The 576716-nt window shown below is 32.9% G+C and overlaps 2 protein-coding genes across 2 annotated transcripts; one reads left to right on the top strand and one right to left on the bottom strand.

Annotated features, from left to right (window-relative positions):
- Positions 1-58763: 58763 nt before the first annotated feature.
- tau (microtubule-associated protein tau) lies at positions 58764-118737 on the bottom strand. The gene is made up of 4 exons (XM_089596545.1): positions 118614-118737; positions 118115-118323; positions 81093-81278; positions 58764-58925 (listed from the first exon to the last, which is right to left on the bottom strand). Exons 1-4 carry the CDS (start codon positions 118735-118737, stop codon positions 58764-58766), a joined length of 681 nt encoding a protein of 226 aa, XP_089452671.1.
- Positions 118738-158143: 39406 nt separating this feature from the next.
- LOC149375790 (protein unc-80 homolog) lies at positions 158144-508881 on the top strand. Its single transcript, XM_089596538.1, has 4 exons — positions 158144-158358; positions 236982-237030; positions 508651-508677; positions 508783-508881. Exons 1-4 carry the CDS (start codon positions 158303-158305, stop codon positions 508879-508881), a joined length of 231 nt encoding a protein of 76 aa, XP_089452664.1. The 5' UTR covers positions 158144-158302.
- Positions 508882-576716: the final 67835 nt, after the last annotated feature.

The following is a 576716-nucleotide window of genomic DNA, read 5'->3' as shown; positions in this document are numbered from 1 at the left end:
AAAAGCATGCACATTTAAGTAAATCGATTTAAGTACAGTAAGTTAATAGTGTGATCAAAAAACTTATTTTTTCTGAATAAGAGGTACAAGAAAGTATGTTTTCATGTTTTGACGTGAATTTTGTTTCTCATCAGTTTTCGTATAAATATTATGTCCTGAAAAATTTAGAGTATTGCAACAAAAGCTTGTACCAATAAACTATTTATAACATAAATAAAATACTATTTTGAAATATGCTTATCCCCGTTAATAAGTAGTCCTGGAAATACAAATATTTAAGTCCTTGAAAATAAGGAGTCCTTGAAATAAAAATATTCATGTCCTTAAAAATAAAAAGTCCCCAAAGATGCACAATGTAAGTCCTGAATAATGTAGTTCCGTTGAATATTCATGTCCTTAAAAATATGTAGCCCTTGAAAAATTAGTATATTAAGTCTTTAAAAATATTTTTTTTTAAATTGATCACAACTTTTTAAAAAGGTACTATACAACTTTAAATGTTTGCATTATATTATAAAGCAGTTCTGGAGATATCATTAATACCAAAAATTCTGAGGGTCCTTAAAATAGGCCTTATACGTCCATATTTACTTACATTATTAATTAGTGTGTAAAGAAACCTAAACAGATACAATAAAAAAAATTGAACACAGATCAGAAACGGATCAAAACTGATTTCTCAGATTGCTTTTCCTTTTGCATTGACAGCATGTCCTGCACGTCTAACCTGCATGATGATTAAAGTGTAAAAACATGCGCTTGCACACCACTACTGAGGTCTGTTACCTGACATACAAGTGCTATAGATAGGTATACCAATATACACGTGCATACTTGTCTACGTGCATTTTAGTAGCGTTGTTCAAGCGAACGATCAATGAACAAAAATACGCAATAAACTGACTTATTACATGTTTATTTTCGATGAAACAATAACCGTGGTGACGAAGTTTCAGTGAAAGTAAAAGGAAAACAAGTATTCGTACCATGGCTAGAAAGTAAAGCTACTATTGACCACGCATTATAGACCTCACTTTTGGCTTGTCCAATAATATAGTGTGGTCAGAAATAGCCCCACTTTCTGGCTTAGGTACGTAATATACTGTTTTACTTTAAAAAAAAAAACAATGTCTTTATGTTCTAGGCAAATGACAAGCACAACACCAACATATCTACCACTACTAACTTATTTCGAATCACTCTGATGATAAACATTTCCACATATAATGCAAGTAACTGATGCACACATTTTTTTGAAGGTATTCATAAAATATTTATCTTAACATGTGTCAGAAGACTTTTTCTTCTCTCATACCATCTTTCGTGATTGATACATAGTTTTTTTTATAATTTACAGTTGTATGTGTGGGGCATTCTTCTTATGACATTTTACAAGAATGTTAAAATTTGTGCATTGAATAAAGACTTAATGTTCATCATAAAATACATGTTTTCATAAGTTTTAACATTTTTATGTAATAATGATAACTTTATGAAAGTCAGCGCGCTTTACACTTAATTTTTAAATAGCGTAAGAACTTATTTCCAAAATAATTTACATCGTTAATAAACTGTATACATGTATTAAAAAAATTTTTTTTAACAATAATGATACCTAGAAAGCCAAACTGTTTGCCTCTTAAGCAGTGTGAGAATAATAAATATTGTATAATTCTGATAGTTAATCCTTAAAGTGTAAAAGTAAGTTTAAAATGTCAAAATGAATTATAGCAAAATAATTTGTTAAAAATACATGAAGTAAATCAACTTCTGTTTCTACAAGCAGCTACATTTATGCAAAACAGTATGTCTTGCATGTAAGGCACGACCAATCTACAAGGTGCCAGAGCAAAAAGTGTTGATTAAATAGCATCATTTAATTTTACCACTTTTTTTGTTATCATATTTAACTGGGTCGTAGAACCAATATGATAACTCTTAATTCAAACAAACAAACATTTTTTAGTCATTTAAAAATTTTTCTTGATATAAAGTATCTTTCTGAAAACACTGTAGTTTAAATAATTTAGTGAGTAAAAGTGTAGTTTTGAAGAGCGACAATTTTCACCTTAAACATTTTGTTTTAAAATATGCTCTTTAAAATTAAGATTGTGTTAAATGATTTTTTTGCTATTTTTTAAAGATTTTTGTCGATTACATAGTTAAGATAGTACTTTAGAAAAAACTTACTGTACGAAAAATTGGTATTTCAATAAAATCAACAGTTTTGGTGCTTAAATTTTTATTGTATCATAAGAATTTCTTTCTATTATCGGCAAAACGTGTTCATTCAGCTTTTTTTGCATGTTATATGTTTCATAGAGCGTCTGTATTGTGATTTCGAGCAAAATGTATGATGTGAAGAAATTATCATTCAACGGGATCTACAATTCTCTCTGCAATTATTACAAATGTGTAAATGGTATGCAAAAAAATTATTGCTAAGTAGTTGGTTTTTTTGTTTAATTTCAGCCCATTTGGATAATAATTACAGTCAAAAAACTCAATGACATACATACATACTTTCTCACGTACACTATGTGACTGACTCAGGTTACCCTCATACAAGAATGAAAAATCTGTTTTATACTAAAGATAGACAATTTCTAACTGGTTATACTTTTTGCTCCAAAAAGATTATATAGCACTCTCATACATTGGTCCTGCCTAAAAAGTTAGTATGTTAAGAAACCATTATTATGGAAGTTATTTTTGAAAAAGTTATTTTATAAAATATTTAAAAAAAGTAATTACTATTAGTTTAAATAAGAAAACACAAACGAGAAGAACATATTATTTCTATAATAACCATAGAAAGCTTGTAAAACATTTTAAAAAATTCTTAGAAAAATTTATTTCATATAAAAAAATAAGGGTTCATAAAACCACAAAAAGTAAAGAAATAAGAACAATGTACGAACGAGATTTTCGTGACGTTGAGTTTACAATATAAGTGATAAAAACTATATAGTTACAGTTATTAACATAGCCAGAAGCCGAAAAAAAGACTGTCTGAAAAAGTTTTCTACTTCAAGTTACAGTTTGCTAATGGTAAAATGGCACGCAAAGCCCGTAGAAAATAAATTTCCACTAGTGTATATACATATATACATGTATTTTTAATAGTGGGGCTACGCCTTTCTAAGTGCTTGGCGTATCAACACTTTATTTCCAGTTTTAATTAATTAGTACGATTAAAACAATTTTTGTTTTTTTTATATAACAATTTTTCATCGAAAAGTTAAAAAACATCTCATCAAACTTATCAATGGGTTGAATTTTAAAATTAAATTTTAAAACAAAATAATTTCTATAACTTTAGCAGTACTTGTTAAATAACGTTTAATGTCATTTAAGTTTGTTTTCAGCTTCAAATCAAAAACTAAAAACTGTGGACTACAGTCTCACGCTCCTTCACAGGCTGTGGGACAGCAGATAGTCCAACTATTTGTTTGTTTAAAAAAAATTAAAAGAAAGGAAAAAGTAGAGTGTTAAATACAATATCCAGATTAACTTACCTTTCTTTCCGCTAATTATTGATTCTGATGGCCTGCACTTCCTCTTTCCGTCGATTTATAATTATATATTTTTTTTTTTTATTTGTTATTTATTATTTTATAATAATTTAAATTCCTTTTCCAATTAGTTTTATATTACTTTATTTTATATTACTAGTATACTTATAAAATAAAACAGAAAAGGAAAAAATAGACGGAACGTCTGGTTAATCTTATAAAATTAATTATTACGTCTGCACTTGATGAGCGGCAGCGGGCTACTAACTAAAACGCCACGCAAAGAAATGCACCTTGCACGAAGTTTTAGTTAAACTTCTTTGTCTTACTTGCTATGGGGCCGGTACTTGCTGACTTCATGTGTTTAGGCTTCATGGCTCGCTTCGGTTGTCACTTGACACTTCCAAAAGCCACCAAGTTCACAGTCAGCTTTGTTCGGCGACGACTCTCGTTGAGTATGACTCTGTAAAGAGTCTTAAAATTTTATCATTGGGAATGAAATATAACAGAATAAAATAGAATAAAAATAAAAATTTATCAATTTACGCAAGTCGTCACCTAACAGCCTCCCCTTCTTAAAACTATCACCATCCTCGGTGAATATATTATATTTCATTATTTTATTGGTTTTTTTTTTTTTTTTTTTTTTTGCTACATTTTCATCTCATAAATACACATTTATGAGTTACATAACATTACCATTTTACAATAATCCTTATAGTAATATAATAAAGTATTAATTTACAGAATTATTACATTTGTTTATTCGGGACTGAGAGTAAGGGAAGGAATGGATTCGTGAATATTACGTCTTCTTCTTCTCCTTGGCCCCTAATTTTGTGTTGTTAATTACTAGTCTATTAAGTGCATCAAGATTTGCTGACACTCACATCTCAAGGCATAGTTTATAGTGCCAGTCGTATTTTACCAAGTTGATATTTTCCTGGCATGATGGGCAGATCATTTTAATTTAATTTGTGTTTTGCACAGAAGACTGTGCACCTTAAGGTGGCATTTGGATATTAAATTTCCACACGATGAATGTGTTATTATTTCACGGCTTTTCTGCGAGTCTTTTTGGGAGTAATTCGCCCTATACATTTTGAGTCCTTTGAGGGCCCTTTCCGTCGATTCTTCGTTACAGTATGTAGCGAAGCTTAGGTATAACTGTCTTCCATCGTCGCGTTTGACATCTAATGGGTAGAAGTTTAAATGGCTCAAAGGGCCATAGGTCATTAACAACCGGGTGTATTCATCCAGATTCATAATGGCCAGTACCTTAGATACTACTTTTCGTGGAAGTGAGTCATTGTCTTTTGGATCGTTATTTATTTTGATCGTGCTTTCTGTTTTTGGGTTTTTTGTGATTACATTTTTTGGCTGCTGAGTTATGCAATACACTACTATCTGGCGCATGTTTTCTGCCCACTCAGCAGATCTATACGTTATATGAACAGGAACAATATCTTCCCGTGTTTGTTTTTTGGTTGAAAAATGAATATCTTCTATTGGATATTTGTTTTTGAAAAATTCAATAATATAATTTGTGTTAATAGGTTTTTTTAAAATGATGCTTATTTCAGTCCTGGTACGATTTACTCTTACAAATCGTAATATTGGACTAAGCTCTTCTTCATTAATTTTTTTAAAGGTTTTGACTTCCGATGTTGATTCTACATTCTTAGCTGGTGCTTCGATGTTTCGTGAAAATGATTTGTCTTCTATTTCTATGGTTGTTGTATCATTTAAGGTTGCTGCAGCAACTGCTGCATCACATAGTTGATAATATTTGACCTCGTAGCTGGTGTATGGGGCCGAACATGGCTGTTCTTCTAATGATAACATTGGACCAAATTTGTTAAGCGATGTTTCCAATTGGCGCTTGTCAATTGGTTCTTTGGTCATTATGTTTAACCAACGTCCATTTTCCGATATTTTGTGGACCTTGACTTGTCTTTTATTTAGCAAGGATACAGGTGCCGTTGACTTTGCCCAATTCCTCTCGTCCGATACATTCGACAATGAGTCGAATAGCTCCTGTAGCGTTGGCGCTGCAATTAGGTTATCAGCCGCTAACGCTGCCTCCCGTCGTGAAAAGAATGCCACTTCGTAACTTTAGTACCCCATAGTACAGGGTTCTCGTTCGATGGACCTTACTATCCCAAAGTTTTCCAGAATTTTTTTTAGCATTAGCCTACTCTAATCCCCCTGCAGCAGTATGCTAAGCTGGGATCCATCAGCCATTGCTTCTATGATATTAGCGTTTTGTTTGTCCATTGTGTGTGTAATTATGCAAGCGTAAATATGATGGATGTTGTAAGGATCATCACTTAATACTGTACATGTATGAGTGTTCTTGTAGTGTATTTCGTGTATGGAATGCAGATATGAGAGTAAAATTAGGTTTATGAAACTATTGGATAATGGGTAGGGAATACATGGATGGATACAATTATTACTTATCATGCTATGCTGAAATATTTGCGTATTTGTAATACAATTAAATAAATAGTTTTAATACATGCTAAAGCTTAATATTACAAAAGAGGAGAGACAAAAAATTTTGACAATAGAGTAACATGCAGCTAAAATAGAATACAACATGCGCTTCTAAATTAAAAGCCTAATTATGATTATTTTTATAATTATTTCATTTATTTATTTATGTTTTTATATATGTATATATATATACATATATATATATTTTTTTTTGTTTTTCAGTTTTACTAATAATAAACGTACTTCACATAAATCCTACAGATAAAATTAAAAAATGAAGTGAAGTTAAGAAGAAGGAAAACGTGAAAAAAAAAAAATTGATTTTACAAAGCTTGAAGATAAAATCTTAGAACTAAGTGATGTGTGTTCGACGTAGAAGGTGGCTAGATAAATAGTAGGGTTCAAGTATTGGGTTTATTTTCTGCTACTTGTGATCTTTTCTCGTAGATCAACGGTTTTGGTAAGGATTGACTTCGTTTCTGTAGTTTGTGTACAGCGTTGTCTTTTGCATGTAATCACATGTCTGTGGTAGGTTATTAACTCAACTTGTTGTTGACATAATTGGTGAGTCAATTTTCGGTTCATTTTGTATTTTGTACTCCTTTTAATTGGTTCAGCATATTTTGTGCGATATTCGGGTTCATCGTTCTGCAATGCTAAAATAGCTCTTTTAGGATCCATGTATTTTACATATCCTTGGGATAATCTTCCCCGCTGATCTCTAACGGCATAACAATATTTTAAGGTGCCAAATTGAGAGAAATGATTAAAGAAATCTCTTTCCCTTTTCTTTTCTTCTATATCCCATGGCAGAAGACACATAAGTCTTTTTGGATCAATGTTTGGTGTATCATTGTCGTTTCTTGATGGTGTTGGTAAAGAGATCTTTTCTGCTTGACAAATAGTGGATTTCATCTTAAAAAGAGAAAGTGGTTGAACTTCTTCTCCTGTATTTAGTGTTTTATCAGTTACTTAAGTAAATGAATCACTATTGTATTTGGCGGTTATAGTTCGACGTTCATAACTATGTAAATCCGTAAGTATCTGCATTTCCTTAATATTTCCTTTATTTTCTAATTGTTCGATAACTTCATGTAAAGGTTGGTTTATGTTGACTCTAGTCTTTATTGTTATTCCATATTCGGGGTTCATTGTTCTACCTGGAAGGAAAATAGTATCAAATTACTGTTGATTTATGAGTCCATTTCCAGTTTTTGGGGTGAATGGCGTAGGAGTATCAAACTTCGTGTCTTCATTATAGGTCTAGCTTTAAATGATTTAGGTATTTTTTGTTTTTCTTCAATTTCAACATACAGTTCAGTTGGTTCGTGTTCATTTGGTTCTTGTTTTATGGTTACTTGGGGTTCTGCGTTCAATGGGTTGATGGTACGTTTTATAAATTTTTCCGAGACACTACGTTTTATAATCTTCTTGAAACAGCATCTTGCTTTGCTGATGAGTATTGCAATTATAATCATAATAATAATAGCTTCAATGACATTTCGTATTAAAGAAAAAAGAGAAGTTTGTTTTTCCTTTGACTTTCGGGTCCGTATTTTCTCCATTTGATTTATTATATTTTGTACATTTGATTCTTCATCTGTCCATGCTTGTTCATTAAAGTTTAATTCTCGAATTGATTTTATAGCGTCATGGAAGTCATCAGTGTCTTTTAAGGGTTCATGTAGTACTGTTAAGTTTAAGTTCACTTCTACTTAATAGATATATTGTATTTGAGTGATAATCTTATGTTCAGTGATTAAGGTTAATCTGTGAGTTTTTCCCGTACATCCATCATTCATTCGTATAAGACCTATACCTTTTACTCTTTCTTGTTGATCTATTTTATAAGGACAGATAATGTTCAATTGTTCCTCATTGGGTGTTGAGAATAACCATGAACTATCAGCTGGTAAACAAATCCATTGGCTTTCGGTTTTCAGCGTAAACATAATTTCACAGTATTTAAATACTTCTGGTCCAGGTCGTAATAACATAAAAATTTCACATTCGTTCATAGAATAGGGTTTCTTCAGCGGTTCCATAGCCGAGCATATATAACCATATACCGTCTTATCGCATAGGTTAAATGTAACTTCGTTTAGTCATAAATACGAATTATGATCTGCTGCTACTGCTAGGTAAGAGTACGACGGTTTTATATAGGCAGATCCATTTTGTCCAGATTGGGGTATCATGACTGGATGTAGTCTATAAAGATTGTAAGGGGTTCGATCTACGAGTGGCAAATGTGAGATTACCATGGTTCTATTTTCTTGATGTACAACATCTAATTTGCTTAGGGTACTTATTTCGCCAGCATAAAGGTTTTCTATTGGTGCTACAAATTCAAGATTTCCCGCAAGGTTCTTTACATCCCGGGCTACTGTTCTAAATATATTTGGAGAAAATAGCTTTGGATGTGCTTGACCTCTTTGTAAATCAAGCAAGATGTCAATCAGATCTTCATGGGAATGAATAATGTGATCTAGGGTAGCCTCAGTTATTCTAAGGTATGCTGACAAATGAATCAGATATCTGTCAAGAGAAAAATCCTGTCCTGAAGTCAATATATCAGCAACTTGTTTTAAAATATGCTCATGGCGTTTCGTGGTATTGTATAGTTCTTTGAATGCGGCTGCAAAAATATGGCTATTTCGTTCGTACAATTTTATATATTCTTTTTGATTGGTATCCAAATTGTTGATGTTAGTGTTTATAACGTTAATATCATCTTCTGTAACTAAGCCGTAAGGTCCTTTAGCAATACTCCCAATAATTCCAAAAGGTATCAGTCTTTTTGCTCGTATGCTGGGGGCTCTCTTAATTTTTGTTTTACCGATTCGTTCGTAGTATATTCCAGGGTTTGTTTTAAGTGGTTCTATGCTATAGTTGCCATGATTAGCATAGTTTAAATCTGCGCGGCCTTCGAACACAATTGTCATTAAGATGGCCAATTTAATCTGCATCGTTGTGTTTTTTTCTCTGGAAGACATGTAAAATATGTTTTTTTACAAGATATTATTATCAAAGAACTAGCTTTAATTTATCTGTATGTTTGCGTATGGTTTTACCATTGGTTTTTTCAAGTTACACATTATTTCCCTCTAAAACTGTTCTAACCTTTAGGGGTTCATTATAAAAGCGATCAAATTTATGGGAACGCACTTCTTTCTTTACCCAAACGTTATCTCCTGGTTTACTATTTAGAGGCTTTAATTTCTTATCATATCTTGTTTTTGCTTGTACTTTCATCTTTATTTGTTGATTTCCTGCCGCAATTTGCATTTCTTGAAGTCGCCCTATAAGATCTTGTTAATATAGTGGGTATGTTTGTAATCTTTCATCTTTAGGTATCTTCAAGGGCAACCTCGATACTCTCCCAAATACTAGTTCATAAGGCGTAAAATTTGTAGCTGCATGTACACTCATCTTATATGTGAAAGCTGCAAATTTTGCTAAGTTGTCCCAGTCATCATATGTTTCAGAGTAAGTTCGTATAAAGTCAGCTAGGGCAGCATGACTTCGCTCTAGTGATCCGTTTGTTTGAGGGTGGTATGCTGATGGAATTAGATGATTGGTTTTGAGGGTTCTCATGAGTTGTTCCAATAAATTAGATATAAATGTAGCATGTCTATCTGATAGAATTGCTCTAGGCGCACCATAAACTAATATTAGATTTTGTACGAGTGCATCGGCAAGAGTGCTTGATCTTAGGTCTGGTACAGGGACTAATATGATATATTTCGTCAAATTACACTGTATGGTCAGCAAATGGCAATTACCATTTGGTGTTATTCTTAATTTACCAAAGGTATCGATGGAAACCTTATCGAAAGCTTCAATAGGTGTATCTGTAAGTACCAAGGGTTCTCTTGTTTTTAGTCGTTCAATTTTTTTCTCTTGACACTTGCTGCATTTACGTACATAATTGAGAATATCATTTCTCATTCTGGGCCAACAAAACCGTTCTCTTATTTTCCGGTAAGTTTGGTTTATTCCCTTATGTCCTTTAACAGGGCTGTTATGTAATGTTTGTATTATTTGATTACGTTCTTGGATTTTCAGATAATCAACCTTACCGTAACAGACAGTTATTTGTATGAGTGTTTTATCAAAAATTGTTAATAAAGTTTCTGTTATCAATCCAGGTTCTAATTTGTCTGTAAGATCTCCCCTTCTTGAAATTCGGAAAGTTTTAAGATTTCGTCTCAATAATATTTTTTTAAGCGATTTTAAAGCTTTTGTAAGACTTTCTGAAGATACTAAATCAGTTGACGTTTCATTAATAACGATTTATAGTATATTGTGTCCTCCATAAGGTGTTATTAAAATTTGGCTAACTCTTGGTTTCTTCGATTTTAAATAGCTAAAGTCCAGTGCACCTATCGATCTCAACAGCCTTGAGACAGATGTGACTGGTTGACAATCCTTGCTGATGAAATAAACTATATTGTCTCTTTTGTATGAAAGGCAATATCTGGTGGTAATGACATTGTTTACTAGCTTAGCTCTATTTTCGTTCTTATAATTATCAGTACTACTGCTACTATCACTAAGACTTACATACACTTTTCCGTGCTGTTGTTTGTATCGATTGATGGGTTGAAAAGAGTATAAGTCCGATAGTAACATGAAATAAGGTGCAATAGTTCGATTCATTAATTTATTTTTATTGCAGTTTATTTGTTTGTTGTTTCCATTTAAGTTATCTGGGGTTTTTTCTATTATTTGTTGCAAGTCCGGCGCTTTAGATCGTCTGTTTTTTGCAGTAGCAAAAGTACTCGTTTGCGTCGGTGTGCTAGAACTTAAGGGTGTATTTTCCTGAATACGTAGGGTAATTGATAATTTTCCACTTGTCCTACATTTTCTTAAAATTTCTTGTTCATCGAATAGGGGTTCAAGACCTGTTGTACGTCTTAATATATCCGCAATTCTTTCATCTAATACAGAATCATCAAAATTATCAGGATCGTAGGTGTCCATTTCGGTAAATATGTCTTGAATTTCGGGGTCCGGCTTATCTCCATCAGAAAATCTAGTTACTGATAAAAAATCGGCCTGTTCAGGCTCATCATCGTTATTAGACTTGTCCAAATATTCTTGAAGGCTTTGGTTAAATCTCTTTGTTAACTCTTCTATTTCTTTATAAGTAACTTCATTAGTATTATTTGTCGTAGTTTTAGGTTGGTCTTCAAAAACGTCATCATTTGAACTTTTACTAAGTGAAATTGGTGTAACAAAAATTTCAGTATTTGTCATGTCTGAGTCTAAATCAGTATCCATTTTTGAGTCTATTTCTGTTTCAGTCAGTTCTTGCCGTAATCCACTTCGTCTAGGGTCATATATTGGTATTTGAGTATCTTCTCTTGACGATTCTTTAGTATCGCTTGGGTCATTTTCAGAGAACATACTTGTTCTTGACGATGCACAAAGGTTAATTATATCTCTTACTGGTAATTGTGTCATTTCCTCATTTTTAGAACTATTACATTTTATTTCTGTAGTTTCTAAATTCGTATCGCTAGCGTGTGATGTTGAGGCTACTGATTCTGAAAAATTTACTTTTAATGAGCTAGAATATTTTGATGTATTTTTAGTGACATTTCTTAATATATTCGGTTGAGATGTAGAAGATTTCTGTGGCTGTGAAAATGCTTTTGTTCGGGTTCTTTGAGCAATCACACTATGATCTAATTTCGGCCGTTCTTTGTTTGTTTTTGAACCAAGGGGTCGTCCAGGACTCTTGATCAACTTAGGTTTATCTGGTTCTGATTTGGTCATGCTCCTTGGTTTTGTTACTCCTGTTATTTCCTTCGAGGTTGTTGGCAATGCTTTAGGTTTGATCGTCGTTAATTTGGGTGCTCTTACTATTCCTGTTCTCTGACTTTGTAATTCTGTTTTCTTCTTTTCCTCTATTTTCTTTCGACCCATCATCATAACTCTTAGTATTGGTAATTTCTTGTTTATATTATTTTCTGCATAAAGAAATGGTCCTACTGGGTTTCTAGATAATGCATCAGCGTTGGTATTGAGTCTTCCTAGTTTGTATTTAAAAGTGTATTCATAATCGGTGAATTTAAACATCCAGCGCATCAAACGCTGACCTGGGTCTTTTCTTGTATGCATCCAATTCAATAGCTCATGATCGGCTACGAGAACGAATTTATTTCCTAATAAATACGAACGAAAGTGATGCATTGCATATAGCGCGGCTAGACATTCCTTTTCAGTCGTGGAATAATTTATTTTGGCTTTATTTAAAGTTCTTGAAGGGTAAGTGACAGGATGGTCAAACCCATCTTTTTCTTGACTCAATACCGCTCCAATTGCATAGTCAGATGCATTTGTTGTTAGCTTGAATGATTTACTAAAGTGAGGGAATTGTGAAATAGGCTCTTGGCATAGGTGATCCTTTCGTATTTGAAGACTCTTTTCCTGCACTTCAGTTTATTTAAATTTTTTTTCCTTTTTTAATAAATCTGATAATGGTTTAGCTATTTTTGAAAAATCTTTAATAAAGCTTCTATAGTATCCTGTTAGTCCAAAAAATTGTCTAATATTTTTCATAGTTTTTGGTTGGGGAAATCCTCTAACGGCTTGTATCTTTTTAGGGTCTGGTTCAATCCCTCGTTGACTCACTATATGCCCAAGAAATATTACTTCTTTTCGCAAAAATTCAACTTTATCTGGTTGGAGTACCATCTTCGATGATCTTAACCAATCGAAAAGTAACCTAACTTTACGCTCGTGATCTACTAGATCTTTTGCGTAAATAATAATATTATCTAAATACACTAGCATTTCAACATTCAATAAGCCTCTCAATATGAGATCCATTAGTCGTTGGAATGTGGCAGGTGCGTTTTTCAGGCCTTCGGGCATTCGTCTATATTGGTAATGTCCATGGGGTGTTGTACATGCTGTTTTTTACTTATCATGTTCATCCATGGGAATTTGTTGGGATCCACTTGCCAAATCGAAAACTAAAAAATATACGGCTCCTCCCAACTGGTCAATAATATCTGCGATATTAGGCAATGGATATGCATCACCAATGGTCTTTTTTTCAAGTTCTCAGAAATCAATTACTACCCTTCATCTTGGGTTTTCCTGGCTATCAGGTTTTTTAGGGACAATCCAAAGAGGTGAATTATACGGTGATGACGAAGGTTCAATTATTCCATCGTTAAGTTTCTTTGCTACGTGTTCCTCTAAAACTTTTCTATGTACTGGTGGGTGACGATATTGTTAAGTGTTGATAGGGATGTTATTTTCCGTCGGGATTTCGTGTGCAACGAGGTAAGTACACGGTAAAATGTCTCCTGGTAACAAGAAGATTTCTGAGAATTCAGAAATCAATTGATGTATTTGGTCTCGTTCTTCCAAGTTTAAATGACCGGTTCGCACGAGTCCTTTCAGATCGTTTATTTTATCTCGTTTATTTTTAACAATTGGTCTTTTATGTTCGCTGCTAGTATCGGGATCAAATTCAGGTGCAATGTATTTGAAAGGTAGGATTTCTCTTGGGTCTATTTCAATCGTAATATCATCCTTATTAGTATTTAGTGCCATAATATTAAATTGACCGTTCTCATTTTTTACTATTCCTTCTTCTAAATATATGTTATCACACCCTACATCTATTTGCGGTAAGTATCCTTCAGTTAAATTAGTATTAATTTAATTAATTCTTACTATTTGACGTGTTCGAGCCTTAATCGTATCTTTAGTTGCTTTACTGGTGTTTTTTTGTTCCTCATTAGGGCAATGTCCTACACAAGGAGTATTTTTATTCTGTTCAATGGCATGGGGTTGGTCGACTAATTCATTATTTTCACTGCATATCCCACTTTTATCAGTTTTATTATCAGTGGCCTTCATAAGATTTTCACCTCTTTCTGATAAGATCAATTTATCAAACTCATCTTGAAAATGAAAATCAGCTTTTATGTCTCCAAATTTTTCGTAATTAGGTATATTTGACCTTCCGGGTGGGCTTACGATGTATTCGTCATAAAATTTCTGTTGGTTACTTTTATCCTTAAGGCATTCCGTCTTTTTGTTAGTATCAAGGGTTGTAGCTAAAATTTGATTTTTCTGTGCTTGTTTTTTGAGTTTTGTGGTTTTTTGTTTTTTTTATCTCTTTCCAATTGCTCTATTTCCTCAAGAGTTTTAAAAAAAGGGATGGGGCTTATTACGTCATCATCTAGTACTATAGCATCATGATAATATGATAATGTGGCTCGTCGTTCCTTACAAAAGTTTCGACCCAACAAACCGCCATCTTTGATCGGAAAATCGTTAGGGATCACATGAAAAATTGTAGGTTCTCCTTGTATGGTCATATACGTTGTTCCTTTAGTTAAAACTGGGTGAGGTGTGATTCCAGTAAGGTTAATAATTTCATTAGTCTCTACTCGTAAATATGGGTGCAACTGATCTAATTTAATCAGATTTGCGGCGGCGCCATTATCGAGCATGAGTGTTATAAAGTGATTTTTCCCATCTGGGATTGATAACCTTATGCTTGTAGGCTCGTCGTCTATGCCAAGACCCTGGCAGGACCCAATGTGGACGGTTTCAATTCTGTTGCTATTTTCATTACCTGCGCTTAAACATTCGGTGTAGGTGTTGAATTCTGTCTTTCGGGGCTCACCTCCAAACGACGATTGGGGTGAGCCGCCTGAGAGTTTAAATGATGCGGCAAACGGTCGCCTCCTGGTTGGTATTGATTTTGAAAGTTCTGATTCTGATAGTTAGGATTGAGACTTTGTTGATTATAACTATTATAATTATTATTTCGGGAGTACCTATTGTAATTCTGACCTCTGCCTCGGTATCCTTAATTATTACCAGGATTAAAATTAGCATTCCTTTGAGTGTAATAATCATTAGGATTTTCGTTATTATATCGTCCGAAATTGTTCTGATAATAATCAAAGTTTCTCGATTGATTTTGAAAATTCCAATTTCTTCCCTGATTCTGATAATTTTTACAGTAATTCTGTCCATTATTTTGTTGTTGATATTGTCTGTTATAATTTTGATAATCATTATACTGCCTATCAGCGTGATTATTCTCATTGTCGATCTGTTGTTCACTAACTTGTGCCACTTGATGTAATGAGAATGGCTGATCGGGATACCTATTCTGCTGTTGATATGAGTTGTATAAATTATTTCTGAAGTCACTACGAGGTATTCCTTGATATTGCGTATCCGGAATTATACCCGCTTTCATTCGGCTCTCCAATCTCAACGCGTAATCGAAGGCGTTGGCTAGAGAAGCAGGTTCTTTCGCATCTACCTGCTGGCTTATCATAGGTGCTAGTCCTTTTATGAAAATGTCTAACGCTATGTCTTTTATAGGGGTCATCATATGTGCGTTGTATATATTGCCTTTATTTTCCATCAAGGCTTTTTCAGCACCGCTTAGCAGTAGGTTTACAGAATTATAATATTCACCAACCGATTGGCCTTGTCGTTGGCACCCTTTTTGTAGCTGAGTTTGATAGTAAGCAACGGTTTTTCCTGTTGCATATCTTTTTTTTAAATGGGTTATAAATGCTTCAAGGTTTTCGGAATCTTGGCCACTTACGCTGATGCGTGCGGCACCTCGTAGATTTTGCAATACTGCTCTTTTATATAAATCTTTTTGATCATCTCTGACCCAGCTTTCTCCATTTCTAACATCTTGTATATAATCCTTCAGTGGAATATTTTTTCCATCGAATATAGGGATGGATTTAATCGCATGCTGAAATGAGAAGTTGGCATTGAGAGACTCCATCAGCGCTTCGGCTACTGTGATATCGGCATCATCGTTTCCATTGACCATTTTTTTAGTTGTATAATACCTTACGTGCGGTTTTTTTTCTTCTCTTTTTTTTTTATTGTTTTTTTTTAAACCTTTTTTATTTTAATTTCTTTTTCTTATTCTTTATGTGTGTAGTACTATCAAAAAAAAAATTATACTACTATTTTGTTTTGTTTCTTTGTTTTGGAGAAATATTATATCAAATCCTTGACATTTATCGCAGAAGACATAAGAAATTTAGAAATAATTGTATATATATATATATATATATATATATATATATATATATATATATATATCTGTGTATTTATTCGTGTGTGGATGTGTATGTGTTTAATGTGAGCGTTTGCTTAACGCATGCAAGTGCAATAAGATTGCTTTAATTTTTATAGGTATACGATAAGTGTACTATGTGTATGCCCAAAAACTGAAGTGAGAGAGTGTAATCGAGCACGCTTATATGATATCATCTGCTTTAAGCAAGGAAGTATATGGCGCAGGGATTTCTAATGTGGCATGTGTAGCTATACATACAAATTGCTACGCGAGCATCAGCTAGTGCGCGGTGGAATATTGAAGGGCTCTTTCTGTACGAGAGTATCCGACTTAACACTTTTTCCTCTTTAAGCAAGAATAGGCTGGACGGTGACGGTTTAAATACCGTATCAATAATTTTTTTATATATTCGTATGTACATGAGTAATCTCCTGCCTATGCGTTTATATGTTCATGAGTGCCTTTAAGAATTTTTTTTTCGCGAAAGCAATTAATTCATCAAATTGTGTATTTAATAGAATTTTCAAATTATCACATTTCTGCTGAACATTAATTTCTGAATCATAAAAACTATTTTTCTGAAACGTACTTACTACTTGTTCTTTGATTTTTTTGTTTTTTAATAAATAACTGTTTAATGTATCACAGTTATAGTAATTTTGTAACTGATTATGAATAAAATCTAATTTTTTTTCTAGAACGTTTTTCTCTCTTACAAGCTCCTGCATGAAAAATTTTCTACCACTTCTCTCACCTTCTTTATTACTCGCAAAATTATTCGTTGAAGGTTTCATGAAATATTATTGTATAAACAATCGTGGGTGTATAAGTGAAATCATTAATTATATTAAATCTTTACTCCGTTTTTTTTTAAGAATTCTTCTACTACCAACACTATTACGTGAAAATATGTCCGTGTGTATGTATTTGTTATTTTAATAGACCGCTTTAAGTAGAAGATCTAGGGTGAAGAGTGTCCGCTATTTCAGCAGGACTAATGGGGATGAACCGCTCTGGTTAGCAGATTCAGGGTAGAAAGAGAAACACCGCTCTGGTTAGCAGATCTTGGGTATAGAATGTCTGCTATTTCAGCAGGACAAGAGGGATGAACCGCTCTGGTTAGCAGATTTAGGGTAGGAACAGTGTATTTGTTCTGTCTTGTAAGCGTGTAGTATAAGAGGTCACTATTTTCTTATTTTTTTATTATCATTTAACAGACATTATTATATTATAACTTACTTATTTTTTTGTTATTTTAACGACAGTTAATTCTTATTTATTTTTCCGTTTATTTATTAATGTAGTATTATATTTATTATTTTCTTTTTTACTTAATTTATTTGTTTTTTTTTTTTTAGTTATAACGAAATATCGCATATACCATGCTATCTGCAAAAGCACAGCATATACGATTCCGCGCACAGTGTACTATATAAAGTATTACGCGTCATTCATTAACATGCTTCATTGAATGGTGTTTGATGTTTCTTAAGAGAAAGATAGGAATAAGAGAATATATAATAAACAAACAAATAGCTAGAGACCATAAGCCACGCTTTGCTACCAATTTTGTAAAATAACGTTTAATGTCATTTAAGTTTGTTTTCAGCTTCAAATCAAAAACTAAAAACTGTGGACTACAGTCTCACGCTCCTTTACAGGCTGCGGGACAGCAGATAGTCCAACTATTTGTTTGTTTAATAAAAATTAAAAGGAAGAAAGAAGTAGAGTGTTGAATATAATATCCAGATTAACTTACCTTTCTTTCCGCTAATTATTGATTCTGATGGCCTGCACTTCCTCTTTCCGTCGATTTATAATTATTTATTTTTTTATTTATTTATTTGTTATTTATTATTTTATAATAATTTAAATTCTTTTTCCAATAAGTTTTATATCACTTTATTTTATATAACTAGTATACTTATAAAATAAAACAGAAAAGGAAAAAATAGACGGAACGTCTGGTTAATCTTATAAAATTAATTATTACGTCTGCACTTGATGAGTGGCAGTGGGCTACTAACTAAAACGCCGCGCAAACAAATGCACCTTGCACGAAGTTTTAGTTAAACTTCTTTGTCTGACTTGCTATGGGGCCGGTACCTGCTGACTTCATGTGTTTAGGCTTCACGGCTCGCTTCGGTTGTCACTTGACACTTCCAAGAGCCACGAATTTTACAGTCAGCTTTGTTAGGCGACGACTCTCGTTGAGTATGACTCTGTAAAAAGTCTTAAAATTTTATTATTTGAAATGAAATATAACAGAATAAAATAGAATAAAAATAAAAATTTATTAATTTACACAAGTCGTCACCTAACAGTACTCGTCACAAATTGATTGCTCATTATAAGCTGATCTTTGTGCGCTCTGCACGCAAGCATCATTGATAAAGGGTTGTGTAAAGTTAGTAAACAAATACTATATGTACTATATAAAAGAATTGAAACGTTATGTAATTTGATGTACCATCAAAATTTACCACCTTGTCAACAACTGTTGATTAAAAACTTTTTATTTATAATTAAATTCATTGTTATTCAAACGGAAACTAACAAAATACAAGAAACAAAAATTAGAGTTATTATACAGTGGTAGACAAGGTATTGACAAATATAAAAATTCTAGATATCTTAAAAAAAGTCTGAATTTTTAACAAAGGAGGGTGGTGAAATAGCCGCTTATGTTTCTATCATAAAGGTATCTTACGAAAAATCATAAATTCATTAAGAGGGTGTGAAGGGGCTCTAAAAATGATCATTTCATAATAATCTTATGATAAATTATCTCTACGATATACTCTAAATTTAGCTCTGAGTCAGCTTCTTGAACAGAAGTCCAGTTGCCACTGTAGTGAACGCTACACAATCCTTATCAAGCCGTTAATCGTTGATAGATGGTGAGAATAGTTCGAGACAAATAGTCGGAGACTATCTTGATATTGATGGCTTCTGGAATAAGACACACAAACATAGCTAGATAACCCTGGAGAGCTTCTTGACCTCGCCTGAGAGAAACTTTATGGAACCAGCGTAGTCTACTTCAGTATCAGTCACAAAACATCAGGGCTGGACCCAGGGGTAAGGAGCCCGTTAACCGATTAATCCTGGCTGACAGGGAGGCTATTGAAGCAACGAACGAGTGAGTGAGTGAGCTATAGCAATGCACGTCAGTGATTAAAAAATGTGTGCGCGAGCAATGGTATAGTTGAGCTTGCTCACTTACTCATTCGTTCGTTGCTTCGATAGCCTCTCTGATATCTGGTACAAGTGACACGATGGCGCACGATGTGCTTCACAGTGTTACGCTCACGCAGAAGGCAAAATTGCCTCTTCAGGGAGCTAAGTTTGAGAAGAGGGTCTCCATGGATTATAGCTAAGTGTATCTCGTAAATTAAGAGAAAAATCGCTTGATGCTTGACAGGCAAAATGATCAAATACTTTTGTGATTCAGCTAGGGTTGAGTTTTACAGGCGGGCCTTCCTTGCATTACGCGGTCAGTGTCTATGAAAGGGCTTGGACAGCGGAGGTGACTGAAAGAGCTGACGACATAATTATCTAGCAATGCTCCGTATTTGTCTGGAAATTCGCGCTGCTGCAGTAGACGCCACAGATAGAGAGACAATAACCAAAAGTATATAACTTGTATTTATACAAATATGACTTACTATAGAATAACAGGGCATGCTTACGCATTTTTAACAATAAAAAGGCACAAATTTGAAACTCTGTCTCTCGTACTCCCTACCATAGGTAGTTAACCACCTTAAGAGGATAGTCTGCATATTTATTTTTAATGTCAGAAGCGCTTTAAGTAATACATGTATATATATATATATATATATATATATTTGGCAATGGTAACTAAGACAAAGAGAATGCGACTTTTGGCTTAGAGGTACCTAATTGGAGAGCGTTATGCCTTATTTTATTCTTGTTTTTGAGTATTTAATTTTACAATTGTTTTTGGTCACCAAATGTGATGGGACGTTAAACGTAGTGTGTGTGTACATACGCGCGTGTATGCGTGATTATGTATGTGTGTGTGACGAGTAGAGGGGGTGTGCGTGAGATCATGGGTAAACGCAGGGGAACGCCGATCATCCAATGTTTGTGCACTACTCCATTGAGTGTGTGTGTATGGGCGAGGACGAGGGAGCAAGTAGGGGAAACAAAAGAGAGAGAGAGAGAGATTTTATAAGAACTTTTGAGAGAGAAATTTTAAAGAGAAATAGAGAGTAGCAGAAAGTAGGGTAGCTTAGACATTGGGTGCAAGAAAATGACAGAGTTAAAGAACATTGAGAGAGTGTAAAGTCACTAAATGTATCATAGTAGTCAAGAGCTAGAGGTATGCAGGAATCAGGATAAAGATATATTAAATTGAGGAGGATTTTAAGACAAGAGAGGGATGATACGGAATAGAGCCCACACAAATGGCCTTTATATACGAAGATGAAAAGAAAGAGATTAGATTTAGATTAGATTAGTGTTTTGTAAGGCTAAGGACTTGTGATCAATAATAGCCTGTACTAAATACAAGCCTTAAAATAAGGGTACATTAGTTAGCATACAGACCACTTACATGTGGGCAGTACGTAACTTGCTGAGTTTGGAAAGTTAAAAGTTGCAAAAACTAAAAATTTAAAAAGATATCATCAAATAAACAAAAACCAAAGTCTGTAATGATAACAATGTAAGAAAGATAAAGTTTATTATAATAATAATTATAGTCATAATAATAATAATAATAATAATAATAATAATAATAATAATAATAATAATAATACAGCCTCTACCATGACTATAAAGCCTTTGGAAAGAAAGAGAGGGAGAGAGATAAAGAAAGAGATTGGAAAGCTGCGTAAAATTTAAAAGTAAAGAATGTGCCTGTGGGTGAGAGAGGCTATGTGTAAGAAATGTGGTCAGATAAAAGATCAGGAAAATGTACGAGCAAATTATTTTCTTAAGGAGCTCAACCCAGGTAGACAAGAGACTCAGAGGACGTACTGAAATAAGGCACGTCCACCTTTTCAGAGTCTTATAGATTTTTAGACAGTCTCTGTAGATTTAAGAAAAACACTTTTGATTTTTGAGTTTCTTTAGTGATTAGCCAAAATCGTAGACAGAAGCATTATTTTATGCAATACTCTGACGCAAGTTTGCTTTTTTCCACTGCTTTCAGTGCCCAATCGTGGCCAAGTGGTCTAACCAGGTACACATATGTTTTTTTCTTTATGTACAAAGCATGCAAGGTGTATACTAAGTATGTGCAATGGACTAAGGTATAAATGGGAATATAGGTACACACTTTGGAGATGCGTTAAAAGAGTGTACTGAATGTGCACCTACGAAACGAGGGATGAAAAAACTGACAAAAGCTTTATAGTTATGAGTGCATACAGCAAAAACAAGTGACAACTGTGATGAGTCTTACTCACTGTTGTTTCATGAAACTTGAGAAATTAAGGGGGCAATAGTAAAAAAATTTTCAACAGATCTGATGTTCATAAAATCAAATTTTTTCATTTTTTATTTTACCTTCCCTATGATGTATAACAGCTTAAGAGAAGCTAGTGACATAATTTTTTAAAAATACAATTCTAAAACTAAAAATTGAATATTATAACCACTATTCGGTCGTGATCTCGTGATCCTCTACCAACAATCGCCTTAGACACGTTTTTTCCTCTTACTTCTCACTGATCGCTTCCATTAAGCTGGGAGAGTCTCAGTCAGTGCATGAGCGAGAGCTCAGCACCCTTGGTGGCAGTCTGACAGTAGCAGCCTGCAGCAACGCTTTGGTCCAACCCAACGATCAGCCATTACGGCAAGTCGAACCTACGTCCTAACCTTAACACTTAGATACAGTCTTTTGTAGTTTAATTGCTGTAATCTTGTTTTTTAAAGCGAGTCTTAAGTTGTACTGTTGTTTTAATAAAGTGATTTCTAATATTTGGTCTTTCGAACCTGATTGAGCACTAAGCGTCGTTTCTTCACAGCTTTACCATCAGAAGTATTTATGTACATCAAATTTTGCTTGCAGGTGGATGCTTCCTTTATCGCACACAGATCTAAGTGTCATACTATCGTGACGCTGAGGAGCTTTTTACGTGTGACTTCCATAAAGATCAAGAGTTCATTGTGGCCGTGAGTCGTGCGGTCTGTGTGACATGTTGTGACATCTCTGGCGTATTTTATAAGCACTTGTTATCTTACCTACAAAGAAGTCTCCACAGCCCTCGCTAGTATTAAGATGGTCCTTAACAGCAAGCCCCTGATGCCGCATAGTGGGCTAAAAGTGATTTTGTTGTTTCAAAGAGTAATATCTCAAGAAGGGAAACAGCCAGACAGATGATTTTTTTTCATTTTGTAGGTAATTAAATGCAGAATATGCAAAAATATAGACAATGAGATTAGATGATTTTCTTACCTTCAAAAATAGCCCTAAACTTGAGATTTTTACATACAAAAATAGTAAAACTATCTAAAGGAACCGAAAAAATAATTGCCAAGTGTGTTAAAGTAATTTTTACAGTACCTGGATACATAAGCAATTAATTTATTCACTTAAGAGCATTTACCGTTACCTAACATAACCTCAAAAATCGTTTGTGAAGACTGAAAAATCGACTTTTCTCATGGACATGCTTATGAGTATTGAATTAAAACTGATAAAGGTATGAATATTGTTTGAATATCAACCTACGTGAATGTGCAACATACTAAAAATGCGTAACATTTGGCGTGATGATAGCTAACCTCAAAGTATTAAGTACTCGTACATCTTTGCCAATACATTGTGTACGAAAAAAAACATTCATATAATAATTCTGGTAACTTCGATGTATTTTTTCCCGCTCAATTTGAATATGCAAGTAATTTTGGAAAATTAATTGCTTATCAACAATTTTTATAAACAAATTAGTAAAAAATTTATTATTTTTGCGAAACAAATATTTTAACGGATTTTCTGGCACATTCTAAGCAAAAAAAGGTCTCTTGGGATTTTTCCGCGAACTTTCAAGATTTCGAGTAAAAAAATTACAAATTTTGGAAAACACTTTGATTGGTTCAAAGCATTCGGAAGGTTTATTACCCCATTTTTAACTCAAGAACTTGGGAGGTTTGCAAAAAAAACACAAGAGACCTTTTTTGCTTAAAATAAGCCAAAGAATCTGATACAATGTTTGTTTCGCAAAAATAATTAATTTGTTGCTAATTTGTTTGTGAAAATTGTTAATTAACAACTAATTTTGCAACACAACTTTGATATTCAGATAGGCAACAAGTAATCCATACCCAGCCTGCTTACCTTTTAAACAAATAAGTTAATAAATTAAATCCTAGACTGGACTAACATAAAGGCATTTAAACCCACGAACCCTGCCATCTTTCCTTTTTTTTATAAATAAATTAAACCCTAGGCAGGACTAACCCGAAGGAAGTTAAACTCACGTACCCTGCTCGCTCTTTTTTTTTAGAAATAAATAAAGAAATAAGTAAATTTTACGCAGGATTTACCCAAAGGCTTTCAAATCCACGTATCCTGCTTTCTCTCTTTTTTGTTTCTAAAGAAAAAAATACTACGAAGGAACTAACCCAAAGGCTTTTAAATTCACGTACCCTGCTTGGAATTTTTTATAAATAAATAAATATGCAAATAAATAAATGCCTGGCAGGATAAACACAATGGCACGTTAACCCACGTACCCTGCTCGCTCTTTTTTTTATAAATAAATACAAAAATCAATAAATACGTTTCCACGTAGGACGAACCTAAAGGCACGGAAACCCAAGTACCCTGCTCCTTATTTTTCAAGCCAATAAATATACAAACAAATTTAATTCTAGGCAAGGCTAACCAACGACTCCTTGCTCGCTCTTTATTTAATTTTCAATAAGTAAATTTTAGAGAAGGAACAGTCTATTAAAAGCTAGAATAAATTAGTAAATAATTTAATTATAAGATAAGTATTACAGTTTGTAATTTATACTTAATTTTGTTTTTCAGTTACTTACCTTTATAAGTATGTAAAATAAATGTCGTTACGAATTCCTCAGTACGAAGGAGGAAGTACATCTTAAAATCGACAGTATTAAATTCTGTAGCCCTAGCAGCTTTTCCATTTATTGTTTTATTGCATACAGAAGACGAAATACTTGTAGTAAACAATGACTGATAAATGTTTTTCATACGTATATTACTTCTACTTATTTCTACTTTTACGAGTAATATTTTTACTCTCGATGTGAACACAAACCAGTCGTTAATGTTATTTGTTAAAGAAAATGTTTTTGTTAATTTTAACAATTGTATTACAATAACAGCCAGTTAATCAGCATGTTACTATGACAAAAATGCAAAGAAGACAGAATCATTAACCTCCAGCTTTTTTTTATTTCTGCTTAGTTTAATTTATGTACAGTAGTTTTCTTTATTAATCTTGTTTTACTAAAAACCTCTAAAATTCACATGGTAAGATGCGAGCTTGATGTTCTTTCATGCGTTTCTCTATGTAAATCATTGAAATTTTAGGGACTAACATGTAAACTGCCATGTTGAACGTATCTAACAATCGATGTTAACGCGAGTTTTGTCAAGAACGCTCTTGTATATAAGATCTGTTAAGTATTGATTAATTAGTTATCACAAAAGTTAATTATTTCATATTCATCTAACTTAATATTTTAATTGCTAATCACACCTGTGATACTTATGCCATGACTCACAAGCGTCTTCTGAGTAAAAGGCCATTGGCATGTCAAATTTTCTTGCTATCTCGCCACTATGCATCAAAAGTTTGTGAACGGTTGGATTTAGCTTAGACCATGGGTACAATTGATAATTGAGTGCATGAGTTTGTCTACAGAATAATTAAAATTCATCTGTCTTTAATGTTCTTTTACTTTTCAAAATAGTAAGGACCATCGCGATATTGTTGACTAATGTTTCATCTATACCTAGAACCTCGGCAAATATCTGAGGATCATTGAAACATCTGCGAGCAAGGTTTCCTGTATTTGTCGTTCCGTGACCCTGAAAAACTTGATTAGCTCTAACATTTAACACCTTATGCAACTTTTGCTTCAGCTGTTCTTTATTTTCCTCAAATGACTCTAAAAGACAGAACAAATAAATGGATAAGTGATGAATAAACACATTATTAAATATATGTATAAGTATTATAATTATTACAGTGCCCTTTAGGAGGGAGAATACAAGTAAAGAAATTAAAAAAAAACATTTAAAAATTTTTTTTTCCAAGAAATCTTAGATTAATCATTACGAAACTTATAACACATCATAACAGAACCTTTAAGTGTATCAAACGATTTATTGCTTTTACATTTTAAATACAGTGGCGGCTGCAGGATGGTGCAGAGTGGGACCAAAAAAAAATGCAACCACTTTACGAATCGCAATTATCATCTTTAACAGCCGAGGAAAAAAATTTAGTTTAAAAATTATTAAAAATTGACGGTATACCTAAAAAAAAATTTTTTATTAAAAAGTTCAACAATTGGTAGGAGTTTTAACAAAAAAATCGATTTTTTTGTTATTTCTTTGTCATATTTTCATTATTAAATTATTTTCAAAATAAGACATTGAAAAACAATTACGTATACTGACAACATACAAGTATAAAGAAGATATCACCAAAATTTTAGCAAGATTGGCCGCATAATTTTTAAGTAAACGCGAACGCAGATTTTTAAAATGTTCTCATTTCTCTTTATCCTCACTTTTTCCTTTATTTAAGCTAAAACGGCTACAAGTGAAATTTCCATTTAAGGTTCAGTAATGGTACGCAAGAACCCAAACGCGAATTTCTTCAAAGTTGCAATTTTTACCAATAGTCGGGCATTTAGGCTACGTAAAAAGTATATTTCTATGGGTATTTGGGACTACTAAAGTTTTTTACATCAAAAATATATTAATAAAGCCGAAGATCGAGATCTCCTAATCAATAATACAGTCTGATCTCGAAAATTAAAATAATCGAGATTTGACAGTATATGAGAAAAATCTTATAAAAATTGGTACGGTTTCTCGGGAACTCACAGACTCATTTTTTTTTGCAGAAAAATTAAATTAACTTTGAAAACAAGTGATACCTGAATAAACATGAATAAATATAATTGAGGTAAAGTGATTGTGTCACTTAAGATAAATTACCTTTGACATCAGCGTTCTTCTTCCATACTTTATCGTCTTTTCTGTAAGATAGATTTAATAAATATTCAAAACACTTGATTTTACAATGCAGCAATCCCAAACCATAATTAAGGTTTTCTTCTATAGGAGTAAAGTCACAGTTAGCCAGTCCAAACCTGCTATTGCTTTGACCGCATATTGAACAGTTCTGAGTTACATTATTATTCACGATGGCATTGACGCATTTACCGTCGAACAAAGTTTGTCTCACGTTAAATCGTACGTTGGCTCCTTTTCCGTTTGACAAAGTAAATGAATAGTTTTTTAGTTTGGCTATTTCATCATTTAATCTAGCATGTTCCCTTTTTATTGAATTGGTATCTTCTTTTTTGAACGATATTCTTAGCGGTCGGCAAAACCCTATACTTTGAGGGGTTTTGTTGATCCATTTGCAATCAGTTGGATTGTGCAAACTTGCTACTTTTATAATTATAAAGTGAGTAACGAAAAGCGATAGATGCGGTTTGTCGGTCACGTTTTCTTGACGTTCATAACCTTGCTGTGGATTGACATGACCAGATGAAGAATCGAATTCAAGAGTTACTGAAAGTTCTAAAATAATAATGTGATATTATGACTGTTATTATTTATATAATAACTATTTGATAACGTTATTATACATTGACGCCCAAGTGAACAAAATAATCAGTTTATTTATTTTTATTTCTTATTTTTTTTATGCAATTTATGCAAAAATTTGTACTAAATGTTGTATTAACAACTTTTCAAAATACACTTGAAACTGCTTACTAAGTGGTCGCTTACATAGTACAAAAAATGATAGTTAATTATGAAATAATGATTTTCGATGCGTAATAATCTATTTTTAAACACTAATCGTAATTCATAAAAATTGAGCTTTTCTTTACTAAGTGTGTAAAATCAAAATCATTGCGAAAAATAAAAATTTTCAGAATTTGTTCAGTTTTTTGGATATTTGATCTAAACGAAGATTTACTAATTTTACAGTCTCTTTGCAATACATACTGTATGCAACTCGTGCGTACTCCTTCTCGTACTCATGCTATCAGTAGCACTTGGTTATGTAAACTAGCACTAATTGCATAATATACTACAACATAATTTATTTAAACTTATTCTTAAGCAGCTTTGAGTGCATATTTTGTGTATTGTTTATAAAAATATACCTTATATTCTTTATTTAAGAGTCTCGTGAAGGCAGTGAACACGTATTTCATATTACATAAAAGTATAAATAATAATAAATTTATCATCTAAAGAATGCATGTATGCGTGAGTACGTATATTTCCAAATCACCTAATTTTCGATGGTTTGTTGATGTCCAATTCAAAGATACGGTATCAATTAGTCGCTCAGCGGTTTTATTCAGCATGTCTTGCAAAGGAACGCTTACTTTGACTTCAGATGACATTAAATTATCAGGTAAACATTCCTCTTTGGCATCACAAATGTAATCATAGTTTGGGTATATTTTACAATTTCTAGCATGACTATCGGATACGATTAGTTTGTAACTACTTTTGGAGAAGTCTCCCTCCAAAAAGAAAGCCAAGCCTGATAGTTTTGAGTGACGCGTATCATCACAACAATCAATACTTTCTGTGTCAGTTGGAATTGGCTCGTCATTCAAATTATTTTTATCATCCATTCGAGCGGGTAATTGTATAACTTCTACGTTATAGTTTAGATTTACTAGAAGTTCCTTTGCCCGTCTGTACATTGTACTTTTCGATGTATCATTAATATCCTTTGTTTTCCGACCACTTGACGTACCTCTCCTAACTTTCTTTGGACGGCCACGTGGTTTTTTCTCATCTTTATTTTTTCTATGACTAGACATTGTTTATTCCAGTTTGAATGTGGTGAATGCAATACGACTAATAAATATATGATGAATGCAATACGACCAATAAATATGTGATGAATGTAATACGACAGATCTGAAAAAAAAGAGGTGCGTAACATGTGACAAACCGCAGAAGTGAGAACTTCGAAGATAATCGAAATATGTATGAATTAACAGAGACAGTAAGAGTTAGAGTGAAAAAGTTAGGGGTCGGAAGTTATGGATGTAAAAAGTTTAATTTAATTTGCGAGTTTTACTTTAGTTCTCACTTTAAAAAAAATTTAGTTTTAATATTAATTATGTATTTATTTAGCTCAAACATTATTCATCACTTGATATTATCGTTTCAAATTAACTACTTAAAAAATAACACTTTTTGTCTGATTTAATCGTATAAAAATTTTTATAGTCATATTATCTCTTGCAATGAAGAGAGACATACGTACGAAAACCCACGTAAAACGAGCCACTTGGCCGGGGTCCAGCTAGTATAACTATACATACGCACTCCGCAGCTGATCGACCGCGAGCGTCTACGTTATAACACGCTTGTTTGCCTTTCTACGCTTGCCATTTCTTAAACTTTTGTTATATCACATTGAAAATGTATATATGCTTTTTTCAACAGTTTTGTTGTCGACTCGTATAAATAAGAAATAACATTTACTTTGAAAAAATATCCCTGACTGTACAAAATTGTACTACATAAGAGTAATATTTTTATGATTACTTCTTTACGATTACGAAAGCGTTTAACGCTATGCCTTCTTTTTAATCTCTTCTGGAATTTTGATAAATGTAACTACCACGCAATTGATGGAAATGTTATATTTGTAATACATACGTAAACACAGGCAATATGGCAATAGGCAACACAAGTTAAAGTTATATCCATAACACGACACTTTGGTATTATCTTATAATACAAGATGTATGCTTTTACCTCATCCACTTTTCACTTATTATTAGCGATTCGCAAATATACACACATAAATTAAAATAAAAGATAAAATACGCGATTTAGGTACCTCGATAAGAGCAGACACTCTCGTCTCCTGCTACTACTCGCACGCGTATTCTTCTCTCTCCTCTAGGGATGGGCGATACTACTTAATACTTCGATACTGTATTGATACTTTTACATGTATGTATCGATACTTTTGGCAGTACTTCAAAATGATGATACTTCGATACTTGATACTTTTCTTACTAAGTATCGAATAAAAATCGTAGACATTTATACTTTTTTGAAAGTTTATGAAAAGTATGTTTAGTAATTGCGCTTTGTCAGGTTGTCCCTAGAAATATATTGCGCATTGTGTTACATTCCCAACAAACAAAAGACGTCTTTTGGATATTGTAATTTTCTCTTTGTGAGAATCTCTTTAAGAGACGGTAAAAAACATCCTAGAGATGTATTTAAGGGGGCTCCAGCATGCACCACCGAGATCAAAAGAAAATTAGGAAAGGTTAGGTTAGTTTTCTTTATTGTTTACGTGCTGGATATCATATATAGGTATAGCTGTATGATGGATAACTACGACTGTGACCAATGTTCTATTGAATATCTCGAATTTTTTCACGGTTACCTACGTTTTGCAAGGTACCATCAGAAAGCCGAGAGTTTTTTCTACAAAACAGTCACGGTCTTGATATGTTACTCCTTGATTCATTTGATTATGGTTACAAAATAAAGATGCCTTAACGTTGTTCCATAAGAGGTTGTGTATAGTTTGCAAACTTCGAGAGCAAACATCTCAAAAATTTCTATGGCTAGGGGGTCAATAAGGACACTGTTGGAATCAGCAAGTTTTCGTTTATCAAAAAAACTAATTCCGACCTCTTAACTCCTTTCTCTAGAACCCCCTTGAGATGTATTTAAGAAGCACAAAAAAAACTTATGATCCGTATATTTGTTGAATACTTGCCCTTGAAGACATACCATCGTAACTTTATTTGCAGATAGCAAACAAAACCAAACAAAACAAACCAAACAAAAGAAGTCTTGCAACATTTCTTGAAGATGTAAAGATGTTCAACAGATAAATGAAATAAATAATTATTTTAGTGTATTCAAAAAGAATAGAATTATAAACAACAGTGACTATGGAAACAAACCTTGTTCTTTCTTTAAAAATGGTTTTAATAATAAAACTGTTAATTTTTTTATAACTTACTTCCAACAGTAAGGTATGAACAAAAAATAACAGTTTTATTATAAACAAAATAAAATGAAACGCAAAACCCTACAAATAATTCCCTTTTTAAGATATCTCTAATGACATCTTCTTTTCATCTTAATCACCTCTTAAAGAGGTATTACAGACTTTCAAAAAAGCTCTTTAAGATGGTACTTGCTCAGCTTAAAATATGATGTTTTGGTCTCCTTGGAGATGTCTTTGAGGATAACTTTCATCTTCTAAAAGACATCCTAAAGAACTCTTAAAGCGATCATTGTGTTTTCTGAGTTGTTACATACAACAGGAGTTATCATGTATTTATTTTTCGCTCTAATCGGGTATTAGTAGTACTCGGTCGCTCGCATGTTTTTTACATTCTGTACCACTTTGAAATTGGAAATTTTTCTAAATAGCTAATTATAAGTAAACGCTCATACATCATATATCTTACGTGATTATTTCCTTTTTCATTTTACTAGAATTTTTTGTACCCTTGTTTCGTGCCGATACTTCGATACCGTTCAATGCTTCTTAAAAAGAATCGATACTTCGATACAAATAATGATGATAACAATAACACGAACAATAACAATAACAACAATAATAGTAAGAATAACAATAATTATAATAGTAATAATAATAATAACAATAATGAGAATAAAAGTCTAGAATAACAGATTAAAATTACAAATTATTTTATACTTACTGCCAGGGGTTAATTGTATGTTTTTGTATAATCGTAAAATGTCAAGCAGGGTATGTAGGTATGAAATACCTGTAGGTTAATGAAGAATGAACTGGGTTCGTGGGTTTAAAAGCCTTTAGGATAGGCCTTCGTAGAATTTAATTTGTTTATTTATAAAAAAGTCCAAGCAGGGTACATGGATTTAAAAGCCTTTGGGTTAGTTCCTTCGTAGTATTTTTTTCTTTAGAAACAAAAAAGAGAGAGAGCAGGATACGTGGATTTGAAAGCCTTTGGGTAAATCCTGCGTAAAATTTACTTATTTCTTTATTTATTTCTAAAAAAAAAGAGCGAGCAGGGTACGTGAGTTTAACTTCCTTCGGGTTAGTCCTGCCTTGGGTTTAATTTATTTATAAAAAAAAGGAGAGATGGCAGGGATCGTGGGTTTAAATGCCTTTATGTTAGTCCAGTCTAGGATTTAATTTATTAACTTATTTGTTTAAAAGGTGAGCAGGCTGGGTATGCAGTACTTGTTGCCTATCCGAATACGAAAGTTGTGTTGCAAAATTAGTTGTTAATTAACAATTTTCACAAACAAATTAGCAACAAATTAATTATTTTTGCAAAACAAACATTGTATCAGATTCTTTGGCTTATTTTAAGCAAAAAAGGTCTCTTGTGTTTTTTTTGCAAACCTCCTAAGTTCTTGAGTTAAAAATGGGGTAATAAACCTTTCAAATGCTTTGAACCAATCAAAGTGTTTCCCGAAATTTTTAATTTTTTTACTCGAAAACTTAGGGGTTCGCGAAAAAATCCCAAGAGACTTTTTTTGGCTTAGAATGTGCCAGAAAATTCGTTAAAATATTTGTTTCGCAAAAATAATAAATTTTTTACTAATTTGTTTATAAAAATTGTTGATAAGCAATCAATTTTTTGAAATTACTTCCATTTTCGGATTCAGCGGGAAAAAATACATCGAAATCACCAGAAATATTATATGAATGCTTTTTTCGTACACAATGTATTGGCAAATATGTACGAGTACTAAATACTTTGAGGTTAGCTATCATCAAGCCAAATGTTACGCATTTTTAGTATGTTGCACATTCACGTAGGTTAATATCCAAACAATATTCATACATTCATCAGTTTTAATTCAATACTAATAAGCATGTCCATGAGAAAAGTCGATTTTTCAGTCTTCACAAACGATTTTTGAGGTTATGTTAGGTAACGGTAAATACTCTTAAGTACATAAATTAATTGCTTATGTATCCAGGTACTGTAAAAATTACTTTTACCTACTTGGCAATTATTTTTTCGGTTTCCTTAGATAGTTTTACTATTTTTGTATGTAAAAATTCTAAGTTTAGGGCTATTTTTGAAGGTTAGAAAATCATCTAATCTCATTGTCTATATTTTTTTCATATTCTGCGTTTGATGACCTACAAAATAAAAAGAAATCATCTGTCTGGCTGTTTCCCTTCTTGAGATTTTACTTTTTGAAACAACAAAATCACTTTTAGCCCACTGTGCGCCGCTTTCTAGGGACATTAACGACCTTAACGTTCTCACACTAGGTCACTTTTTCATGAGTGAACCATTCTACGAGATCGTTGAAGCTCCCCCTCCCGATCAGGATCTAGAGCGTATCTTGCATTAGAAATTTGTAAAAGCTATTTACGCTCAATTCTATACTCACTAAAGTCACAAGAACCTTAATACGCTCAAGCAACGCCTCAAATAAACTGTGTCTTGACGCAGCTTCCTGCTCAGTGATATCGTCACTATCGTTGATTCCACCTAGCTGTCAACGCACGGCTGCTTGGTATTAAACTTATGTACTTTATGTGTTTTCACTAACAATAAATGGTTTTTGGCTCAAACTGTTTGTTAAATAATTACCTAAAAGAATTCGAGTCCCTTGCATGCACAGCAATGTATTATATACGGCTAATTCTGCTGTAACTTGCTTGGATCGTGTCCGGTACTTATACTCACGTGCTGCAATGGAATCCGAAACTTAAAATGTTGAATTGTGTTAAATGTTGTCGACTTAAATCATCATATTATCTTATACAAATATATTGATCCCTTTATTACGATAATCGATCATTTAAAATCAAATTTTTCATTCCATACCATGTCTGCAACTCAATTTCACTAATAAAAGCTTTTACCGGTAAACAATAAGGTTTATGTGCCACTCGAGCATTTAAAGGTTATATACTCTAACTATTGGTGATTAGATTTGTACCTTAGTAACAACAAAAATTGACGAAGACCAATGAGTTTTCACTGCATACGTTAGTAGTAAGAAAAAGCTTTTTCCAGACAGTTTCACAGATATATGTCATACGGCAGACATAGATATATGTCATACAAATGGCGCCAGGGGCGGGGCCGGGGACCGTTTTTCCCCGGGGTCACGTAACGGGAGAGTCGGGGGAACGGACCAATAACCTAATACGAGTTTCGCGCGTAGTTTAAAAATGTAATTACCGACATAACCCAGTACGAGTTTTGCGCGTACTTTAAATATAATTACCGATATTGGTTGGTAACAATAATTTTTGGACGTGACCCAATAAGCCAAAGAAGGCTCACGTAGTTTAAATGTTGCTACGATGGTAACAACAATTTTTTACTCTCAGAGAAAAGATGTTACCATCATTGCTTGGTCAGTAATTTTTTTTCTTTATAGCGGAGTGAAAATGAAGAGGGTTCCCCTGTTTATTAGCTGTGAATATCCATGAATTCCAAAGTGCAAAAATACGGCTAACGCTACTACTATTGCTAAAAATTTGACATTGTTATAAAGGTTAAGGGAGTGGGTTATGAGCGAGGTTTTTTGAATAGAAACAATTCAAATTTATTTAATACACATATTGTATAAAAACACACTTAAGGTTTACATATGAGTTGATATAAATTTAAAAAAAATGTGCTATTCCATGATTACTCTTAGGTTTGCTAGTTTGAGTACATATGTTGCTTACAATGCGATTATTTTTAAAATTCTTACGTCTAGTGATACGGTTAAAAAAAGTTACAGCTATTTTATCGTTGGTAAGAGTATCTGATGAAAAAAATGAGCAAAACATGCCTAAAGAATAGTTGTTACTTATAAAAAATAGAAAATCAATACAGTTATTTCCGCAAACGCTAAAATTAATGTTTTAAAGCTGTTGTACATTCCAATGATAAGTAACACAATTTCTTTTGAGTCTATCAATATGCAGGGGTACCATGGGAGGCAGACCATAGCTGTCAAAGTACACTTCACGACCTTCAATATCGAAACATATAGCTACTGAATGCGTGCCTGGCTTAGAACTTTCATCGGTGTTAACTATGAAAGCGCACGGTCTCGCCCAAACAAAAGGTAACTGATCCGCAGGGAATACTCCTGTCGTTGCTGCATGCATACTGCAAAGAGATCTATGTAGTTGCGACGAGTCCATAATAAATGATGTGTGAATTTTTATGAGTCGAAATCCACAATTACTTGACGATTTAAGTCAATTTCCAATATGTTGTGAAATTCAGCATATAAAACACAATTTATAGTTTCGTGAGAGCTGCCTCAAAGCGTACTTCTATTCGTATTGTACCATTCTTTACTAAATTCTAATGACCTGCAAAATGCCCCGAAAGATCGGGCGTAAGATCAAATGCAAACAGACAATACCCGTTGGGATAGTTTTTCCTGTGAATACTATTTCTCTCATTTATGTAATAGATCCCGCTCCCCAAAAATAAAGTATGATATGCTTCTATGTACATAGGTGTGCTTCCTGAAAAAGTCAGTTGTAGCGGCTTACTTGGGAGTTGTACACCATCAACGTACAACGACAAAAAATTTATAGAATGATTTTAAAAATTGAAAGAATTCATCTTTCGATCCCCATTGAAGGCTTTGTTGTCAGCAAAACCTAAAATTATTCTTTCCAGAAGTTATCCGAGGATAACATTATCTAATAAGTCGCCATTTATGCCACTATGTAGGGTAAAAGATTCGACTTCAACGAGCGTAATTGGATATTTTGCCGTAGTATTTGCCAGAGTTTTTGCGTGCGCAATCAAAACTGTAGGGCTAACTTTCACTCGCCGAACAAGAAGTGTAGCCTCGCTAATGCTGACGGAATATTTTTTCGTTGAGGCATCCATGAGACAAAAAGCATCTTTTGCACGCACTAGACGTAAATGAACTTCGTCACCATTTAATAATAATAATTTATCCTGATTGAATGCGTCATAGTGTAAATGACCCATTAAGTCTACGGTCTTTCCATCTTTTAAATATTCTTGACGCTTAGTAAGAGCTAAATATTTTTTCGAACCGGGTAATTCGTCAATTTTACCAGCAATATCTGTTTCCCACAGATTTGTCGACAAATGTGATGATTTTACAGCAGGACTGTAATTTAAAAGAGTTTCAATGTATGCTCTGTATGGGTAAGCATTATTTAGAGGAGTTACGAGTTTTTGATTAAAATAAACGTCAACCTGGTTTAATATCAAGTGTAAAAAATTGTTCACTGGAGCTACAAGCGCATCCCCATCCTTGTCGTAAGGTGTCAATCTGACATTCACTCTGAGCATCGTACGGGCCAAATCGATACAATCCTCGTTTTGAGAACTGATAACGAATTCTATGGGACTCTCGTCGCTAAACGACGAAACAGGTTTGTAATGCACCGATCGACTAGTTTTTAATCCTGTCTGCGTGAGAAGAACGAAAAATAAATCCAACTCGCTCTTTAAAAAAGGATCCGTGTGACCATGTAGAAAAGACATGATTATCCAAAAATATCTACAGGTCTTGATTTTTTATTTTTTACAGCCTTTTTATTTCTTTTACGACCAACTTTATTTACTTTTCTGTTTGGTCTTTTCTTCTTACTATTTTTCTTACGCGTACCTATTTTTCATTTAGCTACTTTCGATGGACCTTTTCTTTTTTTTTTTTACGCACTTTTTAATGAGATGCTTACACCACCGCTTCTACGTCGAGACTGTGCTCTTTTTTTATATGGTAGAGCATTATATCCCGATCCCTCCATCAACTTCACAATTTTTTCTGTAGTTTTACGTTTTAAATTTTTACCGGATTATTCATCTGATTCTTGAATGCGTTTTTAAAAGGTATATTGCTCTCTCCATCATCTATTATATTTATTCCCGCTCGTAAAGCTTCTTTTTCAACGGCACGAGCACCTCTGACTATGTAGGGCATAGCACTTCGAAAAAGTCCCGTGAAAAAAGAGCCTAATCCGTACCCTCTCTGTCTATATGACCCCGCAAACACATGCTTGACTTCTCTTCCACGCCCCTTCTGTGTGTGATACCCCTCGTAACAAACCATTTTGTAACGATTTGCTTGAAAGAAAACTTTCCTAAAATGTAACACGACGCTCATTGTCCCAAACTCAAATGATATTGGTTTACCAAATTAATCTCTTATATCTATATCAATTGTATGAAATTTATTTTTAAGAAGGGGTGAATAGACTGGTGGCGTATACCTCTTGACAGTTGTGCTCCCGAAATGAATTTCCTGAGTGGCTAAATTTACTATCTTCAGGAAGAATGCAAACGTATCACCAACAATACACGGTTCACATATATGAGAATAGATAAAAAGTTGATCAAGTGCCGTTCTTGATAAGCTTGCAGGCTGTTTACCGTGAAACAATAACCTGTAAGCCCCTCTTATTTCGGCACGGTCATGCTCGACTTCAGTCAGCCCTTCCTCGAACCCAATAATAAGTTTCACTGTAGTGAACAAAACAGGGGTTCTTCCACACTTTCTTGTACGTCTAGGTCCTGTTATTGGAAAACCAATAAATACAAACCAACCTCAATGATCATAAACAAGCTGATGACATTTCTTATCTTTATAATAATATTCCCACCATTTTCTATTTATTTCCTCGCATAAACTATGTACAGAGTCATAGGTACCGTGTTTGAAACAACATTTTTTTTCTTCACCTGGCTCGCTTATCCATTGCCTCTTCTTGTCAAACATGCAAAATAGTGAATGATACGTGAATCTCGGAAATTCCTACCTCCCATTTACCGCTTAGCTCGATTTCACGGGGTAACTGTGTAGAAAAATTTATTGTTGTGTTGCTCATAAAATATTTTATACTACTGTTACTAGGTAAAGTAATCGTAAACATGTTATGATGCATTGTTTTGTAAATCCCTCGAATTTACCCGTGAATTAAATTTTTCAGGATACCCTACCCAACTAACAAAGTGTTGTTTATTTTTTCCTTTTCCTCTAGTTTTCAATATCTTGTCAATTTTGTGCTCCTGCTCGCTGACACCCTTCTTGTGAACAGGGTTAAGTTCTTGAGAGTAAAAAAACCCCTCAATTTTTTCACCATCTAAATCGTTGAGCTCATACACATGTAAATTTTGTCTTTTCAAAATTCGAGTAATTTTAAATATCTCTTCACTTTAAGTTTTTACTGCACCTTTTTCAAACACATTTTTATCACAGCTTATGCGTACATAATTACCTACTTTATGTTTATCTTTACTTTCACTGTGACTATGTTTTGCGCGAGGTTTTCTCAAATCGACTAAATTTTGTCTTGCTACATGTGCATTATACATTGTTACGCTGCTAGGTGTTAATTTTATTGTAGAGTGGGGGGTATTATTGTAACCACTAATTAAATCTTGTAAAAAGCCTACGTAACGGTATGTATTTTTGTATGTAAAATATCTGTACATACGCTCTTTAAACGTTCAAATGATGCGCTCTACTACGGCCACTTTAACATCAGGGTTCTAGCAACTTGAAATCTTATAACATTGTCTTTCAAAAAGCGCTGAAATTAACTGCCTAAGAATTCAGTCCCTCGATCCGTTTGTAACATAAAGGGCGAGCGAGATTGACTATTTTCAAGAATTTTTTTAAAACCTGCTGTTATACTACGGCAACTTTTGTCTTTCAAAGGTTGCACCTATAAGAATTTGCTTAATACATCAATTAAAATAAAAATAAAATACACTCTGTCGTTGTAGTTTTTTAATGACATCAGTTGAATGAGATCTGCTTCCCACAATCCATTCCTAGCATTATCATCGTAAAACAACCGTGGAAACTTTTACCGAATAGATTTATGTAAAGTATAAGCATCACGTTTTTTCAGCCACTCTTTGATTTTCTCGGGGGGGATTTAGTTTTTATTTACTCTTATTAAATTGCGGACCCCAGAAAGTGCTGCTTCATGGTTAGGGGTAAAATATTGTTTCTCTAGCACATTCAGTATTTATTAATATTGTAACCAGCTTTTAACACCATTTGATTTTGGTGTTGATTAATGTAATACATTAGATTTGTTATCATTTACAGTTTTTTCCAAAGATGAGGAAAAAGTCTCGTGTTAAAATGTTTCTTCGTCTTCTCCGAGCGACTTTATATTACTCGTTCCATCCAACAGCAAGCTTGAACTGTCACGATCTACGATTTTCAAGAGGTCTGTATTTCCCACGAGTTCTTGAGGAGTTTTTATCTCCCGAAGTACTTTAGCAAAAATTTTTCTCTTCACCAATTTGAAATTTTTCCTTCTCCTTGCAGCATCATTAAATAAATCGATAATATTTGACACATCAATTTTTTTACCTTTATAAATTACTGTACCTGTACTATCCTACCTAATTTTGTTTTTTGTATCCTTTTAAATGTTTTAAAAGCAGCATAGATTTTTGTTGGTACACTTTAGGTACAGTACTGACAATCGTTTCTTTGTTTATTTTATAATCATCTGTAATAGTAGTAATATTTTAAACTTTGTTTTCAGCAATCGGCTTACACTTTTCATCAATAAAGTAAAAATACCTGTGTAAAACTCCTAAGTGTTCCTTCAATTTATCGTATTCATTGCTATACGAATTTGAATCTAGAATTTTTTTCATCAAGTCGTCTAACCGACTTCAGTTACCTCCAGCTGTCTGTGTAGTTTGAAAAATAGAATGTGTGAAAAAATTATTTGCAGCTGTAGGAGTAGAAAGACCAGGGTCTTCCCCTACGGTAGTGCTTTTTCTTTTATTCTTTCGAGTTAGTCTTTAGACAGTAGAATCATTTTTTCCTTATTTCCATTTTATTATTTTTACAATATTTTTGATAATATTTCACTTAGAATAAGTTGTAATAATAAGGTTAAAAACCGTCACTTTTTTTAACTATAATTTTTCTCTTTTTTTCCACGAATTTTTACCTTTATTTTTAGCAATCAATTGTCGTAAAACACTTTTAAACTTTTTCAAACTTTTTTTTGACTGTTTTTCAGAGAAACAACACCTTTGAGAACGTTTAAAACACACTTGCACAAGCAGTTGATTGATTTTTATCTCCTTTTTTTAACAATGCAGCTCTCTGTTCTCTGTTTAGATGAGTGAGAGCTTCTAAAATTGCAATGTACCGTCTCTCGAACAGAGCTTCGCGAGACTCGTCTGCATGACGAGGGGGTTGTTTGAAACGCCCGTTTTTCGATGTTGATGGCTTCTTAGTCAAAAGAAAACTGAAAGCTGAGGGTTACTACTAAATATTTTATCTGTTAATTTCACACAGATACGCAAATGCACTCGTAGCATATTTTGGCAGGTAAACAAATTGATACTCGTCGTCGGGAAATATACTTGCACTGAATCTTAACTCGTCCAAAGTGTCTTGCTTGCAATCAATCATTAGATAACCATGACCTTTAGCTGTTGCGTCTTGATACGCCTCTCGTACAAATTTTGGATCTTCTGGATGTATCTGCCTCGCCAAATGCTGTATTTGCGCACGATCGAGAGGGTTTTTAAACACTATGATATACGACGCGTTCAGACTTATGTCTTGCGAATGAGTTGACTTGTGAAAAATATTTTGCGTGATAAACATTACATTAATATTTTTATGATGACTCCCTTTTGTAAAAAGATCCACCACAATATGATTCAACGACTCGTGCATCAGATCGTCGATAATTAAAAGCTTTTAAAGATGGGGATTGTTTGAATAATCTAAAGGTTTTGGCAGTCCCTCGCAAAATTCGATTTGCTGTCCATTTTTTTAAAAATTTTTACTTTTATAACTATCCTGCCACTCTGCATAGTAAAATAAAATACGGTCAAACGTTACGCTAGATATTTGTTCAAAATTAATTAAAAAATCTTTTAACGAAAACTGTTTTTCCGCAGCCGGTTGAACCGCAAATCATGCTTGTCCAGGGGTGTTGCCATCGGGTATCCATTATGACAATATTTTTCATACTAATTATAAATTGAAAAGTTTGTAAGTTAAATACTTTTCCGAAAAGCATACCTACATACTATGTGGTGGTGACCGTGACGCTACGGTGTTGTAGCTCATTCTTAGCTCAACCTATTAATAGGTATAAATCTACGCATGGATTGCCTCTATGTGTGAGCGTCAGCTGGTTTGTCTCTACGTACACGTCAAACGTCACTCTCTCCTTGTGTCAACTACTACCCTGAGAAAATGGAACGAGCATGCAGCGGAAAAATATTAGCTGTCTTGGTATCTATCTATGCAAATGGTTGACTAGCATATTTTTATTATTTACAAGATAGTTGTAGTACCTTATTCGAATTTTGGAAGATGCAAGTCCTGAATGGCTCAGTTAGTTAACGATTTCATGCGTATGGAACGTTGATTCAATTTGAACTCTTGAAGACTTGCATAGTATTATTATTTTTTTTTAATTTATTTTTTTATTTTTTTATATATCTTACTATTTTCCTAATATTTTTACGTATAGGATTTTTTTTTTTTAATAAATTTCGTCTGGGGTAGTACTCTAAAAAAGCAAAATATATTAGTTAGACAGTTTTATTTTGCAATAACTTTTTTGAAAACGTACAATGAAAAATATTTGTTTCATTTTTTTTTATTTTTACTGACACTAGCTACAACGTCTGGACATCCGGGAAACGATGGTAGCGGACTTGGACGTTCAATATTCTGGAAGGCGTTGTAATATGCATCACTATCCTGCGATGATGCTTTTTTTAGGGATAAAGTCTTGACAACCCATTCTTTTAGCATGCATGCTCTATACAGGGCACAAAGTGACTGCTTGTCTTCGCAATGTTTTTGCGCATGCGTTAGACAAATTGGCATACCAATTTTTTTATTTGCATGCATTTTGAATGAGGTACGAATGTGCGATAAGTCATGAACCTCCCGTGCTAGTGTTGAACTCATGAATTTGGCACCATTATCACCATACATGTAAATTCTCTTGAGATTTTGAGTAAGTGTAATAAGACAATATTTTAAATAATTTATTGTGATATCTTCGTCAAATCACTTTATACCGTGAGCTTCTAGTGTGCTGTGATCATTGCTCTTTTCTACATCGTAAGGTAAATCATTGAATGGGCGGGGTGGTTTAATTAACCAGTGACCTATGACATTTGCTTGTGTCAATACCACTGCAACTTCTTAAGGTATAAAATGTCTGTTAGAGTCGTAAAAACCTTGAATATCTTCGACGAAATCCATGATGGTAAACCACTACACTCTCTTGTATTGTTTATTCTCTGGACCAAATTTTTGGTTACTGGAGAATCAATCAGTTGTGAATTTTTTCACTGATAAAAATAGCGATTTTTTTTTCTCCTCGTCCTCCGCCCTTTTCAGGAGAGGGTCTTCTCTTCTATAGTACCCTTTTCCTTCTTGCTACTTGCTGACATCGTTAAATACTAAGTAAAAACAGGTTGCAGCATGCATTTATAATCTTTTTTTTAACCGAATGTAGTGACATCTTCCTTACACGTTTGAGAAAATCATCATTAATGCAGATATATGTTTAACTGTATGACAACCATTCCCCCCTGTCTCTCTCTCTCTCTCTTTTTTTATCTTAAGAGACCCTTTCAAAAATATCATCAAAATAATCATGTAATGAGTAACAGAGATAAATGAAACAAGTGACTCACCTTTTCACAGATATAACCGTCGTAGTTTCTTCTTTCACAGAGTTGGTATATCATGTATGTGTAAAATATAAAATTAGGGAAAAATAAATGGTTTCAATTTTTTTCAAGTAAAACACTATTTATTTAAAAATTCACCTCACAATTTCTTTACATCATCAAATCTCACAATATGCATATTTGTTACATTTTTACATAATTTTTCCAATATATTTTGTCACCATCTTTTTTTTTACAAATGCATACTAACAGACGCACACCACTCATTTCGACAGTCATCATCTAGCACAGCTATTACAAAAATATCTGTTATGGTGTTTGTATTTATGATATATAAAGTTTCAGCAATCGTTATACTTTCAAATTCCTGAATATTACCATGATTTTTCTCAGAACCATGATAATTTATTACAGTTGAAGTTATGAATTGTCCAATTAATTTTATGTGAAATAACATATTTGAACCTGTCTGCATACTGTACATTTTTTTATATAATTGTCTATAGGCGAGTATCTCCATTTTATTTTTTAATTCCAACAGTGTGTAAAATAATGAGTGCCACGATAAACCTTGCAATGTCTGGTGAAAAGTTGGAAAGCGTACACACTCAGGAAATTTACAAGCGCTTTCAAAACATTAAAATTTTTTTGATGAAGAGCAGTATTTTTGAATAGTACGCGAGAAATCTACAAAAAATAAATTAAAGTATTATATAAGTTTACTGAAATAATATACATAAAAACAAAAATTCTTGAAATTCATTTTCTAATCTTAGTCGACGTCTATGTTTATTTACGTCAATCCATCGATTGTAATATTTTCTGTTTATTAAATGACCGTTGCGGCATTAATAAATTACACCGTCATCACGATGCTCTTTATTCAAGCGTCGAACTTTGTGAAACTGGATTTTTATAATGCGATTTGTATCGATTATGTGTAATAGTTCTGCGGTTGAAATATTTGAACAAACATGCGCGTCTAATAGCTTATTATATGGTACAGTGTTTAACTCATCATCGAAGTCCAAATTTTCAACAGGTTTTTGAAATTTCCATGTAACACTTGACTCATTAAAATAGCCCAATACTCTTACACATTCAAACGACAGTCCAAGCAAATTGTACTTAAACAGTGTCTCATACATTTCACGATAGACTCTGATATCTCCATCAGCTTAAAGTTTAATTATAGTATGTAAAAGGGAGTGCCATGCTAAACCTCCTAATGAAGATTTATGGGGATATTACTTGCATGTTGGTACTCAACAATAGTACAGATGACAATCACAATTTCCGTCAGCACAGATTTTTTTGATCGTGCATACAGTATCTATGACAAAAATAATTTTATTTTTTATTTTTTCTTCTTATAACTGAAAGGATACGATAAGGTTTCCAAGATAAACCGCCGATTTTTAAAACTATCACGCATATTTTTTCTTCATTACGCGTTCGCACTTCATTTATATCAGACTTTTTAATCATCGAATTTTTAATTTTGATTATATTATCTGATTCTACATTATTATTTTCATTCCATCGATCGACCATTGTTACTATAGAATCGAAATTTATTTTTAAGGAGTTTTCGTAATTTAATTTAATGCCCTTGACTTTGCAAACATCGTGAAAGCTCCGAGTAGCTGTTTGCACACGATACGCATAAAATTTAGGACCTCCTGAAACGAAGCTCTCTATATACGATCCTTCGCCATACATTTATAATTCATCCGTTAACTGTCCTAATAACGAATCAGTGGGTGGTTGATATTCTCTGAGATTTTTGTTATTACTAGTAAATATCATCAAATTTGTATCATTGTGCGGAGCTCTTTGATCGAGTTTTTCCAAGTATGAATATAGTTTTAAGCGCGCTTGAGCTGTCGTATAAGCTGCTATAGCAACGTTTGTACATGGGTAAGAAAGTGACGCTTCCTCTTTATATCGCCACGTTACGTACATAACACTATCATTCGCCGGTAGAAAATTTTCTACATACTTTTCACCATTGCATAATACCTTTACTAACTCTTTATAATCATTAACTACACTAGTTTGAGGTAAATTTCCCCGCTGACCGAATTGTCCTCAAAATGAATTTAAACATAATTTTGCCACAGATCACAACCCAGGATTTTTTTTTAATGTTGTCAATATCTAACTTAACACCTTTCTTATGTTCATAATTATTGATGCATTCTTATACATCATCTTTTTCAGTTTTAACTGTACAGGGCCAACCACTTGCTTCTTTCTCAATTTTAAAAAAAGTGTCCATATACTCTGTAAATAAACCACCGCTGTGGGAGATGGGGTCATATTTAGCAACTTCATATTACCAAATGACATTAATTTTCAATAATTTATATCCTAATTCTAGAGCTTTCTTGATTTCTACGGATACCCATGTACCGGAAAATGCCCTATCCGACTCTAAATCGTGAATACATTCGCCCTAAAAGGTTTTTGCCATACACGTGCGACATAATCCGAAAAGTAAACGACTATTCATTTTTGTAGGGAGTATGGGGTGAAATAAATTTCGTGGTGATAGAATTGTACATTTTACTAAGCCTTCGACATTTTCTTTTAAATTTTCAAAACTTTTTTCTGATAATTTCAAACAGTCATTCCCTGTATAAATTTTTGGATGGTTAGGTGGAAATATCCCTGTTTTACAAATATAAGGGTATAGTGAGCAAACATCTAAATATTTTATCTTTTCGCTATCTTCAACTGTATAATAAGTAATAATATTACCCGTACGACCACCGTAAGAAGCATCTCGAGGGTTTAAAGTACAAATTTCAGCAATTGAGTGATTTTTTATATACTCTAAATACTCGTTATTATTTTTTATAAATTTATTAAAATCATGCTCCCATATCTTAATTAGTTCATGGCCGTATTCTTTTATTTTTAAACTTGTTTTCATAGTATTTTCGTAGCGTTCGGTAAAAGTTTCGTCATTATTTAATTTTTGATATCGATCGTTACGGAAACAACAGATACAACCGTGTAAATAACATCCGTGAAACTGAAACACAGTTCCTTTTGAATCATTTTTTTCTACACGAGGTTTTAAGTAACCATCAATGACAGGGCCTTCTATAAATCGGTATTCTCGCGATCTACCTGCATAAATGATCTCTACTTTCCTTACTTTTTCTTCACATAAAAGCCAATGGATGTATTTTTTAGAAAATTATCCTGCGTGTGTGTATCCAGTTGCAGGAATAATTCTGATTTTATCTTTTTTTTTAAAGTTCTTTCTATATAGAACGGAACACGCACTTGCTATTGTCACGCTTTCAACAAAAGGGTCTACTTTTTCAACTTGCATGAAAATTTTTTGGAAAGCTGTGCAAGCTTCGCGTAATATTTTAATACCTTGCACACAATATTCAACAAGTTCTTTTTCAAGATCAAACTGCGCGTTTACGTTTGAAGTGACTTTATCGTACCATTCTAAAAACTCTGCACGATCACGAATGTTCATAGAATCTGGTGCGTTGTAGCGCGAATCGGGATAAGGGCCTTTATAATTTTTGTCGTTGGTAACGAATAAATGTGGAAAATACCCTTTTTTTATATTTTCTGCAAGATCAAACGTTTTAGGTAAATCAGCCAATTTCATAGGTAAATAATTTAAACTATCTATAAACTTAGTTTTTCCTAATGACACACAAATGATATTACGCCCATTAAGAATAACCTCGGGGGTACCTTTTTTATCATCTACTATATATTTTAATATAAATTGACCATCAAAAGCCTTAGAGTTATGTGCTATACAAATAAATAAAGCGAAAGTTTTACTTTCAAATCTTACTGCAAAATCGACAAAATTTTTTTAAACACTCTCCCCCCTTGAAAATAAGCTGTTTAACACCACAGAGAGGGCAAACCTCGTGGACATTTTCTTCTTTTATTTCGTCTATACATGCATAGCATCGTACTTGTACCACAAAAAGGATTGGTATGTGTACTCACGTGTCGGCAGTATCATATAATTTTGTGTCTTTTGTCGTTTCAAAATTGTAAAATTGAAAACAATTCTTCTTATTATTTAATTTATAATTTGATGTAATAGGCTGCATGCTACATAGTGTCTTAAGCGCATGAACACTTTTACACTCTTTGCAATATTTTTTTCCACAATCATGCTAACCTTTCGATAAATTTATAAATCTATCACAGGTATGACATATTTTTATTGTTTCGCAAATGGTTTTTTTCGCGTGTTAAGGAGACTTCGTTCTCGAAAGAGAACCTTTAGCTTTATGATTATCAAAACATTTTTTACCATAAAATTTCCGCCCACAATCCGTGCGTAGTATTTTTTCTAAGTTATTTATGTTACTGCAATTAGGGTTTCCATTGCATGCAGAACAGACAGATACACATTCATGACTTCCTATACAACTGTATGATTTGTTTCACGTAATGCAAAACTAACTCGACTTTACAGCTAACATATTTTTAATTAGATTATAGTGACCAATATTGTCGTAATACATTATATTTAGTGATAAAGAACAACTATCCATCACATCGTTATCATTACCATCATAAATTAAAGAAGATTCATCGCCAAAAGTGTCGTAATCAAATATCCTGATACGTATATTATGTTGTTTACAATACTGTTGAAATTTAGAAAACTCTGCATATCCATACCCTTGCCCATTATTAATATCAATGTCACACTCTCGCATTAGTTCTATAGCCTCTCATTTTTGTTTATTTTCTGTTTTTATTTTTTCCCATTGTCAGGCCCAAGTGCGCGAGCAATTTTTTGCTGTCAAAACTTTACCACACATAAGAGCCCTAGCTAAACATAGGTTATCCCTATTATTTATCACTAAGACGCCTTTTTTACTTAAACTATTTATAATATCTTCTGGCGCACCCCACCCTTGAGGTAATTTAACATAAGTCATCTCAACTGCTAACGTTTTCGCGATGTCAATTATTCGCTTACTCTGTTTGATTTTTTCGCAGAGGCCCCAGATTTCTTGAAAATTGATTTAATTTATTAATTTGAAATACATACCAGCTGGTCCTTCAGTTAACGCGTCAAGGTGCAAGTCAATACCTACAAGATAATTACTCGTAGTGTAATTTTTTTTAATATTACTAATAAGTTCCTGAAATCCGTTTTTAATCCATTCCAAAGTATTTGCTACATCCATAGGTCTGGTAATTTTAAATCTTATAGTGCGACACGTTGTTTTAAACGATTTGATGAATTTTTCTCTATCGCTTTCTAGTATGATATATTCCATACCTCTCGTTATGTCCGGTTAACCCTCGGTCTGCACGGCGCGATTGCAACACCTCTTCCATGTTGGTGTTCGCGAGGCTGCTGCTCCTGAGGTTGTTCAATAGGAGTACTCTCATTCCTATTGACCCCATCTGTAAGATAAGAAAAAGTAATTACAATATTATTTAAGACTTTTGAGAAATATAAATATAAAATTTTATTTTTAAATTTATCTGTGTTGGTCTAGTGTATCGTTGTTATTTCCGACGGACCAGGTGTGGGTTCAGACATCTCTTCCTGCGAGTGGTCAGCCTGATTTTCTACACATTGTTGTAAAATAAATATAATTAAAAAGATAAAATGAATGATGAAAAAAGACATGTCCATGAAGATTTTAATTTACCTGGAGATATTTTCTTCTTCTTGTAAGAAAGACCCTTCTCCCCCGACGGTCCAGGCACACTATCATCCAAGGAGTCCTCCAGCTTTCTCTTTAGGGTGCCGTCGACGTTTGAAAGATTTTCACAATCTTCAAAACATATTTTGCCAACTAAAAAAAAAGATTCCGCTTAATTTTTATTATCATGCAAAATTTCATAAGTATAAAAAATTTCTTAACTTAGTATCACTTACCACTTCTATCGTACGCCTCGTACATTTTCTTCAACTCCGCAATGTTCCTAGCTTTCGACCGTTAACATTCTACCACAGTATGCATAGCTATAGGACTACGTACCAGATGAAGGGGGCATAACACGACAGCGTGCACATCCTCCAGGTAAACGGTGAAAAGCTCATGCAATACTCCTCTTAACTCGTTAATGGAGTATAAAGGCAGCTTCTCACTAAACCACTTGTCAGGGTACGTTTTACGCGCATCTTCCGACACGATACTCGCGTATTGTACACATGAACGCACTACCTCGAACAACGCTGTGATATTAGATGCTTCCATTTTTTTCCGGTTTTTTTTTTTATTTTACGGTGTAGCTAGCACAAACTTTTATCACGTTGTAGTGAGACACCGAAATAACTAACTAAAACACTGTAGCTAGCAAAAACTTGCAACACCCCGTAGAGATACACTAATACGGAATATAAACAAGTTTAAGCAACGGAAAAAATATACTGTATAAAACTTTAAAGTTAATGGAAAACGTAAAAGATTTCGAACTAGATGTAACACGTAAAAGATTTCAAAAAAGATGTAACACGTAAGACTATAGTAGCGTATCAGCAAGAAAAATGTGATATGGCTGAGAGTGTCGGATAAAGACTGATTTTCTTTTACAATTTTTTCTTTTCCCTACTTTCTTCTATATTTTCTCTCCCTCCTTTTTGCCAAAAAATTTAACCAACGTATAATAAATGTAAAGGGTGTACTCACTCACATAGGTACACTTTAGTCATACCCTGGAAAATTCTACAGTTACGGTATAATTCACTTTCGCAGTGGTTACTTACCCTTCTTTATATTTTGAAAAAGATTAAAATAATTGCAGCTGAGGGACAATTGCTCACATCCACTGTAGTCACTTACTTTTCTCTACAGCCGTTTGCAGATATTTTCCCGGTGACTAAACAAGAGCGTTTTTCGGGCTTGAGCATATTTTTTCAGCATTTTATATGATAAAATAAGGGTATACCCTCTCTGCTTATGAATCACATATTGCTAAGAATTTGAGTGAGAGGGACAATTGCTTACTTCCACCGTGGTTACTTACCCTTCTTTATATTTTGAAAAAGCATAAAATTATTACAACTGAGGGACAACTGCTCACATCCACTGTCGTCACTTACTTTTCTCTACAGCCGTTTGTAGATATTTTCCCGGTGACTAAACAAGAGCGTTCTTCGAGCTTAAGCATGTTTTTCTTACTGGATCACGTGCAAAAATTATTGTTACCGACCAATGTTGGTACTTATATTGAAATTACGCGCGAAACTCTTACTGGGTTATGTCGGTAATTATATTTTTAAATTACGCGTGAAACTCGTAATGGGTTATTGGCCCATTCTCCTGCCTCTCCCGTCACGTGACCCCGGGGAAAAACGGTCCCCGGCCACGCCCCCGGCGCCAGCCGTATGACATATATCTATGTCTGCTGTATGACATATATCTATGAAACTGTCTGGAAAAAGCTTTCCCTTACTACTTACGTTTTGTCCGCATATTTGCATTATAATTGCGGTTTTAACAAAAAACACTTCAAACTAGTAACTTTTTGAATTAGAAATGCTAACCAATGGTCACTTTTTAGGGTATAGAACTAAAACGAGTAAATTCTTGTGACAGTAGTACCTGAAGTTGTTACATCTCAAATAGCCAAGCTCTTCTTATTGCGTATTTCGCGAAGAAACATTTGATTCCGTTCTGACCCCCGTGGAATTACCATTCGGTGTGCGTGTGCAGGTACACAAACTACAGTTTTTTATTGCTTTTGAGTCTAGTAAATAAATTATAAGTGGGCAAGTCATTGTTATACGTCTATGAGTCGTACGAGCACTGCAAACATTAAAAATTCCTTTCCAAACTCTTCCATTCCGACCCTCCCTCACCTCAAAATGCCGTTTTTTTCGTTTTAGAGCAATCAATCCCAGCCAAACATTTTCTTTATCACTGTTGGGCTAAAAGACGAGACATGTGTCTCGAGGTTTTGTCCAATTGGCCCTTTTTTTCTACATAAATGCAAAAACGGCGGTACTGCTTCTAACGTTGGTAGCCAAGTGGTGCACTTGATTAGGTAGCTTAAATAAAAGTTAAAACGTAGCTCTAAAGATTTAAACAAAAATCTTTGAATTTTGTGCTCCGAATAAAAAGTTGTAGGCATTTTATGAAAAATACTGAATCTTAGCCAAAATCACATTATTAGTGATACTTATTTACGCTCTAATTGAAATAGCTGTAACTTTTGAATGGAGGTACAAAATCGAACAAAATCTTTTTCTAAGCAATAGGTCTTAAATCAAGCTTTTACTTAAGCTAAGTAAGAACACTTGAACTGTCAAAGGAGCTTATCTAGACGTGCTAGAAAGTGATACAATTTTTTGAAAATCGATGAAAACTGACTTTTTTAAAATTTTGTATGACTTTTGACCAACAAACTTTTCAGTTGCGTCTCTTTAGATGTTTGTTACTAATGTTGTGTACAGTAGAAATATCATGAAAAAAATTTTTTTTGAACCAACTTCGTTGTAAAAAAATTTTCAAGTCGATCTGAGCAAGTTACGGCAGAATCACCAATACATGTATCTACAAGATCAATCCCCAAAATTAAAATTCTCAAGTATAAAACTAAAAGTGAAATAAAAATAATGTTACTTTGATAAATAACATGTAAGTCGCTTGATTACATCTTGAATGGTGAAAATAAGCTCGCGTGACACATATTTGAGATAAAAGGTATCTTAACATATCAAATATACATCCTAACACATACTTGTATTTATACGTATATACATATTTACAAATATGCAAAACTCTACGCACCAGTATTTCTAAAACTTTACCAAAAACATCTTTATTAAAATTTTTTTTGACATCTAGTAACAATTTTATTCCATACCTTAAACACGTCGTATTTACTTAAATGTGTGTACATATACATACTTACCCATACAGTTATTTTTGTACACACATATATATATATATATATATATATATATATATATATATATATGTGTGTGTGTGTGTGTGTATGTGTGTATATGGGTGTGCATGTGTTTATAAATTTATGTATGAATGGGAGACTTTACGTCAAAGCAACTACTCAGCTGTTCCTTAAAACTATTTTTTGCAACTAAATGTAATTAATTTGATAGTATCTCAACATATTACAAATACCGTTTTTATTTACTCTCTTCTACACACACATACACACACACATTCACACACATTAAATACATAGTTGTTGGGGCGAGGCTTTCCACACCCTCCTACGTACCCTCCAGCCCTACACCACCATCCACCACCTAAAGAAAGCAATACCTAAGCCACCTAAGAATAGCTGAAGACCCACAAAGCTCACCCTTGTCCCCCTGAAGCCCACCACTCAATTGTCAGAGCTCCTCACGACTCCCCACAGCTACTTCGTACCGCCTACAAAGTAAAAAAACATTTCGTTAATTCAACTGTTATTTTAACTTATTAAAAATCTCCCTTTTTTCCTTAAGCCTCCCACGCCCCCACACATTTTGAAGTGCCCTTCCGCCGCCCCTCTGTCACCCCCTGCGGCCACCCCACTATATGTCACAAACTCAGCACACCTTACAATGTGGGGAAAAATTATACAGTTTTATAGTAGCTTCATTTATAGTACATTGATGGGCTATCATATACACAAACTGTACGTGAGCCAAAACCAGCTAAAGCCAGCAATCGCAAGCAGCAGCTCCTATATTTTATGGTAAACGAGCTCTTAGCTATATATGGTTATCTATTTTTTTCACACCGTTCGAGAGGCAAATAGATCGATCTCATACTTAGTAACAACGAGTTTAAGAAACATTTAATATAGTTATTACTTGATATAAGAATCAAAAAATCTAAGATCTGAAGCACGTTGACCTTTTTTTTTGTTTGTAGTACTTCTTTCTTACATTGAGTTTCTAAATAATACGTGTAATTGTATGGATATGACATAATCACAAATATGTATTAAAAATTTTGTAGTAAAAAATCATAGAAACATTAGTAGTCATTGCCAGTAGACTTATAAAACCGCCAAGAGACAGAACTCTATGATGCTCGATTTAAAGGAAAAAAATAGCGATCAATGGATGTGGAAATTAATTTTTTTGCTTAAAAATCCGTTTGACTTAAAGCTACTACTTGTTACGTATCCAAATTGAAAATTACTCATTAATACAATTATTTTATACATTACTCTTATTCTTAGAAGATGAGATTTTAAGTACAAAATATTAAAACTAAATTTTTTTTAATACTTGCTTTTCAAGACGTAGACGAAGCAATTACAAAAATAAGCCAATTTTGCTAAAGAATATTAAAAGAAGGATTTTATTGGGAAAAATGTTATAAGTAGTTATCCTTATTCAAAATTTTAACTTCAATGATTTCTAAAAAAATAGTAACATATTTAAATATTAACATATCATGTCACATGCTACTACTAAGTTATGTGATTTTAATTAATATCATAACTACCAATCCGTTTATTTCATTTTTTTTTTAAAGTTTACTTCCTTTTTATCAAATATTTCTTTCCAAACAACATTTTTTGGTTCCAAATTAATTTTACAATCAACCTGCATAAATATCCTTTCTTTTGTTTTGTATCTTAATAACGATAAGTATGGTTGTCCATGAGAATAAACAGGCTTTTTTAAGTGTATAGAGACCATCAAAACTGTTCCTTTCATATTTCTTATTTGTCATAGTAAATGCCAAGACTAATGAAAATCGCTTTGTGTAAAGTACGAAAGGTAACGACAAGGTTGTTTCCCGTATTTAAAGTGATTCTCACTATGAATACTTTATTTTAAAAATATTTTCCGTGGTAATTCCACTTATAATATTATACTCCAATCATTTTCTAATCTTCATTTATGTGCCGTTGCACAAACCGTCTGCCTGACACAAATATCTTATTAACACAACATATGCTCTAACTTCTAAATTTGGTTCATGTGGTAGCACACCTTCACGAATATTGTTTAATGTTTCGATAGAAAAATTTATGTTAATGTTATCATCTTATTCATCGGCACCTTTGAAAGTGGCATTATCGATGCTGAAATAAGTGGTCGTATTTCCTTCCATAAAAATAAAAATTTTGTTATGTAAAAATGTAGTGTATTAGTTATAAGAATAACAGTATTTAATTGAGATTAGTAATTTTTGCTTAATATTGAAACTTACATCATTAACTTTGCACTTATCAGAAATGATCGATGATTTTAGTCTTCGCTCACCAATTTTTACAAGTAATTTAGAAAAAGTAATATTAATTCATCGAATGTTTGTAATTTATTTAAAAGTGTAAAAAGGGCTTCAAAGAAATAATGACTTAATAGTTTCTTTTTATAACCATATTTTTATTACTATTATTTAACAGGTAGTGTTTGACGAAAACCTTATTCTAAAGTTATAAGGTTATTTTAAAAATGTATATTTTTATGGCATAATATGATATAACACACAAAGTTCTGTCTACTATCTGTAATGCTTTTTTGGGAATTATGGAGGCCTTATCCTTAATCATGAAATCAATTTTACGTAATTTCTGTTTTTTAGATTTAATTTTAATGAAAGCAGGCTTGATATTATTTAAATTTGAAGGTACGTGAAAAGTTTTATGACTTATCATACTGTTCGGTGATAGTACTGACGCAACGCAAGTCCATGCTATTGCCAAAGTTTTGTTTCTTTGTTGTATGAAGAAATAAATTTATGTTTTATATAAAAAGGTTTTTCCTGATCCTTTAGGACCATATATAAAATAAATCTTTTTAATGTTTCTACATACAATGTTAAAAATAATTTTATAAAATACAACTTTCTCTGCATCATTATTGTTCAGACAATACAAACAAAATCCTAAGTGCCATTAGATTTTTTTTAACGCAAATTAAAATTCTGCTTTAATGTCTTAGTATATCTCTTTTTTAAATGTATCAATCTTGTCAATACTATATTTTCTGATACGTCTGAGATAACTGATTTTCAAACCTTATTTTATTAAGTTATTAATTTCGTTAATAGTTCTGGTTTGCAAGGCTTTTATGTAATTATAATATTTATTAAATAGGTTTTAACAATATGAACGCAATTGATACGTTTTAAAACTTTTAAAAAACTGTTAACTTCTTTTTTATAAAAAAAATCATCTGAAGGCACAAGAAAACGTACTTTCATTTCAGTAATATTCAAAGCGGTTGTTACAAGCAAACCGCAAAATACATCTAATTATGTGTTAATACCATCTTCATACATCGTATATATTGTTTTGCTTGTTTTAATATTCCTAATTTATACATTGTGACTATAACATTGGTAACATACTGCATACTTATACATAAATTAATACAGGTTCTGCAGTTCTTCTGTAGAATGTGTATTAGAGATTAAAGATCCTTACAAAGACTGAACAGAGCGTTTTCTAAATATTTATTAAACCTTAACAAGGAAGAAAATTATGATTTAAATACTGCAAAAAATCCAATGTCTTTTTTTAATTGAAATCTTTAGTAAGCATATAAAACATTGAAAAAAAAAAAAAAAAAAAAAATGACTCGCGTAGAAATAAAAAATGTAGCTATTTAGCGCTGTACAAAATAAAATCATGTTAAAAATGCAATGAAAATAACAAATAAGAGAATTTTTGTATGAATCCTAACAAAATACAAAACTACTTCTTACTAACCAAAACTACTGTGAGAAAAAGTAAACAAAAATTCAAAACCTTGCATGGCTTAATTTTTTATCTGTAGCTTCAGATATGACTTTTTTATTTAAAAAAACAGTATTACATTGTTGAAAATAAAATTGTATAATGTATAAAGATATTATTAAACATTCATTTATGTATGATATTACCATTAAATTTCTTACTCTAGTGAAGCTAGGACCTACTTTACAATATCTAGAAATCATCAATCTAAGATATGACTGATTAGACACTCACACACACGCGTGTATACGAGCACGCACACGAAATTTCGTAAGATTTTCTAGTTATTCATCTTAGCTGGCAATGTTTGTATCACTTAAAGTAATACTTTTCCTGTAATAAGTTTAGCATTTTCAATTTCATAACATTTAAAAAGGTAATATAAAAATCATTTTTAGAATCTCAAAGTAAAGCTACTTGTCATGAAAATTTGATGGGCTCTATTTTCTTCGCCAAAACGGAATGAATTTGTAGCTCACGTTGATTTAAGACAATTGTTTAACAATTATTGCAATTTTAAGTTTCAAAGTACTTGCGTAGTAAATAATAAAATTCATTATGAACAAAAAATCTTAAGTCATGTGTTTAAATTAAAAGGAACTGGTTATACGACTGTCCTACTATTAAAAAAAAAGGACTTAACTGCCTTGTGTTGCATGGATGGAAGTACTTTTTTATAATCATTATTATTAAATAGATTGTATTTCATATAAGGCACAATTATTCGACAGATGGCCACAGTTCAAATTGCAATCTCAATTATAGGATTTAACTTTTCAACTTTCTATTGAAACAAGGGAACTAAATCTCAATTTATGACTTTTTTCAGAGTAGAATGCAAAAGAGAGCTTTTTCAAACTTAATGGTAAGAATTAGCCTTTTCTTACAAAATTTTTTTCCTTCAAAAGTAACTTGGCAACAAATGTCATTAATAAAGCATTAACATATAGTGTTAATGTGAATTACTAATTGTATGAATAGCCTACTGTACATATTGTAAGTTAATTAAGCACTATTAAATACCATAAGCATCGATCAACAAATTATTACCGAATAACATAGAAAGCTTACTGGCAGATTTATTAGTTTTAATTACTAATTTATAAGTTTCATTATTGGGCCCATGAGTGGGCCAGAAGGTATTCTGTGTTATTTAGTTACTTGTGTTAGTGTGTTTTACTTTGTTTTTTGGCCCTTGTGTTAGTGATTAATGCTTGATCAGTTTATTAATAAGCCAGTAGGCCCTGATTTAAGATCAGAGAAAATTTTTACTTATTTAAAAGTGATCTTTTTTGTGACTCAGTTAAAAAAGTCTCTTATTGGCCGAAATATCTAAAAAAAGTCTGTCTAGCCGTTTGGATTAAAAAAATTCTCTCTTACCATTAACTTTAAAAAGATTCTTACGATGATTAAATGAATTAATGTTAAAAGTATTACTGCTTTTCCTGCATTTACAAGAAATCATGAAGTTTACTTTTTAATCTGCATCGTGTATCTGTGTAACGTAAAAACGACTTTATCATTTAATTCCAATAGGTCAGTACATTTTTTTATCAAGAAAATACTGTCGTATCTCAAAAAATCTTTTATGTCTCAAAAACTGTCAAATAATTTTAGTTACTTATCGATTATAAAGTCCTATTTATTATTATTTTTGTAGCAGTGTAAAATTAAAAAGTTGTATTACATCTCGTTCAGAATAAAAACAGTTTTAAAATTCTTAAGAAACTGCTTTCTGTTTTATTAACTAAAATTTTTTACAGATAAAAATTTTAACATTTAGTAATTAGTCGTAGACAGCCACTAATGCAAAATGTTGCTAATCTCTGCAGTCTAAATTGGGAGCTCTATAAAAGTACGTATAAGTTAGCATCACTTTACTTGGAAATCAGAGAATTAATCTCGATTTATTTAATGACTGCTCGAATAGTTAATGCTTCAATTCCATAATCCACTGTTAAAGACATTAAATTTCAATATTTTTACTTATAGAGAATTTGATCTTTAATCAGCATTTTGCTATATCAAACGAATTTTACAACAAGAGGCCGAAAATACATGTTTAGAAAGTTTTGTGCTAAGTAATTAATCAAAAAACAGTTCGAGCTGAATACTCTTAAGCGCACTATATAGTTAATACATCATATTAAAAGAAATCAAAAGTACAGAAAGAATAAAAAATAAATGCCTGGAAATTGGAATTTTGTGTTCTTATTCTATCAACATGAGATCTATTTAACTTGTTCTTCTCTATTCTCCATAAATCTGTAAAACCTGATTAAAATATTTTGAGAAAGACTTGTCACAGTCGTCACTTGCTTTTGCTGTATGCACTACTAGCTATAAATCTATAGTCAATTTTTTCACTCCTCTTTTTATATACCTATAGGTGCACATTTGGTTTACCTCTTCATCGTGTTTGTAAAGTGTAAGCCTATCTTCTTGTTTACACATCAATTCGTAGGCTACCACTCAGCATACCTCTTTTATGCTTTTCGAATAAAAAAAAAAGTAAATAACAAAAATAAAATAAAATTATACATGCACCTGGTTTAGCCACTTGGTCACGACAGGGTGTGTAAAACAGTGGCAAAAAGCAGACTTCCATTTCAAAATTGCAGTCAGCAATATGTCTATTAATCTTTGAGGCTATGATCACGTGTGTGTGCATAAATTGCGATAAGGCTTACGTTACAGTTGTATGGTTCTTGGCTTTCTTAGTATACATTACATATGCATTTCACAATATTCGTGATCAGAGTATTCAGCCATGTTTTGACGGAGCATCAGTAAACAGGACAAAAAAATCTGTGCGAGCAAATGAGACCTGCATAGCAAAGGCTATAAGCCAAAAAATGCATTAAATTGTCTTTTTCATTGCCGCTTTGTAAAAACGAGGCCAATAATAACGGTCGTATAAATTGTGGAATGCACATGTAAACCTATACAACTGTATCGTGCAAGTTTTTTTGCAATTCATTGACACGTATGTGATCACAGTCAAAGCTTTCCACTAATCATTAAAGAACTTTGGAATTTTTTAAATATTTTCCGAGACCACTGAGACTTCCCAAAAGTCTCAAAGGTCTTAAAAATATTCTTTGAGACCTTTAAGATCGATATTTTTCTCAAGACTTTCCAGAGTCTTTAAAGTCTTACAATTTTTTGAGACTTGAGGCGAGATCAAGACGAGGCAAGACTTTTAAAATAAGAAGCGAGAGTTTTTTTGTAACTGCTGTGATGACCCGATTCGTGTTCCCTTGTTTTTATTTTGCTGTGAGTACGTGCCCCAGAAGCCTTCTGACACTTTCTGCAGCTCAACATAGGAACTACGAGTCCCATAAGAGAGAAGACACTTCTGCTTGAAATTAGAGCTAAGAATAATGCCGCTGACAAGCAACTTTAAGTGCTGCGAGAGACAGCAGGGACTGCTTCATCAAACTACCCAACGGTTGCGCTCACTATCAGTGGCTTCTACTGAGGTCTTTAAGTACTGCCAGTAGGAATACCTACTGGGTCTAGCTTGTATAATAACCAGCTCCTGAGCGGTAGAGATGGATACCTTCAATTCTTGTCAGTAACTGTCCCCACGCGATTTGTTTCTAAAAGGCACTGACCCTCTCTTGGCCCACAGACGTCTGCCTGCTTCGCAATATTGCGACGCAATCTTGTCGCACATATACCAGCACATATACAAATTAACAGTTGCACTGCTTGTCTTATTAATTTTAAATGTATTTTCTATTTTAATATTTTTAGCTCGTGATTGATCATTTTGAGTGTGTCCTGCTTCCGTTTCTATTTGTATAAGTATCGTCACGAGAAGTGACGATGACAAAAATCTGTAATACCTAGCTATAGTGTCGTTCAGATGGATGGGACCCACGCGGTTATAGGACGAGAGTGTTCCCGAAGATATCTGACTAAAACCAGCCTGGTCGAAAACAAGAGTTTTGGCTAGTCAGCATTCACAACATGTGACACTCCACAATGGGACACTTTTTAACAGGGTGCATGAACTGATAATATGAAACAAATGGATCTTTACTTTTGAAAAAAAAAGCCAAATTTCAAAAGTGCAAAAGTACAAGAATTACCTAGGAGCAACTGCCAGAAATGCTGTCAACGTTGGACGAGGTTTGCTGCAGATAGCCTTTATCATGCAAAATCTTTGTTTCACTTCCTCTAGGCTTGTATTTAAAATTATCTAGCGATCCAACTTTACTCTCCACTTTGATCTCAGTTTTTTGCTTCTCTGTCTAAAAATGTAAATAAATTAGAGCATGATCAATTGTTAAAAACAACATTATGTAAAAATATTAATTTTTCTTATTAAAACAAAACATTTTTTCATCTTACTCCAAAAGATTCTTAAGCATAAATCTTGTGTTACCATCACCTTCACGCAGTAAAAGTGATATAATACACTGACAGTTTATCGGTTTATCTTGAAACAAACATTTCTTAAGATTAATAATACGTGATGAACTAATGCTTCAGTGATTTGTTATATAGTGTATAAGCTTATAAGCGTATGATAAACAGCTACATGTACTCTTCAGCATCATTGTTATTTAATGTTGATTCAGAATATTATGATTTCGTATATTATCGAAGCTTTTTAGTATGTGATTGTAAAAACAAGCGATTTTTTTGATTTACCCAGGGCTTTTTTTGCAATTACTTTTCCTAAAAGGTGAAAAATATTATAATTTTTAATAAATGAAGTGATAAATATAATAAAGCTAAGAAGCCTGTAATTTGTGCTTATTCTTTGCAAATCAATTACTGAATAATTAAAATCAAAATAGTTTTTTTTTTTTTTTTATATAAGAGTGCTCTACGTCCGGCTCCTTTAATAAGGGCACTACTATGGGCACTTAGCACTTGGGATAAGGAAGGGAAGAGGGATGGGAAGCCTCCCATCACTGGGAGGGGGGTAGGGGGAAATTAGGCAATTTTGCTGCGAAAAGGTCGCCTAAGCCCTCCTCAAGGAGCATTACCTGGTGAAAAAGCACATGTGAAAAATCACAGAGGTACTTGCCCGAAAAAGTTGCACTGGCCGGGAATTGAACCACGGTCTCTCGTGTGCCAATCCACGACCTAGCTGACTGAGCCACCGCGCGCTCTAAAATCAAAATAGTTAAAAACTAATTTTTTAGATCCTTCGTACTTAAATTCCAAAAAATACGTGTATTCATTGAAGTGTAATTAAACATCCATGTTACTGGTATCAGCGTTGGACCAATACACATATTTCAAACAAAATAAAAAAATCAGATTTGGTATGTTTGTCACAGTATGCAATGAACTTATAATAAATAAGTAAGTATCGAGTTGCGTAGAAGTGTGACGAGACAAGTTTGAGAAACAGACGGAGCCTCATCGACCACACACAAATTTTCAAACAGCAAAAAAATATTACTTCTATTGGTGGACGTCATATATGTTAGGTTAGGCTATTTTTTTACGCTAAACCATAGCTACACCAAAAAATCGTGTATATTATGTATTTTATATATTAAATTGGCTGTTATAATTTAAAAAACAAAGAGGATACTGTGCTGGAGCAGTACCAAGGAATTTTATATATTATATAAGTTATGTATTGAATTGGCTGTAATGATTAATAAATCAAGTGGACACTTGATGGGCGAGTAGTTTCTGTTGGTATCGGAGCTATCGCTGGAGCTCGTAGATACCTAGGTAGTAATACGTGGTAAATAAGATGATTCAGGGGCCAGTGTAGTGACATTTGATTTCTCTGGTGCCTGGATGATATTACCAAAAGATGTAGACAGTTGTGAGTGGTAGTGGGTAGTGGGTAAGACAAACAGATAACACAGCAAGTTTGTGGTAATATTGTGAAATAATAGTTATTGAATGGTCACTGATCCTATCTACTGCCATGTGAGTTTTTTCAAGTTAGCAAAGACTTGGCAATTGTTAAGGATCGGTCAATCTGGGTAGGTACTTTTGAGCTGCCAAGCAGGACGTCTTGTACGCTAAAAGCCTCTTGAGTACTTGTTGTTAGTAGTGGCCACATAGTAAGCGATGGATGGTACCATTAGGCCCAAATTTTGTAGTAGATACTGAGTGTGATGTTTGATATTAAAATATATTTAAAACGATTGAGATCAACGATCTTACCTTTTTTAAATAATAATAACAAATAAAATAATATATCCAACGATAAAACGTGCTGATTACAACTGTAACTTTTTTTGATTATTTCTTGGGACTGATGGTGGCAGTTTCCAAGAAAATCTCGTTTTTTGTACTCCATTTTATTAATTGGTCTAAATTCGTTATATAAAACAATAGAAATAGCCACATAAAAGCTATCACACTACAGCTACCTTACATTCTTCAGACCCTCCTTTGCAGGTTCCTTGGGACGTGAAATAGTTCCGGCAACAATGGCACTTGTCTGATAAAAACTACTCATTTTCAAAGTTCTTACTATCATAATAATATAAGTTAATTAATTCACTATTTAAATTTTTATTTTGTTTATCTTTTCTTACAAAAAACAAGTTGGATTGACATGATTAGATGTATCGTAATAGAATTTTTTTTGGTAAAAAAAATAATAGTGGCAATAAATTTCTGTATTTGTATATTTTTTTCTTTGACAGTGGTTTCTCTCTCTGTTTTTAGATTTTATGCACCTACATCGAATTTTTCTATTTTGCTATCGTAAGTGTTATTTCTTACTTTTTATTTGCCTTTACTTTTTCTTTGTTGTTACGTTTGTTCTGGTTAGATTGCTCACAAAAATTTTTTTCAGAGGCTATTCATAATTGTTGTCTTATTAATTTTTAAGCTTATCTTTATTATTATTAAAACTTGTTCTATGATATTGTTGAAAATATCTTAAAATTTTTATTTTAAATAAAGACGTGATTTTGTTTTTCTTCAAAATATCTTGAAATTTAAAAAACTTCAACTTTTTTTCACTAAATTTGGTTTTAAATGTTTGTTATTTTAAATATACTATTTCTCTTTATGCCCTATCTTTCTTGGTAATGCATCATATGCATGCCTATATGGTACTATTTAATTTGTATGAGGCACACTTGTCACTTGTAAACACCTCTGCACACCCCTCCCTGGTATGTCATTGGTTTATATACTTACTATATGCCTTTTTGTGTTTTACTGTCTTTATTTAGACATATTTGCAACAGTAGCCATTTCTTATCTAGCCTTGTCTTTTTTTTTTATTGCTTTTTTTTCTCGTTGCTTTCACTGTAAGACTTGCCTATGTGAGATGCCAGACTAATGGCCTGCTATTTCTAACTTTTCACTTAAAGATACGTGTTTGACACAGATACTTAGTAATTTTCTATAGCCTGATAGAATTAATTTTAGTCCCATTAATAAGAAAGAATTTTTTCAAGAGCTAAATTGAGGTATTAAATCTTACTATTACAAAATTAAGTTTCTTAAAATATTAGAAAGTGACCAAAAATAATTGCAAAAGTTTCCGAAGTAGGTCTTTTGCCACCGAAGCGAAAGCGTTAATAGACAGAAAGTAAAGAGTAATTCAAGAAAAATGCGCACAAAAAAGCCTCTAAAAAACTTTAAAGTATGCTAAAAATTTTGTATTAACTCTTTGTTTAATTCTTGCAAATTGTTGTCCTGAGCAAAAACCAGCGCGGGCGCAACGATGCCAGGTACGGATAGCCACCAAATAAAGCCACGCCTACTTTCACGATGAGCGCCCACTGCCATAGTAATCCACCAAGCGTGAGTAAAAACAACTGTATTTAAATTAACGTTTACAAGGCCTACTTTCACGTAAGAAAGACGGAATTAAAATAGGTTGTACAGTAACTCTCAAAAAACAAAGGCACTTTAAAAAAATTGTCCTATATGGCCCCAAAACTTTTTTACTGATAACACAGCTCCACAAAAAAAACGAAAAAATTTGATCTGACGTCTGACCATACCAAATATATGTTTATAAGGTCACTGAATCCGAATCCAAGGTCTATTTAACTCCATCACGTCAGGATTTTTCATAACCTCAAAGTTTTAGCTTAAAAACGAGAACAATCCATAAAAAATCATAAAAATTTGATCTAACGTCCAACCAAGCTGACTATATACTTTCAAGGTCACTGAATCTTAATTTCAGGTTTATCAACCCCTATTACCTTAAGGTTGTACATAACCTACAAATTTTAGTCCAAACACTATAATAATCCCTTCAGTTTTTAATCCCTTTATTGCTTCAAAGAAAAAAAAAACTGGTCACTATTTTAGCCTTTTCACGAAGACCTATAAATTCCATAAGCTTTTGTCTTACATACTTAATACTCATTGATCCTAAGACCTCGCTACTAATCGATCATAAGCGTATGCCAGTATTTCTGGACATTTGCACTGTATTGTCATATCAGTAGAGCGTGAGAAAATGGATGTTGTAATCCTGTGACCACAAACTCTAAAAAGTCTTGTTGTAACGATTCTTCATAGTTATTGGTTTTGATATTAAGTGATTTTGAAGGTTATGAAATTGAAAAAAAAATATAATTCACAATGTTTTGTTTATCTAAAAATACCACCCAAATTATCAAAATTTTTAGCAGATGAGACTCAATGGGTTTTCATGTTAAGGGGTTGCATGATTCATAAGTCAAAAGAATAAAGACAAAATAATTACTGGTTTTTTTCTCATTCATAGAGAAATGAGAGACTGTAGAGATAATTACAGTTTGTGGACTAAACGTTTGTGGTTATGTACATTTCTAAGGTAGTGGAGGTGAACAGACTTCGGGTTTGGATTCAGCGACCTTAAAAATATATGATAAGTATGGTTATACTTCAGATCAAATTAGTTAGATTTTTTGTGGATTATTCTCGTTCTTAGGCCAAAGTTTTGAGATTAAAATAATCGTTAGGTAATTAGGTTAAATGGACCTCAGAATAAAATTCAGTGACCTCAACAACATATAGTATGTATACGCAGACATTAGATCAAACATTTTTGATTTTTTTGTGGATCATTTTCGTTTTTATGCTAAAACTTTGAGGTTATGAAAAATCATGACGTGATGGAGTTAAATACACCTCGGATTCAGATTAAGTGACCTCAAAAACATATAGTAGGTATGATCAGACAAAATTTTTTCGATTTTTTTTGTGAAGCAGTGATAATTTTTGTACAAGCTTTCTTTCGCTTGTCACGATGGCTTTCAACGATTAAAAATTGAAACGGTGCAGAACATTTAGCATACTTTATGCTGTGATAACGAAACATGATTCTTACATTTTTCATAATCGTTAGCATTTTAGAAATAATAATAATAATTATTATTATTATTATTTTTATTATTATGATTATTATTATTGCCATTATTATTGTCATCATTATACTTATTGTTATTATTATCATTATTATTATTATTATTGTCATAACCAGTATCATTTGTTAATTTTCTTACGACTATTAATATTATTTTTACTTCTATTAGTAATTTTATGGTCATCACTATAACCATCATACTAATAATTATTTTTACTATAATTAATATAAGTATTATCATTACAACGTACCCAGATCATTTTACTCATAGATTGATTTACAAAAAAATAATAGAATCATCGTATAAGTTGCGTAGGATTAGGAAGCAGATTACTTACCATGTCTTAAAAAAGACTGAATAATGTTCGTGGATAGTAATTAAGATGTTTATTTAAGTCTTTATTTTTCTCCTAACATTTTGTTTAATGCTTTTTATGTATGTTTATGCAACTTACAACACTGAAACAAATTTTTTTTTGCACTGTTAATAAGTCTGTTTTGGTTATATAAGAATTAAGGGTATAGGAGAAAATAAATAAAAATTTAGATATATGCATTTGATTAAAAGATGAGCCGAACAATATTCTACATTACACACACTTTAATTAGTGATCATGACTTGCAGACGCCATGGTACTTATCTCAGTGTTGTCTATGAGACATCTGAGTAGGTCACCAAACAGATTAAAAAAAAAATTAGTGTAATTAATATAATCTGATTTATACTCATTATTTATATGGTGTTTAATAATTAAAAATAATTAAATTTAAACCATCAGTATATATTTATATGATTACTTTGAGCACATAGCATAAAAAAATTTAAGCGTTACATAAATGACTATTTTATACAATTTATGAAAAGACCTTTATTTTAAGAAAGAGTAGGAAGTTGGATCGTGGAAAGCAGGGATCAGCACGAAGGGTCAAACTCCTCTAATATGTATATACGTGTGTTGAGTAAGCGTGACTTATATAAACATGATTGATTAGGAAATGGGTTTTGACGACGAAATCGTACTGACGTAGACAGACGGTCAATCTTTTTAATATAATTTTTATTCATCTTAGAAGTACGTAAAGTCTGCATAAGTCACTTTACACATTCACACACACACACACACACTTATGCACAACCACGCGCACACACACTTACATACACGGATATATATTTATAAACTGTTTTTGATCCATCCTCACATCGCTCCATATCTCCCATAGTCCCCCTACAATTTCCCACAGCCACGCCCCACAACAAGTGCAAATTTTTAATAACTCCTTGTACACTTAACGGAACAAAAATTTGTAACACCTCGTACACCTCTCTTTTCCTCAACAGCTCCCGTTGCCAATTTAGTGGCCCTAGTACATGTATATACACGTCTATATATGTATCAAAAGTAGAAGGGCTTCGTAAGTGAGCCCCCATTGCTTATAATGAGATCCTAGCATTAACTTTTATGCATATAATATGCATTTAGAATTATCATAAGCATTTTGTCTTTTCCATGCCATATCTGCTTTTCATAATCTTTTTAATAGTATTACTTTAAAATATGAGGCAAAATACATAGAAATGATTTTTATTAAAAAAAAACTTCTTAGAATGAATGCAGAATTAAATATAATTATGAGTTTTACAAATGATAATTATAAATTTGGGAATAAGAAATAAGTTACAGTTTGTGATTTTTGATATAGCACCTTTGGTTGAAACAAAAGTTTTTTTTACAAAAGTATGTATGAAGAAAAAATTTTTTGCATACATAGGCGGAAAAAAATTTTCTTATAGTCACATGCAGTAAGTATTTGTTCTTATATTTATGTTACACTATATTTCAATAGTCATATATTGTTGGATAAAAAATGTCAATACAATTCGAAATAAAGCAATAGTACAAAACACCTAAAAATATAATGTACTTTACTTTTTTGTATAATAATATTGTTCGAAGTCAAATTTATTAAGAAGTTCTATCAGCATGAAAGGAGCTTAGCCATAATATTTGGGTGCAAATTCACGGTAAAATAAGCATTAATGGGTATAAAATGAGCTTATTAAGGCATGTTTACCAAAACAAATAAAAATATATTTTAAATGTGAACTTTCACATGGGTTTTATAGGGCAATTTTAGTTGTTCTATGTATATTTTAGGCTAGTTTCGAGTCATATGTAACAAAAAATATAGGTGTATAGCTTAATTATCCACTTTTCAACAATCTATTAAAAGTAGAAAGTTGTTTAGCAGAATAACAAAAATAAAAGTTAGGAAAAGTAAAGCCAGAAGTTAGTCTTGTTAGAAAAGGTAAAGGAGAATAAAAAAAAAATTTCCTAAAGAACCATGTTTTTGCCATTTATTGCCAAGAAACAATTTTCATTGAAAGAAAAAAAAATTGAAGCTTACTTATGCAATATCAACTTTATCTTAATACATACTGTACTTGAAGTCAGTCCTAATGCTTATGTGTTTAGCTATTTTTTTAGAATCTGATCAATAACCATAACATTTTTATAGTATTAAGGCAATCGACTATTTAAAATAAAATATAAGCTTATTATGAAAAAAAGACTTCTAAAAGTAGCACATAGTGAATGAAAATAAAAAGCAAAAGTAAATGATGCTACGTGAAATAAAAATATGTTACGATAAAGCGCAAGTACTGCGTATATTTGAATACTTATATATAAACGTATCAAGTAAGAAAAGACTTATGTAGACTTTACGTAATTCCAAAATATATGTTAGTCACATGGTAGAATAATGCAGATGTTTGCATAACTCCTCAAATGTCCACGAAATTTCCTTCACGGCTATACATGTAGTTGTCTGCATAATTCACCTTGGATAAAAATGTATGTATAAATATTCCTTTTTACATAAGGTGAACATCTTAATATCTATGTCTTATTGTTACCCCATAACAAATAACCGATTTTTTCAAGACTGCTCTCACCCCCTAAGCCCCCCTCTTAGTTTTGAAGTTCTCCCTCTGGTGTCTTCTTTGATCCTACCTTTAGCCACCTTCTTGAGTTTAATTGTATTTATTATAGGTTACAAATCTCTGTAAATACATTTAATTTTATTGGTTTAGTCTAACACATGTTTGATTAACAAATTTTATTAGTAACAGAAAATGTGATTATAAAATGTATTGAATAAAAATAGTAAAAAAAAATTCTAGTTTGTCATTCAATGGTAGTTCCAATATACAATAGATAGGCAGTTCATCATACTGGATACTATTTATATGGAGCAGTGATTGTCTCACGCAAACTCCAGCTACTATCAAGTTTGATAGAATAAAATTTAAAAACAGCATTAACAGTTTGCTTCAAATTTAATAAAGTTCATGGATTCGCAAAAAAATTAGATGGACTAAAAGAGAAACAGTTGAACGTTATTTTACAATGGGGCAACTCAATATAGAAGTAGAACAAAAGCTGTCTGCCAGACCGATGGGCGGACGCATCATCTCCGGCTCGTGGCAAATAGTTGCAGCAGACATTATACGCCCATTGCTGCACAGCTTGCACGATTATGAGTATATTTTGATTTTTGAAGATTTGTTCGATAGGTAGATCGATTGTGTACCCCTGAAAAAAGCCAATGCAAAGGCTCTTCTAAGCGCCTTCGAAAAAAAGATTATTTGGTGATTTGGTGCGCCTCTGGAGCTCCTCATTAATAATGGAAGGGAGTTTAAAAACCACCTGATCGATGACTACCTGTAGAAACAGAGAAATGCACACTGCTATACGCCAGCAAACCATCCCCAGGCAAACCCAGTGGAACGATTCAACAGCGTCTTTAAAATAATGATTAAGTCTTTCATTGAAAAAGACCACTGTACCTGGGACAAGAAGCTTGCAGAGCTCGTGTTTTTCCACAATACAAGCAAACACCAATCCACAGGTTCGAGCTCTGCCAGGACTAACTACGACCGCAAGCCGCTTGTTTAAAACGCTTTTAAGCTGCAAGCAGACAATACGGCGATAAACTCCCAGGAGTCCATCAATGAGGGGAAGGATCGAATTACACGCCTTTCATTCTTGCATGAAGAAGCATATTAGGCTACGAGCCAAGCCCAAGAGCAACAAGCTGAGTATAATAATGCGCACCTCCATGATGTACAGTTTCAAGCAAATGATAAAGTCTGAAAGGAAAATCGAGTTCTGCCCTAGGCTACTTAAAACCTTGCGGCTAAACTGGCACCAAAATTTATTGGACTGTACACTATTATAAGAATATGGGCTCCTACTCGTACGAGTTAGTGAGCCCTGAAGGTGTGAGATAAGGCCCTGTCCATGTGCAACAGCTGAAAGCCTATTTTTTGGACTATACCTCGGAAAACGAAAATGACAAAGCTGTAGAGTTACCCTTACCACCGTTAGAGAGCAAAAAATTGGCAAAATATGACCCGCTGGAAGCGGGCGTAGCTGCAGAAAGTATTTCCGATCACGAGTCTGCAAAGAGAGATCACGGCCATCTTCGAAAGAGACCTCCCATAACCTAGAGTGCCAATTTCCCGTCGTTGAGTGGTATCGTAAAGCCTAGCGAGGCTACGGGACCGGTCAAGCAGAGATGCGGACGCCCACCTAGACATCTAAGTGTACAGGCCAACGAACCATCAAAGCCCGAAAAAACATAGGCGAACCGCTGCGGGTTAACGCGTTAAAAAAGCGCAAGCGCAAGCGTTAGTATCTGAAAAAATCTGCTGCATTAGCCTCTTAGCTGTGCGTTTGAATCTTTTTTTCTAAAATTATTTTATTTTTTTTTTTTTTTCTTCACACGACATTTCATTCGTTTCAATAACTATTAACTTCACTTCTCTCTATCTTTTGTTCCATCCTTTTATAATTAACCTTTTTCCGTGATGTACCAAGCCCCTGAGAATAAAATAGAAGAACGGCTGAGAGGTTCTTCAACGAACAAGAGAAGCTGGTAGAGATGATGGCGTTCTCCAGCCCCGTTTTCAATAAGCCGGTGACCATAAACTGGCTAACGGAAGCAAATGACCTTGCAGCCTGCCTTGCCCACCTAGGGCCATCCTAGCCTGTTAACTCGTTATCCAACTCAGAGGAGGCCAACCGATCGCATACATACGCAAGAACCAAAGAGGTGAAGTCCCTTGCGTACTTGGACGAACTGGGCGTCTCATGGGCCAACCCTTCAGTTATGGACCAGTCGGGCGAGTAGTATAATATTACGTGGAAGACGGGCAGCACCAAGCACGCCACCACCATGGCGAAACCTGGCGATACAATAAGCGAACGTAAGTTCACTGAGCCCATGGAACTCGTCCCTGCAGAAGATAGTTTGCCCGCCTCAAGGACTTGGAGGCCGTTCTGACCAAAAATATTGTGCCAGCCACTGGGTTCATAGAGGTCGTCCCAGCAGAGAGCGTGATTCCAGCCTCTGGAATTGCCAAGGTTTCCCTAGCCAAGAGCAAAGCGCCAGCCATCAATACCAGAGAAGCCACTCCAGCAGAGATCAGCATGCTGACCACCGAGATAGTGGACACTTCGGCCGAGAACATTGCCTCAGCAACTGAGATCCTTGAGGCCAGCCCGGTGGAGGCGAGTACGCTCGCCATCAAGTGCATGGAGGTCATCACTGCAGAAGATGACACACCCACCTTTGAGGTCACGGAGGCCATCCTTGCCGAAAACGCTGCCCATACTGAAGAACCAGGTGACGCTACGAGCATAGCTCGAGCTACAGAGGCCATCCCGAGAACAACGCACCGGGCTCAGAGGCATCCTCAGCAGCTAAAGATCTGGATACCCCGGCCCCTACGCTTCGTGATTTAGTGCAAAAAAGAATCCTGGCTGAGATATACCATGTCAGGGAGAGTACCACTTGCTCTCTAGGAGAAATCAGGGCAAAGGTCATAAAATACCTGGGTTCAGTGCATCAATATCTACTGGAGTATGGGGTACTTGAGGACTCAAACGCTCATGAAGTCTCAGCTTGACACATCAGCGCAGCCCTTGGGGGCTTTAAGGATGCACTGGCCTACTTCAAAACGCACCAGCGCAAACTGGAAGAGAAGTTGCAAGAAAGCCTTCGCCTACGTGCAAGAACCCCAACGCCGCTGCCCACTTTTCCCGACACCGCTGCGAGCGATGCAACGGCTCTGTGGCCAAAGAACACCAGCACAGAACGGATTGGTTTCTTCCACAGCTGTGGCTTCTTTCTAGTAAAGCGCACTGAACGCTTTCCACGCAGAAAAGACCACCGTATGTGGGAGCGTCGCCCAAATGGAACTTGGCGTCAACGAACTCCTAAGTAAAACTCAGCAATCAACAGGTCCTTTTGACCAGAGGTGCCTCACGCCAAACAACTTTTTTTCTCTTTTGTTTAATCTATTTTTCTTCCATTCTTATGATTTAATCTTGTCTTTTGACATCAAATGCCATAACTGTGTCCTTATTTATTTATAAATAATTATCATATTTCGGAGATTACGAGTATTTATTTCTCCACCCACTAACAATCCTTTCCTTCCGCGGGTTCCTGTTGCAGAACAGGATGCAGTTGGAAGAAGCTTCGTGACAAGCATGAAATGTCTTCGTGGGGGGGGGGGGGGGAAGAGGCCACACGGCCTAAGCAAAAGTTAAGAAATTCTTTTTTTTTTTTTTTAGTTCAATTTAATTTTATCATTTTTTAATAAGTAATTTTACTGCTTTTCTGACTCTCACCCTGTTCTTCCTATTTTCACCGCTTAGCGAGCGACCCCATGAAAATGATATGCAGAGGTTCGAATCTTCTAGAGCAAGGGTGTAAACGGGTGATTAATACCTGAATACTGTTCGTGCTTACCTAGACTGCGCTAGGAAGAAAGATTGGAGAGAAAGGGGGATGTAAGTGCCTTGCTGTTAATGACATCGAGCGAAAAAAACACACACATACACACATATGCTTTTGCACTAGTGCAATTAATACAGTCTCCGTTTTTATGATCACTTAATGATTATATCTTGCTATGCGTGAGCCTTTCCCTGCACAAAGCCCTTCTGGCTACTCCTTCTTTGCAGGCCTTATTTAAAGAGATCGCAAAGTTCAAAAAGGAGTTGTAAGCCGAGAATCGGCCTTATCCTGCGGCCTTCGTAGGTTTGTGCGTAAACACCAACGCACGAGCATCCTGAGTTAAGCCAGAGCTGAGCTGTCCCCTCAGCAAACAGACAAGATCAAGGAAAAACGGACTCGTTGTCCACGTTGTAACGTGATTGTATCTCGGAGGGTACCCTGGAAGGCTAGTCCTGATCAGAGTACTCCTCACATTAATTAGTGGTATTCAAAGCCATCATCGAGGATAGACAACCTGTTACACTTTTTTATTAAAGATTAAGAAAGGTGATTAACAAAATAGTACTTTATTAGATAGAAATGAACTTTCCTTATCTGAGAAACAATTATGTAAAGCTTATGGGTTACGAGAACCAAATGAAACAATATCTAAAGATATAGAGGAAGACAAAACTGTTATTGATTTACAAAAAATTTTAAGGATGTATTTGTTAAGAGAAATAATTATCAGAAGAGTTTTTTAAATAAAGTTATCCATAGTAGTACCAAATTATGTGTAATTAATAGTCCATGAGGTTTTGAAAAAACGTCTTTGTATTTAACATTAACATTTTATTTTTAATTCTATAAAAAAAAAAGTTATATGTATGGCTTGGATGGAGACTACTTTAATTTTGATTCCTAGTAGGATAGCAAGTTATGAAATACTTTGATGACCATTAGATTTAACCGAAATTAAAAGTTCTTTCTGAGAATGAAAAACTGTTAAAAAAAGACAAAAAGTAAATGTTATTATTCGGAACGAAGCTTTAATGATCTATAAAAAAGCTTTGAAAATAGTAAATAAAACTGAATAAGATTAATGTAAGAATTATTTATTGATAAGACACACTAAAACAATAGAAGGCCTTTTACGGAATACTTCCCAACTATAAAAATCATGAAAAATCCGTCCTCTTGGGTCCAAATTCTAGTGTAATTTTGTTTCCACCCTTCCGCAACATGAAACTAATGTACCTGTTATTGTGCAGGATCTGTATTACCCAGATACTTTCGGTGATACTCTTTCAAATATAATTTGCATGGGTCTCATTCATTAAAATACCAGCAAGACTGTAGATCGTGGCTGTTGTTGCCGTTGCCTTTTACAACAATGTCTCGGACATTACAAGAGGGGGCAACAGGGCAGACTGAAAACAAACACTCGTAAAGGCTATTTAAAATGAAAACATGTATTTGAAAAAAAATAATTGAGAAGAATGACTACTCGTTGATGTATGTATGTGTGTAAGTGTGTGTGTACGTTGAGTGCAAGAGTTTAATAAGATTGCAGCACAATAATGCGTTGAGGATAGACCTACGTGGTACAATAAATAAATTTTGTATATTAAAGAAGTTCAGAGGCCATAATATCATGGTAGGTTAGGTTCCTGCAGCTCATAAACTTGCTAACATATGCTCTCGAGTTTGAGACTTGGCTTTTCCTTATGGAATTGATGGCTTAGAAGCCATGACATAAAAATTAGGAGAAATTAAGAAGTAAATTTTCTTTAAGAATTATTTGTTGTATACAAATTGTTATACGAAAAAGTATTTCTTTAAAACTAAATCACTCGACTAAGAAATCTGGAATATGAATCTCTATTTAACTTAATGTAGTTAATATCATCTGCGTATTGCAATTATACACCGTAGAAAAAATTTAATGGTTCAAAAGCCAAGTAATAATTAAAGTCAAAAATACCATGTTAATCAAGTTGTCTTTAGCTGTCATTTCTTTATTGCTGGCCACTGACAATAATTTTGTATCCTCGCCACAAACCATGCGTAGGTATTTCATAAGCTGCATTAATTTATAAGGACCTTAAAGCCTGGCCTTATGTTTTTCAATGTATACACAACATTTGGAAAATCACTTTAGATGTATAGTATAAATTCTGTGTATTAAATCAAACAAAGCACAAAAATTTATTTTTAAATTTATGTGATAGAAGCAATAAAACTTTTTCGTACGTTCCCAAAGGGTCAGAAACTATATTTTCATACACGCTATTTATTTATTATCTTATTATTAAAAACAAAAAAAAGAGAACTATAACTATAGCATGGTCAGGCATTGCTCTCTTTTAACTTCTTACAGATACAGCAAATCACAGGACTTTTGGATTAACGTTAGAATTGGAAAATATACAAAGCATATTTTTATTGTGATGTCACATTGAATCTGAGACCAAGAAGTTGTAGGTAACAATGGTTAAATTAGATTCCAAGGCCCTAAAGCACGTAACGCAATTAATTTCTAGCTATTCCATTCCCATAAATAGATGACTATGTCACACTTTCCTTTCACACTTTATCCAGGCTTTAAAGTGGCAGGCGTTTTAACGTTATCGTGTTTAAAAAAATAGTAATGACTCTACATGTTAATGAAGGATTTGAAATTAGAAAGAATAAAAGCAATTTTTTTATAAACGCATTAGGACTGGCAAAAATATTTCAGAGATCTTCTTTTATTTATTAAAATCAGGTCACAGAACCTACTGGATGCGATAAAATGCATAAATCACGAGTAGCCTCCCTCGGCTTCGGCTGAAACTTACTAAATGAACCACCATAGTGGTTTGACATGTGATGTAAAACGTTTTCAGTTAAAAACTTTATATCTATTTCTTACACTTCTCAGAGTAAAAATTTTTTTATTAAAAACATATTTGTTCGGAATCCATACAGTTTATTTGGTCAAAAGTAAAAAAATTAGACTATGCTGAAAAGTACAGTACGTTCCTTATGTCATACAATAATCTTTGGCCCTAAAAGGCCGTTGATTTGCAGTTTGTCTCGTATAATCTTCGAAAAGGGCTATTTTTATTAGCTGTAAGAATGTATGACTCACAAAAAATGTATAACTGAAATAAATATTTTTCTCTTATCTCAAAACTTTATTACCAGGGAAACAGAGTCCTGAAGCATAATCTCTACGTTTTTTATCGCCACAAAAATAAAATACATATTCCACAATTGAGCATCTGAAAAATTAAAGAGATGACTGTGAGGGTACAATGAAAAGCTGGTCTCTCACACCATAGATTCCATATTTTTCCATTTTAACGCTGCTTCATTTTTGATAAATGTTTTGTGTCATTTTTTTCACGCCTGAAGCTAAATTTTTTAGATGCATTTGAAGTTTTTCTTTTAATTCACCCTTTTGTAACTTTTAGCATAGTTAAGACTTTTGTGAGTCCTAAAGGCTGTTTTCTGTCAACTTTGTTAAGTTATAATGTATTTATTGGCAAGGTACTACAACGTCTGATGACCCTAAAAATAATTAGTGAGTTTTTTAAGTAAACTCTTTCTTGACTGAACTTTTCAGCAAACGTGACTGCCTGAATACCTCAGGGTAGTTTTCTTAGGCCTGCTGTTGTAGCACCAGATTGATCAGGAGGAAAATTACAAAATTTGAATCATTAAAGCTAGTTGTAGAGCTCTTTTCCAACGTCTCTTGGTATTATGCCGTAGGCGTTGGTGTCTAAAGTACTTTTTTTTTACAGACTCAGTTGTTTTGGTGATCTAAGGTAGAGAGATGAGTTCGTAATACTTACTCGTTGAAGACTGTCCCATTTTCTCAAGCTTATTTTTCTTTTTTAGCTGGTAGGTTCTCACAGTGCAAATCCTAAAGAGGATCGGTAATTCCTGGTTGAATTCTTGGAGTCAAAAAGGTTGTATAAAATTATCTGTCACCATGGTTTCCAGCCTTGCGACGAACAACTTCACTCGTGACATCTGCCAGTGAATAACTGACTTGGTTACATAATGGCTAGCTTTATACAGTCTTTTATGTGACGAATCGTCGCCGAAAATGGTAGTGAAAATGTATTTGTTGGCAAGGTTGTTCAAACTGAGGTGGCCCTTAAGAGAACCGATGAGATTGATGGTAAAGTAGGAAACATAAATACTTATAATGGCTTTGAAAAGAGCCAGTGGTGGAATTTCTAGTTATTCCTTTTTTTTATAAATATCAATTTTTATAAAAAAAAAAATAACCAGCTGAAAATTTCACCACTGGCCCTTTTGCTCTGCAGCGTATCTCTCTATCACGATCTCTGGACACAGAGACATCGAGGGTGAAAGTCAAGCTACTCACATAGGTTCTTTTCAGGGTCATCTAATGTTAAACTACCTTGACAACAAATTTATTTTCATGACAATTTCTGACAACGAATCTTCTACCAAAGGACTATATGAAGCCGGCTATTTTAAAATGAAGTTAGTTTTTCACAAGCAGACGTCATGAGAGGAGTTGTTCGTCACGAGACTTAAACTTCTGCCCACCGACAACCTAGCACTGCCCTCTGGACTGGAAGCATTTAACCAGGAATCATCAATTTTCTCTTAGGTCTGCGCTTAGTGAGAATGATAGTCTTGCTATAAAAAAGAAACAAACTTGAGCATACGAAATAATCCTTAACAGGCTGAGGCTCAAACCAATATACACCTTTAACCACTAAAACGAATAAGTTCAACAAAAATAGGAAGCGCTTTGAGCTTGAAAGTACAGCGTAAAACTAGGAGATATAAGAAAAGAGCACTACAACTAATTCCAATGCTGAACGACGTTTTGGTACCAGTCTAGTGCTATAACAGCAGGCCAGTGAAACTCTGAGGTATTCGGTATCCAGACAGTCACGTTTGCTAGAAACTTCAGCCAAAATAAAGTTAATCTCATCGATAATTTTTGGGGGACATCTAATGTTTAACTACTTCACCAACAATGCCAACAAATATATTAAAAAATCAAAGTGTGCAATAAACATCTATTACAGGGCTCACAAGAGTTTTTTAAATTACTGAGAGTTAAAAAAGGAAAATTAGAATCATTACTTTAAATGCTTTAACTGTAAATTATAGGCACCACAAAATTTATGCAGAACATTCTGTACTAGATAACGTAAGGGATTGCTGCGGTAGTACTCAAGAATACCTGCAGTTATAAGTATACGAGGTTCACTGCCGATGGTGTTGGCACGACGGCAGCAGCACGACCGTAGTTTTATAAGTACAGGAAGCTCAGCGATTGGTTCACGTACAAACTGAATGTCCATAAAAATTGGCCGACTTAGCAGGGTTTTCTATAAAAAAAGTATCAGGCCACGCAAACGCGAAAATATACAAGCACTACGAGCTGCCATATACACTATACAAAACGAAGAACCACTTATCTTTAAATTAATAGTTTTATCTACAACAGAACAAAATATTAAGTGTCAATGCGTACCTTACTTACTGTCAAAATATCTCTAGTACTATGATAGGATTTTTTTTATTAAGTTAAATAATAACATTTTATTTATTTTTATTCTAAACCATTCTTCATTGTTTACCACAGATAAACTGAAGTTGATTTCTTTTATTACAATTATACTTTTCTTATGTAGAAAACATTCTCTGTATCTTTGTTACAACAATAATTACTTTAACCATTCATGTTTCTCAATTGAAAGACATTTTTTAAGCTCAAGATTTTTTACCACCTACCTCGAAGCTTATGTAAAGGAAAATAATGCATTGAAGGGATTGGTACAAGAAGCACTCGAGAGGGAGAAACCACACCAGTTTATATGTATACATTTTTTTCCGAAGAACTAGTTTAAGTATATGCCTTGGGGACTCGAATTAATTTGACTATTCGCCCTAATGGATCATTTTTAGCATTCAAAACTGAAAAGAAAAAGTTGAGAGAAGATGATTCAATTATACCCGATGAAGGATCTATGATACTAATAAAAGAAGTAGAAATTTTCAATAGAATTTTTCAAAATGTAAATCATAATAAGATACCATTTAGGAATAAATTATTAATTTTAAGTGGAGATTTTCGTCAATTTTAAGTAATAATAATGAGTAGCAACAAAAGTAGTATGATAGTATATACAACAAATATGATATTAAATTAATGAGCGTATTTCAATATTTTTTAATAACAAACTAACATGCGACGAATAGGCGAAAAGTTTTTGAAATTATTGTTAACATTGGAATAAGAGATATTGAAGATTTTTATAGTCTTCAAATGAGGACTACTTATGTTGGATAACACGATTAGCTAAGGTAAAAAAATTTATTTGAGTCTGAATGTGTTTGCATATGTGTGTGTGTATGCAAACTTGCTGGGCTCAAACTCCTGCGTACCTTGAACCCCTTAATGAATATTTGATTTCGTTCTCAACGAAGAACGTGTTCAACACTATAGGTATTGTAAAATAAGACGTCTAATGACAGTTGGTTGGTAATTAAAATAATGTCCAATGGTGGTACCATCAAATTTTGTATTCATTAAAAAACAAAACGACGTTTCAGCCATTTAGACAATGTTCCAGCTTTCATCAGGTATCAAAATCTATGAGTAATGAAAAAATTCTTTACAATACTAATTTTTGTAAATACAATAAACGCAAATTAAGTAAGGTATAATATACCTCTGACTCTTACGAAAGGGATGTAAAATCGTAATGTAGTCAGAGTTTCACGTTTAGTTGCTTTTATTCCCTGCACATACACAAACGACATAGTATACGCACATAATACAATCGAATAAGAATCGCAAGCAGTTCCTTGTGAGACATACGTAAACAGATCAAGTTTTTCTAATACCATAAATGAAAGGGGCCCTCAAATCATGTACATCAAGTTAGTCTCCTTTCTGAATTGACTAAACGAGAGACTCATAACAGTTTTTCAATTTTTCTGTATCTTGTTGTCTATTAATATTATTATTAAAATAATACACATTAAACATTTTGGGAAAAAGGCGCTTATTGTTGTTTTGTTCGGTCTCTAAAATTTGTATTTTAGCAAAATTAAAGTTGTGTGTGAATTCAATACTATGTTGATAGTACACATGTTTTTTTTTCTCTATGTCTCTTTTATGTTCTGCTATTCTTAATTTAACAGCTGTCGATGTTCGACCGACATATCAGCAGTTGCAATTCGCACATGGTATGTGGTAAATGACATAATTTTTGAGGATAGTTGTTAGCTAGTAGAAATTTTTTGATAAACTTTAAATTGTTGTTATGAAATTGAGTGTCAGCTTATTTAATGAAAAATTCTACTAATGTGTAAGTCATATCTATTTTATATTGTATTGGATGGTGAGAGAGAAAATTCAAGTATCGGTCTAAATGTGTAAGTTTTGTACCAATGAGTTAGTACTGTGTTAGTTTGTTAAATGATAATTATTAAATCCAAGGAACTAACGCTGTTGTTGTTGCATGTCTCAACAGTTAATTGTTATTCCAGATAATAGCTATTAAAGATGTTTTGAGTATAGTTAACATGTTTAGTTGGCACACGTATTATAATATCATCTGTACACCACACAAACAGTGGAACATCAAGACATTACTTCTCTAAGCATAAAATTTCAACCAAATGCATTATAAAATTATACAGCACTGGACTACAGGAACTGCCTATTAGAGAGCTGAAAACTTGTCTATTAAGTTTGTTGTTAAAATGGAAAAAAGTTCAATGAAACATTAATGATACACCTGTGCAAAATTGATTGAGAGAAGCATTGGTCTTACCATTCAAGAATTTCCAAAAGTATTTTATTGCATTTATAATTAAGGCTTCACTAGTATTATTAAATAAACTCACTACATCTACACTAATCAGAGTGAGTCACCAAATCCAGATTTTTTTTACCAAGTCTTTATTTATACATATATTTTTAATTGATTTTTTTTTTAGTTTTGTACACTAAATCGTCATCGTCACTTTTTATCGATGGTATCATTCGATAAAAAGTATTTGCCTTATCATCAGGCTTACTTTTAGCTGATTAAATCATTGATGTAGTGATATTATTACTCCTTAGCTTAAAACATTTCCGAAATTTTTTGGTTAAGATTTAGAGGGTAGTGGCCTTTTTTTAGTTCTCATATTATTAATATTCTTTGAAACGTATCAATATGATAATCAAAAGACTTCCTAATCTGTTTTTTAAAAGTTCCTATTATAAACTTAGACAATCGACAATTAAGTTTTACTATTTTTCCAGATTTTTTAACTTTCCGGAAAACATCTTCTTCCTTACGAGAAGCGTTTATTATTATTGCTTGATAATTAACAAAATACTAATGCATACTTCATAAGCACAAGTAGTATTATGAGCAAAGGAAGCAAATCCTCTCCTGTATTATTATTAATGACATTTCTGTTCTTACCTTTTATATTAAAATCATGTTTTTTAACTCCTTAACAGTTAACACATAATTTATTTTAATTATTATACATCATGCCATTATTGACATGATCATTGCAAATGTATTTGAAGTCTATATCATCTTTTTGAACTATCGCCCAGAGGTTTAAATTATCTCTGATTAAGTGCTCTGAAACTTAAACATAGAATTGGCATTAATTGAAGCAGCCAATGCTTTCAAGATGTCTCATGAGAAAACATTCTTTCACACTCTCTTGTTTTCACAGACAATGTCTTCAAAAACCAGTATGGAGTTAAGTCGTGCCTTAAATGAAGATGTAACTGATTTATGGTCTCTAAATGAAAAAATACCTTACTTTCGTCATAATTCACTTTGAAAAGCTTAATACTCTGTTGAACAAAGCTTATGTTTAGTGTATTCTGACTCAGCTGAGACTGAAAAATGATAATGTTAATAGTATGCCTCTATTGATTAAAGCTCATTCGTTATAGTATTACATAATCTTGCTTATCAGTTGGTTCAAACTTATGTAAGTAAGTTTATTACTCTGTTTTTGAAGCTTAGAATGACTGCATCATACAATATTAAACTATAAATAGTTCTCTACTCATATTTTTAATCCTGTTTATTGTTGAGCACTTAAAAAGTAATAATTATTCATCGCTGTGAAAGATGTAAAGTTAAAAGGTCACAATGCAATTGAAAGGCTTTTCTAGGGGTACAATACCTATACTATACATAAATTTAAGCTGTTAATATTGATGAGGACAGAAGTTGAAGACTAGAAAAAATCAGGCCTCATTATGGCAGTTTGAAACTTGCATAAAAATCACAGGGTTGATTTTGAATGAGAAAAAATAATTGTTTTCGATTTAAAATTATGTAATTTTTGTATTTAATTTTTTTTTTTTTTTTTTGTTTTAATTATAACGCTTTTTTTTACTTAAGTAACCTATTTTTAGCCACTTTTACTACTTTGAAAGGGTCTTTTGCTGACTTTTTTAGATGTTTGAAGTGAGTAAAATTCAATAAAATTGTAAAAAACTAGTGGTAGTTTTATCGACCTACTGTCTATTTCCAAAAATTTTAATGGTTCTAAAGCTAATTTTACAACAGGAATAGTAAAAAGGTAACTACTGTGAAAGCTAGAGGGAGAGAAAGATAAACAAAGAGACAGAAAGATAATGCTTTGAGCCGATTTACTATTGTAGGAGTTTGTAGCTTGTGTTGTGATACAGAGATTCTCCTTTGCCATTGGATTAGTATCGCTTTCTCCCATATTTTCAAACCGCAAATCTTGTGTGTTTGTTCAAGATTTGCGGTTTGAAAATATTTTAAAAGCTATTTTCAGAAAATATACTATTATGGTGCTCGTATTAACTATTTTATAGAACTAGGAATAAACTTAATTATTTTGAAAGTGCCCAAATTTTTTGAGTATTAATAACTGTTATCTTTAGTAATATTAGAACAAACTAGTTAAAAATATTAATTTATACTCTCTTCATTTCTAATTATGTTTTTTTCTAAAAATAGCTAATAGTGCAAGTCAAACATCTTTTCATGATATTTATTAAGAATTAGATGATGTGCATGTATGTACAACTGTTCATAGGAATAACCTATTAAGAAATTCATACAGTTTACTCCGTTTGCTGTCTAATAATCTAGAATATTTATAAGTACAAAACGTAGACATATTTTCCAGCTTACTGAAAATTAAAAAAAGTGTAGGAAACTATTACTTTCGTAAGTGTTCACTAAATCTACACTTAATTAAGTGTTCACTAATATGTAAAGATAGAATGTCATTTTATACAATATAAAAAAAGCACACAGCTGGTGCTTAAAATTCTTACCTTTACTAACCCACCAATAGGCACGTATTCAGTATTTTTCTTGGATCCTACTTTTGGTTTTGCTCTTTCTCTAAAGTCCAATTTAACTATTTCAATTTTTTTATTACCACCACCAGGTTTGTATGTTGAGTTATTTAGCGATCCAATTTTAGGTTTTGCATTCCATTGCAGCTTTACTTGCTTAATCTAGTAAAAAATAATAACAGTTTATTATTACCTGGATACTCGTAAAAAACAAATATATTTTCTTTATATTTTAACAACTACCTAGCGTACACAACTATTGATGAATATACGAGAAAAATAATGATAAAAAAAAAGTGCCACGGTTCTGGCACATGCAAGTTGGAGTAGCAGACCTTGCATAGCTTCGTGATACTGTTTACATCTTAATTCGTCTTTCAGATAAACTAAATCAACAAAAAATAGTAAATATTTTAGCAGCCAGTATATGTGTCAAAGCTATTTGACATAAGTCATGTTTTACTATAATTTGCAGAAAAAATCTAAAAAAAAAACGTACTTCTAACACAGTTTTCCAAAAGGTTGGTCAACAAGAAATGCTAATCTTATTTTTCTAGGAGTAGTGACCTGATATTTTACGACCTCTCTAACTGTGCATGCTCTATTTGCTCTGAGAATGACTACAGCACCCTTCAGTCATGGTCAAATCTGACATTTTGAAAGTACGTTTCCGTGCCTTTTAATAAGTTTGTAAGTAAATTGTTATTTTCTTAAATTTAGTACTATAACTAAAAATTTTTAGATAAAAGTTAGATTGATTGACTATAAAACTAAGTATATGATCTTAAGCAGATGATATGTTTTAAATAATTCATAAAAGATAGCTATTAGTTTCGGACTCAGAGATTATTTTTGACAAAAAATTCAGGTGGGATGTAAAATGTTAAAATCAACATCATTTAAAATCTGGGTTTGAGATTATCAGTCACAAAATTGATTTTCCACCGTAGACTCAAATCGAAGGAAGAAAGTTTTTTGAAGCTAAACATGTTTACAATATGCAGGAAATAAAAAAGCCAAACTACTGTACAGTTATTAAAATTGTAATTAGGCAGGCATCAGCTTCTTTTTCTTTTCTCGTAATGTTTTCTTAAAGGTAATAACTGTTATAAGATTAAATGAATTCCTGATATTTGTATACACTAAGAAAAAACATTTTTTGTTCTAGCCAAGCAAATATATAGTCAACAAAAATGATTTATCTGACTGTGCTTATAATCAATGTAATAAATGTAAACATGTCGATGCTATAATTTATTTTAACAATCTCAACGAGAGTTTAGTAAAGACTGAGAACAAAGAATATAAGTGGGGAGAGAGAGCAGCTAGATAGCTTGCAAAGGAAGAATATTCTACAGGAAGTTTTTTTTCCAATGCTTTCTCCTCCAACTGTTCAGGCTCTCGAAATACAACCTACCTGTGTGAATGTTAGTGATCTCAAGCAACAATCAGTTCTGGGGAAAATTTGAAGGGAAGGCAACAAAAGTATAAAAGAAAAAAAAAAAAAAATGAAAAAACAAGAAAAAAAAGTATATGGGAACAACTCCGAAATTGAACGGGTGTAAGGCACGTATTATAAATTTATTTATTTATTCTGATTATCATTAGTCATAAAAAAGTTAAATTACTATGATTAAAGAAGTGCTGCTTTTTTTTATGAAAATAATAAAACATTGAGATGCTCGAAAAAAAACTGGCCCGGTTGTGTTGTACTACTTTAAATCAGTCTGATAGTCAAGTATGGAGGGCAGAAAAGAAAATGAGAAATACTTGTAGTGAATCAGCTCATAGTATGAATTTATTTAAATGCGAGATTGTCAGTTCTCTTGTTTTAGACATGCTTAACCCAAAAAAATTGAAGACTAATTCTGCGCAATACTGTATTGGTTATGAAAGATAGGCAAGACAATAATATGAAAAAATACGCCAATGTCGAGTTATTTGGTTGGTCTGGTTGTTAAATATCATTAGCAATGGCTATGTACTAAACCTAATAGACTTGTCTGTTATGATTTTTTTGTAACAAGAATCGTTGAAAAAAAGTGTTCTGTTACATGCTCTGCAAAATCAATGTTAGAAAAAGCATTACAAGGGTACAATATATGTTATTTATATTTTGAAAATGGTAAATTTCTCCTTGAAATAAGTCATGTGTATGTCGTACAGACCAAACTATTAATGTATGTATGTGGTTTGACTGTATGCAATTTGCTCATTTATTCACTAGTTCCTTTAGGTAGTTGTGTTCATACAGTACATAGAGATAACATTTTTTTTAACAAAACAAAACTTTTTTATCGAAACTGTTTGTGTTAAACTCTACCTACTACCTTTGAAATATTCACCGAATACTTATACAGTACAAATACCTACAGTTCAAAATGAAATCGCAAAAAAAAGGCTTGGAATAAAAATTTTGAATTTCTGTAAATTGAAAAAAAAATATTGTTGATAACTTTTAATATTGTGTAAATAACTGTAATTAAAAATAAAGTCAATAAATGATTAAGAACTTCTGCGTTACACACAAAAATATTTAAAGGTTCCATTTCTTTATGACAATCAATTACAAATTTTTCTTTAATCGTACAACGTATCGTGTTAGCTCCAATACTTTCATTTTATTGTTTTTGATAATAGCTGGTTAAAAATTTACGAAGATGCAACGTATATGTACGATTTGTTAAAGTAATTATATAAATGAGTTGAAATTTAATGAAAGATATGAAAAGTGCGAAGTAGTTCCATTATTCGTTTAACGTGACTCCTCATTCCGACAATACTATACATAAATGGGCTCATTTTTTAGTAGATTCTCTAATGCTTTAAAAAAATAGGAGCATAACAATCATAACTTTGTTTCCACTTTAATGAACCGCTTTTTAAATATGTGGGTATCTCTAATCAGCGGGGACTACGTCACTGTCTTCTAGCAGATTCAGCAATCGTGATTCAATTGTTATCTGGCAATCACTTTTTCAACCTCCTGCTACATTTAATTAAAATGAAATAAAGCCACACGCAGTTATTCTAACCAAAAGTTATGCAGTAAAACCTTTCTTATAGTGTGAGTATGGGCAAACATGACTATAAACTTTTGCTGGAACATCTATTTAAAACTCTGTAAAGTTGATAACAACTTTTGTCTGGTTGAATTATAGATAAAAATACTCTGGCATTTATCCCTGAACACTATCCTTGTCAGGCCAGAAAAATAAATCAGATGTACTGCTAGCTAAGTGATGCAGTAATGATAAAAAACTATTGAAATAGTCGTTTTATATATTAATACAACAATTTTTTTTTGCTGATTATCTCATTCCGGTCTTAAGTGTTATTAAAACCAGAAGACAATGAGTGCTTGGGTACCAAAGTATAAAATTATACTTCTATAAAACCATATGGCAAAAAATATAATTTTCAGTATAAAAATACCTTCTATAAAACAATATTGTGTACGAAGGTAGTGCAATTATTGTGGGAATGAGTATACCTATGCATGTGATTTTAATCATTATTTAATGAGTTAACAATTATAAACAATTAAAAATGGCACAATACGATAAAAATAATGTATAGCCTGGCCAGTTCAAAACCTTGCACTTTTATCAAATCTTTCGGTAATTTTAGAACAACATTCTACTGCCTACGCTGATTACATCTGTAACGTCACGCTCACATCTATTACCTACAATCCCACACTTATTTGTTGCCCATATTTCATACTCAAAATATAATTGTACATAGAAAATTTAAAGAAATCATCCTGTAGTATAGTTTTTTTCAATCAGGTAGAACTTTATGCCAGTAAATGTCCCTTAAGACATCACACATAGATTTTTTTGACATATATTATTGTAACATCAAACGAATATTAAAACAGCATAAAAAATACCCACGAACATTGCAGCTCGTTTGCCTGTAGCATTATTTTATACCTAGCACATTTTAAAAAATGGGTATTAACATGTCATTAAATAAATATTTACATCAAATGTCATTTATATGATTTTTAGGAATCTCCTAATTTTTTGGGTACAAAAGATTACTTTTAGAAAATTCTATCAAATTTTTAAATAGACCAACAAGTTAAATTTTGAATAAATTTTGAAAGAGGGGATGAGGTGGGCGTAAAATCATATATATGAGTACATCCACATAAGAAAAAGAGTGAGTAGCTCTACTGTACGCATTGGCGTTCCTGTCATTTCTCTGAGCTTGCCCTCAAACACTACGTGAAGAACGTCCTAAAGTCAAAAAACCACTTTTATCATGGATGAAAAAAGTTTAGAAGAATAGAATACAATTAAAATTACGTATTGTATGTGTACAGTACAAAAAAACTTACTTGTAATTTTGGAAAGTTTAGAGAAAATATAAAAGAATTATAAGAAAAGTTATTTATTTATTGTAAAAGTAACAAATTGAAAACGTAGAAATAAATATTTATTAATTAATTAAAGGGGTTCTCTGCAAAAATTTAGTAATTGCCTAGTTTTTTTAAAAAACCTTAAAAAAAAAAATTATTTTATTTAGAGAATTCTTTATTTGATTAACTTATAACTAAACCAAATAAATTAATGTGTATAAAATAATAATTTCTATATAAAATAAGTTACAAACTGTATGATAACATGAAGTAATTGATTTCTCTATGTTGGGCCTGCTCATAGCAGAGTCGGTAAGGGCCGTGGCAAAAAAGTAAGAGGTCGGGGGTTCAAATCTTTTTGGAATCTGTGTTGCATGGTCATGTGATGTTGCATCATGTGGTGTAGAGAAAACTGGAAGTATGTTACGAGGGGTGGGGTGAAGGGAAAGAATCAAGAAAAAAAGAAAAATCCACTTCCGTCACACTTTTTCTTTAGGTCGAAATCTGAAATCGCTTATTTACCCCCGTGCATAAAGTGCCTATAGAAGTATAACTTAAAAAATAAGAAGTTAGTTTCTCATGGAAGTTTTACACTTATTAGATGCCACGTTCATATTTTCTAGTTGCTTTAACAAAAATTAAGATCATTAAATGATACTCCTGACAGATCCAATTTTTGATTATTAGGTTGAACAGGATTGGAACTTTAAAATAATTTTCTTTTATTTTATTCGTATACTCTTATAAATCAGTGAAAGTTAATTTATTAATCTGCGTTTTCATATGTCCCACATAATACAGTCTTATAGTTCTTTTGACTAGAAATGGTAACTTTATCTAGTTTCTAGAATTTTCTAGTAAATACTTTAACTTACAAGCTTTTGTATTCTGTGCTTATACAATTAAGGCTTTTATCAGCTGAGGTATCATTTGAAAGTTAATAAATGTTAACTAATGTCTAAGATTGCTGCTTGGAATGAACATTAGTCCTGAATGTTTAAAGTCATCATTTCTAAAAGCGTTTATGCTTAAAACTAATAGATTTTATTAAATAGTATTTTGGTACCGTGCCTTAGTATTTTTTGAAGATGATTCAATTAACCTCAAAAAGAGACTTTAATGACACGATACTGTACTAGTATCTTAGTGGCAGAAAACGAGTAATGGTGCATAATTAGGACTAAATTTCTCATTTAACTTTACAGCACCAACATAGTGATTGCTGCAAATAACTTGAGTCACTATGAGATTCGACTGTATTAAATAGTTGCTACAAAAAACATCACATACTTATGTATGAAAAAATCCGTTGCTTACTCTAGTAATTGGTTTTGTATATATACTTCAATTTTTAACAATAGGTACCCATTCCATTTCTTAGAATTACTCATGGCCTGTAGATAGAAAATGATAAAACACATAACTGCTATTAGGACTTGTATTTTTGCAAGAAAACACACAATATCTCTGTCTTCTCATTTTGATCATGAACACAAGACTTTAAATACTATATCGTACACGTCTACTACATAAACACCCATGATACTGTAGCACGAATTTTCTTTGTGGTCTAATAATCACTAATGAAGTTTTATTAATACATAGACCTAAATGAATGGTTTCGTTCATTTCCTACAATTTGTCATCGTTTTTTTCGATACAAATAATACTTTGCAAACTATTGTACGAAAGCCTAATTTCGTACCTAATATGATGCAGTGGCGTACCTTTTCATAATACCTTTCCTTCATCATGGACGGTGGCGTAGATTCTCGTATCCCTTTCAACTCTATTTTTGGAGGGAATTCAAAGTCATTAAAATAAAGCTTTGACGTTTTAAAAATTACAGCAGTAAGATGAATTTATCAATTAGCACAATGATGAATTTAGAATATACTATTAGTTTTAAGGGCAGTTATTGAATCCATGTTATTTAAGCAAAACCTGTTATCTTAGATTCCTAACAATTAATGACAGTCCTATAGTTTCCTCATGCTGTAATGAATTAAACGCGCAACATCCAATTGAAATCCATCTTACTGCTTAGATTTTTAGAACTTGGTCCAATTTTAGTACTTTATTTCTGCAGCTTATTAGGATGAAAAGTTCTACCATCTATAAATGAAAATTTGACACAGTGGGCAGCAGAAGAATGCAGTTTTGCCAATCACTGAAGTTAACCAGCACTCGGTGCAGTAAGTACTCAGATGGGTGATTGTTCGTGTCTCACCACCTTACCACTGCTGCTGATTTTCAAGAATTAATGAAGTATTTTTCTAACACTTCTTCAACGTTATCTAGAAGTGTAAAGGAGCTAGTCACAAGGTTTATACTAACGTGGACAGTTTAAAAGAGCCCATAGATTGCATAAAAGAGTAAGTAAATCTAAGTAGTTAGTTACTTTCCCTCATCCCTGTTGCTTTTCTCCCCTAAGTGCTGAGTAATTTAAGAAGTGCTTGTAAAATAAAGCAGCACATGTAGGCTGGATGTATAACTGAAGCTGCCTTTATTTTTCCCCCTAAAGTTTATGTTAAATCTTATAAAAAAATTAATAGTTTACATGCCTATTACTGACAAATCAATCTCTATAGCCTATAAGATACATCGCTAAAGTAACAAACGTTTCTATTGTTTGATGAAGCAACGAGAAAAAAACCTTCATAGCCACCCCAGCTGTTCTAGAAGTAGTATTGAATTCATCAAGCGCGCCTACCAACTAAGAAATCTAACCTCCCCATATGGATCAGATCGTTAGGATCACTTACCTAGAATACAAAAAGGGTTACAGAGAAAAAAAAAACGGGTAATTTTGGAAGCGGGCTTGCTCTCAAAAGAATAAAAAAGGAGTACTTACGCATATGTGGATATCTCAAATATTGGCTTACACCGAAGTAAAGAAGGAAAAGCTCTAATTTTGGTATTATTGTATGTGAATGTGATGTGTAGGTCCACTCCAATACCAGTGATTGCAGATACAGTTGATATGCAGCCCCCCCCCGTATTCAATTGGGCTTCGCTCGAAATTCACTCAGTGAAATACCGAAGTATGTTGACAAGTATTTTGAATTGTTTTTAATTTAAAATCTTACATCTAGTCCTGCCACTTCCCGACACAAAAATCTTTTTATTAAAAACATATTTATTTGGAATCTGTGTTATTTATTATGTTAAATAATAAGTTGTAAAAAAATGAAAAAATCTAATTATGCTGAGGAGTACCATGCGTTAATCATACCATTAAATAATTACTGACCCTACGGGTCAATAAATTGTACTTTCTTATGTTGTCATAAATAAAAAGGGTTATTCATCAAAACTATGAATATTTAAGACTAACAAACACTATATAATTAAAAAATTGTTTAATATCCATTATTCTACCTATTTACTAATTTTGAAAATTTAAGTGATCACTGTTAGGCTTATAATGGAAATCTAATCTTTCACGTAATGTATTGTTTATTAATCGGTTTTGACGCTGCTGTTTTAATCTCGATATATGCTCTGCGTCAGTTTCTTGACGCCAAAAATTTTAAACATTTAAGGTTTCCCTTCCAATTCCCTTTCTTGTGACTATAGGCATGGTTAAAACTTTTGTGAGCCCTAAAAGCTGTTTTTTATCAACTTTGTTAAGTTGTAATATATTTGTTTGCAAGGTAGTTTGACATCCGATGGCTCTAAAACAGGACTTGTGAACTAAGCTCTTTTTTGACTGAAGTTTCCAGCAAATGTAACTGCGTGGATTCCTGAGGGTAATCTTCTCTGGCATGCTGTTGTAGCACCAGACTGATCGTGTGACAAACAACGTCTGAAGCGTTAGAGCAAGTTGCAGACCTCTTGAGATCTTTACCAACGTCTCCTGGTGTAATACCGGAGACGTTGGTGTCTAAAGCACCTTCTTTTTTTTGCAGAGCTCAGTCGTTTTGGTAATCTTAGGTGAAGAGATTAATTCATAATGCTTGCCCGTTAGAGATTGTCACGTTTGCTTAATTTTATTTTTCCTTCATAGTTGTTAGATTCACCTAACACATACCTCGGAGAGCATCAGTGATATCCTGGTTAAATACTATCAGAGTTAAGAGAGTAATGTAACGTAGGATTGTCAGATACCAGAGTTTCCAGCCTTAATACGAACAACTCCACTCATGACGTCTGCCAGTGAATGACTGACTTGGTTTAATAGTGGCCAGCTTTATATATACTCTTTGAGTCGACGAATCGTTGCTGGAAATATTAGTAAGCATGTAATTGTTAGCAGGGCAGCTTAACGTTAGGTGGTCCTAAAAAGAGAGGATGAGATTGATAGTTAAATAAGGAACGTAAAAACTTGTAATGGCCGTAAAAAGAGCCAGTAGAGATACTTCTAGCCATTCCTTGTTATTATTTTTAATGATTGCTGACTTTGGCCAGCTGTAAGGGTAGCCTGACTTTAACTCTACGAGTTTCTGCTTACGGAGACCAAGCTGGAGGAAGGTACGCCACTGACCAAATAATATCTCGTCTTTGGTTCGGTCCCCGGATAAACAACCACTTATCAGTAGTTGGGAAAATAGTAGTTGGGCCTGAAGAATACCTTCTCTTTGGATATGCTGTTACTACGAACCACTGAGTAAGCTGTTAAGGCTGTCCGAACTGAGGGTTGTTCTTCCTGGCTTTCTGTTGTATTACACTCAGCTCTGGTAGTAGCACTGGATCGGTTGAAAGAATGACCATAAAACCCCAAATTACTATGGTAGATTGTGCTCTGGCTAATTGTCTCCCGGTTTTTTACTGGAGACGTTTGCGTTTAGAACGCCTTTGTATTAGTGGTACTCGTCAAGCTTGTTGGTTCAGGATAGAGTTTGGTGTGAGTCACTAATTAATTAAAAAACAGTGTCGTTGGTAGCTGGGATACCCATTTTTACAGTTCTTATTTTTTGGCCTCATGCACCATCCATGAGCAACTGTGTATTAGGTACGTTGCTTGGGCTTATTATAACCACAATTTTTTTAATTTAATTGTAAATTGTTTCAATTTTACATCGAAACTACTTAGTAAATTCAACCAAACTAAAGCGCAAACCTGGCCAATTTTTAGAAAACATTAGGCTTAGTTATTGCTTTTGTTATTAATTTTTTAAACATACAAACTGTAATGAAATCACTTAAAAAGTGTCAAGAATCAGTATGCAAAATTTCAGCATAATCGATTAAGTACATTTTGTGGTTAGCAATTAGAACGGTTTTAACGACTTTGCTCTATATGTGAGTGAGATAGAAAAAGTAGATATTTTTTAATATACTACTGTGCTATTGAGGCAATGGTTAATGTGTAATAGTAAAATTTAGCCTTACGTCACTGTCAACAAAATATGTAGTATGTGAATTAATAAAGAATCCAAATAAAAATGAATAACAAAACGTTCCACTGTAGTTAAATATTTTATCACGGCATCTTACATATCAATAAAATTTGGATTATTAAACAAAATTTTTTTTGAGTGAAAATTTATCCATTAACGCTTTTTTTCTTTTTTGACAGAATTCATGAAGATGTATCCTGAATAACAGGGAAATTCATGACCTTATCAACTTTCAAAAGTCTTATAGTTTCATACGCCATTATAAAAAGATCACAACGAAAAAAAAATGGTAAGAAATAAGCCAAACTTAATGTTCTAAAAAATTTTGACGATATGTTCTATTTAAATGGTTTTTAAAATTCTTAGGCATGGTTTCAATAGTTCTTATACATCAGACTAATTGTAAGAAAAAAGTTTGCAGTTTCACACACAATATAAGATAGTACATACATTTCATTGTTATAAAATAATATAAAACAAAAAAAATATATGCATGTATTTCTGTATAGTTAAGTTAAAAGGGCAGGGCTTTCAACACTAACCCCCTCCCCCTGCCTCGCCATTCTCCAACAATCTCCCACAGAAAAGGAAAAGTTTGATTCCTGTCAATGACATTTTTATCTAATAACATAATAGCCAAAGACCCACTGAGCTTCCCCTGACCCTTTGGCACAATTTTCAAAGCCCCTCCATAACCCCTGTGGCCCCCTATAGCCACCCACAAAATAAAAAAAAATTCCATCTATTTCACCATTATTTTAACCCATTAATAATATCTCTCATTTTTTGTGAGCCCCCACGCGTCCCCACTAACCGCCGCACATTTTCAAGTACCCCTTTTGTCACTACCCCCTTCACCAATGATAACCCCCCCACTACGTGTTACTAATCCAGTACTCCTTGCTTTATGATGGATAATTCTACAGATTTTTAGCAGCTCAGTCGATGGTACATCGATATGCCATTGCATACACAAACTGCACATGAGCTGAAACAAACTGTAGCCAGTAATCGCAAGCGGCAGCTCCTACAACTTCTGGTAAACGTGCTCTAAGAAATAAAAAGGTAATTAAATTATATAAAATTTTTTTAACACCACCCAGAGGGTAAAAGGATCAATTGTATACTTATTAACAACAAGTTCAAAAACATCGAATATAGTTTTTGAAGTGAAAAGTTCTTATGGCGCGTTGGGCACTTTTGTGGGTTAGCATTTTCAGCCGTTCTCGCGACAGACGAGATTTTACACAGATATACTCAGCGTGTATTCTTATAATATATGTATACTGTACGCGCTCTTTGCATAGGCATTCGTTCGTGCTCTCGCGACAAACGAGATTACATACCTATATGTTTACTCAGAGTGTATAGGTATGCGAGAGCACTGCTGCTATACGCAGCAGCGTTGGTCTGAGCATATCACAGTTCATGCTTGATTGAACATAGCGTCGCTGCCTGGATCTCACTGCGAACTACTTGGCGCGAGAATTCAAATTCAAAATCGTATGATTTTTTCAGCAGACAGTAAGGCGCAGAAATTCAAATTCGAAAGAAATCTTTGTACGTATTGGCTAATTAATGCCTTAAAATATTGGAAAATGTTGTATGATAATAGAGATCAAGAGGTCGTCTATAAAAGAGAAAAAAGGTGTTTCGTCCCGAGAGCACGCCAGGACTCAGCAGCAAGGCTGATGACGTGCTCCCTGCCTTAGACACAGAAGAGGTGTGGGCTTAGAGTGACTCGATCAAGATTATATATGAATCGTGCGAATATTTCGCCGTTTGACGGGAGCAAATATCAGGGGCTTGGCCACCTGGCGAGTAGAGCCTGAAGCGCGAGAGATGTGAGACGCCACATGATTACATACATAAATATTATACCAAGAATTCTTTCGAATTTGAATTTCCGCGCCAACTATCTGTTAAAAAAATCATACGATTTTGAATTCAAATTCTCGCGCGAAGTAGTTCTCGGTGGGATCCAGTCAGCGGCGCTATGTGCGATCAAGCATGAACTGTGAGCGTGGAATAATGCTCAGACCAACGCTGATACGCAGTCTTTGCATGGGCATTCGTTTGTGCCCTTGCGACAGACGAGATTCAGAGTTTTTTATATTTATTTTAAAAATGAATATTAAACGGAAAATTTATTTATTTTAATATTTTATTTGACTTGTGTTGCTGTTATGGTATTGTGTTAAAAAAATTGATAAATTTTATATTTACTATTTACTAATATTTACTCATTGAAATAAAACCGCTTTCTTCGAGTATAGTTTCTGTATTATTATACTTCATGTCCATTCAAAAAGTGCCCACATTGCTTTGATAAACTTGATTTTTTATGTACAATTTCTCATGTCGCGAGCGCACCTAAAAATGCTCACCCAAAAAAGTGCCCAACGCGCCATAAGTTCAAGTTTTCACTTCTGCCTGCACTCCCGGAGTGCTACTTGTACTTGGTTTTTTTATTTTTAATTATAGTTTTCTACGTCCAGCTCCTATAATAAGGGCACTACCATGGGCACTTAGATCTTGGAAAAGGGATAAGGAAAAAAATGGAAGGCCTTTCATTACAAAAAGAGAGTAGGGGAGAATTAGGCAATTGTTACTACGAGAAGGTCGCCTATACCCTTCTCGAGGAACATTGCGTGGTGAAAAAGACTAGCCAGCAATCGCAAGCAACAGCTCCTACATTTCATGGTAAATAAGCTCTTAGCTATATATAGTTATCTACTTTTTTCACACCCTTCGAGAGGCAAGCAGACTGATCTTATGCTTAGTAACAACAAGTTTTAAAAACATCCAATATGGTTGTATCTTTATATAAATATTGATAATTATTGAATGTAAAGTGCATTGACCTTTTTTTTGTTCGTAGTATTTATTTCGTACATTAAGTTTTAAATAAATACGTGTTATCGTATGACATGATATGATGACAAATATTTCTTTAAACTTAAGTAGTAAAAAAAAAAGTAGAAAGTGTCATAGTCATCGACAGTAGCCTTATAAAACTACGAAGATACAGAACTCTTCGATGTTCGATTTGAGGAAAAAAAAAATCACTAACTGATATAGTAATGAAATAATAGTTTATTCATACTTCTCTGCGTTTGCTCATTATTTTTTTATCTTTAAAAATCCATCTGTCTTAAATCTACGTCTTTTAATGTACATGATTTAAGAAACAAAAAATATAATACGTTAAATTTGTTGTCGTATACATAATTCTGTTTTTCATAAGATAGGATTTTCAGCACAGAATCTTACAACTTATTCCTCTTACGTAACTGTTTTTTTAAATGTATACAATGTAACAACAAAAATAAGCTAATTTTTTTAAAGACTATTAAAAAAAGGATCTTATTTAGGAATGTGTTACACATAGTTATCCTGAATGAAAGTTTAAACTTTAATGGTTTCTTACGAAATTGTGACATGATGAACCATAAAAATATCATGCCACCTGCTGCTACAAAATGATGTCTTGATTTATGTAATAACTTTTAATTCATAAACTTTTTTCTCTTTTCAAAAAGTATACTTCCTCTTGATAAGAAATTTCTTTCTAAATAACATTTACTAATTTTAAATAAGTTTTACATTGAATTCGCATAAATATCCCTTCCTTAATTTTGCATCTTAATAACGATACGTATAGTTGCCCATGAAAAAATACATGATTCTTTGAATTAATACTGACTTTATCGAAACAATCTATTTGAAATTTGTTAATTGTCATGGCAAATGCCAAGACTAAAGAAGATTGCTTTCTGTAAAATATGAAAGGTAACGACGAAGTGTTATTTGTATTTAAAGTGATTCTCAGTATAAATACTCTAGCATTAAGTTTTTTTTCTGTTAGAATTATAGCTTTAATATTATACTTAAATAACTCTCTTATCTTTATTTAGGTGCCGTTGCATAAACTGTCTGCTTCCCACAAACTTCTTAGTAATGTAACTATTGTTCTGACGATCAAATTTCGTTCATGCGGTGACAAACCTTTACGAATATTATTTAATATTTCAATAGAAAAACTGAAGTTATTGTTATTATCCGATTCATCGACACCTTTGTTCGTAGCATGATTCATGGTAAAATAAGGTTATGAGATTTCCTTGCATTAGATTTAAAATTTTATTGTTTAGAAAAGTAGTCTTTTTATTACGAGAAGCCAGAATAACACTTTGTAATAAAGATTGGTGACTTTTACTAATTATTTATCAAATAACCCAATAACCCCAAATACTTTTCACTTTTTAGTTTTCAGGAATGACGAGTAATTTTAATTTTTCCTCTCCAAATTCTAAAGGTGACATAGAACAATTTTTAACTGAACGAATGATAATATTTTATTTTAAAATATAAAAAAAACTTCAAAGAACTAATGACTCCAAAGTTTGTAATATAATAATACATCTATAATTTTTTTTATGAAAGGAAGTGTTTGACGGAAATCTCCTTCCAAAGTTATTAATTCACTTCCCAACTGTTAGTGTGTATTGCATGTGTCACGCAAAGCTCTGTCTAATAAGGCTAAAGCTTTTTTTGGGATCATAAAAGCCTTATCCTAAATCCTGAAATTGATTTCAAGATATTAATTTTTTCAAGCTTAGTTTTTAAGAAACGTAGACCCAACATTATTAGAATCCAAAGGTAAGTGTAAAGTCTTATGACTGGTTATACTTTTTGGTAGTTGTACTGACGCAATGCCAGTCCATACCATGAACAAAATTTTCTTCTTTGTCATAGGAAGTAATAAATTTATGTTTTATATAAAAAGGTTTTTTCTGATTCTTCAGGACCATGTTAAAAAAAAATTTCTTAACATTTTATGATACAATTTTAAAACTATTTTTTAATTTATTGTTTAGCTAAGCATACATTGAAGTGAACGTATGATTACAGAATGCAACTTCCTCTGCGTCATCATTGTTTTGAAGGTTAATTTAAAACAGTACAAGTAAATGAAATAACTGAAATGATTTATCTTTTAGATGAAAGAATTTGTTAATGTGGACAAGAGCATAATTATTTTATTATTAATAAAATCTTTACCAGAAATAACTTGATACTTATTTCAAATTTTATCACCTTGTATATTCTCTGATATTAAAAACTATGCAAACAATTTCTGAATTGATAAGCAAGCGTGCAACTACTAGCTTCTTAGAAAATATTGTCAATCTGTAAATTATACGCGATTAAACCCATGTCAATCGCAGTATCTTTGAATGTTTCATATTTTATATCTTTACATATTTTTAAATCTTAAAAAAAAGTTGTACCATTTTCTTATTAACTATTAATTCAAAAAAAACTTACTAATGATCTTCTAATACTACTGTATTCAATCTGCCTATTGCAGTTTTTTTTTTCTATTGCCTTTTTTTTTACCCAAATTTTCAGTTGATTATTAAAAATATAGTTCATTGGGGTATTAAGATACTTTAAAGATTTCGTTAAATTTTGAGCTTTATTGAAGTAAAACCAAGCTGCTAGATGCGTTTTTTTATTGCTTTATTATCCTTGCAATTTTATTTCCTTCAAAAATTAATTTTTGTTCATTCACGAGGTGCACAGAAAGACCTACAACCTTGTGATTTCTACCACAAATTGAATATTCTTGTAATCTCAATGCTGCATTCATGGAACTAAAAGATCTACCATCAAAATAGTTTTTCATTGCATCTAGAATTTTATCATAAGATCTACTTAATTTTAAATTTAAATAAAAGCTCTATCACTACAATTATGAATGGAGTCGTAAATATATTTTATGCTTTGAATAAACGTACAATCTTCAATGTTTATGTGGCATCCATGTTTCATTAGCAAAATTATATGATACTGTACATTGTCAACTGTTATTTTATCTTCAATCTAGTGTTATAAGCGTTATAATCTAAAATGTTATTTTTATTGATATATTCAGGATAACCGTTTTTTAACAATGTTACCTCAGCAAATGATTTAGAAAAAAGTTTGATATATTTGTTGTTGGATGTATTTAAACATCGGCTTTTTTAAGTGTAAAGACTGTGAAGCATGTGTTTAATAAACAATGTAGCAAGTTTCTTAAAATTTAAAGGTATTTTAGCTGATATAATTTTATTATGATGTTCAATTCCCCATGCATCCCGCATGCATATCCTTCCAATCCTCCTCCATCCCACTCCAACCCAACCTTACTTCTAAACAACCTTAACAGTTTTAGAAATGATTGCGCTCTGTTAAGTAGTTGTTTTGCGCCAACTAATTTTAGTGTTGCACAAGAAAATTTAATACATATTTAGGACGTTTTAGACTTGCATGATAGTACGATATTTTATAATAATACTGTGTGAAAGTAAAGAAAAATAAGCTATTCGTGAACCAAAATAGTAATTTATTTAAAAAACGTTGTACAATGTAAACTTATAAACTTTTAATATACTTATGTCTTTTTAAGTTTTCCAACCTTAAAAATTTTTTTCCACATTTGCATAAATGTGTTTAATTTCACGTTTACTGTTAATTTTCATGTGTCTATTTAAATGTGTTGATTTCTTGAATTTTTCATTACAATATCTGCGTGTAATTGTTTTTTATAAACTGTATTTCCATTGATGTCTATCATAACTTTGTTTTGTAATAAATAAAATTTTACACGTATCATAAGCATATAATAATTTTTTACGTGTCTTCTTATGTTCTATTAACTTGTCAGAATTCAAAAACTTTAATTCGCAAACATTACGGATAATTAAATCTTTCAATTTGCAACATAATCTCTTATTTTAAAGTGTATTTAATTAATTATGTAAATTCAATAATATAAGTGCTAAAATCAGTGAAAAAATTACTATTTCGATCAATTACATCAATTTATTTTAATTTTTTGCAATATTTTTTATTTTATTTGTTAAAGAAAATGTTTTTACTATTGTAAACAGAAAAATTTGTTTTTTTCTGAATTTTTTAATTTTTAGATTAAAATTTAGAAAATTTGCAAATTAACAAGTTATGAATATTTATTATAACTCTTATAACACAGGTTTCTTAGAGTTGTGTCATCTATTTTTAATATCATAGAAGCTTCGTCCCAAATTGTGACATAAAGTTTACGTAATTTTTTCATTGGATTCTTATATTAAAAAAACCGCTTTTTATTGAGTTTAAATAAAATAGTATTCTAGAAGTTTCGTGGCTCGTCATTACCTTAGATAATGAAATTTAAGCTAAGCCTGTCCAAGCCATAGCTAAAATTTTTTTTGTTATTAAAATAAAATAATATATTTCCGTTTTAAACCAAAAATTTTTACCAGAACCACCAGGAACGTAAATAAAAAAAATTTTTTTGAGAAGGCGCACTGAAAATTTATGAAAAAAAAACACAAAAAAATTTTTTAAGTTTTATGGAAATCTCTCATCATTCATGGTAAGAACGCGAAAAGGGCGCAAAAACCAGCTTATAAAGAGTAATTTATGTGTTAAAAGTATGACTATTACAAAGTGTTTTTGATTATCTGATTAACTTATAAATTATGAATATCATCTTAATTTTATAGCTTACCTAAAAACTTGATGTACTAATGTTTTTGATTAAGTTAGTTTTCGATAAGAGATTGTAAAAAAAAAAAAATAGAACTTTTTTTATTTAACTAATTGATTTTAAGCTGAAAATAGACAATTAGCGCACAAAGGACGCAGAGGCGCAGCCATGCTAATATATGTGTATATATATATATATATATATATATATCTAGAGCGTTGGCCCATAGAAAAAAGCACCTAGCTGCTATTGTTAAATTTCATTATTAAAGAACTCATGTGATAGGTAAAGCCGAAGATCATATAAAAAATATCTCATTAACAGAAGCTAATTATACAAGAGCTTAGGATAGTTTAGTCAACTTTTATGATAGCAAGCGTTAATTAGTAAGTAACTACTCTTATCAATTGATCAACAGTGTTCCCATGAAAGCTGAGTTATTTTTGAAAGCTAAGAGACTAAGCAAATAATTATTTGGTCTAATCGATGCATGAGCAGCTTTAGGCAGAGAGTTAGAAAATGGTGATATTATAATTTCACTTGCAGTAAATAAATTTAACCTTTCTACAAAGAATGATTGGCAAAGACATTAGGATGACTCAAGCAATTCTACTACTCTAGATCAGTCGAGAGCCTTTCTGAACTCTCAAATCATAACGTTAGAATCATATTCAAAAAAATCTGCTGAAGTTAACAGTTAGCAAGGACTAAACAGAAAGGCTCTCAACTCTCATCAAGTCTCTGAGTCAAGTTGTCAGAGTAATAAATGCTCTTGTTGCAACGATAGTCACTATTTGTGAAACTGCAAGAGTTTTCAAACAAAATCCTAAAAAGAGAGAAAGTCTATTGTTTTTAAAAAATGACTTTGTTTCAACCATCTTGGTAAACATAAGATCAAGGATTGCAAATCTGATAAGACTTGCAGGCACTGCAAAAGGAAACAGCATACCTTAATACAATATGATACCAGTGTTCAAGATGATTTACAAAAACTCAGAAGCATGATGAAACCAAGTTCATGAATAGTTTAGTTGCTCTTCCAGCTTCTAGTCATAACACTTCAGTGGTTAAATCTGATTCGTTGGGGACTTTGTTACGTACTGCTTAGGTTAAAGTTTTCTTCAGTAGTGGCACCAATTACTTCGTAAGGGTTGATGAGTGTTCTCAATATTTTGTCATTACATGATCATTATGTTACTGGATAGGTTTAAAACAAAGCAAAGCAAAAGCAATAGTAGGTGGAGGATTAAAAATAACTCCTAAGAAGGAAGTAGTTTTTGATATGCTATCTAAGCATAATAAGAATCTTAAGTATCGTGTTATAGCTTTAGTTCTTCCTAAAGTATCTTCATAGCAACCTCCTGGAAGTTGTTCTGCAATAGATCTAGTCCACCTCCCAGACTTACAACTGGCTGATTCTAATTTTCTGGATCAAAGAAAAATTTAGCTTATGTTAGATTCATCTGTTTACGCTCGAATAATCAGAAACAAAGTCAGGAGGTCTAGGTTAGAACGGCCCATCGCCACCTTAAGATCCTGAAGTTAGTTAGTGTTAGGACCCATTAATTGTAAATTACCAAAAATAAATCGGGCGATTGTAAATTCTATAAAATATGTTGAAAATCCCTCTGTCAATATCTTGTTAAAACGGTTTTGGGAGCTTGAGAAACCTATTAAGGTTGGCTGTACTCTAACACTTTCAGAAGTTAATTGTGAAAAGAAGTTCCTCGAAGGTTGGAAACGACATCAGGAAGGTAGATATATCGTAAGGTTATCTTTAAAAAATAACGAGCCCATGGATAGTTTGAAATTTGGTAGTTTTAAAGTGGCTAATTATATATTTAAATCTATGGAAAAAAAAATTCAAAACGATTCTAAGCTACAGTCTGATTATTGTATGTTCGTGAAAAAATAATTAGACTAAGGTCATATGGAGCTTAGTTGTGAGGAAGAAGCAAAGTATTTCTTACTTCATTTCGCTGTGTTGAGAAATGAAAGTTTGACTAGAGAAGCTTAGAGAAGTTTTCAATGGTTCATGCTAGGTTTACTCTAGTGGATCATTAAATAATTTTCTTCACATTGGATCCAACTTATTGTGTATTTTATTTGACTTAGTTACGTGGTGGCATAATTATTTTCATGTCTTCATATCCAACATAGAGAAAATGTTTAGGCAAAAAGGATTTGATGTCCCTGATCAGATTTTTCAGTCGATTCTCTGGCGTTTTGACCCATAACAAGATATCCAACTTCACAAACTCACCATAGTAACTTATGGTTCAGCATGTTTTCCTTACCTAGCCTGTAAGGTGATAAAACTGTTAGCCAACGATTATCAAGATCAATATTCTAAGGGAGTTAGCGTTCTAGATTCAGAAATTTATGTGAATAATGTTTTGTCAGGAGAGTACTGTGCGAATAAAGTAAGAGTTAACTAAGATGAGATGAATTGTATAACAAGATAAGGAAAAATTCCTTTGAGGAAGAGATCTTCCAATAGTCCCGACTTTCTTAAGAACTTGCCAACGTCATTACTTTTAAATTGTCCTATTAACTTAAAAGACAATAAAGAAATTACCTCAATAGCAGGACTGATTTAGGAACCTCATGCGGATAATTTGAGTTTCAAGATTAATAGTTGTGAACTGGATATCTCACACACTAAAAGAAGGCTTCTTTTTAAGATCTCAAAAATATACGACCCTCTCGGTTGGTTATCATCTACTATTATTGTTTTTAAGATGCTTATACAGTCGTGGTGGTTATACAAATTAGGCTGGGATGAAGAACTTCTAAAAAATATAGTATTCACTTGGAATAAGTTGCTAAAGGATCATCCAAAGTTAAAAGAGTTTAAAATTCCTCGTTGAAATGGATACTCTCCGGATCACGACGTTGTTGAAGTTCATGGATTTTCTGATGCTTCTAAGTCAGCCTATGCCACAGTTGTTTATTTAGAAGTAATTAAATCAGAAAAAATTTCTGTTAGTCTTTTAGTCACCAAAACTAAAGTGGCTCCACTCAAAGTAGTTAGTATCCCTAGACTGGAGTTGTGTGCTGCTTATCTGTTGGCTAATGTTGTTCACCATTACATAGAAAGTTGTGCGCTTAGTTTTTCTAGAAATAATTAACATCTTTAGACTGATTCAAAGAATGGGTTGCATTGGTTACGCTCTTTACCTAGTAAATGGTGTACTTTTGTGGCCAACAGATGTTCAGAGATTCACACTTTGGTTCCAAGCGCTAAATGGCATTACGTGAGAACTAGTTGTAACCCAGCTGATGTTGCTTCTTGTGGCGTGTTTCCAAGTCAATTACTACAACAAAATAGTTGGTTATATGGTCTTACATTTCTTTATCAAGACCATGAAGAATAACCCTGTATTAAACCCCATATCAATTTATTTTAAAATTAGATCTTTAGAATCTCGAGTAGCTTTAAGAAAAGTTGAGACAGAATGTTCAAAACTTTGGGAACTTTACTATCATTATTATTTGCTTGATAGGTTACTCCATATAACAGCTTTCTACTTAAGTTCACTTTTAGGGGTTGATTGGGAGTACTAAGAAAGAAGAAACAGAGAGAACTTATCTTTGGTAACAGTGGAAACTCAATTGAAGTTTGTATTTTAAGTTTTCTGCTAAATGAATTGGACTTAAAACTTACCAATAGTGAGGTAAGAAATGCGTTATTGTTTTGAATTTTTGTCTATCAACAAACTCATTTCAAGTCTGAGATACCAATACTCAGGAAAAATAAAGGAAAGCCTCTAAAAGGTCAGATTTTTTTTCCTTCTTGAAGTACTATCATTAGATTTAAACCTTTTCTTAAAGAGCGATTGCTAAAACTGGGAGATAGAATAGGGAGTTGTTTACTTGACGAAGATTGTAAGCACAGTTTACTTCTAGCATCTAATAATTGCTTCGTTAAATTGTTGATTTCTTGAACGCATTCTGCCACGTTACACGGAGGGGCTCAAGTTACGTTGATCACGTTGCGGCGGAAATTTTGGATTTTGAGAGGTCGTCAAGTAGCTTGTTTATTCATCAGAAATTGCATAAAATGCAAAAGATACACTTCCATTACTTTAAGTCGGCAAATGGCTGACTTACCTAAAGGAAGAGTTATGCCAACTCCTCCCTTTCGTAAGACAGGGATAGATTACGCAGGTCCCTTTAAGGTTCGGTTATCCAAAAGTCCTGATAAAATCACTCAAAAAGACTATATCGCCGTTTCTATCTATTAAGTTACAAAAACAGTTAATCTGGAGTTTGTAGAAGATTATTTAAGTGCTGCTTTTATCGCTGCCTTTGAACGGTTTACCGTAAGACGTGGGTATTGTTCCAATCTTTACTGCGATCAGGAAACTAATTTTGTCAGAGCTTGTAGAGAATTAAGGGAATTATAGAAGGGTTTCAATAAATCATGAAAACTTGCTAAGAATCTAATTAGATTATACACAAACTGGCATTTTAATCCTCGCTCAATGCCCCACTTCAAAGGTCTGTGGAAGGCTGCCGCTAAGTCTTTTAAATTCCATTTAAAACGCTTAATAGGAGAAACAAGTCTTTCATCAAGTATTTGACTCCAATGTATTAAATTAAAGCTTGCATGAATTCTAGGCCTTTGGCACCTTTGTCCAACGATTCAGAAGATTTAAATATTCTGTCTTCTTCTTAATTCTTGATCCAACAGCCTTTGTTTTTGATTCCAGAATTAGAAATGTGACATGAGAAGCTTTCTTTGAATAGCCGTTGGAAACTGATCCCTCAGTTAAATCAATATTTCTGGAAGCGTTGGTTAGACGAATATTTAGCTTCTCTTATGTCGCGTTCAAATGGCTTAAACCTCAGGTTTCACTAAAAATTGGTGATTTAGTGCTGATTTAAAGTGAGTTAAGTTCTCCTTGGACAGTGGCCTTTAGGTCGCGTTGTAAAAACTTACCCTAAAAAAGATGCTTTAGTTCAAGTAGTCAAAGATAAAACTTTTTCATCGGAATTTAATAGACCACTTATAAAGTTAATTGAGTTATGGAAAAGTAAGTTAGTTAATAAATGATTACTACTGAAGGGTTATAGGGTGAGGAAATGAGGGGACGACTTTATAAATTTATTTACCCAAAATAATTTATTTAACTGACTTGACAAGAACTAACTGACGACTGACTATAACTGACTTTATGTGTGCACAGATTTTAAAACATTTAAGGAGACCTTAATGTTGCGAGTGCATTTGACTATGGTCAAATCAGAACTGGACGCACACCTGACTGGCACTGTACGAGTCTCTTCTCTAACACAAACACACATACGCTCACGCAGACGCGCATGCCTACAGGCTATCGATACAGTCGTGCACTTAAACACTACCTCCTGACTCGAGATAGCTCATGAGGTATGAAAATACAAAAATAGATATAAATTTAATTCACACTGTAATTATATTTTAATTATCTATTTTCCATATCACTGGTAACAAGATTCAAACAGGCCAGGGATCACGGTCGTCCGGCGAGGCCTTACTTCTTGTCTGAAACAGAATGTGTCATATTAATTATTTGTTTTAGTTACAGAGTTCATTAAAGATATGATTTCTGAATTTCATGTGGAGCTCGATGGGTAAGGGTTTCGTAAAAATGTCGGCCGTTTGTTCTTTAGTACTTAACCACCTTACATTTACTCTGTCATAAGACACACATTCTTTGACATAATATTTATAAATTTCTGTCCTATATCTCAATTTCTGTCATAGGTCAGCTGGACAACAAGTCTTGTTTCAGATGATTTTAAGAGAATTGTCTACTGCCATCAATTCTCTTCATGCTTCACTTAGTACCTTGTATTCAGCCTGACATGTTGACAATGCTACGTAAGTCTGCTTGTGGATTCTGCAGACTACAGAATCTCCAAAGAGTTTGATGACATACTCACACGTAGTCAGAGAGCCCTTGCAATCACCAAAACTGGCATCCGAAAATGCTTTTAAGTTGTCCGGCCTTTCTAAGAACTTTAGATCAAAGGACAGCCCACAGTCTCTTGGTGAGAAACATTTTCTGTCAATTTTGTTTTTTTCAAATCTTCCTGCCTTTCAGATTGTTCTCTTAGTTTTCTTTGTTAATTTAACACATGTCCAGTGACCATCAGAGTTTTCACGGGTTTTGAATTGTTGAATTCTAATTTAGCCAAAATTTTATCTATATAATGAGTCTGAGTCAAGGTCAAGATCTGCCTCTCCCTGTTTCCTCTGACTTCGATACCTAGAAAAGATTCTACTTTACCAAGATCCGTTATTTCAAATTCGCATTGCAGACTTTCTTCAACAGACTTCAAGCGATTCGGATCATTACTTGCAATAATCATATCATTAACATATAAAACTAAAAAATAGTTATTTACGTAACGAGTGTGGGAAATCGTCCCGCAGAAGTTGCGTGCAAGTTTTTTTGCACCAAATGTGAGGAAAGTAAGTGTTTTTCGCACTGATATTAGTGTGGGAAATTGATTTTTCCACAGAGTGTGCGGAAATGGTGTATGGCACAGATTTTTTCGCACACTATGTGGGAAAATCAATTTTCCGCCCTTAGGGTGGTTTTGGGAGGCTGGTACTTCCTCGGGCAAAAAAGCAGTTTTCCGATACTCGTTCGAAAAGTCTCCTTTACAAACCTCATTATGGACCTTGCTTTCGGCTCGGGCCACAAGCCTCTCGGTTTGCAAACAAAGACTTTTCAAACTCATAGGAAAACTAATTCAGCCTCTCCGACGTGCCGTTTAATTTGGGGGTATCCGAACAGCTTAACTGGAATTCCGCTCCAAGACTGTCTAACACTTTTTGGGTGGATCCTCCCGTGAATTCTGTACCCTGGTCTGTCCGTAGGTAACACACTTTAGCATCGTATCCTAACAAATTTTTACAGCCTTTGACGAAGTTTTCTAAGCATTCACCCGTATCACTTTTGTTTTTTATCGGGTACGCCACGGCAAATCTCGAGAAGTCATCAATAAATACAGAAATAAATCTGTACCTTTTCGGAAATGATGACGGACTTACTACACCCATTGTGTCTGAATGGATGATCTGAAGTAGCCTGGCTGCTCTTTCTTGCACGGAGAGGAAAGGCAATTTTTGAGACTTTGTTCTCAGACACACGTCACACGCCCTTATTGTATAACTAAAGACAGTCTCCTTCAGATTTTTAATATCTGGGTATGCTTTCTGCAATTCCTTGAGATATTTCAGTGACGCATGTCCCAACCTGACATGCCACAGCATAGCCCCGTTATTATCTTTAAATATTTTATATTTTTTAGAGAATGGACTCTGCACTTCGTTTATTTACTTAGTCTAGACTGTTCTGACATCATAAAACTTTCTATCTTGTATCAGAAACACGTCATCAAAGGAACTTTCATCTAGATCTACCCTTCCGATCAAGCTCTTCGAGTTATTTGTTAAGTTCATGTTTTCTGGAGCTGAATTTTCAGGACTTGTTTGTGCTTCTGACTCTGCTGTTAGTATTTTCATTCTTTTACACTTCCGATCTGTCTTTGACCCAGTTTTTAATGTTATGCATTTTTATGAATTCCACTGGCCGGTACGGTTTTTGATATATTCCTGATATCCAGACATTTTCTGTTTAAGGGTCGAAGATGCTAATCTCTTTATCATCTAAATAGATGGACAGTCCCATGTCAGAAAATTTACGTAAAGAGACTTAATTCCCTACCAAGTTCCGAGCACAAACTACTCCGTTCAACTCAACCTCGTTGTTACTATTTCTAAGTACCATACTTCCCACTCCTTCCGTTCTCAAATCTGCAGATGAGTCTAAATTTGCACATTTAATTCTTTCAATTTGCCTGCTGTCAAGGTTTTCTTATAGTTTTTTTGACTTAATAAAATGATCGGTTGCTTCTAAATTGGCGATAAATTGAATTTTATTAGTATCATCTGATTCTTAATTATTTACCTAAGCTGTAGAGTTCAAAAACAGAGTTTTGAGAGGCTCGGTCAACGTCAGAGACTCACCTATATTTGAAACCATCGTATCTTGTTTTCCCTTAGTATTTCAGTCCTGGTAAAAAAATTTCTATCTTTTGGAGTCTCTTTCATCTCTGACGTTGCTAGAGTCTCTTTTCTGCTTAAAAACCCGAGAATTTGAGTGGCTTCAGCCACCGCCACAGCCGCGGCCACGGCCACCTTGATTTCCTCGGCTTTCTCGGCCCTGCCATTTAAAATCCCGTAAAACTGACTTTAATTGCTCACCACATCTTGGGCTCCACTTCTTGTGGGCTGGTATGTCGTTTACAAAAGTGCCACAGGTGTAGCACTTTTTGAGCACAGTTCCAGCCTTCGGGCATTGGTCGGCCATATGATCCCTGTCGTCACCGTTAAAACACCGAAGGCAATCCTGGGGCCAAGATGCTGCTAACGCCGCCCTCGTGGGTCGACCTCCAGTTGCTTATGCCAGGCCCTCATACTCAACCTTTAACATGAACAACATAAGATTTTCGTATATAATACCCTTTCCGTCTTTGGTTTGCATTTTAAGGGTGGATTCTGTCACCTGCACGCTAGGTACCACTTCAACCACAGCGGTATAAAAAGGATCTCTCTTTTCTTCTTTAGAAAAGGGACCAGACGTACTTATAACGTCATAGTTTTCTACCAATTCTTTGAGTCTTTTAATAAATTCAGACACCGATTCTTTTCCTTTATTAAATTTAAATTTGTGCAATTTTCTCCAAATTGCGGCCGTAGTGATAAGTTTTCCTCCCCTTTTAAAATCTTTCCAACTTTCTAAAATTTTAATCGGGTCTTGCAATCGCAATATTCTAAGATGATATTTCTCAACTACTCTGTTCAATGTAGGTCTCGAACTTTTACTTTATCATCACGAAACCCGCCTTCACTTATTGACTTTAAGCTTTTAACCGAAGGATCCATAACATGCAGTAGTCCTTTTGACTGGAGTTCTGACTTTAATTTATCGTAACAGACTTTAAATTTAACCTTTTTAGTTAGACTATGGTTAAAAAACTTAAGAAATTCACGCCCGAGTCTGGAATTTATTGAGTTCGAAATGGTTGTGGCAATAAGTTTCGCGCCACTTTTGGATATTTTATCTGCCTTTGTTTCGTCTAAGAAATTTTTAAGTTTTTCTTTTATGCTTACCTGGTTTCTTCCAGGTCTTGGCGTGGAGTGTAAGGAAGGTCTGGGGTCGGCCAGTGCCTCAAGTCTCACCAGTCTTTCGTTCCATTTATTTAGCCTTTGATCAAAATTTTGCAGTACCGAGTAGAACTCCTCCCTTGCTGGTTCTACTTTCTGCCTTTTCTCTTTAGCCTTCCTCCTTTTCTCTGTCGTCTTCTTGTTTTCTTTCTCCTGCCTTTTTAACATACGGTCGAATTTCGGCATCAGGTTTTCCTGCCTTTGCATTGGACTGTTTTCTGTAATTTTTGAAAATTTATTTTCGTCTGACGTTGACTGTCGTTCAAGTTTTGCCTTTGACCATTTACATTTATTTAGCACCGTTTCTATTTTCTTTATACTTATTCGCGGAGTTTCGCCTGTGCTTGGTTTGTAAACGGTTTCTGCTCGTTTTTTCAACATATTCTAAATGACTGCCTTTCTGTCTAATTTAAATTTCTTGTCACGTTTTTTGCCATTTCCGATGGCATTTAGGGCATGAGTATCAGACGTTTTATAAACTGATTTTATCTCATCAACTGTCTTATTCACATCAACGGACTTTACAAATAACCATGGTTCATTTTGAGCAGAATTTCCATTTTCAAAATCTTCCTTAAAAAGATCTCCTGGTAGTGTTAGTTTTTCGCCCTTAAGGTCGAGAGAATTCAGCAAGTACAAAATGTCGTTTTCAATCAGGAATTCTAAAACATAACAAGTATCAGGAGTTTTTAGAGAGTTAACCTAGACTGACCAAACATAAGTTGTTTCTAATCACTAGGCCCGGTGCACACAAACGTACTCGAACACAAAGCACTATTGTATGCTGGGCACCCACACAGTCCTGCGTGGCCGAACACAAGCCTCAAGTGACACACCTTCGATGTTTATCATATCACTCCTGACATGGGCCCTGATACAGCTGCTGTCCACCGATAACACAACTTCCGGGTCTCGTACATTTGGTCCTACGCGCAGACAAATGCCATGACAAGCTCTTGACAGAGCATCGAAAGTCCGCTTATCTAAAAGAAATTTGATGCCTTTTATACGGAAAATATTTAACGGACTATCTCTCATCTCTATTTAATATGAGGTATCTGCCTTTGTTGTATCAATCCCACAGTGTTTATGTATCACCCTTACTGTCTTCGTTTAAGCCAAAACAAAACACCGACCGAGCACGCACATGCTTACTACGGCGGAAACCGAGAGAGAGAATTATTTTGTGGTTAGAAGTCGCGTATTGCTGTACAATGCATGCGAGAGAGGCCATGTGGTCTCATGTTAGTAAGACAGAGAGCGAACGCTTTCTCTCTGCTCGTTACCTCCCCCTGTCTTTTCCCGCACATTTGAAAACAACCAAGCACGCGCCCGCAGCGCTTTTGTCATCACGTGCGAGAAGACAGTCTTATTTTTCCCGAGTTCTTCCAGGAACTCGCTGACCTTTTCTTGTTTTTGACTGCCTCTTGCTGGAGCACTGTCTCAAAGATCCGACACAAAACACTTATTGATATTGCTATCACTTGCCAACATTTTGCACCTTACGCCAAGCTGTGCTTGCCGCCTTGGGAGATCCTGGGGGCAACACTATCACCGCAGCCTCATCCTCAGTCCCAGTCACCAGGAGCTCTTCATTGACTAATGTCACGATCTCTTAGCTTTTCTCCTCAGCCAGAGCTGGTTTCCTGTAATCTATTTTCCTTCCAGGGTCACGAAAAAGTAAAATACACACAAGATAAAAGCGCGATAAAGCGTGCTGGGGCCCGTAACCTGAAGGGTTATAAGGTGAGGAAATGAGAAGACGACTTTATAAATTTATTTACACAAAATAATTTATTTATTTAACTGACTTGACAAAAACTAACTGACGACTGACTATAACTGACTTTATGTGTGCACAGACTTTATAAGATTTAAGGAAAGCTAAATGTTGCGTGTGCACTTGATTATGGTCAAATCAGAACTGGACGCACACCTAACTGGTGCTGTACGTGTCTCTCCTCTAACACAAACACATATATGCTCGCGCAGACGCGCATGCCTACAGCCTATCGATACAGTTGTGCACTTTAACAATTACTACTAAAAATAAAATTATAAGATACTCATTGGTACTGAACCATATTTACGATCAAAAGTGTTAATCATGGTTACCCTAATTTCTTGATCTTTTTAATAGTAAGATTTTCTTGTACCTGAGCCATCTTATTCATTCTCTATTTAACTATTTTAGTCGTAAAAATTAACAAGAAAACCATTTTCATTTAAATAAGTTGTAATTCCCCTTTATGGTTCCGTAAATCAACTGGGGGAGAATGTTTAAAATCAATACTTTATTTTGACTTTGCGTTATAAATTTAATGTCAACGCATAAGCGTGTGTGTAATTAACTAATGGAGATTGTTGTTAATTTCTTGAATTAAATTACGTGCCATAAAGTCTTGCTCTCTTTATGCACCAATCACTTTCATGAATAAACTTCTAAAAACCCCAATTGTAAGCTTACAAGCGTGTAAGCGATCAGCCAATTGCGTAAGGCCAAGAGAGCGAAAAGAAAACTAGCAGCGTTTAGACAGCTAGTACGTCTCTGTAGCTCTCTTAAAAAGGCAGAAAATGCTGCAGTTTCTTCTAAAAGAAGCTTCTAGAATATAGTTTTTTTATAACCTTAAACGCCATTCAAAAGTTTAAGAAAAACTAAGTTGATTTATTTCATCTAATTTTAATTATTTAATTTCTTTTTTTCGTTCATGAGAATACCTTTTTTTACTTTCCTCTCAGTGTGCATTGATTGATTCAACTGATGTTCATTTAAATACACTGGAGTTAATTTACAGTGCAACTTGAGGGTTCTTCTTTATTAATATTAGATGCTCCTGCTCCTTCCATCGAAAATTCTAGGACCGAGATGGCTCAAACCTTAGTTCTCAAAATTATACAGTCCACTCTAAGCCGTAGTTTAACACGCTATTTTGAATTTCTTATTAGGCCTGGTAGCATCCAAAAGCTTATGATTTTCGGTAAAATTACAGTACTTGTACGTCTCTGTAGGTGCTTTCAAACTTTAGACTCAGAAGTGATCCGATCAACGTGACTTGACCCACGTATAGATATAGCAAATGTAGTGCACTATTGTGCGCATGCATGAGGGAGAGACAGGAAGAGAGACAAATCAACGTCTCCCCTGTCTGTGGGGATGCAGCTGGAATATGTACAGATAATAAATAAACATACATATGGGGCGTTTCACGCGGAACGTCCCAGGCCTGCTGCGCAAGCGCTAAGTCAGTGTTTTCAGCTTATTTTCTTGGCCTTATTCCTATCCTAACAAAATGTGGCAAGTAGCATTTTTGATGTATTTTTAAGTCAGCTTTCTGATGGTATGGTTAGTTTTTCAAAAAATATAATATTTACTGAAAAAAAACACAAAACGACCTATATGTCGAAAAAGGCATTTTTAATTTTTTTTTTGATAAGCTAGATAGAAAGCTGAGGTTTTTTTACATTGAAAACGTTTTTTTGCACAGTGTGCTCTTACTAAAAAGTTCGAGTAAAACAATTCCAAAGAGTAGACGTTCGGCTGTCTGAACGCGCACCTTGGCTTGGCGTGGCACCGCACCACGCTTCAGTTAACTATGAATATTATTAATTTAGACGTATTTTTTAAACAAATATTTTTTATTATTTTTTAGTTTTAGATAAAGGTTAAGATGTAAGCTTTGTGGTATTATTATTTTGTTTTGGGAAAAGTTGATACTCAGAGCTCATAGGTGTTTTTTTTAAATTTCAATGTCTTATTGACGATTGAAATGACAGCATGGAATTGCAAAGTATCTGGTATTTATTTTGCCTCATTAAATCAAAATTAACGTTTAATTCTACATTTTTTATACGACTTCTTACTCAAATAGAAATGTTTTGTTTCCTTGCCATAATTGTTTGCTCAGTCGTACAAGTTTTCTGCTGTTAAAATTCAGTTATTAGAGGAAACTTGAAGACTTGCACGTCTTGCACCTCTCATCAAAAGGCCGAAAAAATGAGCTGAAAACAGTGACTATTTAGTGCTCGTGCAGCGGGCCTGGGACGTTCGGCATGAATTGTCTTATATGAGCACGGCATCGTTCGCTCGCCCATTTCATGGGTTAATTCTTCATATAAAGAGCGCCAAAGGAAGTATAACTTCAAAAATTTTATGACTTGTTCTCTCTAAATAGTCGAAAAAAAAAAATAAGACTATGTTATTGCAAAATCTACCCCTTTAATGTTAGTTTAACCTAATTATGTCGTTCTCCTTTAGAAAACTCGTAAAAACTGTTATTTTTATCTAATTTGGCTTTCCTTTTGTGATACACCGTTTTTTCTCGTTTTCAAACGCTATGTTGTCGTATTACACATATTTTATACTACATACATATTTTTACCATACACTTGTATATATATATATATATATATATATATATATATATATATATATCATGGGATAAATAGGAAGGGAGAACGATTTTAACTATGCTTCTTTGTAGACTTGGAAGGAATCAAGTGACGTCTTGTGTCAGACTATATTGACCTGACATTACCTTAGCTGTAACAGAGGCCCGTATTACAATTGTAACTACATTTCAATTATTACTATGCAGCAGCAGGTACAAAGTACTATGAAGGTTATTTACATATATATGTCTTTGATAGAGAGAAGAGAGTATTCAAGCAGAAATAAAAGTTGGTACCCTCTCTAGTTTATGAGTCTCTACTTAGGCAGCCTACTCAGAGCACACGCAGGTGCGTTAGGAGATGTGCGTGAAGTACTCATTGGGCATCCTTCATAACCTACGTGACGTTGCTAATATAGGACCTAAGTAGGCTAGAGAGGCAGCCTTAAGTAAACCCTACTGACTGCCTTGTTATAATATGTATTCGGGTAAAGAGGCTTGATGATATATATAGATAGAGCAATAGCAGTACACCACTGTGCGCATGTTAAAGGAAGGGAGAGAGAGGAAGAAAGACAGACAAACAGATCCTCTGCGCTGCAGTCAGCGCTACCTAGTACGTATAGATAAGACACACACGCGTGCGCGCACACCCAAGCACACATACACACACATGCGCGCGTACATACGTGTGTATACATATATATAGACTGTTAGGAATTAAAGCGTAGAAAATAGTATGAAAACATATAGCGGTTGCAGAAACCAAATGAACAACAAAGATTATAAACAATAGTTTAAAATAAGAACTTGAGTCATACCTAAAAAATTTAATTGACAAGTTTAAGAAAAATATACAATACAAGAATTCAAAATATAAATAGAAACAAAAAATTAAAAGGAGCAACGAGCTTATGTACGAATGTATAAAATACAGTATGCTATAATTTGTAGTGTTTTTATCTAAATAGTTATCTTTAAGTGTGCAACATTTCCTTTTTTCTGTCAATTTTTTAAATTGTATTTTTCATGCCTTGAACAATAGCTTGACCTATTCTTTTACTAAGCTTCATTACTTACAATCACTTGTACGTATGTACAGCTCTACTACTATGGAAAGTCATTAAATTAAATGAAATATACACATCAAGCCTTATGCTTAATAGCTTTAGAAATGGACAAGTTCTTCTATAGCACGTATCATTTTGTCTGATTAGTTGTATTTTACGACACGAAGCCTGAAGGTGGAATTTTCTGGCATGCATAGTGAATCACCCCTTGAATGTAAGGATATCCAACGTTCTAGGTGTGTGATGTGATATATTATACTGTTCTTATTTATACCCTAAAAGTACGTTTAATAGTTGAAATTATTAACATAACCACTGTATGTTAACGCTCACTACTGTATGTGTACACCTATAGATATAATTTTAAGTTTCTGGTAAGGTGTTCGGCAAACCGTCTGTTAGACGGTATGTAAGACGATATGTATACTTGGCTTTTGCTACTAAGCCAGTTACAGCTATGTCTTGAGAGCTTATGTTGTAATTCCTGCCCAACTTTTGCTGAACCAGGGTGAAGCTGAGATTTAGCTGGTTAGAGCTGGCATCGAAACAAATAAAAAAGGATTTTAATAAAATAAAATAAAGAAAAATAAGAATAACGTGTACGTGCAGCTACCTTGGCAGTAAATGTTATTCTTGTCTTTTGAGTTTTGTATTTTCTTTGCTTGTTTGCCTAACAATATTGACTGGTATTTTTATCTGTATTATAACCTTAAATAGTATTTTTTGATAGTTTTTTTATCTGTATAAAGATTTTCAAGCGTATACTTTACTCTTTTTATTGTTACATTTTTTTTAATTTCACTTAACTTTTGCTATCCCTAACGTTCACTTAGCCTCTTTCCTAAAGCTTATCCCTTGCCAATATCTACTTGTATGTGTATTATTAATCTTCTACTTAAGCAAAATTTTTTTAACTTTTTAAATTATGAAATGATCTGACACATTTAAGTCAGTCAGTCTGGTGATAATATTTCCAAGCACAGTGTGGATCACCATAGTCACTCACTAGCAGTACGTTAATGGTAGAGATATTTGACATGCCGCTAGGTATTTTGGCTACCAACGTCACTCTGGGCAAGTGACCTATGCCAACTTTCATCCTGGATTTCTAAAAAGCCCAAGTGCTACAAACAAATAGAATTTTAAACGCCACCGTCTCCTGGCGTATAATACCAGAAAATATTTAGTCAGAACACACCCATCTCCAATGCTGAAGGTAGCCGCGGCCGTTGTCAAAGTAACCTAGTGGCTCCAAAACATCTTATGCTTCAATAGCAAGACTTATAAAACATCTGCATCTGCTTAATATATTTAGCCTGTGATTAAAAGTACCTACATATGCTCTTTGCAAGGCTATTATATATGTTTACGTTTACCGCTCTGCCATCAATCTTATCAGCCCTTTTTCGGGACATCTAACGTCTAATTACCTTACCAACAACCAATTTTTGCAACTGTTTTGAAAAAATACTTTAAGAAAAGTTTGAAGAGTGATTTGTTCATTAATAGACCATAGAAAGACGGCCACCTTTTTAACCAAGTCAGTCGTTCCCTGGCAGACGTCACAAGCAGAGTTGTTTATTGCATGGATGGGAACATAAACAGCAGTAAACCAAGAGTCACCCATTTTTTCTAAAGTCTATGATCAGCAAACCTATCAATGAGGCTTCAAAGGAGGAATACACTTGAGCAAACGGGACAGTCTTTGACAGACAACTGGCTAGCACTTATCTTTACCTTACATAACAAAAAAACTGAGTTCCATGAAAAAAAATTGCATTGTTTATTAAAATGTCCAACATAAATCCAGGAAACGTCAGAGAAGAGCACTATCCAGCAGTCACATTTACTGGAAACTTCTGGTGAGAAACTGTATAGCTCATTAGTCTTTTTTGGGGCCATCTTATATCATACTACCTCGCTAACAATACATTACAACCTAACAAAATTCGAAAAAACAGCCAATATCAAAGGTTTTTAATAATTTCTAGAATAACAAGAGAAAGAATATATAAATATCTTTAAATGCTTTACATGAAGACATTTTTCGATGTCAAGAAACTGACGCAGAACATTTACTAAGTTTGAAGAATTAAGTGACTGACCAGCTTTTCATTACATTTCTGACATCGTTAAAATTTTTACGTATATTTTTGATACTTCTTGTAAAAAAAAAATTCGTACTAAGATCATTTTGGTTCAGAATCCATGCAGTTTTTTTGATAAAATAATAAGCTGTAAAAGTAAAAAAGTATGTTGATGCTAAAAAATACCATGTGTTCTTTATGCCATAAAGTAATCGTAAGCCCTGAGGGGCCACTGATTAGCACTTTTTTACGTAATGATAAATGGAGAGGGCTATTCATAACTTTTAATAATCAAAGCTAACAAGAAAAAATATAAAATTATAATTTTTTCTCGATTCCTAAGCTTTTTTACCAGACCAACTAAGTCCTGGGATATAATCTCTTTATTTTTTAATGCTACAGTAAATACAAATACATATTATTCTACCTACTTAAAACGCTAGAACACTATAATTATTACTGTTAGGATTACAATAAAAGGCTGATCTCTCACTTAATGGATTCTGTATTCTTCGACGTTGATGCTGCTGTTGGAATCTTGGTAAATGTTTTGCGTTCGACGTCTTATGGCCCTGAAGAAAAGGACTGACTCAGTTCAACAGTGGGCAGCTTTGTATAGTCTTTTAGTTGATGAATCGTTGCCAGAAATTGTAGTAAAAATGTATTTGTTGGTAAGGAGACGTTATGTAGAACACCTTTGTATTGGTGGCACTTATCAATTTTGGTGGCTTGGGATGGAGTTCAACGTAAGTCGCTTGTACATTAGAGAACAGTATTATCAGTAGCTGGGATACCTAGCTGCATGACTCCCGGCTATGCTTCATGCGCTGCTGATGATCAATTGTAGTATTCAATACTTTGCTCTATTATATAATAACCTGACTTACTAAATTCTGTTACAGGTAGCTTTGATCTTACTTTTTCGCCACCTAGCGGATCTTATAGAGCTGAAGTAATAAGCTATCGTATTTTCACAAAACTGTAAGCTTATTTATTAATACTTTTTTTTTTTTAATATAAAAACCATACTTAAACTACTGAAGTGGTGTCAAGAATTGGTATACAAAATCTGAGCAAGACCGATGGTGTAGTTTTTGGGGTTAGCGATAACAATGGTTTTAGCGACTTTGCTTTATATATTAGTACAATAAACCTACAATAAGAGGAAGCTCTCTTTGGCTAGGACTTTCTGTTATAACGATAAAATTGAACTAAGAAGGGATTATTGAGGAAAGAGATGTTTTCACATCCCCATAGGTTTCCCCTACTAGTTAACACACCTATGTTTGGGTTTAACGTATAAATATATTGTTTACATGTATATTTATCATTCAAAGATACATATCTAGTTTTTTACATACAAATTTATCTAAATTTTTTAACACACAAATATGATAGCAAGACTCGAACGATTATCTTTCTAAGTACTCGCTACAACTTGAGCTCATTACCTATAAATTATTTAAATTCTTTCTCTCCTACTTGACTAAACATAGTTATTTATTTGCATGCGTGTGTGTAAAACTATATTGCACATCCTCATCCACACGCACTCTATATATACCAGGCAAGATTAACATCTGTTGAAATTAATCCTTTGTGTCTGTATCATAGAGCGTGAAGTGTACGGAGACGCATCCTTAGTAAATACGAGAAAGAGGAAGGAAGTCCTTTCATCTTTAATGGCTTGCTAGAACTTATAAGTGTGTCATGCTAGTGATTTAGCCACATATTAAGATAAATAAAACTTGCACAGATACGCATTATTATAATACTGGCACTATGAAGACAGTATGATGAAAAATTCGTTCTTATTAGAAATTGACCATCAAAAATCGTAAATCAAGTAATTACGTTTGTTTGTAACTTGATCGCTAGCAAACCACACTCATGAGTTTAAGTGAGCGATTGAGAACAAAATGATCCTCTTCCTTTTTTTGCTATCCATTAATTTTTGCTTTCCATACACTTCATGCTTTATAATACAGGCACTCAGTATAAATTTCAATACATTAAGCTTGTTTGGCACAGAGACAGTGCATGTGCATATGTGGGACCAATATAGTTTCACTGACTAATGCCAATAAAAAAGCTATGCTCAAATAATTAGGTAAAAAGTTGGAGTTAAATGAATTTTTCAATATAGATAAATGAACAAGTATTTTTAGTTGTTAAGTTAAAGCTCCTTAACTATGTGTTTTAACCGCGTATAATTTTATACATTAGCTATTGTATTGATATACATTGATACATCGATACAAACGCTACTCAAGCTTTTGAGCATTAGGGCATATATCTACACCCTTTGTAAAATTATATTTCTTCTAGAATAGCTTACTAGGTAGTAAGGTGGTACATATGTAAAACCATACAAAGTTAAGCTTTATGCTTACGTTCTATAGTTGCAGAAGTTTGACATAAATGATATGGTCTAAGCAAAAGAACTGCCACAGCATATAAAAGTGATAAACATGGACCATGCATGAGTTCTGGCATAGCAAAATCAGGAGAATGAGAACATGGTATGTACGAATGTGCTACTGTAGAAGTAAGATGATAGCAAGGACATATTTGACGTTATTTTACTACCCTAGTAAAATCAGGACTACCAATACAACAATACTACAGCAGCTAAACGTCAAAAAAGATAATTCAAAGACACAATTTCTTATGAAGTATGTCCTGTTAACTAAAGTTTATAAAATTTGTAACAACATAATAATTCTGGTTTATAACATTTTAAAACTTCTTACAAAAATTTCAATGGCAATCCTAAAACACTAAAAAGTCTTACTCTTATAATTTATTAGTAACAAATGATGAGCATGGGTTTCTATAAAAAAACTTATGATAGTTATAACATAAACACGTTTAATTAGTTTTTAAAACATTGTATCTAACAATCAATAAATATTTTCTGCTTAACTATATTACAAAACGAGAAAAAAGCATTAAAATGGGTAAAAAGTGTTAGACCTTTTTGTCACCTCCACTGGGAACATAAGTATCATTTTTTGCTGCTATTTTTGGCTGTGCTTTGCTAAAATCAAGTCTTCTATTTTCAATTTTGATATTTCCTCCTCCTGGCTTATGTGATGTATTATCTAGTGACCCTATTTTTGATCTTACTGTTTTTAGGTTTGGAGATGGGGCAGCACCAACTTGAATCATATTAATTGGAACTTCTGTAAAAATGTATTCACTTAGAAGTCAAGTTTTTCTAACAATGTATTAATTTATTTATTTATACATAAAATGCAGTTGTTAATTAAAAAATCATCACATATAATTGAGTGAAACTATTGTAAATCGATCGTCTTTTGCTTAAATAACTCTTTTAATTTTTCTCGTACAATGTATCGATTTATTAATTTATACATAAAATACAGTTGTTACTTGAAAGATCATCGCATTGAACTAGATGAAACTGCTTTAAATTATTCGTATTTCATTTCAACAACTCTTTAAAACTTACTTTTTTGTTCTTGAGCTGTCGGAGGTTCAACGTCCAAGGTCTTGAGTAATGATTTTAATTCTTTTGTTGAAGATTTTGTTAAAGAATCTTCTAGAGATTTACTACTAGACTTTTTGGTAAACATTTTCGTAGCTCTGTTGGATGGACTTAGCAACCTTAAATAATCAATAGAGAAAATTTTTTTAATTTAGTAGGCATCACTTAAAACACAAGGGTTACTTTAAAGATAGACTATTTTAAATAAATATTTAGCAAAGATTTTCATGAAGTTTTTAGACGTTGACAGTCCAAAAATTTTATCAGATTTAAATATAGAAATCAGTTATAATTTTATCTTGTTATGTACATGTAAATTTTCTTACATAAAATAATAAGCTATCCTATCACATAAACAACTGTTAACTAAGCCTCATTGTATGACTCATTTGAGTTTCATGTGTATTGTTAAAAAAAGTTATAATAGAACTTTGTTACTTACAGATATTCCATTTATTGTGTATGTATATAAAAAATGTAGAGTACCTAAGCTGTGTCAACGATATCAATATATCAACACAAATTGTCACATAAAAACTAGGAAAATCTATCTTGATCATATATTTAAAAGATAAAAAAAAAATTAGAAGCTCACTCTTACAAAAGTTTGATAACAAATATGTACGTTCTAATGATGGTCAAATAAAAACGTTTATTACTACTTACCTACCAATAGTGATATACTAAAACTGTTTGTTAAGTAACAAACAAAAAGTTCATAAAAGTATCTACAAGACAAGCGTCCTACTATTAGGACTTTTATTTTAGTACTTTGCGAACTATATCTATCAACTATACAGTGTCTGAATTGTAAGCTAGTGTTTTTTTTATTAACATTTATTAGTGAAAATTTTCTACGAAACAACTAATTATTAAGTTATATAAATGTGTAACGAGTGTCTTACAACACTATAAGCAAATTGACACTGTATAACATGTAAGTTATAAGAAGTATGATAAGAAAAAAGTAAATTTTAATGATATTATTGGCCAGAAGATGTTTCATTTTCTGTTACTGAGTGCCATGCTCAATAAAAAACCATTTTCTTGATGATATAATTCTCTCTTAGGATAAATATATCTTTAGAGTAGAAAAAAGTAATTATAGTAGATATGAAAGTGGAGTATTCACAGCCGTCAGAAATCCAGGATGTAACTTTTCTTTTTCTCAATTATAAGATTAACTTATATTTATAATCAGATATTATGACTACACCCAATGACTAATGACGAGGAATAACTTGAGTCCACTGCAATTTTAAGACTGATTTGTCAACCAGAGCTAATCATTTGGTAAGGTCCTCTCTGCAAGCGCTTGATGCACTGCTTTACAGTATAAGATGTTACTCTTACCTCTTAATTCATAATCAAATAACCGTGCCAAAACTCACTAAATTTAACAGACTAGGTCCGTTTCCACGGGTGACTGGAGGACGTCCTTTAGCCATACATGGTAGAAGAGCATGGTATAAATGTTACTCATGGGACCCCTTTACTACCTATATGATACGCTTTGGCTTATCAAGATAGAAGCAAAGCAGCTCTTAACACACAGAATTGCACACAGAGCAAAATAATATTTATAAATAGATCGTGGATAGAATATAAAAATAAGCTACGTTATGCCTACTCAATATCTTGAGTCAACAGGCTGATTTCAAGAACAGCTCACTAGCTACTATTGATGTAACGAAGAACAATAAAGCAAGGAATTTTGCATATTCTTTGACAACAAACAAGTGTAATTTGGCTAAAAACTAAGGTTGATACACTATAAAAATCTGCAACAAAAAGCCAAATACAGGCCCTATTCTTAAATCTCACAGATATACCTTCAGAAAAATCATTTACTTTGAAGACAATGTTAGTTGCATAGCGCCGGAAACTAACAGAAGAAAAGAATTGTTTCTTGGCAAAAGCAAGAAGCTAACACCCTTATTGATGACGTAGAAATCACTGATAAACTATGTAACATTTTTATTTGTAAATACATACTCACCCAAAGAGCTTTAAGTAATGACAGGGATGCGTTGACATACATGTCGAAGAAGAAGTCATGCTAGAAGATCTCAAATCTTGCTATGAGATTTCTACTTATCAGGAGATAACTAAAGTTAACCCACAGTACAAAGATAAGAATATCTAACTCGGAAGAGTTTCCACCACATTTATTGTAGTTTTATTTCTTGGAGAAACTTTACCGAGACATGCATATCTGTATAAAATACCTCATGAAGTTAAAGCCTACGATGCCTCCCTTAAAATATGTTTTTCTTACTACAAGGTACGAAATAATTCCACATAGTGTAGAACCAACTTCTAACTCTGTAAATGTACTGATAAAACACATGAAGGAAGCTGCTTTTCTGATCGACTCAAATGCTTTAGCTACTATAGTAAGCAAATAGCCATGGATAAAAGTTATTATATTACAATAAAAAAGTACGTCAAGTATATTGCTGCTACTGAAGATGAACCCATTGAAGACACCAAGAGAATTTAATAAGAAAAATACTTTCACCAAAACATGATTGCTTCGAAAAAGATTTCCCCTTCTCTTACATATAGTGAAATGGCTTCTGGAAAGGTAACTCATGTATTGACAACTTGATAAATCTTGAAATTTTTGCAGAAGGAGCATACTCTTAAAATACTGACCTACTTGTCGTTTTTTTAATTGTCTATTCAGATTTTGATTGAGTAGACATAGATATCTTATGGAATAACTTGGAAAGTATGGGATGCTCTCTATCTATAATAAAATTAGTTAGTTTTTTAATTCAAGAAAAGCATATTTCCACAAAATATAATTCCAACACGTATTGTATCTCCTATAGAGAAGTCCCTCAAGAAATAACTTTTGGCAAGCTACTGTGCGCTGTATACATTTCTTTTATTAAATCTGGTCTTTCTTGTATGATTATAATTTCTCAACTTGCAGATGACTTAGCTATCTATACTAAAACTAACTCACTCTACAACAGCAAAGATATTCTTTAAAAAACGTAGTTTGCTAATGGACTAAGCTTGTTACATTTTTTATCCTAAAATGAAAAAAAAACATTTTTAAGCATTCAAAAATGCAGTATGCTGCTATAAGATATGTCATATGCTAACATTTGAGCAATCCAACTAACACCCTTCTAGCTGAGCTTAGCCTTACTTTTATCAACAAGCGTACGGAATACTTATGCTACTGTTATCTAGACAAAATCCGGAATCACTCAAAATCTGAGACCTCCTCAGCCATCTTTAAACACTATTAAATTTAATGCTTTTCCAGTAGATATATGAGCCTCCTATCTAACTTTTCAATCTTATTTCTCAATATAAGCAACCACTACAACATTACTGTTTATTAAAAAACTTTTACATATGTTACCACTACTTATATACCTTAATATCCATTTTACTAGCTAACGTAAACCTTGGCCTTTCTGTAAAAGTTATTATGGACCCCAGAAAAATTTTAACTAATTTTATTTACTCCCTAAATGCCACAGTCATATGTACTGTTAGCAGCAAGATAGAGAGTGCTCCTTTTATTAGCTCTGCTTGTATTTGCTCAGTTATTTACTTTTCTGCTAGTAATAGCGACAGTAGCATGGCCTTTTTTTTCTCTGCAGAATGCCTGGTAATTGATTCTGCATTTGACTTTTATATTCTCCCATTTAAATACAAATTGTATATTTCTGAGTGGTTCCTTAAGCTTTAAAAGGAGCCTTTATTTCCTTAAACATAACATTAAACCTAACTTTCGCTATTTCAAGTCAAGCTGAAATACCTGAAGTACAATACTGCTAATCCTTCTAACTCTGTAAAACGAATCTGAATTTTTGCACACTGTGGCCTACTTTGCAGTGAGTCTAACAATTAAACTTCAAAATAATCTGTACTTTCTATTGTACTAAATGTCAACTGTGGTAGTTTTACTGATATTTTTGCCAAATTATATTTTACTGTATTATACAATGGAAATACTAAAAGAAGTCAAGAAAGTTACTATATCTAGTCAAAGCACATTATCCTATGATACAAATTTAAACCATAGTAATATTGCAACTATTAAAAGAATGTGTTTCAAGCACTGAAATCTCCCTGGTTTATTATTCCACAAAAATATTATCAGAGACCCTAAATGTAAACGCGTGTACGAAAGTGAATATCATTATATATAATTTTAAAAAAAATGTATCGTAAATGTCCAAGATTTTTTGAAACTATGCCTTATTTGTCGTATGACTTTAGTTGTATTAATACTTATTTTATTATTTAAGTTAACAGCAAGATTAACCACGATACACTTTACTAACATTCATTCACTATATCATTGTTGTATATTACATGTAAATTATTCAGTGTACATTTTATTTTATTTTACATCGTACTGTTATATTGCTGTAAAATTATTTCAAATAAAGTAAGTATATATATCTAATAGGTCACTTAACTAATATACGCAAAATCCACAAAAAAATCCCATTTTTCCTCCATTTGAATCAAAAAATTTTTTGTGGCACCCTTTGAGATGAGGCTCATTTTACTCATAATCCCATATACTTACTATAAGGAAAGAACTTTAAACTTAGAGTAAAGTAAGGATGACATCTTTTTTGTACGATTTACATGTTTATATTATATCCATACCTATAACATATGTAGATATACTTTTAACATGTAAATCGCGAAAAAAAGGTGTCACCCTCACTAAACATTGTGTTCAAAATTTTTTTCTCATAGTTCATCACACTATAAGTAAAATGAGCCTCATTCTGAAGTTGTGCATCAAACAATTTTTTTTTATTAAAATCGGAAACAAACATGCGATATTTTTTGTGGATTTCCTCGTATGTGTACAGGAACATTCATGATTACAAAATCATAACGATACATGTAGGTGCTTTAGTAAACAAAAAGTCATGCTCACACTTAATTTCACGTAGCTTCAAATGTTAACAATCAACTCTTGTATGGTTACAGTCAGTTACTCGTGTAGTGCTGACAACTTAAAGTTTTTGCCTCCAAACTTAAAAATTCTGAGGTCGAGCTCGCAGCGTACTTTTAAAAAATTCTTTTTTCATAACCGAATAATGCTTCAGCCAGTTAAAAGAATGGCAAATTCAACTTTTTAAGAAACTTTCACAAATAGAACTTGACGAATCGGCTTTTTATGTCTTCATCACATAGATGAGTTTTAAGTATGAAATTAATATAGCAAATAGATGTACCTTAACTGTGAACAAAATATGAATTACAAAAGTTACTGTTGATGAACATATGTATTTTGGTTTCATATGTTTTTTAATTTTGTTTTTTAATTTAGTAATTATGACAACAGTCCCTGGCTTTTTGTTTTCTTCAGTGTTTCTGTTAAGTGATGAGTTGCGTAAGTAAAAAAATTTTCTATTTATATTCTACTTTATATTATATATTTCCTCTATGATAAAATTTGAAGCTCTTAGAAGAGTCGTACTTAACAAAAGTCATCACCGAACAAAGCTGACTGTGTACTTTGTGGCTCCCAGAAGTGTCAAGTGATAATTGAAGCAAGCCACAAAACCTAAACATATGAAGTCAGCAAGTACCGGCCCCATAGCAAGTAAGACAAAAAAAAAATGAAAAAATTATAAAGGAAATTAAAACAACAAACCAGGGGGTCTTAATGGGTCATGGGACCCACGGTAAGAACGAAGTTCTTTAAACATAAGATGGGTCAGTATAGACTCAATTTCTCAGGTAACAAGGGGGTTGCCAGACCCACAGGAAGAACGAAGCTCTGTAAACGTTAGTACTGCATTTATGTTGTTTACTAAAACAAAGACTTGAAAAACGAATAAAAAAAAAAAAAAAAAAGTAGTTTAGTTATCACGATAGTTGAACTTTGTGCGGACGTCGTGCATAAATACAGTACTCACAAAGTTCAACCATCGTGAGTACTAAACTACTTATTTTTTTTTTTTTTTTTCATTCGTTTTTCAAGTTTTTGTTTTAGTAAACAACATGAATGCAGTACTAACGTTTACAGAGCTTCGTTCTTCCTGTGGGTCTGGCGACCCCCTTGTTACCTGAGAAATTGTGTCTATACTTACCCATCTCATGTTTAAAGAACTTAGTTATTACCGTGGGTCCTATGACCCATTAATACCCCCTGGTTTGTTGTTTTTATTTCCATTATAATTTTTTCATTTTTTTTTTCTTTTAATTTCTTGTTTCATTTTCTTCTGAATTTCTTGTTGTATTCTTTTTTTTTCATTTCTTGTTTTATTTTTTTTCATATTTCATTTTATTGCATTTTTTTTATATTTTTGTATTTCCTTTATTTAATTTATTTTGATATTCTAATATTTAATCTTTTCTTCTTCATTCCCTTTTTTATTTTATTTTTTTTATTCCATTGTATTTATTCATGTCTTTTGTAATTTTATTTTATGTTATATTTATATTTCATTTTATTAATTTAAAGAAAAATTTTGTTTTCACTAATTTTTTTGCGATTTTATAGCCCATTAACACAATTTTTGTTTTATTTTTATATAAAAACTCAATGACATTGTGCTGTTATTTAATTATCAAATAATAAATAAGTGCCCATAAAAACTATTAAAATGAGATAAAACTCGAAACATATTTATATAATGATCTTACATAATTTATTTATAATTGATTTAATAAATTTCTTTATTCATGTAATTATGGAAAAATGTAACAAAATTTGTGCGCCTTTAAAAACCATTGTTACGTTTTTTAACTCTATTCTACGTGTTTATTTTAATTTTTTTTTTTTTTTTTTTTTTCATAAATGTATAATTTAGAAAACAAATACATAATTTATAAAACAAATACATAATGGAATGTATTATCAGTAAATACATTTGAAAATTGAATGTTACAGTTACAAACCACACCATAAGTAGAAGAAACCGAGATTCTGTAGTTGGCAGCGCTCGTAGCAGAGTTTGTAAGGTACTGGACTCACATGCAGGAGGTCGAGGGTTCAAAGCTCTTTATTGGAAAATGTTTCTTTTTTTTTTTTTTTTTTTTTTTTTTTTTTTTTTTTTTTTTTTTTTTTTTTTTTTTTTTCAAACTGTAAAAAAAAAAAACAAAGTCAAAGAAAAATTATTGTGGGAAAATAAAATTGAAATTTGTTAAAAAATTAATTGCTTGGGAGTGTGAGGGGAAATGGTGGGTAAAGGTGTGCTGAAGAGTAACACGGCACGGTTGGCAGATATACATATGAAATGAGAAGAGGGGAAGTGTCTAAATTATAATTGATATTCCTAAAATAATAATAATAAAGATTACAACTTACAAAAGTCTTAATCCTAATTATTAAAATCAGAATCTTCAAAATCACTACCAACCAGGAGATGACCGTTTGCCACATTATTTCAACTCTCAGATGGCTCACCCCAATTGTGGTTTGGAGGTGAGCTCCAAAAGACAGAATTATCAGGATCAGAATTTTTAAAATCACTACCAACCAGGAGATGACTGTTTGCCACATTATTTAAGCTCTCAGACGGCTCACCCCAATTGTCGTTTGGAGGTGAGCTCCCAAAGACAGAATTTAATTCCTACATCAAATGTTTCAGTGCAAGTTATGAACATAGCAGCAGAATCGAAACCATCCACATTGGTACGTGCCAGGGACTTATTGTGGACGTCGAGCCTACAAGCATAAAGTTGTCAATCCCAAAAAAAAAGAATCACTTTATCACACTCATACTCGATAATGGTGCCACCACAAAAATAATCAAATTAGATCAGTTGAACCCATATCCACGTCTAGAGACTAGTGAAATTATTAGTCTTACTGGAATTACACCTCACTCAGTTTTAACTAAAGGAATAATGTATATGACTGTACCAGCAAAACCTACAATTTTTTATGTGATCACCAACGATTTTCCAATCAAAGATAGCAGTCAATTGGGTCGAAAGCTTTTGTAAAGAACGACAAGACACATTATCGTATTATCATAACGTATTAGATGATGACGTTATAAATCCTTTTCTTTTTCAAAACTCTTAAAGGAATAAAGTGATTGGAAAGATATGAGCAAAAAACCAAAAGCAAAAAACCTCAAAAAACAAACACAGGAAAGTCAAATTTCAGCTACCTTCCTTGATACTAACAAAGAGACAGAGGGCTTGAAAGATAAAATTGACCAAAAAAAAAGTTTATGACGCATATCGTAGGCCCACCTGAAAGGTCAAATATACTAGGAAGACGTGGTAATTTTATAAAGTCTACTGATAATAGAACTGATAAAAGTGGGATGTACAGTGAAAATAATAAATTAATCGACCAAGCTACACTCCAACCTCATGCCATTGAAGGGAGTAAAAAAACTCCTAGTGCAGAACAACATTTCCTTAAAAAAGTAACAAAAATATAACAATAAACTAACTAAATATACAATCAAACCTTAAACACGTCAAGTAGTAGGAATTTATTAAAATCTTACTAATTCAACTGAAGGATACTTACCACGAGTCAACGTAGGGCGTGCTAACGTATATATGTAAGAGAAGAAATAGTAAAAAATAAAAACGGTCGATGTAATATTATGGCAATTAACACTAACGAAGATGATATTACGATGAAAATAAACTAAACAGAAATTCTACCCTTTGAATATATTGCCCCTGAATTTGACCCTGATACAAGTAGCGAATACGAGAGATCCAGTATCAAGAATACACAAGAAATAATAAGAGACCTAAAAGGACTTGTGAGTACGTGTCAGTTAAACCTAGAAAAAAAAAACCAAATTCATCGATGGATTTGAGAATTTCCAGAAATCTTTTTGTTATCGGGACACCTTTTACCCTGTTTTAATTTTGTTACACATGAAGTCCTGACAGAAAATAACATCCCTATAAACACTAAGCAATATTGTCATGCAACGGTGTATAAAAGAGTTTTTTAAGAAGACATAGTAAAAAGACTTTATGATGGAATAATAAGGCCATTGTAACTATCGTCAAATTCATTTTTCTGAATTATTCCAAAAATACCTGATTGACAAGAAAATTTAAGACAAAGGGTAGTAATTCTTTTTTTAAAGCTTAATAAAACGACCATTGGCATATCCATTGCCTGACATCACATATATTATGAACCAGTTGAAATAATCCTTACATCTTTCACTTTTTTGCTAAGCAAGTAGATTTCAACACATTCTTATAATTAAACATGATATAAAACAGCATTTACAACACTCTATGAAAATTACAAACATAGACATATACTTAAAATTTTTAAAAATGCAGTTGCCACATTCCACAGACTAAGGGATTTCATATTAAGAGGTTTATGAAATGTTGAAATGTTATCATACTAAGTTGATATTATCATTAACGCAAAAGATCAAGTAAATCATGATCGTAAAGTTACTTTTCAACTGGTTAAGATCAGCAAGTATGGTAGTCCAGCCAGATAAAGTTGAACTTTTGTGGAAAGAAGTAATGTTTATTGAGCGTATAGTAAGTCAACGAAAAATTTAACCAGATCGTAAAAAAGTACGAACGTTAGAAAATTTTTCCAACTAAAAACTATGAAAAGTAAAAGACATTTTTTAAGACTAGCAGAAAACTATAGTCGTTTTATTGAGGATTTTAATAAAATGGCTAAGCGATCGTCAGATTTTTTAAAAAGGTAGATAAATTTCTACGAACTGAAGTGCAAGAGAAGAGTTTTTAGGTACTATAAGATTATCTATGTTGAGAACCTATTTTACAATTTCTCGACTTTAGTTAATCATTCAAGTTGACAACAGATATATCTTTCTTGACTATTGCTGCGGTATTAAGTTAAGAAAAAGTTTGGTTCAACCATGATGTTGCCTATTTTTGAAGCTCTATATAAAGCTGCGATTAATTATGCTCTGGCTAAAAAGAAATGCTTAGCTATTCTTGCAGCTAATTATAAGCCATTAACTTATATACATACAAGAAAAGATCTGGATCAGCGTTTAATGCACTGGATGTTTAAGTTTACTGATTACCAATACACTTTTAAGTAGGAGCCAGGAAAACTCAGTACAAATGCTGATGCATTATCTAGAAATTCAGTAGAACCGTTTTTTTATGCAAAAAATTATATAAACAATAGATTACCATTACTAAAAGTTGTAATTACATTTCGAAATAAAATATTAGAAAAGAAGAAAGCAAAATCACATAATCGTAGAAATAGGATAGTGAGAACATCTAATTGCAACACAATTTACAAAGAGCTTAAGCACAACCAAAGCTTTTTTCTCCAAATATATATAGAACTGTAGCTCAAGATGCAATGAACCTGGCAGAAAATCTGAAATTTGGAGCACCAATACAGAATCTTTACGCTGGTGGAATAATCATTCTAAGCAAATTAGATGTTGTGCATCAACAAAATAGAACCATGGTAATTTTACATTAGCCACTCGTAGATCAAATACCTCATAATCTTAACAGACTACATCTAGTCATGATACCTTAATCTAGACAAGATGAATCTGCCTATATAAAACCATTGTACCCGTACTTTGCAGTAGCATCAGACAACAATTCATATTTACGATTGAACGAAGTTACATCGAACCAATGTGATAAAATGGTATGTACTTATATATTTTCGGCTATACAACCGTTGATGAAACCATAGAAACCCGTATGAACGAATGTGAAATTCTTATGTTATAACGACCTGGATCAGTAGTATTTAAAAACTGTAAAATTACGTTTACACCAAAAACCGAAAGTGAATGAATTTACTTACCAGCTGATAGTTGATGGTTATTCTCAACACCTTACATAAAAGAGTTAATTATTCTCAGTCCTGATAAAATAGATACGGAAAGAACTCACAAATTGGACCTAACCAGTCAACACAAGATTATTACTCAGTAATAATATACCTATCAAGTAGAAGTAGACTTACCCTTAAGTGTGCTAGATAATCCGTCAAGAGACACTGATAACTTCCATGATAATGAAAAATTGATTCGAAAACTAAACTCTAATGAACAAGCATGGACAAATGAAGAATTAAATGTACGAAATATCATAAATCAAGTAAAGATAATACGAACCCACAAGTTGCAGAAACAAAGTCAGGCTTCGCCAAAATTATTGATTTTGTAGAAAAAATTAAAAGTAGCAGAAAATGAGCCCAATACATAAATTTACATAACTGAAACCTGCCATTCAACTATCTTCTTCATACGTCAACAAATACATCACCTAGTTCTAAGATTTAAATGTTAAGCTTTATTGAACTAGTAGACCAATTAATATTTAAACAATTGCTACCGCCATGTATTAAAACTATATTGGTAAACACAGAATTTAGAAAAAAAAAATGAAAAGAAAAATGAAAAAAGATTTTCGAGGCTTTAAGACTCACAAACATGTTGCATTTTATTACAGTTGTATGTTTCTTTATTGTAAATTTTATTTTTTCTTTAGTATTAAACTTCAGTATGTAATAAAATTACTTATTTTGTTGTATTATTAATTCGCAAATATTTTGGCATAATGTGATAAGTAATAATTGTGTCCATGCATCTATTCCCTACCCATCATCCAATAATTTTAGAAACCTAAATAAATTTTAGTATTTACATTTTATATAGAACCTATGAATCCTTACAATATATAACAGTATGAAATATACTAAAACAGCACTTATATATATATACAGTATCAATCAATAACCATCGCGAAACCCATCTTATTTATGCTTACAGAATCACATATACAATGGACAAACAAAGCCCTATAATCATCGAAGTAATGGCCAATGAATCTTGACTAAGTATATTATTGCAAGGAAATTATAGTCAGCTGATGCTTTAAGAAGTATTAAAGAAATTCGTAACAGTACATTCCATTGACTAAGAACCCTTTCTATGAGCTACTCAAGTAATGAGGTGGTGTTTTGTTTTTTATGGAGACAGATACCGCGGCATGTAGTTTAAAGGCAGTCTCGTCAACACTGCAGGAGCCATTCAATCATTGTTGCTTTTGTCAGATAAAATAATGGAACAAAAAGAACCATCGGCCCACGCACCCTTGACAAATAAGATGTTAATAAAGATCCACGATATATCAATAAATAAACATTAAAAAGATATAATGACTAAAAAATCTGATCAATAAACACCAAACGGAAAGGTCTTTCGATAAATTCAATCTTTTATTATTCCTAGAAAGAAACCGTGTATCACTCAACGATGGTTCAATAAAGCTTAATATTTAAATCTTAGAACTAGGTGATGTATTTGTTGACGTATGAAGTAGATAGTTGAATGGCGGGTTTCAGTTATGTAAATTTATGTATTGGGCTCATTTTCTGCTACTTTTGATTTTTTCTACAAAATCAATGATTTTGGCAAAGCCTGACTTTGTTTCTGAAGCTTGAGAACATCGTTGTCTTTTACATGTAATAACATGTCTTTGATATGTCATTTATTAAACTTTACTTCATTAAGAAATCTTCACCAATTTTTAACGACATAATATTATTCTAGGATACCAAATTGAGAGAAATGGTTAAAGAAATTTCTTTGTCTTTTCGTTTCTTTAAGATTCCACGGAAGAAGACACACAAGTCTTTTCGGATCAATGTTTGGTACACCATTTTCGCTTTTTGATGGTGTGGGTGAAGACGTCTTCTCTGTTTGGCAAATAGTGGATCTTATCTTAGAAGAAGAAAGTGTCTGAATTTTTTTTCCTATTTTAAGCATCTTATCAATTTTTAGAGAAAATGAATCACTATTATATTTGGTGGTTAAAAGTTAGTATGTATAATTATGGTAAACTGGAGCTATATGCAATTTCCTAATGTTTCCTTTATTTTCTTATTGTTGAGTAACTTCATGTAAAAGTTCGCTTACGTTAAATCTAGTTTTTATTGTCACTTCCAAGTCAGGGTTCGTCGTGCAGTCTGGAACAAAATAAATATTATATTACTATTAATTTATAACTCCCCTTCTAACTTTTGGGGTGTATGGCGTGGGATTATCAAACTCCATGTCTTTATTCTAGGCCCATTTTGAGATGATTAGGGTATTTTTCGTTTTTCTTAAATTTTGCTATAAAGTTCAGTTGGTTCGTGTGCTTTTGGTTCTTGTTTTATGTTTACTTGGTGTTCTGCATTCAGTGAATTAATGGTGTGTTTTATAAATTTTTCAGAGACAACGTTTCATAGTCTATTTAAAACAGCTTCTAGCTTTGCTGATGAGTATTGCTATTTTAACTATCATAATAATAGCTTTAATGGCAGAACGTATTAAAGTAAAAAAAGAAGTTTGTTTTTCCTCCAACTTGTGGGTTCATATTATCTTTACTTGATTTATGATATTTCGTACATTTAATACTTCATTTGTCCATGCTTGTTCATTAGAGTTTAGTTTTCGAATCAATTTTCCATTATCATCGAAGTTATCAGTGTCTCTTGACGGTTTATGTAGCACACTTAAGGGTAAGTCTACTTCTACTTGATAGGTATATTGTTACTGAGTAATAATCTTGTGTTGACTGGTTAGGTCCGATTTGTGAGTTCTTTCCGTATCTATTTTATCAGGACTGAGAATAATTAACTCTTTTTTGTAAGGTGTTGAGAATAACCATCAACTATCAGCTGGTAAGTAAATTCATTCACTTTCGGTTTTTGGTGTAAACGTAATTTTACAGTTTTTAAATACTACTGATCCAGGTCGTTATAACATAAGAATTTCACATTCGTTCATACGGGTTTCTATGGTTTCATCAACGGTTGTATAGCCGAAAATATATAAGTACATACCATTTTATCACATTGGTTCGATGTAACTTCGTTCAATCGTAAATATGAATTGTTGTCTGATGCTACTGCAAAGTACGGGTACAATGGTTTTATATAGGCAGATTCATCTTGTCTAGATTAAGGTATCATGACTAGATGTAGTCTGTTAAGATTATGAGGTATTTGATCTACGAGTGGCTAATGTAAAATTACCATGGTTCTATTTTGTTGATGCACAACATCTAATTTGCTTAGAATGATTATTCCACCAGCGTAAAGATTCTGTATTGGTGCTCCAAATTTCAGATTTTCTGCCAGGTTCATTGCATCTTGAGCTACAGTTCTATATATATTTGGAGAAAAAAGCTTTGGTTGTGCTTAAGCTCTTTGTAAATTGTGTTGCAATTAGATGTTCTCACTATCCTATTTCTACGATTATGTGATTTTGCTTTCTTCTTTTCTAATATTTTATTTCGAAATGTAATTACAACTTTTAGTAATGGTAATCTATTTTTTATATAATTTTTTGCATAAAAAAACGGTTCTACTTAATTTCTAGATAATGCATCAGCATTTAAACTGAGTTTTCCTGGCTCCTACTTAAAAGTGAATTGGTAATCAGTAAACTTAAACATCCAGTGCATTAAACGCTGATCCAGATCTTTTCTTGTATGTATATAAGTTAATGGCTTATAATTAGCTGCAAGAATAGCTAAGCATTTCTTTTTAGCCAGAGCATAATTAATCGCAGCTTTATATAGAGCTTCAAAAATAGGCAACATCATGGTTGAACCAAACTTTTTCTTAACTTAATACCGCAGCAATAGTCAAGAAAGATATATCCGTTGTCAACTTGAATGATTAACTAAAGTCGAGAAATTGTAAAATAGGTTCTCAACATAGATAATTTTATAGTACTTAAAAACTCTTCTCTTGCACTTCAGTTCGTAGAAATTTATCTACATTTTAAAAAAATCTGACGATCGCTTAGCTATTTTTTAAAAATCCTCAATAAAACGACTATAGTTTTCTGCTAGTCCTAAAAAATGTCTTACATTTTTCATAGTTTTTATTTACAGATTAATACATTGTATTCCATTCTAAATCTACTTTTTTATCAAACTATAATTTATAAAGGAAATGTTGCTACCACAGAATTAAATTTGACTATTACTTCTAATTAATGTCCCAATTTAAAAATGAATAAGCATAATGCATGTTAATCATCCCAAAATCAATAGACTACGACATCAAACTAAGCCATCCACTGCTCTTACAGCTCACCACATTATTTTAAAAAACCTAATGAAGACTATACAAATCTTAATGGACCCTAAAATGTATACATACGTGTGAATATTGAAGATGTGTATACAGTTTATTATCAATTTCATGAATTTTGCGATATTTTCTATTTATAGACATATGTATGTATTGCCCTATACTATACAGTAATTTCAATAGGTTATTTCACGCAACACTCGTCCAACGCTCTCCATCGCTTTACAGCCTTTCTATAAATAAGGTAGAATTAAAAAAGTGCTTACGTTATATTGATTAAATTATTTTTCTGCTTACCCCGCTTCCCTCTTCCCACTAACCCTTCGCATAATTTCTGCTTAATTTTGATAAGCCCTTATCAGCTTCTCCTATGGCTCGCTTAATTCGATAATCCAACAACAGTAGAACATAATGCAATTTTGTTAGGCCTGCCTTCACCCTCATCCTTCCTACGATCATTTTTTGTTAAATTACTTTTTACTTTTTTCTCTTCAGCAGTCGTTGAAGTTGTAAGTAAGCTTCTAATTTCACTTACGATTTCTAAGCACATTGACTTAGAAACGCTCTGATATTCATTCTAGCCCTCTTCAGCTACTTTCCACCACTTTCTTAGTAATTTATTTAGTTATATATGTTTATTGCGTACCCCCACCGAAAATAAATAGATAATTAAATTTTTTGGTGAGGGTATGCGAAAAAACAGTAATCACATAACGTTTAAGGTTTAAGAAATGTGGAAGACTCCACGTTATTCACCCTTGGCGTTACCTCGGGCGTTTATTCACGTCAAATCTGTGAAATTTGTAACCTCACGTACTACGTGCGTAACACATAATTATTAGCATATTTTCACACCATCTTTAATGTAGTGCCACGTTGTGTTGGTTCTTTTTTTTTTTTAATTCTCAAAAAGTTTATTGATTGCATCGTTAAATATGTAATGAACATATCATATCATACGTATCATAGGTTTAATAATAAGTTTTGTAAGGTTTTTGCAATAAAAGTAATTTTAGTAAATATTGGATCATTATTACCATCAGGAGTAAGTATTTCATTACCAGAATGTGATATTAAGAGTAAATGAACGTGTGGTAGTCTACGTTTTTGGAATTTTATTGTGTGAGCATAAGTTAAAATATTATCCTAAATGTTTTACGCATTATATTGTCTGAAATTAATTATTATTTTGTACAAAAAAGCTGAGCAGTTATACATAATACATGAATGGTCCTATCTTTTTTTTGAGAGTTGGCCAGAACTGGTTGTAATTTTTCCGTTGAGGATTGTACGTTACAGTTATAAATAAATCTGGTCTACCACATGTTTTTATGATAGCCATAGTATTTTAATAATGTTGTTGCATATAACATTATCCTCCAATAAACGTCAATAACAATATATAAACGTCTCCAAGTTTCTCTTTATTTTCAGAATTTTGAAATGAATTTAACACGCTATTTCTTGCTTTACTCAATAAACCTTTATAGCACGCATTTTTAATTCCTAAGTAGTTTAGTTTATTACTTTTAATCGTAAGGTATAAATGTAAAAAAATTATTAAGTTTGTCTTCCGGCATTTGATAGAGGACTGAACATTTGCATATTTAGTCTGTACGAGAATGTAGATAAATAATATTGGAACATTGTAAGACAATAATTTCTATTCTAATTATCATTATTACGAATATTATTATTAGGATTTTTGTGACAACAACAATATTTTATACGAATTTTTTAGAACATTGCTTAGCAATACTTACATTTGTGATCTATTTTATCATAGCAAAAAGGCTTTAGTAAAGAATCATTATTATTTATAGCACTGTTACGATTAAATTCTGCTAACGAAAATTTTTGATTATTTTTGTAAATTTTTTAATTTGTTTTTTTTTTCTTTGATAAACAGAATGTGTAATTTCTTTAATAATTATCGTAATTGGATTATAAAAGGTTAATAAATTTAAATCAACAGAATCATTGTCACCAGATAATAATATACTTAATTTTAAAGGAATGAAATAATGACAAAAAAAAAACAACAGTACCTAAGGCTTTTTATATCATTCTAATGCACACATAAGACATTTTAACAAACACTAAATCCTAATTGCAGTGTCAAAAATTTGGTTTTGTGACACAAGATAAAAATAGTTATTTCTGAATATTTTATTTTGAAAGTAACTATTTTCAATCATGCAGTTTCCATAATATTCTTACTCACTGACAATACGTTGAACTATCATAAATCTAACTTGTATGTCAAAGTCATTATAGTCACACAAAAATAAAAAAAAATTTTCTAATAACTTATTTCCATCACTTACGATGACGTTCTTATCAAAATGACGTTGAAGAAAATTTTTTAATTTTTTTAGAATTTGTTCAAAGTATCCCTGTTTTTCGTTTATTTTAATTTGTGAATTGGTCTATTTTTATTTTTAAATTATTGCTAGTGTTGCATCCTAAGTTCATACAAAATATATTATAACTAAAAGCTATTTATCCGTAAAATTCAGATAAGACGTATTGTGAATACGAAGCAAGCTTGTATGGCAAGAGGAGCTCATACGGCATTTATATGCGTGTGTGTAATAGCTTAAAGGTAAATGTTAAATAATATGCTGACACATGATACAGCCAGCCTGTTTAAGGAAATGCACGTTTGTATTAAAATCGTAATAATGAGTAAATCGTACTGTATATATGAATAAATCATAGACTTGCGCATTAATTGTCTACTTCTAATAACACTGGTTTTGAAATTTGTAATTAACCTACCGTTTCATTACATTCAAAATTGATTCTAAAATTCCCAGAAATATTAACTTCAAAATTTGGAAGCTTACTGTCACGACTGAACTTGTATTTGGCGTTCTTATATTGCTAATGCGAGCTTTCTTCACCACTTACATAAAAAACTCAGCCGCACACGTCTGAGAAATGCGATTGATACTGTTTTATTGTTATTTCCTAATATATAAAATCATTACATGTAACATCATCGTGCAAGCCTAATGTTTTTCTGTCAATGCAATCTGTAAGAACATCGCTCATTGGTTGACCTCTTTCAACCAAAGCCCTCTTTCACTTGCTTTGACGATGTAAAAACTCACCATCAAGAGGAAGAATCGCTTTTTTTACGTCTGTCACCTATCCTCTAAAGTTTTAGTTTACTTTTGACTCCCGCAACTTACAAGTACCTTATACATGTAAGGCATAACGTGTTGGCTGAGGCAACTCGGGTGCAGTCTGAGAGTATCAATAATATCAGACTACGCTAAAGAGCGAGGTACAACAAAACAGGCCAGCCAAAAGTGGGGATAGCGATAGCAGAGACAGCAAAAACTGCAACCCCTTATAGGCCACGAACTTATTTTTGTAGTATAAGTAATCTTTGGGAATTACCATACGAAGTATTAGGAAACTCCGAAGTAGCAGTAACAACAGTCAGTGATAGATGTAAGTTTTTCACCAGTAATATGATTAATATTGAAATCTGTAAAGTGACCTGAATGGACTGTATCCAAGAGAATACCTTTTTTAAATTGTTTGAATAAAAGTATGAAGAATTAAACATAGAATGAATCATTGACATTATTTAAAGAATTATTTTTACTTGACTAAAAAGAGCAAATATAGCTTACAAGCTGAATCCTAAGAGACCCACGAATAACATTAAAATAAAACGATTAAGACCATACTTTCAACTAGTCCAGTCATTACACCAGTATGAATATTTTCATACTCCCTTACGTCATTACGACTTGAACCAAGATTTTTTCTGAAAAGTGAAGTCAATTTCAAATTTTATTTGAAATTTCACTATGTATGGATATTTTCATCTAAGTTACATTTCTATAGGTGTGTTCTGTACCACATAGTAAACGAACAGTTTCAGATTGGTAACCTTAAAAAAGTGTAATAAAAGTAGATTCCACTTGATTCACCCCCTTTGCCCTTTTACTTGTGACGTACTTTTGGTCCTTTTTACAACACACAGTGCTACTTTAGCACACGTATTGAATTTTATAAACTTTATTGGGTTAAAAAAAAAAAAGTCAAACGAATTTATACCTGTAACATTCTGAATTCTAGCCTAAGCTCGTATGTACTTTGCCCAAAGCGAGCCCTATGTATAAAAATAATTGACATCTTTGGATGTCATGGTTTGTAACTTATTATAAGTATACATATTTTTTACTGTTTATAAATGAGCTTAGCTTAGTTATAAATGACAGTTATAAATAAATAAATCATTAAATAAACTGATTTTGTATGTGTAACGTTAATTTTTGAAAGCTTAGAAGTTAGTATATTCTAGCAGAGCAGCTTTTTCTGTATATTAATTATGATTTATTGACCTTTCATTACTCTGTTACTTTTAAAATGACTAAATAATTAGTAATACATTTTTTTTACATTTCATAAAAACTTATTCAAATGAAAAAAAAAAAATTTTTGTAGGGTATTAATACATTGATTGATTTTTATTGCATTCTCTTCTTTCAAAAAATTTATCTTGTGACTAAGGTAGTTTTTAAACTCCAGGAGATTTATCACCCAGTTAGTCGGAGAAAAGTTCAGCTTAAACTTAAAAAAGGTAAGAGGAGCGGAAGTAGTTGCAGCAACGCTGAAAATTATTTTTCTCATACAGATGTACTTTTATAAACGCTTTTACGCATACTTCACTCCTTCTTACTTGTATTATTAAAGAAAAAAAAAATTATAAATCCATTTAAGAATAAAGCAGCTTTATTCGAAAACAATCTTTTATACAAACAATAATTAAGAGGTTTCTACACATACTACGAATGCAACTTCAAGTTTTGTTTTTCAGGACGGTTACATGTTTCATTGCAATTTTTTAAAATCAAACATGTAAAAAAAGTGTACAGTTAAACAATTTGCAATTTCTTTTAAGTATGTCTTATGCAATTTTTAGTATACTTTTGAAGCTTAAACAATTTTTGTCAAAAAAACCTACTTGTAATAAGCAACCTGAAAGTATATTCACATGCATGTAATACTATGTTCTTAAAGAAAGTGGTACTACAGGATGGTGTGTCTATGTTTTTGAGGTGTAATTACAGTTTGGGTGTTAAATATAAGGTAAAGATGAGAACGTGAGCGTTATGTTTGCGGTACAATCAGCGTAGGTGATACAAGGGTGTTCTAATATAATTAAAATATTTAAGAAAACTGCAGAAACTTATACTTGCCAGCTGGCAAATTGTTTTAATCGTGTTATGCCATAAATGATGCTTATAATTGTTGAGTAATCAAACATTAAGATATTTATTAAAACCACACTTAACAAATGTAGATTTACTCTTTTCAACAATAATTTCACCAGCTTTGTACACAATCTCGTTTTATACAGGGTATATTTATATTTATTATAATATTATCAGCCACATAACTTAATAAAAGTGAAACTTTTTGCTTGGGTAGCCCAACAACCACTGTCCACTAGTTTCTTCTTATTATTATAAAATACTTTATTATGCATTTATGAATGTATCTGAGTGGGGCTTCGCCCCGCAAACTTCCTGCTAACCCACCAATTCTTAAATATCAGTTAAATAGTTCATTTTTCAGTTTGCCTTTCTAATTTGAGAAAATTAATAATGTTTGAATTTGAAATTTTGTTGAAACTTACTAAGTTAACGTAAAAGTATTCGTTTGTAATAAAAAAAAATTTTGGATAAAGAGTGCTTGAGTACGTAAGTAAGAAAATACTTCTATAGGATTACATGTTAGATAATATAATAATAAATATAACTACTTTTTTATAGTACTATGAATATATATATATATATATATATATATATATATATATATATATCTTCCTATATTATATAGTTAACTCAGTGGAGCATTCCACAAAAAACCCCCACCGCCCGCCATTTTCCCCCCACCGCCCCCCCACCAACCACCCACAAAATAAGGAAAAAATCCGTTATTTTCTTGCTTATTTTGACATATTGTAGTTTTTCTCAAAACCCCCACAGCCCCCACCGACCCCCCACAGCACCCCCACCGACCCCCACACATTTTTTCATGCCCCCCCACACTGCCCCCCACCGACCCCCCACAAAATATATGAATAGTATAGAAGTATGGTATAAGTTTTTATTCAAGCCAAGGGTTCAACCACGTATGGCTTCATGGGATAATAAAAATATATGTTTTAATATTTAATCAAATAGTTACAGATTACTGCACGATACTATAATCAGCTAAACTTAAATACAATCAATTGTATTTCAATTTACTGGATCCCTTGGTTTCTTTGTAAGCATAAAGTTTTTGGTGGGCTGACTTTTTTTATTAGCATTTTGTAACGTTGCACTTTGCCAGCCCTGTCAATGTGTTAAAGTCTATTACTACATTTCTACCAAATCACATGGAAATATTGTTTGGTATTTTTTCTTAAAACATCCCACTTTCCCCCACCTACCCCCTATGGCCCTCCCACTGACCCCCATGAATTTTTTCATGGTCCCCACTGCCTTCCCACACCACTTATTTGGAACCTGACCGTGATCATACCGTCTTTACCTATCTTTAGACAAAACTGTTTTATTGCCATGATTTATTTTATCGTCAAGAAGAAATTAAAAGTCATCAATTGATTCATAGGGGGTTGTTGCGCAAAACATCATTATTTATACAACTAAGTACGTTTAATAACCAATTTATATGGAGTTAACAATATTTTGAAACCAAATAATATATACACATATATTGGTGCGCATAATTATTATATTATCATCACTTATATAGTCCTTTATGACACAATTCTTCTTTTTACGTACAAAAACTTAAGTTAAATTAAGAGTATCATTAATATAAACAATGAAAGTTTCGCATCACTTTATGAGTCATCTTATAAAGCCTTATGAAACCACGAAGACTTACGTCCATTTTTATTTTGTTTTAAATTAATGCTAAAATTGGTACAATAGATAAACACAATATACATTCATAATATGGTTTATTAACTGATACATTTTACCTATACATAAAAAAATAATAATTAAATCATGTTATGAATATAAGATACATTGTTATATTCAAAAATTTCTTTTCAAACTATATATTTAATCTCTAAACTGTTTTCTCCATCGACTTGAACAGAAATTCTATTTTTATTTTTGCATCTTGATAAAGCCACGTATAATTGACCATGAGGAAATAGAGGTTTTTTCAAGTATAATCCCACATCATCAAAACTTTGACCTTGAGACTTATTTATAGTCATAGCAAATGCTACAACTAATAGGAATTGTTTTCTATATAAAATAAAAGGTAATGATGAAGTATTTCGAGTATTTAATGTTATTCTTAAAATGAAAACTTTATTACCAATTTTTTCTCCTGTTACTATTTTGCCTTCTACGTTATACTTCAGTAATTTAGTAACTCGCAATCTTGTACCGTTACATAATCCGTCTGATATACTCAAAATTCGAATTAACATTACTATTGTACCTATTTTAAATTTAAGTTCATGAGGTGGCAAGCCTTCACGAATGTTGTTCAACATTTCTACGGGAAAATTTATATAAATATTATCATCTGACTTATCAACACCTTTATATGTTGCAGTATCGATGCTGTAATAAGTTTTAGTTTCCCCTTGTAATTTACTTAAAATCTTTTTGTTTAAAAAAAAAGTGTATTTATTATGTAAAGTTAGTATCACGTTATTGTCAAAACAGTTGCTGTAATTACCAAATATTTTGGTACAGACATCATCTGTTATACAGGATTTAGGAATGTTAAATGTTTCTATGTCCCCTTCTCCAATTTTTAACAATAATTTTGAAAATTCGTTATTACTGAAACGGATGTTATTCTGTTATCTTAAAATTTTGAAAAAGTTCCATAAAAATGATGATTTAATAGTTTCTTCTATTTTTATAGTTTTATTACCGTTTTTTATAACTGGAAGAAGGATGTGTCGAAAATCTCCTCCTAATACTATTAATTCATCACCAAAGCAAAGTTTTGTATCACACAAGTATCTCAACGTTCTATCAACGATTTCTAGAGCTTTTTTTGAAATCATAGAAGCCTCGTCCCATATTATTAAATCAACTTCCCTTAATTTTTTTTTTTTTCAGTTTTAAATTCTAAAAATGCACTTTTAATATTATCTAAGTCTTGAGGTAAACAAAAAGTTCTATGACTGGTCATACCTTTTGGTAGTAATACAGATGCAATTCCTGTCCAAGCCATTGACAAAATATTTTTACCTCTAGAAATAAAGTGATAAATGAGTGTCTTATATGAGTAGGTTTTTCTGGATCCATCAGGACCATCTATGAAATATACTTTTTTATCTTGTTCACAAATAGTTTTAAAAATTTTTCTTTGATTTTCATTTAAATTTTTGTACATTATATCGAACATTTTTTTAATGAAAGATATTTCCTCAATATTGCAATTATTTATATAGTTGCTAATGGTTGGTGTCGGTAAACTAAAAGACTCACATGATTTACCTTCCGATACCAAAATTTGATTAATATGTAGAAGAGCACAATTATTATTATCATTATCGAAGTCTTCCGTAAAATATTTTTTATATTAATTCCACATTTTATCTCCTTGAATGTTTTCTGAAATCAAAAACCAAGCAAAAAATTGTCTCATTTGGTATGGAAACATAATTGTTATGGCTTCTTTAAAAATATTGTCGATTTCAGAATCATGTTCTACTAAACCCATTGCAATTGCAGTATCCCTGACATTTTTATATGTTATTCCATTATGTTTTTTAACGTCTTCAAACGATGTAGCCCCATGTAATTTATTTAAAATAAGTTTTAAAAAAAAACGTCCATGATCTTTTGGAGAAACTATGTTTAATTTACCTATAGCAATATTTTTCAGTGTAACTTTCCTTTTTTTCCAAATTTTAAGTTTATTGTCAAAAATATAATGTTCTGGAATGTTAACATATTTTAGCGATTTTGCAAAATCATCATCTTTATTTGATTCAAACCAAGCTGTAAGGGGTGTTTAATAATTTTTTATTACATTTTTTATGTTATTTTCTTTAAATATGAGTTTTTGTTTATTTTCAAGATAAACAGCTAGATTTACAACTGTATGAGTTCTACCACAAATTGGATATTCTTGAAGTCTCCAAGCTGCTTTCATTGGACTTACATATCTAGCATCTACGAAACTACTAATTGTACTTTATATTGATACTGCTTTGTATTGATGCACAATATTCGGAAGTTGGGGGGTTGGCGCGCACTGCGCGCAGGGGGGCGTGAGCCCTACTAGTATATATATATATATACGTGTACGTGTAGGCACGCGCGTAAGTACGTGTGTGTGTGTCTCTATTATAAATTTGTTCGTGTAAGACATTCTACAAAAAGTTTTATTAATCCAGGGCCATAAAATTATTTTCAACCCCCTCATCTCGCGATCTATTGACCCCAACACCTACTTCTAAAGATAAGTACAATTTTGTCGTTTTCTTCCTTATTTTTAATGACCTAAATCTTTCTTTAAACCTGCCATCAATAATTTTAATTGTCATTGAAAAACGAAATGATTAATTGTTAGGAAAAATTCTTAGTATATAAAAACTTGCGTTTATCTATCCAAAATAAAACTCTTAGTTTAGGTCCATTTACTTCTTTTTTATTTCTTACCAAGCAGTACTTTTAATTGAAGAATAATCTTTTTTAACTTAAATAAGTCCATTGCTTTTATATTTGCAATAGGTAAGGCTATATATAGTTTGCCGTAAGATGCAAATTGGTCTTATAAAAGTAAAAGTCAACATTTTAAACTTTAACCTTGCGATTTATTAATAGTCATAGCAAATGTCACAACTATTAAAAATTATTATCGATTTACAATAAAAGGTAGCAAAAAGGTGTTTTTTGTTCTTCTGGTTATGTTTAAGGTGCCAATTTTATGTTAAATATTATTTTCTTTTATTCGTTTTCCTTGAACATTGTACTTTAATTATTTAGTAATTGCTAACTGAGTACTATTAATTGAGTCCAACATACTCAAATTTCTATTTAGCATTTCTATTGTATTTATTTTTAAATTAAGTTTATAAAGTGACAAGCCTTTGCTGTTCCTACGTGACATATTTATAGTAAAAAAACATGTAAATACTACTGCCTGACTTATCAGCCCATTTGTTTGTTGCGTTATCTTTGCTGTTAGAAGTTTTAGTTTCTCTAGAAGATTAAAAAAAAATTTCTTATTCAAGGAGCTGGCAAACCAATTATGTAATTTAAGAGTAACACTATCGACCAAACGTTGTTTTTAATCAAAAAATGTTGGAGAACGCAGACAGATTGATATCTACTTCTTTTTATAACAACGAATACGGAGTGATAATTTAAAAATTTTAAGTTGCCATAAAAATTATAATTACATAGTTTTTTGGGTGATAGAACTTTTGATTCTCGTATTTGAAAATAAAAGAATTTGACAGCAATATCCTCTTAAAATAGGTAATTAATTTTTAAAAATCATCTTCATGTCACTTTTTATTATCATTATTAAATTTTAAAAGCATGCTTTTAGTATTTTTTCAGTCTAACAGAATTCTTAAAGTTTTATGAGTCCTGATAACTATTAGAAGAAATACTGATTGTATGCCAGTTCAAGTCATTGACAAATTTTTTACACCTTAAAAAATAGAATAATAACTAAATGTTGCATACAAATGAATCTTAGTCGAATCTCTAGAGCCATCAATAAAAAAAATTAATAATTCATTAATTTTTTAAAATTATATGTCACAACTCTTTTTTCTTCATTTTTTAAATTTGCATACGAGTCAAATGTTTTTCGACTAAAAGATATTTCTCTATCCTTCAGAGTTTCTGTATCTTCAATTCGTTTTGGTAGTGGTAGGTTGAAACATTATGTGATTAATCTTTTAACTCTAAGATTTAATTGAAACATAAAACACTACAATTATCTCTATTATCAACAAGATCACTGAAAGTGTTTTTTTATATTTATTTTATATTCAATTACCTAAAACTTTTTCTGGTGTTAAAAACAACAAAAGAAATTGTCTAAACTGATAAGAAGTCCTAAAAATAATTAATTTTTGAAGCGTATTATCTATTTACAAATCACGATTAATCAAACTCATTATGGTTGCTTTAAACGTTTGGTGTGTAATTTCTTAAGATTTCTCAGTGTCTTAAAAAAAAGTTGCATCACTACTTCTATTAAATAAAAAATTAAAAAATAAACTATTCTTAATCCTTTGCAGATTTTTTGTTTCCTCTACCTATTCCAATTTTTTTCAATACATTTTCTATTTTTCCCTAAGTTTTAAGTTTATTATAAAACGGTACGTGGGGTTCTATGGCTTCGGGGTGCTCCACAAATAACTACAAAGAAGTTGGATCAAGTACTTTATTAATATAAAAAATAAGAGAACAGGCGTGTTGAGCTTAACCGTTTGGAACTAAAGACCTATGCTTTGCTATCGACCAACTCTTTTGCTTGGCATTACCCCACTCTCAACTCCTGTCTTCTTATCTTTCTTGCTTTTTGATCCTTTAGTCCTCAAAGTAGGAGGAGCGTACAGATGAAAAGCCGAACGCTATCGTACATAATATGTTACTGTAACGTTCTAAAATGTTGACATACTTTGTTGATTTTGCAAAATAATTATGTTTTTTGAATAACATCTGTGCTGATAGTGGCACTTAATTAATTTATACTTTTTTAAATTATTTTTATTAATAGTAAGTTTTTCTTTGTTTCTAAGATCAACAGGTCAATTTACAACTGTATGACTCCTAGCTCAAATGAAAAATTTTTGTAGTCTCTAAGCAGCTTTCATGAAATCTACGTACCAAGCATGAATTTAAAAACTTTATTTATAAAATGCTTTTATTCCTTCATCTCTTGATTCTTAAATTTTAATGTATTTTCTATCACTACCTCTAAAGATGTAGTCATGTTAACACTGTATGCTTTGAATTAATGCGCAACATACAACGTTAATATAACCTGTATAGTTCATTAATAAAAATGTATTATAAGGCACAAACTTTCAATCATTAACTAAAACTATATTTTTTGTTCAAGTTTTGCAAATATGTTTATTATATGTGTTATGTGTTCTTTTATATTTTAGATATCTGTATATTCACATTGTGGTTTGAAATGTAGTACGTTTGTAAAAGATTTAAGAAAGTTTTTAGTACACTTCTGATTAGAACATAACATAGTAGGACTGTGTTCTGTATGAGAAGGGTGAAGCATGTGTTAAAGGACTGATTCTGTAAGTTCTGCATTACCCAAAGAAATAGCAGAATTAAGTGTATCAGTTTTAGCGGGCATCATACTTTTTTTACACGACGTAGAGTTGTTTAAATGTATGCACAAGGTTGGTAAGCAGTGCTTTTTTCCGTTTTGAAATTTAAAATATACATTTCTATTAATATTTCTTTATTACTTAATTATTTTCTAATAATAAAAAGCACTCTTAAATCACCAAGCTGTTATTTAAAGAGTCGGCGCAAAGTATACAATGCGCACTATCAAATACGTGCAGAAAGCTAGATGAAATTTACGCAAGGACTATCGGCAAATATGTTGTTACGGGGTGCCTGGGGGGGGACGCAGGAAACAGGACATGCCCTTATGTCCTGCCTTATGTGTTTTCAGCCAGGCTTATCAGGCCCGGAAACCCTTGACAGCACTCCTCGTACTTTATACAGATCGAACGACCTGTAGATTTTATCTAATTCCCCTGTAGTAAAGCCCAAGCGTCGGGTGCTGTGCTGGCTTATAACTCAAGGCTACGTATGTCCCTGATACGTGGAGTAGTTAAATGTTAAATGACAGGTATAGGACGGGGCTGCAGGACTGTTCAAGTTGACGACACACACATATACATGCATTAATAAAGAAAGATTCCCAATATCTTGGATAAAAGAAAAATGTATTGAATCTAAAGTATTAAAGGAACAATAAGAAGTCGCATGTGTGTGTGAATGTGTCTGTAATTGACTATATAATACGTTATCATAAACATCGGTGAGAAGACCGCTGTTCCCCCCTATGTTTATAATTGTAATCGACGTACAACTTCCACCTCCTACGCAACGGGCAGACCTCACGAGCTAATAGTAACGCACGCGTGCCAAAACACTTGGCGGGACTTACTTGCTTTCCGCTTCAGTTTCTGGCGTGGCGGGCCGATAGATTCTTTGGTATAGCGAGAGAAACTGGTGAGCGTCCTTACCAGCTAAGCTCCTTGAACTCAACTTGGTAATCCCACCTGAAGTGACTTGGTACTCCAGTGACGTCGAGCTTGAAGCGCACTCTCTCTCGTTCGACTCACTGGCTCGTACATTTAACCTCGCTTGTTTTCGCGTACACACTGAGTTCAGCTCCACCTCGCAATGGGTCCCAAGCTAGTCTGACTCCTTTTTCTCTTCTTCATCACGTTGCTTCCCTTCTCCTGTCTCACCTCCCCACTCCCGTGAATTCCTCACGGCTGCACTGTGACAATGTATAATACATAGTCTGCAGGGAGAAAGTACATATTAGAGTGGTAAATTATCGATGAATTAACTATGAAAGGCATAGTAAAAAAAAGGTTCCTTTTAATAATAGTTTGGCAAAAATTAAAGTTAAAAATTAAATTATAATTCGTATCAAAGCGCAAAATTGAGCTCGTCCTAGAGAGATTAATACACTGTCAAATACAATAAAAAAATTTTGTTAATTTCCAAAATATGCTAATTATTGAAATCAATAAATAAGAAAAGCATTATGGTTGAAAACTAAATTTTACTATAAAAATAAAAGTTAACAAACTTAAGAAAGAGAATAGTTGATTCAAAATATGTATCTAAGCCTTATCCTTCAGGGGTAATTGCAAGTCTTAACACTATTTTAAGTTTATTTTAAAAGTTAATTACAAGTGGATTTTGTTATTCAGTTTAAAATTAAATTATTTTAAAATTCTCATAGTCTTTGTTATTGAAAAGTCTACAATTAGACAAGAAATTGATTTATATAAAAAAAAAGTAAGTCTTAACACATGAGGGTTCTGGGTTAATCTTTACTCAAAGACGTATAAATAAATTTATTTTGGATAAAAAAAATGAATAAGGCACGTTAGGATAACGGAATTACTATTATTTACTTCAAAAAAAAAAAAAAAGAATCAGTAATCGTAGTATGCATTGCAGGAATTGAAAGATTATTCAACAATTTCATTTAAATTTTGATGTTAGTTACTTTGAAATATTTTTGTATAAAATTGGCAACCTTAGCAACTTTGCTGTTACACACTTGGCAACAAACCTGTCCTCAGTCATATTAGCGTCACCAAACTAGATTTTTGACTAAAAAATCCAGACTTGGCCTGAAACAATTTCTTTGTATAAAGCCAAGGCTCGACAACAAACGTTACCACTTTGAGACAAAAAAGTGTTCGCAATGGCTCCAAAAAACTTCGTAAAAATGGCCAAAATAAGTTTTTCACTATTATTGGAAAAGCTATGATTCTAACAATAAAAAAAGTTCTGGATGAAAAAAAATCGCACCTTTAAAGCGAACATAAACAGACCTGGTTAACCTTAATCGGCCGTGCTAATATTTAGCAAATCACCATTAAAGTTTTTTTTCAAATAATCTTCAATAAATAGTAATATCTGCATATGTTTGCATATATTAGATCAATAGTTATATCTGCATATAATTGCATATATTAGATCAATAGTAATATATATATATATATATATATATATATATATATATATATACATATATCACTATTTAAAACAATTTTGGTCTACCACATTTTATTACAATAGGTATAGTAGTTGCATGTTATGACCTATACCAAAAATCTCTTTCTATTCATTTTCGGTTATATTATAATCATTATATATAATCATTCTATATAACAATCATTAAAATTAATGTATTTAATCCCAATGAAAAAATGCATAAGAAATTGTTAAGGCTATCTTTTACCGTACCAAAATGAACTACAATTCTTGTCATTTGGTTTGTAAGACAGCTTATACGCATAATGTTATAACGTAGTAAGTTCTTAATTTTTTGTTAAGTAATTTAAAATGTAACTAGTTCATTAGTTTAAATCTTCTAGAGGAAAAACTAAAAAACTTACCATCTGATCAATAAAACAAGGTAGCTTCCAAACAAACGTTTCCTAAGGAGAGTTATCTGATCAGTTTTTAGGGTATACAAATAAATCCTAATCCATAGAATGGTAGTTATGTCTATACATAAAATTAAAAAATTTATGTTCTTTTTGGCTATAGAACTTTTATGCTTTTAAAAAAAATAATAGTTTTTTGTTTCTTAATCTTTAATAAATAGAAATATCTGCATGTATCGTTACATATATATATGCGTCAGATCATTTTTATGTATGCATCTCCATGTTTTGCATTAGGCGTCTACTATTAAAACAGACCTTACCAAAAGTTGCTTGTTACAAAGGGAGGCATCCAATAGTGACTTTAAATTTTACTTTGACCCTAATTTTTCAGGTCATTTTAAGGTCAACTCGTATTTTTTATACGGTAAATCCTATTTCTCATTTCGGATTCCAAAAAACCACTATAAATTAAGTCGAAAATGCTGTGTTGAAAATTTATTTAATCAACCTTAAAAAGTTGATTAAGATATTAATCATTTTTATCCATGCATTTTGATACATCACCAGAGGCACCACCTATCAAAAAATAACCTTGACAAAAGTTGCTTGGTGCAAGGGAAAAAGTCTAACGGTCACTTTAAATTTAATATTGACTTTTGTTTTTAAGTTTATTTTGGTCTTAAAATATATCAAAAGTACAACAAAAATACCAAAAAAACAATAAAAACAAGATTTTTAAGGAAAACTTTGCTCAATGCAAATCATTTCGTTGCTACATTAGTTCAGACCCTGGTATAACTTACAAGGTCTTTCAAACATCAAAGTAGTATTTCTTGATGGAAAAATTTTTATTTGACCCTAACCTTACTTTAAGCGTTTCCCAGAAGTGAACCAGACCATTAGATCACTATGGGTAAATCACTTTTTCAAAGTATTATCACATTTTCTTGGCACCATTAGTATGTCAACGATATATTACACAGGACAGTTAGCCGTTAAAGAAATTTTAAAGTAAAAAAAATCGGACACTGTATCCAAAAGTACTTTATATTGGACACATCTGTATTGTTTTTAACCTATTGCGTGTTGCGCATTTATCTTATGTATGCAATTGTTTTAACTTCGTATAATCGATTTTACTTATCAGAGCCAGTTTTCACACAATCCTTTGAAGTTGCAGCTCAGTTTTGCAGTGAATTTTTTTACCGAACGTTAATAACGCAGAGATACCGTTTTTTTTTATTACGGAAAAAGTGCTGAAGCTCATTATTTTAAGAATTCTATGATCTTTGATGTTTTGCAGTTGCTTAAAAGTTGTTTTTTGTTTGAAAATTAGGTACGGAAAACTTATGATATTTTATTTGCATACGTATAAGTGTGTTTCATCATAATTGATATGTTTTTTAAAGTATTCTGTAATGATACATTACTTACGTTGGCAAAATTAATAAGTTTCTTCTCCTCCTACGTCGAAAAGAGATCCTAATTCTTTTTTTAATTCTTATATATTTTTTTTGCGCTAGCTGTACGATAAAAAAAGAGGTATAACACTCTTGTTAGGTTTTATTTTTTCTGTAATTTTAAAGTAGGCATCAATCCTCACCAGTAGCTGCGCGGGCCAATCCACATCACTACGAGGAGTCCACGGAGCAAGGAGAGGGCCAACGTCGTACCATGTCTCTGCCCAAGTCATATCACACATGTCTATCCAGCAGTAAGCGAGAAGTAGATGACAAATTAAAGCCGCCGAAAATCCAAGGCCTACTGTTTTAGCTAGCTTAATACTCAGAAAACACTTTGCGACGAACTTTTTCCTTGACTAGTTGCAACAACTAGCTCTCTCAAAAACTCGCAGCATTGGTTCATTTTAGTACAAGACTTTTGTAGCGTGGTTAATTAAACGTCCTATGACGTTTTTTTCACCATACGAATATCCTGCTGCTTTTTTACAAATGCTTATGGATTTGGTTTAAATATTTTATTTGTATGAATTTTCTCAATAAATCAATGTTACGGGTCTTATCATTGATAAAATTCTAAGTCTTTGTATAATATTCCTAAATGGTAAATTGCTTTTTGAGTAATTGTTATTAATTTTTTTTACAAATGAATATAATTTTTTTTATATATCCTGCGTGCTATCCGATGTAATAAGGCATAAATTTAAATCAATCTTAATTTTTGTTTCACTAATAATGAATCTGGGTACGATATATGTATTCATTCCTTTAATTACATTGTTATCATTATCGGGGGCACAAACTGAGGTACTTCATGTAACGAGTCATATCTTTAACCAAAAAATCACTACGTTATTAATCTGTCAAGTTCTGATAAAGGGCAGGGATTTTCATATACCTTTTCTGGGTGAACTCGATCTGTGAATACATATCCACGGTGACGGGTCTCCGTACCATCCTTGATATTCCCTACCTTATTACATTTTTGGGATACTTCTTGGGATGGTTCAACTATTTTTTAATACATTAATATATGTATAATATTCCCAATTTACTTAACTAGACACTTTTATCGTGTTGTGTTTTCTCTATACGCATACAAAAACAGATGTTTCTAACCCCCTAATTAACGAGATTAAGTGACTCGTAGTATAATCCCCCGTGGCAAATGATTGGCATAATTCATTTTAGAACGTTACAATACTAAACTTAAACTAGAAAAGGGAATCATACAATCCCATTCTGTAAGCGGAGTTTTAGTGATGGCTGACTATCTTGCTAATGAAATCGTTGTCATGATAATGGCGTTAGGACAATGTGATGATAATTATCGTATAGCAGCAAGTCATTACGCTCAAACATTTTTAGATACAAGACATCCAAGAAATATAACAATACACAGTTTAACCATCAGAGCTCGTCAAGGACACCTTATTTGCCAACGTAGGTGTCGCAAATATAATGAAAAGGATACTCGTGTTTAACTGTTCTTGCATCAGCTTATCTTGACCCTCACATAAGCAGTCTTCCAGTTGCAAGGAAGATAGGTATACCAAGAAGAAAATCCTTAAGAATTCTGAGAATACTTAATTATCTTGCTTATTACATTGCACTTGTTTAAAAACTGAGACAAATTCATATTCAATAACGTATTCAGTCTTTCCAATGGGCTTTGTGAACTATAAAAAATGATCCACATTTTTTCAATTGCGTGTTTTTTTCTAATGGCCCTAAATTTGGTAATGATAGAGAAGTTCATAGGCACAATAGCCATTATCAGTCAAGTGAGAACCCCCACTGGCACAAAAGTGCAAACCGTCAGCATTTATGGAGTGTTATGGTATGGTGCGTAACTGTAAATGGATATCTTATCGGTCCTTATTTTCTTAAGCAAAACGTAAATAGTGCTAAATAATTAAACTGAATCACAGATCATTTTCCAGAGCTGTTAGAAGATGTCAATTTGGAAACAAGTCGAAGAACTCAGTTTTAGCAAAACAGCATAGCACAACATTTTGCACATATTGTACGTACCTTCTTCAATAACATTTAAAATGGCAGATAGATTAACAGAGAAGGTCCAGTAGACTGTCTTTGAAACTTGCCTGATTTAACATCTTTACATTTCTACTTTTAGGGTTGTTTGAGAAATGCGGCTTACCAACGTTGGCCCATAAATATTGAAGATTTGAAAAACCTCATTTGTAAAGCATGTGCAGCAGCAAATATATGGAAACACATTTCAACATTTGCTTCGTGGTTAAAAAAATATCAGTTATGAGAAATCACCGTTCTTATTTTAACTTAATAATAGAGGGAAGGGAAATCACGATACAAAATCACCCCAAACGTAAGAGGCCACGGGATTTACGAAAAATAAGGACCCCAAACGTCAAAATCAAGAGGATACACGGTAAATAGGCACCCCAATCGTAAGAGGCAAAAGGACTCACGGTTAATAAGCACCTCAAACGTGCAAGACAAGGGTACTCATGGTAAATAAGCACCTCAAACGCGAGAGGCAAAGGGACTCACGATAAATGAGCATCCTATACGTGACAAGAAACTAGACTCACGGTAGAAGAGCACCCCAAACGAAATAGTCCTTACTACGTCCATGTCGTTGTTACTAGGTGACGCTTAAAATAAGGTAATAGATCAAAAGAAAATTTTTCCAACAAAAAAACTTCCTTGGTGTTTTGAAGACCTTGTAAGTTTTACCAGGGTCTGAATTAATATGACAATTAAATCATTTTTATTACTTCTAACAATCTTAATTGGCACGATTTTGTAATTATGTCGTATGAACAGAGATATTGGGCCAATCGCATATATTTTAACTTCGATGTAAATTCTAACAGTCATTCAGCACATCCTGTGGTTCAAAAAGTGCAAATACAAACAAGAAATTAAAACAAGTTATCCTAAATTTATTTCCTATGATACAGTTGGTTACATTCTTTTGTATTGTTTTTTAAGATTATTGACTTTAGTATAATCTTCAAATGTTATAACAAACGAACGCAAGCTTTTGCGTTACGTCCTAAAAAGATGCTGCAACTTGAAAGTTGAGTCTTTCCTTAAAAATTTTGATTTGATTGTTTTCTTGATATTTCTGTTGTACTTCCTATGTATTTTAAAATCAAAATAAACTCAAAAACTTGGGTCAATGTCAAACTAAAGGTTACCATTAGATGTTTCCCCGTTCACTAAGCATCTTTTGTCGAGGTTATCTTTTAATATGTCGTGCCTCTGGTGATATATCAAGATGCATAGATTTAAACGGTTAATATCAAAATTAACCTCTTGAGTTCAATAACATAGATTTTTTTTTTGAATTTTTGACTTAAAATTCTACAGTATTTCAAAATTCAACATAAGAAATAAAGCTTGCCGTATAAAAAATATGGCTTGTCCTCAAAATGACCTTGAAAGTTATGGTCAAAGTCAAAATTAAGGTTACCAGTGAAGGTTCCACGTTTGTATCAAACAACGTTTGTTTGGATTATTCTTTAATAGATGGAGGCTCTGGCAAAATATTTTGATGCAATAGATTAAAATGGCACACCGTGTGTGTGTATATATATATATATATATATTAATAGCTATTTTTGCCTAGATCTTGAAATGTATACATGTATATAATTCTGGTAGTATTCTTTAACTACTGTCTAAGAGATAGAAGACTGTCAAAAATTAGTGAATAACTAAGATACTTGATCCTATTGAAGGGCTGTTAGTGGGTTTCACAGTATGGAATATTTTTAATCGCCTTTTTAAGTATAACGGATTACTCTAATTCTACTCGTAGAATGATATCGAAAAACCATTGTATTTGATTAGTATTTATTAAATTTTCTAAGCAACAATAATGACCCTCTAAACTAGGTGAATACAATAAAACGTTTTGCTTAGAGTAGACTTAGTGCATTTCTAATAACATTAATAGCACAGAGAAAAGCTTAAATTTATTATTATTTACTATGCTTGCACGTCTAAGAAACTAATTTTTTTAATGTGCTTTTCAACTAAAGACTGATGACTTGGAAGCCATGTAAAATAAGATGTCCTCGACTACGAAAAGTAGTTTTTTAAATAACATTTTTTATGATTATCGTTACATAACCATGATATTTTTCTTTGATACCGTTGATTTGACGGATATAATAGTGTAGCTAATCTAATAAACAGCAAAGAAACGTATGTACTTTTTTTTATTGCTACCCTCTACATCTTAAATACAAAGAAAAGTTTGTTACTAGGAAATTTAAACAAATATATTCATGTGAATAAATGTAAATATATAGATGAAAGATAAGACATACCAGGTATTGTTTAATTTACTAATTTATTTAAGATAATCGATTAAAAATTTTTCTTTATTTCATTTAGAACTTTACTTTAGTTTTTCTTAAAGAAATAAAAACATACTGTAAGCATACCGCCTATATAAGCGCTGGCTTGTGGTTGTAATTTATTGTCAGTCGACAGCACGACAGGTGACGAGTAAGTCAACCAAACTTACGAATTTTCGCGTACCTGCGGTAACAATTTACAAAAAAATTTATTTTTTTTTTGTGTTTGAGCCTTCCAGATCACTCATTGTGTGTTTTTAATTTTAATTTTGTAGCCTGATGAGGCTGACGCATATTGTCAGCGAAACGTTGCGCATCAATAAATCAACGCAGGAAAATTTAAATACACTTTACTTGTATTTATTTATTTTCTTACATTTCGCCCCCAACGGATCACTGATCACTTTGAATTTCCAAATTCACCGGAGGGCACTGATATATACTAACAAATCATACTGTAAGCAATTGTCAGTTAAGACTTTATTCAATGAATAAATAGCTGCGAAGCCGTTTCAAATAAGGTGTTATGAGTACAACAGAAACATTGCTATTTAAATTATGACTAATTTTTGTAGCCGATGACGTATTAGAACTTATAATTTTATTGAATTACTTGTTGAACATTTCTGAGACTTTTCAGACCATACACTGACCATTACTCTCTGTATGTAATTAAGATAAACAACAAAGTAGTAATGGTTGAATAAAATTTCTACTATTTCATGGTGGCCGTCACTTAATATTAAAGACGACTTTTGTGACACCGTTCGTAATTTATTTATTCATAAAATTCCATAATCTATCCGTGTCATGGTTAAGAAAAATTTGTAATTGATAATATAAATGAAGTTGCTGCGTTAGATAAGGTCTGGCTCAACTTATATGACTAACATGTATTGATGTTCATCCACATAAATGCATTTGTTTCAATTTTCTGGTGACAGACTTTGGTTTGTACTTCAGGTCGAAAGAGTAGTGATAAAAAAAAATGTATTATATGTTTACTGGCCTCTTAATTATATTAACTATACACTGTTGTGTCCGTTAAATCAAGGATATCAAAAAAATAATTTCAGAGTTATGTAACTACACTTATTGAGATTATTATTGGACAGATTATTTTTTGTTGATCAGGACATCTTATTTTACAAGTGAACCATTGGATCACAGTTGAAAATCCAACTTAAGAAATTAGTTTACCAGAGGTGCAAGTCAAGTTAGTTATGGCCAAGTCTCAAATTTGTGAGAATATGTTACCAAGCCCCAAGCTACAAGAAACGCAGCTTTAACCACTGTGCTACTGTGTCTGCTACAACAAAAATTTAAAATAATTGAAAGTAAATATTTTTTTGGTGCTCAATTTAATTACATGAAAGAAGGGTAGACTTATCAAGCACCGTCAAAATTAAGGCCATACGATGTAAAAAGATACAGAGTCTATAATATATTTTTAAAAATAACTGTATCTTACAAACTTGCCACAAAAGCTTATTACAAATCTGATCTCTGACCATCCAATTATACGTTACTTTCCTAGTTACATAATATATTTCTTATAAAGTATTTTCTTAACGTTGAGCGTGAGTAGAAAAATAAAGGTTGTTTTTAGTTGTATAGGTTTAAGTAAAGTTATACGCATTGTTCAATCTGATTTTCTGATTTTTTTGGAATATCTTCGGCAGGAAAGTCTTTTATTCGATCTTAGAACGTATTTTATTATATTAGTAAGATACTATTCTTCTTCTGAGACTAAATCTTAAGCCACGTTTTTATTCTAGAATTGTTACCTGATATTTTTATTAAGACTGCATTGGTACAACACTGCGTGATTTATTTTATTTTTTTTATGTTTTCATTGCAGAGATTTTCGCGCAAGAACTTTTTTTTCAATCTAGAACTACGAATGTACTTAAAAACTGTGATTTACAGCAATTAAAAAAAGTGCCACCTGGAAAAGGCCTTGAATTTAAATCTTCATTTTACGTAAAACCATAGCATCTACAAGATTACAGAGGTTTTGAAGGTCTATGCCTTCAAAATGTTTTCTTTAAGTACTGGAACTTCAATCAGTCAGTGTTATGCGAAGTACAGATATTTTCATTTATTGATTGTACGTTTCATTATGATTTTCATAACTTTTGAAATATTTTTAGTGCAAGACGGTTACAAATGAGTAATTTTTGCTTAGCTTTAAATAATAAATGTGTATTAAAATAAAAATTCACAGAAATTTTTAAATAGTGGCACTTTGATAAGGCTCAAACTCTGGACCTTTCTCTTACAAAAAAAAGTGTTACTAAAAGGGTTTTAGAGGTTTTGCTAGCATGTTCTTCTAAGATGCTGCATTAAAATTATAGAATCTTGCTCACCCTAAGTTAAAGAAAGTATACACAGTTATTTGCTTCTCGAAGACTTGTAAACAGTTAGTTTTTTTTACATTCTATACGTGTAAGTTACAGAGTAACTATGCACATTTTCGTTTTATGGCAAGTAACACTGGTTTTAATCCTTTCAATAATATATTTCATTGCAACACTAACAAATAAGATTTTTACGTTTGGATAAATTTATTATGTCAATAAATTTTTTTAGCGTTAGCTGCTTTAACTACGTTTCATTTAATGGATTATACACTCACTCAAAAAAGTTAAAACCACTGGAATCATTAAAAAAAGCCTAGTATGTATCTTATTAAATCCACTATTCTATTTGACAAATACTTCAAGTCTGACTTCAAATTAATTTTCAAATATTACCAAGACAACTAACGCATTTTGTATCCATTTTCTAAATGTTACATTCAAATTATTTAGATACATTTATTTTGTAACTTTGACATTTAGAAAAAAATAATTTAATATCTAACGATGTTAAGAATGCTAATGAAACTTGATGCAGCTTTTCAACTTATTTCATCTTACAGAAGTCCATAGAATACTTCTAAAAGAAAACATGTGAGTCGATCGATGCCAGTGAGCAAATTCTATGTGGGAAGCTGCGCTTGCGTGTGAAGTATTTTCCAGATTCGACGTTTTTTTTTAAAGTACTGTAACATTATATACAAGTTATTAATTAGTAGTACTTTTATTATTTTTGTAGCCAAAAGTATTTAAAACAAGCTACACATAAATTTTGCTCCAAATTAAATGTAATCCACTATTGTTTGTGTTACGATAGATTTAATAAGAATCGCATCTCATGGCTCTAATCTTTATTGTTTTGAGTAAAAGATGCTTAAATGGTCAAACCGTTACAGTTTATATTTGACCTTCCATGAACACAGTTCTAAGTAAACCTATAATATAAATAAGTTATCTGTTAGCCACTTATTCAGTACTTAACAAATGAAAATATTAAATGTTTAACATGAATATTTAGGTCATATTTGAAGCGACATTGATTCGTACATGAGAATTCTATTACTTCAAGGAATAAAGACAACATTCCAATTCTTGCCAGCTTTAACGAAAATAGAAAAAAAAATAGTGTTAAAATATTCCTGAGATACTGCAAGAAAAACTTAAGTTTATACTTACCAGTATGAAAAAGACAATAAACTCAATCACTTATTTCAGAAATACTTAAAAAAGTGTCTTATATAAGGAGAAACCATAAAGATGAGTGAGCCTCAGTTACCTATTGCAGTTCAAACTTTTTTATGGCGTCAATTAAGGTACGTTTTGAGAATTTTCTTTTCAAATAAGCATTCTACCTTTACAATGTGGATTTACAGTAAACAGCGGCTCATTCCAAACTACGAAAACTTAATAAAGTTTGCTTTTCAAATTTACGAAATAAAAATTATTTAGTTACTTATTTATCAAGAATTGTATACAGAAATTTGTACTGGCGACAGTTCAAAGCTATGTAAAGGAACTAGGTCAAAATTTTTAACAATCTAAGAAATATCAAAATGTCATGGAGTCATATCAACTAGTTTCTACAGTTATATTTGTATAGTTCAGTCAGTAGACTAATTTATATATTTTTCTAAAATTTCCAAATTCTAGGTTTTTCAAAGACTACCTCATTTTGTTTTCCAAAAGTATAGTAGTTTCAATTGAGTTGTGGTGATATTTCAGAGTAATAAGGTACTAACTAATTCAAACAAAAGAAATTATCAAACAGCTCATTCGAAAGATTAATGGATTTGCAGTAGAAGCATGTGAAGAAAAAATAAACATAAGAACTGCGCCACGTTAAATGCCTAATAGGACCATGATTGTCAATTAAATGTTACTGCTTGCAATAATATTTTCGGAAAAACAATTTTTAACGTTTCACTTGAAAAAAGTTCTTTAACGACTTCCAACGTTTCACTGTGGGGCTTTCTTCAAATGCTGGAAAAATTGTGTCACTGCTTTAAAGTAACTCTCATATAACCATATACAAGATGTGATGATATTTAAAACTTAGCAAATTGATTTTGAAACTAAATACCTACAGTTTTCAACAGTATTATAAACCATATGGTATTAGAATCGTTATCTTACAACATACAATTAACATTTTTCCATCGACAGTTATTAAAATAATTAGTTACTTTCTTACAGCTTTAAAAGAAGGGGTATTTCTATACTCTTAAAAAAAATCATCGAAGAAAATATTGTCGTGTCAACTAAAGAAGCTTGTACACACAGTGGTCCTCTGTATCATAAAAAAAATATAAAATTTAGCAAAAAACAATAATTATAATGGATTATATAAAACATACTAACGCTGTGAATGTTTAACGTATTCGTTATAAACAAGAGTCTGATTTTATTAAATAGTAGGAGTCTCCAGACCTAAGTCAAACATATTAATACTTTTAACTTCTGTTAAAGTTATAAAGGGTCAATTAATTGTCAAGTTATTTTAATCCTTATCATTTTTTCCTGCTAGGGTCTCATAAATTTTTTTTTGTTATCACAACAAAGTTGTGAATAACCTTTTCCTCTGTAACACATTAATCTGGGTATCAAAAACCAGCAGAAAAGATAGTATTTTTCACTTATTGATTCAGTACTCAGATTAATTAGATAAATCCTTACAACATAAGTTTATACATGTAATACAGTTTTTTTTTAAACTATTATATTTAAACAAAAATTAGAAAAATCTTTTTCTAACTCGAATAAGAGACTATAAAAAAGCATAATCTTGAAGACATAATCACATCATCAAATGATATTTTACATAGTTTTGTTTAATTTATTGTATTTTTTATAATTTAAATGATAATAATAATTTTTTTTTCATCGTTTTTTTGAACAAAGACTTTGTAAAATATGGTGAAAAGTATCATGTAGAGTTTACTTTGCATTCTTATTAATGCATGTTTCATTAATGGAAACGGTAAATATTTATAGGAAGAGCAAGTGGTAAAAGTTGTGTGATGTATAACATATTTTTTAAAGAAAGTTAGCGCATCACTATTCTGCCCCAAGAATGTTTGTAATACTACTTGTAATAAGAATAAAAATCAAAATTTCTTGTCACATACATTTTTAGATTCTTAAAAAAATGGTGTTCCTGTTTTATTTTAAATAATCTCACATTCACAAGCTTTCCTTGAAAAAGCAAAGAAATGATATTTTGACCTTATGTAAACTTCTTCAAGCCTTTTTACTTTAAACAAAAAATTTTTCGTCTATTATAAATGTATTAAACGTTTTAACAAATAGGAACTAACAATTGTATAAGTCCGTTAATTTGAAAAAAAGATTCTGGAAATATCTGTGTCTAAAGCCCGATAAATCAAGGACTGAAACTAATGGTCTAGCTGACTGTGCTAGGGTGTAATCTTATAGCGATAGCATTAAAATTTCTGCACAGTCTTAATATTTTTTAATTATTCAAGGTTTAATATTTAACTTCTATAGTTAACAGTATCATATATTATGGGTATAATTAACACTTTAGTTTGACCGACATTACTTAAACGTATTGAAATTTAATCTTTAGTACTAAAGCTGTGAATTATTATTTTTTGCAGTGCAGCAAAACTGCAGCACTGAATAAGCTTTCATAATTATTCAAAAAACTTTTTGTTATGCTGTTAAAACTTAATTTTTTATATTAAAAATGAAGAACAAAATAATCATGATCTTTCTTTATAATTTTAATAATTTATTTTTACTGAACCATGTAAACAGAATTATTATGATTAAATTTATCAAAAATAAAATTACTTTAACTAAGTTTTACATGATGCAACATTTAATAAAGTTTCTATGTTCTTACGAAATGATTTTGACAGGCTTTGAGAACAGTTACAAAAATATCAATTTTCTTGTGTTAATCGAAGAGTTTTTAGAACAAATTTTTAGTAAATTCGACAAAACTATAGAAAATAACATTTAATAATGTTATTATGTCTTCAGAAAATTGCTTTTTTGCAGTCTCCAATTTTAGTTGAGAAAAAATTTTCCTAATTTTTGTTCAAATCTAATAGTTTTTTAGAATACTTTATTTTATGTGTAATTTTATTTTGTAGGAATTAATATAATTTATCTGAGTACTGCATGAATAAGTGAGTAATTGTTTTTCCTGCTGGTATTCGATACTCAGATTAAAGTATTCAAGAGCAAAAGGTAATCAACAACTTTGTTGTAACCATTCCAATAAATTAGTTACACTTTTAAATATCGAATAATTTTCCCTTGGAATAAAAAGTATATGTTAATTATAAGTAAAATTCGTGAACGAAAAGTAGTTGTAAAATCAATTACGAGATTTATTGTTGATGAATGTGTTAAGAGACACGAAGCAATATAAAATGTACATTTATATGATGTTAATCATCAATTAGGTAACTAAGGTGGTAAATATTATTCACAAAATGATGAAATAATAGACATAAATTTCAGATATACCTGATGAAGACATACATTCTTACCGAGTGTCTAATCCACTCTGGCCAAGTGGGTATGACACTCGACTACGAGTTCTCCGGACCAGGTCTAAATCTTCAAACTGGAAAAAAGAGATGCTTTTTTTTACTACTTATATTAGCTTTTCTCACAGCTTTTGAGCAGAAAAAAGCAAAATTACATGGGTTACAACTTTTATTTTTTTATTTTTTAGTTGCCGAAAATCTAGCTTAATATCGTGTAGGATACTATGTATAGACTATCGTGCAAGCAGTCTTACACGATATTCTATAAGATTTTATGTAGGATATCATGTAAGATATCGTGTAGGAGATTTTGCACGATATCGCGCAGAAATTTTGTTAAGGGTTAAAAGTGCCGTAGCTTGATTTTTATTTTAAAATACGCATAAGTCTGTTTGTGTACGTTACTGCTAGATATCCTGTATGTTATGGAATACAAATACTATTATCAAAGTATTAGTATGTTCTTAGACTTGGAAATATAATAGTAACTTTTTTTTACTTACATACTTAGGTTTGGTTAAGGGAGAAAATCCATAGACTTAGTTAATCAAGCGAGTGAAGTGCATCATTTAGTGTATTGTGACAATCTTTTTCCTCATGATCATATGCTTTTATAACGGGAAAAAACTGTTTATAAACTGATTTTTATTTCATGCTGACACACCACAATTCAAAAGGACTAAAACAAAGTAAAAGTTTTGATGATTCGTACAGTATTTTGTATAAAAATAGTTTGATTTGTTACGTATGTCTTGAAAGCTGGTATTGCTGATACTGTAATATAGCCCAAGTTAAAAAACATACTTTAAACTCAAATATGTTAAAAACTAGTACCGATTCATAATCTTCAAAAAGTTTTTCATTACATAAAAGAACTAAATTTAAAACATTTTTTAAATTTAAGAAAAGTTTGATTAGTCAGTGGCGATCGATTTTTTACCTTAAGCATAGTAAGTAATGACTGAACCATTACTACTTTTTAAAAAGCTAATGAATTGAAATAAAACCTGGAAACAGTATCAGATTAAAAACTACAGAGCTGATGTAGAATATTAGTCAGAGAAACGAAGCACAAAGATTTAAAGTAGAAACGTTCCGGAGAAGACAACGGTGTTTAGTGCTTGTTATGGTTTTAAATTATTTTAAAATTATCACAAGCTTATATCCTTATTAGTTTATCTTTGTTATCTAAATGCTCATACTTAAGGTACAATACTAGGCTATGTTACGATAGTTCCAAGCTTTTACTTAACATATTGCATTTTTCTTACTATTACAGTAAAACGAATAGTAATTTGTTAATTAAATTCGCTCAATACCACATAACAAATTTGAATTTATTTTCTAAAACATAATTATTTTGTTAAAAATTACAAAACTTTTATTACTTTAAGCACTTATTTTTTTATGTAATATTATGGTTTTTATGACTCAATTATTGCTTTTGGTATATTAAACGTTTTGTAGGTGGTTATAAAACCTCAAACTATGAATTAGGTTAACGATAATATAACATTATTACATGCAGCCTTATAGCTTTGTATAGCTAATTAAGAAAAAAAAAAAAAAAAAAAAAACGAGAAATTGAGTTCATACAACCAAAATTCACCATTTGTATGTGAATGCTTAAATTATGTAATTATAGTAACGATATCTTATAAACAAACAAGTTTTTCTTTAGAAAAAAACTTTACAATTTTGTGCAGAATTGTGTTTATAAGTCGAAAAAAAAATACACCCAGGATATCATATATTCTTTAAAACAAAAATTAAGAAAAGATATTTCAACGAAGCTTTTAGCTATTAAATCCCTGGGCAGCAGTGTGTAATAAATGAAAATTTAAAAAATAGTTGTTCACTACAAAAATATTGTGCAAGTTCCATTAGCCCATAAGCTGCATTTTACACGTTCTATAAACTTTTTCACGCTCCTATTATCTAATACTTTTTAAAAACAGTATGAGCTAATTTTAAAAGGGAACCTTCAGAATAAAATTTTTTTGACATTATTTTTAGGTTAATAAGACTGTTACTGTCTAAACTTCTAAGTAAAGGGTGAAGCTCATGAATTTGTTTAGATTTCTGTTTGTTAGGAGCCAGCCGTTGGCCTGAAGAGCTTATTTGGTAATACTTGTGATATGCTTTATGACAGTGAAAAAGTGATTATTTTTTTACAACCAGATTAATCTTGCAAAAATGTTAAACCACCGCACCTGGTCTAACGTATAACATTATGCTATAGCTCAACCAAGTTAAGTATTTCTTTTTGAATTTTACTAATGTCTCTTTTTTAGGCACACTGTTGAAAAAAAGCTGAAGTAAATTTGTTTTTTATTTAATTGTCTACCAATTAGTTTGGAATAAATTTTTTGAACCCTATTTTTCAGGAAGGTATTAAACAAAAAGTGCAAAAACCGGAATGACAAATATGAATTCTGCTACATTGTAAGCTTTTATACATTTTAGTGGAAACTTTTTGAAAAATTTAGAATTTGATACGTCTAATAGGGATTTTTCAACCGAACGCAACAATTTTTGTCAGACAGTAAAAGTGACGTCACCAAACGTTAAAAAACTATTTGGCTACCTTAAACCTCACAGTATGGATCGATCAAATTTTTATAATTGATTTTGTGGAAGAGACTAAGAACCTTAATATAAAGAAAATAATTTTATTTTACACTTTGACTATGATATTTTATAAAATTCAATTTTGCTGCACTAACAAATTGATGCAATGCTGACGTTATATAATTTAACGTTTTGCAATTATTTTCACTTGATAGACTATGTTTTTATACGAATCAAAAAAAAAATTATTGTAGGGCCATTGATGTAAAAAAAGTTATCAACAGTTTAGTGATTATTCCAGTTAACTCAATTTTAACTGTTGCTAAAACTTGAAAAAAAAATTTTTTTTGCAGAGCTTTTTGTGTTTATTTAAAAAATTTGATAATTTGTCCATACATTTACACTAATAAAAAAAATATAATTTTCAACATTGTCACGTGCAGCGGGTTTTATACTAATTCATTTTTTAAGTAGTAGATGAGTCCCAGTTTCACCGACAATGTCACTTTTTGATGAAAACTTTGTGTTCTCTATTTACTCAGTCTGGTGTTAGCAGAAATAAGTTTCGTGCGTTTCAAAATTTTTGAATGTTGATGTCCCTCGTCATAGTGATACTATATTGCAAGAACGCTTTATTCAGAAATTAATGAGAAGTGCTGTTAGTAGCCAAATTGTGACTCATCTACTATCCAAAAAAATACTTTACATGCATCTTACTGTTTAGAGAACGGTATGGCACGCCAAAATGCTTATTTTTAATGCTTTTTTGTTGTTATGTTTCATGTAAGAAAAAGTCATTATCACGCATAAGTTAGGTTAAAATACACTGAAACAACAAAAAAAATTATTTTAAGTTATAAGAATACTAAAAATTTTAACAATTGTATTAAAAACCAAACTGCTTATAACTTTTGTTAAAAAAACATTATACAATGACTTTTTTTTAACGAAGTTCCTTTTCATGAGTTATGAGTTTTGGGCACATTGGAGCTAGACACAAAAAAATGTAAAAGACTTTTTCCGCCTTCTCACCTAAAAATAGCACCTTCACCACTTGATTTTGGGTTCTCAGGCGGAAAAATAGTGTACGAAACTCATTTGAAACGGCTTCTTTACAAACCTCATTTCGGCTCACGCCTTCGGCTCGTACCATAAACCTCTCGCCATAGTAATACAGCCTTATATAAAGCTCAAAGGCAGTTCTTTCTCTCTTTATGCGTGTGCATCGAAGAACCCAACAGCTCTCTTTTATTCAGCCTCCTTCGTATGTACTTGGCCAGTAGCTCCTGCTCGCCGTAGTGTGCTAAATTTGGGCTGAGAACTTGTGCACGCTTGTGTCAACCTCTGATTGGCCGAGAATTTGCGCATCGTACGAACGTCCAAAACTCGCAGACACAGCACTCAAAGCCCGAATATATCAAACCCTAAGAACCTCATTACCAATAACCAGTGCGTTTACTTTTCCGCACTTTCGTTTATTTAGATCATAAAAAAATCTCAAGCGGTCCATCCCTAGTGATCTAGTGCGTTTACTTGTCCACACTTTGGTTAATTATGTAATAAAAGAAATCCTAAGCAGCCCATCCCAATGACCCAGTGTGCTTATTTGTCCGCACTTTCGTTTATTCAAGTAATAGACAAAATCACAAGTGGCCAATTTTCAATGAGCCAGTTAATAAAATATAAACAAGAAAAGCATACTGAAGCAAAGGTTAAACTACTATACATACTATGAGCATATGTAAGTTTTTGGTGGCAGATATCATTAACTGGTTGTATTTAAAGAGATTTATTCACTAGCTAAAAAGAAAAAATGCTCTACTCTTACATGCTGGAAGTAGATATGAATTTTTTAAATATTTTTATTAGCCGAATTTTCAAGAAAAAAATTCTCTAAAATTGCATGATTAAACATTGCTCTTACAGGTGAAAGGGATTATTCGGCCTTTGTTGCACAAATTTTAAGGCTAGAGATTCATTTATAATGAGAAAAAGTGTAAATGAATAGCTTAACTTCTAAGAAAGACTTTCATATCAAAAAATATGTACCTTACCCGGCATTTGGAAGAAATATCTGTGAAAATGTAAGCAAAGTCGCGAGCAGGTCTTATGCTAAGTGTATGGGAGAGAACCAAGCACCGTCTGCTGTCAGCTGATCTTTTCACATGGAGCGAGACGTCCTTACAAAACTGCTTGTAGAATTTATTAAACTGAAAATCATGATCTAAGACTTGGCACAGCCTTTCTCAAGTCTTAAAACTATAATGCTGTGCAAAAAAAGTTTGTTTTTCGAAAGTTCTTGACACACTTTTGTTGACGAAAGTTGAGTTTCCTCTTACTTTTTTAGGTTATTTTTTATTATGCAAACAACAGGTTTTTAAGTTTTTTTACTCGAACCATCGTCACGTCAATTTTGTGAAGCCAATTTCAAATTTAAAAAGTATTGTCAAGAATATGAGTGTTGTTGTCGTTATGTGTTAATTACTACGTTGCCGTGCTCTGCGCATTTTGTTGACTAGAATTAAAATAAAAGAAAAGATTGTCATCATATAAGCTGCATGGTTTTGCAGCGTTTTACGGTATCGATATTGATAACGAACGTATAGAATGCTTTTGAAATTTAAAAATCGAAGAAGTGCTCTAAACAATAACAATAGTCGTCTCTGGAGTTGTTATCATCATATATGTTATAACATACGCGCTGCGAGATCTAGTTGAAGAGAGCGTCGATGGTTGGCCTTGACCATGGCTAAACAAGGCATCAAAGAAGAGAGCATGTTGGTATCTCACTTGATAAACCAGCAGGAGCGTAACTATGAGACACTGCAGCAACATTTTAAGTCTAACAAACAAGCAGTTCAAGGAAGAATTGGTGTTACCGCGATAAAGAGTAGAATCCACCTAGTTTGTAAAGTGTGGAAACTTTGTGTAGTTGTCAATACGCAGACTGAGACTATGAAAACAAAAGAAGATGAAAAAGAGCCATATTTTGTTCACAATGTATTTGTACAGATCGAGGACTATTTTTGAAGGCCACTGATGAGTTGCATCAGTGTTTGGAAGTTGCAGAAAGGGTGCAGGCCACAGCCATTTATCCGTTAAATCTACAGGAAAATCTACAGCCCCAACAGCACCCATATCCATTACTAGGAATCGCCATTCCGAAGTTTTTAGGTAGTGTAATTAAGTGGGCACCATTTCGAGATTATTTTAAATCGTTAATAATTCAAAATTTGACGTTAGATAATTTGCAAAAATTTCATTTTTTTTAATTCTTGCGTGAAGGATGAGGCTGCTTCTTTGTTAAAAAATATTTCATTTACAAAAAATAGTCTCATGACCACATGGGAGCGTTCGATGAATCGTTATAAAAATCTGCGAACAATAATTCAAGCCGAATTAAAATCATTATTTAGTGTAGAGTCTGTGCAAAGTGATTTAGTATCAGCCCTAAGGTTGAAACAAAATAAGGCAACTCAAATAATTGTGGCTCTTGAAAATCTTGGGCGCTCCAAAGCATTAACTAGCATTCAAAATGGAAATGTAGGAGATGGAGTGAGTTATATATTAGTTGATCATCTTTTGCAAAAATTAGACGCTAGCACGCGTATGCCCTGGCAATCACTTTTAAGGAGCATGAATGAATATCCTCATTTTTCGAAGTTGCTACCATTTATTGATTCGCGTATTTGCGCTTTAGAAGCTCTACAGCGGGAAAATGTAATTAAGCAGAAATCAAACGTTATACACTTTCACATGGTTTCAAACTCGAATAATTTCCCATTTTGCGATGAAAATCATAAGTCGTACACTTGTAGGGCTTTTAGGGAAAAGTCCGTGGAATCTCGTTATTAGTTTTTTAAAGAAAAGTGAGTGTGTTTGAACTGTTTAAATCGTGGACATACGATGATAAAATGTAAAATTCCGCATACTAGCGCTATGTGTGAATCAAAGCATCATACGCTCTTTCATTTAAAGAGAGGTACAAAGCGAGCAAAAGTGAGAATCGAAAGCTTTTGGGTGCTACTGGAAGTGCGAAGACGAGCGGTGATTATTTTCAGGGTTTGGGCATGAGAATGCATACAAATAAAGATAAATCTAGTAGTATGTCTGTGTTGTTGGCTATGGCTGAGACAGTCGTGTCGTCTGCGCTCGGCCGATCAGATACAGTGAAGGCTCTCCTTGATCAGGGCTCGACTTATTTGCTTGTTTCTCAGGAACTTGCGAGTGCGTTTAAACTTGATGTCGTTCAAACGAATGTTCAGTCATTGGGACTGGTTAATGCCACTGCGGGTTTTACTAAGGCAGCCTCGGCCATCGAGGTTCGTTCTCGGGGGACTGAAGAGCCGGTTTTTCGAACATTGACAATTATTTTGAAAAAACTAACCGACTATAAGCCTTCCGTATCATTAAAAGTATTAAATTAACCGCATCTAAAAGGTTTAATATTTAATGATGACAATTTGAATAACCAACAGCCTATTGTACGGTAATGTTATGCGTGACGGGTTAGGAAGGGAACGGCCCGAGGACCCAGTGGCTCAAAATACTGTCTTTGGTTGGATTTTGTCAAGGAGAATGAATGTCGTGTTGCATATTCGAGCGAGAGTTATTTTAGTTTGTCATTCTATTTCATCTCAAGACTTGCAATCGTTAATTAAGCAAATGTGGGAGGTGAATAAGGGTGCTCCAGTGACGTGCTGGACTCAAGCCGAGAATGATTGTGAAAAACATTTTGGAAAGACACATTCACGGCAGTCAGATGAATGGTACGTTATAAGATTGCCATTTACTTATCCGCCTCCTATTAAAATTGTAAATTTCTCGAATTTTGCATGAAAATCGTTGAATTCTCTTGAGAAAAAATTTAAATCAAGCCCACAGATTCTCGATAGGTACACAGCGTTTACGCGTGATTACAAAGATTAGGGTCATATGACGCGCCTGGCCATGGAGCCTGAGGATAAATGGCAGGTAGTTTATTTGTCTTATTTTTCAGTTATTCGTGAATTGAGTTTGACTACAAAACTATGAGTCATTTTTGATGGCTCGATAAGAATGTCCAACCTTACTAGCTTAAATGATCATTTGCATATTGGACCAAAATTGCAAACAAATATTTTCGATGTTTTAATGCAGCGGCAAGTTTGGCGTTTTGTGTACGTAGCTTATATTGGGCACATGTATCGCCAAATCACCATGGATCCTAGAGATCGGGATTATCAGCGAATCTTGTGGAGGCCGGATCCTGATTCAATTGCAATCGCGTACTAAGTAAATACTGTGACTTTTGGAATGTTAGCAGCTCCGTTTCTGGTGAGAAGAGTAATAAAACAATTAATTGAAGACGAGAGAAATAAATTTCCACGCGCAGCAGAAATTTTGTCTAGTCAAATTTCCATGGATTACTGTTTATTTGGAGCAGACACTAAGGAAGAAATTGTATCCGTTCGTAAAGAGTTAAATAATTTGGTTGATCGGGGTAAAATGCGGTTGAGAAAATGGGCAAGTAATTCGGTTGATTTGTTGTTGGATATTAGTGCAGAAGATCATGGCTTAGCACTTGAAAAGAATTTTGATGAGAAGTACTTTAGGATTCTTGGAGTAGTATAGGTACCAATGTTAGATCGTTTTAAATTTAAAATAAGATAAAGTTGTACCCTCAACAAAGCGGCAAATATTGTCTGTTATTTCGCGTTTGCATGGTCCAATGGGTTTGGTATCCCCAGTTATGGTGTCCACTAAAATTTTCATGCAAAAGTTATAATTATCATCGAGTCATTGGGATGTTACTGTACAAAAAATATTTTTAATAATTGGATCATTTATCATAGAGACTTAGTTAATTTAAAGAACATACCGATTCTGCGTTGGACAGGTCAAGGTGCAAATGTTGTTGAGGTGTCCTTGAACAGATTTTCGGATGCGTCTTCGGTCGCATAAGCTGCCGCAGTATATTTGCGAGTAGTTTTTGAGTCAAAAGAATTACGCATTTATATAATAGCAAGTCGTACAAAGGAAGCACTCATAAAGACGCTAACCATACTAGAATTCGAACTTTGTGGAGCTCTTTTGTTGGCTTAGCTCGTATCGAGTGTAAAAGCAAGTCTGAATTTCTCGAACGTCAAGCCAACATATTGGACTGATGCCACAATGGTTTTGGCTTGGCTTCATCGGCACTCATCTTATTGGCAAGTTTTCGTAGCCAATAAAGTTGCGTCCATTCAGACCTTGACTTCGATTGATGCATGGTGGCACGTATCAACTCGTGATAATCCTGCTGATTTGTGATCTCGCAGAGTTAATGCTTCAAAATTGATTGGGAACACTTTGTGATGGACTGGTCCTTCTTGGCTTTTATCGTCCGTTGATTTTTGGCCACAGAAAATCAAAACCGTTGTATTGCAAACAAACAAGGAGGCTCGAGTTCGTGTACATATTGTCGGGGCGATTGATTCGTGGCTGGATTGGTTGACTGACTGAATACACGGTTATTAAGAATGAGGCTATTAAAATCTCGTTTATTTAATAAATTAAGAAAAGTGCATATAAGTAAGAGCACTGAAACAATAAGAATTCGCCGCTTGGGACCTCGTTTATTGTAATAATAAAAAAAAGTGCAATCAAGTAAGCAAACTGGGTCATAAGGGGTTAGTTGCTTGGAATGTTATTTAGTATAGAAATAAACAAAAGTGCGGACAAGTGAGCGCCCTGGGTCATTGGGGATTAAATGCTTAAGATTTTGTTTATTTCATAAATAAACGGAAGAGAAGACAAAAAAGGGCAATGGTCATTTAAAATTTGCTGCTTGAAATTTTGTTAATCATACAAATTATCATAAGCGTGAACAAGTGAGCGCACTGGGTCATTAGTAACAAGCAGCTCAGAATTTTTTTCATTTAAAAAATAATTGAAAGAGCAGACGAACAAGTGCACTGAGTTATTTCTAATTGGCCGCTTAAAATTTCATTTATCGTAGAAATAAACGAAAGTGCGGATAAGTGAGTGCGCTGGATTTTTACGAATTTCACCGCTTGGGATTTCGTTCATTAAATGAGAAAAAAAAGTCCTGACAAGTAACCACACTGAGTCATTGGGAAAAGGCCTCTTGATTTTTTGTTTATTGTATCATGAAACTCAAGGGTGGACAAGTGAGTGCTGAGGTCATTGGGGATTGACCGCTTGAAATTTCGTTTATTATATAAATAAACAAAAGTGTTGACAGCTGTCACAAGTGTGCACTGGGTCATTAGGGACTGGCCGGTTAAGGTTTCGTGTTTTATACATGGTATGTCATTTATTATCAACATACACGAAAGTGCAGACAAGAAAGTGCACTAAGTCATTAAAAATTGGCTGCTTGGGACCTCATTTATTATATAAAGAAACTACATTGCAGAAAGGTGAATGCCCTGGGTTATTAGGGTATGGTCACTCAAAATTTTGTTTATTATATAAAATAAACGAAAAAACGAGAAAATTAGTGCACTGTGTTATTAGGAATTGGCTGTTCGAAAGTTTGTTTATTAAATGAATAAACAAGTAAACGCTCTGGGTGCATGGAAATTGGCTCCTTGGGATTATGTTTTTTATATAAATAAACAAAAGTGCGGACAACTAAGTGCACTGGGCCATTAGGGACTGGCCGCATATGATTTCGTTTATTATATATGGTATGTCATTTATTATTTAAATAGACAAAAGTGCAAACAAAAAAAAACACTGAGTCATTATGGATTGGCTGCTTGAAATAACATTTATTACATACACAAAAGAAGTAACGGACAAGTAAGCGCACTGAGTCATTGAAAATTGGCAACTTGGGACCTTGTTTGATGTACAAAGAAACTACAGTGCAGGAAATTTAACGCCCTGGGTTATTAGGGTATGGCCGCACAAAATTTTGTTTATTATATAAAATAAACGAAAAAACGGAAAAAAGCACTGTGTTCTTAGGGATTGGCTGCTCGAAAGTTCGTTTATTAAATTAATAAGCAAAGTAGTGAACACGTGAGCACTCTGGGTCATTGGGAGTTGGCTTTTTGGGATTTCGTTTACTATACAAATAAACGAAAGTGCGGATAAGGGAACCTACTGGGTCATTAGGGCTTCTCCGATAAGGATTTCGTCAATTAAGTAAATGATTTACAGTACAGACAAGTAGGTGCACTGGGTCAATGGGAATTAGCCTCTTAGGATTTTGTTTATTTAATAAAAAGATGAAAGTGCGGACAAGTAAGTACACTAAGTGGATTGGCCACTCACGATTTTGGTTATTATCTAAAGTCCAGACAAAAGAATGCACTGGGTCATTGGGAATGGATCACTTGAAATTTTGTTTTGTGACAAGGATTTTTCTAGCCGATAAACAGCCGTCCCGGATCCTCTCACAAAACTCTCACTACATTTCTTACCATGTCCCTACACTCTGGATATCTCTCTTCCGGGAGGTCTGCCACAGGTGTCTGGCTCGGGAACACCAGACACTCCTAAAAGGAAAATAGAAGGGGGCAAATGGGGGCACTACTTTTCAATAAACACTCGCGGATATTAAATTTTTACAGCGCTCTCGCGCTATTTATTCGCCTCAATGCACACTCTTCACAACGTCGCCTCTCTCTCTCTCTCTCTCTCTCTCTCTCTCTACATATATATTTATTTTGGCACACTATTCTCGAGGTAGATATCTTCATGCTGTCACCTTCAGTCGTCCTCTTCACCGAACTCCTCCCTGGCTCGACTATTGGTGGCCGGAGCCTAGACTACACACACACACACACACACACACACACACACACACGGACACAACCTCAAGCATACCTTCCGCTCAATTCAATCCTTCCTATCTCTATGTAAATCCTATACCCATTTATCCTGACTCACTCGGATCGTCCCCAAACCTTTACCTCGAAATAACACCTAGTGCACCGTCCTCCATAAAGTGACCTTCTTTCTGTCCTCGCCATCACCCGATGCTACCTGGAGTTCGTCTCAATCATCGCGTAGACTTGGTGGCATAGTTAACTCTCGGGCAGAGTTGTTCGGTGTTCTCTTATGCTCTCTTTTTGGATCACTTTCCTCACTTTCTACTCTACTTCTCATTTTTTCCTATATCCAATCACTCTCTTTTTCCTATCTACTCTCTATGCCACTCCATGCGATACTGACTGCGTTATGGCAGTATACTTCAACAGATGCGCGCGCCCCTCCCGTGTACCAAAAAAATCTCCAACACTCCCAAAAATCGGTAAATTATTGGAGGTTTTAAAAACTAGGAAATCGACGCGGCCGCTCGGTGCTCACACCTCTCCGACGTGTCGCGAGCCCTCACTTCTCTCCTTCTCTATCTTACACGCATACTCACCCAATCATACCTTACACACTTTCAATCCCTTTTATGGTCTTCGGTCCTTCTCTCTCCTCTGGCTCGTAGTCCGTGGCACCGAGAACACACATTAAGTAATGTGTTATAGATTTACACATAAAAAATATTTATATGTTATTCTAGGACTCGGTAGCCGCCGACGACTTGCCCCGAAATATAGGTATACAGTGATGTGATAGCTTTAGCTACCACGTCACAGTTTATTATATATAAGAACTACTGCACAGACAAGTAAGTGCACTGGATTATTAGGGTATGGCTGCTCAGGATTTTTTATATGAAATAGTTAACAAATATGGAGACAAGAAAGCGCTTTGGGTTACTAGGAATTGGCTACTTGAGATAACGATCATTCAAACAATATATAAACGTTCAAAAAAGTAAGCACACTGGGTTGATGGGGATTTGCTGCTCAGAATTTCATTAATTATATGAATAAACGAAAATACCGACAAGTAACTGCTCTGGGTCATTGGGGATTGGCCTCCTGAAATTTTGTTTATTATATAAATAAACGTTGGTTCATTAAAGAAAGCGCTTTGTGTCATTGGGAATTGGCCACCTTAAGGTTCGTGCATTTAATGAATAAAAAAAAGTGTGGACAGGTAAGTTTTCGGGGTCATTGGGGATTGGCCACTTAAGATTTCACTGCGGACAAGGAAGCACATTGCGTCATTCAGGATTGGCTGCTTAGATACTTGTTTATTACATAAATAAACAAATTTGCGGATGAAAACGCGCAGTAGGTCGTTGGGGATTAGCTGCCAAAAATTTTGTTTTTTACATGGATCAACGAAAGTGCAGAGAAGTAAGACTACTAAGTCATTGGAGGTTGGCTGCTTACAATTGTGTTTACTTTATAAATAGTCAGAAGTGTAGACAAGAAAGCGCACTATGTCATTGGGTAGTGGCTGCACGTCAGTTCAATTCTTTAATAAATTAATAAAAGCGTAGACAAGTAAGTGCTGTAAGTCATTGGAGATAGGCCACTTGGAATTTTGTTCATTATATAAATAAAGGGAAATTCGGACTAGTAAGCGCAATAGGTCATTGAGAATAAGTTACCTGGGATTATGTTCACTCCATAATTAAATAAAAAAACAGTCAAGTAAGTGCACTGAGTGATTGTAAATTGGCCACTTCCGATTTCATTTATTATATAAATAAACGAAAGTTTAAAAAAAGAAGCTTACGAAGTGATTGGTGATTAGCCACTTCAAATATCATTTATTAACTAAATTTAGGAAAGTGGCCAGAAATAAGCGAAGTGGGTTACTGCAGATTGGCCGCTTGTAATATTGTTTACTTTATAGAAAGTGTGGAGAAGTAAGTGCTCTGGGTCATTGAGAATTGGCCGCTTAGAATTACATTTATTAAAAAAATATATTAAAGTGCAAAGAAGTAAGGACACTAGGTTGATGGGGATTAGACGCTTGGAATGTTGTTTGTTATATAAATAAACGAAATTGAGGACAAGCCAGCGCACTGTGTTATTATTTGATGGCCGCTTACGATTTCGTTAATTTAATTAATGAACAATAGTGTAGACAAGTTAGCGTACAAAGTCATAGGGGATTAGCCACTTGGGATGTCGTTTATCATCTGAATAAACAAAAGTGCAAGGAAATAAGCGTACTGTGTCATCGAAAGTCGGCCGCTTGTAATTTCGCTTATTTTTCAAACAAGAGATGGTATGGGGAAGTAAGCGAACTGCGGGATTGGAAATTGGGCGCTTGCGATTCTATTTTTTTGTACATACAAACAATAGTGCAGATAAGTAAGCGCACTGGGTCAAAAAGGTATGGTCGTGTAAGATTTTTTTTTTTATATAAATAGACAAATGTGCAGACAAGTAAGAGCTCTTGGTCATTGGAAAACGGCCGCTTGGGATAACTTATATTTAAAAGATAAATAAGAGTGCGGAAAATTAAGCGCACTTGATCATTCGGGATTGGCTATTTGAGATTTCGTTTATTATATAAATTATTGAAAGTGCTAACAATTAACCACATTGGGTCATTACTGATGGGCTGCTTAAAACTTCGTTCATTTTATGAATAATTTAAAGTCTAGTCAAGCAAGCGCTTTAGGTCATTGATGGTTGACCGCTTCAAATTTCGTTTATTATATAAACAAAAGAAGGTGCAGAAAACTAAGCGCACTGGGTCGATGGGGATTGGCTGCTTCAAATTTTGTTCATTATATATATAAACCACAGTGTGGACAAATAAGAGCCTTGTGTTATTGGGAATTGGCTGCTCGAAGGTTCGTTCATTTAATGAATAAATAAAAGTGTGGACAAGTAAAATTCGTGGGTCATTGGGGATTGGCCACTTGGAATTTTGTTTATTAAAAAAATAAACGAAATTGTAAACAAGTGAGCCCACTGGATCATTGGGCATCTCCCCTTGAAATTTTGTGTATTTCTAAATTGAACTACAGTGTGAACAAGGAAGCGCACTGCGTCATTGCAAGTTGGCCGCTTAGGATTTTGTTTACTACAAAAATCAACACAAGTGCTGACAAGTTAGCGCATTGGGTTATTATGGACTGACTTAGAAACTAAGTTAAGAAATTGATTTTTTAAATAAATGATCATAAGTGCGGATAAGTTATTGCACTGTATCATTTAAGATTAGCTACTTAGAATTTTTACTTTTTCTATCGGGGATTGGCCACTTAGAATTTTGTTTATCATGTATTTCAACAAAAGTATAAGCAAGGAAGTGCATTTCATTTTTGGGAATTTGCTGCTTACATTTTTGACGATTTAATAAGGAAATAAAAGTGTGGATAAGTAAGAGTACCGAATAATTGGGGATGAGCCACTTGAGATTTAATTTATTATCTTAATTAACAAAAGTGCAGACGGTTAAGGGCACTGAGTCATTGGGAATAAGTCGCTTGGGATGTCGTTTATCATTCAAGGAAACGAAAGTGCGGACACGTTAGCACACTGGGTTGATGGAGGTAAGCCGCTTAGGATTTTGTTTATTGTATAAATAAAAGGAAGTGCAGATAAGTAAGCACTCTTAGTCATTAAGGATTGGCCGCTTGGAATTTCGTTTATTTAATGAATAGATAAAAGTGCGGACAAGTGAGCTATCTGGGTCATTGGGAATCGGCAACATCGAGATTGGGCTCTTGTAATCCTGTTTATCATCCAAATAAATAAAAGTGCTAACAAGTAAGCGCGCTACATCGTCGAGGATTTGCCGCTTAGAATCTTCTTCATTTAAAAAATAAATTAAAGTGCATACAAGTAAGCGCACTGGGTCAATTGGGATTGGCCACAAGGAGTTTTGTTTATTTAATTAATGGATAAAAGTGCGTACAAGTAAGCTCACTGGATCATTGGCAATTGGCCGCTTGAGATTTCGTTTTATATATGAATAACCAAAAATGCAGACGAGAAAGCGCTCTTGCTCATTGGGGATCGGCAGTTTTGAATAATGTTTATTATACAAATAATCTTAAGTGCAAACAAGTAAGCCCACTTGTTTATTGAGGACTCACCACTCAGGATTTTGTTAATCTTAAAAATAGATACAAGTGAAGAGAAACTAGAGCACAAGATCATTGGAAATGGGCCGCTGTGAATTTAGTTTATTTGATGGATTAATAAAAGTGTGGGAAGTAAGTCCTCTGAAACATTGGGCATCAGCCGCTTGGAATTTTGTTTATCCTATGAAAAACTGTTAATATCTACAAGTAGACGTACTTAGTCGTTAGGGATCTGTCGCACAGGATCTTGTTCATTCAATAATTTGATAAGAGTGTGGACAATCAAGTGCAGTAGGTTATAGGGGATAGTCAGCTTAGAATTTGTTTCATCACATAAATAAACGAAAATGTGTATAATTAATTGCACAAAGTCAATGTGGATTGGCTGCTTAAGATTTCGTTTAGTTAATGAATAAAGAAAAGTGTGGACAAGTAAGCGCACCGGATCATTAAGGATTGGCAGCCCGGGATTTTGTTCCTTTAGTAAACTAACAAAAGTTCGGGTAAGTAAGTGCACTGGGTCATTAGGGATTCACTACTTAAAACTTTGTTTACCTAAATAATAGGGAAAAGTGCAGACAAACAAGAGCACTAGATCATTGAGTATGGGCCACTGAAAATTTTGTTTATTTAATAGACAGATAAAAGTGCATACAAGTAAGCGCACCAGGATATCGAGTATCGGCCACTTTGGCTTTTGTTTTTTTATGTAAATAAACCAAAGGGTGATTAAGTAAGCCTTCTGGGTTATTATGTATTCGCTGCTTGGGATTCTACTTTTTGTATGAACAATTATAACCACGGAAAAGTAAGCGCAGTTCGTTATTAGGGATCAGCCGCTAAGGATTTCGTTCTTTTAATAAATGAATAAAAATAGGGTAATAGGGACCTACCAACAAGCGCTTTAGGGTAATTGGGATGAGCTACTTAGAATTTTGTTCATCACATTAATAAACAAAAAGCGGACCTGAAGGCACAATGGGTCAGTAAAGATTGACCACTTGGAATTGTCTTTATAATATAAATAAACGAAAGTGCGGACAAGTATGTGCACTGGATCATTGAGGATTGGCCACCAAAAATTTTGTTTATTATATAAAAAATCATAAGTGTGAACAAGTATGCGCTCTAGGCCATTAGAGATTAGCCAAATTTCATTTCGTTAATTATAAAATTATTTAAAAGTGAGGACAAGTAAGCACGCTTGGTCATTAAGGATTGGCTGCTTGAGATCTCGTTTTTTATATGAATACACGAAAGTGCGGACAAAAAAACAAACTGGGTCATTAGACATTAGCTGCTTGGAATTTCGTTTATTATCTGAATAACTATAAGTCCAGATAAATAAGCGCACTAAGTCATTGGGGATTGGCCACACAGGATTTTGTTTATTTGATAAATAAATTAAAAGGCAGACACGTAAGTATACTGGGTTATTGGAGATTGGCTGCTTCAGTTTTTGTTTATCATATAAATAAACAAAAGTGCAGACAAGTAAAAACACTAGGTCAATAGAGATTGGTTGCTTGTATCTACGTTTATTTGATAAATAAATAATAGTGCGAACAAGTAAGCGCTCTGCGTCATTGAAGACTAGCCGCTTAAGATTTCGTTTATTATATAAATTGTTATAAGTGCTGACAAGTAAGTGCACTTAGTCATTAGGGATTGGCCGGTTCTTATTTCGTTTATTATAAATCTATTAAAAAGTGTGGGTAAGTAAGCACACTGTTACATTAGATGTTGGCCACTTGGGATTTTGTTTATTTTTTGCTTAAGTATAAGTGTGGACTAGTAAGCGCACTGAGTCATTTGGGATTTTTTTCCTAAGATTTTGTAGTATATCTTGTAAATTCTCTGCAGTCTGCTGTACGAGCTGCGTCGTCTTTTGTTTTTTTATACTTATAGTCATGTAGTATAGAATCTGCAGAATGCAAGCACACTGAAACAAAACCAGAGGCGCTACTGTCCTTCAATATGCTGACGCTGTATCAAGTGAGCATGCAGCCCATCTCTCGGGCTCCAACTCAGTAGCTGAGCCGAAAGGAGCTGTATGGGTCTCATTTGAGAGCAAGGGCAGCACCGTCTTTTAAGCGTGTTCGTAGGTCCTGTGGTCGACATAAGCCATGTTCTGAGAGTCGGGATCGTAGTAGTGTGATGCAGAACGCTTGATATATATGAATAATATAGGTATGCTTCAACAACGCTTACTTATAGCTGACATGAAAGCCACTGATGCATGGTTTTAGTGAGAAATGCACCTTTCTAATTTCTGATAATATTTTATAAGTAGGTACGTAATTCACAATTAACGGCTTCGTATAGAGGGCTTCTTCAACAAATACACTTACTCCGAAGAGGTGTCACAAAAATTTTCAGTAATTTTATACCATTTGTAATACATAAATAACGGATATGTTTATATAACCTCACTTGTCAGTCATGTGTTATGTGATCCTCATTTTGATTTATAATAGGCATATTTATAACACTCTGTAGCCCTTGTAAACCCAGTTCTTGGGTCGCAATCGCAGCTCAGTGACTGCTCCTTCCGTTCAGTGCAGTAATTGTACCATACTGACGTCTTTCGTGTGATCCGTGAAACCGGCTCAGTTAGCACTCCAGTCAGGTTTATTACTAGTTCCAAAACGAGTGGTGCTCCTCATGCACCACCTATGAAACTATAATACTCCCAATTTTGTTCCAGTGCACGTACTTGTCTGCTTTATAATTTTTTCGGTGACTTGTAATACGATGATTACTGTATTTTTAGTAGTTATTTCACTTTCATACAGTTAATTATTGGATGTATATCATTACGTAAAATATCGGTAACGCTTTTTTTTTCATTTCGTAGACAGTATTAGGATCAAGTCGTGATCTGTTATATATTATTTTTACTTGTGTTTCTTATATTTTAAAGCACGCGTTGATTTGCAGGTGACCGTTTTCTCGTGTGTTCATCGGTATTTGTTATTGGGTTTGTGCGTATGGTGTTGGTGTTCAAAGTTAATTAACCTGTATGTTTTGGAGTAGCTATTAATATACTTTTGCTTAGCTTAATTTAATTGTGCCTTGTGTTTTTTAAATTAGTTAAAATTGCTAGTTCTTTTTTTTTAGATTTATATAAATTTTTTGTGTTAGTTAGATTATCCTCTGCATGTGCATTTTGCTGAAACGTAGACTTTTTTTATCGGATCAATATTTTGGTTGAGCGTTGACTTCCATGTTTATAAGTACTAATTAGCTTTGCTTTAATACTTTTTCAAAATTATTTTAACACGTTGTCGAAACTGCGCTTGAAGCGTAAATCAAGCAAAGATCAAAGTGACCCTCCAAAATTAAGTAAAGGACCCCACAAACTGATAATATGTATAAACACACATATATATGTATAATTATTGTTCTTGACTTTTGATCACCATTTACGACTGCTGGAGAAGAGCGCGTGATAAATTCTTAATGAAGCAAGAGTTGACAAAGGGGTTAGGCTAAGAGAGGAGCATATTATTCCATAGCCTTAACGATGTGGTTTGATCGATTGGACAGGCATAATCAACTGTACAATAGACGTTTATCATGTATGCGGTCATCTTCAATTGAATGTGCTTGTTAAAACCATTTGTAATATTTTATAATTTCTTACTGTCTTATTTATCATGAAAACTCTTTTATTCTTATTTTTTTCTTAATTTAACTTTGATATGTAATACAATTACTTTTACATGTGATATTTTTCCTATTTCATTTTACGCACGAATAAAATTAAAAAAACTTGTTGAATGTCTGACTGGAAGTTTGGCCTAAGGTCTGGCTTAAAATCTGGCAGTAAATATGTCTGGATACCTGACTTGATGTTATGTTCAATGTCTGTTGAAAAATCTGGATTAAAGTCTGGCTTAATGTCTGGTTCAAAGTCTGGCTCCAAGTCTGGCAGAATAATTGGCTTAAAGTCTTGCAAAAAGTCTGGCTGTATGTCTGGCTGAAAGTCTGGCTCAAAGTCTGGCTAGAGGTCTGGCTTAATGTCTGGCAAAAAAACAAGCTGAATGTCTGACTGGAAGTTTGGCTTAATGTCTGGTAGTAAGTATATCTAGAATCCTGACTTGATGTTTTGCTCAATGTCTGGCAAAAAGTCTGGCTTAATTTGTAGTGGGAAGTCTGGCAAAAAGTCTGACTGAAGTCTGAAAATCTAATAGTGAGTCTGGCTCGAAATATGGCTCACAGTCTGGCTTTATGTCTGGCTGAAAGTCTGACTAAAAGTCTGGCAGAAAGTCTGGCTGTATGTCTGGCTGAAAGTCTGGCAGAAAATTTGGCTAAATGTCTGTCTGGAAGTCTGGCTTTATGTCTGGCAAAAAAACTTGCTGATTGTATGACTGGAAGTTTGACTTAATGTCTGGCAGTAAGTATGTCTGGAATCCTGACTTTATGTTTTGCTCAATGTCTGGCAAAAAGTCTGGTTTAATGTCTGGCTGAAAGTCTGGCAGAAAGTCTGGCTGAACATCTGGCAGAAAAACCGGCTAAATGTCTCACAGTGAGTCTGGCTTAAAGTCTGGCTAAGCGTCTGGCTGGTAGTTTGGCTAAAAGTTTGACAGAGAGTATGGCTGAATGACTGGCTAGAAGTTTGGCTTCAAGCCTGGTCCTAAATCTGGCAGTATGTATTGCTGGATACCTGACGTGATGTTTTTCTCAATGTCTTGCTAAAAGTCTGACAGATAGAGTGACCAAATGTATGTCTGGAAGTCTGAGTCTGGCTTAATGTTTGGCTGTAAGTTTGGCTGTATGTCTGGCTGAAAGTCTGGCAGAAAATCTGGCTACATGTCTGGCTAGAAGTCTGGCTAGAAGTCTGGCAGAAAGTCTGGCTCAAAGTCTGTCAGAAAGTCTGGCTTAATGTGTGGCTGAAAGTCTGGCTTTAACTTTCGTTGAATGTCTGGCAGAAAGTATGGCTTGAAGTCTGACTAAATGTCTTTCACAAAGCCTGGCTAAAAGTGTGGCTTTGATTTTTGTCTTATGTCTGGATGAAACTCTGAAGTTCTATGAAAGAGACTTGAATGTGTGTCAACATTTGTTGAGTAATTACAAACTACAAAATCACAAGAAAGCCCATTCTTTCATTGGGACCTAAGACAATTAGCGTTTTAAAAAAAATACTAATTAATGTCTCTGAAATGGTTTTAAATACATCTAGAAAACGTTTTATTATTGATATTACAATGTGTTAAAACAAGTTATACGTATTGAACGTTTTGTAACAGCAGTATATAAATAGTTCTAAAAAATTATTTTAGTTACTTTAATACCTGGTCTGATATTAGGTGTTATGTCTTGTCTTAAATCTGGTAGTTAGATAATTTTTAAGTATCATAAGAATATTGATCTCAAAATGGATTTTAATGTTTCTCTTATTAGTTGTCTTTAGTTTGATTTCATAATAGGCCTGAAAAATTTTCTAGGAAGTGGTCATGTAAAAGGTTTGAAAGAGAGTCAATTACTACATTTTAAATCTGGTCTTATATAATGTCCTATAACGTCTTTTTTAATAAATCTCAAGGTTAACCTTAACGTACGTCTCAAATTGGTCACATGTATTACAAGGTATGCATTAAATCTGGTAATAATAAAGGTACTGAGATCAGTGAAGCAGCAGATATTTAAATAGGTCTCAATACTCGTCTTTCAACTTGTTTGGAAAACAAGAGTCCAAACAGTTCTAAATGCTAATCGGATCCTTATGTTCGTCACAAAAGTAATTGCTTAAAATAAAGTATTAGAGTATTCAAGAAAGTATTATTCTAGCTCTTCACTTCAACAAGAGGTAGAGCACGACCGGTAATGGCCCTGCAGTTGTAAGCAAATAGGTCAGATTAGAGGTGACAGCTTCTCATCAAAGCCAGCTGTGAGGCAAGGAATACGAGTTGGTAATTATGTTTCTAATAAAAATACTAAACCAAAGAGCGGGATTGTACTAACGGCCATTCAGGTAAGAGGAAGAGTACGACTACTCACAATACTGCAGTTGTTGATAAATAGGTTGGATCAATGGTAACGGCTTCTCATCAGAGACAGCTACGAGATTGAGAGTGGGAGGGGGTACAGATTTATCTGATAATACAAAGTAAAAGTATAGTGTACTCACTATAATAATTATTCAACGGTAATATCTAGACACTTATCAGAGAAGAAGATTAAAAATAATATATTCTTTAAATCAATAAAGAACAATAAAATGGTCACTTAGTACTCGGGGACTGTTATTAAATAAAAATAGGTTCTGGGCTTGTATTAGACCTTTAGACTATAGTAAAAGAGCAGAGACAGAAAGGAACTTTATTCGTGCCTTAAATAAAATAGAAAAAATATCACATGCAATAATAATTGTATTAAAAAAAAAAAAAAAATAATACAGTTCTTATGATAAATAAGACAGTGAGAAATTGTAAAATATTAAAATTGGTGTTAACAAGCATATTCAACTAAAGATGAGCACATACATAGTAAACGTTTATTGCACAGTTAATTATGCCTATCCAACCGTTCAAACCACAGCGTTAAGGCTATGGGATTATTCGCTCATCACTTAGCCTTATCCCTTCGTCAACTCTTGCTTCATTAAGAATTTATCACGCACTCTCTTCCAGCGGGTGCAAACAACGATCAAGAGTCCAAAACAATAATTATACACATACATGTGTGTGTATATACATTATAAGGTTGTAATGGTTCATGCCGCCTGTAAAACTAACCTCATGACAAATTACCATCCTTAACTATTTTTTTCTAAAAAACTAGCCTTTTGTTTGAAAAAAGATAGTTGCATCTTATTCAGGATAACTTGATCTGTAATAAATAATGTTTTCAGCCAATTTAACCAAGGGAGAATATCCTAAGGGTTTGTGCGGGGTCTTTTAATGGTGAATGTCAAGAAGAATGGTCACGTGACCCACAGTTTAAAGATTGCTTAAGAAGTAATCCAACCTTACAGCAGACCGCAGAATGCATTTATTGCAAAAAAAAAAACATTAAAATCACGAGAAAATCAGATTTTTATCGGCATACTTTGTCTTTTTTACATAGCAACTTCATCGATGAAGCAAAAAAGTCAGGAGCATATAAAACTATCGAGTTACCTGTTCTGTTGCTACAACAAAGAACACAAAGTTCTGAAATGAGAGTTGCATATTTTATCGCAGAACACAACGTCTCAATCAAGTTGGTAGATATTTTAGTACCACTAATTCGAAAGGTGGCACTTGATCCTCCAGCAGCAAAGTGCATGCAAAGGAAGCGGACAAAAGTCTCTTGCGTTATAAAAACAGTGCTGTACTGTCCTTTATTTGAAAGCCTTGTAAACACTTTGAACAGTGTTCATTATTCCATTCTTGTTGACGAAAGCACGGATGAAAGCAACACAAAGCTTTTGTGCGTTCCAGTACAATACTTTGACTTGACGAAGGAAAAATTTGTTGAGCACTTATTTCAACTTTTAGAATTAAATTCCTTACAAGCTTCAGCTTTAAATATTTTTTTAGTTTTATAAATTTTTTCACAGACAATAACATCAGCCTTGACAATTTAATATCTTTAGCTTGTGATAATGCTAGTATAATGACGGCAAAAAAGAATGGGTCCAAAAAGCATTCAAAGGATGTCGTTTCTTCTTTAATATTATTAAACTGTATATGCCATACCTCCACTTTAATTACCAAATCAAGTAGTAGTCAAATCCCCTAAACGGTTGAAAGTACGATCGAGTCGATTCATAGTTATTTTTCTCACAGTCCAAAACGTTCCAAGAAGCTTCAAGAATGTCTTGGCTTACGCAGATTGCCACAAAATAAAATCGAAAAATTATCAGGTACACGATGGCTGGAAGCTCAAAAATGTTATAACAGAATACGGGTTGATTACTTCGGATTAATTGATTATTTTAAGCTTAAAGTTTTTGAAAACCGTCGTGCAAAAATAAGTCAAATAAAATCTGAAACAGAAAATCGTGATGAAATCGGGGAAGAGAAGAAATCTAGTGCGGAAAAAATCTTAGAAGCCTTACGTAATACTCGTTTTCAATTTTACGTTTCGATCATGAGCTTTGTGCTTCAATTTTTCGACTCTTTAATGCTATTTCTCAAACAGAAGGATTAATGATTCATCTTCTTAACTGGCCTACAATTCAAATCATAAAAGAAATTGGGTCCAATTTTTTGCATACAAAATCCCTTGAACTTTTACTTTTAACCAATTTTTTTGCTTGCGATCACATAAAAGAAATATCTGATGTCCACTTTTGCCCTTATGCTTCCAAAGTTTTTGCTAAAATGTTAAAAAAATGGATGGATGAAGTTCGAAAAAATTGTTTAAATTTTTATACAACTTCGTTGGAAGGAATAAACACGCATTTTTCATAACACTACACTTTTTTGCAGTATTTAGTTTTTGTTGAGCTATCAGTAGCCTTAAGTGCTGAAAGAAAAGGAGAATTTAAAGATTTGTATTGTTTGCAAAAGTATTTTTCGAAATTCTATTACACAAAAACATCTGCGGAATAGATAAAATTACAGTTTTACTCTGACCCTTCAAAACGCGATGAATTATTAAAATTATCAGTTGAGGAGTTGTATACGATTAAATTTAATACGACTATTGGAGGTATCCTAATGCTTTCATCTTTGAAGATATTATTGACAGCAGTTCTTTCTCTTCCACTTTCTAATGTGAAACCAGTAAGAACGTTTTCTGACGTTACTGACCTTAACGATGTCAAAGGTAACTAGAACGATGTAGAGTTACTTAACGCACGATGTTTTTTGCGTTTACTTGGTAAAGCTCGTGGTGAGACTGACATTGATTCTGAACTTACTGAGAAAAACTTTAGTCTCTTTAACTCTGCTTCTGCATATAACTAAGAAGATCTATTCATTTTTTTTGGTGATGGCTAATATTTTCTATTGCATGCTGCATGCGCATATTCTTATAATAAATAGAGTGATGGATAAGTTTCAGACGTAGCTCTTGGTGAAGGTACTTACGTTACGAGTTTATCTTTAGTAATATTCGCGTCATTACTTAAAAATAATTATTTTTTTCAAGCCGAACGTATCAAGTTTAGTTAAAATTTTGGTTGTACTTGTAACTAAAACAACCTTTCACGCTACAGGCAGTACCTCAAGAAAAGTGTAACAATCTGCCTAATAGAGTACATTATGCCACTAGTTTTTACTGACGTTTTGTAATTTTTTTTTTTTACCTAGAGCGCAAAGTACTATTATTCAAACACTTGCTGCTTATTGACAGAAAATTATTTCTAGGGCACCAAGCAACATTTGCATTTTCTGCCTACAATTATTTCATTGTTGAATAAATATTCCGAAATTACATTGTAAAATTAAATTTAAAAAAATTTTAATTAATCAAATTTGCTACCTTCTTCGTTATTAATAAAAGCCTTTATAAAAAGGTATACAACAGTACAACGTGGAGAAAATAGAATGAATTTAAAATAAATTAATAATTAATGCACTTTTTTTAACCATTTGTTTATTTTTATCAACAAATTTAAATGGAAGTTATGAAGAAATAATAAAAAAGAAATAAAATAAGAAAAAAAAACTGTGGTAATGCGATTTAAGGGTATGATAAGCATAAGTTAAAGTTATGCAGCCCACTTTGCTACGGCCTGGCGACATGTTACGTACAGGCTACATATGTAGTATATAAGCTGTTAAGCAGACTTAGCGAAACCATAGACATCACATGAAGAGAGAGGGTGAAGGAGTAGGGGAACTGGGGTAGAGCCTCTTTTGAGCAATACTCTAGTTGCGCCAGCCTATAGCTTGAAGGTCTCTAGAGTACTAAACTCTGCTTTAAGGAGAATGCCGTCCAGTCTGGCATCACTGCTTTAAGTGTAGTTTATTTAATAAATAAATAATAGTGCGGAGAAGTGAGTGAACTGGGTCATTGAGAATTCACTGCTTTAGATTTCGTTCATTATATAAATAAACGAAAGTGCAGATAAGTAAGTGCACTAGGTTATTGTAAATCAGACACATTAGTTTTGTTTACTATATGAATAAACAAAAGTGTGGACAAATAAATGTACTGGCTTATTGGAAATTTGCTGCATGGGAATTTGTTTATTATTTAAATTTATTTTAATTAACAAAAATTAACAAAAGTGTGAACAAGTAAGTGCACTAAGTTAATGAGGATTGGCAGCCTGAAAACTTGCTTGCTATATGAATCAGCGAAAGTGCGGGTATGTACGGGCACTAGATAATTAAGGATTGGCCGCTTAAATTTTTGTTTGATATATAAATAAACAAAACTGCAGAAAAGTAAGCACACTGGGTCATTTACGATTGGCCGCTTAGGATCTCGTTTATTATCTGAATAATCATAAGTGTTGACAAGTAAGCACACTAGGTCATTGCGGATTGGCTGCTCAGGATTTTGTTAATTTAATGAATAAATAAAAGTGCGGACATGTAAGCGCACTTGGTCTTCGGGGATTGGCCACTTAGGACTTTGTTTCTCATGTAAACAAACAAAAGTGTCGACAAGTGAGCGCACTGGTATATGGAGATTAGCAGTTTAAAATTTTGTTCATTTAATAAATAAATTTAAGTGCCTACAAGTAATGCACTAGATCATTAGGAATTGACCGCATAAGTTTTTGTGTATTATATAGATAAACAAAAGTGTGGACAATGAAGAACACTGAGTCAATGAGGATTGGTCGCTTATGTTCACGTTCATTTAATGAAGAACAATAGTGTGAACAAGTAAGTGCTCTGGATTGTTGTAGAGTAGCCGCTTAAAATTTTTTTTATTGAATAATTAAGCATAAGTGTGGACAAGTAAGCGCACTGGATCATTGGGAATTGGCTGCTCGAGATTTCGTTCATTTAATAAATTAATAAAAGTGCAGACAAACAAGCGTACTGGGTCATTCAGAATCGGCTGCTTGGGATTTCCTTCATTTAATAAATTAATAAAAGTGCCGACAAACAAGTGCACTGAGTCATAGGAGCAAATGAATCGCAAAAAAGTAATCCTTCATGCTCAGCGCACTGGACCTGGTGGTTAATTGATCCATGTGCCAGCAGAAGGCCACACACACTGTTCACAGCAAGTCTTCAGACTCTTGAGTTTGCAATTGAAATATAGAAAGTGCATAAGAATTGTTGATATCTGTGAAGCGCAAGAACAAAAAATGTTTTTTTTGGGATAATTTTTGAAAATACTGAAATTGGGCATATTTCTGAAGTTTTTCGGAATATTAACAATAGTTATGATGTAATCCACAGAAAAGGAGTTTATTATTATTTTTTTTTTTCAGTAATGTTGTTGCTCCAGAATAATTTTTAAAGTAATAACTGTTATGTTTAAACACTTGACTTATTTTTAACGTACACATTGGCAATAAAGGCAAATAAATGTATGATCTTTGGCACAAATTAAATGGTGTAAGCATATGAATATTCAAACGAAAATCTGAGGCCCTTTTCATTTATATGCTAGGTAAGACGTATTTCGTAGTAGTAACAACAACAATAACAACAACAACAACAACAACAATTAAAATAATTATAATAATATTAAAAGTAATAATAAAAATAATAATAATAATACTTATATGTGTAAAAATATTTAAATGGTATTAAAGTTATAAGATTCTACCTTTTGAAAAAGGTTATTATATTTAGTAAATTATTATTTTGGTCTTGCATCGTTTGGATTGCTTTTACTGACCTTATTCCCTATATCTGTCATACTTCACTTTGTATTATTCTTTTTTCTTCTTTAAATAATTATTCTTTTAAATCTTTATCTTTATTATACTGTTTATTAAGCTTTTCTTCGGCTTTTTTTGTGTTTTCTGTATATTTTTCTGTGTGCAATATGTTCTCTTCAAATAATTCCTTAAATTTGATGGATACCACGTCATGGCTGCATTTTGTGTGCTTGGACTTTTTGTCACCGCAAGATTACCCCCTGCATGCTTGACACAATGAAGAGCATGTTTCTTGTAGCTGCAAGCCTTTTTTGTGGTCCTCTAATGCACTGGCAGGAGATTGTTTTGAGTACGGTCAGTAGGATAAAATGATCATTTGATTATTTTAAATCCAAACCAATCAGTGTATTTCTCTATTCCCAAGTTATAAAAAACTTTTTTTATTTAAAGCCACTTCTTCACTTAATAATACACGTGTAGACATCTGTAGCTGCTGTTTAATGGTGGCAAAGAATAAAGTTAAAATGACAATCTGCCAATTCATTTGGCAAAATATTCAAACCAAAGCTCATTCAGGGATTTTTTCTTACCTTACATTTTTACAATCAGTTTTGTACCGTTCATGATCACTTTGACTAGAAAAGATGTCTTGTTATAAAAAAAAAATTTGCCAAACTCTGGACTTATTGTTCTAAATTTAAAGCTTTATAATCATGCTTTTACCTTGTCTATAAAATGCAGATGTTGCATTACAGCTCACAAGTGCTTGAAGAACAAAGACTAAATATCTGAAAACGGGATACCTGAATGAGTGGCACATAATGATGGGGAATGCAGGAGTGTAATTTTTTTGGCAATGTTTATTTTATTGAATTCTTTATAGTGTCCCGAAATGAGTGGCAAATTTTTGGAATTATTTGCAATAACTATTTCTTGAGAGAAAATGATTCTCGTTAAATAATTAAAGTTGAACTTACAACCAGCATTTCGTTTCTTGCGTCTTAATCGTTTACTGACTTTTGTATAAAAGCCACATTTTTCTCGATCACCATCAAAAACTATGCAAACATTATCATGATGTTATTGTCAGCCACCACGTACTACGTAGAAAATATTGGTATGTAGCATAAGTGCTTAGTTCAAATATTCGTTAGAGAAAATTTTTTGTTATTTAATGCATACTGTTTTTGTTAAAAAGCGGTAGTAGGATTCAGTGTGACTCAAAGAGTGAATAATTTTTCATGTACAGTTTCAATTTCGTATTCAATAAAATGTAATAAGACAGAAAAATTTATGATAAAGAAAAAACGGAGAATTTTGGAAACGACGAATAGGAGCTAGAGAAACAAAAACGGGTAGATAAGATAATGCAACTTGTGGACATAGATGGTTGCAATTATCAGATTAACAACTGAGAGAGAAGACTAATTGAGTCAAACCCTTACGTATTTGGTCTTGATGAGTAACCTCTCAAGGCAACACACCTGTTGAAATATCGAATCACAATGACGTCGGATAAGCCCATTGTGTCGAAAAGATTCAAATATCCACTGGTAATAAGAGATCAAATGAAAATGGAAATAAAGATGCTCCAACAAGGGATAATTAAACCCACCACCTCCCCATATAGCGCGAATACCTGGATAGTGGCAAAACAACCGGGGTTAAACAATGAAAAAAGGGTGACAGTAGTCCTAGATTTTCGACTACTAAACGAAGGTAATGTGGGATTGTGTTACTTGCTACCATTTAAGAGTAATATCTGAGAGAACATAGCGTCAGCACTTTACATTAGGGTAGTGGATCTTAAATCAGGATTTTTTCAGATAGAAGTACACGAAGATGATGCACATAAGATAACATTTTCAGGCCCAGACGGCCACTACAAATACAAAAAGATGTCAATAGGATGCAAGAATTTGCCAAAGATATTTCTGAAGGCTATTGCACTAGCACTTGCAGGATTACGAGACCATGAAATAGAAGTGCATCTCGACAACATAATAGTACTTGTTCCTTATTATAAGAAACATAAGAGACGATTTATAAAACTGTTAAAACGGCTGGCAGCTGCAAATCTCATGATTGAACCTAAAAAGTGTCAATTCTTGAAAAAAGAAGCGAAAGTGCTCGGTCACATTGTAGTTAATGGACAGATAATGACTGACCCAAAGAATCTTAAAGTGGCCAGAAATTACGCTTGACTGACAAACGTAAAGAAAGTATGAAAGATCTGAGCACGTGCGAAAATACAAGTAGAAAATAGAGATAAGAAATAAATTACTATTGAGGAAATGCAGGTAGTTGGTTTGAGATTAATATAAGCAATGATAAGACTAATATTATCGAGGAAACAAGAAAATGATATATATAATGATAGTAATGATAGTGTGGGGATCAATGTGCCAAATTACTTAAGCTAAACAAAAGTAGGGCGTACGGTGCTCATATTTTTAATTTGTTAATTACAAAAACAGAAGAACGGTGCTTAGGATGATAAATACGTGGAGTAACGTAAAAACCATAGTAAAGACAAGAAACGTTGAACTCCCTAGTACTGAGAGAGTCATCTATATAGTCGATTATTCGCACACAGGTATGGAAAAAAAGAGAACCTTTTTAACTGCTCTTTCTCTTTTCGGGACACACTCTCAAGTAGTATTATATAAAACAGACAGCAGATTGCATCGAACTTATGCAAGCATTTTATCAAAGTAACAAAAAGAGTTCTTAAACAACTACGAACATTATTCCAGATCGACTATTTCTCTCAGTAAGGGTTGCATTAGATATTTAGGTATATATGAATATAAAAATGTGAACAGTGTAAAAAAAGAAATATGCTGATAAACCAATGTGCGTCTCTTATTAAAAACAATGCATGAATTATTGTAAATCAAAAGAAATATAACTGAATTTTCTTTTCTCAAAACCAAAAGAAGAGTTATATAACAGACCAAAGCAGTAAGAAGCAAAGGAATGGTACAATAAAAGTCGGAAAGCGTTGATTTCGGTAAATCTTTTTTTTTTATTATTTTAGAACAAAGTGTATAATATATTCTCTTTTACATATATACACAATTTTTGTTATTATTTCCTTTTTCTCTCCCGGTCCATCTTTCTTTCTCACTATTTTATGTGTATCCTTTCAAGCATTCTTCCAGCTCCATCCCCACAGGGCCAATGCACGACAGAGGCCCTCTGCACTTCTTTCTTAAGTGAGACGGGGCCCAGTTCAGGCAACGTCGGTTGTGGAGCAAGAATGCCATGGCAGCCCGTGCAAAATTGGGGTGCCAACGCCTTTCCATCAAGAATAAATAGCCTGTCACAAGCAGGCTGAACCTACAATAAAAACCCAAAGAATAATTTATGTAAGCCGACTGAAAATTAACAGTGTACGAAGAAGATTGTACTCACGCGTATGCAAGGGCGCACTTTCAACGAAAAACTACCGGGATCGTCCGCTACCACCTCAACCACCAGGGCGAGAAAAGTGCCATGGTATGCGTAATCCAAAGACACGGAGTAGGACGTCCCAAACTTTAGGACGTCAAGTTAGGTTCGGACCACATGACCTGAGGAAAAGGTGGACTCCAGGGGCCGTTCTGGAACACGGCTACGAACAACTGCTCGGACAGACAGTAAACATCGCAGCACATAACACCCCCATCATCAGACGGCCATCCAAAAACGAGACTTCCATCTTAAGTATTATCTAACTCTGTATAAAAGAAACTGAGAAAGTTAGAATACACCTTATTCCAAAAGATATTCAAGAATCCCAGATAACATAAGTAAAAATTTTGATATTATTGCGTATTCAATCACGCACGCTTCTAGAATACGTATACCTTAATAAACTACTTATGTTATGATTCAAGCTTTCTAAGTTCTTCCATGTTTGCTTTGATGTATGTAATATATGTGCTAATTGTTTGTCACGTAATGCAGAATAAAACAAAAAGTTTCACCATACTGCGCTGGAAGAAGGCACTTTAGCCCCATTTCGCGGAACAAACATTTCTTTTATTTAAAACTAATATTCGTGCATTAAAAATAATACCATACATGTACAAGAAATTTTCGTAAGAATATTTGTATCCTACAAATAAAAAATTTTTTTAATTTTAGCTACCATAAAAGTAAAACTATCCACTATATCTTACTGAGATCAAGGAAAACAATAGACATTTAGCTATTCTTAATTGTAAGGTTATAATTTTTTATTTCATTAGTTTTCCATCATAACTTGAAAATTTAATATTAAAATTCACCTGTACTTAACTAATTTCTACTAGTTTCAAAGTTAATAAGAAGAATATACGTTTTGATCTCGTGACAATATTTCTTATAATACATCAAAGAGAACAGAAAATAAATCAATTTAAAGGTAGGATATTAAGGTTGTAGCTTTGCCTTTGAAATATGACTTGTGATTTTCAGAATTATTACGATTTTTTGCTGATGATTCCGTGTCATAATTTTTTTTACCTTAATAAAAATTTTTTGTACGTGAAATTATTTTTGGCATTCCTAGCTTTTTTCCAATTACGATTGTTTTTTCTAATTTTGGGAGGTTACGTTGTAACAAAAACTTTTCGAAGATTTTGTCAACGTCCATACTAATTTTCCAAACATGACATACTAGATAAAAAATTCTTTTCGACTTGTTCCAAGATACAGTCGAAAATAAAAAAATTGAGGTTATGTTTGTTTATAGTCTAATCTCTCTCTCTGTTTGTGCACCTAGATAATGTAGATTACCTTTAGGAAGCCCGTAAAAATCGTTTTTTTAACCAAATTTTTTTCCCTTTCAAGATACAGCATTTTTTCTTGTTTTTAAAAGTTAAGTTGTATTATACGTATTAACTATTTTATTTCCGTTTTTTAACATACATGTATACACACGAGAAGATAAATAGAGAAAAAGAACGATTTTTACTTCGTTTTTTTAAAACTTCAAAGAGATCAAGCAATGTTTTGTGTCAGACATTATTTGCCTGACAGTACCTAAGCTGCAACAGAGGTCGAGCTTAGCCTGTGTTACAGTCACCTTACGATTTTCACCATACAGCAGTAGGTATACCTACTACCGTCACGGTGGCTAAGTGGAAGAGTTGCAGTCTCGTTGATCTAAAAAGCTTAGCATAGTTAGCCGTGGTTAGTAGTAAGATGGGTGACCGCTCAACTATTATTCCGTTCGCTGGCGCTGGTGACTTTTTGGATCGATTGACTGTCTACTTCATACATATGGATAGAGAGAAGTTATATCATATATATAGACAGAGTACTATTGTGTGCATGCAAAAGAGAGGTAGAAAGAGAAAAGAAGACAGACAGACAGATCCCCTGCCTGTGGCGCAGTGAGCGCTGGTATACGCACAGACAATATATGTAGATACATGTGTGCATGGCCACGTTTTCTCGCTTGCTTGATCCACAGGTTAATTTTCCATAAAGCGCGCCTTTAGGAGTCTCACTTCAGAAACATAAATAAATAAAAAGATATATCAAACAGGATACCTATCGCTCAGCGGGTCAGGCAGACAATTGGAGCCAACGCCACCTGACCCTCAATGAACATGAGCTGGACCCCTCAGGTACATACGACAGATGGCAACCGTCAATAGATATACAAAACAATAGACTAAGGAAAAAAGGCAGGGAATATATATATATATATATATATATATATATATATATATATATATATATATATATATTCCTATATTATATAGTTAACTCAGTAGGGCATTCCGCACAAACCCCCCACCACCCCTCCACTGCCCCCCATTTGCCCCCCACCACCCCCCTTACCGACCCGCCCACAAAATAAGGTAAAAATCCGCTGTTTTCTTGCTAATTTTGACATATCGTAGTTTTTCTCAAACCCCCCCACAGCCCCCCACTGACCCCCCACAAAATATTATATGAATACTATAAAAGAATGGTATAAGTTTTTATTCAAGCCAGGGGGCACAACCACGTATGGCTTGATGAGATAATAACAATGCATGTTTGAATATTTAATCAAATAGTTACAGATTACTGCACAATACTATAATCAGCTTAACTAAAATACAATCAATTGTATTACAATTTACTGGATTCCTTAGTTTCTTTGTAAGCATAAAGTTTTTGGTTAGCTGACTTTTTTTGGTAGCATTTTGTAACGTTGCATTTTGCTAGCTCTGTCAATGTGTTAAAGTCTATTACCACATTCCTACCAAATCACATGGAAAAATTATATGGTATTTTTTATCAAAACATCCCACATTCCCCCACCTACCCCCTATGGCCCACCCACTGACCCCCACGAATTTTTTCGTGGCCCCTACCGCCTCCGCACACCACTTTTTTAAAACCTGACCGTGATCATACCGTCTTTCCCTATCTTTGGACAAAACTGTCTTATTGCCGAGATTTATTTCATCGTCAAGAAAGAATTTAAAGTCATAAATTGATTCATAGGAGGTTGTTGCGCCGAACATCATTATTTATACAACTAAGAACGTTTAAAAACCAATTTATATGGAGTTAACAATATTTTGAAACCAAATCATATATACACATATATTGGTGCGCATAATTATTATATCACCATTACTTATATAGTCCTTCATTACACAATTCTTCTTTTTACGTACATAAACTTAAGTTAAATTTAGACTATCATTAATATAAACAATAAAAGTTTCGCATCACTTTTTGAGTCATCTTACGTCCATTTCTATTTTGTTTTAAATTAATGCTGAAATTGGTACAATACATGAACACGATATACATTTATGATATGTATTAGTAATTAATAAATTTAACCTATATATAAAAAAATAATAATTATATCATGTTATGAATGTTAGATACATTATTATATTCATAAATTTTTTACCAAACTATACCTCCAATCTCTAAACTGTTTTTTCTATCGACTTAAACAAAAATTCCATTTTTATTTTTGCATCTTGATAAAGCCACGTATAATCGACCAAGAGAAAATAAAGGTTTTTTTAAGTATAATCCCACATTATCAAAACTTTGACCTTGAGACTTATTTATAATCATGGCAAATGCTACATTTAATGGGAATTGTTTTCTATATAGAATAAAAGGTAATGATCAAGTATTTCCAGTATTTAATGTAATTCTTGGAATAAAATCTTTATTACCAATTTTTTCTCCCGTTACTATTTCGCCTTCTACGTTATACGTCAGTAATTTAGTAATTCGCAATCGTGTACCGTTACATAATCCGTCTGATATACTCAAATTTCAAATTAACATCACTATTGTACCTATTTTTAATTAAAATTCATGATGTGGCAAGCCTTTACGAATGCTGTTTAACATTTCTACGGGAAAATTTATATAAATATTATCATCTGATTTATCAACACCTTTATATGTTGCAGTATTGATGCTGCAATGAGTTCTAGTTTCCCCATATAATTTACTTAAAATCTTATTGTTTAAAAAAAAAGTGTATTCATTATGTGAAGTTAGTATCGCGTTATTAACAAAACTGTTGCTGTAATTACCAAATATTTTGGTACAGACATCATTTGTTATCCAGGATTTAGGAATGTAAGATGTTTCTATGTCACCTTCTCCAATTATTAACAATAATTCTGAAAATTCTTTATTACTAGAACGGATTTTATCCTGTTATCTTAAAATTTTGAAGAAGTTGCATAAAAATGATGATTTAATAATTTTTTCTATTATTTTAGTTCTATTACCGTTTTTTATAACTGGAAGGATTTGTCGGAAATCGTCTCCTAATACTATTAATTTATCACGAAAGCAAAGTTTTGTATTACACAAGTTTCTCAACGTTCTATCAACGATTTCTAGAGCTTTTTTCGAAATCACAGAAGCCTCGTCCCATATTATTAAATCAACTTCCCTTAATTTTTTTTCTTCAGTTTTAAATTCTAAGAATACACTTTCAATATTATCTAAGTCTAGAGATAAATAAAAAGTTTTATGACTGGTCATATCTTTTAGTAGTAATACAGATGCAATTTCTGTCCAAGCTATCAACAAAATATTTTTACCTCTAGAAATAAAGTAATAAATAAGTGTCTTATATAAGTAGGTTTCTCCAGATCCACCAGGACCATCTATGAAATATACTCTTTCATCTTGTTCACAAATAGTTTTAAAAATTTTTCTTTGATCTTCATTTAAATTTGTGTACATTACATTGAACATTTTTTTACTGAAAGATATTTCCTCAATATTGCAATTATTTATATCGTTGCTAATGGTTGGTGTCGGTAAACTGAAAGACTCACATGATTTACCTTCGGATACTAAAATTTAATCAACATGTAGAAAAGCACAATTATTATTATCATTATCAAAATCTTCCGTAAAATATTTTTTATATTAATTCCACATTTTATCTCCTTGAATGTTTTCTGAAATCAAAAACCAAGCAAAAAATTTTTTTAACTGGTATGGAAACATAATTTTAATGGCTTCTTTAAAACAATTGTCGATTTTAGAATCATGTTCTATTAAACCCATTGCAATTGCAGTATCCCTGAAAGTTTTATATGTTATTCCATTATGTTTTTTAACATCTTGAAATGTATGTATCAAATGATGTAGCCTTATGTAATTTATTTAAAATAAGTTTAAAAAAAAAGCCTTCATGATTTTTCGGCGATACTATGTTTAATCTACCTATAGCAATATTTTTCAGTGTAACTGTCCTTTTTTTTTAAATTTTAAGTTTATTGTCAAAAATGTAATGTTCTAGGATGTTAACATATTTTAGTAACTCTGCAAAATCATCTACTTTGTTTGATTTTAAACTAAGCTGTAAGGGGTGTTTGATAATTTTTTATTTCATTCTTGATATTATTTTCTTCGAATATGAGTTTTTGTTTATTTTCAAGATGATCAGCTAGATTTACAACAGTATGACTTCTACCACAAATTAGATATTCGTAAAGTCTCCAAGCTGCTTCCATTGGACTTACATATCTAGCATTTACATAACTACTAATTTTATTTACTATTTCTTCATTTAATTTGTTTGATCTTCCTCTTTTAATGTATGCTTGATATCATTTATTAACATAAATAGAATATCGGATTTTATTAAAAATTTACGTGTTTTTTTATTTCAGATAATAAATTAAATGTTTTAAGATAACTTGGTGTTTCACGAATCACACATTCCCACTTAAAATTTGACGTGGTGACTTTAAATTTATCGTATTCCAACATTTATCATTTTCCAACAATTACTACTGTGTAACTGAAAAAGTTAAGAATAAATAAGAATAAATACACACAAATTGTAAAAATGTATTTCTTATAAAATATTCGGAAGTTGGGGGGTTGGCGCACAGTGCGCGCAGGGGGGCGTAAGCCCCACTAGTATATATATATATATATATATATATATATATATATATATATATATATATATATATATATATATATATATATATATGTATATACATATACGGTTACGGACAGGGGTTGATTGATACAAACAAAGCTAAGAAGTACTTATACAGGTACACTCGCGGCATACCAACGCCTTTTCCGTTACGACCCCGTCCAAGACAGCGCTTACACTGCCATCACAAGCCACAAATCCCGGGATACGTATGTTGTCGTGAGGTAAGCTAACAAAATCACGGAAACGGCTCACAGGGCTAGATGCACTCGTAAACATAGATTCCATTGTAGAATGAAATATTTCTCCGAAAGAAAAAACAAAAGGAGGCAACGTCTAAAAAAAAATGTATCAATCGAAATAAGCAAAGGCCGAAAACACCAGACTACTTTACAAGCAACGAAAACAGAGGGCTTTGTAGGGATCTCAATGCAACGAAGCCAGGGTGAGTAGTGACAAAAAACAATAAAAAATCAAAGCATCCAACAATCCATCTTTTTTTTGTTATAGGGCAGAGGCTGGCAAAAGAGAAAAACGAATAGAAAAGGTAGAGTTTATCGAGAAAAACTGAGGGATAACAGTAAAAAACCTGGGCTTAATCCAGTCAACCACATCAACGTGAAAAGTCATTTGGTATATAGATTGGAGTCAGCTTATAAAGGAGTTAAAACAGTTTATACGGGCACCGAGGCTAACTAGCTAGAAGTGCGCAGAAAAACTAAAAAAGAAAAACAAGTTAAATGGAGCAAACAAATTAGACCACGGTTATCTAAACGAACGAAAAGGTGCAAGACAGAGCAGTGATGAGCCCAGAAATTCATAGTCAAACTGCTGCTGCGAAAGTGATTCAATGACAACTAACGGTAGCAAAATAGGAAAAATGGCAAGAATTAATAGTTTTAAAACCAACCACTACAATTAACATAAAGAAATGTCCAACGGAACAATAGTCACAAAGTTTGGGAATCATGAAAAAAAAAATACAGAACATGAGAAATTTCGAAGAAAAAGTAGGAATAATAATGCAAGAAGGACTTAAAATATTTGCAGACCTAATAACGGGAAAAGACAAGGTGTTGAACATGATAGAAAAGTTTGTACAAGTAGACAAAGAATTTGGAACGAAACTTAGGAATGCAACCTATATAATTTACTGAGCAAGTCGAGGCATGATACACCTACAAGAAGAAACATTAACAGCTGCGTCAGTAGCCAAGGTCTTAGAAGTACAACTAAAATTGGACCTCAAAGTCGTAGGAGAGGAAAGTGCAACAACAAAGGAAGATACTATTCATTGATAACATTAAATACCATATAGAGATACCATTGCTAACTAAAGAGGATTTTGATCTCCTTAGAATGTCATCATTACTGGTGGAACAAAAAGTGTTTAATGCAACAAACATCATGACCTAGCTACCGTTAACATACGAGTAGGTGGCAGTCAGTACTAGAACGGATAGTTTTGCACCAATATCGCAGGGAACAGTTGAGAAATGCAAAAAATGGGACAAAAGTGCATTTGATCACTAATAAAACCGGCACTTAAAACAGAGGAAAACAATCCTTGTAAATTAAAATTAATCTTGGGTTACACGATAAGAAATTCAGAGGAATATCTAATAACATAAGCCAAACTAAAAGGTATTTACTGGATACGTCTACATGCAAAGAACCAGCATGTTTTCAGCACTACGGGGGAGAAAACAGTACACGTGCAACGCGAGCATACATAGCATCAAACAGTGATGGTCGTAGATGCAGAAGTAATAAGTTTGTCAGAAGATTGCACGGCTCGAGCAGCAGAAACAAGAGTCAGTCCAGAATTAGAGGAGGGCAAGAACCAAACAATCAAGTTTGAAGTCTTAAACTTGAGCGTAGAGAAAATAATACAGGGTAGAAAAGGAATAAAAGAGAACAAGTTACGAGAGCCTATAAGTTCAATAATAAAATGAGATGCATTACAGAAACTCGGCAGTGAAAAGCACGGGGCTGTAGAAAACTCAAAAACAGGCATGAGGCTAATTGACGTAGTCCAACGCATGCGTGAGCTCTAGCAAACATAGAAAGAATTATCCGATTGAAAAAAATGTGTGTGGGTGGTGTCAGAAATAGCACTGGTCATGGTGGCAGGGTCATTTGGATTCCTAAATGTGGTTGGACTGTTCGCAGGTAGACAACGCAGAAGCGATACAAAAAGAGACGGGATTACGATAACGAATCTCTCAGCACCTCAGCCAACATCCATCAAAATGCAAAGAAGAAGTCCAAGACAACTAGTTAACTTCCTAGTGATTATTGCGGAAACATGCTTCAAGAGTCACACGTTAATCACATGACATAACAAAGTGATTCTTGTTACAGAAAAAATAATTAATAAAACTAAGGAATAAGAAATAATAAGTAAAGTAAAAGTAAAATAATAATAATACTGCAATGATAATAATAATAATAATAAAAATAATAATAATAACAATGTAATAACAACCTAAAAAAAGTACTGTTTACATAAAATAAATTACATGCTTGGATTCATAAAATAAGAAGAAAAATACCAATAATAATAATGAAACAACGAGAATTAGCGTCGGGAGCTGCTCAACTGTATCGGGGGGGCACAGTCCGTAGGATGAGACTTAAAAATAATTCTTTTTTTGAAATATGTTATAGCAATTAAGTTATGTAAAAGTTTATTCTAAAAAAAAAAAAAAAAAACCCTATTGTCGATCACAATACTTAAAAAATTTAGGCTATGATAATAATAATTATAAGAATGACAGTAACAATTACATAATTAATGAGCTGACGAGAATGAGCGCTGGGAGTTGCTTGACTATATCGGGAATGCAGTCCATAGGATAAACACAAGAATGAATTCTCTTTCCTTTTCAATACAGAAAGTAAAAAATTTGTATGGAATTTTTGACATAAAATAAGCAAATAATAGATGGGCGTTTGTAAGCTTAGTTGAAAATTGTACATAGAATAATGAAATGTATAATTTAAAATTGATTATTTTGTACGTGAAACAACATTAAAAGTAAAGGAGTCTCAAGCAGATGCTCAATATGCAAAAATTTTGTATATAATTGTAATAAAACGCAAAGTGCATGCACGATCAACATTGTTATACACTTAGCACACAATGATAGAAAGCTGAACAATTGGAAAAGCAACAACATTAATGTAAAGATAGCAGTGGCTCTTTACAATTGAATAGAAGAATTAATGTAGAATACATAACTATATAAACAACACGGACAATAGAATATAATCTAGCATAAAAATCTATTTTTGCAAACAAATCTACAGGCTCAACACCATATAAGTCAAAAAGCCAGCGTCGTCAAGGACAACGATGTCGCGGCCTCAGACGTGTTACGTACGATATGATGGGCATATCATACTTACTCTCCCTGGTAACAACGAGGCTATTCTAGTAGGGGGCACTGAAACAAGTGGAACAAGAGCATATAAGGCCCAGCGAGCCTCAAATCGGGGCAGTCAAGCGCTATCAAGTGAGTCAAACGTTACCAAAGCAAGGGATCAGGTAAGAATTAGGGAGGACACAATGAGTATTTAATGTAAACACACGCTCGTCTTTGCCTTATTAATGTGGTATCGGAAATTAAGGTTTTTATAATATTAGGTATTGATCATTTTTACGACGCATCACCTTACCAATCTTTTTTTTTACGTAACAAAAGGCTTAATAATTAATGAGATTTTATCTGTCTCTAACACTCAGGTTGTCTTTGTTTTATTTATTTTTTAATACTGTTCATTTGCCCTGGCAGTTGCTTTTTTTAAGATGTGACAGCTTTTTTTGTTCTTGCAAAATCTTTTTCTTGGCTACTTTTTCCTCTTTCAATTTTTTCTCTCCTTTTTTTTACTTTGGAATCCAACACCACTAATCAATGGATCTAGCAGCTAATTTTTTGTCTTTTTTTTGCTTTGATCTTGCTCATTTTTCTTAGGTAAGTATTCAAGAGGTACAGTGAAAATAGTGAAAATCTCAAGAAAAGCAGTTACAGAAACAGTCAAGCTTTCACTAATATTTTTTTTTAACTTTCATCAAACACACAAGCAACATCTGGAGGAGCAACAACAATTTTATTTAGAGGAATAGGTTCATTAGCTTTATCAAGTAAAATAATAGTAGTAGTTGCACAGTAGAAGAAAGAAATGGTATACTATTGTAATTGAAATTTTTGACAGAATTACTGGACTTATGTCCACTCAACTCAGCTTTAGTGGCTTTATTAATTGAGACAGTAGTACTGGTCAATTAAACAACTATAGGCAAATTTAGTCCATTATTGTGATCGACAGTTTTTTAAGTATTAGTGGACTTTTGACCATTTAATTCGTTTTCTACGTTAGATAAAGCATTGAATTCATCAAAACTCAAAAAGTCTTTTGCATTATCTTTGGGATTGATAATTGTAGGATTTGATGAAGTACAGCAAGGGGTACGACCCTGATCATCAGTATCAAAAGGAAACATACTATAGGTTTCTGAAATTTCAGCCAGTGACTCACAATTCCCTTTGATCATACTTGAATATTTGCATAAATTATCACTGCTAATATCCACAACAATATCTTGATTTGGAATGCTACTCAAGGAATCTTTGAAGTACTCTGAATTGTCTTGATCAGCAGACTCACGAATTACTTTGACTTTATTTCTTAAGGTAATAATACTTTCAATAGTAAGCTTAGGTGTAGCTTAGTCATTTTTAAGATCTAAGAAAAATTAATTACGCAGAGAAATGTTTCACTGGATAAAAGATAATGATACAAACTATAAAAATGTAAAACAATTTTACATTAGAACCAAAAAAAAAATTTTATAATAAACTTTGTACACTATACATACCAAGTGTATTATATCCTATTTTAAGCCAATTTTTATACAATTTAAGATTTTCAGTGTCGTTGTCCCATTGACCAACTTGTTTAGCCTCTTCAAACTGATGTAGCAGCTCAACAAGTAAGATGTTTTCAAATAAATCTATAATACTTTTTTGATCTACTTTTTCTTCTTCGTTACTAACTATGTTTAGATTTTTTTCGAAAACTTTTGGAGGGATCGCTGTTTTTTTTTTTTTAATTCGTTGTACTCCACTGCATCAGAATTAAACGATTACAGTCTACTAGCTCTAAAACCACTTTGAACGCCCTTTCTTCTTCTGTGAACGAATTTAAAGTTTTCTGTAAAACGTTGCCAAAATGTTCTGGCTTAAGTTTCTGTAATGTATTCTCAGCTTTTCAGATTAAAACAATGTTGCTCCAAACATCTTTAAATGGGTAAAAAAACGCAATATCTATAGGTTGCCACATGTGAGTAGACTTTAGGTACAAATTCATCAGATCTATTTGCTTGTCGTGACAAAATGAGACTAAAAATATGTTCATGCGGGATAAAAGCCCATTAAAATAGAGTAAGACAGAAAACTCCATGTCTTGTTGGATGAGCCAAGAATGAAAAGTATTGGCCACATATTCATAAAAAAATTTAGCAGTCATCCAACCGTCATCAAAAATCCATATACTGAAATCTTTACAAAACTGTGACGAAATTTTTTTGTAGCACTTTATCCTTATAATAAAATAGAACCGTTGGTGGTACACGCATTCCATTTTCACCATACATAAAGGGCACAGTGAGACACTTTTCCTCGTTAGTATCTACCACTAAAAAAGCAGTGTGAAAGCCTTTTTGAGTAATAACTTTCTGAGGGTTTTGTAATAGTTTCATACTGGTTTCATCACAGTTATATATTCGTGATAGATTAATATTTACCAATCTCTTTATTTCTAAGTGCTAATGCACAATGCTGAATCATTGCTTTAAATCTTGTTCTGTCACTGATGCTCAATATAGAGTCAAATACTGAGCTGTTCTAATAGCAAAATTCGGGTGACGTTTTTTTAAAGACTCATGCCAGTACCAGTGAGGACGTCCGTTTTTTGATTTGTTTTTCCTTTTCAACTTAGAAACGTAACTTTGTACATTATCTAGCAATTTACTCTTCGTAGCAGGAAATCCAAGCTCTGCTTTAAATAAAAGCCAGTTCACAATCTTGGTCTCTTTTTTACTAGATAAGATTGAAGTTGCTAATATTTTTTTGTTCAGATTCTATACTGTATAATAAAGAGATGTCAAAGGAACCTTGCACTCATTTGCAGTTTTTCTGTATGAAATACCTTGATTGACAGCATGAGCATCTTAGTGCAACAAACTTACATTCCACTGTAGGTTTTTTTGACGCTTTTTTTGTTTCTTTAGTTTCTTAAAAATAACTTTACTTTTTGCAGTTAATTAACTAGCTCTCACCTTCTTGTTTTTTTTGTCTACTTGAGGTTGTCCTTTTAACCTAACTATTTTCTCTTGTTTTTTTTTACCTTTTACTTTTATGGCTCCAAATCTGCAGTAATGAGAATAAAAAATAATTCTGCTCAAACTAAATGCAGCTTTCGTTTTTGCCAATTTAGAGGTTGAGTTGCTGTTTCCACAATAAAAAACAAGTGTATTTCGACTTACAGATGAAAATCCTTATTAACTGGTTTTAAACATGTTTCAAACGACCCTCAAAAACTTTTTCATATCAAAAACCCTTACTTTTATTAAAAAAACCTAACTTATCTGATGACACCTCAGCGTGTTTCAAGGGGTGCGGACATGCACTGAATCAGGTACGTACACATGAAACACTTTTTGCGAGCTGTTTCATTGGGGGGACATTGGATGAAAAAAATATACGTCAAATGAAAAAGCTACTTTTATTATAAAAATATCAATAAATGGCGATTTCACCTTTTTCACTAGCATTGATAGTATACTAGCTTTAAGTAAAATAGATGTACAAGTTTTACATTCATTAAAATTATAAATATGAACTAAAATAACGGAAGACGTAATTTTATTGTAACTGCCCCTACTAGACGAACTTTTTGATTAAGTTAAGGTGTCCAGAGTAAAAGAATTTTTTTTTTTTCACACGTTTTTTGTCTTTGTGATTCGCTGTTTTTACTCAGGAAATAAAATCATGAAAATTACCGATTAAAATTTTATGCATTTGTTTGCTCTATCTTATGATTTTGTTCTTAAATAAAATATCATCCTGTTTTAATTAAGGCACACTTTTTGGATAGGTGTTTTAAGCTGGTACTTTTACGTTACTGTACATGGAAATAAGATTATTTTTTATCGTGAATTGTCTGTCAGAATTTCGAAACATTTATAATCAATGTTGGTTTGACATATTTGACGACACTTGCATTTGTTTAATCAAGGTGTTGGTAAGAATTATCGTGTGGTAATACGCACAAATTTTCTATTATGTCGCAGACCTCTATTATAAGTATTATAAATAAAATCTATTGATCAATAACAGCTGCAATCAATTCATTTCAGCACATTAACTCCCTTACAGTGTGTACTACTAGTATTCAATACTGCTTGATCATCATACCTGATGAAACACTAGACCAAATCTTACCGTTGTGGTATACCGTGGATCTCTCTGATTCTGTAAATGTCCAGTATTAAAAAAAAAAGTATGATTAACTTAAGATTATGCTTATCTCACAAGTATAGGTGCTTTGATTTATCGGAGAAACTTTGTCCCATGGAATAAAAATAGGGAATCATACGTTGAATCCTATTAATATGCAAGCGCCAATTGCCGCTTTGTTCAGTGTATAGAAGCAGCTTTGATATTTTGATACAATCAAAAAACTGAGCTAACAATTGCACTGTAAGGCCATTAAGGACCATTTTGTAAGGCTTATTCTGTTATTTTGTTGATAAATTCTTGCTCAAAATCAGAAATATTCAATCCATCTGTTATAATATTTGATACAACGGCTTATGACAGTAGATGGCCCCCTACTAATCGTGAATAGCCGTGCCCATTTAAGGCAGTATCAACAGAGTATTTAGCAAAAATCTCACAAAAAAATTTTTTTAGACCTGATCTGACCATTATTGTCTTAAAATTTCCAAGGTAAAGTATTACACAACTTAACTTGTCTCCGTTCTTGGTATTTCTTGGGGGAATCTGAGATTTATCGCTTTTCATCAGCTGATCCAAAATCATGAAACAGTGGCGCTGACCATTGAATTTACATTTTTTGTCTGCTTTTAAAAGCACTGTCAAAACTGTATTGTAATTCGAAGATGGTGGATTAACGAATGGAAGGGTGATCACTTTTGTTTGATTAAACTTGTCTTGTGGCGTGCATTACTTTATCAAACCATTTTAAGTGTAGTAACTTTTCACACAATATATATATATATTTTTTTTAAGTTTTTGTGGCTAAAATCAACGTCAAACAGTATATGATTTGTTTCGTATAGTTATATCTCGCTAAGCTATGAGTAACACTTTTTACGTATCATTTAAGGGAAAGAATACAAATATTACCATTTTATCGGCAGTAAATTTTTTGGGTGAAAAAGAAATACTATCATTTGATTATACGCTTAAAGATAAAGAATCATAAATAACTGACGATTAAAATATTATTGCTTTGTCGTACGACACGCAAATAATTTATTATACATTATGGATGTCAAAAAAAAAGTATTTAAAGATTCAAGGATTTTCAATTAAGTGTTTTTTGAACACCATATAGAGCCAGATAATTTTTCGCATCGTTGTACTGCGATTATTTGCCCTCCTGCTTCCGATTTTTTAAATCTTTCTTGTGTACTAGTTTCCTAATATATATGGTTTGTACAGAATATTTTTATTATTTACACTATGACTATTGTGAATTTTTTTTAAAGGTTATGATTGTGCACAGCCTAAATATTCTTAGAAGTTACCCCAAATAAAGAAAATTAATGTTTGTTGCTGCTTTCTGGAGATATTTAAAATATAGATGAGCTTTTCGTTTTAAACTTACTTACTCAAAAAGTCTGGAGGTTTACTGTGAAGAGAAGGCGTAGCCCTTCAACGGTGCATGGGGTTGGCTTACCTAACCACCTGGTCCACTGTACCAAGTGTGATGGACAGCTTGTTTGCCATCAAGTTTAAATGTACTTGCTTGCAGTAAAATAAAATAAAATAAAATAGCATTTTAAAATCTTACGGATTAACTCTCAACAAACAAAGATATTTTCGAAAAATTAGGCTGTGTTTTACCAAAACTTTTCTATGGCGATTTTCCAAAAGAACCTTTTTTATTATTCTTATAAGTTTCCAATAACTTGTTAACAAATTTTACAAAAATCACATAAGTCTTTCAAATAATGTCTTACGAAGACAGTTTTTTTTTTAATTGGTGAGAAAATGGCTAAACCAGTTGACCCTCAATGCACTTCATTGTCTTTGTTTTTGAAAAACAAATCTTGTCATATTTAACTTTCGTTTCATACGTTTTTTATTTTTTTCATTTTTTTTTTTTTTTTTTTTGTGCGCAAAACTTGTTTTGGCTTGTAACTATTTATAACTATTACTTTTCTATTGAAGGCTTTTGTTAAACATTGTAGATGCCTAAAAATAGGACAAATTTTTATAACTACATAAAACCAGTGATTAGGTTTTTTTTGAGGCTACGATGAATTTCCCAGAATTTCAATAAATCAAAATTCAATTCTACCATATTTTTTACATGGAAATGACTCCGACCGATTCCAAAGAGAAAGTTTATGATTGGAACGCTATTTATGCAGTATAACAAGGGAGTTAAATAATTTGCCGTACATTAGTATAGGAATAATTCTTTGAGTCCACCTACAAAATGAAAGAAAAGTATATGTGGTTTGCTCATTAACAAAACAATAGTTAGATGAATTTTAATTCATAGTCTATGATATTACAGATTTGGGCTATCCTCCAACTGACAAAATAAACCTGTCTAACTCTCACCTACTTTATGATGGGGGGTACAAGGCAATTTGTCCTCAATACAACGTTGGATTTTATAAAAAGTTTTTTTCTAGATTTGCCTGAGTCCATGGAAAAGCTTTGAACATTACAGTTGCGTATAAACTTTTTACTTTTTAAATACCATCTTGCAGTTATCAGGCGAGCCTAATGAATTACCCGAATTTGGTTAGCTTCACTTGTTTTGGAAAAGTGAGATTCGATGGTTGTGCCTTACAGATAAAAGGTAAAGGCTCTTATTAAGCGTGATTCTAAATTAACATGATAGTAAACATGAAATGCACGACGTTAAATCTCCTTACGCACATACGAATCTAACTTGTAACAAAGTTATGTTTTAATTATTTTAAAACTATCTTCAAGATCACTTTAACACGTCTCTAAATCATAGTTTAGTCATCTTTAGGAAATTGAAGATGAATGTGAGAAAACATTTAAGTTATCCTTAATACATTTTGTGTAACACTCATTGTCAATAAGATAGTATGCTACCATCTAAACATATAAGTAAAGGTACGTATCAACTCTATGGTAGCACAGTCAGGAGCGTACCTATCTATCACCCTGCCAATCAAATCTGAACGAAAATTTGTGGGCGATAAGAATTTAAGCTTACAATTCATTTGTATAGAAAAAAATCAGGGATCCTGACAATAAGATCTAGAAGGGTCTGGACTTTTAATCAGTCCTGAATCTGTTGTGTGCGCGGGTTTTGATCTGTTCCAGATCACACTATGAGTAATAATCTGTGTGCTACGCTTGTGTTCCAAAAATAAACGTTGCCATGTTTAAAATTCTTTTTTTTTTAACTTTATTATTGATAGATTGCCAAAATATACTTTATACGACAAAAATTGCAGAAAACTAACTGATGACAAGACATAATAAAAAAAGTGAAAAGTTACAAGAATGTAGCTAGTGTGAAATTTTGAATAGAAAAATTGGAAATGAGGTTATGAGTGTGAATAATCACGAATAATGTCATACAACACAGTAAATCGTGAAGAATAGAAAGAAAGGTTTTTTTTTAAAAAATTAAAAGTTAAAAGTAACTTTAAGAAGATCTTACTAAAATAGTTTATGTATGATTACAAACAAAATATTTTTTTTCTTAAAAATACGTCAAGAAAAAACGTTAAAAAATCAATACGCTAAGAAAAACTTGATATTTTAATGTCGTGCCCCAAACTTTTTATTTTTGGTGGAACCTTTTTTAGCAAAACTAAGTCATTATTCTTAAAATAAGTACTGTATATTTATTTAAAACAAAATTAAAAATGGCAAGAATTTGTAGGTAAATTATTTAAGTTGTAGTCTTATACTTACTAAAATTCGATAATGAATTTGAAACTCGATAATATGTCTAAAAAATACAAAAATTTTAAAAATGAACAGTTTTTCAGAGTACACCATTCACCAAAGAAGTGACACTAAACTTTTGAATATAACCACAGAATCTTATAAAGTATATTAAGTTCGGTCGATTCTCCTAATAATACGAAGTTAAATAAATATGTGAACTTAATTAAAGTCTCTAAATTTAAATCGTTCCCATGATGCGCCTTCTCACTTATTTATATCTTATGAATGTAGTATTTATAAAAAATTTAATAAATTAAGGATGCAAAAAAACAAAAAAAAAAATCAGGCATGGATCTCGGGACCCCTGGCAGAAATGAAACTTCCAACTCAAATATTATCGAACACAAACATTATTACGTATTCAAGCACGCACGTGCATAAAATACGTATACTTATGTAACGTGTGACACAAACAGTCTAAGTACTTTCATGCTTGCTATGGTATAAGTATTAATATATTTACGAATTTGTGGCCATATAATGCAGAACAAACCAAAAATTTTTACCATAGTGCCCCAAAAAAGGTACTTTTGTCCAGTTACGGAAAACAAAAATTACTTTTATATAAAATTCGTGCATCTGATATGACATTATAAGTATAAGTACCATCAATTCTTGTTAGAATCATTATATCTGACAAATACACATTTTTTTCAATTTTGGCTATCATAAAAGTAAAATAATTCACTATTGAGATAGTGTAAAACAAGAGACATATAGCGTTTTCCATTATTAAGTTTTATTTTCTTATTGAATTCGTTTTCTATGACTATTTATAATTTAATATTAAAGTTTTACACATCCTTCTAACTAATTTCTACTTATCTGAAAATTAATAACAAGTACAGGTAGTAAGTAAGTATAACGAGTACAGGTTTTTTGTCACGTAACAATCATTTGTATATTATATGATAAACAAAAGAAAATTAACTTATTCACCAGTAGGATATGTAGGATGTAGCTTTGCCTTTAAGAATGGCTTACTATTTTTAAAATTATTATGATTGCTTGTATGAATCCGTGTAACATATATTTTTGCCCTTTAACAATTATTTTCGGTACGTGGAATTATTTTCCGCCTATCTGGATTTCCTTTCAAGATGTGACTGTTTTTTTAATTTAGAAAGGTTATATCGTAACAAAAATTTTTCAAAGATTTTGTTAATATCCATACTAATTTTTCAAATACGGCATAGAATATAAAACTTGTTTGACTCATTCTTTTTAAGATTCGGTCACAAAAAAAAATAATTAAGGTAGTGTTTTCTGGATAGTCCAACTTCTCTATATTTGTGCACTTCGACCATGTAGTTTCCTTTAAATATGAACATGTGTATAATGACCGGAACGTGCAAGTCATATATATATATATATATATATATATATATATATATATACATAGTACCCCAATCAGAAACCTTAGTGTGGTGCTAATGGGGTCCACACTAGACTGCCAAATTGACCACATGTGGTCCTAGAATGGCATCGTCACGGGGTGTAGATGTGGTCCTTTCTAGTGTACCCCAATAGCAAAGAAAGTTTACCTAACCCTTTGTATTTTGTGTGTAGGTATATCATTACATTTCATACAATTATCATACGAGCATGCTCCTGATTTACCTTGCGCGCTATGCAGATTATGGAGTTTATCAGCCGTGCAGATTAGGAAGAATTCAATTACGGTCACACATATTTAACCCAAACACAAAAAATTCATAATGTTTTCAACAGTTTTGGCTAGGTTACTAGGGCAGCCTACGATGGAGCCTCCATTTGCCCCGTGACGTGCCTAATAGGTTACCAACTTGTTAGCCCAGGGGGGACCTCATTAACTAAGCTGGTAAACCCATTAAATTTCTGATCAGGACAATCGATCATACACATATACACAATATTTATTCTTCAGCTCTAGTATATAGGTACAGCTGTTGTTTTTCTTTTTTATTTCTTTTTCTCGACAGCTATACCTTAGCCTGAGTAAGCTCATCGGTTTAGTGCTGAGGTTGAGTTGTAGCGTAGAGACAAACATACTAACTTACTAATATACCTATAATATATGCATACATATATTGGTATAGTAGCAGTGGAAGGGGAAGGAAGCAAGTAAAGTTCATGCGAGAAAAAGAGAGACGGAGCAGTAGACAGTAGTAACTAATACTTAACTAAACTTGACTACTTCGTTTTTTTTGTTTTTTAATAAACATATTTCTAATTTTAATTTCACTTTTATTGCACTGCTAACACCAGAAGCGGTAGCCTTTTTATTAATACTTATAATTTTACCTAAATAGCGTTGCTAAGACTTTTTCAAAAATATCTTATCTGCTACGTTTCTAGCCGTAATGTGGTCCAGATTTGAGAAAAAAGATATAAGTTTTGTGTTGTTTACGAGCTTTATCTAATGGGTTAATACCCAGCTCTTTAGGGGCTAATCTCTTTGATTGTTTGGTGCCCGGTACACCATATTATTATCCTAGTACATGCAGTTCTACTGGCTGCTTATTTATGTCTATATTTATGACACCATAAACTTTTCTTTGATAAATGATTATTCCTTCTGTAGTTAACAACGTTAAATCAGCATGTCAATATAAATACACTGAGGAAAGTGGTGTTAGAAAAAGTGTTACAACTATAATAAAAATCACTATGTTTTATAGGAAAGCTGAGACATACTCGCCAAATTATAATAATTGCTATGCTTTATAGTAAAATTAGATCATATCAGAATTTGCTATTCAACATAGTAATTTTTGCTTTGTTCAGAAACAGGATATATATATATATATATATATATATATATATATATATATATATATATATATATATATGTATATACTATGTATACACACAGAGACTGTACATGTAACTATCAGAAAATTTAAATATATATATATATATTTATATATGTCTATATATATATATACATAGATATTTTTTCACAGAGTACAAATTGATATTGATGTAATATACAATTTTATTATCTTAATAAAGATCTGCAGCGACTGAGATTTGAACCTTCGTCCTTCGGCTTCCAAATCAAGCTCCGAAACCACTAGATCACGGGACATTATGTCCACGCGGGTATGGATAAAGTACATGTGGGAACGTGTACTGTTTTTCATACACACAATAAAGTTAAAAATCAAAGGGTTTCCTGTGGACCACAGTGTTGACAACGGATAATTAGTCGATTCAATATTGATTGTCTGCACGTTGTTTAACCTTATAAATCAAAAAATTTGATTTTCTTAATATTTACATTCGTATAACCTCAAATTTGAACCACTCAATAGATGTGTATACCTATGGATATCATACAACATTACTTTCTAACATAGTAATTTTTACTATACTGAATAGCAATTCAGAGGAATGAGAAATTTTACTATGTCATATAACAAATTCTGCTTCTAAATGTAGGACATTTTAAAACGATTAAAATAACATTTACTATGTTTTATAGCAAAAATTATACCATCACAATTCTTACTATGTTACACATAGTAATTTTATACTGTGGAATAATTTTTGTAGAGCTACTACATAATAAAAATTGTTTAAAACATAACAAAAATACTTTTTAAACGTAATAAATTGTGTCATCAGGTGAGTATGTCGGAGCTTTCCTGAAAAAATAGTAATTTTTAGTATACTTATAATTTTTTTTTTAACACTACTGTCCTCAGTGTGGCATGCTATTTATTTTAAAGAATAGGTGGTGTTGAGCAGGCAGCTGCCAAGTGGAATATAAAAATAAGACGATAAATGAGAAAAAAAATTAAAAAATATGCTATAACTTTCAGTCTGAGTTGAGTCAGCATATTTGTAACATAAGCTTTTTGAAACAGAATATGAGACTTCTCATTCTAAGTTTTAATGATAACGTTGAACAAAATTGGACAATAAAGTGCCATAATGATTTGCTACTAGATATTATAAGAGCTATTTTTAACAGCCTGTCAAACTTTTAGAAAATAAATAGCTCAAAATCTATTATAACTCACACCATTGGATTGAAATTTAACACTATTTATTTGACTTTTAAATCTTTGAACCGACCTTAGTATGAATTCTTGAAAGAATTCTAAGATTCTATAAATGGTGTAAGATATTTTTTATATAGCGACCGTTGTTGCATGGGGTGTTAATTTTTTTAAGCATGCATCAGTCTTTTATTAACTATAAAGTTGGAAAGATAGATGCAATTTATGAGAAAAAACACCTTTTGAACATATTTAAAAAGCGAGAGAAGCTGGTAACCATAAAATATAGCTGTTATAGTAAGTAAGAGAAAATTTTGAAAAACAAACTAGTGATACTTTCAAGCCCGTTACTAATTCGCTTTATAAAATTATTCATAAAACAAATAAGAAAAAAAAACATATCGCAAAGCTCTGAATCTTTATCTCAAGAATCTTTTTTATTGTTTGAAGACTTTTAGAAGTAATAAACGAGTTCTGGTTCTCGTGACCCTCAGCAGAAGTGAAAATTTTAACTAGTGACTTATTAATCTTGGTATTTTGGAGATCATATAGTGGTCGGTACAATTATTATAAATTTTATGACTTAAAAAGTATGTATTTAAAAAAAAGGTTGATAAGTAGATCACTTATATTTATTTAATTTATTTTATATGTACTCACGCTATCATTATTACAGTTTTTAGGGGCTGACGACACGAAATTTAAATTCAAAATGTGAGCCCACTGTGATCAATGAATTTACTTTATCATCTCATAATTTTTAGTATCCCGGGTATTTCGGTATCCCAAGCAAAAGAAAACTTTAAATTTAAATGTTAATTAGGTTGGTATAACAGAAACTGAGAAAATTAGATTACACCTAATTTTAGTAGGTCTTTCAGAATACAATATTAAAATGGTAAAAATTTCATTATTATTACGTATTCAAGCATGCGTGTGCTTAAGATACATATACTTATGTTACATGTAACGCACGTTAGACTTTAAGTACTTCCCTGTTTGCTATAGTGTATGTATAAATATTTGCATAAATTTTTGGTTATGTAATGCAGAACAAAACAAAAATTTTCATTCTAGTGCCCCAAAAAAAGGTACTTTTGTGTACTTACGCGAAACAAAAATTCATTTTATGGAAAATTCTTTATTCGTGCCTTTAATATGATATCGTATACGTACAATCAATTTTTGTTGGAATCATTGTATCTGAAAAATTTTTTGAATTTTGGCTACCATGAAAGTAAATACAATTCACTCCTGTTACTAACCAATATCTACTTATCTCAAAATAAAAAATAAGGATATAGCTCTCAGTCACGTGACAATTATTCTTATAGTACATGATAGAAAATTGTAAATGAATAAATTCATAGCTAGAATATGTAGGATGTGGCTTTGCCTTTGGGATATGACTTAGTATTCTTAGAATTGTGACGATTTCTTAAGTTAATCCGTATAACATTTTTTTTTTTCTGCTCAATAATTATTTTCTATACATGAAATTATTTTTGGCCTTTCTAGAGTCCTTTTTGAGATACGACTATTTTTCTTACTTTGAGAGGTTGTGTTGTAACAAAATTTCTTCGAATATTTTGTCTACATTCGTATTAGTGTTCTAAACATGCTATACTGAATAAAAAAGTGTTTTTTTTTCTTGTTCTTTTCAAGATATGGTAGAAAAAAGAAATAGTTAAGATTATGTTTGTGCATAGTAGAACTTTTTTATAGTTTTGCACCTTGATCATGTAGTTCCTTTTTAGGAGGCCGAAAACATTGTTATTTTTAGCTAATTTCGATTCCCTTTCGAGATACAGCATTTTTTTTGTGTTTTAAAGGTCAAATTGTCCTATTATACATGAGAAATACTTTATGCACGTTTTTTAACGTACATGTATACATTTTTTTTCTTTACTTTCTTTATATCAAATACCTACTAACGTAGTGTATTTATTTTTAGACTTTATTTTAAACCAGTATACACAGTCTTAGGACAGTAAGATAAGTTTTACATTAACATTTGTTATGTACCACAGTGTTGGTTACATGTTACATTATTGGTAACACAGTTTACATTATAAATATTATACATATATTACATGTATACATATTATGAACATGTATCTAATGACTGGGACGTGCAACACGTATGTATGTATACAAAATACATACGTATACATTCCCTCTAGTATAGGTACAGTTGTTATTTTTCTCTTTTTTCTTATTTTTTCATACCTACTTGCTATCAGCCTATGTCAGGTGGGGCCGTCGAGTGAGATAAATTGTCCCTCGCTAAGATTACCAGAATGCAGGGAGCCTTATAGAAAATTTTTTTAATGTATTAAAAAAAAGTTAGTATGAGTAAGTTGAATAACAAATCAGTTATTTGAGTGTATAATATAATGTTAGTGTAAAGTAATAAATTTCGTTGGGTGTTGTCGTGTGTACTACAATATTAAAAAAAATATAAACATGGATTGTGACTGTAATGAGAGCACGCGGCTGTTCACGGCCCAACATAAGAAGTTTTACTTAAAAAAAATCATTTTGAATGAGTTAGTATGTCATGCTCTGAGTCCTCACTAATTAAAAATACACCTAACGTATTTCGTAAATGATGGAATTCTTAATATAACTTTTTGTTGTACAGTACTATTTTATTTATACTTATCACGTACAATTAAATTTTAAATGGCAAAAAATATACTCGTTTAAGGTATTTTTTGACTCACGTATTTTAACGTTTGCATACTTAATTTAAATAAAAATTAAATGAAAAAATTTACAAGAGTGCCTGAATTCCCAAATCATTAGATTTGTTACAAACCAAACAAGGAATAATTTTTTATTCTGGATTACAACGTATGTATTTTTCCAAAAGCTGCTTTGAATTTCTCATTTTTATAGTTAATTTAACTTTAATTAATAAATTTAAATTAATTACAAGTTAATTTGAATTAAGTTATTTTAATGTTATTTACAATTATTTCTGTCGATCTTACTTCGATTCGTTACATGTAGTTATATTGACGGTGAGGTGGGCTGTGCTTTAACCAAGTATTTTGAAACTCACGTGTTTTTACGTTCGTATTTCTTATTCTTATTGATTTAATTAAAACGACTCTATAAATTTCTTCATTGTTAATCCACTGCTTTTTTAATGAATAAAAAAAAATTAAGGAAAAAATTTTAATATATTACTTTTTTTTACTACATTTTTTAACTTTACAATTAAATTTATAATTTATAAATTTTGTGACATTCATTTACATTTATTTATGCACTTCTGTAATGTGCAAGTGAGAAGGAATCGAGTCGTACGGGTAGAATAAAATTTTAATTTTAATTAGTACTTAAAATTAAGGTTTTTATATTACGTTGCCACGACTTCCATTTTCAACTTTTTATCTTGCAAATATCTTGCAAACTGTTGATCTGAAAGTAAAAACTCAAGTAAAGAATAAATCTGTAAATAAGAAGATATTGTCAAAGCCCAAAATTGTTGCATAAGCACCATGGCCCGCTTCCCGTTCTCCTTTCGCCACCAGGAACTACATGGACACTTTTGCGTTGCATCAGCCGGTTTGACTCACCAATAGACTTCCAATTCATAGCTATTGGGATTCCAAAAGGTCACGTGACTCTCGCAATATGTATAGTCACTTGGGGGAACAATAACACAGGCCTTGTAGGTGCAAACATATTTTAATTTTTTTTACTAGTTCAACGATTGTAATACAATAAAAGCCTATCAATACCATATTTTTGAGGAGATGACAATACCTTATCTATTGTTTTCCAACTCAATTAGTCTTTTGCAGCTTAAAACTTTTATTTGAAAGTGCGAAAACGCACATTTAACCTTACCCAAATCCCGCTTGTTTTCCTATGTATAGTTGGGAACGGGAGAACTTTGTACAAGTTAAATGTGCGTTTTCGCACTTTTAAATGAAAGTTTTAGGCTGCAAAAGACTAATGAAGTTGAGAAAAAATAGTTAAGATGTTGTCATCTTCTTAAAAATATGTTATTGAACGGCTTTTATCGTGTTACAATCGTTTAACGTGTAAAAAAAATAGAAATATAATTGCACCTACAAGGTCTGTGTTATTTTTTCCCCAAGTGACTATATATACCGCAAGAGTCACGTGATCTTTTGGAATCCCAATAGCAGCTTCACTTTAAATAGTAGTAAAAGATTTCGTTAAATCTATCTGATGTAGCTATCTCCATTGGCATCTAATGTCCGTGGATTAAATAAACATGGCAACCTTATCATCCAAAGATAATACTTTATGCTTGTAAAAATAAAGGTTGTATATAATTGTGCACAGTCTTCGATGTATTTTTGAAGTTTTCATGAACTGTGTCCATAAGAAAATCAGTGGATAGTAAGAGCTTGTCTACCCAAATAGGTATAAGGTTATACTTTTATAAAATTGTATGTGTCAGACAATACAATTATAAATATAAACATATATATAATAAAACGACATTCTGTATTAAATTAGTGCAATTAATGTTGGGATAAGTATACCTATGTCAATTGGGTATAGTTTTGATGAACGTATTAATATTTAGTAAATAAATGATCATAAAAAACGTATAATGCTGCAATACAAGATAAACAATATAATATAGTCTGGCCATTACAAGACTGCACTCTTATCAAATCTTCCGGTAGTTATAGAAACAATTTTCTACCACTTGCGCTGATTATATCTGTAACGCAACTCTTACATCTGTCACATACGCCCATACACTTAATCCTAAGCCATATTATGTACCAAAAATTCATTGTATTAAAAAAGTAAAGTAAAACCAATCCGTAGTACCGCTTTCTTTAATAGGGTATAGTATTACATGCCAGTGAATGTATCTTTAGTACATTTATCGCTCGTAGATTTTTTTAACAGATGTTATTTGAACATCGAATGATTATTTAAAATAAGAAGAAAATACTCATTAAACATTGCAGATCCTTTCCCCGTATCCTCTTATTACCTTTTAAAGTTTAAAGAATTAAAATTTATCATGTAATCTTAGGGAAGAATTACGTTAAATTTTATTTAAATTATCTGTAGAAATCTTCCAACTATTTTTATCTGTTCAACTAAGTTTATAAATCGATCCACAAGTTTTCTTATTTTATTACAACACAAAAGAAAAGAAGTCAAGCATGTGTAAGAGCTTGTATGAATAAGTATATCCATATGAGAAGAATAATTTCTAGCGTCACTATATATAAATGGGCTTTTCTTACCTTTCTGATATTTTTTTCTAGTAACTGTGATGAACGTCCTTAAGCCAAAAAACCGTTTTATTCGCAATCAAAAGTATTGTGAAAGAAAAAATCGCAATAAAACTCAGAATATGTACTCATAGAACACGAAAAAAAGAATTTCTTCATTTTAAAAAAAATGAAAAATATGTATAAACACCTATTAATTTATTGTTAAATTAATGATAAATGACATATATAAGTAACTAATAATACATAGAAGAGCCAGTCTGCTAAAATAAAAAAATTTTAGGGGTTTATTAAATAAATGAAATTTTTAATTAATGTCATTTTCAACTAAACCAAAGTATTCAGTCAATAGATTTCATAGTTGGTGAGGTACTTGGATTCTATGCGAAATATCAGTGGTTCCAATCTTGATGAATTTATTTTTTAGAGAATTAGTTAAAAAATAAAAAAAAAATTCAGTAAGGTTTGAAATGTGTGCTATAGTAGCGTGGCATGTCGTGTACCAGTGCGGGGTTTTGCGGTTGCCAAAATGAGATGATAAGTAAAGTAAAACGAAAAATCCACTTCTGCCACATATTTTCTTAGAGTCAAAATTGTTGAATCAAATATTTTTTAAAGAGCATAACAATCCTATGAAAGTATAACCTTGAAAATTTTTTAGTGCCCAATAACCTGTGAATTAATTTAATCGTCCTACGAAACCTAATAATAATTAGGATAATAATAACTATTACTTGTTCACCTAAAAATTAATTTAATTACCATACAAAACCTAATAGAGATTAACTTACTCTATAACACTGTGTTACGTAGGATTAAGAAGCGGGTAAGGAGGTGCGTCACGAAAAGAACTCAACTCGTTGGTCAATTATTTATTAGCTTCTTGAAGGCAGAGGAGTGTGTGTGTTTAGCGCAATGTTTTCTACTTATCGTTTGGTTTCTTGCCTAAAAGATGCTTGAGTGCCCCGATTCGTGTCTCGCAGAGCCTTATATAAGCTCGTTCCCTCTATTGGTGCCCTTTACTAGCGTAGGCTTGTCGTTACTAGGGTGAGTCCGTATTATATGCCCAGCATATCGTACGTAACACGTCCGAGGCCACGACGTCGTTCGTCCTCGACGACGCTGAATTGTGTCTGGTGGCCATTGTACCTATGATTGTGTGTGTGATGCGTGCGTTATGTTGTTAGTGTTGTTTTTTTCACATACAGTGGTTCACTCATCCTTTCATTCTTTTAGAAAACCGCCGTTTTCTGTACATTTTCACATTCAATCGTCCTTCCCATTCTGTACTCGAGTATAATTCTGTTTATGTATGCGCTCTGCTTTCTGTTACATTTTTGTTTAAAAAAATTTAGTGAATCAGTCATCTGATTACTACTAGTTTACATTTAATGATGTTTTTGTACTTAATGAATATATTTATACTTTACATGCTCGTGTTCACTTAAATATCTATCATTCGAGATTTTTTTTTTCTTTTTTTTTTATCTTTACCTATTTTCCAAACTACTTGTCATTTTGTAAAAAAATATTCTTTATCCTATTCCTACGGACTGCGCCCTTCGATATAGCCGAGCGACTCCTGGCACTCATTTTCGTTCTCTTATCATCATGATTGTTATTATTATTGTTATCATGATTATCATGAATATTATTCTTACAATTACTGTAGATTATGATTAACGACAATTTTTTTTTTTTTTTTTTTTTTTCATACATAATTAAACTTAATATATCTTTCTAGTTATTGTATATTTTATAGAAAAGAAAATTCTTTCTTAGTCTCGTCCTACGGACTGCGCCCTCCGATGTAGTCAAGCGACTCCTGGCACGCATTCTTTTATTCTCTTTTTCACATTAAAATCGTATTGGTTGCTATTATTCTTATAAAATTACTATTTTTACTATAGCTACAACTACCAGTTTTTTTTTCTTTTTTTTTTTTTTACAGTGATTTTTTTCGATACTACATATTTTGAAAAAAAAAAAAAATTCTCTTATAGTTTTATCCTTCGGACTGCGCCCCCCAATGCAGTCAAGCGACTCCCAGCGCTCATCCTCGAGGCTCACGAATCCTAATTCTGTATCACGGTCACTGTCAATTCTAGTATCCGTCTAGAGTATTGCAGTCGCCTATCTCCTCTGAGTTCTACTGTCGGTGTGGTTTCAAATTACTGCCAATTATCGTGCTTTTTCTTGAACCTTTTGTTTTCCTGTGAACATTCTATAACAAATTAGTTGTAGGGCCCACCTGATAAAGAAGGCACTTGTACATAAAAAAAAGAAGCCCCATGCCGAATTTATTAACCCTGTAATATTTAAAGCTGTTAGCTATTAGTAGCCAACCCTGGTTTCAGTGGTTAATACTTGTCCTAACACTTTTTATACTTCATTGATAGGTATTTATTTAAATGTATAACCGACTGAACTCTCAGTTCTTATAGGAAAATTTTATCGTGCACATGCAGGGCTTTAAGACCACTTCTCTACGCATCTATATAAAACACATGAATTTTTTTCTAGATTTTGCGTGATCGCACATATATATTTCTGAAAGCCCTGCCTGCAAAAAAAGTTCTTATATAGCCCTACTTCGATTCACATGAGGTCCTTGAGCATATTTAGGATAAGGACTATAAAATTGTCGTTAAAAGTTTACTTAAAACGATCCTTATCGAATTGCTGAAACCAGCTTACATTTTCCCTGAGGACCTGCAGCCTCTATCTCTTCTGGAGATCTTTGTACTGCCTTACTAAGCTCTACAAGTTTGTCATATTCTCAAGATAAATTTTAATAAAATGCATGTTAGTAAGCTTCAAAGAGAATTGTATTAAATACTAAGAAAAAGTCAATTTTTTTTAAAAAATTGATTGATCGATAGACTAGTTTTATTGCGATCATGAATTAGTTACGCATTGTTATAAGTTGTTTTGCCTTTTAAAAGTACCAATCTTACTTTATGTTTAAAGGATTAAGTGTTTCTTAGGAAAAATTCTTGTTATCACTCAGCGTCAATATTGTAGTGTATTAAGTCTTGAGGAACAAGCATGAGGGAAGGATTAATCCCTAATTGACACTCTATACCTAGCTATGTACTGCACGACATTTAGTGCTTGTTTCATCACAAGTTAATATCTGTTATACTTTTTTCTTAGAGAACATAAAAAACCAGATCTGATATCTTTACCCTAAATATTGCATCCAATTATCGGTCTGAATTTGGTTAGGTTGCTACTATAGACTCACTGTATTCCATGCTTGACATATCTACAAAATATATTTAAATGTATTCATTCTGTTTGTTTCCTTTAAGGAAATGGTGACTTAAAAAAGGTTGAAGCTTGATCGTTGTATGAACTTTATTCTCTGTGTTATCTTTCCACTGCACCTATTCTTAGTCTCATAATACGCAAAATTAAGCATAGTCTCCATAAACATTAGCCATGTAACTTTAATATCTAGTAGCATCTCTTTCTGATGCTTGTGTCTAAATAGTTATCAAGTTTCGATCAAAGTTATTAACTTGTGACTTCCATCCATCTGAGTAAATTTAACCACTGACAAATTGTTATACTAGATTCTTACAAGGTACATAGTTTTTTTCTTTCTTAAACTCGATGGCTTTATCTAGAGTTTTAAGTTTGTAGCATTCATTGCTCATGATTAAGAACTCTGCTTGGCAGGAAAAGGGTAAATATGGCTGCTTATGACCTCTTTAAAATATAGTATCCTAAAACAATCTTATAATAAAACAATTGGTAACACTACAGTCTTGTAAGTTCCTTAATTTTTGGAAATTAGAATCTTTCTATTTTAAGTAGCTCACACGTTTCACAACACATTACGAAATCTGCGTATTTTTGGCTTTGACAGTCTTGTTATTAATTTTTGTAGTTGTTTTAAATATCTTATTAACGTTTACCGTAATCCAACATACCACCTTAAACCATCATCAACTTTTTTCTAAAGATAACAAATTTTAACTGATTTCACATTAGCCAGCAGTTTACTGGTGTCCTTTGAATAAAATTAAAGATGTCTAAGTCATAGTAGTAATTTTCAAGTATTTAATTATGTTGTTCTAAGATTATATTTTGCTTTAAAATTATCCTTCAACTGTTAAGATCATAACTTTTCTCCTTTACAATTTTATATTAATTATCTTAAAGATGACTAGTGCTCTATAATGCCTCTTTATTTTGACTCTCTGCAGATACATACTGTCTATCTGAGATTATTTCATGATTTCATCAAGAGCAACTATAGGCTCTTTAAATAAATGTATTATATAGTTTCTCATCTGGTAGAAAGTATTTAAAGTTTTTTATTCTTGAAAAGTTACTTAATAAATTGTTTTTGTTTTATTTTTCTATTATATACTTTGTTCCTGCTTCCTTACAACAATTCCTAATCTTGTATCGTCTAAATATATGCCAAACCCCGCATCAGCAAACTTTCTCAGCGCGATTAGCTTATTCCTTACATGCTTTACATATTTACATTAATTAATTTAGTTTGCTCCTTTTTATTAATTATAAAAACAAAATCTCTTTTACCATGACTCAACATGTCCAGTCTCTTAACTTTGATGTTGATCAGTACTTTGACTGTGACCAAGATTTTAGTTTTCTGATTGCTCTGACACCTTTAATTACGAAGCTGTTATTAAATATTGCTCTAATTTCTAAAACAAATAGATTGATTGCATACTTTAGAGACATCGCTTGTAGAATTTTCTGAAGAATCAAATGTATTCTTTCATTTCAAATAACAAAATTGAAAGGAAACCAACAGTTTTTGATCCACAAAGCTACATTACCTACAACAATAATTTTACTCTTATTCAAATGTTGCTTTAAATTTAGATTTTGCTCTAGAGTGTGTTCACATGTTAGAACAAAGCTTAAATGTCTATTCGTTGCCATCTAAAATCTACATTAACCAAACCAACAATTGCATAAATTAAAAAAAGAAAAGGGCCTAACCTCACGTATACATGGTACTGCTAGTCTGACTAGGGCCAGCACCTGTCATACGAAATCCACTAACCTCAAATGCACACACTTGCTGCCTTCTTAATTGTATTGCCATACTGCATGTAACCCAGTGACATGGAAGTGACATAAGAACATGAAGAAATGTTTTATTTAAAAATTAGCAGTAAGCTTGTAGCCTCTGTCAATAAACACACTTAGAAAAAACTATTAACTTACTGCACTACTAGTAAGCTGCTTACTTACATGCGTAATGTAAATCTCATTTTTATAACAAAAACACTGTCAACATTAAAAAATTACTCAAAAAATATGCTATCATATATAATTTTGTTTACAAATAGACCTGTATACCCACATTTGCTTTGACTTGCGTGGCAGGGTGATGGTTTTACGTGAATTTATATTTAACCACACTGGTGCATTCTTAAGTGAGACAAAATAACAACAAAAAGTCAACCATCAACTGTTAATGAATAACAGTGGAAAACTCAGCCTAGTCTCATGTTTGCAACCACAACTTTTCTACACAGACCAAACATTGAATTGTAAGGCCAAAAACTCTAGATAAATATTTAATACTCATACTAGTCCTCCTTCGAAACTTCCTCCAGTAACACTTTCAAAAGTCCAAAAGTCCCATTAATCACACCAGTGTTTGGCTTCAACCTGTCAGCATCACTGGAAAAAGTGCGATGAGAGTTGCACTTTCCAGGAAAAATGACGTGACGCTTTATTGTGGCTACATTTACTAATATTAATTAAACACAGTAAGTAAATAAGTAACTGAGTATCTGTATGTCTCAAGCTGTTAAACGTTATTATATTTTAATTATATGCTATTTTTATGGGCTGGCAAAAACAAACATCCTTTGGAAGTAACTAATCGTAACGTAGCATGATCAGAAAATTGTTTAATAACAAGATAAATCATAATAAATGACAATTCTGCTTAACTCCTGTAAATTATGCGTTAAGTTCGAAAACGTCTTGCATCTGAAAAATATGAAACACAATCGTTCTATCTTAAGTCACTGGTAAACATCATCTCATCTTCAACTTGTTAAAAAAAACATCGCTGTTTAAATTTGTCTTTAAAAAATATCTTATCTAAACTAAGTATTTAAAAGAATATCTTATTTCACAAACGTATTGCATAACGAGGTCAATGGGGCCTCCAGGCTCATGAAGATGTTCAAGGACGAATGCATGGACAGTGGAACCCAGCAGCAGCAATCAAGAGTTTGAGTGGATAAAGAGAGAGAGAGACAGAGGGGCAGTAGAGTCAGCCTCTGCAGCTGCAGCCAAGGGTGAGAGGCCCACCTTCTTAGTCTTAATCTGAGAGGCATAACGAGTGTACAGTAAATTTTCGTGTAAGAGAGGAAGAGAAAAAAATTTCGAGTGTGGTGCCATTTTCTCTGCGTAGCTTTGTTTTGTAAGCGAAGTAGAGTTCAGAGAAAACCGGGATTATAAAGAGCAAGTCCAAGAGCAGCAAGGACAAAAGAGAGGGAAAGAGAGTTGTTATCTCCACGTTGACAGTGACCACTAACCAAAGGAAGGTTCATGATATGATAGAGAGAGATAGTGAGAGAGAAAGTGAGAGAGAAAGAGAGAGTGAGAGAGAGTTATCAACTTAATTAATGGCCAACATCCTTAAAAAACCACCAAGTAAACTGAGCATTAGCAGGACGCCTAATACGATGCCATTATAAGCTGCAAAGAAGTCAAAAGGTAGCATATTTTTTCCTCTTTTACAGATCAGGACGTAGGTCACGAGTAGAGAATGGTGACAAAAAAAAAATATATGTGTGTGCATGTGTACTAAGAGAGTAGCAGAAGTGTGTGAGAGATTGCGAGTAAATGCCCATGACTGCTCAATACAGACTGCTTACGCGTCTTTAGTTTGTGTGAGGGTAGGTAAGGATAAATGGAACGAGTACAAAAAAAGAGAAAGAGAAAGTGTGTGCGGGAAAAGAAGCAAGATAAGCACAGACAGGTTAGAGAGAGAGAGAGAGAAGCAGAAGGAGTAGAATAGTGTAGACGTAGGATGCAGGGAAAAGATAGAGTTAAAAGACAGTGAGATGGTGAAGAGTAGCGTAATGCAGTAAAGTGGCCAAGAGCCGAACGTGTAGCAGGAGTTAGGACGGGAGTATTCCAAGTAGAGAAGAGATATGATAAGGGAGAGGAAGAATCTAGGAAACAGCAGGAAGTTTTATGGCAATCTCAGTAGAGCGAGGATTTAAGTATACAGAGAGAGGAACAGAGAGAGAGAGAGAGATAAAGAGAAAGAGAGAGAAAGCTTTATTAAAACAAGTTTAATATTCTAAGACTTAGGTGACATCATGATAAAACACAAATTTTTATACATAGAAGTATTAATACAATATAATATACTGATATGAAAGTTAATATAAATTACATAATTAAAACAGCTTAAGAATACGAAACATAAAATTCAAGTTTTTAAATTATAAAAATTTATGCAAATTTCCGTTTAATTAAATTACAATTTCAGGCGACTTTCATGACATAGGAGAGAAGCAGCGTATCATTAACTACATGCCTGGGCGATAAATTTTTACTAATGGGTAAGCGTTAGTAATGAATTCCAATACTGTGAATTTCCTGGATCGAATTTTTCGATGGCAAATAAATACCGGTAAAGTGCATCTTTAAAGGACCCCAGAGAGCCAATCATCTTAACATGTACCTGTATTTTATCTCAAAACTTAACTACACTCAGTGTAAATGAGCGCTCGTTTGCAGTAGGAGCATATGGACAAGGAAAGCCCACGTACACTTGCTACAGGGCTATTCTTGTCCATTATGTACTAGAAAAAGGTCCCTTAAGCATTGAGGTCTAATTATCGGTAGCTTATGATAAATGGTCAGTCCTTGGTAGAACTTTCGCCTCATTTTAACCGTCAACCACCCTATTCACTTGGAGCAGGCAAACATCTCAACATCACGAGTGATCCCGAAGACAAATCTCACCACTATGTGACACAGGTGATATAATTTAACATCCAAACATCCAAAAAGGTCCAGATAGTCCAGTAAAGCGCAATAAAAATACAGTTATACTAGGACATTTATGATCATTTTCTTTATCATCTAAGGCAGCGTACTTGCCTAATATCGCAATCAATTCAACTTACTACGTACCGTGAGGCATACCTACCTGTCTATTATACCTATATACCTAGAATACCTGTCTATTTCAAAACACATCTTTGCTGGAAGTTCTTCTCAAGATCCTCACCAAGTCTTGAAGCAGGACAAACTAATCTCATATGTAAACTGGAGGTACAAGGTTGTGGTTTATATGCATATAAGATTGTGTTGTCACGTACAACAGCGCAAAGATCTTACCAAATTTGAAAGGGAACCTTCAAAGCTCGGTCCAGCGCACGACCGTTCATGTATCCCTGTTTAGCTTGCTGACTGCATGCCGTATGCTCGCCACTACAGTGTACAAAAAAAAGGGTTTGTAAAAAAAATCGATTAGCCAGCAAGTTTTGAGGTAAGAATGGAGCAAAATGAAATTTACTTCCCTTCGTAAAATCATAACCAATAAAGGTACACTGCATGAATTTTAAAATGAAGTGACAAAACTTAGAAAAAAATCCAATTGCTACTGCATTAGTTGTTAAAGAAATTTGATTCTTATAAAAACTTAAGAGTCGATGTATTTATTAACTATATGCGTTTTATATGATTTGCAAATTTTCTTATTTAATTCAGTGAATTAAAGTATTACCTAAATTTAAAGTTTAGAAGTTTCCTTTAATGAAGTATTATTTTTGATAAAAATAGATTAACAAGAGGGTTTTGAGGTAACAGCAAAGAAAAAAATCTGCGTCTCTTTGTGAGATTCAAACCAATAAGATTAAATTATGGAAATTCGAGATTTAAGTGACATGAGCTAGAAAAAAGATTTAATGGTTGCTGAACGAATTAAATTACTACAACTAATCTATTTAATAAAAAATTTAATGTTGTAGTTTTGCGATTACTGCAAAAAAAAATTGTAGTTCTCTTAATGAAATCACACATTATAAGAAATAACTGTCAAAGCTTTACAACTAGGTTACATAAAGTAAAATACGACTGAATTTCTATTAATTCTGTTTCGAAACAAATTTTATTCTTACAAATACTAATTAATCTAGTTGATAAATAAAAGTAGGTTTATATGTTTACTGAAAAAGTGTACTACTACAATCCACAAGCTCAGTCGCAGTCTAAGTATAAAAATGATCATCGTATTTGACAACTGTAGGTTTTAGTCTTAGATAAGTAATATAATATCAATATCTTGCACTTTACCTAATATACTATAACTAATCAAACATCACTTACTATTATATCCTAGTTTTTTTCTAAAGCTCTCTAATATTATTATCTTTGACTAGTAAACTTTGAGATTTTTTGACTCGTAACGTAGTTTTAATAGACTATAAGATAATAATCCAGAGAACAAAAATTAGTTATTAGTCGATTCCCAGTAACATAACAAGCTTTTAATCGGCAAAGAGGCTTTCTTGCACTATTTGAGACATGGCAAGAAGGAGTTAATAAAAATCAAAAACAGAACAGGACTAGTTAAAAAGTACTGTGGGACTTCTAAGATGTATGGTTAGGGGTTAATATAACCACAATTCAGATCAGTAATTGTCATCCTTCTCTGAGTTAAGTAGTAGTGAAAGAATTTAAGAGAGAGAGAGAGAGAGAGAGAGAGAGAGAGTAAGAGTGGGAGAGAGGGAGGGGGAGGGACAGCAATTTATGCTTAGGCGGAAGTTTGGACATAAAAGTGTGAGTGTGCAAGTGACGTTGCCAGTTGTGCGATAGGGCAAAGACCCTTATGGGCAAAGAATGCAAAACGTACACTAGCAGTTTGCACAGCAAGGTAAAAGCACTGGAGTACCATTGAGGTGATGCATTAAAAGATAATTTGGAGTATGGTTGGGTAAACAGAGATTTTTTAAATGTACTGCGTTTCCCTATTTATTGTTCCACGTAAAAAGAGAGAAGCCCTACGCAAATTTCCCTTTTTCAGGCGCAGAATCCAAGTAGAGAAGGGGCCCATTGGATGTACGAGATAGGGCACGTCCATTTCTCTAATAAACCACCTAATAATTTACAGGTACAAAACTGTATGACAATTCGACAAATATTCCATTCCAAAAAGGTCCTTAAAAATGTCCTATGTCAAAAAATACCTAAAAAACGTCTTATGCGAAACATCATTAAATAATGCTTATTTCAAAAAAAAAGATCAAATTTTTTTTCCTAAGGTAAAAAAATTCGGAAAAAGTTTCTAAACGTTAAATAATTGAAAACGGTGCAAAAGAAATATTTTTTTTATTTAACTGATGTATTTTGTTGTGTAACTTAACAATGAGTCATAATTTTTGTCTCTTAGTACATAAGAATATTTACGTTATATTTCAAACGTACACGTTTCAATAAAAATTATTTTAACAGTATTTTATACAATGAACAAAATCTGACAATCTTTAACCACACCTTTCTGTCTTGGTAAAATTTAAAGTGCATGTTATTCCAATATTAAAAAATTATGAAACAAAAATAGTTAGTTCCAAGGAACTGAATAATAATAATTGCTAAAACACCAGCTAATAAACAAATAACAGGAATAACTTGTAATGAATTTTTTTTTTTAATTTTTGTCAACAAATTCTTTTTCCCACTTTTTGTAAGCAATTTCACTGGACACAAATTTAAATCATAAATAATCAATCATAAGGTTAATTAAGTTTTTTCGACACGCCGTGCTCAGAAACTCGATTATTAACTATCTATTGTGGCTCTAAAGACCTCGATTAACAGACTCTACTGATAGCTCGTGCTACGCACTCGTGCGAGTACATGTATACGTCGAAGTCTTTGCAGAGCCACATTAAATGGCTCATAAACTTGTTTTCCACGCACGATGTGTCAAAAAGTTGTATACACCACATATGCGAGAGGTTACATGACTAACACATGCGTGTCTCCGCACAGTCACTGGCACTCGAGTGTGAACTAATACACGTTGGTCAATCGTCTTCCCCACGTAGAAGTACCGTAATGTACTATTTAGGCATTACACTGTATCTTAAGATTCTTATCAAGTACAAAGCTTATGAACCAATTGTCATAGAAAGAAAATGTAGAAATTCCCTATTAAAAAGGGTCATTGACATCTCCCACCCTCCTACTTAATCTCTCGCTCTTTTCTTACCTCGAGTCATGTAATTTATATAACAATAAAATAAAGGTATTATTCACAATTTTACTATTCTTTAATTTTTAGATAACCCTTGTCCCCCAACCCCTTTTATTTTCCTTATAACTCTATACAGTCCCACTTGCCATTCCTAGTTTTGTTTTTTTAAATATAACTATCAATATATGAATGTCTTACAATTAAAAGACAAGCTTATACATGTGTCTTAAAGTTGTAAGGTAGCTATTTAAATGTTAAATCTTGTAAATCAATGCACCTTTTGTAGTTTTTTGGAAGAAAATACAAAAATTTCTAATAAATAAGAGAAATTATAGAGTAATAACCAACTAGTTTATCTTAGAAATATGCCAAAAACTATTAACTTATTAACAATGTTAAATAAATTCATAAATAACTAGAAAATGCTTACAATAGTTTTGTTTGAACTGTTATAATTCAACCGTCTTGAAAACAAGAATCAATGTAACGTTTCTAGTCAAAGAATAAAAAAAACTTGAAGGATGACAACAAGTTAAAGAAATAATAATTGTGGGTGGATTGAATATTATTTTTCCAAAAGACTACTAGCGTTCTTCATTATTAATATAAAGTAAAATATGGATCTTTCAGTTAAAGACATAAAAATACATTAAAAATTATTTTTTTTATTTTTAAAAAATTGCTATTAATATAGGTTTAACAAATCAATATTTTCTAATTCAAAAGATTATGAAGAAGGAGTTACTATTATGAGATTACTGTATTTACAAAATTTTTTAACGTGGTTCTTACTTTCAGGAGATATTCTAGGTGACATAGCTAAGAATAAACATAAATATAACTTTCTTGAAGATCTGTTTAATATTGTAAAAATGATGCACTTTTTTAGTTGAAGAAGAGTTTTTGAGTTAGAGAATAAGACATGTTGGAGTTTTAATTCACCTAAATTGGTGAATATTTGTAAAAGTACAAATATTGATAGAAGTGACAGAACATATAACATTAAAATGTTAAAAAAAATGGTGTTTTCTGTTATAAGATAACAAAAAGGGTTTTTAAATAACTTCGTGAAAATAAACAAAAATCGCTTTTCTTGATGGTCTGGGTAGTATAGGTAAGACATTTTTGTAAAAAATTTTCATTAATTTTTTTATTTTAATCAAGAAATAAGTTTTAGCTGTGGCATAAACAGATATTACCTTAATATCACTTCGTAATTTAATGAGACATCAAAAAAATCCGGAATAACTGTTAGAATTAGTACAGTTGCCATTTTTAAAACTAAAATCTCGAAAAGGTAAATGTTACTCAATTTAATTCCATAGAATAAAGCTTCAATAATTTTGAAAAAAACTTTAGAAATAGTTGCTGCTATTCGCTACGTGCACAAGCTAAAAAAGCGATCGCAGCAATATCTGTGCTAATATGTGAAACTAAACGATAGGTTTGTCTTCTGCTAGCAGACTGCTAAGCATTACTATCATCAGAAAGTTATGTCTTTATACATCGACAACCATTCTAAGGGTTAAATTTTTAATACAATTATGAGTAGTATGTACATATTTTTCTCAGGCATGCTCATTAAAAAACGCAGTGAAATACATTGGATACTGTGTATTTCTTAGAGTTTTTAGCTGAGGCCTGATCCTCTGAGCGTATTGCATGAACGGGTGTACATACTGTGTGAACACGCCGGTATAGGGCTAACGGAGCTCTCTGATTGGTCAGAGGAGGTCTGTGTTGACTACATTGCAAACTAATAAAACATATCTCGTATAACACAGTACACGGACTTGAGTTGAAGTAATACTCAAGTGCTTATAGTGCTTGTAGTACAAATTTTGTCCTTAGTTATTCACATAGGATTGTACCACTTGAGACATTGTATTAATTCGTGATTTAATAAACACAGAACCTTTTATGTATGTGTCAAGGTGCTGTGTCCCTATAGGTATCAAGCACATATCGCGAATATTGCCTTCTGCTGTGCCAGACCAATAGTTCTCGTTTTTACCTAGGATGGCGTTGCTTCAAAATTGTGCAGATAGCAAATATAACAAGTATTAAACAATGATAATAAGTCTTTGAAGAGAAGCAAATTTTTTTTAGGAGTTGATTTTTAAAAAATCCTCCTTGTCATTAAAACAATGTACAGATTTATAATGATATTGGAATAAATAAACTTTTAACTTCTATAGGCAATATTCTCAATACATAAATAAAGGTTACAGTCTTCGTTGAAATGACGCCAAGTTTTAAAACTAATTTAAGAAATAGGAAATATAAATGTAAACTCTACTAACTGTGATTCCAAGGAAACAGTTAAGAGGTAATGTGTGTATTAAAACATTAAGTAGACAGTCAGATTTTAATACTAGAACTTCAACAACACGTAACAAATTTGAATTAAATACGAATTTTTTACTTTATTGAAGAAGAAACAATCACGATGCCCAAGAACATTGAAACTTTCTTATGTGTCAGATGGAGCAGTGCAAGCGTTCTTATAATTAGTACCTAAAAGTAATCTTAGTCTATTATTAGGAAGATCTTTTTTACTTCAGTATAGCACTTTAATCTGACGGCGCATGCCAAGGGAGCTTGTAGCAGAGTATAGGCTGTTAGAATATAAGTAAATTTATATTAAATATGTAACTAGTGAAATCTATCATGCGTCATAAGCACTATTCATGTAAGATGATATGTATACGTACTTTGTACAGTGATATAGGAAAAGCAGACAGAACATGGTTATTACCATGCACGCACGCTCTCGTAGAGTGTCCTTTGGTATTAAAAAAGAAGATCTCGTAATCTTGATTAATCTTTATTTCTGTAGTTAAATGTATTTCTGTAAGTGTCACTAAGTTGTATATTATTGATCCACTACTTTCTAAAACATTTATTTAATATGGTAGCTGACACGGTCTTTTTGCACTTAGCTTGCACTTTTGAGAATATACTTTCTCTTGTGTGTATTCCAAACATAGTTCGATGGTTTAGAAGCCATGTAAAATCAGATCCCCTTTGCTGTGTCAGTAATTGATGTCACAATAAAATCTAAGGTGGTTTTTTACTACGCCAATGACGATAGTATCCCTGGTAGCACAATCTTACGCACTGACAGTGCGTAAGTCTGCACCTGGTCTGCTTCCGGGATCTTGTGTAATTCTGATGCATGACAAGTGCACAAGATGCTTTGCGGCAGATTTGCCCAAGATTTGCGTGCAGGCAAGTGCGTAAGACTCTTGCGTAAGAAGTGCACAAATCTGACGGTCAATCAAGTACGATATTATTTTTATTCGATGTACTCCTCCTTGTTGCAGAATTTTGCAGAATTCTTGGGAGACAATAATTGACTCAAGCTGTTTTAACTATGGTTTTGACTTGTTTTGCTTGTAATAACATATTTCTTACGTTTTTGCTGGTGCAGAAATTGTAAAGAAATTTCTGAAGTGAGATTTTAACATCAGAAATTTCTTGAGATTTTTTAACAGGGTTATGAAAGACACTTATTTTTGTGCACTGACATTTTTTTATGTACAATCGGCACCAATAGATCACAAATTACCTTTATATAGGGAAAAATTAGGAAAATACTATGAATACACTAGTTTTTCTAACTCATTAAGGAAATTTTATGGTATCGGCGAAAAAAAATTTTTCTGAAATTCACTTCCCAATGTTTTTTATAGTGTTAAGAATGAAAATAGTTCATAATTCAAAAATGTATTTACATGTGTGCTTATGCATGTATGTGTATTTGTATGTGATCGGTCGTGTCTCAGAGCCCTGTGGTCACATTTTAATAATTTCAGGTTCAAACTTATTGTTTTTGCATACTTCTACCGGCTCGAAAAAGAAATTTTAGTTTCGCACCGTATCAAGGTTGATGCTGTTCATTTTCAATTATTGACACGGTTTTTAAAAACGTTTGTTTTTGCTGTTAAAATTATTTTTATTTATTGCATATAGAATCAACACTATTTTATATTTTAAACCCTTTTAAAAGGTTTTTTCTTTTTACTTCAAATGTATACAATACTTAAATTTCAAGATTTGTTAATGTGTCAGAAAAACAACGATAGATAACAAAACAAACGTATTTACACTTTTTTCTGATAAAATTTGGATCCAAAGGATTGAAACAATAAAGTGGCACGAAAAAAACAGATACAATAGATTGTAAATTAAAATTTGAGACCGAACGTGGTTATACCACATGATCTTATAAACGTTACTTACTTACTTACTTACTTACTTACTTACTTGCGTACTCACCTGCACGAAAATTTTGTGCAAATCTGCCGCAATCAGAAGTGCGTTTAGTCAAGACAAAAAACGCACTTGCTGCAAGCGGAACTGCCTCAAGTTAAAATGATAACGCACTTGACTAACCATCAGATTTGCGCACTTTTTACGCAAGAGTCTTGCGCACTCGCCTGCACCCAAATCTTGCGCAAATCTGCCACAATCAGAAGTGCGTCAAATCAAGATAAATAACGCACTCGACTGATCGTCAGACTTGTGCACTTCTTACGCAAGAGTCTTGCTCACCTGTTGTGCATCAGAATTACGTTAGATCTTAGAAGCAGACTATATGCAGACTTACACAATTTCGCTGTCAATGTAAATCTTGTGCAAGAAGTACGTTAGAATTGCAAAGACTGTGCTACCAGGGATATGTACGCATACTAACACAGCATTGCAGAGCCTATTATGCACAGTTCTTAGGAATGGCTAAAAAATGTAAAATGTTATATGCATGCGCGCGCGCTTGTGTGTGTACATATATACGAGTCAGACTCAGCTTTTTTGCAGACATTGCGTACCAACCTCTAGAAGAATTTAGTATTTCATAATTTTCAGTTGATAATGAAAATATTTACATTGAAAACGTACTTGTCTGATAAAAAACTGGTCTTGCCCGTAACAGGGTAGATAACTAAGATTATTGACATTACGAGCTATATTTACAGAAATATTTGTAAAAATGTTTATGAACACTTAAAAAATGTTTTTTTTTTTAAATTACTTGATAATGTAGCCCTCAAAACTCTTGAAGTAAATATCACTGATACTTTGATGCAGTTGACACATAAAAAATAAAGTTGCACCTTCAAACTAAAGAGTGTAAGCAATCTTTTACCTTATTACATCTTTTACCAGTCCTGCAACTTAAATGCATGCTCTTCTAGGATACATTTTTCTTATTCTTTCAAATGTGTCATATGCTGTTTATGTTAATATCCTTAACATCTTATGCCATGAAGAAATTAAAGAATCCATAGAGCTTATAAAGCCACTTTTTTGTTCCTTTAACAAGAACAATACTTTTAATTCTATAAGTTCTATTTTATTTTCAGCAGAAAACTAACTTCAATGGCTTAAGAAAGTTTTCAAATCGATATCTCCTTATATAATAATGTGATCAACTGGAACACGAAAATCATCGTTTTTAGAAAGAGAGCACTATTTTTAGCTGTTAGTGGTTTATTTAACATTTGTTCTTGTTAATCATTTGAGCGTTAAAAGATAATTCTGTATTTTATCTTCAAATAATTATCATAAAGTCTTGTTATGTTTGAGGTAATGGCATTGTCAATAGAAATCTCACTTAATCATTACATTTGTATCCTTTTTTTAACAGTATTTTGCATAGAATTTTAACAAAACTTTTGCACTTTATCAATTTACCATTCACATACTATTGTACACTACACTATCCAAGTTTTTACTGACTACTTAGTGGAAATACAATGCATTTTGTACCATTGTGGGATAGAGTGACAAGCTCTTACGCAAATTGTAAGCATTACAGAGTTATATATATATATCATGAAATTGCTATTGTAATGCACTGAATAATAATTGAACTTGCCCTCTAACATGCGTCAGTTGTGTAGTAGCTGCTTGTTATTCTATCATCTTTTAAATTTGTAACTAAACACTTCGTAAAAGCATGTTACATCCTTTAGTGTTATAAGCTCTTAGTTTTAAGGAGAAAAAACCAATCCCCAAGTTCACAAGCCTGTTGCATTGTCATACTGTCATGGAAAAATAAAAAAAAAATTTCAGCAATACACGTACCCCTCGTAGAGTGTAAGTAGTCTAAATCTGAGCATCTAAAGTTTAGCAGGATTTTTTATAAAAAACATTAAATTTTCTATATTTTTGCCCTACAATTGAAATACTATCTGGGTCTAAGATGTTTTTTTTTTTTTTTTTTTCTTACGGTGCATTAAAAAATTATGTGCAAATGTTGTTTTAAGATCTTATTAGATAAAAAAAAGCGCATTTTGATCCAGGGCATTGTTAAAACTAGAAATGTTTAAGTGAAAGTATGCTTGTAATGCTAATGTGGTCCTTTTTTTTCATGTAGAACAAAGGGTATACCACTTTAAGATTTAATTCACAATTTATTTTCAACAGAAAAACTCTGTTGATAACTTTAAAAAAGTTTTCAGATCAGTATCTCCTTACATAACATAGTAACTAAGACTATGACACCAAATTGGCCATTCTGGCAGACTGACCTGTATGCATTTTTCTTTATGCATTTTTCTATACATACATATGCGTATGTATGTGCACTTAAAAAACGTATACATACAATTAAGCATTGTAACATATTTTGTGAGTATTTGTGTGAAGTGGACAATAAGCTCTCTTTTCCCGTCGAAATTTCCCCCAATCCTTTTACAGCCACGCTTTAACCCTCCTACTTAATAACGTGATATTTATTTAAGTATTTTGTTATCAGAATACAACATCATTTGGGTCCAATTTCTACAGCCACAAAATTCTCCTTACAAATTTTTCTTTTTTTTTTTTAAACACGTTAGGAACCTCTTTAATCCAATTTTAATTTATATTCTTATCCTTTTTACTTATGTCTTATAGTTATTTATAGTTTTATATTATTATATTCAAGGTAAAGGGTATGTTTAAAGAGGGTAGGTGGGCTAAGCTTAACCATCATATGTAAACACATAAATTCATAATGCAAGTACAAAATTTATTTCTTACTATTTAAGGAGAAAAAATTTGCACTCGAGATATTGAATGATAATTTTAATTTATTTTCTAGGCCTTTTATACGTTCAAAGCTTGGCAGAGTTCACGAAGCATCATGTGTGGTATGTTTATTCTATGGTTTAAGAATTTGAAAGTTTTCTACATGTTTCAGTTATTCTGATAAGTCGTGGCATTAAAATTTTTATGTTAACTTATTAGCATTATGATATTTATGATCTATTACAAATATTTTTTATATTCGTATTTCTTGTATTGTATAGTATTTTTAAGTTTTAAGCATAATTTTGTCTGTCTCTCAAAATGTCTCAATTTTCTCTTTTTGGATTAGTAACTTTGAATCCTTGATATCGTATGAAATTAAAAAATTATTTACGTATTGTACGTCATTTTTTGTTTATTTTTTAACTATTCTATACTCATTAAGATAATGAAAAAAAACTAGTGGTAAGTACCTTTAAAATGATTTATAAAGTATACAGAGAAAAGAAAATAACATATAATTTAAAGAAACTGAAAAAAATCTAAAGATCTGTACTCTATACGCCAGTACAGCTATTTAGAAAAAAAACCTTCCATGAAACCATAGAAACCTAAATTGAAGACTGACATTAATTAATTGACTCAATGATCGCATATAAAAATATGATGTAATAACTAAATTAACGTACGAAGCAAAATAAAGGCATGTAAAGCAAAATAAGGAAGGCAGTATGAAAAGCTTTTATTCGAAAGATTCAAAAACAAACAATGACAGATACTGAAGCCGTTATAAAATAAAAATAAAAGAAAAAGTATAAATAATAAGTAGGTGTAGAGAAGAATTCTTCTATAAAAACTGGTGGTCAATGGATACTTTAGTATCTAAATAGAAGATTATACATATCCAACTTATAATATAAGAATGATGATATACTTTTCATAAAATGATATTTCAAATAATCCACGGCAGTAAGAATTTTAATGGTAGTAAAATTATTGTTGGGACAAGGATATTCGATAGCAGAAAAAACATGAATGTAGATGTCTGTTTTCTAAAATTATATTAGTATGCTACTGCGATGTATAAAAAGTAGTGCAATTATTATAGGAATTAAAACACTAAGCGGTAAAGTGTGATTTTAATGAATATTTGAATGTGTAATAAATTGATTATTCTAAGGAGTAACAAGCATATATCCATTGCAAAAGTAATTCTAAGCTAGTTAGTAAGAAGCCAATAGCACTTATTAAATTTTAATTTTCTGATTATTTTAAAACTACTTTTTATACACTGACAACATTTCTATTGTCACATATTCTTGTGTCCTATACGTCTACGTGTTCTCAATCAGTTGACAATTTAATATCTACAAGATATATCTAAAAAAAGGCTCAGAAAAACATCGAGTATACTGCTTTATCGAAAACTGGTTATTATTATATGACAGAGAATGTAGCTTAACAAAAATATTCACTTTTTTTGAAATAAAAAAATTTTAATGTATGAGACGCAATAAAAATTAAATCATTAATGTATGCAAACTTTTATAAATAATCTGGGACTTATTTACGAATCTAGCAGTACTTTCTATATCAGCAGCTCATTATCACATTATTGGCACTTGTTATGGCTAGGCAAAATCACTAGGCTTTATCTGCCTTGGTAGTTGATTTTTTTGAACAACTTAAAATAGGCTGTTTTGAAAGGATGTCTGCCGCCTACCTTTCGCAACGCTTCTCAAAGCTGTAATCACGTGCATTATCAGTTAGCAAGTTTATTTCTCTGTGGTTTTAACTGTTGATACTTTAGCATAGTGATTTATTTATGGCTTTTTTTTTTTGTTGAACTTTTGTATGAACTTTTAGAAGTAGCTGCTTTTCCGTAATCTATATTTACGATAGAGTAAATTTTGTTTTTACTTCAATAGCTCTCTATGTTGGTTATGGTGTAGCCAAATTGAACCATAGTTAAGCACCTAGAATGATTTTTGCCTATGGTTTTTAACCATTTTATTTACGCAACTAAGTACGACCAGAAACCAATTTATATTCTTTGTACTTCAAATTATTTGTAAGTATAAAGTTCTTGATGCGCTAAGCTTTTATTTTTTTAGCATTTACAACAAACTATGTGTAAAATTGGTATGTGTGTACTATGTTGTTTTGTACATGAGTGAATAATACCAATATCATTTTATAAGTCAACTTATAAAGTCTCATCTAACTACGAAGACTTAGGTCTATTTCTATTCTGTTTTAAATTAATGTTGAAATTAGTGAAATAAATAACCATAATATACATTTATGGGATGAATCAAGAAGTGATACATTTTGTTCATACATATAAAAATATTTCAATAATTTTGTTCACTTATAAGTAAATATTTGTAGGGGACTTACTGCTTGGTGCATGAACTGTATTACCTTATACTAGAGACTGGCTGGTAAACGTGAAAGGGGCTCGCGCACACAAGTAAGGTAGTGTAAACTGCTCCATCTGAGCTTCTATTGGTGTGCTCGACCCCCGCCCCTATTAATTCCCAATCTTTGGGGCTCTCTGGCGATCGCTCCGCTGAGTTCGCGCTGGGTTAAGAGTCGGCTTTCGTGTGCTCTCGAAGAAGGTTGGAAAGCTCCCGCGTGTCAGCCAGGCTCTCGTAGTTCAGTTGAAAAGTTGGCCATTGAATACAGAACGAACAAAACTAGATCTTTCCACGCAGACGGCAGTTTGTCAACAGTTTTCGTTCCCCGCTGGATCATGGAAGCTTGTTAATCAAACTCGTCATCGAGCAGTGAATCCTCTTTCCCACTAGAGTGAATTCAGTAAGATCTTTCAATGTTCCTCTTTGTTTGAGGTAGTATTTTGTTATTTGTTATTAAAAGTTTAAATTCCTCGAACAACGCTTTCAATCGTTGTTTCGTGGCAGTTAGCTGTTTATTAATTTCATTCGCATACGCGTCTCAAATTTCCTCGATACATTCTCTTGGTAATTGTACGTTGTATTTTGACTAATAAACAATTTTGGTTCGTTTAAAATATTGTCATTGATATTTAGTTTCAATCTCCTTTGCTTAAAAAAAAGACAAAGGGAAATTATAATTTTCGAAGGAGAAGCATTTCCTGATGTGAGTAGAAGATCCTCAAAGGATAAACAAAAAGACAAAAAAAAACTGGTGATTTCGATTAGTGACTTGGAAAATTAGAGCCACGAGAAAAAGCCAGAGCAACTTTTCAAATATTTTAAAATTTTGTTATTATTAGATACATTTTTAGTAATCGTTGAAAATCTCTTTTCAAACTGTATCTTCAATATCTAACATGTTTTTGCTATAGATTCGAACAAAAATTACATTTTTACTTTTGCATCTCGATAAAGCCATGTACAATTGACCATGAGAAAATAAAGGTTCTTTCAAGTATAATACTACATCATCAAAACTTTGACCTTGAGACTTGTTTATAGTCAGAGCAAATGCTACAACGAATGGGAATGGTTTTCTATATAAAATAAAAGGTAATGGTAAAGTATTCGTAGTATGTAATGTAATTCTCGAAATAAAAACCTTATAACCAGTTTCTTCTCAAGTAACCATTCCACGTTCTACGTTACACTTTAGCAATTTAGTAATTTGCAATCGTCTACCATTACATAATCCATCTGATATACTAAATTTCCAAATTAACATTACTATTGTACCTATTTTTTATTTAAGTTTATGAGGTAGTAAGCCTTCACAAATGTTGTTCAACATTTATATGGGAAAGTTTATATGAATATTATTATCTGATTTGTCAACATCTATATAGGTTGCATTATTGATACTGCAATAAGTTTAAGTTTCTCTACCTAACCGACTTAAAATCTTATTGCTTAAAAAAAAGGATATTTATCTTATAACGTTAGTATTACGTTATGACTGAAACAGTAACTGTAATTACCAAATCTTTTGGTACAGACATCATCTGTTATCCGGGACTTAGAAATGTTAAATGTTTCTATGTCCCCTTCCCCACTTCTAAATAATAATTTAAGAAACTCTTTATCACTTGAATGAATATCACTTTATTATCTTATGATTCTGTATAAAGAATCGGATTCCAAGACAAAGCTGTTAGTCAAAAATCCTTTTTTTCCAAACCTTAAGGTTAAGAAATTTCAGTTACATGATTTGAATAATATGCTTCTACATAATAAAATTTCTGTTGACAACTTTTACTTACCCTAAGGCTTAGATAGATCTGTTTATACCTCTTAAGTTCAAAATCAATCGTAGCTTGATAACATAAAAGTATTTACATCGTAATAATGTTTATAAGAGTACCCTATGAAATGCAAACTTTAGGCTACGGTTACATACAGTGAAATTAGCCAGAATTATAGCAAAATAATAAAAAAGTTTCCTCACCTTCATTTTAACAAAAATACATGTTCACGCTCTGACTTCCATTACCGAGCAAAAAAAAAAGGTTAACTCGTGTTGAGATGTAATCCACAATGAAGGAGAATTGAAAAATTATTCACCAGAGGGCAGCATGAGTTTGTGAAGTACTATATCATACCACTGGCATGTGTATTTTTATACGACACCAAAAAACAACTTGAAATTAAATTAAATTATAGCATACTAAATGATAGACTACACACCCCTTGATTGTGTAAGTGATTGATGTCATAATGAAATCTGACGAGGTTTCTTACTTTGCCAATGATGATAGTATATCGGTGGACAATTACACAGCAATGCTGAGTCAGAATGGTTGTAAAATGTAAAAAAAATTGTCTTAATTTTTATTTCATTTCTACTAAGTTCATTAGTTTAAGCCTTTCTAAGCCACTGTCCACTACTTCTATTCTCCACGATATGATTTATTCGATAGCGAATAATTTAACTGTTTCAAAAAGGAGTTGGGGTGCAAAGTGGAGTAGAATATACATATATATTGTTACAGGGTGCGCACGATGTGGATTATTGAGGAAAAGACTTCGTTCTCGACCGGGCCTGTGATACCCGGATACCTGCGGTGACGCTTCCTGCAATTTGAATGCGCAGATCTCATCCGTTGAGACACTGCTGGGGACAGATATTGCGGCTACAGGGGTCGTCGCTTCTCGTGACGACTTTGACACAACACAAAAATAAAAATTAGGCACACAACAATAATCAACACTTGCGAGTCGTATTTTGAAACGAAAAAATATATTTGAGAATATATATAAAATACAATGACTTTTTCGCGGGTGTGTAAGTGTCTACACTCGTTGAGCGTGAATGCTCGGCGTGCACGCAGCACAAAATCGCGAACCAGGCAGACTATGTGGGCTAAACGAAGGCCACTGCCCTTTACAAATAATACACCTGCTGGCAGGTACTTACAGCTACGCTGCTATGCAGGCTTTGCTGCACGGACACTCTTTTGGTGTGGTGTGTCATCGTCAAGAAGTCCCTGCTCGCGTCAACAGGCGTTCCTGTTGACAGGGACTAAGAGCCGTGGTTCGTCGTTTGTGGTCTCACTGACCCACTGGTTAACTCACTCGAAACAGGGTTTTAGCACCAGCACTACCCCAGGACGTCGTGATAAGAAAGCCGTTGAGGAACGTCCACAAAAAAACATAAGTAGAAGTTCCACGCAAGACATTTTTCTCGTAAAAGCTCTAAAAACTCGCTTCTCGCAATCACAACAACAAAGTCCGCTTAGCGTGTGCTCAACAGCCCAAGATAATTTAACCTCTTTTCTCTTTTTTCTTTCCTGTCCCTGCCTACCGATCATGGCTCGACGGTATCTCACAGTCACACCCTCTGACCAGACGGTATCCCGTAGATATCCAACTCTACCTCCTAGGTGCCATTCAGGGAGGCTCTGCGAACGTCGCTTAGTCGCGTGCTCGGACATCGTCGCGTGTTCTACCATCGCTCGCAGGTACCTTAGCCATAGTGGATGACTTCGACACCATAGTCGCTTTTTGGAAACGGCCTAGCTTTGGCTGGGCTGGTCCGGCAGCCTTGCTAAGATCAAGTAAGTTCGCAATAGGCGGGTCGTGCTTCGCCTATTTGTCGCTTTCCAACAGTGGTTGAGAAGCATTGATCACTTCTTCTTTGGACTCCTAGTCGTTAGTACACAGGTCTTCTCCCGCCGTTGCTGAAGTTTTACTCATGTACAGTTTCAACTGCCCCACATGAATAGGGCCTGAGCACGTACCTTCTTCAGATTCGAACTCGTAGGTGTTGTAACCCTATGCCCTCACGACAAGAAAGGGGCCGATATACTTTGAAGCCAATTTTACTGCCATGCCATGCGTTGCCAAGGACAAAACGTGGTTCACAGTAGGTAAACTCGCTCCGAGGCCAGCCATTCCTCGTAGCTAGGCAGGTACGGGGCCACCTCCCCTTTATCAGAGTTTCGTGCTATTGCACGTCCTCCATCCCCCCCGTGGAAAAGAAATTTCACGCATATCTACTTGCGTTGCTGCAATAGCACGCTATCTTTTTCTACTTCTTCAGACTCTGTGCTCATGTCACCCATGGCTGCCATATCCGCCCGTGTGGGTGTCCCACTGCAACAATGGTGGAAATAAGAAAATCGGAGAATGGGAGGAGTATGCACTGGAGCGCTCAGTCTATGGCAGGTTCATTAAGTGATTGGACCTACCAATCAAGGTGCAGTAGTTTAAACGTGTGTCCTGTTGTGCGCATCACGTGACAACCTCGTACCATTTTAGTGGTCGCCTCTGTTGGTGCTTGCAGTTGACATATGTGCTGATGTGCTTTGCCTTTATGGCTTTTTTACCACCAATGTCATAGTGTTTTGCGTAGTACCCGTCACACAGCTGTATACTTGTATTGAAGTACGTATTTTCATCGTTGTTGTGCGTATTTATGTGAAGATAGTGGTGTTTGTAAGGACCTAGAGCACTCATGAGTCACGTAGAACATCTCGCTGACACATCTTCATCTTCATTATCCACCTTTTCGTCATCATCTACTACCACAATGTCAGTCTCGCTGCACAGGTGCACCTTATACTATGCCATCCCAACATACACTATCAGCCAACACAGTACTATGCTTGCTCCCGGGACACCAACACACCGATAGCTGCCGTTCACAGATACATTCTGTTACCATTGCACACACACACATCCTCAAGGTACGGGAATAAGACGAATGGAAAGGGAGTAAAATCGATTTCTATAGTTACTCTTATTGCTATGGCTTCCGAGCCTGATACCGGAATTTCGCACTCACAAGCAAGCCATATGCAGAAGAGAGAGCTACCTACGAGACCCTCGCCACTTATTACCGGTGATGAAGGCTCTATGACATGTTTGGATGTATCTTCAATTCAACACGTCACAAGCTATTCAAAAATCTGTCAGTGCAGATAATGAAAAATTTGTGAATATAGCTATTCAAAAATCTGTCAGTGCAGCTAATGAAAAATCTGTCTATACATCTATTGAAAAATCTGTTAGTGCAGATAATGAAAAATTTCCCATTTGTGTTGGAACTTAAGAACAACCTAACAATTAATTACACGCAATTAATCTTACAAAATTTTACAAAGGTATACTTAACAATACTACCAATACTAAAATACTGTATTATGGTATTAGTGGTCAGAATTACATTCTGTTTCAGGTCAGTTTACTATTCTTTATAACTTTTACAAACATAATGTTAAAGAAATAGGAAATATAAGAAAGATATTAAATTTTAGAAATAATTGGAAAATTTTCTACAACAGATAACAGATGTGGCACAATAAACAGTCAAAACAGCAAAGTCATCAGAGACAGTAAAGACCAATTAAGATGTCTCAAGACAGCTATTCATGCTTAAGAAGCCAGAAGATAAGTGTATTATTGAAAGTAAAACACTTTCCACATAGAATACACTGACAACAAATACAATTTAACCATTTCTGGTGGTGGAACATTACTTTGGAGATCCACGTTCCAAGGAGCTTAAGCTACCATTCTTTTTTAAAGAGGTAATGATTTATTTTCAATAATAGTTTTAAAAAAGGTCATCGAACATTTTTTTAAATTAAATTTTAAAGCTTCTTATGTATTATCAGCAACAAAAACGGGGTCTTATACTAGAGCAGCACCAGACAGAATTAAATCAGGATAAAGCTTGCTCTATAAACTTAAAACTACTGTCATTTTATAATGAGGTAAGTTTTTTTTTTTTTTAATTAATTTCAAACATGCATCAATTCATTCATATCTTATATAAATTTATAGTACAGCATTAAAAACAGGCTTAACCCATACCCATACCACAAAGAGTATCAAATAAAACAAAAAGATGTATAACAGAACAAGAGAATAATGCTGCATCACAGAAGAAACGTTGACCCTTTCAACAAATTATAAATGTGAGTTTTCACTATTACAATAGATCCATTTTAGTAGTAAAATTGTTATGACATTAGTTATTTACTTTTCAGGTTAAAAAAAAGACTGTTTCTGTGTCAGCTCCTTAAGAAGCTGTTCCTGCGTCAATTCCTAAAAAGATAATTATGATTGAGGGACTGGTATCAGATCCATAAATTTATAAACGCTTTTATTCAAGAATAGTAACAACTACTAAGAACAAAAAACAAGAATCATGATTTTTTGCAATTTTTACTCTTATTTTTTTTTTATAATTGAATATGCTTTATATTTTTAAGTAATGTTTCGATGTCTAGCTATTCCTTTAGTTGCATGCTTCTATCATATTTTTTTGAATAATATCTCATGAACTGTATACAAATCATGTAAATAATTATTAAAGTAGAGTTTATTGCATTTTAATAATGTAAATCAGTTTTAGTAAAACAAAAAACTTATTTATAGAAGCGTACGTAAATATTTTGTAAAAATGTAACTGTAAGCTAACATCTATTTCTTGTGAATAAAATGATGTAAGAAAATAATTATTGAAACGTTATTAATGACTTTTATTAAGTTTGAAGTGTGTTATACACACTTTTCATATAACATTTTATTAAGAAACTAGAGCTTTACTTAGTTCAAAATAACATAGTTTAACAAAGACTGTTAAAACAGTAAATGAAACGGTACACACTCGTTTGACTACCTTAAAACATAACTCTTCTAAAATATTCTATACATTTCATTAGGTGTCTGTATTATTATATAATAGTAAGGGCCTCATTTCCACCTCCACCAGTAGAGAACAACCATTCTCTCGTCCTACTACTTTATTTTTTTCATATTTCAATCATTTTAATACATTTATTTTACAAATCATTAGAACTAAGCACATCGTCATCGACTACTTATAGTGTGTTTCTTGGGGTAAGAAGCCTGTCCCTTTGAGCAAAAGCATTTTTAACGGTACAAAAACGTTTTATACATAAATTATGTGCAAAACATGCTTCGTAATAAGCATTGATTCTGCTAATAGCTAGACATTCTATGTCTTTAGTATTGCAAATGTGACAGAGACATAAAAGGGATTCGTTAGATTAATTAGAAAAAAACTTTACTCATATAGAATACTTACTTTTTAATAATATTTTTCATAACTAATTTTTCTGTTCCAATCCCTTAACGTCAATAGTTTAAGCAACCCTTAGATAGTATTCATACTGTAACGATTCTGTAAAAAAAAAAAAGTGCTAGGAGCCCCACCCCACCCTTACCAGTGGAGAGCAACCATATGCTTTATTTTTCTGTGATCTTTTTCTCTTTTTTCAATTTTATTATAAACTTCTATCATATTTATTTTACAAATCATCATCATCATCAAAGTAAAGTACATTATTTACTATACCTTTTGAGATAAGAAGCCATTCCCTGAGTGTTTTATATGGGCAGTACTATCTGCCTTACACCCAGCAACTGGTCATTCATATAAATTGAATCATTATGAACTATATGAAAATGAGCTGAACCTTAATAGAATTAAGTCCCCAGTTTTATTGAAGCAAGTCAGCAAGTTTGAGAAACAAAATCCTGTTTCTGTAAATAAGTACATTTTAAGAAAATGTGGTAATAAACATTCGATTTTACCATGACCATTACCACTGCAAAAAAAGACAATCATGTAAGTCTGCTTCTCGTAGAAAATTCTTACAACGATAAAGACAATAAAGAAGAGGATAAAGACATACTAGAACGAAAAATCCACGATGTACGGGTTAAAAACTGTTCCAGGCTGGTAGCACATCAGATATCTAAGAAAAAGTGGAAATGCTGGGTTTGTGACAGATGTTTACCTTTTTTTTATAGTGAAGATTAGCTCCGTAAGCATGAACTTGATTGTACTAGTGTGAACAACTGCCAGATAAATCTACCAACAGTAGGAAGCAACATTCCTGAGTTAAATAACTTTAATTCCGCTGAAAAAGTTCCTTACGTCATCCATGCAGACTTTGAGTATTTCCTTGAGCCTGTGGAGAATGATGTTCGTGCATTTCAGATGCATCAAGCCTACAGTATAAGGTATTACGTGAAATGCAGTTTCGATGATAGTCAATTACACTATGCAAGTTATTGAAGAGAAAATAATGGCAAAACACAAGCACAATAGTTCATTCAAGAGCTGAAAACCATTGCAAGTAACCTGCAAGAACTATATGAGAATCCAAAGCCAATGATCCTGATTCCGGCAGAAGAGAGTGAGTTCAGACAAGCTAAAGGTTGTCATATTTGTTGGTTCATTTAGGAAAAATGAGAAGAAAGTGCGGGATTATTGTCATAAGGCTTAAAAATTTAGACGTCCTGCACACAAAAAATGTAACATCAATTATCAGAATTCAAGATTCATTCCAGTGATATTCCACAATCTCACCGGCTACGACTCACACAAGGAGAACAAGGAGACGTACATTTTATTCACGAAGCACATAAAAGGCAGTGACATCAGTTTCCGATTTATCGATTTGTTTTGATTCATGCCCTCCTCCTTGGAAAATTGGTATTATATTTAGACAAGTGTGAAATTACTAACAGTGAATTCCGGCCCAATAATGCGATCAATTAGCCACTGCAACGTAGCTGGCGCATTACTCAGGCCCAATGGCAACCGTTGGAACTGAAAGAGTTCCTTGTCTGGCACTGTAAATGCTATTACTGGCTTAGTCTCCTTGGCAAGCGGTATCTGGTGATACGTGCTGCTGAGATCAAAGGTAGAAATAAAAAGCGCTTTTCTTAGCTTACGCAGGATGGTGTCCGTATGTGATAATGGATACACGTCGGGTGCTGTCACAGCATTTACGTTCCAGTAGTCAACGCAAAACCGATACTTACCATCCTTTTTACGTATCATGAGTACGGGACTTGCCTAACCGCTATTAGATGGTTCGATCACGCCACTTTCAAACATCTCACTTACTTGGACAAGTATGACCTTCTGGATCTCATCCAATACAGGGTAGCACTTCTTCTTGATCAGCCGTAAGGTCGTGACCTCGATCTCGTGCTCGACTCATATAGTGCATCCTAAGGAAGCTTCACGCTCCACGTAGTGATCCAGAAGGGTCTGCAATTCCTCTTGTTGCTTGGATGAGATTTCATTCAGCCCAATGGCATCGATTTGGACCTAGCCTGTTGCTGACAGTTCTGCTATCTCTAAGGGAACCTTGTTCCCTTGTCCTTTTAGCACCAGATCTCTATCGACAGGATTGTGGACGATCCCAAAAGCGTTAATAAAGTTAGCACCGACGTAACAATCAGCATCTAACTCGGGTAGTACAATGATATACACGTCCCGTTTAACCCCTCCTAGTTCGAAAGGTAGAGTGATGAGGCCTTAAGTGCGTGGTGGTCGTCCGTCGGCCATCACCACGCTTCCTAGCGTGGGACATAGCTGACTATCGCAGAAGTTCGCTATCTGGATCCCAACTGGTTGCATGACAGTCTAGGTAGCACCGGGATCATGAAGCGCTTGCAGCTTGTACCCGGCTACTTCAAGCTGTAGCCACCACTGGCACTCGTCCTCCAATGCAACTGCAACCTGTGATGGTTGGGTAGAGATGGGTGGCGTAATACCCTTATTTATGTGTGCCTCCTCTCGTTTTCCTGCCTCTTATTCGGGCAATCCCGCGCGTAGTGGCCAAGGTGGTTGCACTTATAGCAGCGTGGGTGTGACTCCTGCAAATGGGACTGGTCTCTCCGGGTACCAGGATCTCTTTAGCCTTACCCCTCGTTCAGGTTCCACCTCGGTGAGGACGAACCCGAACTTTGAAATCCCTTTTCTTTGGACGAAGGAGGTGAGAGTGATTATCGTTCCCGTTTACAGGGACTGTGTAAGGAGTGGGAGCTCTGCTTTAGCTCATTGGCATATTTAGTCAGGTCTGTCTGACGCTTCTTGACGTAAAGAAGATCAACAGCAGCTATAACATGTCTTCGTCAATAGCAGGTTTTCTGACTTTCTTCTTCGTTAACTCATCGACTATTTCTGCCAAGTACTCGTCCATTACATTAAACCTGGCTATCTTAGGAGGATGAGCTAATTTTTTGGCAGCTCCTCGATCACCTTTCAAAAGATAGCTTGTTCGCTTTGGATGGACGCTATCTCTTGTGAACAAGCGCTTAAAGGTTGGGCTTTGCTTATACCCGCAATCCTTGGCTATTTCTTAGCCTCCGTAGCCTTAGCTTTGAGCTCTTACGCCATTTCTGACAGGGGCCTTATTCAGAGTTTTTAACGCAAGCGTTAATGTGCCGTAACGTTCGAAATATCAGAAAATAACGTCTCTGCGCATACTCAGAAATCATTTTTAATATTTTTTAACGATTGCGCATTACGTTATTATAATAACGCGGGCGTATTCGATCTTTACGCACCAATTGTTGGTGTTACGTAAAGATTTACGAATAATTTAAGGACTGTCTTTAAATAGTGTTCTTAATGAAGCGTTAGTTTGTATTTTAATACCAATTTTTATTATCTTAAGTACAATTAAATAAATAACAACTTGTAATAAAATATAATTCTATTTTAATGCATGTTGACCTGAATAAGTTAAAGGTTGATCAATCAGAATATTTATTAGGAATTTTAACATGACTCTAAGAAGAATACAAGCAATTTTGATGCATTTATCATTGTATCAATTGGCGCGTATGTAGATGGCGGCATTTTCATATAAGTACTCTTCAAACCATCCATGCCCTTTTTGTTAACAAATATACAAAGTACTTATAATTAAATATTCATTGCTGATAATATCAATTAATGATATTTCTTCGTTCTTCGTTTCCTGCATTGTAATCTTTTTCTAAATGCTCATCATTATGGTTATTAATCATTACAATATCGTGATTAGGATTCATTCTAAAAAAAATATATCACTCATTATTGTATGATTAAGAAAAATTTATTTAAGATTGAAGAAGAAGCTTACAAACCCATTCATTAGGCAGAAATTATGTAATACGGAGCATGCAGTAATGATTCTCGCCACTTTTACTGGGTCATAATATAATTTTTGAGCTTTTTTTATACACAACCATGTGTTAGTTAAAATTCCAATTGTTTGCTTCACTTTCGAATGACACGATGTATGTTCATTTGTATATCTGGCTTCTGGTAATCCTTTGGCCACATTAATGATTGGCGTCAATAAGATCGGAGAGGGTGTATAACCGTTGTCAGCTACAAATATTATGAGATTGAAAATTACATTTATTTTTAAAACATAAATAAAAAAACAATTACTTTAATGTGGTTCAGAAGTGGCTTCAAACTTTCTAAAATACTTTCTATAAGAACCTATACTACGAAACCAAATTAAAAAAGTTTTTTTAGCGTTTTTTTTTCGACGAACTTGTATTAAAATGTAAGGGAGAGTTTATTGTGTCTTAATTCGATCTTGAAAAGACTAATAATTTAATGCCATTTATTCATGATGTAATTGGTGAGAGTTGAGAGTACATGATTTTAATTTAAACAAGTTTATTTTAATAAAATTTTAAGGGTTGGTTGACGGAGCCCGCAGGGGTCGAAGTTTCCTAGTAAAACATCAAAATACAAAATTCTACTTTATGTACCCTTGGAAATAAACCTGGTAGCTTCAGAATTTAGTGGAATAAGAGGGTAACTAACCTACCTTTAAGAGTACGTAAAGTATAATTACATATTTTTCGGTTCTATTGCTACAGTTTATCTGCCAGAGTAAGCTTTATATAAGCATTTGTTACTATTTTATTTCTCTTATGGTTCGAACCACACCAAACTTTAAAAAAATAATGTTTTGTACTTTACCTAGTAAGTAATATCGACCTTCTTGAGCGAGAACATTATTATTAATTCTTAGATTTTCAAGGTGTTCCTTAATGTCACTGAAATTCCAAACAAATCTATCATTATTTCGACCAGGACAAATTCGAATATTCAAAACGACATACTTAGAATCCACAGTCTGTAAAAAAAATCTTTTTTCAATTTTTTAAAAACTTTAAAATACAATTATATCTATGTATGATTATGTCTATCACTCTGCATTACTAGATGCAATGAACTTTGAAATGACTCTAAATTAGTTTAAGATTATTTAAGTACGTGCAATGGTGATTTTATACTGCATCGAAAGTAGAAATTCTCCTCCTACTCCGTGAGAAGAAAATTTTGACTCATGGTGCAGGATTGGCAAAAAAATGTATAACACCAATGAGAATACACAGAGAAAGCCTCAGATCACAATCTAATCACGTTCGATCTTACCTTGGGTATCAAATACCTGTGATCTGAGACATTAGTAGTATTTATTTCTTGAGTAATGTACTATATAAGCAATTTATGACGATTATTACTATTTCTACGATAACAGATGAGCCATAACGATGATTCACAAAAGCTTTCTCGTTCTCTCGAGGTCGAATACACTTTACAATGAAGCAATCAATGAGGCCTCAGATATTTCGAATTCTTATTAATCTTTTGAAACTAAATAATAATGAAATTAATCATATTGTACAACGGTTTACGAAGAATTGTTTACTCTCACTCGTTTGATGTTTCTTCTCTTTCTTGTCTTGTACTTGGAAAATGTATGTATTCTCCTTGTACCGCAAGAATTGCATCCAAAACTCGCTCAATACATCGACTCATTGATGATTGACTCATTGGGTGATTTAAATCACTAGCTGCACCTTTTTGGAATGAGCCCTCTGCAAAAAATCGTAAAACTGTCAATATCTGAAGATGATGTGGTATAGCGGAAGCTTGCTGAGAAGGCATGTGCTCTCTCAAAATTTCAATAAACTGCATTGCCAGATGAGGTGTTAGTCTGAACATTATTTAAAACTGCTTTGATTTCATAATTTAAATTTTAAAAAATTTCAAAATTGATCTGTTAATCAACGATGAAAGACCAGATATTCTAATAAGAAATTGTACAATTGGTACAAACGCTAGAAAGCTAAATTAACTAAAGCCTAAATTATCTAAGGGTTGATAAAAATTTGACGTATCTTTTTTTCTTGAATTAATGCATGCATTGATAATTCCTTAAATGCTTTTAGCTGCCCAGTTAATACACTACAAATGAATACTTTTCATATCACACAAGCTTTTAAACATTTTGTTTTGTGTTACAGATGAATCTTGATAAATTGGATCGAATCACTAGTGTTCAATAATTTTGTCAGTATGTAGTATGGGATGAAGATTGTTGCTGAATTGAAAGACAAATTTCAAATGTTCCTTTAAAAAATGATTTTACATGCGTAACTGGCAGATCAAAATTATTTGGTGAAAGTGGAAGGAGATGCGATTAAAATTGAATGATTTATGTTTTTAAAGGAAACCGAAGTTACACTTTCATTTACATAAGGGGAGAATCACGTCAACTGTCCCAGCGCCGCGGTGGACGGCCCACGTGGGCATCAAACACGACGTTTTCAACTCGTCGTTTCGGTGTCAAAACTTTAATAAAAAAATTATCTAAAAACATATTCTTACGTATTTTTTCCTCAGCTTTCCAGTGGTGGCATCAGTTTTTCTAAAATTTGCTCCTATCACCTTGAAAAATGCACTTATTTGAAAAACACGTTTTATCTCCATAATCTTCAACTTTTGGAGTTTTTTTGATAGTCTAGATCGAAAGATGAGACATTTTTACGTAGATATCGACTATAAAAAAAAAAGGTGTTTTTCGTTTTTAAAACGTATTTAAACGATGAACGAGACGATGTGAGCCGCGACGGAAGGAGAAATTTGCATCATCTAACGATAAGCGAGAGAATCACGTTGCTCACCCTTGCCCCGAAATTATGGAACCGAAGAGAGCTTATGAAAGAATTTGGTTGCACAGATAGAGAAGCTAGGCAAGCTTCAAATTTAGTTGCAGAACGTGGCATACTCTCATGGCCCGATAAAAAAAAAAAAAAAGTTTCATCTGCTGATGTTGAGGTCTGCGTAAAAAATTTTTACGAGCGTGACGATGTCAGCCACTTGATGCCTGGATTAAAAGATTAAGTTTCTGTGAAACAGGATAATGGTCAACGTGTTCATGTACAATAACAATTATTACTTAGAAATTTGAACGAACTGTTCATTTTATTGAAAGAAGAGCATGAAAATGTCAAAGTGAGTCTTACGAAATGCGTACAGCTCAGACCTCCTTACTGTATCTTAGCCGGAAGTAGTAGTACGCATAACGTTTGCGTATGCGTGCATCATGAAAACGTAAAACTGATGCTAGATGCACTTCATTTAGAAGAATTAACGAAACCCACAGCAACACCTCTTAAAAATTCCACGGACTGTTTGAACGCCATTGTTTGCGACAATCCTTCCGAAAATTGTTTTTCAGCAAAATGTTTAGATTGTCCCAATTTCGGAAAACTTCGAAGATTATTACGAGATTCACTAGAAGCTGACGGAATTTTAATATTTAATCAATATTAATCATTATTTATTTCTTTATTATAAAATTGTTGTATATATGAATAAATTTTATCAAAACATTTATTATTTATCATTTATTTTTTATTATGCATCGTCTCGTTCGTCGTTTAAATACGTTATAAAAACAAAAAACCTTTTTTTTTTTATTGTTGATATCTACGTAAAAATGTCTCATCTTTCGATCTAGACTATCAAAAAAATTCCAAAAGTTAAAAATCATGGAGAAAAAACGGGTTTTTCAAACAAGCGCATTTTTTGAGGTTATGGGAGCAAATTTTAAAAAAACTGATGCCACCACTAAAAAGCTTAGGAAAAAATACGTAAGAACATGTTTGTAGATAATTTTTTTATCAAAGTTTTGACACCGAAAACGACGAGTTGAAAACGTCGTGTTTGACGCCCGCGTGGGCCGTCCACTGCGGCGCTGGGACAGTTGACGTGATTCTCCCCATAATTAGGTAACAATTTCAGTGTAAAACAAAAAATCAAGTTTAATACAATTTTTTGTATTTTATTTATTGATTTTTGACAAAGTTAATAATAATAATAATTTCAATTCTCTCCAAATTTTTTATATTTACATCAAGTTTTAAACACACGGGATGAATCTTTTTTATCAATACAACTATTGTAAATATTGTCAAAACTCAACCATTTAACAAGAACGTAACTTTTTCGACGACTTATAATTTTTTCGGCAATATAAGTATTTGTATTTTCGGTTTTCTGGAGTTTCTGTTTTCAGAAACCTCCAGAAAATAGATCTGTTATTGATTTTTTTAATAATAAGATGGAAAGATAGTAGAAGCTACTTGTGCTATTGTGGAAATTTCAGTATACCAGCTTGGTGTATATCCTTTTTTAAATATTTGCTGGATATTGCTCACTCGTACTTTATCATTTAATATAAATGTAGGTCTTCTCTTTCCAAACGTTTTGTTGAATATAAACTTTTCAATAACATTATTTGAATGAGCAGCTGATACATCTTTAGGTTTCATAGCTATTATTTGATGCTTCCTATCATTGTAGCTTACCAATAACTCAGGTAAAATATCAATTCACTTAGAGCTACCTTATTAACTGAATTTTCTTCACATAGAATACTTCAGCGTACAATTAAATCGTTTACATATGGATGCTTGGAGATTACTACAAGTAGAGTACAAATTAATTTTGTACTTTTGAATAAGACTTGAGGAATTCGTCTTGTAAAACGACCTGTTTGTAAATTAGTTGGAACCCTCTCCCCTCTGTTAATATCGACTTTATTTGCTGCAGTCATATCTTGACCAGTTTTATTCCTTACGGGCACAGCCCATGCATACTAAGAGAATACATCTATAACTGTAAGCAAATACTCATAACCTTTATTTTCATGAGCATAAGGTATCATCTCCACAAGATCAGCCTGCCATGTTTCATCCAAGCCTAGAATATCAAACTTTCGGCGAAGGTAGTTGCGTCTCACAGGTTTACAAAGCTCTTCCACGTCTGCTCTCATCTCTCATAACTATCTTCTGGAGTTATACTAGATATATGTGCTACAATCTCCTTAAGTGTATTTATTTTACGCTGCAAGTTTAGTATTGTTTCTTAAAATACATCACTTAAAGTGCTCAATATTAGATTTATTTTCTCTTGTTCATCCAAAACGAAACTTATTTTTTCTGTAAAGTAGTGAGATTTACGGCATTGTGAGGTTGAACAGCTGGTGCAACATTGCACAAGCTTCTATTTTTCAAGTCAAATTGACCATCTGTGGTAAGATTATATCCAATTCCTCGAGGACCTCGACTACCACCTTTCAACTTAGCTGATCCACGTCCAAACACGTTGATGCTCATTTTTACACTGAAGTAGAATTGATAACGATGCTCAATATATGATATTAGCTTCACGAAGCTTCTCAACGATTGGGTTCATTTCATTAGTGTGACTAGGATTACCGGCTGATTTTTCTGCCACTAGTAATCTTAGCTGATTGACCAGCTCGTTAGGATCGTCCCAGTCAACGTAGTCCATTTGCTTGTTCAGCCTAGCAATTTTAAATAAAGGTATAGACCCGCCTTTCTATTTAATTTGAGTGAAATTAAACAATGGGAAAATAACATTCTTGAATTTATTACTATTGTTTATACAAATCGTCTCATTTTTGTCAAATTTTCTTTCACGCACACTTGACGTTTCCAAGATTTATTTGTATTTAACTAAATTATCTGGTGTCATGTGCTTTTTATCAGGATGCTTTTTTATAAGAAACTCCATTAATCCATCAGTCCTTGGATATCTTAGATCCGTTATTTGAATTTGATTATTTTTGAAATATATAGCCAAATCACCAAGTATATGTTGTCTGTTTTTTTCCTTTCTTATTCCATAAATTCGATCCAGTTCTGACTCCTTTCTATCAAATATTTGTAAGTATGGATTCATAGGACTATTTTTATCGATGTCATGCGCTGAATAATCATCGTCACTGTTTTCAACAACGCTATCATTGTCTTTGATAATATTACCCAATAAAGAAGTTATATCTTAATTATAACTGTTACTGTTTGCTGACTGGAACATAAATGTGTAAATATTTTTAGTTTTTGGCTTAAAAGGCTTAAAAGGCCCTTTAGGTGGAGATTCAAAGCTTAGCAGTAGGTGTTTCTGCTTCTTTCGTCATAGATGATTTCATCAAGCTGATCTATAACAGGCTTAAAAGTCTCCACAATCTTTTTTTCAAAGCTTTCCCTGCCTGACTTTAATAATAAATGTTAACGCCTAGTAGCTTTTTTTGCTTTTCCAACTTGACAAAATACGTGTCTTTCCTTATGAAAAGCTTTCACGTTGTCCGCTTGCTGATAAACAATCGACTTATACACACTTAATGACCATGAGTAATATTTATATCAAAAGACTCAAAACCCCTTCTGTATCTACCATCATCCATATCTCTTTCCTTGTCCATTACAATAAACCCATGCTTTTTAACTCCCCAACAGTTTACACATGATTTTTTGGATTCATTAAACATCATGTCACTATCAACATGATTATTATAAATGTGCTTTAAATTCATATTATCTTGTCGAAATATTACTAAGAGATTTAAATTATCCCTAACCAAATGCTTTGCAAATGCAAATCTTATTTTTCACAGGCAATGTCATCGGATATCATTAGAGAGTTGGGTAGTGAATTATCGGGAAATATGACTGGTTCATGATCACTAAATAAAAAATACTTTATACCATTAATATGCTTCAACAGATGTTCTAGAAACTTGTACTTTGGCTGACTTAAAAACTTTGAGTGAAAACAAACATTCTTAAATCTCAATCCGTTGAGGTGAGTAATTAAAACACGTAAGCTGTTTGTTTTACCGCAGTTTGATGGACCACAAAGAACAGTTCTTACAGTATCGGATAGCAGATCACTATGGTGTTTTATTTTCTTATCTTGCTTAACAATTTAGTCGGAGTTCCCGACAGGAGGCTTAATATTTTGTTCTATGAAGCTTATGTTTGCTGTATGCTGACTCAACTCAAACTGGAGTATCATAGCATAAATAGTATGCTTTTATACTTTCAAGCTCATGCATCATCGTATTTCCAATCTTGCTAATTAGTTAGTTGAAATTGATGAAACCATGTTTAGTATTATGTTCTCTAAAACTCACGTTAACTGTATACTGACTCAGTTGAAATGACTATAAATAGTGCTCTACTCGTAATTTGAAGCTCATTCATGGTTAAGCGCTTAAAAAGTGATGATCATTTATCCTGAAGGATAAGGAGTTATAAGCACACTTATGAAAAAACTGCCTGTAGAACTGCACATACCATGATATTAGTATTGCGGATCAGAAGCTAAATTGGCCGTGACATTAGTTTACGGGAATCCGGGTATCAACTCATGAGATTAAGCTTGTAAACAACACGATGTAGTCTACTCTTAGAATCGAGAAAACATTGCAGCAAGAAACACTGCTGACATAACTCTCGCTCAACAGGCATGGCAAAGATTTAAAGACAAAGACTCCAGTTTTGGAAAAAAGCTGCTGCCCTTACCATCACCAACGCCATGAAGTTTAAATATAAACTTGGCGTGGGATCGTTTCGTAGTATAAGTTCTAGTAAGGTGAGTAAAAATTAAATTTAAAAAAAGTAGACAATCACTTTGAAAAGTTTGATTCAAAGTTCCTCAAAGTCTATGGTTCCAAGTTGTTGTGCTCCGAAAGTTATTAGTTTAACGTTAAAAAAAGCGCAGGAGGCTGTAAAAAAATTTAGTCGCAAGAAAAATATTGTAATGCCTCGAGTGTTGCCTATACTGCGAAAAAGTGGTGGCTTTTTATCATACCTTGTTTCCGCGTTTGCTGGCTTAAGTGCTTTAAATGCTATTACTAATGGTGTTACTAGAGTTGTCAAGGCTATTAATGATGCTAAAGTCACTCGAAACCGTTAAATAAGAGTAAAAGGTCTAATAAAGGAGGCCACTCTTAATTAGAAAGGGGCTCTTTTTAAAACCATATAAGAATGGCTTAGGTCTATACTTAAAACCTGAAAAAGGCTCAAAATATAACAGTATAAAAAAATTTCTTACGTGAAACTGCCTTACCAAGCTTTCGCAGACTATGACCTCATCAAGTATTTAAAAACTTTGAAAATACCACAAATCCATGGAGTTTTCATGATAAATGATTTGCCAGCTGATGGCCCATGTTTTTCCGAATTAGGAATAGTCAATCTCAATGATGAGGATGGTCCTGGTACTAACTGGGTTGTCTGTAAAAAGGATACGATATCGTGACGTATTTTGATAGTTTTAGTGACCTAGATCCACTAATCAATGTAATGCTATATTTTTGTGTAAATAATGACAAGTATAGTTATTAGAGGTGACAAGATTTTGATGTATTTAATTGCGGACATCTTTGCTTAAGCTTTCCTTGTTAAAAACTCTACCATCAGCCTATATAAATGTGTCTTACTGCTCAGATAACATTAATCATTGAAAAACAGTCATGGAAGAATAATTGACATTAAGTTTATCAGGAACATCATCTATTGTCAAAGCACAATATTTTCCATTTTCCAATTCATTTTCCGATATCAGTACAGATAATAATAAATTTTACGTAGGCAATCAAGCGGTTATTTTTCCAACCTGCAGCTGCAAAATTCAAGATATCAAGTTATTTCTAATCAATTTATTACAACCTGATGATATAGCTATTATGATATAGTATAGCAATCGATAAAGGTAAAAATGTTGGATTAACAACTCTAATGATAGCATGGATATCTTTTTCTCTCAGTCGGAGTTTAATGCTTAGAAATTCTGGTCGGATTGAGATTGAAAAGAAAAAATCTATTAATAATGATGATTCTTATTTTGGAGTGTTAATACCTTTAAGTATGATTTTTGGTTTTGCTGAGGACATTCGCAAAGTTGTTGTTAATGCAAAACTTGAAGTATTTCTTACAAAATCAAAAGTAATTGTTATTCTGACAATGTTCGCTCATTTTCAAGAAAATAAGGATATGAAATATCTAAAAATACGTAATATAATTTTGTAAAACAATTGGCTCTTACAAAAGCCATACTTTTTTTCACATTTTTGCAAATTTTAAATAAATTTATTAAATTGAAAGTTCTTATTGTTATTGACGTAACCTTTCCTCATGATATCTTTACGATTGAGATCTATGAATAATTTATTACGATACGCAGGAAATTTATAGTAAATAAAAGTTAAACAGCTTGTAACAGATCAATCTCGCTAAAAATTAAAACAAAAAAAAGTTTTAAGAGTTATGGTATGATCTCATCTGCAGGTGCTATTCTTTCCCTCGAATTAGCAGTTGTGCAAATTGAGGAGTTTGGAAAGAACGGAGTCAAGTGAGCTTTGCTCACTCACGGACGGAGGCCACAATTTGTCTGTTAGTTTGAAATTTATTGTTAATAGTTGCCATGATAACTCTTGCTTTATTTAAATAGATCCTCTAACGATTCTGTGTCATTCTACATTGGCAAGTCAAAAGTGGAACGCTGTCAATTAATAAGAATCATCAGAACCTGTTAAAACTCTCTTTTGTTCTAATTTTTAGCGAAATTGATCTGTAACATTTTGTAAAAAAAAAAAATTGACTATTAAAAAAAAAAATCATACAAACAATTAACAGCGTTTCACTGGCAAGAAAATTTGATTGGCTAAATCTAAAGCAGTATTCCTCTGCTTTTAGTTTCAGGTCTATAAAAGTAAAATCCCTCTTTTTTAAAAATTTTTACTGCTTGGAATACTCTGACAACTGAAAGTAAAAGACGCTGCCAACTTGAAAATCGTGAAAATTCCTTAATACTTATATCATGAGATGAAATGAAGGCTATCACTTTCATTTTTTCTTTCTCATTTTCTCTTTATTCACTGTTGGATAAGGTTCGTATTTGTTTCGGCCATTGTGATTTTTGATCTCGTAAAAACGAGGGGCCTACACTGAAAAACTATCGGTATCGCTGTTAACTCGCAGGTGGCACTGCTGTACTGCCGTAGCTTCGGCGTAAGAGGAGCGCCGAAGCGGCATACCCACTGTACCGGTCCTGTGGCTCGTCTGCTGAACTGTAAACATGGTACAACTGTTATGCGCGAGTGTGGAGTGTCAGACAGTACCCTGAGCTGTATCTGATTTTGTTGGTTTTATCTTGGTAATTATGCTCAAATATGTTTGATGTATAAAAACTAAAAATTAAAAAAAAAAACAAAAAACTACTTAACATTTTAGTAAAACAGTAAAAAAATAAAAATTAAAGAGTTGTACAAAAATAGTAAACTAACACGTTTAAATATGAGAAAAAAGATTTACATTAATTGCTGTATTGAAGGATAAATTTTGCATTTACAAAAATTTATCCATACAGAGTAGTGAAAACAAAAAGTAATCAAAACAAGCGTTTATTTGTATAAAATATTTCACAATTGAGTATACTTACCTTTATCAACATTACTGAATAGACACATTGAGGCATGCTACTTGTTTGAAAGTTAGGACAAGTTATTTGTTGAATGAACGAAATTCACCTTTTAATTTTGACACAACGACCTCAGAGTGGTTTGGGTACTTTTTAAAAAAGTCGTTCATCTTTTCAAATGAGCACTAACAGCTTCCAATCATTGTTTATATAAAATGTCGGTGTGATCAAAACAATGTACCTACAAACGCACTTAATAGTAAACATAAACACCTGAGCTATATCTACAGGTGTGTATACAGTACGTGTTACCGAGTAGCGGAATAATTGTTAGCCTGAGCATGAGTACAGCTGCTTAGCTGCGTAGGTGGTGCTGCGACCGTACCGCTGTGGAACTCACGTAGCCCGATTCGGTATACCTGTTATACCGCATAGAGGGATGATAGATACACTGCAGTTCGGTATAGTGTGTATACGTGTGGGGATAACAGTGGTACCGAAAGTTTTTCAGTGGACGAGCCATCTACTTTTTTTTTTCAACGCTTCAGGAATAAACCACGTACCATTGTCAGCAGGGTTTAATTTACTTGAGACCCAACGCCATTCTGAAATCGTAGTGATCTCACGGATTTCTTTCATACCATTAGCTGTATAGGTCTTATAGTCACGCGGATTTTTTTAAATCCAATATAGCACTGATTTTGAATCAGACCAAAATATTTTGTTAGAAATCCCAAATTCATGCTCCATTTCAACAAATTTCGCGAGTCTGCAAGCTTTTTTAACATGCTCACGGTTTTTGATGGGATTTTAGCACCAAATGGTACTGATCAATCTTGCTAAAAATTAAAACAAAATAGAGCTTTAACAGGTTATGGTGATTTTTATTAATTGACAGCGTTTCAAATTTGACTTTCAAAGAAAGAATGACGCAGAATCGCTGAAGGATCTATTTTTAAATAAAACAAGAGTTGTCATAGCAACTATTAACAATAACCTTCGAACTAACAGACAAATTGTGGCCTCCGTTAGTGAATGAGCAAAAGTCACTTCACCCCGTGCTTTCCGAACTCTTCGAATTGCACAACTGCTAATTCAAGGAAAAGAGTAGTGCCCGTGGATGATTCCAGTGACCACTGTGGCGTGGCCTAGCGCACTTATTCTCTCTTACGTTTAATGTGCTTAATTTGATTGTTAGCTGACTTAAATAAATCAAAGAAAACAAATAGATCAAATAACAATGATTCGATAAAAAGATAAAAATAACGAGAACCCAGTTATTTATTACATCCATAATATTAACTTGTTCCGAATTGTAAAACTATCAGAGATCATAGTATCCAGTCCAGCACGTTTATTTCTAATTTATCTCTTTCAAGTAACATAGGTACACGTGCTATGGACAACTTCGGTCGGTGATAGTGTGTATAAAATAGCAAGTGAGTGAATCACGTTCACACTGGTGAGATTAGAAGTATGATATTACCTTACATTTGATATGTATATTTGTGGCTCGATATTGTCTTAAGCAGTGTGATACGCAAATAAAACCTTATTACACAGCTTATGCATGTGTGCATTGTGGAGCAAGATGCATCAAATAAGATGTGTTAATTCTTAATTTTTTATCTCTTTCAGGTATTGAATAAGTACACATGCTATGAGGAACTTTTGTCAATGCTAGCGGGTAATATGCGTGAAAAAAACAAGTAGACCCACCAATATGTACGCTCAGCTATACGTAAAAGCATATTCGATTGCTTTAAAGCAAGTATCAGTTTTAATTATATACTGGAAACACATACACTTAGATTTTCTTCACTACACGTGTAGAGACACAAGAGGCAAATCCACTGAATGATCCGAAGTTAGTAGGTATGTCTGAGTAGCTCCGTCATGGGATACAAAGCCAGAGTAGCTCCATATCCTAAGGGGATACAGGGCCAGAGTGACTACATACTCTAAGAGGATAAAAGGCCAGGTGGCCCCGTATCCCCCTATCTATACTACTATAAACGTTTCCTTTTAACCATCAAACTCATCGGTTCTTTCTAGGGCCATCTAAAATTTTACTACCTTGCCAAAAAGTAAAATCCTGAAAATTTTTTCTGGCATTGAATTGTCACCTAAATGACTGTATAAAGCAAGCCACTGTTTAATTAAATCAGTCATTCATGGGCAGACCTCAAAAGCAGAGTTGTTCGTCATGAAGCTGTGAACCCTGGCCACTGACGACCCTGCATTACCCTGTTGACTCTAAGCATTTAACGACCAATCACCAATCCTCTTTAAGGACTATGCCAGGCAAACCTAACAGCTATAAAGAAAAAGTAAGCTCGATCAAATGGGACAGTCTCTAACGGGCAAGAATCACAAACGAATCACCCCCATCTTAGATCACCAAAACTATCGACTTTTGAAGAAAAAAGGTGCTTTGGACACCAACGTCTCCGGTCTAATATTAGGAGACGTTGGGAAAGAGCTCTACAATTTGCCCTAATACTTAAGATGTTGAAGTTTTCCTCCTGATTTGTATCGTGCTACAACAGTTGACCAGAGAAAAACACCCTGATGTATCCAAGCAGTCACGTTTGCTAGAAAATTAAGCAAAAATAGAGTTAAGCCTACTTGTCTTATAAAGTCAAACTACCGTGACAACAAATATATGGTAACCTAAAAAAATTGACAAAAAACATACTCAAAGTGTCCCAACAGTTTTAACTGTGTCTATATTTGCAAGAGGGCAAGTTGAAAAAAAACGTCAAAGTTGACATAATTTATTACTTGAGCGACCACATTTTCATTACAACCCTTATTGTTATCACTTAAATCCACCAGATTCTTCAATAGGTAAAATAATACATATTTGTACTCATTATGACGATGAAAATAGAAAGATGACACTTTAGGACTTTATTGCTATGGTAACAAAGTTGTTGCAGTAGAAGATTGAAGTCAACAAATCAGCGGGTATAAATGTGTCATGGGACCCACGGTAATAACAGAGTTAGTTAAACATGAGATAACTATAAAGAAACACAACTTTTCAGTTTATAAGGGGGTCACGAGACCTATAGAAAGAACGAAGCTCTATAAGGGTAAGTACTGCATTTATGTAGTTCAGTAAAATAAAAACGTCAAAGACGAAAAAAAAAAAAAAAAAAAAAAATAGTTTAGTACTTATGATGGTTTGACTTTGTGAGTACTGTATTTATAAAGACGTTCTCACAAAGTTAAACCATCGTGAGTACTAAGCTAATTCTTTTTTTTTTCTTTAATTCGTTTTTGACATTTTTGTTTTACTGAACTACATGAATACAGAACTTATTCTTATAGAGCTTCGTTTTTCCTATGGGTCTCTTGACCCCCTTGTTACCTGAAAAATTGTGTTTCTTTATAGTCATCTCATGTTTAAAGAGTTCGTCCCGTTAGTTCCATGACCCATTTGTACCCCCTGGCTTATTTCTTTTAAGTTTTTTCCTTTGTTTAAATTTCCTATACTTCATCTCATTTTTTATTTTTTTATTTAACATTTTTTTATTTTTTTTTTATTTTTACTGTGTTCTATTCTATTCTATTTTTTTTTGTTTTTTTTTATCTCATTTCATTTTTTTTTTCTCATTTTTTATTTTACTGACTTTTTTCTTATAATTTTTTTTTTTAATTCATTTCCTTTTCTTCATTTCATTTCTTTTTTTTTTTTTTTCTTAACGCTAAGTATACAGTTAACAGTTTAATGACTCTCTGTGATAAACTGTGACTACTTTTTTCGTTTTTCTGTCAAACTAGTTTAAATGCAGTGGAAGACATGTCATACTTTTTTAAAAGGATGCGTTGAATAATTAAAAAAAATATCAGGAAATGATTTGTGGAAAGTTTTCAATACTTAGTATGATAGATAACTGTTATATAAACCTATAAAGTTTTTAAATTAATCCACAAGTTGTTTTTTGTATATAAAAAAGAGAGGGTCAAGGATTCGTAAAAGTGCATGTATAGGTATATCTACATAAAAAAAATAAGTGCCAGCGTTGCTACATATTTTCGCTTCTCCTACCTCTCCAAACTTTTTCCCTGATAACTGTGATGAACGTTTCCAACTCAAAAAAATTATCTTAGTCTCCACTACATAAATTACGAAAGAATAAAACGTAATGAAACTTAATTACTGTATTCGTAGAACGTCGTATGAATAAACCATTGATAAAAAAAAATGAAAAAAAGGTAACACTGTTGGAGAAGACTTATAAAACTTTGGAAAACGTGAGAAAGTTGTCAGAATAATTATTTATTGCTTTATTTAAAAACTAACAAATTAATAAAAATTAAATAAATATATGGTAATGTATGGAAAAGCTGCTGATTAAAAAAAATATTGTACTTCAGTTTGGAAAATAATTATTTAATTAAAAAAAAAAAATAATCGAATAAACAGTTTATTGATTAATATTACATAATATAGAATCAAAATGAATAATGATTAGTAAATGAATATTTAAATTTAAATTCAGTTACGAACCACTGTATAAGTAGAAGAAACCGAAAATCTCATGTTGGGAGCGCTCGTAGAATAGTGCGTAAGATACTCGGCTTGTATGCAGGTGGTCGAGGGTTTAAATCTCTTGGAAAGTAAAAATTTAAAGTTGAATAAGAATTATCATGAGGAAAAAAAATTATGATTCATTGAAAAATTTTTTGCATGGTGTGTGTGCTTTAATGGTGATATGTAAAGGGGAATGGTGGGGCGAGGCAAAACTGAGAGTGATGAGAGAAGATGTGTAGAAGATTATCGCAGCATGGTTGGAAGAGACAGGGTCAGGAAAGTGTGGAGGGAACTTATGGTAAGGGCGATGGGGTAAGGGGGAGATAACATAAATTAGGAGAAAGTGACTTTCACTAAGCAACCTCTGTTTGATGGAAATCTGTAGTTTTTAAAATTCCAGCCCCCCAAGGACGCAACATAAAGAACTTCGTTCTGAAAAATTTCCTAATTTTACATTTTTGTCAGTTTAATATCGTTACCGTTTTAACAAGTAGCTCTTTTCATTTTTTTTAGTGCAAAGAACTGCATAATAATGACTTGTTAGGGCAAATGAGAATTGTATGGCGTAAGGAAAGCATAGTACTTTTTAGCATAATTATATTTTTTTTTAATTTTTACAGCCTATTGTTTGACTAAATTAACTGCAGGGACTACAAAAGAAAGTATTTGTAATATGAACTTTTTTGTTTTAATAGGTGCCAAGAATGTATGTAAAACTTTTTCAAAAAATATTTTACATTACGTATCAACACACTGTAGTGTTTTATTAGGTAAGTCCCAGGTGAATCCGAGATAGTATTTCTAACTACCAAAGAACTTTCGCACACACTCGGGTGCAGGGTAACTATCTTTCTTATACCTTGACCAAGAGTAGTGAAGTGCCTTCTCCTTAACTTCAACTTCAGTCCTACCTTCTTTTAACAGCTTAAATATAAGATTTTATGATTAGAACCAAAGCTCTCGACCGATCAGTTGAATAAACGTTCTGCCCGTACGAGACTATGCACGGCCAAAATCTTAAACTTCCGGTAGTTTCAACTTTTTTTTTTTTTTTTTTTTTTTTTATAAATAAATGATACAATAGGCGTCTTTTTTTCAGGAAAAAGATTGTAACATTTAATAACATGTTAGATAAATTTTGGCGTCATTTAAAAAAAAAAGTAACTTTTCATAAGATTAAATTATTTGTTAATTGAAACCATCTGCCAGAAAAAATAAATAAGCATAGGACAACATGTAAGTTATTGTGCTTTTAAACAATTTAATTTAAAGTATGTGTAATTACATTTCGTTAATAAAATGTGTCAATTCAAAATATCGCAAACGAGACAAGTTTAATATAAATAAACAAAATGTTTAATAATACATTAATTAACAAAAGATGCAAGGCGCCTCTTTTTTTATGAGTGAACTGTGTGAGGAAATAATTATGTAGTAAATTAGAGCTATCTTGTATTAGCTCATTTAAAACATCTTTGAGTTCAAACTTTGTGAAAAATTTCAAAATCTTTCAAATTTTGCGGCCTTTTAGAGGTTTTCAAAACACTTTCAAATCACCTCAAGCAATCGTTGGCACTCTGCAAAAATATGCGCGTAACTTTTTTTTGCAACTCAAGCAGAACTGTGTTGAGTACACGGCAGCAAAATTATTTTTGAAAATTTTTGTTGAAGCAAAGTGTAAAAAGAGCTCATAGAACCGGTTATTATACTCGCATTCTCACAGGCTAAGTTAGTAATATTACCGAGAGAAATTTCATTGTTATTAAAAAATGTTTCAAAAAAATTATAAACTTTCTTCGCATTGAACTCTCTTGCATGTAATTTAATTTCAATTAAAAGATGATACATAACTTAACTGATGTCGGAACTAACGTAGTTTACTATGACAATAAAATTTTTTTTACAGATATTTCCATAGATACATCAATTAAAATCAAGAACCACTGTTTTCTTAATATATCGGAAATTCTTGTAAGCTCATATGCACTAAGAAGATTTTCAGTTATGCTTGTGCATTAACTTCTTTTCATTACCATTTTTTAATTATGTGCGCTTTTTGTACATTATGTAAATAAAGGAAAGAAAATTGTCAACTAGTTAAACTGGTATGTTCTGTTGTCTGTTCTGCTTCAAAAAGAGTAATCATTAACTTAAAGTCTTTGACTTGTGTGATGATATCTACATATTTATTATCTTTCAGTGTTTCATTTTCCCTTTCAATATTAACATTATCTCTTTGACTTTAAGGCCCATTGTGCATAATCAAATCTTGTCAGTTGTAATAGGTTATGTTGACACAACAAAAAAAGCATCGAGCAGGTTTCTTAATATTTGAGAGATCTTTGAAAAGCCAATAAAATTCGTCTTCTTGTAGCTATGCATCTACAAGAATAAAAGTTTTTTTTCATTTTGTTGCTGTATCTTCATAACTAGAACGTTCGGACTGTTACTTTGAGGTCTTTTTCTTCATCAGAAGATTTTTTTTTTTTTTTTTATATATTATTAGTTATAACAATAACACTTTAAAAGATTCTATTTAAATATTAAAGAAAAATACTTGAGCAAAGGATCAGTTTGAGAATCAATTGAATTTAATCAGTTTCAAAGTCAACGTAATTCTTCATGTAAATATTTTTCTTGAAAAAAAAAGGCCAAAGACAAGAATCTTAAGTTCCAACTACAACTTTTAAAGCAAAATAAGTGATCTAAAAAAAGTGCTACGTGATCAGATAAAATCACGTTATTTTTCTGGGAAATTCTTATAGAGTTATTTGCATTGTATTAAAAACTAAGAATATTAATTCCCTAAACGATTATTTTATATAATTACGTAAGAAAAAAAAAATATTTCACGCGTAATATAATATTACTTATAGTATCACAGAAAGTCTTATCTACATAAGCTTATATTTATTATCTTATATTTATGACTACAAAAAAAAAACTAATTACGAAAATTTTTTACAAAATTACGCTTGTTTTTGGCTTAATCAATGGCATAAAAAAAGTTCTGATGCATACAATTAAAAAAATTTCAATTCTACACGATTGAAACAGAATCGATATAACTACAAGTGACAAGATCACACTAAGTGCGTTGAAGCTGAAAATAACTTTAACTTTTTTGGATTAATAAAAGATAGAACACTTACCAAAAATTAACACCATTGCACATAAACATTTCCAACAATCTTTGAATGCTATAATTAGTATTTTAAAAGTATCGAAACATGACCTCATACGTTTGTATTGCATGTACAAGGACACTCACAAATTACAAAAACACACCTTGTTTTAAAATTTAGCTGATTCAAGCACTACATTTTGTTTTATATAATTTTACTTTTTAATAATATGCAGAAAGCAATACATAGGCTCGTAATACATTGACAGAGCATGCACTACACAACACACAGTTTGCACTGCATTCCTTATCTTGAAAAAGCATTGAGGTTTAAAATGCTACTAGTAAAAAATCATTATGCACCAATTATACACCTACAATACTGCAGCCAACGCAATACTGTAACTATTTAATTGAGTACTGCTTTTTTTTAGCTAGAAGCAACCATCAACTCAATTCTATCACAACACATAAACATTAAAAAACCATTACAGTACACAAACAGTCCTAACGAAGAAAACATGCTTTCTTGAGATCTACATGACAACTGTCAAACTGACATAATAAAAACAAAACTCAACAGTCTACATGCACACTGCGCGTCTGCTTAAAAAACGGCGTGTAGAAGATGTGCCGCTGAATCTAAACAAACATCTCGGCGCTCACAGCGAGTTATCGTCCACTAACCAACTTGTCGTGTCCTATCACTTAGTACATAAACTTGTAAGGGGGCCCCTTAATAGTTGCATTTCCTTGCGCAATTATACTTCCGTAATTATCACGCATGTCGAAATTAGATCCTACGATATAAAGGGAAAAAAATTATCTTCTTTAGAAATCGAAAAATCAATTTCTTTAAATTAATGTTCTACTTCTATGGGTGCATTACGCAGAAAAGTAAATCAACTATTTCAGAATCCTGACCACGAGAAAATGTGTAATAGAAGTAAATTTTGCATATTACTTTCCGTTCGCCCCGTCTTCCCTTATCCTACTACCCCGTGCCGGTCCTCTTTGCACCATGCCAGGCCACCACAGCACAAATTTTGGAACTGAATAAATTTTATTTCTTATTGTTATTCCAATTTTCTCTTTAAAAAAATCACTTTACACGAAGCTTAACCATGTAATCTTCCGCATACAAACCAAGGTCCTTACCCACTTCCCCTGCCAGTGGTCCCGACATAAGAAACTTAATAGTATCTTGTTAGTGTATGGATTACAACTTTTTACTTTTAAATTGAAATGTTTTTTCAACTGCTTATTTACTTCTTTTGTTTGATTAAAAAGCAAGTTACTTATCAAGTAAATTAACATTTTTATTTCAATGAGATTTATAAAAACAAGATACAAGTATATTTTACCAAAGCAGCTTTTCTAAATATAAGTAAATATTCACATACGTATCATAAATTTGTTATTTTTACAATAGATACCTTTTTCTGTAATTTACTTAACTTTTCAAAATTTTTTAAAATTGAAAATATGTTTTTTTTGGGTTCTGTTAGTACATTAATTAATTTTTTGCGTTGAATTCTATCACAATTTTTTTATTCAAAATTAAGGTATTTTTTTTTAATTTGAGATGTTTATTACATTTATTATTGTAACAGTTAACGGAGGGGAGTAGAGTAGAGTAGAGTAGAGTAGAGTAGAGTTTATTAGGCTAAGGACCAACGGTCCAAAGTAGCCTTGCAATGTATACATAGCTGTTTCAGACAGCTTACAGAAGTTTAATAAGGAGCGAGTCCTATTACATTGTGTTCGCAAGTAATGTATGGGAGGGGAGAGAGAAGGTTTAGAGAGATTACAGGAGTAAAAATATTTATGTACAACGCTGGTAATCGTTTTTCTCATGAACGTGTGTTACGCACAAACAACTCCTTTTCTTTTGTGAAAAAAAAAAAAAAAAAAACCAGTCGGGATTGTCGTGGGCAACTGTCGGAAAATTGGAAAATATACTTGAAGTACGACAGATATTTCATGCATAATTATTAGCTTGTGTTTTAATCTTGAAGAAAGTACTGTAGTAAAATAAGTAGGACCGGCTTAAAAGAAAATTGTTGACAATTAAATTCATTGTAATATAATGCTTAAGACAAAATAATCTTTCACAGTTGTATTGCAGTGTATTTGTTATCACTGCTGTAGCTGTTATTTTACTAGATGATTTATCACCAATGTTGTGATTCATGCTAAACACAATAATAATTATGTAGAAAATATAAAAGCACGTGCAAAAATTAAAAGGTTGTACCTAGTTGCCTTGGTAACAGCAGCACTAGTGCCACCATTGGCCGGAAGAGTGAATGTAGGTGCCAGGATACAAGTACAGAGGAGAGGATTAAGTTGTGCTTAAACTCTGTTTTACGAAACCACACATAAGTATGTGCTTTACTTTGTATACACATTCGCTTTCTTTATACGGTCGAAATGTGTTTTGATTCATTCTATTAGATTATGAAATTTAATAAAAAAATACACTTTTTTACTATGTCTACCTCATACTAGCTTACGTTCCATCCTGGCACTAATTTCTATTCTTCTAGCCTACGGTGGCGCTAGCGCTGATGCTACTAAAATGAATACGAAGCACTGTGTACAGTTATACTTTAACTAATGTGTCGAGTGTCAACGTTGTTGGCTGTTGACTGCTATACTGTACTGCACGCAAGCACATTTACATACTTTTGCTCTCTTTCTCTCTATCTCTCTCTCTTTCTCTCTCTACCTTAGGTGAAGCAACCCTCTGAGTTAAATCATTTTCGGCCCGTTAGCGTGACATGCGCGCCATCGAAGCTTCTCGAGGCGGTGGCACTCAGGCAGATGTCAACTTTCGTGGAGTCTAACAGACTGCTGTGCCCCCAGCAGTCAGGTTTCCGTAAGCACTACAGTATTCATACTGCACTGATCAATCTTGTTGATGAAATTAGGGCATCCATGGATGTGGGTCATGTCACGTTACTAGTGTCCGTGGACTTTCGGCACTCTTGCGATGAGCTCAATATTGATGTGCTAGTAATAAAGCTTCTTTCTCTTGATTTTTCTAATTCTGCTTGCGGCTGGATCAAGTCTTTTTTTTCTGGGCGTTCACAGGCAGTTAAGATGCAGGGTGGTTTGACCTCTGGTTGCCTTGATTGTTGTTCGGGTGTTCCTCAGGGTACTCTATGTGGACCGCTATTATTTTCTTTATATATTAGTGATTTGCCCTCAGCTCTTACATCTTGCTCGTGCCATCTCTACGCTGACGACTTCGTCCTAAACTTCTCCGGCCCAGTTGGCCAGATTAACCGTATTGTTGCGGTCGTGAACGATGATCTGGATCATGTTTTGGGGTGGGGTAATGACAATTGTCTTTCTCCTAACTGGCGCAAATCTTTTGCCATATAATTTGCTTCTAGAAGAAATTTTTTCACCATTCTCAGTGAGGCTAACCATGCCCCTACCCTTCACGGCCAACTACTCCAGATCAGCGATACAGTTAGGCTGCTTGGTGTCACTCTTGACTCTACCCTTTCTTGGGGCCTTTTTGCTACTGAAACATCTCGAAAGAGTTATGCTGCCCTTGCTCATCTTCGGAGATGCCACGATGCCTTGCCCCGTTCAATTCGCCTGAATATAGTTAGTGCACTCGTGTTCCCCTATTTTGATTTCTGTTCCGGCATTGCGTTGGACCTATCAGGTGTTTTGGTCACTAAGTTGTCTCGTTGCAGAAATGCTGCTTTAAGATTTGTCACTGATGTTGGTCGTTCCGAACACATCACCCCTGTATACAGAGCACTTCGTATACTGCCTTTTACTAATCAACGAGTGTACCTCTCGTTATGCCTCTTGGTCTCAGTTTTGCGGAATGGTCTACCTGAGTACCTTGCTAATCAACTCCAGTTTAGGCCTTTTGGAGATGGTGGCTGTCTTCGTTGCTCCCAATTTAATTTGGTGATCCCATATGCTAGCACCTCTTACTATCAAAATTCGTTCCACGTAGCTGGTCCGCGGCTATGGAATACTCTTCCGCATGATCTACGCTGATGCTATGATCGGCCTTGTTTCAGAGTGCTCCTTTACAGTTACTTTATTGATAAGACGTTTGGTCGCCTATAGTTTGCAAGTGTTCTGCTTATAACGCGTTACTAAATACTAAATTGTTATGTTTTTATATTTAATTTTTTTTTTGTTTTCTTTTCTTGTATATATATATATATATATATATATATATATATATATATATATATATATATATGTGTGTGTGTGTGTGTGTACTTCCTTTTAAGTTTATTTCTTTACTTTTGTTATATTTTTTTTTTATGATTTATTAATGCAAATTTTGTTAGGCTGATGCCATTATATTAGCTCAGTCATTTTGTTCATTTTATAATATATACTCTATGCCTCGGCGTCGTAGGACCTTGAGTCCATTGTCGACTAAATAAATTCAACTCAACTCAACCCAACTCTCTCTCTCTCTCTCTCTCTCTCTCTTGCCATATGGTCAATTCGACCATGGCAGAATAACCTCGTATTTACTCACTCACTCTACCTCTGTTATCCTGCAGTAAGCTGCTTCTGCTCTTCACTGTTATACATTTATACGCTGTGCTTCCCGTCCCCACTCTTTACAGCTCCCACTTAGCCAGCAGCTATGCACAGCACATGTGCGTATATGTGCATGCGAAGGTATACTTAGCAGCTTGTATCGAATATTATACAGTATATCTATATATTTTGTCTGCCAGCAGTGTTAACTAAGCGCTTCTTAGTAGAGAGAAAACGGTATGAGTTCATCTGTATAGGCGTGACAGAAAAAGTGTTACGTCTTGAAAATTTTCTCTGCCCAAATGGAGAGTCCAAACATCAGTAGGTAAGCTGGGAGGGTTCTGGCTCCCCCCCTCCCCCAGGCAGAGAGCTGTAGTGTAAGAGGTCTGGCTCAGCGAGGGTGGGAGCTGTAGCTCGTGGGTATAGAGCTCCGCAGGTGAAAGGGGAGTGTTGCAAGAGCGGGCTAGCCAAACTACATCGCGCCAGTTTATCCGCGCTCCTCTTTCCAGGGTTAGATTGTTTTTTAGACACGCTTTGGGATGGGACCATTTATCAACAGGCATGATAGTGCACACTTGTGTATGCGCATGTGTAAGTGCTGATGCTGGATGGTATCTGGTTTACTCCCACTCCGAGAAAGTGGACGATCCCATGTGTTCTATTTGCAAGGAGGCCCCGTTCTGACCACTCACTTATACGCACATGCATGAAAATGCACATATGCGTACGTGCATGTCTAAGTAAGCGCTTGCCCACTTGCGTGCTATTTTTTTCCCGGGAGCGGACGCATAGAGTTATGGTGAAAAATATATGTGTACTATATCATTACTAAAAGCGTATTCCAGTGACATTGGCTTACTCATTGTAGATGCAGTCCCTTTCAATAAATAGAGCAAGTTTATAAATTTAACATTTGAGATTGTTATGATAATATGTTATTGGATTTTAATAATGACAAAACTTTTAATTTAATACATATGTTTGTAGTAACTACAATGAGTACAAAAAAAAATTTTCACAGTCCTAGCAAGGACCAATTATTGATTTTTTTTTAATATATCATATCCATCTGTCTTTGAACGAGAGCAAATATTCTCGAAATAATAATTTTCCTTTATTTTTGGTTTGGATATCTCAACGTGCTTTTCTATAGGAGTTTTTTGTCTACTTTTACCCTTGTCCTTCTTACTGAGGCTCTCGTATTTTGGCTTGTTAAACTATGGACCCATGTTTTTTAATGTTGACTGCTCAATTGTCACAGGATAACTAAAGCTATGCATAAGTCTTCATTAGCTTATAAGAAGACTTCAATTCCTTCGTAGTACACTGCAAGATGTGCTTTAATATTTTTTATCTCATATTTTATGCTTTTTTTTTGGCCTACACACAGTCATCATTTTTAGCATCAATATTATTATTATTGGTTTCAGATTAACTATCAGTATTAGCAGTATTAGGTCCATCAACGATATCCCAACTGAGAAGTATTTTAGAAATTTTCTTCTTATAATCACTAAGAGCGTCTATAAAACATTTTGTGTCTGGTTCAATATCGGTTTTCACCAAAGAGCACAGAAATAATTTATTTTTATGAGCTTTACTAAGTGCGCAAAATTTCTTTCTACGTAGACTTGTTTGTGCCTCATGAGTACCACACATTAACGCTTTTGTTGAATATCCTGTAGTAAGAATGTGACGTGTTGGCATCATATATTGTTGAATATTAATGACAGCACATTCTATGGTAGATTCCAAATACGCAGCTGTATTATCTTTAAATACGTAAATTCGGTTAGCAGTTTTGCTACAGAATACAATTGCTGTTGTAATTTTCTAATAAAACAGTTACCCTTGAACCAGCAAAGTCTATGCACTTTCTTTGACTGATGATCGTTATTTTGGTGCACATCCATAGGTAAGGTAGAAAAATTGCACGGGGGTAGCACAATCCAATGACCGAACACTAATGTCGTAAAAGACACAACAGCCACTTTTTAAGATAAAAACTGTTGAGAAGCGTCGAGAAAACATTCAATCTCTATAACATAATCCGTAAATAAATCTATTCTTTAGTTTGTAGCTTAAAAACGTTAAACTAACTATGATATAAACGCTTATCCATCACGTTTAATGCTGTGTGATAAACTAAGTAGCACTCTGCGCTAAAATTCATTTACATACGTCCTTCTCTGTGCTAGTGTATGTTTTATAAAAAATTAACCATTGGTTTCTAATATTTTCATCTTACGCTAATTTAAGGGAAAGGTTAAATAAATTATAACAACAATATAAATTCAATACATTTATTTGTAATGATAATTTTAAAAAATACCTAGTTTTATTAAGTTTTTATTGTACATCATGTTTAGAGCTAGCGACATCTTTTCACTCCATAGCAAAATAAGATTTTTTCATTCATCTGACATTGTGAGTGGCACACATAAATTTATACGCACCGTTATGATAAGGACATGTATTTGCTAATGTTGAGAGTGCAAACTCTGGATAGTTAACCATGTCATTAACTTGAAAATTAAACCTTTTGTGTCACCTTTTCTTCAATTCTCCAATTAAAAAAATCTTCTTAGTATCTTTGAGATTCTTTCGTAGTATATTCGCAACTTAAATATAGTTAATATTACCAGATTTTTAATCTAATCCATAATAGTAAATCTCAAGCCATAAATTCTCACGTTTATACTTTTGACTCAACTTACACCAAGAAAACAGTGATTTGAAAAGAAACACATACGGTTCAACGTTATCACTTAAAAAAATGATTACTAATTTTGTTAACACATAATTATTGCCAGGCTTTTTAAAGCGTTGCATGTCCACTACATACTCCATCATCATTGAACAGGCAATAACGATAAGTGGCATATTTGTAATAAAATCATTTTTATTAATCATAGGTTCTGTTTCTTTACCATAAAAGACATTTTAAAAATTTGTATACATATTGTAGAGTAAAAAAAATTGATTATAATTAATGTTGAGATTAAGATTTTTATACAGGTAGTACTGAAAGTTAAGAAATACCTCAACATTACTTATATTACAGTGATCAAACTGACTAGCATTAGCCACTTTCTGACCCTTACGATTCGTTTGAAAGCCTAAAACAACAAAACGTAGTTTTTCCAACTGATTTGATGTTTTTACGGTCCAAATATGTTTCACAGTTGTTGGAAGAATAGGATGTTTGACTAACTCCCAATTGCGAAAACTCATGAGAATCACCTTATCTTTTGCAATGACATTAAGCAGACGAGTTTTGAGTCTGTCTGATGCATTTACGTAAGGCATGAGCCATTCTATTCGAGTCAATGTAATTTTAAAGTCCATGTAAACATCATTAGCGACTGTTTGTACGACTGCATTTAAGTAATTCCTCGATCTCGTGAGGATTAATTCATGCCTTACATTTACTACAGCTTTACGATAGTCTTCAGCAAAGCCAAGCATCATGCTTAAAGGTATAGAAACATCAAAATAACCTTAAGCATTTACAAATTTGTTTGTTTCTATAATATCTAGCCTTCCTGTGTTTTCTCGCATTAAACTTTGATCTGGACAGTGTGATCCAAAACCTTTTATTTAAGTTGTTATACCAACATTTCTGCACTTGTTTTTTTCAATGGCGTTAAATTCGTAACGAATCTCTTCAAACAAATGATAAATAGCATTATTACCTAACTCAGTTCACGTTACTACAGTATTATTGTTTGATGTAATACGTCCGCAAATATGTAGAGTGCTTTGTGAGAGTAAGAGACATAAATCCTAATGTTGAATTGAGATACGCATCTCATCACTATTGTTAAATGCTGATAAAATGTAAGGCTGATGTGCATGAATTTCATAGTTTGCAATTCAATCATCAAATGTGACACCTGACTGAATGTTTAGAATTTCTTCCATTTCTAAAACAGCAGGAAAACAAGCAAGTAATATTAAGCTAATGATCACTTTTGAGCCTAGGCTAAAAAAAATGTACATTTTGACGTGTTAATGGTTTAGTTGCTCGTTGATAACTGATTTGTCTAATGTTAGTTGACTTATACATTCTCTATAAAATTTTTTTTTTCTTTCCTTCACAACATATAAAATACTCATTCGTTCAATTTAATTGTTTCACGTGTAGCCTTATTGTTATAACTTCTTCTCTAAAATTTATTAATTTTTCCTCCTTATCATTGATCTGATTTTAAAGATGATCTATTATCTTGACTGCAACGGGTAGGTAAATTATTTGTGTTGAAACTTTAATAATTCTATACCCAGGAGGAACTGCTGGGAAAAATTAATGAATTGTGTGAACTTTTTGTTTAATTATAAATGCTCCAGTAGTAATGTTTCACTCAACTTAAAGTGCATTTACCCTAAGAATTGAAACAGATTTATCTGACTAATGAGTTTCATTTGATATGAGTATGCGTTTTGTAAAATCTTAGACTGATCCCAACGATTATTCTTGTTAAAAATCGATTGGATGGCTACACAGAACCACGCTGCAAAGCGTATAATTGTTTGGCTTTACACTTATCTAAATATCTTTGGGTGTAACTATGTCAATGAAAAAATTTTCTACATCTTGAATTTCATAGCTGCCCGTTGTTAAAGTTACCACCTCCTCACCTACGTAGAATATAGTATTACTCTCGTCAATATTAGGTATGGATATAAATGTGAGTCATTCCACCAAACCAAGAACGTAATTTTTTTGTGGTAAGAGCTCAATCGGAGAAAAATATTGTGTTTTGAGAACGGATGGTGTACTGGATAAACTTAAAGTGAATGCGTCTTCTATGACAGTTCATCGATAAATGATAAATTTTTTTCCATCACTTGCTTATAACGGCTTACTGTTAGGATAATAACTTAAAAACCTCAGACAGAGATGACCACAATTATAAGTATTAAATTCTTGATTTTCTTCGTAATTATACTTAAAAATATTAATTCCGAGGTACAACATCAAATCTAGCGGTGGCTGTAGATTGCCAAAACTATCGAAATATGTTACGTCATCGCCTTGTTTTTTGTATGCAACCTAATAAGTACCAGGACCTTCTTTGTTATCTAGATTAACAGTAGCTGATTTATTCTGATTTGGGCCACTAAATTGCATATTGTTTTTTATGAATTCTCCTCAAAAATGTGGTATCTTTAACATTTTTGCATATTTTATTATATCTTTATTTGTTAGAGCTCGATTAAGCAGTTTTACTTGGAATTTCGGACGTGGATCAGTGAAGTCTGAAGGTGGTAGTCGAGGTCCTCCTGGAATTGGATATAAGCTCACCTCAGATAGTCAATTTGACTTAGAAAATAAAAGATTGTGCAATGTTGCATTAGCTGTTCAACCTACTGATGCTATAAATCTTACTACTTTTCAGAAAAAAAAAGTTTTCTTTTGAATGAGCAAGAAAAATTAAATCTACTAGTAAATAATTTAAGTTATGTGTTCTCAGAAACAATAATAAATTTGCAGCATGAAATATATGCAATAAAGGAGATTTTGACCCAGATATCTAATTAAACTCCAGAAGATAGGAAAGATGTAAGCAGTAGTGGAAGAGCTTTATAAACCTGCGAGACGCAACTATCTCCGCGGAAAGTTTGATGTTTGGGGCTTGAAGGAAGCATGACAAGCGGATATTGTGGAGATGATGCCTTATGCTCGTGAAAATAAAGGTTACAGATACTTGCTAACTGTCATAGATGTATTTTCTAAGTATGCATGGGCTGTAACCGTAAAAAATAAAACTGGTACGGATGTAACTTTGGCTATGAGAACTATGTTAACGGAAGGAAGAGTTCGAACTAATTTGCAAACCGATTCTAGTAAAGAGTAATTATAATTTTATAACGTAAATTTTCAAGGTCTCATGAAAAATTACAAAATTAACTTATACTCCACATACAGTAATTTGAAGGCGTCTGTATGTGAAGGATTTAATCGTACTCTAAAGCATGCTATGTGGAAAAAGTTCAGTGTAAAAGGTAATTACAAGTGGCTCAATATTTTAGAACAGCTGATAACTTTTTACAATAATTGAAAACACCGTATGATTGGTGTGAAGCCAAAAGATGTTTCAGTAGTTAATGAAAAAAAAATTTTACAAACTTTATATGTTCGAAAAAAGGAACAAAATCAAAACTGAAAGTTGGTGATAAAGTGCGTATGAGTAATAGAAAATAAGTCTTTGAAAAAAGTTATATGCCTAACTGATCGACAAAAATTTTTACTGTAACCCGAGTAGCACTAATACCCTTTCTTTCAAATATTAAACGATCGATAACTTGATGTCGCTATCCAGTAACTCCGATCAAACTGTGCAGTTGTTGTTGTGGTGTTTTATACGAGTTTTCTACTACCACATGAGGTAGCTCTACTGTTGTAATTTTTCTTCCACTCAATTCTTTTTGACAAGTTACTTCTAGCCCGTTGTCATCATTATTTTGTTCTTCTTTAGTATGTTTTTTTTTTTTTCATCATTCTCGCTGGATGATGCGTCAGTCATAGAGGTAACATTACATTGCTCGCTGTAATGAGAACAAAAAGTTATCATGTTTTGTTCATTGTTTTGTATTCAATCATTGATACGCTTATTTTTCAGTTACTTCGGATGTAAAGGTTCCTCTATTTCTTTTCGTGATGTCACCACGTTCATCCCTTCTCGAATGCTCTCTCCTGTACAAGCTATTTCCCCTCTGTACTCGTCATTTGTCGTTCTTTGCCTCCATTTGTTGTAAATTTTGATTCTCTGTTATTTATTTTATGGTCACTCAATGACATATCAGCATGACTCTTATTTTTCAGACTTGTTATGTTTTCTCTATCAGCCTTAGCTTTCTCTTCTTTTACCACTCCATCTCGCTGTCTTTGATTTATTTTATAATGCCCCCAGGGTATTGTGCCAGTGACATTAGGAAAAATACATTGTTTATTATCACGAGAGCTACGAGCTATTTTTTTTTGTTTTTCAGTATAAATCTTGTGCAGATCAGATCTAATGTTAATTTGATCTCGATTTATATTCATGCTTCGATTGCATATGCAATCAATGTAATTATTAAAATTAATGGTGGCTTTAACAACATTGGTCTGGACACCCTTTGCTTTTTTTATTATGTCTTGGATCTAAATAAGAATGCTGTACATTTTGCTTCTAAGATCGATAAATTTCGTCATAATATTACCATTACACTTATCTTTTATAAGTCCTACGATTTTCTCATTTTTAAGCTGCATTTTATACTCATTATCTTCGAGATAATAAGATCTATCGAATTCCTGAATGTCAGTTTTAATCATTTCGTAAATATCATGGTTTTTTATTTCATATATTAAATTGTTTGTGTCAGTATACAACAGTTTCCAATCATTTCTTAGCTTAGGAATCATACAATCATAAAGGAAGCGGTATACAAGCATTTTAGACAAGTTCAATACACTAAGGTCAATACATATGGGCTTTCTTATCAATACTTCCAATCGTTCTAATTTAATAACTAAGGTAAAATGGGCTATAGTGGAACAACGCAGAAATTGCAGGGTATAGTAGGACAGGAGGAGAAAATCATAACTCGTAAGTTCATTCATTAAAAAATATCTTTAAGAAAATTTCCTAATATTCCTTTATCTTTTAGCCAGATAAGACTTCCAAAATTTATTGTGGTAAACGTTTAAGAAACGTCTTAATTCCGGCTTTTCGCACATTTTAGATGTGACACTAAAGTTGACTATCAAGATGATATACTGAAAATAAAATTTTTTTCGTACGTTTAAACTATTCATACGTAATAATATGACACTTAAAAACAAGTTTTATTTATTAGAACTTAGAAATGATGACTTTATCATAAAATGCAGTCTGTCCTAGTATACCCTTATTTTCTGCAAACACCATGTAGAAGTGGGACAAGGCTTATCATTGCTGTCCCACTACTGCATCCTTTTTTTTTTAACTAAGTTGAAGTAGGACAAGTACTTGACAAGACTAAATTATTTTTTTAACAACTGTGATCTCATGCTTTTTACCATAGTAATCGTGCGAGTTTTATCAGTCTAATCTTTAACAGTAAAATGAAACTCAAATATATTAGTAGGATTAGTAGTTAAGTGAATGAGAGCATTGTTACCTGGTACAAACACATAATCTGAAACCTAACCTCAATGCAATCTACATTAATCCATCCTAGCCAATGTAAAAAATTCAACTTTGCAGAAAATGATATATATTTTTAATAATTAACTTTCATAATACTAATATTGAAAAAACAAAACTGAACAAAATCAATACCTCCAAAAATTGTCGACAGAAAAATACAGGTATTAGTTTACTCACACTACATTTTTATTTTGTATTTCAGCCTTTAAAACTTTCTTCTTATCTCCACAGAAGAATCAAATAATTTTTCTTTTAAAAGTATATTTCCAGCAACCAATCCTAATTTTAAGATTAAGAAGGAAGCAGCTACAGAAAACCAACCCACAGCGGTTGTTAATAATTTGATACATAACCCAAAATAAAAAAAATTAAAAAATATTGAAAATCCAGTAGGTTTTAGTTCAAAAAAAAAAAAAAAAAGAAGAGAAATGAAAACGATAAAAAGTACGAAAAAAATTTAAATAAGAATTTTTAAAAAAGTAAAAAAACTGTTAGGAACAAAAAAAGGAATCAACTTGAAAATCAAAAATTAAAAAAAAATTCTTAAATAAGAAAACGGGAATGCGAATAATAACTTAATAGTACAGAAATGTTTATCCTAATCAAAAGACAATGAAAAAGCATTAAGTGCGTATGAAGTTCATTTATTGCAGAGTAAAATAAAAAGAAAAAAAAAAAAATTTCAAGACCTTAAAAACTAATATTTATTTTAAACTTGTGCTTCTTTTTATTATTTTCGTAGTATGAATTATTGATAATTATATTATTTAGTTTATGTTGTATGAGACAATATTTTTTTCTTTATTATTAACTTACATAGTCAGTAGAGATTTTGTGATATTGTTGAAAAAAATACATATAAAAGAGGAATCCCTATTAATCTATCATTTTTAATATTAATACAGTTTTAAAAGTAATAATTCACCTCTTATAAATAAAAAAATTGTGTTCTTACAAATGCAAATACCATTGTCATATACTGTCCTATTACTACCACATACAGTGTCCTACTACTGCCGTAATCCTCAAAGACTATGTCCCACTACTGCAGATATTACGACTTATTTGAAAAATTATTTAAATAAACGGATAATAATGAACACAGTGAATTTATATTGTTCCCTTAAGTAAAGATGTATATTTTTAATATAAAAAAAAATTTAGGATGAATTAGAATTGGTGGAAGTTCTAAAATAAGAAATAAATGTTTTTTGCTTAAAAAAGTGTCCCACTATACCCCATTTTAAATTTTTATTAAAAATATCTCAACGATGAAAGTTGGGCTTAGCAATATATGGGCCTGCACCGTAATTTCCATCCTAGTGATTTAAGGGCTTAACATCGATTTGCTTTCTTTCATTCTCCATTGTCTTTCTAAGAATAGCATTATTGAAAAGTTTAAAAAGCATTCTTGCAAACTCATTTTTAGTCTTTTTTTTTCTATTACTATTCAAGTCTATGTACTCCTGGAGCCATTTAATTTTCCGAAACTTTATAGCTCGATAAATTCTTGTTACTCTTAATCTATGATTTTCAGCTTGCTACAGAGCTTCACAATGAAGTACATATTTATACTTATTGAGTAATGTAGTCATGAACTTTTTCTGTTTTGAATTTGGAGCTGAAATGTGCTCAGAGCATAACGGTAAGTCTTAATGAGAATCATGGAGGATCTCTAAATACTCTAAATTTACTTTTAAAACATATCCTTATTATCACTTTCATTGCTAATTTTATAAGAATCGTGAGATTGTTCGTCAACGTTTTCAACAAACTCGAATCCATATAAGTTATTTACGTCCAAATAGATTACATATTTTTCAACATTTTTTTTCTGTAATCATCTATGTAGTGGTAAATTGCTTCGGCACATCTGTTGCAGCACTGACTTATATCTCCTTTTATACTTTCTTTAATGAACATAGATATATCAATGTCAGTAACGAACTTTAGTGAAATCTGTAAAAAAAGTTATAAATCAATTTTTTTATGTTCTAGTGAAACTCTTTGTACATGTATACATAAATATTTAAACTTACATTGATTTTTTTCAACACAGCATCCCAAGTGAAGCCTGGTGTTGTAAAATAGTAAGCAGCGTCTAATTTGTATACCTCTAGACAATTACTTCTAAAGTTTTCAAAAACTTCTGCTAATAGTAGCACATCTATCTTGAGGTATACATCTAAATACTGTCTGAGATTTGCTGTATTTAATATTTTCCATATAGTTTGAGCATATATATAATCCTTAGTACTTATACGTGCGTCATATAATTTTCTATAAAAATCATTTTTTTATGGAAGCTCAGTTTCTTGAAGTTTTTCAAATGATATTACATAATCACATGAAAACACATCCTTTCTTTTAAGCAACTTGATTTATCTTTCGTGTATGCATCATCTTGACTAAAAGTAATCTCTAAAATATTACGCTGTTTTAAATAGGATGCCAACCTATCGAGCGATAAAGGCAAAAATCGATGAGAATCAAGAAAACGTAAGCTGGCTCTCATTTCATCAATGTATTATGAAAAAGAAATATTTTTCTTTTGTCTGAGGTATTACTTCTACTTTTCTAGAAAAACTAGTAACAAATTCATGCATAAATAAATGTGCATCATAGTAACTTAGGTTGTGGAAAATTATGGGTATTGTACGCGAGTTTTAATATTTGAGATAACATTTATTTGTGCAGGGCCTCGATCTCTGAGATTAAAAAAAAATTAGTAAACAAGTTCAAGCAGAAAATAATATTCATTAAAAAAGTGTAATAAAAAATATTGACTCTTTAGTAAAATAACAATGACTGTGAATTTTATCATCATTTTTTAGATACTTTTCACACACATGACATTTATCAGCGTTAAAAAGATCCAAGCCTCCTTCTTCAGTTAGTAATCTCATTGGTACTGGATTGTTATACATACTTTGAAAACTTACGGCAAGCTCTCGCAATTTTTTAACAAACAAGGTAGCTGGATTTACAAAGCTTTCAGTTTCTTATCTATAGGAAACGAATTGTGATTTAGTATCGTCAAAACTGCACTTAACATAGTATCAAACACTTCATGCTTCATGGTGTTGTATTCCTCGATCGCTATGATGTAAAGGTTTTAATGAACACTCAAAGTCTGCGTATACTATAAATGGCACTTATTTTTTGTTCTTATAACTTTTAAATTTTAAAATATTATTACCACATTTTGGTAAGCTAACTTTAGATTTATTAACTTTAACGCACTCCACTGTGTATATTATAAGTTTTTCATTAGTTTTGAAGAAACGCAGACAACGATCGCAAATGTGTATTTTACGTTTACATTTAGTAAGAGAGCTTCTTACAAGTCGAGACAAATCTTTTACTCACACATAATGACAACGGTATTCATCGTTATTCGTATGACAAACCCTGCTCTCTAAGCTTTTTTCTGACCCAGCATCTTATTCGCACGCCTCTCTTTCTTCGTAGGGCTCTTCTTCTTCTTCTTCGTATACCTCTTTTATAATTATATTATTAGCACAATTAAAATCATTATTTGTCTCCTCACTCTCTTCTATATCATATTTTTCTGCACCATCTTCTTTTTCTTCTACTTCTCTTATCATTGCAAAATAATTGAAATCATCTTTGTTGTTAAACTTTTTTTGTTTTTTTATTTGTTTTTCCCTTATCATCCATTTCTACGTACTTACTTTCTATAAGTAAGAAATTTACATGCTTAGGATTTTTTTCAGCTGTCAAATAAAGGGGAAAACTTTTAAAAGTATTCTTTATATTTTCTAAAAAATATTAATTAACCGAAATACCATTCTGTTTTTCAAATTTTAATACTTGCTAAGGTTGCACTGGAAATGATATCTCAGTGAAATCATGATGATTTTCATATTTTTTTCTAATTCGAGACTCGATTTGCATTTTTATTTGCAGGATGTATTGCCAACAAAATGGCTCATTTAAAGCATTGGTGATCTAAATTCTTAACATTAACGCAGGCTTTTTTTTAATAATAAAACTGGGTAGTTTTATGTGAGAACGACCATCCGTAGCCTGATATTTGTTTACATTTACCACTTAATTAAAAATAGAGCGCAGAGTCCACCCATAACTTCGTTTTTGAAATTCATCCATGTCAGCAGCAATGGCTTTCTGAACATTATTTTCAAACCATTCATGCAAATCAGTTGTATGAAAAATACATTCTGATTTAGTATTAAAGTACTCAACTTCAATAGTTTCTGCATCATTTTTCACTAACACCAATTCTGCTGCTCAAACTGCATTAATTTTGAAAGAATGCTGCTAACTTAGAATTTCTGGCATTTTTAATACAAACATTTTTTCCACAGAGTTCAAAAATTTTACCACATTGAAGTGCTTGCTATTCACAATAATAACAGTTCTTCTACGATTTTAAAGCGCACTATTAAGTTCTTTACAAACCACAGCAGCATCATCATTATTATCATTATAGTATGATGAATATCCTTAAACTTTCAGTTGTTTAGAAAATTTTTTTAAAAAACTCGTTATAAGACACTCAATATTTTATAATTTTTCTTAAATGTGCGATGACAACTTCACAGATTGCTAACAGTTTTTAATGCTTTCAGGCACTATCACACTATTATTGACTATATCTTGAATTTTTGTTGTATTTTCACCATTTGACAGTCGTTAATGTTCTATTTCACAAAAAATCACAAAATTTTCTACATAGTCAGCATTAGCAGAATTATCAAAATGTAGCTCCATGATTTTGACACCAATTGCTATCGTCCTCAAATGATTCCAACGGTGCTTTGACATATGTTTTAAGCTGTCTGATTACATGGATAAAAGCGCTTCATAGTGTTGGGGCACCAAAAAAATATAATATACGTACAGTGTATAAAAAGTGGTTGTAAGTAAGTATAAATGTTAGTTGATTGTTAGTTGTACTTACTTAAAGATGGTTAAATACGTGATTGATATGCAAGGGGTGCAATTTATTTTTAAAGAGGTAGCAATATTATCTTAAGAGGAAGAAGATTCTACACCAACAGTATTTCTTTTCAAGCCCCCCCCATCCCTGGAGCCACCTAAGGCCTGAAAATAAACGTGAAAGTCTATGATTGGAACGTAATTACCATGGTCTCTTTTGAGACTCTAGAGAAGTGCCCTATAAAGATTTAATAATCACTTTTTAATCTATTATTAAAGAGGATGACGTTAATTATGTTAAAGGACTTAAAAAATTGAAATGGCTTTATCAAATGTTCCTAAATAGGTATATGATTCATCCAATCCAATGTAAAAATATACAATAAATAAAAGATAATAAATAAAAAATAAAGGACAATTTTCTCCCTCTTAGGTTCATTCACAATTTTGAAGGATGTTTGTCACTAAAACAATTTATCATGATTCATGTAACATGTACAACCCATACATTTAAATCAGCCTACTGTGATGTAAAGAAGGCTTTAGCTATAAAAACAAGTATATTAAAAAGACTAAGGCTTAACAGATAAGCTATTCTTGATATAAAGTAAATTTATAGACATTCAAAATACTATCAACCAATTTTGTTTACCACTGCCTCAGAGAAGTGACATTATTCTATGTGCATCAACAAAATGATTACAAAAAATTATTTATGAGTGTTGATTTTTTCATTCCTATCCTCTAAAGCAGCTTTGCTCATCTACTTCAGGTAAGATGCTGATAATTTTAGTACAAGTGTGTAATTTAAATATCACACATCAATATGTGTGTGTATGTAAGCTTATATACTTCGCTAGAGCTTTCCTCGTTTAACAAGATCTATCACTTGCTCTTTCGCAGACGAATACACTTTATTCATGCTCATACCTTGGCAATTAAGCCAGAGTAACAGGTCACTTTTATTCATACAACATATTGACTTAGCTCTTATCGCTTCATCCGTCCCATCTCATCCAACCGATACAAAGACTTCTCTCTTTAAATAGGCAAGGGCATAATACGAGATGAACGTCTTATATGTGCACTAATAAGTAAATATTTTTTATGTATCAAACTCGTACTCACTTTTAATTTCAGCATAGGCATCTTTAAGAATGAATTTTACACAATGCTTTTGCTGTTTCTCATTATTGAGGCATATTGAATATCACCCTATATTGTAATTAATTAAGCAATTCAACTACAGATAAGGGCTTAAAAATATACATGCACGTATTTGTTCATATTTACAGTTAGAACATACAACTCTCCACTAGCTTAAAATTTCTTATAAAAAACAGATCTGCTGGAAAAGGTTGCAGTTAATGAGATGCTCTCGAGCGAGGAAGCAGTCGTTCCCAACGATACTACTACACTTTTAATCGAGAGTGCGACTTTACCAACAGTAAATCCTGAATTTTATGTTAAGGTCGAGACGTCACCAACGATTTTCTTTCAAGTGTGTTAAAGAAAACGTGGTCGCAGAAATTTTAGTGTGGGAAAATCATTGTAGATTTTTTTAAGTGTGGGTCATTTCAGTTGAACACTTGAATCGTGTATTACCAGAACTTAAAACTGACAGAAACGTATGGAGATCTCATAACGTGTATTTTAAAGCTAAACATAAGGCAAATCCGTTACACATAATTTTATACTTTGAAAAAGACATTAACACTGTTTTGCGCTGCTGTGAACTTTCAAAATATAGCGTGGAGGACAGAAAAACATTTATCTTCTGAAAAGGTAAATTGTTCACTCTTACTTACTTTTAAAAAAAAGAATATCACTTCTTTATTTTTTTAATTTTTTTTTTACAGCAGTAGTATCAGCAGCAATCTCAGAAAATGTATTCTCTACGTCACTGTTTTAACTTATTTCTTATGAACATCATGCAATATTGCAACAAAATTTTGGATAAATATATTTAATGTATGGCGATGTTACAATTTACGATTTACGCAAGCATATGTTACCTCTAATTAGAGAAAAAAAAAAGCGTTGGAATAGATACATCGCAAAAAATCTCAAGTTTAATAAATTATATTTGTGCGAGGCTTGTGTAATATCCCCTTATCGTCACAAGGTAGGCAGTGCATAACTTTAGGTATCAGCAGGCATCATCGTGTAGTGAACACGAGAATATGAAAAAATCATTATGTGCTGCTTACCACCTGATAGGTAAAGCCGAAGCGACAGGAGGTTTTACATGGGCTTATGAAGGTCTTGTGTCGTTCTCAAAACTACTGTTGCAGAAGCAGTATTCATTTGCTTCTAATTTAAACGACAAAGGACATAATATAAAGTAGAAGCATGAATTAGAATTTATCAGTCGCCACTATTATCTGCAAAACGGGGTGACAAAAGAAATAAATTGTGGCAAATATGAGTGTGAGGAATTGTGTCACCTGGTACGGGAATTTCTTATCTTGGATAGTGAATTAATAATGTATAAAAAAGCATTAAAATAAACATGAGTGTTTTTAAAAACATACACATTAATTTTGTTTGCGCAATTATATTTAAGCTTACTTCTCAGATCTATGCTGAGGTATCTAAGCACCGTCTGCCTATAGGTTTTTTTAGGAATGTGTTTCAAGGTTTGTGACTTTAACAAAATCTTATATCAGTCTGTGGTAATAGACTAATAGTCCAAAAATTTTTCTAAATATTAGTCTAGGAAATTCTTCTACTACTTTTATCCTTCTAAGATTTGGATTTAGTCTTCCTCTATTAACTACTTGTTCAGAGTAGTCGGTTTCTTCTTTTCAACATTAACATTTTTTTTATGTGAGATTAAATTGGCTGCTTTTACTAACTCTAATAACTGCATTACTTTGCAGTGCTTATTAAATTATAGGAGTTAATTATACATCGTTATGGTTTTAATATTAAAGCTTTAACAGTGTTTAAAGTATCACATGCCAATTTATCTGAGTTAACAATCTTTTGTTAGCGATTCTACACTGTGATCGTAGCTGATGTTTTATGCCTGTCAAATCGATTGCCCTATAATCAAGTTGCTTGAATTAATCGGAATTTAAATGACTCCTGTTAAAAGAAATGAATATAATACAAGGAATTCAAGCTGTTTTTTGTTGACACAATATAAAAACTTTGATATCCAAAGCCTTAAGAAGAGGAAAAATTTCAAAAATAAAATTTTTTAACAACTTTTTTTTAAACTGAATGAAAAATAGAACTAAAAAATTGAAGCAATGTTGTAAAAAGTTAAATTGTTTAAAAATAACAATAAAAAACAAATTTTCTAATGAAAAATAGGTAAACATAGTTAAATTGTACAAATTCTTTGCTACTTACGTAAAAGATCATATTATGTTTGATGGAACCTGTTAAATCAAATATTTTTAAATTTTTTAGTATGGTATTTTATTTTGTAAGGTAACAAAGAGATTTAATGAGGTAAATAATTAGAAAGTACTTTAACGTAAGTAACATACACCCTCTTAGTATATAACATACATACACTTACACATATATATTTTTATGTATACCATATACATATGTTTAACCATATATATATGACATATGTTTATATGTTTATACATATGACCTATTTGTAAAAAATACTTATAATTCGTTTCCTAACTGTAAAATCTCGAAAAAAATTTGTATGGATACAATTTAATATGTTAATACTGATAAAATAGTTTGTTAATAGTTTATTAGCTTTTTTTACAATTGAAACTTATTATTTTAAGGTTTCAAATTAAGCTATAAATACTGTCACTACGTACGAAATATTTAATTTATACTATCACAAATATAAACTTTTTTTTACAATCACTTGTAAAAAAATTATTTTTTTTCGTTAATTCTAGTGATAGTCAACATTTTATATTAATACAATTAATATTTTACATTTAAACATATTATCTTTCATTTACTATTAATTTGTTCCTACACTAACATATAGTTATTCAACTTAAAAGTACAGTTTGCTTAGATATTTGGTAAAAAAAACTTATTTACTCAATAAATATAGTCAGCTTGGATTTTAGTGGCTTTGGGTACTCTTTTACTTTACCTCAAATTCAATGCATTTAAAGCACTGAGTATTTTATTTAAATTTGTCAATGTATCATCATCCTGATTTTTTTGTTCTTTTTTAAACACTGTTACTGAGCCACATACAAAAAAAGTCTTACAAATATGTAAAGAATAAATATTCAATGATCAGAAGTTAAACTTCTCATGACTTGAGACCTAAAAATATACAGAAACCTAACTACAATTAAGTATTAATTATAGGACGTCGGAACTGACAGGGTTGGAACTGACATTTTAAGCTTATAAGTTCTCCAATTGTCCGCGAACAAGACACACTGACTTTTCCGCTTGTACAGTATCTGTCATTGCCAAATAGTATAAGAAAGTATAAGTACAGTTTACGTATTCGTTTCAGTAAACCTGTTGGGTGCTTTAGGGGAGGGTCGGCAGTTATTAAAATATTTGTACACATAAAAAACGAGAAATAATTTACTCGCCAGTCCTAGCGATTTTAATTTTTAGTGGCATTGGCCAGTGCAATTTTTTAGTGCCAGTATGTTATTTAGAAAATGTCCAGAAGGGAACGTTACATAATTAAATTGAGCGTTTTACAAAGCTATTTTTATGCTTATCATAATATTCATATGAATTGAGGGACAAAAATAATGCGTTGTACGTTCTTACTTATTTGCTAAAACCATGGGTAATTTTAGTATTAATTTAATCTATGATAAATAAAGTTTATAATGTAGATGCACAAATTACGAAAAAAATCTTTATCTAGAGTCTTCTGTTTAAAAAGTTGTGTTTCACACAGGGGTCAGAACTGATATTTCAGGGTAATTTTTGCAATTTTCTTCGTGAAAGGGACAAAAAATTAATAATATCTGTAACCAATCAAAAATTTATAACATTTATGATGTCTTGGCACTGCAAGCATAATAAATTTTAGTTTTAAAACGTCGTACGAGCTCTAGACACGATTTGAGCTAGTTACGTCAGAATCATCCATATATATTTATGGGTGTATGAGTGTATGATTACATATCTGTTGGTCTGTGCGTCACTCTTTTATACGTACACATACATTAATACATACATGTGCGCGCGCGCAGACGTGTGTGTGTGTGTGCATATTAACATTTCTATAGGTCTGTGCGTAAATGCTCAAAAACAATAGTAATCAGTTGTACCAACACGGTGGCTTACTTGGTATCATAGACATAATTATAAGGATATATTAACGCATTTCAAAAATAAAATTTATTTTTTCATTATAACATTACAAGAAAGAGCTAAAAATGTTTGGCAGACGAAATTGAACGTTCACGCAAAGGAGAGAACTAGAAGTTAGACAGTGTTACAGCAGTGACTGAAAAAAAATGCAAGGCTAAGTAGATTTTATTTTATTTATCACTTTTTTTAATGTACCAGTACATCTATGGCTGGTATGTTTGAAAGGCTGATTTGGCGTTATTTACTAGCCCAGCTTCCACGATCTGTGTATCAGAAAAACTGTGGATCGTGCGTCATCTGCGTGTTTTACGAAGTATACTTATTCTTGTCATAGGCTTCCCAGAGAGCATCCAAAATCACTTTGTATTAAAAAAAAATTTATGAAAATGAGTTCTTAGTAAATACATACAAAAATATTTAGTATGAATTCATCATGAATGCTTTGAGTTATATTAGTATTCTTAATAAAGTCTTTTAAAAGTTTAGAAAGAATTCATTAAGAATTCATTATGTATTTGTGAACTTATCAGGTTATGTCCACCAAAAAGAGTTCCAAAAGTGTTCTTAAAGAATTCTTTATCTTTTGCAGCGTTGCCAAATTTCAACAATCCAATCATGTTTGACTTTAAGACAAAATTTTGGCCATAACTACGGTAAAACAACAATTTATGGACAAAAACAATGTAAGTTTAGGCCAGAATATATACCTTTGCACTGAAAAAGTGAAATAATTAATGAAAAAATACAGAAACCATTTTTTTTAGTTCCAACTAATATTAAAAATGTTTTAGATATTTAAATTAACAATGTTTAAATATATTTCATCGCTTTTTCGTAACAACTAATATCGTTTTAATGTACGATAAACTTTCAGAATTCGTCAGTTTTACTTATTCTTGCTTAGGGGAAAAATTTCGGAATGAAATAAATTATATTGCTAAATTTGTAAGGGCATACTGATATCTAATAATATATATATATGTACCTCTGTGTATTTTCACATGTGCTTTTTCACCACGCAATGCTCCTCGAGGAGGGTTTAGGCGACCTTCTCGCAGGAAAAATTGCCTAATTTCCCCCTACCCCCCTCCCAGTAATGGGAGGCCTCCCATCCCTCATCCCTTCCTTTTCCCAAGTGCTAAGTGCCCATAGTAGTGCCCTTATTAAAGGAGCCGGACGTAGAGCACTATAATATAAAAAAAAAAAAGATATATTTATACACGTAAAAATTTTTATTGAAATATGATATAATCATGCATAAGTACATCGACGGTTGAGAAGAAGGAGTCAGCTCATGTTTTGGTTAAACAAGGTGTCAGTTCAATATTTAATTGAAAAAGGTGACAGCCTGAATTTTAGACTAACAAGGTGTTTAGTTAAATTTCAAGTTAAAGGAGGTGTCAGTTAAAACATGACTTTTTTTCTTTAGTTTTGTAGTGGCAGCATTAATCATGGCTCAATCCCTATATTTAAGTCAAGACTGGAAGACGTTTTTAATAATTTGTTGTTATCCAAAAGCTATTTAGTATGAAATACGCTCTGTTACTAATCTCAAGAAGTAAATCTCAATTAACCCAACAAAGTTACTGGCATTTCAGTAACCTTATACCTATTTACTGAATAAATAAAATCACAAACAACTAATCCCCACTAACCTAATGCGCTAGCTCAACTTTTGTTTATTTCCAAATAATCAAAATCCCAGACAGCTAATCCCTAATTACCCAATGCAGTCGCTTGACCACACTTTTGTTTATTTTCTAAAATTTTTTACACATACAAGCTCTTCTTTAAAATTAAGGAAAAGCAAAACATTTAAGTAAGTACAACTTATGCTAAATTTAGAATACAATTTATTCAACGAAAGTATACACAAGAAAAGGTTAAGCTATGGTACGTACTGTGTACATACGTAAGTTTTTGTTTTTAAAAGTTGGGTAAGGTGTTAGTTCAGTTGAATACGCACTTTTTTTTGGACCTAAAGGTTGTTAGTTCGAGACACTCAAAGTCATTTTTTTTTCGTATATAAATAGATTAAGATATTTATTTATTTATAAATAACGAACTATAAAAAAGCTTGCATGTATAAAAGGTAACTTTAATAACCCAATACGCTCGGTCCGCACATGCTTCAATATATTTACTAATCGTAAATTGAAGCAATTAACTGTTAGCTACACAATAAACTTTACTTCTGTTTATTTAATAAATACAAAAAATTTCAAGCAGCTAATACCGAATGACTCAATGCGCTCACTTTTCCCCTCAATTTTTTTATTTAGTAAACAATCAACACCTAAAGCATGTAATCACCAGTATCACCAAACGACCGTTTGGCCACACATTTATTTATTTATTAAGTGTTTGACGTTTTAAGAGTTTAATCTAAAGTTACTGGAATCACTCGCTTGTGTACCCCTTTATGTATTGACCAAGTATTTTACATTTTGAGAGCGTATTCTTATGCCCAGCAATCCAAAGAGCTCCTTCAGCCGTGCTTTTAAATATTTATTGATTGAGTTTCAAGACTTTGAGAGCCTAATTCCAAGTTTTTTGAAGCACTTGCGTATGTGCGCTTTTATATAATAAATAAATTTACTCATAATTACTATATAACAAACAAAATGTTTTTTCTTATTAGCATAAAAAAGCATTATGAAGTTACAACATAATATTGGAACAGTTTAAAATAACTAATAAAAGCGCACACAAGCGAGCTCTTCAAAATACTTTATATAAGGCTCTAGAGCTGCAAAATACGTAATAAATAAATAAGAGCGCAGCAGAGCGGGCAATTCAGAATTAAAAGCTTCTGAGAGCTCTTCTTTTTCAAATGATGGTTAAGCTTTGGTACACACTATCAACATATGTAAGTTTTTGTTTACATAGGTTAAGTAGTGCGTTAGCTTGATTGGATACGCACCCTCTTTCGGACCCAACTATTGTGAGATCAAGACTCTAAAATTCACTTTTTTTTTTTTATCATATTTAAAGAGATTCAAATAGCAATAAATTTATTTATAAATGATTAACTATAGAAAAGCTTGAATGCATGAAATCCCATTCCAATAACCCAATACGCTCGGTTCGCTCATGCTTAAATATATTTATTAATCGTCATTTAAATGAAAAACCCAATGCGCTTACTGGTCCACTCGTTTTTTTTATTAAATAAACAACCAACACCTTAAGTATGTAATTGCCAGTATCCCAAAACGCCCAGTTAGCCATGCTTTTATTTATTTATCAAGAATTAAACATTTTGAGAGCCTAATCTAGTAGGTAAACAATGGCGGTTCTGTCACCCTCTAGGGCTCTAGCTATAGCTATGGGTGGATAAGAGGAGGTGAAGGAAAGGCGGTAGTGGGGGGAGAGGCTGATCGGGTGGTAGAGGAGAGGTGGTGGTGGGGAGAGGCTGATCGGGTGGTGGGAGGAGGGGCACGGGTGGTATAGGTAGTAGGGGTAGGTGGGTGGTGCGGACTACTTGGATTGTAACGTCAGGGAAAGGGGGCCTCTTTTAGATACTGTAACGTTCGATGGTACTGACGTCTCCCTTCCTTTTGGACCGCGAATCGAGCTCCAACGTCATCAGGATGGGTCCAAAAGGTGTAGGTGACAAGCCCAACGTACAGCGCGAGAGGAAGATGATCAAGCATGAACGTGTATTTCTTATCAGAGGATGTAGTGAATCGCGTATCCCGTTAAGCTGTCACAAATGTTGGCTTACTCGATGCAGTACCTTGCCAAGTAATGGAGCTGATATATTATACTCTGATTCTATTTTTAATACGACAGACCTACATAAATGATTGTAAACGAATGTCCAGAAGCCTATTTCTACGGATATAGAAGAGTTCCAGAAGCGCAATTCTGGATGGACTTTACGCTTAATTTTAAATTTAGGAGTAAATGTAAATAAGTATAATACAATAAGTGGTAGTTCTTACATAAAACTCCCTACTACCATCGAGAAAAAAAAAGCTTGTGTAAATGTACAGAACGCAGATCAGCAATGCTTCAAATGGGCCATTTTGTCAGCATTACATCCAGTGAATAAAAATGCACAACGAGTGTCAAATTATACTCAATACGAAAACAGTTATAGTTTCGTGGGGATCACCTTTCCAGTGCAGCCTAAGCAAGTTACAAAATTTGAAAAACAGAATAATGTGTCTATTAACGTGTATTTTTTGGAGAAAAGTAAAAATAGTTACAAAACTTTACCCCTTCACTTGACAGCAGAAAAAAAAAATGAACATATTAATTTGCTGTTCATATAAAATTATCATATTGATACGTATAGTGAGGGAAAATAAAAAAAAAAGGAAATTATTGACGGAGAACGTGATAATTTCGTTAATGCTGAGGCAATGGATAAAGATAAGGTAGAAGAAGATAGAAAAGGTTTTTTTAATGCTGAGGCAATGGACGGAGATAAGGTAGAAGAACATAGAGAAGAATATTTAGAAGAAACCCAAGATGGTGATAATAGTTCTGATAATGATATAAAATACCACTACGTTTATATTAAAGACTTCTCTAGGTTGGTTAGAAGTTCTTTAACAAAACATCAACATAAAATATATATTTGCAACCGCTGTCTTCATTACTTGACAACTGATAAAATGTTAAAAACACATACGATAAAGTGCGTTCAAGTAAATAAGCCAAAGTATGACAATAAAGTTTTAAAATTTGAAAATCACATAAACAAAAATCGTGTACCATTCATAGTATACGCAGTCTTTAAGTGCTTATTAAAACCTGTGCATAATAGTGAGCGAGTATTACAACACCATGAACCATTAAGTGTTGGATATTATGTAAAGTGCAGCTTTGATAACGCGAAATCACGATACATTTTCTACAGAAAAAAAACTGAAAGCAGTGAGAATCCAGCTACCTGGTTTGTAAAAGAAATGCAAGATCTTCCCTTAGATTGATATAGAATGTACAACAAACTAGTGCCAATGAGATCATTAACTGAAGAAGAGGACTTTGATTTTTTCAATGCTGGTATATGTCACATACATGAGAAGTCTATTAAAAATAATGAAAAAGTTTACGATTATTGCCATTTTACTAGAGAGTAAGTGATATATTTATGAGTTTGTAATTAAGAAAATTTTTCCCTCTAAACTGAAATTCGCTTTTTTTTACTCAGATATCGAGGCCCAGCTCACAATGTATGTAATCTCAAGTATCAGGACTCGCAAGCAGTACCAATAGTTTTCCATAATCTCAGCAATGATAATGCCTACTTATTTATACAAGAACTTGTAACTTGCTTTCCTGAAACAGTATAAGTTATTCCTTAAACTAAAGAAAAATACATTTCTTTTATAAAGTACGTAAAAGGGACACGCATAAACTTATGCTTCATTGACTCATGTAGATTTTTGTCGTCGTCACTTGATGAGATGGGATTCTACTGAGGGCAGTATGATACTCTAGAAAAGGTTTTCAGTCAAGATGATAAATACTCTTTCGAGCAAATCAATATGCTGAAGAGGAAGGGTGTATTTCCATACGGTTATGTAGCATCATTCGAAAAACTTGAAGAAATCGGGCTCCCGTCTAAAGATGATTTTTGTAGTAAATTATATAATGCACATATAAGTAGTGAAGACTATATACATGCTGAAACAGTATGGAAAACTTTTGATATTATAACTCTTGAACAGTATTCAGATCTTTACCTCAAAACTGATGTACTTCTGTTAACAGAAGTATTTGAAAACTTTAGAAATAATTGCCTCAAGGTTTATAAATTATATCCTGCTCACTATTTCACTACTCCAGGCTTCACTTAGGATGCCATGTTGAAAAAAATGGAAGTAAGTATTTTTCATAAGAATATAATGTCAATTGTGCTTTAGATATGAATTGAGAGTTTTTTTCAGATTTCACTAGAACTCATTACTGATATAGATTTGTTTATGTTCATTGAAAAACGCATACAAGGTGAAATAAGCCAGTGCTGTAACAGATATGCAGAATATGATAATCACTAAATGGAAAATTATAAAAAAGATGGAACTTGAAAAGATGATTCTCATAAAGATCTGCCATTTTGTTCCGAACACATTTCAGCACCTGGTTCAAAGCAGCCTAAATTAATAACAAAGTTAAGTAACAAGCATAAATATTTACTTCATTATGAAGCCCTCAAGCAAGCCAAAAATCATGTACTACGACTGACAAAAATATATCGAGCCTTTGAATTCTGGCAAAGTGCAAGGCTTAAAGAATTTATTGATCTCAATAGCATTAAGAGAAAAAAGGCTAAAAATGAGTTCGAAAAAATGCTCTGCAAACTATTCAATAATACTATTTTTGGGAAAACAATAGAAAATGAGAGAAAGCATATCGATGTCAAACTTCTCAACCATTGGGATGGATGCTATAGTGCGGCATCGTACATTGCAAAGCCAAATTTTTACAGCTGTGATATTTTTGATGAGAATTTTGTAGCCATACAGCCACAACGTGCAGAAGTGATGATGAAACAGCCAATATAGATTGGGCTTCGTGTCTTAAATTTATCAAAGACACTTGAGTATCGTTTTCACTTTGATTGTATGCTCTCCAAACTCAAAAATAATTGTTAACTTTTATACACTGATACAGACAGTCTGATATATGAGGTAACAAACCATGATATTTATAAAATGATGAAATTGAATAATAATGAAATTGAATAATAATTTGACACATCAGATTATCCAGCAAATAATAAATTTATGATGCCATTAAGAAATAAAAAAATTGTTGGGCTCATGAAAGATGAGTGCAATGAAAATATTGTATTGAAATTTGTTGGGCTCAGAAGTAAGATGTATAGTATTCTTCTTAAAAATAAAAATGTAATTAAAAAAGCAAAGGGTGTCAAGAGTAGCGTCGTAAAACAAACTATCGATATCGACGACTATACTGAGTGCCTACGTGACCAAATTATAAACATTAATCGAGAGCAAATTAATATAAGATCACGTCATCATGAGCTCTACACTGAGAGGCAAAATAAAATTGCTCTTAGTTCCCGTTATCAAACACTACAGATACGCTGCCTTGGGGCCATTATAAGATTAAAATAAAAGAAGAACAAAGAGCTGGAGGGTGTGTAGAAAATCATAGCAGTCCAGCAGCCAATAAAAAAGCAGCCAATGTAGAGGGGAAGATTTCTTCAGTAGTGGGAGAGTCCCTACATCATCGGCAGCATCAACCAGCAGAGCTCAGTCAGAGCTGTAGTGAGCAGATAAAAGTATCGACTGCTTTAATATCCAATGCAAACAGCTCAGGTCAACAACAAGCTCTCAAAAGAACAGGTTTGGAGTTGGAAAATTTCTACAGAGTTAAGCAGATCTGTTTGGAACAGCAAAGCTCAGAAATAAAGGTTTGTGATGTGTTTTCTTATTCATATATTTTTTTTACTATTTACAAAACTCATATAATTTTCTTATGTTTTAAATGGCTGATTTAGCAGTACTTAATTGATTGGCCTCTGGAAGATTCCTTCCAACAAAGAAGATCAACGGAATAGTCAAGGGGCGAAGTCATGTAGTGTCGAAGCTGAGAAAAGCTAACACTTAATTCGGCACGAAAGCTATTGCTGAACTAGACGATCACTTCCAAATATTTTGACTCAATCAAGTATCTGAGTATCTTGTGAGTAACAAACTATCATTTAATAGATTGTTGTAATCTATTGATAGAAAGAAGCTGTCAGTTTGCTGTAATGGTGATAGTGTTGAATTTTTTGACCAATAAATGTTTAATTATATAAATACAAGAAAAAAAAAGTTATTTTTGTAAAACTAGTTTAACGTAAGAAAAAATAAATAAAACAATCTATTACATGTTCAGAGTTTTTATTTATCTCAATGAATCTTATGTAAGATATGTCATTAGCATGTATGGTAAAAAAATTTTATTTGCACACTTAATTGATAACATTAAAAGACCACAACGAGTGTTATACAAATTTTCTTACAACTTCTGAATTTTAATAATTTTTTAAATTACAAATCACTTTTATTCTTTGTTATTATCAATTCAACTATTATAAGTATTGTCAAAGCCCAACAACTTGACAAATATTGAATTTCCTTGTCGACAAAGAATTTTTCCAACAAGATAAGTATCAGGATACTCAATTTTCTGCAGTTCCTGCTTGTAGAAGCCTCCAAAAATTGGCTAATTTTGGTAATCTTTCAAATAGTAAGTTGGTGGAATAGTTAGAGCTACTCATGTTATAGTGAATACCTCAGTCGACCAGTTAGGTGTGTATCCTTCTTCAAATACGTGCTTAGCATTACTTATTCACACTTTATCTCCCACTTTAAATTTCAGTTGTTTTTTCATTCCCATTCTTCTTGATAAAACTTTTTTTAAAAAAAGGTTAACAAGAGACTAATATGCACTTAATTAGCATGAGTAATATTCATAGCAAAATAATCAAATCCTCTTCTATAACTATCATTATCAACATCTCTTTCCTTGTGTATTACGACAAATCCGTGTTTTCCAACTCTCCAACAGTTTACACATAATTTTTTGATTTCATTGTACGTCATATCAGTATTAACATGATCATTATAGATGTGCTTCAAATTCATGTCATCATGTCGAAATATTACTAAAAGGTTTAAATTATCTCTGACTAAGTGCTTTAGAGCTTGAGCATAGAATTGGCGTAGATAGAAGCAGTCAACGCTTTTGTGACGTCTCATGCAGAAAAAGGCTTTCACATGAAATTGTTTTTCACAGGCAATGTCGTCAAATATCATTATGGAGTTATGTAGTGCCTTATCCAGAGATATGACTGATTTATGATCGCAGTATGAAAAATACTTTACACCATCTATGGGCTCCAACAGTTGTTCTCAAAACTTATACTTTATCTGATTCAGAGACTTTGAGTATAAATAAACATTCTCAAGTCTCAGTCCGTTGGAGTGAGTAATTAAACCCAGCAAGCTGTTTGTTTTTCCACAGTTTGACGGACCATAAAGAACAGCTCTTATCGTATTGGGTAGCAAATCACCATGGCATTGGATTTATTTATCTTGCTTAACGATTCCATCGAAATTCACGACAGAAAGTTTTATATTCTAATCTACGAAGCTCATGTTTACTGTATGCTGACTTAACTGAGACTGAAACATGATACTGTAAATGGTTTGCCTATATATTTTGAAACTTATCTGTCATCGAATTTCCTAATCTTGCTTATCAGTTTGTTGAAATTTATGACAGGAAGTTAAATATTCTGTTTTCCGGAGCTCGTGGTGACTGCATGCTAAAATATAAAACTATAAATACTGCTCTACATATATTTTTGAGCTCATTCATCGTTAAGCACTTGGAAAGTAATGATCATTCATCATCGCAAAGGCTGTGGAATTATAAACACACTTATCAATAAATTTCCTATAGAGCTGCACGTACTAGGATATCAATATTGTGGACCAGGCACTAAACTAGCCAAGAGATTAGCTTGCATAGATCCAGGTATCAATCCATTGGATCAGGCGTGCAAGCAAGACGATAAAGCCTATTCTCAGGATCGAAAGAATATTACAGCAAGAAACACCGCTGACAAAATTCTCGCTGAAAAGGCGTGGCAAGGATTCAAAGCTACAGACGCTAGTTTAAGGAAAAAAGCTGCTGCTTTTACTATTACCAGTGCCATGAAATTGAAATCCAAACTCAGCATGGTAGCATTTTCTAGTACTAATTCTTGTAAAGTCAGTAATAACAAAATGAAGCTGAAGAAAACTACTTTAAAAAGCTTAATTCAAAGTGCTTCAAAGTCCATGATTCCTAATCGTAGTGCTCGAAAAGCTTTAAGTTCTGCGTTAAAGAGAGCGCAGGATGCTGTAAAAAAAGCTGGTCTGGTGGTAGAAAAAAAAATGTGATACCTCAAGTATTGCCTATCCCGCAGAGAACTGGAGGATTCCTAACATACCTTATTCCTGCATTTGCTGGCCTTAGTGCTATAGGCACTACCACTAATAATCCAACCGGAGTTGTCAAGGCTATTAATGATGCTAAAGTTGCTCGAAAACAGCAAGAGAAAAGTGAGAGGCACAATGAAGAAATGGAAGCTCTCTTACTTGGAAAGGGACTGTTTTTGAAACCACATTAGAATGGCTTAGGTCTACATGTAAGGCTTGGAAAAGGCTTAAAAAATAAAAAAAAATAAAAAAAAAATTACGTAAAACTGCCTTACCGAGCTCTCACAGACTATGACCTCATCAAGTATGCAAAAATTTTGAAAATACCGTATTTTCGTGGAGTTTTCATGAAAAATGCTTTGCTAGCCGATGGCCCACATTTTTCCGAATCAGCAATAGTCAATCTCTATGATAAGGATGGTCCTGGTACTCACTGGGTTGCCTATAAAAAGCGAGGCAAGAACGCGACGTATTTCGACAGTTTTGGTGACCTACAGCCATCGATTTATTTACTGCTATATCTTGGCGTTAAATGTGTCAAATATAACTCTAAAAGGTTCCAAGATTTCGGGACATACTACTGTGACTATCTTTGCTTAAGCTTTCTTTGTAAAAAACTCCATTATCAGCCAATGTAAATGTATCCCAATACTCAAGTTACATTAGTCATTGACAAACCGTCATGGAAGAATCATTGACATTAAGTTTATCAGGAACATTATCTATTCTTAAAGCACAATATTTTTCACCTATCAAATTGTCACCAGCACATAACTACGTTATTGGTCTAGTAGAACTCCTAACTTTCAATTCAATTCCAAATATCGACTAAGGTAATAACAAATTTTACGTAGGCGATCAAGTGGTTGTTTTTTCAACTGGCAGCTTCAAAATTCCAGATATTGAGTCATTTCTGATCGACCTGTTACAACCCGACGATATAGCTATTAGCATCAAACCAAACAATAATACTCTTTGCAGTGTGATAACGTTTAGTCATACCATTGACTTCAGGCCAAAAAATTCTATGGGCCGTCTTTTAGGCTTCACTGAACGAATTCTTAGAGATACCAGTACTCACATCTCAGATTTACCTGTTGCTATTCTCAAGGTTAACATATTGAGAGTTGAGTGTAATATCACTAGTGGAGCCAATATAAACGGAGAAAAAGTTAATACCATCCACGAGTTTTTTCCTGCTGTACCACTGGGATACAAGATTGTCGAAGTTTCATCGCAAATCATTTATTTACCTGTTGCTGCTAAAATTATAGATCATCTTCAAGTACGCATTGTTTATTAGGAAGGTAACTTGATTAACTTAAGTTGAGAAGTTATAAATACAAGGCTACACTTAAAACAACTCAACTGAAATGGGCATAGTGTACAACAATAGTTAAGTTGGACTAGGCTATGGAAACAAATTAACAAAGGTGAAGACGAATAGTCATCCACGAGACAACAGCAACAAAATTAGACGAAGCTATAAGAAGAAACCAAAATGGATGAGACGGATCGGTCGTCGACGAACGCTTACAGAGTTAACACGTTACAACGTGCAGTTCTTAATAAACCTAGGCATAAAAGTAAGAGCTCTTGGTGGCAAATAACTTGTGCTTTTTTTTATGCCTGCAAACAAGAAGAAGTTGTGATGAAAGAGGTTCTTGGAATTCAGTCAGGTGTCGTGTTTGATGAGTCGGTTACACACTACGAAATTCATGCACATCGACCCTATATTGCATTAGCAATTAATAGCAGTGATGAAATTCGCATCTTAATTCAACATCATGGCTTACATCTTTTATTCTTTCGAAGTTCCCTACGTATTTCTGGACGTATAACAACTGGAGATGATAAATCTCTTGAAAAAACAAAACTAGTTAATAACACCATCTGCCATCTGTTTGAAGAAATACGATATGAACTTAATGGTATAGAAATTGATAGGTGTAAGAATGTTGGATTGACAACTTCAATAAAAGGATGGATATCTCTCTCTCTCGCAGTCAGAGTTTTATGCTTGAAAATGCTGGTTGGATAGACATTGAAGAAAAAAAATCAATTATCAATGATCATTCTTATTTTGAAGTGTCAATACCATTGAGTATGATATTTGGTTTCGCTGAGGACTATTGCAAAGTTGTGGTTAATGCAAAACATAAATTAATTCCCACAAGATCAAGAGATGATGTCAGCGCCGTTATACAAGTACCTAAAAATCAAATTTTCGAAAAGTATACGCTTAAATTGACTCAGATTGAGTGGCTTGTGCCTTACATAACTGCATCAGACAGACGAAAAATTTATTTGCTTGTTGTTATTGCAAAAGACAAGCCTATTTCTATGAGTTTCCGCAATTGGAAGTTGTATGAGTATCCTCTTTTGCCAAAAACTTCTAGGCATGTGTGGACTGTCAAATTTTTCAATTAGTTAGAAAAGCCTCATTTTGTTATTTTGGGCTTTCAGAATGAGCGAAAAAATGATCCTGCTTTCAATGCGAGTCACTTTGATCACTGTTATATCAGAAATGTAAAGCTTTTTTTAAACTTGCAGTACTATTCTTATGGAAATCTTAATCTTGATATTAATAAAAATCAGTTTTCAACATTATATAATATGCAAGAGAATTTTCAAGCCACCTATTACAGGAAAAAACCAGAACCTATGCTGAATAAAAAAGATTTCATCACACACATGCCTCTTATTGTAATTGACGGCTCTAAGCAGAATAAAACTTTGAAAAGCGCGTCAGTGGACGTGTGCTTAGAGTTTGAAGCACGAGAAAATTTCCTGGAAAATGTATCTGCTTACTGTCTTATTCTACACGATCGCATCGTAGAGTACAATCCCATCAGTGGTGATGTAAGAAAACTTGTTTAATCACGTATATAAGATTAAAAAAAAAAAAAATTACCATCAGTGAAGTCAGTCTTTATCATGTTGGAGTACATGGTGGACATGCAGGGCCTTAAGAAGCCTGGCAACGATTGTGTCCTTAAGGAGTTGGTAATTCTTTCACTCCATGAAGATGATGAGCCTCAAGTATTTTTCTTCAAGCCGCCATTTCTTGGGCGCAAACTAAATGATAAATACAAACGTGAAAATTTACGGCTTGAGCTATCCTATCATGAATTAGATTGGCACTCAGGTGTTATGGACTACACAGAAATTGGTAATGTTCTTCGGGAGAATCTCAGAGATGCTAAGAAGATTTTGGTGATTGGGAAAGTGAAGAGAAGATTACTCAAAAGGTTTAAATTTCAAGTTCATGGTATGGTTGATCATCCAGAGTTTGAACTCCCAACATTAGCTACTGCAGGTCCTCACTATAATGGTGCATATAGATCTATGTGTGCCACCCACAATGTCAAACGAATGAAAAAATTCTACTTTTATATTAAATGGGAAGATGTTACTGATTCTAAAGCAGATGTATAATAGAAAAACTCAATGAAACTGTATTTTTTTTTTTTGAAATAATGTCATAACTAAATGTATTGAATTATATTGTTGTTATTATTTATGTAGCTTTTCCCTCAAAACAAGTTTAAGATTAAAATATTAAGAACTGATTATTTATTCTGATAAAACACATACTTCTGCAGTGTCTACACTAACGTGTATATAAACTAATTATGGTGCAGAGTGCTGCTTAGTTCATCACGCAGCATTAAACGCGGTGGATACGCGTTAATATCACAGTTAGCAGAACGCTTTTGAGCTGCAAAATAAAAGTAAAGTTTTACGAGGATTATGTTATTGAGATTTCAGGTTTTCTGAATGCTTCTCGACAGTTTTTACCAAAAGAAGTGGCTGTGGTGTCACTTATGAGACCAGTGATCAGTCATTAGATTGTGCGGCCCCCGTGCAATTTTTCTACCTTACCTATGGATGTGCACCAAAACAACGACTTTCAGTCAAAGTGAGTGCATGGACTTCGCTGGTTCAATGGTAATTGTTCCATTAGAAAGTTACAGCAATATTTGTATACTGTAGCAAAAAATGCACATTGAATTTACGTTTTCGAAGATAATACAGCCACTTATTTGAAATCGACCATAGGGTGTACTGAGATTAACATTCAGCAGTATATGGTGCCATCACGTCACATTTTTAATACAGGAAATTAAAAAAAGGCGTTAATGTGTGGTACTCATGATGTACAAAAAAGTCTACGTAGAAAGCAATATTGTGCATTTTATAAAGCTCATCAAATAAAATTTCGGCTTTGCTCTTTGGTGGAAAGTAGCATTAAACGCGACTCAGAATGTTTTTTAGACGCACTTAATATTTATAAAAAGATATTTCCTAAAACGCTTCTCAGTTGGGATACTATTGATTGAATGATTACTGATGATACTGATACTGATAGTGACTCTGAAACTGATACTAATTTTGGTGTCAACAACGATAACCATGTGTAGGCAAAAAAAAAAAAAATTGAGTAAGCATAAAATTTAAGATCAAAAAACGACAGTACATCTTGCCGTGTGGTAGTACAAAGAAATTAGTGCCGTCTTATAAGCTGATAAGAATTTACGTATTGCTTCAGTTATCCTCTGACGATTGATCCGGCAACATCAACAACATAGGTCCGATCTTTAGCAAACCAAAATATGAGAGCCTCAGTAAGGTGGAGGAGGAGAAGGATGATAAAAATAGCCGAAAACCTCTTCTAGAAAAGCACGTTGAGGCATCTTAACTAAAAGTGAAGGGAAATTATTATTCTGAAAATGTTCGCTTGTATCCAAATAAAGATAGATATGGTGTATTGAAAAAAAAGTCAAAACCATGAAAGTTTAGTTGTTATTGAAACCTATTTACATACTATTCTAAAAATCTCGAACTTAAATTCATAAGCTAGCTGAATTCCTTGGCAAGGTACTGCGTCAAGTACGCCAACGTTGGTCACAGCTAAGCGGGATACACGATCCACTACATCCACTGATAAGAAATACACGTTCATGCTTGATCACCTTCCTCTTACGCTGTACGTTGGGCTTGTCACCTACACCTTTCGGACCCATCCTGATGTTGTTGGAGCTTGATTCACGGTTGGAAAGAAAGGGAGACGTCAGTACCATCTGACGTTACAGCATCCGGAAGAGGCCCCCTTTCCCTGACATTACTATCCGAGTAGTCCACACCACCCACCACCCCTACTACATATACCGCCCGTGCCCCTCCTCCCACTGCCTGATCAGCCTCTCCCCCACCACCGCTTTTCCTCTACCACCCGATCAGCCTCTCCCCCCACCACCGCTTTTACTCCACCCACAGCTATAGCTAGAGCCTTTCCCCTTACCACTACCTCAGGAGGGAGCTGAGGGGGTGCCAGAACCGCCATGGTTTACCTTCTTAATCTCAAGTGACTCAAAGCGCTCGCTTGCGTGTGCTATTATAATTTATTATAAATAGTTCTTATACTATATCATAACTTAACAATGCATTTTAATGTTAATTGTAAAAATTATTCTGTATATTAAGATGTGAATTATAATTAAATTTATTAAATACATAAAAGCGCACACACGCGAGCTCTTAAAAGAACTTGGAATTAGGCTCTCAAAATTTTGAAGACTTAATCCAACTTATACTAATAAACAAATTTTTTGGAAGTAAGAATTCTTTTTTAATACTTGTATGTTCGCTTTAATAGAATTCTTACAAGAACCTTGTACTGCTCTAAAAGTAATCGAAAAGAATTCTAATAGGCATTGTGTTAAGTATTCTTTTAGCATACTTAAAATAATACGATCTAATACTGTAATCTTAAAATAATTGCCAACTTTTAAGCTAAAAAAAAACTTTCTTAACTCTCATGTAACACTATGAGAGTACATAAAATGTTATATAAGAAAAATTATTCATGTGTGTAAAAAAATTTTTTTCTTACTTGTTACGTATACTATAAATAAGTATAACTATTTTTTTTCAAAAATATCAGTATTTTTAACTTGATGAAAAAAAATTTTTGCGTTTTTGCTAAAAAGATTTACAAAACGTCGTTAGGATGTTACTAAACCCCATGATTTCTGGTCGAATTGCTGATTTTTGGGGTAAAAGAGTTGTTAAAGAAATATGCAAATGTCTGCAAGAATAGAACTCTTTAAAGATTCTGATAGTGTTAAAAAAAGTATAGGAAAATTTTTATAAACGTTGACTAAAGTATGTTTCTAGTATTCTTTGACTATTTTTATAAATTATTATAGAGTTAAAATGATGTAGCCATTAGACGCGTTACAAGAAGCGTGTTATAAAATATTTAAATTGATTTTATGTATTAAATGATTTGCTTACGAACTATTATCTTGAAACATATTCCAAAATCATACTCAGTTAAAAAAAACAACTCAAATTAGAATTTTTTTTCACAGTAAGTGTTGGAAATGAGAGCGACTGACAGTAGGCCCAGCTTTTGTGTACATTGTGTACATTTGTAGTCTCTGTCGGCTCAACGCTCTGTGCGTGTGCGCTTGGTCGACTAGGCGCACTGCAGGTGTGTGTGTGCGTATTCACGCGGCAAACTTTGTATACTGTAAGCGCCAGATTATACTCAGCTCTCGTCGAAAAAAGACTCTCTTAATTTACGTTGCCAAACTCTAGCATTCAAAGGTGCATACATCACCTTAAATGCTAGTGTAAATCTTCCGATTAACTCTCGGGATACAGTGGACAAAACTCAGTTGTGCAGTGCAGTGCACTTAGTGCTTTGTTGAAGTTGCTCATTGCATAATTTGCAGACCAGTTGAAATAGTTAATCTCATTGAACTACCAGTGATTATCAACAGCAAGACTCAGTGAAACTCTAGTGTATTTCCATAGACAGTAATTGTGCATTTTTTAACAGACAGTGGTTTATAGTTATTCAATATTTCAATCAGTTATACTCTATCAGTGCTTTCATTTTCACATTTATTTCATGTAACTTTCAAACTCCCTTGCAAGCTCAAGGGCAGTGCGTGTTTACATATTGTGTTATTCAACTTGACTTTTTTCTTTCTACATTCTCCATATATTTCAATTATATATTTCATTTATATATTTAAATAGTTTGTTGCTTAAAGACTATAGACAGTATTTATTTTCTCCGGTATAAGCTAGACCTTTACAATTTTTCTGAATATTAACTGTGTTTTCTTGGCCTGTGAGTGACATTAAAAGTTGTTATTTTCATGCTGTTTGATTTTATTGTGTTTTATTGTGTCTTTCCAATTACCCTATCCGAGCCTAGTGTGTGCTAACGAACAAGCCTCGTACAATTTGGTCCTTCGAGCCGGATTGGGGTGATTGGGGAGTGATCCGGTGGCAGTGCGCAATGAAGAGGGCCGATGCAGCAGCCGCGGCTGCGAGTGACAATGTCACTGCGACTACCATCATCGAAGGCCAGCGGGTTTCTGTGACTGACGGCTTTCCGGGGCGCGGCACGCGCTTGATGGGAAATGTGATTCCGGCCGGGTTCCTCGTGAAAATCGAGTCACAGAGAGCGCGCATACTTGGCCTGAGCCAGTGTGGCAAAGCTGCTGAGGAGGCGACTGCGGAGTGCAGTCACGCTGAGGCCATGCAGCTCAGAGAGGACTGCGGCGCTCTCCATGAGGAGTTCAAGCGTGAGCATGCTCTCATTGAAAATGCGTGCCCGGCGGTGTTGCTCAGAAATGAGTATTTCAGTCAGAGGGCGTCGGGAGCCACGCAGCAGGCATACTCGAGGTCAATGAGATTCATAACCTGGCTGCTCACTGCCCATCCGGATCCACAGGCAAACTCATCAGTGGCATCAACTACTGTCAGTCACACTTAACAAGGCAAGCTCCCGGAGATTAAGCTTTCACAATTCTCTGGCAACTACACAGAATGGGTGAGTTTCCGAGATCTTTTCTCAAGTATCATGGAAGACGAGAGGCTCACCAATTTGGAGCGCCTTTACTACCTGCGATCGTCGCTCTCGGGCCAACCAGCAAAGCTCATCGAGGGACTCTCTCTTACTGCTGAAACCTTCAAGATCGCTTGGGATGCTTTGCTCGAGAGATATGAAAATAAGCGGTTTGTGCTCGCACAGCTGCTGCAGGCCAATAGACGCATTTCACCGATGCGTGTTGGCAGCGTTAGATCGCTGATGAATTTGGCAACGGAGAGTCGAAAGCTCAGCAGGCTTATTTCTGGCCTTGGCTCTGCTCAAGAGGTGCTGGATGCCTTGTTCGTGGATGAGCTGCCCCGAGCGTTGGATCGACCCACCAAAGAAGCGTGGGAAACATCGACACTGGCAAGAGCCGACTTCCCGGCATGCGAAGCCTTGGAGGAGTTTTTGATCGAGCGGGCCCAAGCCTTGGAGATGGTTGATGCTCAGTCAACCAAGAGACAAGATAACTCATCCACATCTAGTAAGACTCAATCCAAACTGAGCAAAGCTCAGCACGCTCATACAGGTCAAACTTAACCGCTCGGCAACACTCAACCGGGCAGCAACGCTCAGCAGATTCGGGTTGGGAGTTCGGCTCGGTCGCAGGATGATAGACAGGCTCCTCCAGTGTTCCCGTGCACGTACTGCAACCAGCAACACTTTATTGCTCGCTGTCCGGCATTCACGGCCCTCTCCATTGACTAACGATACCGGTTCGTCGATGACAAGCCTTTGTGCTTCAACTGTTTGGGCCACCATGCTGCGGCTAAGTGTATGAACACAAAGAGGTGCCAAACCTGTGGTAAGGCTCACCATACTATGAGTCACGGCGATCGGTTGTTGCAAGCGATCAGCAGGTTTGCGTCTCAGCCGACTCAACATCAAGAATAAGAAATCAGCGCAGTCATCAGACACACTCATCGTTGAAACTCCACATCTAGTAATACTCATCCCAGAGTCAACATCAAGTCAAACTCAACAAGGATCACATCGTCCAACCAAACATCTAGTCACTCATCTATCTTGTTGCCAACAGTAGTAGCCCAGGTACGTGTTTCAGCTGCACATCATCATCTTAGGCTTCTGATCGATCAAGGTTCAGAATTATCATATATTTCGGAAGATGCTGTGAAGCGTCTGCAGCTGACGCTCACGAAGTCCAACATCTGTATCATGGGAGTTGGAGGCAAAGTTGTCAGTAAAGCACTTGGTAAAGTAGAACTCAGACTGTTTTCATTATATTCTGACTCCAGCGTCGATGTGGTGCTCCACGTCTTGCCTAGAGTAACAGCTCCACTACTATCTTTTCAATGTAAGACAAGATCGTGGCTGCATACGGAGTTTCTGGAGTGAGCTGACCCCCATTTCTATCTGCCACGAGACATAGACTTGCTACTTGGCACTGACTACTATTCAGCTATAATAACCTCAGATCTGCTCAGAGGTTCTTTATCAGAACCTATCGCTCAACGTACACTGTTTGGTTGGATTTTATCGGGTTGCGTTAACCAGCCTGTTACAAAAATTACTCGTCACACTCACCATGTCGTTTAAAAAATAGAAGATAAACTTCAGGAATTACTCATCAACTTCTGAATTCAAGAAGAGGTCCCTTTAAAGTCAAGTTCGCAGCTTACACCTGAGGAACAGGAGTGTGAGGAACGCTTCGTTTGAACTCACTCTCGGGATAGCACCGGAAGATACGTGGTAAAACTTTCTCTGAAGCTGTCTCCATCTCTGCTGGGCAACTCAGTCAACCGTGCTCGTAAATGCTTCGATCGCACGGTGTCCAGGCTCAGAACAGACGACAAGTACGACAAGCTCTTTACAGATTTCATGAATAAATATTTGAGTCTTGGCCATATGCGACCGGTGCCTGCAGATGAGCTCAACATCAAGCCTCATTTTCATCTGCCTTATCACGGCGTATTGAAGCAAGATGGAGAGAGCGCCAAAATCAGGTTGGTTTTCAATAGATTAGCCCTCACTTCCTCTAGACATTTACTCAACAGCATAACTCACACGGGACCTAATCTACTGCCCATCATAACAGATATACTCTTCTGGTTACGCACATTCAAATGGACTTTCTTTGCGGACATCTCCAAGATGTATCGTCAGATCAAGGTTCATCAAGACGATTGGGATCTTCAGCGAATCATCTGTCATAGCAAAACTCACGGGGAAGCTCACTTTCAGCTCACAACAATGACCTACGGGACGAGGCCTGCTCCATTTCTGGTCACACGCTCACTGATGCAGCTGGTGAAGGATAAAGGGCACAGTTACCCCCAGGCGGCCTGAATTCTCACCAGCGGCAGATATGTGGACGACATTTTTGGTGGAGCGGAGACTCCAGATGAGTTGAACGAGCAGGCCCTCCAACTTAAGGAGCAGTGCATGGCGGGCGGATTGCCCCTGGCTTAGTGGCACTCAAACTCGCCAGGATTCAGTTACTCAAACTCCAGTGAAGAATCAACACTCTCTATCGATAATTTGTGACGTGGCAGAATTTTCTACACAATTTTTGCACGTCACTGTCAACGCCCCTATTCTAAAACCAATTAGTGTTCTGAATGGGCTCCTCGAAATCTTCGTGTGTTTTAGAAACGACCAACGGTAAACAAGAGAAAGAGGCACACACCTAGACCAGAAATGTAGCGTGCGTCCGAGTAAATGTAAAGATGTAAGTGTCGAAGCGTCGGCACGTAAGGATGATCCAGAAGGTAAGGTAGGGTCCAGATAAACCGTTTGCGCACAAATAGGTGATCGGACAAGGGACGAGGGGATCCTGACCCAAGGGTCAGGGAGCAGAGCGCGAGACGAAAAGGGCAGAGGGAAAAGACAGTAGAGTTTCGACCATCAAGAGAGAGAGCTGTCAAGCGCGAAGAGAGTGTCTGCGCCATATTTCTTGCTGTCTCCTTTTCGTGGCCGGTACTCGAGACGAGCATCTCGTTGGCAATTCCTTATTCCTAGGACGTACGCGAAGATCGTAAAAGGGGTCGAGCTGTACGACGGGAAAACGCGACAAGTGTGTGCAGGAAAGAAAGTGACGGCACCTGAGGTACCGTGAGAGCGAGCGAGAAGAGAGGAGAAATAGAATTGATCCAAGACTGCTTGGCCCTGAGCGCTGGTCGCCCCACTAACGAGACGTCCTCCTCTGACAACCCTAGCCAAGCCAAGAAGTAGGGAGCCTTACACAGCAGGGGAGCAGGATCAAGGGACTCCGGAGCGTCAACTTCCCGGACTACCATCCACGACTACCCAGCTGGCTCGCTTGCCTGCGAGAGACGAGTAGCATAAGTCAAGGTACTGTGAATAAGCTAGCAAGGATACAACAGGGCAGGAAAAAACATCGAGAGTCCATAGCGAGGGTGAGAGCCACGAGCCGGGGATAAGGAGCGTGTCGAGTGTGCCCCGATCGAGCCTTCACCGAGACGCAGAAACGGGCACGTCGTGCCAGTGGATGCAAGAGAGAGAGAGAGTACGACTTCCCTTTCCTTGAGTATAACCCCGGTTGATTTGTGGTGGTAACAATCGGCTAAGAATATTATCTGTACCGAGGAAACTCTAAGATTAAGAACCAACACACAAACAATGATTGTGTTTATATGTTGGAGGGCGGGTTCGTTGCCCTGTGTAAAAGAGCAAAATTGCTCAGATTGACAATTGTAAACAATACTTAAAAAATAATAGTTATTAAGTTTCAAAATTTATCTGTTGAATAATCGATTAATTCCTGCACCATATACAGCAATTGCTTATTGATTATTACTTTATTGAATTCTCCTGAATATTTCCTTAATTTAATTAATTTAATAATTTAATTTTTTTTTTAACTTGTTCGATATTTTTCTAATCTAATATCTTTTTTATTTTATTCTTGTCCCTTTTTGGGGTCCAGATAATATTCTCAGTTTATATAAACGATTTCAAATCTTAACAGCTATTTTTCTTGTTTTTATCTTAAACTATAAAAAGGAACTCGCAATTTTACGTGAAGGGGACAGTTGGCTTAAATAAGTACAATTAATTTATTTTTAATTATCTTACATTTATTCGATTATATGATTCTAAGGAAATTATATCTTCAATTTTTACATGTATTAATTTTATTTAAGTAATCGCAATTATTTACGTTAATAATAAAAAAAATATATAATATAATCGATAATTTACTCAAAAATTTATCCACTCTTTTAAAAAAAAATTTTACATAAATGACAATTTGAATTTTCCCTCCTTAAAATCTCTGCTTAAACTTGTTAGGTTAGACTAATACGAATTTTTATAACAACCGCGGAAAGTTAGTGCTAGGTAACTACCTATCCAACCAAGTCACGTAAGGTTAGGTCGTTTTCAGGGCCCTTGGGTGTCTTAAGCACTGCTCAAGTCGTCAACCCAGGAACTTCGCCTAAGAACGTGGTCGCTAACCCTAGTGCCTTGACTACTTGGGGATGCGTCGTCTCCACGCTTAAAGCGGTTGATCACTGAAAGTCCAAGTAGGTACTGGTTAGTGGAAGTGTTACCTGTTGGTGGTGTACACACTTACTTTTCAGCTATCGGCCTTCGTACTTCGTTGTTTTCTCTCCCTTTGTGCTCGTCACGGTATTGTACTGGTGCACGGGAAAGTTCCAGGTCTGGGTGAGCAACAGATATACCACGTCTCAGGCTCGCTGGAAGAGGAACCGCTTTTGCATTGCGCACTGGTGCCTTTTATGCTAACGTTATTTCCTTTTGAGTAGCAGGTTTTTCCACGCTCTAGCGTTTTCTTAACGTACTAGACGCACATTCTTCGCGCGCGGCGTTCAAATTTGAATTAGAAAATAGGAATTTTTTATAAAATAAAATGTATGTATGTCAAAAAAAAATGTGTATTATTGAATTGTCTATTAGACGGATTTTTTATTATAAGAAAATATAATAAATAGAAGAATATAAATATAAATGTAAAGCGCGTATAACAAATTCTAGATGATAGAAGTGTCCCCTTGCATCTGCCCCCTTTAATTTGTGAAAATAAAAAAAAAATGTTTTTCTTTTAACAAATTAGGTTTGAAGTAATGAGCTTAATTCATTGTTATTAACATCGGTTTTTAAGTATTTCTGAATGTTTTGTACTGGCTTGAACTTCTTACGGAGGCGATGTGGTCGAGGCTTGTTTAAGGGATGGAGTTGTGTGATGGTTTTTGTAGGTGTAGTGATAGGTGTGGTTGTAGGTGTCAATTTGAGTTTGGGTGGTGTGTTTATTGTGTTTTTATGTGTTGTTTTTATGTTTTGTTGACTGAATGTTGAATGTGGTGGGATAACTATGATTGATTTGATTTTCGGTTGTGTGGGTGGGATGATGGGTTGGTTGATCCTAACAGGAGCGCAGTCAAAGAGTCGGGAGCAGGTTATTTTTGTTTCGTTTGGTGAGGGACCGAAAAGTGTGTTGAGGGCGTAATTTTTTTCCTTTATTTGGGGTTATGGTTGGTGAGGTAGATTTTACTATAAAATTTTCTTTGATGGGTGTTGATGTGGGGGTTTTATAAAAAAGATAAGTCGTGAGTGGTGGTGGGGTTTGGGTTAGGAGTGGGGGAAGGGGAATTGTAGGGAGGAGAGATTGAGAGGGTGCTACGATTGGAGCCTGGGTATCTGTTGAATGCGGGAGCCCCATGACCCATTGCTCCACTCGTATCTGCTGAATCTTCATCATTTCTCGATGTTTCTCATGTTTCTTTTCCATTCGTTCCATTGCAACCTGCCCTTGTTGGTCACGTGGCTCATGGTATAGTGCTTGGAGTTGTTTCTCCCTTTCTTTCTGTGTTTCCATTTTTTTTGATCCTCCTTTCTGCATTTTTCCCCATCTATTAAGTGTTTCTTTATTATGCATTTATACTTATAAGGATGATATTTGTCTCAAACTACTGACAACACTGACAACACATTTTCCCTCACCTTATGCTGTTTTTATTATATTGTGAGGTGCTCAAGGTCCTCAATTGCGATTTCATTTTCGATGTCGATATAATCATCGTGTATCTCAGTATTCGTTTCTCGCGGCGGATTTTTGGTAGGCGACTGTGATGAGTTTACCTGGCCTTCTGATGGACCAGGGTCCATTTGTGATTGGTTTAATTTTCGTAATAACGTCTCTAGGCGTTGTTTAGTCTACTTTTTTTTGCGGTTGAGCTGTTTTTGTTGTCTCTTTGTCCTCATTCTGTGTAAGATAAAGACGCAATTCAACACCATGAAATATTCTCCTGATCTTATTTTGGTTGTTAGTTAAAATAAAGGTGGAGTGGTTTATAATCTTTGTGATGGTATAAGGGCCTTCATGTGGTTCTTAAAATTTAGCAGTAATCCCGCTTTCCGAAAACGATACTGGGTTTCTTTTTATTAGGACTAGACTTTCTAACTTATAGTCTGTGTGTTTCTTTAGTGTGTTATGTTTATCTGCCCTTTTCCTTCTTTTTCTTTCAATCCTATTAGCTGCTAAGTTAACTTTATCAATGTAGGGTATTGGTGTTTTATCAGGGGCCTCGATATGCTTATGCCAAAATCATATGGGTAAGGTGTCTAGTTGTAATTCTGTAGGGGTATATTCTGTTGTGTCATGGTGGCTTCCATTTATACAATTTTGGATAAAATCTACCCAGTTTCCCCAATTTTTGTGTTTGTCTTTGACTAATACTCGAAAAAATCGTCCCAGCTCCCGATTCACCGGTTCAATTGTATTACTTTGTGGGTGTCGTATAGAGGAAAAACAAATTATAATCCCGGCTACTTCGAGTGTTTTCCGCCACTTATTCGTGGTGAACTGAGTTCCGTGATCTGATTGTATACGATAAGGTTTACCATATGTTGGGAAGTAGTGATTAAATAATTTTTTAATTGTTGTTGTCGTGTTGGCTCGCCCCATCGGATACAATACCACAAACTTCGTAAAAACATCGATTACGGCCAAAATGTGGCGCACCCCTTCCCGTGAAATGGGCAATGGTCCATAGAAATCAATCGAAATTAAATCTTTGGGTCCATCGGGTATGATTGGTCGTGTTTTAAATTGTGATCTCATAGTATATATTTTTGTTCTTTGACACGTATCGCAAGTACGAAGTGTTCGTGCTGCAAATTTTTTTAAATTTTGGATATGCAAAATCGTCTTTGAGCATTGCTACACATTTATTGGCCCCAATGTGTGCATATAACTCATGCACTTCTATAATAATTTCTTTGGCGAGGCATGTTGGTAGGAGAATTTTCTTTTTATTATTACATAATTGATAGAGGATTTCTCCTTCCAGTTTATACTGGGTATATTCGTGTCCATTCTTTATCTCTTTTTTGATGGCGCGTATTCTTTTATCCGTTGATTGTTAGTTTGATATGTCTTTAAGTTGTTTTAATATATTACTATCCGATTTTCTAGTTAATATTGTAAATATATTACATTCCTCAACCCTGTTTTTGTCCTTTTCATATGCGTATCGACTTAATGAATCGGCCGCAACGTTTTCGCTTTCCTTGATGTATGTTATTTCAAAATTATAATCCTAAATTGAAAGCATCCATCGCGTTAATCGGGCACTTGAAAATTTGCATGACATTAAATATGATAACGCACGATGGTCACATTTAATATAAACCTTGGTACCCAAAATGAAGGAACGAAATTTGTGTGATGCCCAAACGATAGCTAATAATTTAAGTTCTGTCGTAAAGTAATTTTTCTCAATTCCTTTTATTGTACGACTGGCCATGTATACAACCCTTTCGTTTTCATCTTGATCTTTTTAGCATAGCATAGCTCCAAGTGCAATATTACTTGCATCGGTATACAATACAAAGGGTTTGTTTAAATCGGGGTGATTTAAGAATAAATCATCGTGGAATAATTTCTTTACCTGGTTAAAGGCCTGTAAATCTTTGTCTCATCAGTTCCAAGTTTCTTCCTTGCGGATCAATTCCAGTAATGGTTCCATTTGTCCCCAAACACTATGTGAGAATTTGGCACAAAAGGTTACTAACTCTTGAAATCCTTTGATTTCTTTGGCGTTTCTGGGTATTGAAAAATTTTTAAATTTCTTTCATTTTTTCTGGGTCGGGCTTAATACCATGTAGAGATGGCATATGTTCTACAAATTTAATTTCTTCTCGACAAAATTCGACTTTTTTAAAATTCATAGTTATATTTTCGTTTGAAATTCTTTCAAAAAGGATCCTGAGGTGGTTCAAGTGTTCAGGATATGTTTTAGACACACATAAATAATCATCTACAAAATTGATTATAAGATCTCGGATACCATTGAGTAAAAAATCAGATGCTCTAGTTAAAGCAGCACTACTTATTTTTAAACCGAAAGGCACAACCTTGTAATGGTACGTTCATTTTTTATGCGAAAACGCCGTGTATTTCCGTGATTCTTTGTGCAACGGGATCTGCCAAAAGCTTGTTGTTAGATCAACGCTTGTCATTACCCCAACATTACTACATTTCCTTAACACTTCGTCCATTTCCTCTGCTCCATTGTGATCACTTAATAGTCGTTTATTTAACTTTCGTGCATCAAGGCATATTCGTACCGAACCGTCAGATTTTGAAACTATAGTAAGCGGGTTTACGTATACGCTATCCCAGTGTTCTATTATATTAAGTTTAAGCATTCGTTTAATCTCGTTATTGACCTTTTCTTTTAGCTTGGTGGATACAGGGTAAGGGTATAAAAAGTATGGTTCATCATAAGTGACTTTTAATTTGTATGTGTATGACTTAAATTGTCCCGGTTATTTACGAAAACTATGTCTATATTGTTTTATTGAGCATTTAAGTTGGTTCTTATGTGTATTATTAATGTTTTTTAGCTTTTGTAATTTCTCAGATATCTTGTTGTCAGATATTTGTAAACCTGTAACCAGAACCTTATCATTGGAATTACTGAGCTCTGATTTGTTTTGAAAGAATTCTATTGTGTCTAGTTCTTTTACATATGTATTAAATTGTATTACTTTATGTTTGTGTTCGTAAGGGAAAATAATTTCGTCTTTGTCTAAGTGGATTTCTACTTTATTTTTCTTTAAAAAATCAATTCCTAGTATGCAACCACGAATCAGTTTTGGTATTATAAGAAAGTCAATTTCCGAATAAATATTTTTTATTTTTACTTCTGCTCTGAACTGTTTTTTAACTTTAAGTGATTTTACACCGATAAAACCGCATGCTTGGAATCCAATTACCAGAAGGGTAGGGAAAATTTTCCATGCATCGTTATATTTTTCATAAACGTCTTCGGATATACATGTGAGTTTACTTCTTGTATCTATTAAGGCCTCTAGTTAAACGCCTTTTATCTCAATATTGATTTCCGGGCATAAAAAAGCTTTATTGGTTAACTGATTTTTGCTGTGTGGTTCTTCTAGCAGTGTCTGTCTTAAATCTTAGAATACTGTATGTATTTCCGGTTTGACTACTGAACAATTTTTTTTTTGATTTTTATGGCAAATTGAGTAGGAATGGCATGCATTTGTAACAATATTATACTTATTCTTATAAGTTACTTTTTTTTCAAGCTGGTTATCAAATGGAACCAAAACTGTATATGTACGGGGTATCAAACATTCTTGAGCCTTGATAAGAAGATTCCCTTGATTATTGTTAATTTTTGACATTATTTTTAAATTTTTATTTCCATGTGGTAGCGTGGTAGTGTGTAAGGTGTTTATGTTATTTTTTGTTCGGGCTTGGATTCATAATTTTTTAATATACTAGTCTTTGTAATGCCTCCTCTGATCGTTGTATCCCATGAAGTATGGGTTTGATAATCTTTAGGGGTTTGGGATACAACGTCTATTTGTTTTCCTGATTTGGGATCTCTTCAATTGAATTTGTTTGAGTTTCCTGGGTCCCTCGATTGTATGAGCCACTTTGTGGTCTTTCTACGTATGGTCGATTGGAACTATTATTGTTGTTGTTGGTTTGTTGGCCTGAGTTAGTATTTTGGTTTATGGTGGTGTTACTTGTATTGTTACCGCGGTCACGCTAATTGCTATTGGGTGGATTTGGTGTTGAGGCTCGGAAGTTGCTATGATTCCGCGTAGAACTTGAGTTTATTTGTCTCCCGGAATCTATGTATAAATTTTCTCGAATCGAAATTGAGCTATGTAACGTGCCTACTGCATCCATAGAATCTAAAAGTTTTATGAGATCGTCAATTTTGTTAATTCCCCGAAGAATTATAGACTGCTGTATGACTTCGTCAAAATAATTTGCAAATTTCTCAACGGCCTCCACTTCAGTGGGCGGTGCTGATAACATTTGCACGTAACTATACAAATTTAACACGTATTCACTACGGCTCATATTATTTGTGGCTTCGTATGCATTTCATTCGAGCGCTTGACGAACTTTAGTTTGTACCGTTGCGTTCCAATATTTATTCAAAAATAAAGTTTCAAAATTATTCATGGAATTTATTCTTTCTTCGGTGTGCTCAAACCAATCAAGTGCTGAGCTTTTTAATGCTTGAGATAATACTTATTCAATCGTGTCGATTTCTATGAAAGTTATTTCAATGTAAGTTCTTAAAGCTTTAAGGAATTTGATTGGTCGATCACTTGCAGCTGCACTTATAGTGGGCAAATCTACTTTCAATCGTAAAACTCCTCTGCCTTGTACGTTATTTAATTTTCGGGTGATGATCGATTCCATGTCTTTTTGTGTTAAGCGATAGCCTCGTATATGCGATCATCTTCCTGTTCTAAATTAACTATGGCTTGTGTTTGTGCCGTGACTGTTTGATTGAGTTTTTGGAATGTTTGTGTTGTTTTCCCTATGTTTAGTGCAAGTTGATTAAATTGTTTATTTAAGTTATCAAGTATTTCTGATTGTCTAATAAGTTCTGCCTGACGTTGTGCGTTTTGAGTACGTATTTGATTTTGTGTTTGTGTGAGTCGTTCTATATGGGTCTCCAGTGCATCGTACGTGTGTGTAAGTCGCATCAATTGTTTTTTCAGTGTGTTTGTTTGTGTAATGACTTTATTTACTTTGTCGATAATTTGTTCCGAATTATTCTCGGGGTTGAGAGGTAAAATTTCAGCCATTAGCTGCTTTTGGACCCCTATGACCTCAAAAATATTTCCATCATTTCCACCCACTGTATTTGACTGAGGTGACTCCTCTAATGGGAAAATTCTACTTAAATTATCTTCGTTTTCCCCGTAAATCTGAGCTGCTACTTGTTGTGTTTCTTCATTATTGCCCCCTCGTCGTGTTTTAACCATTTTTAAGGGGAACAAATAATACAAAACGTTTAATAAAATTTAATAACGTGTTTATTTATAATGTAATACAAGCCAAAGTGGTACTAAACTTTTCTGTGACTTTACGATCACTTTTCAAATTCTCTACCGATTCAAATTCGTTTGGAAAATCCCGTAGTGCTAGATAATTCGGGAGTTTTTTATAAATATGTGTAATTTCCGAATCAAGAAAGGTAAAGTATCTGTTAAAATAACAATCAGTTAAATAAAATTTGTTAAGTTCATTGGTTATTTGGGTAAGGTTTTTTTGTTGGACTAATTTTAATTTATTTATTTTTCTGTTAATAGTATCTATGACTGGCTCTAGGGAATATATGTGTGTTATTTGTGCTTCGAGTTCTAGTAGTTGTTGTTTTTGTGTAGCGTTTTCTCTTTCGAGCTCCTCAATTCGTCGCACTATTGCGTGATAATGGAGCCCAGAATACGCAGTTGGCTTATTATTCGCCTTGGATTTTGGCATCTACAACATATTGCGGGGAAGCTAATATAAATTTCTTGCACCCATTTAAGCACTTCCTCTTACGATTGCGAGTACCACCAAGGATACCATTTACGACTTCCCTTTCCTTGAGTATAACCCCGGTTAATTTGTGGTGGTAACAATTGGCTAAGAATATTATCTGTACCGAGGAAACTCTAAGACTAGGGACCAACACACAAACAATGATTGTGTTTATATGTCAGAGGGCAGGTTCGTTGCCCTGTGTAAAAGAGCGAAATTGCTCAGATTGCTGATTATATACAATACTTAGAAAATAATTATTATCAAGTTTTAAAATTTATCTGTTGAATAATCAATTAACTCCTGCACCATTTTCAGCAATTGTTTATTGATTATTACATAATTGATTTCTCCTGAATATTTCCTTAATTTAATTAATTTGATAATTTAATATCTTTTTTAACTTTTTTAATATTTTTCTAATCTAATATCTATTTTATTTTATTCCTGTCCCTTTTTAGGGTCCCAATAATATTCTCAGTTTATATAAACGATTTCATATCTTAACAGCTATTTTTCTAGTTTTTATCTTAAACTATAAAAAGAAACTCGCAATCTTACGTGGAGGGGAAGGTTTGCTCAAATAAGTACAATCAATTTATTTTTAATTATCTTATATTTATTCAATTATATGATTCTAAGAAAATTATATCTTTAATTTTTACATGTATTAATTGTATTTGAGTAATCGCAATTATTTACGTTAATAATAAAAAAAAATATAATTTACTCGATAATTTACTCAAAAATTCATCCGCCCTTTTCATAGAGGATTTTACATAAATGACAATTGGAATTTTCCCTCCTTAATATCCCTGCTTAAACACGTTAGGTTAGACTAATACGAATTTTTATCATAACCGCGGAAAGTTAGTGTTAGGTAACTACCTATCCGACCAAGTCACGTTAGGTTAGGTCGTTCTCAGGTCCCTTGGATGTCTTGAGCACTGCTCAAGTCGTTGACCCAGGAACTTCACCTAAGAACGTGGTCGCTAACCCTAGTGCCTCGACTACTTGGGGATGCGTCGTCTCCACGCTTAAAGCGGTCGAGCACCGAAAGCTCAAATAGGTATCGGTTAGTGGAAGTATTACCTGTTGGTGGTGTACACACTTACTTTATAGCTATCGGCCTTCGTACTTCGTCTTTTTCTCTCCCTTTGTGTTCGTCGCGGTATTGTACCGGTACACAGGAAAGTTCCAGGTCTGGGTGAGCAACAGATCACCGCGTCCCAGGCTCGCTGGAAGAGGAACTGCTTTTGCATTGCACACTGGTGCCTTTTATGCTAACGTTATTTTCTTTTGAGTAGCAGGTTTTTCCACGCTCTCGCGTTTTCTTAACGTACTAGACGCACATTCCCCGCGTGTGGCGTTAAAATTCGGATTTATGAATAGAAATTTTTTATGGAATAAAATATATGCATGAACGAAAAAAATGTGTATAATTAAATTGTCTATTAGATGGATTTTTTATTATAAGAAAGTATAATAAATAAAAGAATATAAATATAAATGTAAAGCGCGTATTATGAATTCTAGATGATAGAAGGTCCCCCTTGCAAGCGAAAGAGAGAGAGAGAGAGAGAGAGAGAGGAAGAGAAGGGCACATGAGACCGAGAGTGAGTGAGTAGTCGCGTAGCCGTGGTGTAAGGGTGGGACGGATCGACAACCGGTGTCGGGACGCTGTGAGTGGTAAGGCGTGTTTGTGACCATCTTCGGTCGTGACGGCAATCCACGCCTGGGACCTACAGGTTACACCGAGTGTGAGTGTGGGGGTGTGTAGGTACGGACAGGCTACCATGCCGAGGGGACCTGATTCCAGACCGAGAGTAGTGTGAGAGGGAAAGTGGGCGTAAAGGCGCGTGAGTATGTCTGCGTGTAAGCGGACTAGCATGGCTCTTTGAGCGCACCACTGGCGTTGTGGTGGCGACCGAGGGCCTGCGCCATAGCATCGGGACCAAGAGGAAGTACATGAAGTGATTGTAGATAGCGGTTGTGATTATTTTTAATAAATCTGTAAGATAAAGTCAACATCGCCTTTTGTGTTCATTTGCCCAGACGCGAATCCCCTTTTAAGACAGGTCCAGTGAAGGGGCGAAGAGGGAGAGTATTGTCGAGCAGAGACGTACGAGAGAGAATAATAATGATATTCTCTCTTCATCGTTAAGTCACCCTGGGGATTGTAAAATCTACGTTATAAATTCCTTGTGGGAGAGCGCGTCTGGCAAGTAAAAACTAGTGTCGCGTAAATAGAGTACGAGTATAGACAAATTGCGTCATTGTTGTCAGCCGTTTTGAGGTTAATAGAAATTTGTGAAAAGCTACAACTATTGGAACCTGTGAATAAAAATAGCGGGATAGCAAGATCTTCGTTATTAAGTGTCTAAGGGGCCCCAGTAGTGTTAATCAAACAAACTAAGGTCAACGGCGGTTTATTGCTTGACACGACGTGGCGCTGTATGTATATACTAGCAGCCCCGTGTCTCGTAGCTGGTAAACAAGACGTACATCAACACTTTAGAAATTATTTTCTGACAAACTAAAGTATCTTTTTTTAAGCTTTGTAGTATTTAGGGACGTTTACTAGCTTCACTATAATTTCACTTTAAAGGTGAACTTACTTACTACAAAGTATTTTGGGACTTTCTACAACTTATTTTTTTCGGGGGGGGGGGAAGCTCAATTATCGTCGTCAGATACTGTGGGACGAATTTCCGTAACTAAGGACATCGGCTGTATAGTGTGAGTCTAGTGGGTTAGAACATCGTGAAGACGAGTGCAATACACCGTGTCAGTGCCAAAGTGGTGATAATAGATGCGTGGGGACAATTTGGGACAACAGCTTGGAACATGAGGCCGCAAGTGAGTGAGGAAGCCATGCGCTTAGGGAAATTGGAACGAGAGTACCGGGCCGTACAGAGGTCGGTAAATAAATTATCGGCAAGAGAAGTGGAAGAAGAACTTCAAGCAAGAAGTCTGAGTACTAGAGGGAAGGAAGAAGTGATTTGGGATCGGTTTTTGCTTTTCTGCTTGATAGAAATGCAACCCAAAAACACTTACATCCCGGTTTATGCAGACGACCGAGCCGAATCAACACTGCAAGCAGCGTTACGGGAGAGCCTTGCTCTTTCAGAGGAAGAGTTGTTGAACGAGGAGGAGGATCGACTAATAGAGCGAAGAAGTAGGGGGAGCCAGTATTCGGATAAAGAAAGTGATAAGGAACGAATGGAGAGAGATTCAAGGGGGGCTGACCCTACGGGACGTGTTAGAGAAGAGACTCAAGAGGCTGGGGAACCAAAGAGATTGGCCTGCACCACAGGCGAACCTTCGTGTGGGTGGAGGGGAACATCATATTACCCAACTTACGAGGACATCGGGACTTGGAATGTTTCCGCTCCCGAGCCCCGGGTAAGACACACGAGGGCCTCGACGCATGTGGGAGCCAGCAAACTCAACGTAGCTTTGGTGCCCGTCTCCGTTGCTACGGCCTCCACAACGACGACCGTCACGGCCACGACAAACACGGGCCTGCACCTGTCAAGACCACACGCAGGGATACCAACACCGTTCACGTATCAAGGTATCATGGCGAAGGGAGATCACTCCACGCCGGCAGCCACTCCTAAGGTATTGAGTAATGTGCCGGCCCCTCCGTGGATGAAGAACCAATCCCAAAAATATTGGCGGGGATTGGAATCTCGGACACCATCAAGGCCCATGACAGAGGATAGCGAGGGCCCAGAGGTGGATAGGCACGGTCAGTCTGATGCCAGTGGTCCCAAGGAGTCGGGTTGGAAGTCAGGCGAGACCTACCAAAGTGGGACAGAAGGATCAGACGGAGGGTATAACGAAGGAGACCGAACCGGTGGGACCAAATATAAGACTGCGAACAGCTGGGAAAATTGTAAGCAAAGGTTTTTAGAGACGTGGGACAGCGATAATGGGAGACAGGGATTGAGCGCGGTTAATCGGTTCTTGAAAGGCCAGAGGCCCCCTGTAACGAGTGAGAGGGATAACGCAAGTTTTTTGAGGAGACGCAAGGGCGAAGAAGGGCCATCTCAGAAGGATGAGCTCAATCTCGGCTCTGAAGGACACAGCTGGGAGGGCAAAGCACAATCAAGTGATGAGACCCAACACATGGGTATGCCCTGGATGGATAGGATCTCTGCGGTATCAAGGGGAGATCAGTATAAGCGGGACCAGAGGTTTAGGAGGGAGGAGAAAATGGGTACGGTGTTTCGGACCCCAAAAACACCTCCCCCAGAACCTCATACCTACAGAATAGAGCAACCGATCAAAGGAAACAACGGGCGTCAGAGACCCTGGAGTATGGAGAACGCCTCCTCCCCAAGACCCAAGAGAAAGGTGAAGACCAACGGGACATCCGACGCGCAGCCGAATGACGACGGAGATACCTGCTTACTGAAAGTGAGAGCGACCCCAAACGAGTAAGTGGGATCCTAAGAGTGGTAACAGAAAGAAAGAGAAGCAGAGGAAGAAGGGAAGATGAGATTCACACGAATTCCAGAGCGGGAAGGAGAGATAGGGAACCAGTAGGTAGACATCCGACACTGAGGGGTAGGTCCCCAAGTATCCCGAGACATCAGCCTCAAAGAACAGGGTACCTGAGAACTGAGCCCCGCTCTAATGTGACTTCAGCCGTAAAACAACTGAGAGACTGGGGATTCAAATTTTCGGGAGCCAAGGGTAGTGACCCTGCGACATTTTTAGATAACCTCAATGACTTTAGGGGTAGCTCGGATCTAATGGATAAACACATCTTAGGAGCACTGCCTAGCGTTTTCTCCGACCATGCCACGCGCTGGTTTTGGGTCAAGACAGAGTCCCTGACGACCTGGAAGTCGTTTAAAAGGGCGTTTGCCCTGCAGTTTGAGGAAAATTTTGAGGAAGAGGATTTAAGACAAGATCTATATGCTCGGACCCAAGGAAAAGAGGAGACAGTATCAGTGTTTTTGGCCAATTTTCAATATATTGTCTCCAAATTCAGACGTCCCCCGTCCATCCAAGAACAGGCAGATCGAGTATACCGAAATCTACTCCCTGAATACCGACGGGCGATGCAAGATAAGGTGATCAGCACGCTCAAGGATATTCAAGAGTATGGACAACGATGGGAGAGGCAGAAGAACTTAAACGACAGATATGTCTCTCCTCCTGCCGCCAGCACTATGCATGTGGTCGGGGCTGCGTACGTAGCTGAGCTTGCGAAAACCAAGGTATCTGAGGTCCAAGAGGTAAAGAGGATGGTCACCAGCAATGCGGAAACGACTCCAGGGAAGAAGAAGAGAAAACCGGATACGATTAAGTCGAGTGGAGAGATGCAAGGAGATACTCAAGTACCTAATTCCAAAACGGCTACAGAAGCAACCGAGATAACCCCGACTTCTGCGGTTGCCATGCAAAAGTCAGGTGGTACGACTGGGACAGGAGGAAAAGAGAGTGGGTGGACAGGTAACCCCGCATGGAGGCAATAAACGGGACAAGGCAATCGTACAACCAAAAACGCAGAACACTCAACCTAAACTAGGGAAGCTTGAGGGGGGAGTCACCGAGGACCCCTTCCTCGGAGCCTGCTTCAAGTGCCAGATGGTAGGGCATAGAATGTCCGAGTGCCCCGAGACACTATGCTTTGCCTGTGGTCAAAAAGGGCACATAGCGCGGGAATTTCCAAACAAACGGAACCAGGCTAGTCATTTTTGCATATCTTGCGGGATGTCAGAGGTGACGATCACCACCTGTACCAGGTGCAAACACATACGTGAGGCGTTGGCAAACGAAACAGCGGAAGGTGCGAAGTAAAAATCCCGACACCTCCCAACAGTGTAGGACTAGGGATCGGAAAAGGGGGCGTACTCGGAGATAAGTCCATATCCTTGGTGGCTTGGGACAACCCCTCCACGGAGAAGAGTTGTGAATCCCAGATCCAAAACTCAGGCCAAACCGCCAAGAATAGACGAAAGCCTATTCTAGGAACTGAAGAAACGGGTGAATTAGATACGCCCAAGGCTAAGGAGCGCTATTACCTAACAGTGATCTTGTTAGGACAAAGATTTACAGCACTTTTCAACACAGGAGCTCAGAGTTCGATCTTGGGACTACGTGGAACCGAAGTTTTCAAGGATCGCTTGAAATCTACGACCTTGGCTATGCAAAATGTTAATTGCGGAGTCACATCGTTTCTTGGGACCCTTGATGTCATGCTGGAAGTAGCAGAAACTACGAAACCACTAGTTTTCCGTTCCAGCGATCACATCAACGATGAAATGATTCTAGGTACATTTTATCAGACTTTTTAACTTAGAAACTAAGTTAGGACAGGGACTTTGGAGAGCAGGGGAAGGGACATGGTGGAAATTCGAAGATTAGTCGAAAATTGTAGCGTTCACTATTCATGCTGAGTGTGCAGGGATCGAACAGGTGGGCCCGTTCCACAGACAAAGAGTAGACGAATTGGTAACGCGGATACTTTCCCATCAAGAAGGTGTAGTAGGCGAAACTAATTAACCGAGCACGTCATTGATGTACAGGGTACCCCGCCCATCAGACACCGACTCCAACGGATGTTACCTAAGATGCTGGAGATAGCGACCGAAGAAGTCCAGCGATTAGAAAGGGAAGGTGTCATTGAGAAGTCTAATAGTGACTACTCCAGCGCCCCTGTGATGATTCGGAAGCCTGATGGGACTTATAGGTTCTGTATAGACTATCGGGACCTAAATAAGGTGACCAAACGGGATGCCTACCCACTTGCCAGCGTGGACTCTATATTAGACCGTCTCAGGAAAGCGAAGTACATATCCAAGGTGGATCTGAGGCAGGCGTACTACCAGATACCAATGGAAAGAACTAGTAGACGGTATACGGCATTCGCTATGACGGGATCAGGACTTTGGCACTTTCGGAGAATGCCCTTTGGTCTCACCAATCCGCCCATGACCTTCCAGAGGCTAATTGATGCTCTTTTCGGACCGGAACTCCAGCCCTCTGTTTTTGGATATTTAGATGATATCATTGTAGTCACCGACTCATTCGAAAAACATCTTTATTTCCTGGAATTGGTACTAACGAGACTTAAGAAGGCGGGACTAGAAGTAAAAGGGGAGAAATGCGAATTTTGTGTCTCAGAAATAACCTAGCTAGGTTACATTCTAGATGAAAGAGGGTTGAGACCAGACCCTGTTAAAGCTCGACCAATTCTGGATTACCCGGCACCGACCAATGTCAAGCAGTTACGACGTTTCTTGAGCATGGTAGGATGGTACTCCAAGTTCATAGACCGCGATTCGGACCTGAAGATACCCTTGACCCGGCTATGACGAAAAGGGCACGAGTGGACTTGGGACCCCGAGCAGCAAGAAGCATTCGACGAGCTCAAAACAGCGCTAACTTTGGCACCCGTGTTAGCGCGCCCGAATTTCAAGCTACCGTTTATGTTGCAAACTGACGCTAGCGATTACGCTCTGGGAGCGATGTTAACCTAGCAGAGACCGGACGGCGAACACCCCATCGTTTATGTGAGCCGAGCTTTGAAAACTTGCCGAGAAAACTACTCTACGGTGGAGAAGGAATGTGTTGCCGTAGTTTAAGCCATTAAAAAGCTGAGACCTTGTTTGGAAGAATATGAATTTACCGTGATTACGGATCACAATTCTCTAAAATGGTTGTTTAACCTACTTGAACCGTCTGGGAGAGTGGCCAGGTGGATAATGGAACTGCAGCAGTGGGTTTTCAGGGTAGTCCATCGAAAGGGTGCCCTCAACAAGGTGCTAAATGCACTATCTCGCCTATATAAAGAAAAGATAGAGGAAATGGTATCGACCTGCAGCTTCACCAATATTCAGGATGCTTGGTACACGCGAATGATCAACGAAGTGGTCAGGTTCCCCCTAAAGTAGTAAGGGTGGAAGGTTGAAGAGGGACAGCTCTATCGGTTAAGAAAAGACCCCTTGCTAGACCCCGTGCTCTTTAGAGAAAAAGGATGGAGGTTGGTAGTACCTAACGAATATCGAGAACAGGTGTTAGAGGGAGCGCACTGTACGCCCTCTGCGGGACTCATGGGGATCGAAAAGACGTACGATCGAATCGCAAGGGAGTACTACTGGAAGGGGGTGTATTACGATGTGCGGAGCTGCGAAATTTGTCAACGGTATAAGGTATCGCAGGCGGGCGCTCAGGGACTCATGGGGACTAGGATAGTCGAACAGCCCTGGACAGTAGTAGCTGCCGACTGTATGGAGTTTCCTCCCAGCAAAAGTGGATTTAAACATCTCATAGTGTTCCACGATCTGTTCACCAGATGGGTAGAATTAAAGCCACTGCGGAGGGCCGACGGTCGCTCGGTAGCTAGGGCCTTTGAGGAATTGGTACTTTTCCGTTGGGAGACCCCGATATACTTCCTAACAGACAATGGAAAGGAGTTTAATAATCAACTTCTGTCAAAAACACTAGAGGAATACGGAGTCAAACACGTGACTACCCCACCCTACCACGCTCAAGCTGATCCGGTCGAAAGGGACAATAGGACCCTTAAAACCATGATCGCATCGTTCGTCGGATCGGATCACCGAAATTGGGATCAACACCTCCATGAATTTCGACATGCGGTGAACACTGCTGTCCAAGCGACTACGAAGGTGTCTCCGGCGTTTCTAAATTTGGGGCGGACTCCAAGACCGGTTAAGAGCTTGCGTAGACATGTAGAGGGAGCAAAATTGTTACACAGGCTTGACCCCAAGGACTGGGAGGATCGCCTAAAATGCCTAGACGCCTTACGGGACCTAGTCTGCCGACATATAGACAAAGTGCGTGAGAAACAGGAAAAGCATTACAACCGCGGAAAGAAGAATATGCAATTCCCTATAGGGACGCAAGTTCTAAGAAGGACGCACCCGTTATCCGATGCTTCTAAGAAATTCTCGGCTAAGTTAGCGCCAAAATATGAGGGACCCTACGAAATATTAGAAATACGATCCCCCACCGTATACATTCTGGGTGAGGGAGAGGGACCTTCTCGGAAGATTAATAAGGCACATGTATCAGACCTGAAAAGATACATACCCTTCCGGTTACTCCAGGGAGGAAGTAAGTAGCGATAACATAATCTTCCAAATTATTAATTGTACCCCTGCTTGTTGTAGATCATATGGAGAAACCGACCCCGAGATCCAGCCAAATCACAGAGGAAATGAGTGAGACCGGGACTGCAATGAGGGACCCAGTAGAGGACTGCATCGTCAAGATAATCATGCCAGAGCATGATAACATTGAGGTCTCCAGTGATGGAAAATGTGGCTTACATACTCTCAAGTCCTCTGTCGAGGACCGAGGAGTGCTACCGTCTATAGTCCAAGCCTTGAAAGATCTAAGATGGGACCAAGTGCCGCTGAAATTCCAGTGGACAGACGACGCATTGAAAGTGGTGGCAATCAAGGTGGGGCATCGATTAGTCATCCTCAACCTGTCAATGCAGGAAGCTGCCAGCTTCGGGCCCCGCCTCCCCATATGCGATTTGTTTGTCGTATTTCGAGGCGAGGAATTGCACGGGCACTACAGAGGTGTGCGAGTCCCCGGGAAACGGAAGACTCTGATGTTCCAAGCAGTTCACACCCTCGATGTAGACCCTGAAACTACGATGGCTAAGATGATCGCCCCAAGCACCATACCCAAACGGACCCGTAGAGTGGAACAGAGGATGGCGCCACCCCTCAGAGAGGACCCAAAGAAAGAAGAGGCCCCAGTGACCCCAACGCAAGAGTTACTGTGGATGGAAATAGACGAGGATGATATTGGCACCATAGAGCCTATGAAGCAGGCCGAGATTGATAAGATGCTAAAGGAAACGTCATCTGAGGGATCCCCTAGCCCTGTCGATGTGACTCCAACTCTTCCCCAGAAGACATCCATGGGGATGTTGGCCCCGGAAATCCGAAGGCTAGACAAGGAGAGTGGGACCGCGGGACCCACAAAACCACCGAGTCAGTCGAGATCCCTAGGCGAAGACTCCCAAAAATCTCCAGAGAACTCTTGGCAAAGATTTTTGAGAGAACAGGAGTCCGACGCCCAGGAGACACTCCTGACGAGGGACCAACCGAACCACAGAGTCAGTCGAGATCCCCGGGCAACGATTCCCGGGAATCCAAAGAGACCTCCTGGAAGGGCTTTTTGGGAGAACGAGAGTCTCGCGCCCAGGAGACGCTCCTAATAACGCGAACGGCTAAGGGACGTAAGGAGGTGCACCGGCTTAGGGTGCCGCTACCTAACATACCGGAGCAGGAGAAACCACGGGGGACTGTAGCCGTCACTCTGAGCCCAGTTCCGTCCCAGGAGACAAGTTCCAGAGGGGACCAGAAGACCCAGGAGACCGAAAGACGACTTTTACCGCTGGCTCAACCCCCTGTCGAATTGAAAGTTCCTTCAATGCCACCACCAAAGGAGAAAACCTTGTTCCAATCATCTCGCCTTCCAAGGAAACCGGAACTGACGACTCCCTGGGTCCCTTGGAATACTACTAAACCGAGAAAAACGACAACGGTGCCGAGGCCTCCAGTAAACCGTGAAGGCCGTAACTACCTTGACAGAACGGCGTCGACTAATGACGAGGAGACTACGTCGGATAGTAGTAGCGGTAAAACCCGAAGAGGTAAAAGAGGAGGCAAAAAGCTCCCCCAAAATAAACAGAGAAGAGAGGAGCTAGAGACGCTAAAGTACGGAGACTACGTTTCAGGGAGTTCGAGGGAAAGCGAAGAGGACACCCTCTTGAAGACAGGGGAACCGGTAAGGAGGCATGCCAGTCTCCGACTGGTGAACGCTACTACCTCTAGGGGTGAGGAATCTCCGCTACCGGTCATACGTTCCGGAGTGTTGTATAACAACGTGCGCTCGATCCGGACCCACCCCGAGCTTGATCCCAATCCAGGGGCCTGCTTCATATGCCGTAAGGGGGAGCATGGTGCCAAAGCGTGTCAACAACCGTGGACAGAGCATTGCATGAACTGTGGACGAAGAAGGGTCAGTATGCAGACCTGTCCACGTTGCAGCGAGGGGTACCCTGAATATCGAAGCGGGCGAAAGATCCTCGACAGCTAGGGAAAGCCCACGGTCCCGGTAAAAGCCCTGATGGCAAACTCCACTAAGAGCCTCTAGAACTTTTACGAGCCAAGGAATAGGTTGTTCCAATATCGACCGATCACCCCAAAAAGGGGGGACGGCCCAGATCTTCGGAAGCACCTCAACCAACGACAAGAGGGGACGAACCCCATAACGGAAATCGGGCGACCACGTCCAAGTGCGGAACGTCAAGAGCTTCATGAAACCTGAACCCCAGAACCGAACGAGTATCGAAGTCAAGGGTGGGAGCGTTGCGACTGGCCCGAAGAGTGACTACGACGATTAGAGCGACTCACTCAGAGCTTACAGGAGTATCCCAAGGAGCTGCTAGAAGATATCCTTCGGCGCGCTTTCTTGGGTCCTAAGCCCTAGTTAAAACTAGTGGGACCGAGGGAGAGAGGAACACCGGAGGCATAAGAGCAGAAGGAGTTGGGACCAGACCGTGGGGACGAATCTAGACGACAGGGAAGTGGAGGTAAAGAAATCATCGGTACACTCAGGTAATAAAAAATAAAATATTGATTTATCACTAAACGATATATATCATGTAGTGAAAGAGTAGGGGCGTCGATGGCACGAGATAGGCGTAAGAGCATCCAGAGGATGTCTAGCCTAGGGGGGTAGAGTTTGTGACGTGGCAAAATTTGCTTTACAATTTTTGCACGTAACTGTCAACGCCCCTTTTCTAAAACCAATTAGTGTTCTTAATGGGCTCCTCGCATAACCGAAATCTTCATGTGTTTTAGAAACGACCAACGGTAAAACAGAGAATGAGGCACACACCGAGACCAGAAATGTAGCGTGCGTACGAGTGAATGTGAGGATGTAAGTGTCGAAGTGTCGGCACGTAAGAATGATCCAGAAGGTAAGGCAGGGTCCAGATAAACCGTTTGCGCATAAGTAGGTGATTAGACAAGGGACGAGGGGATACCGACCCAAGGGTCAGGGAGCAGAGCGCGAGACGAAAAGGGCGGAGGGAAAAGGCAGTAGAGTTTCGACCATCGAGAGAGAGAGCTGTCGAGCGCCGCGAAGAGAGTGTCTGTGCCATTTTCTTTGCTGTCTCGTTTTCGTGGCCGGTACTCGACACGAGCATCTCGTTGGCGATCCCTTTTTCCTAGGGCGTACGTGGATATCGTGAAAGGGGTCAAGCTGTACGGCAGGAAAACGTGACGAGTGTGTGCAGGAAAGAAAGTGACGGCACCTGAGGTACCGTGAGAGCGAGCGAGAAGAGAGGAGAAATAGGGCTAATCCAAGCCTGCTTCCCGGACTACCATCCACAACGACCCAGCTGGCTCGCTCGCCTGCGAGAGACGAGTAGCATAAGTCAAGGTACTGTGAAAAAGCTAGCGGGGACACAACAGGGGAGAGAAAAACATCGAGAGTCCATAGTGAGGGCGAGAGCCACGAGCCGGAGATAGGGAGCGTGTCGAGTGTGCCCTGATCGGGCCTTCACTGAGACGCAGAGACGGGCACGTCGTGCCAGTGGGTGCGAGAGAGAGAGAGAGAGGAAGAGAAGGGCACATGAGACCAAGAGCGAGTGAGTAGTCGCGTAGCCGTGGTGTAAGGGCGGGACGGATCGAGAACTGGCGTCGGGACGCTGTAAGTGGTAAGGCGTGTTTGTGACCGTCTCCGGTCGTGACGGCAATCCACGCCCGGGACTTATAGGTTGCGCCGAGTATGAGTGTGGGGGTGTGTAGGTACGGACAGGCTACCACGCCGAGGGGACCTGATTCCAGACCGAGAGTAGTGTGAGAGGAAAAGTGGGCGTAAAGGTGCGTGAGTGTGTGTGCATGTAAGCGGACTAGCGTGGCTCTCCGAGCGCACCACTGGCGTTGTGGTGGCGATCGAGGGCCTGCGCCATAGCATTGGAACCAAGAGGAGGTACGTGAAGTGACTGTAGAAAGTGGTTGTGGTTATTTTTAATAAATTTGTAAAATAAAGTAAACATCGCCTTTTGTGTTTATTTGCCCAGATGCGAGTCCCTTTTTGAGACAGGTCCAGTGAAGGGGCGGAGAGGAAGAGTGTTGTTGAGTAGAGACGTACGAGAGAGAATAATAACGATATTTTCTCTCTAACGGTAAGTCACCTTGGGGAATGTATATTCTACGTTATAGACTGTGATGCTAAAGCATTTGGAATGGTTTGGAAACCACTTTCATACAATCTCACCTTTCAGTGCACACTCAAGCATCTCAGTCAAACTCCAACGACGAGCACAATTTTTTTAGGAATATCTCAAATCTTCGATCCTCTTGGAATAGTTGCTTCAGTGATTGTTGCAGCCAAACTCATTATTCAGGAATTGTGGCTACTCAAAATAACACAGGATACACCCATACCAGATGCTCTTGCTTAGAGGTGGCTACAAATACGAGATGATCTAGCCAAACTCTCCGGAGTGACGGTTCCTAGATGGCTTGAAGCACATTTTTCTTCTGCAGTGGAACTCCATGGCTTTGCTAATGCGTCTCAGGATGCTACAGGTGCTGTGATTTACCTGGTGATAAAGTCAGACTCAGCCACGTCAAGCTCATTCGTCTGCTCTAATCACCACTGAAGAGGATTTCAATACCAAGGTTGGAGTTGACAGCAGCTCTCATCCTGGCTAAACTCACTAAGTATGTCACCGACAAACTCACACTCAATATCAGCAACATTCACTTATGGACAGATTCGTCAGTCACACTCTATTAGATTTCTTCTCATCCAAATAAGTGGAAGGATTTCGTCAGGAATCGAGTTGCAGCAATTCAGGATCTGGTCCCTGCAGCACATTGGAGACATGTCCCTGGAAAGGAGAATCCTGCTGACTGTGCCTCTAGAGGGATTCTCACTTCACAATTAATTGAGCATAGGCTCCGGTGGCATGGACCAGAGTGGATGATACAACCCCAAGATGGTTGACCTCTGCAGCCGAGTAACGTCGAGGTGGAGAATGAGACAGAGGCGCGTCAGGTGTCAGTATTAGTGTCATCAGTCTCGGACTCGAAGTTCCTACTCAGGCTCACTCAGTCCAGCTCAACATTGCACAAACTTTATCATATCACAGCCACCCTTTTACTTGCTTGTGCCAAGTTCAAAGCCTTACTTACACACCAGGAATCATCTGTAGCTGTCACTGCAGAACTCATCACTCAAGCTAAGCTCTTACTCATCAGATTAACTTAACAGAAATGTTTTAAGGAGGAAATCAGGATGCTTAAATCAGGTTCTCTCCCAAAGGGCCATGTTTTCCACCGGTTGATGGCATTTACTGATGATGCTGGCACACTGCGTGTGGGAGGCAGACTCATGAATGCCAAGCTCAGGCCTGATGCAAAACATCCTGCTTTACTTCCTCGTCAAGCTTAATTCACCAGTTTGGTTATCGATCAGGCTTATCGGCAAACTCTACACGGAAAAACTCAGCTCACTCTTAGCAAGGCTCGTCAAGAGTTTTGGATAATCGGTGGAAGGGCCCCCATTTGATCCAGAATTTTCTACTGTGTCAAATGTGCCAGGTACCGGGCACAAAGAGCACAACAACTCATGGGACACTTACCCGAGGCCAGGGTGACTCTCTTCAGACCGTTTGCTCTCACAGGTATCGACGACGCAGGTCCGATACATCTTAAATCTTGGCGCGGCAGAGGGTCGAAGACATACAAGGGTTGGATATGTGTGTTTGTGTGTTTTTCGACCTCTACTGTGCATCTCGAAGCAGTGACAGATTACTCTACAGAAGGATTTTCGTCAGCGTATTGGCGATTTGTCTCACTTCGGGGACTTCCATTTAAGTTGTATTCTGATTGTGGGACGAACTTCGTTGGTGCAGACAGGGCTCTTCAACAGTTATACTAAGAGGCAATCAGTCAAAATTCTCATCTATCAGCCATGCTCGCCCAAAATGGAATGTCATGGCACTTTAACCCTCCAGCTGCTCCTCACATGAGAGAAAAATGGGAGGTAGTAGTGAAGTCGATGAAACACCATCTCCATCGGACTATGGGAGAGACTCTTTACACGCTTGAAGAGATCACGACGTTGCCCACTCAAATCGAAGCAATGCTGAACTCTAGACCACTAGAACCACTTACCAATGATCCAGAGGATTTAGACACGATTACTCCAGGACACTTCTTAGTAGGATCAGCGCTAAACTCACAACCAGAACCGAGCTTGTTGGATTTACCTCCAGCAAGGCTCACTCGCTGGCAGCTAATCCAAGCTCAAAAACAAAGGTTTTGGAAGCAGTGGTCTACACAGTACTTGCTTAGATTAAACTTAATCTCCAAGTGGCATACTCCAGCTCATGACATCAAGACAGGCTCATTGGTGTTTATAACTAGTGAGACTCTACCACCAGGAAAGTGGCTGCTGGCCAGAGTCGTTGACGTCTACCCGGGCAAGGATGGCCTGGTTAGAGTGGTGACTCTCAAGACCTCAGTGGGCGCGCTCAGGAGACCAATTTACAAGTTGGTACCACTGCCAGTCTACGGCTGTTGTGAGCCATTGACTGACGGCAGGCGGAATGTTGGAAATGAGAGCGACCGACAGTAGGCCTGGCTTTTGTGTACATTGTGTACATTTGTAGTCTCTGTCAGCTCAACGCTCTGTGCGTGTGCGCTTGGTCGACTTGGCGCGCTGCAGGTGTGTGCGTGCGTATTTACGCGGCAAGCTTTGTATACTGTAAGCACCAGATTATACTCAGCTCTCGTCAAAGAAAGACTCTCTTAATTTACGTTGCCAAACTCTAGCATTAAAGGGTGCATACATCACCTTAAATGCTAGTGTAAATCTTCTGATTAACTCTCAAGATACAGTGGACAAAACTCAGTTGTGCAGTGCAGTTAGTGCTTTGTTTAAGTTGCTCATTGCATAATTTGCAGACCAGCTCAAATAGTTAATCTCATCGAACTGCCAGTGATTATCAACAGCAAAACTCAGTGAAACTCTAGTGTATTTCCATCAACAGTAATTGTGCATTTTTTAACAGACAGTGGTTTATAAGTTATTCAATATTTTAATTAGTTATACTCTATCAGTGCTATTATTTTCACATTTATTTCATGTAACTTTCAAACTCTCTTGCGAGCTCAAGGCCAGTGCGTGCTTACATATTGTGATTTTCAACTTGACTCTTTTCTTTCTATATTTTTTACCTTTATATGTTTCAATAGTTCGTTGCTTAAAGACTATAGACAGTATTTATTTTATCTGGTATAAGTTTAAATTTTACAACTTTTCTGAATATTAACTGTCTTTTCTTAGCCTGTGAGTGACATTAAAAGTTGTTATTTTTATGCTGTTCAATTTTATTGTGCTTTATTGTGTCTTCCCAATCACCCTATCCGAGCCTAATGTGTGCTAACGCACACGCCTCGTACAGTAAGAGATTCATAAAATTATTATTCTAAAAAGTCGAACATACTTGCATTTAGTAAGATAATCAACGAAAATAAGAATTGTATTCTTAATAAAGTTAAAGTAACGTAAATAAAATATAAAACGTGATACTTGTACTTTATATAGATATACGTATAGAATTTTTATGTTGCGAAGAAATATCCATAAACTGTACTAAGAGAAGTCTTATTCGACACTTAACTCTTTGCTTAATAGTAAATAAAAAATATGTCTTACTTTGCGGGAAAATTATACTTGTTACGTAAATGCACTTGGAAAATTTACAATTCCGTCTTAAAATTATTCATAAGAACTGTTATAAGCTCTCAGATAAGCTCTTGTATCAGTTCTTATACAAGAACTTACATGAAAACTTGTAATTGATTATCTTTTAAAGACTGACATAAACTTATACAAGAATTTGTAAAGTCTTTTTGCCTGTTTTTATTATAAAGAAATAAATTTAATAATAAATGATAACGAATAATAACGCCAATAATGGGGTGTAACAGTTTTTTGAATAAGTTTTTAAAAAAGTTAAACTTTTTATCTTCTTTATAAATATTTACCTTATTAATAAGTAAGCACTCAAAAAAAATTTAAAATAATTCTTATAAGCAATTTATGAAATGTTTTTTTTAAGTATTCTTTAATTATTCTGATATATTACTAGATGATTAAAGTGACTTAGCCTCTAAACACGGTATGAATATCGTGTACTTTTTTTTGTTCGGTATACTTTAATAGTTTACAAATACATAAAGTTTAATCAATTTTATGTATTTATTTAATTATTTGCTAACAATCCAATACCAAAATAATTTATTTTAATAATATGATAACAATTTAAAAAAAATTGTTTTTTTTTAATAAAAAAAAAACTGATTAACTTCTTCAAGTTATCGCGAATGGCATACATATTTTAACTCTTGAATAATTCTTTTTGTTCAATAAAAAAAACTGTATGAGGCGTAGGATTTTTTTTTTTGTTGTGATAAAATTACTATGAAAATTCTATAAGAAACGCATTAAGCTTTATTCTTTGAAAAAACAAGTTAGAAAACTTTTTCTTAGTGATTTTAATAGTAGACAAAAACTAAATTTTTTAGAACTAGTTTGTAAATTATACTTTTGGGTGTATTTATATAAATTGTTTAAGAATTCTGTAATTATTAATAGCCCTTTACTTAAAATAAATAAAAATGTTTTCAGTGACGGGGAATTGAACTTAGATCCTTTGGAGTGGTTGGCTGACACTTTAACAGGCTTAGATAGTCAGTGTAATTTTAATAGTTAAATACTAAAAGTAAAAGTTCAATTAATTTAATGGAAGTTAAGTTTACTTTTAATAATGACAACTGCATTGAATTTTATTTTCATGTATATTCTCTATAAAATAGTTTTTTTTTAATATATGCCAATGTGGTTTATAAACAAGTTGACTTTAATAGTTCAAAGAGGTATTTAAGTAACTTAACTAGTATATTTAGCAGTGGCATGGAACTTACAACATTTCTTATAAATAATTTTAAGCTGGCTCAGTCAAAAACTATTAGCTATTATTTTACCTATAAACCTTATAGCTATATTTGTAGCTCTTCTTACCTTTAATAATAGGTATAATTGACTACAAAGTAGCAATACTCATATGTACTAATAATAACCATAAAAAGTAGCTGTTAATTATAAGAAATTTCATGCGACTTTAACACAATAAAATTAAGCTATAAATGTAGCCAATTAAAGCTATAAAAACAGCTTTGATTGATAGGTAAAATAATAGCTGTTTTTTTTTGACTGAAGGGATAGTAAATTTTTAAGGAAATTTTTAGGCATAAGATAGCTATCTGAAATTCTGGGTGATATATTGATATATTATCCGATGGTCACAGACAGGGAATATTTTGGTAAGAATATTTCTATATGACTCAACCATTATTTTATTAAAAATATTTTATCATAACATATATTTATACAATAAAGACGTAAACATGGATTACTGGCACCCAAATGCAATATTTTTTTTTCCACCAAAAATACATTTAAGTGTCAAGTAAGATTCCTATTATTGCAATTGATGAATATTTTCTCACACTATGAGAATTTTGTAGGTTTTCTTTTCATTTAAGAGTTCACTATAACTTCCATACTACAGAACTACATGAGATTGCTTCAGAATAGAAAAAAAATACTTCTTTTACTTTAAAATTTTTTTGAATTCTTAAGAATTCTTTTAGTCTTATATTTGAATTACATCAGAATTAAAAAAAAATTCTTTTATTAGGGACATTCGCGTATTCTTAAAGAATTCTTTTACACGGAAAATCTGCGTATTGGACCCAATAAGCATGAAGATTATTATATGTAGACAACAAGAATTCAGGAAGCATTTTTTTTTCCAAAAAGTAATAAAAAAAAACGTTTATTTGAGTCTTCAAGTGAACACGAATGTCCACTTTATTTAAAGTCTTAAGAAATTCTTTTTTTCACAGTAAAAATAATGTTGTTATTGATCAAGAAGAACAAAATAAGAATTTTTTTTTAAAAGTACCTTCATTCAGTGTGGATTAAAAAAAATTTTTTAAATTTTTTTTTATCGCCTGAATTCATAAAAAATAACTGCAACAATAGTAAGAGAAAAAAGAAATTGCAGACTACAGGACGCGAACTTGATCGGTGAGATTAAAAATCGTGTACCTTCTTGACTTGACTGGAAAGGATTCTCTACTTCGCTTACAATTCATATCCATGTGAGCTACAAATACCAAACACCGAATTTTATTTACGTTAAATGGATGAAACTTTATCGAAAAAACAGTTTTTGTTTTTGTAGACTAACTAAATATAAACGTTTGTGTCTTTTAAAAGCAATACGCCATTTTTTTATTCTCCTTCAAGGATTATAATTGATTTTTTCGTTTTTCAAGTTGACTTTAATTTTATTCCGTGTTTTGTAATAGTTTCCGAATACGCAGAATCTTACTGTAAAAGAATTTTTTAAGAAATCGCAGATGTCCCTAATAAAAAGATTTTTTTTTAATTCTTATTTTATTCAAAATGGTGACGGTATTATTTTTAAATCGAACGAAGTATTCTTTTGGTATTATTCAAACAATCTTATGTAATACGGTAGTATGGAAGTTATAGTGAACTTTTTAACTGAAAAAAACACTAACAAAATTCTTGTGCTGTGAGAAAATTTCCATAAATTGCAATAATAGGAATCTTACTTTAAAATTTATTGTACTTTTTTTAGTAAAAAAAATGTGTATTGCATTTGAATGTCAAAGTAATCCGTTATTACGTCTTTGTTTCATAAATATACGTTGTTAAAAAACATTTTTAATAAAATAATGATTGAGTTATAAAAAAATATTTTTATCGAAAATTCCCTGTCTGTGACTATCGCATGAGATCCCACCTAAGATCTCAGATAACTATCTCATGCCTAAAAATTTACTATCCTAACAGTCAAAAATTATCAGCTATTATTTTATCTATTAATCAAAGCTGTATTTATAGCTATAATTGGGAACATTAAGAGCTAAATGTTGTTGTTTAAAAGTCGCACGAAATTGATAACTGCAAATACTTACTTTTTATAGTGATTACTTATAATAATTAATTATTAGTACATGATTATAGCTACTTTGCAGTTAGTAATAGCTATTATTGTAGATGATTATAGCTGCAAATATAGCTATAATTAATCGGTAAAGTAATAGCGAATAATTTTTTACTGAGCCAGCTTAAAATTATTTATAAGATTTGCTGTTAGTTCCATGCCACTTCTGACTATACTAGTCGATTGACTTTAATTTCTCTTTGAACTATTAAGGTCAACTTGTTTATGAACCACACTGGCACATATTGAGAACAGATATTTCGTTTTAAGTATACTTAAAAATAAAATTAAATACGCTTGTCATTAACAGAAGTAAACTTGAGTTTCATTTCACTGATTGAATTTGACTTTCAGTACATAATTATTAAAATTACACCGCCTATTTAAGTCTATCTTAGCTCAATCGATTAAGTATCAGCTAACCACTGCAAGGGATCCAAATTCAACTCCCTGTCACTGCAGGTATTTTTAATCATTTTTAGTAAAGAGCTGTTATTGTTAACAGGATTTTTAAGCAATTTATATAAATAGACAGCGGTATAATAAACAAACTGGACCTTAGAAATAAAGTTTTTAGTACTATTAAAATTAGTAAGAAAATTTTTTTTCTAATGTCTGTTTAAAAAAATGAAATTCAATGCGTTTCTTGCAGAATTGTAAAAGTTATCTTTTCACTACAAAAAAATTTTTCTATGCCCAGTACAGTTTTTTTTATTAAACAAAAAAAATTCTTTAAGAATTTTTATATAGTGGACATTCACGATTACTTAAAGTAGTTACAAAGTATTCTTTTTAATATCTTTCGAAAAACTAATGTTTCTTGTATATTCTTATAAAACTATTAAAATATCTTTAAATAATCTTTCTGCGTGTTGGGATGTTAAAAATATTACCCTAATATTTGCGCTCAGTAAATGTCCAGTAATTCATGCTTAATAAAAAATATAATTTTTTAAATATTGCTAGTTAGTAAGGTTGCTAGAAAAATAATTTTTTTATAATTTGAAACAAAAGTGTACTCTTATTTGCTTATTTATTTTATTATTTAAGACCCTTTCAATTTAATTAGTTGTTTATGCTTCGAAAACGTTGAAAAAAAAAATTTTTAATTATAAATATCGTGATAACAGAAAAGAAATATATTCTACTCGGAGAATTGACCTCACGATCTCTGCGCCCACAACTTACTGTCTCACCACTCTGCTATAGGCAATCAGATATGTCACATCAATAAGATAACATACGTTCGTTGGCCTACCCCTGTGCTTATGATAACGTCTTGACCTTACTTTAATTATAAAATAAGCTTACTTGTTTAAAAGCTAAAATTGATTATTTATTTTGACAGCATTATTTTTCTTTACGAATACAACATCGCTTACATGTAAAGTACTTATTCACAAAAGTGCTAATTTTTGCAATCTGGCAACACTGTAGTATAAAATGAATACCTAATAAGCTCTTTGAGAACACTTTTAGTGTACGTGTTGTATTATAACTATTATTTATTACAACGGATAACGAATGTAATATAATAATAATGGATCACATTTAAATTTTACTTTAATAAAAACTATATTACGATGAAGAAAATATGGCTTGTTAGTAAGTATTATGCGAAATAAAATAAAATAAATTTAACTTCATCTTAAGTGGAACAGGGTTACTTCTATAGTCGAAATACTCTGTAGCTTAACGGTAGAGCTATAAGCTGGCATCTGGAAGACCCGAGTTCGAGACTCAGTTTCTGCATTGTTTTTCCAAAGATTTAATTATTTTTCTTTGATTTAAAGAATACCTTATGAATTCTTCAAGAACTCGATTATTAAAACATAACTTGTTGAGTTTACAAATTCAGTATGAATTCATAATACGCTCATATTACGGAATTTAGATGAATTTATTAAATTTAGCTGAGGACTAAATGAATTTATTTTGCATAGTTTTTGCCATCTGGGATTGCTATGGTGTTCCTCTTTATCCGTCACTCTAACCTGGCTAACTATCGACCACCGCTTGAAATATAGTTACAACCTGCTATTGTCTTACTTGATAGTGCTGCTTCAAGCATCCTCTGTTCAATAGTTTCAGTGATCACGAACCTGTCTTGGTGCTCACCCACGTTATACGATTGTTAGCAGCTGCAGTTCTCGTAATGACTTTCTTAAGGTTCTTTAGACTATAAACCTCCTTGTAACTGCATGCTTTATTGGCTTAACTTTTCAGCACCACTGCTAGGCTCTTATCATGTGATCAGAGCTTAGGCTTATTTTAGCTGGCTATTCTATAGGTGTCATGAAGTTTTGTAATAGGTACGTTGAAACAGATTGATGTCCAACGGTTAAGTTGATTATCATTTGTCAATTAATTATACAGCACTACACTTATTTTACTTAAAATTGGTACCTCTCTAAAAAGTACCTAACATTTTATAGTTTTGACTTAAACCTACAATATCACAAGTGCAATTTAAGTAGGCCCTACCACATCGAAGTAGACAAAGTTTTGATCAATCATAATATTCAGTTAAGGTAACTGGACGATGCTAAACATGATGGAAGATGTTCTAAATCAATTTTTTATTTAGTTTTTGAGTAACTTATGTACGGTAAAAATACCTTTGTATAATGATTTCTATTCTTTTAAAAACTGATAGCAGTACTAAGAATTTTTTTATCTGCATAGAGGAATTACAACTTATGGTTCGTGCATGCACACACCTAATAGAAGACATCCTTAACACTCACGAATGGAGAATCTTCTATTACGTTCTTTCAAGGCTGCAAAATATTGACGTTGCACCCTCATACTTCTGCTTCTATATTAAACTGAACAAAAATACTAGACCTTATAATTTATACAGGCACGATAATTACTTCCCGTATTCTCTTAAGAAAATAAGATCTTTTTATAATTGTGTATTAAAAATACCATATAACTAAATAACTTATACGTATTAAGATAAATATTTTTTCTAGTTATATGATGTTGGTATTATTACTTTATGGATAGGTGAGGCAACTTTTACGGGCAAATATTAGAACTTAATATGCATTACGTGGATAGCGAATATGTTTAGATAAAAGAGAATTTAATTAAATTACTCAAATTAACCTACATTTACCTGTGAAGGACAATACGACAATGATAGCCCTTCTGCAATGGCTGGTGATTTAGGTTGAGTACAGTGTTGGTAATTTGTTTAAAAAAAAGACGTGCTCAATTTTTTAAGTGCACAAAAATACGAGCAGCAAATATCTGATAAGTGGAAAAACAACAAAAATAAATGAAAGAATTTTGAAAAATCACCATCAAAGGGCATGATTGAATTAAACTTGCTATTTCTGGATGATAAAAATAACTTGATACTAAACATAATATGGGTGTGCTACTATGCTCACAACTTAGTGTGTATAATTCTACTTAATACTTAGGAGAAACAATTTCAGAAAATAACTGCTATTCCACACACATTATTTCTCTTTGCTTCAAAGAAGAAATATTTTCATGAAAGACTAGACATAGAGTAGAGACAGCATTGGCAAGTGAAAAAATATATTTTAAATACTACGAGTGGTCTACACAAGAAAAGAGAGAAAGGATGAGTATAGAAATAATAACATGGTTATTAGAGGTAAGCATTTCATCAAAAAAGTGTAAAATAAAAAGTATAATTACAGTAGAAAAAATATCTTGCCCTGTATTGAAAAATTATAAGGAAAAGTAGTAGGAGCAAAGACTAATGATAGATGGTAATAATTCATGAGGCTAGGAGAATACGAATAAAAAAAAGTTCTGTACAAACATTACGCGTGACAATATATGTAGAGACCAGAGAGTCATTGCAAAAAGTAAAATTAAAAAAAAAAAAATTTTTAGCCTCTATGCCAGTAGACAAAAATACTGAAAAAATAATATTATTATAAAGATAAAAAAAATAGGTAAGTAAAAACTAGTTACAATCTAGCCTATCGTTACAACAGAAGAGTCCTGGATAATTAATAACGTAAAAGTGAAGGACGTCACTTATTTCCTTCACTATCATAAGAAAGTGCAAAGTTCAAAGGAGTTAACTATTAGTAATGGTTGAAGTATCTTGCATTTCTTATAAAATATTGTATTTTGTATGTTTTTTTGAGAAAACTTAAAAGAATCAGTAAATAAAATAAAGAAAAACAGAAAGACTCGTTCTAAACATAATTATCACGAAATACTTCTATGCATTAAAGCTATATAAACTCATCTAGATATGCAAGTGTGGCACGGTGGAATTGAAAGATACTAATAATAATGTGGGGATAATAAATTTAAATTCCATAAATGCTCTTAAATCAGCATTTATGTGTATTTGTAAGAAATGGTTGTAAAAATAATACTATTTATTACATTTGTTGTGTAATTTTCAGAACAAAGGTGTTAATATAAGATCATTAAACTGTTTGTAGCAATTAAAAGAATTAAAAATTAAAAACTATTTGGAAAGTAATCCTGCCTTACATTAATAACTTAATAGAAAAAAGCTAAATGGTATGAAAAAGTTTTAAAATATCATGGTAAGTTCAATAGTTGGTGATTGTCATTTGACAATAATTTTGTACATACAGCCGTAATTATGTTAGTAAACAAAAATTAATGATTTTAATCCTACATTAAAACTCATGTCGACACAAAAATTTGTGTATTTATCATTCTGAAATAAAAAGAATGATCCTTAAACTTTTTAAAATTTTTTATTTATTTTACGTTAGCAATATTTTAATTGAATTTTTCTTACACTTGGGCCAGATATTTATTTTTAGTGTGTACTTCTAAGTTAACTAACAAGTAACCCTACCCAACTGTAACTTACCGATTTTAATGGAACTTAGCAAAGTAACAGAACAATAAGAAATATCAGATCCGTATGTTCTTATATCTGCCCTAACTGATTTTTAAAGGTAGAAACCACCCCTAATGAGCCATAAAAAGATTAATCCACCTAAGCCTGGAAAAAGCTGTTTGAAGCGTTAATTTTTCTTAAAATAATTTAGTTCTGCTTCTTAAAATCACCTGCCTTATTACGTTATCTTAAACCAACCTTATATATTTTAAAATACACTCCCAACCCCTGTAAACTACTCTTACAAAACACCAGTGGATTAACCTGCTAACTATTAGGACCAATCAATTTAATTGATAACTTTTTACAAAATAATTAAATTTCACACCACTGATAGGTGAAACACCTAGCCATTTATCCGCTGGCTCATCTTAACCCTAGAAACCACCCTTACCAAACCACTAGCAGCTAACCCACCTAGTCTTACGAATAATGAGTTGAGCCTTTTATTTTTCGAAAAATAACTTAATTTTAATTTTCAAAGTCACTGATATAATCTTCTACCATCAATTTAATTATCTACCCTTGAAATAAGCTTATATATTTCAAAAGATAACCCTCCAAGACCCTATAAGCTACCCTTACCAAACCACCAGCAGGCTAACCCACCTTACCGTAGAAACAACATATGGAATTGCTAGTTTTTACTCAAATAATTAGATTCCACACCTCTGATAGGTACACCACCTACCCACTTACTCCCTATCTCATCTAACCCCTAGAAACCAGTCTTATCAAACTACAAGTAGGACAATTCACCTGGCCTTAGGTATAGTTAGTTAAATTGTTAATTTTTTTTTAAATAATTTGATTCTACTTCTCAAAGCCACCCATCTCATTATCTACTTCTAAATAAATTTATATATTTAAAAATATATCCAAGCCCTATGAATGTTGCAAACCACCCTTAGTGTTCCACAACTCACTTTTTACTTTTTCATAGAATACTTCAACTTTACTCTACTTATAGGCAAGCTATCTAACTACACACCCTCTAACTTATCTCAACCCTACAAACCACGTTCAGGGTGCTTGATCAGCGTGAGTCCCTTCACCTCAAACGTTCGGGGTGCTTGATTAGCATGAGTTCCCTTAGCTCTCACGTTCAGGATGCTTAAATGGCGTAAGTCCCCTCGTCTCTCACGAATTGATGAAATTTGATTTGTTCAAACAATTTTTTTTACGTATTTTACACAGTAATGTGAAGAAATTTCTTCTGTAATTGCAAAAAAGTATTGCACACACAGAGAATCTGTACACCATCCACATTTGATAATTGCAATATTGTTGCATTTTTCACATGTATCATAAACATTTTTTAAACAATAATCTACTGATGTGCCAACCTTCATTGGTTTCTCCTAAATATAGCCGCACTTCCACCAAGCATACTTGAATATATTTACAAACCGCGGTGATGAAAACTTATAATGTATGAACGATTAAGCTTTTCGAATATTATTTCGTAAATGTAAGTTAATATCATAGTTATGTAAAAAAATTAAATCTGATTTATGTCGTCAAAAGTTTTTCCATGGACGAAATCCATATACATCGAGTGGCTGGACAAAACCAGTAGTTCCTGCAGATATTGTGTATATTGTATTAGCTATTGTATCATCTAACAAAATCTACTAAAATTATTATCTACTAAAATTATTTGATATTATTCAATATTATAAATGTATATACAAATTTTTTATTAAACTCACCATTTAATTTGTTTGAAAAATTTCTTAAACACTTTATACATTTTTGATTATTGACTAAAAGAACATATTAAATGACTATGAATCCAAAAAATATTGTGAAACTTGTAAGTTTTGCACTTAGTGATTCAATGTACTATCATGAAACAAAAATTACTGATTTAGAATTAGACTTTGCATCGCAGATTATAGATTTCAATAAAAATGCTATAAATAACGATGTTATTGTCATGCCGTACGATACATTATGTTTTAATGATGAAAGCGTATTTGCTGAAGTAATTGTAAATCTAGAAGTTGATAAAAATGATAAATTAAACGAGCAATCATAAGAGAATATTAAGATCTAAGAAAATATTGATATTGAATATAAAAAGTCAGCTGTTGATTTTTGGTGATCAACGTAAGGAATAATAAACGTAAAAGTATTGAATCAGTCAAACATCGGTATACAAAAGTAACCAGTATAAGACAATTTTACAGGTGGGAAGATCAAATAACTCAAAAAGTTACAAGAGCAGATAAGCTTTGTAATGTTTCTTAAAATGTATTTGAACAATTTTAAAATGCCTTTGACAAATGATTACCTGTTCATAACATAGATATAAAATTATGGGCCGTAAAAATTGCAAAAGAAGTCAAGCTATCTTCGGAACAGATTAATGCTTTTGCCAAATGGATCCACAATTTCAAAGAGCAGAATAACATTGTTTCAAGAAAAATAAATAAGTTCAGTACGCAGGCACAAATTTGGGCAAACAAGATTTATTGGATAAGGCCTGTACTTTTGTTTCTTAAGTAAGATCAGAAATTTCTCATTTAGGACTAGGTAATGTTCTAAATACAGATGAATCTGGAGTAAATCGTAAATCACGCTGGTATAACTCTATTATTTATAGGTACAACAAAAGTGGAGTACATTGCACAATCATTGAATTTTTTGACACACAGTTACACTATTAAACCTTTTGTTTCTGCATATGGAGTCTCGAAATCTTCAATGTTAATAGTTTTACAAAAATCTAATGATATATTTGGATTATTAGTAACGAAAAGTATGTACAAAGCTAACAATATAGTGGTTTGGGCTTCAAAATCTTAAAAAATGACTTCTGATCTAACGTCAAAATGGTTTGAAAAAATTTTTTTACCTAATGTTGGACTTGCAACTGATCTATGCCTTGATTTTTGGACTGGTAAAACCAAGAAACTGTTTAGAAATACAAATAATGGAACTAAAAAAGTTCAAAAATACACGATAACTGCAAGAAGTACTGGTTTTGCCCAGCCACTCGATGTATATGGATTTCGTCCATGAAAAAAGTTTTTACGAAACTTATTAGATTTAATACTGGTGCATAACTACGATATTAACTTACATTTACGAAATAACATTCTAAAAAGGCTTTTTCCAAAAACTGTTAAGGTAAATGTACCAATTAACAGAACGTGTCCCAATTTACGAAACATGAAACTATACATGCTATGTTACAACTAATATCACCAAAAAATTATTTTTAAGCAATTAGTAGTTAATTTTAATGATTTTGAACTAAAAAGGCTTGATTAATACATTTAATTCAACGTCAAATAAGATTCTTTGTATAATTGTTTTATAATAGGGACATATTCAACCATAACCTAACTTATTTAGTTGTCCATATTATGAAACGAACTTTTAAAATGAAATTCAATTTCATTACAAATAGCTACTTGGCATGAAATACAATTGTATGAAAAAAAAATCAGCTCATTTAAGCAACGTACTTCAAGTAACTTAAAATTAGTACCCACAATTAACTTTATGAAGGAAGTCCCATAATAAGGACATAAATTATTAAACACTGGGACAAGCCTTCTCGTGTTTTTTTATAATAAAAACATATTAGATGTTTAAATTTTATAAGAAAAAAAAGGTCTATTTGGCAAAAAATAATATAAAAAGTTATAATAAGTTACTGAAGTTAAAGTGATTTCAAAAAAACCAGAACTACTTGTACTGAAGCATGTCCACTTTTTTTAAGACGATAGAGAAAAAAAGTGCGAAAAATTGTTCCATAATTAGTACTATTACCTTATGAGTTTTTATAAATGCATTAAAAATTTAGACTTAAGCGCTTTAAATGCAAGTTCAACTTCACTACTAAACTGAAATTACTTTAAAAATGCTATATTTCAAAATGCCGCTTTCTAAGTCGATGATCTAGCTAAAACAAAAAAACCCAAAAATTTTTCTCCACTATTCTTTACATACGTAGAATCGAAAGTATCTAATTTAAAACACAAAAACTTAATTGCGTGCATTTCTTTTCAATCATTTTCCGTTAAAATGCTAAATGTGTTAAACTTAGGGTCAGGTAAGTTCAGCATTTTTTAAGTTCTTAGTAAAATTTTTGTGGTTTCTTAAAACTCATAAGAATGTTGTGAGCATTATCAACTTTAAGATACCATGTCCTAAAAAAACATTAAACTCTGTATTTTGCTTAGGGACGTTGTTAAAACTGTGAAATTTGGAAAAAGAAATGAGCCAGTAATGCTTATTTGGTCTTTTTTTTCGCATCTCATACCAAAATAAAATTCTTTACTATCTTTATTGTGTTACATCCCAATTAAATACAAATTATATTATAACTAAAAACTATCCGTCCATCAAAATTCCGATAAGACATATTGTGGGTATAAAGCAAGCTCATCTGACAAGAAAAGCTTGTATGTCGTTTATGTGTGCACGTGTGTGGATTAGCTTTAAGGTAAATGCTTCATAATTTGCTGACAAAGAGTATGGCTAGCTTCGTTGTAAGAATGCATGTATGTATGAATAAATAGTTACTTGCTCCTTAATTGCTTGATTCTGATAAAGTATACTAATTAAAAATTTGAAAACTCACACATTACTTAATTATATTAAAAATTGATTGTAAAATCCTCAGAAGTATTAATTTCGAAGTTGTAAACTTACTGTCACTATTAAACTTGTATTTGGGGTTCTTGTATTGCTGATACAAGCTTTCATCATCACTGACCCAAAAATTCAATCGCACTTGTCAGAAAATGAGATTGGTACTGTTGTATTGGCCACGAACTCGTTCGTGTAAGTTAAGGAAACACTGACGGTAATAGCACTAAGCATTAGAAAACTCCAAAGCAGCAGTAAAAATAGTCAGTGATAGATGTAAGTAAAATATCAGCCATAAAATTTCCGTTGAACCTTGTTGTAGTGACCCAATAAAATTATATTTAAAAGAACAAATTATTATTCAATTGTTTTAATAAAGAAATAATTCAATAACTAGTATTATTTAAGTAAAGATTATTATTTAAAACAAAAATCGAGCAAATAAAGCTCACAAGCTAAAATATAAGAACGCCACGAAAAGCACTTAAGTAAAACAGTTAGGACCACACTCTGAACAAGTCAGGCCATAACAAATTGCCTGACCCCAACCTTTGCTTTGCCTCGCTCCTTAGCGTAGCCCGATACTTTTAGTGTTCTCACTACGCTCTTGAGTTGCCTCAGCCAACACGTTATGCCTTACGTGTATCCACTACTCACAAGTCACGAGAGTCAAGAGTTGACTAAAAGCTTAGAAAACAGGTGACAGACGTAAAGAGAGCTCTTTTCCTCTTGATGGTGTGGTTTTATAGCATCAGAGACAGTAAAAGAGGCCTTTAGTTGAATTAGGTCAACCAACCAATGAGCGATGTTCTTGCAGACTGCGTTGACAGTTGCATGATAATAATACATGTTTAGATTTTGCACATTAGGAAATAACTATACAACAGTACCAATCGGATTTTCTGACAAGTGTGATTAAGTTTTTGGGTCAGTGATGATGGAAGCTTGTATCAGCAATACAAGAACGCCAAATACCAGTTTAAGTGTGACAGTAAGCTTTCAATTCTGAAATTAATCCTACTGAGGATTTTACAATCAATTTCGAATATAATTATGTATTGTGTGAATTACAAATTTTTAATTTGTATACATTATCAAAATGAAACAATTAATGAGCAAGTAACTATTTATTCATACATACATTTATATTTACAATAAGGCTGGTCGTATTCTATGTTAGCATATTATAAAGCATTCACCTTAAAGCTAATACACACATGCGCACGCATAAACGACATACCAGCGTCTCTTGTCACATAAGCTTGCTTTATATTCACAATTCATCTCACCTGAATTTTGATAGACGGATAGTTTTTAGTTATAATATAATTCGTATCAACTCGGGATGTGAAACCCCCCTTCTTTGATTGCTGCTGCCCACGGCACTTACAGATGGATCGAGAATTCACACGAGCTGATGGGACGAATTATTACAATAGATACAAGCTTATCTTTTGCGATTACTATATATATATACTTGTCTGGCTTACGCCCCCCTGCGCACACTGCACGCCAACCTCCCAACTTTTGAGTATTTTATAAGAAATACATTTTTATAATTTTTGTGTATTTATTCTTATTTATTCTTAACTTTTTCAGTTACACAGTAAAGTAATTGTTGGAAAATTGTATCACCACGTTAAATTTTTAGTAGGAATTTGTGATTCCTGATACATTAAGTTATCTTGAAACATTTAAGTTATTGTCTGAAATAAGAAAACACGTGAACTTCTTAATAAAATCCAATATTCTATTCATGTTAATTAATGATATTAAACATATTTTTACTTTCAGTTTTGTAAATGCTTCTATAATGTCTTACTAATGAATCTTTCCTTGAAAATTTTTTTCCACATTCTGAGCATACTATATTATCATTAGACTGATGAGTCATTTCATGTCGTCGTAAATGTGTTTGTCTCTTAAATTTTTTTCCACAGTTAATACATGGTATAAATTTACCATTTTTATGTTCCAATGTATGTCGCAAATAATGACTTTTTGATTTTTAGATGATGTTACATTCTTTAGATTCAAAAAATAAATTCTTATGCTTCTTTTTATGATCCATTAATTTTTCCTTATTACCAAAAACATACGAGCAATATTTACATTTAAGTAAGTTAATCATTCTGAAGAAAAAAAAAATTATACATATCTTATATCGTTTGAAAAAACTTTTTTGACTTATTTATTACAGTGACATGTTATCCTAAATGGAAAGAATTGATGCTTTCATTATCTGAATTTCCAAAAAATACAATACCAAATGATATTCCAAATATTACAGTTTGGTTATTCCACACAAAATTACAATCAATTTTCAATGACATTATTAAAAAAAATCTTTTTGGTAAAGTATTAGCATACGTTAACCCTATTGAATTTCAAAAACGTGGTAGCCACATGCATACTTAATAATAACATTGCATCCTGATGAGAAAATCATAACACCAGTACAAATTGACAAATTTATTTTGGCTGAAATTCCTTCGAATAATATAACACTTACAAAATTAGTGATTAAACACATGCTTTATGGCCCTCATACAGATAAAAGTCCATGTATAAATAATTCTCACAAAAAGTTTACAAGAAATTTTTCGAAAACTTCTACAAAACAAACTACATTTAAGAGTAACGGTTACCCACAATATATGAGAAGAAATAATATGTCTGAAAAACATATTTACAAAAGTCTGAACATAGAAAATACTTATGTTAATAATTCAATGGTTGTTTCATACAATAAATTTTTGTTAATAAAGTATAAGTGTCATTTAAACGTTGAATATTGTGCATCAATACAAAGCATTGAATATATTTATAACTACATACATGAAGGTAGTGACAGAGCATACATTAAAATAGGAAAATCAAACGAACTAAATAAAGAAATAATAGATAAAATTAGTAGTTACGTAGATGCTAGATATGTAAGTCCAATGAAAAGAGCTTAGAAAATTCAAGAATATCCAATTTGTGGTAGAAGTCATACAGTTGTACATCTAGCTATTCATCTTGAAAATAAACAAAAACTCTTATTAGAAGAAAATTATTTTAAAAATGTAATAAGAAATTATCAAACACCCCTTACAGCTTGGTTTTAATTAAATAGAGTAGATGATTTTGCACAATCACTTAAATATGTCAACATTCCAGAACATTACATTTTTGACAATCAACTTAAAATTTGGAAAAAAGAGGAAAATTACACTAAAAAATATTGCTATAAGTAGATTAAACATAGTATCTCCAAATTATCATGAACGCTTTTTTTTAAAACTTGTTTTAAATAAATAACATGGGGCTACATTGTTTGAAGACGTTAAAAAACATAATAGAATAACATATAAAAATTTCAGGAATACTGCAATAGCAATGGGTTTAATAGAACATTATTCTGAAATTGACAATATTTTTAAAGAAGCCATAACAATTATGCTTCCGTACCAGTTAAGACAATTTTTTGCTTGGTTTTTGATTTCAGAAAATATTCAAGAATATAAAATATGGAATGAATATAAAAAATATTTTACGTAAGACTTCGATAATAATAGTTATAATTGTGCTTTTCTACATATTAATCAAATTTTGGTATCGGAAGGTAAATCATGTTAGTCTTTTAGTTTACCGACACCAACCATTAGCAACCATATAAATAATTGCAATCTTAAGAAAATATCTTTCAGTAAAAATATGTTCAATATAATGTACACAAATTTAAATGAAGATCGAAGGAAAATTTTCAAAACTATTTGTAAACAAGATGAAAAAGTATATTTCATAAATGGTCCTGGTGGATCCGGAAAAACCTACTTATATAAGACACTTACTTGTTACCTCATTTCTAGAGGTAAAAATATTTTGTCAATGGCTTAAACAGGAATCGCGTCTGTATTACTACCAAAAGGTATGACCAGTCATAGAACTTATTGTTTATCTCTAGACTTAGATAATATTGAAAGTGTATTTTTAGACTTTAAAACTAAAAAAAAAAATTAAGGGAAGTTGATATAATAATATGGGACGAGGCTTCTATAATTTCGAAAAAAGCTCTAGAAATCATTGAAAGAACGTTGAGAGACTTGTGTAATACAAGAATTTGCTTTGGTGATAAATTAATAGTATTAGGAGGAGCTTTTCGACTCATTCTTCCAGTTATAAAAAACGGTAATAAAACTTTCATGATAGAAAAAACTATTCAATCATCATTTTTATGGAACTTCTTTAAAATTTTAAGATTACAAGATAATATCCTTTCTAGTAATAACGAATTTTCAAAATTATTGTTCGGAATTGGAGAAGGGAACATAAAAACATTCAACATTTCTAAATCCTGGATAACAGATAATGTCTGTACAAAAATATTTGGTGATTACAGCAACTGTTTTGACAATAACGTAATATTAATTTCACATAATAAGCATTTTTTTTTTTTAACAATAAGATTTTAAGTAAATTACATGGGGACACTAAAACTTATTACAGCATCGATACTCCATTATATAAAGGTGTTGATAAATCACATGATAATTTTTAAATAAATTTTCCCGTCAAAATGTTAAACAACATTCGTAAAGGCTTGCCACCTCATGAACTTAAATTAAAAAAAGGTACAATAGTAATGTTAATTCGAAATTTGAGTATATCAGATGGATTATGTCACGGTACACGATTGGGAATTACTGAATTACTGAATTATAACGTAGAAGGCAAAATAGTAACGGGAGAAAAAATTGGTAATAAAGTTTTCATTCCACGAATTACATTAAATACTGGAAATACTTTATCATGACCTTTTATTTTATATAGAAAACCATTCCCATTAGTTGTAGCATTTGCTATGACTATAATTAAGTCTAAAGGTCAAAGTTTTGATAATGTGGAATTATACTTTGAAAAACCTTTGTTTTCTCATGGTCAATTATACGTGGCTTTATCAAGATGCAAAAATAAAAGTAAAATTTTTGTTCAAGTCGATAGAGAAAACAGTTTAGAGATTGAAAATATAGTTTGGAAAAAAATTTTTAAATATAATAATGTATCTTGTATTCATAACATGATTTAATTATTATTCTTTTATGTATAGGTAAAATTTATTTATCAATAATACATATTATGTATGTATATTGTGCTTATCTATTGTACCAATTTTAACTTTAATTTAAAACAGAATAGAAATGGACGTAAGTCTTCGTGGTTGAATCAGGCTTTATAAGATGACTTATAAAGTGATGCGAAACTTTCATTGTTTGTACTAACGATACTTTAAATTTAACTTAAGTTTATGTACGTGAAAAGGAAAATTGTGTATTAAAGGACAGTATGAGTGATAATGATATAATTATTATGCGCACCAGTATATGTGTATATATTATTTCGTTTTGAAATATTGTTAACTCCATATAAATTGGTTTTTAAACGTACTTAGTTGTATAAATAATCATGCTTTGCGCAAAAACCCCCTATGGATCAATTATATGTTTTTAAATTTCTTCTTGACGATGAAATATATCATGGCGATAAAACAGTTTTGTCTAAAGATAGGTAAAGACGGTATGATCACGGTCAGGCTCCCCAAAAGTAGTGTGGGGAGTCGGGGGGGGGGGGCATGAAAAAATTCGTGGTGGTCAGTCGGAGGGCCGTAGGAGGCAGGTGGGGGGATGTGGGTGTTTTGAGAAAAAATACTATACAATATTTTCATGTGATTTGGTAGGAATGTGGTAATAGACTTTAACACATTGACAGGGCTGGCAAAATGCAACGTTACAAAATGCTAACAAAAAAAGTCAGCCCACCAAAAACTTTATGCTTACAAAAATACCAAGAAATCCAACAAATCAAAATACAATTTATTGTATTTAAGTTAAGCTGATTATTGTATTGTACACTAATCTGTAACTATTTGATTAAATATTAAAACATACATTGTTATTATACCATGAAGCCATATTGAACCCTCTGGCTTAATAAAAACTTATACTATCCTTCTATACTATACATATAATATTTTGTGGAAGGGGGTGATGGATGGCCATGAAAAAATGCGTGGGGGGATAGTGGGGGGCTGGGGGGGTTTTGAGAAAAACTACGATATGTCAAAATAAGCAAGAAAATAACGAATTTTTACTTTTTTTTGTAGAGGTTGGTGGGGGGGTGGTAAAGGGCAAACGGGGGTGGTGGGGGGTTTGCGTGGAATTCCCCACTTAGTTAACTATATAATATAGGAAGATATATTTATGTATATTAATTTTTTTTTTTTTTTTCAAATAATTAATAAATCATTTTACACTCTTTCTTTCATCATAAAGTGCATGTATCAAGTTTTTAAGTTAACGTGCGTGCGTTAGGTATTAATCTTGCTGTGCGTTCTACCCATATATTCACGTTTTGTTAGTTTATCGATTAAAGTATTATGTTTATGGTGTAGGTAGACTATTTTTCAGAGTTATGCAGTAAATATAGTGGTGATGACGTTTATTACTACTGTAGCATATTGGTTTTGCATTACCAAAGATTAGGTAAAGGAAAAGAAGAGGAGTGATGTGATTAAAATTTTTTTTTTTACTATTGCTAATTGCCTTGTAGACTTCCTTGGCTTGAGATCAAACATTTGAAGTTTCTCTGGAAAATAAATATAATGTTAACAATGCATCATTATCAAACATTTTTTTTTTTTTTTTTTGTAGCAACGTTTAATTTTATCAACGTATTTGTAAATTATTCCGCCACTTACTGATTCTAATACGACGTTATTGGCGACGTTACCTATGTATTTCTTTCATTTTGGAAATTTCGTCATAAAATCTATTTAATTTTCCTTTCTACAGTTCTTTGAGTACATAGACTGTCATTCCAACTTCCAAGTTCTGTGGTTTTGACTTATTGTCTAAACATGTTTTTGTATTTTGTTTTGATATGTTCAGTCTGTCACAAGATAATTCTTGTATTGTATGTAAACAGTGGGCAAGGACATTAGCATATGAACTGCATGCTTCTAATTTGAATGCGTCTAGAACTGGGTTTGGGGTCGTGCCTGTCTACTAAAGATGAGTTCAAAAGGCGTGAAGCTTGTTGCTGAATGAACTAAAGTATTATACTCATGCATTGCAAAAGGAACCATTTAATCCTAATTATTTTTTGTTTTTAGCGTTAGTTCTCAAGAAATCGTTTAACGTAGTGTGGCTTCTCTCTAATAAACCATTTAATTGTGGGTGATATGCACTAGTGAGAACGAAATGAAATCCATAAATTTTTGATACTTCTGTCAATACTTAATAAATAAAGCTTTTTGATATGTCACTGAGAATAATCCTAGAAATGTCGAAAGTTGAAATAAAATATCTTGACAACACATTGGCAATAGTTATTGCTTGTATATTAGGAACACGAAATGCAATGAAAAATTTTGTAAGTAAGCATTGCATTATTAAAATGTGCTGATTTCCAGATAATTTTTGTGGAAAAGGGCCTACTGTATCTATTGCGAACTTGTAAAATACTTTTTATGGTTTATACATGTAATTACAATAGGTTCTCTAGTTTTTGTGTGAACCAATTTTTGTTCCTGACAAATTTTACATTTTTGTATGTTTTCAGCAATGTCGTTGCGCATTTCTTTTCAATAATATTTTTCTTTCATTCATCTATAAGTATTTACTACTCCTCTATAACCTTAAAATAAACTAGTATGACATTCAACTAATTTTTTCTTTTTATCATCTAGGGTTCGATAAGAACATGCGCCGAAATAAATTTTTACTCTGAGGGGAAGGTGACGAAACTCTTTGTATAAAATTGATGGCATTTCTCCTCTAGGGAGATTATCGTTGAGTTTACCTTTTCTAGAAATACGAACGGTGGTAACTTCCTTTACTAATATTGCATCTGCAAAATTTTCAAAGCAGGTTCGTAAAACGCTAGGTTTTATTTTATCAGTAAAGTTTTTGTTCACGACTAGTAAAAATATGTAGAGATTTCGGTTTTTCGTAGTAATAATGTCTCTCAATTTTGGTTGAACATTTGATAGTTCTCCTTTTGATATAGCTTCTGTATCTAATAGTTGCTTATTGTTTATTAAATTTAAATCAACAGTTTCAGAAATAAAATGGATATAAGTTTTCTTTGTGTCAGTTAAATTTTTACGAGTACTTAAAAATGTTAATTTATTTGTCTTATTATCAATTTTATCTTCTACTAGCAGCCCCCCATCTCAGCTTCACCCAAGACTTAATAAATAAAACAATGTAGTGTGTTGACATGTCATGTGAAACATTTTTAGTTAAAAATTTTACATATAGTTTGACACTTCTCAGAACCAAAATCTTCTTATTAACAACATATTTGTTCGGAATGCATACAATTTATTTGGTCAAGTAAAACGCTGAAAATCGTGAAAAAAAATAATTATGCTGAAAAGTACCGTGCATTTCTTGTATCATAAAATAATCGTTGGCCTTAAAAGGTTGTTGATTTGCAGTATCGCCCGTATAATTCACGAAAAGTGCTATTTTTTTAAGCAGTTAACTTTTTAAAGATTTTAAACACACAAAAAATATATATTAAAAAAAAATTTCTTTTCTCTCACCTCACAACTTTATTACCAGAGCAACAAAGTCCTGAATCTTAAGCACTACATTTTTTATTACCACAAAAACACAAATACATTTTCTACTTATTTATAAATCTGAATTAGAGTCTTTAAATATTTCAGAGATTGCTGTGAGGGTACAATGAAAAGCTGATCTCTTACTTAATGGACTCTTTATTTGACGATTTTGACCCTGCTGTTCGAATCTCGATAAATCTTCTGCGTCAGTTTCTTGATGCCTCAAATTGTATTTATTAGATACATTTGAAGTTTTTCTTCCAATTCACCCTCTTGCGACTTTTGGCATGCTTAAAATTTTTGTGACCCCTAAAGGCTGCTTTCTGTCAACTTTGTTAAGTTCTAATATATTTGTTGGCAAGGTAGTTCGACGTCCGGTGGCCCTAAAAAAATGGTGAGTTTTTTGAGTAAACTCTTCTTTGACTCCAGTTAACAGCAATTGTGACTGCCTGGATACCTCAGGATGATCTTCTCTGGCCTGCTGTTGAAGCCCCAGACTGATCAAAAGAAAAATTACTAAGTCCAAAGCTTTGGAGCTAGTTGTAAAGATCTTTCCCAACGTCTCCTGGTATAACGTCGAAGGCGTTGGAGTCCAAAGCACCTTTTTTATTTGCAGATTCAGTTGTTTTGGTGATCTTAGATGGGGAGATTGGTTAGTGATACTTGCCCAGTGGAGGCTGTCCCGTTGGCTCAAGTTTTTTTTTCTTCATAGCTGTTATAGGTTTTTTTTGTGCAGACCTTGGAGAGGATCGGTGATTCCTGGTTGAACGCTTAGAGTCCAAAGGGTAATATAGGGTTGTTGGTCACCTGGTTTTCAGCTTTGCGAAGAGCAACTCCACACGTGACGACTGCCAGTGAATGGCTGACTTGGTTTGATAGTGGCCGTCTTTAGTTAATATAGTTTTTTAGTCGACGAATCGCTTCCGAAAATGGTAGTAAAAATGTATTTGTTGACAAGGTAGCTTACACTTAGGTGGCATCTAGAAAGATCCGATGAGATTGATGGGTAAGTAGGGAACGTAAATACTTATAATGACCCTAAAAAGCGCCAGTGGTGAAACTTCCAGCTATTCCTTATTGTTATTTCTGACGATGAAGAGCTGGCTACGGGTAGTTTGACTCTTACCCTGGAAGTTCTTGATGGAGGGAGATACACCTCTGACCAAAAAATATCTCTTCTTCAGGCATTTCCCCAAATAACCAACCGCTCATCATTAGACGGAAACATGTGCAGCGAATGCGCGTTGGGGGCACGACCACTAAGAAGGTAGTGGTTGTGGCTTCCCCTTTCGAGAAGAGAGTCATCTGAAACTGGAATATCCAGCTGCACGACTATCGTGTACATCCTCTATGCAGCTCAACAAACTGCCGGAGGACGACTGCATATTCCTTCGAAACGCTCCAGCTTATTATAACCACACTGATTTAGTTCTGTTGCAGGTAGCCTCGATTTTATGTCAACGCTACTTAGTGGATCCTACTGAACTGAAGTGAATAGCAGGCGTATTTTTGCAAAACTTTGAGCTTGTTTATTGCTATTGTTATCAAATTTTTAAAGATAAAAACCATACTAAAACCATCCAGGAAGTGTCAAGAATCGGTATGCAAAATTTTAGCGAAATCGGTTCAGCAGTTTTTGCGGTTAGCGATTATAACGCTTTTAGTGATTTTGCTTTATATATTAGTAAGATGTTTTCTGATTAAGAATGGTTTTTGTCTCTTTCTTTATTACTATTATATTATATGGATAATAAACTTTTTCTGTATAGTTTATCATTGGAGTTTTGTAATTTATTTTTGGGAGAACGATTTATGTGTGATTTAATTGGAGATTTTGCTCTTATGGGATTTCCGTTTGCAAGAAATTCGTTCATTGTTTTATCAATTCACTTATTTACTATAGAAGGAGAAATTAAATTTTAAAGGGACGATGGAAGTTAATTTATTTGTTTTTGATTTAAGTAACTGCGACCATGACGTTCGGTAGAAGATGTAGGTAAAGATTGTATTCTTCCAAGAATGCTGTTACTTGGTAATTCATTTTTCTTATCGTAACTGTCCCACCATAAAAAGTTTTGATTTCATTCTCCAATAAATATTCCTTTGTCACAATCTTCATTTATGTAAGTGTTATTTCTTAAATCTAAAAACTGTTCTTTATTTTTATTTGTATTGTTTACTTGGTCTTGCTCGGAGCGTCGAAAAGGAGATTGAAGTTTTGGTTTTATTGTAGTTGAATTTAAAGTTTCTTTATCAGAAGAAGTAGAATCTTTATCTTGCTAAAATGTTACAAATTTTTTATTGACGTCATTGGCTCAGAATGAACTGGGTTTGATTAGAATATTAGTTCGTCTTGGTGAAAAACCTGAATATTTTTTGATTATTTCTTCAATTTCACTGATTTCCGAATTTTCGTCACTTGAGTTTTCCATTATATTCTGAGGGGTCTCTTCTTCAAGTGCATTTGTTAAGCTTGGCATAAATGATCGTTCTTGTAATGGTATTGGCACGTTAGATTGTGGGTCACTAAACTGTGAAGGAGATGCAGTGTCAGGCTCGGATGACGAGTCTTGTGTTTAAGCTCTTTGTGCTTCTTTCTTCGTCTCATTTTTAATCTTTTCGCTATTGTAGGTGCATTTAATTCATTCTGTCCGCCTTCCGTACCCCATGCTACTTTTAATAGTGTATCTCTAGGTTTATTTATTCTGACCTTAGGTGCTAATTTCATGCTTTCAATGGTATTAAAATAAGATTGATTGGTTTGTAACATAATTTGGCAAGCTATCGAAGTTTTAGTTTGTTTAGGGTTAATAGGTAGCAAACGAGCATTTAATAATATTTCTTTGTCCGAAGGATTATCTCTATTACGTTTATCTTCATTCCATTTTACTGGATTTCTTGATAAAACGCCCACGTTTGTATTTAGTCTACCAGGTTTATACTTATAAGAATAGCTATAGAGCATGCGATGGCTCAGTCGGCTAGGTAGTGGATTGGCACGCGGGCGACCGTGGTTCGATTCCCGGCCAGTGCGACTTTTCGGGCAAGTCCTTCTGTGATTTATCACGTGTGCTTTTTCACTACGCAGTGATTTTCGAGGAGGGCTTAGGCGACCTTCTCGCAGCAAAAATTTCCTAATTTTCCCCTACCCCCCTTCCAGTAATGAGAAGCCTCCCATCTTTCTTACCTTCCTTCTCCTAAGTGCTAAGTGCCCATAGTAGTGCCCTTCATAGGAGCCGGACGTGGAGCACTCTAATATAAAAAAAAAAAAAGTATAGCTATAACCTTAAAGTCTTGCTCTCCATCTATTTAGCCTACTCATAGGATCTTTTATAGACTGAATCCAGGATAGTGGTTCATGAACTCCGTAAATCGTATATTTCCTGCCATATAAGTAATGTCAAAAATATTGGACTGCTACAACTGCTGCTAAGCATTCCTTTTCTATTGTAGCATGATTTCTTTTAGCCTTATTTGGAGTTTTTGACATATACGCAATTGGACGGTCTTCTCCTGGTTACCCTTGGCTTAATACTGCCCCAATAGCTACATTAGATGCGCCTGTTGTTAATATAAATGGCTTATTTAAATTGACGCAAACTAACACAGGTGCTTTGCATAATATTCTCCTTAACTCTTCAAAGCTTTTTTGCTGAGTATCTGTCCACTCAAAATTTTTTCCTTTCCTTAACAAGGACGTTAATGGCTCTGCAATTTCTGCAAAATTTTCGACAAAACGACAGTAATAGTTCGCTAATCCTAAAATCTGTCTTACATTCGTTTGATTTTTTAGTTTTGGAAATTTTTTAACAGCTTCTAGTTTTTTTAAATCTGATTTTACTCCGTAGTTTCCTATTTTATGATCTAAATAAGTTACTTCGAGCATCAATAATTTACATTTGTCAAGTTGTAATTTTAATTTTGATTTCAAAAATTTTTCAAATAAATGAGTAATTTTTGTCCCATGATCTTTTAAAGTTTTTAAACATACAATTATATCATTAAGAAATTTAAATAGCTCTATGCCTTGCAGTCCTGATAAAAATACGTCCACTAGTCGTTGAAATATTGCAGGTGCCTTGCATAGTCCAAATGGCATTCCTACATATTTACAATGACTGTTAGGTGTGCTAAAAGCAGTTTTATGTCTATCTGCAGGATCATCTTCTATTTGATGGAATTCACTGGCTAGATCAAAAACGGAAAAATAATTTAAACCTTCGATTTGCTCTTACATTTCAGTAATTTTTGGTTGTAGATAAGCATCGGGGACGGTTTTTTCATTAAGTTTACGACAATCTATTACTTACCAGTATGTTTTTGTTTCTTCAGGTCCTTGTTTTTTGAGTACTGTTCAGAAAGGACTATTGTAAGGGCTGTTTGATCTTATAATTGTACCATCTGCTAATAATTTTTCTATTTGAGTTTTAATTTCTTGGTGTAATGATAAGGGGTAGCGGTATTGTTTGACATATACAGGGTGGTCGTTGGTCGTAGGTGTTTTATGTGTCATAATAGAAGTACGAGGAGCAGGGTCGCCTGAAATGTTAAATAAGAAAGCATATTTTTTTACAATTTTTCTTATTTCTGATAAACTAGCTTTTAAGTGATAAGATTTTTTCAGCTTATCCATTATAAAATCAATGCAATTTTTTATATTGTTTGAATCGTCTTTTTTGAAGTCAGTGTCAAAAAAGTCTTCAGATTCCATGACATCAAAAGGCTCAAGTTCTTGTGCGAGTAATTCTATTTTTGTTGTCTTATCTCTTGTGATTATAGTTGCTGTATAACAGTGACCTTCTCTGCAATCTACTACCACCCCGCCTGTATATACTCTGGGTACGGTAGTAATCCTACGATGATACGCATGGCCGGTGATCTTGTTTCTAGTCGGTAATTTATTAGCTACTCTTGTTCTGGCTTGTAAATGATAACTTCTGTTTTTATTTTCTTTAGATCCTTGAGAGTTATAATAATTAGTCTGGCGTGGGGGTGTGGGTATTTTATCTTCATCGTTAAATGGAAAAATAAGTTATTTACGAGTTGATTCAAAATTTTGTTTTGTTTTTAATCTCAAGGGTTTTTCTTGTTTTTTAATTAATTTTATGAAGTTAATTCTATTATAACGGTGTGGAAAAGATAGAGGTTTAATTGGTCAGCTTTTTACTATTAATGCATTTAATTCGTTATCAATTCTAGCGTTTTCTGGCGTAAAGAACGGATCTCCTACAATACATACATTATTTATTGGCGATTCTGGACTCATAACGTAAAATTTGTCATCTGTATCAAACAAATTTACCGTTACGGGACCTAGAGTGTATATTCACTGTGGGGCTATTACTTCTAATTCAATTGTATTATTACAATTAATTTCTGTGCCGTTCTTTAATACGTAATAACTGATGACATTTACTTCGGCACCTGAATCTAATAGAAAAATTTCTGAACCTTAGCAAAATGTTTCGCAACGTAATTTGACTGCTGGTGAATTTTCTTTTGTTCTTGTTTGAAAGGCTCTGTAGATTTAATTGCCATTATTGATTTTGGACGCGTCATTGGATCCAAACTCGCAGTTGCGTCCAACCGGCAAGACACGTTCTCGTTTTTTGAGAGTTAGAGCGAGAGTCTCGGTATCGTTCTTGATTACAATTTTGGTGTTGTTTTTAGTGTAGTATAAAAATGGAGCTTGTTGTTGGTAAGCATAGCCTTAAGTATGAGAATAGGGGTAATACATTTGTGGGTTGTAAGGTAAATAAAAGGGTGGTGGTTGAAAATATGGAAATTTTTGGAAATTTAAAGGGTAATAATCGTTATAAGGTTGATTATTCCAGGGTGGTGGTTGTGAACAGCTTGGTGGCGGGATACTTGAGTGTCGTTGAGGTGCATAACTAAGTGCGGGTGTTCAATTTTTTGACCATACTCGTCGAATTTTGATTGAGTCATCTTGACATCATTTTTATCGTAGGTATGCAGAAAAAAATTTTTATTGTGGGTGAATGGCTCATTAAAACTAACGAATTTTTTTTGGGGTCGAACTGAGTAGAGAGAAAAACAGGAATTTTGGTAACATTCGGTACCAAAGATTTGGAAGTCGTAGAAGTAGAGGTTGTGGGTACGGCCTTGTAAACGTACTTGGCCTGATTGTATACTGGTGGGCAAAAGCGTTCAGTAAGTAAAGCAGCTTCTAAAGCTTCATGGATATCTTTGGGTTTCGAAAGTGCTATACTTAATTTCCACGAGTCAGTTTAACTATTAAAAAACGTTTGTAAGGCCAATTTTTCAAGTTGTGGTTTTTTTGTTGTCTTGAGTTTCTCATCATTAAATTCGGTCAAAAGGGCTGTTTAGGTAGTTTCTATAGAACAAATTATTCCATAATAAAAATTTTAAACCGTTCCATTTTGTTTCATTGTAGTATTAAAAAGTTCTGCCATGTATTCATGATATGATTTGGTTGGTGTCAGTTCTTGTTTTAGATGTTTTTTTGACTAATTGATTAATGAAAAAGGATAACCTACTAAAATCTCTCGAGCTTTGCCTTTGAGTATAGAAATAACTGTGCGAAGGTACATAGGTTCTTAAGCGGTTGTTATTAGAGTTTGTTCATTTTCTACATCTTGGAAAAAGTCTTTTAAGGGAGCTGAGTGTCTGTCATAGAAAGGTGTGTGTTGAAATGCTTAATTCATGCACATTAATAAAAAAGTCGTACTTAATCCTTGTGAAACATTAAAAAACTGTTGTATAAGAGGGTTGTCCACTGACGGGTTTTCTCTACTATTGTCGGGCATTTTTATTTATTTATTTTTTTATACATTATTAAATTGATTTATAATTGAATTTTTTTTTTTTTAAACTTAGATTTAAAGAACACACTAGGGATGCCAACTTGTTGTGACCTGACATGTTCAGAGTTTGGTCTTAACTGTTTGATTTAAGTGCCATTCGTAGGGTTCTTAGATTTTAGCTCGTAAGTTTTATTTGTTCTATTTTTGTTTTCAAAAATAATTTTCATTTAAATAATATTGGCAACCAATGTATTTCCTTATTAAAGCAATTGAATAATAATCAGTTCTTTTAAATACAGTTTTATTGGGTAACTACAACAAGGTTTAACGGAAAATTTATAGCTGATATTTTACTTACATCGATCACTGACTATTTTTACTGCTGCTTTGGAGTTTCCTAATGCTTAGTGATGTTACCGTCAGTGTTTCCTTAACTTACACGAACGAGTTCGTGGCCAGTAGAATGATGTGATTTCTGCTTCCTCTGCTATCGCCAGAATCACTTTCGGCGGGCCTCCTTTGCTGTACCTCGCTCCTTAGCGTAGTCCGATACTTTTGATGTTCTCGATACGCACTTAAGTTGCCTCAGCCAACACGTTATGCCTTACGTGTATGAGGTACTCACAAGTCACGAGAATTAAAAGTTGACTAAAACTTTAGAGGACAGGTGACAGACGTAGAGAGATTACTTTTTCCTCTTGACGGTGCGGTTTTATAGCATCAGAGCTGGTAAAAGAGGCCTTTGGGTGAATGAGGTCAACAAATGAGCGCTATTCTTGCAGACTGCGATGACAGTTGCATGATGTTGTCTTATGTTATGATTTTACATATTAGGAAATTAGAATACAACAGTACCAATCGCATTTTCTGACAAGTAAGATTGAGTTCTTGGGTCAGTGATGATGAAAGCTTGTATCAGCAATACAAGAACGCCAAATACAAGTTTAATAGTGACAGTAAGTTTACAACTTTAGAATTAATACTTCTGAGGATTTTACAATTAATTTTGAATATAATTAAGTAATGTATGAGTTTTTAAATTCTTAATTAGTATACTTTTTCAGAATTAAGCAATTAATGAGTATGTAACTATTCATTCATACATACATACATTTTTTCAATAAGGCTAGCCATACTCTATGTCAGCAAATTATGAAGCATTTACCTCAAAGCTAATACACTTACGTGCACACATAAATGACATACAAGCTTCTCTCGTCATATGAGCTTGCTTTATACTCACAATACGTCTTATCGGAATTTTTATGGACGGATAGTTTTTAGTTATTATACAGTTCGTATCAACTCGGGATGTAACAATTGCGCTTTTTTTTGTCATTATCTTATAAAAAAGCATTTTTTTTAGTTTTCTGGAAAAAAGTCATAAAACAGTTAATTGTTAAGAAGTTGTTACCGTCTGGAGTATTATTTCAATAATTATTACATATTAAAATAACCATTTTTCTTTAAATTCGATTGTTTTATATAAATTGAATTTTGAAATATCGCGCGCAGCTCCGACTTCAAACTTTGCACTTAATAGTACCGTCTACTGCTCGCCAGGTGGCAACTACGAGTCTTTAAAAAACATCGGAAGTAAGAAGGCAACGTAAAGTTTATGAGAAGGACTGCGTGACGACCATCAAGATCGCTTCAAATTATGCATATACGTGCAATGCATTAATCACTTACTTGGTATGATTAAAATATACGAAGCAGTGGTAGTAGAAAAGTACGTATTCAATAAAAATCACTGTACACTTAACTACTATTACTTTTTTTAATCCTTGCCATACACCCCTCCTATCTCTCTCTAACGCCTCATGGGTATATACATACATTCCTATATTATATAAATAACTCAGTAGGGCATTTCACAGAAACACCACCGCCCCCCCCACCACCCTAATTGCTACCCACTGCCCTCCCACCAACTCCCCACAAAATAAGGTAAAAGTCAGTTATTTTCTTGCTTATTTTGACATATTGTAGTTTTTCTCAAAACCCCCCACAGCCCCCCACCGACCCCCCACAGCCACCTCATCGGCCCCCCCACACATTTTTTCATGGCCCCCTACCGCCCCCCCCACCGACCCCCACAAAATATTATATGAGAAGTATAGAAGTATCGGATAAGTCTTCATTTAGGCCAGGAGGTTCAACAACGTATGGCTTCATTAGATAATAACAATGTATGTTTTAATATTTAATCGAATAGTTACAGATTACTGCACAATACTATAATCAGCTTAAATTGAATACATTTAATTGTGTTTCAATTAACTGGATCCCTTGGATTCTTTGTAAGCATAAAGTTTTTAGTGAGCTGACTTTTTTTGTTAGCATTATGTAACGTTGCATTTTGCCAGCCCTGTCAATGTGTTAAAGTCTATTACCACATTCCTACAAAATCACATGGGAATATTGAATAGTATTTTTTCTCCAAACATCTAACATTTTCCCACCTACCCCCTATGGCCCTCCCACTGACCAACACGAATTTTTTTATGGCCCCCACCGTCTCCCCAGACCACTTTTTTTGAACCTGACCATGATCATACCGTCTTTATTTATCTTTGGACAAAACTGTTTTATTGCCATGATTTATTCCATCGTCAAGAAGAAATTTAAAGTCATGAATTAATTCATAGGGGGTTGTTGCGCAAAACATCATTATTTATACAACTAAGTACGTTTGAAAACCATTTTAAATGGAGTTAACAATATTTTGAAACGTAATTATATACACATACATACTGGTGCGCATGATTATTATGTCATTATCACTTATACTGTCCTTTAATGCACAATTTTTCTTTTTACGTAGATAAACTTAAGTTAAACTTATAGTATCGTTAGTGTAAACAGTTAAAGTTTCGCATCACTTTATAAGTCATCTTATAAAGCCTGATGAAACCATAAAGACTTACGTCCATTTCTATTTTGTTTTTAATTAATGCTGACATGAGTACAATAGATGAACACGATATACATTCATAATATGTATTATTGATTATTAAATATTACTTATGTATAAAAAAATAATAATTCAATCATGTTATGAATATTAGATACATTATTATATTTAAAAATTTCTTTCCAAACTATATTTTGAATCTCTAAACTGTTTTTTCTATCGACTTGAACAAAAATTCCATTTTTATTTTTGCATCTTGATAAATAGACGTATAATTGACCATGAAAAAATAAAGGTTTTTTTTAAGTATAATCCCACATTATCAAAACTTTGACCTTGAGACTTATTTGTAGTCATAGCAAATGCGACAACTAATGAAAATTGTTTTCTATATAAAATAAAAGGTAATGATAAAGTATTTCCAGTATTTAAAGTAATTCTTGGAATAAAAACTTCATTACCAATTTTTTTCCCCGTTACTACGATAAACTTCAGTAATTTAGTATTTCGCAACCATGTACCGTTACAAAATCCGTCTGATATACTCAAATTTCGAATTAACATTACTATTGCATCTATTTCTAATTTAAGTTCATGAGGTAGCAAGGCTTCACGAATGTTGTTTAACATTTCTACGGGAAAATTTATATAAATATTATCATCTGATTTATCAACACCTTTATATGTTGCAGTATCAATGCTGTAATGAGTTTAAGTTTCTCCATGTAATTTACTTAAAATCTTATTGTTTAAAAAAAAAGTATATTTATTATGTGAAGTTAGTATCACGTTATTGTCAAAACAGTTTCTGTAATCACCAAATATTTTGGTACAGACATCATCTGTTATTCAGGATTTAGAAATGTTAAATGTTTCTATGTCCCCTTCTCCAATTCTTTACAATAATTTCGAAAATTCGTTATAACTAGAACGATATTATTTTGTAATCTTTAAATTTTAAAGAAGTTTCATAAAATCGATGATTTAATAGTTTCTTTTATTTTTATAGTTTTATTATTGTTTTTGATATCTGGAAGGATGTGTCGGAAATCTCCTCTTAATACTATTAATTTATCACCAAAGCAAAGTTTTGTATTACACAAGTCTCTCAATGTTCTATCGACAATTTCTAGAGCTTTTTTCGGAATCATAGAAGCCTCGTTCTTTATTATTAAATCAACTTCTCTTAATTTTTTTTCAGTTTTAAATTCTAAAAATACATTTTCAATATTATCTCAGTTTAGAGGTAAACAAAAAGTTTAACGACTGGTCATTCCTTTTGGTAGTCATACAGATGCAATTCCTGTCCAAGCCACTGACAAAATATTCTTACCTCTAAAAATAAAGTAATTAATGAGTGTCTTATATAAGTAGGTTTCATTGGATTTACCAGGACCATCTATAAAAAATACTTTTTCATTTTGTTTACAAATAGTTTTAAACATTTTTCTTTTATCTTCATTTAAATTTGTGTACATTACATCGAACATTTTTTTACTGAAAGATATTTCCTCAATATTGCAATTATTTATATATTTGCTAATGGTTGGTGTTGGTTAACTAAAAGACTTACATGATTTACCCTCTGATACCAAAATTTGATTAATATGTAGAAGAGCACAATTATTATTATCATTATCGAAGTCTTCCGTCAAATATTTTTTATTTTTCTTTCATATTTTATCTTCTTAAATGTTTTCTGAAATCAAAAACCAAGCAAAAAATTGTCTTAACTGGTATGGAAACATAATTGTTATGGCTTCTTTAAAAATACTGTCGATTTCAAAATCATGTTCTATTAAACTCATTGCAATTGCAGTATCCCTGAAATTTTTATATAATATTCCAACATGTTTTCTAACGTCTCTAAACGATGTAGCCCCATGTAATTTATTTAAAATAAGTTTTTAAAACAAGCGTTCATGATATTTTAGAGATACTATGTTTAATCTACCTATAGCAATATTTTTCAGTTTAACTTTCCTTTTTTTCTAAATTTTAAGTTTATTGTCAAAAATGCAATGTTCTGGAATGTTAACATATTTTAGCCATTTTGCAAAATCATTTACTTTATTTAATTTAAACAAAGCTGTGAGGGTTTTTTATATTTTTTATTACATTTTTGATATTATTTTCTTCAAATATGAGTTTTTGTTTATTTTCAAGATGAACAGTTAGTTTTACAACTGTATGACTTCGTCCACAAATTGGATATTCTTGAGGTCTCCAAGCTGCTTCCATTAGACTCACATATCTAGCATCTACTTAACTACTAATTTTATTTTGTATTGATACTGCTTTGTATTGATGCACAATATTTGGAAGTTGGGGGGTTGGTGCGCAGTGCGCGCAGAGGGGCGTGAGCTTCACGAGTATATATATAAATATATATATGTATATGTGTATGTATATATATATATATACACATCTTCCTATACTATATAGTGATTTTGTAGGGTTAATCCACACTACCCCTTATACACCTTTTCGGCTACCTCTCAGTCCCTTCTCAACCCCTTCTCTAAATACCGTGAAATTCTTACAGGTTTTAAGTAATTTTTATTGTACTAACTTATTTGTAAGCCCCTCTTCCTCCCTCTTCAACCCCCACACCAATCACTCAATTTAGATGAGCCCCCCTTCAGCCCCTTATCTGCCTCCCTTTGGGACCCCTCTAAATAAGGTAAAATTCCATTAATTTTAACTATGTTATCAAAAGGTTAAATTTTCGTTCAGCCCCCCCCTCCAACCTATTATAATTTGATAATCATAGAACTCAATAGCCCAATAAGCCTCTTCTACAATTTGAAAGAACTTTCTTTAGTCTTTTATCAGCAGTATCTCGAAATAAAGTGAAATTATATCAATAATCATGTCATGTTTAGTTTGATTACTTCTTGCACCTTCACTCTCAGCTCTCCCTACACTTTTTGAGAAAACTTCTCAGCCTTCTCACAATTTCTTAACACCCACGTTTCACCACTCCCTAGCTCACCGCTACTGTTTCTTATTCGAATGTAATAATTATCTTAACTGTATAATTTGTTAGCACATTACCATACTGTCAGTTTTTATCTATTTTTATTGGGTTAAATTACTGTTTAGTCTGTTTCCGTCCCTCTCATAACTTTGTCACTATACAACCGGATAATTCAACACAATTTTAAAGAACGCCCACCAGTCATGCTTCATCCACATCTCTAAATAAGGTAAAATAATATCGATTTTTATGTCATTTCTAGTTATACGACTATTTGCACCTTCTGTCTCAGCTCTCCTCAGAGTTTCAGGAAAATCCCAAATTTCTAGCACATTAGCGCATTTCTACACCACCATTAAGGTAGTACTGTAGCACACTACTTTTTTTTTTCTTAAGTCTTCTAAAAGCTTATTAATTGCATTATTGAATGAGTATAAAAATATGACATTATATTTTCATACTTAATCTATATCAACGAATAAACTTAAAGAATATTGAAACCGTAATCCTCGCTTGTAGCTCTATTGACCACGAAAAGATAGAAATCATATTTATTCGAATATGTCATGTAACATGCATCGTCATGTAATAATATTTAATAATAGTTTTATTGATTTAAAACATTTATTAATTATTTAAATGAACTGTGCAAGAACACAACGTATAATTTTTGCTTTGATATTTTATTTAAGTAATTTCGTAATTTGTACTCTTGTACCGTTACATTAGCCATCAACCATACTTGAATTTCATATTAACATAACAACTGCTCTAATTTTTAAATTAAGCTTATGTGGTGGTAAGCCTTCACAAATATTATTTAGAAATTTAGTTGGAAAATTTATAAAATTATTGTTATTAGATTTATCAACACTTGCGAGTAGCATGATCTATGCTGTAATATGTTTTCATTTCGCCTTAGACATGATTTAAAATTTTATTATTCAAAAAGTAAGTGTATTCGTTATGGAAATTAAGTATATTGCTATTTATTAAATAGCTAGTATTTTTGCCAAAATATCGGAACAAACATCAGTTGCTTTTATTTATTTGGTTCTTGAAATGATTCAGTTCTTCTTTCTCCAATATCTAATAATAATAATTTTGAAAATGTTTTGTCAATCAAACGAATATAGATGATATTAGGTTATAGAATACGAAACAACAACAAAAAGTATAAAGATATAATACTTTCTTGTAGAATCATGCTTTTATCACAATTGCCTCCTAAAACAATTAATTTATTATCCAAAGTGGATATTGGTACCACATAAATCACATAATGTTCTTCCAACTATTTCTAAGGCTTTTTTTGGGACACATAGAAGCCTCGTCCCGTATAATTAAACCTACTTTTTTTAATTTTTTTCATCAAATTCAAATTCTAAGAACTGACTTTCTACAATGTTTAAGTATAACGGTAAATGAAATGTTCTATGACTGGTCATTCCTTTAGGAAGTAAAATGAATGATATACCAGTCCAAGCCATAGATAAAATTTTTTTTCTATGAAAGATGACATAACAAGTTAACTTTCTACTGATAAATTTTTTTTCTGAACCTCCTGGGCGATGAATAAGAAAAAAATTGATCTGATTGTTCAAATATAATTTTGAAAATCGTGGTTTACGATTAAAGGGATTTATTACGGCCAGAGAGTAGAACCACCATTTTTTTATTTTTATTTCTTCTTTAAATAGTTTCATCTGTACTAAATATTAGGCCTCATTGGAATCCCATATTAGGATGAAAAGTTCAATAAAAAAAACCTATTAGACTTCTTTTCCAGAAACACTACATAATCAATAAAATGACTAAACATGTTTTTTAAATTTTATCTCCGTATATATTTTCTGCGATTAAAATTGAGGTGAATATTTATGTTAAAAATTTATAAAAAGGTATTTGTTAAGTTGACACTACTTCTCTTTTGATTCTTAAACTACTTTACAAAGATTTTTCAATTTTTTTAACTTCGAGAAGCAAAATGAAAAAACGAAGTATTTGACTAATTTAAAAATTGTGGAAGTTGGCGCGCAGAGCGCGCAGGGGGGTGCGGCCCTACTAGCATATATATGTACATAATTATCAACATTATCGTCAATTGCTACGTATCATGTGGCGCTTACTGGCCACTTTGTTAGTTAATAAATCACTAATTAATAACGCAAATATCTATTACCAAATAATACGAGATACTTACTGGCCACTTTGTTACTATTATTATTGGCCAATCAGAGCTCTGCGTTATTTAGTAATTAGCGCTTATGTTATGAATCGATACTTGAATAATTTAATCATTGGTCAAGAAGCACCCTGTGGTATCTAGTACTTAATAATAATATTATTATTTAATACTCAAGTTATTTATGTACATAGATGCATATATTGTCACCTTAAAATCAAAGGAAAAATATGTTTATTTAGAAAGGCCCTTTATTGCCGTTTAGTTTTAGAAAGATTTGTTTTAACCAAAAAAAAAAAATCTCTTTCTGGCATAGACCAATGAATCGTTATTAAAAGTATTAGTATGCTTTTGCTGCATTTAATAAAATATATTAAACTTTCTAAATAATATGCAGCTTAAAAATCCTTTTACTATTCTTATCTTGAAAGGTTAATACATTTTTTCTTTTTAATTACAGAATACTATGGTATTTAAAAAATTTTTTTGTCTCAGAAACTTGCTTTACGATTTTAATTAATTATTAATCGAATTTTTTTGTGTATTATTATTCTTTTGGCAGTCTTAAATAAAAAAGTAGTATGACACCATACGAAAGATTTGAAAAACATTTTAAAATTTTTACATTATTTATTTCTGTTTTTTTTATTAAATTTGTTTACTGATTTAAACATTTAGTAATTTTCAGAAGAGGCAGATAATTTCACTCTAATTTAGACCAATAAAAAGTGTAGGTGATATCTGATGTGTAGCTAAGAGGCTCTTATCTATGATGATCCAAAAAGAAAAGCATAGCTTCAATTAAATAAAATCTTTTTTACATTCAACATTTTATTATTATTATTATCTCAAACAAACATTAATATACAACTCCTACATCTAAAACTTTTTGTAGCAAAAGGTGGAGACAAATGTTTAGGGAGTTTGCTGCCAAGTAATTAAAAGTAGTATTTATTGTTAATAAGTACTTTAAGCGATTTTAATGTATAACTTAAAAAAGTCTTTTTCTATCAAAAAATTATGATTATTGTATGGTCAAATAGTAATATTCTGGTTCACAACAAATTAGTCATTTAAAAGAAAACTATTGTATAAATTAGTAAAAATTTTGATGAAGCAAACCGATAATTTATTAAACATATTTTTCTCGGTATATAATTTATGCGATGTAAAAAAATTTTGGTAATAATTTCTGTAAAATTATAGTAACGATGTGTTTTAGGTAAAAAGGTTTATTGTTTACATAACAAAACCATACTCTAATAGTTAAACCCGTACTCTAAGTTACAAGTGGTTAAAATTATTGCGTCTGAAACAAAATTTTATACATTCTTTGTAAGAATCTCTAATCTGGAATGTACACTAATATTAATAAAGACTACAGACGCTGCGTTAATTTTTATACAAGTACGTGGTATATTGCCAATATAATAATCATGAGGTATCAATTAAATAAGTAAATTCCAGCTAAAAATGCAATATTTGTATGTAGACAAATATTCTTGTATAGTTCGGTGTATGTTATACTTTGCTGGTAATGATTTGGTAATTCTAACAAAAGTTCGTTTTCTCGTGCTTTTGGATTTTTTCTCTTGTAAACTTTATGTATATGATTTTTTTAAAGTTTTAAAAAGTCGGAATTAAGTTTATACTCTTAGGATTTATTTTAGTATTATTAAATTAGGGAATGGCCTTGCTTATAAAAAATATCAGAGTAAAAAGTTAATTTATATAATAGCACTAAATGAATATTTATTTTTAAGTATCCGAAAAGAAGTGTTGACACAATGTACAAATAAGAATGATAAATATGATTAAAAATTGAAACAAAATAATAAATTGCATCAAAAAAAAAAATTCTAAAGGTGATTAGATTGAAACCTAAGATAGCAAAACTGTTCGATCAACAATAAAAGCCTTAGTCATCTGGTTTGTCAAAACAACTTATAGTATACATTTTGAGGTCCTATATGTTTATTGATAATCTCCAGAGCTTTTCCTGCAGTTCATAACAGTTATGGTAAGTTAAAGCAAGAAATTAGTAGTAATAGCCGTACTATGGATCTTAAAATAAAAAAAAAGTTGAATACTTTTTAAAAATATTACTGGATTTTAGAATGTTAAAAGTATGGGGAAAATAAAAAAGAAATGTAATAAAATCAAAAGCCTATGCATATAGTTTTAAGCATTTTTTTACTATTTAATGTTTGGAGAATCATGTGGCTAGCCTCTCTTAACTGTTCACACACTCTAAATCATTTTGCCAAAAAAAGGAGAGTTTTTTTTATAAAAATAAGTTAAAAATATTTTTTGTGTTATTAAGTCTTTTTTAACATCTGGAATTTCAAATCATAAGATCAAAACAAATTAGTTTAACAGCATAATACACTTGTATAGGTAAGGTATAGTAAAATGAGCAAGAAAGATAGTCGTCGTCCCTTGCTACTATTTCACTATACGCTCTGCTGTATAGCAGCAGTCAATACTTCTACTTTTTTCTTCTAAAGGCACATATTTCGTATACGCCTTCCACGCTTCTCCAAAATGTGAGCCTATACGCAAGTTAACCCCTCTCGTCTTAGGCGCAAACGTCTACCACGCTTTTAAAATTAAAAAAAAAGTGTGCCTAGTTTTGCCGCGTGGCCACGATGGGGCCCTCGAACTAGTGGAAAAAAGTGGGCTAACTTCGAAGCATGCAGTTAGCAATCCCTCTATAAATTTCAAAATTAGTCAAGCAGTTTTGTTACAGATCACAAGAATTAATAAAATAATCGTACAAAATAAATTAAATATTCTGGATTCTTTTTGCCGATGCCTCTTCCCCTAAGAGATGATTCTCTTGTACAAAAGTAAAAAACCGTTGGACTACTTGGCACTTATTTGCCTTAGAATTGATTTAATTATCATACTGAGGTTCAAAACAGTTGGGCTATTATTTTTTCTTTAACCACCCAAAAATTGATTAAATTATGATACAAAAACTGTGGGGTACTTATCACTGGTGCTCACTCACCGAAAAATTGATTCAATTATCCAGAACTAAAAAATAGTTGAGATGATTATTTTACTTGTTTGCTTAAAAAATGTTACAAAAACCAAAAAAAAAAGTTTGATTAGTCATTACTAGCTCTTGCTTCCTAAAAAATCAATTCAAGTGTTATACGAGAGAGAAAAAGGGTTATACTACATATCGCTGGTGCTTGTTTATCTACAGTTATAATGAAAAATATTTTGTTAATTTTTTTGTGATGTGTCAAGCTGAATCGCTTTGCCATTAACGCTGCCAGTACTCCTCAGATGGTTCCCCCTTCCCCTCTCTCTCAGCTGTTGCGCGCGGCGGTCGTGCGGGCTCGGGTCGAAGCGCGCAGTTCAGCTGAGCCAGTTCTACAACACCTATGTTATGGCTAACATCATTATGTAGTTACAAATATCTGCATACTAAGGTTACAGAGTGGCACTATAGAAAGACCATGCTATTTGGTATTAATAAAATGAGTTCAAGAATTAACACTCTCTTCTGTAAGTATTTACTTAACCTTGTGCCCTGGTTACTCATTCCATACCTCCGATAGTTTCTGGATCCAGGGCATGTGGGCGATAAAAAAGAGACGTGCAGTAATCCAGGTGTGGAAATATAAGTTTACGTACCAAGAGAAGTCTAGTGCTACTCAAGAGACTGTCCTTAAAGCGCCTTATCTGTGCTAATACACAGTAACATTTGTTTGCAACTATCGTACACTGTGGTCTCCATGTCAATATACTATCGAGCGTGACTCCCAGCAGTTTAACTTTTTCAGTGGATTCAATAATTACACAGTTAAATAATATATCAAGTAATAATTGATTTGCATATAGACAACTACTTGTACCTCTGGTGCCAAACTAATTTTTTTTTGTTTTTTTATCATTAGCAATAAGGCCAGTTATATTCAACCACATTGAGATATCTGCTAGAATCTTATTCACTTTCTGTATAGTATTTCTGGCCTCTTGGGCCTTACCCTGTATATAAAAATAAAAGCCGTTAGCATAAATATGATATTTAGAATCTCTACAAATAACTGAAATATCTTGGAAAAAAATCGAAAATGCAATGACCCAAGTAAACTTCCTTGAGGCACACCTGAGCTACGAAAGAATGTCTGAGAAAGTTTACCAGTAGGTGCACAAACAGTTTACGATCTTTCAGTCAAGTTCTTACTTCAGGGTCTTCCCGATCTACGATGCCGCAACATCAGAAAAGCCAATGGTTAAAAGTTTGGCAACAAGTAAGTCAATGTTGACCACATCAACGGCTCTTGACTGATCAAGACTTATCATCAGTGTTATACAGTTTCTATCCGTAGCTTTCCTAATGTCGTTGGCTATTTGGATTAGTGCAACGTGGCAGCTGTGCTGCCTTCGGAAACCAGATTGAAAACAGTCGAGTATATCGTTCTCACCAAGATAATTCATTATTTGTTTCAATGCGATTGCCTCCAATATCTTACTCAAAGTACACAATATGCTGATTGGTCTGGAGTCACCTGCCACACTTGGATTAATCGTTTTGGGCATTGGCAAGACTAGTGTTCGCTTCCATGCGTTTGGAAAAATGCCAGACTGGAGTGATGAGTTAAATATATCAATTAAAAATGGAAAAATAATTAGCAGGCATATTTTGAAAAATCTTAGGTTTAGTCCATTCGTTCTGGTTGCATTAGAATGTGCAGAGCTGAAGGCCTTCAATGTATCCGGTAATTTATCATGATCAAAGTAAAAGCGATGATCTGGTGAGATTCTCAGTTCTTGGGGCAGTGGTAGTGATCGAGACTCCTGCGGTTCAATAAAGTACTTTTTAAGTTCTGTAAGAGGTGTAGGAAAATCTGTAATGGGCTCATTGTGTCTAATTGAACCCAATGACCTAATGGTATTCCAAGTTTGTGCAGTTGTTTTACATTCAGAAAAAATACGTCGATAATATGCCTGCATGGCATTCCTTACATTTAGTTTGACTTGATTGTATTTAATAAGACTTTAGAGGTACTCTGAATGTAGGAATATCTAACTCAACCATGATGACATCATTTGCAGAGATTCATGGCTGTCTCAGTTGATTACAAGTTCTTACATAGTGAATTTTATTCAAGCAGATGTAACTAATTGTAGAGTGTAATTCTAAATTGTAATGAGTTTGATTAAAAAGTAACCTCTTCAGGCTCATGGAACTCAGAGAACACTTGAGAAAATTTTTATTAGTGGAATTAGCACTTCACTCAATATTAAAATCACCCATTATAACTAGCTAATTATAGACGCAAGCACTATCTATTACTGCAGTCTCTATATCAGCCTAGAACATAGATTTAGGCAGGCTACAAACTACGACACAAAGTATAGTGAAATGCTTGTTTTGATTTCTGCAATTAAGAATTCCGGACGTTTAACATATACAGGTAGGGTGTCAGATACTTTAATAACTCTGCATTTAAGTGAATTGTGAACATAAATAGCCACACCTCCAGTACTTTTGGTAATCTAATCATGCCTAATTAAACGATATTTTAGGATAGAAAACAAATTGCTTAGTGTACTAGGCTGTAGAAATGTTTCACTAATACCAAACACGGCCATGTTGTAGTCTTTCACAAGTCCTCCAATGTCATGTAAGGGAGCTGGTATATATTGTGCATTTACGTGTCCTATAACAAATCTACTAGTGTTTACATTTGTGGTGTTATTCGCCATAGCTTATAGTGTGGAATTTACGTTCTATACCAGCACGAAGTGTAGGAAACTTAATCTTGCCAAATGCATAATGCTTTGTGCTGTGGAGCTTGTTATTCTTGCAGTTAATAAAACATTTAGATAATTTTGATTTGCAATTCTTAGTACTATGTGAACCAGCACAACAATCACAAATCACCCCATCATTGCAATTTGTAGCAATATGATCCAGTTTTTTACATTTGTAGCACTGCACTAAAGATACATAATCATCAAATCTACTTTGGACCCAACCAAGGCTTACTCTATCTTGAACGAATAATTTTTTACGATGTTCAGGCGGTAATTCGATTACAAACGATCTGTGTTTTTTGTTTCGTGCTGGGTATAGATATATTATTTTTGTTTTCTCTTGTTTACATTTATGAAGATTTTGTGCTATAAAGCTACTGTGAATTTTATCTTTAGTGTACTCCACAGGTATACTATGTATGATGATGCATGGGATTAACTTCAAGTCCTAATTGTACTAAATTAGGGCATTTTATCAAATTTTGTATCAATGGCAATGTAACTCATCCAACTTTTAGACGCAGATCAGTTGCAGAGATAGATTTCAATGCATTTTTAGTGGTTAAAGCTGCTTTATATTCTTTAGCATGTTGATTAAGAGGACCTATCCTTACTTAAGTCTTATTTCTCATTAGGATTAATTTATCATTGCCAAGTACTACATCACTATGTGCGCCTCTTCCCACAACATCAGCAAATGTTTAGGCTTTTCCTGTAACTGGCCATGTACAATTTTCTGTAAGAGTCAATGGTAATCTGTCAATTATCTGTTGCAATTTAACTTTGCTACTGTGTCGTTTATCTTCAACCGCAAGTTTAGCTAAATATGCAGAAGGTTTACTAATCAACGCAGTATTAAGAGAGTTTATAGCAGCTTGCAGTGCTGACTTGACTGATTTTTCTCTTCCATTATCCAATCACTGTAACAAAATATCAACACTATGTTTGGTACGTTTGAGCAGCAGACAGCGTGTCGTCATGATTATCGTCCGTATTGTCTGCACTCGAAGCATTAATGTCCTTCTCCTTCTCTCTTCCATTTCCTTCATCCTTACTCTTGTTAACAGCTGTAAAAATCGACGAGCTGAAACTACGACGCAGTAGCCTATCCAGGAATTCCACGCTTGTGGAAATGAGTAATCCAACAGAGACAGAAGTAAAATGTCAGCCCTGTCCTCGTAGCCTCTCAAGAAACCAACACGGAGCAAAGTCGATGACACCTTGCAGGCTGTGCACAAACTGCTAAGATAACAGCCACACAACAAACCTGCATAATATAGCGTGCAGTTCGCCTGAAATCAAAGTGCCCATAGGCAACAGACAGCAGGAGACAGATCTACAGCAAAGAGGCACTATCAAAACAGACTGTAACTGTACTCACTGAAGGAGAGAGGTAAGAGAGACTGGTGCTATTTACGGAAGTGTTGAGATGAGCGAGAGCGTCCTGTGCAGATTTTTATTTTTCCGAGAAAGAGTTTTTGTTCTCACGCGAATGCTTCCCCGTCCTCGCCTTGTCCTCTATTGACGCGTGGTCTGCAACGGCCGTGTTCATCGGTGGTGGTGGGTATATTTTTGTCTTTTGTCTTAAGTTGATAGAGTGAGAGAGATAGATAATAAAGATAACTAACTTTGAATAAATTATTGTCCGTTAGGGAGAGCAGAGATGATTACGCGCTCACACTAACATGCACGTAGTCTGAGAGTAAAATTTTTTAATGTAATTTTATGCGTTGTGGTGTATGAGAGACTGCAGTGTGGGCGGGTGTGTTGTTCATTATTATTCTGGAGCCCTTTTACATTAGACGGTTGTATGTTGTGCATTTTTCTTCGTATAGAGATAAAGTAACAAAAAACGTAAAGCATAACCATATACATTCTCCTTTCGGTACTTCCGTGTAATTACAGACGTACACGCATGTATGCGACGGCCTGCTACTTTGCTGCCAGTTTGTCTCCATTCTTCTGAAAACGCTGAGAAAAACTTTTGTTGCATGCACACATCTAAAATCCATATTATAGACTCAGCGATACGTCTGGGGGTCATGATCAGTGGAAAGCGTGCTGTGCCGCTGGAATCTGGTGACGACTAGGAAAACTGTGTAAGCCCTCTCGAGCCCTGTACAAGTACATGATCGACCTATCTCGTACTCGACCTAGAGGTAAGAGTAATAACAATTTTAATAGTTATAATTCTAATAAAAATGCGATTGATAAAAAAGAAAATGCTCAAAATTCGGAAAATAATAACGTTAATAGAGGTAGAGTGAGCAAAAACAATAACAATAAAAGAAATCAGAGAAAACTTAGAAGAGCAGACACTCAGTCCTCTGAGGATAAAGAGAAAACTGGAGAAACCAACCAAGGTAAAAATATTTAATACACAGGTTTTATTGCTGATTTAGGCGCAAGTGATTACATGGTTAATAAAACAATGATTCTATCAAATTTTAAGAAGTACGAAGACGATATAATTAAGAGAGCAAATAAAAACCAGTTTGCTGCCATAAGTATATATGGTAGAGGTAATCTAATTCTAGAAACAGAAAATTCAGAGAATATCGCCATTAAATTAATAGAAGTTTTTGCGGCTAAGCCGCAGGAAGAGAATCTGCTGTAACTTAGAAGGCTAGCAGACGCCGGGTTCGGAATCTACTTGGATGACAAGGTATTTAGAGTATATGATAAAAACTTAAATAAATCAACCTTAGAAGGCGATTATGAAATATCCAGTGGCACTGTAAGATTTAAAATTAATAATAAAAACAATCAAAATCGAAAGAGCTGAGAAAATATAAATTCATGTTGTAGAGCTCAAATATGTTCAAAAAATGAGTCCCTTCTACAATCGCAGCTGGATAAGACAAATATAGGATTGTCAAATCTAGAGGGAGAGACACCTACTTTAGGAGAAAATCCATCTGCAATTGGGAAGGAGAGAGAAAAACTCATCGAGTCGAAGTCAACTGAAATTGTAGAGAAATCAAAAGAGACTCCAATCGAATAGGACGCGAATCTAATGACCGGGCATACTACGAACATAGATGAATTAGAATCGATGGAGATCATAGGGAGCATAATTGGTCGGGATAAGTTGGGGAGTTGTGGTTTAGAGAAGGGCAAATATACATAGGGTGTGCTGTAGCACTTTGGATTAAATCACGAATCTCTAAGTTGTTTAAGAAAACCTCAAAAATACGAGAGGGAGTTGGAAAATATGAAGTTTGATGAATCTATACTAGATTGTGAGGTTTACATAATAGCAGAAATGAATGAACTTCCGTTTAATGAACTAGCAGCAAGGGCACAAAAGCCTTTTCAAATTAAACACACAGATATCGTGAGACCCATTTAGTTAATATCATACCCCGGTAAAAAGAAATTTATAGTCGTATTTGTAGACGAATATTCGAGACTAACTAAAGCTTATTCTATTAAAACTAAAGAGAAATCAGGAAGTGCACTTGAGAACTATCTTATATTACGGAGAAATCTACTACGTAAAAATAAAAAGTATGCTTTATTAAATCAGATCAAGGTACAGAGTACACCGGAGGTAAATTTCTTGAGATTCTTAAATAGAAGAGCATAGAGTCAGAGTTTTTACCACTTTACACACCCCAGCTTAACGGTTTAGCAGAGAGATTAAATGATATAGTACAAAAAAAAATTAAAACATTAATGTTCGATTCAGGCCTACTCAAAAGGATGCGGGAGTTAGCCGTAGAAGCTACTATGACAGATCACCACACAGAGGAATAGAGCTTGAAACGCCATTGAGAAAATTGGCCGCAGAAGCAAGAGTTTATATCAATCAAATAAAAAGGTTGGAATACATAGCGTATGTAAAACTACCAAAAATAACTACAAAATTTGAAGCAAAAGCAATTAAAGCTGTTTTAATTGGAAGTAAATCAGCGTCTTACGTTCTCTGGCATCCAAATTCTAGAAAACTTCTATAGTCTAGACATGTAAAATTCAATGAGAAAATAGTCTAAAAAGATGTGTACAAAAAAAAAACAAAGTCAAGTCGAGAAAATCGACTAGAACTGGTTGAACAATTTGGAAGAGGAGGAAGAGGAAAAACTTTAGAAAGAACCGTGTGAAGAAATAAAAAAAAGAGGAAGACCAACAAAGCAGAAACTAGAAAAAACAAAGAGCATGGAGACGAACGTATGGCATCTAAAACAAAATATAAGTATAGTAACTCGAAGTGAATCCAAAAAAAAGCATGAAACTGAAAAGCAGACAATAAGAGCAAATTCTGTAAAGCATGCGGAGGACATAAGTTTTGTGAGATTTGTTAATACAAATTATAAAGAAGACCTACAGACAGAAGACTTTGGATATGTTTTCTTTGCATCCCTTAACAGAGATCCCATATCATATAAAAAGGCTCTTAAAACTAGTGAGAGGAAACACTGGATTAGAGCAATTGAAGAAGAAATAGAATCAATTAAGGTAAATTAAGTGTAGGATTTGGTAGAAATACGGAAGACTGGAATCGACAAGAGAAAAATCAATATAATAGACTCTAAGTAGGTACTTAAGAAAAAAATAAAAAAAGATGGATCAACGAGATTAAGGGCAAGGCTTATCATAAGAGAATTTAAAGACAAGAATATACACGATCTAAAAGAAACTTACTCCCTAGCCCCTAGACTGACCGTAGTTCGAGCACTTCTAGTAATTGTCAACAAATATGACTTTGATGTTATTCAAATAGGCGTAAAAACTGCTTTCTTAGACGGAGAAATTGAAGAAGAAATATATATAAAGATCCCAGATGGTTTAGAGGTAGTCAAAAACACTAAATTGAGCGAAGTTTGCAAATTAAAGAAAGCTCTTTATTGATTAAAAATAAGTCCAAAGAGATTTATCATAACATTTAGTGCAGAGATGCTAAAGTTAGGCCTAAAGAATGATCTTCATAAACCATGTTTGTTCTTTTGGGGGAAAGAAGGAAAATTAACTTTTGTAGTACTTTACGTAGATGATTTTCTGATAGCAAGGAATGCTTAAGACAAAATAGATGAAATTACAAAGAGTTTGAGTAAAGCGTTTAACACGAAAAACTTGGGTGAACTCAAAGTTTTTTTCTTGGTACGAGTATAGAGAGAAATAGAACTGATAAATCACTAATATTGCATCAGAGTGCCAAAATAGAGAATATCTAAGAGTTATTTAATATGAAAGAGTGTAAGCCACAGAATACACCCGTGGTGACTAGATAAGTGAGTAACAGATCCAAGAGATATAAACTGGAAAAAAAAGAACTTGACAGTACTACAGTTAAAGATGAAATCGAAAGAGCACTATATAGATAAGCTATAGGGAGTCTAATGTGTTTAGCTAATGCTATACGATTAGACATAGCTTTAGCAGTAACATCACTAGACAAGTCAATAAGATACATATTAGGGAGAACTCTGATGCCTGTTACAATTTGTTGTGATAACATACCGGCTATCAAGTGTACTATCATGGACAGTTGTCATGAACTTAAGACTTTTGACGAGGACTTGGAAGAAATAACGAACAACCTACTGAAAAGAGAAAAATTCGGAGTTAGAGTTCATGTGTCAGTAACGCATAGATACTATATAAAGCAGTGTGTATCTCAAGGAAAGGTGAAAGTCCTTTGGATACACACTAAAGAGAATGTTGCTAAAATTATGAGTAAACCATTACTGTTAGAGGCACAAAGAGCACTTGGAGATAAAATTATAAATTGAGATTAAATCGATTAAGTTGGATAGTTAATTTCAAGGTATGCATCTGAAAGGATAGAACTAACATTAAATTCCATTGTGCTTACAGGTAAAGGAAACTAGACCACAAGAGCTGATAGAGTAACAAAGGGAGGAAGTGTCAAGCTCAATAGCTTTTCCATCAACGCTGCCAGTACTCCTCAGATGGTTCCTCTCTCCCCCTTTCTCTCAGCTGTTGCGCACGGCGGTCGTACAGGCTCGTAGCGAGACGTACAGTTCAGCTGAGCCAGTTCTATAGCAGCCATGCTATGGCTAACATCATTACGTCGTTACAAATATCTGCATACTAAGGTTACAGAATGGCACTGTAGAAAGGCCGTGCTATCTTGTATTAATAAATAGAGTTCAAGAGTTCATACTCTCTTCTGTAAGTATTTATTTTACCTTGTACCCTGGTTGCTTATCCCATACCTCCGATACCATGCACTGACAAATATTTTTATGAAAGACTGTTTCAGATCTAAGATAATAGTTAACTGTATGAGGAAATATGATATTTTGTCTACAATTTTTTAAGTACCTAATTATAATATTCAATTCAATTAACTACAGGGAGTGAAAATAATTTTTTTTAAATAAATTTTTATGGTTATCAATAGTTTACTCTTGCTGTTTTTTTTGTTTGCTGATTATTTTATATTATTGCATTTGGCTTTGTATTTTCAACATTAAAAGTGATTATTTTAATTTTTTTAATTTTTTGATATTTGAATTACAGACGTTTAAAATTTTAGCAAGAAAAGCAGCTTAGTGCAAGAATAGATCTAATTTTCTATTTACGAAAAACAACTTATTTTTTATTATAGAAATTATTTGAGACATATTACTTAAATATTTATGTAGAATAAGGGTTAAAAATTGTAAATTATTATGAAGTTCTGAAATAAGAAATGAAATTTAAGTACTAATAATAATTTTTTAAAAACCTTGTTCAATTTATTTACGCTGTAAGGTTTTTTGTTTTCAATTATTCTATTTCGAGACATAATTTAGTATTATTTTAATATGATTAATTCTTTAGCATTATTCGAGACAAGTTTTTTTTTTTTTTAATTAGTATGCGATAAGGCGTTGTTTAATATTATTTAGAGACGAAATATTATTAAATTTTATATTTAAGATTGGACGTTTTCCAATTTTTTTTAAAATAAGTTTTTCATCTACGTTTCATAATGCTCAAACATCATCATTTAATTTTTGTACAACTTTTTTACTAATATTAGTAATAATTTATCAGTTAAGTGAGGAAACGTCTTATTACAGTACAAATACTTCTAAAGTTTTTTTTTACATGGTAATACAAAATCCACTAAGATTTTTTAGGAGATTATCACTAAATACGCACACTGTGCATACTATGGCACAAATGTAATTTTGCTACAAGCGTTAAATTTATGCTTGCTTTTTCGGTGTCATCCTATCCTCCAGCTCTCATATATTTCGACACACTGTGTCAATCTCACCATCCCATTATATATATATATGCGTATAAGTGCAAGTATCAGTCGAGTTTGTCTACGGCTAAGGTTACTAGCAGGCCGTACTGAGGAGTCCAGCTTATGGTCAAGAACGAAATGAGCTCATTTTTTAGTCCTTTCTTTCTATAATTCGTCCTCTTTCTTTAGCTCTATTTATAATGGACAAGTATAAATTTAACGAACGTACTTAGTGAGAATGTCGGAAAAAATCTTAATGGATTTTGTATTACGATGTAAAACAAAACTTAGTAAGTATTAAATTCTTCATCTACGTTTTATTTTAATAGATTATCATCAAGAAATAGACACCAAAGTTACGAAGTTCAAGCATTATATTTTATGATTTATAAGTTTTGTGGTTACGGTAGTTATGAAAACGAAATTTAAATATTCTCTAACGGTTACGAACTGCATACTGGACTGCTACGTGTGCATAATGTGTTCTCAACATAATAAGTGGTCAAAATTAATAGGTGCCGAGTTATAAAAAATGTATCATTGTACAAGTGTATGCATTGTTTTCTATGATTATTAAAAAAACATAACCTTGTAACCTCTCTAATCAAAAGTTTAAAAAAATTACTATATTAATAATTTAAGAAAAAAACATTGACATAAGCACTAGGGTAGGCTGATAGTCATATTTAGTCGTGATAAGTATTGTAATTTAAATTCATCGGAGTCTTTGTAACGCAGTGGTTATACTTTAGCTTTCGTTCCTTCAAACAAAATATTTTTTTACGTTATTTCCGATAGAGCAACTTTTTATGGCAAATATTTCTGAAATTCGCTATCCCTTTGTTTTTAAGTCATCAATTTAAACGTTAATCAAATGCATTTTATCTGTGTACAACTGAAAACTCGATAGTTAAGCCACTAAAATAAGTTTTTATTGTCATTAATTAAAAATCATTTCCTGAAAAACGAACGTTTTTAACAATTTTATAGTTTCAGCTATTTTACATTGCAGAATGTTGTGTGCAAAAAGGTAGTGTCATTGTAAAACACGTTTTCAATTTCAGAATAAACATTTGATTGAGGCCAAATTGGTTCGCGTTTCATGTGACATTTACACGTATAAATAAATAAAGATATGTTCTACGTTTGCAAAAAAAAAATACATTTACGTTTCTTATTACAATTTAGAAGTGCATGTAGCTTACATCGAATGTATCGCAGCAATTAGTTATTTTAAAAATCATTTATTATTATTATGAAATCCACCCTAGGATCTTTATGCCCAAAAGTTAATGATTTTCACCATGGTAAAAAAAATAAATTCTCAAAGAATTGACCCCACAATCCATGTGACCAAAAAGAGATAGATGCCTTACTGGTAAGCTGTAAAAAGTCTAAAACAATCCAAACATGAGACTACGTATGTTTATTGGCTTGCCCATCTTCTAATTTTGATCATTTTGTCTACTTTGATTAGAGTAAGCAATTATTAAAATTTTTTGACAGTTATTTTAATTTTTGAAAAAAATTTATCAGAATTTTTATATCCATACTTATATACGTATCGTGATTATATTTTTATTCAATCGAATTTTTAATAACTTACCTACTATTAGGCATCAACATATGCGCCCTGTAAAAACTCAGTCATAAATAATATAATTCTATTCAGAAACTTCTTTTCTAACAAGTTACTATATGTAAAAGAAACAAATCCTAAAAGATTATCATAAATTAAAAAATTATGAGTTGCTACGAAAATCCAACGAAAATGATTTTAATAATTTTAATTTGAATGTTTATCGGAACTAAAAAAATGGTTTTTGTGACTGAAGCTTCAACTGCGCCAACTCCAAACGCGAGTACTTAAATGATTGTACTCAACTAATTTAATACTTTACGTTAATAGTTAAGAAAACACTGATGAAATAATATGTAATATTTAACTAAATATTATACTTTTCTAGTAGAAAAATACATATTTTGGCCTATACTCACTTTATTTCTGTCTATTAATTGTTCATTAAACGTTTTTATGTCAAATACTTGGTCTCGAAGTAGAAATGATTTGCTTGTTGGAAATTGGCAATGCTGCAAAAGTTGAAAAGTTTTTTTAGTGAACATAACCTGATAAGTTTATAAATACATAATAAATTCTTAATGAATTCTTTTTGGACTTCTACAATAATTCATTAAAAATACTATTAGAACTGAAAAAAACTCATAACAATTTCTTTAACATGTATTCACCAAAAAACTTATTTTTATGAATTCTTTTTCAAAACAAAATCATTTTAAATGTCCTCTTTAAAAAAGTAAATCTATTGGAGCAAATCTAGTAATTAAAGGTTAAAACATTGCAACACTCGTTAAGTTACTGTTGCCTACACAACACAGTGTTAAGCAGTTCTTACAATCAATAAGTTGCTCCAAAAATTATCATATTTTTATCATTTAAAAAACTTAAAATTTAACTTAACTATTACACTAATAGCTTTGTTTCCATACAAGAAGTAACTTTGTAATTTTGTGACGAGTACATGGTTTATGTGGGAGAATACATTGGTACACTAAAAGAATGGCGTTAAAAAAGTATTTCAACTATATTAAGTTGCTTCAAAAATTATCATATTTTTATCATTTAAAAAACTTAAAATTTAACTCAACTATTACACTAATAGCTTTGTTTCCATACAAGAAGTAACTTTCTTATTTGGTGACGAGTACGCAGTTAATGTGGGAGAATACATTGGTACAATAAAAAACTGGTGTTAAAAAAGTATTACAACTATAATAAAAATTCTATATTTCTTAGGAAAGCTGAGACATACTCCCCTGATGACACAAATCATTATGATACAGTAATTTTTCCTACATTTTAAATTATTTTTATCATTATTATTATTATTTTTATTATAATTATTATTATTATTATTATTATTATGTAGAACTACAAAAATTATTACACAGCATTTTAAAAATTACTATGTCAAAAATAGTAAAAATTGTGGCAGTATAATTTTTACTATACAACATAATAAATTTTATTATAATCACTTTCTTATGTCCCACATTCTAAGGTAGAATATACTATGTGACATATTAAAATTTTTAATTTCACTGTATTGCTGTTAACTATAGTGAAAATTACAGTATTCAATAGTTATTTTATATGACATTTTCGACGATTAAGTGTAATAGTAAATTTGAGGTTTCACTAATCTTATCATAACGAGAAGAATGTTTTTTGATTTATGAGGATAAAAACTAATACGTGCAGACAAATGGTTTTAAATAAACTAGTTATCTATGCTTAATACCACAATCTACAGAAAATCCTTTCATTTTTAACTTTATTCTGTGTATCATGAACAGTACACGTTTCCACATCTACTTTATCGATGCCAATGTGGACATAGCATTGCCTTGTAGTTACGCAGCCTGATTTAGAGGCTAGAGAACAGAGGTTCCATACCTGGTCAGAGCAGATCCTTTTAACCTAAAATTTTCTCTAAACAAATCCATATCTATAATCTCAAGGAAAACAGAATAGATACATATACGTAAATACATATATGTTCAGAGTGACCATTTAAACTTCACCCCCCTCCCTCCAGAACCTAGCTTGGTGGTCCTAGGTGAGTGAAATGGATATTCCTTAGGTAAAATTGGCTGCTGAATCTGATAGTGCAACTTAAATTAAAGTAAGATCAACCGTCCTTAAGATAGAAAAATTATTCCCTCTGCAAAAATTTGTTGGTTGGATTCAATGCAATATTCGGCTTGTCCGATGATTTTGACATGGATTGACACTCTATAGCATTATTTATTACTCGATTATGTAACGAAAAAAAAAAGTATTGATGTCAATCATTTAAACTATCACCTTGTGCAGTGACTTTTCGTTCTCGAAGTAACTCGAGTCACTAATGCTAACTTCGCTCGCAATGGCAGCATGTTGTTTACATTACGTCAAAAACTGTTGTTTGATGGTTAAGAGAGTAACTGTGCTACGTTTCAGAGAACTGTCTTACTTAAAGTAGTGTCTACTCATAACAGCCCCCTAGAAAGGTACAGTACTTTACTCTCTCCAAATGAAATTGTATGTCACGCACTTATGGTATATAACTAAGGTATGATCTAGATTGCAAGTGTCTTGCAGCCCAAGACAAAGCCAAGGGTGTCAAACTGACGATCTTAGGGATTATTATTTTCTTTATTTGAGCGTATACAATTTTTCGTGCTGCTGCGGGGATTAAAGGGTAGCTTTGCTTCGTATAGCAGGAACCTGCATTTTTTGCTCCCCCAGTGCGAGAAGCATCGCTCTCTACTCAGGCGACAACGTACATACCATAACCGCGTTCGTGTCCATCGATTACGCTAGTCTTAATTTACGCCCTAGTGGCAAAATATAATATTTCTGCGTTTTGTGCATTTTTACATTTTGAGGGCCTATCGATTGTCAAAGGATTCTGGAAAGGCTTTTTGATCGTCGAGAAATGCTCAGAAGGCTTCTCGATCGTCAAGAAACACTCGGAGGGCTTCCCAATCGTCGATAAATGCTCGAAGGGCTTATCGATTGTTTAGAAACACTCGGAGGGCTTCTCGATCGTCGAGAAACCCTCGGAGAGCTTCTCGATCGTTGAGAAACCCTCGGAGGGCTTCTTGATCGGCATGTGACATTTAGAGGGCTTATCGAACGTCGAAAAATTCTGGGAAGGCTTCTCGATCGTCGAGAAACGCTCGGAGAGCTTCTCGATTCGTTGAGAAATACTCGGAGGGTTTCTCGATCGTCAACAAACACTCGGAGGGCTTCCCGAACGGCATGTAATATTTAGAGGGCTTGTCGATCGTCAAAGGATTCTGGAAAGGCTTTTCAATCGTCGAGAAACGGTTGCAGAGCTTCTCGATCGTTGAGAAACATTCAGAGGGCTTCCCGATCGGCATGTGACATTTGGAGGGCTTATCGATCGTCAAAGGATTCTGGAAAGGATTCTTGATCGTCGAGAAACGCTCGGAGAGCTTCTCGATCGTTAAGAAATATTCGGAGGGCTTCTTGATCGTCGACAAACACTCGGAGGGCTTCTCGATCAGCATGTGATATTTAGAGGGCTCATCGATCGTCAAAGGATTCTAGGAAGGATTCTCGATCGTTGAGAAACGCTCGGAGGGCTTCTCGATCGTTAAGAAGCACTCGGAGGGCTTCTCGATCGGCATGTGATATTTGGAGGGCTTATTGATCGTCAAAGGATTCTGGAAAGCATTCTTGATCGTCGAGAAACGCTCGGAGAGCTTCTCGATCGTTAAGAAATATTCGGAGGGCTTCTCAATCGGCATGTGACATTTGGAAGGCTTATCATTTGTCAAAGGATATTGGGAAGGCTTCACGATCATCGAGAAACGCTCGGAGAGCTTCTCAATCGTTGAGAAACACTCGGCGGCTTTCTTGATCGTCAACAAACACTCGGAGGGCTCCCCGATCAGCATGTGATATTTGGAGGGCTCATCGATCGTCAAAGGATTCTGGGAAGGATTCTCGATCGTTGAGAAACGCTCGGAGGGCTTCTTGGTCGTTAAGAAGCACTCGGAGGGCTTCTCGATCGGCATGTGATATTTGGAGGGCTCATCGATCGTCAAAGGATTCTGGGAAGGATTCTCGATCGTTGAAAAACGCTCGGAGGGCTTCTTGGTCGTTAAGAAGCACTCGGAGGGCTTCTCGATCGGCATGTGATATTTGGAGGGCTTATCGATCGTCAAAGGATTTTTGGAATTCTTCTCGATCTCCGAGAAATGCTAGGAAGGCTTCCTTATCGTTGTGAAACACTCGGACTGTTTCTTGATCGTCGAGAAACGCTCGGAGGGCTTTTCGATGGTAAAGAAACGTTTGGAGGGCTTCTTAATCGTCGAGAAATGCTCGGAAGGCTTCGCGGTCGTCGAGAAACGCTTGGAGGGCTTTTTGATCATCGATTGACTATTAAAAAGTAGCTCTTTAACCTTTTAAGCCAATTATCTCGAAAATGAAAAAAGTGCACTTAGTCTTGGAAGCCACAGAATTACTAAGACTAACGCAAAGGCTTGTAATAATGTATTTACAGAAAGTATATGAATTGTGACAATTTTATTATCATTTCCAGATGTTATAAAGAACCACCTACTACAAGGAAGAATATGTTGGAAAGAATAATCCCTGAATATAAAAAACAATTTTTACTTGCATGTCAATCATTAGAAAATCATAAATTACTAATAATATAAAGAATTGTTAATGACGCTATTGATACAAGAATTATTTTATCACAGTTTACCACGTGGTAAACTAAGATAATGGTTTGCCGAGTCAAGCTTGTAAAGGAATCCACTAGCATGGTTATGGTTTCTCATAGTTGACATTATTATACACTCATATTGTAGTAGAGCTGCTCACTACAAAAATTGTATCATAGATTACCGCGAGATAAGTTTTAATGAGAGCTGCCAAACGAGCTTTTAATGAAATCTACCGAGGCGTTTATTATTTGAAGTACTTAAGGGAGAAATCAGGGGTGATCTTGTCACTGACTGAGTTAAATATCAGGAAAATAATGTTTGCGAAAGGAATATTTACAAATGACTATGTGTTGACAGTTGTACTAACCTATCCCAATAAGCGTCCGGCTTCTTGAATACAAAAAATGCATTAGAGTTTAAGTCACCATTACACGACAAAGAAGAAATACCACTCTTTTTCACAATCACATGCAGAATGTATTCAAAGTGGTACAGTTTCTCATAGTCAGAATCAAATAACAATAATACTAATAATTTCTTAGATACAAAATATTGAGTAAATGGCAATAGCAATATAACACTTTCTAGATAAAAGTATGCCTTGAAATTTCGAAAATACAAATTTCTCATTTAATTCGGTCACTGAAATATTTTGATCATAAATTCATTTTTTGCGGGGCCTTAATTTTTCTGGATGACCATCGTAGATTTTGGATTTGTTTATTGAGAGCGGTGGGTGCAGCAGAGCGGGATTGCTGGGCAGCAGGTGTGCGACGCCTCGCTGGTACAGGATCGGCCACAACCTCCTCCTCGGGATTAGGGCACGCGGCAGAGACAGCGGTGTGTGCAGCAGAGCGGGATTGCTGGGCAGCAGGAGTGCGATGCCCCGCTGGCACAGGATTGGCCACGACCTCCTCCTTGGGGTTAGGGCACGCGGCCGAGACAGCGGCGGCGCAGGCGCGTTGTGCATTGGGAGATGAAGCTGATCGATGAGGAGCCGGGGGCGCAACGTCTTCGCCTGCTTTTGCTTTCGGTGCTGATGGACCAGCAGTTGGGGGATGATTATCTCCATGTAAATGTGCTGTAGATTTTTTAATGATCCTCTCCTTTTTCTTTCTGTCAAAAGATATATGCTGCTCTCTAAAAGAAAAGTTAAAATATCTATTTATTTATTATTCTTATCTATTTTTTTTTGTAAAAAAAGTTTTTTGTAAAAAAAGTTTATTAAGATTTTTACAAAATATTATTACTTTATGTAAGCTGTACTTACATAAATTCCTTTACTCGATCCAAAAAAACTTCTCTACTCCAGTCTGGATCTTCAGGAAGTGACTCTAAATCAGTGTAATCAACTAAAAAATTTTTAGAGTGTAGTATATGTTGTATTGCTAAAATAGTTTCCCTTGGAACTTCTTCATTCTCTGTGAAACTATACATTTTTCTGCACAGTTTAATTGCAGCTGCTACAGAGCATTGGTAATACGGACATTTTCCGGGTATTGGCGATAACTCTTCCTGCGTGTAACCGAAAATAGTTCTACTAGTGATTACTTATAAACACTTAGTACCAACTTCTTAATGTACGCTATGTGTGGTTTCTGCAATTTAGTATAAATAATACACAAATAACAGGTCCATTACATTTTTTTAAATGAAAAAGTGATATTATTTTTCTTTTAAAGAAACTATTTTTTTTTTTTTAAATAAAGAATTTTAAAAGAAATTGATGATTTTTAATTATTCGTTAAATATAAAAATATACTCACTATATGATAAATACAGCCACAGCTCTATGATCTACTATCATTTCAATTGCTTCTGTATGAAAATAATCCACTCCTCCAAAACTTTCAATAAAACTTGCAATACAGGCCATTGCAGAGACATTGTATGTGTCTCGAAGTCCTAGTCCTTCTGTTATTCTTCGCTGGGTTGCTCTGACTAGATATCCTGATCATTTACTTCCAGATGATCTTTTAAGAATTTGATGAGTTTTAGAAGTCTATCACGATTTTTCATGAAATAACAGCTATCCAAGTTTGCATCGAGCGGCATCTTTAATTTGAATGGAACGACTTATTCAGTTTTTTTCATATGGTTATAAACCAAGCGTACAATGCTTCACGGGTCGATGTTGGACTATGAAAATTTTCAACTGTGATATATTCAATGTTGTTACCACGACAACTGTTTGTCAACTTTGTTTTACTGTTCATAATTCGAACAAATGGCAGTTTTCTTATGAATGTAAAAATTAATAGAAGAATGGATGATGCCGCTAATATTTAATTCAGATTGAAATTTTTATTAAGTAATTTGAACTTTTAATTATTAGCAATAATGGCCTCATATTTACAATAAACGTAGAAAATGTTTGTATTAGTGTATGCACGGAAACGCGAGATGTAATAAAAAATTTATGATTCCTTACAAACCGCGAGAAACATAACTATGAAAATAAAGGCAAGCTTGAAAAAGCCCCAGAATCACGAGTCGAAGAAGTCGGCCGGTGAAGAGGTGATTCAACGACAGTAAATAATTATTTCTTTATGAAGCTATGAAATCTATTGTTAATATCACGAGTGCAATCACTATGAAAAGTCAATTTATTCTTCGTCTGACTGTGTCGAGTTTATACTACTGCGTGGTACCTAATTTATCATAATGATTGGACAGTATACAGGTGTAGGCGATCTCTGCTGAGCACAGCGCTACTAGAACTCTATTATTTTAATTGGTTCCTTGCGTAGTAGGTACTTCCATTCAAATTCATCGGTTTCAAATCAGCCCCCAAGAGACTACACGCTCGCTTACGGTCGCAGAAAGAAGCCAGTGGCTGACCTCTTTTTCTCCGTTTCACTAACTGCGTTATATTATTTATGCAGCTAAAGGAAGATCCGCAACTACGTTTTACTAGTGAAATTCTCTTTTTATGTAGAGATTTGTGGTGCTAAGTGTATACTTTGCGCTCATTTTCTTGCTTCATCACTATTCTTCATGCTTTTTCTGATTCAAAAGTATTTTTTCATCTTTCCTACCGTAATAGGCTGTAAAGACCGGATCGGATAGAACGTGCAATTGTTTATACTTGCGAAGAAAGCATACCTCGAACAAGAAAAAAAGATCCCCATGGGTTCTTTGGTTATTATCATCATTAAAATTAAAAGCTCCGGGTGCAAATTTGATCAGACTTTTAAGCCAAATAGCCAGCGTTGATGATTTTGCGCATTTTTTCTAATAAAATAGATTGTTTCGAATTTTGTTAATTAATTGATACATATATGTGTAAATTACGGTAAATTTTGCTTAGAGAAAAAAAGGCACATCATCTGTAGTTAACCAAAAAGAATTCCAACTTGAGACTTCACACGAAAGCAATCACAGCGCATGTAGTGATGCGAAAAATATCACGGCTATCTGCGAATATGAAGATAATCACGCAGAACGACAGTCATACGAAAAATAAAACAGAGCATGTATTTGATATGTATACGAAACATATCACGGCTAAATTGACTCCGTACGGTGTGATATTATTCGTCTGATTATCGTCCTGCGTGATTTTTCACAACTCGCGTATAAAATAGTACCTTACGCACTTGTTACGAAAACTAATATATTCAAAGTTTAATAAAATAACAATTTATTAGTAATAAAATAGGTAGCATTAGGTTAACACACATCATATAATATAAAAACTTATAGTCTCTGAGCCACTGACAGCTGTATTAGCCATAAACTTTTACAATGAAAGCATTGATAAATTAAAACAAAAATCAAAAGAAACTAATGAGAAAATTTTAAACTTTAAAGGCACTGTTTAAAATCATTGCCGTGTTGCTCTATGAGACATCGCAACCTCTTGTCGATATTCATAATAGCTCTGCGAATTTCAGCTGGAGTTATTGCTGTGCATTCCCGTCGTGTCCTCTCGATCATGTTTTCCGGTGTTGTTGCGGGAGTCTGGTAGCATCGTTCTTTTAACACACCCCATAACCAGAAATCTAAGGGTGTTAAATCTGGACTTCTTGAAGGCCATGCATGAGGTCCATTTGTTCCTATCCAGCGACGTGGGAAAATCTCATTCAATTGATCTGTGGCAAGTGCACTATTATGCGCTGGGCAGCCATCTTGCTGCCACCACATTTCTGCCACAGGTACAGGATTGACACGCAACAAATTCGGAAGGTCATGAACAAGAAACTGCCCATACATTCTGCCATTCAAATTTCCTTCAAAAACATGAGGACCAATAATCCGATCACCAACTATTCCAGCCCAAACGTTGACTCTCCAGCGACGTTGATTTTCAACCTCATAGATATCATGAGGATGCTGACCTTTAATGGCCCAGTTCCTTTTTATTTTGAGAGTTCAAAATCTCTTGCTTTGTGAAAGTTGATTCATCCGTCCAACAAATGCGACTGCAAAAATTTGGTTCTCGCCTTAGTCTTCTTGACAACCATCGAGCGTATAACAATCTTCGGTCCCCATCGTTCTCATGCAGTTTTTGAACTTTCCTATACTTATACGGATGCCTCGTTTCCTTAACGATTAACCGTGTAGTTTCACGAGGAGCATCTATAATTTTTAATTATTTAAATAATAGTAAGGATAATACGTACACGTAAAAATTTAATGCTTATACAATTAATAAAAAAATATCACTTAAAATTTTCATTAAAAGCGGAACAATAGGAGCGCGTGTCATGTTTATCCGCTAAAAAGCACTCTATTCAACTCAACAAGCGAATTGGTAGTTTTCGTCACGTAAGCGCCATTGCCACTGGGGCTATTGACATTTTTTACGACATTTCTTGCATCGAGGGCCCAGTGATTGTGCTGGCTAGATGCACTTTTTAAAAACTAGCTAAATTTTCCGAGTGCAATAGAAACATATTAATAAATAAATATAAGTAAATAATGGTAAATTAATATGCTTGAATAGCTGCATGCAATTAATCTTTTCGCGCGACTTTTAACTGAGCAATTTTTAGTGTGCAAACATGATGTGAGTGCCTAGTGGCTTGTTTCTATAATAGAAATATATTTTCATGAATATAAAAAATTAATCACAAATTCTTACTGTGACGCCTGGCGACTCCTCTGGCACTTTGTCGCGATTCACGTGTAAACTCTTGATTTACGATTTCCCTCAGTGGACCATCTCCCACTGGTCTGCGCCTGGGTCTTTGGGGTGGATTAACAACTCCATGCTCGTTGTAAGTCCTCAGAATACTATTATTAAATAAAATAATGATAAATGAAGTCATTTATTATTAATATCAATCAATGGTGTTTCTGTGTCGAATAACCTGCCAAGCGTATTACAAAAACGAAGTGTTCTTGATTTTCTTTTAAATAGTATTTGTATGATATCAATTTGTTTAATTCTATAATATTGGTATTCTGACATAATATATAAAAACATTATACCGTCATTATAATCATATATGCCGTTCAATATTCATGTATTATTTTATCCAATGCTTGCTTAATTGAAAATTCACTCAAGGTTATGTTCTTTAACAATATTTTTTTAAATATCACATATGTATATGATTTATGTAAAGAATTAATTTAGATGAGGCCTTGCCAACTGAGCATCTATTGCAAAAATAATACTAACATTGTAATCAAAGTTAAAGCAAAAAATTACTTTCGGAATGTAGCTCTCGTCAGGCAATAATCGTTTGGATACCTCGCTACGAATAAGCAAATTGCTGCTCGGAAATTATTTTCACCGTTCACACGTGTTTCAAACATACACTCCAACACCCTATGACGACGCACTATACAATCCATATCGATGGATGTTTAATAAATCAAACAATTCTTTAGGCGTTTTAAAAATGCGTTAAAAAAAAACTGCAGAATGCCAGATCAGTTGTTTATCGTGAAGTTACATACAAAAGTCAGGAAAAGAATCATCGTTGTTAAGGCATTAATATTGTCAAACTTTAAAGTTTTTTTATTGTTGATAATGTAAAAATAGAAATTATAAAATACATATAAAAAAATATTTTTAAGTTACTACATTCAGCAAGGTAAAAAACAAGGTATTTAAAAAAAAGTATTGGTAAAGTTTTAACACAAAAAACATTGTATAATGTGAAGGATTAAGTTTTGCTTTTCTAGGATTGGTAGGCACTAAAAACTATTTGAATCCATCAAAAATACGTTACCAATAGTTTTTTAACTTGCTTCTCCTACAATCAAGAAACCTTCCGAATGTTTATCGACGATCAAAAATCCTTTGACGATCGATAAGCCCTCCAAATGTCACATGTCGATCAAAAAGCCTTCCTAGTGTTTCTCGAAAATCAAGAAGCCCTCCAAGTGTTTCTCAACGATCGAGAAGCTCTCCGAGCGTTTCTGAACGATCAAGAAGCATTCCCGAAATTCTTTGACAATCGATAAGCCCTCTTAATGTCACATGCTGCTTAAAAAGCCCTTCGAGTGTTTCTCGACGATTGAGAAAACCTCTAAGCGTTTCTCGACGATCGGGAAGCCTTCTGAGCATTTCTCGACGATCAAAAAGCCTTCCCAGAATTCTTTAAGATCGATAAGCCCTACAAATGTCACATGCCAATCGAGAAGCCCTCCGAGTGTTTCTCGACGATTGAGAAAACCTCTGAGCGTTTCTCGATGATCGGGAAGCCTTTCGAGCATTTCTCGACGATCGAAGAGCCTTCTTAGAATCCTTTAAGATCGATAAGCCCTCTAAATGTCACATGCCAATCAAGAAGCTCTGAGAGCGTTTTTCGACGATCGGGAAGCCTTTCAAGCATTTTTCGACGATCAAGAAACCCTCCGAGCATTTCTTGACAATGGGAAAGCCTTCCGAGCGTTTCTCGAAGATCGAGAAGCCTTTTCAGAATTCTTTGACGATTGATAAGCCCTCTAAATGTCACATGTCGATCGAGAAGCCCTCCGAGTGTTTCTTAACGATCGAGAAGCTCTTCGAGCGTTTCTCGACGATTGGGAGGCCTTCTGAGCATTTCTTGACGATTGAGAAACCCTCCAAGTATCTCTTAACAATTGAGAAGCTCTTTGAGCTTTTCTTAACGATCGAGAAGCATTCCCAAAATCCTTTGACGATCGATCAGCCCTCCAAATGTCACATGCTGATCGAGAAGCCCTCTGAGGGTTTCTCGACGATCGGGAAGCCTTTCGAGCATTTCTCGACGATCGAGAAACCCTCCGAGTGTTTCCTAACAATCGAGAAGCTTTCCGAGCGTTTCTTGATGATTGAGAAGCCTTCCCAGAATTCTTTGACGATCGATAAGCCCTCCAAACGTTACATGCCGATTAAGAAGCCCTCCGAGTGTTTCTCGACGATCGAGAAGCCCTCCGAGCGTTTCTCTACGATCGGGAAGCCTTATGAGCATTTCTTGACGATTGAGAAGCCCTCTGAATGTTTCTTGGCGATCGAGAAGCCCTCTGAGTGTTTCTTGACGATCGAGAAGCCCTCTGAGTGTTTCTCGACGATCGAGAAGCCCTTCGAGTGATTCTCGACGATCGAGAAGCCTTTTGATTGTTTCTTGACGATCGAGAAGCCTTTTTAGAATCATTTGACGATTGATAAGCCCTCTTTATGTCGCTTTCCGATTAAAAAGCTCTTTGAGTGTTTTTTGATGTTTGAGAAGCCCTCCGAGCGTTTCTTGACGTTTGTGAAGCCCTTCGAGTGTTTTGTAACGATCGAGAAGCTCTCCTAGCGTTTTTTGACGATCGAGAAGCCTTTCCAGAATCCTTTGACGATTGATAAGCCCTTTTAATGTCTCATGCCGGTCGAGAAGTTCTCCGAGTGTTTTTCGATGATTGAGAGGATTGCCGAATTATTCGTGACGATCAAGAAGTCCGCCAAGGGTTTTTGGACGACTGAGAAACTCGCCTAGAGTTTCTTGACGATCAAGATGCCAAAACAAAATTTTTATTGTTAGGCATATCATTTATGGTGAAACTTGTATTGAGACTTGTTTGTGACTTTTTTTGAGATTTATTTTGAGACTTTTTTTGAGACCTGTTTTAAGACTTATTCTGAGATCTGTTTTGAGACCTAGTTTGATATTTATTTTAAGAACCGTTTTGAGACTTGTTTCAAGATACGTTTTGAGACTCATTTTGGGACTCGATTTGAGACCTGTTTTGATACCCGTTTTGATTCTTATTTTGATACCATTTTTGAGACATGTTTTGAGATATTTTTTAAGACCTGTTTCGATACTCGTTTTAAGATATGTTCTGATACCTTTTTTGAGACTAATTTTGAGACCTGTTAAGAGACTTATTCTAAAACTTGTTTTTAGAATCGTCTTGAGATTTATTGTAAGACTTGTTTTGAGACTCATTTTAAGACTTGTTTTGAGTCTTGTCTTAAGGCTTATTGAGAGACTCATTTTGAGACTTATTTTGAGACTTGTTTTGAGACTTATTTTAAGACTTGTTTTGAACCTTTTTTTAAGACTAATTTTATGACTCATTCAATGAAAATTATGTTCATTATTTACAAATTTTTATTACAAAACTTAACAATGACTCTAACAATTCTTTTTATCCCGGAATAACAAATTAATTACTGAGGAAAGAAGTGGGTGGTGCGCGATAATGCCATGTCCCCAAAAACAGGAAAGGCTTCGAATATTCCTGCCCTTTCATTATGTGATAAGGACCTGAGAGGGCTGTGGGAACTCCTCCACCGACGCGACGTTGCTAGGACGAGAGAGGGTGGCGGACGTCGTGCAACGTCGTAACTTGATCAGCACCAGAAAGGACGGTGGACATTCTTGCTCTACCACGGCGTAGGGGTGCAAATTCCAATCACCTACGACCTTCAGACTTTGTTGTCGGGGACTGGGAGGGGGGACAGTTAGCTTGTACTTCTGCGCTGCCACAACGGGTACAGAGCTGGAATTAGTGACATGCACGGGAGCAATGCTGCGAGGAGTTTTGGCCAAGGAGGAGGAGTAGCAGCGTACACTTTTGCATAGCTACAACAGGTCTAGAGCTGGAGGTGGGACGTGGAACTGTAAAAGAAAAAATTTTCAGTTAAGTAACTCATTACAAATTATAAAATAATTAAATAGTGTTAAAAAAAATAAAAAGTCAATTTATAAAATTCTGCACTGCACCACCACAACGTGATAAGAAACAGGGAGGGCGTCAGGCACTTCTATACTCTAGTGTCGTGATCAAAGTCAGGGAGGGGGTGGCGGGCATCTCTACACTATCCCAACGTGCTCGTGAACAGGGTGAGAAAGGAGCGGCATACGTTCGAGCACGAGAAGTCAAGATAAATAAAAGATTAGAAACACGTTTACGATAATGAAGTACTCAAATAAATATGTAATGTATTTTACCACGGGAGAGAAATTATAAATCCCTTGTTAAGAAAATATTAACTCTACTCGATTAACAACTTATTGAAATAAATTTTTTTCTTGATTTTTAGAATAATAGTTTTAATAAATAAAAAAATTAGAAAAAAAAAAAATTATTCTAAAAATACACAAAACGCAGAAATATTATATTTTGCCACTAGGGCGTAAATTAGGACTAGCGTAATCGATGGACGCGAACGCGGTTGTGGTATGTACGTTGGTGCCTGAGTAGAGAGCCATGCTTCTCGCACCGGGGGAACAAAAAATGCAGGTTCCTGCTATACGAAGCAAAGCTACCCTTTAATCCCCGCAGCAGCACGAAAAATTGTATACGCTCAAATAAAGAAAACAATAATCCCTCAGATCGTCGGTTTGACACCCTTGGCTTTGTCTAGGGCTGCAAGACACTTGCACTCTAGAGCATACCTTACTTATCCACCATAAGTGCGTGACATACAATTTCATCTGGAGAGAGTAAAGTACTGTACCTTTCTAGGGGGCTGTTATGAGTAGACACTACTTTAAGTAAGACAGTTCTCTGAAACGTAGCACAGTTACTCTCTTAACCATCAAACAACAATTTTTGACGCAATGTAAACAGCATGCTGCCATTGCGAGCGAAGTTAGCATTAGTGACTCGAGTTACTTCGAGAACGAAAATTCACTGCAAAAGGTGATAGTTTGAATGACTGACATCAATACTTTTACTTTTTCGGTACATAATCGAGTAATAAATAATCCTATAGAGTGTCAATTCATGTAAAAATCATCGGACAAGCCGAATATTGCATCGAATCCAACCAACAAATTTTTGCAGAGGAAATAATTTTTCTATCATGAAGACGGTTGATCCTACACTAATTTAAGTTGCACTATCAGATTCAGCAGCCAATTTTACCTAAGGGATATCCATTTCACTCACCTAGGACCACCAAGCTAGGTTCTGGAGGGGGGTAAAGTTAAAATGGATATAGAAACCATACCTCCATCCTTTAGAAGATACATACTCCCTACGCATAAATAAGTTTTATAAAATATACATATATATTTTTTTTCCTTTCTTAAATATACAATTATTTTGGATCAAAGTAAAAATTACTACGTTAACAGCAAATTTTAATATAATCGGGTTTTACTATGTAGCATAGTAATTTTAATAATATTGAGAGTATATCTAAGCTGTCCTTCAAAAGTATGGTAATTTTCATCATAGTGAAAAAACTTTTTATTACACTTTTTTTTCTCAGGATACAAAAAAAAACCTGTAATAAGGTGCGAGAATCATTCAAATCAGTCTAAAAAAATTATGGTCTTGAAAGAGACTTGAACATTTTAGTAATGGTATTAGTTTACATGCAACTATATAGTTTTCTTCTTCCATGAAGTATAAAAAATAACTCTCAACTTTGGTAGCTATTTTTTAACTAAAATCTTTTTTTGGGCTGCTATTTTAACATCATTTAAAAGAGGATAAAATTCGTTAAAGTTCAAAGTCAAGTTATTATTATTGAAAAAAAAATGATAAAATGATACTCAGCTATGCTTTTATTGCCGAATTGCAGTGAAGCAAATAACTTCCGTGAGGCTAGTTAATAAAGGCAAGAGCCATATAATTATTTAATTTTTTATAGGAACATAATCTATTAATGACTTTCCTTTGGATTTAATATTATATCAAAGTTAATTTGCTGCCCATAAGTCATTTATTTAAGCATAGTTTTAGATCTTCTTTATACAGTACAAGTAATTGAAAGATAAAATTTATTGCAAAAATTGACGATAGCTGAAGTGGAAGTACTTTTGTATGCAACAGATCTATATTTAAAAACTAGTGGCCCCCCCATCTCGGCTTCGCCGGAGACTTACCTAAATGAAACACTGTAGTGTGTTAACATGTAATTTAAAATGTTTTCAGTTAGAAACTTTACATCTATTACTGATACTTTTAAAAACAAAAATCTTCGTATTGAAAACATATTTGTTCGAAATCCATACAGTTTATTTGGTCAAATAGTAAGTTTTGAAAATGAAAATAAAATATATATAATTATGCTGAAAAGTACCATGCGTTCCTTATGCCTTTAGATATTCGTTGGCCATAAGGGGTCGTTCATTTGCAGTTTCTCCCGTATAATTTACGAAAAGGGCTATTTTTTTTTTAGCTGTTTATATTTAGAACTCCCAAAAATATGAATTATAGAAAAAACTTTTGTTTTCCCTTATCTTACAAATTAATTACCAGAACAACAAAGTCCTGGAGCTAGTCTCTATATAAAATATCTCTATATTTTTTATCACCACAAAAACACAATGACATTTTCTACTTATTTAAAAAACTGAAAGATTTAAGAGATTACAGTGAGGGTACAATTAAAAGCTGATCTCCCACGTGATGGATTCTTTATTTGTCGATTTAGACGCTGCTGTTCCAATCTCGATAAATATTCTGCGTCAGTTTCTTGACGCCTGAAATTGTATTTATTAGATAAATTTAAAGTTTTCCTTACAATTCACCCTCTTGTGACTTTAGGCATGCTTAAGACTTTTGTAATCTCTAAATTTCTGTCAACTTTGTTGAGTTCTAATATATTTTTTGGCGAAGTAGTTCGACGTACGATGGCCCTAAAAAAGACCAGTGAGCTTCTTAAGTAAACTTTTTCTTGACTGAAGTTTACAGCAATTGTGACTGCTTGGATACCTCAGGGTGATCTCCTCTGGCCTGCTATTGAAGCCCTAGACTGATCGGGAAAAAAATTACAAAGTCTGAAGCTTTGGAGCTAGTTGTAGAGATCTATCCCAACGTCTTCTGGTAGAACGTCGAAGACGTTGGTTTCTAAAGCACTTTTTTATTTGCAGACTCAGTTGTTTTGGTAATCTAAGATGGAGAGATTGGTTCTTAATGCTTGCCCGTTGGAGACTGTCCCGTTGGCTCAAGTTTTTTTCCTTTCATAGCTGTTAGGCTTGCCTAGCGCAGACCTTGGAAAGGATCGGTGATTCCTGGTTGAGTGCTAAGAGTCGAGAGGGTAATATGGATCGACGGTCCCCGAGGTTCCCAGCCTTGCGAAAAACAACTCCACTCGTGACGACTGCCAGTGAATGACTGACTTGGTTTAATAGTAGCCGTCTTTAGTCATAATCTTTAAGTCAACAAATCTCTTCCGAAAATTGTAGTAAAAATGTATTTGTTGGCAAGGTAGTCCAAACTTACGTGGCCCTTTAAAAAACCGATGAGATTGATGGTTAAGTAGGAAACGTAAATACTTATAATGGCCCTGAAAAGGGCCAGTGGTAAAACTTCCATCTATTCCTTATTATTCTTGATGATGGAGAACTGGCTGTGGGTAGCTTGACTCTTACCCTTAAAGTCTCTAGGTACGGAGACCGTCTTCAGGTCGTTCCCTGGATAACCAACCGCCCATCATTAGCCGGAAAAGTGGGTCTAGAGAATACCTTCTCTATGGGTGTGCCGTTGGGATGACTACTGAGAAGGAAGCCCTTGAGGCTGCCCGTGCTTCTCGGGGCTATCTTCCCTGGCTTACATTTGAAGTATAAGATTCTTTGACGGCACCAGGCCAGATGGTGATGGTCACATTACTCTGATGTGTTGGGCAGGTTGTGCTCTGGCTAGGTACGTCTCCTGGTATTCCACCGAAGACGGTATCAGTCAGAACTTTTTCGTGTTTGTGGCACTCACCAGTCCTGAGGGTTCAGGATGTAAGTAGACCTAGGTCACTTGCCCTTTGGAGAAGAGTGTCGTCGGTAACCGGGATACCCAGCTGCATGACTATCATCTACATTCTCGATGCAGCTTGATGAACTACCGACAGATGACTACAAAAATTATTGAGACGCTCTGGCCTCTTATAACCACACTTGTTTAATTCTGTTGCAGGTAGCCTCGATTTTGTGTCGACGCCACCCACCTAGTGGATCCTACTGAATTAAAGTAAAAAAGCTGGCGTATTTTTGCAAAATTTTAGCTTATCAACTGCTAGAGCTTACTACACTAAAACCATCTAGGAAGTGTCAAGAATCGCTAAGTAAAATTTCACCAAAATCGGTTTAGTAGTTTTCGCGGTTAGCGATTACAACGGTTTTTAGCGACTTTGCTTTATATATTAGTAAGATAGTATGAATAACAGAGAAATTCAGACAAATTTGGCACGGACAGCTAAAGTTACCAGTACCAATAATAAATAATTTAAAACTGTGTCGTGCACTGCATAAGTAAAATCGTATGTTGACAATTGCATGCATACATATCTTGATCGTTCTAAAATAGCTAGAGTAAATAAATTGAAAGGTTTCAAAAGCATTAAAAAAAAAAATTACTGGACTTGGCCGGAAAATCACTTGATGCCTTTTATTTTTTTAGTAAGACTCGACACTATAAATATTAATTCTTCTAAGTTTAAGATATAATTAGAGCACAAACCTCTTTTGGAAAAATAAAATCTAAATTGAATTTTTCAGCTGTTAGGCTACCGTCACATGGAATGGAATAGAGCGTGCAGGATAGACTCGTCCCTATAAGCTAATGTGTGAAGTCTATCTTGTTGTTGCATAGACCTATTGTGCAGCAGGATGGACTTAACACACTAGCTTATGGCGGCGATTATATCCTCCACTAATGGTACTGAATTAGCTGAAATGTCAGCAATTATTCATTAAATTCAGACTACCACCAAAAGAATATGTTCTAGAAAAATTAAACGTTGCCAATCAACTGTAATAAAATCAAACCAAAAGTAATTTTTGCTAAGGCTCAAAGAAAAAAAGTATAGATGGTAAAACACGGTTTTTAGCGTCGAAAACAAACAGTAAGCCTAAAAATACATACATACACATATATGTATGTGATAGAACGGTTATGATGTGATTTTTTGGCATGCGAATACAGTTATGACGCATTTTTCCTGTTTTGACGCAAAGTGGTCAAAACAGCTTTTCCTACGAAGCCGGTTTTGGCCACTTTTTGGCACGACTAACCGGTTTCAACCATTCTAGAGTACCTCTGACCAGTTTTGACCTTTTTTTTCAGTTTTGACCATTTTTTTTAAACGTTTGACAAAAAATGGTCAAAACCGGGAATTCAAAAGTGGCTATTTAGAATTGCCTCAGCTGTATGACTTTTAAATGAAATTATAATAGATGTTACATTATTAATGATAAAAAATATAGTAGAAAAGTAAAGCGAAATTAATTAGTTAAAACTGGTAAATCTGATTCATGCGCTTATTAATAAGACCTTAATACAGTCAATTGACAACGCACCAAATTTTTATACCGAATTCGGCGTTGAAATACATCTTTTAGATCTTATAAGCTTAGAAATTTTTTATATTTATTACAAATTATGCAATAGCTTTTTAATGTCTTAGTTTTAAAGAACATAGTTTATTTGCTAGTGTATGCTAAGAAGACGTTGCATTTGCCTGTATTCCGAATAAGCAAATTAAAAACAAATATTTTAGTCAACCTATATTATATAAATAATCATTTTTAGAATCCTTCATATTATATTTTAGTAAACAAACCGTATTCCCTGATTTTTAATAGAATTGTAGCCAAAAAAACCGTAATTTTATCTTAAAAAACCGTAGATTTTAAAATAATATTTGAAAATTTGCTCCATCGGCAAAACTACGTCATCGTTACTCTGTAGGTCTAGATACCGAGCACAAAAGATCGTATTCAACATCATTTTATAAAGTTTATTCTTTCTGTCGTAAAACATAAAACCAAACCAACTCGAATAACTGATGGGTTTCAATAATTCAAATCAAATAACGCCGTTATTTTTTAACGTTAAACGTAGTAATTTAAGTACATTTAATCATAGAAAGAGTCAGTATTATAAAAACTTTTCAATCGTTAAGTTGTTGTAGTATTCCTTTAACTATGTTATAACTGTCTAGACTTGTGCCAGCGCTAGATTGCTTTTTTTGTGCAGTAGATCAAAACCTTATGCAACATAATATTTTTACATGGTTTTAAGGGAATAGCGAAAAAATAGGTCAAAACTCATGATTTTGACAAATACGATGATTTATAAGACCCAGTCACGCTTAATTGACGTTATTTCGAATCTTTGTGATAGAGTTGGCGTTAAAATACTTCTTTTGTATTGTTTCGGTTAAGTTACTGTTAATATTAACTGAAAAAAGATAGTATCAAATTCCTTGAGTCAGACTTCTATGAGACTTGGCTGAATAGCAAGTGTATGCTAATAACAAGTATCTTACATCTTAAACAAAATAGCAACGTCTACAAGACATTCCAGTTATCTTATTGCATGTAATTTTTAATTTTCAGATTTCTCCATTACATTCTGGTTTTCTAAACAAACAGCAATCTCTGCTTAGAGTTTAAACGGTGGCCACTGTAATTGTTGATCTTATCAAATACAATTGTGTCTATTTTGTGATTGATGATCTAAAAATTTAAACTTGTCAAATTACTAATATTGTCACTATACAGGCTTAGTTATTAGTTACCACAGACCGTATACAACTAAATCCAATTATGTTTATTGCCTTATTTGCTCAACAACCGTTTACAATATTAAATCTCAGAAGGCTTTACTTTTTATGCAATGAATTTTCTTTTTTTTTTGGTCTTTTCTTAAACGTTGTAATTCATATGCTCTCGAGTAATGGAAATTGGTAAAAAAAAGAAAAAAAAATTCTTTGTGGAGAAGTTTTGGTATTTATTAATTCTAAGCATTATTGTTCAATCTTATGCTCTCCGATAAATTGCTTTTTCTTCCCGAGCGGAGTATTAAAAATTTAATACTCCTATTAATCATATAGTTGAAACATAAAACGAAATAAATAAGTCAAAACTGTTAAATCCGATTTACTCGCACAACTATAAGACCTTGATACAATTGACTGACAACGCGCAGTATCTTTTTAGCGTATTTGGCGTTAAAATACAGATTTTAGATCTTATAATTTTGGTTGTTCTTTATATTAAACTAAAAAAAATGCTATAAGCTTTGGACTGTCTAAGTTTTCAGAGCCACGGTTCAGTTGCAAGTAAATGCTTATAAAATAATAAATTAGTCTGGATTTTAAATAAGAAAATAAAAAAAGACATATCAGTCAACCTATTTATCATAAAAATTCATCCTTAAAATTCTCAATTATGTTTTGATGTTTCACTAGATTAACCGTACTCCCTAGTTTATAAAGGAACAGTAAATAGAAAAAGCGTAATTTTATCTAAGACACCCGTTATTTTTAAAATGATATTGAAAAAATATCTTGATTGCTGAAACAACGTTTTGGTCACTCTATAGGTCTAGATACCTGGCACAAAAAAGGGTTTTCGACATCATTTTATAAATATTATTCTTTTTGTTGTACAACATAAGACTTAACCAATTTGAATAACAAATGGCGTTTAATAATCAAGGGCAAATTACTCTGGTTTCTCGTAACGTTAATCGTCATTATCTTAGAACATTCATTGTTAGAAAGTGAAGTATAGTGAAAGAGTTACAAATTGTTGAATTGATGTAGTTATACTTTAACTAAATTAGAACTGACTACACTCATAACAGCGCTAGATTGCATTTTCTTTGTGCAGTAGATCGGAACCTTATGAGACATGATATTAACATGGTATAAAAGAAATAGCAAAAGAATGATTTGAAAGTAATAATTTTGACATATACGATGATCTATAAGTCCCAGTCACACTTGATTAACAATGTCCTGTATCTCTTTAATGAATATAATGTTGAGATACTCACTAGATTAACCGTTTTCTTTAATTTCTATAAAAACAGTAGCTAGAAAAAGCGTAATTTTATCTAAAAGACCCGTTATTTTTAAAATGATATTAAAAAAATATATTTTTATCGCTGAAGCAACGTTTTCGTCACTTTGTAGGTCTTGATATCTTGCACAAAAAAACGTATTTAACATCATTTTATAAATTTTATTATTTTTGTTGTAAAACAGAACACGAAACTAACTTAAATAACTGATGGCTTTTGATAATCTAAATTAAACAACTATGTAATATTTAATCGTTGATCGTAGTAATCTAAGTAAATTTAATGTTAGAACGTGTCAGTATTATAAACAAGTTTTTAATCGTTAAGTTGTTGTTATAATCCTTAAATCAGATTATAACTGTCTTAAATCGTGCCAGCGCTGGATTGCTTAATTTTTGTGCAGTAGATCGAAACCTTATCAAAAATACTAATAACATGCTAAAAAAAAAAAAGCAAAAGAATAGGTCAAAACTGATTATTTTAACACATACTTTGAACTATAAGACCCAGACACGCTTGATTGACAATGTCCTGTATCTCTTTGATAAAGTTGGCTTAAAAATATTTTTTTTAGATCTTCTTAGTTTAGTTACTACTAATATCTACTCGAAGAAAAGTTCAAAATTTCTTGATTCAGACTCTAATTAAGATTGGTGTAAGAGCAAGTCTATTTTAATAACAAGTATTTTTTATCCAGAGCTTATAGGCAACATTTAAAAGTTATCTTAGTTATCTTATTGTTCATAAACGATAATTCTTCAAGTTCTGCATCATATCTTGTTTATCTGAGTAAACGGCAGTTAATGTTAAACGGTAGCTACAGCAATCGTAGTCTTTAACAAATACAATTGCGTCCATTTTGAAATTAATAATCTAAGAATAACATACTTGTCACAACAATGACATGATCCTTATATAGGCTAAGTTATTTGTTACCACAGGCTGTATACAACTTGATCAAACTATGATTATTGCCTTGTTTCTTAACGACAGCGCACTAGATTAAATATCAGACGGCTTAAATTTTCATACAAAGCTTTTTCTCTATTTTGATCTTTTCTCAATAAATATATCTTAAATTTACTTTTGTAATAGATATTTTTAAAATAAATAAAAAAGTTTTTATTGTTTAATTTTGGTATTTATTAAATCCAAGCATTGTGGTTCAATCTCATGCTAATTGTAAAAATGCATTTTTTCTTTGAGCAGAATATTAAAACATAAATAATCCTCATATGAACATAGTTAATAAGTAAAACAAAATAAGTTATTTAAAACCGGTAACTCGGATTTATGCGCTTGATAATAAGACCGTAATACAATCGATTAAAAATGCACGGAATTGTTTTAACAAATTCGACGTTGAAAAACATCTTCCAGATCGTATAAGTTCAGAAATTTTTATATGTACGACGAAGAAGGCATCAGCTTTTTTATGTCTTTAGTCCGAATGACAGAGTTTAATAGCTAGGGAACGCTTGGAAGTAGTAAAAATGCCTGAATTCCAAATGAGCAAATTAAAAACGAACATATGGGTCAACCCATTAAAAATAAATAATTATCCTTAACATCCTTTATTCAAATATTATATTTTAGTAGACAAACCGTATTTCCTAAATTTTCTTAAAACAGCAGCTAAAAAGTCCGCATTTTTATCTAAAAAACCCGTAGATTTTAGAAAAATATTTTGAAATTTACTAAATCGCTAAAACAACGTTAACGTCACTCTATAGATCTAGACACCTGGCACAAAAAAGGGTTTTCGACATTATTTTATAAATTTTATTCTTTATGTTGTAAAACATAAGACTTAACCGACTTGAATAACCAATGGCGTTTCATAATCCAGGTCAAATTACTTTGGTTTCTCTTAACATTAATCGTCATTATCTTAGAACATTAATTGTTAGAAAGTGTAAGTATAGTAAAAGAGTTAAAAATTGATAAGTTGTTGTAGTTATTTTTTAACTAAATTATAATTGACTAGACTTATAACAGCGCTGGATTGCATTTTTTTTGGCAGTAGATTAAAAGCTTATAGGACATAATATTAACATGGTATAAAAGAAATAGCAAAAGAATGATTCAAAAGTAATAATTATGACATATACGATGATCTATAAGACCCAGTTACACTTAATTAACAATTTTCTGTATCTCTTTAATAGATATAATGTTAAGATACTCACTAGATTAACCGTAATCCCTAATTTATAAAGAAACGGTAGCTAGAAAAAGCGTAATTTTATTTAAGAAACCCGTAGTTTCGAAATGATATTGAAAAAATATCTTAATCGCTGAAACAACGTTTTCAACACTCTATAGGTCTAGATACCTTGCACAAAAAAACTATTTAACATTATTTTATAAATTTTATTTTTTCTGTTGTCAAACATAACACCAAACCAACTTGAATAACCGATGGCTTTAAATAATCCAAATCGAATAATTCCTTTATCATCTAAAGTAAATTGTAGTAATCTAAGTAAATTTAATTTCAGAAAGTGTCAGTATTATAATCAAGTTTTTAATCGATAAATTGTTGTAGTCACCCTTAAATTAGATTATAACTGTCTAGACTTGTGCCAGCGCTGGATTGCTTTATTTTTATGCAGTAGATCGAAACCTTATTAAAAATAAAATGAACATGGTTTAAAAGAAATAGCAAAAGAATGGGTCAAAACTGATGATTTTAACATATACTTTAAACTATAAGACCCAGTCACGCTTGATTGATAATGTCCTGTATCTTTTTGATGAAGTTGGCGTTAAAATATTTCTCTCAGATCCTCTTGGTTTCGTAACTGCTAACATCTTCTAAAAAAAAAGTATGAAATTTCTTGATTCAGACTGTAATAAGACTAAGTTTATAAGCAAGTCTATGCTGAAAACGAGGATCTTTTATCTAGAGCTGATAGGCAACATTTGAAAGTTATTCGAGTTTTTTTATTGTGTATAAAAGATAATCCTTAAAGTTCTGCATCATATCTCGTTTATCTGAGCAAACGGCAGTTAATGTTCAACAGAAGCTACAGCAAACGTAGTCGTTAACAAATGCAATTGTGTCCATTTTGATATTAATATTCTGAGCATAACATACTTGTCAAAGTAATTATATAATTACTATTTAGGCTTAAATAGTTGTGACCACAGGCTGTTTACAACTTGATTAAATTATGATTATTCCCTAGTTGCTTAACGATCGTGCACTAGATTAAATATCAGACATTATTTTATAAATTTTATCCTCTATGTTGTAAAACATAAGACTTAACCGACTTGAATAACCAATGGCGTTTAATAATCCAGGTCAAATAACTTTGGTTTCTCTTAACATTAATCGTCATTATCTTAGAACATTAATTGTTAGAAAGTGTAAGTATAGTAAAAGAGTTAAAAATTGATAAGTTGTTGTAGTTATTTTTTAACTAAATTATAATTGACTAGACTTATAACAGCGCTGGATTGCATTTTTTTTTGGCAGTAGATTGAAAGCTTATAGGACATAATATTAACATGGTATAAAAGAAATAGCAAAAGAATGATTCAAAAGTAATAATTATGACATATACGATGATCTATAAGACCCAGTTACACTTAAATAACAATTTTCTGTATCTCTTTAATTAATATAATGTTGAGATACTCACTAGATTAACCGTAATCCCTAATTTATAAAAAATCGGTAGCTAGAAAAAGCGTAATTTAATTTAAGAAACCCGTAGTTTCGAAATGATATTAAAAAAATATCTTAATCGCTGAAACAACGTTTTCGTCACTCTATAGGTCTAGATACCTTGCACAAAAAAACTATTCAACATCATTTTATAAATTTTTTTTTTTCTGTTGTAAAACATAACACTTAACCAACTTGAATAACCGATGGCTTTGAATAATCCAAATCGAATAACTTTTTTATCTTCTAAAGTAAATTGTAGTAATCTAAGTAAATTTAATTACAGAAAGTGTCAGTATTATAAACAAGTTTTTAATCGTTAAATTGTTGTAGTCACCCTTAAATTAGATTACAACTGTCTAGACTCGTGCCAGCGCTGGATTGCTTTATTTTTATGCAGTAGATCGAAACCTTATTAAAAATAAAATGAACATGGTTCAAAAGAAATAGCAAAAGAATCAGTCAAAACTGATGATTTTAACATATACTTTAAACTATTAGACCCAGTCACTCTTGATTGACAATGTCCTGTATCTTTTTGATAAAGTTGGCGTTAAAATATTTCTCTTAGATCCTCTTGGTTTAGTAACTGCTAATATCTTCTATAAAAAAAGTATAAAATTTCTGGATTCGGACTGAAATAAGACTTAGTTTAAAAGCAAGTCTATGCTGATAACAAGTATCTTTTATCTGCAGCTAATAGGCAACATTTAAGAGTTATTCGAGTTATCTTTTTGTGTATAAACGATAATCCTCAAAGTTCTGCATTATATCTCGTTCATCTGAGCAAACGGCAGTTAATGTTAAACAGTAGCATTGGCAAACGTAGTCGTTAACAAATACAATTGTTTTTATTTTGATATTAATTATCCAAGAATAACATACTTGTCAAAATAATTATATAATTACTATATAGGCTTAATTAGTTGTTACCACAGGCTGTATACAACTTGATAAAATTATGATCATTGCCTGGTTGCTTAACGACCGTGCACTAGATTAAATGTCAGACGGCTTAAATTTTGATACATTGTTCTTTTTCATTTCGATTTTTTCTAAATAAACATATTTTATACTTTTTTTTGTAATAGATATTTACAAAATAAATGAAAAAATTTTTATTGCTTAATTTTGGTATTTATTGAATCCAAGCATCGTGGTTCAATCTTATGCTAATTGTTAAAATGCACTTTTTACCCGAGCAGAATATTAAAACATAAATAATCCTAATACAAACATAGTTAAAAAGTAATACAAAGTAAGTTAGTTAAAACTGGTAACTCTGATTTATGCGCTTAATAATAAGACCGTAATACAATTGATTGACATCGCGTGGAATTGTTGTTACGAGTTCGATGTCAAAAAACATCTTTCATATCTCATAAGTTAGAAAATTTTGATATGTACAACGGAAAAATCATCAGTTTTTTAGTTTTAAAAGACATCGTTAAGTTACTAGTAAATGCTAAAAAGTAGTTTAAAATGCCTGGATTCCAAAGAAGCAAATTAAAAACAATTATATGGGTCAACCCTTTAAATATAAATAATTATCCTTAAAATCCTTTATAATAATTTAACATTTCAGTAGACTAACCTTATTTTCTAATTTTTCTTAGAACAGTAGCTGAAAAAAGCGTACTTTTATCCAAGAAACCCGTAGATTTTTAAATAATATTTTAAAATTTACTAAATCGCTAAAACAACGTCAACGTCACTCTATAGGTCTAGATACCTGGCACAAAAAAGGGGTTTTCAACGTCAATTCATAAATTTTATCCTTATCCCTAAACATAGTAAAAAAGTAATACAAAGTAAGTAAGTTAAAACTGGTAACTCTGATTTATGCGCTAAATAATAAGACCGTAATACAATTGATTGACATCGCGTGGAATTGTTGTAACGAATTCGATGTCAAAAAACATGTTTCATATCTTATAAGTTAAAAAATTTTGATATGTACAACGGAAAAATCATCAGTTTTTTTTAGTTTTGAAAGACATCGTTTAGTTGCTAGTAAATGCTAAAAAGTAGTTAAAAATGCCTAGATTTCAAAGAAGCAAATTAAAAACAAACATATGGGTCAACCCTTTAAATATAAATGATTACCCTTAAAATCCTTTATAATAATTTAACATTTCAGTAGACTAACCTTATTTCCTAATTTTTCTTAGAACAGTAGCTGAAAAAAGCGTACTTTTATCCAAGAAACCCGTAGATTTTTAAATAATATTTTGAAATTTACTAAATCGCTAAAACAACGTCAACGTCACTCTATAGGTCTAGATACCTGGCACAAAAGAACATATTCAACATCATTCTATAAATTTTATTCTTTCTGTTGTGAAACATAACACAAAACTAACTTGAGCAACTAATGGCTTTTAATAATCTAAAGTTGTTGTAGTAATCCTTTAATCAAATTATAACTGTCTAGACTTGTGCCAGCGCTGGATTGCTTTTAATTCGTGCAGTAGATCGACACCTAATTAAACATAATAATAACATGGTTCAAAAGAAATAGTAAAAGAATGGGTCAAAACTGATGATTTTAACATATACTTTGATCTATAAGACCCAGTCACGCTCATAAGGGCTAAATCTTATATCTGGAGCGAAATAGCAACGTTTGAAAGACATTCCAGTTATCTTGTTGCGCATAATCAATAATCCTTAGATTTTTTCATTATAATTTGTTTTTTCAAACAAACAGCACTCTCTGTTCAAAGTTTAAACGGTGGCAACTGTAAACGTAGTTCTTCACAAATGCAATTGTATTTGTTACCAAATAATAATTTAAAATTTATAAACTTGTTAAATCACTAATATTTTTACTACATAGGTTAAGTTATTTGTTACCACAGACCGTATGAGACTAAATTAAATTTTGTTGATTGCCTAAGTTGCTAAACAACCGTGCACGAGATTGAATCTCAGAAGTCATTACTTTCTATGCATATTTTTTTTTTTTTTGGTCCTTCCACGAATGTTGTAATTCATACGCTTCTAAGTATAGAAATTAGTAAAATGGAAAAAAAACAATTCATTTGCAGAAAAATTTAGGTATTTATTTAATCTCAGCATTATTGTTCAATCTTATGCTCTCCAATAAATTGCACTTTCTCCCCGAGAAGAGTATTAAAACTTGCATAATTCTAATGATAACATAGTAGAAACGTAAAACGAAATAACTGATTTAAAACTGTTAAAGCCGATCTATACGCTTAACTATAAGACCTTGATAGTTTCGATTGACAACGCGCAGTATCTTTTTAGCGTATTTGGCGTTAAAATACAGATTTTAGATCTTATAATTTTGGTTGTTCTTTATATTAAACTAAAAAAAATGCTATAAGCTTTGGACTGTCTTAGTTTTCAGAGCCACGGTTCAATTGCAAGTAAATGCTTATAAAATAATTAATTAGTCTGGATTTTAAATAAAAAAATAAAGAAAGACATATCAGTCAACCTATTTATCATAAAAATTCATCCTTAAAATTCTCTATTCTGTTTTAATGTTTCACTAGATTAACCGTACTCCCTAGTTTATAAAGGAACAGTAGATAGAAAAAGCGTAATTTTATCTAAGAAACCCGTTAGTTTGAAAATAATATTGGAAAAATATCTTAATTGCTGAAACAACGTTTTGGTCACTCTTTAGGTCTAGATACCTTGCACAAAAAAACTTATTCAACATCATTTTATAAATTTTATTCTTTCTGTTGTGAAACAGAACGACAAATTAACCTAAATAAGCGATGGCTTTTAATAATTAAAATCAAACAACTTCGTTATCTCTTAAATTTGATCGTAGTAATTTAAGTAAATTCAATGTTAAAAAGCGTCAGTATTATAAACAAATTTTTTATCATTAAGTTGTTGTAGTCATCCTTAAATCAGATTATAACTGTCTAGACTTGTGCCAGCGCTGGATTGCTTTATTTTCTTGCAGTAGATCGAAACCTTATCCAAAATAATAATAACATGGTTTAAAAGGAATAGCAAAAGAATTGGTCAAAACTAATGATTTTAACATATACTTCCATCCATAAGACCCAGTAACACTCGATCAACAATGTCCTGTATCTCTTTAATAAAGTTGGCGTTAAGATTTTTTTTTTAGATCCTCTTGGTTTAGTTACTGCTAATATCTACTCAAAGAAATGTTCAAAATTTCTTGATTCAGACTTTATTTAAAATTGGTTTAAGAGCAAGTCTATTTTAATAACAAGTATTTTTCATCTGGAGCTTCTAGGCAACATTTAAAAGTTATTCAAGCTATCTTATTGTGTATAAACAATAATCCTTTAAGTTCTGCATCATATCTCGTTTATCTGAATAAACGGCAGTTCATGTTAAACGGTAGCTCCAGCAATCTTAGTCTTAAACAAATACAATTGTGTCCATTTTGAATTTAATAATCTAAGAATAACATACTTGTCAAAACAATTATATGATCACTATATAGGCTTAATTATTTGTTACCGCAGGCTGTATACAACTTGATCAAACCATGATTATTGCCTAGTTGCTTAACGACCGTGGACTAGATTAAAAGTCGGACGGCTTAAACTTTAATACAAAGTTTTTTTTTTATTTCGATCTTTTCTAAATAAATATATTTTATCTTTTTTCTCGTAATAGATATTTACAAAATAAATAAAAAAGTTTTTATTGTTTAATTTTGGTATTTATTAAATCTGAGCGTTGTGGTTCAATCTTATGCTAATTGTTAAAATGTACTTTTTCTTTCAGCAAAATATTAAAACATAAATAATCCTAATACAAACATAGTTAAAAAGTAATACAAAATAAGTTAGTCAAAACTGGTAACTCTAATTCATGCGCTTAATAATGAGACCGTAAGACAATCGATTGACAACGCGTGGAATTGTTGTAACGAATTTGACGTTGAAAAACATCTTTCGGATCTTATATGTTTAGAAATTTTTATAAGTACAACGGAAAAGGCATCAGTTTTTTTTTGTCTTAGTTTTAAAAGACATAGTTTAGTTGCTAGTGAATGCGAGGAAGTTGTTGAAAATGCCTGGATTCCAAATAAACATTAAAAAATGAACATATGGGTAAACTTATTTAATATAAATAATTATCCTAAAAATCCTTCATTATAATATTATACTTTAGTATACAAGCCGTATTTTCTTATTTTCTTTTGGACAGTAGCCAGAAAAAGCGTTTTTTTATCTAAGAAACCCGTAGATTTTAGAATAATATTTTAAATTTTACTATATCGCTAAAACAATGTCAACGTCACTCTATAGGTCTCGATACCTGGCACAAAAGAGGGTTTTCAACGTCAATTTATAAATTTTATCCTTATTGTTGTAAAACATTAGATCTAACCAACTCAAATAACCAATGGCGTTTAATAATCCAGGGCAAATTACTCTGGTTTCTCTTAACGTTAATCGTCATTATCTTGGAATATTCATTGTTAGAAAGTGTAAGTATAGTAAAAAAGTTATAAACTGTTATGTTGTTGTAGTTATTTTTTAACTAAATTATAACTGACTACACTCATAACAGCGCTAGATTGCATTTTTTTCGTGCAGTAGATCGAAACCATATCGGACATGATATGAACATGGTATCAAAGGAATAGCAAAAGAATGATTCGAAAGTAATAATTTTGACATATCGAATAATCTATAAGATCACATCACACTTGATTAACAATGTCCTGTATATCTTTAATACAAAAGGTGTTGAGATACTCACTAGATAAACCGTATTCCCTAATTCATGAAGAAACAGTAGCTAGAAAAAGCGTCATTCTATCTAATAAACTCGTTATTTTCATGATGATATTAAAAAAATATTTTAATCGCTGAAACAACGTTTTCGTCACTCTATAAGTCTAGATACCTTGCACAAAATAACGTATTCAGAATCATTTTAAAAATTTTATTTTTTCTGTTGTAAAACACAACACCAAATTAACTTAAATAAGCGATGGCTTTTAATAATCTAAATCAAACAACTTCGTTATATGTAATCGTTGATCGTAGTAATCTAAGTGAATTTAATGTTTGAAAGTGTTAGTATTATAAACAAGAATTCAATCGTTAAGTTGTTGTGATAATCTTTAAATTAAATTATAACGGTCTAGACTCGTGCCAGCGCTGAATTAATTCATTTTTGTGCAGTAGATCGAAACCTCATCAAAAATAATAATAACATGGTTCAAAAGAAATAGCAAAAGAAGTGGTCTAAACTTATAATTTTAACATATACTCCCATCCATAAGACCCAGTCACACTCGATTAACAATGTCCTGTATCTCATTGATAAAGTTGGCGTTATAATTTTTTTTTTTAGAACCTCTTGGTTTAGTTACTACTAATATCTACTCAAAGAAAAGTTCCAAATTTCTTGATTCAGACTTTAATTAAAATAAGTGTAAGATTAAGTCTATTCTGAAAACAAGTTTTTTTTATTTAGAGCTTATAGGCAACATTTAAAAGTTATTAAAGTTATCTTCTTGTTTATAAACGAAAATCCTTTAAAGCCTGCATAATATCTCGTTTATTTGAGTGAACGGCAGTTAATGTTAAACGGTAGCTACAGCAATCGTAGTCTTTAACAAATACAATTGTATCCATTTTGAAATTATAAATCTAAGAATAACATACTTGTCAAAACAATTATATGATCACAATATAGGCTAAGTTATTTGTTACCACAGGCTGTATACAACTTGATCAAACTATGATTATTGCCTAGTTGCTTAACGACCGTGCACTAGATTAAATATCAGACGGCTTAAACTTTCATACGAAGCTTTTTTTCTATTTCGATCTTTTTTAAATAAATATATCTTATACTTTTTTTCGTAATAAATATTTCCAAAATAAATGAAAAAGTTTTTATTGTTTAATTTTGGTATTTATCAAATCCAAGCATAGTGGTTTAATCTAATGCTAATTGTTGAAATGCACTTCTTCTCCGAGCAGAATATGAAAACATTAATAATCCTAATATAACCATAGTTAAAAAGTAATACAAAATAAGTTAGTTAAAACTGGTAATTTTGATTTATGCGCCTAATAATAATATCGTAATACAATCGATTGTCATCGCGTGGGAATGTTGTAACGAATTTGACGTTAAAAAACATTTTTCATATTGTATAAGTTTAGAAATTTTTATATGTACAACGGAAAAGAAATTATTTTTTTTATGTCTTAGTTTTGAAAGACATAGTTTAGTTGCTAGTGAATATTAGAAAGTAGTTGAAAATGCCTGGATTTCAAATAAGCAAATTAAAATCGAACATATGGGTCAACCCATTCAATGTAAATAATTATCCTCAAAATCCTTTATTATAATATTTTATTTTAGTAGACAAACCGTATTTCCTTATTTTCTTTAGAACAGTAGCTGAAAAGAGGGTACTTTTATCTGAGAAACCCGTACATTTAAATTATAATATGTTGAAATTCACTAAATCGCTAAAACAACGTTAACGTCAAACTATAGGTCTAGATACCTGGCACAAGAAAGGGTTTTCGACATAATTTAATAAATTTTATCCTTCATGCTGAAGACATAAGACTTAACCGACTTGAATAACCAATGGCGGTTATAATCCAGGGCAAAGTACTCTGGTTTCTCTTAAAGTTAATCGTCATTATCTTAGGACATTCTTTATTAGAAAGTGTAAGTATAGTAAAAAAGTTACGAAATGTTAAGTTGTTGTAGTTATTCTATAACTAAATTGAAACTGAATACACTTATAAGAGCACTGGATTGCATTTTTATTGTGCAGTAGATTGAAACCTTATAGGACATAATATTAACATGGTATATAAGGAATAGCAAAAGAATGATTCGAAAGTAATAATTTTGACATATACGATGATCTATGAGACCCGGTCACACTTGATTACCAATGTGTTGTACCTCTTTAATAAATATAATGTTGAAATACTCACTAGATTAACCGTAATTCCTAATTTATAAAGAAACAGTAGCTAGAAAAAGCGTAATTTTATCTAAAAAACCCATTAGTTTCAAAATGATATTAAGAATATCCTAATCACTGAAACAATGATTTTGTCACTCTATAGGTCTGAATACCTTGCACAAAAAAACGTGTACAACATCATTTTAAAAATTTTATTCCTCCTGTTCTAAACCATAACACCAAACCAACTTGAATAACCAATCGCTTTTAATAATCCAAATCAAATAACTTCGTTGTCTTCTGATGTTAATTGTAGTCATCCAAGTAAATTTAATGTTAGAAAGTGCCAGTATTATAAACAAGTTTTAATTGTTAAGTTGTTGTAGTGATCCTTAAATCAGATTACAACCGTCTAGACTTGTGCCAGTGCTGGATCGATTTATCTTCGTGCATTAGATCGAAACCATATCAACAATAATAATAACATGGTTCAAAAAAAATAGCAAAAGAATAGGTTAAAACTGATGATTTTAACATATACTTTAAGCTATTAGACCCAGTCGCGCTTAATTAAAAATGTCCTGTATCTCTTTAATAAAGTTGGCGTTGAAATATTTCCCTTAGATCCTCTTGGTTTAGTAACTGCAAATATCTTCTAAAAAAAAGTATATAATTTCTTGATTCATACTCTATCTAAAATTTGTGTAAAAGCAAGTCTTTTCGAAAAACAAGTATTTTTGATCAAAAGCTTATAGGCAAAATTTAAAAGTTATTTAAGTCATCTTATTGTTCATAAACTATAATGCCTTAAGGTCTGCATTATATCTCCTTTATCTGAGCAAACGGCAGTTAATGTTAAACAGTAGCTATAGCAAACGTGGTCTTTAACAAATACAATCGTGTCCATTTTAAAATTAATGATCTAAAAAAAACATACTTGTCAAAACAATTATATGATCACTATATAGGCTTAGTTATTTGTTACCACAGGCTGTATACAACTTGATCAAACTATGATTATTGCCTAGTTGCTTAAGAACAACGCACTAAATTAAGTATCAGACGGCTTAAATTTTCATACAAAGCTTTCTTTCAATTTTAATCTTTTCTGAATAAATTTATCTTATACTTTTTTTCGTAATGAATATTTCCAAAATAAATGAAAAAGTTTTTATTGTTTAATTTTGGTATTTATTAAATCTGAGCATTGTGGTTCAATTTTATGCTAATTGTTGAAATACACTTTTTCTTCGAGCAGAATATTGAAACATAAATAATCCTTATATAAACATAGTTCATAAGTAAAACAAGATTAGTTATTCAAAACCGGTAACTCAGATTTATGCGCTTGATAGTAAGACCGTAATACAATCGATTGACAACGCATGGAATCGTTTTAACAAATTCGACGTTAAAAAAAATCTTCCAGATTGTATAAGTTCAGAAATTTTTATATGTACGACGAAGAAGGCATCAGCTTTTTTATGTCTTAAGTCCGAAAGACAAAGTTTAATGGCTAGGGAACGCTTGAAAGTAGTTAAAAATGCCCAGATTCCAAATGAGCAAATTAAAAACGAACATATGGGTCAACCCATTAAAAATAAATAATTATCCTTTAAATCCTATATTAAAATATTATATTTTAGTAGACAAACCGTATTTCTTAAATTTTCTTTAAACAGCAGCTAAAAAGTCCGCATTTTTATCTAAAAAACCCGTAGATTTTAGAAAAATATTTTGAAATTTACTAAATCGCTAAAACAACGTTAACGTCACTCTATAGATCTAGACACCTGGCACAAAAAAGGGTTTTCGACATTATTTTATAAATTTTATCCTCTATGTTGTAAAACATAAGACTTAACCGACTTGAATAACCAATGGCGTTTAATAATCCAGGTCAAATTACTTTGGTTTCTCTTAACATTAATCGTCATTATATTAGAACATTAATTGTTAGAAAGTGTAAGTATAGTAAAAGAGTTAAAAATTGATAAGTTGTTGTAGTTATTTTTTAACTAAATTATAATTGACTAGACTTATAACAGCGCTGGATTGCATTTTTTTTTGGCAGTAGATTGAAAGCTTATAGGACATAATATTAACATGGTATAAAAGAAATAGCAAAAGAATGATTTAAAAGTAATAATTATGACATATACGATGATCTATAAGACCCAGTTACACTTAATTAACAATTTTCTGTATCTCTTTAATAAATATAATGTTAAGATACTCACAAGATTAACCGTAATCCCTAATTTATAAAGAAACGGTAGCTAGAAAAAGCGTCATTTTATTTAAGAAACCCGTAGTTTCGAAATGATATTGAAAAAATATCTTAATCGCTGAAACAACGTTTTCGACACTCTATAGGTCTAGATACCTTGCACAAAGAAACTATTTAACATTATTTTATAAATTTTATTTTTTCTGTTGTAAAACATAACACCAAACCAACTTGAATAACCGATGGCTTTAAATAATCCAAATCGAATAACTTCTTTATCTTCTAAAGAAAATTGTAGTAATCTAAGTAAATTTAATTTCAGAAAGTGTCAGTATTATAATCAAGTTTTTAATCGTTTAATTGTTGTAGTCACCCTTAAATTAGATTATAACTGTCTAGACTTGTGCCAGCGCTGGATTGCTTTATTTTTATGCAGTAGATCGAAACCTTATTAAAAATAAAATGAACATGGTTTAAAAGAAATAGCAAAAGTATGGGTCAAAACTGATGATTTTAACATATACTTTAAACTATAAGACCCAGTCACGCTTGATTGACAATGTCCTGTATCTTTTTAATGAAGTTGGCGTTAAAATATTTCTCTCAGATCCTCTTGGTTTCGTAACTGCTAACATCTTCTAAAAAAAAAGTATGAAATTTCTTGATTCAGACTGTAATAAGACTAAGTTTATAAGCAAGTCTATGCTGAAAACGAGGATCTTTTATCTAGAGCTTATAGGCAACATTTGAAAGTTATTCGAGTTTTTTTATTGTGTATAAAAGATAATCCTCAAAGTTTTGCATCATATCTCGTTTATCTGAGCAAACGGCAGTTAATGTTCAACAGAAGCTACAGCAAACGTAGTCGTTAACAAATGCAATTGTGTCCATTTTGATATTAATTATCTAAGAATAACATACTTTTAAAAATAATTATATAATTACTATATAGGCTTAATTAGTTGTTACCACAGGCTGTATACAACTTGATAAAATTATGATCATTGCCTGGTTGCTTAACGACCGTGCACTAGATTAAATGTCAGACGGCTTAAATTTTCAAACATTGTTCTTTTTCATTTCGATTTTTTCTAAATAAACATATTTTATACTTTTTTTTGTAATAGATATTTACAAAATAAATGAAAAAAATTTTATTGCTTAATTTTGGTATTTATTGAATCTAAGCATCGTGGTTTAATCTTATGCTAATTGTTAAAATGCACTTTTTACCCGAGCAGAATATTAAAACATAAATAATCCTAATACAAACATAGTTAAAAAGTAATATAAAGTAAGTTAGTTAAAACTGGTAACTCTGATTTATGCGCTTAATAATAAGACCGTAATACAATTGATTGACATCGCGTGGAATTGTTGTAACGAATTCGATGTCAAAAAACATCTTTCATATCTTATAAGTTAGAAAATTTTGATATGTACAACGGAAAAATCATCAGTTTTTTAGTTTTGAAAGACATCGTTAAGTTGCTAGTAAATGCTAAAAAGTAGTTTAAAATGCCTGGATTCCAAAGAAGCAAATTAAAAACAAACATATGGGTCAACCCTTTAAATATAAATAGTTATCCTTAAAATCCTTTATAATAATTTAACATTTCAGTAGACTAACCTTATTTTCTAATTTTTCTTAGAACAGTAGCTGAAAAAAGCGTACTTTTATCCAAGAAACCCGTAGATTTTTAAATAATATTTTAAAATTTACTAAATCGCTAAAACAACGTCAACGTCACTCTATAGGTCTAGATACCTGGCACAAAAGAGGGTTTTCAACGTTAATTTATAAATTTTATCCTTATCCCTAAACATAGTGAAAAAGTAATACAAAGTAAGTAAGTTAAAACTGTTAACTCTGATTTATGCGCTAAATAATAAGACCGTAATACAATTGATTGACATCGCGTGGAATTGTTGTAACGAATTCGATGTCAAAAAACATCTTTTAAATCTTATAAGTTAGAAAATTTTGATATGTACAACGGAAAAATCATCAGTTTTTTTAGTTTTAGAAGACATCGTTTAGTTGCTAGTAAATGCTAAAAAGTAGTTAAAAATGCCTTGATTTCAAAGAAGCAAATTAAAAACAAACATATGGGTCAACCCTTTAAATATAAATGATTACCCTTAAAATCCTTTATAATAGTTTAACATTTTAGTAGACTAACCTTATTTCCTAATTTTTCTTAAAACAGTAGCTGAAAAGAGCGTACTTTTATCCAAGAAACCCGTAGATTTTTAAATAATATTTTGAAATTTACTAAATCGCTAAAACAACGTCAACGTCACTCTATAGGTCTAGATACCTGGCACAAAAGAACATATTCAACATCATTCTATAAATTTTATTCTTTCTGTTGTGAAACATAACACAAAACTAACTTGAACAACTAATGGCTTTTAATAATCTGAAGTTGTTGTAGTAATCCTTTAATCAAATTATAACTGTCTAGACTTGTGCCAGCGCTGGATTGCTTTTAATTCGTGCAGTAGATCGACACCTAATTAAACATAATGATAACATGGTTCAAAAGAAATAGTAAAAGAATGGGTCAAAACTGATGATTTTAACATATACTTTGATCTATAAGACCCAGTCACGCTCGATTGACAATGTCCGAATATTAAAACATAAATAATCCTAATATAAACAAACTTAAAAAGTAAAACAAAATTAGTTAGTTAAAACTAGTAACTTTGATTTATGCGATTAATAATAAGACCGTGATACAATTAATTGACAACGCGCGGAATTGTTTTAACGAATTCGACGTTAAAAAACATCTTTCGGATCTTATAAGTTTAGAAATTTTCATATGTACTACAAAAAAGGCTTCAGTTTTTTTATGTCTTAGTTTTAAAAGACTTAGTATAATTGCTAGTGAACGCTATAAAGTAATTGAAAATTTCTGGATTCCGAATAAGCAAATTGAACAAACATATGAGTGAAACCATTTTATATAAATAATTATTTATAAAATCCTTTATTCTAATTTTTTATTTTAGTTGACAAACCGTATTTTCTAACTATTCTTATGACAGTAGCCGGAAAGAGCGTATTTCTATCTAAGAAACCCGTAGATTTTAAAATAATATTTTAAAATTTACTAAACAGCTAAAACAACGTCAACGTCACTCTATAGGTCTAGATACCTTGTGCAACAGAGGATTTTCAACATCAATTGATGAATTTTATTCTTTCGGTAGTAAAACATAAAATCTAATCAACGTAAAAAACTAATAGCGTTTAATAATCAAGGGCAAATTACTTTGGTTTCTTTTAAAGTATATCGTCATTATCTTAAAACATTCATTATTAGAAAGTGTTACAAATTGTCAAGTTGTAGTAGTAATTCTTAAACTAAATTTTAACTGACTACATTTATGACAGCGCTGGATTGCATTTTTTTTTATGCAGTAGTTTTAAACCTTATGGGACAAGATATTAACATGGTAAAGAATTAATAGCAAAAGAAAGATTTGAAAGTTATGATTTTGACTTATATGATGATCTATAAGACCCAGTCTTGATCAATTAACAATGTCCTGTATCTCTTTAATAAAAGTGACGTAAAGATACTTTTGTTAAATCATCTTAATCAAGTAACAGTTGATATCTACTAAAAAAAGATAGTATTACATTCCTTGAATCAGACTTTAATGAGACTTGGCTGAATAGCAAGTGTATGCTGATAACAAATATCTTATATCTGGAGCAAAATAGCAACGTTTGAAAGACATTCCAGTTATCTTGTTGCGCATAATCAATAATCCTTAGATTTTTTCATTATAATTTGTTGTTTCAAACAAACAGCACTCTATGTTCAAAGTTTAAACGGTGGCAACTGTAAACGTAGTTCTTCACAAATGCAATTGTATTTGTTACCAAATAATAATTTAAAATTTATAAACTTGTTAAATTACTAATATTTCCACTACATAGGTTGAGTTATTTGTTACCACAGACCGTATGAGACTAAATTAAATCTTGTTGATTGCCTAAGTTGCTAAACAACCGTGCACGAGATTGAATCTCAGAAGTCATTACTTTCTATGCATAGTTTTTTTTTTTTTGGTCCTTCCACGAATGTTGTAATTCATACGCTTCTAAGTATAGAAATTAGTAAAATGGAAAAAAAAACAATTCATTTGCGGAAAAATTTAGGTATTTATTTAATCTCAGCATTATTGTTCAATCTTATGCTCTCCAATAAATTGCACTTTCTCCCCGAGAAGAGTATTAAAACTTGCATAATTCTAATGATAACATAGTAGAAACGTAAAACGAAATAACTGATTTAAAACTGTTAAAGCCGATCTATACGCTTAACTATAAGACCTTGATAGTTTCGATTGACAACGCGCAGTATCTTTTTAGCGTATTTGGCGTTAAAATACAGATTTTAGATCTTATAATTTTGGTTGTTCTTTATATTAAACTAAAAAAAATGCTATAAGCTTTGGACTGTCTAAGTTTTCAGAGCCACGGTTCAATTGCAAGTAAATGCTTATAAAATAATTAATTAGTCTGGATTTTAAATAAAAAAATAAAGAAAGACATATCAGTCAACCTATTTATCATAAAAATTCATCCTTAAAATTCTCTATTCTGTTTTAATGTTTCACTAGATTAACCTTACTCCCTAGTTTATAAAGGAACAGTAGATAGAAAAAGCGTAATTTTATCTAAGAAACCCGTTAGTTTGAAAATAATATTGGAAAAATATCTTAATTGCTGAAACAACGTTTTGGTCACTCTTTAGGTCTAGATACCTTGCACAAAAAAACTTATTCAACATCATTTTATAAATTTTATTCTTTCTGTTGTGAAACAGAACGACAAATTAACCTAAATAAGCGATGGCTTTTAATAATTAAAATCAAACAACTTCGTTATCTCTTAAATTTGATCGTAGTAATTTAAGTAAATTCAATGTTAAAAAGTGTCAGTATTATAAACAAATTTTTTATCATTAAGTTGTTGTAGTCATCCTTAAATCAGATTATAACTGTCTAGACTTGTGCCAGCGCTGGATTGCTTTATTTTCTTGCAGTAGATCGAAACCTTATCCAAAATAATAATAACATGGTTTAAAAGGAATAGCAAAAGAATTGGTCAAAACTAATGATTTTAACATATACTTCTATCCATAAGACCCAGTAACACTCGATCAACAATGTCCTGTATCTCTTTAATAAAGTTGGCGTTAAGATTTTTTTTTTAGATCCTCTTGGTTTAGTTACTGCTAATATCTACTCAAAGAAATGTTCAAAATTTCTTGATTCAGACTTTATTTAAAATTGGTTTAAGAGCAAGTCTATTTTAATAACAAGTATTTTTCATCTGGAGCTTCTAGGCAACATTTAAAAGTTATTCAAGCTATCTTATTGTGTATAAACAATAATCCTTTAAGTTCTGCATCATATCTCGTTTATCTGAATAAACGGCAGTTCATGTTAAACGGTAGCTCCAGCAATCTTAGTCTTAAACAAATACAATTGTGTCCATTTTGAATTTAATAATCTAAGAATAACATACTTGTCAAAACAATTATATGATCACTATATAGGCTTAATTATTTGTTACCGCAGGCTGTATACAACTTGATCAAACCATGATTATTGCCTAGTTGCTTAACGACCGTGGACTAGATTAAAAGTCGGACGGCTTAAACTTTAATACAAAGTTTTTTTTTTATTTCGATCTTTTCTAAATAAATATATTTTATCTTTTTTTTCGTAATAGATATTTACAAAATAAATAAAAAAGTTTTTATTGTTTAATTTTGGTATTTATTAAATCTGAGCGTTGTGGTTCAATCTTATGCTAATTGTTAAAATGTACTTTTTCTTTCAGCAAAATATTAAAACATAAATAATCCTAATACAAACATAGTTAAAAAGTAATACAAAATAAGTTAGTCAAAACTGGTAACTCTAATTTATGCGCTTAATAATAAGACCGTAAGACAATCGATTGACAATGCGTGGAATTGTTGTAACGAATTCAACGTTGAAAAACATCTTTCGGATCTTATATGTTTAGAAATTTTTATAAGTACAACGGAAAAGGCATCAGTTTTTTTTTGTCTTAGTTTTAAAAGACATAGTTTAGTTGCTAGTGAATGCGAGGAAGTTGTTGAAAATGCCTGGATTCCAAATAAACATTAAAAAATGAACTTATGGGTAAACTTATTTAATATAAATAATTATCCTAAAAATCCTTCATTATAATATTATACTTTAGTATACAAGCCGTATTTTCTTATTTTCTTTTGGACAGTAGCCAGAAAAAGCGTTTTTTTATCTAAGAAACCCGTAGATTTTAGAATAATATTTTAAATTTTACTATATCGCTAAAACAATGTCAACGTCACTTTATAGGTCTCGATACCTGGCACAAAAGAGGGTTTTCAACGTCAATTTATAAATTTTATCCTTATTGTTGTAAAACATAAGATCTAACCAACTCAAATAACCAATGGCGTTTAATAATCCAGGGCAAATTACTCTGGTTTCTCTTAACGTTAATCGTCATTATCTTGGAATATTCATTGTTAGAAAGTGTAAGTATAGTAAAAAAGTTACAAACTGTTATGTTGTTGTAGTTATTTTTTAACTAAATTATAACTGAGTACACTCATAACAGCGCTAGATTGCATTTTTTTCGTGCAGTAGATCGAAACCATATCGGACATGATATGAACATGGTATCAAAGGAATAGCAAAAGAATGATTCGAAAGTAATAATTTTGACATATACGATGATCTATGAGACTCGGTCACACTTGATTACCAATGTGCTGTACCTTTTTAATAAATATAATGTTAAAATACTCACTAGATTAACCGTAATTCCTAATTTATAAAGAAACAGTAGCTAGAAAAAGCGTAATTTTATCTAAAAAACCGATTAGTTTCAAAATGATATTAAGAATATCCTAATCACTGAAACAATGATTTTGTCACTCTATAGGTCTGAATACCTTGCACAAAAAAACGTATACAACATCATTTTAAAAATTTTATTCCTCCTGTTCTGAACCATAACACCAAACCAACTTGAATAACCAATCGCTTTTAATAATCCAAATCAAATAACTTCGTTATCTTCTGATGTTAATTGTAGTCATCTAAGTAAATTTAATGTTAGAAAGTGCCAGTATTATAAACAAGTTTTTAATTGTTAAGTTGTTGTAGTGATCCTTAAATCAGATTACAACCGTCTAGACTTGTGCCAGTGCTGGATCGATTTATCTTCGTGCATTAGATCGAAACCATATCAACAATAATAATAACAAGGTTCAAAAAAAATAGCAAAAGAATAGGTTAAAACTGATGATTTGAACATATACTTTAAGCTATTAGACCCAGTCGCGCTTGATTAAAAATGTCCTGTATCTCTTTAATAAAGTTGGCGCTGAAATATTTCCCTTAGATCCTCTTGGTTTAGTAACTGCAAATATCTTCTAAAAAAAAGTATATAATTTCTTGATTCATACTCTATCTAAAATTTGTGTAAAAGCAAGTCTATTCTAAAAACAAGTATTTTTGATCAAAAGCTTATAGGCAACATTTAAAAGTTATTTAAGTTATCTTATTGTTCATAAACTTTAATGCCTTAAGGTCTGCATTATATCTCCTTTATCTGAGCAAACGGCAGTTAATGTTAAACAGTAGCTATAGCAAACGTAGTCTTTAACAAATACAATCGTGTCCATTTGAAAATTGATGATCTAAAAAAAACATACTTGTCAAAACAATTATATGATCACTATATAGGCTTAGTTATTTGTTACCACAGGCTGTATACAACTTGATCAAACTATGATTATTGCCTAGTTGCTTAAGAACAACGCACTAAATTAAGTATCAGACGGCTTAAATTTTCATACAAAGCTTTCTTTCAATTTTAATCTTTTCTGAATAAATTTATCTTATACTTTTTTTCGTAATGAATATTTCCAAAATAAATGAAAAAGTTTTTATTGTTTAATTTTGGTATTTATTAAATCTGAGCATTGTGGTTCAATTTTATGCTAATTTTTGAAATACACTTTTTCTTCGAGCAGAATATTGAAACATAAATAATCCTTATATAAACATAGTTCATAAGTAAAAGCAGATTAGTTTTTCAAAACCAGTAACTCAGATTTATGCGCTTGATAGTAAGACCGTAATACAATCGATTGACAACGCATGGAATCGTTTTAACAAATTCGAAGTTAAAAAAAATCTTCCAGATTGTATAAGTTCAGAAATTTTTATATGTACGACGAAGAAGGCATCAGCTTTTTTATGTCTTAAGTCCGAAAGACAAAGTTTAATGGCTAGGGAACGCTTGGAAGTAGTTAAAAATGCCCAGATTCCAAATGAGCAAATTAAAAACGAACATATGGGTCAACCCATTAAAAATAAATAATTATCCTTTAAATCCTATATTCAAATATTATATTTTAGTAGACAAACCGTATTTCTTAAATTTTCTTTAAACAGCAGCTGAAAAGTCCGCATTTTTATCTAAAAAACCCGTAGATTTTAGAAAAATATTTTTAAATTTACTAAATTGCTAAAACAACGTTAACGTCACTCTATAGATCTAGACACCTGGCACAAAATGGGTTTTCGACATTATTTTATAAATTTTATCCTCTATGTTGTAAAACATAAGACTTAACCGACTTGAATAACCAATGGCGTTTAATAATCCAGGTCAAATTACTTTGGTTTCTCTTAACATTAATCGTCATTATCTTAGAACATTAATTGTTAGAAAGTGTAGGTATAGTAAAAGAGTTAAAAATTGATAAGTTGTTGTAGTTATTTTTTAACTAAATTATAATTGACTAGACTTATAACAGCGCTGGATTGCATTTTTTTTTGGCAGTAGATTGAAAGCTTATAGGACATAATATTAACATGGTATAAAAGAAATAGCAAAAGAATGATTTAAAAGTAATAATTATGACATATACGATGATCTATAAGACCCAGTTACACTTAATTAACAATTTTCTGTATCTCTTTAATAAATATAATGTTGAGATACTCACTAGATTAACCGTAATCCCTATTTTATAAAGAAACGGTAGCTAAAAAAAGCGTTATTTTATTTAAGAAACCCGTAGTTTCGAAATGATATTAAAAAAATATCTTAATCGCTGAAACAACGTTTTTGTCACATTATAGGTCTAGATACCTTGCACAAAAAAACTATTTAACATCATTTTATAAATTTTATTTTTTCTGTTGTGAAACATATTACCAAACCAACTTGAATAACCGATGGCTTTAAATAATCCAAATCGAATAACTTCATTATCTTCTAAAGTAAAATGTAGTAATCTAAGTAAATTTAATTTCAGAAAGTGTCAGTATTATAAACAAGTTTTTAATCGTTAAATTGTTGTAGTCACCCTTAAATTAGATTATAACTGTCTAGACTTGTGCCAGTGCTGGATTGCTTTATTTTTATGCAGTAGATCGAAACCTTATTAAAAATAAAATGAACATGGTTCAAAAGAAATAGCAAAAGAATGAGTCAAAACTGATGATTTTAACATGTACTTTAAACTATAAGACCCAGTCACGCTTGATTGACAATGTCCTGTATCTTTTTGATGAAGTTGGCGTTAAAATATTTCTCTTAGATCCTCTTGGTTTCGTAACTGCTAATATCTTCTAAAAAAAAAGTATAAAATTTCTTGATTCAGACTGTAATAAGACTAAGTTTAAAAGCAAGTCTATGCTATAAACGAGGATCTTTTATCTAGAGCTAATAGGCAACATTTAAAAGTTATTCGAGTTTTTTTATTGTGTATAAAAGATAATCCTCAAAGTTCTGCATCATATCTCGTTTATCTGAGCAAACGGCAGTTAATGTTAAACAGAAGCTACAGCAAACGTAGTCGTTAACAAATACAATTGTGTCCATTTTGATATTAATATTCTGAGCATAACATACTTGTCAAAGTAATTATATAATTACTATATAGGCTTAAATAGTTGTTACCACAGGCTGTTTACAACTTGATTAAATTATGATTATTCCCTAGTTGCTTAACGATCTTGCACTAGATTAAATATCAGACGGCTTAAATTTTCATACAAAGCTTTTTCTCTTTTTTGATCTTTTCTAAATAAATGCGTCTTATACTTTTCTTCGTAATAGATATTTACAAAATAAATGAAAAAATTTTTAATGCTTAATTTTGGTATTTAATAAATCCAAGCATTGTTGTTCAATCTTATGCTAATTGTTGAAATGCACTTTTTACCCGAGCAGAATATTAATACATAAAGAATCCTAATACAAACATAGTTAAAAAGTAATACAAAGCAAGTTAATTAAAACTGGTAACTCCGATTTTTGCGCTTAATAATAAGACCGTAATACAATCAATTGACAATGCGTGGAATTGTTGTAACGAATTCGACGTTAAAAAACATCTCTTACACTTAAAAGTTAAGAAATTTTTATACATACAACGGAAAAATCATCAGGTTTTTTAGTTTTAAAAGACCTCGCTTAGTTGCTAGTAAATGCTAAAAAGTAGTTAATAATGCCTGGGTTCCAAATAAGCAAATTAAAAACAAACATATGGGTCAACCCTTTAAATATAAATAATTATCCTTAAAATCCTTTATTATAATCTTACAGTTTAGTAGACAAACCTTTCTATTTAATTTTTCTTAAAACAGTAGCTGAAAAGAGCGTACTTTTATTTAAGAAACTCGTAGATTTTAAAATAATAATTAAAAATTTTCTAAATCGCTAAAACAACGTCAACGTCTTTCTATAGGTCTAGATACCTGGCACAAAAAAGGGTTTTTGACATCATTTTATAAATTTTATTCTTTTTGTTGTACAACATAAGACTTAACCAATTTGAATAACAAATGGCGTTTAATAATCAAGGGCAAATTACTCTGGTTTCTCTTAACGTTAATCGTCATTATCTTAGAACATTCATTGTTAGAAAGTGAAGTATAGTGAAAGAGTTACAAATTGTTAAATTGATGTAGTTATTTTTTAACTAAATTGGAACTGACTACACTCATAACAGCGCTAGATTGCATTTTCTTTGTGCAGTAGATCGGAACCTTATGAGACATGATATTAACATGGTATAAAAGGAATAGCAAAAGAATGATTTGAAAGTAATAATTTTGACATATACGATGATCTATTAGTCCCAGTCACACTTGATTAACAATGTCCTGTATCTCTTTAATAAATATAATGTTGAGATACTCACTAGATTAACCGTTTTCTTTAATTTCTATGAAAACAGTAGCTAGAAAAAGCGTAATTTTATCTAAAAGACCCGTTATTTTTAAAATGATATAAAAAAAATATTTTTATCGCTGAAGCAACGTTTTTGTCACTTTGTAGGTCTTGATATCTTGCACAAAAAAACGAATTCAACATCATTTTATAAATTTTATTATTTTTGTTGTAAAACAGAACACGAAACTAACTTAAATAACCGATGGCTTTTAATAATCTAAATTAAACAACTATTTTATATTTAATCGTTGATCGTAGTAATCTAAGTAAATTTAATGTTAGAATGTGTCAGTATTATGAACAAGTTTTTAATCGTTAAGTTGTTGTTATAATCCTTAAATCAGATTATAACTGTCTAAAATCGTGCCAGCGCTGGATTCCTTAATTTTTGTGCAGTAGATCGAAACCTTATCAAAAATACTAATAACATGCTAAAAAAAAAAAAGCAAAAGAATAGGTCAAAACTGATTATTTTAACACATACTTTGAACTATAAGACCCAGACACGCTTGATTGACAATGTCCTGTATCTCTTTGATGAAGTTGGCGTTAAAATATTTTTTTCAGATCTTCTTAGTTTAGTTACTACTAATATCTACTCAAAGAAAAGTTCAAAATTTCTCGATTCAGACTCTAATTAAGATTGGTGTAAGAGCAAGTCTATTTTGATAACAAGTATTTTTTATCCAGAGCTTATAGGCAATATTTAAAAGTTATCTTAGTTATCTTATTGTTCATAAACGATAATTCTTCAAGTTCTGCATCATATCTTGTTTATCTGAGTAAACGGCAGTTAATGTTAAACGGTAGCTACAGCAATCGTAGTCTTTAACAAATACAATTGTGTCCATTTTAAAATTAATAATCTAAGAATAACATACTTGTCACAACAATGACATGATCCTTATATAGGATAAGTTATTTGTTACCACAGGCTGTATACAACTTGATCAAACTATGATTATTGCCTTGTTTCTTAACGACAGCGCACTAGATTAAATATCAGACGGCTTAAATTTTCATACAAAGCTTTTTCTCTATTTTGATCTTTTCTAAATAAATATATCTTAAACTTATTTTCGTAATAGATATTTTTAAAATAAATAAAAAAGTTTTTATTGTTTAATTTTGGTATTTATTAAATCGAAGCATTGTGGTTCAATTTCATGCTAATTGTAAAAATGCACTTTTTCTTTGAGCAGAATATTAAAACATAAATAATCCTCATATGAACATAGTTAATAAGTAAAACAAAATTAGTTATTTGAAACCGGTAACTCGGATTTATGCGCTTGATAGTAAGACCGTAATACAATTGATTAAAAATGCACGGAATTGTTTTAACAAATTCGACGTTAAAAAAAATCTTCCAGATTGTATAAGTTCAGAAATTTTTATATGTACGACGAAGAAGGCATCAGCTTTTTTATGTCTTTAGTCCGAATGACAGAGTTTAATAGCTAGGGAACTCTTGGAAGTAGTTAAAAATGCCTGAATTCCAAATGAGCAAATTAAAAACGAACATATGGGTCAACCCATTAAAAATAAATAATTATCCTTAAAATCCTTTATTCAAATATTATATTTTAGTAGACAAACCGTATTTCCTAAATTTTCTTAAAACAGCAGCTAAAAAGTCCGCATTTTTATCTAAAAAACCCGTAGATTTTAGAAAAATATTTTGAAATTTACTAAATCGCTAAAACAACGTTAACGTCACTCTATAGATCTAGACACCTGGCACAAAAAAGGGTTTTCGACATTATTTTATAAATTTTATCCTCTATGTTGTAAAACATAAGACTTAACCGACTTGAATAACCAATGGCGTTTAATAATCCAGGTCAAATTTCTTTGGTTTCTCTTAACATTATTCGTCATTATCTTAGAACATTAATTGTTAGAAAGTGTAAGTATAGTAAAAGAGTTAAAAATTGACAAGTTGTTGTAGTTATTTTTTAACTAAATTATAATTGACTAGACTTATAACAGCGCTGGATTGCATTTTTTTTTGGCAGTAGATTGAAATCTTATAGGACATAATATTAACATGGTATAAAAGAAATAGCAAAAGAATGATTCAAAAGTAATAATTATGACATATACGATGATCTATAAGACCCAGTTACACTTAATTAACAATTTTTTGTATCTCTTTAATAAATATAATGTTGAGATACTCACTAGATTAACAGTAATCCCTAATTTATAAAGAAACGGTAGCTAGAAAAAGCGTCATTTTATTTAAGAAACCCGTAGTTTCGAAATGATATTAAAAAAATATCTTAATCGCTGAAACAACGTTTTCGTCACTCTATAAGTCTAGATACCTTGCACAAAAAAACTATTTAACATCATTTTATAAATTTTATTTTTTCTGTTGTAAAACATAACACCAAACCAACTTGAATAGTCGATGGCTTTAAATAATCCAAATCGAATAACTTCTTTATCTTCTAAAGTAAAATGTAGTAATCTAAGTAAATTTAATTTTAGAAAGTGTCAGTATTATAAACAAGTTTTTAATCGTTAAATTGTTGTAGTCACCCTCAAATTAGATTATAACTGTCTAGACTTGTGCCAGTGCTGGATTGCTTTATTTTTATGCAGTAGATCGAAACCTTATTAAAAATAAAATGAACATGGTTCAAAAGAAATAGCAAAAGAATGGGTCAAAACTGATGATTTTAACATGTACTTTAAACTATAAGACCCAGTCACGCTTGATTGACAATGTCCTGTATCTTTTTGATGAAGTTGGCGTTAAAATATTTCTCTTAGATCCTCTTGGTTTCGTAACTGCTAATATCTTCTAAAAAAAAAGTATGAAATTTCTTGATTCAGACTGTAATAAGACTAAGTTTAAAAGCAAGTCTATGCTGAAAACGAGGATCTTTTATCTAGAGCTGATAGGCAACATTTAAAAGTTATTCGAGTTTTTTTATTGTGTATAAAAGATAATCCTCAAAGTTCTGCATCATATCTCGTTTATCTGAGCAAACGGCAGTTAATGTTCAATAGAAGCTACAGCAAACGTAGTCGTTAACAAATACAATTGTGTCCATTTTGATATTAATATTCTGAGCATAACATACTTGTCAAAGTAATTATATAATTACTATATAGGCTTAAATAGTTGTTACCACAGGCTGTTTACAACTTGATCAAATTATGATTATTCCCTAGTTGCTTAACGATCGTGCACTAGATTAAATGTCAGATGGCTTAAATTTTGATACATTGTTCTTCTTCATTTCGATTTTTTGTAAATAAACATATTTTATACTTTTTTTAGTAATAGATATTTACAAAATGAATGAAAAAATTTTTATTGCTTAATTTTGGTATTTATTGAATCTAAGCATTGTGGTTTAATCTTATGCTAATTGTTGAAATGCACTTTTTACCCGAGCAGAATATTAAAACATAAATAATCCTAATACAAACATAGTTAAAAAGTAATACAAAGTAAGTTAGTTAAAACTCGTAACTCTGATTTATGCGCTTAATAATAAGACCGTAATACAATTGATTGACATCGCGTGGAATTGTTGTAACGAATTCTATGTCAAAAAACATCTTTCATATCTTATAAGTTAGAAAATTTTGATATGTACAACGGAAAAATCATCAGTTTTTTAGTTTTGAAAGACATCGTTTAGTTGCTAGTAAATGCTAAAAAGTAGTTAAAAATGCCTGGATTTTAAAGAAGCAAATTAAAAACAAACATATGGGTCAACCCTTTAAATATAAATAATTATCCTTAAAATTCTTTATAATAATTTAACATTTCAGTAGACTAACCTTATTTCCTAATTTTTCTTAGAACAGTAGCTGAAAAAAGCGTACTTTTATCCAAGAAACCCGTAGATTTTTAAATAATATTTTAAAATTTACTAAATCGCTAAAACAACGTCAACGTCACTCTATAGGTCTAGATACCTGGCACAAAAGAGGGTTTTTAACGTCAATTTATAAATTTCATCCTTATCCCTAAACATAGTTAAAAAGTAATACAAAGTAAGTTAGTTAAAACTGGTAACTCTGATTTATGCGCTAAATAATAAGACCGTAATACAATTGATTGACATCGCGTGGATTTGTTGTAATGAATTCGATGTCAAAAAACATCTTTCATGTCTTATAAGTTAGAAAATTTTGATATGTACAACGGAAAAATCATCAGTTTTTTTAGTTTTAAAAGACATCGTTTAGTTGCTAGTAAATGCTAAAAAGTAGTTAAAAGTGCCTGGATTTCAAAGAAGCAAATTAAAAACAAACGTATGGGTCAACCCTTTAAATATAAATGATTACCCTTAAAATCCTTTATAATAATTTAACATTTCAGTAGACTAACCTTATTTCCTAATTTTTCTCAGAACAGTAGCTGAAAAGAGCGTACTTTTATCCAAGAAACCCGTAGATTTTTAAATATTTTGAAATTTACTAAATCGCTAAAACAACGTTAACGTCACTCTATAGGTCTAGATACCTGGCACAAAAAAACATATTCAACATCATTCTATAAATTTTATTCTTTCTGTTGTGAAACATAACACAAAACTAACTTGAACAACTAATGGCTTCTAATAATCTAAAGTTGTTGTAGTAATCCTTTAATCAAATTATAACTGTCTAGACTTGTGCCAGCGCTGGATTGCTTCTAATTCGTGCAGTAGATCGACACCTAATTAAACATAATAAACACATGGTTCAAAAGAAATAGTAAAAGAATGGGTCAAAACTAATGATTTCAACATATACTTTGATCTATAAGACCCAGTCACGCTTGATTGACAATGTCCGAATATTAAAACATAAATAATCCTAATATAAACAAACTTAAAAAGTAAAACAAAATTAGTTAGTTAAAACTGGTAACTCTGATGTATGCGCCTAATAATAAGACCGTGATACAATCGATTGACAACGCGCGAAATTGTTTTAACAAATTTGACGTTAAAAAACATCTTTCGGATCTTATAAATTTAGAAATTTTAATATGTACTACAAAAAAGGCATCAGCTTCTTTATGTCCTAGTTTTAAAAAACCCAGTTTAATTGCTAGTGAATAATAGAAAGTAGTTGAAATTCCTGAATTCCTAATAAGCAAATTAAAAACGAACATATGGGTCAACCCATTAAAAATAAATAATTATCCTTATAATCCTTTATTATAATATTATATATTAGTCGACAAACCGTATTTTCTAACTTTTCTTAGAACAGTAGACGGAAAGAGCAAATTTCTATCCAAGAAACCAGTAGATTTTAAAATAATATTATGAAATTTACTAAATTGCTAAAACAACGTCAACGTCACTCTATAGGTCTAGATACCTGGCAAAAAGAGGGTTTTCAACATTATTGTATAAATCTTATCCTTTTTGTTGTATAACATAAGACCTAACCAACTTAGATAACCAATGGCGTTTAATAATCCAGGGCAAATTACTCTGGTTTCTCTTAACGTTAATCGTCATTATCTTAAAACATTCATTGTTAGAAAGTGTAAGTATAGTAAAAAAGTTACGAATTGTTATGTTGTTGTAGTAATTCTTCAACTAAATTATAACTGACTACACTCATGACAGCGCTGGATTGCATTTTTGGTCGTGCAGTTGATTGAAACCTTATGGAACATGATATTAACATGGTACAAAAAAATAGCAAAAGATTGATTCGAAAGTAATGATTTTGACATATACGATGATCTATAAGACCCAGTCTTGATCAATTAACAATGTCCTGTATCTCTTTAATGAAAATGACGTAAAGATACTTCTGTTTTATTATCTTAATCAAGTAACAGTTGATATCTACTGAAAAAAGATAGTATTACATTCCTGAAATAAGACTTTTATTAGACTTGGCTAAATAGCAATTAGATGCTAATAACAAATATCTTATATCTGAAGCAAAATAGCAACGTTTGAAAATTATTCCAGTTATCTTATTGCGTATAATCAATAATCCCCAAGTTTTACCATTTTAATTTGTTTTTCTAAAAAAACAGCATTCTCTGTTTGAAGTTTAAACAGTGGAAACTGCAAACGTAGTTCTTCTTAAATACAATTGTATTTGTTTGTAAATAATGATCTAAAATTTATTAACTTGTCAAAACACTAATATTGTTACTACATAGGTTTAGTTATTTGTTACCGTGGACGGTATAAGACAGAATAAAATTTTCAATTTGCTAATAAAACTACTTTCTTCTTGCTCCTTTGCCATAATTAAGGAAATTTGAATAAAAAAACTTGAAATCTTGGAGCATGGCTATTTAAATAGCCATGCTCCAAGATTTTAAGTTTTTCCATTTAAACTTCCCAAAATTAAATTTTGTTTATTGCCTAAGTTGCTAAACAACCGTGCACTAGATTGAATCTCAGAAGGCTTTACTTTAAATGCATAGTTTTTTTTTTTTTTTTGGTCTTTTCTTAAATGTTGTAATTCATACGCTCTTGAATAATCAAAATCGGTAAAATAAAAAAAAATTTCTGTGCGAAGAAGTTTTGGTATTTATTCGATCGAAGCATTATTGTTCAATCTTATGCTCTCCGATAAAATGCACTTTCTCCCCGAGCAGAGTATTGAAAGTTTAATAATCCTAATAATAACATAGTTAGAACGTAAGACCAAATAACTCATTTAAAACTGTTAAAGCCGATCCATACGCTCAACTATAAGACCTTGATACAATCGATAGACAACGCGCAGTATCTTTTTAGCGTGTTTGGCGTTAAAATACATCTTTCGAATCTTATTATTTAAGTTCTTTTTTATATTAAACTAGAAAAAATGCTATAAGCTTTTGACTGACTTAATTTTAAGAGACATAATCTAAATGCATGTAAATGATTATAAGTTATTAAATTAGTCTAGATTTCAAATAAGCAAATTAAGAAAGACATATCGGTCAATCTATTAATAGTGAAAAATCATCCTTAGAATCCTTTATTCTAATTTAATAATTAACTAGATTGACCGTATTCCCTTCTTTATAGAGGAACAGTTGTTAGAAAAAGCGTATTTTTTTCTAAGAAACCCGTAATTTTCAAAATAATATTTATAAAATATCTCTATCGCTCACACAACGTTATCGTCACTCTATAAGTCTAGATACCTGGAACCAAAGAACGTATTTAACATCATTTTATAAATTTGAATCTTTTTGTTGTAAAACAGAAGACCAAACCAACTTAAATAAATGATGGCATTTAATAATCCAAATCAAAAAACTTGGTTATCTTTTAACGTTAATCGTTGTAATCTAAGTAAATTTAATGTTAGAAAGTGTCAGTACTATTAAAAAGTTTTCGATCGTTGAGTTGTTGTAGTAATCTTTAAATTAAATTATAACTGTCTAGACATGTGCTAGAGCTGGATTGTTTTTTTTTTGTGCAGTAGATCAAAACCTTAACATAATCATAACAATGGTTCAAAAAAAATAGCAAAAGAATGGGTCAAAACTGATGATTTTAACATATACTTCGATCTATAAGACCCAGTCACACTTGTTTGACAATGTCCGAATATTAAAACATACATAATCCTAATATAAACATTGTTAAAAAGTAAAACAAAATTAGTTAGTTAAAACTAGTAACTTTGATTTATGCGATTAATAATAAGACCGTGATACAATTAATTGACAACGCGCGCAATTGTTTTAACGAATTCGACGTTGAAAAACATCTTTCAGATCTTATATGTTTAGAAATTTTTATAAGTACAACGGAAAAGGCATCAGTTTTTTTTTGTCTTAGTTTGAAAAGACATAGTTTAGTTGCTAGTGAATGCGAGGAAGTTGTTGAATATGCCTGGATTCCAAATAAACAATTAAAAATTAACATATGGGTCAACTTATTCAATATAAATAATTATCCTAAAAATCCTTCATTATAATATTATACTTAAGTATACAAGCCGTATTTTCTTATTTTTCTTTGGACAGTAGCCAGAAAAAGCGTTTTTTTATCTAAAAAACCCGTAGATTTTAGAATAATATTTTAAATTTTACTATATCGCTAAAACAATATCAACGTCACTCTATAGGTCTCGATACCTGGCACAAAAGAGGGTTTTCAACGTCAATTTATAAATTTTATCCTTATTGATGTAAAACATAAGATCTAACCAACTCAAATAACCAGTGGCGTTTAATAATCAAGGGCAAATTACTCTGGTTTCTCTTAAAGTTAATCGTCATTATCTTGGAATATTTATTGTTAGAAAGTGTAAGTATAGTAAAAAAGTTACAAACTGTTATGTTGTTGTAGTTATTTTTTAACTAAATTATAACTGACTACACTCATAACAGCGCTAGATTGCATTCTTTTCGTGCAGTAGATCGAAACCATATCGGACATGATATGAACATGGTATCAAAGGAATAGCAAAAGAATGATTCGAAAGTAATAATTTTGACATATCGAATAATCTATAAGATTACGTCACACTTTATTAACAATGTCCTGTATATCTTTAATACAAAAGGTGTTGAGATACTCACTAGATAAACCGTATTCCCTAATTCATAAAGAAACAGTAGCTAGAAAAAGCGTCATTCTATCTAATAAACTCGTTATTTTCATGATGATATAAAAAAATATCTTAATCGCTGAAACAACGTTTTCGTCACTCTATAGGTCTAGATACCTTGCACGAAAGAACGTATTCAACATCATTTTATGAATTTTATTTTTTTTGTTGTAAAACAGAACACCATTTTAACTCAAATAACCATAAGCTGTTATTAATCCAAATCAAACAAGTTCGTTATCTATTAACGTTGATTGTAATAATCTAAGTAAATTTAATGTTAGAAAGTGTTAGTATTATCAACAAGTTTTAGATTGTTAAGTTGTTGTAGTAATCCTTAAGTTAGATTATAACTGTCTAGACTTGTGCCAGCGCTGGATTGCTTTATTTTCGTGCAGTAGATCAAAACCTTATTAAAAATAATAATAACACGGTTAAAAAAAAATAGCAAAAGAATGGGTAAAAACTGATGATTTTAACATATACTTTTAACTATAAGACCCAGTCACGCTTGATTGACAATGTCTTGTATCTCTTTGATAAAGTTGGCGATGAAATATTTCTCTTAGATCCTCTTGGTTTAGTAACTGCTAATATCTTCTATAAAAAAAGTATAAAATTTCTGGATTCGGACTAAAATAAGACTTAGTTTAAAAGCAAGTCTATGCTGATAACAAGTATCTTTTATCTGGAGCTAATAGGCAACATTTAAGAGTTATTCGAGTTATTTTTTTGTGTATAAACGATAATCCTCAAAGTTCTGCATTATAACTCGTTCATCTGAGCAAACGGCAGTTAATGTTAAACAGTAGCATTGGCAAACGTAGTCGTTAACAAATACAATTGTGTCCATTTTGATATTAATTATCTAAGAATAACATACTTGTCAAAATAATTACATAATTACTATATAGGCTTAATTAGTTGTTACCACAGGATGTATACAACTTGATAAAATTATGATTATTGCCTGGTTGCTTAACGACCGTGCACTAGATTAAATGTCAGACGGCTTAAATTTTGATACATTGTTCTTTTTCATTTCGATTTTTTCTAAATAAACATATTTTATACTTTTTTTTGTAATAGATATTTACAAAATGAATGAAAAAATTTTTATTGCTTAATTTTGGTATTTATTGAATCTAAGCATTGTGGTTCAATCTTATGCTAATTGTTGAAAGCACTTTTTACCCGAGCAGAATATTATAACATAAATAATCCTAATAAAAACATAGTTAAAAAGTAATACAAAGTAAGTTAGTTAAAACTGGTAACTCTGATTTATGCGCTTAATAATAAGACCGTAATACAATTGTTTGACATCGCGTGGAATTGTTGTAACGAATTCGATGTCAAAAAACATCTCTCATATCTTATAAGTTAGAAAATTTTGATATGTACAACGAAAAAATCATCAGTTTTCTAGTTTTGAAAGACATCGTTTAGTTGCTAGTAAATGCTAAAAAGTAGTTAAAAATGCCTGGATTCCAAAGAAGCAAATTAAAAACAAACATATGGGTCAACCCTTTAAATATAAATAATTATCCTTAAAATCCTTTATAATAATTTAACATTTCAGTAGACTAACCTTATTTCCTAATTTTTCTTAGAACAGTAGCTGAAAAAAACGTACTTTTATCCAAGAAACCCGTAGATTTTTAAATAATATTTTAAAATTTACTAAATCGCTAAAACAACGTCAACGTCACTCTATAGGTCTAGATACCTGGCACAAAATAGGGTTTTCAACGTCAATTTATAAATTTTATCCTTAACCCTAAACATAGTTAAAAAGTAATACAAAGTAAGTTAGTTAAAACTGGTAACTCTGATTAATGCGCTAAATAATAAGACCGTAATATAATTGATTGACATCGCGTGGAATTGTTGTAACGAATTCGATGTCAAAAAACATCTTTCATAACTTATAAGTTAGAAAATTTTGATATGTACAACGGAAAAATCATCAGTTTTTTTAGTTTTGAAAGACATCGTTTAGTTGCTAGTAAATGCTAAAAAGTAGTTAAAAATGCCTGGATTTCAAAGAAGCAAATTAAAAACAAACATATGGGTCAACCCTTTAAATATAAATGATTACCCTTAAAATCCTTTATAATAATTTAACATTTCAGTAGACTAACTTTATTTCCTAATTTTTCTTAGAACAGTAGCTGAAAAGAGCGTACTTTTATCCAAGAAACCCGTAGATTTTTAAATAATATTTTAAAATTTACTAAATCGCTAAAACAACGTCAACGTCACTCTATAGGTCTAGATACCTGGCACAAAAGAACATATTCAACATCATTCTATAAATTTTATTTTTTCTGTTGTAAAACATAACACAAAACTAACTTGAACAACTAATGGCTTCTAATAATCTAAAGTTGTTGTAGTAATCCTTTAATCAAATTATAACTGTCTAGACTTGTGCCAGCGCTGGATTGCTTTCAATTCGTGCAGTAGATCGACACCTAATTAAACATAATAATAACATGGTTCAAAAGAAATAGTAAAAGAATGGGTCAAAACTGATGATTTTAACATATACTTTGATCTATAAGACCCAGTCACGCTTGATTGACAATGTCCGAATATTAAAACATAAATAATCCTAATACAAACAAACTTAAAAAGTAAAACAAAATTAGTTAGTTAAAACTAGTAACTTTGATTTATGCGATTAATAATAAGACCGTGATACAATTAATTGACAACGCGCAGAATTGTTTTAACAAATTCGACGTTAAAAAACATCTTTCGGATCTTATAAGTTTAGAAATTTTTATATGTACTACAAAAAAGGCTTCAGTTTTTTTATGTCTTAGTTTTAAAAGACTAAGTATAATTGCTAGTGAACGCTATATAGTAATTGAAAATTCCTGGATTCCGAATAAGCAAATTGAACGAACATATGGGTGAAACCATTTTATATAAATAATTATTTCTAAAATCCTTTATTTCAATTTTTTATTTTAGTAGACAAACCGTATTTTCTAACTTTTCTTAGGACAGTAGCCGGAAAGAGCGTATTTCTATCTAAGAAACCCGTAGATTTTAAAATAATATTTTGAAATTTACTAAACAGCTAAAACAACGTCAACGTCACTTTATAGGTCTAGATACCTGGCGCAACAGAGGATTTTTAACATCAATTGATGAATTTTATTCTGTCGGTAGTAAAACATAAAATCTAATCAACGTAAAAAACTAATAGCGTTTAATAATCGAGGGCAAATTACTTTGGTTTCTTTTAAAGTATATCGTCATTATCTTAAAACATTCATTATTAGAAAGTGTTACAAATTGTCAAGTTGTTGTAGTAATTCTTTAACTAAATTTTAACTGACTACATTTATGACAGCGCTTGATTGCATTTTTTTTCATGCAGTAGTTTTAAACCTTATGGGACAAGATATTAACATGGTAAAGAATTAATAGCAAAAGAAAGATTCCAAAGTTATAATTTTGACTTATATGATGATCTATAAGACCCAGTCTTAATAAATTAACAATGTCCTGTACCTCTTTAATAAAAATGACGTAAAGATACTTCTGTTGGATCATCTTAATCAAGTAACAGTTGATATCTACTAAAAAAAGATAGTATTACATTCCTTGAATCAGACTTTTATGAGACTTGGCTGAATAGCAAGTGTTTGCTGATAACAAATATCTTATATCTGGAGCGAAATAGCAACGTTTAAAAGACATTCCAGTTATCTTGTTGCGCATAATCAATAATCCTTAGATTTTTCCATTATAATTTGTTTTTTCAAACAAACAGCACTCTCTGTTCAATATTTAAACGGTGGCAACTGTAAACGTAGTTCTTCTCAAATACAATTGTATTTGTTACCAAATAATAATTTAAAATTTATAAACTTGTTAAATCACTAATATTTTCACTACATAGGTTAAGTTATTTGTTACCACAGACCGTATGAGACTAAATTAAATCTTGTTGATTGCCTAAGTTGCTAAACAACCGTGCACGAGATTGAATCTCAGAAGTCATTACTTTCTATGCATAGTTTTTTTTTTTGGTCCTTCCATGAATGTTGTAATTCATACGCTTCTAAGTATAGAAATAAGTAAAATGGAAAAAAAAACAATTCATTAGCGGAAAAATTTAGGTATTTATTTAATCTCAGCATTATTGTTCAATCTTATGCTCTCCAATAAATTGCACTTTCTCCCCGAGAAGAGTATTAAAACTTGCATAATTCTAATGATAACATAGTGGAAACGTAAAACGAAATAACTGAGTCAAAACTGTTAAAGCCGATCTATACGCTTAACTATAAGACCTTGATAGTTTCGATTGACAACGCGCAGTATCTTTTTAGCGTATTTGGCGTTAAAATACAGATTTTAGATCTTATAATTTTGGTTGATCTTTATATTAAACTAAAAAAAATGTTATAAGCTTTGGACTGTCTAAGTTTTCAGAGCCACGGTTCAATTGCAAGGAAATGCTTATAAAATAATAAATTAGTCTGGATTTTAAATAAGAAAATAAAGAAAGACATATCAGTCAACCTATTTATCATGAAAATTCATCATTAAAATTCTCTATTCTGTTTTGATGTTTCACAAGATTAACCGTACTCCCTAGTTTATAAAGGAACAGTAGATAGAAAAAGCGTAATTTCATCTAAGAAACCCGTTAGTTTAAAAATGATATTGAAAAAATATCTTAATTGCTGAAACAACGTTTTGGTCACTCTATAGGTCTAGATACCTTGCACAAAAAAACGTATTCAACATCATTTTATAAATTTTATTCTTTCTGTTGTGAAACAGAACGACAAATTAACCTAAATAAGCGATGGCTTTTAATAATTAAAATCAAACAACTTCGTTATCTCTTAAATTTGATCGTAGTAATTTAAGTAAATTCAATGTTAAAAAGTGTCAGTATTATAAACAAATTTTTTATCATTAAGTTGTTGTAGTCATCCTTAAATCAGATTATAACTGTCTAGACTTGTGCCAGCGCTGGATTGCTTTATTTTCTTGCAGTAGATTGAAACCTTATCAAAAATAATAATAACATGGTTTAAAAGAAATAGCAAAAGAATTGGTCAAAACTAATGATTTTAACATATACTTCCATCCATAAGACCCAGTAACACTCGATCAACAATGTCCTGTATCTCTTTAATAAAGTTGGCGTTAAGATTTTTTTTTTAGATCTTCTTGGTTTAGTTACTGCTAATATCTACTCAAAGAAATGTTCAAAATTTCTTGATTCAGACTTTATTTAAAATTGGTTTAAGAGCAAGTCTATTTTAAAAACAAGTATTTTTCATCTGGAGCTTCTAGGCAACATTTAAAAGTTATTCAAGTTATCTTATTGTGTATAAACAATAATCCTTTAAGTTCTGCATCATATCTCGTTTATCTGAGTAAACGGCAGTTCATGTTAAACGGTAGCTCCAGCAATCTTAGTCTTAAACAAAAACAATTGTGTCCATTTTGAATTTAATAATCTAAGAATAACATACTTGTCAAAACAATTATATGATCACTATATAGGCTTAGTTATTTGTTACCGCAGGCTGTATACAACTTAATCAAACCATGATTATTGCCCAGTTGCTTAACGACCGTGGACTAGATTAAAAGTCGGACGGCTTAAACTTTAATACAAAGTTTTTTTTTATTTTGATCTTTTCTAGATAAATATATTTTATCCTTTTTTTCGTAATAGATGTTTACAAAATAAATAAAAAAATTTTTATTGTTTAATTTTGGTATTTATTAAATCTGAGCGTTGTGGTTCAATCTTATGCTAATTGTTAAAATGTACTTTTTCTTTCAGCAAAATATTAAAACATAAATAATCCTAATACAAACATAGTTAAAAAGTCATACAAAATAAGTTAGTCAAAACTGGTAACTCTAATTTATGCGCTTAATAATAAGACCGTAAGACAATCGATTGACAACGCGTGGAATTGTTGTAACGAATTCGACGTTGAAAAACATCTTTCGGATCTTATATGTTTAGAAATTTTTATAAGTACAACGGAAAAGGCATCAGTTTTTTTTTGTCTTAGTTTTAAAAGACATAGTTTAGTTGCTAGTGAATGCGAGGAAGTTGTTGAAAATGCCTGGATTCCAAATAAACAATTAAAAATAAACATATGGGTCAACTTATTTAATATAAATAATTTTCCTAAAAATCCTTCATTATAATATTATACTTTAGTATACAAGCCGTATTTCCTTTTTTTTTTTTTAGACAGTAGCCAGAAAAAGCGTTTTTTTATCTAAGAAACCCGTAGATTTTAGAATAATATTTTAAATTTTACTATATCGCTAAAACAATGTCAACGTCACTCTATAGGTCTCGATACCTGGCAGAAAAGAGGGTTTTCAACGTCAATTTATAAATTTCATCCTTATTGTTGTAAAACATAAGATCTAACCAACTCAAATAACCAATGGCGTTTAATAATTCAGGGCAAATTACTCTGGTTTCTCTTAACGTTAATCGTCATTATCTTGGAATATTCATTGTTAGAAAGTGTAAGTATATAAAAAAAGTTACAAACTGTTATGTTGTTGTAGTTATTTTTGAACTATGTTATAACTGACTACACTCACAACAGCGCTAGATTGCATTCTTTTCGTGCAGTAAATCGAAACCATATCGGACATGATATGAACATGGTATCAAAGGAATAGCAAAAGAATGATTCGAAAGTAATAATTCTGACATATCGAATAATCTATAAGATCACGTCACACTTTATTAACAATGTCCTGTATATCTTTAATACAAAAGGTGTTGAGATACTCACTAGATAAACCGTATTCCCTGATTCATAAAGAAACAGTAGCTAGAAAAAGCGTCATTCTATCTAATAAACTCGTTATTTTCATGATGATATTAAAAAAATATCTTAATCGCTGAAACAACGTTTTCGTCACTCTATAGGTCTAGATACCTTGCACAAAAGAACGTATTCAACATCATTTTATGAATTTTATTTTTTTTGTTGTAAAACAGAACACCATTTTAACTCAAATAACCAATAGCTGTTATTAATCCAAATCAAACAAGTTCGTTATCTATTAACGTTGATTGTAATAATCTAAGTAAATTTAATGTTAGAAAGTGTTAGTATTATCAACAAGTCTTAGATTGTTAAGTTGTTGTAGTAATCCTTAAGTTAGATTATAACTGTCTAGACTTGTGCCAGCGCTGGATTGCTTCATTTACGTGCAGTAGATCAAAACCTTATTAAAAATAATAATAACATGGTTAAAAAAAAATAGCAAAAGAATGGGTAAAAACTGATGATTTTAACATATACTTTTAACTATAAGACCCAGTCACGCTTGATTGACAATGTCTTGTATCTCTTTGATAAAGTTGGCGATGAAATATTTCTCTTAGATCCTCTTGGTTTAGTAACTGCTAATATCTTCTATAAAGAAAGTATAAAATTTCTGGATTCGGACTGAAATAAGACTTAGTTTAAAAGCAAGTCCATGCTGATAACAAGTATCTTTTATCTGGAGCTAATAGGCACCACTTAAGAGTTATTCGAGTTATCTTTTTGTGTATAAACGATAATCCTCAAAGTTCTGCATTATATCTCGTTCATCTGAGCAAACGGCAGTTAATGTTAATCAGTAGCATTGGCAAACGTAGTCGTTAACAAATACAATTGTGTCCATTTTAATATTAATTATCTAAGAATAACATACTTGTCAAAATAATTATATAATTACTATATAGGCTTAATTAGTTGTTACCACAGGCTGTATACAACTTGATAAAATTATGATTATTGCCTGGTTGCTTAACGACCGTGCACTAGATTAAATGTCAGACGGCTTGAATTTTGATACATTGTTCTTTTTTATTTTGATTTTTTCTAAATAAACATATTTTAAACTTTTTTTTGTAATAGATATTTACAAAATGAATGAAAAAATTTTTATTGCTTAATTTTGGTATTTATTGAATCTAAGCATTGTGGTTCAATCTTATGCTAATTGTTGAAATGCACTTTTTACCCAAGCAGAATACTAAAACATAAATAATCCTAATACAAACATAGTTAAAAAGTAATACAAAGTAAGTTAGTTAAAACTGGTAACCCTGATTTATCCGCTTAATAATAAGACCGTAATACAATTGATTGACATCGCGTGGAATTGTTGTAACGAATTCGATGTCAAAAAACATCTTTCATATCTTATAAGTTAAAAAATTTTGATATGTACAACGGAAAAATCATCAGTTTTTTTAGTTTTTAAAGACATCGTTTAGTTGCTAGTAAATGCTAAAAAGTAGTTAAAAATGCCTGGATTCCAAAGAAGCAAATTAAAAACAAACATATGGGTTAACCCTTTAAATATAAATAATTATCCTTAAAATCCTTTATAATAATTTAACATTTCAGTAGACTAACCTTATTTCCTTATTTTTCTTAGAACAGTAGCTGAAAAAAGCGTACTTTTATCCAAGAAACCCGTAGATTTTTAAATACTATTTTAAAATTTACTAAATCGCTAAAACAACGTCAACGTCACTCTAGAGGTCTTGATACCTGGCACAAAAGAGGGTTTTCAACGTCAATTTATAAATTTTATCCTTATCCCTAAACATAGTTAAAAAGTAATACAAAGTAAGTTAGTTAAAACTGGTAACTCTGATTTATGCGCTAAATAATAAGACCGTAATATAATTGATTGACATCGCGTGGAATTGTTGTAACGAATTCGATGTCAAAAAACATCTTTCATATCTTATAAGTTTAGAAATTTTTTTATGTACAACGGAAAAAAAATCGGTTTTTTAATGTCTTAGTTTTAGAAGACATAGTTTAGTTGCTAGTGAATATAAGAAAGTGATTGAAAATGCCTGGATTTCAAATAAACAGATTAAAAACGAACATATGGGTCAACCCATTTAATATAAATAATTATTCGCAAAATCTTTTATTATAATGTTTTATTTTAGTAGACAAACCATATTTCCTAATTTTTCTTAGAACAGTAGCTGAAAAGAGGGTACTTTTATCTTAGAAACCCGTAAATTTAAATAATAATATGTTGAAATTTACTAAATCGCTAAAACAACGTCAACGTCACTCTATAGGTCTAGACACCTGGCACAAAAAAGGGTTTTCGACATTATTTAATAAATTTTATCCTTTATGTTGTAAAACATAAGACTTAACCAACTTGAATAACCAATGGCGTTTAATAATCCAGAGTAATTACTCTGGTTTTTCTTAACGTTAATCGTTATTATCTTAGAACATTCATTGTTAGAAAGTGTAAGTGTAGTGAAAGAGTTACAAATTGTAAAGTTGTTGTAGTTATTTTGTAACTAAATTATTACTGACTACACTTATAACAGCGCTGGATTGCATTTTTTTTTGTTCAGTAGATCGGAACCTCATAAGACATGATATTAATATGGTATAAAAGTAATAGCAAAAGAATGATTCGAAAGTAATAATTTTGACATATACGATGATCTATAAGTCCCAGTCACACTTAATTAACAATGTCCTGTATTTCTTTAATAAATATGGTGTTGGGATTCTCACTAGATTAACCGTTTTCTTTAATTTCTATAGAAACAGTAGCTAGAAAAAGCGTAATTTTATCTAAAAGACCCGTTATTTTTAAAATGATATTAAAAAAATATTTCTATCGCTGAAGCAACGTTTTCGTCACTTTATAGGTCTCGATATCTTGCACAAAAAAACGTATTTAACATTATTTTATAAATTTTATTATTTTTGTTGTAAAACAGAACACGAAACTAACTTAAATAACCGATGGCTTTTAATAATCTAAATTAAACAACTTCGTTATATGTAATCGTTGATCGTAGTAATCTAAGTAAATTTAATGTTTAAAAGTGTTAGTATTATAAACAAGAATTCGAACGTTAAGTTGTTGTGATAATCTTTAAATTAAATTATAACGGTCTAGACTCGTGCCAGCGCTGGATTACTTTATTTTTGTGCAGTAGATCGAAACCTCATCAAAAATAATAATAACATGGTTCAAAAGAAATAGCAAAAGAAGTGGTCTAAACTAATAATTTTAACATATACTCCCATCCATAAGACCCAGTCACACTCGATAAACAATGTCCTGTATTTCATTGATAAAGTTGGCGTTAGAATTTTTTTTTAGATCCTCTTGGTTTAGTTACTACTAATATCTACTCAAAGAAAAGTTCAAAATTACTTGATTTAGACTTTAATTGAAATAAGTGTAAGATTAAGTCTATTCTGAAAACAAGTTTTTTTTATTTAGAGCTTATAGGCAACATTTAAAAGTTATTGAAGTTATCTTCTTGTTTATAAACGAAAATCCTTTAAAGCCTGCATAATATCTCGATTATTTGAGTGAACGGCAGTTAATGTTAAACGGTAGCTACAGCAATCGTAGTCTTTAACAAATACAATTGTGTCCATTTTAAAATTAATAATCTAAGAATAACATACTTGTCACAACAATGACATGATCCTTATATAGGCTAAGTTATTTGTTACCACAGGCTGTATACAACTTGATCAAACTATGATTATTGCCTAGTTGCTTAACGACCGTGCACTAGATTAAATATCAGACGGCTTAAGCTTTCATACGAAGCTTTTTTTCTATTTCGATCTTTTTTAAATAAATATATCTTATACTTTTTTTCGTAATAAATATTTCCAAAATAAATGAAAAAGTTTTTATTGTTTAATTTTGGTATTTATCAAATCCAAGCATAGTGGTTTAATCTAATGCTAATTGTTGAAATGCACTTCTTCTCCGAGCAGAATATTGAAACATAAAAAATCCTAATATAACCATAGTTAAAAAGTAATACAAAATAAGTTAGTTAAAACTGGTAATTTTGATTTATGCGCCTAATAATAATATCGAAATACAATTGATTGACATCGCGTGGGAATGTTGTAACGAATTCGACGTTAAAAAACATCTTTCATATTGTATAAGTTTAGAAATTTTTATATGTACAACGGAAAAAAAATCAGTTTTTTTATGTCTTAGTTTTGGAAGACTTAGTTTAGTTGCTAGTGAATATTAGAAAGTAGTTGAAAATGCCTGGATTTCAATAAAGCAAATTAAAAACGAACATATGGGTCACTCCATTCAATGTAAATAATTATCCTCAAAATCCTTTATTATAATATTTTATTTTAGTAGACAAACCGTATTTCCTAATTTTTTTTCAGAACAGTAGCTGAAAAGAGGGTACTTTTATCTGAGAAACCCGTAAATTTAAATTATAATATGTTGAAATTCACTAAATCGCTAAAATAACGTTAACGTCAAACTATAGGTCTAGATACCTGGCACAAAAAAGGGTTTTCGACATAATTTTATAAAGTTTATCCTTTATGTTGTAAGACATAAGACTCAACCGACTTGAATAACCAATGGCGGTTATAATCCAGGGCAAATTACTCTGGTTTCTCTTAAAGTTAATCGTCATTATCTTAGGACATTCTTTATTAGAAAGTGTAAGTATAGTAAAAAAGTTACAAAATGTTAAGTTGTTGTAGTTATTTTATAACTAAATTAAAACTAAATACACTTATAAGAGCACTGGATTGCATTGTTATTGTGCAGTAGATTAAAACCTTATAGGACATAATATTAACATGGTATAAAAGAAATAGCAAAAAAATGATTTGAAAGTAATAATTTTGACATATACGATGATCTATAAGACCCAGTCACACTTGATTAACAATGTGCTGTACCTCTTTAATAAATATAATGTTGAAATACTCACTAGATTAACCGTAATTCCTAATTTATGAAGAAACAGTAGCTAGAAAAAGCGTAATTTTATCTAAAAAACCCAATAGTTTCAAAATGATATTAAGAATATCCTAATCACTAAAACAATGATTTTGTCACTCTATAGGTCTGAATACCTTGCACAAAAAAACGTATACAACATCATTTTATAAATTTTATTCCTCCTGTTCTAAACCATAACACCAAACCAACTTGAATAACCAATGGCTTTTAATAATCCAAATCAAATTACTTCGTTATCTTCTGATGTTAATTGTAGTCATCTAAGTAAATTTATTGTTAGAAAGTGCCAGTTTTATAAACAAGTCTTTAAATGTTAAGTTGTTGTAGTGATCCTTAAATCAGATTACAACCGTCTAGACTTGTGCCAGTGCTGGATCGTTTTATCTTCGTGCATTAGATCGAAACCATATCAACAATAATAATAACATGGTTCAAAAAAAATAGCAAAAGAATAGGTTAAAACTGATGATTTTAACATATACTTTAAGCTATTATACCCAGTCGCGCTTGATTAAAAATGTCCTGTATCTCTTTAATAAAGTTGGCGTTGAAATATTTCTCTTAGATCCTCTTGGTTTAGTAACTGCAAATATCTTCTAAAAAAAAGTATATAATTTCTTGATTCATACTCTAATTAAAATTTGTGTAAAAGCAAGTCTATTCTAAAAACAAGTATTTTTTATCAAAAGCTCATAGGCAACATTTAAAAGTTATTAAAGTTATCTTATTGTTTATAAACTATAATGCCTTAAGGTCTGCATTATATCTCCTTTATCTGAGCAAACGGCAGTTAATGTTAAACAGTAGCTATAGAAAACGTAGTCTTTAACAAATACAATCGTGTCCATTTTTAAATTAATGATCTAAAAAAAACACACTTGTCAAAACAATTATATGATCACTATATAGGCTCAGTTATTTGTTACCACAGGCTGTATACAACTTGATCAAACTATGATTATTGCCTAGTTGCTTAACGACAACGCACTAAATTAAGTATCAGACGGCTTAAATTTTCATACAAAGCTTTCTTTCAATTTTAATCTTTTCTAAATAAATTTATCTTATACTGTTTTTCGTTATAAATATTTCCAAAATAAATGAAAAAGTTTTTATTGTTTAATTTTGGTATTCATTAAATCTGAGCATTGTGGTTCAATCTTATGCTAATTGTTGAAATACACTTTTTCTTCGAGCAGGATATTGAAACATAAATAATCCTCATATAAACATAGTTCATAAGTAAAACAAGATTAGTTATTCGAAACCGCTAACTTCGATTTATGCGCTTGATAGTAAGACCGTAATACAATCGATTGACAACGCATGGAATCGTTTCAACAAATTCGACGTTAAAAGACATCTTCCAGATTGTATAAGTTCAGAAATTTTTATATGTACGACAAAGAAGGCATCAGATTTTTTATGTCTTAAGTCCGAAAGACAAAGTTTAATGGCTAGGGAACGCTTGGAAGTAGTTAAAAATGCCCGGATTCCAAATGAGCAAATTAAAAACGAACATATGGGTCAACCCATTAAAAATAAATAATTATCCTTGAAATCCTTTATTCAAATATTATATTTTAGTAGACAAGCCCGTATTTCTTAAATTTTCTTGAAACAGCAGCTGAAAAGTCCGCATTTTTATCGAAAAAACCCGTAGACTTTAGAAAAATATTTTGAAATTTACTAAATCGCTAAAACAACGTTAACGTCACTCTATAAATCTAGACACCTGGCACAAAAAAGGGTTTTCGACATTGTTTTATAAATTTTATCCTTTATGTTGTAAAACATAAGACTTAACCGACTTGAATAACCAATGGCGTTTAATAATCCAGGTCAAATTACTTTGGTTTCTCATAACATTAATCGTCATTATCTTACAACGTTAATTGTTAGAAAGTGTAAGTATAGTAAAAGAGTTTAAAATTGATAAGTTGTTGTAGTTATTTTTTAACTAAATTATAATTGACTAGACTTATAACAGCGCTGGATCGCATTTTTTTTTGGCAGTAGATTGAAAGCTTATGGGACATGATATTAACATGGTATAAAAGAAATAGCAAAAGAATGATTCAAAAGTAATAATTATGACATATACGATGATCTAGCAGACCCAGTCACACTTAATTAACAATTTTCTGTATCTCTTTAATAAATATAATGTTAAGATACTTACTAGATTAACCGTAATCCCTAATTTATAAAGAAACAGTAGCTAGAAAAAGCGTAATTTTATTTAAGAAACCCGTAGTTTCGAAATGATATTAAAAAAATATCTTAATCGCTGAAACAACGTTTTCGTCACTCTATAGGTCTAGATACCTGGCACAAAAAAAGGTTTTCGACATCATTTTATAAATTTTATTCTTTCTGTTGTACAACATAAGACTTAAAAAATTTGAATAACAAATGGCGTTTAATAATCAAGGGCAAATTACTCTGGTTTCTCTTAACGTTAATCGTCATTATCTTAGAACATTCATTGTTAGAAATTGAAGTGTAGTGAAAGAGTTACAAATTGTTAAATTGATGTAGTTATACTTTAACTAAATTAGAACTGTCTACACTCATAACAGCGCTGGATTGCATTTTCTTTGTGCAGTAGATTGGAACCTTATGAGACATAATATTAACATGGTATAAAAGGAATAGCAAAAGAATGATTTGAAAGTAATAATTTTGACATATACGATGATCTATAAGTCCCAGTCACACTTGATTAACAATGTCCTGTATCTCTTTAATAAATATGATGTTGAGATACTCACTAGATTAACCGTTTTCTTTAATTTCTATAGAAACAGTAGCTAGAAAAAGCGTAATTTTATCTAAAAGACCGGTTATTTTTAAAATGATATTAAAAAAATAATATTATCGCTGAAGCAACGTTTTCGTCACTTTATAGGTCTTGATATCTTGCACAAAAAAACGTATTTAACATCATTTTATGAATTTTATTATTTTTGTTGTAAAACAGAACACGAAACTAACTTAAATAACCGATGGCTTTTAATAATCTAAATTAAACAACTATGTTATATTTAATCGTTGATCGTAGTAATCTAAGTAAATTTAATGTTAGAATGTGTCAGTATTATAAACAAGTTTTCAATCGTTAAGTTGTTGTTATAATCCTTAAATCAGATTATTACTGTCTAAAATCGTGCCAGCGCTGGATTGCTTAATTTTTGTGCAGTAGATCGAAACCTTATCAAAAATACTAATAACATGCTAAAAAAAAAAAAGCAAAAGAATAGGTCAAAACTGATAATTTTAACACATACTTTAAACTATAAGACCCAGACACGCTTGATTGACAATGTCCTGTATCTCTTTGATAAAGTTGGCGTTAAAATATTTGTTTTAGATCTTCTTAGTTTAGTAACTACTAATATCTACTCAAAGAAAAGTTCAAAATACTTAATTCAGACTCTAATTAAGATTGGTGTAAGAGCAAGTCTATTTTGATAACAAGTATTTTTTTTCCAAAGCTTATAGGCAACATTTAAAAGTTATCTTAGTTATCTTATTGTTCATAAACGATAATTCTCCAAGTTCTGCATCATATCTTGTTTATCTGAGTAAACGGTAGTTAATGTTAAACGGTAGCTACAGCAATCGTAGTCTTTAACGAATACAATTGTGTCCATTTTGAAATTAATAATCTAAGAATAACATACTTGTCAAAACAATGACATGATCCTTATATAGGCTAAGTTATTTGTTACCACAGGCTGTATACAACTTGATCAAACTATGATTATTGCCTTGTTTCTTAACGACAGCGCACTAGATTAAATATCAGACGGCTTAAATTTTCATACAAAGCTTTTTCTCTATTTTCATCTTTTTTAAATAAATATATCTTAAACTTATTTTCGTAATAGATATTTTTAAAATAAATAAAAAAGTTTTTATTGTTTAATTTTGGTATTTATTAAATCTAAGCATTGTGGTTCAATCTTATGCTAATTGTTGAAATGCACTTTTTACCCGAGCAGAATATTAAAACATAAAGAATCCTAATACAAACATAGTTAGAAAGTAATACAAAGCAAGTTAATTAAAACTGGTAACTCTGATTTTTGCGCTTAATAATAAGACCGTAATACAATCAATTGACAATGCGTGGAATTGTTGTAACGAATTCGACGTTAAAAAACATCTCTTACACTTAAAAGTTAAGAAATTTTTATACATACAACGGAAAAATCATCAGGTTTTTTAGTTTTAAAAGACCTCGCTTAGTTGGTAGTAAATGCTAAAAAGTAGTTAATAATGCCTGGGTTCCAAATAAGCAAATTAAAAACAAACATAGGGGTCAACCCTTTAAATATAAATAATTATCCTTAAAATCCTTTATTATAATCTTACATTTCAGTAGACAAACCTTTCTTTCTAATTTTCCTTAAAACAGTAGCTGAAAAGAGCGTACTTTTATTTAAGAAACCCGTAGATTTTAAAATAATAATTTGAAATTTTCTAAAACGCTAAAACAATTACAACGTCTTTCTATAGGTCTAGATACCTGGCACAAAAAAGGGTTTTCGACATCATTTTATAAATTTTATTCTTTTTGTTGAACAACATAAGACTTAACCAATTTGAATAACAAATGGCGTTTAATAATCGAGGGCAAATTACTCTGGTTTCTCTTAACGTTAATCGTCATTATCTTAGAACATTCATTATTAGAAAGTGAAGTATAGTGAAAGAGTTACAAATTGTTAAATTGATGTAGTTATACTTTAACTAAATTAGAACTGACTACACTCATAACAGCGCTAGATTGCATTTTCTTTGTGCAGTAGATCGGAACCTTATGAGACATGATATTAACATGGTATAAAAGGAATAGCAAAAGAATGATTTGAAAGTAATAATTTTAACATATACGATGATCTATAAGTCCCAGTCACACTTGATTAACAATGTCCTGTATCTCTTTAATAAATATAATGTTGAGATACTCACTAGATTAACCGTTTTCTTTAATTTCTGTAGAAACAGTAGCTAGAAAAAGCGTAATTTTATCTAAAAGACCCGTTATTTTTAAAATAATATTAAAAAAATATTATTATCGCTGAAGCAACGTTTTCGTCACTTTATAGGTCTTGATATCTTGAACAAAAAAACGTATTTAACATCATTCTATGAATTTTATTATTTTTGTTGTAAAACAGAACACGAAACTAACTTAAATAACCGATGGCTTTTAATAATCTAAATTAAACAACCATGTTATATTTAATCGTTGATCGTAGTAATCTAAGTAAATTTAATGTTAGAATGTGTCAGTATTATAAACAAGTTTTCAATCGTTAAGTTGTTGTTATAATCCTTAAATCAGATTATAACTGGCTAAAATCGTGCCAGCGCTAGATTGCTTAATTTTTGTGCAGTAGATCGAAACCTTATCAAAAATACTAATAACATGCTAAAAAAAAAAAGCAAAAGAATAGGTCAAAACTGATAATTTTAACACCTACTTTAAACTATAAGACCCAGACACGCTTGATTGACAATGTCCTGTATCTCTTTGATAAAGTTGGCGTTAAAATATTTGTTTTAGATCTTCTTAGTTTAGTAACTACTAATATCTACTCAAAGAAAAGTTCAGAATACTTAATTCAGACTCTAATTAAGATTGGTGTAAGAGCAAGTCTATTTTGATAACAAGTATTTTTTTTCCAAAGCTTATAAGCAACATTTAAAAGTTATCTTAGTTATCTTATTGTTCATAAACGATAATTCTCCGAATTCTGCATCATATCTTGTTTATCTGAGTAAACGGCAGTTAATGTTAAACGGTAGCTACAGCAATCGTAGTCTTTAACGAATACAATTGTGTCCATTTTGAAAATAATAATCTAAGAATAACATACTTGTCACAACAATGACATGATCCTTATATAGGCTAAGTTATTTGTTACCACAGGCTGTATACAACTCGATCAAACTATGATTATTGCCTTGTTTCTTAACGACAGCGCACTAGATTAAATATCAGACGGCTTAAATTTTCATACAAAGCTTTTTCTCTATTTTCATCTTTTTTAAATAAATATATCTTAAACTTATTTTCGTAATAGATATTTTTAAAATAAATAAAAAAGTTTTAATTGTTTAATTTTGGTATTTATTAAATCTAAGCATAATGGTTCAATCACATGCTAATTATAAAAATGCACTTTTTCTTTGAGCAGAATATTAAAACATAAATAATGATTATATGAACATAGTTAATAAGTAAAACAAAATTAGTTATTTGAAACTGGTATCTCGGATTTATGCGCTTGATAGTAAGACCGTAATACAATCGATTAAAAATGCACGGAATTGTTTTAACAAATTCGACGTTGAAAAACATTTTTCAGATCGTAAAAGTTCAGAAATTTTTATGTGTACGACGAAGAAGGCATCAGCTTTTTTATGTCTCCAGTCCGAATGACAGAGTTTAGTAGCTAGGGAACGCTTGGAAGTAGTTAAAAATGCCTGAATTCCAAATGAGCAAATTAAAAACGAACATATGGGTCAACCCATTAAAAATAAATAATTATCCTTAAAATCCTTTATTCAAATATCATATTTTAGTAAACAAACCGTATTTCCTAAATTTTCTTAAAACAGCAGCTGAAAAGTCCGCATTTTTATCTAAAAAACCCGTAGATTTTAGAAAAATATTTTGAAATTTTCTAAATCGCTAAAACAACGTTAACATCACTCTATAGGTCTAGATACCTGGCACAAAAAAGGGTTTTCGACATTATTTTATAAATTTTATCCTTTATGTTGTAAAACATAAGACTTAACCGACTTGAATAACTAATAGCGTTAAATAATCCAGGGCAAATTACTTTGGTTTCTCTTAACGTTAATCGTCATTATCTTAGAACATTAATTGTTAGAAAGTGTAAGTATAGTAAAAGAGTTAAAAATTGATAAGTTGTTGTAGTTATTTTTTAACTAAATTATAATTGACTAGACTTATAACAGCGCTGGATTGCATTTTTTTTGGCAGTAGATTGAAAGCTTATGGGACATGATATTAACATGGTATAAAAGAAATAGCAAAAGAATGATTCAAAAGTAATAATTATGACGTATACGATGATCTATAAGACCCAGTCACACTTAATTAACAATTTTCTGTATCTCTTTAATAAATATAATGTTGAGATACTCACTAGATTAACCGTAATCCCTAATTTATAAAGAAACGGTAGCTTGAAAAAGCGTAATTTTATTTAAGAAACCCGTAGTTTTAAAATGATATTGAAAAAATATCTTAATCGCTGAAACAACGTTTTCGTCACTCTATAGGTCTAGATACCTTGCACAAAAAAACTATTTAACATCATTTTATAAATTTCATTCTTTCTGTTGTAAAACATAACACCAAACCAACTTGAATAACCGATGGCTTTAAATAATCCAAATCAAATAACTTCTTTATCTTCTAAAGTAAATTGTAGTAATCTAAGTAAATTTAATTTCAGAAAGTGTCAGTATTATAAACAAGTTTTTAATCGTTAAATTGTTGTAGTCACCCTTAAATTAGATTATAACTGTCTAGACTTGTGCCAAAGCTGGATTGCTTTATTTTTATGCAGTAGATTAAACAAAATAGTGTCCATTTTGTGATTTGTCAACTACAAATTACTTACTTGTCAAAACAACAATATAGTTAAAACATTGGTTCAGTTATTTGTTACCACAGAACGTATACAATTAAGTCGGATCATGTTTATTGCCTTAGTTGCAAGACATCCGTACACTTGTCAAAATTACACATAGCTTTAATTTTAATACAATGTGATTTTCTCCATTTTAGTCTCATCTAAGTTTTGTGATTTAAATATTTTTTGGTTATAGGAAGTGTAATAATTAATGAAAAGCTTCTATTGTGAGAAAAGTGTAGTATTTATTTATATTTAGTACATTGTTTAGGCTTATGCAGACCGTAAAACTGAATTTTTTTTGCTGAGCAGAAAAAAAAAAGTCTTTCAATCCCAATATTCAGTCGGTTTAAAATTGAAAAAAAATGAATCTTCAAATCTATTAAAGATGATTTACTCGATAATCCATAAAACCTATAAACCCTTGATTAAGAACGCGACATATCTTTTCAGCAAAAATGGCAAGCTTCTTTTGGATCCCGAAAAGAAAAAACGTGTTAAAATAAACTAAAAAATATGCTGTCAGCTTGCTAATGTCCAAGAATTAGAATTTTTAGATAAATTGCAAGTGTATGCCAATAAGTAGTTACTTTTATCAGTATTTCACGTCAGCAAATTTGACCGAACATTTTAACTATCTTATTTTGTGTAATAATGATGTTTAGAGTGCTTTACTTAAATATGGCGTTCTCCCCAACACACAGAGCCCTGTGATTTAAAATAAAAGAGCCGCCACAAATAACCTTGTTTTCATTAAAAAAAATTAAAGTTTGAAAATCATAAATAAAAAAATTACTTAATTGCCAAAACAACTTTATCGCAACCATATAGGTCTTGTATTTTAGCACCAAAGACCGTATACAACTTGATTGTTAACTTTAAGGTCCTCAGTTGCAAAATACAAAACTGAACCTTGTTTAATGTCTAATGGCATTTATTTTTATTCAATGTGAATAACTTGATATCTTTTAACATTTATCGTAGTTATCCAAATATAATTTGGTATTAGTAAGGGTTGGTAATTTATAAAAGCACATATCTTTAGGAGTTTACAAAATTATTAAACTAAATTGTAATTTTTAACACTTATCTCGGTGTAAATTGCAGTTATTTGTGATAATAATAACAAATTTATTTAACCTTATGTGTACATGGTTTAAAAGTTAGAGTTAGTAAATAGGTTTAAACTGATAATGCTGATACATACGTTGATCTATAAGACCCATTATTTATATTAAATACATTGTTTAGGCTTAGGCAGACCGTAAAACTGATTTTTTTTTGCTGAGCAGAAAAAAAAAGTCTTTCAATCCCAATATTCAGTCGGTTTAAAATTGAAAAAAAATTAATTGGTCAAATCTGTTAAAGCTGATTTACTCGATAATCCATAAAACCTATAAACCTTTAATTAAGAACGCAACATATCTTTTCAGCAAAGATGGCAAGCTTCTTTTGGATCCCGAAAAGAAAATACGTGTTAATATAAACTAAAAAATATGCTGTCAGCTTGCTAATGTCCAAGAATTAGAATTCTTAGATGAATTGCAAGTGTATGCCAAAAAGTGGTTACTTTTATCAGTCTTTCACGTAAGCAAATTTGACCGAACATTTTAACTATCTTATTTTGTGTAATAATGATGTTTAGAGTGCTTTACTCAAATATGGCGTTCTCCCCAACAAACAGAGCCCTGTTATTCGGAATAAAAGAGCCGCCACAAATAACCTTGTTTTCATTAAAAAAAATTAAAGTTTGAAAATCATAAATAAAAAAATTTCTTATTTGCCAAAACAACTTTATCGCAACCATATAGGTCTTGTTTTCTAGCACCAAAGACCGTATACAACTTGATTGTTAACTTTAAGGTCGTCAGTTGCAAAATACAAAACCGAACCTTGTTTAATGTCTAATGGCATTTATTTTTATTCAATGTAAGTAACTTGAAAATTTTTAACATTTATCGTAGTTATCCAAATATAATTTAGTGTAAGTAAGGGTTGGTAATTCATAAAAGCACATATCTTTAGAAGTTTACAAAATTATTAAACTAAATTGTAATTTTTAACACTTATCTCGGTGTAAATTGCAGTAATTTGTAATAATAATAACAAATTTATTTAACCTTATGTGTACATGGTTTAAAAGTTTAAGTAAGTAAATAGGTTAAAACTGATAATGCTGATACATACGTTGATCTATAAGACCCATCCACACTGGAATAACAATGTGCTGTATTTTTTTTAAAAAGTGAGCGTTAAAATACTTTTTTTAGATCATTTTTAAAAGTAATTATATTATAAAAATAACTTAGTCGTGAAACGACAATATGGTTAGTACATAGGTTTAATTATTCGTTACCACAGACGGTATAGTTACAAATTAGTCCAGTCATGTTGATTTTCTTAGTTGCAAAACAACACCAAATCAAACGTTAGATGGCTTTAATATCCAAACAAGGTGATTTTTTTAATTTTGGTCTTATCTTGTTGAACTTATATTGACTGTTAAAACAAATTTTTTTTGCTGAGCAAAATATTAAAACTTTAATAATTACTAGATCTATGGTTTAAAAGTTGAACGAAACGAATAGGCAAAACTGTTAAAGCTGATTTATTTGTTAATCTATAAGACCTGAATATGATTTATTGACATCGCCCTGTCTTTTTTAGAAAAATATTGCGTTAAATTGCTTTCTTGTGATTTTATGAGTTAAGTACGTCAAGATTTTTACTTCAAAAAAATGCTTTAGCTTTCAAATTATTAAATATCAGAGGACTCAGGTAAATTGGAAGTATATGCTAATAAGTAGTTACACTTATCAGAATTCCAAGTAAGCTGATTTTAAAGAACATTTTAAACATCTAATTTTATATAACATCGATTTTTTAAATGTTCTAATCAATTTATCGTTTTTCCCAACTAACTGTACCATTTTGTTTAAGATAAAACAGAAGTATTAATTACGTCGCCTTTTATTTAGAAAATTGTAGTTTTAAAATCATAAATAAAAGAATTACTCAATCACCAACACAACGTTATCGTTACCATATAGGTCTAGTTTGCTAGCACGAAGGACCGTATACAATAAAATTCTTTAATTTTAAATGCCTCAATTTTTAAACATGACACCGAACCTAGGTAAACGACTGATAGCATTTATTTTAATAGACTTTCGATAATTCTGTTATCTTTGAACGTTAATCGTATAAATTTAATTATAAATTTCTTCAAGGAAAAGTAAGTATAATATTGAAGTTTATGATTATAAAGTACTTTCAGTGATTCTTTAACTATGTAAAAATTTTTCACTCTTATGCCATCGGTGAATTGCATTTTTTTCTATTTGAAGCTCACAACTTTATTAAAACTAATATTGACATGGTTTAAAAGAAAAAGTTAATAAATAGGAAAAAACCGATGCTGTTGTACATACTTTAATCTATAAGACCCAGTCACGCTTGATTACCAATGTGTCGTTTTTCTTTGATAAAGTTGACGTTAAAATACTCCTTTTAGGTCTTTAAGATAAAGTAATTGTTAATATCTATTAGGAAAAAGAATTAAATATCTTAAATCAGACTTTTAAAAAACGTAGTGAAATAGCAAGTGTGTGCTTATAACATGTAACTTTCATCTGGATTTGAGATCCAGAGTTCAAAAGACATTTTAGTATATTATTGCGTATAAAAAATAGTCCTGGAATTCCTGAATCATATTTTGTTGTTCTACACAAACAACACTGTTTGTTTTGATTTTAAACAGTTACCACAGAGATCTTACTTTTTATCGAAGACAATTTCATTACTTTTATAATAATTTGACTAAAAATTATTAACTTGTCATAACAATACCACGGTGATTAAAAGGGTTTAGTTTTTTTTTTTTTTTACCACAGACAGTAAACAACCTAATAGAATTTTATTTTAACGTCTAAGTGGCAAAGGAACTGTTTACTAGATTAAATGTAAGATGACTTTAATTTCACTACAATGTGATATTCTCTATTTTGTTCTTAAATTAAACGTTGTGATTTATATTTTTCTTTGTTATAAGAAGTTTAAAAATAAATGAAAACGTTTTTATTGTAAAGGAGTTGTAGTTTTTATTTAACTTGTGCAGTATTGTTTAAACATATGCTAGCCGTAAAACTGCATTAATCTGCTGAGCAGAATATTAAAACTTCATCGATCCTAATATCTAAGTGGTTTGAAGGTAAAAAGAGACAACTTAATCAAAACTTTAAAGCTAGTTTATACGTTGATCTATAAGACTTGAATAGAAATGATTAACGACGCGCAGTCTCTTTTAAGCGAAGTTAGCGTTAAAATGTTTTTATTGGATCTCATAAGTTACTGACGTTCCAAAATTTACTAAAAAAAATGCTGTCAGCGGTCTCATTTCAAGTATCAGAAGACTAAGGTGAATTGCAAGCGAATGTTCATGAGTAGTTATTTTTATTAGAATTGCAAGTAAGCAAATTAGAAAGAACATTTTAAGCATCTTATTTCGTGTAATAATGATCCTTAGAAAGCTGTTCCCAAATATTGCGTTTTTCCCGACAAACTTTAATCTTTTATTTAAGATAAAACAGAAGCCACAAATAGCGTCGTTTTTACTTAAGAAAATTGTAGTTTACAAATCATAAATTAAAAAATTACTTAATGGCCAAAACAACTTCATCGCCACTATATAGGTCTGGTTTCTTAGCACAAAAGACCATATACAACATAATTTATCAACTTTTAATGCTTTAGTTGCAAAATATAACCCCAAACCTAGTTGATTGTCTAATGGCTTTCATTATAATACTATTTAAATGACTTTTTAGCTTTCAACGTCAATTGTAGTTTTCCAAGTATTAATTAGTATTAGTAAGCGTTGGGATTACATAAAAGTTTATAACTAGAAGAAGCTGTAGTAATTCTTTAACTAAATTATAATTGTCTGCACTTATGCTGCAGTAAATTGTATTTAATTTGTGCTAATGATCACAAATTCATTTAACCTAATGTGTACATAGTTTAAAATTAAAAGTAAATAAATGGGTCGAAACTAATAATGTTGATACATACGTTAATTTATAAGACCCAGTCACACTAGATTAATAATGTGGCACATTTTTTTAATAAACTTTGCGTTCAATAACGCAAACAATAAACATTTTATTTTTTAAGTTTAAACAGTCACCACGGAGAATATAGTTTTTATTAAACAAAATAGTGTCCGTTTTTTGATTAATCAACTATAATCTACTTACTTGTCAAAACAACAACATAGTTACCACATAGGTTCAGTTATTTGTTACCACAGACCGTATACAACTTAGTCAAATCATGTTTATTGCCTTAGTTGCAAAACATCCGTACACTTGTTAGAATGTCACTTAGCTTTAATATTAATACAATGTGATTTTCTTTATTTTAGTCTCATTTAATATTTTGTAATTTACATATTTTTTGGTTATTGGAAGTGTCATAATTATTAAAAAGCTTTTATTGTAAGGGTTGTGTAGTATTTATTTATATTGAGTACATTGTTTAGGCTTATGCAGACCGTAAAACAACATTTTTTTGCTGAGCAGAAAATAATAAATCTTTTAATCATAATATTGAGGTAGTTTAAAAGTAAAGAAAAACGAATTGGTCAAATCTGTTTAAGTTGATTAATTTGATAATCTATAAAACCTAAATACACTCGATTTACCACGTGACATATCTTTTTAGCAAAGTCGGCGAGCTTATTGTGGATCCCAAGAAGAAAATACGTTTCAATATACACTTTAAAAAAATGCTGTCAGCTTTCTTGTGTTTAAGATTTAGAATACATTAGTAAATTGCAAGTGTATACTAATAAGTAGTCACTTTTATCTGAATTCCAAATAAGCAAATTGAAAAGAACATTTCAACTATCTTATTTCGTGTAACATTGATCCTTAGAATGCTCTATTTAATTATTTGTCTTTCCCAAAAAACAGTACTCTCTTATTCGAGATGAAACAGTAATTTTTCATAACGTCGTTTTTATTCAAGAAAATTAAAGTTTCAAAATCATTAGTAAAAAAATCACTCAATTACAAAAACATCGTTATCGTCACCATATACGTATAGGTTTCTAGCACAAAAGACCGTATACAACATAATTCTTCTTTTTTCAATGCCTTATTTGCAATACATAACACCGAACCTAGTAAAATGTCCAATGAATTTTATTTTGATACAATATAAATAACTTTTTTATCTTTTAACACTCATTATAGTATTTCATATTTAAATTGGTATATGGGATTGTTGGTATGATATGAAAAGTTTTAATTATAAAGGAGTTGTAGTGATTGTTTAACTAAGTTCTAATTTTCTACACTTATGCCAGCGGTAAGTTGCATTTTTTTTTTGCTGAAGATCATAACCTGATCAAACCTTATATGTACATGGTTCAAAAGAAAATGTAAATGAATGGGTTAAAACTAATGATGTTGATACATTCGTTGATCTAGTCGTTTGCGTCAAAATACTTAATTCATGCCTTTTGAGTTTAAGACATGTTTAAATCTATTAAAAAAAATTTTATTGGATGTCTAATATCTTATTGCTATATTACTTGGTCAAATAGCAAGTGTATTGTCATAAAAAGTATTTTTAATGAGGGTTGTACATGAGCAAAGTTGAACAAAGTATCAGTCAACTTATTGCGTATTAATGATAATCTGTTAATTCTTCCACTCAATTTTATGTTTTTTCAATCAAACCGTACATTCTGATTTACGCTTAAACAGTTTTCACCGAGAACGTAGTTTTTAAGTTTTTGAATTAAAAAGCTTTTAATTGTAAAGAAGTTGTAGTAATTCTTTACTAAAAAATAATTGTCTACAGAAATGTTGACCGTAGACTGTATTTCATATTTGTACATTAAATTAAAACCTTATAATTTTGTAATATTGACATGTTTCACAAGTTACAGCAAATAAATTGGTCAAAACTATTGAAATTTACTTATTCATTGACCTATAATACCTGTATACACTTGATTGACAACGTGCCGCATTTTTTCAACCAAAGTTATCGTTGAAATACTTATCTTAGATCTTTTTGGTTATGTACTTGTTAATATTTACTTAATAAAATACTATTAGCTTTGTAATGTGTAAGTTTCTGAGGATTTGGTTTAATTTCAAGGGTACGCTAACAAGTGATTACATTTATTTGGATTCCATATATGCAAATTAAAAAAAAATTTCAGTCATCCTATCTGGTATTTATAATAATTCTAACAATCCTCTATCTAAATATTGTGTTACTCCAGAGAAACAGTACCCTGTTTTTATAGTAATAATTAAAAAATTACTCAATCGTCCAAATAACGTTATCATCACCATATAGGTTTAGTACCCTAGCACTGAAGACCGTATAAAACATGATTTTATAACTTTAAATACCTAGGTTGCAAAATATGACATCATGCTGAGTTGAAAGTCTGATGGCTCTTATTTTTATACAATTTGATTATCTTTGTTGTCTTTTCATGTAAATCGTTGTAATCCAAATACGATTCGGCATTGAGAAGTGGAAGTATTGTAAAAAATGATTTTTATTGTAAAGAAGTTTTATAAATTTTTTTACTTAAGGTGGTTCTTTACCCATACATAGCACTTCATTTGTAATGATGGATAAGGAAGGTGTTTGACATTTATTAGCAAAGAAGTTTATTCCATACAGTAAAGGGGTATTTTAGGTGTAAAAAAGGATTGATTTTCTTAATTTTGCATACTGCATTTTCAGATAATGTTAACTATAGAGATGGACTCAATAAATTTGAACAAATTTTTTTGTTTTACATCTGATTTTGATTTTTCAAAGTTTGTTCTGATCCTTGAATGATTTCAAATAAAGTTAACGAAAAAATTTTTTAGAATATTTTACATGTAAAAACTTATGAACTATTGTTTATAAATAATCGTGTTAAACGTATAAGCAGTAGTCCTTAACTTTTTAAACATGAATAATTTTAAAAAACTTCTTCGGTAACTTTATTTGAAATCTTTCAAGAAACAGAACAAGCTCTGAAAAATTAGAATTGGGTAGAAAACAAAAAAAATTTGTTCAGATTTATTAAGTTTACAACTATAGTTAACATTATCTGAACACGTAATAAGCAAAATTGAAAAAAAAAATTTTTTAACACCTAAAATACTCCTTTTTGTATAATCACCATAAATGCGTTAAAAGCAGGAAAGTTTGACATATAGGTATAGTTATAAGACTCTCGGAACCAGTTACGACATATTGCCATAACTCTCTAGTTGTCCCTAATGTCCCAAACTGCCAAAAACAATTTTTATGCGGTCTTAACCTTATAGATAGGTTTGCTAATCGTATCTATAATCATCTATAGTATTTTCAAGCCTATCTATAAAAAGTGGTCATAACTAGTCTATCGCATATATTTGAGCCACTCGGACGACGAAGACATACTCGGACTGAGTAGACCTCGCTCGACCATCGACGACTCTCCATAAGTCTACTTGGGGCACCCTCAATACGAGTGCCTCCTCTCTCCAGAGGTTGCCACTTTTACTTTCTTGCTGACGGCTGTTAGCTAATAATGGAGAGAAAGGTTTAAAATCCTTTGCTTGAGGTGTAGGCCAGGCGCTGCCTTTGGTCCAAGACCCAGAAATCTCTCAACATTGGGACGATCTTCAAGGTGACATCAAAAACCCCAGCAAGGTCAACTAGGTCGTAAAGGACTGCTGCTCTGACATTACCCTCCTTCAATGCTCTAAACTTTGACGAAGCCAGCGTACCCACTGCACCTACGACGTCAGGGAGATACCACCTTCACCGTTCGTCCATGAAGGGACGACTTGGCTCTTCCGAAGTGACAGTGGTTGCGTTTAACTACACCCTCCTTGTTCAAAGTCGCCCACCCTCAAAGGCCAATTTTAACAGAAGGAAGGATTAGCGACGCACAAAGAAGTGCACAGCGATATTTTCCAAAACCGACTGGCGCTGCTCCCTTTTTCCAACTGATCACCACCGATTGGGGTTTGCAGTCTCTTGAGAGGTACTCAGGGAATCTGAAAGACTACTTATCCATAATCTCACGAGACCCGCCTTGGGTCCGACTTTGGAAAAATCTAGACGCCTGTTGGTTCGTACCAGCAGCATCTCCAAGGAGACCCAAAGGTAAATCTTATTAAGTCTCTATGATCGATACAGTCGGAGTCCGGGCCAGATATTTTCGTTACAATCATCAGCTGTCCTGACTCTTAATTAGCCATTCCAGGTCTAACCGTTCGCAGACAGCTTTGACGATGATCGCATCCACGGGGAACCTCGAGGCGGCGTGTCCGTCGGCTCCCGCCCGGAGCTGCGTCATCTGCTATGAGTGAGTAGGGGCGCAAATCTCTAAGGCCAATTTTTACTTGGTCTCTCATACTCATCTTTCGAACAAAAGAGTCATCGGTCCAGACCGCGTCAAGGTTGCCAAAGAAAAGTTCCTTTCCTTGAGCAGTTTAAGTCGAGGTTGCGTTCAAAGGGAGGTCAGCAAGCATAGTGATCAAGACTACGCATAGACGTTCGTATTTTATGCTCTCTCAAACATGCGTAGTCAACAATTGTCGTATGCTACACTAACTTGACGTTCGAACTTTTGCATTGTTCCATAAATGGTAACGTACATTCTTATATACCGTCCATTTAGCGTCGCGCGGAGACATCAGGTTATGCACTTACCAAAGCTACAACGTAGAACACGCTTCGCAGTGGTTTCGCTAAATAGGCCACTTCTAACAATTTGCCGCTCGACGTGGGGCCTCTTCTAAAAAATTTTCTGCTGCTGCAGGGAGGTATCTGCGAGCCTCGAACACCACTCTCGGAGACACCGGCATCAGTGCTTCGTATCACACCGAAGCTCCTCTTCCGGCCTTACGCTCCAACTCGACCTCGGACGTTACACTACCTAAGCTTGCCCAGAGGAAACTGATCGCTGTTGATGCTCGAACGTCCGCTTCAACACACCAATATCAATACTTTGCATCACACCAATATTTCTCTACGAGTCTCTCGCTCTAACTGCACGTCGGATGCGACACCATCTATGCTCGCCTTAATGGAGGAGGCTTATCGCCATCCACGCTCAACATCTGCTTCGACACAACGGCATCAGTACTTCACATTATGCCGATGCTCTTCTTCGGTACTCATGCTGGAACTCCATGTCAAACTACTCACCATCGTAGCTCATCCAAACAGAGGGGACTTATCGCCGTCTACGCTCGAACACCCGCTTCGACATACCGGCATCAGTGCTTCGCACGATGCCGAAGCTCCTCTTCCGGCCTTACGCTTTATCTCCACCTCAGACGACACACCACCTTGATGTGCCCAAAAAAGAGGAGACTGATCGACGTCCATCCTCGAACAGCTACTTCGACACACCAGCATCAGTACTTCGCATCACGTCGATACTCCTCTTCGGGATTCAAGCTCTAACCACACGTCCTACGCTACACCGCCCCGGCAAGCCATGACTGAAGAGATTAATCGCTGTCTATGCTCAAACCCCGTTTTGACACACTGGAATCAGTACTTCGCATCACGTTGATGCTTTTCTTCGGTACTCACGCCCTAACCGCACGTTGGACGTTACACCATCCACGCTCGCTCAAACTGAGAAGACTGACCACCATTGACGCTTAAACACCTGCCTTGACCCCCAGCATCAGTACTTCGCATCATGCTGGTGCTTTTCTTCAGGACACATGCTGGAAATCAACCCCATTTAAGCTCGCCCACACAGAGGAAACTGATCGGTGTCCACGCTCGAACACCCGCTTCGACTCACCAGCATTAGTGCTTCGCACTACGTTGATTCTCCTTTTCAGGACTTTCGCAGCAACTCCACGCATACGACGCACCACCCAAGCTCGCCCGAACAGAGAAGATGGATCTTCGTCCGTGTTCGAACACCCGACTCGTCACACCAGCATCGGTGCTTCACATCACGCCGATACTCCTCTTCGAGACTCACGTTTCAACTACACGCCAGACGTCATGTCACTTAAGCTTGCCCGCTCGGAGGAGACTGATCGTCGTCCATGCTCGAACACCCACTTTGACTCACTGGCATCAATGTCTCATAGTACCCCGATGCTCCTCTTCGGGATTTGCGCTCTCATTTCACGTTACGTTATAGTAAAAAAATTACACTCGATTAGTTGATTGAGTCCACCATTACGTTATCATGAGAACGCTTTTACCATGGTATCTCCGGCTCAACTGCTGTTGGGTCACAATACCTCTTAACCAAGGGAATGGAGAACCCATAGCCAGCAACTCAACCAAAGGAATACATTCATGTTCTAGATCATCAAGCACGATGCCAGGAACAACACAACTCGACTGGTCAACCCAGCCCTACCTACCTACCAACCTCCACGGGACGAGCTACCACGAAACTCTACGTTTCCAAACTCGCCCACACGGAGGCCATCGATCGCCGCTGACGTCCGAATGCACACTTCGACCTGCCGGCATCAACAACTCCACAGCACACCACAGACCCAGAGCCCTCTACAAGGTCCGATCAGAAGATCGTGACAACCAATGCTAGCGAAATAAGCAGAGCGGATGAGTCTACTAGACCGTTCCGAAACAATTCAGAAGAATTAGTTAACGTCTCAGTACCACCACCCGGAGGTCCTGATGGGCCAAACCAACGTTACAATTTGCGTCCACGAAACAATAAGTGAAGTGTAGTGAAAATATATGTACATAATGAAAAGACACTGAATAAAGTAGTATGAGTGTGAGTGTGCATGAAACTGCGGACCTTTGTCAATCGAGAATAGATAAATGAATGACCGTGAACATTTATATCGAGAGTAATAACTTCTCCGACTCTTGTAGCTCTGCCACTGCTTTTTCAAATTTATTATGAAATTTATAAAACAGGAGGGTTTGTTACCGTCTAGGGTATTATTTTAATAATTATTATATATTAAAATAACAATTTTTTTTTTAATTCGATTGTTTTACATACATTTAAATTTTGAAATATCGCGCGCAGCTCCGACTTCAAACTTTGCACTAATTAGTACCGTCTACCGCTCACCAGGTGGCAACTACGAGTCTTTAGTAAACATCGCAAGTGAGGAGGCAACGTTAGGTATATAAAAAGGACTGCGTGACGACCATTGAGATCACCTCAGATCATGCATATACGTGCAATGCATCAATCACTCACTTAATATAACTAAAATATACGAAGCAGTGGTAGTGGAAAAGTACATATTCAATAAAAATCACTGTACACTAAACCACTCTATTACTTTCTTTAATCCTCGCCATACGCCCCTCCTATCTCTCTCTCACGCCTTACAGGTATATATATATGTATAAGCCAATCGGACGACGAAGACATACTCGGACTGAGTGGACCTCGCTCGACCATCGACGACTCTCCATAAGTCTACTCGGGGCACCCTCAATACGAGTGCCTCCTCTCTCCAAAGGTGGCAACTTCCACTACCTTGCCGACGGCTGCTAGCCTATAACGGAGAGGAAGGTTTAAAATCCTTTGCTTGAGGTGTAGGCCAGGCGCTGCCTTTGGTCCAAGACCCAGAAATCTCTCAACATTGGGACGATCTTCAAGGTGACATCAAAAACCCCAGCAAGGTCAACTAGGTCGTAAAGGACTGCTGCTCTGACATTACCCTCCTTCAATGCTCTAAACTTTGACGAAGCCAGCGTACCCACTGCACCTACGACGTCAGGGAGATACCACCTTCACCGTTCGTCCATGAAGGGACGACTTGGCTCTTCCGAAGTGACAGCGGTTGCGTTTAACTACACCCTCCTTGTTCAAAGTCGCCCACCCCCAAAGGCCACTTTTAACAAAGTGTTATTCTTGAAATTTATTTATTTTAAATGAGCACAATTAAGTTTCTTTATTTATGAAAGTAATAACTTAACTGAGTTGACAGAAGTATAGTGTGACAGTTTCCTCATAAATTAATTTGAAACTGTTAAAACTATCTTTAACTATCTATCAAAAAGCAGAAATAATTAGATGCATACTGTTTTTTTCTAATTTTTATAATTTTTATTAAAGGGTAAAACCATGTGCTGATTTTATGTTGAACTTAAACTTATTATTTAAATAAATGAAGAAATACAAAATCTTAACGCAGTATTAACAACGCAAAAAACTTTAATATTAGTGTAATAAGCATTAAAGTATGAATTTATGGTCATAGGTGTCTGTATATAGTTGTAAACATATGTATTTATTGGCATACGTTTGTAAATTATATAAGTACATCGTATTTTTATAACACTTTTTTATAAAGTTAGTTTTTTCGTGCATTTGGTTTTTTTCTCACGAGATTTTTGGTGATTTGATTCTTTTCATATCGCATTTAACACAAAGCACTTATTTTTTGTACTTTTAAGGTTCTTATGACAACCATACAGTAACAGATTGGTGTACTTCTAATTGTCATTTCAAGTCATTCTTATTATTTTTCAAAATTGATAGCCTAGGTAAAGCTTTCTTACTGAAAATGTTATAACGGTAGTGTAGCATGAAAAGTAAGTAAATGTTAAAAAAAATATTTATATGTTATAAAAAAAAGTGAAATTAATAGTTACACATTGTAAGAGAAACGTCATCGAGTGCTGAGGAACATCTTTGTCATTTGATATACATTAACTTTTCTTACACTTTTTGAAGTTGACATAAGTTGCTTCGTAATTTGTGCTTGACCTATTTGTAATTATTTTATTACTGAATACAACGTTAATAAAAAATACTAGTCTACTTATTAGTGGTGTAATTTAATTCTACATATAATAGTTTCCAGCTGCTTTATTAGTTCTAAGTGATGAAATAATTTAAAAGTATAGTATAAATAATAGAAACAACGTTGACATTAGCCATAACAACAATAAAAATAATACAAAAATAGTTGTAATAGTAATACTAACGATTATAATTCGTTAGTTATAACTTACGAAAAAAATCAAGTGAACTATTATTTTTTAATAAAAAAAACATCAAAGTACTGGTTGGAACCTAAACTGCAGAAAAAAGGGAGAAAAAGGATAGGCACTAGTTGACTGAGCTATTGTGACATAACCCTGGATTAAATAAAAGTAACATATTTTTTTTTTAAATCTTTAGAACTTACCCTATAGCTAATACTACGAGATAACTTGTACAACGAATATAAGTATCTGGATGCTGGGAAATAATCTTTAATATGTTTGATTACGTTCAAGGTTGAAGCAACTTAATTCACTAAGCTGTCCATATAAGTGCAAATTAACGCTTGCTGTAGCTATAGTCAACACATTTACTTCTTTCTCACGTCTTTGTTGGCGCAAATTCAGTATACCCTTTTATGCGTTTTCAAAATGTATGCCTATATACACTTTTACACTTGCATCTACTCTTATCCTTGTAGGCACATAACCTTACCATTAAAACATAAACAACTATAAGAAAATATTATTTCTAGCTATGCAAAAACTTTCCGAAAATACAAAAACAATTGGCTAACGTGACTTCTGGCATGACTCACCCTAAACGAAAACAATCTTGGCCTTGATTTAGCTGCCACTCATACGGAGGAATTTCTACCAGGCTTCTGAAATAAAAAAATTATTGTACTCCTGGTTTAGACGCTTTACAAACGGAGCGCATAAGCCAGTGAAAAAAAGTGGGTATACTTCTTAGCGTTGCGGTCAGCAATCTGCCTACTTATTTCTGCTACTCACGATCTATTTTTTTTTATAACTGACATCACAAACATGGACGCCAACATCTTTCTCCCACTTTAAAGTATTTTAAAACTCAGCTACAAAGTATTTTTCGTAGTTTTGCTTTTTTTCCTGTGCCAGACAACATAGTGTAATACGTTGAACGTTTAAAATTCCTGTAAAAAGCTGAAAAATCTCTAATTTAACGAAAAGTTTTACATACTTCCAGTCTTTTTTACACCACATAATGCTATTATACGAAACGATGCCACACATTTTAAATTGTATTTTTTTTTTTGAACCAAATCTGTAAAAAAAAAAAAAGCTTACCAAGAGGTTTTAAGTTTGAGCCCCCAACCATAAGCTCGCTGTCCAAGCTCTTACCCACATTACTATGAGTGGTCCCGATATATAAATATTATTCCTGTATCTTATCGTGTGGTTCGTAAATATTTTTTAATGTCAATTTGTATTTACATTAAATTAATAAGTAAGCTATAAAAAATTTACTAACATAATATATATGATAAACTAACTTTTTATTTAGATGCCTTTTTGTAACTTACAAATTAGCAGATTCTGGCAGCACAGCTATCGTACGAATTTTAAAATATTCATTCCTGTATAAATAATTTGTTGGTCATACAATAAATAAATAGTTGCTTATATAATCCTTTATGTTCTTCCAAAGTTTTTTAAAATTAGAAAATGTTTTGGTACTGTATAAATGCAGTAATTGATTTTTAATTGTGTTTCATTCTGGTGCCTTATACGCGAGCGTAAATCAACGATTTCAGATTTTGACCTTAGGAAAAAGTGTAACTGAAGTGGATTTTGTTTGGTTCACCCAATTTGCCTCGTCCATCATGACGTACTTCCGGTCTCCTCTACACCACATGACGCCACATCACAGCACCCAACCACACATTTAGGATTTCATGTATTTTATTTCTGTGTCTTTTCAACAATTCTAAAAAAAAAAAAAGAAAAAAAAATTCCAAGCATTTTCAAAGAGAACTAAAACCCGGAGCTACTGGACACTAGCCAAAGACCTTACCTACTCTGCTACAAACGGTCACATTATTAAAAATTTGATCACTGCATGTTATGGTGTAGTTTGTAACTTTTTTTTAATGTTAATTTTTATTTAATGATTAATTATCCATTTAAATTGATTAAAAATTAAATAAGCATATAATTAATTTGATAGACTAATTTTTTTTTTTGTTTTTCAGAGAACTTTGAAATAAGTATGTTTCAGCTGAGCACTTTAACAATTTTATAATTAACATTTATTTTTATATACCTCATTTATTTTTTTGACAGTAAATAAATAATTGTTCATACAGGTGCTTATATTTTTTTTAAATTTCTAAAAATTAAAAAAAAATTGTTTCGTACTGTACAAACACAATATCTTATTCTTAATGCATTTTATTTTTTTACAATTTTTCCATTTGTAATTGACGTGATTGTTTTACTTAAGAACGTTTTTCGCATATTTACTGTGAAAAAAGTTAAGATAAGCGATAGAAACGCTAATGTGTGCTGTAAAGCTGACAAATTGTTTTTCTCATATAGATAGACGTAGTCGCATACATGCTTTTATGCATATTTGCTGCCCTCTTTCTAAATTTATTTAAAAACCATTCACTGGAATGTAATACCCTATGAAAGAAAGTAGTAATACAGGATCTTTTTCTTAATTTTCTACGTATGATTATATTTTGGGTATTAAATATGGACTAAGAATAAGTATGAAAGTATATGTAATGGATGTAAGCGTGATGTTACTGATGTAATCAGCGTAGGTAGTAGGAAGTTGTATTAAAACTATCAAAAGATTTGACGAAAGCGTATAGTCTTGTACTGGCTAGCCAGTATATAATTTTTATTGTATTGTACCATAATATATTGCGTCGTTTGTAGAAAATGTCGTTTTGCTCTTAGTTATTTCCTTGATGACCTGAGGGTCAGTGCCTAAGCATACGATCAGTAAGAGCTAGTTTTGGAAGTACGAATGAGAACTTCAAAAAGTCAGGTGTTAGTTTGAGCAACGTTTCATTGGTCTAAACGCCAACCTCATCAGGCTCACTTTATTATCAAAGAGAACAAAAACAAAAAACACAACAATTTTTGTACGGTAAATTGTAGGGCCACTGATTAAACATATTAATTATAGATACTTACGTCACTCACGTCTATATTATTAAGACGATCGTTACAGACTGTGGATCACTTGAAGCGAATAACGTAAGTGTTTAACATGTATGTATTTCTATGTATACGTATAAACAATTAATGTACGTTTATTGCGAATATAGATAATGTGTGTACATATTTAAAAGAGATTACTTGTAAGAATTTTATATATGTTATTGAGAAATAAGGTGTCCTCTTTTGTATTTATTGTTTGTTTAGTCGAATATATGTGTAGCATTTCTGATATTATTCTTTTTTTGTCTATTTACTTCATGATCTAGAATTTTGGTTTAAGAATAATTAAAGTTGTAGTTGAATTCTTCCACGTGTAAAGCGACAACAAGTTCATATTTCTTTGTACTTTTATGTTCGTTCAGGCATTTTTTCAGTGCCCTCTTTGTCTCACCTACGTATGATGCAGAGCAAAAATCGCAAGAGAAATGATACACGACATTGGTTTCATCGAACTTATCAATTTTATTCTTGTCAAGAATGATAACTCTGTCTTATTTGTTTTAAATAGTAGGGTGAAATAGTATATTCAATTTTTTTAAAGTTTTTGAACTAAATTTAAAAAAAAACGGGTTGTAAGGGTATACAAATTTTAATTTTAGCACTAAGATCGTCATTTAGTAAGAAGTTATTATTATTATTAGTATTCTTTATTTGGTAAGGTCTTTTCTTGATGTTTTTGATGTGTTTTTGTATAAAAAGTTAAGTACAGCTATAATCGCGGAAAATTCTTTTAGCCATGAGAATATTCTTCCTGTGGATGGATTGATCAGATAAAAGAATGGCTCGATTAACCAAACCGTATAGAGCATTGACTTTTAACGATCGGGGATGGTTAGAATTAATATTAATCATTCTATTAGATGAAATTGTCTGAACATACGAATTAGTGGTTTTTTCTAATTTTTATTTGTAATTATAAGGTCTAAGAAATTTATAGAATTATTTTTCTCTACTTCACAATTGAATTTCAAGTGATTGTCTTGTTTATTAAAAACCTGTTAAAATATTTCTGCCTGATCTTTGTGTCCACATGTGAGAGTGTCATTAACTCATCTTTTGTATATTAAAGGAACGCAATTATGATTTTTTTTTACAAGTGCAGGGCTTCCATCTCAAGATCTTCTAAGACTAAATCAGCAATCAGTGGAGAGACAAAAGAACCCATTGGGCTGCCAAAAATCTGTTTATAAAATTTTTATTAAAAGTGAAGTAAATATTTTTGACTAAAAATTTTGTACATTGTATGATTTCATGATAGGAAATTTTCGATAATCTGTGGATTTGCATGTATCTATTTTCCAAACTGTTTATGACTGATGCTAATGGAATGTTGTTGATTAGAGACCTAACATCTAAAAAAATAAAAATACAGTTATCTGGTATTTTAAGATTCTTAATTTGTTTTATAACTTCAACGCTATTATTCAAATGTCAAAAACGTTTTTCAAAAACTTTAGTAAAAGAATTATAAAGGATTGAGGCGAGTGTGTGTGTAAAAGAATTATTTGATGAAATAATAGGTCTAAATGAAATAGAAGATTTATGTATTTTCGACAACCCATAACATCTAGATACATTTGTATTAGGTTGTGTTAATTGATTGTTATGATACTTATATTTTAAAAACTCGCTGTCGTTCAGTTTCGTTAAAATTTTGTGAACTTCTGATTGTAAACTAATTAATGGATTCTTATTTGCCATTTGGCAAATGAGATGAAAATATAAAGGCAAACCGTTATATTTCCTTTATCTTAACGACTAAACACAATATCTTTATTCTCTCTAAAAAACGCTTTTGTACATTTTAAGTTATAAGTATTTGCTCGTTGAGTGTTATCTATTTCTTTTTTTCTATAAATACACATTTTTGTGGCTTGCGTGATTCTTGTTTTTATTTTACTTTTTAGGTCACTATTAGGATCGTTGATTTTTTGCAAACTATGTTCTACATTTTCAATTGTTTGAAAAATTTCACTCTTCGATAAAGTTTGTGTTTTTAACGAAAATTTTGGTCCTAAAGCTATACAATTTTTAACATTTTCCGGTACATAAGGATCTGTTAGATTTCGGAACATTTTGTCATTTTTTTTGTTATTATTGTGGAGGTTTTGGTTACATGATTTTTGTATAAATGAAAATTTTTTATTGTACGTACAATTTAGTTTATATTTTTTCTGTGTATTGTTAAAATATAAACTGCTTATAAGGCTTTTTACTGATAAATTATTGGTATATAAATCATTAATTTTTTGTCTTATGGTGTAAATATTTCTTTCAAAAATGGACAAATGTGCGTAACAATTATCAATTTTAATATTGAGTAGACTGTAGGTTAAAGAGTATATTTGTTTCTTGAAAAAGTTATTGAACGACTTGTTGTGAAAGAAAAAGTTAGATGTTCTTTTTAGATGTTCAATATGTTAAAGCAAATAACTTTGTGTCCTACACTTTCTTAGAAAGGTCAGTTGGCGTTCACAATGAGTCACATTGCTGTGTAGTTTTTTCAAGGTCTTAAGTTTTAAAGATAATTACAATCCATGAAGGTATTCCACTTGTGAGAAAGATCCTTCCTGGAGTTAACCCCTTTCTGATCTAGGGACGGATTTCATTATGTCGTTTGTAGAACATGTCGTTCTGCTCTCATTTGTTTACATGATGACTTGAGGGTCGGTGCCTAAGCACACGCTCAGTAATCAGATAAGTATAAGAATAAAACATGTAGAATCCATTACCACAATTTTTGTTGAACCATTGGATATCCTTAAACATGAACATTATTTACAACTTCATTCATAGCGTCATGTCGTTAAAACACGAATCTCCTAATAATAATATTAACAACAGTATTTTGAGGTAGTCACTGTGTAAAAATAATAACCCACTTTCCATTCACAACAAACACAGTTTTCGTTTTATCGAAAAAACTTACTCAGGTAATAGTCTTAGGTTCCAAACACGACCTTCAACCTTGTCACATTAGTCTAGTTTCAAAGTTACTACTTCTTTTTAACATTAGAAAATAACAAATAATTTAATGACATTTAAATCTTGCTGCTAACCAAAAAAACTCTTAGTCAATTTATCTAAGTGGGTAAAGACAAAACTTAAGTGGGAAAAATAATAAAAGTGTAACGAAACATATAACAATGTATACAAAAAAATGTAAAAGTGTCCAACCATCTTCATGACTTTTTAAAAAAATTTGACTGCAATCTAACTGAAATCTGTGACAAAGAGTTTAATTTAAAAAAAATAAAATTAATGTAATGGTATTCAATATTTAATGAAATCATATTACTCATACAGAAAAAGATGCTAGTTTACTAAGTAAGGTTTATTAACCAGTGTGAAGATTTTTAAAAGATAACAATAAATGATAAATCACAAGTAGATTAATATGGGCCACATCCACTTGGAATCTATTTTGTTTGTTTAGTTAACACGATGATAGCAACACGATTATTTTTCCATTAAAAATGTGAATTGTGTGAGTTTTTTTGGTAATCATTTACTCTCTATAAATTAATTTTGTTTCACATTTTAAAGTAATTATACTTTGTACTGTTGTTTGATTTGTTGTTGAATAAATTATGTAAGCCTAAAGAGGCCCTTAGTTCCTTCAATCAACTTTAAAAATAATAAGATAAGACGTCCAATGACAGTTGGTAAATAATTTGAAACAACGTCCAATGGTGGTACTGTCAAATTTTGTAATTATTAAAGAACGAAACAATGTTTCGGCCGTTTCAATAATCTTTCAGCCCTCATCAGGTACAAAAATCTATGAGTAATAAAAAATTTTTTACAATGCAAATTTTGGTAAATACAATAAACGCAAATCACGTGAAGTGTATAATATATTTCTGACTTTTACGAGACAAATGTTAAATCGTGATATAGTCAGAGTTTCAAGTTTTGTTCCTTTTATATCTTGCACATACACAAATGACATAGTATACGCACGTAATGCAATCCAATAAGAATCGCAAGCAGTTCCTTGTGAGACGCACATCAACAGCTTAAGTTTTCTTAATACTATAAATAAAAGGGGCCCTCAAATCATATATATTAAGTTAGTCTCCTTTCTAAATTGACTTAACGAGAGATTTCTAACAATTTTTCATTTTCTCTGTATCTTGTTGTATATTAATATTATTATTGAAGTAGTGTACATCGAACATTTCAGAAAGAAGGCACTTTTTTAAGATTTTGTTCTGTGTCTAAAATTTTTTTTTGTTAAAATTAGAAATTTGTGTAAACTGATTGCTATGTTGCACTAGTACAAATGTCTCTATTTTTCTCTATGTTTCTTTTGTATTCTGCCGTTCTTAATTCTACAGCTCTTCATGTTTGACCGACATAACAGCAGTTGCAATTTGCACATAGTATGTGGTAAATGACATTATTTTCATCGAGTAGCTCGGTAACATACTTTCCAAGTAAAAAGATAAAATTCAATTTATTGTTTTAACTGTATACAATACCAATGTGAAGCTTCACACAATAATATTTAATAGGACCGTGCAAGTGAAAAATATACGGTAATGATAAAATAAGTTTGTAATCATTATTATTTTCATAGCGATTGTCAATCATATTCATATTTTTTAAGGTATTTGTACTTTTGCTTAAAAAATTACCAATAAGTTTTCGAGAGTATAGTTGTTTGCTAGTAAAAATTTATCGATTAATTTTAAATGATCGTTATGGAATTGAGTGTGCGCTAATTAAATGGAAAAGTCTACTTATGTGTAAATAATATCTATCTTATGTTTTGTTGGACGGTGGGAGAGAAAATTCGAGTATCGGCCTGAGTGTTTGGGGTTTTTGGTATTTATTAGTTAGTACTGTGTTATTTTGTTAAATAATAATTTGCAAATCTCAAAAACTAATGCTGTTGTTATTACATGTCCAAACAGTAAATTGCACTTCTGAACAATAGCTATTAAAAATATTTATAGTATAGTTTATATATTAAGTAGGCACACGTATTAGGATATTATCCATATAAGGTACATACAGTGAAACATCAAAACATAACTTTCCTATGCATGAAATTTCAAGCAATTGGATTACAAGATCACACAGAACCATTTTACAGAAACTGCCCATTGGAGAGCCAAACACTTGTTTATAAAAATTGTTGTTAAAATGGAACAAAGTTGAATTCAAAATTAAAAATACACCTGTGCAAGATTCATTGAGAAAAACATTGATTTTATTATTCAAGAGTTTTCAAAGATGTTTTATTGCATTTATAATTAAGGCTTTACTAGTATAAATTAACAACCTTACCACATCTAGACTACTGAGAGTATGACCAGGTGAAGTGATAATATCTTTTAATTTATTTTTTAATTCATAACTATTTTTTATGTGTTATTACGTCAGTGGAACATCCTTAATCAAAAAATCAGAAAGGAATTTAGAAAAACTCTAAGTAGGTTAATGTTAGTAGGTTTAGTGTCGAAGCAATGATACCAATAGTAAAGTATTTTTTGTGTATTTTTATTAGTCTTATTTAATTTATCGAAAATACCGTATTGATCCCACTTGCTTACAAAATTTTTAGTATCTTTAATTAAGTGCTTTAAAGGATTATTTTCTAACAGTAAATAATATTAATACAAATAGTTTCTTAACAAAAGTTTAATTAACTTGATACACTTATTACAATTACTGCAAGAATATAACGAACAATTTCAAACTTTTGCTAATGTAATTAAATAAAAATTTTCTTTATCTTCTCCAGATAAGTCAAAGTCAATAATTTTTTTTCGAACAATACCTTTAGTTCCTAGGCCATCATCACGTTCCGTTTGATTACATATATTCTATTTTTATTTTTCCATCTTGTTAACGAGATGTACAATTGACTATGTAAAAATAGTGGTTTCAAAAAATATAATTAATTATTATTAGAACTTGATAGAAATAATATTGATAAAACAATTGCCCTAATTGTTAAATCAAGCTCCAGCAGTGGTTTAGTTTTACTACTTTCGTTTAGAAATTCAATTGAAAAATTTATATAAATGTTATAATTAGATTTAACAACTTTTGTAAGTAGCATGATCCATGCTGTAATATGTTTTTATTTTTCCTTTTATATGATTTAAAATTCATTATTCGAAAAGTAAGTCCATTTGTTGTAAAAAGTGTGTATAGAGGTATTTATTAAAAAGTTAATTTCTTTACCAAAAATAATTGCACAAACTTTAGATGTTTTCAATAAATTTTGTATTAACAATGGTTTTAGGCTTTCTTCTTTAATATCTAATAATACATTTTGAAATTTGTCGTCAGTTAAGCAAATATTGATATTAAGTTGTTAAATAAAAAACAAAGACCAAAGATATACTTTCAATTGTATAATTATGCTTGTATTATTATTTTTTTTAACTGGAAGAGTCTGTCTGGACTTGCCTTCTAAAACAATTCATTTATTACTAAAGTAAGTTTTTGAATCACATGATTTTTTTTATATCTTTTTAACTATTTCTAAGGCTTTTTGGGAATCATAGAAACTTCGTCTCACATAATCAAATCTTCTTCTTTTTATTTTTATTTTTCAGATTCAAATTACAAGAATAAGCTTGAAACATTGATTAAGTCTGATAGTAAATGCAATATTCTAAGACTGGTCATTGTATGCAAGTAACACTGATACTATACCAGTTCCTGCCATAGATAGAGATTTTTTCCACGAGAAGTAAGATAATTTCTTTAAAAATGTTATCTCTTCAGCTATTGTGTTCTATTAAACACATTGCTAATGGAATTTCTTTGAATCTTGGATATATTATCTTATAAGGTGTTTTTTAATTCTCAAATGATAATGCTTCGCTTTTCTTATTTGGTATCGATTTGAAAAAAAAACGTTTGATGATCTCTAGAAGATACTGTGTTTAATCTTACTATTTGTGAATTAAATTTTTTATTTTTTCGTATTTGTCAAATGTTAAGATGGTTCCTGGAAATAGAATACTTTTATAACATTTCATGAAGTCATCAATTTTGTTAGATTGAAACCATGCTGTTACTGAGGTTTACCAGTTTTCTGTTGTATTTTTAATCTTATTTTCTTTAAAAACCGTATTTCGTTTACTTTCTAAATAATTGTCTGAATTGAATACTTTGTAACTATACCACAAAATGGAAATTCTTGTAATCTCCAGTCATCTTCCATTGGACTTAAGTATTTACTATCAACATAAATTTTTATTTTATCTAAGTTTTCTTGGATATTATCTGCGATCAGAAACAAAAAGAAAAGTTTATCATAAATTTATAAATAAGTTTTTTTTTAATTTACACTATTTTTAGTTCAAGTTTTAAACTAGTTTACAAGGTTTTATAATTTCTTTTACTTAAAAAAGCGAACTGAAAAAATGAAGTATTTGGTATATCTAAAAAAAAAGGAGGTTGGCACGCAGATGTGTGTGTATGTGTGTGTGTGTGTATGTGTGTACGTGTAAATGTAAGTGTGTGTGTCGAGAAAAGGTGACTTACGTAGACTTTCCGTGGTTCAAAGACATATGTTAATAATACGGTAAAATTATGCAGACGTCAGCAGAATTTTTAATTTATCCGCAAAACTACCCCCCTGCATTTGATTTTTTGCATCAGTCAGTTTTTTCAATCGTAAATTTTTTTTTGTTTATATTAAAGTGTATTTTACCTCGTGTGAAGTATATACACTATTCTATATGTATGTATAATGTCATAGCACAGCCACTTTGAGTTCAGGGGGTTAGGAAGAGGGGACGGAGAAAGAGGAGAGAAGTAGAGTAAAGTGGAGCGATATTAGTTACACTAGCTTGGGAGTCCGTACAAGATTTTTGATAAACGCCCACCAGTTCCTTTCCGAATCTTAAGTCTTTATCGTACTAATCAACACATTTCATACATGTTTCTCGATATGAAACTCGCAGTAGCTAGTAAATCGCAACGTCGATCATTAAGACGAAACGTATGATCTTATAGGCATATGCACACGGGCAGGCACAGACAGGTTGAACACATAAACAAATCGTGCGTTGTTTAAGTGCTTAATTTTGGGCTCTTAGTAGAGTCTTGGAGCCCAAAAATGTTCTACACAAGTACGAGAGAAACATAAATAATATCTTCTTATATTAACTAGATGTAACCGTCGCTCTCGACTTGTAAGTACTACAAGCACTAAAAGTAGCACTTTAAAATGTACTGCACAAATACTTATATAAACAGTGAGAATTGCTGCTTTTTTTCAGCTACGTTTGAATTAAATTTCCAATTTTTTTTTATTTGCTAAAGAACAAAATTCATATTTCCAAAAAATAAAAAAAATTAAGTAAAATTTTCTTGCACACATAGCAAAAAAACAGGCGTCTTCTTGCACCCAGATAGTGTTGAAACACTAAGCTCACCTACACAGCAGTGCCTATCTTAAGCTTGTCTTCAGCGAATACGAGCACAGTCACTAACGTCTTGCTGTAAGTCTTGATTTTTAATAAAACCCCTAAAGTCAAATTGAATCTTAATTGAAAAAAGAAGAAGAATCTGTTAAAAAATTTTGCAGCAATGTTTTTAAGCAAAATGAGTGCAAGAAAATATTAAAAATACTCAAATCAGCTTGTACTAGAGACCAAAAAAAACAGAGCGCTTCTTTAAATGGATGCTGAGAAATATGATCCAACAAACCTTATACGAGCTGGTAAGAACCCGAATAAAATTATTGCTCTCCGAATCAAAGCAAGCGCTAAATTTATCGAGGGACTTTGAACCCAACTTTTAAAAGATGAGTTAGATCAGGCAAAAGAACGAGATTCTCACCTGTCAAGCCTAGTAAAGAATAATAGAGCAATTTTGGAGAAGCTTGGAATATCTTGCCTTGGAGAAGTGCAGACTTGTGTGCTAGACATGAGCACTTTAAACTTTAACAGCAAGAAAAATAAGTACACAGTATTTGTCATTGACCTTATAATATCATTAGCAGAAAAAAAACAAGTGGATAAAAAGCCAAATTATAAATCTACAAATACGGTCACAGATCTTAACAAATGGGCTCCATCACGTCCTTATGTCCTCAACAGTAAAGGCTGAAGATACCTTTCAGACATTAATAAATTCACGAAGATAAGACAAGCAAAGAGCCTGGAATGGCTGACGGCCAATGCACCTCAATAGCATCTACCATGGCAGTCACATTCTTCGACTGTTTCCGGTGCTTCAGTCTCGGAATGAGAGGATGATGTCCCTCCCAGACAACGTGAAGATCATACTCCTGCAAGACTGTTTAAGCAAGGGAACTCTCGAGAGATCGGCCAAATTGTGAAAAGATGGCAAATCAAATTGTCAGGAGCCAATCATCAAAGCTTTAAGTTAATTCTTACATGTATTCAAGTATTTCTTTTCAGAAAGTCTCACACAGAAAGAGCTCCTTCCAGCATTACTGGAATTCTGAACATGAGAGGCAATTACATGGTTTCAAAATGAAAAAGATAAGTGGTTATGTTACTTAGACTTCATTAGGGACAGTAGGTCCTGGTTCGGAGCTGATGATGAGCTGCAATATCGGTTAGCATTGGATGCTTAATTATGGATCCAATACTTGGGCCAACCAGTGATGGAGTACTTGGCACAAATAAAATCCAATGTAAGGAGAGTTGAACCTCCATGGCCAGAATAGAAGCAGCTCGACCTATGCTACCGAAGTATGAGGCTAGAGCTTGAGGACATAGTTATGCGAGAAGAAATCCAACAACTGTACGACGTCTCACATAAAGCCATGAAGGGTGAGCGGGTAATAGCACTCAAATCCAGATTCCGTGATCCTCCCTATGACGAAAGGTCACCACATCAAAACACATTAAACAGAGACACTATCCTGTGTCAGAATGAACACAAGGGGAGGTGCACAGGTCGAAAACATGCTAAAGCCCAAAGTTGTGGAACCCTCCACTAGTAGGTGGGCCATCTGGTCCAGTGGTGATGATCCGGAAAAAGGATGGTAGTTTTTGGTTCTGTGTAGACTATTGGAAAATAAGTGCCATCACCACGTTACGTACTTACCCTTTTCTTTCATGGACACAATACTACGCAAGTTGAGGCAGGCTTGGTATATCTCAAACCTGTTGGATCTGAGTAGTGAGTACAATTGGACTCCATCGGTGGACAAGGTCGAACCAATAACGGTCTTTATGGTACCTGGAAAGGGGCTATTTCATCTCAATTGGTCACTGTTTGGGCAGAGCAATTTACCTGTAACCTCGCAGCTACTTTAAGATCGGGTGATCGGTCTGGAGCTTGAATCGTATGCTTACGCACACCTCAATGATATTATCATCGCAACCAAAACATTTGAAGAACACTTGGAGTGGTTAAAGCATGTTCTCCACTGGATATGGGATACGGGGCTCACTTTGAACAGAGGGAAAAGCGAGTTTAGCCAAACAGAGGTCGGATACCTGGAAATTCTAGTAAATCTAGTAAATAGAAATCTATTTTAATCTGCATAACCCAGATCCCAGAAACCTTAAGCAACTCCGATGATTCTTTGGAATAGCTGCCTGATAAAGAAAGTTCTTACCAAACTATGCGACAGTTGCAGATTTGGTTGTTTGACTACTGAGGAAAGATCAACCTTTTGAGAGGTTAGAGGAACAATAGATCGCCTAAGATCGGATCAAGGCCCTGTTGACAACCTTGGTGGTGTTCTAATGCCTGGAACCTGATAGTCCATCTGTAAGCTCCGAATAATATGAGACCAGCACAAAAGTGAACTGCTCATTACTATAATTCCTGACGGCGCGCCGCAGCGTGATGAAAATTATGTTGTCAGGGACCGAGTTTGGCAGCTAGCCCATTACCTGTCATGCGCAATTTCAGGTGTCTTGGCAAAACTAGCACCATGGTCCCGAGGACCTTACATAATCATCCAATCGCTAGCGTATAATACTTAAGAGCTTGAGGATGGAGGAGGTTCTAAATACGGACCGGTCTCAATAACTCAACTCAAACCATACTACAAAAGACCCAAAGATAAATCACATGTGACTGTAGTAGAAAAGGTAACTAACGTACCACCTTCTGATGATATATGAATATTCAGGATCCAGCGAGCGTATTGCGGTAAAGGCCTGCGGGCCAATTAAGCGTAAGTGAGGGCAAACGCCAAGAATGCCCGTTATATCGAAACCATGGGCCAGACCTAACGACGCGACTCATTGATCGTGATGAGGACTCGGAAGACCACAAAAGTAATCAAGGGTTCGCCTGGTAAACTCCTAAAATTAACCCCAGTCCTTTTTTATTTTCTCTAGATCACCATGCCGTTTCTTAGAAGACAGGTAGAGGAGATGTGCAGCCACCTGTTACACATGGGGCTAAAGCGACTGGCAAGGTAGCTTGTCCTTCAGTTTTTAGACGCCTTCTTCAAGTATACGGAGGAATGATCACTGAACCCAGATCCAGTCTCAACCGCTACATTGGAGGGGATCGATGAAAACGACCAACCAGGCATCCCAGGTGTCACCAGAAACTGGGGAAGACGAATTTACTGGCCTGCCCCACCTCCTCCCCGAGTTCCATACCCCTACCTGACGTAAAGCCGCTGGTATTGGACAAACTGGCTACCAACTCTGACTAAGATGAGCCCTCCCATCCAGAGTTGGAGTGGGAAACCATCCTGCGCAAGGTAAAGGAGACCCGCATAGACGTCTTCTGGTGCTACCAGTAGGCCCAAGCCCTGATTAATCGTGTAACTCAGTACGTTTCCACCCATGGGTCGAGTAAACTGACACGCTGCACTAAGATGCGGCTGGGCGAAGCTCAAAGTGTTTTAGAGGCGTGTACCACTGCCATCACCCAGGCCCAAGCGGCTCGAGAGGCTGAGGAACGCTGGGTTGAGCTAGATGGGATCAAGAATGTCCAAAGATGTACTACCAGGAATATCACCTTTGAAAGTGAGTGGACGGAGGATGGGACTGACAGCAATAAGACCAGCCCTTCCTCTCAGCAACTTTTGATTCTCCATTTTATATATCGCCCTTGTACTTTTTTTTTATTTTTTTTATTTTCTCTTTTTGATCCCCTATCTCATCTTGATAGTGTAATTTTTCTTATAATCCATTAAACTTACATGGGTTACTAAATCACTGGACTTTAATTTCCTTATCCGTTGTTCTTTTTATCCAGCCAGGTGAGCATAGTACCCGTGAACCCTAGGCAGTAAAGTTGTATGGCAAGTATTCAACGTCTATGAAGATGGTGTTACGGTGCGGCGCAGCTACTCTGAGTTCACGGAATTAGAGACGGGAGACGGGAAAGGAGAAGCAAAGTAGAGTAAAGTGAAGTGAGTGAAGTTAGACTAGCTTGGGAGTCTGTGGGAGACGGTAGTGTATTAAGATGAGAAGATTCGTGATTTAGGGTTTGCACTCCAGGTCGTGACCTGGAAGTTTGACTGGTAGGGACGTCCACCAATTTCTTCTCCAACCCAAGGCCTCCATTGCAATGATTAAAACATTATGTTACTGTGCTCGATCAAGTTACTTTGTAAGATCGTTTCGGAGCGTACCTTTTGTTGCGATTCACGAGATCTACCCATTGTGTAGGGTATAATGGTGCGAGGCAGAAAGCGGTCTTCTCTTATAGTTAACTCCGTGCTTCCATTCATTTCGATATTGCCACACACTTACGTACATAAATCTTGTATTCTCTGATATTATAATATATACATTTATATGTCAATGGTTGTTTAACTTACTTACAAGCCTAGAGTACCAAGTTATTCATGCCGTTCATGTGTGTGTTGCCTTATCTAAGAATGAATGTATACATGTACCTATATTCTACAGGTTTTTGTAAAAGGCATTTTAGATAAACTCCTTAAAACCTAACACAGCCTCCTAAAAAGCCCTTGCAAACACTTACAGATAATTAAATAATATTTTATTCTCAAAATGTTAATGCTTAATGCAGATAGTTTTGGCTTATGTAAAAAGTAATTTTATAAGTAATTGTTTCAAGAATATCACTATCATGGTCATCAGTTATCATTAAAAATATTCATATAACTATCATCATTACTTTTATCATTATTAGCATCATTATCATAATATTTATTTTTGATTTAGTTACTGCTATGTATTTATAATCTTTAGCGTTATAATCCTAAATACAATAATTATAGTAGTAACTATTATTATTATTATTAGTTTAATTATTGTTACCAATAATTATTCTCATTTTTTCCATGATCATCATCACTCAATCTATTATTAGCATGGTTGACATACTTATGATTATTATAAGGTATCCTCGTTTCTTTCATTATTGATTTTTTGACAACAATATAATCCAATAACAGCACAAGTAACTCAGAATAAACAAGTTGGTTAGTCATTGTATCAATTATAGAAACTCCATCGCGTTTGTAAATAACTAAAAAGAATGTTTGTGAACGATTTTCATTTCTCTCCAAAATTTTTATTAAAAAAAAAACTTGTCTATGTTTCTCTTAACTCTATGCAGCGATCTCAAAACAGCCCTGTCTTTATAGGTGGAAACGGCGGTACTTATTTAAAAGAATAATGTAGCATTTTATGAGCCATGATTGCTCATACTTTTGTTTTGAAGCACTAAAGGATCTGTCATAACTAGGTTAAGATTTTTTAGTGGAATGAACCAGTTTTAAGTACAAGATCCTTTTTTTACAGTTTTATAATAAAAAATTTTTTTATAAGAAATACATTTGCTTTCGCAAGTAAGTAAAAAAAATTGTAACTGTTAGTTGCAATTTTTTTAAATACTGCACGTAGAAAATAACTAAAAACTTACATTATTTCAGAGCAGTGTATGCTTTGAATTTTCTTATTTTATTAAAAAAATATAAGTGTCATTTCTTACAAAGAAACCAATCGTAAGGGGTCTTGGGACCCCTGACAGAAGCAACGCTGCCTCATATGTGAGGCAGCAAAACATTATTCGACATTTATTGTAGCAATAATGTCTGTAAAAACACACGTACATGTACATGCCAAAGCATACACAAGCGCCCACACATGAACCCCGTCACATATATTTCTGGGACAAATAGCTAACAATTTAATGTCAAATATGTAAGTATACATTGTCTGCTAAAAGAAAATAAATAATAATAAAATAAAAGATTACTTAAATTGAGAAAAATAAGCAAAATAAATATATATATAAAAAAATAGTATCTATTTGAGCGGAGTAAAGCCGTATATATAAAGTATAGACACAATTAGTATGAATGTATATTTTAACATCAACAGATAAATAATAAAAAAAATTGGTCAGTCTTGTAAAAATAACTACAGAGTACGGTTGGCGCTGTTGAGAGTACTTTGGCTCTTTCTTGATCCGCATATTGACTGCTTCTAAAAAAGTTTTCGTCCGTTACAAAGATAAATTTATTTTTTTAGCAAAATATTTGATTCAAAAGTTGTACAGCTAATAATAATTTAATTTTTTTGTGCAACTGTTTTTTTTTCAAGTGACGATTTAACGATTTAATCGATAAAAATATTTTTAAAATAGCCAAAAAGTGGTTTAACACCATTTTATTATTAAACAGCACGCCTTGAGACAAAACATTCAATACAAAAATAGCACACTGACCACCTAATTTCTTATGAACCAGAAAATCATATTTGATCCAAGGAAAATAGTAATTTAACAAATAATCATTAAAGGTTAAAGAAAAAAAAATAGAAATTTACAGTTACAAAAATTTGTTTTTCAGCTAAGCTTCTTACGTGGGGCCCTTGTGAGAATAAAAAAGGGAAATTTTTTTTTTTGCCTCCTTTGTTCTTGTTTGTCCCTTCACCACCACATCTCCTCTTGACAACGAGTAGTATAGTTTAGTGTAAATCATGCATGCATGCAGTGTTGCACGCACGATTTCGCTTTTTCTCTCTCTCTCTCGCTCTCTCTTTCCTTCTCTCTTCCTTTCTCTCTCTCTTTCTTGCTCTCTCTCTCTTTCTATTAACTGTATATATGTAAAGATACGGTTAGTATATGTAATGTATGTATGCAGCGAGAACAGAAAAGCGCTGTGGTGCAGACGACTAGGCATCTAATTAACACGTGAGGGTCCTGGATTAAAATCTCAGATGATGTACTGAAATTTTTTTCTTAGAATACCAATATCACTGTTTCCTAATTATTAGCAGATAATAATATGTGAAATATAAAAAGAAGAATTATGATAAATCAAGTGACGTCACTAAACTGATGAAGTGAAAGTTGTTCCGATAAATAGTTTGAAGAACATGTGTAACCGTATGAAGCGTTATTTAATGGCATGAAAATTTAAAAGTAAAATCAAATGAGAAATACTCTCGGTTAAGTAGGACGTTTGAAAAATCATTAGGATGGGCTTAGATGGAGTTTTAGAGTCTGCCAGGCTTACATTAAAGCTCATAAGAGAGAGAGAGAGAGAGAGAGAGTTTCATCAACTAACCAAGTTTAACTTCTCTCTCATTTAAGTAAGTTTCAATGTTAAAAAAATATTCAATGACAGCCACAATAATGAGTTTTTTTGTTTATAATACGCAAAAGCTCATGCGATAAATGCTTAGAAACATAAAAAAAAGATACTTAAAAACGTTTCAAATAACTTTTTTTTTTGTTATCACGTGCGTTGACTCCACACCATTGTCAGAAGTGCTCTGCATTTAAATGTTAAAGGACACGTAAAGACACTGCTGCTTAGTGCCACCAGCAGTGGCACTTCTTTGTGTAAAGGACCAAAGCCACGTAGGATATTATTCAAGAATTATCGGAAAACTTTTTGTAGCCTTACTCGCTCTCACATGCATAACTCTCTTGATCAGAGCTGTGCTGCAGCTTTCTCACTTTTACAAACTTATTGAAGCTACCCTTTCTTCTATGGGTCCTGAGACCCATAATTTTTTTTTCGTTCAAGAAAAACTTTCTTCGTTTTAGGAAAACACTTAATTTATAGTATACCAACAAAATACTTATTGGTTTATCAAAGCACGTCTAAATTCAATACAAAAATTACTTTATTTTATAGAGTTAATTCTTTAATTTCACCTCATACTTTTGAAGAAATTTAACCTTCAATGAAAAAAAAACAGTTTTAAAACATTGAAAATGTTTTGCATTCGGTTATAAAATTTCATTTGTTTTTAAATTTAAAAAATCTTAGTTTTTACACAAAATAATAACTAGGTTTGTGATTTTAAAAAAAATTTCGATTAAACTAACTGCAAGAATGGTCTTATCAATGAAGCCTAATTTAGTTCTGCACAATAAATTTTTTTTGGTTACTGAAGTAGATTATATAAAAAAAATATTTGATTTGCAAGAAATGTAATTATGACTAACGGATAATTTTTTTAGATTCAGTTCACAGTCTTGGTTTGTAAAACTGTTTGGATTTTGTTAAAAAAAATATTTTTTATTTAAACAAAGTATATTTCAATTGAAAAAAATTAACAAATTTAAATAAAGTAAATGTATTAATATAATAAAGTATTTAGGGGAGTACGCATGTGATCTAAAGATAAATTTTTCGAGTACAACTGGTTCTTTGTTTACCAGAAAAAAGAAATTTTTACTGAAACAAATATTTTTTTTTTTGCAAAAAGTAATTTTTAATAGCTGATACAAATAATCTCGTTTTTTGAAGACTTTATCTTAAAACAATTGAACAATATCGAAAAGAATTTATTCCATAGTAAAAAACGTTTGTTTTGAATAAATCTATTAATATTTCATTTTTTTGCAAAAAAAAAAAATTAATTTGAATCAACAAAAGAAAAAATGATTTTTTTAAAGAAATGCTTAAATCTAAAGATATTGGAAATTTATAACCGAAAAAATAACGTTTTTTATTTGTGTATAGTTGGTTTACTAAGACAATCAATTTGTTAAAAAAAAAAAATTACATAAATCCAAACAATTATTTCTTAATTTACTTGACAGGTTGTACGTGCAACAAAATAAAACTTTTTATTGAACTACATAAATATTCCGTACTTTAACAAATTATATCACTTAACTGATAGTGTTAAACCTTAGTAAAAGAAATGCTGATGTAAACAGAAAATGTTTTGGTCCAGTGAGCTAAAGAAAAATTCTTTATATAAAAAACTTCACTTTTGTCTAATGCATTTATAATTTTGTTAATGTTAATGGCATTGAATAATTAATTTGTTTTGGAGAAATATTATGTTAATTAGAAAAAATAGGTTTTGGAATAAGGTAACCAATTTTTTTGGAAAAGGAATTTATTTAATTTGTTTTAAAGAAAGTCTAATAATTCACAAAAAATATATTATAGTTCAATGGAACCAATTAATATATTTTTATGAGCCTGATTAATGATTACTATGTACATGTTTAAAGAAATGTTACACGGACGTAAGAAAACTATTTTTAAATTAATTAACAGTTTTTTTACTAGAGTTGTTATAACGATTAGGTAGAATTATGAATTCTATTAACTTCTTGGTAAACAATATTTTACATTTAAAACAAAGTATATTTTCTTATGCAAACAAGAAGTATCTTAAGACTAATTGAATGAAAGTAGTAAAGCTGAAAAAAGAATCTTGTAGGTAAGTATAAAAAAACTTTGCGTAGTCTACGTAAAATGTTTTGAAATTATTATTCGTTTAAGTACACTTTTTTCTTCGTATTGGAGAGTCTTTTTTTTTTTAATTTATGCACATTTGCAGGTAGAGTTTCGCAATATGTCATAATATTTATCTTAAAAAGTATTTTATAGCATTAGTTTGATGACACAATGTATGTCTGCATACGTAAACCAATCAAATTTAACAAAAATCTGTTATAAAATCATTAAGTAGCAAAAAGTGACAAGACATTTAAGTGCATCGAAGAATTTTCTTCTTAGGTATATTATGTATAATTGTTGAATATTTTTTTCGTCCATACCATCAAATTTTCAAAAAGTGGTCTACCTTATTGATCCATTTTGATAGTTTTTTATCTTGATTAGGAATTAATTACATCCAAGCAAATAAATACAATAATTTTAAATGGCGTTTTATCTCGTGAGACAAAACTTAAGAAATATAATGATGAGACACATGTTTTGCAGACCACATGCATAACGAAAATCTTCTATAATTGATTAAAAATGTAAAAAAAAAATTTTCTAAGCCTTTCACAAACGTTAGCTCATTTTTAACTGATAAATATTTTAAATATAAAAGAGAAAACAAAGTTTATTGACAACACGCTTGTAAATTTTGGAAAGAAATAAATAAATTCTCCCAAATGATTGGATGGTGATACCATCTGATTAATCTTTGTTGATGTAATACAAATTTTGTATTGAGATCTAGTTCTGCGCATCTATTGAAAGTGTTTAACATAGTGACGGCTGCATACATAAGGGCAGTAAAAGAGTATACAATCAAAATATAAAATAAAGACCAAGACATAGCATTATTCCATAAAATTATTATTAACGTTGACGCTCAGTATGTAGGTTCGATGTAAGAAGCTTGGAGATAGCAAGACTTTCTTATTTGTAGTAAAAGTCATACAGTTAATAAACTCAGCAGATTAGCTTTTTTTTATCTCAATAACAAACCAAAACTTGTATTCTAAGAAAATAGCTTTAAAATTGTTATAACAAATTATAAAGCACAGTAAACAGCCAAGCTTAAGTTTAATAAACATGATGACTTGGCAAAATTTATAAAGGATGTGAGCATTTTAAAATACTACTTTATAAATAATCATTTAAAAATTAGGATAAAAAAAAAGTAATAAAAAATACTGCAATAGGTGGATTAAAACAGCGTTTTTTTAAAATCAACGTTGTTTTTCCAAAAATCATAAGAACATTTTTTTTTATTAATAAGACATTAATGAACAGGTTTAACATTACTCAAGAAAATTAGAACATAAAAAAAATGATTAATAAAACGTTTCGTTATACTGCATCTGCAATAAGTTTAATAGATGGTGATAGAAAAATAGATGACATTTTTGAATACGCTATCACTGTTTTATTTCCCTTTCATTTAGGATAATTTTGTAATTGGTTTTTAAATTTAGAAAAAGCTTAACATAAATAAAAATGTGAGAAGTACAAAGAACTTTCAGTAAGGAATGGGCTTATAATACTATAACAATTTAATTTCTTGCTCTTCTACATAACTACTAAAATTGAGAATTAGAAGATACGTCTTGTAAGGGTTTTATAACACCAACACCAAAAAAAAAAAAAATAAAAAATCATCTTGATACTAAAATACGTTTAAGTAAAGACATGTTAAACTAACTGTATATGATTGTAAATAAGAACCATTTAAAAAATATTTAATACTATTTGTAAACCAAAGACGATATTTTTTTTCAAAGCTGGTTTGGGAGGGGCAAAACAATATTATTTATGTAAAACGTTATTTGATTATTTTATTTCTCTGATTAGAAAAAAATCCGTAGATGGCATGGACTAGCAGAAGGTCAATAATGCTTTCAAAAGAAATGACAAATCATAGAGCTTCTTAACTTCCTATGGATCTTAATAATTAACAGACTGCCTTTTTAGAATTCGAGCCAGATACAAGAAAATTAAGGTGGCTCCAGTGGCCTCAATGTTAAAATTATAAATAACCCAACCGAGGTTAATAAAATTGAATTATATTCTTTGAATTTCCATCTTTCTATTCGTATAAAAAAAAATTAAGGTTGACGGTGAAAATTGTAAGAAATCATGCTTACAAAATCGTAGTTTTATGACAGGTTGGATAGGAAATGCAAGCTTACGCGATTTACAACCTACTGCTGCACTTATATAAATAACCCATAAGGTGTAAAAAACATACTATCTTGTATATATTATTACGCAGTTTTCTATGACATGAGAAAAGTGTCTTGTTATCGAACAAAATCTTTAAATAATCGGAGAATAAGTATACAGTTGCGAGTGCAAGTCAGCTCTCAGCTGTCTGCATTCTGCAGAGTACATATATATAGGTATAACTACTCTTGAACTTAGGAGCGTACCATAACAGTTCATCAATTAGGGCACCATAAAACTTTTTTGTTTTTTTATATTAACTCACTAAAGTAACAGATAAAATGTAGAATATGGCGTACAACAGTCTCTACGATAATTTTATACCATATTTTGAAGAAAATAATGATTAATTTTTAGTCTCCCCATTTGATACGGCACTAGGCGCTGGAGCCACCTTAAGGGAAGTTAATTTAATACCTTAGGATTAGGCTTCATTACTTAAAAAACATTATTGGAAATAGTAGACGAAACATAAGAAGATTTATAATATACTGAAAAATATTTTGAAAATAACTTTACTATTGTAGGAGGTGATTTTTTTCGAACTCTACCAGAAATAAAGAAAGGTCCCAGACGAATTATAATAAATCAAACAATTGAATCTTTCATTTTATGAAACTCGTTTTAAATTTCAAAATTTGAAAACAATATTTTCCTTATCGATTCTAGATTAGTTAACTTATCATCGAAAGTTGGAAAAGGGCAAAAAAGCCTGTAACAAAACGTGAAATTAGATAATAAATAATGTATGTTCTAAAAATTTTTCTGAATCCATCATTGTTTAACAAAAATTAATCTTACATTTTATAAAGAGTAGACTTGTTGTTAAGAAGATAAAATTTTCAGAGAATTAAGTGGAAGACCAGAAATTCACTATAGAATAGAAGACCTAACTTATAAAGAAGTTGATAAGTCAGACGACCATATTTATATGAATTTTTTTGTGGAAATATTGCACGTAATTCATGAAGGATGACTACCTCATGAACTCAATCTAAGAAAGTCATTCAATGGTGATGTTACCTAACAGTTAAAGTAAAACAGATGAACTGTGTAATGTTACATGTTTAAGAATAGTATAATATAGAGCGAGAAATAATAATTAAAGAAAAAGTTAAAAACAGTGTTTTTATTCCAAAATTACTTTAAAGACAGAAAATTTTTCTTAATTACGTTTTCTTTTGTATCATAAGCAATTTTCAACCGTTGTGGCATTTGCTAGCATAATAGACAAATGTTAAAGGACAATTTTTAGTAGTGTGGGTTAATTTATAAGAAAAACATTTATTCTCTCATAAAATAGTAAAAAAAAAATTGTTTCGCATAAAAAAATACAAACATAGAAAATATTGTTTGGAAAGAAATTTCTACATATTTAAGGAAATTTATTTTATCATATATATAAATTAATTGACAATATAAATAGCAATAAGTTAAACCTCATTTTATAAATTTTCATTATTCTATCCTTTGATGATAATACGCAACATGATACAGTTTTTTATGATAATAATTTTTGATTAAGGAAATTTAAACTTAGATGTTTTAAAATAAGTGATAGCTAATTTTCGTAACAAAATTTGTTGTGATAATATATAATGGCTATGTAATATAGTAATGGAGTTATGGTTATAGTATTTTTTTAAAATGTTCAATGAATTTTATTATTATAAATACTTCAAACTCAAGTTGTAAAAACAAATATTAATTTTATGATTTGTAAAATTAAGGCACATTAGTAAATATTTTATAGTAATACACGTAAACGTCGAGGAAACAGGTTAAAAAAGGACAAGTTCTTTAAATTAGAACAAACAACTTATTGATAAGTATAAATTTCTTAGTGCACTCAATTTTTTCTTTTTTAAACGATCGTTATGAAAAAATGTAACACTCAATATTCATCACATATATTTATGAGACATGAAACAATTACATATACAAATAACAACGTGTGAAGGTGAGATACCGTCAAACCAGCACCAGCTAGAGCATCGTAGGCTAAGACTGGTAGGAAAAGACGGAAAAGAGGAAAAAGGGGTATATGGCTTAGGTAGACTAGGGCAGGGGGGAAGGAGGAGAGCGAGAGAAAAGCGACGACATGGTAGATTAGCTTAGCCCTGCGAGCGCACGTGAAGCGTTTTAGTTTTTACGTCAGAAGCAATTTTTGAAGTTTTTTCTGTGGTGTATTTGTGACTGCGTTTTTGCTGGGTCGGACGTCTTTTTGTCTGACAACCTGGGTGATCAAAATGCTGTGCTTGTTGCTGCTGTATAAGCAAGTACTCCTGGAGTGCACGAGCCCCGTCTATTGGGCACCTACTTGTTAGGCATGTGCTTCGTGAGAGATCGAAGACTTCTCCAGCCAGGAGGTCAAGCCAGGATCAATGTCAAAGACTACAGCTGATGACCACTGCCAGTAGGGACAATAACTGCCCTCAACATGTATGCCTTACAACTCCTGCCCAAGCGAGAGAGTCCAGCACCACAGCAACAGTGAGTACTGGTCTCAAGGTGACTGTTTGATTGTAAAGAGCAGTGGCCCTCGTTTAGTACGCGTGGTCTGCCCGTGTCGTGAATTTACGCCACGAGCAGCTTAAACAATCGCCCTCGTCAAGCTACCGACAGACAGCACTCTATTATTAAGATCAATAATAAAGAATCACTTAAAGTACGTATTACCTCTATTCAGGTCTATTATTAATATTTACGTTCCCTAATTAACTGTAAATCTCATCAACTTTTTTTAGGGTCATGTAACGTTAAGTTATCTTGCCAACAAAAACATTTTTCAACTATCTCCGGCCACTATTAAACTAAGTCAATCATTCACTGGCAGACGTCACAAGCAAAGAGTTTTACTGCAAAGCTAGATGATAACCCAACTATCAATAACCCTGAAATACCCTCTCCACTCTAAGCATTTAACTAGGAATCATTGATATTCTACAAGGTCTGCGATGGAGGAACCAACAGTAGGCAAGTTTCTAATAGGAAAGCACCACGAACTATTCTCTTTACCTTAGATTAACAATGACTGAGCCCTGCCAAAAAAACAGGTGGATTAGAAACCAATGACTTTGGCATCATACGAACTTTGGATGTCAAGAAACTAATGCAGAACATTTATAAAGATTTAAGCAGCAGCGTTAAATTTAACGAATGAAGAATCCATTCAATAATAGATTGGTTTTTCATAATAACTTAGGGAACAGTTACTTAAGACTTTTAGATTTTTAAATAGAAAAAATAATGTATATAAACTTCGTCAATAAAAAATAGAGAGTTTCATCTTTAGGACTTTGTTCCTCTGTTAACAAAATTGTGGAAATTAAAAAGAAAAAATTTTATAATTATGTATTTTTTGTCAGATTTACATCTTTACAGTTTTAATTTTAAATAAATAAGTGACCCTTTAAGTGTCAACAATTATTTTATTATGTCAGGAAAGCACTGTCTTTTCAGCATTATTGTATTTTTTTCTACTTCTTACAGCTTATATTTTGACCAAATAAACTGCATAGCTTCTAAACTTAATTTTATTAAGCAGTTGTTTTTTACTCTAAGAATTGACAAGAATAGGTGCAAGACTTTAAACTAAAAATATTTAACATCACGTGTCAACATACTAAGGTGTTTCATTCAGTGAGTCTAGGGTGGAGCAAGTATTTTGCGCATAATCGTTGTGCACAAAAATTGGTTCTTAAATTATGCAAAAGCCAATAAATGACGTACACGGAACACTTTATTACGAACTTCCTGTGTGAAGAACGTGGGTTTTTTTTTTCTTTTTTCTTGTTTGATGGAGTGGGGAGGAGAAAATCTTCATAGACACCCCAGCTAATTCGATTATAGTGTCAAATTCATCCGGTGTACCAACGGACTAAAAACTAACCTCCTCATATGGGACAGATCCGTGAGTACCACTCTTCTAGAAGACAAAAAGGCATAAGAGAAAAAAAAAAGGAAAGTAACGGAGAATTTTGGAGGCCAGCTCGCTCTTAATGGGATGAGAGGAGAAGCAGTAACGCATCTGGGTGAAGCTTAAATCTTGGCTTGTGCTGGAATAGAGTTAGAGAAGCTTAAATTTGGTGTTATTGTGTGTGTGTGTGTACATGTGTGAGTCCACTAAGTATTGTGTACTTGAAAGCGTCCTTGTAATTAGTGTAAGTGTTGTATAGGGTTGAAGCCGTAAAGGATATGGCGGAAAGAAGGGTGCTCCTGACGGAAGCGTACAGATTGAAGTCACAGTAATTCGGCGAGATTATGGAGATGTTACCAATGAAAACAAAAGGGATTGAAGACCTAAAGTGTTTTAGGGGTCCTCGGGGTCTCGTGCGAGAGCACATGGACATCGTATGAGGTCGAAGTGCCTGAGTTGGAGGCTCGCGAGTGTGGCGATGGTGGAGTTTGAATGGTCTGTAATGCAGGCACGAGTTTTTGACGCAAGAACAGGAGCTGCTCGAATGGAAGAGACAATGTTTAACTCCTTGATAATCTAGGTATTCCTTAAATAACACAAAATACCCAGGACCAACCTCAGTATCTTAATGAAAGGGCCTTGGATATCCTTTAGTCAGTTTTCTTTTGCAGCGCCCCACGTTGATATCGCGTAGGTGCTTATGCTCTTGATGATGGCGTTGAAGGTATGCAGCTTGGTCTTCTAGGAGACTGCTTTGTTGCTAAATGAGGGCATAACTTGCACAAAGGCTCCGTATGCCTTGCCACAAGCGCTGTTAATGTGCTGAACGTACGTGAGTCAACGGTCTAACGTCACATCAAGGTTTTTGGTGAAGTAGCTCCAGTCCATTTCTACTCCATTGATTTTTATCTTGTGCAATTTGTTCCTTAGATTTTTCCAGGAGACGAGAGTGGCTATAGTCTTTGCCTCATTTACGACCAGTTTCCAAAGACTGTACTAGTTATGAAGAGTGGCAATATGCTCGTTTAGAAAGGTGGTGCACCAAGAATGTTGTTTTGACGTGCCGCTTACCACGATGTCCTCTGCATAGACGTACGTGTTGATGTCTTCGCACTGGGGCAGGTCATGACAAAATATGTTTAAAAGTGTGGGTGAGAATTTGAAGCCTTAAGGGACTCCAGAGGTTATTGGGCAAGGGTTGGACAGGGAGTCACCTATCTTAACGTTAATTAATCTGTCTAAGAGGTAGGATTTCATGTTCATGTTCGTGTGATAGTTTTTCAGCGCTAAGGTTGGGGGAGCATTGATTTTGCAGCGAATCTGCGAAGAATTCTGCTTTGTCCCAATCTAGTGAGTAGAGTTTACCCCCTTATTAAAAGGGGGGTGGAAGGCCGTTTGTGACGAAGTTTTTTTAAGACCTTCCAAGCACTTCTTGGATTGGACACTGCCTTGGCTATGAAATTGTTAAATTCCTTGTTTCGCAATTCGAAGACATAGGATTAGACTTTTCTTTCAAGGAAGCTAAGGTGAATTTTTAGTTCAGGGACTCTCTGTTTTTGCTACAGTTTCTGGACTTTTTTTTTCTCCTTGATAAGATGCAAGAGATCGCAGAAGTGTTTAAGTGTGTATTGGGGAGCTGTAGTTGTTTTGGTGGCGTCTTGTATGCACCTGTTAAGTTTGTCTGTGAATTCGTCAACTGATATGTCAAGTACCATTTCGGACCTGATGGGACGACAGTTAAATGGGAAGAATTCGAGGTTATACGTGAGGCTGATCCAGTCCATGCTACTGGTGGTAACGGGTATGGTGAGAAGGGATCTAAGAATCTTTAAGTAGACGTGGTTATGGTTGCAAGGAAGGTCTGAGAATGTTCGTGGTTCTGTAGGGATGGTTAAGTTTTTTATCAGGAATATGTCTAAGATGTCTGGGTCTTGGTCTGGTGAGCTAGGATAGTGAGTTGGGTCACTCGAAATCTTAATGTTAACTTTGAGGTTCCTCAAGTGTTTGAAGAGAGAACAACCTTCAGGATCTTTGTAATCACATCCCCTTGACTTGTGCTTGGCGTTTAAGTCACCAGCAGCGATCGTAGAGATGTGGGAGCCAAACAGCAAGGTTATGTATTGGAGGTTTGAATGATCTGTTAGAGGAAAGTAGTAGGAGATGATTTTAATAAAGGCAGATGAAGTGGTCTGTACTTTAACTCTGACTACTTCACAGTTGGCATCGTCCGTACTTATAACTTAATGGCAGAATCTCTTGCAAACAAGGGTAGCCACGCCACCATGGGATTTTCTGCGTCTGTCACGTCTGTGTACAGTGGAATTTGGAATGTAGAGAATTTTTGTGTTGTCTAGGTGTGTTTCTGTAATGCATGCAATGTCAATGTCTTTTGTCTGAAGTATGTGTATAAGTTCAGTCGTTTTGTGTGTGATGCTGTTCACGTTCGAGTTAAGTAGCATAAAGTCTCTGTCCTGCGTGCTGTTGTTCTCTTGCCCTCGAGACTGAACACTCTTTGGACGAGGTTAGTCAACAGGGTCACTATTAAGTGGAGGATTGTCTAGGTGGTAGGGAGTTTATTAAGCAGAGAAGTCAGGGGTTGAGATTCTGTTCAGTGTTGGGAGGATGCCACATTTGCGTATGACATCCTCGGGTGAATAGTAATCGAGCCTTGGGCTGTTGTCTGAAGGGTGGATTTCACAAAAGGGAGAGGAGAGGCAGTTTATTTCTTGGGAGCGTGAGCTCCTTTTTGGTAAATCTGTTGATATCCCTGGTAGAATGCAAGGTGCTCGCCATCGCAGTTTGCATAGTGAGGGGTGACTTGGTCCTTGCCCTTGTCAGGGCAGGTTGCAGTGACGTGAATGAAGTTGCAGTAGGCTGCCGTTTGATTAAACTTTTGGTAGCGATGGCACTGGGGAATGTCGTTTGGCTTACGCTTCTGTTTCCACTCTGACAAAAGTGCCCCTAAGAGAACTGAGGTTGTAGATGTCGTGAGATTTGTCATCTGACGCATCTAGGTATACGATGACCAGGGACCAGGTCCAATCGCCCTTCGTCATGCGATAGACATGACGAGTGGAATGTACTTTTGTCTGGACCATGTTCAGAATTTTGGGCTCCGTGTAGCCGATATTGGCTTTACGGATAACAACTATCATTTCACGGTCCTCGTGACGCTGATGGGTGGTAAACTTGACCTTTTTCTCATTAAGGTCGTAGATGATACGTCAAAAGCTGTCGACGTTCTTTGGATACACGTGCGTGCCTTAAGAGGTGGTGATGATGCCACGGACTGGAATATGTTCCGTGGTTAGGGCTTTATTCGTCTTAGGCCAAAGTTTTTGATCCAAGATTGTGATAAGTGGTGGTGCCTTCTCTTTAGTAATACCAGCAGTCCCCCCTGATTTGTGCTGCGTTTGATCCTGTAGGTGACCGTTGAATGCGTTTTTTCCGCTCTGGGAAGAGCTTAGTAGTGAAGGCAGGATTGAAGATTTTTCTGTTTTCATGTCAAAGAGTTATGCGAAAGTATTGATCATAATAACCTTAAATTGTGGTTTATCTACTGTTTTGCTTGTGTGCCCTTTCGAAGGGCCAGCCATGCGGGCCACCCCTTAAGGTGGCGTGTACGTGGGTATAATATTTAACCAAAACATAGTCACAAGGCGCGACTAAGTCGTAGTTATCGGAAGAGAGCAGAGGTAGCCCTGAAAAGGGCCGTAGAGAGAACTCAAGTCTAAGTAAGAGCGATGCGTTACGGGCGTGCGCAGAAAGCGTGCGTTCGGTACGAGCGTTCGAGTGAGACTGGAAAACGTGGGGATTATGGGCGTAAAAAAACGATAAGGGGGGCCTTACTAGGCAATTAAAAATTATCTTATGACATGCAATAACTAAAACTTAAATGTCAAGTACAAGAATTGTATTGTTCTGTAAAAAATATTAAAAAATTATGTTATCATGAATATATTAGAAATCGCCTCAAATCTACTGGATATTCTAAAAATCTAAGGAGGGCCAGAAAATAAAAGTTGTAGTCAAGGTGTAATGAGAAGTACGAAATATGATGCATTAAAAAGAAACGTTATAATAAGTCGAAATATGCTGTATATAGTAAGGAGAAAACAAAATACTATAATAACTAAGGATATAATAGTGTGGTGAAGGTCTTAAGAGATTTATTAAAACTGTTTTACAATGTTTATGTGTCATTTGTACTTTCTCAAAATATTTCTGCTATTACATATTCTTTCTTTTTTATTTTCAGTTTTGCCAACATGCTCCTGGACATCATGTGAGTCAATAATTTTATGCTAGTATAAAAATGTTTTCTGTAATATAATGTTTTATATTTTTAATTATAAAATCATTTTATAATATCCAAATAATATTTTTGCAGGAAATGAAGGAAGCTTGTACAGTAAGTCAATTCATAACTATTTTTTACCCTTGCATTTATAATATTCAATTTTTGAAAATTCCAAGCTGTTTTACATAGCTTTGTTCAATATTCGGTAGTCTCTAAAGTAGTGAAAAATATATTTTTCTAAAAAGAAAACTTTATTAATTTAATAATTGTAACCTTAAAACTAAGCTACACTGGGTATACTATTTCGCATTCGATTATACATTTTATCTCATTTGCATCAGTGTGTATGAGAGTGCAATTTGAAAATATCTGAGTATTTTAACGAACTTCTAAAAGTTAATCAAACGGAGCGTCGTTGTAATTTTTTTTTTTTAATGGCTCAGAAGAAATTAAAAATAAGAAGAAATTTTTAAGAGGATAACATTTTTTTCTCTGCAATGAATAGCTAGGTTCACCTATGAAGTACTTAAATATTCGTAGCAACAACCTCTTTCGTAGTTCTTAAGTAACTACATGCCTTGTTAAAAAAGTAAGTATTGATTTTATTTATCTTCTACTTTTAATATAACAGCTAGAATTTACGTCAAACCAATAAGTCTTAGAACAGTAATGCATTTTATAAGTGCCGTATATTAAATAACTCGTAAGTGTTATTGCGATTATTGGACTCACGTATGTAATAGTCTTAGTTTATAATCTGTATTTAACCACTTTTCAAGAAACAATGGTCTTTATTCTGCCGTGACATTTTTAATAAATGAAGTAAAAAATTAGGGTATTAATATGATTCTCCTGCTACAGGGTCGATTTAGAGACAAGCTGATTGATCCAGCAAAACTGAACAAAAAATGTAAGACCTCTTTTTCCTAAATTGAATGATTGATTTTTAAGAATACAACCTGCTGAGTATGCAAAATAACAACGTTTATCTGGATTAATTTTAAAGAGCCGCTTTGTTTTGGCTTCATGTATAAATACGTGAAAAAAATTTGTATTTTTATTCCCAAGGTCTGTAGAGTTGCGTAGTCCCATTATTTTTCAACAGATAAACCAATATGATAATTTTTTGGAACTTACCAAGGTGTAAACGTTTAGTTAAAAACTATACTTAAATGTTATTCAATGTGTTTAAATTCTTGCATAGGCTCACTTATGTATTTCGATCTCTTGAACACGGATTTCATAATAATACATCTGAGAAGTAAGTAGATTAATTGTTGTAAGCAATTTTTAAAAACAGTATTCCAAACATAAATTTTTTTTGCTGAAATGAAGTTGATTAAGCGCATTATATTGTGATGTATATTGTAATTCCTATTAAATTAAATAAGAAATTGAAACTTATGAGACAAACGCATTAGACAATTAAATTGCATAACATGTGTAATCTGTGACTTGCATATAATTTGACTACATAGTCAATTAAAAAAAAAACGTCTTTTAAGTCAAGAACATGACGTAACTACCATCATGCTAGTTGGTAAAAGTTCGATAGGGCAGGGTACTGCGAGAAATGCTCTTCACTCGCTTGCAACTAGCCGTAACCGACAGTCGTTTTTTTCTATACTTAACTTATTATTGTCATTCATTAGTTTATTTTGGCTGCAGATTCTTAATATATAAGGCACTGTGAGAAGAAAATCAGAGATTGGTTTATTATTAAGGACTGTAGTTAGTTTTAAATATTTCTTTCTCGACTGGCCCCTCTGTGCGTCACTGTGACAAGTGGTAGTAGAAGATTACAACCGCTTAGTGTCCCTTAGCTTTCTGCAAGATAATTTTAATTAAGTTTTCAGTGTATTATATTTATTGGTTGAAATAATAATTTTCATATTATATGATTCAATTCATCACTTTCATGTGCATATGAACACATGTGCATGTGATGACTGCATAATGGTTTCGTGACTTTTCAAAAGATATATTATTTTATGAATCATTTTTGTTTTTTACAGCTCAATTTTTTGCAATTACTTTTATAATCTCTTAATTTTTCTTTAATATTGACCAATGCAGTTTTTGCATCAAACATAGGCAAATTTCATAAAATTAATTAATTCTGTAATTGCTTGAAGCAAAATCTCAGTCAAATGTCAGCTAAGATCAAAATCATTAAATCAGCAAGTGAAATCGAAGCCATTTAAGAGCAGTTCCATGAAGATAACATTTAAATTATGTCTTATATCTGCAATAAGTGTAGAAGACTTTTTTTTGCACTGAAAAACCCACTGAGAAAGTAGAGTCTTTAACCAGCGATGGTAACCAGTTAACGAACACTCAGTCAAGCTTGGAAATAGCAAGTTCTCAAAGCTCAGGAAGCATTTTTGAGTTAGCAGTAAGAACATGCGCGCAAGAAAACCTACCATATAGTTGCCCCTTCAGAGAAAGTGTATTTCTTTTACATCATGTTAAATCTCTAGAAATAAGAATGGCTCAACGCTTGTATCACTAGCAGCAAGACTGCAATATTTAAAAGAAGAAAAGATTATTACTTCCAACAAAAATTAATTTTGTGTTCAACGTTTTATTAAAAAACAATTTCACTATAATGTCCTAAATTAAGTACAGGTTTACAGTAATACTAGTCATGTAACTGCAAATGAAGAATGCTTATTTGTAAAGAAATCATTAGCTAAAGCTCTAAAAACATTGTTAGATAAAATAAAATAAGATTATAAAATTATTGTAGCTTACTAAAAAATAAGTGTTCTCATTTAGGGGTCTTTCGACTGATTAATGGCTAAAGATGAGAAAATTATTACGCTGGCTCTAGTTATTTGCTTATTTAAATTATGTTCTACATAGTGAATAAGTTTATTTTATCTGTTTTTGAAATAGAAAACGAAATGAAAGTTCTTAATTTTTGTTAGTCAGTAGTTGATTTATAAAAAAAAAAAGCTTTACGGAAGTAACTAAGTATTAAAAGTATCAAGAAAGAGGATCTTGTGCGTGATCACACTCCCAGTTGTGCCAAAAAATTGTTTTACTTGACAACTGAGTTTGCTTTCATTTTTATTGCAACATATTTACGTCACAAAATAAGGAAAAAACAACGAGTTCCAATAAAACCATATTCAGGTCTTAAAAAATATCCTTTGGTCAAGCCTTTCACAATTTGCACCACACAAGGATTAATTCTTAATGTCCCTGGTACTTTTTTGACCACAAAAAAAGATGCAAGCATCATGAAAAACGTTAATGATGATCCAAACAGTATTTCAACTATGATGAGAAAACCTTGTATTCTCATTGTGGAAAGCGGTTTTAGAAATATGGTAGCTTATTCATAAATTCTTGGTTTTAAGGTTCTCATGCCTGTCTTGAAGAGAAAGAAACCAAACTTGAGTATAACTGAGGTGAATAAATCTTAATAAGTTACGAAATTAAAACGGGTTATAGAAGCTGTTCATGGCATTCTGGTAAAAAGAAGGAGCTTGTTCACCAGCAATTGGATGAGAAATTCTCACTAAAAGCTAATGTTCATTGTATAATTGCATATTTTCTCAATAACTTTTTTGGTAAGGGTTTCAACAGCGATAAAGATGATCATGGCTCTCAAAATATAATCTTTTAAAGAATGTTAAATGTTTATTAAAGTAAACATTTCTTAGCAATGGAAGCTGAGATAAACATATGGTCTTAATGCTCCACCTCTTTGAAAAAGAGAACATCTAATAAAATTATTAACTTTTCAGAAGTAACTAAAACAGATTTAAAAATGTTATTCTCAGAAACCTATTATCTAGGTCCAGCCCTGTGTTTTTTAACCAACTAAACGGATGATAATAAAAATTGAAATTGGTAATATATTAAAGTAAATATTAATATAATCAAAGAATTAATAAGATTCAGGCATATTGACAAAAAAATTTTCAAATGTTACATCTAATATGAGCCTCACACAGTTGGATACAGTGATAGTCTACACCATTCATGTAAGTGTGCTAATGGATGACGAACTGTAGGATCTTGTTTTTACATTGCTACAGTTGTGTATAATCTTAGAAATGCAAGATACAAATACAGAATCATTAAACCAGCAAATATTCTTCCAAAACTACATAAAACCTTGAACATTTATCCAGTATAGCCAAAAATAGAAACGAGAACTAAAAATATTATAAACTGCTTTTAAAAATTATTATCATTGTAAATTGGTTAATAAGTGAAAAAAAATGGACAATGTAACTGCATTAAATTTTAATGAAAAATTTAAGATATGAATAGTGATTAATACTTAGGGATTTCAATAAGAATTAACACATTTTTACTAATTTACAAATAACTTTGCATAAAGATACATAATTAATTATTATGATGTACTAGTAATATGAAGTACTTTCCACCAAAAAATGTTTTATCTGGACCCTTTCACTATAAAAAAGTTTGTAGAACTCAATGTTTACATCTGTTGGTCGAGTATTTTTAAGGTCGTGTTCTTGAACTATATATTTTCTTAAACTTTTTTTGTTGTAACAGCAGTGGTTAACTTAAAATTGGTATTTATGACAAATGGAGTTGACAAAATAGAAAATAAAGCAGTAATAATAGTTATTAAAATTCATTTTGCCATTGGTTTTAAGGTTATATACCTAAAAACAACATGATGGCTCGAGAAAAAGGGGTTTTCCTAATTGTGAGTATTTACTGAAGCTCATTTACAGAATAATTTTTTAAATACTACAATATGATACAATGAAAAGAGACATTAAAAAGTGTTTAAAAATACCAACATAACCTAAGAAACCATTGAATAATCGAATAAAATTTTCTGATGTCCAATTTGATAAAAAAAATCTGTAAAAAAATCAGTTTATTTCTGTTACACAGTCTATATGTTTTTTAGTTTTTTGAATTTTTCAAGCTTATGGATCAAGTAGAAGTAATTGTTTTTGACAAAGCCGGCTTTTTAGGTTAAAAAGTTCGTATCAGAACCTAAAGGGGTAAAAAATCTAACTGGAGCAGTTCTTGCTGAAGTCTTTTTTAATGGTGAACTTTAATACATGATTGAGAAAAGTGCAATTTTTACTATTTTATCCTGCTGTACCGTTTACTATGTGTTCAACGTTTATAAAAAGGTTGCAAAAAATAGGTTATATTTAAAAATGCGTTTAAACTTGTATTTGTTTTACCATGGATAGTACCTTATAACAAGTTTGTATCAACTACTGTAGTCGAACACACTTGTAGTACAAAACTATGATCTTTGGCTTATTTCTCATGCTCATAATAATACTGAAAACCAACTAATTTAAACGTAGAATACGCCAGGACTGCAAGCAGTATGATGAGGTGTAGGCACAGTTGTATACCAATTATTTTTTAAAAGTACATATTATATAAGCAAAGGGCATCATCACATTAGACACTTTTAAAACTTACTTTCTTCTTCTTCTCTGTAATAGTATATCAATTAGCTACTCGTGTGATGGGCAAACTATTTAAAAAGAGCCTGCTTCACTTTTATAAGTTTTAATACTTTTTAATCTGAAGATACACAGTTACAGTCGGTACAATGTTTTTACCAGAAAAGCAGAAAAAAATATAAAAAAAGGGGAAAAATTGAAGTATGTGCTGTAAGCATTTATGGTTTAAATTTTTTGCCTTGCTATACTTGCATGACTCAGAAACAAAGTAAATCTTTTTACAAACACTAGAAAAAACTTGTTAGTACCAGCAAATATAAAAAAGTAATTCTGTTTCCAAACAGGCAAACACAGTGGTAGGGGAATGGGCTTCTTGACTTTTGTGTTTTTAAATGTATTTTAGTCGGCTTCGCGAACAAGACAACGTTTTTTCCATTTATGATTTTTTAAGCTGTTACATAAATTTTTTTGCATTAATCTAGTTATAAGAACTATGGACCTGAAGCAGCGTACAGTACCTTATTTTTTTCCTTTTTTCTTGTTTTTTTTATTTTTATTTATAAGAGAACATTAAGGCAAGTGACACTAGCTTAATATAATATCTCGTAGCAAGAGAGCACTACAAGGTAAGTTTAAAAAAAAACGAAGTCTTGGTGACCACGCTACTTTTTACTTTAGACTTGAATACTCAAATATTCAAACAGAGAAACATACTCGTAATCATTATCGTCAGTATGCTTTATGTTTTCTTGTTTAATTTATCCTCATTAATCCGATTCTACACATTCACCAATGAATATGGTGGTAAAGTAGTTAAAATAATAAATCTGGGACATGTGTATCTTGAAATGCCCAAAAAAAGATTCTTTAAGGCTTTCTGCTAGCGAAATGGTTTTATCGTTAAGTTGGCTGATAGCCAAACTTTTACTACGCATGGTTGAGATAGGCATGCTCTTAAAACTAACAACGCTGCTAACAACATGTTGCGTTGGCTTAAGGTGATTCTTAGCTTACTTTTCTTATGGCAGATAAGACGTTGTTGATGGATGGGACCTACCTTGGTGGTTGCCCCTTGTTGATTGGTGGACCTTAGTGGCTGCGCGTTCCTTGGCTTTGTTACGCTGGAAAGATAGCTTCTGGTGCGTTTAACTCATTGATGGTCCTGAGAAGGGCCGATTATTAATGGCGAGCGTCAGGCTACGGCAAAATGATAGTCCCATGGGAAGTCGTCAAGGGCCTCGCAAGCAGCTTGCGTTACACATTGCGGAGTCTCTGAGGATCCCTCAGTTCGGGTAACTGTGCCCTAGGTAATCTAGGTATACCTTGAGGGGTCTCGGTGTATGGAAGGCGTGCAGAAGAAGGGCATAGTATGGGTTGAGTCAGCTTCCTCTTCCCTGTTGGCTCCCCCAAGTCTAGGGGAATTGCCCTTAAACAAGCACACGCACCCAAGGGCAAGACTGCGAAAGTCCTGTTTCGACTAAGGGCCTCCTGGGTGGAACGTTTTATCTGGTGGTGTTCCCAAAGGTGGGTTTTAGTGGGTGGAACAACAACCACGCTGCGTGGACGTACAGCTGGTTTGATCAGTCGTCTCTTGGTATTACGCCTGATTCGCTGCCTTTTCAAACGCTTCCTTTTCCTTGGTGACTTCACGGTGGATGTAGCGTGGAGCTCTCTGGAGACTTCCCCTGGTGAGCCGGAGTAGAGCAATCTTAACAGGTTCTCGGCGTCGAGATCCTGAGTAGCAGCTAGTGACTTGAAAAGGGTCTTGGTATCGAGATCCTGATCCACTGCGAATTTTGCTAGTGTAATGCGCAAGGTTCCGCTAGGAAGACTGGAGAAGCCGAGGTGAATGAGAAGAAGTTGTATTTGGTAAAGTGGCCGTGGGCGTTTACTTTCAAAGATCTCTAGTCGGATTGCTCCCGAGTATCGCTGGTTGAGGAGTGAGAATCCTGTCATTAGCCGGTAGATCTAGCTGGCCGATGGTGACCGTGCGCCGCAGTGGTTTTGGACCGACTGCCACTGTACGCAGAAGCGCCCTCTTATATCGACTTGGCTCTGGCTTTGGCGGAGGGAAAAGTGAATCTGCACGAAGGAGGGGGTAGCTGAGCGCAAGTGCATCGGTCCCTTTCAGGGCTTTCCAACGTAGTGTTGCTAAGAGCTCTTAGTGGCTAAGTGGTAAGGCACTTGCACACCATCCAAAAAGCATGAATTCGAGACCCCAATCTACCCTTTTTCCTAAATAACTGTGAGGTGTCTTGTAAATTACTTAGTAAATGTGATAGCATCTAGAGAAAAATGGTATTATAATATTGTTAATTGTGTTAAATTAATATCGTACATGTACACCCAGCCTTTCGACAAAGACGAACAGAACGTAGCGTTGCTAAAATAGATACCTACTGAGAGAAAAATATTAATGTGCATACTAGTGAAATAATTCAAATAAAATTTATATAACCTTACATAGCACTTGATTACTATGTAACGAAGAGGTAATCATTTCATTTTTCGACTAAAATACAATTTAAAGAATCGAATTTATTATCAGCGATACATAAAATAATAATTAAATTGCAGTGTAAATTACTTTTAACTTTTCTATGGTCCCTGCAAGTATTTGACATTAAGAATAAAGATTAATTGTAAATATTTAGGGTTGACTTCCACAATAAAACACTACTTGGTTTTCTTGAGCAAAACTTTTTATTCATACAGAGTCTGGAAAAGGTCTCTTATATAAGACCAAAAATTAACTTGTATATGAATAAAAAGTTTTGCTTGGAAAAACCAAGTGGTGTTTTATTGTGGAAGTCAACCCTAAATAATATGATGTTAGTGTAAAACAAACAAGTGAAAGTTATGGAGAAGTCATACTTTTCAATTAATTATAATTAGTAAAAGAAGTCATAAAAAAGTAACTAAAGGGTTATTAAAGCCTTATACATTCTTAGTTAGTTCCTATTCAACTTATCGTCCTAGTTGATGAAATAAATAGCAGTTTAATAAAAAAATTGAAATTAAAAAAATGAAATGGACGTTTAGTTTCATCATTTGTTATGTAATTTGTTAAACGTCAATTTGCCGATATAATTTACAGCTCTAAGAGAATTATGAAATAAAAGACAAAGAAACGGAATCATACTCGTTTTCTGACTGTGCCCAATGAGTACGAAATGCACTTGTGATATTTATTAATTAACGTATTGCCTTAAAAAGCAACTACTCACAACAAACTATGTAATACAGCTGTAGTATTAACGTAATTGATAAAATAGCAAACCTTCAAAATTTTCGTAGTGCCTTTGATTTTAAGCAGTTAACATAAGCCTCATGTAACTTAGTGATCAGAGTTATAAATAATTATTTAAAAATAATTATACATGGATAATTGATCTTCTAAGTAGTTGGAAATTGTAAAATTGCTGAATAAAAATACATGTACATCCCTTTTATGAACTTTGTATGTTATAACATTGGAATTGACTTATTTATAAAGACGGTATGATAAAAGATAGTCTGATGAATGACATAAAAGTATACAAGTGCTTTTTATTACAAGATTTTTCATTCAAGAATTTCTTCTAACACGGTTATTTAGTTAATGTTATCAGCTGAACAAAGAAATTTCTGAAAATTGTATTATAAAGAAGTTTAAAAAACCATCATAGCTCTAAAATTCTTGGAATGTATTATTTTAATTGTATGACTTTATTAAATAATGTATTAACTTTTTTTTTATACAAACGGTATTTAATTTATAAAATTAACTTTTAATAAGTATTGAGAAATAGTACTTTCCTGAAAAGTAATGATATTTCCAAGAGTATAACTCTGTAACAAAACCTAAATTTTGGGGAGTTTCATGTGTGAAATAGCAATTTTTTTATTTATTGCTAAAGCCATCATATGATTGCAATGAGTGACATCATGTAACATTGCTCCTTCACCTGAAATTATAAAGAGGCACTGATGCAGCAATGACAAATCTCGTTGACGTACATAATCTATGCTCCCTTACGCCTCGGGTTTTTTTTCTAGAAAAGAAGGATTGTGCTTTTTCTATGAAGAGAACTATTAAACTAACACCAACAAGCGTTTTTAACTATTCCTTTATTCAATCTCTTAACGCGAATACACAGTATCTCCTTACACTATACATAACACCACGCTTAACATGGTCCTCTGGACTGTGCTGCAGTGACTCCACCTAGCACCACTTGAGCCATAAGTAACCGTTTACTACGTCCTGCTCGTCCTAGACCTACGCTATCATACACACACTTACACTCCGTCCCCAATCCCACACACTACTGTTATCTCTCCCTCTCTTTCTCTGCCCTGCTCGCTCTTGCTCTTTACACTTGTACACACATACACATACACACTCTCTCTCTTTTTTTCAGCTATCTATTTATTGAATGCATTCTCAAACAGCAGTATAAAGTTCTGAAATCAAAATATAAAAATGGTCAAGTTTTGTTTTGGTTTTTCATGCAGCTTACTTTTTGTATGATAACCGTAGTATCATCCTATCTAGTACTTGTATTGCAATAAAATTAATCTTAGTTGCATGGACTTGCCTGGTATTTTTTAAAAATCTTATGTCCAATTGATAAGAATAATGCCCCTACATCTTAATATACTACTAACGTAAGAAGCTATTTACATATTTGATCTTAAGTTTGCAATGAGAACTAGGTAAAGTAACAAAACCACACATAATGATAGAACGAGTACGATACAAAAACTAAGTTACACTAAAAACACAAATTATTACTTGACTGTTTTTATACTTTTCTTTTAGAGTTTCTCATGGCTATTTAACGATGTACTAAGAATAGTTGTAACGAGGCAAAAATGGCCTCTGACCCCCCAAGATGCTCTCACTGATACAATTGCAATGTCTGTACAAGGAGCACTGACTGTCCTTGAATGCACGCAACTAACTTGTCTTTATTTTACAGAGGTTTAAACTATAAAGGTCATAGTTATTTTAGAAAATGCCCATTGCTACTTGTATTAATGCAGAAGGTTAACCATCGATTTCACACAAGACAAACTTTTTTTTCATAAAATTAATATTTTTATCGTATAAAGAGTTGTAACGTACGATAGACAGAGACCTTGTCAATTCACACCCTGAACATACAGCTAACAGTGCATAACGAACAGACTAATTTGGGCTCTCTCTCAGTCAGACCTCCAAAACTAACACTTCATGAACGTCTCATCCTTCGCTTAAGCACAAATAAAAGTTAACATTGTCTCAACTCATGGCTATTCTTTTTTTTTGCACTCCTAAACTTTTTAATTTCCATACAACAGGGAGTTGTGTTAACTCGACCCTCGACTTTGGTGCTCGAATGTTGGCGTGAGTCTATATGCAGCAAAAAAAGGAATTTTTTTTTCTCCTTCTCGTCATCAGAAAGCACCGTAGTACAGTGCGTTGAAAGAAAAAGAATTAACATGAGCAACGATAAACTAACAAGCAACAAATAGTAAGAAGTGCATGCACGTGGCAAATAATTAATTAAACAAACAGCAAGGAGCAGATAAACATGAGGAGTGATCAAAGACGCTATCAGCGCAGCAAATATGTAAGAGGACATCATCACCCAAAGTTTAACAAAAGAGAGCAAGGAAGGGGAGCTACTTCGTTCTACTTATTGTTTAAAAGCAATATCATGTAGATAAAAAGACTAGAATCACCATAGGAAAGTCAAAATAAGTCCTGATCGTGGCAATAATTTATTCGAGGTTGACAAGTTTTAAAAATAAGACGGTAAGCAACTGTATTTTTACAAAGTAGTTTTCAGGAGTTTGTGAATGTTAAAAAGAAATTCAAATTAATTTAAACAGCAGATAGTAAGATTTAGAACACCTAAGATCATAAGATATGGTAAAAGTTTGGTTACAATCTTCAAGCACTTTAAGAATTAGTACAGGTGAATGAAAAGACTAAGGACTAAAAAAGATTTTTTTAAGCAGAAAAATTATTATGGTAAGAGACAAAACAGATGACCAGAGCCATGATAGAAAAATAAGAAAAAGTGACACGGTTTTCAAATTATGTATGGTAAAACTATTTAGTGACAAAAGTGACGAAGGGGCAAACATGGAAATCAATTCTGGTTCAACAATTTTTGCTATTTTGTATGATACTTACGAAGATACGTTGCCTCACGTTTTAGTAAAAACTGTGAATTAATATCTACGTTTTTTAACGAATAAACTATGTTAGCGGTTAATAAAGTCCCCTAAATATTCTACAAGATGCAATAATCAAACAACATACCCTTTATATGATTGATAAAGACAATTTTCTACTGTTAGGTGGAAAATGAATGTGCAGCTTAGGCATGTAGCCGTTACAACTATCACATATTTAAATTATATGAATGAAGATTTAAAGGTCATTTACAATATACATCGTTTAAACATAAAGATATTACAAACAAAATTCTAAGTAGTATTCAAAAAATGTTTCAGCTTATTCCATCATGGTATCTGATTCCTACAAGTTAAACCTCACACGAAACCCAAATGTATTTTTCTTTTTAAAAATTTCTTTTGCATAAATTTTGCACTAAAGTTTAACTAGAAACTAATTGCTTAACAGAGAATAAAAGTTTAGTACCTGTTGAATATAGTAAGTGAGGAACACCAATCGCTTAGATCGTGAAAAGTAATGATAAAATTAGAATTCAGGGTAATTTTAAGGTAACGTTAAATTTATTTTTTGATACTGATCATTCTTCCTTTCCACGATCCAAAGTAATGTTTTAGGAAAAGGCATTGTAAAAGAGTTTCCAAGCTTAGTTAGGCAGAAGATCATAAGCAGACAGTGATTGACGAAAAGTCACAAAAATAAATAAGAGCTCACTTAATGGAACACCGTAGTGTGTCAACATGTAATGTGAAACATTTTCAGTTGAAATTTTACATCTATTTTAGACACTTTTCAGAACAAAAATCTTTTTATTAAAAACGTATTTGTTCGAAATCAATACACTTTATTGAGTCAAGTTGAAAGCTGTAAGAAATAAGAAAAAATAAAATAATTCCCAAAAGTACCGTGCATTCCTAATTCCATAAAATAATCGTTGCCCTTTACGAGTCGTTAATTTGCTGTTTCTCCTGTATGATATATGAACAGGGCTATTTTTTAAACTATAAAGATTTAAAGCTCACGAAAAATATATAATTAAAAAAACTTTTTCTCTTCCCTAATAATATTATTACCACGGCAACCAAATCCTGAAGCTTAATCTCTACAATTTTAGCCACCACAAAAATACAAACACATATTCAATCTACTCAAAAATCTAAAAGATTAAAGAGATAACTATAAGGGGTTGTAGTAAAAAGCTTATCTCTCGCTTAATAGATTCTTTATTTATCGATTTTTAAGCTGCTTTCATCTCAATAAATGTTCAGTGTCATTTTTTTGACGCCTACAATTGTATTCATTAGATGTATTCAAAGTTTTACTTTCAATTTAACTTTATGCAACTTTTGGCATATTTGAGACTTTGGTGAGCCCTGAATGGTATTTTTTTTATCTTTTTAAGTTGTTATGTATTTATTTCCAAGATTTTTTGACGTCTAATGACCTTGAAAAAAACTGGTGAGCTTCTTGAGTAAACTTTGTCTTGACTAAAGTTTCCAGCAAACGTGATTTCCTGTAAACCTAAGGGTGATGTTCTCTGGCCTATTATTGTAGCACCACACTGATCAGAAGGAAAACTATAAAGTTTAAAGCTTTGGAGCTAGTTGTAGAGCTCTTTTTCAACTCTCCTAGTATAACGTCAAAAACATTGATATCTAAAGCACCTTTCATTTTTGCAGGCTCAGTTGCTGTTTTTGTGATCTAAGGAGAAGAGATTGTTTTGTGATGCTTGCCCGTTAGAGACTGTCCCGTTGTCTCTAGTTTATTTTTGTTTCATATTTGTTAGGTTTTTCCAGCGCAGACCTTGGAGAGGATCGGTGATTCCTGGTTGAATGCTTAGAGTCAAGAGGGTAACATAAGGTCGTCGGTCACTGGGATTCCCTGCCATGTGACGAATAACTTTGCTCGTGACGTCTGCCAGTGAATGACTGACTTGGTTTAATAGTGGCTGGCTTCACATAGTATTTTAGTTGACGAATTGTTTCCGGGAATGGTAATAAACATGTATTTGTTGGCAAGATAATTTCAACTTAGATGGCTCTTGAAAGAACTGATGAGATTGATGTTTTAGTAGAGAAGATAAATACTTATTATGGCTCTGAAGCGGGTAAGTGGTGAAATTTCCAGTCATTCCTTATTATGCTTTTTGATAATGAGGTGCCAGCTGCTTGTAGATTGACTCTCATCCTTGGAGTCACTACTGGAGGGATATACTCTGGTGACCGAAGAATATCTCGTCTTCAGGTCATTCCCTAAATTAGTAACCGCTCATCGTTAGCCAGGAAAGTGGGCCAGGAGAATATCTTCTCTGTAGGTATGCCATTAAGAAGACCACTAAGGAGGAGGCCGTTGTGTATTACCACTCTTCACTATTTTTGACTCTAGGTGGCTTCCATTTTACCTCTACGCCAATGTTACATCCTAGTAAACTAAAGCAAAAAGCTACTTTATTTTAGCGATATTTTAAGTTTATTCATCGCTATTGTTTATTCACTTTTTCAAGAAAAAAACTATGCCAAAGTCATCTTGGAATCATCAAGAATTATTGTGTGAATTTTCAGCAAAATCGGCTCAGCAGTTTTTGCAGTTAGCGGTGACAACGATTTTTACGACTCTTCTTTATATATTTGTATGATAATAGACAAAAGTCTACGTTGTTTCTATGGGCCTAAGGTCACCATAGTGAAATATAACAGCGTTACTCAGGCTTTTATATTGAAGATGTTAGTATCACCTATAGAAAAGGTCATTTATAAAGTCTACAAAATGTTAAGTGCCAATCAAATGAAGCTAAATTGAAATGAAGTTTCTTAGGCTCTGCAAATTACTACGTACGTTTTCCACCAAGTACTGCCACAAAATGACACCATCTTCATAATGGCTTAGAAAAAGAACTTAGTTCTCTTTGGATCTCATAGTGTGAAGAAGCATTTAGAAAAATAAGAACTTATTTGATGTCTAAAAAAAGTTAGATACATCACGATCTAAATAAACCGTTAGTGTTTATATGTGATGCTTTATCGCACAGTGTATCAGCAGTGTTATCTAATCAAATCAATAACAATAATTATTCCATTTATTATGCTAGCCATGAAAGAAGTATCAGCAAACGTCCTTACTCGCAGTTCGATAAAGAGGGACCAAAACTATGCATATTGGTTAAGCCATCAACCTCTGTATAGTAACGAAATTTAACGAAAACAAAGGAAATTTGTAGATGATACGAATCTATAGATAATGAGAACAAACTTTTTTGCACAATAATGCATGATTGTTTTGACAGAAGACTAGATAAACCACTAGCTATAAAAGAATTACTAATTTTTTAAATAAACGTAAAATATTGTCAGTTAAGAGCAATTATTTACTGTAAAGTCACTGAGTATAGATTCACAAGATATGAAGGAAACTAATTATGCATAAAAAATATTAGAGACATTTTATACATGTATACACATAAGTCATTCTACCAAAACCAGTATATTTCATGTTCTAGTCAATCACAACACTATGTAAGGAGAAATCGATATGAAAACAGAATTCAGATCTTCAAAAAGTATTTATTTAGTTTGATGATTATTAATTGGATAAGTAAGCATTGCAAGCTCGTATCTCACTTAAAAATTAATGTTTGGACGATACCTGTAACCAAGACGCAGATATTTATTTTTCTACAAAATAAAACTTCAAAGTTATTAACAAAAGTCGCATAACCTCGTATGTTAGAGAACCAAAAAGTTAGCTAGTAGAACAAAAAAAATATTGTCAAAGATGTTGGATCAAAATTTGACCATTTAAACATTTTAACGAAAAATGCTTTCTTAAATGCTCGCAATTGACATTTGGCATTCTAATTCAAACGTTTAATATTATTTTTAGGTTAAGAATAGTGCAGGAGTTTTTTTTCTATTTTTGCACCCTCATTAGCTAGCTTTACAGGCTTGCAAATTTGTATATTCGATCTTCCCAAAATAAGGACTAAGGGTCTGCGACGCTATAGACTGTCATTTATTATTTTAAAGCGTTTGGTTAGAAGTTCAGAAGATAATATTTATAAATGTATTTGTTTTGTCTATAATACAAGTAAAGTAGCCAGTTTAATTTTCATTCAATAGATCACAATATGGATCTTTGAATTTCTCGAATTGATACTGACAGCATCGTTATCTTGATAATAATAAAATTTTGTATGAGCCAATAACAAGTCCACAACATTAACTTTTTTCATAAATGAAATAAGAAAATTGTGGTAGAAACTTTTCTTTTGCAGATCCGTCATGGCCTAAAAACGTTTTTTTTTTTTCACTTTTTGTTACAGACAATACAACATTTTTACGAAAACAAATAAAAATTAGTCTTAAGCATTCAATTATTCCAGCCCTTCAATCATGCTAGAATTTTTAGAATAACCCATACATATTCCTGGGACGAACATTTTATAATTTATTGTCAAATATGTAAGATGCATAATTCACTGGAAGAAAATAAATAAGAAAATTTAAAAAAAGTGCAGCTGATATAAGATACATGGAGAAAAATCTGTATAGCAGCCCTTCGGTATGTGCAGTAGGGAGCTAGTGGGTTGTAGGGTTGGCCATTTTTGAGCCCCATCAAACCATGCATTTTTTTATTTAACTTTTTGTTTATAAACAGCTCACCAGACGAGTTATTTTCCATTAACATTTAAAATGGTATACCCTGTATGTATAGCTGAGCCAAGCTCTGTCTGTTCTGATGCGGTTGATCAGATGCTATGCGGCAACATATACTACCATACAGGTACTACAGGTTCATTCACATGTGATTGTCCGCACATGCATGCTCTTAAAAACATATTTAACAAAGCGTAATAATATTTTATTTCAGTATTTCTCTACGTTTTTTCATCTATGTAGGTATATACTTATTACCAGTGAAAATAAGCAACAGCTGCAATAGTTGCACTTTTGCTGCATACATATGTTAACATGTATGCATGAATCAGCTGAATTACAAATATATGTTCATCATATATACAGCATAGAGGCCAGCTTGGTGAGCTGCTTGCCAATTAGCAGCAGCAGCACCGTACTAAATATGTGTAGGTACAATTCGCAGCTGCAGAAAGTAGGAGAGAGAGAGAAACCACGTGAGCATTTCGCAAAATTATGTTAATTCTCAGAAAGTCACTTTCCAAGCTGAGATTCAAAACGTCCCATAAAAAGCTATGCTTAAAAGACCTATAGAGGTAAAACTATACTTTTGATTATTAATAGTCCTTAAAAATGGCCAGAAGAGCTTGTCTTACCAAATATTAATAAAAATTCAACAATTTCTATGTTCAAGCAAGTTTTATTATATTTTGGATATCTAGCCCATTTAGTTACTAAAAGTTATTCTACCTATATAGAAAACGGTTTTCAAAAACGATTAAGAAACTCTGATATCCGGCATATTGTGAATCTAACATATTGCCTAGCCAACTGATGAGGCATTAAGAAATTAAGTAGATACGCTGAAGCGGAAAGTTATTTGCGTGTTAAAAAGGTTATTATGTATAGCTAATGCGATAAAACCATTCTCATTCGGTTATAGGAGTATACTGCATACGGCAACTAATTAATCATCTGCAAGACTTATGCTTGATAGTTAACTACAAACACAATTTTTTTGTTGAGGCAAAGAGAGACTGAAAAACTTAGCACATAATTATTAAAATCACCAAATAAGTTACCATAAAAATCTATAATATGTTGAATTTAATACAGGCGATCCTGTTATTGTACTTGACTATCGAAGTGGTCAAATTAAGTGTGTTAAGAAAAAAATTCTTAAAATAATGGTACCAGGCGTTACATGTTTGTTTAAAATTGATGAGAATACTATTAGAAAAAGGGACTTAGTGATCAAATAATTGAATGCATAAACAAGTTTCTAATGATTCAAAGTTAGTAACATAACAAAAAGAGAGTCCTGAAGTAGAATTCTACAGGTCTAAATAAATAAAAACGAATATTCATAAGTAGGTAAGAGTGCGATAACTTACATGTGTGCTTTAGCCATGGTACTATTCTTGCACACATATTTAGATACACTCTTTACATTTGTGTGTACTAACGTTATCATAAAGTAAGCTCTACTGTGTGCAAAACAGCTAAGGTAGCCAGTTGAATTCTATAAGTCATGCTCAATAGAGGACAAAATGTCTTAGTATAAATAGATTACGACTACCTATTATTTTCTGAAGTTAGTATCAATCAAGATAAATTTGCATACAGCATGAATAAAAAAAAAAAATAAATTAAGACGTTAGTTGACATCGGAAGCAGTAGTAAAGTGAAACTGCCGCTCACAAAAAAATTAGAAGTGGTAAATTTGCTTAGGCTTTAGGAAAAGCCACTAAAAGTAAGACATTTTTATACAAACAATGCTAATGATGGAGCTTAAGCTTATAGTAAGGATACAGTTTATAGTCGCTCTTTAAGAGTGCCACGTGTAGTACACAAGTACTTAAATATAAGTAAGCTAGTGCATGAATACATATATAATATCTAATATTCGCAAACTTTAGGGTTCATTCAACATATTAGAAAACAATTCTTCTGCAAAGGAATTTGGCTACAAGACTGAGTTTATCCTTAATTAAATGTCTTTTTAATGTAAGAAGAAAGACTATAAATAGATTTCAAAACCTTCTATTGGCAGCCCAGTTACTTTTCAGTTTTCGTTTAGAAGTAAATTGCATAAAACAGCTATAGTTACACGTTCACTGATATTGTCATAACGTTGACAATATTGTTATATGTGTTACACAGTAAAGTAGCAAGTCAAACGAACGTTAGAACTTGATTTTTAACAACACGTCTAAGGTGATGATTGACCAACTTGACAGCCACTACCCATTTACTATCCCAGTGAGGAGCTCCCGAAGGATTAAAGTACCAACTAGTTTTTAATTATAACAGCTTATCAATCATAGACGATGAATCAACCAGCTCTCACCAGCTTTCTCTCATCTCTGACGATGCCCCAACAAATTAAGTACCATGGTAACTGTATAGTTCACTGTAATATCCTTGTCTAGTTGTAAATCATTGGAACGCAGCGATGAACGTTTTGGTTTAGCAATCCTCTACCGCCTCTAAGTGAACAGCTCTGGTCAACATGCACACGAAGACTGCGACATAGCCTTTAGTTATTCCCTTTCCATGAGTCTTAGAGAGGTGAACCACAAAAGGACATGCGTAGTCAATGCAAATTCTTAGTAAAAGAAGGGAAGGGTTGAGCTCTAACCCAGAGAAAGTCATTCATCATTTGAGAGGCAGTAGTCCAGGATAATCTTTTACATTCAAAATAACCTCTTACAATCCAGTACTCTAATTGACATATATTTAAGAAAAGCTGTGGGCCCCTGTGTAAAGAAAGTAGATATGCATGCTGAATCACTAGTTTTGTAAAATAATTATTAAAAAAAAAAATAAATGTATATTTTGTGTCAAAAATTACAATAGAGTGGCTTAACCGTCCCCCCCACACATATAAGGTACCAAATTACTATTACCACTACTAAAAATAACTTTTAATACAAAAAATTCATCATCATTACCTTGTACTTCAAATAAAAAACAATTTTTTCGAAACTTGGCGTTTTTAATGACTATTAATAAATTTTAATGTGGAACTTTTGAAGTTACTGAATTACATTTGAAAAAAACACTGTTTTTGCATGGTCAATTATGCGTCACGTTATCAAGATGCAAAAATGGAAATGAAATTTATATTCAAATAGAATGTGATATTAATCTAGAAGAACACTGTAAAAAAAGTCTTGTGTATGTGTACCACATTGTTAGTAAAATAACAATGTCCGAAATTGTCAAAATACCAATCAAAGAGTACTAGACACCAACCATAACAATTATATGACGTTGGACGTAGGTCTTTGTATTTTCAACGCCCAGCGTAGTAAATTTACCATGATGAGCTTAGTAAATTGACTACTTGTATTGTTTAGTCTTACAAATCTCATAGTAATATTACTATGTTGACTGTAGAGTTAAAGTAGGATCTTATACTAACAAAACGATTATTTACAACTTCAATACGGAAAATAAACATGTATAAATTATCTCGTTATATTTATCTAAGACTTTATTAATAGAAATAAAAGTCGTGTTAACACTATTTGCTGTTTTACTATTAAGTATCTTGCAAAAGTAAAACACTCCATCATGGCACACATTACAACTACTATGGTCAATTTACTACTCTTATAGTAAATATATCAAGTCCAGAGTAGGTCTTTTCATTTCCAACGCCCATCATAGTATTTATACTATTGATAGTTCTTACAGAGTAGAAAGTTTGTTTGAAAACAAATTTTTGATGTTATCTAATTTAAAGTAGATAAGAAAACATTTGAGCGAGTTTTCTCATACCCAACCTTTTGACGCATAAGATCAGCAGTATTGTAACCTGCATAACAATATATAAATATACAACGCAACGTAGTAACGCTAGCTGACGAAGGAGAATTATTTTATTCACTAATTTATTGCTTATTCCATAAGTTATGAGTTAAGATAAGACTGTATCTACATAATTACCAAGTTCTTAGCTATTTTTCAAAAAATTCTCAATCAAATTGTGACGTCGATTATCCAGATATTGCAGGTTATTTATCAGATCAGTACTGATTCTTATAAGACTGCACGTTAAAAGTTCAATAATAAAATTATTAACATCTCACTTTATAAGCCATAAAGGAACTTGAAAAATGAATCGAAGGTTTTTATTCATTAGTTAATCTTTGTTTAAAGTTTTATTAATATATTGACTTAAATTATCTTAGCAACTGAACTCATTTAATTTATTTTCATTAGCAAAAGTACAAAATTGTGCGAAATATTCCTGCGCAGGTCATTTAAATAATGCATGAATGTATTAAATTAATAAAATAATTATATAAATATTGTTTTATGACGATGCGCATTATTTGGTGTATTTGAATAAATGTGATTTCTATTTTTTGTGGTATATAGGGCTACTAGTAAGGCCGACAGTTTAAATATTCATTAAGTCTATTCATTGTTATTATTCAAGTATAAAAATAAAATATCATGTTGTTATTTGTATTTGATAAAGCAATTGATAAGCTTTTAGAAAATTTAAGAAAAAAAATCAGAGCACAGTAGCACTACCTCAACGGTTCCTTGTAAAATGTGCTAATGTGCTAGAAATCACAGGCTTTCTTAAAACTGTAAGAAGAGCTGAGACACAAGGTGCAAACACAAGGTGAAGATGAGTCATAATAGTATCACTTTGGTGTAAGTCAATTGTAAAATAAGTAAAGTCAACCTTTGGTCTAAACTCGGGATAAGAAGGGCTTATCTGATGTAAAACATCAGGGCCCTTGAACGAATGTTAGAGGTATACAAATTAAGAAGGGAGCAATCCTTATAGAACTGCATCCACTGGATTTTAATTTCCTGGAATGTGGTGCCAAACGGCCCTGAGAACCAACTCACAAATTCGGCTACAACAGTTGGCTACCAAGGTTGGCCAACTAAGCACTTAACCAGTGCAGTACGTCTTGTGAATCTGACCAAAGATGCATCTCATTGGCTGTTTGTTTCAACGTCTAAGTGTAATAATAAGATAACTTGGACAACAACTGTGCATCACAAAGCTCTAATCGAGGAACGTTTACCGTTTGGATATGAGCCACCTTAGACTCAGCCATTTGTAGTGAAATGAAAACTTTATCATTATATACAACATTAGTGTTAATCACAGTGGCATACGTAGCTTTGGACGCATTAGCATACCCGTGTAACTCTACAGAGTATACCATAGGACTGAAGTGGTTCCATCGAGGAATTCTCACTTAATTAGGAAGATGAAGATCATTGAACCATTTAAACTAATTCCATAAGGTGCTCTTTGGTAACTGTGTATCGCAGCTATATTTTATTAACCACGCGATTTGTATCAAAATCTTTACAAACACTATAACTGGAGTTAGCATACCTAGTGAATCATGCAATGGTGCAGTCTAAAAGAGGACTGACCTTTTCGTCTAGACCATGTTAATCGGATTCAACGTAATCTTGTATACAAAACAATCCTCCAGAAAATACCTAATAAGTCCTTAGATCTTGGTATAAGGATTACACAGACAAAGAGAGTGAGTATCAGTCATTAACTTTGGAGAAACATCGTTCAGTAACTCAGACTCATTAGAAGCCCACTTATGTAACGTAAAACCACCAGTCTTTAAATTTACTTACTTTTTCTAAAGCTTCTGAATAGCCCTCAGCACCAGAAATGACGTCGTCTATGTAAATTTCGTTGTTGGTAATAGAACCAGCCAGAGGGACTCATCCTCATGGTCATGTGCTAACTGCTTGATTACTCAAGAGGCTTAGTAAATAGAGCAAGCCAGTCCATAGGTGACAAACCTTCATTGACAGATAATTGATGTTGCTGAGGGCACTGAGCGCCAAAAAATACACTGGTACCTCTGATCTTTCTTATTAATCCAAACCTGTGTGAATATTTTCTCTATATCAGTTGATAAGGCATAACGATAGTTTCTACAGAGGGTGATTAAGTCAGAAAGATTATAAAGTAGATTTCGACCAATATCTATGACATCATTAAAAAAAAACTACCTTGAGTTTAAGCCAACCTGTTAAATACTGTTTTTATTTTAAAACCCGCATTTGTAGTCTTTATCATATCAGGTGACATCGTCGGGCAAAAACCAACACTCTGAGTCGTCCTCTGTTTTGAAAGGTGTCATGTGCTGTAAGTCAATGTACTCATTGATGGAGGACCTGCAAGCGAGCTCTAATCATTTAGAGCAGGATCATTTAAGAATCTAAGTTTAAGAAATTTCATTGTTGAGGTTGAAATACTCTCAGAGTCAGCTCAAGATTTCACAAAAGGTGTAGGATTAGTTTTGAAGGTAGTCTTATTATATATTAACCTGACCCAACACGTTAGTAAGTATTATTGAGAAACCTTTCACAAAATTCATCATCTAGAAGTAATGTTTTCTTTGAGCAGCCAGGAGGATCTTCAACTTCTCAAAACCTTTATAACGAGGGGATCAGCTGATCGTCTTTAGTACAATGTAATGACACAGGAGGAGTCTAAGGAGGATTAACGGTGCCCAAAGAGCCTGAGAATATCCAACCTACAAGTGTTAGTGTATCGAAAGGTTGATCATGGCTTTCTTGATTTATTGAGCCTTCAACGATGCAAGAGTTAACGTCAGTTCCTAGTATAAGATTAATACAATCAGAGTTGGTATACAGGGGATTGGCCAGTTCCAATCCATTAATAAAACTCAATTCTGTGTTTAACTGTTTAAAAGAAGGTTCGTAAGTAGAACTTTGAGGTAATACCTTCGTGTCTACTATTAATTATAACTAAAAAGGTAATCTTTGTTGTTATCTAAACAAAACTACGCATTTAGCAACTCTGACGATAAAATCACCAGATCCACTAATTGGTATATTACACCCTTGCCGTTTCAGCTTGAAAAAAGAGCAAGTAACTTGAGAAATTATTGAGTATTACAAACATTGCTCAATTATGACTCTAAGTTATAAGTCAATGCCAGGTGGGCCCCTTAAAATAAGCCAAGCTGTAGCTAAGAGTACACCCGTTCTACTCGAATTCAAATCTTTAACATGATGCGATACAGGAGAAGACTTCGTACAAGTATCTTGCTCATGAATTTCTTTCTTGGAATCTTGTCTCGAAGAACCTTTCTCATGCAATAGTGAGAGGTGTCTTTTCTTACAAATCAAGCAACCTAACTTAGATTTGCAGTCCTTGTTTCAAATGTTTTCCTAGACAATTAAAACATAACCTCTTTCTAACGATTAGAGCTATCTTAGATAACATAAAAAAAGACCTTGAACTAATAACATTCACCAAGAGAATGATCCTTATTGCAAACTGAACAAGGAAATGTCCCTTTTAGTTCTATTTTAGAATCAGCAGGAGACTATGAGGTACTGGACTAATGAAAAGCAACATAGATTGGTTTCCTCTGGGGTTTTTTCGATTGAAATTTTTCAGTAGTGATTAAGTGCTCATAAGCGTCTAAAGTAATGATCCAAGTGGCTAAAAACCCTTTTAATATTTTAATAGGGGCTCAATACAAGCACCACCCACATGCTTCTGCCTATCTTTATGAGTATTTGAAACAAACTTGCTAACAGTCAGGGCAATATAAAGATCGCTAGTCTTCAGATCATGACCCAATGCCTGTAAGGACTCCATAGGGTTCTACACTTTCTTGCAAATCCATTTTAGATTAGAGCTAATCCCCAATTTCATAGGATTACAATTTAAAATACGACTTGGATAGCATTTACGATGTGACGTTGACTATCATAACAGTTAATTTATGACTGCTAAGCCACAGAATATTTCTTATCAGTTAACTTAACATGTTTAATCAACTTGAAGGCTTTACCAGTTAAATGAGTGTGCAATTAATGGAACTTCACGATATTGTTGATATCATCCCTCCTATAGACTAAAAAAAAGAAGGATATCTTTAAACCCTTCCTATTCTGAGAATTTTTCTGAAAATATGGGAAGTTTGATACGAGATAGATAGGAGCCACTGTTCTAAAGAATTAATACATTAGTTAAAAGTGGCTTTTTATCCTCTGGAAGATAAGGATTTAATGGGGATCAGCAGTGGTCAGTTTTCTCAGGTAGTTCCCAAAACTGTCCTTAACTAAATATTAAATATCGACAGCTCTTTCAAATATCTCCAAAGTAAAGTAGACGTGAAAGTCATCATCCCCAGCAATTTTCTCCATCGATGAGTGATTGTCACAAAACTTGATCAAATAATTATCTAAAGCTACTAGAAGAGACTCTGCTCTTCTATAAGTCATTTTCTTGCGATTTGATTTCTGAATATTTTGAAACCAATTGTTGATTTTAGTCTGAATTTTAAGTTGCGGTTTATGCAACTTGTCTATGCTTACCTAATAAAGACAATAATTAATGTGAAATGCAATAAACAACTGTCATAAACTGCCCTTATCTGAAGTACGATACTAAATCCAACCTTAAAGTCTCTATACTTGAGTTAAACAGCATTCACAATAAGAGCATTTTAATCCTATTAGATATAATCAAACCTAAAGAAACTATTTACAATCTTAATAAGATAAGTGAGCAGCGTTGTAGACCGTGGCGGCGTTCTTGTTGATGGCGTGCAGCATAGCTTACATAGCCAGAAACTAAAGCAGGAACGCGCCGTTGGTGTGTGTGTGTGGCGCGACTATTGAAGCCAGGAACCACAGCAGCAGCGTTCTCGTTGACAACGTACAGTGCGGCTTACATAGCCAGAACCCTCAGTAGGAACACTCTAGTGTTATACACTCTTACAAGGCAAGCCCTGTGGTAGCCTTGTCCTTCACGCACGCGTGATCGTCGAACACCGAACAATGGTGGTGATGAGGCCTAAAAAGACAAGATGGCTAATAGACACGAACTACACGTGGACTTTCTCTTCTGCTAAACTAATACTATCTCTGTTCGAGTGCCACAGTATTGAATAAACTATTAACTCGCAGCGACCTGCAATTAACTTGATGGCCAAGAATTTCAAATAATTAAGTTCACTTGAAATTAATACTTGTACTCTTTATTAAAATATAGAGAACTGTGAAATACAAGAATTTAATGGAAGTAATTACAGAAGTGGCTTGAGATAATAATGAGTGCAGTGGAAAAAGTTACTTTAAGAAAATATAGAGAAGATTAACTTACTTAACTACCACGTGTTTTAAATTGATAAAATTAGGAAAAGTGTCAGATGTGCCCTACTCGACGATCAGAGGTGAATTGAACTGAAAGCGCTCTATCATTGCCTGAGCAAGTTGCTACTCATTTAACATAGATTTTTAAAAATTTCGAGCAATAGTTATGTTCAGCGTAGATAGTTGGCAATGTTGAACGCTTAAATTTAAATAAGAAATAATCTTCATTTTTCTTAATCCTAAACAAGAGGAGACATTAATGCAGGGTCCAAATACCGAATTGGGACACAAAAAATAAAAGGAAATGAATAAAAAAAGAGCAAGAAAAAAGACGTGTGAAAAAAGAATAAGCCCAGAGTCTTTGAAGTTATACTTCTATAGGCGCGTTCTGCCTTACGGGATATATCAACGATTTCAGATTGGTGACCTTGAGAAAAAGTGTAACGAAAGTGGATTTTTCTTTGATTCTCCCTCTTCGCCCCGCCCCTCTTGACGTACTTCTGGTCCCCAGTACTATACAGAACGTTATAGCACCACACTACACAACATTATCCTATCACACTAGACCACACATTTTAAATCTTTCTTATTTTCTCTTTTAACCAATTTGTAAAAAAAAAAAAAAAAACAGTTTTCAAAGAGACTCGAACCCCCGTCCTTTTGTATAGTGGGCAAGCTTCTTACCCACTCTGCTATGCAGGCCCGTTAGTGAAAAACCGATAACTTTATTTTATATTACAGTTCGTAACATATTTCTCATATAAATGTTTATTTAATTCTGGTTTAATTGTATATCACATAAACAACTTATTTATTTCATAAAATTCATATTTCACTACCCGTTTTTTTCAAAAATTTTGAAATCAGTATATATTAGCAGACCAGCTTCCACTATGTTTTATTAAACATTCATTCCCTTACCATTCATTTGTCTTTTTTTGAAGTAAATAATTAATTGTTTGTACAATTTTTCACATTGGTTCATAATTTTCATTTTTGAAAAATAAAAGTTTCAGGACTGTATGAATACAATAATTAGTTCTTATTACGTTTTCTTCTTACACAAAATTTTCTTTGTGATTAGGAACAAAATTCAGAGAGGTGGGAGAAGCGCAAATACATGCAATATCGCTAGAGATTATTTTTTTTATATAGATCACCTTACATACACGCTTCTACACATACTAGACCCCTTTTTTTGTGTTATTTAACAAAAAAAAAAAAAAAAAAGTATCGATATTTTTAAAAATGAGACGGATATATCTAAAATTAATCTTTCGTACTAAAAGAAATTGGAGGGTTTATAGAGATCTCCTAAATGTTATTTTAAGCGATTTTTTCATAAGGTTATACGGTAAGATGCCAAATTTTCAAAATTAAACATGTAAAAGTTTTAAAATTAAACATAATAATTTATTAAAACTTTTCTAATACACAATATTTACAGTATAAATTGTCTGAAAGTCAAACTCGTCAAACAAAATATAGTTTAAACTTTATGTACTCAGTTCTAAAAGTTTTTAGTAAAATTGACTAAGACATCATGCCAGCTAAGAATTATTTGAATCTGATTACATCAAAAGATATTAAAACACAGAAACAATTATAAAGTCATGATTTAAATACGTATAAATACTCTTACAATGCACTTTGTATGCTAATACAGTATACTGCATCCTTATCTAATAAATAATTGTTGATTATGTGTTTATGAATACCTCTGCTGAGGTCACAACTTATTTAAAAAAATGGTTTATCGAATTTATTGGCCTTTTAAAATAATTATTTCACAAACTCTTTCTTTTTGATCATCAAAAAAATCAGCTCCATGTCTTAAACGTAAATCAATATACCTAACGACTACAAGTATTATAAGTTGTCTGCGATGATCCATCAGTAATTCTTGATTAAAATATTTGTCATCATTAAATACAGTTTCTAAAGTTAATTAATTTATTGCTAGTAGTAATGCCGTAAAAGGTTTGCAGATATGTCGAACAATAAGTTTTTTTTTTGTTAAACATAAGCCATTAGGCCAACAATTTATTTTAAAATTTATTGTGATTCTGCGCATGTTTGAAAGATCAAAAATACTGTTAAGGTTTTGTAGAAAGTTTTAGTTACCTTAGAACCAATAAATCTATTATCGTAGATATCGTTTCTTAATCAGTGCAAAGATGTGGAAGTACTACGACTTAGAATGTGAGCAGCCAAGGATACTTTTATCTCTTTATTTTGACAATAAAAATGTTTGTTCTTTATTTTATTTTCATAATGCGATTGCTTGTTATGTTGTCTCTCATTTAGTAGCTCTATAAATTGTCAATTAATAAGTTTTTTTGTGTTATAGATAATAGAATCTTTAAGGGTAAAGCAATTTCTGCAAAGTTTTAAGCAGTGATATGGATCGTACACAATATTAACAGATTGAAAATTGCCTGCATGCTGAAAGTATGACTTACATTTTTTTGGATCCTGGTAATTCATGTAAGCTTTTAAGGTCTCAAAGGCTTTCTTGTGTGCGCTGTCCCCATCAAACGTTGGTTTAATAACAGTGATATGCTTTCCATGTGAATGTAGAAGGAAATCTTTGATAAGAATGAATTATTTAATTTTATTTCAACAATGTATGGAATATTAAACTACAGCTTCTTTAAAAGAACCATTCAAACAGATAAGTATAAAAAAAAGCTTATGAAGCTGTTTGTCCAACTCCATGGTTATCTGTGTCTAATAACTGACTTTCCAATTCTTCAAAACCTTTAAAAGAGTGTGTTGTGCTATTACACTTATTGTGTTGTCTAATTTCCATTTTTTAACACGTTAAACTAAATGGTACACTACGTCACTAGGGCCAAAGTACAAACATGAGCGCCCGAAGGGTGCAATTGTTGTATGTTGGTGCCCGAGTCGCGAATAATATTCTTCTTACAGAAGGCGCAAAGAGCACTTTTGTGCCCGTAGGCACACTTTGCGCCCAGTAAATGACTTTGGGCCCTAGAGCAGAAAAGTATTTTGGGCCCGGAGGACGCAAAAAACTTTTCTGCCCGTGAGCCCAAAGTAATTACAAGGGTGCAAAGTGTGACCCGAGGGTGAAAAATGGCAGTTGAACTGTGGGCCCATGGTAACAAAAATTAGTTTCCTACCTTTTTGAGCTTCTTCAGTAACTACTTCTGACAGTTTGGACACGATTTCATGAGAGATAGCTGGTTGAAACACTGTGTTACTCAACTACTCATTCTTTGAGCATAAGGTAAGTATTTCATGAAAGATTGTCTAACCATGTTATAAACAGTGGGAGAGGAATGGTGCAACGTTCGTGTAAACATTTTTAAATCTGGAAGAGTGGTGACGATGGCTTGTGGGTTTCTATTCTAATGGTAATTTTCTGTACGTAATACAGCAGTCCCTAAAATTGTAAGAAAACATTTGTTGCACCACTGCATGTGATGTGTACGAGTTTCTAAATATGTATATAAATAGTTCGTTATCACAAAATTAATGAACCATGACAAACAAACTTAAAATTATGAGAAGTCTCGATCTGTACATTATTTGTACAAATACATGATTCTAGAACTTTATATTACCATGACAGTTGTCATCGTACTAGACCTTCGTTTTTTAAATTTGCTACATATGCTATCAGGTGTTATGCATATTAACTATAGAAAATATACAAGTTTGTAAAAATGAGGTTTTTTTATTGTCAAGCTATCAAAATGTACAAAATTATAATCAATACTTTTTAAGTGTAAATAAAAAAAGTCTAAATATTGTGCTACAAATTCATCATTTCATAGCATCACTACCCTTAAAATTTAATAGATCGTATAAGAATCACAGAGTAAACAACTTCATCCCAAAAAAAAACACAGTAATAATCATTTTTCAAGAATTAAGTAGATAGTGTAAGCACAATTCTTAGCTAGAATAAAACGCAGAGTAGTTGTCAAATAATTTGTATAAAGATGAGATTAAACCTTGAGAGAAGAAGCAGCAGAATCACTTCCTTTACTTCAACATTACAAATGATACTGCTTAAACAGATAATTTTTTTTCATTTTCAGCAATTCTCGTTTCTACCTGATTACAAAGTTCTCATTGTCTGTAAGGACGCAGATACTTTTACTACGACTCATCAGAGAGGCAGTCATCTCTTGTAAAATACTACGTTTGCGTACCTGTTCCAAATTTTATTCTTTTGACAACATTTAGTATCTTTATTAGAGAATAAAATAATTAAATAGAACTTAGAATAAAATAACTAGTTTTAACTGCAAGGTAAAAGGCATAATGGATACAACAATTCTATTTATTGGTATACCCGTTATTTTTGAAGCAACGCTTCTTATGTAGAGCTCTTATTTAACGAAAATAGGGAAAAGCGTCATACTTTTTTTTGCCCCCTTTGTTCCTGTTCATCCCCTCACCACCGCATGCTTTCTTGACAGCGAGAGTAGTATGTATGTACTATACGGCAGCAGGCGCGTGCGCACGTTCTCTCCCTCTCTCTCTATTGCTTTCTCTCAGTATCACCGAATGGTTCAAGAGTTTCGAAGTTTAATTGTACAAAAAACTCAAAAATAAAACGAGGGAATTAAAAATGTTTTAGATTACAAATAAGCAAGAAAAATATCAAGAAACCACAATCGGAAACTTTCTACTAAAGCACTCTAGCTAGCATAAATTACTCCTTGTGTGACAAGTGCCTTGAGTTGGATGGTGGCATGAGGTTAAAGTCAAAGAGCTTGGCCCTACGTAGACTTCTTCGTTTGTCTTCATATATATATACATGTAGAAACTATACCTTACTAATATATAAAGCAAAGTCGCTAAAACCGTTGTAATCGCTAACCGCGAAAACTACTGAACCGATTTTGCTGAAATTTTGCACACTGATTCATGATACTTCCTAGGTGGTTTAAGTATAGTTTTTATTTTAAAATATTTAATAACAATAGCAATAAATGAGCTCAAAGTTTTGCAAAAATACGCCAGCTTTTCACTTTAGTTCAGTAAAATCCGCTAGGTGGCGTCGACATAAAATCGAAGCTACCTGCAACATAATTAAATAAGTGTGGTTATAATAGGCCGGAGCGTATCTATAGTGGTATAGTCGAGCTTCGGCAGCTCAACAAGCTGTTTAGAGAACGCTGGTGATACTCCTGCAGCTGGATTTCCCGGTTACGGACGACACTCTTCTCTAAGGGGGCAGGGACCTAAGTGTCCCTTCACCCTGAATCTTGACGAGTGCAATCAAAGAAAAATAAATTACTTCCAGCCGATGCCATCTCTGCCAGAATTACCACGAGACATATCTAGCCAGAGCACAATCTGCACCAACTCTTCAGAGTTGTGTGGCAGTCCCACCTTCCCACCTGGTGTAGTTAGAGAATTTGTGGCTACAAATGTAAGCAAGGGAAAACAGCTCTGAGGGGCAAGGAAAGCCACAACGGCTACCTTCTTGGTCGTCGCGTTCCCCAACGCGCTTACCCACATATTCCCGTCTAACGATGAGCGATTGGTTATCCGGGGAACGACCCGAGACGAGATATTATTTGGTCAGCGGCGTACCTCCTTCCATCACAGTCTCCGTACATCGAGACTCCCAGGGTAAAAATCAAGCAACCCGTAGCTAGCTCTTTATCATCAGGAATAATAATAAAGTAAAGCCTGGAAGTTTCACGACTGGCGCTTTTTAGGGCCATTATAAGTATTTACGTTCCCTACTTAACCATCAATTTTATCAGTTTTTTTTAGGGGCCACCTAAGTCTTAACTACCTTGCCAACAAATACATTTTTATTACCATTTTCGGAAGCGATTCGTCGACTAAAAGACTATATTAACTAAAGACGGGCACTATTAAACCAAGTCAGCTATTCACTGGCAGACGTCACCTGCGAAGTTGTTCTTCGCAAGGCTGGAAAACCTGGTGACCGACGACTCTATATTACCCTCTCGACTCTAAGCATTCAACCAGGAATCACTGATCCTCTCCAAGGTCTGCGCTGGGCAAACCTATAACAGCTATAAAGGAAAAAAAACTTGAGCCAACGGGACAGCCTCCACTGGACAAGTATCACTAACCAATCTCCCCATCTAAGATCACTAAAACAACTGAATCTGCAAATAAAAAAGGTGCTTTAGACACCAACGTCTTCGACGTTATACCGGGAGACGTTGGAAAAAAGCACTACAACTAGCCCCAAAGCTTCGGACTTTGTAATTTTTCTCCCAATTAGTCTGGGTGTTCAACAGTAAGCCAGAGAAGATCACCCTGAGGTATCCAGGCAGTCACAATTGTTGTTAACTGCAGTCAAGAAAGAGTTAACTTAAGAAGCTCACCGGTCTTTTTTAGGGCCATCAAACTTCGAGCTACCTTGCCAACAAATGTATTAAAATTAACAAAGTTGACTGAAAATAGCCTTTAGGGGTCATAAAAGTCGTAAGCATACCAATAGTCGCAAAAGGGTACATTGGAAAGAAAACCTCAAATGTATCTAATGAATACAATTTGAGGTGTCAAGAAACTGACGCAAAAAATTTATCGAGATTGAAACAGCAGCGTCAAAATCGTCAACTAAAGAGTCCATTACGTGAGAAATCAGCTTTTCATTGTACCCTCACAGCAATCTCTGAAATCTTTAAAGATCCTACTTCAGATTTTTTAATGAGTAGAAAATGTATTTGTGTTTTTGTGGCAATAAAAATGTTGGGTTTTAGGTCTAGGACTTTGTTGCTCTGGTAATAAAATTGTGAGATGTGAGAAAAAACAATTTTTTTTTAATATAAATTTTTTGGGGGTTTAAAATCTTAACAGCTTTAAAAAATAGCCCTTTTCATGAATTACACAGAAGAAACTGAATCAACAACTTCTTATAGCCATCGATTATTTTATGGCATAAATTTTCAGCATAATTATTTTTTTGAATTTTTACACATTATTATTTGACCAAATAAACTATATGGATTCCGAAAAAATATGTTTTTAATAAGAATATTTTTGTTCTGAGATGTATCGGAAATATGTGTAAAATTTTCTAACTAAAAATGTTTCACATTACATGTCAACACACTACGGTGTTTTATTTAGTAAGTCTAGGGCGAAGCCGAGACGGGGGGCTGCTAGTTTACCTATATTAGTACGGCTTACAAAATAATTTTCCGTAGAATTATTAGAACTTTTCGAAGTTAAAAGAAGACAGCCATCGATTACAGAAATTAGATAATAGATTATGTAATAGGTAGATCGTACTTTGATTATTTAAGAAAATATTTACTTTTAAAACACTTAAATTATCCTTGTTGGCTCTAGTAATTCTTATATCATGGTATGTTTATGCGTTTTTTGGCTGGTTGAGAACATTGTACAATTAAATAAAATAGTAACAGAATCTTATGGAACATAAGAATAGTAATATTCAGACCACTCTGAATCCACTCTAATTTTTTAGGGTGTGTTATAGTATCAAATATTGAGTGTTAAATAGGAGCTTTTATGGGACAACTTATAAGTCAGCATTGAAGATCCCTATAAAAATTACTTATTGTATAAGTATTCTGCTGTGCTTATCAATTTTTCCAAGGTATTGGTAAGGTAATTACCAACGAAGATCACATAACTAAAGACGTTGCCCTATTCATACAAATAATAATGAAGCTACTTGAAACTTGAAAGTATGGTTAACTAGACTGTTCTAAAGATAGTTCTAGATAACAAGTTTTTGTTTTACTTACAATTTGTAATTCCATGTGTTCTTTTATTAAAAATTACATATGGTATCACCAATCCAAAACCCCTTTTGTAAAGCCATATTTAAAAACACACGAAATGCCCTTCGGTTTTCTCAAAGTAATTACACATAAAATTCTATCATTCATTTTCCAGATAGGTAGTCTAGTTGAAATTTTCCATCGGCAATATGTGTAAACTTGACGTTGGTGAACGGCACAAAAATCTGGAAGTATATAGAACAAGACGGTAAAAGTACGTGTGACAAACTTTTTTAATTATAAAATAATAAATAAACATTAGGAAATTTTGTATTTTTTAAACAAAATATTGTTAAATTGACAGAAATTATATAATTTAAGAAATGGTCCATGGGTCCCAGCATCTATTGTTTAACCTAACTGATTTATCATGTGTTGGCTCTATTGGACGTGTAGATAAGAGTAAGCAAGACTGTGTAACTTTAAAAGATATATTGAAGGCTAACATCTTTAGCATAATATGATTTTGAGCATTTTTTTCTGCAATTGGAAGTGCTTATCTGTGCTCATCATCTGCAGAAATGAGAATCTTACAGCATTCTGCATTGCAGCAATAATTAGACAGTTATACATTGTGCTTATATATTTAACATAGTATTTTATTTTAAATAATATCTTGATAAAATGTGTACGCATGTCCATTGAAACCATCTGAAACTCAATTTTTCGTACCTTCATATACAATTGGAGTGATACAGATATTGAACTCTATAATCTGTTTACCCATCTCTTCACACAACTCCCAATTTCTTTTAAAAACACTAGTGCATATCTGTTGAACGGTTTCTGCCGGCAGCTTTACCTTCTATCTGGGATATTCACAATCGTAAAAACAGTGTTTGAAAAAGTGATGATTGCAAACGTAACTGGCGTTAAAGCTTGGTAAAATAGACTACTGTAGAAGCTTCAGCTATTTGCCACGAATCTGAGGCAACTTTTTTGTGTTGATTGCAAGAGCAATGAGGTTTTTTAATCGGTACGTAATATTTTGACAAAGTCGTTGCAGGCCTTGACATTTTCCATTACATTTAAACAGAGCAAATTTTGTTATGGATTACGAGTCAATCACAAAAAGTTTTAGAGGTAAGTATAATTCATTGAGAAAAACAATAAACCAATAGTAAAAACTGTTGATCAACCCTATAATACATAACCTAACCCTCTGATGTCATGAAAAAGGAATTAAATCTTATAGCTTACTTGTAAAAACTACGGCCAGAAGTAGAAGAATAGGGAAATAGATATATTAATCAATTTTTTATTTTTTTTCCTTGCTTGTGTAAACATACCATATAAAAAACAATTACGATCGATTTATATTTACGTTGTTTTTATTACTAACTGATATAAATAATAAGTCATCCATCTGACCCCAACACTGCATCATAATATATATAGACATATAAGTAGCCATCAATATACATTGATGTATATATTTCTATTTGTAATTAGACAGGGATACAGGGGATTTAACCTACAGTCTTTTCTCTTACTATACGTATCGGACTTACATTCAGGCAAGCATACTCCTGGCATGCTCTATTTTAATATCTCAATGAAAAAAAGTAGATTTTTTCATTTAACTCCCTCTTTACACCATCCCGTTTCACTACACCGATCTGGAAAAGTTCTATCCATACCATACCACACCGTGCTACGCTACCATAACGTGCACTCATTTTAAATCTTACGAAATTATATTTTGGCATCTTTTACTAATTATCTTAAAAAAACACTGTCCTCTAGATTTAAACTTGTGGTCACCTGCACACAAGCCAATTACCTTCCTTACCATGCTATAAACGGTCCTTAAGTCAGAAGTTTAATTACTTCTTATTATGGTATCGTTTGATAATTTTCTTTTTATTTTAATGTTTAGTAGCTGTTTACAAAAAAACTTCGATCATTTAAAATTATATAAACTATGGTATTATTTATCTAATAAACTGCTTTTTTTGTAGAATGATTTTTCTATGAAACGTTAAAATAGTGTATTGTAGCTGTAGTATTTCTATATATCTATAAATACATATTTTTTTGTAATTTGTTAATTTAAAAATATACAAAAATTTGTTTACACAACTTATTATTTTTTTTCTAATATTTTCTTAAATTTTAAAGTAACTTGCATTTTTTAATGTTTTGCCAATCATTTTTTATGTATACAATATTTTATACATAAAATAATCAATTTATAATGCGTCTTATTCTTAAACAATTTATTTATTTCTAAATAAGGTGATCCTTAAACGTAATCACGTTTATCACAGTAAGCGAAGTGAAAGTTAAGAGAAGTTGAGCGAGTGCGAATATGCAGCAATGCTGAAAACAATTTTTTTTCATATAGATATATTATTGTACACGCTTAACCTTTTTTTTCTATTTCATTAGAAAAAAAATATTTATGCATCGAAAATAAGAAAAACTTATTTCGTATCAATTTAATAGAAAGACAGGGTGTATCTAAAAATAATCTATCGTGCATTCAAAATTGGGAAATTTTTACAGGTCATTTCATCATGAATGTAATTTCACGTGATTCTTTGATCAAATTACATTTGAAATAAGAAACTTTTTGTTGATAAAAGATTTGAAAAAAAAAAAATACAGTTGAGTTGTCTGCAATTTTTTTGTTATTTTTCATCGATTTCGAATATCCATTAAATGTTGATATGATAGTTTTCAAAAAAATCTATGTGTGATGAACGTCCTGAAGTTACATTTGCTGGCATCAAGTACTATCATATTGAAAAAAAAACTACAGAACGGTTTTTCTTAGCTTTTTAGATACAAATAATCGTGGGTATTATATATGAACTAGGAATTAGTGTGTAAGTATACGTGGCAGATGTGAGTGTGACCTGAGAGACAAAATTAGCCCGTCTTCTCATAGCTTTATATAATACTTTCCTCAACTACTCCATATAGTCTTTACAATTGTTTGCCTTATAAGTAAGAAAATATTTATTTAAACCACTTGCAATTAGCGTACATATACTGCTTTTGACGATTATTGCACCACCTTCGTGTACAACATCGTTCTATACGAGGTATAGTTATATTCTTTTATTGTCAGCCAAAGAAGTTCATAGAAGTGTGACTTTATCCTTGGATACTTAAGCAAGGGGCTTTTAACATAAAAAATTTGGTATTAAATTGGTATTCCAACTTCTAGGACTCTTTTTAGCTTCTGGCTTATAATAGACTTTTTTGTTATTAACTTTTTTCCAGTCAACTATTAGTTTTAAAAATTGGATAAGTGGTGTTTCAACATTCTGGGTACTGATACTATCGAAAAAACCCGAGAAAAATTTCTCGAAAATTTTCATTAGCATTCGAACCCATGACCCCTTGAGTATTTCCAGCGTGTAGGCTAGCATGCTAACAACTAAGCCATAAAAGCTCTGACATTTAATTTTAAATAAAATATGCGAGGCATTTTAATACTTTTATTAACATTACAACAATAAATTAAAAAAAAAACTTTAAGCACAAATACAAGAAGCTATATAATGTTTTTTTTTTTTAATAAGAAATCCTATTTAGTTTAAAGAGAGCATGTTTAACTAGTATCAACTGATTTAAATTTGAACTTTTATTTTTTATAAGAACTCAAAGTAACTAAAAACTGAAATCCTACAAAAAATAATGAGACCATCAAATACTTAGAAAAAAAAAAAAAAATAACCAGGAACACCTAAGTGATTAGTTAAATAATTTAAGAAATGTTAACGTGAAGATTATATCATTGTTCATTTTTGTTGGATACATAAAGGAGTGTATTTCAATGGATAAAACTAATTTCAGTAACACGTTTACATAAATGTAAATAATAATAACAAATTCAGGCCGTTTGTACTTAATATTATCTGACAGATGTGCATTTACTACAAGCAACATCAAATTTGACACATTTTGGTGTATTTTACTAATATACAAAGCAGAGTCGATAAAATCGTTGTAATCACTTTCCACGACAACCACTCAACCAATTTTACTGAAATTTTGCGTAACAATTCTTAACACTTCCTAGATGGTCTTAGTATAGTTCTTATCTTGGAAGAATGAATCATAAAAGAAGTAAATAAGATCAAAATTTTGCAAAAATACACTAACTTTGCGCTTTAGTTCAGTTGAATCAACTAGGTAGCGTCGATTCAAGTCACTCAAGCAAAACTATAACAACCTGCAACTAAATTAAATAAGTATAGTTATAATAGACTCAAGCGTTGTACCAAATATACAGTCGTTCACCAACATTTCATGAAGCCTAGAGCTGGAAGTTGTGCAGCTTAATATCCTATCTACCAACGACCCTTTTTCATAATGGACAAGCGACTCACGTCAAACTTTACCCTGAACCACCGTGGTTGATGAGTAGCTGCTCATGAGGGATGTATAATGTAAAGCTCAACCTAGTGAGCGCCAGGATCCACTAGTCCTGATTTATGGATGTATTACAAATCCGTAAAAAGACCTGTGAATACATGTGCGTCAACACTGTCGATAAACACGATGATTACGTTACCGATTAGTAACCAATCAACAGTACATACGTGATATATACACACTGATACGGATATGCAATACATACGTGAATCAGGACTGGTGGGTCCTGGCATTATCTAGATTGAGATTTACACCATACATCACTTATACTAGGACGTTATAAACGCTATCGTTTCCAGCGAAATACCAGAAGACGTTGAACTAGAGCACACTCTGCTCTAGCAATTCAGGGTTTTATAGCCAATCTTTTAACCCACCTGGTGCTGCACAGTGGTTTGTAGGAACATCATCGCCACAAAAAAGGTATTTTCCAGGCCCAACTTTCCTGACTACCGATAAGCGGTTGGTTATCTAGGGAACGACCTAAAGATGGGATATTCTTCAGTCAGTGGCATACCTTCCTGCAGCACAATCTCCACTCGCAGAGACTCCAAGGGTTAGAGTCAAGCTACCCGCATGGCAAGCTCTCCATCATCAATAATAATACTAAGTTATGACTACTTATCCTTTTTACGGCCATAATAAGTATTAACGTTATCTACTCATTTATGAATCTTATCAGATCTTTTAAGGGCCACCTACGTTATAACTACCTTGCTAACAAATACTTTTTTACTACTATTTCTATAAACGATTCATCAAATAAAAGACAATATGAAGCTAGCCACTGTTAAACCAAGTCAGTTATCTACTGGCAGACATCATAAGCCTGTTGATGTGTTTTTATCACTGCAACATTCCTTAAATGCTTATAATCTACAGCTGTAGCACATAATCCAATCTTTAGTTGAAAGACTGTAATACTTTGAAAGGTAAACTATGGGGGCCAAGCACAGTCTTCGTACCTGCATAGGTACGAGCATAGGCTGTACCTGCACGGATCCAGGCGTAACGCCCCTCCCGTGCCCGTGTTCGTACCACGAAATTATGAACACTGACTGTGGTGGTAGCGCTGATGGCTGACATATCTGTATCATATTCACCCGTGTGCTTATACTGTTCTTGTGCCCATAGCGTCCTTGGCTGATATCTTCTTTCCCTGCTCTTATGCCTGTAGCGCCCATGGCTGCCGTATTCGTCTATGTGCTCGTTCCGCTCTTGTGCTCATGGATGCTGGATAAGTCACCGTCCCGTATTTCTACTCATCTTTGTGGTTGTTTAAAACATATGCTGCTAGTATATCCCTTCAAAGCCATCGAGCACAGTGCTAGCTCCCAAAGCTAATACAGTCATAGGCCAGTCCTTGCGTGGATACAAGCACACTCCCTCTCTGCCACTAATGCTTGTTGAGCCTTACGCTTAAGAGCCTTGGTAAGAGAGCTAGAAGGCTTAGTCAGTGATCAAAGTCGTAGAAAGACACATCTATGCTTGGCAGTATCTAGCAACTGACTAAGCTCTTCGTTTCCTACTCACTTATTTTCTCTTTCATCCTTACTCCTTACTCCCACTATGCTTAACATAGCTGTATGGATCCGAGGCTAGCCCCCCCCTACCTATTCAGATCCTGGGTTACCCCCCAACTTGCAGGTACGAGGCTACCTGAGTAGGGCTACTTCTGACCTTTAGGCAACTAATATCTTAATCCGAACCATTTTAATGAGAGGGTGTGTTTTAAAATGTATTTTTTTGATTTTAAATAATCGCACATTTTAAAATTATTTTAAGTTCATTGTGATAAATATAAGAATAAATTTTTAAATAAAAAATTTTGGCCTTACTCAGATTTGAACCGCTGTTTCCAGGATAAAAGTAAGGCACGCTACCAACTGTGCTATCGGAGAGTTAAAAGGTAGCTGTACTTATACAAATACGTTTGGAAGATGATTTTATACTAGCACATTTTAATGAGCGCACGTCTTGCAATATATTTTTTCTTTAATTCCAAATAAGCACACATTTTGGAAATATTGATATTCTGTTGTCATAGATTTTATAATGAACAATTTTTCTTCACTCGGATTTGAACCTCAGTCTTCAGGATGACAGTTAGGTACGCTACCAGAGAGTTCAAAGGTACCTGTACTTACACAGATATGTTTGGATGAATTATCGACAGCGAATGTTAATCAAAACGTCTCATAGATAACTTAAGGAAGACTCGGAGTATTTGACACAGTTTCAGAGATAACCAAAAGATAATTTAAAGATAACTAAAATATCTTTTAAAGTTACTCCAAGACAACTTGATGGTAACAAATATGACACTACTACTATTGTTTGTTAGTTGTTACGAAAAAAGTGGTGGGGGCCCCATCCCCATCTTTTACTAGTGAAGAACAACCATGTATTTTCTTCTCCTTCAATTTAATTTTTTTAAATTTTATTATAAAATCTTATAAATCATCCTTACAGTCAATGATGTCATCATTTATTGTATTCACTGTATCTCTACAGGGGAGCAGCCAGTCCTTTAGTGCAGTGATATTTTTAGAAGCAGAAATTGGTTTTTCTTATAACTAATGTGCAAATCATGTTTCATACTCTGTTTTGATTTTGCCAATAGCAAGGCATTTTCAATCTTCAGCATTGCAAATGTGACAACATAAAACCAATGTTAAGATTAAATTTGATGAATGATGTGTATCACAGTACTTACTGTTCAGATAGTATCTCTTTTAACTAGTTTTTTTTAACCCTTTAACGTAAACGATGTTTGAATTCCTTAAGAAATATTTAATGACATAAATTACTCTGAAGGAGGATGTGCTTCTCGAATGCCAAGGTATACAACGAAAACTTCTCTTTAGCCATGTATTGACTATACATTCCTTATGCAAATGTTTTGACCATTTTTATGGAGTATTAAAATAATTAACTAATAGTTATGCATTATCCCTTATAAGTAAAATAACAAGCTCCTTAGAAATTAAAATGTTAGAGGATCTTCAAAAATCCTGAGCATCAACGACGTAGTCCATGATCAAAGAAGTGTGATCTCTCGACTAGCTGGTTGATAACAGCTCTCTAGCTCTAGCTAGCTTTTTATATTTACTTATTCCCTACTTCCACTTCACTAATTCTCGACACAGATCAGTGGTAAAAGAGCTAGGAGACTTAGTGCTCAGAGTCGTAGACAGACACGTCTATCTTCAAAAGTATCTAGCAACTGACTGAACTCTTGATTACTCCCGCTCTCTATCATTCCCACTACTTACCTCTACTATATATATCTCATTAAGGAGTTAAGTCAAGGCTACTTATATTACACCCCCACTAACATTTTTTACAGTGGGGATGAGTAGTAAGTGTAAAAAGTTAGGAGAAAACGCTGAGATTCTCAGTCTGCACAATAAGGTCAATGTGAGCAGAGCTATTAGCACTGTCTAACAATTATTGTTGTACTTTGTCATTTGAAGTAGTAAAGTGTGAGTCAGAGTTATAGATAGAGCTACATTCATCCTTTCTAGAGCTTACTATTCACCATATGGTATTAAGATTTGTTTATGAAACTCATTATTTAGGGAGTTTGGTGAATAATGGATGGAGCATAATGGGATATAATATCCTGTTTCATTTGTAGATATCATGAACGATCAGTACTTTAAATACACTAGAGATTTTCTGAAAAAAGCTTTGAGGCAAATTTCTGAAGCAGATGATAATGATCTACGAAGATAGTTTGAGTTGACCAATCAAGCGCTTTAAGCGTTGGAAAAGTACGTCTTGACATCATTGTCCAGAGGGAAGATGCAATCTTGCCAATCCATGTAAGCTACTTTGCTCTGTGTTCAAGACAAGTTTAGCTGTTTGTTGAGAAAAATATGTGTACATGTGTGTAAATGTTCTTCTTTGAACTCATGATCAACGCTGTGCATGGTAAGACTATGGAAAAAGAGTAAAAATAAGTAGATGTTAAGCTCGTAAGTAAGTGGAAAGGACGATACAGTGCAGAAACACTTATAGCTTAATGAAACTTTCACAGTCACTCTATTTTTGCGGGAATTCTTGTAGCTATCCAGCTGTATGTGTTGGTCTAAGTGCACTCAAAATATTAAAAAACCTTATATATAATTCTCATTATTCATACATGAACGTTTTAATGGATAGAAATTGCTAAACACCAATACTTTCAGCTTAATTTATACAATTTTTGGTCAAAATGATTACGAAGTTATGAAGCAAGACATCGATAGATTTGATACGTCAGATTATCCATTAAATAATCAATTTGATCTGTCTGTCGTGAACAAGAAAGTCATAGGTTTGATAAAGGATGAGTGTTGTGGCAACATTATAACAGAATTCATGGGGCTGCGGAGTAAGATATATTGTATTTCTGTGCAAAATAATAAGCTGATTTAGAAGGCAAGGGGTGTCAAAACAGATGTAGTGAAGACCAAAATCAGTTTTTAATACTACTGGAACTGTTTTTTCTATAAGTTCACAGTTATGTGTCAGCAAAACAATATTTGCTAAGGCATCGTCCATAGAGAACAAGAGAGGAGGATAGCGCTCAGTCCACAAGATAAGAAACGTCAGTTACTCCTGGACAGCACAGATACGCTACAATGGAACTACATTAAACTGGACGATGAAGATCTCTAAATACTGGATATGCTCATCCATCTAGATGATGTGATGGGAGAAAAAATAAAGGGCAGAGAAGAGCTACAAATGGAGCTCTATTCGTTGGCAGAGCTCATTCTGTCGATTGACGAGCTAGAGAGATTACTCACTTCCTAGGAGTATAAGCCTCCAATCAAGAAAGCAAGAGTTCTTCGATATAAATTACTCTTTCTTAGTATTGTATGCTGTATACTAATATTTTTTTTTTCTGTTTTAGTAAAATAGACTTTGCTGCATTGAACCGTATCGCCAATAATAATTACCTCCTTACCATGAGGTTGTCACAGCTGAAAAAAAGCGGAAATAAATGAGACTGAGGTTGAAAAGGTCAATACCCGCTTTGGATGCAGAGTAGTCATTATCATAGATGATGAATTCTAAGTCTTCGTTTTGGATAGTGATTCAAAAGCAATAGAAGCCAATGATGATTTGTACAATGAGTTGAGAGAAAAAGTAAAAAAATATGCTCTATTTATTGTATATCATTGTGAAAATAAGTTTGAATTTGTAAATTTGTAAATAAATGAAAAAAAAAGTTTAATGGAGGTGGAAATACATACAAGGCTATTTATCACAGGACAAGATGCTGAACAGAGCCCCTCCACTTTCTCTCTTTCTTCAGTATCTGACTTGTCGATCCAATTGTCATCTGATTTATTGAGTCCCAGATATTTAACATGAACCATATTATCACGTTTTTTCATGAGTGTCTCCACCAGATATATATCTGGATACTTTAATTTTAGAAGCTCTTGTTCGTAAAAGCCACAAAAGACCGTCTGATCCTTGTACTCTTTTAAATAAGACGTAACTGGATTGGCTTATAATACTCTGTAAACTGTGAATATTTCAGTTGACTAGTTTGGTGTGTAGCCTTTTTCAAAGATATTTTTCGCTTTACTCATACGCACTTCATCATTAACTCTGAATTCTTGCCTTTTTATCATTTTATCATTAAGGTTGAATTTTTGCAAAACTTAAGTTTCATTGGCACCAGTGACATCGAAAGACTTCATGCTGATTGTTCGATGCTTGCGGACGATGTAAGTTGCAATTAGATTTTGTAAGATATTAAACTATTCATAACTTCTATGAAGACTAAGCTTTATCCATATTTTAATTTTAAAGTACGATTGAATCGTTCACATATAGATGCTTCGAGATTACGGCATGTTAAATAAAGATTGATGTTAGATTGTCACAGGAGGTCTTGTAAACTTTTATTATAGAACTCTTTACCCTCGTCAGTATACAAAATTTTTTAGTTCTCGACCATTTTGTGATACAAACTTCATTGCTGTTGTAACACCTTCTTCAGTTTTTATTTTTACAGGTACAGTTCATGCACACTTAGAAAATACATCTATTATAGTTAGCATGTACCTGTGACTTTTATTTTCATAAGCAGTGAATATCATTTCTACAAGGTCAGCTTGCCATGTCTGATCCAAACTTTAAATGTCATACTTTCAACGTAGATAGTATCGACAAGCCCGTTTGTGAAGTTTTTCCACAACCACTTTCTTCTTACGATCCATTCTAATTGACGGCTGATAAGTGAATGAGACTTAAGTCTTTCGATCATTTTTTTTATGTATCCAGTTAAATTATTTTTTTAAGTGATATAAGAGATCTGAGACAGTACCTGTTCAATTGTTTTTTGTTCCCGTTCTAAGTTTGCAATTTTTTTAGCATACACTCTTTTAAAATTGCTTAGCTTTTTACCTTGCTTATTCCTAACGTCTTTTATTTTATTCTGGAAAGTGTTGAGATTCACCACATCATTCTATTGGATTGCTACTGCCACATTGCGCAGTGTTTTATGTTATGTTAAATATCATATTGTGCATCCGTAGTGAGTTTATAGCCATTACCTGGAAGACCAAGAGGACCTCGTCTATCGTCCAAACAAGTCAATGCTCTTTTTGCTACTAACGTGAATGCTTGCCAGCCTTAGGATATATACCTAGTTTCAGGCAACTCTTCAATAATAGATATTATCTGATTGTCGGGGCAAGGATTTCCTGCAGATATTTCTGCTATGAGCAATCGAAGACAATTGACCAGCTTACTAGGATCGTTCCAGTGTACATAATTAACTTGCTGTATTGCTTTAACAATTTCGTAATGAGGTTACAATAATCCTTCTTTTTTGCTTGAAATAAGACCAAACATTGGATCTATAATTTCATTAAATTTTTTGCTTTGGCTGATCAAGCGACTTTGAGTACAAATAGGCGTTTTCGAACCTGAATCCATTGGGATCTACAACTAGTGCTAGTAGACTGCTTGTCTTACCAGAGTTGGATGGACCACAGAATATAGCTCAAGTACTATCTGGGAGTAATTCACCGTGTCGATTCAAACTCTTTTCGTGTTTCATAACATCGTCAAAATTTGGAACTTGCGATTGTGTAGTTTGCTTTATGAGCTGCATGTATTTACAGTATGATGGCTGGATAATGGATGGCTGATGTAATAATTGAATGCGCAGTGCTTTCATAACCTATGAATACAGTGCTATCAGACCTTGGCGCTCAGTCGTGTCTGAACCACCAAAGAGTGATGATCATTCATCGTACAAGAGGACGTGGTCATTTGAATAGGGTTTAAAATACTTTAGCTATAGAACTACCCATACCAGACTAACAGTATTGCGGTCCTGGTAGATTACAAGGTGCAGAGTACAAGGAACTTGATTTAGCCTATTCTCAGAATCTAGAAAACATCGGAGCTTGAAATTCAACAGATAGAGTTTTAGCCAAAAAAGCTTGGCAAAGACTCAAGGCCAGAGATGCAAGTATTGGGAAAAAAGCAGATGTTCTAGCTATTGTTAGTAATTTGAAGCTTAAAAAAAAATTGGATATGGGTACAAAAAGTAAGAAATAACCCTTTAAGTAGTCATTAAGGCTGCATTACGCAAAATAAATAGCAAAGATGCACACAAGGTTATTGCTTTGGCTTTGAAGAGAGCACAATACACAGTTAAGAAATCTGGTGGTAACAAAAATGTAAAAACACTACGTATCTTACCTCTCCTTGTTCAAACTGGTGGTGCTCTACCTCTAATACCCTTATTTGCTGGATTAAGTGCAACCGGTGCACTAGCCAACGGTGCAGCTGGAATATTAAAAAGTATTAGTGCATGTAAGGGTGCTAAGCAGTAGCTACAAGAAATCCAAAGATACAATAAAACTATGAAGGCTATGGCTCTTGGAAAATGTCGAAAACTTTAACCGTATGAAAGTGGATTAGGTGCCTTCTTGAAGCCATATGCTGGAAATGGTTTAAAAAAAAAAATTTTAAGTCTGACTACTCGCTAGAGGTTTGACGAATGTTGATTTATTAAAATATGCTAAAAAGTTAAGAATCCCTAATTTCCGGGGGGAGCTTATGCGAAACGACTTACCAGTTAATGGGCCTGGTTATCGTGACACTTCTATAGTTAATCTCGACGGTAAATATGGTACCAGAACACCTTGGGTAACATATCAAAAGCATGGTAATAATTTTTTCTATTACAAATATTTTAGTGATCTACAACCACCTATCGATTTAATGCTATACTTGGGGATTGCCAATATCAAATATAACCACGTAAAATATCACGATTATGATTCTTATAATCATGGTCATTTAAACTTGAAATTCTTTACAAAAAGTATGTAAGGTAAGATCATAGCCCAAAATCATTTTCTCGCTTTTGAGCAGTCATGGAATAAACATAAACACTAAGTTTGTCTGAAACTTCTTCTGTATTGGAAGCACAATATTTTTTACCCATTGAGTTATCATCGAAGCATAACTCCGTTTTTAGCTAAGTTTAACTCGTAAAATTTAATTTGATTCCAAGTATTGATGAAGGCTAAAATAAATTTTACATGGCTGATCAAGTTATTGTTTTTCCAACAGGCAGCTAAAAATTCAAAATATCGAGTCATTTTTAGTGGACGAATTACAATCCAGCGATATAACTGTTGATATCAAATTTAACAATTATACACCTCGTAGGGTCATCACTTGTAGTCATACAATTAATTTTAGACCAAAAGATTTTATAGGCGATCTCTTAGATTTCTCTAAACGTGTTTTTTAATATAGAACAACCAATAACTCAGATTTATCTGTAGTTATTCTCAAAATTAACGCGCTCAGAGTGGAGTGGAATTTTACTACTGGAGCCTATAAAAACTGAGAAAAAGTTCATACCATTCCCTAATTTTTTTCAGCTGTTATACCAGGTTATAAGATCATCGCAGTACCATTATAAATTATCCACTTGCCAACTATTGGACGCTTCATTGACTACATACAACTGCGCATTGTGGATCAGGACAGTAATTGAGTCAATTTTTGTAGAGAAGTAATAACTATGTGGTCACATATAAAACCTTTATTATCATGAGGATTGTATACAACACTAAAAGCTATATAAGTTGTTCAATATGTGCTACAACAGTCAGTCAACAACAAACAGTCAAACTGTCAACAAGCCAAAAACAACTAACATGTCAATTATTGTGGTGGAATTTAACTTGCATATTCCTGTTTTGTTGCATAAAATATGGAAGAAGCTCTAATCATTTAGTTTTCTGTCACCTTTGATGAATCCATAGCACATAATAAGATTCATGCTCATCAGCCATACACATCCACAACTTATGGTAACAGTAATTAAGTCCGTATACCAATTTAACATCAGGACGTACGTCTGCTACCATCTACAGCTCCTAACACATTAATAAAAAATTACTAAAAGCAGATGGAAGTACAGCAACTACGAATACTGAGCTGGTAAATAACGCAATCTGTCACCTATTTAAAGAAATTTAGTATAAGATGTACGCTATTGAGTTAGATACGTGTAGAAATATTGGTCTAACAACTCGCTTGCTAGAGGATAGCTAATTTAATGTCTTAATTCCCCTTAGCATGATTTTTGGTTTTGCTGAAGATTATCGTAAGATTATGGTCAATGTGAAACACAAACTTATGTTTACAAGATTGAGAAATGATTCAAATGCAGTTGTTCAAGATGCAAATGCTTATGATCTGCCGACTTCAGAAAAATTTAAAATTGTAACACTGAAGCTCAAATGGCTTATGCCTTATGCAGTGATGTCAGATTCTCATAAAATTCGTCCATTATATTATTTGCAAAAAGGCAAATTGATATCTATGAGCTTCCATATTTGGGAACTGTATAAATATCCACTCTTGCTCACCACTTCGAAGCATATCTGGACAGTCAAGATGTCCAACCAGCTGGAAAAGCCACGTTATATTATACTGGCTTTCCAAACAAACTAAAAGAATTAGAGAGCTGCTAGTGCTTGTAAGTTGGATTACTGTAACATAAAAAATGTAAGACTCTATTTAAATTCACAACATTGTCCTTAAGCTGATCTCAATTTTGATATGACAAAAAAATTAGTATGCACTATTGTATGACATGTATGCTCATTTTCAGAAGTCATATTAAAGTAAGGATCTCGCACCTTTGCTAAAAAGATATAATTTTATGAACGTCGCGTCTTTGATTGTGATTAATTGCTCGAATCAAAATAATTAATTAAAAAATGCTCCAGCAAATGGGCGTTTAAAATTTGAATCTCACGCTGATTTTCCTGCTATTCATTAGCCTTCTGCTTACTTCTAAACGATCGTATTGTTTAATATAGTGTGAAGAGCGGAGAAGTCAAGAAAATCATGTAATGATATAAAAGCTCATGCATAGCTCTGTTAACATCATTTATTTTTCGATCATCATGGAGAAAGGTTAAGGGAGCAAAAAATATAATAAACGACAACAACAAGAGTGAAAAAAATTTGAGAAGAGACACACAGAGAAATGGGCAAAAAATAGTCAAAGGAAAAACGTAGAAAGTGTGAATTATTAAAAAAACTTATTCTTTAAGACATGTCTCACAAGCTAACCTTTAGCAAATTCACCAGTGACGTAAGGTATCAAAATCTTTTTCAAGGGATCAGAAGAAATCTTGGTTGAAGAATTTCACAGAAAAGTTTTCAACATATACATCATAATTTCCTTAACGCAAAGTTTATAAGCAAGGGTACATAATGGATTGCATATCATGGTGATAGGGATACAGCTATAAGGGCTGATACATAACTTAGCAAACGTTATTTATCTGTTAAGCGTTATGAGACCAAATCAGAGCGAAAAGAAGAAAGAATACAATAGAGAATACAAAGAGTGTGAAAAGTTGTTTATTAGGTATGTGAAGTGGACTGAACAGAAGAAAATATAATTTGAAATATGTTATAAAAATCAGTGATCCATTAAAGAGAAGACTGTTTATGAATAAGATAGTGATAATGTTATAAGTTATTTATATATCGCATAGTTGATATGCAAAGATTTAATCAGATTATCGATAATTGTGTTCATAAATAATTAGCTATATTACCGCTCTATTCTGATGATAAGCCTATAGTATTTCTCTCCAAAGAGCCATTTTCATGGCAACAACTTTCAGACAAATACCGGAAAAATAACTTATGGTTGAAACGTTGTTTTCATGGTACACCATAGGAGTCAGGAAATTTTCTGTGCAATACTATAGAAAAAATTCTGTAGAAACACTTACATAGTGCAAGAAAATTGTATTTGTTTGGAACATTAAGGAAACAATGTGTAACACTGCTTCTTGACCTAAAAGCAAAAACAGGCACCGACGCAGCGGTGCCAAATCACGATCACATACGTAACTTTTATCCCTCTTACTTCTTGGGTTTCTGCTCTCGAAAAAGGGAATGGGCGTGGGGCGGAAAGAACTATAAATTATTACACAAACAAATACCTTTCACTATTCCTTTATTAAAATCACTTAGCACTATTACTCAGTATCTCTTTACACCACTATCTACATCACAAAGCTTCACCTCGTCCCCTCGGCTGCGCTGCAGCAACTTTGCCTCGCACCACGCGAGCTACGAGCGCACGTCCACTACGTCCTGCTTGTCCTAGACCAGGAGGGGCTTCTGCTCGTCCTAAAGAAACGCTACTATGCACAAACTAACACTACGTCCCGAATTTCACACACTACTATACTCTCTATCTCACTGTCTGCTCGATGGTGCTTCTGTTACTCTCTCTCTCTCTCTCTCTCTCCCTCTCTCTCTCTCTCTTAACTCTGCTATCTACCCTTACACACGATAAAACGCGCAAACAATGGCGGCACTTCCAAGCATGCATCTCGCGGTCTCTCCTACACCTCGTTTCGTCAACCCACACACTTCTTCCTCTTTCTAGCCTCATCTCCTGGTCGGAGGTCCATGAGCCCAACCAAGCGCGATGTCGTCCAGGGTCCTCAAGCGGGTCATTTGTCCTAAGGCTCCATCCTTTCTCCTTTTTTTCTCTCTTTTAGATCCTCATCATCCTGAGAAAACACAGCAACTGCTGGACTCACGCACCCTGTCCTCTCTCTTCTCTCAACACTCTACGCACCTTCTCTCAACTCTCTCTCTCTCTCTCTCTCTCTCTTTTTCTCAACTTTCACCACGAAAGCCTGCAAAATGACCGAAGCTCTTGCTGCTCGCACTAAAGCATACAGCTCGAGGCTCTCCTTCAGACTATCTCACGGTCTCTCACTTGAGCAATGGCCACCGCCGCACTATGTTCCAAAGTGAGTATGTTGGTGCGAAATAAAATATCTCGTGACCAAATAAACCAATCGTAACTTTTTTTTTTTTAATTAAAGCTTATTGTTTCCACTTCACTAAATAGTTATAGAGAACATTGACAAAAGTTATGTTAGTAAACAAATTAGAAGTTATTTACAAATATCGTAAATACAAAAAGAAATATAATATTTCTCATTTATATTCCAGGTTTATTTTCATGTATTTTTACGGCTTATTATAAACCTAGAAGGCACTTGTTTATAAATTAACAATAAAAAAGTTGTAAGTGAATTAAATTAACAAATTCAAGAAATTTTTTTTATTTTTTAGAATTTAATATTTTTATAGTTTATGACATAGTTTTTGTAGCAAAAATTCGAGAAGTGCTACACATACAAACATAAATATAAATATACATACAGATATACACATATATATGTATATACATACAAATTAGCGGCTGACAACAAATATTGAGAATACGAATAGGAATAATAAGTTTTCCGGGCATTTTCTACGTATATTTTTATGTACTTTGAGCGCTGATCAAAAATATATAAGGCTATTGCTTATAAAATAACAATACAAAAGATATTAACAAATTAAATCAACAAATTCAAGAAATTTTTTTTATTTTTTATAATATGATATTTTTATATTTTATGCTATAGTTTCTGTACCGAAAATTCGAGAAGTGCTATACATACACATGTAAATACATAAATACATATAGATTTACATAGATATACATACAAATTAGCAGCTGATAACAAATATCGTGAATACGAATAGGAATAATGAATTTTTTGAGCATTATCTGAATTTATTTGTATGTACTCTTAGCACTGATTAAGAATCTAGAAGACTATTGTTTACACAAAAAACAATGAAAAAGTAACAAACAAATTAAATGGAGAATTTCAATAAAACTTTTTCTTTAATTATTTCAAAGAGAACAAAATATGTCGATGAATTTCTTAACACATGATATATTGTAGGTTAAAACTTTAGAATTACGAAGACACATCCATATATATATATATAAACTATCTCAACTCTACTCGCTTGTTGTCGGTTTTATTACAAATCGATGAGACTGGAAACTCAAAAAGATGTCCGTTTGTCAACTTCACGTGCTTTAGATCAACTGCTTTCATTGATTAATATCAATGAGAAGTTTACGAGGCTTCTCTTCCTTGAGTCTACTGGATTCTTGCTTTTTTTATTGTTAGACGGAAATTGGAATTTTAAAAAGTGTCTCGCCCTCGACTTTTTTTGCTTTTTATTGATATCTTTTATTCATTTTTGCTAGCGGAAACATAAGAAGGGCCATCTCCCTTAACATTAGGCACTTTATATTTATTCACTATTATTTAATATGCATAAAAACGTAGGAATGATTTACTCCTTTAATTTTACACGTTCCGTATTAATTTTTTATTCATTCATTCACGTAAACGTGTGAGAATATTTCTCACCCTTCACTGTCTCACTGATTATCAGCATTCAGATTTATTATAGGGACTGAAAAAATGGTAAACATTATCTTTCTCGGCTTTCCTTGATTCCTATAGATTCGAATATTAATTAATTTATATGGAAAAAAAATTCTCTTTTCAATAGTTCTCCTTTCTTGTTAATTATTTTTATAGTTTAAAAAAAATAGCCTTAAAAGCCTTTTCGTACTTAACATTACCTATTTTAAATCAACTGTCTCATTAATTAATTGATTTTCATGATGATACTTTATAAAAGTGCACAAACTATAAGAACGCTTCTATTCTTTGAATTGACTTGATTTTCAAAGTCTTCAATTATTGGTTGACGTCAATGAAAACGTTAAAAGACGTATTTTTTTTTGTTTTACTTGGTTTCATCGTCTTATTTGATTGTTTAATAGTAACGCTAACTTGAAGATGTTTTTGTTTTTTGTCTTTCTTTCCTTTTTTTTATTTGTATTGTATTAATATCATTGTATTAATAAAAATATAAAAAAACGTCAGTGTTAAAGCTTTTCTCACCATTATTTGATTCAAATATGATCAACAACAATAATCTATTATAAAGTCAATTAACGCAAAAGAGGGTTGCAACGAAAATATATATTAAAATAATGATTATTCAACTAAAAACAATTATTTAGTGTAAATCATGAGACATCTCTCGTTTCTGGCACTTGTATTGCTTACCTGATATTTATAATATCCGTATTGTAGATCCCGGCACTAAGATTACTCTTTAGATTTAAGACATTCAAACGAGCAAATCAGGTAAAAAATAAACTTGAGTACTCATTTAAATATTATGACTTTCTCTTTCAGAAAGAATACTGCTGCCTATTAATGGGCACAAAACTTCCTTAACCTTGTAACTGTCATAAATAGTTTAAATTGATTCGCTTTTATGTACGTACTTATCAAGGTGAAAACTTGTAATGAAAAGCAAAGTATATGAATCGGAGGAAAATCACGTCTTTATTATGCTTCGCTTACATTTGTGTAGTATGCCAACAAAATGAAAAAAAAAAAAAATTGTTCCAAACAATTATTCGTTGAAAAATATCATTGAAACAAGATAAATATGCTTATGAATTTTTTAAACATAAATATACAAAAAATCAGAATATATTCAAATAAATCAGTATGATAATCAATAATAAGAAAGTCCAGTTTAGGAAGGGAAACCTTAATACGTTTTAATTTTCATATTTACCAATTTATTAAAGAGGACGATAGTAAGTGAGTACAATAATCAATAAGGGCCAAAAAATAAAAGTTTACTTTCATGCAGTCGATATATAGAAACTCTATTAACAGCGAAATCAATGACACAAAAAGATTGTCACGCTCGTCAGTGAATAAAAGGATCGTCTAGGAGTGATAACAGTAGAAAAAGTAAAGCATTTTTATATTTTCTTCCACAATAATTGAAAAAAAGTCAATAAGAGTGTACAGTTAAGAAATAAAAGCCCTTATTTACGCTTGTACTTTAGTCAATGATAAAATTACTAAGAAGCTAGTAAAGTTAAGAGAGGGAAGCGAAAAAATCAATGAATAACAAGTGAAGTCGAAAGAGGAAAGCTCTTTTTTGTGTTATCATAAAAATTAATAAATGAGACAGTTAAGTTAAAGTAGATAATGTAAGGTACGAAAAGTCTTTTTAGGCTATTTTTTTTAAACTATAAAAATAATCAACAAAAAAGGAGAACTATTGAAAAGAGAATTTTTTTTCCATGGAAATTGATTAATAATAAAATCTATAGGAATCAAAGAAAACCGATAAAAATAATGTATACCATTTTTTTTAGTCCCTATGATGAATCTGAATGCTGATAATCAGTGAGTACAGTGGAGGGTGAGAAATATTCTCACACGTTTACGCAAATAAATAAATAAAAAATTAATACGGAACGTGTAAAATTAAAGGAGTAAATCATTCCTACGTTTTTATGCATATTAACAAAAGTAAATAAATATAAAGTGCTTAATGTTAAGGGAGATGGCCCTTCTCATGTTTCCGCTAGCAAAAATGAATAAAAGATATCGATGAAAAGCAAAAAAAGTCGAGGGCGAGACACTTTTTAAAATTCCAATTTTCGTCTAACAATAAAAAAAGCTAGAATCCAGTAGACTCAAGGAAAAGAAGCCTCGTAAACTTCTCATTGATATTAATCAATGAAAGCAGTTGATATGAAGCACGTGAAGTTGACAAACGGACATCTTCTTGAGTTTCCAGTCTCATCGATTTGTAATAAAACCGACAACAAGCGAGTAGGGTTGACATAGTTTATAAATATATGTGGATGTGTCTTCGTAATTCTAAAGTTTCAACCTACAATATATCATGTGTTAAGAAATTCAGCGATATATTTTGTTTTCTTTGAATTAAAGATAAAATTTTATTCAAATTCACCATTTAATTTGTTTGTTACTTTTTTATTGTTTTTTGTGTAAACAATAGTCTTCTAGATTCCTAATCAGTGCTAAGAGTACATACAAATAAACTTCGATAATGCCTAAAAAATTCATAATTCCTATTCGTATTCACGATATTTGTTATCAGCCGCTAATTTGTATGTATATATATGTATATATGTATGTATAGCACTTCTCAAATTTTTGCTACAGAAACTATATCATAAAATATAAAAATATCGTATTCTAAAAAATAAAAAAAATTTTTTGAATTAGTTAATTCAATTTGTTTATAACTTTTTTATCGTTATTTCATGAACAATCGCCTTCTAGATTCTCAATTAGCGGTAAAAATACATGAAAATAAACCTGGAAAATGGCCAAGAAATATAATTTTTCTTCTCGTATTTATGATATTTGTTAATAACTTCTAATTTGTTTATTAAAATAACTTTAGTCAATGTTCTCTATAATTATTTAGTGAAGTAGAAACCATGAGCTTTAATTAAAAAAAAAAAAAACGTTACGATTGGTCCGTTTGGTCACGAGATATTTTATTTCGTATTAACTTACTCCCTTTGGAATATAGTGCGCCGCTGCTGCTGCCACGTATTTCCTCTCGCAGTCACTCTTAACATAGCAGCTGCTGTGTGTCCCAGTAGTTGTCTTTGCATTCTTTCTGTCCTTTATCGCTAGCACTGCTGCGTCTCTGCAGCGCAGCTGGTTATCCATTGGCATTCTCTTCTCCTCTTCTTAGCGTAAATACAGCTCCTGAATAACAAACAAATTTGGAAAAGCTTCGACTTCCTTCTCTTTGTATATATGTTGCATCAGTGAGAACATTTTGGAACATGCAGGCCATTTTGCTTTGTTACAAATGGTAAGAGAGATTTAATCTTGAAGTTTGAGATACAACAAATTTGGGCTATCCTCTAACCGATAAAATAGAACTGGCCACTGTTTGCCCTTATCATAATGAGGCATACTGGGCAAACTGTGCCCATTATAACGTTTAAATGCTCAAAAATGCTTGAAAGTCTGTGGAATGGGTATAAATATTGCTTTTTATTTATTCTTTTGAATATCTTTTTACTTTACGATTGCCATCCAGCAGTAAGTAAACGAGCTAAAATATTTGGCTACACTTGTTTTGAAGGGGTAGGATTCGATGTTTGTACCTCATAGATACGAGCGTTTGGCTAGGGCTCTTATCAATCATGCTGCTAAATTAACAGTTAATATTTTATTAGATCACCTAATAGGCATAAGCAAAGTCAAGTTATTTTTAAGTTATATCTGTATAAGTACAGGTACCTTCCAACTTTCCCATAGCGTACCTAACTATTACCCTGGTAACTGAGGTTCAAATCGAAGTAAAAGAAAAATTTATTTAAAAAAAATTTTTTACAGTGGACTAAAAATATTTTCAAATGCACGATCATTTGAAATTGAAGAAAAAATACATTTCGAAATGTGGGCTTATTTAAATGTGCTAGTATGCATACATCTTTCAAATGTATTTGTATTGGTACAGCCACCTTTCAACTTTTCGATAACACAGTCGGTAGCGTGCCTCACTTTCACCCTGGAGACTGTGGTTAAAATCTGAGTTAGTGCAAAAATTTTGTTATTTAAAAATTCATTCTTATATTTATTACAATGGACTAAAAATAATCTTAAAATGCCCACTTATTTAAAATTAGAGAAAAAATACATTTCAAAACATACGCTCTTATTTAAATGGTTTAGATTTAGAGTCAAGTGCCTGCAGGTCAGAGGTGGGCCTTTCTAGGTGGCCTCGTACCTGCAAGTTAGGTGGTGGCCCAGTACCCAAATAGGTGGGAGGGGGGTTAGCGTTGGATCCATACGGCTATACGAAGCATAGTGGGAGTAAGGAGTAAGGATGAAAGAGAAAAGGAGTAAGTAGGAGATAAAAAGCTAAGTCAGTTACTATACACTGCCAAACATAGATGTGTCTGTCTACGACTTCAAGCACTGATTGAACCTTCTAGCTCTCTTACCACGGCTCTTTATTGAGAAGTGGTGGAGTGTGGGTATGAGTAAGAAGTGGTGGTCAGAAGTAGTGCTCTACAAGCATAGGTGGCAAAGAGGGGGTGTGCCTATACCACCGCAGGGACTGGCCCACGACTGTATCAGCTTTGGGAGCTAGCACTGTGCTCAATAATTTTTAAGGGGTATACTAACAGCATGTGTTTTAAACGAGCATACGGGTATTACGGTGGTGAAGGTGAGCAGAAGAGCGGGATGGGGACTTATCCAGCAGTCGTGGGCACAAGAGCAGGACCAACACATGGATGGATGTGGCAGCATTTTTGGGCCCGTACAGGCACAGCCTGTGCTCGTACCTACGTATGTACGGGCACTATGCTCGGACCAGCATAGTGTATCTACTTGTTTTTTCTTTAACTTGTAAATTTTTTTACTCTTGCACTTATAACAACATGGCATCTCTGGAATGCAAATTTATAACTTAAGAATATACAATTTCTGAGTCAACATACAGTAAGAGCAATGAGATGTAATAAGCATATTTTCGGAGAAAATATAAACGTTCAGAATGATATTAGTCAGTGTTTTTCTTATCACCCGAAGCGGTAGCAATTTAAATTTTCAGTTTAAGTTAAAAGTCATCGAATGCAATCCAACACATATGCACGTCAAATAATTAAATAGTTTGCAATAATGTCACTTAACCAAGAATGAAGTACATGTGGAATATAAGACATCCCTATGTTAATGCATGGTAAAAAATACGAAAAAGATAATAAAAATATAGCGTGCATAGGATCTTTATTTTAATGGTTGTCTGGTACTCTATGCAATTCAAGTGTTGAGGAAAACAACTGCAAAGGAAACTTTAACAACTTTTTTATACCTAGATGGCTTTGGTTCTCATCATCCCGTATACGAAACAATCTAACAAAGTCAACTCCTGACTGCAAACGTTGAAGCTGTAAAAATTTTTATTATTATTTAGTTTTTTTAGCCGCTGTACTTAAATGATTTTCATTTTTTGTAAGATAAAATCATTACACTAGAAAATGCCGAATACTCTTTAATTTTTTTACAGTTTGATTTCATTTTTTTATAATTAGCAATTCTAGTCCTTAAAACTAACAAATTTCAGTAAATGATTTTTCTGTAATTTATTTTACCGATAATTGAAAATCCCAAGACAAATATTGTATTTTGTGAATACAAATAACTAGCAGCTCCCTATCTTGGTGTTACCCAAGATTCACTTATTGTAGCTCTTTGTGTTGATACGTTGTGTAAAACTTTTTTAATTAAAAACTGTGCATCTTTTTTAAACACTTTTCACAATGAAAAAATTCTTATTAAAAAGACTTTTATTTGAAATCCACACAGTTTTGGTTAAACAATGAGCCTTGAAAAAGTTTTAAAAAATGTAATGATGCTAAAAAGCGCCATGCGTTTCTCACGTCAAGAATTAGTTGTTGGCCCTAACATCGAATTGCACTGACTGACATTCTGGCAATTAAAAATAATAATTCGTTGAAGCTGTAAAGATTTGAAACTAGTAGAAAATAGAATTCCTGATAAATTTTCAATGACAAAATGTCAGTGTGTAAAAGTTGTTTAGTTTTATTCTTAGATGAAATAAAAAGAATCTGATAATGTGGATTACCAACTTATTAAAGCTAGATGTGCAATTGTCCATGTAAAAAGCAGTTTAATCTTAAACTTACACCTCAAAATTATAAGTCTGTCCTTGCAACTTGTTCAAGAAAATAAATAAGTTGGTATCATCCGAAGTTAAAAAATAAAAGCTATTTCTTATGATGCTGGACCTGTCAAAACAGTAGCTCCTTTAACATGATTTCGCAAAAGTTTTGATTTGAAATCTAGTTTCACCATACAGCTTAAGGGGTTGACAACTACGTAATAACATAATCGGAGATCCAACTTTGAAACTCAACTTATGGGGTGAAAATCTTGAATGAGTTAAGGACTTTCAAAATTTCTTAGTTTAATTCATCACATCTCTTATTACAATGAGTGAATTAATACAGAGGTACTATTCAGCTGCAAGCTTTTAAAGAATACTGTTATTAATTTCATCTGCTGTAAAACTTTCTAATAGAATAATTGTTCTTCCACATAACCATTGTTACAATTTATTAGATAAATTTTAAATATCTGGGTGGATTTCAGAACTAATATCATTGATAGTTATAGGTAGCCTTTCAATTAATTGATCCATGCCTATAAGACTATTTTTCATAGTGCAGTTGCTAATTTTTAACAGCTGTATAGAAAATTTGGTGCTCACTCTGTAGAAATCATATTAGTACGTAAATAAAAAGACTCTACATAATGTTAAAGAATAAATGCTTTTAAATATGTCACTATTTTTGCCTATCGTAATAATGTGGCCCGTGTAATCTTTTTTTAAAAACAACATATAATGCAACAGTAAAGAAAATTTTCTCAGCAGCTCTTGCTTTGGACAAGGTTCAATTGATTAGAAATGTTTTGTCAGTGTCTTCAAGAGCGTTTTAAAAAAGGATTTTTCCAGAATTATTCGAAACACTATCAGTTATACAATCAAAGGCTTGTAATTAATGTAGAACCAACTTTGGAAGATTTTGTTTAACAAACTTATTTCAATAGTAATAACCGTAATTATCAGAGGTAATGAACAAAAAGAATGACTCGTATAAAGTGTAGCTCGAACTAGTGAATGTAGCTAAAATTTATGCCAATTATTTCTGAAGGAGTCATGATCTTGTCTTTATTTACAATTAAATGTTTATTTAATACTTCATTAGAAAATTCAGTTTCAAAATCATTGAGTTGAATACTTTAAGAGTCAAGAATATCTTTCTGTTATTGTTGTTTGAAGATACCTACAAAAACTTAAAGTTGGACTGACTCACAAGAACATAAAATAATTGTTAACAAGTTACGTAATACAAGTAGATTTTAAGATAAAGCAGCATATGTGAGTATTTTTTCTATGCTTTAGTTACTAAAGATGTGTATCTGGCTCTCTACTGCACTCTATTTTTAAGGGCTAGTGCTATTAAGGTAAGTAGCCTGACTTAAAATACCTTTTTTTATGCTTAGCCGTGGTTTAGTTGACAGCTCTTGGCAGTGTACTATCCATACAGTATGATAAAAGGGCAGCTATTCTTATTATTTGAGCTTGTTGCAGCATTTTCTTGTGTTCAGCCTTATTTCTAGCTCTCTCTTGGAGCAATTCTCACTCATAACACATACGTTGTAAGTAATTATTTATTAAAAAAGAAGGACTTTAATTATTACTATTATTTATATCGTGAGACTAACAAATGCACTTTATCTCAATTTGGTGTATAAAAATTTTTTTGAATTAATACAATTTAAGTAAAATGCTTCAAAAAATAACTTATTTTATGCTAGAGAATTAATACCATATTCCTAAAAAATTGGAGACCATACCTAGTTTCATGATAGTTCAGCGTTGTTAAGGTGGCTCCTCACTATAAATCCCACAAGAAGAGTAAGCATACTGCAACACAGCTTTTCATTGGCTGTGGAGGTTCTTGACTAAAAATGGATAGGTACCTATAGTCCCTTTAAAAAAAGTTTAGTCACATCTACACCGTTGACCTATATCGTACAATACAGTGACTCGAGCAGACGTATATATACAAATCTGACAACATAACCCTTGTATGTAAATAATAATAAGCTGACGATAAGTACCTAATAATAAGCCACGGGTGACCAAAGACAAAAAAACTTTAGAAAAAATCTACAAGTTATTTATTAGTGACGAGTAAATACAACCGTGTCCTAACTTTATCGTGATATATTCTATTAATTTTATCTATTAGTCAAAAAAGTACATAAGTCAGCCCCGCATTAAATTATTTTCTTAGTTCAGCGTCTCATTTATTTTTATTATAATTATGATTCCCCACAACTCCTATTCATTTTACGTACAACTTTCTGACCAATTCAAACTACGCGGGCTACCGCTCTTCGGTGTAGCAGACGCCCCACACTTTTCATCTGTTCCAGGACTTGCACAGTTATCTACTATTTTCACAAAATATCCTATAAAACCCATGGTAATGTCCAAGTACCTGAATGTCGTTGGAAAGATTCTGATTTCTTCTATCTGCTACATAGTTTTCTATTAAGAACTACAGTATCTTTGCTGAGATATCATACAACCTGCGCCACCAATTTGACGACCCTCCATAAGAGGCTATGTTATAGAGTCTATTTTCCAGTTAGTTTTTTTCAACAATTTTGGTGGTGACGAGGTCTAAAATTTTGGGAAAAGACTCCTTGCACCTTCAAGAATCATTCTTTAAAATATTATTTAATACTCCAGTGTTTTGATTTAGTGAGGAGCCACCTTAAGTTTTTAGAAAGTCAAGGGACGTAACAAATTTTAAATACATTTTTTATAACATCCCTACAGTAACAAAAATGTAAAAATATTACGAGGAGAAAAGGGGAGGAAAGATACTGAGCAACGAGTAATCAGCGTTTCTCTTTGAATGGTGCTTTGCATCAAACAGAATAAGCCTTCACAATTAGCCGACTCTCTCTAACCAGCTGTCAGCTCTTAAGCAGCCATAGTCATCGGCACTTACACAAACTCTACTGATTTCAAACCAGTGAATAGTGGGTACTAAGGTACCGAAATATTAAGTTACACTTCTATGAAATTAAACAGCAAACAATATAATTTTAAGTATCAATGTACCTTCTATGAAACAATGTTGTGTACGAAGGTTGTGCAATTATCGTGGAAATGAGTAGACCTAAGTTAATTTGGTATTATTTCAATTACCATTTAATAAGTTGAAGATTATAAGCAATTTATAACGGCTCAATTCAATAAAAGTAATATATAGGCTGGCCAGTACAAGACTGCGCTTTCATCAAATCGTTTGATATTTTCAAAATAACTCCCTACTGCTTATACGCTGATAACATCGCTATAATGTCACGCTTACATCTATTACATACAATCTTACACTTATTTCTAGTCAATATTTAATACCCAAAATATAATTATATCTAGAAAATTGGAAGGAACCATTCTGTAGTATCCTTTTTTTCAATAGGGTAGTATTACATGCCGGTAAATGTCCCTTCCAGATGTTCATGAGACATAGATTTTATTTGAAGGTATTATTCAAACATCAAACGTATATTGGAATAACATTAAAAAATAACCAAAAAAATTGCAACTTATTTGACTGTACCATTATTTTATCTATATGACATTTAGAAAATTTGATACTAAACATGTTACCTTATGAGGAATCACGTTAACTGGAATCTCCCGATTATTGGGTACAAAATATTACTTGTAGAGAACCCTACCCAATTTTTAAATAGACTTATAAGTTAGTTTTTAAATAAATTCAGAAAAAGGGGATAAATTATGTATGAAAGCATGTCTGTAAGTTCATCCACATGAGAAAAACAGTTGCTGGCGTTGCAGTGCACATTAGCTCTCCTCTGACTTCTCTGAATTTTTCCACTACTAATTATGTAAAAAACATTCTAACGTAAAAAAATCACTTGAATTACAAATGGGAAAATTGTTAACACTTAAAACGCAATGAAAATTAATTATCGTATTTGTACAGTACAGAAAGATTAGCTTTTTTTTTTTTAAATTTTTTAAAAATATAAAAACCTGTATATACAATTTTATATTTACTTTCAAAGAAATAAATAAATTGTATAGGAATAAATGCTTATTATTTCATTGGTAAGATGCTTAAATAAAATATACTAACTTTCAAGTTTTCTGAAAAACAAAGAAAAAATTATTCTATGTAATAAGTTATTTGCTAATTTAATTAAAAATTTAGCCAAACAAATAATTATACATTAAATAAGAATTTACACTAAAAATCATTTATAAACATGCATCAGTTACACCATAACATGCAGTATTTAAGTTTTTAATAATAGGACCGTTTGTAGCAGAGTAGGGAAGGACTTCAACTAGCGTCTAGTAGGTACGCGGCTTAGTTTTCTTTGAAAACTGTTTAGAAACTTTTATTTTTTATTTTTAGGATTAGTAAAAAAAAAAAAAAAATAAAAGGGCCCCCCCATTAAGCACAGCAAAATGCCCTAGACTAAATTTTTTCGTTTCAACAGTGTCAAACTGTTTTTTAGGGCTAAAAATCAACGGAAAAAAGATTTTTTCCCTTGCTAGGGACCATAAAAATCGTGTTTTTACACTTCATTTCTTTTCTCGGCATCTAAACATAAAAAAAATTAAAAAAATTTAGCAGTATAATAAATACTATTTCTCTCATATAAAATTTTTTTTAAGGTCATCCAAGTACAACATAACCTAAAAAAAATTTTCTAAGCTTTAGATCGCAATTTTGACTATAATCTAATAGAGGTGCAGGCAACGTCATTTATCTATCTTGTAGAGCAAGAAAAGACACAACTTCTAAGTATTTTTAAAAATTTTTTTAATTGGTGCGACATAACCTAAAATTTAAAAACTCGATTTATTTTACGTTTTTCGGCTACTAACGAGCCTCTTTTAATTAAAATTAAAATTCTAATATCCTTGATAAATTTTGCAGAGAATTTAACTTAAAAAAAATGCGTTACATTAAAAAACTTTTTTTTTCTAACCTTCACAAACTGAAAAATTACAAAAAAAAACAACTACTTGTTTTTTTTCTTGGGTTCTTACAATCCAAAGAATTTAAAAAAACTCATGTGTACAGAAAATGTAAATTCTCTTGCGTTGAATTTTTTACAAGGTCACCTACGGTCGACATAATCTCTAAAAAAATTAAAACCTTTGAAACGTGATTTCGACCATGATCCAATAAAAGTGCCGGCAAGTAGATATTTTCTTTTTTTAGAGCTGAAAAATACAACTTTCATATATTTTTTCATATTTTTGTAGGTGGTGGAACTAACCTAAAAATCCTAAAAACCGTTATTTTTACCCAATTTCGGCATGTATTCCATTTTATCGGTTTTTAAAAGACTTATTTTTGATGGATTTATGTTTTTGCGACAAATTGTACTTTCTCAAATTTTTTAGAGTCTTTCAAGTGGTAGAATTAACCACAAAACTCAAGAAAAAATTCTTATTTATTCTAGCATACCTTTTTTTGTGTTACATAACATTTGCGGTATTGCCTATGACACATGACAATATTCACTTTTTGTACGTTCCTGTTCTTACAAATTCCCCCAAAAACGTATAGCCATTTAGCATAGCGAAGCGAAATATTTGGAACATATAATTCGTCCGTTTGCACGTACAAACCATAGAGGTATTAGAATATTGTAAGGGATCCCCATCTTACTCTGTACTGTGCGATACTGCCACGTGCGAGAGAAAAAGCTGCGAGAAGGCCCCCTATTACTACATGTCTAATCATATATATAGATAAAGTACTACAGGTTTCTCAGGAGGCCATCTCGCAGCTTTTTCTCTCGCACGTGGCAGTATCGCACAGTACAGAGTAAGATGGGGATCCCTTACAATATTCTAATACCTCTATGGTTCGTACGTGCAAACGGACGAATTATATGTTCCAAATATTTCGCTTCGCTATGCTATATGGCTATACGTTTTTGGGGGAATTTATGAGAACGGGAACGTACAAAAAGTGAATATTGTCATGTGTCATAGGCAATACCACAAATGTTATGTAACACAAAAAAAAAGTATGCTAGAATGAATTAGAAACGTTTTTTTGAGTTTTGTGGTTAGTTCTACCACTTAAAAAACTTTGGAAAATTTGAAAAAGTACAATTTGTCGCAAAAACATGAATCCATCAAGAATCAGTCTTTTAAAAACCGACAAGATGGATTACATGCTGAAATTGGGTGAAAATAACGGTTTTTAGGATTTTTAGGTTAGTTCCACCACCTACAAAAATATGAAAAAACTTATCAAAGATGTATTTTTCCAGCTCTAAAAGATAAAAATATCTATTTGCCTGTACTTTTATTGTATCATGGTCAAAATCACGTTTCAAAGGTTAAATAATTTTTTTAGAGGTTATGTCGACCGTGGGTGACCTTGTAAAAAAATTCTACGCAAAAGAATTTAATTTTTCTGTACACATAAGTTTTTTTAAATTCTCTGGATTGTAAGAACTCAAGATAAGAAATGAATAGTCGTTTTTTTGTAATTTTTTAATTTGTGAAGGTTAGAAAAAAAAATTTTTCCTATGTAATGCATTTTTTTTTAAGTAAAATTCTCGGCAAAATTTACTCAGGATATTTGAATTCCGATTAAAATTAAAGGAGGCTCTTAAGTAGGTGAAAAACGTAAAATAAATTGGTTTTTCAAAATTTAGGTTGTGTCGCACCAATTAAAAAAATTTCGAAAAATACGTGAAAGTTGTGTTTTTTCTTGTTCTCCAAGACAGAAAGATGACGTTGCCTGCACCTCTATAGGATCATATTAAAAACTGCGATCTAAAGCTTAGAAAATTTTTTTTTAGGTTATGTTGTACTTAGATGACCTTGAAAAGAATTCCATATTAAAGAAATAATATTTACTATACTGCTTATATTTTTCAGATTTTTTTTATGTTTAGACGCCGAGAAAAGAAATAAAATGTAAAAAAGCACGGTTTTTATAATCCCTAGCAAGGGAAAAAATTTTTTGGGCTCGGACCCAGTTGACCCTCTATTTTTAGCCCTAAAAAACAGTTTGACACTGTTAAAACAAAAAAATTTAATTTAGGGCATTTTGCTGTGCTTCATGGGGGGTAACCTTTATAAAATTTTAGAAGGTTTGGTAGAGATAGAACCCTGTTTAATTCTTTTTTAAATTATTTCCAAACATACTTATTGTTGTCACCATGAAGCTATTAAAATTTCAAGATGCTCGTCTGTTTCGTTCTCAAGATATTGAATTTCAAAGTTCAGTCATATTAACACGGTCACTTATGAGGAGACTTAGTTACAATAACTCAGTTTGAAAAAAATTGGCGTGATGAATGTCTCCAATTTTTTCTTACATCACAGATAATGTTATTTACTATACGTACACAAAAATTCACGACGATTATTTGATTAAATTATGACAAAAAAAATTAAATAATAGTTCGACAAAAAAGCAATGGCAACGTCGCAAGAAGCGAAAAATTCAAAATGTTCCAGGACGTAAACCAGTGAATATTTAAATGTTATGGTAGATATTTATGTATTTCTGTATAAAACTTAAGCTTATATAAATGTGTGTGAGTGTATGTACATAGGTTTGACCCGTACCCACAACAAAACTGTATTGTAATACCAAATATTTATTTTTTCTAATAAAATTTTTAATTTGTAGTTTTTATACACTACAATTTTTTTACACAAGATAACAAAATCACATGCTTGTTGTAATCGTAGAGACTAGAGTATGTTTTAATTGTTTAACATATAACTATTAATAAAACTTTTATAGTCACATAAAAATTCAAGTATTTTATTTTTATTAGCTACAAATATAATGGTAGGTACATATATCTGTCACAAGTCCTTTTAATTATTTACTTATTTTTATTACATTGTTATGACGAATGAGAATTAAATACTTACATCTTTAGCACAAATACATTACAAATATACATATACGCTGCCGTTACCGACGCAGCAGACAGTGCAGATGCAGACACTACAGAGTGCACACCACCTGATGTATGTATAAATGTGGGTACATGAACACTTACACATAGGAGACCCATGCGGCGATGCCAAGTCTTCACTCATTGCTACTTCTCCCTTGCCCCGCAAGTGGTCCCCCCCGCTATCTGTACCGAACGTCCTTTAAATGTGTGACAAGGTGATGTGATGTGGCGTCTTGTGGTGTGGAGGAGACCGGAAGTATATCATGGGGGAGGAAAAGAATGGAGCGAACCAAGCACATTCCACTTCCGTTACGGTTTTTCTCACGGTCAAAATCTGAGATCGTTGATTTACACTCGCGTATAACGCATCTATATAAGTTCTAACTTTCAAACAAAAATTAAACCTTATCTTGTTTTAAGATAAGCTCAGATGTTTAAGACCCGTATTAGAAAAACTTTATTGCTTAGCATTATAATTGAATTGAGTACGAAAATAGCCTAGTGAATGAACCACATTTAAGAAATAATCTTTACACCAATATCAAAGGTGAAAACGCTCTTGCTAAATCACGCATTACAATTGCAATCGTGACGTTAAGAACTTCCTTGTCACTTTAACAGCAACCTCCACTTAATAACCGCACAGTAACAAAATTCAAGTATTACTTTCCCCTTAAGCTGACCATGCAGGTCACTACCCTAGAGTGCTTGAAGAAAATGAAGATAATGTATGCTAATTTTGAGATGCCAGAGTCAAAGTTGGCTGGATCTTGTAATAATCTAAGAATTTATATGTTTGATTACATAGAAGACTTTTTTAATCTTCCACCCGTAAAGGATATTATTGATTGTGTGGAAGAAACTGTTCGCATCCTTAAACATTTTAATTGTCCGGTTGACCAAACTCATTACTTTTTGGTACATATCATCACCAGAAAATGAGATTAAAGCTTTCGCAAACGTCGGAAGACGTCTAAAGAATTAAATGGCGGTTTTCGTACTATCCTAATTTGACTTACTATTTTGAGCGTCCCATTTATGCATTAAAGCAATTCTAGGCCAAAGCAGCTAATGCTTAAGCATTAGCCATTTTTGGCTCAGGCTAAAGCGGTAAAGCATTAATATTTCAAAGTAGCATTCAATTTGGTAATTAAGGGGTCTTCGTTGATAAGTACAATTCACTAGATCGTGCTTCACGTATGTTAATGTGGATAAGTGCCAAATCCATCTTGATCAATAAAGTGTATCCTTATAATAAATATGTTGTTATTGACTGTTTATTAAAATCATGCCCAGTATAACGTGTCATGAGACACGAGTTAAAAATAAAGTCCACTTCGTATGTAAGAATGGCATAGTTTGCACCGATTTTCTTGAGTTTAATTATTGAGGTGACAAATAACTTTATTTATGAACTAGCGGCCCCCCATCTTAGCTTCGCCCAAGACTTACTAAATGGAGCAACGTAGTGTGTTGACATAAAATGTAAAATGTTTTCAGTTTAAAATTTTACATATATTTCTTACACTTATCAGAACAAAAATCTTCTTATTAAAAATATGTTTGTTTATAATCCATACAGTTTATTTGGTCAAATAATAAGCTGTAAAAATTATAAAAAATATAATTTTGCTGAAAAGTACCATGCGTTCCCTATGCCATAGAATAATCGTTAGCCATGAGGAGCCGTTGATTTGCAGTTTCGCCCATATTATTTACGAAAAGGACTATTTTTTTAAGCTGTTAAGATTTTAAATTCCCAAAAACTGTATATTAAAAAAACAATTTTATCTTTTATCTCAAAACTTTATTACCAGAGCAACAAAGTCCTGGAGCGTAATCTTAACGTCTTTTATTACCTCAAAGACACAAATATATTTTTTACTTATTTAAAAATCTGAATTTAGATCTTTAAAGATTTGAGAGATTATGTCAGGGTACAATAAAAAGCTTATCTCCTACGTAATGGATTCTTTATTTGTCGATTTTGATGCTGCTGTTTTAATCTCGATAAATTTTCTGCGTCAGTCTCTTGACGCCTGAAATTGTATTTATAAGATAAATTTGAATTTTTTTTTTCAATCCACCCTCTTGTCATTTTTGGCATGCTTAAGACTTTTGTAACCCCTGAATGCTGTTTTCTGTCAACTTTGATAAGTTCTAATAAATTTGTTGGCAAGGTAGTTCAACGTCCAATGGCCCGAAAAAAGGCTGGTGAGCTTTTTAAGTAAACTCTTTCTTGACTGAAGTTAACAGCAATTGTGACAGCCTGAATACCTCAAGGTGATCTTCTCTGGCCTACTGTTGAAGCCCCAGACTGATGGGAAGAAAAATTACAGAGTTCAAAGCTTTGGAGCTAGTTGTAGAGATCTTTTCCAATGTCTCCCGGTATAACGTCGAAGACGTTGATGACTAAAGCACCTTTTTTTTGCAGACTCAGTTGTTTTGGGTGATCTAAGATGAGGAGCATTTTCAGCCGTTCTCGCGAAAAACGAAATTTTACACAGATATACTCCGCGTGTATTCTTATTATGAATGTATACCATACGCGCTCTTTGCATGGGCATTCGTTCGTGCTCTCGCGACAGACGAAATTACATACCTATATGTGTACTCAGAGT

Source organism: Copidosoma floridanum, unplaced genomic scaffold, assembly GCF_036245765.1.
Source record: "Copidosoma floridanum isolate Cflo_tuat_1 unplaced genomic scaffold, Cflo_Japanese_pri ptg000004l, whole genome shotgun sequence".
Lineage (NCBI taxonomy): Eukaryota > Metazoa > Arthropoda > Insecta > Hymenoptera > Encyrtidae > Copidosoma > Copidosoma floridanum.
The sequence above is the reverse complement of the archived record's forward strand: the minus strand, read 5'-3'. Positions and strand labels throughout refer to the sequence as shown.

Excerpts from the sequence above, each read along its gene's own strand:
- tau (XM_089596545.1), bottom strand. The coding sequence starts at position 118,737 with ATGTTTACCAAAAAGTCTAGTAGTAAATCTCTAGAAGATTCTTTAACA. Across the intron at positions 81,279-118,114 it reads CCAGTGGAGGTGACAAAAAG|ATTAAGCAAGTAAAGCTGCA; the intron begins GTCTAACACTTT and ends ATTTTTTACTAG. Across the intron at positions 58,926-81,092 it reads CTATTGGTGGGTTAGTAAAG|ACAGAGAAGCAAAAAACTGA; the intron begins GTAAGAATTTTA and ends TTACATTTTTAG.
- LOC149375790 (XM_089596538.1), top strand. The coding sequence starts at position 158,303 with ATGAGTGAGCCTCAGTTACCTATTGCAGTTCAAACTTTTTTATGGCGT. Across the intron at positions 158,359-236,981 it reads TTTTTATGGCGTCAATTAAG|GCCTTTTATACGTTCAAAGC; the intron begins GTACGTTTTGAG and ends TTTATTTTCTAG. Across the intron at positions 508,678-508,782 it reads AACATGCTCCTGGACATCAT|GAAATGAAGGAAGCTTGTAC; the intron begins GTGAGTCAATAA and ends ATATTTTTGCAG.